Source organism: Rhineura floridana, chromosome 2 (assembly GCF_030035675.1).
Source record: "Rhineura floridana isolate rRhiFlo1 chromosome 2, rRhiFlo1.hap2, whole genome shotgun sequence".
In the NCBI taxonomy this organism is placed as follows: domain Eukaryota; kingdom Metazoa; phylum Chordata; class Lepidosauria; order Squamata; family Rhineuridae; genus Rhineura; species Rhineura floridana.
The window spans coordinates 113,490,449-114,041,884 of NC_084481.1; the positions used below are offsets into that span (position 1 = coordinate 113,490,449).

General features: G+C 41.9%; 5 protein-coding genes, 1 long non-coding RNA gene, 1 other non-coding gene and 1 pseudogene across 13 annotated transcripts; 1 reads left to right on the top strand and 7 right to left on the bottom strand.

Moving 5' to 3' along the window:
• Positions 1–5,591: 5,591 nt before the first annotated feature.
• On the bottom strand, positions 5,592–74,703 carry NAP1L4 (nucleosome assembly protein 1 like 4). 4 transcript variants are annotated; one of them, XM_061610176.1, is made up of 16 exons: positions 74,477–74,703; positions 61,187–61,220; positions 54,423–54,484; positions 51,227–51,326; positions 50,924–51,065; positions 49,404–49,490; positions 41,611–41,742; positions 37,804–37,875; positions 30,740–30,879; positions 27,419–27,564; positions 22,033–22,055; positions 20,700–20,819; positions 19,469–19,498; positions 17,126–17,182; positions 15,898–15,935; positions 5,592–7,158 (listed from the first exon to the last, which is right to left on the bottom strand). In XM_061610176.1, exons 2-15 carry the CDS (start codon positions 61,198–61,200, stop codon positions 15,930–15,932), a joined length of 1,131 nt encoding a protein of 376 aa, XP_061466160.1. In that variant the 5' UTR covers positions 61,201–61,220; positions 74,477–74,703; the 3' UTR covers positions 5,592–7,158; positions 15,898–15,929. The 4 variants fall into 4 exon arrangements, with proteins under 4 accessions (XP_061466160.1, XP_061466157.1, XP_061466158.1 ...); XM_061610173.1 differs by lacking the exon at positions 15,898–15,935; XM_061610174.1 differs by lacking the exons at positions 15,898–15,935; positions 74,477–74,703 and adding an exon at positions 74,106–74,143 and having other exon boundaries at positions 51,227–51,328; positions 54,424–54,484.
• Positions 49,002–49,127, bottom strand: LOC133378653 (small nucleolar RNA SNORA54). The gene has a single exon (XR_009761086.1). It is a non-coding gene; the product is annotated as a small nucleolar RNA SNORA54 (small nucleolar RNA).
• A 20,762-nt stretch (positions 74,704–95,465) lies between the features above and the next one.
• On the bottom strand, positions 95,466–153,076 carry CARS1 (cysteinyl-tRNA synthetase 1). 2 transcript variants are annotated; one of them, XM_061610177.1, is made up of 23 exons: positions 152,971–153,075; positions 140,845–141,090; positions 130,358–130,449; positions 130,059–130,147; positions 128,891–128,987; positions 128,382–128,480; positions 125,680–125,829; positions 124,369–124,509; positions 123,305–123,393; positions 122,502–122,623; positions 122,090–122,202; positions 120,683–120,811; positions 117,601–117,730; positions 117,198–117,301; positions 114,394–114,491; positions 109,182–109,371; positions 106,995–107,063; positions 105,902–105,983; positions 102,676–102,756; positions 101,961–102,028; positions 98,308–98,367; positions 96,543–96,626; positions 95,466–95,650 (listed from the first exon to the last, which is right to left on the bottom strand). In XM_061610177.1, exons 1-23 carry the CDS (start codon positions 152,981–152,983, stop codon positions 95,516–95,518), a joined length of 2,481 nt encoding a protein of 826 aa, XP_061466161.1. In that variant the 5' UTR covers positions 152,984–153,075; the 3' UTR covers positions 95,466–95,515. The 2 variants fall into 2 exon arrangements, with proteins under 2 accessions (XP_061466161.1, XP_061466162.1); XM_061610178.1 differs by lacking the exon at positions 140,845–141,090 and having other exon boundaries at positions 152,971–153,076.
• A 2,054-nt stretch (positions 153,077–155,130) lies between these two features.
• On the bottom strand, positions 155,131–189,657 carry LOC133377018 (tumor necrosis factor receptor superfamily member 10A-like). The gene is made up of 10 exons (XM_061610179.1): positions 189,374–189,657; positions 180,930–181,014; positions 177,533–177,664; positions 176,929–177,037; positions 173,710–173,783; positions 172,768–172,905; positions 169,580–169,602; positions 167,174–167,362; positions 164,806–164,863; positions 155,131–156,180 (listed from the first exon to the last, which is right to left on the bottom strand). Exons 1-10 carry the CDS (start codon positions 189,422–189,424, stop codon positions 155,885–155,887), a joined length of 1,155 nt encoding a protein of 384 aa, XP_061466163.1. The 5' UTR covers positions 189,425–189,657; the 3' UTR covers positions 155,131–155,884.
• Positions 189,658–198,907: 9,250 nt separating this feature from the next.
• On the bottom strand, positions 198,908–216,659 carry PSMG1 (proteasome assembly chaperone 1). Of its 2 annotated transcripts, none has more exons than XM_061610180.1 (7): positions 216,109–216,654; positions 214,549–214,646; positions 212,816–212,967; positions 207,351–207,413; positions 205,770–205,968; positions 202,323–202,459; positions 198,908–199,158 (listed from the first exon to the last, which is right to left on the bottom strand). In XM_061610180.1, exons 1-7 carry the CDS (start codon positions 216,240–216,242, stop codon positions 199,087–199,089), a joined length of 855 nt encoding a protein of 284 aa, XP_061466164.1. In that variant the 5' UTR covers positions 216,243–216,654; the 3' UTR covers positions 198,908–199,086. The 2 variants fall into 2 exon arrangements, with proteins under 2 accessions (XP_061466164.1, XP_061466165.1); XM_061610181.1 differs by lacking the exon at positions 198,908–199,158 and adding an exon at positions 199,170–199,373 and having other exon boundaries at positions 216,109–216,659.
• LOC133377020 (uncharacterized) lies at positions 216,133–219,198 on the top strand. The gene is made up of 4 exons (XR_009760598.1): positions 216,133–217,038; positions 217,425–217,519; positions 218,146–218,295; positions 218,457–219,198. It is a non-coding gene; the product is annotated as an uncharacterized LOC133377020 (long non-coding RNA).
• Positions 219,199–227,629: 8,431 nt separating this feature from the next.
• OSBPL5 (oxysterol binding protein like 5) lies at positions 227,630–476,931 on the bottom strand. 2 transcript variants are annotated; one of them, XM_061610182.1, is made up of 22 exons: positions 476,454–476,931; positions 334,177–334,333; positions 330,201–330,274; positions 321,657–321,737; positions 316,586–316,687; positions 314,613–314,816; positions 307,301–307,385; positions 276,217–276,388; positions 271,618–271,834; positions 260,496–260,680; positions 258,646–258,727; positions 256,822–256,920; positions 256,612–256,708; positions 255,051–255,149; positions 252,850–252,947; positions 252,113–252,202; positions 247,594–247,730; positions 245,067–245,252; positions 243,039–243,177; positions 241,500–241,617; positions 233,649–233,751; positions 227,630–229,255 (listed from the first exon to the last, which is right to left on the bottom strand). In XM_061610182.1, the coding sequence occupies exons 1-22, from the start codon at positions 476,478–476,480 to the stop codon at positions 229,120–229,122; spliced, it is 2,688 nt and encodes an 895-aa protein (XP_061466166.1). In that variant the 5' UTR covers positions 476,481–476,931; the 3' UTR covers positions 227,630–229,119. The 2 variants fall into 2 exon arrangements, with proteins under 2 accessions (XP_061466166.1, XP_061466167.1); XM_061610183.1 differs by having other exon boundaries at positions 476,353–476,931.
• Positions 385,870–385,987, bottom strand: LOC133378580 (5S ribosomal RNA; annotated as a pseudogene).
• Positions 476,932–551,436: the final 74,505 nt, after the last annotated feature.

Below are 551,436 nucleotides of genomic sequence, written 5' to 3' on the forward strand. Positions count from 1 at the left end.
TGCTAGACTTATGAATTGGTAGAAACTGAGGGAAGGGGACTCTTAAGAACTGGATATAAAGAAGAGATTGCAGGCATGCTTAGTTCACATATTGCATAAAGCAGAGGAAGATGAAGATTCTTTTAATGGCATGAAATTAGAATCCAACACTGGTTCAGCCATTCCGCGTATTTCTACTCTCCATGTGCCATTTGTACATGCGTAATCACTGTTCATCTGCTGCTATACACATTTTCTTTCACCTTCACGAGAGACTGAACCAAAAAGGCCCTCAGCAACCATGAAAAACAAGCCTCTCTCTTACTGGAAATCTTTCCAGTTTAAATTAAAATGCCACAGAACTCAAAGATGAAGGATTACCTGCAGGAAGTGCAGCCAACACTGGATTCACACACCCTTCTCAGATGCCTCGGTAGGTGCATGATTTCTTTGAGGTTAAATACACTGTTGGGCTGGAGAGTGACTAGACAAATAGAGAACTGGCTGAATTCTGTTAACCTGGGTGGAATACTGAAAGCAAGGAAGTCTTTGAGCATAACATACTGTCTTCGGCTTGCCCACATCACAGCTTTTTACTGGCTGTTTTGCAAGTTTTTTGTACAGGAAGTATCAGGATCCACCGTGTCCAGATCCCAAGGCAAATGAGATGTTAGAAACTGAGGAGCTTCTTGCAGACTTCACTAGATCAGAGGGCAGGGAACCTTTTTCTGTTGGTCAGTGACGCAGGTTGTGAGACTCACAGACAAGGTTTTTAGCAGGGAGAGAGAAACCTGAAGCAGAAGGGTTAAGCTGTGAGAACAGAGTTCCAGACAATCAAGGTCAGTGTGGCTGGCTGAGAGTGTGATAAAGTTGGAACTGGCAGGAACTCAGAGTGTGGGGGAAGCAATGTCAATGGAGGAAGATGTCTCTAATGTCTTTGCCTAGTAAAGACTCTTACATGAAACTTGCCTGGCCTGTCTTATTCCTGTTCTAAACGGCTTTTGGATTCAAACCACGTCTGACCTACGCACGCATTCGCAACATTTTCAGCCCAAGGGCCAGATTCTTATCTGGCTAACCCTCCAAAGCCAAGTGGGCAGGTCCAAAAGCTAAGGGGGCAGCACTAAAAGAAAATTGAATTTAAAACATTTACTAAACAAGCAGCTCCCAACTTACAATGTAAACACACACACACAACAACAACAACAATGCTGAAGCAACCATCCAATAAAATGTTATCAGTGACTAAGTGAAACAAAGCAAACAGCCCTTTTTACCCGAGTGGAGGACCAGTGACTAGATGCAGGGGCTAGGAGACACTAACACCCCTTGGAGGCGGCTTTGGAACAGCCATGAAAGATGCCCTTCAACCAAATCCAGGGACTCAGATACTCACTCCTTGCTACCTGCCCTAGCCTCTGCAAATATTTAGGTGCAATAAGGGAAACACGTAGCAATGAAAAGTAACACTTTATGCCTCAGAATCCCGGCTCAGCCAGGAAGCTCACTGGGTGACCTTGGGCCAGTCACTGTCTCTCAATCTAACCTGCCTCACAGGGTTTTTGTGAATAAAATCAGGAGGGGGAGAACCTTGTTTGTACGCCACCTTGAGCTCCTTGAAGGAAAGGTAGGATATAAATGTAATAAATTAATTAAATTAAATGTTCAGTGCCAGTCCCACTCAGATAGATCCACTGAAGTTAATACAGTGCGTATTAATTATAATGGGTCTGGTCCGAGTAGAACTTGAGTACAACTCAGTATGTTAATTATCCATGTGGCGAGCAATTATCTCAACATATCACAGGATGCTCACAAAACCAGGCTATGGTCTGAAGGCACATAAGGCCAGCTCCCTGCTTCCTGCTGAAGCTAAGCAAGGTCAGGTCTGGTCAGTGCCTGGATGGGAGACCGTGTGGGAACCATATGTAAGCTGCCTTGGGCTTCTATCATGAAAAGAAAGGTGGGGTATAAATGTAATAAATACAATCAATTCACCACATAAAAATCTTGGGGCAGGGGAGAATGAAGTATATAGGCTAGTGCTAATGACATCACTGGTAAGTGAGCATGACTCCACTACATTTTAAAATGGAGAGGAATTCATCTTTAGAGACTGGGCATTCCTCTCTTATATCACTCATACTGGTGCCGTCAGCTCCCTTTTAAGCAAACAATGGGGAAATTACTTTGAACCCCTTCCTTGCAGCAACACACCAATCATTTCATGGATCTTTTCTTTTTGAATTCTCTGAATTAATTCCTCCTGATAATGAAGCCCAAATCTCCCTTTTAAAAAAAGTGTGTGTGTATATATATATAAGCCTTGTGAATTCCACTCCCTAATTTGTTTTAAGAGCAGGAATTTAAAGTTGGAAAAGCTCCAGAATAAGGGTGCTCCCTAGATCTATAAAGGATTTTCACAGGTGGACAAAAAAAAGATAATGCAGCTAGAATGCACTTCGCCTCTTTGTGCAGATATGCTGCCCTAACATTCACCTACCACTCTGAAACATAGGTTAAATAGTGTTATACTTTGTTAATTTTAGCTTAAGTGAGTCCAATTCCCATGGATCCTATTCAATTACCAAGATGTATCTCTCCAATAAAAGTGTATTGTGCTTTGCTGATTTCCATTTTCCTCAATAAAGTCAAAGTTGAATGCAATGAAAGTACAAATTGTATTTTTGTGACTCAATCCTACTTCAAAACAAAGTTGCATAAAGCTCATATTCATGGCAGCCTGATTCTTTCAGCTACCCACTTTGGTTGGTTTCCAGCATTGTGTGTGCAAATATTTAAGACTTTGAAAACAAGAGAGCTGTAGGTGTAAAAACAGGGAGGGAAGTGGATTACACGCTTTGTCGGAACACTAAGCACAGTGATGAAAATGAATGGTTTTCCAAAAAGCCGTTTTTGTTCATTCTTGCCCATTTTTTTCACTGTGCAAGGAGCTGAGTTTAGAATTAATCTCTCCAGTTGTTTTTATGCTTACATTGTAATTAAATAACTGTTTTAATGATCAACACAATAGACTATTCCAAAAGTACATGTGTGGTACAACTTAACTAGCTTTTGGTAAGAGATGAGAGGTTTATTTTCTGTCACTTGCTACACCAGATCCTAGTAATGCTCTACATGAAACCCAGGGTTATAGTGATTTGTGTCAAGGCTCTCCACCAGTCTCCATCTCCTTTGCTGACTCCCCTTGTTTTCTCTTTCCTCTGTTCCTTACAAGCTCATGGATTATTGGCTATTTCCCTGCTCCTATCTCCATGCATTCTATTATGCCACATCTTATGGCTGGGACATAGCCACTCCTCAAACAGCTCCATCTTTCCTCCCTTGCTGCCCCTTATTCCTGGAACTGCCTCTCAAAACACCTGTGACATCAGGGGCATTATTAGGAGGGCCTCCAAGCTCTTAAGCAGAGGGGCCAGCAACTCTTGACCCTTTCCCAACGTTTTTTAAAAAAACTTTTAACCTTGTTGATGGGGGACAGGATGCAGTGCTTGGGGGACCTCAGCCCCCTACCATCTCAATCTTCCAGAGGCATCTATAAGTATAAATTTGTAACACGGAGCTGTGCTCCAAGTCCTCAGAGTACCTAGAAAAACATCAGCCCTCTTACTTCCTTCAAATTGTTCCTCAAACCCACATTTTCTGTGAGTTTTGCCACAATGCAAGCAGAACTCCATTATGCAGCGTTCGATAGAACCGAGCATCCCCATACCCTTCATTAGTGATTAAGCCTCCAAGTATGTAGCACTAGGTGGTATTTAATGATGAACTTGGAGTCATTAATTTCAATGGGTCTATTCTGAGCAGGACTTAAGTTGAATCCAGCCTACGGAAATAATGACATATTATTCCCGTGTGAATGAATAGCAGATCCAGGATCATGTTCTCATTCATCTCCTGTTGGTTGGGCTGCAGACATCTCTCCCTTTTTGCTTCCACGTGTCCTCCCTTCTCCTCTGCCAAGAAAGCACCAAGACTGAACCTGTACAAAGTCAAACTTTTGATGTTCTCTCTCTCCCCCCCCGCCCACCTGGTTCTGCAGTGTAGGAGTTTAACAATGTAACTGTGACCCAGACTCAGGCTTTCCAAGAATGGCATCACCATTACCTCGTTAACAGAAAATCCAGTTTGGAAGATCCATTTAGCAAGATTAACAATTAAGTTTAGCAACCAATGCCTCGTAGACTTTTTTGTCACTGCAGAGTAGGTTGATACTCTGCGAAGTGGTAGAGACTTCAACGGCTTTAACTAGGATGCTTGCAAAGGGAAGGGAAGGCAAAACAATTAGAAGGCAATCCAATTACATTTCCTTTTCCATAAGACCTGCCCAAAGATAACACAGCCCCTGCTGATGAATTAAAATTTTTGACATGATTTAAGATTCAAGGCAGCTGAGAACAGCATGACATTAGTAAGCCATTTCACAGCTGGAATTGAAAGCAGTTATTTCCTGAAGAACTCAGTGTGATTACAGGAAGAGAAGCGTACCAGTTATACTTGATGTGGATTTGCACATTTCATCCTTAACCCAGTTGTATTAATCTGGAGTCTGTCACTGGAACATGCATGGTAATAGCAAGATGCCCTTGGCTTTTTGTTTTACGTATCATCTGTGTACAGAATGAAGTCCATGAATTAAAATTGAACTGCAAGTTGAGTATCAACAATGTCTACAAAAGCTTAACCTAGTTGCCTAACTTAAACACTCTCTTCAACCTTCCTAATTTCATCTATTGTGCTTTTACTCTACTATGCCCAAGACACTCAGGGCTAAATCACATGTACTACTGTAATTCCCCCCTCCTTTCCCCCCCCAAAATGCCTCTTCTGATGAGTCTATCACTTGGCAGTTGGGACACGCACATATGGATGAGTCTGTGGCTAGTGATGAAAATACTCCAGAATGAAGCAACTATGTGAAGGGCTTTTCTTCTATGTCCTTCTAGGGGGCTAATATTTGCATCCCTAAGTGATGATGTAAGGGACACTGGAAACAAATAAGCTTTGTAGCCTCCTACAGCATCTGAAATCTTCCAGGGCAGAATTGGCTCTTTACTGATTTACAAGCCTCAGCCATTGTTTAAAGGAGTAGAAATACTATTTGCACTAGGTTACTGTCTTTTCCTTTAAATAAAATGTTGACAACTACCTAGAACTGGGATGGGAAGCCCATGGTCCTGTTGCTGGACTACAACTCCCAGTGCTATTGCCTTCCTCACTTTTATAATGTTTACTCTACTGTGGCTCTTGATACCTCCCCCAACATATTATCTATGGGTTGTATCGAATGAAGTCATTGCACTCACAAAATGACTTCCACTCACACAATGACTTTGTTGGATACAACCCTGAGATTTTTGCTTTATCCTGAAATTTTCTCTGTGAATCTGCTCCTTTCAGAAATATCCTCAAGTCTCGCAATACCTGAATCCTGGAATCACAATTAAATTATTTACTGTACTAATGTACATGGAATATCTAAATGGCAAAACAATGAAATCTTAATAGGTTTAATGTGGGCAGTCCCATCCTTGTTCAAAAGGCAAGCTATCATGTATAGCATTAATAAACAAACTGTCAGGACAATATACTTCATGTTTCACAACTTTAATAGAATATTCTAACTATTCTGTACAAATTGAAAACACTGTATTAAGTTACAAATGTATAAGGTAAGGCTGGAGCACTCTCTACATGCCTGGTAACAGCATTCATACAGTTGCTAATGAATTGTTGCCGGAAGCCGGCATTATATGTTGAAGAACAGATCTTCTGCAGGATTTTGGAGCTTTAAAAACCATTGCAGTGTGGAACAGGATGATCCGAGTATTGCAAATTAAATATCAGAACTACACTCACTTTTAATTTATCTTTTCCCAATTAAATGAAACTCTCTTAGGCCCAGTTCAAGTGAGTCCCTAACCCATCAGAAGCCTTCCCTTTTCTTGCATGGAGAATAGCATCACTTTGTTTCCTCTTAAGTTTGCTGTGATGTCCGAACAGGAAAGCTATGATTGACACTTGATCTCAAAAAGAGACTTTAAAACCAACTTCAGAAAAGAGTTTCATATTCTGATTTGAAGTGCAAACCACAGCTTGCCAATTCAGATTTCAGAATAAACAATGACTTGAGCTCAACAGGAAACTAACGAGCGAAGCTGCACACAAGAGGGGAAGAAGCGCATGAACCTGTAGCTCATTTCCAATGTTTCCTCCAAACATTGGATTGAAGGATCATCTGAACCAGGCCTAGTAATGCAGGCTAAGCTAGAACAGTGATACATTTTGCTGCTGCAATCCACTGTGATCAACCATGAGGCCTGTCTCAGGATCTCCCTTTCTCTTCCCCAGTTTTGAAATGTTCGATGAGCAATCATTCTGTGAGCAGAGTGTTTTGCATGAACAAGTACCCATATTTTATAAACAGGAAAATATTTTTCAAGTATATTTAAAACTATTAAAAGCACTAGTTCATCAAAGTACTTACAAACATGAATAAATAAGGCGAACAACTAAGTATCTGTCAACCACCGTCTTCTTCAAGGAAGATAAAGGAAATGTTACTTCAAATTCAGATTGCCTTACTGGAGATGGCAATGTCTTGAGCTGCTCCACCGCACTAGTCTGACTGGCAGGTTGCAGGAATCATGTTATTTTAAAGGGAGTAAGAGCTAGCAGAAATCATATTGCTTTATTTGTTTTCATTGCAAGTATTTTATTAATTTAATATATTCTTATGTGACTATTCCACAATATTTAGATAAAAAATTACACTGAAGTGAGGGAAAGTTTTCCAGAAGGACAAATTAGCTTTTTTCCAATTTAAATTTGAAAGCCTACTGAGACAGTTGAGCTACAATGTACCAAAGGCTGTAGAGTGTGTGCTTTAATTAAACCTCATATTTCTCAAATGCATTAAGTTGCCACTGTACAAGTTAAGCAAAATAAAATAAAATAAAAATAAGAAAAAAGTTAGTGAAAATCATGCATTTGAAAACAATTTAGTTTTAAGCGTTGTTAACAAGATTGTGCTGCAGCAATGGAATATCCTGAACTGCAGGCCAGGTATCCAAATATTTGTTACAGGTTGTTCAAATATCACTCTGAAGTGGTATTTCCTTATTGTTGTTTGCATTCCGCAGGCTGGCTGGCATCTTTCTGTTTGAAAGGGAAAAAAGAGAAAGTTTACACAACAGGTACCCAAACATGATATCAAGTTTAATTCCACATTCAAAAGCAATATGAAAACCATGATTTGCAATCCCCAATTAAATAAAAAGGCTTCAGATGCTATTTCATCTTTTGCAGGAGGGCTAAGACCAATGGCCATTCATTCCTCTTTCCAGATTTTAATCCTGAGAAAGCTGCTTAATGCTAAAAATTTAAGAAGGGTCCTGTAAAATTAGATCCAAGGTCCACCTAACTCGTCTTCCTGTTTCCAACAATGGACAACCAGATGCCTATGGGAAGCCCACAAGCATGACAGAGGGCAAGAGGACTCCTCCTGCTGTTGGTTCCCAGTGAACTAGTATAGCAATCAATGGGACAAAAACAGCTGATATTAAGGACACTTATCAAATTTGCTACCTTAAACTCTGGGCAGAAAGAACTTTGACTGTTTTTGTTTAATTCCTTCAGAGGCAGGATATAAATATCCTAATGAATAAATTTGTTATTGAATGTTTTTACCTTTGTATTTCTATCTACCCTTATTTCAAGAAGTTTGGACTACTACTGGCCCCTTCCCCCTGGTGGAATGCTATCCACTACTGACCAGGCCCAGACCTGCTTAACTTCAAGAGACAATGCTTTTCAGGCATGTTTAGAACATTCTGTAGACTGAAGGCCTTCTTGACATGCCCATAATGCCAATATCTAAGAGGAGAGTGTTACTAGGCAAGATCCAATGTAATGTTAGCGCAAGAAGTGGACAGTTGGCCTTCCTGAACAAGCTATTTTCATTGTGCAAGCAGTACTGCAGGTGAAACTAATTTAAAAGTACACGACATTACGCAATAAGTCACTGCAACACTCCCCCCCCCATCCAAGCCACCCACTGGATTAGGCTGTTGAGCTGCCTTAAGAATGAGATCACAAAACAAGCTGTTAATATGTAGCTTACTTTGTTACATGTGCTTGATCTCAGATCATAGAAATGAAAAAGTAATTGATATATTTCCTGGAGGCACAGAAAGCAACATCTTCCATGTATGAAGGTATGAAACAAGTTCTATTTATTAAGAAAGAAATGCTTCTCCAACATCTCTCTCTCTCTATTTTAACTTTGGAGAGAAAATCCAAAACTGAGTAATTTTGAGAGCTTAAAACTAAGTACAGTAACAAGGAATTTTCTGTGTAATATTCTCTGTTTAATGTTCAATATGAAAAGGGCGCAGTGAAATATAATGTGCACACATACTACTAAACCATGTATATGATCTGCAATGAGACTAAGCAAAACCTCAGGCTTTCACACCCTACCCTTCCTCTGTGTAGTTAGGAAAAGGAACCTATGTTAAGTTGGGATTCTGTGAAACTGAGATGCTAGTGAAGCCCTTCTTCCAGCTGGGCAGGAGGGGAGGAGTGCACGAGTCCAAGGTTCGGCTCAGGCTCATTGCTGCTTGTGCACACAGCACTAAACCACAGTTTAGCATTACATACAGATGCAGTTAACGTGTTTACTGTGAAACAGTGGAAGTACAATACTGAAAAGAGCTGGTCGCTTTTTAAGTTTAAGTAATGTGAGTTAAGTGATGATATGTAACACTGTATTTTATGTGAGTGAAATACTATGCACCTTAAGTCAGAATAAAAACAGCCAAGAATTTATGTTCTTCCTTTTAGAAATATTTTCCTTCTTTTAAAAACAGATGTTCAGCACCCACATTTTCTTCTACATAAGAAATGTCTTCAACATATGCCACTGCTCCAATGTGCTCCTACTAAGCAGCTTTTCAAAAGATTTTTCCTAGTCTTAAAAGTTATGTAGAATATCCCATGACTTGAAAAAGACTGAGGTTACTATCATACATTTAAGCCAACACCTTTAACACAGATTTCTGTCTAAGCACTCCTCATTAAGACTGCTTTGGGAAGAAGAGACAGGCAACTAGTCTGAGAAAGTCTTCAACTCTACTTCTCCAATACAAGTTAACAAACAATCCACAATGGATTCTCCAAAGGGAGAGAACCATGTTTGAATGCCACCTTGAGCTCTTTGGATATAAATGTAATAATAAAATAAAGATATAATACTTTTTTTGAGCTGCCAACAGCTGAAGAAGATGCCCAGTTGCACACATGTATGGTATGGAACCACTCTCACTTTCAAGTGGAAATGATATTGTATAGCCTGTGACCAAATTCACCAAGATTTTATAGGCTAGGGCTCCAGGTTGCAATATGATCATTGCCAGATGACATGGCAAGGTACAGGACATATACCTTAGCCTTCAGCTGCAAAAAAGTTAGTCTAGATTATTTCTTCATAAGTAATGTTCTTGGAAACAGTCATTGTGTTTATGAAGCCTAATGCTTGGTCTACCCAATATTTTTGTACAGGACTGGAACTTCTGCAATTACCTCCCAGTTAAAAGTGTAAAAGCCAGGAAAAAGCAGAAAAGATGAAAATGGGCAACTTGGAAACTTAAGGTAAAATTCTCTTAGGAAACATAACTTTCAGATGAGTGAAACACCTAAGACCATTTAAATACTGGATTATTAAACAAGCAACATTATTTAACACTACAGAATGAATACAAAGTACCTTCAAGTATTTCGTGCAGGAGCGCAAACTTAAAAGTCTGCCAAGCATATTGCTTGTACAATATTGCCTTCATACAAACATTTCATCTGCCCCACATTTCTCCATTCCATTTCTCAAGAAAAGAAATCAATAAATATTTTGAATGCACACATAAAAACAAGCAGCCAGTATCTTGCGAGCTCAGAGTTTTGCTTATATTCATGAAAACCAATTTCCTGACATTCCAGGAAGCTCAAAGTTTAGAATAAGTAGCAACAGAGTTTTTGGACAATTATTCTGATGTTGATTGATTGACTGGGTTTATTTATAAGCCACCTTTCCACAATGACCTGTGCCCAAAGTGGCTCACAACAAACACTCAAAATAAAAGCACTGGGGAAGGGCACTGTTGCTGCTGTCCTCACTGATATACTGTTTATGGGGATGGGGTGGAATATAAATATGGGTTTAGAATTTAATTTTTCCAGATGACTGTTGCAACCAACTCCTGTATATTTTTATTTAAATGTTGGGTAAGGCATTCCTTAATACGGTTTACACTTATGTGAGTGTGCACAGGATTTTAGGGAATGGACAGTGATGAAGAGGTCAGTATTATTAATTTTACACTGCTACTCATTTACAGTAGGGTTGGAGACAAAGTGCACGAGAAGAAAGCAGGTGCTAGGGCTGGTCAAGAAACATTTCCACAGGAGTTCATACGGTTCTGCCACATGTAGCTTCTGTAGCAGTGCCCATTCTCCCACAAGGTATTCCATAAGGAATTGGACAAACAGAACATTTAGAGAGGTTTAACAGCACCTGTAAGCAGAAGACACAGACTTCATGGAGAAGGCGCTTTTGGTCCCTTCTAAATATGCAAGTGTCTTCTGCTTCTATGCAATAATGTCAGAGGTCTACATACTGTCATAAGTTCAAATAGTAAAGCCTTCCTTTTGTTTACTGCATTGTTGATGGTTTCATTTTCAACTTTTATTGTAGTTTGTGCTAGTCTGGAGGGTGGGAGAGAAGGTATCTAGTACTTAATAGAGATGCAGCTGCATTACTCCCATTTGGTAGCTGGCAATATATCATAGTTATAAGCGTCTGTATTGCAAGCTGGAAGGTTTTCAACATGCCAGTACTGGTCTATGTGCCTGATAAAATGCTACATACAAATAAATCCATGATCAAATGCTGGTTTCTGGGACTGATCCCTTTAATACTTAAAAAAAAAAGGTAGTGTCCCCACACTTATAGTGCGAGTCATTTCCGACTCTTATGGTGACGTCTTGTGACGTTTACTAGGCAGACCATATATATATGGGGTGGGATTGCTACCTACTGATAATTTCTGTATTTATTTGCAGCAGTTATGAATAGTAACTCCTTATGCACCAAAAAACCCCAGCACAGAAGTTAGGCATAATTTTCAAAGATAATATGTTCTAGAAGTGCTTTTCTAGAATTTCTCATTTGAACAAGGAGAAAGAGAGTAAGTCACACCATTGGTAAAATATTTAATAGACCTGGCAGTGAAGATTAGAGGAGTAGAGGATTATTCAAAACACTCATGTTTCACTAGCCAGGAAGCATTCTGGAAATAACTAAAATAAATATTCAGAATATCAAAATTTGAGGGGTTTTATTAATTTATATTAGAAATAACATTAATTTTCAAGATAAGAAGTTTATATCCTGGGAATGGGTGAAACTCAAGCATCTGTTGTCTTCTGTGAAAGGATACATGAGAGAATTCAGGAACTACTAACTTGAGTTCAAGTATTCTGAGAACAAAAGGAAGCTAAAGAGTCCATTGCTATGATTGATGACTACTACAGGCTGAGACAGTCAGCCCATGATAACTTCCAGCCACAGCAGCCCTTCACGAGGTAACATTCTGCATGCCACTACGCCATGCTGAACTAAGCCTAGAGTAGCTTTTGGTGCACCCAACTATGTGCTGACCAAGCTGGAAGTCAGCATAGGCCAAATGCAAGTTGCTGTGGAAGTACAGGCTACATATGATGGATATGTCATAGGAGTCAATGCCTTCCCAAAGCACACAATATACCAATATGAACATCTCAGTGAATGTAAGTCAAACAGTCTGCACATTCTGCACATTCATAACATACTTCTGTCCAACATCAATCCAGTATGAGATAAAACCAGGACATACAAGAAAACAGAAGTGTGAGTTACCACCTGCAAAATCTAGGTTAATTCTAATATTTACTGATAGTCAAATAGTGAAAGAAGAGCTAGTTTACAGAGCAATTTAAGGGGATACTAGAAAGAGACAGACAGACAGGCTTTATGCTGAAACTAAGGGAGCCCATTTTGTGTCCATGGTAATTAAAACAGACATATATGAAGAGATCATAACACCAAAACATAGTATATTCCAGTAGTTGGGGAAAAACAAGTTTTTAGTTACTTAACTATCTCACCATAAAAGCATAAAGAATCCCACAGAGCTGGTCATCTCAACCTTATTTAATTACTTAACTATCCCAGGGATACACAGAAATCACTTCGATAGCATTTCTAATTCTATTAAAATTTTATTTCATGTATGTGGGTTAAGAACTATATGTAAATGGACCATTGGTCTCACCTGTCTCTGTTCCCTTTGGACCATGTCCTCATTCGAACGGACAACACGTGTGTAAAATCACATTTGAACAGACAGGGGGGCACCAGGTCCCGTCCTCTGCAGGATCTAGCTTCCCTCATCTTCGTCTGGGCAGAACAACATCTACAATCCCTAAAAGCAGAGTATCTCAGAGGGATTTGGAATGTGACAGCAGACTGGCTCAGCAGACAACAGGTCATTCCGGGAGAATGGAAACTTCATCCGACCATATTCCAGAGTCTCCAGCGTCGGTTCAGCGTCTTGTCGATCGACTTGTTTGCTTCCAGTCGCAATTTCCAGCTTCCCGGGTACTTTGCCAGATACCTGGACACAGCAGCGGAAGCAGTGGCCAGACGGTCTTTTGTACGCCTTCCCTCCCATACCACTGTTAACCAAAACACTGCGGAAGGCGTGGAGCGAGAGGGCACAGTTGGTTCTCATAGCACCATATTGGCCACGCCGACCGTGGTTCTCGGATCTTCTTGCAGTGTCGGTGATGGATCCTTGGACACTGCCAGTGAGGCCAGATCTTCTCTCCCAGGGTCCAGTATGGCATCTGGACCCCACTTGGCTCAATCTAACAGCGTGGCGTTTGAATGGGGACATTTGAAGTCGGGTGGCCTGTCTGACACTGTTATTGATATTATCTTAGCCTCAAGACGACCATCTACCACCCATATTTATCAACATACTTGGGCGGCCTTCTCCAAGTGGTGCCAGTCTCACCACTGCGATCCGTCCCAGGCCACTATGCATCAGGTGCTAAAATATCTCCATAGCAACTTTATGATGGGACTCAGACCCAACACTCTACGTCGACATGCGTCCACTCTGTCGTCCATTCTCTCAGTGTCCTCTACTGGTGCTCCTATTTCCTCACATCCGTTCATTAAACGCTTCCTCAGAGGCATTGCTTTACGTTCACCGGCCGTAGTTCACCGTTTTCCCTCATGGAGTCTGTCCAAGGTCCTCCAAGCTTTACAACGCCCTCCATTTGAACCCATTAGGACTGTGCCTCTACGCCTACTGTCCTTCAAGGTCTTGTTCCTGATCGCCATCACTTCTGCCAGACGGGTTTCGGAACTGGGCGCATTGTCTTCTGCCCGCCATCTCTGTGTCTTTCACAAGGACTCTGTTGTGTTGAAAACTGGTCCTTCCTTCCGTCCCAAGGTCAATTCAGTTTTTCATTGCAATCAGGACATTGTGCTTCCTTCGTTTTGCCCGAACCCCACTCATCCTCTAGAGAAGGCTTGGCATTCGTTGGATGTTTGGAGGGCTCTCAAGACTTACCTGTCTAGGACCCAGGAGATTCGACGAACGGAGTCTCTGTTTGTATCCTTTCATCCGAGGTCTATGGGGCATAAAGTAACCAATTCTACCTTATCCCGTTGGTTAAGGGCATGTATTACCTTAGCATATGAGTCCCTTAAGCTGCCAGTTCCAGCTAGTATAACAGCTCATTCTACTAGGTCAGCTGCCACTTCGGCTGCTTTTGCTACTAATGCTCCTGTTGCTGATATTTGCAGGGCTGCCGTTTGGTCTACCCCACTCTCGTTTATAAGGCATTATAAAATAGATCGCTATGCCTCTGCTGACGCCTCTTTTGGCAGACGAGTGTTGCAACAGGTTCTTACTGAGGATTAGCATGTGGGTGGTCCCTCCCTGTATGGGCTGCTTTGGTACATCCCGCAGTGAGGGCCGGACTCATATGGAAAATGGACCATTGGTCTCACCTGAAGGGTGATTTTCATATGAGTACGGCCCTCACGACCCTCCCAGTTGGAGGATGCCTAGATATTTTCTAATGTGTTATATATTATTGTTATGCTATTATATTTAAATTTTCTAGTGAAGTCAAGACTGCTAGTTCTGTTATCTCGCTATGTTGGAGTCACGTTATTATGAATGTATTCTTGTGTTATTTTACTGCTGGCAGGCCTGTTGGCCTTGTTCTTGTGTTTTTAGATATTTCTTTTTAGACTCGCTGCAAATGAACTGGAGAGTGGGAGGGGCCTGACGCCCCTAGTCTTGACTTCAAAAACATTCTTGCCTTCGCACGATAGGTGGAACCATAACCCGCAGTGAGGGCCGGACTCATATGGAAAATATCTTTGGAATCAACCTCCTTCAGGTTAAAAGTCAACACCACCATGACAGAGAGCTAAAACAAGGATGGAGAACCTCTGGCTCTCCACATGTTATTGACTCCAACTCCTATCAGCCCCACCCAGCATGGCCAATGATCAGGGACAGGAGCTATTGTCCAATATCTGGAGAGTTTCAGGTTCCCCATCTCTGAGGTAAAGGAACAGTGATTTACAAATCAATGAAGAATTGAATGTGATCCTTACAATCTTGCATACTGAATGAGAACTTCTACAATGGAGAAGTTGAGTTTGGCTTAATTAACTCTCTCCATGATTTCCTCAAACTCTTGTTAACTTCCTTAAGTGTTGCATAATAAGATGCTGCATTGCTAAGTAAGTGTGAAAAGTGGAGAAGCATGACATTTCTAAGTACAGAGAACCCACGTAGGGGTAAAAGGAATAGATGAGAGAAAACAGAAGAAAAAACAGACTTTAAGAGAAAAACCTGACGGATAGCTCCAAAAAAGCACAAGTGAGAAAGAACAAAGGCAACCAGAAAAGACAACAAGCACAACTATAGCCGTTATATTTTTCAGATAACTTTAGCCATGATCTCTGTGCAAGTACAAGAGAATAAATGCATTTAGTATGATAGCAAGAGAAAAAGAATGTGTTTTTGCTTCAAGAGAAAGATGTTCAAATTCTATCACAAGACATGACAATGTTTGCAAGAGCCTAAATGTAAAAGTTGCAAGTCACATACTCCAGATTAGAATGACTAGAGAAGAATGCAATTCCTTCTTTCAGGAATTTCACCTACTGCAAAACAAATAACCTCAAAATATATGAGTGCAAACCTTGATAAAGCAGGAAAGATGTATTGGCATATTAGTGACAAAAATATGCAGTTATAAATACAAAGGAAAAAAGGAAGGAAATCAGGGAAATCCAGACTTTAAATTCAAGTAAACTGGATTAAATGGGACATATGGCTGACTGATTTGTAAGATAACCCTCTCCTCCTAGTTGTCCAATCTAGCAGAAAAGGTTGTCTCATAACAATTTACAACACCTTGAAGACACACAGAAATCTAACCACCAGTTTAAACATTAAAGCCTACACAAATTAACGTGAACAGCCAATGCAATTACAACAGAAATACACCTAGCTAAAACAAGATGAGCATAATGTGCATCAGGAAGAAAGAGAAGTTGTTATAAATACTGACATCACTAATGATTTTAACAGTTAAAGTGTTCTTCACATTTTAATAAATTGCAACTAGTTCCCTGGGGGTAACAAGGTTAGATACCAGTTCTTCTATTTACTAAATAAAAGAAACCAAAACGTACTACAATGAACCACATTGCATGGACTACAAAAATTGGAAACCTGGAAGTTATGTATTAATGGAATTCAACCTTACCTATAAATGAATGAATGATAAAGAGACTTAAATTACACCTAAATGGGGAAAAATTGAAAGGAACTGTCAGCATGAAATAAAAGTGAAATGGACCAAAAAGAAAAAAAGAAAAGACATCAATAACTAGTGTTCCAAAAGAGACAAGAAATGGTTTGTCATGTACCATTGTTCTCCAAAATAATTATGTTCATTTTTTCAAATAATTAGCATAATACTTTTCTTCTCTCCCACAAGACCTTAGATACAGCCATTGGTGCATTTCATTTGTCACCACAGTAACTACTACCCTATCACTACAATAATTCCGGGATGGTCAAAAGAAACATTGTTTCCACCAGAAAGCTATGTATAATATTGTGCAGAATGTGCTGGTTAGGATGTCATGCAAGTGTGCATGTCTTTATCAAGATACAACTCCAGTTTTTGCATATTAATATATTTTGTGTATTACTTGCTCTTTTTGCTTTAATATAAGCCCCCAAATAAAAAAATATCTAACAAGTCTAGGTGTCAGTGTAACCAAAATGAGTTTGTGAAATGATCACAAGACCTAGAAGTTTCAAAACAAGCCTATTAGGGGGAAAGAAAGAAAAAGACAAGTTACCGATCCATCTCAGGTCCACTTCACCCATGGCTCTTTTCCTACATGGCAATACTATTCACTGGGGGGGGGGTGGAGAAACGTTAGGCAACAATCACACAAATGTACACTTCATTGCTATTATCCATTTGCAAGCTACAATGCAATTTGCGAATTGAGATTTTTTTCCTATGCACGTGGAAGCAAAGTGTAATGTGTGAAGCAGCCTTTACTATGTTGAAGATTGAAAATCTGAGACTCAGCAATGTAAATTAAATTAAAATACTGAATACCATCAGACGTAAAATAGAGCCAAAGTAAAAAAGAAAGAACACACACACTTATTCTGCAAGAAGGCTTCACAGCTTGTTAAATATGCATTTGTAACACTTCAGCAGATAATATGCAGTTTTATTTTTATATGTGAACAGCCAGGGTGTTAGTAATGTTTGCACCTTAATGAAGGAACATTAACAGGTATTGTTAAAGAGTGAAATGGACTACTGTTAACTTTGTCACCAGAAAGAAACAGTACAGAAATTCTTCAAATTAAAATTAAAAGTTAAGAAAAGTAACATCGAGCTATGATAAAATTAAGATGTTACAATTTAACAGTTATTTGGCTCAGAGTGCTTTAATAAAGCTAACCTTAGGTTCACTTTCTGCATCTTCCTCCTCCTCTCCTTCTTCTTCACCTTCCAATTCCTATGTTTTTAAAAGTAATAACTGGGATAAGAATGCTTTCTTTCAGCAGCAACACTTTCTATTAATGAAGTGTAACAACAACATGTACAATACTAAATGTTTTAGTGCTAAGATTTAAATTACTTGCAATTGGTAATATGTAGCCACAGGATTCTCTTAACTTTCCTACCAGATATTCTCTTGGCCCTTGAGATTAAGCAATCCTCCAATGGATGCCTGCAGAACTTTTTTTTTTAGGGGGGTAACTAAACACTCCAAACACACATGCACACATACACACACAAATATCAGAGAACAGGTCTAACATTTCTGGCAGATCTGGTAACTTAGCAATGACAAAGCCTAGGTAGACTTGGCCACACTGAAGCTTGTATTACAGGTCTAGCCTCAATGGGTAGACTTCTCATCCATCTACAGGTAGACTGGGCATCTTTTCACTCACTGCTAAAAACCCTGATTTCTCCCTGGCTCCCTTCACCCCATCCATAACCAATTGCACTGCTTACACAGTCAACTGCACAGCCCTCATCCTGCTGCATTTCTGTAAAAATTCTCAATGTGCCATGGCAGTACTGGACAATATTTCATGGTTATCACATACTAATTTAACTCTCCACCCATCCCCAATGAACAATAGCCACACTGGATTACTTTGCAGGGCTGGCATGACCCAGGCTCTTAGCCACAGTCCCGCCCCCTGCAAAATGTGTATAATAATGAAGGACTTTATTTGCACTGACATTAAAGGGTTTTCTAATATTATTATTATTTATTTATAAATATATTTGCACATGACTATTTCATTCAAAAAGACATCAAGGCAGTTTACAACAAAAAAGCCATACAAGACACTGTCCAATCATAACTACACTGAAATTCTGAATAATGAATTGTTTCCTATTGGGCAGCAGTCATTTCTCCAACATGGAAGACCAGCCGAAAAGGCTTAATAAAAAGCAAGCCAAGGAAGAAATTCCTTCTCTAGAGACTAAACATTGAGTATTTTAAAAGTCAAATCACTTCATTCATTGCCTAAAAATAACAGAGATGGGAGCAGGCTAGTTTCTCACAAAACAAATGAAAATAGTTCCTGCACATTTTGAGTCCTATCTTGGGTTCTACAAATGCTAGAAACTTTTTTTTAAAAAGCTGGGGTTCTGGGGATTATGGCATGGGGGGGCAGTGGCAGCAACTGATTCCCTTCTTTCCCCTGCCTCCATGGACACAGACAAATCTTTCTTTCACAAAAACTTTAAATTTACATCAAATGAGAATTCTGTAGTTTGACCTTCAAGAATTTTATGCTCGTTTCCCATCTGTTCTCCCTTTGAATTAGTTCGTTTTCCCATGTAAACTAGCATACTTTATTATTATAATTCAATTTCTTCCTTCTTCTCTCCTTGCTAATAACTGCCCTAAAGCATTAGAACAAATTTGGGGAAACTTTGGCCCTCTAGGATGTTGTTCAACTATAACTCCCATCATTCCTGGTCACTGGCCATACTTGCTAGAGCTGATGGGAGCTGTAGTTCAGCAACATCTGGAGGGCCAAGGTCCTCCACTCCCATACTAGAAGGATTGGGAGGCTTTATACCTTCCCCATTTTCTTTGTCTCTCCACTGCTATTAGGTAGAGACCATATTAGGAGCCAGCCAAGAAGTTTCATTGCAAGACCCCTTCGGTCAATTAGCAGGTGTCTGTTTTTTTAAACTACAAAGAAACAAGAGACAGCCAGAACTGTTTATTATTATTTTAGGTATGAAGAACTTTAGCTCCTACCAACATACTTGAAAGGAAAGAGACATCAATCTTACTATAAGGATAGGAATAGTGCTTATTTATAATATTTTATGAAGAAACAGCACTGGAAAAAACCTACCAATTTATATACACGCTGCACTTCAAAATAAATAGCCTGAATGGTGCCAGTCTGTTACTCTATTTCCTGAGGTGGTATTTTTTTAAAACACAATAGAACAAGAACAGATTTTTACTGGCCAATGCTGCCAGGAAACCATTATCTTTCATCAGCCTTACTTGACATATATAACTAGTTAAACATTTCATATCATGGCTGTAGCTCACCAAGCATAGAGACAGGCGAGCTCCCAAACCAGTGCAAAGTAGTTTTTACAATCAGCTCACACTACCATAAATATCTAACAATGATACACACATGGCTCTGAAACATGTGCCTCCTTGGATTATCTCTTGAAAGCTAAATATTCTTTCTTCCCCACCCCCAAGGAAAATAACTGTCAGTAGATAAAATAGTATTTTACTCACCTCTTCTTCTCCTTCCTCTCCTTCTTCAAACTACAAAGGGAGAAAACTTGTTCAGATCCTACCTTAAAACACTGGCAGATGAAACAGTATTTGAAGATATGCATTCTAGATTTTACACCCACTGCTTCGGTATACACGTACTTGATATTATCATCTCAAGTACACACACAAGCATTTCAACATATACCCTTATGAAGAGTTGAATATTGTTTTTTCTTTTTGGCTAAATGCAGAATTGTATGGCAGTGTAAGGTCACATATTAGAACATCTTGTCAATTATCACTCATATAACTGGATTCATCTCCGGTCATCTATTTAGTCTTTAAAACTAGAAATTAGAGGGCAATTATATCAGCAAGGGAAAGGCCCTGCAGGTTACTGTCTTAAATGTTGGAGTGGCACAATGATTAGGAGACTGAGCTGGAGAGTCCCAGACAAATTTAACCTCAGCTACAAGTTCACTAGGTAGCACTAGGCAAGCCACTATTCTTTCAACTTCAACCTCCATTTGCACTATGGGGATAAAATCAACCTACTTTACAGACCTGTTCTAATGATTACTATTACACTGCACAGCAATGCTGTGAATACTATACTATTTAGATGCTATTTAAAACGACTTGCCATAGCAAGTATTTCTGCAGCAAGGATCATGTTTTTTCAGAAGCTGGAGGTAAGAGCTGGGGCCCTATAACAAAATGTTGCAGTATCCTCACCTCCTAGCTAACAGGAATGCTCTTGTTCAGGGTTCCAGCCATGGCCCCATCCAGACACTATGAAGCCGTAAGGAGTTCATTATTCCCTGCCCCAGTTTTGTTTCTCTTTTTCAGCAGACATTCAACAATCCACGTCTACAGAGTATGCTCAATGGCCTTTTTGGAATCCAGAGGGTGGTGTTGTGGGGGAGGACTAGACTTGTTGGTTTCCTTGAGTATGCAGATACCGCCTTCTTGTTACTCAAGAGGCAACATTTTGACTCCTGTTCTGTTGGCATTTACTACCCGAGCTGGCTATTTGGGGGAGTGACAAGGAGAAAACAAGACCCGATCAAGGACTCAATCAGTCATCCAGCTAGAACCCGACAATTTATGAGTAAGGTTACCTTGTCCTTAAAAGAAAGCAGAGCTTTTCTTTATTATAAACCTGAGCATACATACTCTCACATACCCTTCTACACATGGGGGGGGGAATTGAGGTTCACAAATTAAGATAATGTGGAAGTATACATACATTATCATCATCCTCTATAGCTTCCCCAGTGAAATAGAGTACAGCACGGGGAACTATTCTTTCACGGAAGAAATGCCCAACTTCAAAATCTATAGCTAAAGTACACTCGGAATCTTCATCCTGGAAAGTTAAAGAGAAAAAAGTAGGAAACATATACCACCACAATTGAACTTTTTGATCCATTAGGTTATTAGTTTGTATTTCTACTACTTATTTAACATTGCTAGAAGAGAAACAATGAATGATAAAAGCTTCTTCCATATGGGCAGGTGTCGCTTCTGCTGTGTGATCTGTGCTAGCACTGGGTTGTGAAGCATTCGCCCCACCACCTGATGCTGGCGTGGAATCCACAGTGGGAGCCACTCTCCCAGGCAACATCCCTCCCCTGCCAGTGGCATGGGCTGGCGACACTGCTTCCTGCATCGCCGCATCAGCACACTGTGCGCACAAACTTGCCATCACTCAACATGGTGATGAAGGCATCAACAGTCTGCCCTATCTTGGGTGATGGCAGGCATGCATGCACAGCATGCTATCACAGCCAGACTTACTTAAGCCCCCGGTGGCAGCAGCACTGCTGCTACTTGTGAGGGCCCACTGCAGTCTGGTGCCAGCCCTGGTCCTTTAGATGCCAGTTTGAACTATGTTCATCAACTTTCCTATTCAGGAATAATACTAATTCACCACACTTAAGCAATTTGCAATCAAATCCAGAGGACAGGTGATAAGATGAAGTACTGGCTTATGAGACAAACTCAGAGGAGAAACAGAATTATGAAAGCTATCACTGAAGAGATGAAATTTACCCATGTTTATTACTCAAAAACTGTTGCATTGCTAATTACAAAATTGAGTATGCCCAATCCCACATGTTGGATGACACCTGCAGACCCCAAACAGCAGCAGTTCAGAAATAAACTAAAATACATGACTCTGAGAAACATGAGATGGCCCAAGATGCAGATAATAAAACTGTACCTCCCCCGCCTGGGTGGGAAAATATAGGCTTGAATTTAGAGAAGTTATGCATGGGCAGAAAGGCACTTCCTGCTTATGCAAGACAGCTCCACTAAATCGATCCAGTTTTCACACACACCCCCAATGTCTCATCACCATTCCAAATCACCCCCCAACCCTCACGAGAAACTTTTGCAGGAAGCACAGGAGGCTGGATGGGGCAAGAGGAGGAAGATCCTGGAAAGCCCTGTTGCAAACAGAGATTCACAACTCTTATCTCTGGACCAACTCATTATAAATAACTTGATTATTTGCTATTCTCTGAAGTCTAATGGCACAGGTCGACCCAAATATAAAAATATTAAAATGAACTTACCAGCGATTCTCCATCTCCTGAAACTACAAAAAGATAAGAAGTTAGTCCTGTTTATAAACCCAAGCATATTGCATGCTCTAGTGTGAAACCTGTTGATATAGTCAGAGCAAGAAATATTCTTAACCTTCTCTGGGTGTCATTGCTAAGGGAGAACTAGGACTCCATTTTGAAAGTTTTTCCTTTCAACTAGGTCTTCCATTTGCCTCTTGGATTGACAGCTTAAGCCCAAAACAGTGTGTGTGGAAAACTGGACAGGCAAAATTGAAGTTTGCAAACACACCCTGCAACATGTTTCAACACAGAAGATGCAGCTTTAGAAGTAAAGCCCACAAGGGACAAATGTTTACAACATCAGAAAGGAAAGCTATTCACTCTAAACAAACATTTACCTCAACTAATGGGAAATCAAAATACATTCAACAATGTTATAATGTGTGTTGTAAAATGCAAACATCATTCTGATCCAGCTACACAGTCCTACCAAGTACAGGCATACCCCGCTTTAACGTACGCAATGGGAGCGGAGAGTGTACTTTAAGTGAAAATGTATTATCTTCACTTGTACTGCATGCAATCACCACTAGATGGCAGCGGCGTTATGCCAATAAAGTGTCCGTTATTGCGAAGCGCACGTACTTTAAGCGGGGTATGGTGGAGTATGGAGCATGTACTTTATAGCGAGGCTACTCTAAGTGAAGCTACTTTAAGTGGGGTATGCCTGTAATAAGTTGATCCACATGATAAAACTTAAGGCAAACCTAGGCCCAGTTCCTATGATAAGCCCCCATACAGAGCAGCCCTTTGATTGTAACTACATGGAAGAATGAACACATGAACCAACATGGCTGCACTGCTTCCTGGCAGCAATTCACATAAGCTCCCCCACCCCTTTTTAAAATCTGTCACTAGACAGTAGTATGGTCTTTTGGCTCATACGCTGCTTCTTCTGCTTGAGGAAAAGGCCAGGTGGGGATGAACTCCAGTTCCATCAACCCTGGCTACTAGGGCTATGTTGTAGCCTAACAACATCTGGAGGGACCTTTCTTTACACAGCTGCAGGTTTTCCCCCCCCTTTTCAGGAGAGAAAAAGCCACCTTTTGAGTGTTGCCTGCTTTGCTCTTCAAAAAATTCACACACACTTGAACTGCTTTTGAACATGGTGATTCAAAGAGCAGTTTGGAGGCTCAAGGGACATCAGTTGCAGAATAAGCTCTGAAAAAGACAGGGCCCTAATGCAGCCACACCCTTTGTTACCTGCTAAGGCCATGCATGCACGAGTGTTTCAGAATTCAACAGAATATTCTGAAAAGATCAGTCAAACTAAACTCCCTTATTCATTTATCAGATGGCTTTTTCTCAATGCCCACCCACAGAACAGATGTACAAGATTTCTAATCAGAACTCTGTGACACCCAAAGGCAGATACCACTTTAATCTTTTGATTAGGAGCCTACTCATGAAAAACCTGGCATCATGTCTTTTTTTTTAAAAAAAGAACATTGATAGCAAAGGTTGTCAAAACAAGAGCAGTACAAAAGTTATCTTTCCGTTTTGTTTATTAAATGAAAGCAGGGCTCTAGTAGCAAGAAAGCAAGACATGAGATTCCTTAAAGTCACTATGAACACTGCTATGTTGATGCAATTCTAAAATTAATTGCTTTTTCAAGTCCCAAAATGTTCTTTTGTCAACTCTACAGCCTGAAAGCCATTGACTATTAAATCGATTTTTATTTTCCATGCAATTATTTAGACTTGGAACCCTAGAGCCCTCGTGTGGTAAAAACTAGAACTCAACAAGTATGCAATATTTAGAATTTAACCAATTTATACCTCTTAGGCAGCTAAAATAAGGCACCTCATAGCTGTAGCTGAAATTGTGGTGTTTGTCATGTTTCAAGGTAAGAGGTAGTGGAATACTGAATTATTTTAGATGAAATATCACTGATTTTTGGGTGACAGCAGGAAGATTTCAGATCTCCATTAATGATAAATAACCTGTACCACTAGCTACCAACAAAAATCCTCACCAACGAAAGGCTTTTCTCTCCATCAAATTAACTACCTATCAAGAAAGCAAGTTTAATATGCCTGGTTAATTCCTTCTCTGCAAACATGATACACAGTGCAACTGAAGAGGCAGTGGGTAAGCCAAAAAGCGTATTTCCTTGTTAAAAACCCAACCTATGAGAGGTAGGTAAGGAAAGATTTTCAAGAGACTTTTAAAAGTCCTGATCACCAACTGTAAGAGAAAGACGACTTTTCATCATCCATCCCCAGATTATAAATAACGGTTCAAAAAATCTAATGTGTGTTATCTTAATGGCAATAGTCATTTTGATTCAGCTTTCATATAAGGACAGGTTAAGTTCTAAAGTATCATATGCCCTCCTAAGTCAATCAAGCGCAGAACGCCGTTACTGAAATATTTTACTGCTTATCATCATTTACCCACTCTAATAGTGAGCATGTGTATATATTAATTTGGAAGCAAAGTAGGACCAGTAAAAATAAGGCACTGTTTTCAGGATACTCCCTAGGTAGGCAGATAAGTTTGTAAATTGAAGAGTTAACACACATTCGCATGTGTGGACATTACTGCTACGAGTTTCCAGGATTAGAGAGTTGTGAGGGCATAGAGTAACTCATTTCATTGTCTGGAGGGAGAACTTTTGCATTCACATTGTAATATCTAAGGCAGGAACACCTCCTTTTCTCAGGGAATGAGAGAGGAAGATAAGACTGCATTCACATTATACATTTATTCTGCTTTAAACAGTCATGGCTTCTCCCAAAGTACACTGGGAACTGTAGTTTGTTAAGGGTGGTGAGAATTGTTAGGAGACCCCTGTTCCCCTCATAGAGCTACAATTCCCAGAGTTTCCTGGGAAGAGGTATTGGTTGTGAAATCATTCAGAGAATTGTAGCTAACTCTGAGGAGAATAGGAGCATCCTAACAACTCTCAGCCCCCTTCACAAACTACACTTTCCAGGATTCTTTGGAGGAAGCCATGAGTGTTTAGTGGAACAATAGTGGAATAAATGTATGGTGTGAATATGGCCTAAGACGCTGCTGTCCAATGAGAGCTATGCTAAAGTCTTGAAAATCTCCATTGTTTTCTATTGGGCAGTTCTCATTTTCGGTAGGGGAAGGAGTGAGAGCATTAAAAGGGTCTGAAGCAGCCACGAGAAACCAGCAGCCTTCCAGATGCTGGCTGGGGTTAATGGGAGATGTAGTCCCAACAACATCTGAAGGGCCACATGCTTCCCATTCCTGCTCCAAAGAAACTGGAAGTCAGGCAGACAGTAGTCTATCAACTGAATCTACGGTGGAGAATGGACTGTCAGTTGGAAAATGAAGAAGAAAAAGAGAAAGATGACACTGGAACATGAAATTTGTCCTCAATGTCCAGGAAAACTGTGTACAATGTGGGGATTGCTTCTTTGGGCTGGCATCTTTGCCCTCAGCCAGACTGAGTTCATCTGCAGAGGCTTAAACATGGACATGATCAACTGCCATGGGCCTAAAGACTGACATACATACCCCCGCTACCCCCACAAGCCTTATTGTATTGAATTCTATTTGTGCATACATTTTAATTATAAACCCCTTTGAGAGACAAAGCTATATTGAGAGGTGGGAATAAATAAATGAAATGGAGAGAAGAGAGATGAACCTGCTTGAATCCCTAACAGCTCATAGCATCATGGAAGTATGGCCAGGTGAGGAGAAGAAAGACAGGCCATGAGGTTAAAAGCCTCTCCTTATACCCACCCCAATAGATCAATCAATCATGTTCTGAGATGGCAGCCAGCCCAATCATGAGCTCTGTAGCTGTATATAACAAGAGAGTGCAGGCCAATACGGTAAAACTATGCATCTCTGTTGACATCTCTATTCACAGGAAAGCTACTGATGATCCTGAAAACACTTTTAAAATAGTGATAATTTTAATGCCTGGAGTTGTAATTCTGATGTTTTAGTATTTCATTTGAAAATAGCAAACTTTGAAATCATTATTGACATAAAGTACATTTTAAATATAATTAACCCAAAACCTTTCAATATATATTCAGTAACTCTTAATTTTCTAGCAGAAAATTTCAAATATGTAAAAAGTTTTTTGTAACTCCCTTTAGTCCTGGCTTTGTATTGGTAACACAGCCGTATTCTCATTGAAGGTCTGAGACTATTTAAACTAGATTAAGGTTTCATTCATGTTTATGTATATGGATATTGTTTTTGTATTTTGCTTGGTAAATTTAGTTTGATTTTTTTACTGTACCTTGTGTACTCTATTGTAAACCGCTTTGAGATCTTTTACATAGTAAGCGGTCTATAAATGGAAATAATAATAATATAGCAAAGCAGGGAAAGGCTTCAGGAGGGAAAGAGAAATGATGCCCTCTCAAATACTCAAACAGTATTACAAGGCTCCAATTAGAGGAAAATGGAAGTGGACTGCCTTCAAGTTGATCCTGACTTACAGCGACCCTATGAAGAGGGTTTTCATGGTAAGTGGTATTCAGAGGAGGTTTACCATTGCCTCTCTCTGAGGCTGAGAGGCAGTGACTGGCCTAAGGTCACCCAGTGAGCTTCATGGCTGTGTGGGGATTCGAACCCTGGTCTCCCAGGTCGTAGTCCAACACCTTAACCACTACACCACACCAGCTATCTACCAGTTAGAGGAAGACTATTTTATTTAACAAAATGTATACACTGCTTGAGTGTAAGAAAACCTCTAAGCAGTTTACAAAAAACATTACAATTGTCACTAAAAACAGTTAAAAACAAATGAATAAAAACATAAAAATGACAATTGAAACAGCAGTAAACTAAAAAGAGATTAAAACACATCAACATGCTTGGAAGGCTTGCCTAAACAGAAATGGTTTAAGCAGGTGCCAAAAAGAATATAGAAAAGGCACCTGCCTGATATTAATATGCAGACAGTTCCAACATGTAGGTGCAGCCACACTAAAAAAACACATTTTACAAGTGTGGAACGAGTATTATGTGGTACCTACAACACTGCCAGTTCTACAGATCAAAGTGGTTGAGTGGGCACATATGGGATAAAGTGATGCCCCAAGTAAATGCCCTGAATAGGAATATTCCTGCTGGAGGTTGCAGAGACTGTAACATTTTGTTGCAGGACCTCATCTTTTAAGATATATATTTGTGTATGAACTACTTATCTTTTTTATGGTCTTGTTAGAATGTACTGAGGCTCCTTATGCTAAACCTTTTATGAAACCAGTAACAACCGTGACATTATTCAAAACAAGGAATAACAATCAACTTTTTTCTTCATGTTTGTTGTATGGAAATAGCTTGTTAAAATAAACATGAGTATGCCCAAATAGGGACAGATTAAACCAAACTTACCTTTTATTGGACTGAAGAAGTTAAAAAATGAGTCATTGGGTACTTGTTTAGTTATTGTTCTAACTGTGCCTCGGCCCTTGTGTTTCTGTTTCTTCTTTATTGTTTTAACTGTAACATTTTTTCCTTTCTTCCAATCAATAGTACATCTAGAGATAAAGAATTTATATGTCAGTGACATTAAAAAAGGAAAGCATCACAGTGAACATTTGGTAGCTTTTAGAAGTAGAGGTCATCTCCCATATGGATAATAGAAGCTTTCTATAGCATGGTGGCACTGCTAGTGATCTCAAATCTCATGTGAGAAAAAGTGGTGGGGCAACCTTGGTGCATAGAAAGACTCCTTCAGAAAATGATAGAGGTCAACATCCTAGTGCTAAAGAGATCAAACATAACCCACCTCTAATTAAAAAAATTGGGGACAGGGAAGAAGCTATAAGAAAAATATATTTCTTTAGTAAATTGTGAAAAGGGCTTTGATAGGTGTGGGAGGGACTTGGTGATAACACTTAACAGGCACCAATGAATAGCCTGTGACACAAGATCACCTTCTCCACAGCAAAAGTGAAATAGTCACAAAATTGCTGCTTAAGTGCACTATCACAGATAAATAGCGTTTGTTTAGCCAATTTAGTTACAGCTTAGAATTCTTCTCAAGAAAACTACATCATGTGGAAAGGCACTTTGCATGAGATTTGGTTAATCAGTATTTTTAAGCTCACCTTTAGTTAAGGGATTATATTTAGCCATGTTGCTGGAGCTAGTTTATATTGTACAATACAGCATTCTAATATTTAAGGCTATTAAACAGCTCCTAAAGCTCTGCTTGTGGCACAGGAACTTCTCTACACATTGTAAACTACCCATTCTGTTTTCCCCCTTTTATTATACAACCACAAGAGTGGAATAATGGCACTGACTATTCTGAAGATTAGTCTCCAGTGGACATGACGAGTGTCTCAGTTTGCATAAGATAGAACAGTGGGAAGTGAAATAAATTCTAGCAAATTTCTATATGTGCTCTATGTTTTTAATTGACCATGCCCACCCTTCCTTAAATGGAGTGGTTTAAACATAGCAGGCTGAACACATGCATCTTGGGCAGCCTAAGTTTTTTATTTTTTCAACAGCTAGAGTAATTGCTTACATAGCAATAAATTTGAAATACAAAAGGCTGTCTTCACCATCATGTGACACTGACTAATAAAAAGGTCTGAAAAGAATAAAAATACATTTGACACAGATTTCTAGGATGAATCATGAGTGAAATACAATTTTCTAGGTTAGATCCTCTGTTGAAACAGCAATAACACAGGAAAGAAGCAAAGTAGGAAGAACATCATATATACAAAAATGTAATTCTCCGTCTTTGGAGATGCAGTCCTAATTGCAGGTGTTGCCATCATTCACTATTTGCTCAGACGCGCGTTACCATATTCTTCCAAGCTACGCAGGAAGTAGACTGAACTGTGAAAGACCAACCCAAACTGTGTTTGCATTTTTACAAGTTAAGAAGGCAGTACTCCTCAAGAGTACTCCTTAGAGAGGAGGTCAGGTCTGTTGCTCCCCTAAAAGCATTTTCTCTACTTTTTAATCCAGGAAGTAAGAAATGGGATCCTGTGCAAGTTTGAAAATGGATTGATTATTTGCATGCTTACTGAGTTCAGTGGGATTTACTCCCATGGAATCATGCTTAAGAGAGGTGAAACTGACAGGGGGGAAGAGGGAGGGGAGGACAGGAGGAAGGGGGAGGAGGGAGGGCACGGCGGAGGAAAGTAGACTTGATCATTTGCATGCTTACTGAATTCAATGGGATTTACTCTTGTGCAATCATACTTAGGAAAGGTGAAACAGACCATGGCAGAGGGAAGGAGGAATGGAGTGGGGAGGAGGAGGGAGGGATGGGGAAGCGGCAGGAGGGAAGGGATAGGAGGAAGGGGGAGGAGGGCAGATTTGATCATTTGCATGCTTATTGAGTTCAGCTGGATTTACTCTTGGACAATCATGCTTAGGATAGGTGAAAGTGACCTGGAGGAGGGGTAGGAGGAAGTGGAGGGGTAGGGAGGAAGGGGTAGGGAGGAGATTGGGGTGGGCACTGGGCAGAGGGAAAGCCCCTTTTCTTTCCAAAGGGAAAACAGTGTTAACAGAATCATTATATTTCAGGGTTTCCCACACCTTTGTATTCTACAGCAGACATCTGTAGTCTCCCACCCAAAGGGAAACCAAAGCTGACCCTGATTTGTCAAGCCGAACAGCTGTTAGTCTGGTGTTTAGAACACTGACAGTTGGTTCTTACTGAGCATGCCTGCACTACAGGGCTGTGGAGTTGGAGTCATGGAGTCAGAGTCGGAGTCAGAAGCAATTTTGGGTGGAGTCGGAGTCAGTAGAAATGTACCAACTCTGACTTCAAAATAAATTTTGATTGACACATTTTTTAAAATATAAATTCAAAATATCAAAGAAGCTTCCCATGAAGTCAGCTGTAGTTGAGTATTTCACCATAACTCAAGATGGAAAACATTTTGTGTGTCAATGTATGACACAGGACCCAGATGGACAAATGCTGTGATGCCAAGATCAGCACATATTCAGGCAGCGATAAAAATGCTCCTACGAGAGCTTCCAATTTAAAAAGGCATTTACAGCCCTTTCCAGGGCTGTGGAGTTGGAAGCAATTTTGGGTGGAGTCGGACAGTAGAAAAATAGAGGAGTCTGAGTCGGAGTCGAAGGTTTGGCGTACTGACTCCACAGTCCTGCTGCACTATCACAGACTCCAATGTTAATTTCCTTAAATTAATTAAAAATCAGCCATGCATTCTTTTAACTTTTAAACTGCAGAAGATGAAGGTCAGAGTATGGGTCAATGTCAGTAATAGGATTACAGGTACTCCGTAACATGGCTGATTTTTAATTAATTTCAACAAATTATGAGACCACTGACAGAAAAAAGTCCAACAGGGGTCTGGATTTTTTTGCTCCTGTTTCAGACTTTCAAGTTAAGATTCTCTGAGTGTTTTGTGTATCACCATCAAAACTTAAGAGGGTTGTTAAGCAAATATTTCTGACTTCAGGAATATAGGTTTGTAAGATTTGATTTTGAAATGAGCTTATGGGAAGCAGCAGAATGGCATGGGGCTATTTTCAATTTAGCATTGTGGAATGCAAAAAATCAATGCTGTATGCTCGTGGCTGTATTGCTGAGTCTTCAAGGCAGAGAAACCAGAAGCAGTTTGAGTGATTCTATACTCTGATGGCATCATGTATTTATAACAGTACTTTAATATTCAGACTAGAAGCTCAAATTTTTAAAAGATGTTTCCTTACCCCTCACAGTCAACAATTTCAGGACCTTCAAATGAAAAAGGATCCGTCTTATCTGGCTCCGACTTCATCTTGTAGCTTTTTGTCAGAATTGAATTAGTAAAATAGTCATTGGGCTCGAAGTGGAACTCTAATGTGAAAGACTAAAAGAGGTCCATTATTGTTCTAAGGTCCTCACCAATGTTTGAGAATGTAGACAGAAAGTGATCAAATGTTATTTCTAGACAATTATTTGAATTGGCAATGCATCTTTTACAAAAGTAAAAACGTAGATCCTACCTCACAACAACCTCATCTTACACTGTTCTACTGAAGTGTAATAAAGCAGGAAGATAAACGCATTAAAAGAGTATATAATTTGAAACTGTTAGTGAACTATGTTTCCTTAGGTTGTGTTTTACAGCTATTCATAGTACCTAACCTTGTGTGCAAAGCTGTGCTTTCTTTTTTTAAAAACTTTTCAAACTAAGCTCAAATGGTAATCAAAATATATTGCATTCTTAATTCAAAAACAATTTTTTTTTCATTTTAACTTGTTACTTATTAACACTGGATCATCATTAAGGACATGCAACTATGTACACATACCTCAGGCATAATCATCATAAATAAGAGTACCATACCTGCCTAGGATTTATCTAACACTGTTGAGACATTATAGTCACCTTGGCAATTCCTAGAATTGATTGGTAAAATATAAATACTGCTTAGAAAACAAACAGGTGAAGGGCCATAGACGTTTACTGGGTGATCCAGAAGATGACTTTTTTTTCATCTTTCCACCCAAATTTCCATCTGATTAGTGACCTTGCATTTATATAATACTGTATCTAGCTTGGATCAGCCAGTCCATAAACTAGGTAAGGGAGGAAGAAGAGGAAACACTGCTAGAGGAGTTAAGAATCTGTACATGGACCTATGCACTGTGTGCACATGAATATTGTCTGCCTATTCATTTTAGAGCACAATTCTAATCCTGCCAAGAACCTAGATGTTTCCAGAGAGGCTCGTTCAGCTACCCCTTTAGGTATTGATATGGTGGCAGCACGTAAGAAAGCTTTTTCCTGTGTTGATCCCTGCCTCTGGAATTCCCTCTCCTGGGAGATCCATATGGGTCCTTCACTGTGTGCATTCAGGAAAGCAGCTAAACTTTTCAATTGGTAGAATCCAGTGTAGCCCCTCATGCCCCACCACCTGCTCTGGAAGGTCCCTTGATGCTTTGGAGCAGATTTTGGGGGCATGCTGGGGGGTGCAGAGAACAGCAGAGGAGGGAGAAGTCCCATTGCACAGGTGAAGGCCCATTCTGCTAGCGCGTACACACCATGTGATTCCACTCTGTTTAAAATCAGCCCTCCTAGATATTTTAGCTACAGTGAGCTTGGCTGTTTGCTATTAAGAAATGATTAATAAACAAACGTTAAGGTGCAAGGAAATATCTTTGTACCAATTAAAATATTTTGACTGACTAAATTTGCTTTTTTAAAAAACATAAGTATTTGTAAGAACTACACATGGTAAATACCCCAGAGTATTATATTACCCCAGCCCCACTACAAGCAGATGTATGCATACATAGAGAGCACAGAGGCAGCAAAGCCAGAAAGTGACTTAATTTTCCAGATGGAATCATGACAGCTGAATGAAAACCCTTAAGGTTGTATCCCACTGGTGCCCCTCTGCTGATGGAAGCTTCTGCTACACCAAAGAGCTTTCTGTGAATGGAACGGGGATCAAGACCATCTTCAGCAATTCCCTCATGTCATTTCCCATAGTGCCAAAGGGTCCCCCAATCCTCCAAAGCAGATTTGAAGGGAGGAACTAGAATATGGGGAATTGGCAAAGGACACCCTGATCTTTGTTCCACTAGTAGAAGCCTCCATCAGGTTTTAGTTAGTAGAGGAACACCAAGTGGATACAACCCTTAAAATGGTATGGGAGGAGACATAAAAGTCTGAGGTTCATATCCAAGAACACAAGTGTTATTTATTGCTTTAGTTGGCAACAACTGCACAGCAGGTAAGAATGGCAGATGAGTATCAGATTATCCACAAAATAAATGGATTAGAGAATGAATAAAAACTGTGAGATAATCAACACATGAATTATATCTTGGTCAACTGAACAAATAATTTAAAGTATTTTCCCCATTCCTTGTACTGCTTCCTCTCCCACCTTCTTGCCACTGCCACAATGTTCAGCTAACCGTTTCAGGCTAGAAGAAAGAATGGAGAGAAAAAGCTCCCCATTAGGGCCAGGTGTAGTTTGCTATTCATGTGCTCATTTTAAGGAGCAGTAACTGCTAACTTGTTCAAGAAAAGCAGAGATATACTGCAAAACAAAATATAATCCAAAATCAAACCTCTTGTTTCAGGTCTGACAACCAGGGGAGAACTGCAACTTTACTGTACAACTTAAATACCCACAATATGGATCAAAGCTCCAAAGATACGAAGGATAGAAAAGCTTAAAGATGTTCTGAAAGAACTCTCAGATATTACTTAGCTTACAAATGGCAAACTGCTCTGGTGTGCCAAGCGAAGTCAAGAGCTTGGAGTACTTCTAGCAGCAACAGCATGCCATACGAACAGTTATAAACAGAAAACAGTGGCTGGAATATGACTTGAGTCAGTTGCCAGTAGAAAGAAGATAAAAGCCTCCACACCCTTTAAAAAAGGCAAGTCTTATCCTTTAGCATATAATTAAAAGTAAAATGCAAACTCAGCATGTAACATAATAATAATAGATTTAGTAGTGTAGCCAACTTAAAAACTTTCAGAGGAAAGTCAACACCAACAGTCATCTCCAAATGTATCTGAAAGAGGTAGCTAATGATGAAGGATCAACCCTCTGAAGGTGAAGCCATGTAATACTACAGAGTACAACTTCGGGTGTTCACAAGCCCCATATATGTCAATGCAGTATAAAACTCTCTTTACTGTGGTGGAACAACTGCAGACATTACTAGGTGAGAATGATTATGTGGATCCATGCCAGTTTGGGTTCAGGACTGAAACAGCCTTGAGAAGACTTTTATAGAGAGGACAGGGTCGTGCAACCCTGCTCCTTCTGCTAGATCCCTTAAGGGCCTTTTAATATCATGATATCATTGACCATGGTATCCTTCTTGATTGACTCTGTGGGATGGGTATCAGTGGCACTGTGCAGCAGTGGCTCAGTTCCTACCTGCAGGGTTGTGTCCAAAAAGTAACATTAGGAAGATGTTCTTTGCCCTCCTGATATTAACACTATTAGGTGCCACAGGGCACTATTCTTTCCCCAATACTATTCCAACATCTATATGAAGCCTTTGGGAACAGTTATTAGCAGTTTCAGAGTATACTGTTGATACCCAGCTCTATTTCTCCATTACATCTAAGTCAGGAAAGAATGTGCAAGCCTTGGACCAGATGCAGTAGTGGATTGGATGAGGGTCAATAAACTGAGCTTGAATCCTGGAAAGACAGGTTCAGCAAGAAACATTCCTGCCTTCTTTTAGACATCTCTTAAAAACTGTGTTATTCAGACAGATTGTTGCAATGTGAATTTATTTTTACCAACTAATATTGATATTTTTATTTATCTTATTGTAATTTTGTATGCTGTGTACTGCCTTTATGTTTATGAAAGTGTGATCTATAAATATTTCAGTAAATAAAATTACTGGACAGGCCTTTATACAAAGAGCAGTGGACTACTGAATACTTTCTATTATGAAGCAAGTGTTCCACTTAGTAACATGGTTTTTGCCACTTTAGCTTTCATTTGCATACAGCCCCATAGAAACTGCTCTCAGAGAGAACCTGATGATAGTTTAAAAACTGTAATTCACTAATTAAGGCCATTAACATTCCAAACAAGGTAGTATGACTAACTTACATCTTCCCTTCCTCTATGAATGAAAACACATTCAAACATTTTTTAAAGCTAGTTCAAATCTGTTAAGAAAATATTTCTCCAATTGCTGGTGGTGCAATGATACAGAAGGCTCCTTCATGCACAGTATACGGTACTATTTTATTTTTTAGTTCTGGATAGAAGTCATGGTTAGCATCAACTCGGTCCTTGAAACAAAACTAAAATTTACAATGAATTGATAGGATACCTCACTGTTGAATGGAACCTTACCCCAGGAGAGCAAAAATGGACTAGCTGCACCCTATTGGTTAACAAACACCCAACAATCCACCAATAGGCAGAAATCTATCTTCACTCACCATACATGAACTATGTAGCTTAATTACAGAAATTAGATGCTTACCAAGCTATATGGCAGTGGTTCCCAACCTTTATGAGTATGGGACCCCCTTTGTAAGCTCAGAAAATGTCATGACCCCCCCATGCTAATTGTAATTTTAGTCTCTGAAAAAATGGTGCGTGGCAAAATCACTATCTCCAAATATCCCTTTCCATTAAAAGCATGCAGACAGGAAGGTGTTGCTTTCTTTTCTTAATGCAAAGTTCCAATCAAATTAGTATCCCCCTCCCCATACACACACAGTCTGAAGATGTACAGTCCTGTCTCCCAACATCAATGGGTTACAGTGTTGGATTAAGAACCAGGTTTAAATCCCCACCCAGCCATGAAGCCCACTGGGTGACCCTGGACCCTGGTCTCTCAGCCTGACCTATCTCACAGGGTTGGTATAAGGATAAAATGGAAAGGGGGGGGGAACCATGTGCACCACCTTGAGCAACTTGGAGGAAAGGTAAGATATAAATGCAATAATAAATAAATAAATTTCTGCTGCAATACCAGGATACCAGCCTCAGCCAACCTGCTGAGCTTTTTTTCCTCTTTTTAATAATAATCAAGAAGCAGCAATGTGTTGGTGATGGGGATGCTAGATTGTGCACTTTAGAGGTACAGAGCATGCTTATCAAATTTGCAGATGATACAAAATTGGGGGGCACAGCTAATACCGTGGAAGACAGAAACAAAATTCAAAGGGACCTTGATAGGCTGGAGCATTGGGCTGAAAACAACAGAATGAAATTCAACAGGGATAAATGCAAAGTTCTACACTTGGGAAAAATAAACCAAATGCACAATTATAAGATGGGGGATACTTGGCTCAGCCATACGACATGTGAGAAGGATCTTGGAATTGTCATTGATCACAAGCTAAATATGAGCCAACAGTGTGATGTGGCTGCAAAAAAGGCAAATGCTATACTAGGCTACATTAACAGAAGTATAGTTTCCAAATCACACGAAGTATTAGTTCCCCTCTATTCAGCACTGGTTAGGCCTCATCTTGAATACTGCATCCAGTTCTGCTCTCCGCACTTCAACAAGGATGCAGACAAACTGGAACAGGTTCAGAGGAGGGCAACAAGGATGATCAGGGGACTGGAAACCAAGCCCTATGAGGAGAGACTGATAGAACTGGGCATGTTTAGCCTGGAGAAGAGAAGACTGAGGGGAGATATGATAGCACTCTTCAAGTACATGAAAGGTTGTCACGTAGAGGAGGGCCGGGATCTCTTCTCAATCGTCCCAGAGTGCAGGACACGGAATAATGGGCTCAAGTTGCAGGAAAGCAGATTTTGACTGGACATCAGCAAAAACGTCCTAACTGTTAGAGCCATATGACAATGGAACCAATTACCTAGAGAGGTAGTGGGCTCTCTGACTCTGGAGGCATTCAAGAGGCAGCTGGACAGTCATCTGTCGGAAATGCTTTGATTTGGATTCCTGCATTGAGCAGGGGGTTGGACTTGATGGCTTTATAGGCCCCTTCCAACGCTACTATTCTATGATTCTATGACAACAAGGTGCACAGATTGAGAAGGGGGGTTAGTGCTTTTAGGCCTTGGGATGATCAACAGAACTGATGACTTGTTTAGTGTGCACTTGGAAAATGAAAGCGGAGCAGAAGACAGATCAACACACACATACCTTCCCCTCCTGTAAGCATCTGCAGGCATACATGCATTCGGGCACGTGGGAGAGGGAAAGCCCTCAACTGCTGCAGCATCTTAGAGAGAGACTGGGGGGAGGAGTGTAGGTGGAAGGAAGGAGGGATGCTGACACAAACACTTAGCCTCAGAAATGGAGGGTGAGCAAGTCCTGTGCTTCCTCACTGCTTCTTGGCTCTGTCTGGGCTGAAGGCAAGAACTGGGCAGCCTCGCATATAAGAATATTTTTTAAAGGAGGTGGCAGCAAAGCAGGAGCCAAGAAAGGCAGGCAGGCCAGGGGAAATAGCCTTTCCTTGCAGCTTTGCTTCTTTTTGCTTCATGAAAAGCCTCTCATTCTGAGCAAGGGTGTCATCAGAAACGGCAGTGCAAGGAGTTGGGAGTCAGCAACAGTAATCCCCTCTTTCTGGTAGCTCCACCCTCAGCCTCTTTTGGCATCTGCCACATGTTTTATAGGCAGACAACTGTCCTTGACGTACCTGACAGACACTCTGCCGCTTCAGCAAAAGTCCTCCCCTCTTGTTCGGAGAAAGGGGGAGGTGTCATCTGCAGCAGCAGTGGGAAGCAGACAGCATCCAGGTAGAGAAAACTTTTTTAAAAAATAAATAATTCATTCATTTCTTTACTGTTCATAGCCTCCCCCCAGATTACTTCCCGGCTCCCACTTTGGGAACCACTGCTATATGGTAAGCATATACTGAACTCTGTCTGTCCTTAGTTGGATTCAGGTATTTTGCTTATGATACCCCTTTAAATTGAAAGTGAGCAAAATCTATGAATGCCGACTCACATCTCTCCCCATTTCTCCTTCTCCATTTTTGTTTATTTTAGTTTCTTTGTTATAGTAGTGTTTGTTGTATTGATATAAACTAAAAACAAAATTAAATAAAATATTAATAAAAAGCCTTGTTCAAATAAAAGATCTGATTTTTTAAAATGGACTTTGTTTCATTAATTATCAATAGGTAGTACTACTGTAAAGTAGTGCCCCTAGAGATATAAAGCTGAGATGTTTAGATTTACTAAGCTGAAATTTGATACAATAAGATAAAAATGGAAACACTTCATACTCACACCATTAATGGCTACCATACCCCTCAACATAATTATTTCCCTTCTCAACATACTATTAAAAGTTGAGTAGTACTAACCATAGGCTGTCCTGGCTCAGAAAATTTCACTTTGATATCCTGCAGGTGCTTCAAAATTGGCTCATCATATTCCTAAACATAAATGGTAAAACTATTAATATTATGAAAGAAGTGGCTTGCATCTCATAAGAGTCAATCTCTTCCAGTACAAGTTCTCATATTTAGTTATACAACCTTTATTTTCAAGTTAAATGTTTTTGCCTCCATTCTTGAGCCAACACACACATTCTCTCTCTCTCCCCCCTCCCCAGCCAAATATAGTTGGCTCAAGAAATAATAATATATAATATCATTCAGAAGGTTGAGAGTGATATGAAGCATGTGTCAACTAATTCAAGGGAAAGAGAAGCAAGCGTTGCCAATTTCCCCTTTCCATTGTATCCTCCTAACAACCTTCCACGCTGTTCTGGAGCTCCCTCAACCCTCTGGAACAGAGCTGGAGAAAAGGCACATGAAGGTGCACCAGGAAGGGGAAAGTGGTGAAACTGCTTCCCCCGCTTACTTTAGTAGATGCCTCTGCTGGATCAAAAGGCATTTCACAAGCAGAATAGCAGTGCTGGATATTTTTGTACTTGGATGTTTATAACCACGGTCATACTAATTGAATGATTACTTTAAGAATTGCCAGTGAAATGTATAAGATATGTAGCATGTATACTAAAACTCCAAACTGTCATACACAGTCCTTGCCCACAGGCAAAGCCAGAGAAGATATGAAAGGATAGTGAGGAATGGAAATAGCAAAAACAAAAACAAAAAAAATCTTGTAGGCGAAACAACAACCCCAACCGATAAGACATTAGCATAAATAAAGAAGCAATACTGATTTGGCGGCGGGGCAGGACAGACAGAGAAGAGCAAAAATAGAATTTGACTTACCTGTTGAGTTCTCCTATTTGTTCTCTGAGCAGAGGCCCAAAAGACTGAGTGCTCTCCTCTCTGTCCACTAGGAGGCAGGTTCTTTGAAGGCAGAATCTACTGGGGGCTGAACTTCAAAACACTTCCCACTTCCTCTCTAAAGCCAGTACTTGCTGCTGTAGCCATATCTAATCCCCAACTAAATGACTAGTGTTAAGATTGAAATGAAGGCTCTTAAGAGGTAAAGACTAGGAAAAACAAGAACAAACAGGGCACCTCATGCTCTGCTCAGCAAACAAGTACAATTCCACAGAAAAGTGACATTCTCATTTCTCCCTATTTTACGCTTCCCAGTGGTCTAAAGTGTGTAGTGTAAGAAAGCATTGCTTCCACACCCACAAGAGACACGCTGCCTCATCTTAATGTTCCACATGCCTAGTGATGCTGTAAAGCAGGGGTTGCCAACCTTTTTGGACAAGAGGGCATATTTTTAATTTTGAGAGTGTGCTGGGGCACCAGTCACAAAATGGCTATCGGGGGAGTATGGCATAACACAAACGTAGAGAGTAGTCATAGTGTGGCTTTCCCCATAATTGTATAAAAGCCTGACCTGTTGAATTTCTGCTTCCCATAAAGCTGTTAAAAGACACAAAGAACTGTTTTCCCCAATGCCAACCCTAAACCAAAGCCTAGGCTGCCATCCTGTACCCACTTACCTGGAAGCAAGCCCCATTAAATACAAGAGACTGACTTCTGAGAAGACATGCATACCACTATACTGAAAGTTAACTATACAGTGAATTCTTAATGAGACTCTAGTCTTTTTGCCTGCCTCTTTGCAAAGTTTTCACATTTGCTTTTTTTGGAGGGGGGAGGGGGATTCTTTAACATTCATCCACATTTAATTATGTAACAGCATTTGAAGAAAATAATTTCTAAGCACTACCTGATCTCAGGTGAAAGATGCATCCTGATTGTTAGGGAGAAAAAAGAGCAAACTATGGAGATGCCAAGGACTAGAAAAAAGACAGAGCAGCAAAAGTCCATTAAAAGGGAGGGCAAAACAGCAACTCTTTAGGACTCCAGGGATTGATAAGTGAGTGACCAATCACCACTCTGACTTTAGTCATTGGCTAATAACAGTGATAGACAGGAGCAGCTAGGCTGGTTCATTTCACATAAATTAGAAGGGTACCTGCACATTTTGCTCCATAACTTCTTTCTATGAAAGCTAGAGATTTACTTTTTAAAAAATGAAAGCTCAGATTCTTGGTTATACTTGAGACAGCATCCCACTGAAGGCCTTTGCGGGTCCCATGGTATCCATGGGTGACAGGTTAGTGATCGCTGCTGTGAAGGTTAGTGAAAAGTGTAGAGAGGTGATGAGCTGACTGCTCAATGTACTTCCTTACTCATGATTCCACACTGAATAACCCAGGAAGCAGTGTATCCTTCCTAGAGAATGTTGAAAAGTTCCTCTTCAGTGCTCAAGACTTTGTAGGCCTACATGACTTGCAGTTTGAGCCAATGATCTGGAGAAGTTTTAAAATGCTCTCCTCTTAATTTATGAAGAGGAAAAAGGAGAGCCAGAAGGACCGCAGGTCTATGTAAATAAACTTAATAAGCTCTCAGGACATTAAGACAATGCCAAGCCCTTTCCTGAGGATGTTTATGATTGGGGCCAAAGATAGGCAGGATTAACTCTTTGCTATTAAAATGTCTATTATCCTTGGAGGAGGAAACACCGAGATTAAACACATTCCAACCCGCATGAACAATGTAATACGAAAGGATCAGCAGACAGAGTAGTCAACACCAAGATCTTGCTAGCTAAAGTAATTACCGCTGAAACACCAGTCTTAAAAAAGAGAAATAACTTTCAGGGATTTTAAATTATCTTTGGTTATGGCACGGAAGATGGGATTCAATTTCTAGCAGAGGAACCTGTCCACAACCGGGTAAGAAAGTTGTGTGGTGATCTTAATAAACCATTCCCCATGAGGATGATGTTGCAGAAAATTCCATTAATTTAATTACCAAATAGACTGGGTGGAGAGAGGGAGGTTAACCTGTTAAGACACCAGATGCTTAGGATTTGACAGCAAAGCCTGACCCAAAGGCACCACTTACTCCTACTGAAATATCTGGCTTTTCTCCTGCACTGCAGAATGGGACGCAAGAGGAACTTGTGAGGCTGCCTCTGACAACTGTTGACACTTTGGAACTGTGCATGAAAAAAGGCTCAGCCCAGTAAGGTTTGGTACTGTACCTGCCTCCTAGCAGATGGTGGAGAGAACCCAATGTTTGGACCGCTGCGAGACAAGGAGAAGGGAATACCGAGGAAAATGCCAAAACAGGGACAGAAGTAGCTTAGTGAAACCTGCAAGTTGTGAAGTAATTAGAAAAGCCAGGTAAAGTTCATATGGACAGCATGACAGTGGCCTGGTTCACACATCATGTGCCGATGTACGTTGCCCAGAAGTCTCTGCATTGCTCCTCCCCAATTCTGGCCATGCCAGAAGCAACAAACAGTAAGCCTTGTCTTGTCCAAAACTGGGCTCATGGTTTGTTTCCTCCAAACCATGAGCAGTAAGCCAGGAACAAAACTTGGAGAGAAACAACCATGAGCCCAGGTTTGGATGATACAACAAGCCAAGGCTTGCGGTTTGTTGCTCCCGGTGCAGTCAGAAACAGAAAATGAGTGAAGTGGGGACTTTTGAGGAGCATGCATGAGCACGCTCTTGTTTGTATTAAAGCACAGTTAACTATGATTTAACATGGTAAGTGAACCAGGCCAACATATGATCATTAATACCCATTTCCAGGTAAGGTCTGTAGTACACAGATCCCTCTCCTGTACTCATTTCTAGTCATCACTTTAATATTCAAACTGAGATGGCATGGCATTGTACACACACTAATTAACAATAGCCTTTTAATATGCATTACCTGTACTAATTCACTCAGCATATCTACATTTCTAAATATTGTGAACCAAAAATCTGGGATTCCTTTGGGATTTGTCTCTTCAGCAGCTCCTGCTTCTTTTTCTTCTATTACTACTTTATTTTTCAGGTCTCCCTAATAACAGAAAAGAGATGAACTTTCATTACTTTTAAAGATTTAGGCCAGAAACTTTTCACTAAATAGATTCAAAATTGCTTGTAAAATGCAAATACCTTGTTTCCGATGTGTTCTTCTAATGTTCTTAATGATGAAATGTTATCACTCCATTATCAAATGTAATTAATTCAATCTAATAACAAACTTGGGTGTTGTGTACCTATCAGTTTGGGAATGAGTTCAGGTCACCCCAAAATAAGGTAATAGTTTGTACATAATCAAGAGACTTACGCAGAAGCATAAACAAAGGGTAAATTAGTTTCTAATTTAAAAACACAACAAAACATAAACATAGTTTAACAAAACCTGTAGTTAGTCGGCTTTCGGAAACTACAAAAACTTTCACTTCCTGTGCTATACGGGGAGGTTTCCAAAAAGACGAAAGGAAAAGGGGCACATTTTTTACTTTTTTCCTCTCCAGAATGTCCCTCACCCACAATACAATAACAATGCACTGAGATTTCCAAACCTGAAACCTTTCATGCTTTATTGCCAAAAGAAGGAAGTTTCCAGAGGCATGGCATGTACATGCACTAGTCAACAATAGGAAAAGGTTTCAAAAGGGTTAAGAGAAAAATGGAGTCCCTTTTTCCCCTCTTAACCCCACCCTGGCAAGACATAAACAACACCACAGGGGTGCAGTTTCAGGCTGGCTGGAGCCCTGAAAAGAACTTCTGTTATGGACTAGAAATGCATTGCAAGATTTTCTTGTGGTCCCATATGTACTACATCCTGTAATACACCTGTACATAGTGCACCAGACTAAGAACTGCTGGGCCAGTTCACACTTTTTATGTCACTATATACCACCAGCTAGAATTCATGTGAAGCAGAAACTAAAAGGAGGAATAGGTTGGAAGACAGGAGGAAAGATTATTAGCATTTAAAATAGTTTATCCTAATGACAATAGGTACAAAGTCAAATGTGTAATTGCTGCTTGGCTGAGCAAAATAGAAACAACTTTCCAAGAGAGTACCAAAGTTGCTTCTGCCCTTTTCTTTGCCTAGCTACCTTGTCACTTTTCACCACTGCCCATCCTATCCTTTAAAAAGATGGAATAGGTAACCAGAAAAGCCTCACATTTCTGATTTACCACTGCTTTCTACCCAGGGCATACCACCTCCTCTTCAGCTATGCTATCCCAGCAGCACAAATAATTCTGTGCTGTTTTTATGATAGAATAGCACCATCCCACAGCAGCAGGGAAGACTACACAAACAGCAGCTGCAGGAAAAGAAAAATGAAAGGGCATGGAAGGATAGCAGCCACTCTTAGACTACTATAAAGAGCCTTGCAAGTGATCAATAGTACAAACACTTGGAAAAGGGCTAAATTACAGTATTGTGAAAAGATTTTGGCACACCAAATAAAATTTTTCAGTTAGCAGGTTAACCTACTTATTACAGAATGGAACACTGACACTAAACAGTAATGAATTCAGAGCGTGAAAACAGATTTTGAAACAGGATTTACTGATCAGCTGAATCAGAACACAAACTTCAGGTTACCGAGAACATTAATTTAAATTTAATGTTTAGAATATAATTTAGAATGTTACCTATTGCAATCCATCTGCCCCCTTCCCTTTTTAAAAATAGTAAAACACATACACACACAGACCTGGTCAAGCACAAAACTGTCTTGGGCACCTTGGTGGATGACTTTTGTCAGGAGCAGGACAGGGAAGTGAGTCACTGGTCCTTCTCCTTGACCTCTCTGTGGCTTTTTACACCACTGACATCCTTCTTTCTGGAAAGACTCTGAGGTGGGGGTTATGGGCACCATTTTATTGTGGTTCAACTCCATGGTCACTTCCTGAGAATAGCAATGAGGTCTATCACTTAAAGCCAAGAGAATTATTATGTGGTGTTCCTCGGGGATCCATCTTGTTTCCCATGCTATTTAACATCTACTTGAACATCTAAAAGGGCAGCGTCAAGGCCTCAGCTGACAAAGCATCAAGGCGAGTTAAGTAGCAGAGCAAGTTCGGCAGCAGGGCGAGGAGGCCAAGGCCCCCAACTCTGCCCGTCTGTTCCCTGACCTCAACTAAACCACAGTTTCCAACCCATTAACTTAATAAACCTTAAACAAAACTATGCAGGTAAGAAGCCAGCAGAGGTGTGGGGGCTTTCCAGTGTTTTGCACTGCCTGCAGCATGTACAACTATCTGCCTGTTGGACAGAAGTCGTGGGTGTGCTCTCGGTGCAATGAGCTCTTGGCTCTCCGGGAACGACTTCATTTCCTTGAGGCCAGGGTGGCTGACCTGGAAAAGCTGACAGAGGCAGAGAGGTGTGTGGAGGAGGCCTTCAGGGACATTATAGCTGTGTCCCACTCCAACGATGATAGCTCTCCTGCTATCATGGAGAACGATGGTCTTGGGGAAGGAGAGCATCCAGCTGAGGAAGAGGGAAACGATCCCTTAGAAGGGACCCATTCCTTGGGAGATGAGCAGCTATCCTCTTATGCCGAGGATATATCTCCAGGGGGTGGAGGGATCCTTGTAGTGGGCGATTCGATCATTAGAAACATAGACAGTGGGGTGTGTGATGGGCGTGTAGACTGCAAGGTGATTTGCCTGCCTGGTGCGAAGGTTGCGGATATCACCCGTCATTTAGATAGTTTGGTAGACAGTGCTGGGGAGGAGTCAGTGATCGTGGTGCACGTTGGCACCAATGACATGGGGAAATGCAGCCATGAGATCCTGGAAGCAAAATTTAGGTTGCTAGGTAGGATGCTGAAAGCCAGGACCTCCAAGGTGGCTTTCTCTGAAATGCTACCAGTTCCATGCACAGGACCAGCCAGACAGGCACAGCTTTGCAGTCTCAATGCGTGGATGAGACAATGGTGTCAGGAGGAGGGGTTTGGATTTGTTAGGCACTGGGGAACATTTTGTGACAAGCCAGGCCTGTACAAAAGGGATGAGCTCCACTTGAACCAGAATGGAACCAGACTGCTGGCACTTAAAATTAAAAAGGTGGCAGAGCAGCTTTTAAACTGACTGAGGGGAGAAACCCGACAGGAGCTGAGAAAGGTCCGGTTCGGAATAAACCTCCCCCCTGGGATAAAGACCAAAGAAATGATGAAATTTTAAAAGGGGTAGGCCTAGAAGTAGGCATTGTGAGAGCAGGGGCACAGGATATAAATTCAGAAGGGCAAAATTACCACAGGCCAAACCACAAGCGCCAAAGACACTTGAAGAGAGACACTGCTTACAAGTGCCTGTACACTAATGCTAGGAGCCTCCAAACCAAGATGGGAGAACTGGAGTGCTTGGTCTTAGAGGAGAGCATTGATATAGTGAGCATAACGGAGACCTGGTGGGATGGAGAAAACCAGTGGGATACGGTTATCCCTGGATATAAACTATTTCGCAAGGACAGGGAAAGACGGTGGCGGAGTCGCTCTATACATGAAAGAAGGCACTGAATCCAGCAAGCTCGAAACCCCAAAAGAGGCAGACTCCTCCACAGAATCGTTGTGGGTGGTGATACCATGCCCCAGGAGGGATTTACTACTGGGAACGATCTATCATCCCCCTGATCAAAATGCTCAGGGAGACCTTGAGATGAGATATGAAATTGAGGAAGCATCCAAACTAGGAAATGTGGTAGTAATGGGTGACTACCCAGACATAGACTGGCATATGTGTTCCAGTCATGACAAAGAAGCAAAATTTCTAGATATTCTAAACTACTATGCCCTAGACCAGTTGGTCATGGAACTGACCAGAGGGACAGCAACCCTGGACTTAATCCTCAGTGGGGACCGGGACCAGGTGCGAGATGTAAGTGTTGTCAAACAGATTGGGAGCAGTGACCATAGTGCTATTAAATTAAACATACATGTAACTGGCCAATTGCCAAGAAAATCCAACACGGTCACATTTGACTTCAAAAGAGGAAACTTCACAAAAATGAGGGGATTGGTAAAAAGAAAGCTGAAAAACAAAGTCTAGAGGGTCACATCACTTGAAAATGCTTGGAAGTTGTTTAAAAACACTATATTAGAAGCTCAACTGGAGTGCATACCGCAGATCAGAAAAGGTACCACCAGGGCCAAGAAGATGCCAGCATGGTTAACGAGCAAAGTCAAGGAAGCTCTTAGAGGCAAAAAGTCTTCCTTCAGAAAATGGAAGTCTTGTCCGAATGAAGAAAATAAAAAGGAACACAAACTCTGGCAAAAGAAATGCAAGAAGACAATAAGGGATGCCAAAAAAGAATTTGAGGAGCACATTGCTAAGAACATAAAAACCAACAACAAAAAATTCTATAAATACATTCAAAGCAGGAGACCATCTAGGGAGGCGATTGGACCCTTGGATGATAAAGGAGTCAAAGGTGTACTAAAGAATGCTAAGGAGACTGCAGAGAAGCTATATGAATTTTTTGCATCTGTCTTCACAGTGGAAGATATAGCACAGATCCCTGAACCTGAACTAACATTTGCAGGAAGGGATACTGAAGAACTAAGACAAATAGTGGTAACAAGAGAGGAAGTTCTAGGCTTAATAGACAAAATAAAAACTGACAAATCACCGGGCCCAGATGGCATCCACCCGAGAGTTCTCAAAGAACTCAAAGGTGAAATTGCTGATCTGCTAACTAAAATATGTAACTTGTCCCTCTAGTGGCAAATGTAATGCCACTTCAAAAAGGGATCCAGGGGGAATCCCAGAAATTACAGACCAGTTAGCTTAACTTCTGTCCCTGGAAAACTGGTAGAAAGTATAATTAAAGCTAGATTAACTAAGCACATAGAAGAACAAGCCTTGCTGAAGCAGAGTCAGCATGGCTTCTGCAAGGGAAAGTCCTGTCTCAGTAACCTATTAGAATTCTTTGAGAGTGTCAACAAGCATACAGATAGAGGTGATCCAGTGGACATAGTGTACTTAGACTTTCAAAAAGCGTTTGACAAGGTACCTCACCAAAGGCTTCTGAGGAAGCTTAGCAGTCATGGAATAAGAGGAGAGGTCCTCTTGTGGATAAGGAATTGGTTAAGAAGCAGAAAGCAGAGAGTAGGAATAAACGGACAGTTCTCCCAATGGAGGGCTGTAGAAAGTGGAGTCCCTCAAGGATCGGTATTGGGACCTGTACTTTTTAACTTGTTCATTAATGACCTAGAATTAGGAGTGAGCAGTGAAGTGGCCAAGTTTGCTGACGACACTAAATTATTCAAGGTTGTTAAAACAAAAAGGGATTGCGAAGAGCTCCAAAAAGACCTCTCCAAACTGAGTGAATGGGCGGGAAAATGGCAAATGCAATTCGATATAAACAAGTGTAAAATTATGCATATTGGAGCAAAAAATCTGAATTTCACATATACGCTCATGGGGTCTGAACTGGCGGTGACCGACCAGGAGACCTCGGGGTTGTAGTGGACAGAACGATGAAAATGTCAATCCAGTGTGCAGCAGCTGTGAAAGGCAAATTCCATGCTAGGGATAATTAGGAAACATATTGAAAATAAAAGCCGATATCATAATGCCGTTGTATAAATCTATGGTGCAGCCGCATTTGGAATACTGTGTACAGTTCTGGTTGCCTCATCTCAAAAAGGATATTATAGAGTTGGAAAAGGTTCAGAAGAGGGCAACCAGAATGATCAAGGGGATGGAGCGACTCCCTTAGGAGGAAAGGTTGCAGCATTTGGGGCTTTTTAGTTTAGAGAAAAGGTGGGTCAGAGGAGACATGATAGAAGTGTATAAAATTATGCATGGCACTGAGAAAGTGGATAGAGGAAAGTTTTTCTCCCTCTCTCATAATACTAGAACTCGTGGACATTCAAAGAAGCTGAATGTTGGAAGATTCAGGACAGACAAAAGGAAGTACTTCTTTACTCAGCGCATAGTTAAATGATGGAATTTGCTCCCACAAGACGCAGTAATGGCCATCAGCTTGGATGGCTTTAAAAGAAGATTAGACAAATTCATGGAGGACAGGGCTATCAAGGGCTACTAGCCATGATGTCTGTGCTCTGCCACCCTAGTCAGAGGCAGTATGCTTCTGAAAACCAGTTGCCGGAAGCCTGAGGAGGGGAGAGTGTTCTTGCACTCAGGTCCTGCTTGCGGGCTTCCCCCAGGCACCTGGTTGGCCACTGTGAGAACAGGATGCTGGACTAGATGGGCCACTGGCCTGATCCAGCAGGCTCTTCTTATGTTCTTATGTACTGTGAGATCAGGAGATTTGGAGTAAGGTGTCATCAATATGCAGATAACACCCAACTGTCTCTCTGTACCATCTGAATCAAGTGCTAGATCAGTGCCTGGAGACAATGGCAGGCTGGATGTGGGCCAAGAAACTGAAACTGAATCCAGACAAGATGGAGGTATTATGTGTTCCAAGTCCAAAATGTGGGGAGGCAGCCTGCCTTGGACAGTATTGTACTCCCATGGAAGGAGCCGGTGTCTAGCCTGGGGCTACTCCTGAATCCATCATTGTCACTGGAAGTTCAAGTAGCTTCTTCAGCTAGGATTGACTATTTCCAGCTCCAAGCTGGTTTGTCAGCTATGGCCCCTTTTGAACGAAGATGACTTGGCTACCATATACCCTATGCTCTGACAACCTCCAGATTAGACTATTGCAATGCATTCTACATGGACCCGCCTTTAAACAGTTCAGAAGCTGCAACTGGTGCAAAATGCAACAGTCAAACAGTTGGTAAGGACAGCTAAAAGAATGCATATAACACCTGTTTGGAAGCAGCTACACTGGGTGCCTATTAGTTCCAAGCCTAATTCAAGGTCCCCACATTAGTGTTTAAAGCCCTAAATGACTTGACCCCTAAGTATCTGAAAAAACAACTCCCTTCCTATTAGACCAGCCCAGAGATAAGCGCAGTGAAGGAGTCCCTCCTAGAGATTCCACTTCTTTCAAGAGGTCCTAGTGGCAGTAGCTTGTGATAGGGCCTTCTTGGTGATGGCTCCAAGAATGCAGAACTCCCTCCACACACAGGTGCATCTGGTACCATATCTTTATAGCTTCTGTTGGTTGCTATAGATGCCCCTCTTTGCCTTGGCCATTGAAAATTGAAGCAAACTGAAAAATTGGTTCTGGTGTCCTCCCCATTATTTGTTGTAGGGAATTACTGTTTTGGGGTTATGGGTGGAGTTCAGGCATTTTATCGTTTTAATTGTATTGCATTTTATATGCTGTAAGCACCCTGGGACCTTCTGATAAAGAGCAGGTAAGAAACACAAAAAACAAATCAATCAATAATATAGTATCCCCAACAGAGATAACAGACATGCAAAAATTGCCAGCTTTTTCTCATCTTGGGTGTTACTGTAGCACTGGAATGGAACCCATTAACAGAAGAGGCTGTCAACAGGTTACGAACAGTGCAAATGACTTTACTATATTAGACCAAAGCATTTTCCTGCCCAGTTTCATTAGGCACAGCTCTGGAACATGTGCAGTAATTTTCTGAAGCTTTAGAAAGGGAAAACTGCTGAACATCCTGGTAACACAAGCTTACGATGTGCTCTGCCAGGTATTATTTTAATCAGATCACTTCATTAGGTTTTCTGGAGAGTTTACAAGAAATATTAATGATCACATTTTAAAATTATTTTAGTAATTCTGCTCAGAAGCTTTCAAATTACCTAGTTAATTCTACTTACAGCAAGTTTCTCCTCTTCTTCATTTTCACTGTGCCATTCTGCTTCTGCTTCTGTAGGTTCAGCACTACCAGTGATAAAATCCCTTCTCTGTTTAAGTTGTATAAAAATTGTAGACACATTAGAACTTGTTATGGTTATCCAACTGCTACAGAAAATGGATCAACAATAGTGGTTCCCACTGTGTACTCAACTGAGTTATGGGACCGTGTGAACTACTTTCTCAGAAGTATTACTTTTACAAACCTAACAACCCCAAACTAATTTATCTTAAATCAAACAAATAATATTTGAGAGAGAATTGGGCTGTTGGGCATATTGCTGTTGCTTTTTTAACAATGATAATATTTTGTTATTTAAATTTTTGTAAACTGTATTGTTCTTTTCTGATGTGTATTTTGTAGCTGTGTTTATTTTTTGTGAGCCACCTTGAGGGCCTTTTTGGCCAAAAGGCGGCATGGAAATCAACCATATTAAAAATTCTAACCAAGGTACAAGACAAAAACTCTTTGAACACTGTAAATTAAAAGGGCAATTAGAGAAAGCAGTTATTTCAGCTTAAGAAAACCTGAACATGTTTTAATCCTTTTTCCGTTCTCCCTGAAAGAGAATAAAAGAATGCAGACTACAGCTGTGTACTTACTGACAGTTCAAACATTAAACTTAGATCAGCAGAATAATGAATTACTATACCATGGGTAGGGAACCTTTTTTGGTTTGGTGGATCAGATCTTTAACTCCCACCACACGCACGGGCTAACTCTGACAGGTAGGTGGAACTACACACCTGTACATCATCTGAAGTTACAATATGTCAGGTGATTAATGTATGGATGATCCTGCCCATTTGTCAAAGGTGACACATGGGGGGTGGATGAAGCACCACTCCGCTGGATTGAACTCCCCACTCATCTGCTGATGAATGGAGACGTCAATCCTGCTCTCTGCAGGCGTCTGAGCAGGATTTAACCCTCTGCTCATCACCTGATGAGCGGGAGGTTAAATCCTGCTGCTTTGGCTGTGTGTACCAGTTCCCTGTTCCCCCCCATCAGCTGATGTCACTTGCCCATCAGAGTGACACCAGCCAATTGACAGAGAGATGTGTTTTGGGGGAAATGGCCTTGTGGACAAAAATGGGTATGTGGACCACAGTTCCCCATCCCTGTAATATACTTTTAAATGAATACCAGTATTCTAAATGCCAAGATAATCAAATACAGAATTAAGGCCTAATAGGAAAAGCCCAATGTAGTTACCACTGTAACAGCTACCCTATTTTAGAGCAATCATTCTGCCTGTTCTCATCTCCCTTTTGTCAATGCATGTGAAATACACATATTAGTACAATAGTCAGACTTTATGTAAGTTCTCACAATATAGGTGATAAGAGATAGCCATCATACTGTACAGAAGAACAACCCTTTAATTTTAGCCCCCTCACAATGAAGAGTCACTACGACAAGAAAACCAGACATATTTCCACTAATATTAGTTAAGATTACAAAAGAATTTACGTGCCTTACCTTATCAAAGAGAGGCTGGTAAAGGGCTGCGTATTTTCGCTCTAAATCATGAACTTCTTCATAAAATTTTGCTTCTATATGGGCACATTTCACCTGAAGCTGTTTCAAGGCATCGATTCTTCTTTTTACTGCTTTTGGTAAGCTAGAAACAAAATTAAGAATTTATGAAGCAGCAGCTAGTTTCTTCCACCTAGTGAAATTCTCATTACTTTCCAAGTATCTGCAGAGTTCATGTACTTAACCATGGCATGTACTTAACCCTTTAAATTTTTACTTGTGACAAGTGGTGTTTCTCATACTTACGTTTCAATGTAGCTGGAAGGAGTGTGAGGTGCATTATCAAGTCGCTCCTGTAAAGCTGCCAAGACCTGTGGATTTTGCATTACCTGGTCTGCTAACTTTTCTGTAAGACAAGCAATAGAGTTTAAACAATTCTCACAATAACAGAATTGTATACTTCTATTAAGCATTTTTGGGCAGCGTTTCCTGGTAATATTCAAACCAGGGAAGTGTTAGCTATAACTCCTGCTGTATTGTGCTCCCCAAGCAACAACATAAGATCTAACTGGCAAGACAGACATTCAAATGATGAGAACTGTGGATTATGAAAATAGGATGGCATAAAGAAACACTTAAACATTCAGAGGTATGACATCCATGGTCAAAAGCTATCCATTCATCCAAGTTCCCTTATTGTGTGAAGCAACTTAAAATAAACTTAAAATAAAATAAACTTACATTTATTTTGAATTTTAAGTCATTCATTCATTTATTTATTTATTAATTATGTGATTTGTTAGTTGCCCATCTGGCTGGTAGACCAGCCACTCTGGGTGACGTACACGTTAAAACAGTATATAAAACAGTTAAAAGTTTAAACAACAGTAAAACTAGCCCGTTCCAAAAGCCTGCCTAAAAAACAAGGTCTTCAGGGTCCGGCAGAAGCTCATTATAGACGGGGCATGGCGTAGATCAGTTGGGAGAGAGTTCCACAGGGTGGGGGCCACAATTGAGAAGGCCCTCTCTCGAGTCCTCACCAGTCTAGCTGTTTTGACCGGTGGGATCCAGAGAAGGTCTTCTGAGGCTGATCTTGTTGAGCGGCATCCCTGTCGATGCTGGAGGCGCTCCTTCAGGTAAGCTGGGCCACAACTGTATAGGGTTTTAAAGGTTAAAACCAACACCTTGAATTGGGCTCGGTACACAACCGGTAACCAATGCAACTCCTTCAACACAGGAGTGATGTGATCTCTACAGCGGCCGCCTGTAATCAGACGCGCCACTGCATTGTACCAGCTGTAACTTCCAGACCGTTTTCAAGGGTAACCCCACATAGAGCGCATTACAGTAGTCTAGGCGAGTGGTGATCAGGGCATGTACCACCGGTACATGTCATTCTGTCCCTGAGGACCCAGGGTATGGAACACAGTATGTAATCAAAACAGATTTCTTACTCTGAGGCCAGTGTTAAAGAACCATCCCTATTCATAACTAGCACCAAGTATTTGCCCAAATATCAAGGTCTTAACTTAGGAGGTGTTAACTTGACAGCAGTGGTTACCAAATTTTCCCCCGTGGAATACTTGAAAATTTCTGAGGGTCTTGACAGACCACTTAATGATTTGTCTGCCTGTTGTAGCAATGTAATGCACTGTGCTAGATGCTGTATTGTTTTTAATTGTGTTTTATTGCCTTTTATTTCTTATACTATATTTGTGGTTCTGATGGGACATTAACAAATTCTATCCCTGTATATAATAGCGTCAAGCAGGGATGTATTTTGGCCCCTGCACTTTTTAATATTTATTTAAGTGACCTTAGTGTATGCTGTCATTCTCCCACTTTTCATCCCCCAAAGGTGGCTGACCAAAAGTGTCCTCTGCTCCTTTATGCAGATAACACAGCCCTTCTTGCCCTGTCTCCAATAGGCCTTAAAAGATTATTCCGCGCCTTCATGACCTACTGCTCTCTAAATTCATTACTCATAAACTTTGACAAAACTAAAATTTTGGCTTTTTCCCGCTGTCGTGCAACTTCTGAATGGACAATTAATGGGGAAAAAATTGCCCAGGTTAGACAATTCAGGTACTTGGGGGTCTTGTTCCACTCCTCCCTATACTAGGGTGGACAGTACATTCCCGCCGTTTCTCAGGTTTTTAAATCAAAGATTTTTCCTCAACTTTTGTATGGTGCCCCCCCATGGGCCCCAAGTTTTAATCCTAAAATCGAATCAATCCTGTCAACTAATTTTTGGAGTCCCTCGTTGTGTTCCGGCCGCAGCCCTCAGGCTGGAGGCTGGTTTACCTTCCCTTGAATTCCATGCTTGGGTATTAACTTTTAGATATTGGGTCAAACTAGCCTATATGAACCTTCCCCCCCGGCTACTTACATTTTCTTTGGCGTCATTCCTTCTCAAGTTCGTGGTCCAAAGCCCTCCTTGCTAAACTGGCTTTATTAGGCTTCTCAGTGGATTATTTATCCTCATTGGATCCTGAGACAGCCAGATGGACCATAGAGACTCTATTAAAGGACACTTACCTTCAAAGCTCCTTGACAAATGCGACTAAAACTTGTTCTCCCTTATACTCCAATTTAATTTTCCCCTTCCCCAATTCAGCCCCCTATCTGGAATACCCAACTACACCTAAATTCCTCCATGCCTTCTCCAGGGCATGGTTTAACTGTATTTTTTCCTCACTCATAGTGGGTCGATCTCAGGGTACCCCCTTTGATCTCCGTTTTTGTCCCTGTAATACCATAGACATTGAGTCCTTGTCTCATGTCCTTTTTGTTTGCCCTTATTATCGCATGGCATGTTCCAGATACTTAAATCCTATTTTAATAAAGCTTCCTGGCAGGTCCAGGATAGTTTTATTGCAATATCTTCTGGACGGCAAGGACAAATCAATAACCTTATCCGTCGCAAAGCTTATTTTTACTGCCCAACGGATTTGAAGGAAGATCCCCCCTCCCTCCTAGTCAACCAGGCTATTGTAAAAAAAATTTTTTTATTCTTGGTTTTCTATTATGAGTAAAGTCAACTGTATATTGTATTTCGGGTCTTTGACCACAAATAAACTTGATTGATTGACTGTATTTTATTGTATTACAAGTTGCATTCCAAAGAATGAATGAAATAGTGGTCCATGGACCAACAGTTTAGAGCCCATGCTTTAGAGAAAACATGCAAACCTCTAAGGTCATTCTGATATAAGCCCTCAATGTATATGGAATGCACAAGGAAATTCTTGGCATACTTTTAACTTAGCATCTCCAATCCTGCTCCTCCACCAGCCCCTTTCACTAACCCTTTCTCCTCCCCTCCACACTGCTATAGGAAACAGAACTTTTACTTTATCAGAAAGGGGTGCAGGAAGGAGATGAAAAACCAGGATAGGAAGCAAAGCAGCATTCCTCACTACCTCAGAGCCATGGCAACCCTAACTGCACTTTCATTCTGCATTTTTACATACTTTTGAAACACAATATTTTAATCAGTTACCTTTTTTGTCACCTGTACCTTTAGCAGCTTCCACAGAATCTGAGGCAGCATCTTCTGTTTTACTGCAAAAACATATATTTAAGAGACATTTGCACAATACAACTGTGTTCAAGTAAGCTTTTGTAAAAGAGTTGGATGCAGACTTATGCTCACTGGAATTCTACTCACACTGGGGGGTAGAGAGAGAGAAGAGGCACTTTTGATTATTCCTCCTTTCCTCTGCTGACCCCTGTTTCAGAGGGTTGCCTTCTGTTGATGATGGGGCAAGTCTGGATCCAACCCAATATAAATAGCTATTTTAAAAGTTAATGAAGATGTTTGACTACTATTTGAGATATTTCTTGTTAGCAGTCTTGCCACTCAAATGAACCTGTACAGTAAGCATTTAAAATTGTATCAGATTTTCAATCTTAAATTCCTTTTGTCAACACTGTGCACAGGAGAAAGGCTAAAGGTGCCATTAGTTCCATTACACCATATTCATTGAGGGAGGGAAAACATTACCACAATATATTGATTTTCAAACTGCTTGCCAAAAGAATTTCACTGGTCAGTAGGGATGTGCTAGAATTCCACCCAATTTGAAATTGGTACCAAATTTTCCATTAATTTGCTTATTCTCAATTGTTGAGAATTGGATTTTAATGTAACAAATTTCCACAGTAATTTTTGAAAATGGACTTTAAAAAACCCGCCTCTAAAACATCAATTGTAAGAATGATAATTTATTGATATTTCCTTTTAAAATATTAATTTTTCCTTTAAGATATCAGTATGCTTTCCAAGCAGAAGAAAAACACAGATTGGTAAAAGCAGCGGCTAGCAGATATAGAACCAACTCAAATTGATGCCAGCCTGTTAGGTCAACGGAATGCTTTTGAACTGGCACTGGCCAACAGATCCCATCCCTACTGGTCAGGGATCAGTATTTCTAAATTCCCAACTTAAAAAGGTAATAGAAAAATATTAAAAGGTTTCCAATTAAGCACACAAACAGCAAGCACAAGAGCATTCTACAAGTCAATTGGTATTTGGTGTAATCTTCAAGTGGAGGACAAACAGACTAGCCAAATGAAGTGTAAAAATACTGAACTCCCTAGGATTACTTCATATTCACAGTCAATTTCCCAATACAATGATATCTACTTTGAATGATTCAGCGTACAGGTGGATAAGTATGGGTGACATAAGTGACAGACAAATCAGGAGATTACAGCATGCCAGGGCAGGAAAAATGAAGCCTGCCTAAAACACAGTGAGTACTGCCTGCCACTCCAGTGCTGGGCTGCATTCCATTCCATAGCTTGGATAAAGACACCACCCCCTACATTTCTAATTAAGACTAGAGGTAAACACATCTTAAAGCACAAGGAATTACTTATTTAACTGGAGTGGCACTCTCTCATATTTTCAGCTAGATTTGGAATACACTTGCCAAGATAGGCCACTACTGTTGCAGGGCATAGTATCCTCTCTTTTAACTTGTGAGCAGCTTACTCAATCTGTCAGTTTACAAAAGTAATGGACTGCCTTCAAGTCGATCCCGACTTATGGCTACCCTATGAATAGGGTTTTCATGGTAAGTGATATTCAGAGGGGTTTTACTATTGCTTCCCTCTGAGGCTAAGGCCTGCTCAGCTTGCCACAGCTGCACAAGCCAGCCCCTTCCTTGCCCGCAACTGCCAGCTGGGGGGCAACTGGGCTCCTTGGGACTATGCAGCTTGCCCACGGCTGCACAGGTGGCAGGGCACGTAACCCCTGAGCCACTCACTGTGGGGGTGATCTTTAGCGGGCCCTTGACACCCAGGAGACACGAGCAGGGATTTGAACTCCTAGCCTCTGGACTCCCAGCCAGGCTCTCCTCCCCACTGTGCTATACCAGCTGTTTACAAAAGTAAAAGAAAATGTTATGACGGAAGTTGCTTTGCAAAAATTCAGTTTCTCTTCTTTTGGAGGCTTAGAACTCAAACCACTGTTTATTCATTTTAATAACAAGTTTTGAAAAACTTTAGTAGCCTTCTACCCAAGATAATGAAGTTTGTCAAGATCATAGTTTAACCTAACAACTTTAAATACAGATACAGGAAGACCTCAACAGAAATATCTGCACAAACAAGCTCTAAAGACCCTTCCAATATGGGAAAGAAATTGCACCTTCCATAGCACAAACTAGAACAAAATGTGAAGAGACACTGTAATAAATTTGTATTAAAATACAACTTCTTACATTCTTCATTTTCATAGTAACGGTTCATCTAAACTGCATGAATTAGACTGCATGATTAGACAACAGGAATATGAAAAACTGCAACTTACGTTAAAAAATCTTTTTAAAAAAATATTTAAAAGGCTATAAAACTATGCAGAATTCAAAGGATGGCTTCTCAAAAATTTATAGTAAGCTTCCCATGGGAAAGTAAGAACAAAAAAATGATTTAGCAAGAAGAACTCACAAGTTCTAGGTATGAAGCAAAGAACACCGGCTGGAAAGCCAATACTATGTTTTAAGAGCCTTAAGGAATAAGTTAACATTGCTTCTTGACAAAACATCATCCAGTAGCAGGAATGGGGCTACACAGACATACCCATTTTACACAGATTAAAAACAGAATCAGAGTCATATTCAATTACATTTTTTCAAAAGTTTTTAATGTTATTTTTTATTTGTATTGTTTTGTAGTTTGTTGCCCTGCGCTCCTTTGGCAGGAAAAAAATTGAAACAACTACAACTTCCTGACCGAATTGAGGGGGCACTTCTTAAAAGGAAAAAAATCTGTGTAGAACAACAATAGCATTTATTACTCACCCTGAACCCTAAGGTCCCAGGGTGGATATGTTTTATGAATTACAGTGCAAGAGTTTCTTAAGTAAACTAGAGATACATCATGCATATGATAAGAGGAAGAGATATTTTAGATTTAGGTAATTTTGTTTTGTTGTATGTATTTACCCTCTGTTTCCCCCCCACACACACTTACTTTTATTTCCTACTTGCTGTGTACTTTAACACAGTGGGTTTTTTTCCATGGACCACTGCTGAGGGTCTTGGTGGACCACTTAATGATTTTCTGTCTGTTGTAGCAATTGTAATGTGCTGTGCTAGATGCTATGGGATTTTTAATTGTATTTTAATTGTGTCTTTAATTTACATTGTAATAAATAACAATTAAAATCAATATGAATATTTAATGGAATGGGTGCATATGGAACAGAAATGAGAGGAATTTCCTGAGGGATTTCTGTGTAGGTGGGATTGTGTAGGTTGGAAAAGGCAAGTCATCTGTGTAAGGAGTGAGAAACGGTTGAAAAGACTTTTATTCAAAGCACTCCTCAGTAAGGTTGCCAGGTCCATGTGAGACTGATCCTGTATCTTTAGGAGAAGAGAAGGTCAGCCAAGTGCAGGTGTTCTTGCAGCTCTGTAATGGGAAAAACCTCAAGGCGGAATTCTCCCTCCCCTCTCCACAACTTTTAAAGATACAGAAGACCTCTTGGAGGCTGGGCCTGGCAACCAAGAGGTCTTCTGTATCTTTAAAAGTTGTGCAGGGGGAAGGGAGAATTCCACCTTGTGGTTTGTCCCATTACAGAGTTGCAAGAAAACCTGCACTTGCCTGACTTTCTCTTCTCCTAAAGATACAGGATCAGTCTCAGGCCAAGAACCTGGCAACCCTACTCCTCAGATGTGATCTCAGTTATCTACAAAAATCCCTTAAAACCTTTCAGTATTTCCCCCCTCCTTCACCCTTCCCCACAAACATAATTGATGTTTCATCTCTTTCCCCTCCCCAAACCTCATAATGCAGCCAATCCCATGCATATTTACTCAGAAGAAAGCCCCACCAAGATCACTATTAGATATGCATAGGACTGCAGCCTTAGAAGCTTGATCCTATGCACTTTTACTTAAAAGGAAACCTGTGTTCTATGGTGCTTACTCACAAGTAAACATCATGGTTCACAGCTATTAAATCTCTTGGTTTTACCCCTCCTTACCTGTTGTCTCTCAATGCAAACAATACCAGGTGCCATGGCAGATTAAAAAGGGGTATAAAATGAGGGGGGGGACAGGAAGTGTGGTGGGCTTAAGAGGGGAACAACAGTAGTTGCATTAGGAAATGCAGTGCTGTTTGTCAAGCGCTTGCTTGTCTAACTGACTTATAACTGCCAGACCCTTGGCGTGCATGCACAAATACTGGAAGAGAGAAAGGGTGGGCAGGGCCATCAGAAGGGACATCAATTGTAAGGAGGGAGAGACAAGACTACCTGCCTTCTACAGATAATGCAGATAGGACGGGAGGGCTGGGTAAAAGATGTTGCTACCACTCCCCCTCCTCATCCTCATGGAGACTTTTCACATCCTGTAATCCACCCCTCCAAAATGAAGTAGGTTTAGAAGGAAGAGAGTGAAGACAAGGGGAATGTGGATTGCTCTGCTGGCTGCAGGGGAGGGCGGCTGCAGGGGAGGGCGGCTGCAAATGAGTTCCACTTCTCAACAACAGGCAATGCAAACAAAGCATTAGAATGACAGAGCAGCTGCTCCTCCTGCCCTTCTTCACAGACATGCTGCAGACCACCAGCATGAAGCTTTCAGACCACTGATGGTACATGGACCACAGTTTGGGAACCCCTGCTTTAACAAATATAAGCACTGAGAGCTTGTTGTAGGCTTTGCTGTTTAATGTTTGAGTGTAAGTTACCCAATGTAATGCAACAGGGGTGTGCATGGAATGCTGCATTTCTACACAAAGACTGTAGCCCTAATACACTTGAATGTGGATTGGCAAGAGTCATGAAGAAAATGCATCTCCATCTCCATAGGGAAAACTAACCACTATATTTGACACATGTATATGTTTATTTGTTTAACAGTTTGATATACTGCCCTTTGTAACATGGTTTGAAATAACTGATAAGCTTTACAAACATAAAATACACACAAGCAACCAGTAGATAAAAGTGCACTTAAAATATTTAAGATAGCAAAAGTGTTTTGTGATGCCTGGATAAAAGTTTTTGCTTGGAGCCTAAAAGACTGCAAAAGTGGTGCCAGGCATTTCTTCCGGGGGGGGGGGACTCCTTAACTGTGCCACCACTACTGAAAAAAACCTGTCCTGTAACAAACCTCACCCCTGATAGAGCTGGTATTTGGGGAAGGGCTTGCAATTTTAACATGCAAGTAGGTGATGTGGTAGGAGGCATTTCTTCAAATACTTGGGTCTTAAAGCTGTTCAGGGCTCTAAAGGTAAATAGCAGTGACATTATTTTAAGACTGATGAGATAGACCTGAGGAAGTAATGCCAGTAAAAAAACTGGCCACTGCATTCTGTACTAACTAAAGCTTCCAAACTGTTTTCAGAGGTAGCTTTACACACAACACATTGCATTAATCCAGATGGAATGTTAACAGAGCATGGTAACTATGGCTAGACTCTATGGCTAGGATTGCTCACAGCTGGTACACCAGCCAAAGCTAGAGAAAGGCACTTTGTGCTACACAGCCTGAACCTCTAAAGACAAAGCTGGATCCAGAAATACCACCAGACTATAACCCTGTTCCCTTCAGGGAGAGTGTAACTACATCTAACACTGGGTCAACACCAATTCCCTGAACTATCTATCTGCAGGACTTCTGTTTTGTCAGGATTAAGCTTCAGTTTATCGGCCCTCGTCCAGCCCATTTCTGAAGCTAGGCATCAGTTCAGCACTCCCACAGCATCATCTGACTCAAACAACAAAGTACAACTGTTTGTCATCAACATACCAGTGACACTTCACTACAAGTCACTGGATGACCTCTCCAAACAACTTCACATAGATTTTAAAGAGCATAGGGGACAAGGTGAAAACTTGCAGGATCCTACAGCACAAGCAGCAAGGGACTGAATATAAATCCCATAGCACAACCTCTGGAAATGATCCTACAACAGGAAAACCACTGCAGCACTATGCCACCAACTCTCATAGCCAATCCAGAACCATGGTTGAAGAGGTCAAGGAGAATCAACCAGGTTGCATCCCCACCACTCTCTCCTGATAGAGGTCATCATCAGGGCACCCAAGGCTGCTTTTGTGCTGAAGTCAGGCCTCAAGCCAGTTAGGAATGGGTCTACATAATCCATCTCCTCCAAAAGGAATCTGCAGTTAAGGTGCCACCCACTTGAGCGCTTTGCAGAAGAAAGTGGTATCTGCACTTAAGTGATGTTTATTCTAGTCACAAGCCCAAGAAGAACTTTCAGGAGTGGTTGTACCACAACCTCCTTCAAAGCAGCCAGGACCACACCTTCTCTAAACAAAGCATTAAATTACCTCCTGAACCCACCCAGGTAGTCGTCCTCTGCTAGATTTAACTAGCCCTGATGGGTGAAGGTCAAGTCAAAAGAATGTTGGTTGAATCCCTCCAATCATTTTGTCATCATCAGGACACAACTTTTTGGTTATATGTACTATAAGTCAAGCCCAAAGTATGAGAGAATGCCACTCTAGTATGCACTATAATTAAACATGTACATATGTTCCCTTTTAATGAACATATTCTAGAAGGAATGATAAACTTTCATCCAAAGCAAGAACAGAATTGGGGGAGAGGGGAATATAATCAAAATCTTATACTGCTGTAAAAAGAAATACTACAGAAATATTTAATCTGAGATCTAACAACTAAAATATTATATGATGCCTGAATACAATGTAACTAAGATTTAATTGTGAATAAACAGCAACTTCTTTCACACACATAATTTTCAGAAGATGGGCTATTCAGAACATACCTGTTATCTGCCATCTGCAAGATCTTTTATCCACCTGTAAGACAGTACATATACAGAATTTAAAAAGTAAACTGATACAAGATTCTAAAGTATCATTCTTGCATAGTATGTCTCCTACCAATAGCCACCTACACCATAAATCATTTCTGAATTATTTATTTATTTATTTAAAATATTTCTATCATATAAATGTTAAAGAGCATGGGAGACAAAACTGGAACTTTGCAGTACCCCACAGGCCAGCGGCCAGTGGGTCGAGCAGTAGTCTCCCAGCACCACTTTCTGGGTCCTGTCCGTCAGGTAGGACCAGAGCTACCGTAAAACAGTGCCTCCCAATCCCATCCCAGCTAAAGGATACCATGGTCGATCGTATTGAAGGCCGCTGAGAGGTCCAGCAGCACCAACAGGGATGCACTCCCTCTGTCTGATGCATGGCGTAGGTCACCAAGCAGGGCGACCAAGGCAGTCTCTGTCCCATGACCAGGCCTGAAGCCTGATTTAAAAGGGTCTAGATAATCTGATTCATCCAGGAAAACTTGGAGCTGAGCAGCCACTACCCTTTCAATCACCTTGTCCAGAAAGAGGAGATTAGAGACTGGGCGGAAGTTGTTAAGATCCACTTACAAGTGGCTTAACAATCTTCTTTGACAGATGCTGTGTTTTGGAATATTGGAATATCATTGCCTTTTGGAAGCTGAACTATTTTTTATCATCATCCTCAACCTACCCTTCACCCTGAAGTCACAGGGTGAGCTACAACAATTTAAAAAAGTACATTTTTGTCTCTTATTTTTCACTCAAAACCCATTACATGTGCTTATGATCGACAGTTCATACTGTTTCAGAAAAACTAGTTGGCATCACAGTTCTATCTGATAAATTTACAAAAATGTAGCATTATTATATGTATGATTAAATATGCTCACTTTTTAATTGTAATATCACTATACTTATACTATACATACTTCAAACATACTTTTTACAACCCTACTCTACCCTAGCATTTTACACCAGCATCCAAACCTTTAAATAGCATGTTGTGTTTTCAGACTTGAAAGTATTTCAAAGAAAAAGTACTTCAAAAGAAAAGGACATTTTTATTTTTCCTGAGCATTCCTGGGTTAGCAATTCACCCATGTTTTATTAGTCACTGAAATCTTAGTTGTTTTAAAACTATATAATATTTTATGTATTGTTTATATTATGTTTTGTTGTCCGCTGCTTTGAATTTTATGTTGTCTATAAGTATGGTGAAAAAAGAATACACATGTCTAACAAGTGTTGAGCACATGAATTAATGCACTGTGCATGATGGGTAATTATCTGGCTTTCCCTTGAAAGGTGCATATACCAAAAGCATAACAGACCATGTATAGTGATATAACACCAAAAGTAGATCCTAGCATGGATAAGTTATATGGTTCTCCCCCTTAAGTTCAGAAATATCCAAACAACCACAGTGACAACAAAAATCCCTACATTCTAGTTCACACATTTCATTTTGTAGTATTTGAGAGGTAAAACTTATTTTCCCACCCACATTATTTTTGAAAGAACTATTTGATCATAATGTTTTTCCAGAGAATAATTGCAAAAATTTTATATAGGTCTGCATATCTAACTATTTAAGCTCTTGCAGATAAGAGTACAAACATCCTGGCAATGTCTAAAATTAAAAAAATCTGCCTTGAATAAATATCTTCAAATTTGAAACAGGCGATCAAGACTGATTAAGCCCAGAAGTATATAATTTATTTTTACCAGTAGGTGAGACATGACTTTACTAGACTGCCAATTCATACTTACTCAGAAATTAGTCTCTGTGGCTTGTCCACATGATTGCAGTCAAGTGATTTGGAGATATCATAAAACCATATTTTGGCTTTACAAGGATGAGCTAACTTAAACCAAAAAGGAAAGAAACCCAACTTGAACAAACCCAGAAGAATTCAGTTGGGCTAGATGATATATCTATTCAAACATTACATATAATATTATTCTGTTTGAAATAGCTATCAATCATAATTAAAAACTTCCATATATATCACTACAATTCCTTGTACTAGGTATTTGTAACAAATGTAAGTTTAATATGGCTAGCATTCATAAAACCATGTATAAAACAATCATATAACAATAAAAAGTCATTGTGCTGAGCATATCCCAAACGTGTGTCAACCTGTACAGGTCTTCTTCAGTGGGGACTGGAAATTTTTATCAGTTAAATTCTGTTGTGCTCCTTTAGCATTCCTAGATCCTGTAAACAATAAGTGCAATCTACACCTTTTCTATACAGATGTATATCTTGTGCAGTCAATTGAGACTGAACAATAAATATTAAGGGTTAGGGTAAATTATAAAAGAATATCGCTAGAATGTATCACAATCGAATTAAAACTGTCTGTTTGGATGCTTAATCCTGTGTCAGTCACCCACACAACAATCAACAATGCATGTATAATACATTGTTAACTATGATTGTTTTGTACATTTGTTTATGAATGCTAGCCATTTTATGTATATTAAACTTATATTTGTTAGATATACCTAGCACAAGGACTTGTACTGATATATATGGAAGTTTTTAATTATGACTGATACCCATTTCAAACAGAATAATATTATATTTAATATTTGAATGGACAGATCATCAAAAAATTGGGGACTATCACCACTTGCAACAATATTCTCTTTTTACACAAAGATACATAAACAGAGCACCCTTTCCCAAGGGAAGGACCTGTATGCAGAGCAATTGGTTGGGTGCCACTGCTGGATAACCCCACACCTGAGAAACAGAAGGTTCCAGTTCTGCTCTATGCAGACCATATGGCCCTTATTTCATTAACTCAAATGGGTACCAGAAAATTACTTACCAAATTTGGAATTTACTATCAGCAGGACAGACTATCTATTAGTTACAGTAAGACTAAAGTGGTGGCGTTCTAAAGGCACAAACAACATAAATGGGATCTGAATGGACATAGTAATGAATAGTGTCATTCATTTAAATATTTAGGGCTTCATTTCTCTGACAAAACCTTATGGCATTCCTATTTTGAGGCAATTGTATCTTCAGCTGCCCGTTCACTGGCAGAAAAAGCTTTACTATACTGAGGGCCATTGTTTATTAGAACCAACACTAAAAAAGTTTTTGTTACCAAGATAGCGTCTCATCTTTCATATGGTTCTGGATGGGGTTGCACTCCCCTTGAAGGAGCAGGTTCACAGCTTGGGGGTACTCCTGGATTCAACACTGTGACTGGAGGCTCAGGTGGTCTCAGTGCCTTCTTCCACCTCTGGGTGATTCGCCAGCTTTGGCCCCTTTTGTTGGACAGTGATGATTTGGCCATAGTACTCCATGTTCTGGTAACTTCCAGATTGGATTACTGCAATGCACTCCACATGGGGCTGCCCTTGAAGATGACTCAGAAAGCTCAACTGGTCCAAAATGCAGCTACCAGATTAACGGCTGGAGTTTCCTTTAGATCTCATATAACCCATTTTAAAACAACTGCACTGGTGGCCAGTTCGTTCCAGGCTCAATTTAAGGTGCTCAACGTTAGTGTTTAAAGCCCTTAACAACTTAGGTTCCAAAGACTGAAAGCCTGCCTTCTGCAGTCCTATCCCTACACAACTTCTCTGGTGTTGAGATTAGCAGAGGAGGCCCTTCTGGTAGTTCTGCTAGCCATGGAAGATCGGGTCGTGGCGGCCTGAGAGAGGACACTCTATGGTGGCCCCTAAGCTATGGAATTCCCTCCCCACCAAGGTACATCTGGCAACTTCATTATACAATTTCAGGCTAATTCTGAAGGCACACCTCTTTATCCTGGCCTTTGACACCTGAAATGTATATTTTTAGGACGCCAACCCTGTTTTGTGATTTTAGGTTGCTGTAAATATTGTATTTTAAAATGGTTGTAACCTGCCCTGGGGCCTTTGGGTAAAGGGTGGGTAATAAATGTTAATAATAAATATGGTGCAAAAATTTGGGGTAGCCATCGCAGAGATGAACTCAATGTATTTAAAACAAGTTTTTGTGCACTTTTGGCAGTATCACAGAGTACATTACTCAGGGCTAAAGTAGGCCTCTCTTCTCAAAAAGCATATATTCACAAATCCATTATAGTTATTGGAAAAAGCTTTCATTGATGTCAAATCAACTTTTAGCAAAATTATATTTTTTAGATTATCTAATAGTGAAGGCTGGGTACAATTTTGTAGATTTCTGATGTTTAGTTATTCGATTCCCTAAGCAATGACATCACAGGATGTATCTGATTGTAAGATGCGGGATACAATTTTCACCAAAGATGCCAAAAGAGATTTTGAATACATGAAGAACTGCAAATCTGCCATTTGATATACCAAAATTAAATCAAACCACAAAAAGGAACTTATCTGAGGGAACTAATATTTTTTCCTGTCAGGCACGCTTTCACCAAGCTTAGATTTCAAACAACACCTACTGGCTGGCACATTTTCTAACAGGCCAATAAAAGAACTTTATATGTATATGGATCAGGCCCAACTGAAGTAGTTATACATTATATTATATATTTCACCAAGGGCTAGGTTTCTTCTCCCTCTTCAGACCTTCTTAGAAAGTCAATCAGATGATTTTAAGATTAGGTGGTCGCTGGCTAATGTAGATAAAATTTGTCAGTTATAGGGTAGTTTTATTTATTTTCACTACAATTAAGATAAAAACAGTCTTTTGAACCATACTAGTGCCAAATTTTAAGGGGAAATTAACTGAATGGTTTAATTTTTTGTTTATTTGTATTTTCAGGGTCTTAGTATTATTAGATCAATTGTCTGTGTTTATATACCTGTGTGTGTGTGTTTGTTTGTTTGTTTTATAGATCTTGTGTTTATATTGTAATGCTCACTGGCTATAAACAATAAGATTCAAACTGAACACTGCTGGATAGGGCTCTTAACACTTTCGACCAACTGTGGCCCAACAACAACCACAGTGTGAATTGGCTGAAGGCTGCTACTGTTGACGCCTTGGTGGGCTGCAGGGGAAGGGGCAGGGGAAGGGGCAGGGAGCCGGCAGGGAGCCGGCAGGGAGCCTGGAGAGCACCCCCCGAGCCCTCAACTGATCCCCTCCCTGTAGGTCAATGCCCCTTGACAGAAAAATGTTTCCCTACCTCTAATGTATAAAATAAAAAATCTCCAATATATTTTACTTTTGATTACATTTTAGCAAGGTTTTACAATGATATACCATCTTTTGTCATGGCTACACCACAAGATAATATAGTCTATTCATATCTAACAGCCCCTTTAAAAAATAATTTGGAAAAAAATCTAAAAGTACTGAAGATTAATAAGTTTTAAACATAGGAAACTGCCATACAAAATTAAATCACTGGTAATAAGTCCTGAGGTCCAGTTGCCAGTCACTTAGCTGGGCAGACATATACTAAGAATTAAGGAACAGGTCACTTCTGATAACATGCTCAGCCCAGGAATTGTAATTGGTAACAGAACCTAGCTCACAAGTCTTTTCACACTCCTGGTTTTCTCTCAAATGTTATTTTTCAACAACCTAATCTGGATGGGTGGTGGAGCTTTTAGCTACTACTATTGACAACAACTGGGATTCAGAAAACCAGGCAAATCTACTGCAACTCACCCAAAGAACTACTAGCAGATTTTACTCTGTCTTCTGCCCACCTGTTTTAGACAACACCATAACAGCATGACACCTTGAAAAGCAGGTAAGAACAAAAAACTGAGGAAACTACTTGTTTGGAAGAGGATTCTTCATCACAAGTATAGGTCAGCTCACCTTTTCATGAGTTTAAGGTGAAGACTTTCCATATTATGACCAGAAAGATTAAGAAAACAGCTAAACATACAGAAGTGATATAAACAGTAGTTGCAATCAAGCTGAAACTATACTTTATGCCCAACATGAGGCTGCTGCCAAAAGTGCCATCTCTCTCAAACTATCCCTGACCTTCCAATTATAACACTTTGGATAATTTAATCCATGTTGTGACAGTACCCCATTGTGAATTTCCTGGCTCACATTAGTGACTTTAGCTGGAGAGTAGAGGAGGAGACATAGACGATGTAATGATAGCATGAAATGGGTATGGGGGAGTGTGGTGGGAGAGAAGAACTTGATATGGGGCTGCAATTTTTGGCAGCACTCCTGTATCATGTGCAATATGTAGTTCTGACCACTGTACCTGAGCAAATGGTGGTACAATTCTGGACACCTACTTCACAGATTTAAAATATTAAAACTACTACTTAGAAGGCCAGAGGAGACAAACATCAGATTTTACCATAATTTAGAAATAACTTCTATGACGGTACATCCTGCAAATGAAGCTTAATGAAAGCTTACTGGACATTTATTTTATGGGTCATAATGAAAAATAAAGGTACTTTACCTGAAGCTACTGTCAAGTGGCAAGACAAAATTTGATAAATTGAGCCATAGATGGAATGCTCGACTCTATTTTGACTCCCCCCCAATTATCCCTAAAAAAAAAGCAAGCTATATGAAGTACTTTACAAATAAAGATAAACGATCTTGTGTATTAACACCAACTTCTCAGTCTTTTGCGTAGAACATCAAGTTCCATAAAACACATTCTCAAGAGAAGTAACCTTCAACATATGCCAGAATTCCAAAAGCATTTACAGAAGTGTAGTCTTAGTATTTCAGCAAGGTGACTTGCCAGAAATCTGTAACGTTATGGTTATAACATATATTAAATATAAATCAGGTATCAGTCAACACCATTTTTTTCAAACTTTTTATGGATCAGACCCAACAACAAAATAGAGTTGTGTCCTGACTGAAGGGCATTTTCTATTCACAGATGGGACTGAGGTACGGCCTCTCCTGCTGCAAAGAAGGGAGGGAGATGATTTTTGCTAATTTCCTCTTCTTCCTGCAGCCCCTTGCAATACTTCAAGAGGTACAGGGGAAAGGAGGAACTGGCAGAAATTGTCTACACCCCTTCCTCTGGTATGAGCATCCTAAGAGGTGAATTCTGTTCATGGAAATTCTGGATACAACCTAGTATCTATACAGAACCAAGCTGCACTTTGTGTTACTTAAGTGCCATAGTCCAAAATACATTGTCCTGAATGCCATCACCCAAGAGTATGTTGATCCACCACAACATTCCTGTAATCCACTATTAGATCTTGATTCATTTCAGAATGAATTCTATAAATTAGTAGTTCCAAACTTGTAACACAGAGACAACATTTCTGGAAGGCATCTTAGTGGAGTTTGTAGCTCATAGACTTGTTGTAACTAGACCTTTAAAAGGTCATATGCTCACGTTTACAGGAAGATGAAAACTCCTGTCCTTATTGCTATGCAACGAAATCAGCCACTTCATCTCAAAGAGTAACTGAGAGCAAGTATAAGCAAGACAAAATTTAGTTTTCAATCAATAACTGTTTGGTTTTCAACAAAGGAGTGACAGTTCCTTCTCTTCTCCCCCACCCCAAATGCTAATAATAGTACAATACTATGCATCCTTACTCAGAAGTCAGCCAAGTTGTCAAAGAATTGCAGTCTAAGGGTTATATTCATGCCCTACTAAGAAGAGACATACTGAAATTAATGAATTAAAGTTATTAACATCATTGGGTCTGCTCTGAGTAGGACTAGCATTGAGGATATGCTATCCTCAGAAGCATAACCATTTTGAGAGACCATGCATACTGATGCAAGACAAAATGAAGTTATCAAAATAAGCGGTAAGTATTTTGGGAGCTTTGCAACACAATAGACTATTCATTATTATTACTGCAACCATAACTAAACTACAAGAATTGCAGTTTCATCATATGAATCAGGAAAGGACTGTAGCTCAGTGGTGGAGCAACTGCTTTGAATGCAGAAGGTCCCAACTTCAATCCTTGCCATCTCCAGATAAGAGGACAGAATGTCTCCTGTTTGAAACCCTGGAGGGCCACTTACCAGTCAGTGTAGGCAAAATTGTGCTAGACAGACGAATAGTCTGACTCAGTTTAAGGCAGCTTCCTACATTTACTTAGATGTAACACTTACGTTCAATGGGGCTTATGAATACTTAATCTGGGAGCACCCCTCACTGAATAAAGTTGAATTTAATTTCCAAGAATACATTTATAGGAGCAGGGTGTGCACTTAATTTGATTGCTGGTTTTAAAGTTACAACAGAGGTGGGGAACTCAGAGCCCTGCAGATACAGTTGGCCTCCAACCCCCATCAGCCCCCTTAGCAGTACTCAAATGGGGGAGGACAAGAAGAGACATCCAGCAACTGAAATATACCATGGTAAATGGGAGCAAACATTTGAATATTAGCAGGGAAAAGAATCTGTATTCTTAGGAATATAAACAGCAGTCATGCTGAAAATCTGCTGCAGACAGAATTCAGTCTTTGTGATGTCATTATGTACACAACCCATTATTAAATATTATATTCTACAATGAAGGATACTCCAGTGGTTGTGATCTGCAAGGTGTGTGTCATGTTTGTTTTCTTGCCTGAGAATGACATGGCATACATGTGCAACAAGTGCAAGCTCATGGAACTGTTTGAAGAAAAAGTGCGAGGCCTGAAACGGCAGGTGGCCACACTGAAGATGAAGAGGTGGAAGAACAACAGCATGTGGTAGCAGAAAAAGAGACTGCTTTGGAGAGGAACAACGAAGTGGAGGAAACTCCGTGGGAAAGGGTGACAAATCAGAAGAGCTAGAAGACACCCTTCACCAGTGGAACTATGGAACTGCTTTCAACCACTCGAGGATGAGACTGGAGGACAGCCTGTGGTGGAAGAATTACAGGAGACCCCATGTGACAACAAGAAGCTCAATCAAGCAGGGGCAATGAAACCACATCCCACAACAAGAAGAGAAGAATAGTAGTAGTGGGAGACTCCCTACTGCATGGAATCGAAACCCAAGTATGGCAAGAAGATCCGTGGACTCGTCAGGTATGCTGTCTACCAGGAGGATGGATTAGATGTGATGGAAGGGTTGCCATCACTCACAAGCCCACCAACAGGTATCTCTTTCTCCTCATCCATGTGGGAACAAATGATACTGCCAGAGTACTTAGAAGAGGAGTAGAAAGGGAAAGAAAAATACTCCATGTGAATGAATGGCTATGAAGGTGGTGCCGACGTGAGAGATTTGGATTCTGGGACCACGGGCTATGCTTCCTGGAAGATGGATTGCTGGCAAGTGAGGGGTTGCATCTCACAAGGACTGGGAAAAATGTGTTTGGCCACAGCATGGAGAAGACATCAGGAGGGCTTTAAATTGAATCCTAAGGGGAGGGAGATGCAAACTTGGTAGTAACGACTGATGAAGGCTTGTGCACAGCAATGGAAACAGAGAGATCGGCTCTAATAGAGCCAAGTAACAGTCCTCAGAAAAATGTAGTAAGGAAGCCAAGCCATAAATCACATGGTTTTCGATGTCTGTATACTAATGCGTAGAGCATAGGAAACAAGCAGAACGAGCTTGAACTCTTAATACAGGAGGGTAATTACAACTTGATAGGTATAACTGAAACTTGGTGGGATGACTCCCATGACTGGAATACAGCGATTGAAGGATATAACTTGTTCAAAAAGAACAGAAGGAATAAAAAGGGAGGTGGAGTCACGCTATATGTTAAAAATATATATTCCTGCACAGAAATACAGAAAGATGAGCTTGGTAACTCCACCGAGAGTATCTGGATTAAAATTAATGGGGCAAGTAATAAAAGGAATGTGGTGCTTGGAGTCTACTACCGACCACCCAATCAAGGAGAAGACGAGAATGTAACTTTTGAAAAACAAATTGCCAATGTTTCAAGGAGTCATGATGTAGTAGTAATGGGGGACTTCAATTATCCCGATATCTGCTGGGAGACAAATTCTGCCTAACACGGCTCCTCCAAGAAATTTCTGACTTGTGTTGGAGATAACTTTCTCCTACAGAAAGTGGAGGAAGCAACCAGAGGATCAGCTATCCTGGACTTGATTCTAACCAATAGAAATGATTTGGTGGATGAAGTGGCAGTTATGGGAACTCTGGGGGAAAGTGACCACACCATACTTGAATTCTTGATTTTAACATAAGCAAAAGTTGAGAGTAGTCATACGCGCACCCTGGACTTCAGGAAAGCTGATTTTAATGAACTCAGAACCATTGTAAGTACGGTTCCATGGCAAGCGACCCTAATGAGAAAAGGAATCCAAGATGGGTGGGAGTTTCTATGAAAGGAAATTCTAAAAGTGCAATGGCAAGCAATTCCAACAAGGAAAAAAAGGGGGGGGGGAAACAGCAGAAGAAGCCAATGTGGCTTCACAAAAAGCTTAGAGAAGACCTGAAAACAAAAAAGGACACATACAGGAAGTGGAAAGAAAGCCAGGCCGCAAAGGAAGAGTACAGGCAGGTAGCACGGAATTGCCGGGATGGTGTCAGGAAGGCTAAAGCTGAGTATAAGCTGAGGTTAGCGAGAGATGCTAAAAGCAACAAAAAAGCTTTCTTCAGGTACATCCATAGTAAAAGACAGAGAAAAGACATGGTGATACAGCTACTCAATGAGGATGGCAAAATGATGAACAGATGACAAAGAAAAGACAGAAGTGCTCAATTCCTACTTTGGCTCAGTCTTCTCCCAAAAGAGTGTCTATGACCCTCCCGGGAAACATGAAGGGGCAGTATTGGAGCTTAAGATTGATAGACAAACAGTCAAGGAATACCTAATCACTTTGAACGAGTTCAAATCTCCAGGGGCCAATAAACTGCATCCTAGAGTATTGAAGGTGGAAGAACTCTCAGAACCTCTGGCTATTATCTTTGAGAAATCATGGAGGACTGGTGAAGTGCCGGAGGACTGGAGGAGAGCTAATGTTGTCCCTATCTTCAAAAAGGGCAAAAAGGAGGAACCGTGGAACTACAGACCAGTCAGCCTAACATCAATCCCTGGAAAAACTCTGGAGCAGATTACAAAGCAGTCAATCTGTAAGCACCTTGAAAACAATGCAGTGATTACCAGAAGCCAACATGGATTTATGAAGAACAAATCCTGCCAAACTAATCTTATCTCATTTTTGATCAGGTAGCCTCCCTTGCAGACTGTGGGAATGCTGTGGACATAATATATCTCAACTTCAGCAAAGCTTTTGACAAAGTGCCCCATGATATTCTGATTAGCAAGCTAGCTAAATGTGGGCTGGATGGAACAACTATCAGGTGGATCCACAGCTGGCTCCAGAATCGTACTCAAAGAGTGCTTATCAATGGTTCCTTCTCAAACTGGGTGGAAGTAACAAGTGGGGTACCACAGGGCTCGGTCCTGGGCCCAGTGCTCTTCAACATTTTTATTAATGACTTGGATGAGGAGGTACAGAGCATGCTTATCAAATTTGCAGATGATACAAAATTGGAGGACACAGCTAATACCATGGAAGACAGAAACAAAATTCAAAGGGACCTTAATAGGCTGGAGCATTGGGCTAAAAACAACAGAATGAAATTCAACAGGGATAAATGCAAAGTTGTACACTTAGGAAAAAGAAACCAAATGCAAAGTTATAAGATGGGGGATACTTGGCTCAGCCATACAACATGTGAGAAGGATAGTGGAATTGTCATTGATCACAAGCTGAATATGAGCCAACAGTGTAATGTGGCTCCAAAAAAGGCAAATGCTATATTAGGCTGCATTAACAGAAGTATTGTTTCCAAATCACATGAAGTATTAGTTTCCCTTTATTCAGCACTGGTTAGGCCTCATCTTGAGTACTGTGTCCAGTTCTGGTCTCCGCACTTCAAAAAGGATGCTGACAAACTGGAACAGGTTCAGAGGAGGGCAGCAAGGATGATCAGGGGACTGGAAACAAAGCCCTATCAGGAGAGACTGAAAGAACTAGGCATGTTTAGCCTCGAAAAGAGAGGACTGAGGGGAGATATGACAGTCTTCAAGTATATGAAAGGTTGTCACACAGAGGAGGACCAGGATGTCTTCTCAATCATCCCAGAGTGCAGTACACGGAATAATGGGCTCAAGTTGCAGGAAGCCAGATTTTGACTGGACATCAGCAAAAACTTCCTGTTAGAGCCATACAACAATGGAACCAATTACCTAGAGAGATAGTGTACTCTCCGACACTGGAGGCTTTCAAGAGGCAGCTAGACAGCCATCTCTTGGGAATGCTCTGATTTGGATTCCTGCAATGAGCAGGGGGTTGGACTTGATGGCCTTATAGGCCCCTTTTCCAGCTCTACGACTCCCGTTTTAAGAACTTGAAGGAGCCTCACAATAGCGCTTGAAACCTAGTTCAACTGAAGTAAAATTGGTCTTGATCAGTTACTTATAAATTTATAAGTTTATCTGATCTAACTGACCAACCCACATGATTACACTTTAGAAGTTCCGACGTCTTTCGTTTATCAGACTCTTTCAAAACCTGCATTAAGTGCGAGTCAATTATCTTTCTGGAAGATATACTAAACGAACTACAACTGGCGATGCCAAGCCACAGAAGGAAATTATGGCAACCGTTACAGAATTCGTAGTCAGAAACCCTCGGGCGGCCAGCAACAAAACTATTTTCTACACAGCGACAGCGGGGGGAGCAGTGAATAGAGGCCGGTGGGAGGAAAGCAAGTGCATGCCAGGTTAAGTACTACAGAACTAAAAGGGGACTTTAACGGTGCACATCTACGAGAACCCTCTCACAAAGCAGGCACACGCGACACCAATTGATTTCCCGACACCGTATTTTAATTCTTGCCCACGTTTCTCATGGCACACCTCCTAAACAACCATCTTTAAAAGGCGTGGCCTAGCCAGGTGGAAGGGAAGAGAAAGCGCCGAGCACATGGCCGAGAACAAGTACGGAAGAAGGGAACGAGACGCGTGCGTGTGGGTAAGTCCAGGGACCGACCTGAGAAGTGGAAAGGAAGCATCTCTTCCTCACCTCGCCTGTGGCAACCCGTGCGAGGAATCACCGCCACGCGAAAGAAAACGAGGACGCGCCTCATCCGGCCGCTACTCTGAAGCACCACATTTCAGAGTATTATCTCCTCCCCAAGCTTACCGAGCCGAGGCCACTCCTTAAAATGGTGCCCGTGCTAGGACCGGACTGCCCCACCCGCTCCTCCACTTGCTTTCCCTACCAGTCGGGCCTTGGCAGGACACCAGGGTCTGCTTGCCTTTCCCAACACCATTTAGCCTGACTACAACTAAAGCAGAAGAGGCTTGCTACATGCTGTGCCCTGCCTTGCCTCGGCCCTGCCCCCATTATCCCTATCTCACCTGGCCCGGCCCTTGCGTCTCCTCACGCCCGCAACAGCAGCACCCAGACTGATCCTCTCACAGACACACTCGGGGCTGCGTCGCCCTAAACAAGACCGCCTCCCATTGGCTGACGCAGTGGCACCACGCAAAGTAAAAGCTGCCTCGATTGGTCCAAGTTTAGCGGCGGCCGCTACTCCACACGCGGGACATGTTGACTTTCCGGCAGAAAGGGGATTAGCCAATCAGCGCGCCGGGAAGGTGGGGGAGCTGATGCTAACTACGCATGCGGGGGATTCTCTGCAAGCTCAAGACAGTTCGGCGACGCAGGGGAAGAGACAAGAAGAGTGGGTGGGGCTTGTGCGGTGGAGCGAGGGAGGTGGTGGAGCGCGCCACAGTATTTAAAGGAACAGAAGAGACCGACTACCAGCACCCGTGCTAAGCCAACAGTTCCGTTTTATCAAGCCGACATTTGTGATGAACATCTAGCACCTGACGTCAAGCAAGAGCTATCCAACTCTTATCTCAAGACTGAACTCGTTTTAAGTAGAAGGGGAGGAGGAAGGAGAGGATTGTGGTAGCGATCCGACGCATCTACTGCGTTTTGTTGTTATATGCCTTCAAGTCGATTACGACTTATGGCGACCCTTATGAATCAACGATCTGCAACATCATCTGTCGTGAACCACCCTGTTCAGATCTTGTAAATTCATGTCTGTGGCTTCTTTTATGGAATCAATCTATCTCTTGTTTGGCCTTCCTCTTTTTCTACCCCCTTCTGTTTTTCCCAACATTATTGTCTTTTCTAGTGAATCATGTCTTCTCATGATGTGTCCAAAGTATGATAACCTCAGTTTCATCATTTTAGCTTCTAGTGACAGTTCTGGTTTAATTTGTTCTAACACCCAATTATTTGTCTTTTTCGCAGTCCATGGTATCCACAAAGCTCTCCTCCAACACCACATTTCAAATGAGTTTATTTTTCTCCTATCCACTTTTTTCACTGTCCAACTTTCACATCCATTTATAAGTAAATCTACTGGCAAATGGTGTTGGACTCCCAACTCATCAGCCCAGCCAACATGTCACGTAGTTGGAGATTATTGGGAGCTGGAGATCACAGCCACTGCAGAGCCACAGATTCCTCATCCCTGCTTTAAGGGACTATGTTAGCCAGGGTAAAGTGGTGAAGGACATGCTGGGAAAGCATCAATGAAGGAATAAACATATTACCTGTTTGTATATAATCACATGTTCACATTTCACAGTGTCCTATCCTCTGAACAAGCAGGGATTTACAAACATCACAGACCTCTAAACTGAAACACATTAATCCCCATACTGAACTACCTTCAGTAAAAAGGTAAAGAGACCCAATAACATTGATTTACACTTTCAGAACTGGGTTTCACGCTGTGTGCATCGTGGTAAGCATCATGAGCACATATGCAGATGGGCCCAAGGCCAATTATACCGTGAATAAAAACAAAGTCGTCATCTTGGACTGCAGGTTCCAAAGAGAGTGCCATTGTGTCTTGCTTTTAAATCACGATCTGTGTGTAAAAAAAAGAGTGATGGGTGGGAAGCAAGGCAGGATGACACTTTTACTGTTTACTTCCAGCTGCAGTTGTATAGGTACTCACTTAGAATTGAAAATGGAAATGGACTGCCTTCAAGTTGATCCTGACTTATGGCTACCCTATGAATAGGGTTTTCATGGTAAACGGTATTCAGAGGGGGTTTACCATTGCCTCCCTCTGAGGCTAGTCCTCCCCAGCTGCCTAAAGCCTGCTCAGCTTGCCACAGCTGCACAAGCCAGCCCCTTCCTTGTCTGCAACTGCCAGCTGGGGGGCAACTGGGCTCCTTGGGACCATGCAGCTTGCCCACGGCTGCACAGGTGGCAGGGCACGTAAACCCTGAGCCACTCACTGTGGGGGTGGTCTTTAGCTAGCCCTTGACACCCAGGAGACACGAGCAGGGATTTGAACTTACAGACTCTGGACTCCCAGCCAGGCTCTCCTCCCCTCTATTAAAATTGGCATTGTGAGAACAGGCTAGAAAACCTTTGGCAGTAGCATGTTTCTGCTGCTGTATACTGTCAACTACAGGTTCCTTATGGCAAAACGCCCTCAGAGCATCCTCTTTCCTCAGGGCGCACCACATAGGAAGCTGCCATAGGAAGCCAGACCATTAGTTCATCTAGCTCAGTTCTGGAGAATCTCTTTAAGCCTGAGGACCACATTATCTCATGAGCAGCCTTCTGGGGGCCACATACCAATGGTGGGAGGGGCAAGATGCAAAACTGGGAAGAACAATAAATGTGCCTCTTAAGCTTCCATTTTAGCCATGCAAAACTCAGAGGTTTACACACACACACACACACACACACACACACACACACACACACACACACACACCTATGTATCCTCCTTCCAGGTAAGCAAGAGGCATCATCAAAATTCAAGAATGCATTCCAGTCACATAAAAGCACTCAAGGAGGGGGTGGCCTGGGGAGAATCCTAAGGGCTAAATGGAGAGGCTCAAAGGCAGGGCTGGCCTTAGGGGTGGGTGAGCGGGGCGGTCATCCAGGACACCAAGCTGAGAAGAGCACAAAGATGAGCTCAGTGGTTGTGTTTTTTAATGTACTGTCTGCAGTGAGCTAGCTGGACAAAAAGCAAGTGTCTGTACCCTTTTCTCAAGGTTCTACAGGTTGGTAACACTGCAAAGCTGCAGGGCTGCCAGGAGGAGGCAATTTGCCCCAGGCCCCACAAAGCAAGGAACCCCTGCCTCAGTTCCTGTGTGTACCATTGTCCCTGCCACATTGCTCACCAGAGTTCCTGGTATTTTGTTTAAAGTTTTCATTAAAAAAGGAAATGGTGTGTTAGTGTGTAAGATGATACTGAATCTCAACATGTAATTGTGATATAATAGGACTTCTCCCCGGCCATGAGATGAAGCAAATATTTTACATAGTTGTGTATGAAACAGAATAGATGCTAATTTGAGGCTTAAGCTAGCTGTAAAATGTATCCTTGGGAGGCTGGAGGGGAGGGGCCTACTTATTAGCTAGGCCTGCACCCCAACTGTAAGGGAGTCTAAATCAATCACAGTACGATAAAACCTTTCTTAATTTCTGGGGAGCAACAGACATAAGATTGGTTAGGTAGGCTTATGATTGGCCAATGCCAAGTAGCCCCAGTTACAGATTTTGTTGTAAGGAGAGAAGAAAAAATGAAGCACATTCTGTTTGATTCTAGAGCAAGGAGGAGTTGTAGGCAAAAATTCTCACATGTAATCCATGTGTGCAATAATTCTTGCATGTGGCTCCCAGCTTTGCAGACACATGAATAGGTTCTTGTAGGGGGCAGGAGCAGCAGGGCCTTCAACACCACACCTGCACCAGGCCCCGTAAAGCCTCTTGGTGGCCCTGCAAAGCTTACTATGAGGGTGGTGGTGAGGCAAAGGCACTCCTTGCTCAGAGCACCATTTATCCTAGGGCCAGCCCTGCACAGAGTGCTGCATTTGGTCTCTGGGACTGAGGTTCCTTGACTCTGATATAGCTCAGTTTGGTCTAAATTAGACAGTTTTGGATTGTTGGCACCCTGTTCTGTCAACTACTCTAAATCACAGATCATGTCCTTAACAATACCCTGGCAGGTTCAATTAAACCTGTCCCAACTTACAGGAAGTACATTTCAGTAGAGTTGTCATATTCCAAGTTCCACAAATGTAGGCAGGCTAATTTACATATTATGTAAATTATTTTCTAATTATGCAAATAAAGCTTATTAATGGTTGCATTGTCCAGTTGTGTTGTTTTTGTGCCTAGTAATTATTATGAAAAACTGGAGGATGTGAGAAATCTTTTTTAAAAAATGTAATATTCAGCCTTAAATGCCTAGACTCTAATTTCCAACACCATGGAATATTTATTTATTAAGAGGATTTATATCCTTCCACTGTTAAAAACAGAGCTCATGGCAGCTTACAAATATAATAAAAGCAATAAAAATACACAACCAATATAAACATATAATAACACAAAATAGAAACAAACGTAAAACAAGTCAATGCAGCAGTATAAAAATCCAGCATAGAACAAAAAGCCAGCAAAGCATCAATTAAAAGCAATATTGTGACTGAGAGGTCTTCTGTACCAACAATTAGGAAATGTGAAATTAACACACCGCTACAACTTGTAACAGATACAAATAAAGATTTTAATATCAGTTCAGTCAATCATCTAAAGAGAGTAGTGTCTGAGCATGTGAGAAGTGTTTTTAGTACATTTATTTTCACATACCAGATCAGGGTGAGGGGAAACGTAGCCTTCTTTGATAAAGGCTGGAACTTGATGGAGACTTGAGTGCTGGCATCTCTTTTTTTAAAAAATAAAATAAAATAATGCAGTGAATTCTAGAGACCTGACAAGCTGTGCTAGCATTAGACAAGGCAGCTGTTCCATTCCTATTGGTCTTAAGGAGGAAAAAACCATTCCTATTGGTCTTATTGTGGTACAGATCATGAAATGGTAATATCGAAAATCAGAGTAAAGCTAAAGAAGAACATCAAAGCAATCATATTTATTTATTTATTACATTTATACCCCGCCTTTCTTTTCATAATAGAAACCCAAGGTGGCTTAAATATGGTTCCCAGGCAGTCTCCTATCCAGGCACTAACAAGACCTGACCCTGCGTAGCTTCAGCAGTGAGCTGGACTTATGTGCCTTTAGACCATAGCCTGGGAGAATGCCAAAATACAATTTAAATAACATCCCAGAAGAATATAAAGATAAAAGAAGGAACAGATTTGAGGCTTTAAACTTAGTTGATAGAGAACCAGAAGAACTATGGAGTGAAGTCAGAAACATTATCAGGATAGAATGCAAAAAGACAATACCTCTAGTTAAAAAGTGAGAAAGACCTCAATGGATGACTGAAAAAACTCTTAAAATGATTAAAGAAAGAAGGAAAGCAAAAGCAAAAGATAGAAGCACAGTTCGAACCCTAAATGCCACAATAGTGACTAGTATGTAGGGATAAAGAGAACTATTACAATAGTTATTGTAAAGACTTCCGGGAAGGGTGACTTCGCTTGTGCCTGCTTTTGGGACGGGCTCCCGCCTCAAAAGAAGCTTATTCAGATATAAATCAGTCAGAACATTTTTTTTTTTTTGACTGATGAAATTTCTCCCGGGCAGGGAGAAACGTAGAGATCAACCTCAAAAGCCTGTTTTTGTTGGGAGGACTGGATTTCATTAATTTATGAGATAAGGTCCAGCCAACAATGCCGGACGGACTTTCGAACAAGCTCTATCTGTTTAAGCGATACGTTTATCTTTTCTTTAAAGAGAGAACGGACTAACAGGCAAGCACCCTTCTTTCTATTATTTTTTTTACTTGGTTTAAATTGTTGCAGCCAAAGGAGATTTGTCAGATTGATCGGCTTTGGACAACTTCTGGGTGAGCTATAACTCTTCTCTGTTATCCACGAAATTAACAACTTATCTCTGTTTCTGTCGCAAAAAGCTGTCCTGGAAGTGCATTCTAAAGATATAAACAGAAGAGGGATTTCTATTCCTGATTTCTATTCCGAGAAATATTATATTGTCTGGGACTATTCTCTTTTTGGTCTATTTTATTTTGACGAATCTGCTTCTTCACGACGCCACTAGCTGTTTTGATGCTGGGAACTAAATTTGTTTTGCATTCTTGAACATAGAGAGATAAGGCAGGCTGCTCTGTTTATACTGTGATGTCATCAAGCCTGGAATATTAACCCAATTGTTGCTGAAATAAGAAGTGGTTCTTCTTTATTCTTGTTTTGCTTTGTTTTCGTGGTTTTAAAAATGGCAATCAAGAAAGTGGCTGAGAATCTGGAAGTAACTATGTTTCAGAAAATAATAGATGAGATTGAGATAACGAAACAAACCCTGCGACAGGGTAGTAAGGAACTGAAAATTGAACTGAGCAAAATGACGCAGGAGCTTAAAGAAATAGGGGATCCTGTGAGAGAGGAGAATGAGATCAGAGATGAGAAAAGAAAAAATAAAGGGAAGATACAAGCCCTGGAGATTGGAACAAATGTGGAATTGGAAAAAAATCTGGAGTTTATGGATTTTAGAAATAAAATCTACTGTTTGGAATTTAACGTTATCTCTGAAGAAATTAATGAAGATATTAGAGATAAAGTTATCAATGGCTTGGATAATCTTTTGGACTGGAATGACAAGACTGAGACATTGTTGGTGAGCTCTTTACCTGCCCAGATGGTGGATGTTTATCCTGTTCTAGATGGGGTTACACTCCCCTTGAAGGAACAGGTTCGTAGTCTGGGGGTCCTTTTTGACCCTTCCTTGTCGCTTGAGGCTCAAGTGGCCTCGGTGGCTCGGAATGCGTTTTACCATCTTCGTTTAGTAGCCCAACTATGCCCCTATCTGGACAGTGACGATCTCGCCTCAGTTGTTCACGCTCTGGTAACCTCTAGATTGGACTACTGTAATGCGCTCTACGTAGGGCTGCCCTTGAAGACAGTTCGGAAACTTCAGCTAGTGCAAAACGCGGCAGCCAGGTTGTTGACAGGGACCCGCTGGTCCGCGCATATAACACCTGTCCTGGCCCGTTTGCACTGGCTGCCTATTTGTTTCCGAGCCAGATTCAAAGTGCTGGTTTTGACCTATAAAGCCTTACACGGTGTGGGACTGCAGTACCTTATGGAACGCCTCTCCTGCTATGAACCTACCCGCTCACTTTGTTCAGTATCCAAGGCCCTCCTCTGGGTACCAACTCACCAGGATTCCCGGAGGATTGTTATTAGATCTAGGGCCTTTTCTGTGGTGGCCCCCGAACTATGGAACAGCCTACCTGAGGAGACACGCCTGGCGCCTACAGTACTTTCTTTTAGGCGCCAGGTTAAGACCTGGCTATACTCCCAGGCATTTTAATGTTATTATAATGTTCAAATTTAATGTCAATATGTTTTATTTAATGTTTTTGTTTAATTTGCTGTTGTTCGTCACTGATTTTATTGTATATTGTATTTTAATCCTGTTTTGTTCACCGCCCAGAGAGCTACTCGCTATGGGCGGTTTAAAAATGAAACAAAATAAAATAAATAAATAAATAATAAAATAAAAGATGGAAGGAATACACTGAAGAACTCTATAAAAGAGATGCAAGGATGACAGATTCATTCACGGAGGAACCGTATGATGAAGAACCAGAAATTTTAGAATGTGAAATGAAAGCTGCTCTTAAAATTGCTCTTAAAATACTTGCTGCTCTTAAGATACTTGGAAGAAACAAATCAAGGAACAGGAATAGATGGCATACCAATAGAGTTGTTACAAGCTACTGAGACTGAATCTGTCCAAATTTTGACAGAATTTGTCAAGAAATATGGAAAACTAAACAATGGCCCACAGACTGGAAGCATTCCAATATACATCCCAATTCCAAAGAAAGGGGATGCAGTAATTATCAAACTATTGCCTTAATATCCCATGCAAGTAAAGTAATGCTCAAGATTCTACAACAAAGGCTCTTACCATATATGGAAAGAGAAATGCTAGACATCCAAATGAGATTTAGAAAGGGAAGAGGTACCAGAGATCATATTGCAAACATACGTTGGATAATGAAACAGACCAAGGAATTTCAGAAGGAAATCACTAGGGAGAAATATAAATAATTTAACATATGCAGACGATACCATACTACTAGCAGAAACCAGTAATGATTTGAAACAAATGCTAATGAAAGTTAAAGAGGAAAGCACAAAAGCAGGACTACAGCTGAACATCAAGAAGACTAAAGTAATGACAACTGAAGATTTATGTAACTTTAAAGTTGACAATGAAGACATTGAACTTGTCAAGGATTATCAATACCTCGGCACAGTCATTAACCAAAATGGAGACAATAGTCAAGAAATCAGAAGAAGGCTAGGACTGGGGAGGGCAGCTGTGAGAGAACTACAAAAGGTCCTCAAATGCAAAGATGTATCACTGAACACTAAAGTCAGGATCATTCAGGCCATGGTATTCCCAATCTCTATGTATGGATGTGAAAGTTGGACAGTGAAAAAAGTGGATAAGAGAAAAATAAACTCATTTGAAATGTGGTGTTGGAGGAGAGCTTTGGGCACACCATAGACTGCGAAAAAGGCAAATAATTGGGTGTTAGAACAAATTAAACCAGAACTGTCACTAGAAGCTAAAATGATGAAACTGAGGTTATCATACTTTGGACACATCATGAGAAGACATGATTCACTAGAAAAGACAATAATGCTGGGAAAAACAGAAGGGAGTAGAAAAAGAGGAAGGCCAAACAAGATATAGATTGATTCCATAAAGGAAGCCACAGACCTGAACTTACAAGATCTGAACAGGGTGGTTCATGACAGATGCTGCTGGAGGTCACAGATTCATAGGGTCGCCATAAGTCGTAATCGACTTGAAGGCACATAACAACAACATTGGTCTTAAGAGGGGGGAAATATTACACCCCCCTGCATTGAATATAGTCTCTCTGTGTGTATGTATAAATGTACGTGTGTGTATATATGTACACATATGAACACAAACACACACCCATCCCTGGGATGGAAATGAAGTAGGGTGATCTTTGGTGAAGAGATGCCTGTCAGTCATTTTGAAGAAAGATATGTATCAAAAAATACTTTGTAGCCTTTTCTGAATTGCTGAGCAGAGGCTCTGCCGGGCAACAAGGTGAGTGAGGCTACATTCCAATGAACTTTACTTGGGAGTAAGCACCATTCAACAGGGTGGGGACAAGGCCAAAAAATGGAAATACTAATACCTCAGCCTTTTCTACAGAGAGGTTTGCTTTTATATCTTGCATTTGTTCAAGGGAGGGAGTGTTTGGTGGATTTATACCCCTTTATTCCATCTCCATGATGGCAGGCAGCAGACACTCCACTGCAATCAGCACTTAAGACACGTACCCTGAGACACTACTTCTCCTTGCTGACTCAACCAGAAAGTCTGTGGATAAGGGGTGGAGCTGCATGTGTTGATCAAGTGAGCATGTGCAGTTTTCTAAACGACTAGATTCTGCATATGTAGCAGGCAGGCAGGCAGACTAAAATTCTTGATTTTCCCAGGACAGCTGTGGTGTCCCTCATTGGCTAAGAACAATGGAAAACGGGAATCGGCTGTTTTTTCACAAAATGGGCAGAAAACTGCCTCCACATTTTGCCTTGAATCTCTGGATCCACAAGGGCTAGAGACTTGCTTTTTTAACAAACTAAAACCTGGGAATCCAGGCCACCTAATGGGCTAAGCAGGCACTGGGTAGCATGGCTAGAATCCAAGTAAAACCTGGTTAATAGGGCAATAGGGCAACCCTAACGTTAAATACTTGGGAGTCTTTGTCACCAAGGATCTGACGCAGTTTAAGACGTCAAAATTATGAACCCTTGATCAAGCAACTGAAGAGGGACATTGTCACATGGCAAAGCCTGGAACTTTCCTCAGTAGATGCCTGCTGGGGCGAATCTCTGAGCCCAGTGCTGATTTGATCTTCCTGAAAGTAAGGGCTCATCCAGACGACTGTAAAATGTGTGACATGATTGCTTTGTGTTTTCATTATTTTTTGGTCGTCCATATGACGCTGCGCGCTATTGCGCATTTTCGCACGGTTAAATCCGCTTCTGCAATACCGCAAATCATGCGATTTGCTTTTTTAAACCAGGAACCATCCGCTGTACCTTCAGGTGCTTGGATGCAATACCGCGGACTTTACAGCTGTGGGCGTTTGATGGGCGGTTCTTTGGCGGTTCCCCATATCCCTTCCCTCATTCTCAGCCAATCACGTATTTCCACTGTTGCACATGTGCGCGAATGTCCGGGGAAAGCCCAGGAAACAGGAACCTACCAGAGCAATGGTGTGATGTTGGGCCCCCCCCCTGCAACTTCTACTGTGCAGATGCAAAAAAGCGCATTTGCACAGAAGCAGCAACAGCGGTTAATTTTTAGCCAGCCTGCAAACTGGGCAGCCGCTCAGGGTGAGATCTGCAATTGTGATTGTTTGTAAACTTTTTCAAGGGAGAAAATATTTATCTTTGCCTAACCTCCACCTCCCACCCCTCACCCCCCGCATCAAATGCTCTTCTTGAAGTATTGTTCTTTGCTTCCAGGCATCCAGAGTCCAGGAAGAGGGGGGGAGAAGAGAAATAGAGGCTTTCCTCTTGGATTACTGACACTCAAGCATCCTTAGTCAATTTCGCTTTCCTGCCTGCAAGGCTACTCTCTTTGAGTCTTGTCAATTTCAACCACAGCCTGCAGTCCTTGAGGGACTCCACTTTCTACAGCCCTCCATTGGGAGAACTGTCCATTTATTCCTACTCTCTGCTTTCTGCTTCTTAACCAATTCCTTATCCACAAGAGCACCTCTCCTCTTATTCCATGACCGCTAAGCTTCCTCAGAAGTCTTTGGTGAGGTACCTTGTCAAACGCTTTTTGAAAGTCTAAGTACACTATGTCCACTGGATCACCTCTATCTGTATGCTTGTTGACACTCTCAAAGAATTCTAATAGGTTACTGAGACAGGACTTTCCCTTGCAGAAGCCATGCTGGCTCTGCTTCAGCAAGGCTTGTTCTTCTATGTGCTTAGTTAATCTAGCTTTAATAATACTTTTTACCAGTTTTCCAGGGACAGAAGTTAAGCTAACTGGTCTGTAATTTCTGGGATTCCCCCCTGGATCCCTTTTTGAAGATTGGCATTACATTTGCCACTTTCCAGTCCTCAGGCAAGGAGGAGGACCTGAGGGACAAGTTACATATTTTAGTTAGCAGATCAGCAATTTCACATTTGAGTTCTTTGAGAACTCTCGGGTGGATGCCATCCGGGCCCGGTGATTTGTCAGTTTTTATTTTGTCTATTAAGCCTAGAACTTCCTCTCTCGTCACCACTATTTGTCTTAGTTCTTCAGTATCCCTTCCTGCAAATGTTAGTTCAGGTTCAAGGATCTGCGCTATATCTTCCACTGTGAAGACAGATGCAAAAAATTCATATAGCTTCTCTGCAGTCTCCTTAGCATTCTTTAGTACACCTTTGACTCCTTTATCATCCAAGGGTCCAATCGCCTCCCTAGATGGTCTCCTGCTTTGAATGTATTTATAGAATTTTTTGTTGTTGGTTTGTATGTTCTTAGCAATGTGCTCCTCAAATTCTTTTTTGGCATCCCTGATTGTCTTCTTGCATTTCTTTTGCCAGCGTTTGTGTTCCTTTTTATTTTCTTCATTTGGACAAGACTTCCATTTTCTGAAGGAAGACTTTTTGCCTCTAAGAGCTTCCTTGACTTTGCTCGTTAACCATGCTGGCATCTTCTTGGCCCTGGTGGTACCTTTTCTGAACTGCGGTATGCATTCCAGTTGAGCTTCTAATATAGTGTTTTTAAACAACTTCCAAGCATTTTCGAGTGTTGTGACCCTCTGGACTTTGTTTTTCAGCTTTCCTTTTACCAATCCCCTCATTTTTGTGAAGTTTCCTCCTTTGAAGTCAAATGTGACCGTGTTGGATTTTCTTGGCAATTGGCCATTTACATGTATGTTAAATTTAATACCACTATGGTCACTGCTCCTAATCGATTCGACAACACTTACATCTCGCACCAGGTCCCGGTCCCCACTGAGGATTAAGTCCAGGGTTGCCGTCCCTCTGGTCAGTTCCATGACCAACTGGTCTAGGGCATAGTAATTTAGAATATGTAGAAATTTTGCTTCTTTGTCATGACTGGAACACATATGCAGCCAGTCTATGTCCAGGTAGTTGAAGTCACCCATTACTACCACATTTCCTTGTTTGGATGCTTCCTCAATTTCATATCTCATCTCCAGGTATCTTTAAATAAGTAAAGCAATAAAACATCATCTAAGGAGCGCACAAATGCACGCATGGTGAGACCATTACGTCCATATTCTAAAATTACCTAACTTCACCACTGTCCAGCAACCTGATTTTTGTAGTAACCAACCAGAAGCTTCCAGAAAGCCCACAGGTAGCATGTGAGAGTAGCAGGCCTCAGCAAATGTTATATGGTGGAGGTTCTGACCTGTGGAGGTTCCATCTGCCCACCATTACTATTACCTGTTGATGGATCTCCAAGAGTTCATCCACTTCTGCCTTTCAAGGCATCTGCGCTAATGACTATCACTACATCTTGTGGCAGTGAGGGAATGCTAGAAATTAATTATGTGTAGTATGAAGAAGCACTTCCTTCTGTACTAAATCTAAAATCTATGTATCTCATAGTGGTATGAGAGATTATCAGGGATTTAATGGGCTAGTGAGGACACACGGTTGTAGAGAAGGAGGTAGTGGTAAAATTGGAGATATTTTTAAACTATAAGGAGCAAAGCATATAGTTTTCTAGACATGCTTTGCATGCTGCTATTTTTAGGGCTGCTCCCCATTGCCTTTACAGATGCGCTTTCAAAATGATACCGTTTGGCAGCATTTGGAAGCAAAGTATTGGTTCAGAACGGGTCAGCTGAATTTCCTAGGAAAGAACTGTGAGCTCCTGCTTTTAAAAATGGGGCTTTTACAATGTAGATGTTTACTTTTAAGGCCCTATAAAAGAGTGTCTCTCAGGGTATCTGCCAACCGAGCTGCTGCGATCTGCAGAGAGGAGCCTTCTCCTGGTCATACCTTGGGGGAAGGGTGGGGACAGGGTTGTGGCACCCTATCTGTGGGACTCCCTGCCTTTGAAGGTGCATCAGGTGTCATTAGTCAGTTTTATGTTTACTTAAGATGAACATTCATTGGGGCCTTTGGGACTTCCCAACATTTGATAGAGCAGTCTGTATTACTGGTCTGAATATAGGCCTCACTTTTCCTGCAAATTTGGCCTGTATAAAACCTGAGTGTGGCCCATAATCATACTCTTTATGGCAGAGAAGCTGTGATTTAAAATAAAACCTCAGGAACTTTGATACAGTTTGGTAGTTTTTGTAAAAGAGCCATCTGCACTTCTCAACAGGTAGTGCTAGTTGCCCAGTGAGTTATTCATTGCGAGAGGAATCTAGAGGTTGCACATGTCTTTTAGATTGTAAAAGCATGGGATAGTGCCAGAGATTTACAGAAAATATTTTTCTTTTCAAATAAATCAGATTTTAGGGGTGCAGCCTACATTCAGGAATAACTTATATTTGGACCAATATGGTATTTCTATTGCTGTAGGATGATTACAGAAGCATTGTCTTGCCACTGTTTTCAGATTGTGGATTTTAAAAAAAACTCTTAATATACCTGATATTGTTTATTGTTGATGTTGCATGCTATTGTTTTATGCTATGAGCTGCTCTGATTTTTAGTGAAGAGTGGTATATAAATGTATTGATGCTGATGATACCGCTAGTGCTTTTATGCATCGTTGCCAATCCAAATTGGTGTTTTGTAGCACTGCCAGAATAATTGCCTAATGATACGTACTGCTACCCCAGTTCTGTGCAGCCTTCCACAGAAGTGACGCCCATCAAAATGAAGCTGGAGTAAGTGTGCAGCCTTTGCCAAAATATAGTGCCATTCCCAAGGTGTAATTTCTCTTTAAGTACCCTGTTGCTGAATAGACAGTTTTTTTGGGAGCCAGCTCCAAGTGAACAAATAGCACAGCAAACAAACAAGACATATATCAGGGTAAATCTTTTCCATAATCAGTGGTATGAAATCTAGTTCCAAAAGCTCGGCAGGGTGTGCATAGACAGAACATTCTCAGCCAAACCTCTTTCACAGGATCGTTGTGAGGCTAAATGGCTGCTCTGAATTCCTTGAAGAAAGGGTGGGATATACTAATTATCCTTTGGCAGCTGTAACTTCTATGAATGCAAGCTGGCACTTTTACCGTAAGCACACAACAGAAAAGAACTGTTAGCACACGCAGGAAGGCAACTGACACTGGCACTTTTGAATGGGAACGGTATAGCTCCCCATGCACAGTGAGTGATGAGGATGGTGGAGAACTTCAGGGCCTGGCTGGGAAGGCAAGCAATGTCAAGTGAGCCGGTCTGTCCATGGGAGCCAAATTGCTCCCATTCAAAAGCACCATCCCGCATGTATTCCAATGCAACTGAGTGTCCTAGACCAGTGTCATGGCTGGAGCATGGAGGACATCTCTCCCAAGGTCCTGGGCCCTTGACCAGCGCCTGTTGTGGGCGCCGGCTGCCTTCAGCCATGCCAACAGGCCCCACAGATGGATCCTAGACTCGATGTACATGGCACCAGCACAGCAGCAAATGGGTGTGTGTGAAGAAACCTCTGCCCCTGCCCTCAGATTGGACTCTCTTAAGCCTGCAGAGTTTTCATAATCAGGGCTGGCATTTTAGGCACAACAAATTTATCCAACCGAAATCAATATATCTCTTGCTATGGCCTTGCTCTTTATTATCCAAAGCAATTGCTATCAGATCAGCATATTGAGTTAATTCAGTAATTTTCTAGTTTTAAAGAGGAAGCTGTAATTAACAATCCTACCCCTCTGCTGTGAACATTGTGGTCAAGGAATTAGATTAATGATAGACATGACAAAAGATTAATTGATACAGGAATTAATCTGATTTAGAAATGGAAACAAGCTTAATTAGCCTGGATTTGTAAAAATCCAATTACCTACTGCTACAGTAAGTACTTTTTCTTAACTCTGTATTTGTACCATCAATTTCTCTGTCATCGATTTCATTAACTTCTCTTATAGCATAAGTTAGATGTAGTGTTAAGTAGCTATATTTACATCAGGATAGCTGCCTTCAGTTGACAGTGAAAAGGGTGAAGAATGTGGCCAGATAGTTGTTTTAAGCCAAAGTATTTAGAAAATTGCAGCCCACAGAACTCTTGGATTCACAGAAGTTGCTAAACATACATTTTTAATTCCCTTTCTCAAATCCCATTTCAGGTTTATGATTTAAATATTAGTATCTTCACAGATGTCTTAACTTGCTGTTTCCAAAAGCCTTCTAGAAATTTTGAGAATGAACTCCTAGGCTTCCAGGTTTGTGGCTGCCATTAGAAGTGTTTTTATATATTAAGCATTCAGGAAGCCAGGAATACTCTCGCATCCAACTCACTCAGAGTCATGCATATTTATGTGCAAGTAGTTAAGCATTCAGATGTGCATCAGAGGAGGAGAAAGGAAAATAAGGGGGGGGAGTTAAAACATAGAAATATATGTTCAGTGATACATTCAGAGCTTGGAAAAGTTACTTTTTTGAACTACAACTCCCATCAGCCCAATCCAGTGGCCATGCTGTTTGTGGCTGATGGGAGTTGTAGTTCAAAAAAGGAACTTTTCCAAGCTCTGGATACATTCTTATAAATATTAATCATACAGTTCAATAGCCACGGTATGGGAAAATCATAACAACCATATTACTCACATACCGATTACAAGGTGTACCTTTGAAGTTATCTTGTAGTTAAAATGCTTCAGTTAATCTTAATAGCCCCTGACGAAGGCCAACTCGACATGGCCGAAACGTGTTGGGCTCGTTTCCGTTCAATAAACGGATTTAGAATACTTTTTACAAGCTTTATTTCTCAGCATCTTGGGGTTCCCCCCCTTTCTGCTGCTAGTAGATGCTATCCACCCTTGCTTTGCATCAGAGGAGGGCAACAAGGATGATCAGGGGACTGAAAGCAAAACCCTATGAGGAGAGTGAAAGACCTGGGCATGTTTAGCCTTGAGAAGACGTAGGGGAGATACGACAGCACTCTGCAAGTACTTGAAAGGCTGTCACATAGAGGAGGGTCAGGACCTCTTCTCGATCATCCCAGAGTGTAGTACACGGAATAATGGGCTCAAGTTTCAGGAAGCCAGATTTCAACTGGACATCAGGAAAAACTCCCTAACTGTTAGAGCGGTACGACAATGTAACCAATTACCTAGGGAGGCAGTGGGCTGTCAAACACTGGAGCTGTTCAAGAAGCAACTGGACAGCCACCTCTTGAATTCCTGCACTGTGCAAGGGCTAGAACTCGATGGCCTTATAGGTCCCTTCCAACTCTATTATCCTATTATTCCAGTGGATCTCTAATGGTAAATAATGCAGTATACCTCCACTAGCATAAATGGGATGTTCATTAGGATGCACATCTGGGATGCTGCCTATCCACACTGCATTGTTTTAATTAGGTGTGCATTCCAATGCATATGTGCATTTTCTAGGGCAGGGACCTATGGCCCTCCAGAAGTTGCTGGGCATCAACCCCCATCAGCCCCATGCTGTGTGGCCAATGGTCAGGGATAATGGGACTTGTAGTCCAGAAACAGCTGGAGGACCACAGGTTCCCTCTCCCTCTAGGGAAATTAGTCACACATACTATACTTTGGACACATAATGAGAATACATGATTCACCAGAAAAGACAATAATGCTAGGAAAAACAGAAGGGAATAGAAAAAGAGGAAGGCCAAACAAGAAATGGATTCCATAAAGGAAGCCACAGACCTGAACTTACAAGATCTGAACAAGGTGGTTTATAACAGATGCTATTGGAGGTCGCTGATTCATAGGGTTGCTGTAAGTCATAATCGACTTAAAGGCACATAACAACAAACAGCTAGATTAGAGAGTGCTGATGGCCTACTAAGATCATACCAATTCTGGAGCTCCCTTCTGACTAGCTATCCCATATCACAGGGGTGGGGAACTTGGAGTCTATAATCTGGGGGGCCACAACCACCATCAGTCCAAGCCAGCACGGCCAATTGTCAGGATGATGGGGTTAGGAGTCCAGCAACTTCAGGGGGGCCACAGATTCCCCACCCCTGCCATATCAGTAATGGGATACCAAAATTCCAATAGTGAATACCAGGCAGCAGTCAATAGAACTTCATCAACAGAGTAGCACCAATAAAAACTGTCCATCTTAGCAAAGCAATATTAGTGAAATACTATGGGTCTACTCCACCAGGGGTATAGCTCCCACACAGTGATAAACTCCATGGCACTTCATCCTGTACATGGGTGAGTCTCTACACCTGGATACTTGATACACAAGTCATTTCAGGGAATGGAAGTCTATATCTCCCATATCAGTCTTATCTCTTTGCTTGGTCAAGAAGCAAGCTCTGGACAATTTCCTTGAACACACACAAAAGAGGGGAGGGATAGCAAACATGTCCAAACCCCATTCCTCAAAACAGTCTGGCACACAGTTACTGTGTGCATGCGATGGAGAAGAAGATAAGATTCTGTTAAGCTCCATATTGAGATCCCTCTGTGCTCAGATAAGACATCTGTACTGTGTTCAAAATAATGAGATTAATTGTTTTAAAAACCTAAATTGCAAAATCATCCCCTAATTATCTATATTGTTCATTCCCTAGTTTTGCAAGCTATAGGCCAGGATGTAACATTTATGTTTATTTACAGACTAGTGAAATGGCCACTGGAAGTGCATATGTCTTTCAAGCATCTAGTGTTAGTTGTTGCTCACCCGGATTGTCCACATTCATTCTTGCCCCTTGCTGAGCTTGGAAAAGTTACTTTTTTGAACTACAACTCCCATCAGCCCAATCCAGTGGCCATGCTGGCTGGGGCTGATGGGAGTTGCAGTTCAAAAAAGTAACTTTTCCAAGCTCTGTTTGCCAAGCATGGCTGTTGACCCTTTCATCATGAAGAGGCATGTTGGCTGCTACATATGCAAATAGCTCTGTGATGTGGGTAGGAATGGATGTCGGGCTGTTGATGTCACAAAGCTACATGGCTATCTAAAGTCTGAGAAAACTTCTATTCACCTATGGAGATGAAGATTGTGCACTTTGGGGGCTGTCTCCCACACAAATAGGAATCCCAGAAGTGATTAGGCAAGGGGCTCAAGGCAGTCCAATATTAAATTAAAAAATTAATGCAAAAGCAATCCGAACTATAATAAAAAGACACAGTTCATGATTATTACAGAATGGTAGAATAACTAGAAGCTCATTGTTCAAGGGTCAACCTGTTAACCTCAATTCTGGTTTTTTCCCTCCCCACATATTTGCTCTGAATTTTGCTCTTCCCTCTACAGCAAAGTTCTGCTTCTGAGCAGAGACATTATGGGGTGACGCAGGGGCCCATGTTCTGGGTCATCTGAGCCAGGCTCTGGATTGCATGCTTCTCTCCCCACCACCTTTTAACTTTGCTTACAGAGCAGCTTTCTTTCTGAAAGTTGGCCTAAATTTGAATCTGTATATAAATCATAACAGCCATAAATGTTATGCAAGTTTGTGTCATGGGTCAGTGCCCCAACTCTTTTAAGGATATAGCAGTGCCCCTGGTTCCAACGCAAGTAAGCAAGATGGTGCCATCAGTTGCTGGATCCCAGAGGATGGGCTGCGCCTCTCTTTTTTATCAGATTGGCCTTGACTACAATACCTGTCTTATCTCACCATGGGGGGGGGGGGGGAGTGTTTTTTTTAGTAATCACCCCTTAGGAACAATGCCCATTCTTTAAAGCTCCTTGAAGTAACAATAAAACCCAAAGAAAAAGGCCATGGAGTTTATAAACTGTAGTCCCTGTAGAGGAAAGAAGAATTGAGGCAGGTACGTTCCTAGGCTTTTGATTCAGAAAATAATTATAAGTAGAAGCACTGGGTTGCCCAACATTTATGTAAAAACTGCTTCTGTTGAGCAAAACTAAGCACATCTGCCCAACTGATCTACTGTCCATATAACAGAGTTCTCCCCATAGCTGTAGCAGATGAATGCACACATTGTAAGTTTAGTTTGCATGGTTTTTCATAAGACATACAAATCCAGCTAAAGATAAGGGGTTGAATCCAGAGCTGTGTGGAACAAAACTCCAAGTGTTTGCTCTCACTAGGAGAAGGGATGGACAGGACCGGTCTCCAATTCCCCCTTCCCCTTTAGCCCCCTATTTTCTCCAAGAAATCTGCTCTAGAAGGCGGGGAGACCCTCTAGAACAGTATGAAAGAGTGCGAAGAACTGCAAAGGGAACTGGGGAAATAGCCTTCCCCTTCCACCCATGGGAGCATCCATTTAGCAGAGCCTCCACTAGATCAGAGTCCCATCCACAAATAGAAGGACCCATTCCATTCACAATAGGGAAAGCTCTGATCCAACCCAGTGAGTTTAATTTTAATTTTATACGTAATAGGCTGGCCTTTGTGTTTTATTTTAATTAGAGATCAAGCCTATAAATTCAAATGTGCCTAACTCTTATTGTTTCTGTTTTGGCAGTTCCAGATAGTCTGGTCTTCATCCATAGAAAGCACACCCCTGTGAAATATCAAACTCCTTTACAGTATATCACAAAGAGAAAAACTGATGTTAAGAAGTACTGTATTGCTATAAAAGACTACAAGATTTAAGAACTGGCATAGCACTACTTGCTACATTTTGAAAAACTCTTTCAATTACACTTTTGCAACACCACTGGCAATAGCTAATATTTCACAAAATTCACAAGAAAGCTTAACACTGTGCATTTTCATCTGCTGATCCATGGAGCAATGCTAGGCCATAGGCTGCAGTAGTAGTGTGATAACCTATGACACAATTTGTAGTTTATATGAAGATTGCCATCAGTGTAGCGTATTTGAGAGTGTCATATTGCCAGCAGATAATCTTGGTCAGGGGTAGGGAACCAAGGGCCCATATAAGCCCACCAGTCTCCCCTCCTTGCTGCCTGGTCATGTAGGCCAAGCCAAGCCCACCTGCCGTACACCAGACATCATATATGACATCAGGTGTGCACCAGGTAAAGTCACAACTGGGCCAAAAAGGTGCTTTGCAAGGTGCTTTGAAAACCTAGCTATCAGCTGATTGTTGGGGCTGCATTCTGGAGCACCTACAATGAGATGGGATTGGCTGCAGTAGATTCTAGGTGAATTTTTTGGAAGTGGGGGGAGAGGACATGTGATTGGTACATATTGGTTTTGACTTATGAGTGATTTATCACCACTTTCTTTGTGCTGCTTCTGCAGAGCCAGTAGCAAATCACAGTGATGAACACAAATGCTTCATGTAAGAGAGGGACACACGACCAGGACAGACACAGGTTCCAAGGAGATGATGTCAACAGTCTGTCTTGGTGCTAGTGAAGATATCATTCCCTGCTCATTTAATTATTATTACAATGGTTCCAGAACAAACATGCATCTAACTTCAAATGAAGTCAGAAGCTTCCTAATGGATAAAGAGGACAAAAAAGAAATCAGTGACAAGGAGGAACATAAAACCTTTCTAGAAACAAATGAATACTTTATGCAGATACCAGCCTAAGGTCTCTGGAAAAACGGAGTTGTAAGAATTGAAGTGTCTGTTCCATGAAATTTTACAGAATTAGGATATCAACGGGATCTGAGCAGGCTTAACTTTCTGTGCGCTGCACATATAGTAGCCATTAATTTTGTTCTGACCATAGGTCATTAGAAAAAAACCTGTAATTAAAAACTTCCCTAGTTATAGATAAAAAATAGATGTATGCATATGATAGTCCCTATGCATTTAATCAGAGTACAATGTCTGGAGTAACATCTATGAACCTTACTGAAGAAAAGTTCCCTTCTTTAAGACTTATCTCTGCATAGTGTCATGTTTTGTTACTCTATTACACCTGCAAAAGAAAGCTATGTGATATTACAAAATTACTCCAGGTTTGGAAATAGCTATGGCAGCAATCCTAAGTATACTTACTAAAGTGTAAATCCCACTGAACTCAGTGGGACTTATTTCTGTGTAAACATGCTTAGGATTAAGTTGCACATTAAACAACAAAATGACAGTTACTAATTGTTTATTCTGACGTATCACATAAAAATATTACATGAACCTTAACTAAAAACTTTTATTGACATTTTAAACAAGATGATATACTTAACCTTGCAATCCTGTGCATGTCTACTCAGAAGTAAATTTCACTGTGTTCAATGGGACTTAATCCCAGGTAAGTGTGTATAGGATTGTAGTCTTAGCCCGTTTAATTTTTGTTCAGCACACTGTGGAAAGTGAAAGTCCAGTAAAAACTCATTTCCCCCACAAAGGTTATCCAGCTGTTGCTTTTATTTAAGAAACAGATTGTCCAAATTTTGTTCTCAGTTTGCAACTCCATTCTGAACCATTTGAAGATATTCTTTGTACAGTTTTTCTTGTGCTTCAAAAAGTTTCTTTAGCTTCTTCATCTGACCTTTGCTGAGTTCTTTGCCTTCCGTGTCGTGGGTTGGAAGCCCCTGGATAAGATAAATAATATTTTATCTTATGACCACGTTATCGCAATGGGTTTTTTTTCTGCTGTGGTGATGCAACTGTATTATTTTTTTACTAGTAATTAGACATTATAAACAGGAAAAGTAGAAAACGGAGTTCTTTGCTTATTTTTTCAAGACCAATAAACTGCATCTGTAACTGAAAGATTCTGAAAAGAAAAAGAAAAAAGCAATAATACACCAAAGCTAGGAAATAACCTATAAGAGTTTAAGGCTGGACCTCCCCACTTTATTTCCAAGCAGTGGTCCTTCTAAATGTCAACACACCCTCCTCCTCTAGGTGCAGAAGATAAGAGTTGTTAGACTCACCTACCTTATCAGTATTTTTCTTTGCATGCATAGGAAACTGTAAAAAGGAATCCTCATTGCAGAGGCGTGAACAATGTGCTAAAGTACAAATATTATGAAATGGACCTAGAACTTGTGACTGTAATATACTCAAAGGCTTCAATGCTATGCAGTTATTTGGGAGTACGTCCCACTGAATTCAGTGGAGTTTACTTCTGCATGAACACACTGACTGCACAGCTGGTATAGTGCGGTGGCTGAGAGACTGAGCTCTAGCCCAGGAAGTTCTAATCTGCCTCTGCCATTAACTCCCTCTCAACCTGTGTCTCTTCCCCCACCCCCAATCTACAATATGGGGGGTAATAATACTGTCTTACATTACAGCGTTGCTGTAAGGATTACAATTAAATAATGCAAGTAAAGCACCTGGAATGCTTCAAAGTCTTTACAAGTGTTAAATAAAATAATGTTTCTCTTATCTATAATTGTCATAGGATTGTATTAGTAGCTTCTCCCCTTGACCCCCTAAATACAATATTCAAGGAAGAAAAATCCCAGTAATTCTTACGTTTTCATCAAATTTGGAATATTTGTCACATTCTGATTTAAACATTTCTCCTGGTGGGATTTTCATTTTTGCCAATTTTGCTGCCTGAAATATATATATAAAAAAGTGTTACAACTGTGAAAAAAATGATCATCATAGCCAATAAACAAGATTTCCGTAACATTTTCTAACTGCTTGACTAGAATATGTAATATTTAACCTGATTAGTTAAGGACCACACCAAAATGCTTCTTGAAAATAAACTTAAACTGACACTTGGAAATTTCAGGCAAACTCAAAAGACCACCAAAAAGCTGGCAGAAAAGGTCAGAAGTCTTTAGATTTAAAATTGGTTTGGGTCCAGAAGACAGAATTATCTTCAAAATCTGCTGTTACTTTGTTTTTATTGAAATTTCACATTTTCTCATACCATACATCTCATTACATGAAAACATCTTGTAAAACAGATGCTATGTGAAGTTTTAAGAGGCACCTGCCATTCTGGATGTTTGCCTTTGAAAAAGATGCCAAGTCTAAGGCTTCAAAATATGGCAAGGGTGAAGAGATTTGAAAGATTGGGCTACTGAATAAAAAATAAGTTTGGGCTTCAAGGCTGTGACTGAAGCAGATCCAGTTTTGCCATTTCATTCAACTGAAAAGCCATTTCCTTGCATGGGCAGCAAAACCCCAACGTTCTCTTCTGAAAAAATCCAACATAAAAAGTTAGGAATAAATGACTACAAGCAGAGAGTTAGGTGGGCAAAGGTCTCTCCATATCTTATCCTCTGCTAATGTTATACTGTTGGTTCTGGATAGTAATGTAGTGGCAAATTCAGAAGTGCAGGGACCTCTTCATGATAGTCACACTACACCCCCTCACAGTCACACCCTCTTTTCCACATCTCTCTTGCTTTCCCTGTCATCTCACAAGTCCACTACAACAGATGCCCCTAGGAGCCAATCAGCCTGAAAGGGGAGGCTGTGTTTAAGCTACTGAGAAATGTCTTCTCAGTGGTTGACTCACTTCCTTTCACTCTGATTGGATCCAATGAGCACTAAAGGACAAAGACTCTTCTCAATCACTTTTGATGCTGACTGGCTCATACGCAGGGACCTGGCCGGGACTCCGCTCCTAAAAAAGTAACAGGTCTACAACCCCCGTGACCCTGGAAAACTACACCCCTGGTTCTGGTACGAGGGCCTCATTGGCAGCCTCTATTAATTTTGGTAGAGAGCCAGTGTGGTGTAGTGGTTAAGGTGTTAGACTACGACCTGGGAGATCAGGGTTCGAATCACCACACAGCCATGAAGCTCACTGGGTGACCTTGGGCCAGTCACTGCCTCTCAGCCTCAGAGGAAGGCAATGGTAAACCACCTCTCAATACCGCTTACCATGGAAAACCTTATTCATAGGGCCGCCATAAGTCGGAATCGACTTGAAGGCAGTCCATTTCCATTTTCCATTAACCTTGGCTGCTGAAGCAGTAGAGGTCAGCTGAAAGTCCTAGAGTGTCATTCTTGGTGTAGGTCTAGGAACCTGGCCCAAGGGTTTGGGAGCTGGTGTTGAGGCAAAAAGTGGTCCAGAGGCATGTGCATATGTAGTGAGGGGCTGAGTGGGCCAAGAGCACTCTCTGCCTATTTGGCCCTAGCTTGCAGCTCACATAACAAACAACCAAGTAACATTGTGAGCTGAAGATAAACCTTGAACAATGTCCTTTGATGCCTGCATCAGTGTTATTTACATCAGCCATTAAAAAGTGTATTTTAAATCTATTTGGTTATTTACCTCCTGTTCTTGTTTCTTTCTAGCTGCTTCTTCTTTCTTCTTCTTTTTCTCTTCTTCAATCTATGGACAATCAATTTGAAGAGCAACATAATTTTAAACATACAGAATTAAATCCTTATGCATTATACTAGCAAGTCATCCACAGGTATGTTTTATACATCAGGATCCTAATCAAGCAGTTAGCTCGATACAGTTGTTGTTGTTATTACTACTATTTTAACTTATTACCTGCCCTTCATCCTAAGGTCCCAGGATGGGTTGCAACAATTTAAACTACATCCTTAAAAACAATTTAAAAACAACTTGCAATCACAAAAATCACAAAAACAGGGTGAGCCCTAAAAATATACTTCTCAGGTGTTAAAGGCCAGGGTAAAGTTTGTCTTAAGCATTCACCGAAAACCGTATGGTGAAGTTGCCAGATGCACCTCTGTGGGGAGGAAGTCCACAAGCTAGGAGCTGCCACAGAGAATGCCTTCACCTGGGCCACACACACACCACAGATTCTGAGAACCGCAAAACTACCAAGAGGGTCCCCCCTGCTGATTTTAACAGCCGAGAGGGTCTGTAGGGAAGGAGGCGGTCTTTCAGATATTTGGGGCCCAAGTTGTTTAGGACTTTAAACACTAATGTGAGTACCTTGAACTGAGCCTGGAAACAAACTAGCAACCAATACAGCTGTTTTAGAGCGGGGGTTATATGAGAGCTAAATAGAACCCCAGCCAGTAATTTGGCTGCTGAATTTTGGACCAGATGAAGTTTCTGAGTCATCTTCAAGAGCAGCCACATAGAGTGAATTGCAATAATCCAATCTGGAAGTTACCAGAGCATGGAGTACTGTAGCCAAGTCATCTCTGTCTGAAAGGGCCGTAGCTGGTGAACAAGCATGAGCTGAAAAAAAGGCACTCCAAGCCACCAAGACCACCTGAGTCTCCATGGACAGTACTGAATCAAGAAGCACCTCAAAGTTGCAGACCTCCTCCTCCCAGAGGAGTGTAACCCCATCCAGAACATGCCACCTCCCCGACATGAGAATTCAGGACACTTAACACCTCTGTCTTTCTAGGTATCAGCCTCTATTTGTTGACCCACATCCAGCCCATCACCACCTCCAAACACCCAGTCTAACACCTCAACAGCCTGTCCCAATTCAGATGGAACAGAGAGAGAGAGCTGGGTGTCATCTGTCTATCGATGACACTTCACTCCATATCTCCTGATGACAGTCCCCAGTGGCTTTATGTTAAATAGCATGGGGGATAAGACAGAATCCTGAGGGACACCAGAGTATAGCTCCCACAGCATCGAAGAGTAGCCTCCCATAACTTATCCAGAATAATTGGTGTCTGGAATTTGAGAGAATTTTAATCACCAGCCCCCCATGTTCCTTATGCATATGCTTATGCAGGCAGTTAAGAAAATGTCTCTTTGCAGTAGGTGACCCTTTTTTAAATTGTATTTTTAATGGTTTTTATTAGTTGCAAACTGCTTTGAGTTTTTTTAAATGAAATAGCAGTATACAAATATGTGTATAAATAAATAAATATGCATGTGCCAATATTTGCCATAAAAATTCCATATGTGTCCAAGTGCCTGGAATCCGTGAGTGGGTGGATGGGAAGGAACAGGCTGAAGCTCAATCCTGATAAGACCGAGGTGCTACTTGTGGGTGACAGGGGAAAGTTGGGTGTTGTTGACCTGAATCTTAATGGGGTAAGACTACCCCTGAAGGATCAGGTCCGCAGCCTCGGGGTTGTTCTTGATTCCAAGCTGTCCATGGAGGCTCAGATTTCGGCAGTGAGCCGGGCAGCTTGGTATCAACTACACCTCATACGGAGGTTGCAACCCTACCTCCCTATTCATCAGCTCCCACTGGTGGTACATGCCCTGGTCACCTCTCGATTAGACTACTGCAATGCGCTCTACGTGGGGTTACCCTTGAAAACGGTCCGGAAACTACAACTAGTGCAGAATGCGGCGGCGCGTTTGCTTACAAACAGCCGCCGCCGTGATCACATCACGCCGGTGTTATTGCATCTACATTGGCTTCCAGTTGTTTTCCGGGCCCAATTCAAGGTGTTGGTGTTAACCTTTAAATCCTTATACGGTCTCGGCCCAGCTTACCTGAAGGAGCACCTCCAGTACCACCAATTAAGCCGCCCGACTAGATCAGCCACACAGGGCCTTCTCTCCGTCCCACCAACGAAAACAGCTAGGTTGGTGGGGACTAGAGAGAGGGCATTCTCAGTGGCGGCCCCCACTCTCTGGAACTCCCTCCCATTCGATCTTCGCCATGCCCCTTCCCTGGATACATTTCGCCGAGCCTTAAAAACATGGCTCTTTCAGGCCTTTGGGATCCCCGGGGTGGGCTAATTTCTCTATATTGTTTTAAAATTGTCTATTGATGGCCCTAAACTGTTCTGTACTGCTGCTTTTTAAAATGGTTATTGTTGACTGCACTGTATTTTATTATGTATTTACATTGTACTGTTGAATTTTAATGTGTACGTCGCCTAGAGTGGCTTCGGCCAGATAGGCGACACAAAAATTAAATTTATTATTTATTATTATTATTATAATATTGTAGCAACGTCAAGATTTATGTCAGAAAATACTGTTCGGTTAAGAACGTACAGTACTTCTGGGGGTGGGGAGGGCAATATGTTATATTTACAGGAGAGAACAACTGCTTAGGGCTATATCAGAAATCTATAAATGAGAAGTAATTTTTATCTTACTTGCCTGTAAATGCTTCATTTCATTTTTCCCTGAATGTGGCACTTCTCAAGTACAGTGAGTGAACATACCGAGAGCATGCTAGAGTTTTCTTATTAAAAGATTTGCATAGCCTTTAAAAAGGAAAGAAAGGGGATGGGTACAGTGACTCTATTGGAGAAAGCCAATCAGATGGTTTTAAAATTAGATGGTTGGTGGCAGGTGTAGATAAGCTTGTTAGCTACTGGGTACCTTTATATGCACTAGGTAACAACAAAGATAAGAGTGGCCTTTTTAATCATACTAGTGTTAAATACTAGGGAGAGCTTTTAATCTAAATCAATTGTTTTGGATTTTGTTCATCTGTACTTTTAGGGTTTATCCCTGTTTTATTGGATTGACTGTCTACATTTTTTCCTCTATATCTATATCTAGCTAACCTATCTATACACACTGTGTTCTGTATATTGTAATGGCCATTGGCTACAAACAATAAAAACCGACTGATATTAGAGTCCCTTAGTCATGTGCTAATTACAGGAACCAGGAAAGCAGTGGCAGCCGGTAGGGTGGGACGGCGCTGTTTACACGGCATTCCAACGCCACGGTCAGAGAAGGGGAAGGGCGAGGCAGCCGGCGCAGTGGCAGAGACAATCTGGCTCTTCTGCCACTGTGCCTATGCCCCTCCTCCTCCTTCCTAACCAGCGGCAATCCCAGTATTTGGAAGCCAAGTGAGCAGTACAGGTAAGTGACTGCTACTGCAGGAAGTCCTCACATAGTAGATAGGGCCTAGAAATGCTAAGATCCCCAGCAAAGGTTGTGCTCATGGGATGAGACAGATGCAAGGAATGGGCTACATTCTTGCAACCATGCCTGATGACATTAGGCAAAATTAGGCATACAGACAAAAACTCGCTTGAAGGAGGAAAATGTAGAACCTTTTTCTTTTCTTCTCTTTCTTTTAGCAAGGTGTCTCTGTCCACTAGCTTGACCACAGTTGGGAGTCCTAGGAAAAAAACATTGAAAGGACTAAATCATATATGTCACTACTTTTATATATTTAGCCCAATGATATACAGCAGGGATAGGGAACCTCTAGATGCTGCTGAACTCCATTCTCATCAGACCCAGCCAGCATAGCCAATGGTAAGGATGATGAGAGATGTAATCTAGCACTATCTAGAGAGCCACAAGTTCTCCACTCCTGGTATACATAATGAGGGAGAAACAGTAGCACTTATAAATGCCTAACTTTGGCAGGGTTGTGCCCACTGTTAAGCAGTCATTTAAAATATACATCACATTAATTTACCTAAACTTTCCCTGCTGCGCAATCCCAGGAAAAAGAAGTGTCAAGAGTTTGAGAAACCTATGGTTTCTTGCTATTATCATTTGCTGTTGTTACTATTCTACATCCCAATCTTCACCATATTTACTTGGAAGAAAATCCTATTGAAATCTGACTACTATATATATGTGTTTAGCATTGCATCCTTAAGTGTCCAAGGAGCTTGAGAAACCTTCTCATTCATTTCACAACAGCACTTGGAGGCACATCATCAGTGTTCCACTTTATAAATGGGAAACAGAAGCTAGTATGTGCCAACTTGCCAACGCAACACTGGAGACGAACTGAATTTACAACTCAATTACCCTCATGATCTTCAAACCGAACTCCATGCTCAGGAAGAACATCATCTCGAAGAGAATCACAGAGCTGCAGAACTTCAAATACTACAATGACAAAGAACAAAATTGAACAGCTAATACTAACTTCAGTGAAATTTCTCTTTTATTAGTCAGGTGGACATTTTACGAGAATGAAAGACCACCTTTTAAAATGCCAAACAGCTGTAACCGCTATTCTACTACTTCTTCAGTCCTAAACACGGATATTAGGGAGTAAGCCCCTTTGAACACAGTAGGACTTACAGTGATACCTCAGTTAACCAATCCTCCAGAAAAGAAGCTCCTTTCACCAAAGTCTTTTTTTTGGGGGGGTGCATACTCTGACAGTCATAATGTGTCTCCTTATCTACTGGATTGCGGTTGCTTCAGGCAACTCTCTCATGCATGGCTGGAATGGCACTTCTTGCCAGGTGGTGCAGACACCTCCACAGTAAACAGTGCTTCTGGTGCCCTGGGTGCACAGGGTGGTGATGGTGGATGCCCCTTGCCTGCCTGCGTGAGTGTGTGGAGAGGAGAACTGTGCTCAAAGCTTTAGATTGCTATAGCAGGATGCTACATGAGAAAAGAAAAAAGACAAGGCAGGCATCCCTGGATGCATTTGGGAAGAAGCCTTCAAGTGATCTATATGCAAGGTTTACCTGCTCTGGCTGTTTCATTTCAGACATGCATATTAATAGTGCTGAATAAAGCTTGCTGAAATATGTTGAGCTACTCTTCTTTTTTGTGGTGTAGGAACCTATCCCTATTCTTTCCATGTGATTCCTACCTCTGGTACCAAAGTTTGTTAAAGAAGTAATGTCCAGCAATGCATGTACTTTATTAACTGAGGTATTACTGTATTTCTAAGTAAAAACACATAGGATTATAAGCATTGAAGTAAAAGCCATCAATCAATGGAAAAAGGTTCAGGTGAACTGGGCCTTTAACGAGTTCTCTCCCATTCCCCAAATATGGGTGGGTCTCTCTTTTGATAGAACTATCAGCATGGTCTACAGAGATTTAAAGTCTGATTGATTGCCCCCAGCCTGGGTATCTTCATCCTCAGCAGTTGAATAACAGCTAGAGAGTTCAATCAAAATATTAGAATCCTTTAAAAAAACATGCTGAAAAGTACTGACAGGAACAAATGAAGAAAAGCTGGACGTGTTCGGCGATGCAGGTATTCCCTGCAGTTGCTCGGCACTGATGCCTCCCTGAGTCATACATATTCACCAGTCTAAAACTATGAATAATTAAACTTTAGTAGCAAGGAAGAAAAAATCCTTCTGGGAAGAGGAGAATGGGAGATGTGCGTGTTAAAAACATTATTGGGGAGGGGAAAGAGTTTTATCCAAGGTGTGATACTTTCTGAAGAGTTAATATTGTGGCATCATGAAGTACTTCCGGACTGACATAGGCCAACAGTGTGTTTTCAGAGGGACACCAGATACAGAAGCTTTCAGTGATAATGGCAACAATCCAGAGAAGACCATGTGCCAAATCCAGCTGAAACAGAGAGGGTTTTTATATCTCTCAGTACAGCAGCCTCCTTCCTCCTACTGCTCTGCCACACACTTTTAAACCGCAAGGGTTTTTCCACCCTCAAAATTTTCAAGTGGTGCAATGCAGCAGAAATATATCAAAACAGATTTTTTTAAAAAAGCACCACCTTGATGCCATGAACACCATTCTTGCATGTACATAAATGTGCTTGATTTATTGCCAACATATATATGAGGAAGATGAAGTTAGATTTCTGTAGGCACATTACATGGAAGCCACGACTTTTGCTCAAGTGAGCTGACAGTATGTTTGGGAGTTAAACTTGTGATTTGAAATTCCTTCTCAAAGGAAGGAGCTGAAAAGACATTCCCTGGCAAGGTTTCATTTGGAACTCTTTTCAACGTACAGCTATCAATGTTTTTTTGAGAGGGTAATTTTATTTCATTGTGTGCTATCACTAGAACATTCAAAGGGAAAAACGGCCCTCTGCTAAGAAAGGCCAGTGTTGCTCTCAGGGTTTCTGGTGCCTGCTCTTCTTGTACAAGGAATAAAAGGGATTTTGTCTGCATAACATTTTAACATCCCATAATTAAGGACCTCCTGGTCAAAAAGCAAGAGAGCTTGGTCAACAATGTTTGAATTAGTACTTTGTGGTAACTAATTCTCTTGAGGGGGAAAAAGCTTCTCACATATAAACAACGAGGCTCTGCAATGACTACAAACGAGGAGGTTGCACTGCCTCAACTCAGAGTTTTATAGGAAGTTGTAATGCATGCTGTTTAGTGCCCTTTGCCTTTTGAGGAGGTTCACTTGCCCTTCAGCCATATAAATATGCAGTGCTGCAACAGACCACAAACTCCCATGTGCCAAGGTAAGTACTAGCTCCTCAAACACTATCAAATAAAGCCAGTGGTAAGGGAACACATGGCTTCTCTTTTTCTTCTTCACAAATATGCCTCTAGAGGAGTAAAACTGAGGGAAGACAACTCTTGACACACAGCGGTGAGATTATTGCTATGCAGTTAAGAGAAATAAGAAATTCTACATATTTTTCAAAATGAAAGAATAAACATTATGGGAATTTTTCTGACAAAACACACAATTGATTTTAGCAGGTATCACTATAGTCTGACACAGAAAGCTTACAATAAAAATATACGCCAAAATCTAGTTTAATCTGTTTAAGGCAAGGAAAATGCATATGTAAGGAAATTCATTTGATTCACGTACATACACACTCAACTCAGGGCCTGCTTTGCTGTCTGAGGTGGAGCAGCAAATGGCACACCGCCACCACCCCGGCTCCAAGTCAAGGTACAAAGTACCTAAGGCTGTCAAGATTTTGGGCACCTAAAGTGGAAAAACCCACAAGTGCCTCTTTCCTGGTAGTAAAAATACGATAATAAATAAATAACAATTTGCTGCCCTGTCATGACATCCAAAATCAGCTGTTAGGCAAGGTGGCTGCCTCAGTCTGCTTCATGGTAGGGCTGGTCCAGACTCACACACAAGTAAAGCTTGAGGTAAAACAGACTGCACTCCCAGAAACCTCCCTAGCTTTTGGCTGTAAAAGGTCTGAAGAACACATGGGTCTTCTTCAGCAAATGAATCAACAAGTGGTATCAAAAGAACAAATAAAGCACAACATTTTGTAAAAAGACTATATATTTACATAGATTTCTATTTGTAATAAGCACAAAAACTTCACCTTTCTTTTCTCTGGCAATCTGCCTTACACCTTCTCTGAACTCAGACAAAATTTGGAGGTACGGCATTACTGTAGATTCAAGCTGCAGAACAAAATATTTTACCAATTAGTTGAGATTCAACTCACTCCTTTCTACAGTTACATCACTCCCTATATACTGCACATGGGTTTCTGAAGAGTGGTCAGAATATGGTAGCGAAGGAGACCCTGTTCAGACTCAACAAGTCCTATAGTGCAGATGGGATAGGTGAGAAAGGCCCATCAGTCCCAAGTGCTCAAATGCAGAGAGGATGGGACACTGCTTTAACATTTCATCCTTGGTCTTATTCCACTGCTTCCTGGAAAAGACAGCTTTTACAAGACAGTATATCACTATGAAAGCTCCTCTTGATTGCAAATGAGTCTCACTGACAGTTGTCAATGGATGCGAAGCACTGCTTATCATAGGTTGAAGAGACTAGAGAAATCTGGATTTCATGCCTGATGTCACAGTGCCCTCTTGATACCTCCTAGCGTACACAAAGAGTGTATTGGTTTTGTTGCTGCTGTCCCTATTCAGCACCTGCAGTTGTTGTAACCGGGTACTTCCAATGAAGTTTTTTTCTTAAGTTAATAAAAACTGGCCTCCCCATGACCATACCGCAGGGTAATTGTCCTTATCACAAGAGTGGAAACCAAAACTAGTCTCTCTTGCAAAATTCTGTTGGAAAGCAAAGGAACATATGAAGCTGCCTTTTACTGAATCAGACCATTGATCCATCCAGTCAGCTCTACTCTGGCTGGCAGTGGCTTTCAGGTAGGAATCCCAGCTCTATCTGGATTTGCTGAGGATTGAACTTGGGATCTTTTGCATGAAAGCATATGCTCCACCACTGAGCTATGACCATTCCCCGTTATGCTCTCAAATCCAAATTAAAATCCTGTTCTCTCACCCAAATACAACTGGAGTAATTCTGTGAATTCAGTTCATTGTATGTGCTGCAGAACTATACATTCATAAGAGCATAAAATCTGGCTTTGCTTCAACATGTAATCTAATCTTTCTAAAAGTCACGAATTGAGTTAAGATAGTTCAATGTTTCCTTCAACTTACATTTAAGTTTTGACCATTTCCTCCAACTGGGAATCCAATAGCCTCATCATTTTCTATAGCACCAAAGACCTATGCAAGGGAAGCACAAGACAAGTTGAACATGCACACACCAGCAGGGATTTTAACACTGATGGAAATTTCAGCCAAAAGGCTGTGCACAAAACTTAAGTCACCCTGCTCATTTTCAAGCTTAAAGAAGGCAAATTTCAATTCAGTACTAAGTAAATTGAAAATATAACACAGATCAGGAGTGCTGATACTATGGCTCACGTCACCCTTTTCCTCAAAAATATAGGTAATGAATCGGTGTCCTGTTCTTAAAGCATTGATACAACAGCGTCATCAATTCCTCTGATTTTCAAAATGCTGGAAGACTATTCCCATCCATATGTTTCAGGAAACTAAGCTTATAACCTTATGTATATGTGTATGTATGTATATGCGAGTATGATGTGAGTGTATACATTGCACTTACTTCTAAATAAGCTCAGGTAAGACTTAGCTAAGCTTGAAGCTTAGTTATTGAGTCATATGAGTCTATCTGCAGAATCTGAAGTGGCACAATCCAGACAAAGGTTTACAACCTCAGTGGGAGGTAGACCCAGGAGAACGTTTACACTTACTGGACTTTGATATGTGAGTTTACTGGGCTTTCATTCTCTGCAATTAAGACATTACTGGGTAGAGGTAGCATTGTTCACAGTATGACATCCTGGGAAGTGCACGGTACTATAACATTTCTACAATCTTTGCACAGCAGTGCTTGATCATTTTTATCCACACCCAAGGTAGAACAGAACTTTTAAAACAAATTCAAGTACTATAAAGAGTTTCCTACTGCATAAAGCAAAGACTCTCACACATTCTACCCCAGGTCCACTTGAGAGGGCTTAAAGTTACTGAGGCCCAGCAATTGCAAAATGGTGGTGCAGGAGCAGAACCAGCTACAAAATGTCAGTGGATGGAGGCAGAGTTTAGCACAATCAGCTGGCAATTCCTGACAATTTTCTATTGATAGGTAATGCCTCTTTGAAAATTGCTAAATTCTTTGCCACAATTATTTTCTTGTGGCAGGGAGTTCCAAAGTTCAGTTTCCCTCAAGCTAAGTACAGACACATTTATATACCGCCCCATAGCCAAAGCTCTCTGGGCGGTTTACAAAAATTAAAAACAAGTATACAATTTAAAAATACCATTCAAAGTTTAAAAGCATGAAGCAACAGACTCGTTATGAAGCATCATGACTCATCCCTCACATTTTAAGCAGAATATGCTGAGCTAGATGGCTCCCATCACATGCCTCTCAGTGCATTTTTACTGGACCAGGTGCGGGTGAGTGCATGTGTGAAATGGCAACCAGGTATAGCACCAGCAGCACTGGGCCTTTCCACTTTTCCTCTCCCTCAGTCCATCCTTCCTTTTACCTCCCTCCTTCCTGGTTTTTGTCCTCCTTCATATTCAGGCAGCTATTCTCTCTGTCCTTTATTAGTTTTCTTTCTTCAGTCTCTTCCCTTTCCTCCCTCCAACTTTCCATGCTATAAACCTTGCTCTCTAACGATCTCCCACTCCCACACATGCCTGTGCACTGGTGTCAATCCAATCAAAAGTCCCAGGTGATGATCTGAAAGCACATGAGACCATCAGCTTCCTAAAGCTAAGGAGGTCTGGGTCTGCCCAGTTCCTCCATGCATGATTGCCAGGGGACCAAATGTACATTGCCAGGAGTTCCTTGACAGAAAAAGGCGGCATATAAATGTAAGAGAAACCCCCCCAAATAATACTAAATGAAGTACTAAACTACAGCATGGCCAGGGAGCAGGGTAGGTAAGTGAGGTGGCACTGGGCCACCTGGAGCATTGAAGCCCACTTGGAAGCGGACAGAGGCCCCAGCCCACCATTTTAGAAAAGCTGCATTGCAGTTCTATTTCTAAACCACATGAGCTATGCAAGATTTAAAGCAGGGATGAGGAACCTGTGACTCTCTCGACACTGCTGGAATCCAATCCCAAACATCTCCAGAATGGCTGATGGTCAGAGATGACTGGAAGCGGAGTCCACAACAATATCTAGAAGGCCACAGGTTCCCCGTTACTGATCAAAAGTAACAATGAAAAGGCTGAGACATTCACACACATTTAGAAGAAAAAAACATGCAACAGTTTCAAAGCTTTGCTCAGATTCTCATACCTTGAACATCTGTGTTAGATAAACACTTATATTTTCCAGCAGCATTCTATTTGGTATTTTCCTGGCAGTCTTCTTTGCAGCAATGTAGGAATTACACTGACTGACTAGTGATCGCACTTCTTCCAAGACTGTGCGTGTATCAATGTTGTCACATAGTGCTTCATGGACTGCCACCTTCTTGTCATAAAAACTAGACACAAGGAAAAAAACATAGGACAAAAGTAAACCATTTCAGACAAAGACTCCAGTATTCCATGAATAAAAGGAAGCTAGAAGCATTTCTGTACTTTGCTTGCTATGGAAAAGAGAGAAAGGACAGGCATTGGGGGAGAAAAGCCCTACCACACACTTCGAGGCTGCATTCAGATGTCATGATAAAGAATGGTTTACTATGATGAAAACAAGCCAACCCTCCCTCCAGGCCTGTACACTCCCTCCTGTCTTCTCCCCTGCCAGAGCAGTCACTGGAAGTTCGAGTTTTCAATTAGCTACAGTTGGTCATATCCAATCTGACAAATGCCTAGTTTGCCCATCACATGGAACCATAATTAAAATAACCTATGATTTATTGTGAATGAGTGCACACTGCTGAAATCGTGGGGGCTTCGGTCCTCCCCTGCTCCTGCTACACTGCCGGAAACAAGCCATGATTTGGCTTGACGTGGCTTCCATTCACAGTTTGTTTGGAGGGAAAAACCACGAACTCGGGTTCACAAGACACAAGTCTTGTTTCCTGGCAGTGCAAAAGAAGCAAGGAAGAATGAAGCACCCAGGATTTCAGTAGTATGCATCAGCATACTTCTCATTCACATTTTATTTCATAGCTGTAGCTGTAAGCTATAAATAGCTTATTTTAGCTATGATTCAATGCTGGAGTAACCAATTTATCACTTGCAGGGATAATGGTGCCCATGAAGTGGAACCCCTAGAAGGCAGTCCAGAATCTGAGCTTTCATTTTTGTTTAAAAAAGTATGTCTCTAACCTTCCTAGGAGGAAGGTTATGGAGCAACACGTGTAGGTACCCTCCTAAGTGATTTCTGTGAAATGAGCCAGCCTCGCTGCTCCTGCCTATCAGTGTTTTTAGCCAATGAATGAAGTGATTGTGACTGAAGAGCTGTGACTGATAAGTGAGTTGTTTGGACACCAGGAAATGGGAATCCATGGTGTCCTATTTTCCTCTGCCTCTTAGTGCATTTTTTCGGCTTCTGTCTTTTTTCCTCCTAGTCCTTGAATCTCCATAGTTTGTCCCTTTTTCCTAGCAACCAGTATGCATCTTTCCCAGTTTGCAGGAGCTAAAGACCAGGGTCTCATTAAGAATTCACTGCATAGTTATACTCTGGTTTCTCTTCAGAATGTGTAAATCTTTTTGCCTTTTACTAAAGATTTCTGTGAAGAATTCACCGTATAGTTAACTTGCACTACTATGGCATACATGTCTACTCAGAAGTAAGTCTCTTTGTGTTTAATGAGGTTTACTTGCAGGTAAGTGGGTACAGGATGGCAGACTAGGCTTTGGTTTAGGGTTGGCATAGGGGAAAAAAGGGTCCTTGTGCCTTTATCAGCTACATGGCAGGCAGAAACTCAACAAGCCTTTTCTAGCGTGGAAATACAATTAAGGGAAAAACTTCATGATTACTCTCTAATTTTGGGTTATGCCACACCCCCAATGACACCCATTTTGTGATTGGGGCCCCCAGCACTCTCTCAAAATTTGAGATGTGCCCTCTGGTTCAAAAAGGTTGGCAACCCATGACTTAACGTGACATGTGAACCAGGCCAACCTATAGTTTATTAATTTTAACTACAGTTTTGAAATGACTCTTACCATCGGTTATGAACCTGGCTTGTTTCAACAAAACATAATTAAGATTAACCACAGGTTAGGGTTTGATATAATGCTACCCTGTGCTTAATTGAGATCAGAGGCAAAAACGTCTTAACTCTGGTGCATTTGTATCAGAAGGAAGGAACGCCCCCAGGCTCTTTGTTGTCACAATAAACCATAGCTTATTGTGATGATTGAGCACAGCCAATCTGTGCTGAGGAACTTGAGAAAATATGATCCCATCTCATTTTTTAAATTAAATGTTTATAGTTAAATTACAACAAATATAATGATGATGGGTGATATGCAATGCTAGTCCTGCTCACAGTAAACCCACTGAAGTTAATATACATGATTAACTTGTTCATTAATTTAATTGGTTCTACTCTGAGTAAGACTTAGTTGAATACAACCCAATGTACATTCCAGTAACTAAGAAATGTATTCCAGGTGTCTAGCAAAGATACTGATGATACAAGTTCACTTATTTTACATACCAGATCAGTTTCACAATAGATAATTAGATATGTTATACTACCATAATGTCTGAAATTGGTCTAAAGTTTAGCTTTCTCCCCCAAAGACACATACTTCAAAATGTTGAACTTCCATGTGCCACCTATATGTACCATATGAGTTTCTATTTGCTGAGTACAAAGTGGTAGGAAACGTATTATGAGAAACATTTCAAAGTTGTGGGGAAAAATTGCCATGCAAATCTCTTTCTTTCTTTCTTTCTTTCTTTCTTTCTTTCTTTCTTTCACAACAACCACTTGGGTGGCAAGTTATGGTGATGTCAGATGACTGAATGGTGGGCAACCCTGCCCACCCATCAAAAGTGGCCTGCAGAGTTTGGGGGAAGACCTAGATCTGCTCACTGGCCAGATCTAGTTCTCCAGCCTGCTGCAAGGTGAATCCACTGGAAAAAAAGAAAAGACTAACCACCTGTGTGAAATACTATTCACACAACCTATCATACTATTTGCTATTCTTATATTTACTGTTTATTATTTGCTATGCTTATATTTACATGAAAGAATAAGAATTGTTTAGCAGCAGTCTGAAACACAGCAAGGTTAAGTATCTCACTAGAGGTTCTTTAACCCTTCCTTATACAAACAGCATTATTTCTTATTGGACTCCAACATCAATCAGTTCTCTGGTATTTCATGGTATATGCTGAAAAAGTTAGATTCTGAAGCTAGCATTGGGGGAAGAACACAATCAAATAACTTGTCAAGAAAAAGAAGGATAAGAGATATGCAGAGTATTATGGAGTGAAGCATGAAAACTTACAAAAGAGAAAAAAGTTATCACAGAACAAAAACACAAGAAAAGCAAACCTATAATAATAAAGAGAACAGGATATAATGGTGCTGAAAAACTGAAAACAATTAATTGACATTCTAGAAAGTGTTATGAGAAAAGCATTTTACTTTAACTATCCTGTCAATCAAATCTGTGAATGTAGCACTCTTCTGACTCTTCAGAATGCTGTAAGATTTATTGGCTGCATTCCAAAATAATAGTTTATCACGAAAGATAGAAGCCTGGAGCTGGTGCACCTCCCCACTCCTCCTCTGGTGCAGCAATGAGACGTTCAGAAGCTTTTGCTTGTTTTTTATTAACTGCCGCATGTCATGTTGTCCAAACCAGACAAACTGTGTTTGATCTAAACTATGGCTTGTTTCAAACAAACCAATTGTATACCATCAGTTATGGAAGCTACATTGTTTCAGTTGGCCATAGCTCGTTAACCCAAGTTTAGGGTTTGGATATAGCACTAAACTGTGGTTAATCAAAACCAGATGCAAAAGGAGAAGTCCGAGGCTCACTGTGGTTTGTTCCTATCATAATAAATCACAGTTGATCTTGACATCTGAATACCGTCATTAAAAGCATTCGGATTCACAAAACAGTCAGGTCTTTAAATGGAAAACATGTATCACATAATCCAAGTCTACCTGCAATCCACAAGCCACTAAACCAGATTGGGTGCAGAATTCAGCATCCTGAGAATCTTAGATTCCATTCATTCTTTCAAAAACACATTTCTAACCCCTATTTCTAACCCACAAGATTAAAAAATGTGTGATCAATGCATAATGAAATTGCAGAAGCTAAGAAAGGGCGGAGGAGATTCCCAGTTGTCAGGGGCATGGCTTTGATAGTCTTCATAGCTCCATTTATTTCTGCATGGCAGAATGAAATATGTACAGCAAATACACTGATATAAAGTTGTTTCATGTGCATAATTTATGCAGATTGCAGAATTTAGCTTCTTAGGTGCAGTGTGTGACTGCTGGAAGGGCGGGATATAAATCAAATAAATAAATAAAAATATTCAACTAATTTTTTGCACTAGCACTAGAATTAGTGCTAGCATAATGTGGTTTCTCCCCCTGCACACCCCGTGCCCAAATTTGCTTTGGAAGGTTGGGGGAACCCCTGGGGTGCACAGGGGGGAGGAGAGGGGAGATCATTCTTTTGCACAAGGAAAAATTCCTGCACTGACATAATGATTGCTTTAGTGCTATGTTGAATATAATTCTCTATCTATATTATCTATTTCTGTATTATCTATATTATCACCCCCATTTCTGATGTTTAGCTTATCAGTGCTGTTGATTATGCAGCCAAAATAGCACCAATTGAGCATAAGAGGGAGGCATCAGCAGTCCTGGAGAAGCCATATCAAATATCTTTAGGAAAAAATCCAAAGCAGGGAAAAACTGCAAACACAGTTCCAGGAGGAATGAGCATGCTCAATATGTCACAGAAAGCCATCACTCCACACTGCAACATTTTGTTGCAGGTCCTATTTACATAAATGTAAAAAGAATGTGTGTATAGCCCAAGCATGTGGAGTATACAGCAATCAAACTTTATTTTTCTATCTAATGACTTAGTGTGAGGTTTGTTTTATATTTTTGGATCTTTAAAATTCCATAAGTCGGAATCAACTTGAACGCAGTCCATTTCATTTTTCAAAATTAATTTTAATCACTGTTTGCCATTGGGCAAAACCTGGAGAAGCATGTCATAAAGTGTGCAATAAAGAAAATGACTACCTAATGTAGCAGAAAAACTAAGAATGCAAGGTTAAGTAAAAACAGACTAGGGAATATATCTATTTGTAGAAGGATGAATAGGAAAAACAGTAAGAAAGCATGTGAAAGGATCTGCGCCAAAAGTAGTCTGGTTGCTGTGTAAATTAGGTTAACAAGTAACTGAGATCCAAAGGAAAGTATTGTAGAAATGCAACATTATCAGGACTTTATGTGCACCAAAAGGAAATGCCAGTTTGAAAAATGGGATCCATTACCATGAATATACAAACATCTATTCATGAAGAAGGGAGGGGAAAAAACTGGTTTCTCACTCACCTTTTATTCAGCTCTATCTCCTGGTTTTCCCATTTTTCAAACTGGCCTGTCACATCAGCAGGAGTCCGAAGGATGTCCTTCACATTTAAAAAGAACTCCTAAAAGGGGGAGGGAAAGAGCCCACAATCTGAAGTCTTCCTGTTGCAAAGTACACTGTCCAGTTAGCTATTTAAATACTGATATGAGACTCACTTTCAGCCAAGAACAGGCTCTACCCAGTACATTTCTTGGCCAGTATCTGCCAAGAAAAGCAAGTTTTTTATTACCTGTTGTTAAGCTGCTTTTTGTCTAGGCTGTGACTTAGCATCACAAGAAATGAGACATTAACAAAAAACTATTGATGTTCGCAGTTAATCAAATTCAAGACTCTATATGCAAATCTCAGACAAAAATAGGATAAGAATAACCTACAACTGTTATACATCCCACTTTTTTTTGTTTTTGCATTGTCCATTGAAGTCTCATGGACAACCCACAGGCACATCTTTCCAAGCGAAAGATCTTTTATTTAACTTCTTCCTATTAATACGTTTGCTATTGATTGCTATAGTTTAAAATGATACTCTGTGCAAATATAGGATACATAGCACAGACTTAGTTGACCAAATTGTTTTGAGCAGATGCAGATGACAGAGTTGGTGGGTGGTTGGGATGCTTTTAAAAATGGTTTGCAGGGCCTAGATTTGAAGCCCAGGTCTGACAAGAGATTAGCAAAACAAAAGGCCAACCTGTTAAACCTGAGCCCCAAACAGTTATTTTTTCTGACACGCTTAAAAGCTTAAAGACCTTAATATAACTTACTGATGCTACTCATTCTAAAAACCTTAACATTAGTTATCACTGCTGCTCATACGGAAATTTAACAGGTCTGCTGTCTCAGTTCTGTGACAACAGCTCTAGAAAGCTGTGGGTCCAACTATTTTAGATTCCTGGTAGAAACATATTTGGGAAATGACACACTTAAGGAAAAGTTACCTATCAAATAAGCCAAATAAATCAATACACTTTCACTTGAAAGTTATTATTTTTGTAAATTAAGTCCTCTTTCCAACATAAATCTTCTTCGATTGGTGCAACTACTATATAGGATAGCAGTATAAAAGGTTTTTATAAACACTCCCAATGTAAAGCCCTAAACAAAAAGTTTTCCTACATTTGTATTTTTGCATCCTGCAACCTCTTTTACATTGTTGCTTTCTCTCTTTACCTTCTCTCTTGAGAAGTGTTCAGCTGGCAACAAAAACACAATTTCAGGTTGCAATCCTATACCCACTTACTTGGAAGTAAGACTCATTGGAATCAATGAGACCAACTTTTTGAATAGATATGTATAGGATTACAAATGTACAAGTAATTTGCAAGAGGTGTTAGGCAATGAATTGTATTCAGTTTTCTTCCTCCACTTACTAAAACCTTTTCAATCCAGTGGAGGCTTCTGTGGACAATTTTAACTTATTTCCCCTTCCCTCTGCAGCCCCTGAAAACTGTTCCAGACGAGTGGAAACCCTGCTGGAACAGGGAGATGGCACAGGAAAATGAAAATGGCCTCCCTCCCGTTTTCATTAATGGAAGCCTCTGCTGAAGCAAAGAGCCTTCTGTGACTGCAGGGAGACAGTTGGATATAACCCAAGGTGCCTTTCTCAGCAGTCACTGCTATTGCTTTAGCACCTGGATGAGTTCTCTCTTCACTCAGGGATCAGTGGGATAAACAGAAAGTGCCTATGAATGTGTACAGACTAACTGTGTTAGTTCCAGTGTGTCCCTCACACCCTCCAAAGCATGGCGTGACAATGTACAAAAATTGTTTGTATTAAACATCATAACAAGGCCTCAAAGTGAACATATGTATTGCCATTAATGTAAACTCTGCAATGCTGCCTACAAGTCTCTAAAAAGCAATTGCTAATACTAATGCTAATGATACATGAAGGGGAAAAAATAGGAATCTGTTGCAAGCCAGTTTCATTTCTAACTACCACTTTGAGGAAAGTCTTTCCCAACACTGATAAAGGAAGATATTGTCATTTGAAACAACCGTAGCTGTTTAAAGTGATAGGTTTTCAATTCATACCAGGCTCTTTATCAGGCAAAAGCAGTGTGACAAGAGCATTTTCAAAGAGTTTTCTCATTTGTTGGTTTAAAGCAGCTGTTAACTTTATCCTTGGTTGCCTGAAGAATATCCTGTTGTACCATATAAATGATAGGTAGAAACATGTGCTGGTTTTACAATCTTTACCATGGGGCCTACACAATTTGTGACCCATCACTCATGCATGCTGGTTTACCACATGCTTGGCCTTTCCCCAGTTTTTGCAGATGCAGGAAGACAGCAAAACCACTGAGCCCCTGATTGACCATCATACATAGTTAGTTGTTTGGTAGGACAAGTTGTGTAGGCCTGCCTTATTATTTTGTACCCAAACTATTGCAAAGGAGAGTGTAGAGTTTGCCATCTGACATCTTGTACCATGAGAGAATGAAAAGAAGATGTCGGGGGGGGGAAGAGGCAGGTAGGCGGGCGGGCGGGCAGACATAGGGCTGTTTCCAACCAGAAAGTGGGATGAGGGGGCTCAGGAGAAAAGAGCACCTTCAAAAATATTTTTCCAACACTGAGTGTACAGTTAAGATGGGATTCAAATTCATGTAACGCCCAACACTTTATGCGCTAGATTAGAATAAAGTGGCCTGTTAGCACTGCTTCTATTTAGTTCAATGTTTTGCCAGAAGAAAACACCTGGCTCTTTTCAGCATTACTTTGCAAAATCTATACAGCACAAAAATGTGAAGAGGTGAAGTTAACTTACATTCATGAATTTTTCATACTGAATAGCAGACTCCATGGTGTTGTTGGAATAGTCCAGCGTATCCTTCCAAGAATGCATAAGAAAAGCCAGCCGTAACTGCCGAGCTGTTGAGAGAAATAGAAAAGTATAGCATGGTATCTGACTACTATAGAAAGCACCGTGCCAAAGTCAATATATTTATTATTATTAAATTTATATCTCGCCCTTCCTCCAAAGAAACCTAGGGTGGCAAACAGATCAATACTAAAACCATACAATTAAAAATACAATGGAAATTATCATAACTGCCAAGTTCCCATTTTTACATGAAGAAAACAAATCAGTCAGAATAAGAGCCAACTTCCTTCTACCTAGCTGTTTTAAAAAATAATGAAAAGCGTTTCTTCCCTAATAAAGGTCTTACCTGTGTGTTTTTTAAGTGCATCTTTTATTGTAATAAAGTTTTTCAAAGATTTGGACATTTTACAACCAGCAATTGTTAGGTGCCCAGTGTGTAGAAAATAGGAAACCCAGTGATCGTTTTCAAAGTATGCCTACAAAACCCATGGAAACAAAAAAAATAATGCATGTTTTAATATAAATTACAACTGTATGGAGTGGGGGAGAGAAACAATGTTTCAATCCTCCCCCCACCATCACACTTATGCCTTCAGTATGAATAGAGAAACACAATACTACAGAAGTATGAGTTATCTACCATTACACATATTCCTGGGATTAAAGATCCAGAGTTTCACAAATTCTGGATACCTTGGGCACTTTTTTATTACAGAACTGGAGGCATTCTTCACTTGACAGTCGAATACCGATAAACATTCCCTCTCAAGCAGCAGAGGAAGCTGGAAGGAATTCAGAGGCTACAACGTGGAATTTCTCCCTTGACCTTAATGTGACGAACAGTCACTATGCATGTGTTTTGTAGTATCTTTCTTTCCATATTCGTATATTTTGTTTCTCTCAAGCAGCTACCAGAGCTATGAGCAAACAGCCTCCTTCAACTACAAATTGGCCCAGTTGATATGCTGTGTGCATCTCTTCATCCCCCTTGCCCACTGTCTCAAGGCTCAGGGACAGAACTGTGTTGGGAAGAGTAGAGAAGGGAGCCAATGCTGCACTGAACCTCCCTCCTCTAATGGACACAGAACACCAAACAGGCTGGCTTCATTGTTTGAGCGACACCAGCTCACCTCATGGCAGGCGAGTGCTCCCTAGCAGGCAATTTGGGACTTGTTGCTTCAAACTGCAGCAACGCTTTTCTTAACCTTGGTGGTTAAAGAATGACAGCCTATGCCAAGTAACTGCAACTTCATTACACAGACAGAACTTTCAGCAAGCCACAAAATTACACCTTTGGAGTGAGGAAACCAGTTTCAACACAACTGCACCAGCCAAAGATCACCTGCAGGTATGGAAGCTCCAAAGTGCACACAAAGCACTCCCTTCCCCTCTCCCCTTCCCCAAAGGACAATGAAATAAACAAAGGGCCTTCCCCTTCTCTTCAGGAAGATGCCAGCAACTCTTTATGGACAAACAAAGGAGATGCTGTTTGGAAGTGACAATATTCAGACTTTATAAGCAGCTTCACAAAGGGAAAGCCAAATTAACAAAATAGATAGTCGGGGACAGTACCATACTGCCACTGCTCTGAGGGACAGAGCCTCTAGAATGCAGAATCTTCAAAAGAGCAATATCTTCATATCCTGTTTTATGTTCCTGCTATCATGACCAGAGATAAAACCCTGTGGTCTCTTTTCCTAATCATAGTCGCCTTCCAAATGAAGTTACTTGAGTTGTAGTTGCTACTCACTGTTACTGCCTCCCAATGCTGGGACATCATATCACTGATATTTCTGTTTTGTTTCTTTAATCAAAAAGATGAAAGAGTTTTTCAGCTGTTTTTGGCTAAGATTTTTAAGCAACATGGGCAAGGCAATGTTGTTGCAGGGGTAGTCTGAACATTGTATCCCCTTCTTCACACTCAGAAGAAATCTCAGGCTTGCACTCTTCCTCCCCACAGACCCCAACCATACATCAAAGTGAAGGCTGAAACTGGGAAATTCTGCAAGCAGCATCTCTTTTGATCTCAGAGGATATCGAGCAGCTTAAGGTTGTGCAGCAAGTTCAACATATGAGATCAAGGTGATGCCCCATTATAAGATACACAGGGTCCTTAGGTTCAGAAGTACTTTTCTGTGTGCAATGGGAGAAACACCAGAGCCACTCATGACCTCTCTGCAAGAGCAGAAAAGTATCACCCAAGCAGCTTCCTACAGAAATGTCTAAAAATGCATCCTTTTTGCCACTACAACTCGATAAAATGTAGAATCCATTACATTTTCACTTGACAAAACGTAGAATCGATTCAATCCACTTTGATATATGACCATATTATCAATGATATGGAATATAGATAACTACCAGATTATTTTCAGAAGTCAGACATTTTCTAAAGATAACTGGAACTGGAAAATTTCTATACTACTACTACTACTACTAATAATAATTTAATTTGTGGGTCGCCTATCTGGCCAATGGCCACTCTAGGCGACGTACAATTTAACAACAATACATTACATCATAATAAAATACATCATAAAATACTGATTTAAGCCTACGGTCTTATTGCATGAATAGTGATGTACACAAGTACATCAGCGTAGCCAGCATGGTGCCCTCTGGACGTTGTTGGACTAAAACTCCCATCAACATAGCCAATGGTCAGGGATTATGGAAGTTGTAGTCCAGCAACATCTGCAGGGCAGCATGTTAGCTACCCATGTAATATGCCAGAATTTGTGGTTGCCTTCTGGTTTTGATGGCAAGCACAAACCACATTTTGGCAATCTTGATGCAATAGCTAACTATTATTTGCCTGTGTCAGGAAAGGAATCAGAGTGCAAGGAGGGAATGTACAAGCCCAAGACAGTCAAACAAGCTAATGGAAGGATCACAGTTCATGAATAGATCATCTGCCCGGCATTCATAAGGCTGCAAGTTCAATCCCCGGCATGGCCAGTTAGCGTAGACAATATTGAGCTAAATGGACCAATAGCCTGACTCACTATAAAGCAGTTTTGTATGTTCCTAGGGAGAGAAGCAGTGTGTATGAGGGGAGGAGGAAATGCATAAGCCCTAGTTCAGGCCCAGCCCATTCAGACATCACACCAAGCCATAGTAAAGTGAAGGAAGCAAAATAAAATAGTACATATAAAAAGCATTATTGTTAATTATTTAGAGCTTAAAATTATCTGTAAATATTGCTTAAAATGGTATCAATAGCAAAATTGTTTTTATTTCTAGTCTGTAGATCTGTACATCTCTACATTCTCCTTCAATAGTCAACAGAGCCTATTTAATTAAATGACTTCTTCTCTATTCTTTGAAATGTTAGTTGGAGACACTTCTCCAAGTTATAGCAAGTGAACACAAGAGCTCACTGGCAGGTATTAGAATGTGGTAAGGAATTAGAACATGGGACCACCTACCTCAGACTGTGCCAACTCATTGTCATGGTGAGGAAATCGAAGATCAAAGCCTCCTCCATGTACATCCACAGACTCTCCTAGAATGGCCCCAGCCATCGCAGAACATTCAATATGCCATCCTGGACGGCCCTATTTAGAAAGAAAGTCTGTTAATAATGTTCAGGAATGTTCTCCACAATTAACGAACACAATAATTTTTATTAAGAGTATTTGATAGTATATCAAAAATGCTGCACGGAAGAATGTACACTTTATTACTTGAACTTAGTTCTGCATGCTCGCCTGCTGAAATGGTTCGGGCAAGGGAATTCATGGAACCAATCAATAGCCTGGTTTGACAAGATGAGACTGCACAAGAAGTATTCAATTAAAGGCTACCCCCAAAAATGACTGACAGAATATAAATGTGTGGCAAAATTCAAGACAAATCATTGTAAAATCATCACTCCGGGAAATTTATGAAAAATATTTTTCCGTTATTTTAAGGTAATGTATTACATTCTTATGTGTTTATATCACAGGTTTTTTTTAACCAAGAGCAGAGACTCTTAATAAAATCATTAGATTTAGTTTTTGGGGTGGTACGTGCAGGTGTGTATATTTTAGCTCTGACTGTAGTATGCATTCCCATTTGCCACCACACACCATGCTGCTGACATCTGTGTCATCGACAACATATGCAAGACAGAGGTAACAAAAGAAAGGTATGTACTATAAAGACTCCAGTGAAATACATTTGGCTTTTGGCAACTCATTTTAACAAACTAATAGTCAGTAGAAGGAGAGTAAGGCTATGAAAAAGGGTGCATTTGTTTTAGTGTACGTATTTGGTGCATTGAAAAAGGAGAATCATTAGAGCCCTTGGGGCAACAGCAATAAGAAAGCAGTTCAGGTTGTAACTAAGCAGAACAAAGGGTGGGAAAAAATAGTCCTGACTCTAACAAGTACTAGATCACCCCACAAAAATAGCCCTAGATGTTGAAAAATACATTTCTGTGGCAATTTCTACAAGGAAATAATAAAAACCTCTCTTATTTAAAGCTTAGAATCCTATCACAGTCCATGTTTGGATTAGATGCAGGGCAGTCCCAGGGTATAATGCTTTGGCAGGGCACTTGTGTTATCTGTTCTTTTATGATGCTAGCCTGCATCTTAAGATATGACCTGTATTCCCATGATTTAAAAAAGTAATGGCAGGAGCTGTCTTTAGATTCAGAGCTGCTGCTGCGTAACCAAAAGACATAGATCCTCCCTTACTAGTCTGCAGCCCAGTCTTACCTCACAAAAACTGGTTCAGAAGATTGGAGACGCAGAGAACTAAAAGATTAAGTGAAAAATCCTCCAGGTGAGCACAAGTGCGTTCCAATCAATGTACCTAGATTGTTCAATCCAAAACACAGCTCTTACTTTTCCCCAAGGAGAATCCCATGAAGGCTCTCCTGGTTTTGATGATTTCCACAAAGCAAAGTCATTCGGCGAATGCTTCTCACATAAACGATCTGCTGAGATACTCAGGTCACCTGTAAAAAAACAACAGGAAGAATTTTTGTAACATTCAGAAATCTTTTTTAAATTGTGTCACCCAGTGAGGTATGTGCCTATCTTCATCTATTGGTTTTCAGGAGAAATTTGAAATGTTTAACTGTAACTGTGTTTACAGGGTTTTAACTGTTTTCAGAATGCCTTTCTTTTATTGTTGAATGGTCTTGCTGATATATTTGCCGCCCTTGGTTCCTTCAAGAGGGATATAAATTAAATGAATGAACAAATGAATAAAGCAAGCAAGCAAGCATGCATTGGAAAGCCACAGACAGATTACCTTCACCCTCTTGAAGTGCTTTTTGATCTCCCACAGCTTCAGGAACCAATTTTGCGTAGGAGTGTTTCTCAGATGCATCAAATTTCATGGTATCAAAATAGACAGATCCATTGGACACATAACTAGAAGACAGAAAACACAAATTAAAACAGAATTTGTTAATTAGAATTAAAACAGAGCCTAAAAAATGTTACTTCTATAGGGCGGAATCCAAACGGCTCTCCTAGCACCATTGCTCAAGTGGGCGGCTTCCAACAACAGAGGAGGACTAGATGTGTTTTTTGCCAAAGCATCCCTTGCTGCACTTGCAGTCCCCCAACCCTCCACAACAGATTATCAGGAGGTGCTGGGGGCTGCAGGGAAGAGGAGGAAACTGGCAAAAATTAGCTCCCTACTTCCTCCATTATTGAATGCCTCCCACTAGACCAAAAAGACCTTGCGCTATGCAAGGGCACCAGTCCAATACAACCCATTGTAAATACCAATTTCTTTCACTGCTTTCCGTGATGGGTTTCTAGTAGGACTCTAAAGCTGTACTCCTATACATGTCAACTCCAAAGTAAGTCTTATTAAGTTTGGCAGGGCTAACCCACAGGTAGCTGGCTATGAGACTACTAATGATTTTGGAAGCTGGCCTTCCACTAGGGTGCCCATCATATGGCATTGTGGCTTCAGGTTTGAGGACAAAGGTTTAATTAATACAGAATTTGGGCTGCTTGCATGTGAAATACACACAGATGTGCATATGATACACCATATATACTACATACATCAAAAGAAAATTAAGACTGATCTATACTCACCCATATCCATTATCTACAATCCTTTGAACAAAGTCCACAATTTCTGGTACATATTCACTAACACGTGTTAAGACGTCTGGAGGTAACACCTAGAAACAAACAAATGATACCCCTCTTGTATCAGGCTCTCTCAACATCCTTTGCTTCATGTATAATTCTGTTTTTGTGTGTTAACAAGAAAACTAGGCAGAGACAAAATTAACATTACCAAAGAGAACATTACTTAAGGGCAACACTCATATATAGTGTCATATGCTCCTTAGATTTATCTTATGTCCACTAAGATCACAGCTTTAAATGTGGTGGCATCTGCCCTTTGGAATACACTTCTAATGAACATCAGGCAGGCACCTAATATTGCCTACAGTATTGGCATTTAGATGCCTGCTTGAAACTCATCCTTTCACCCAGGCTTTTCCTGATGGGTGATCTAGTTATGCTGATATACTAATCTTATCTATTTATTTGTGGTGTATTTTGTAATTGTTTTATGAATGTAATTTTATTGTTGATTGTATGTTTTCACCATCATACTTTTTCTTAATGTTGGTGGCATGGATTTTTTTTGCAGCTAAAACAAATAAAAAATAAAGTGGGCGACAGAAACTGAACCTAGAAGCCCAGGCATTTGTAGGCATCTCTTCTAATTAACAATTCCAAAAACATATCTGTGGTTTCCAAGAGCTCAAGCTGAAAGATAATCTTTAAGGTTAGAAAGGGAGCAATCATTGCTCTAACTGATGATGAAAGCATAACAGTTCTTGAGTTGTGCCTTGCTATGGCTCTGATTTCCTAGGTATGAAGAACAATCTTATGTACCTTGAAATACAGTGCTAGTGAGGGCCCTATTCAGACTGCCAGCAAAAGGTTTTAATGTGTCATCTTAATAGATCATTACATATTCTATATGTCACTGAACTGGTACTTTGAAGCCCTTCATTACACAAAAGCATCCTATGTTTGTTTTACAGGTCTTCCAAGAGAGGGAATCTGTAATAAATAAGCTCAAACAACACTAGATTTTCATGTGCTTTTACATTTACTGAATTAACATATATACTTACATTGAGAGCTGCCATATCTTTATGATATTCCTCTTCCCAGAATTTGGGAAGCTTTGAAAATATAGAGTTGTCAGTCACCTGACTGCCCAACTTAGAGTCCATCCACTCAGAGAGTATATCTTTTGCTTCTTGCAATAATACCTGGAAGTACGTTATATATAACACATAATTACCACAATGCATGATTCTTCACGATAAAGCCTTGATTGTGCTTTATTATAATTAAATCATATTAATTTATTTGGGCCAGGATCCAAAGAGATCCTTGCACACGTGCAAAGTATGAGTGCACATTGCCAATTTTTCTATCTGGTGGCAGTCCCTCGTGCTTCATAGAAAGCCACTCCAAAGGGCTCCTGACTTTGGGGGATACTTTACAGGGGATCCAGAAAGGTGCAGTAAGAAAAGGGTGGCTGAAAAAAATCCTGTGAAAGTGTGGAAGAATGCATGTGATTTAGGGGTCTAGGCTCTGACACTACTATACACATCAGGGTGGCTAACCCATGGCCTGGATCTGGCCCAACCTGATCAGGACATAAAACACTATACCTGCTCTTTAAGAGTAAAAGGTAGCATTTCCACCCCAACCCCATTTGATCACTGAGGTGGGCATGGGTGGAAATGCTGCCTTTCACTCTAAAAGAAAGAGGCAGAGTGCTTTTTCTCCAATCTTAGGACTGTGGCGCTTAGCATTACTATTGGGAGATTAAGTTCCTCTGTCCAGATAGATCTTTAAAGCTACCCCCACCCCAGAACCGGACTGAGGTGTCTGGAAACGCTGAGAGAGGAGAGAGAATGAACGTGTGTGCCCGTCTGTGCACATGTATCCGATGCCTATCTGTGTGTGTATACCTGTGTGTGCATGAGAGACTGCATGCATATGTGGTGAGCAGAGTACATGTATTGTTAGAGTACATGTGTGCATGTATACATGCCACTGCTGGCATGTGGCTCTTAATGGCATGGCTGACCAAAAAGATGGCCCTCAGGCTGAAAAAGGTTAGTCACCCCAATATGCATAATTATGCTAACCTTATATACAGTGCCTTGCAAAAGTAATCAAACCCCTGTCCAATCTTCTCATATTACTGAATTACAAATGGTACATTGTAATTTCATTCTGTACGATATTTTATTTTGAAACACTGAAACTCAAAATCAATTATTGTCAGGTGACATTGGTTTTATGTTGGGAAATGTTTGTAAGAAACATAAAAAACTGAAACATGTTACCAAAAATGGAAGAAACCCTTTAATTCCATCCTGTGTAAGGGCACAACTGAACACAAGTGAAGATCATTCAGTACAAACCTCAGCATGTTTGCTGACTTCCCCTTCAGAGAGGTTTTTTTTCAGTGCATTTTCTAGAGGTTCCACAGCAACCTTCACTGCATTCTGAATCCTTTCCAGCATCTGTTTTTTATCAGGGTCAGTGGTTTCTTGTAGCTTAGCTGCAAAAGGCTGATTTAAGAAACATGCATGAAATATACATAAAACCATATCAAAGTTTCTAAAATGTAACAAATAAGCATCACTTAATGAAATGATAGCTATCTTATCAAATATTCCTTAAAAGCCTCCTTACATATAATTTTTGACAAAATCTCCAGAGTAAAACTAGTATCAAATATATCTAAGGGGCAGGGCTTTAAAATTAAAACAGAATGTAGACAATTTTGCGACAGGTAAGAGGATCTTTACCAGACATTTTCACCACATTATGAACACAGACATTCCCCTTGCAGACATAGAAGACTACAAATCCTACAGAAGGAAAAACCCAGAGTTCTGATTCCCAAATTTAAAAAAATTAGCATATATTTATTTAAACAAAATATGCTGCTCCCCAAATCCATTTTTCAGGCTGATTTAGAATTTTGTTGACAATTATAGTCACAGAAGGGTCTGAAAGAGTGCCAAGATTTGACTGTTCATTTTCCCCAGATATAGGACAGCACTCTTAATGGCTAGGTTAAATGTTTTGCCATCAGCAATTATGGAATACCAATTTAATGTGATGTCTTGGCACCTGAGAGATTGTCCTTGCAAAAGTAGCTCAGCTGAAACATTAGCCCACATTCACCTACACTGTGTGTGTGTGGCACCAACCCAGCAGCTGTGAAAACCTTCATCACTTCCTCCCGCCCCCCAAGCAGGGGTTCCAGACTCTGAGCTTTCATTAAAAAAAGGTAAATCCCTAGACTTCCCCAGCTGCTCCCATATGTCTGTGTTTTCAGACAATAATGTCAGAATTAAACTGTGATTGAGTTGTTTGATCACCAGGCAATAGGAATCTCTGAGGTCCTAAAGAGCTTCTGTTTTCCCCTCCCCTTTAATGCACTTTTTCTGCATCTGCCTTTTCTCCCCTAATAGTCTTTGGAATCTCCACAGTTTGCCCTTTCTTTGCAACCAGGATGCATCTTTCCTGTGGTAGGTTTGCCTGAGATCAGGTACTCCCTATTACACAATAAGTATAGGTGTATGTTAAAGAATGCCCTCCCCAAATAGCAAATGCAAAATGTGAACACTTTGCGAAGAGGCCTAGGCCTGTCTCCTCCTGTGCAGGAGCTGATGTCCAGACACTCAATCAGAATTCACTGTATAGTTCACTTACAGTACAAAGGTATGCATGTCTACTTCAGAAGGAAGTCTCCTGAGTTTTATTAGGGCTTACTTCCAGGTAAGTGGGTACAGGATGGTAGCTTTGATTTAGGACTGGCATAGCGGAGAACAGGGTTCTTATTCCTTGAACAGTTGTATTTCCACAGTCAGGACCAGGAAGACATAGCTGACTTCCCATTGGTAACTTTCGGTTGTCAGGTGGTGGTGGGGACAAGAATAATGCCTGTACTCACTCTAATTTTGTGTTATGCAAATCCCCATGGCAGCCATTTCATGTTATGCCACACACCCATGACAGCAATTTTGTGACTGGTGCCCATAGCACTCTCTCAAAATTTGAAATGTGCTCATTGGTCCAAAAAGGGATGCAAAAATTACATACTGGGGAGATAAAAATAGCATCTTATTAATGAGGATACAAAACCTGATCTTATACCTGGTATAAGATCCTATTTTATCTCCCACTTATGTTCTTGACACTTGGGGAATTCAGATTAATTTTATGTTTGCCGCCCTGAGCTCCTTCTGGGAGGAAGGGAGGGGTATAAATTTAACAAATAAAACAAAAATAAAAAATTTAATAGCAGATTACAGAAAAATATAGGCAAGTACCTTGCTGCAGCCATAAACATGAGGTCCACTGTTATTAAAGAGATGATGAGTTCCAAGTCAAAATTTCCTGCATTTTAAAATTTGTTTATTTTGTTATACTATTTTGTATACACTGTTATTCTCATTCTCTCTCTCTCTCTTTTTGGCTGTGGTTGTCTTGGTAACCCTACACTCTGTTTGATGTTTATGGCCTGAATATAAAAAAGAATAAACTGAAGTTGTTTGACTGACGCAAGGGAGAAAGATAGCACCATTCTCTGGAAAAGTGATAGGGATAGGGCACTAAAGCCTAGTGTCCTGAACAGCGTCAGCTCTCTTCAGATTGGTTTATGAACTTTTAACAGACTCTACTAGATGTCCAGCTCCATGGGGAGTTTATGATGTGCATGTAGGGAATGCCAAGGAGCTGAAGTTAGTCCCAGTGAGGTGTGGAAGTCAATGTGGAAAAGACAGGAGCAGCTAAGGTATGTAGTTGTGGCTGCCCCCAGCAGAAGCACCACTGCTTCCAAGTTCAAGCAAGATTTTGGAGTCTTGCAGGACTCTGAGGTTTTAGCCCTGCTGGGAGCAGAGAGTGGTGGCTCACTTCAAAAAGCCTGAGCATGTCTAATGGAGGGAGAGAGTCTGAAGGGAGGAAAGAAGAAAAAAAGGAATGAGCTGGGAGAGGCAGCTGGTTGATTTCTTCTCTGACCCTAGAATTTAAAAGGGAGCAGGATGTAGGAAGAAAACTAAGGAACCTCTTGCCTACATGAAGTGTGGAACAGAGCAATCGATGTGCTTACCTCAGAGGCAGTCTGAACGTCTTCAAGTAGCTGTGCTGCTGATGGCTGCTTCTCAGTGTATTGTTCGAAGAGATAGTTTTGCCTTGCTCTTTTTATGATCTACAACACAAAGTTAAAAGATGTCCAGGAAACACATAGACACAGTTTGAAGACAAAAATTAGAACTAGTGTTTATCTTACAAAACATCTCCAATTAAAAAAAAAGTATCTGCAAGAACTGAAACCAAGCCTCAGTCCATTTGTCTGTATACTTCCTGTTATCTTTTCTTTTTCCCCTCTCATCACTGTCTCCCCAACTGTCTTGTTCTGAAAATTAGAACATAAGCTTCTTGGAGTGGGGATCTGTCACTTTGTTTATGCAATTCTGTAAGATACCATGTACACTGGACATGAGTCAAGAATTCCAAGAAAAAGTAGGACAGACATTTTAAAATACAAGTAAACATTAACCAATCTCTTCTGTTAGCCTCATTCCAGGAGCTAATCAAATTACAGCATTGCAGATTTACCTTGTCATCTATATCTGTAACATTCATACAGTAGAAGACATCAAATTTGAAATAGTCTTTCAAAACTCTTCTCAGGATATCAAATGAGATGTACGATCTACAATAATTCAAAAGACAAGCTGATTTCATAATTTTGAAACCTCATGAGCAGTTACATGCATCTACTACATTCATGAAGCATCACTTTACATTTCTATTCTAAAAAAGCCATGGGTTAAGGGTTTCCTTAGAATAAATAAGTTATGCACTGCAAACAAAAATAATACATGGTGGGAAAAGGCAACATGTAGTGGGCCTGGCATCCAGCTCCCTTGACGTCTTATTACCCAGAAATCATTTCAAGATTTGAACAAATCATTTGGTGGTGCTTTTTATATTATTTCAAAGCCATCATTATCTGAAGAGATTTTTGTCTAAAGATAAAAAAGGAGAAGAGGCTGGCCATGCTTCTTAACTGGTGATTAACTTTTGAAAAAATATTGTGCATCATAAAGTGGTAGAAGTGTACGAGGAGGCTCTTATGAGAAATCTCCTACTAATTAGAAAGGGCCAAGCTAGATGCTAGATGTGATGAGATTGTGATTAGGATCTCTGACAGTTAATCATGAGAATTTGATAAGGACTGCTGCACTGGGGGTGCGGTACCTCTTCACTTTCTGTCAAAAGTCAAATAGTAGCTTCAAGGCAATTTCAGTTGGAGAAAATGGCAAAGGAGGAATGGTTTGAACTCTTCCTCCAGAATCACAGCCTTGAAAAGATTCAGGCTACTATCCCCCTGGGACTGCTATTAATCTCAAACAAACCAGGGAGATACTTGTCATGGATCTTCTACATCATGTGGAATTGGGCCCAAAGATCATGTCAATTTCTGCTAGCTAGAAAAATGGCACCATCAGCAATAAGCTTCATGTGCACTAGCTACAGCCTAATGTCCTGCTTGTGCAAGATGTATTCAGTAATGTTAACTTTACCTGTAAAATGACAGCCCTTCAGCTCACAGTACAGCATATTGATGCCAATATCATTCACTATGGAAAAGAATATTTCTTCCTAAACTTTGGATTCTTGAGAGATTTCATAGAAATCAGTATTAATTTGATGTAGTAACTTGATTTTCAGCTTTGTCTTCAACTGCTCAACCCACTTTGCTATTCAGACATGACCATACCTTGCATGTCCCATGTGGGAGGCATCATACACTGTTGGACCACAGCAGTACCACTTCACCCGGTTGCCATTTTGGGGCTGAAACGGATCCTTAGGAGGAAAAGGAGAGACAGTAGTTAGGAGCAGCCAAATAAGTACAGAGTTTCACAAGAAAAGCAGTACAGCAACTGTGTGGTGCTTTTAATTTTAATCAGAGTAATTCTACTAACTCTACTACATAAAATTCAGATAACAGGTCCCTTTCAGTTACTGTTGTCTCAAAAATTAGAGCACGTGGAGAAGCCAAATGAAAAAGTTCACCTTATTGCGAGTGAGACTGTTGTACAGGCAGAGTGTGGGCAGCGTTGTTCCTTGGGGCGGAGACCACGGAGGCTGAGTACGCTTGCTTTTACCTAGAAAAGATTTTAGAATCCAGTATTAATTTTCCATGAAAAACAAACCGGAACACTTTTATAGCAAATAAACTCAAAATACCTTGCTATGTCATTAATTCAGAAGGAATATTGGAATAGCAGCCAATTTCAAAAAAGAAAATCACATGTTTAATACATGACATTGTTGATGCCATTTTACTTTCCTTCCGAGACAGGCAGCAACTCTGAGATCTCTGATTAAGTGCTCTACCACTCTGACCAGAACTTGAGTTTGGGCAAAAACTGAAAACTCTTTGCTACACATTCAGCTCCCACCCCTACTTCCCAAACCACGCAGACACCCTTGTCCATGGAACCTTTAAGGATTTTAAAAGGAGCTAATCAGCTCCTGCATAACTTCACTGAAAACAATTTGAATCGCATTTTGGCAGAGGAAAAAATGTTGATTATAGTAACAAGTCATGAAGTTGCCACAAAACTCTCAGATGTCTAGAAAAACCATGTTAGCGTGAACTATGCAAACCTATCCCACACCACATAAATTAATATCTCTGATCCTATGCATGTTTACTCAGAAGTAAGTCCTACTGTATTATGCCTAGTAAGTGTCCACAGAATTGCACCCTTACCGAAGTTCTTTCCTAAGGTGTGTCCAAATCAGCACTTTTACTATTTGAATGTCCCTTGACATTTCATCTCTGACAAGTGTATGTACTATACCTAAAACAGAAAAACTTCAACGGGACAATTTCTGCAAGAAAGGATTCAGAATTCATGACTGAGATTCAATGCAAGGACAAAGAACAGTATCTTTACTAGGAGCAGCAAAAATTATGGCACATGCATGTATGGCATATAAATACCAAATAATTTCTCCACTTTGTTGGATATTACAACTCCCTCTGCCCAAAGTGAGCAACAGGAGAGTCCCATTTAAAGAACAAAAGGGATGTGCAGGTGAGAAGACCTAAATCCTCCCTCCTGTAGCTTATTTTAGGGTAGATACTTAATTGGGATTTACAGGTAGAACTCTGGATAACTTGCAATAAAAGAGCAAGGGTTTCTGACTACTGGGTTTCCCAGTAAAGTATTTGGCAACAACAAAAAGGCTTCTTTTCTCCTTAAATAAGGCTGAATTATGTTGTTGTTACATGCCTTCAAGCCGATTACAACTTATGGCGACCCTATGAATCAGCAACCTCCAATAGCATCTGTAGTGACATAAGCAATTTTAAATAAACTTTAAGCAAATATTTACTCATTTATTTTAAAACACAATGAATTTAAAATAAAATACATTCATAATTAGCCCCCCAACCAATTTAATTTTGCATTTTTGGTTGCTTCTTTTAAATATAAACATATATATAATAAATTAATGATAGTCACCAAGGAAGTTACTTTTTAAAGATCACACTAACGCACAATTAAAAATCAAAGCTGCTCTAGAAGACTCCAAATAAGAAGGCTGAAAGCACAGCTCATAAACAAGAGATCCTTAACCACAAAAGCAAAATGTACCACAATCTGGTTCATTTCTATCCTAACCATCCATCTAGGCAAATCAAGAAGTGCTGGAGACAATATTTTCAAATACTTCTGCCAGAAAGAGGATGAACAACAACAGTATGAATTTTCCATGAAAAACAAAATTAGTGTAGACACCTCCATTGCGTTTACCATAATGTGACACACATCTTAAAACTGACATCAACAAAAACCAACAAGCTCCTATTTAGTTATACTAAATAAGCAACTACAGGCATACCCCACTTTAACATACACAATGGGACTGGAGCGTGTATGTAAAGTGAAAATGTACTTAAAGTGAAGCAATTACCTATGCATGTACTGCACTGCAATCGTCACTAGATGGCAGCAGCGTCATGCCATTAAGTGTCCGTAATTGCGAAGCACGCGTACATTAAGCGGGGTATGGTGGCGTATGGAGCATATACGTTATAGCAAAGCGACGTTAAGCTGGGTATGCCTGTATTCTATTTAAAGGTTTAAAGGGTTTATTTCATCTTAGTTTGTTACATTTTTATTTTAGTTTAACTGAGTTGCAGTTCTGGCAGCAATAACCTGACAAGCAGGAATCTGAAACACCATGGATAAACGAAAGATCGGTGCTAAATACATTCTCACGCCACCTCCAACATGAATGAAGATTGGTAGGAAACAGGAAGCCAGACAGAAAGGAGACAGCTTTCAAAGTATCCCTACCAAGGACCCTGTCCACATCCCAGAATCCATGATTCTCAAAAGTCAGGTGATCCTCCCTTAGATGGAAATTGTTCTGCAAGAAGCACAACCTCTTCCCTAACCCTCCCAACTACTGAATGTATCCACAGAGAATGAGTAGAACACTCCTCCACTTTGCCTCTTCCCTGCAAATCCTAAAAGACATTCAGATCTGAATGGCTCTGATGAATTGTTTGATTTATAGACAGCGAGTATCAGGAACTTAACTGCCTCTCTTACATTTCAGATTTTTCACTTTGTTTAGGACTCCCTTCTCATGTTCATATCAGCCCCATGTTGGTGCTGCTTAAAAGTGTTTCTAAATGGCAGTTGCACCAAACAGAGTTATAAATGGTTCATGGCTCACATTGGTGAATTGCAGTCTCCAGGTGGCTCACTATGATCAAGTTTTGCTACTTCCAAAAATTAACTCACTGAATTCTGAACTTATTTGGGACTCTACTCCCATTGACCCCTACATGTACCTATAGAAACTACTTATAGTTTCTCTACTGTCAAGTCTTATATATTTATTTAAAAAAAATATTTGTATATCACTATTCCATTTAAACCATCAAAGAGGTTCACAACTTGTTTAAAACAACCACCACCACAGAATTAAAAAAAAACATGAAGAATACAATAAAAACAAAGGTCAATTGTTGTGGGGGAAAAACATGTTCTTAATTGCCTGCATAAGCCTAGCAAAATAGAAAGGTTTTCAGCAGGCACTTAAAAGTTAAAACAGAAGGTGCCTGCTGAATCTCTGTTTGCAGAACATTCCAGAGAACTGGGCCGATGACACGGAAGGCTCGATTTTGTATTGATGTTACATGAGACTCGCCAACTTGGGGGGTGACTAAAGCCGCTCCTGCAGAAGATCTCAGTGATTCAGCTGGGATATAAGGATTCAGGCAGTCCCTAAAATACCTTGGACCTCAGTTGTTTATGGCTTTGTAAATTAATACATGGACCTTGAACCTGGCTTGGTAGCAGATAAGCAGCCAAGGCAGATGTTTTAAAAGTGGTGTCACATGTTGCTGGCCATATGCTCCCATCAGCAATCTGGCCACCACATTTTGCACCAGCTGAAGCTTCCAAACTGGGGCCAAGGGCAGCCCCACATAGAGTGTACTGCAGTAATCCAGCCTTGAGGTTACCAACACATGGACGACAGAGGTCAGGCTATCCCTGTCCAATAACATCTGTAGTGTACGAACCAGACAAAGCTGGTAAAAGGCACTCCTAGTCACAGAGGATACTTGTGCCTCTAGTGACAAACATGAATCCAGGAGTACCCCAAGGCTACAGACCTGGTCCTTCAGAGGGAGCACAACTCCATCCAGAACAGGTAACCTGCCTTTCTTACTTATGAAAGCATTCTGACTGTATTGTATCCAATATCTTGGGTAATTTTTGCACTAATCATGGAAAAGATTACATTAGGATCTGCATTTCACAACATACTCAAATATCAATCCTAAAATCAGCTACAGGCATGAAGGCATCATCTCTCACTTGGAGCCACCCTGCCCATAAGGGCTTTCCTATTCATTTCACCGGAAGAATCACAAATGCATCCCACTGCATCCTCAGAGACTTCCCTCATGAATGAAGTGCACAAAGAAGCATGCACATACAGAACCTCAATTTGTGAACTGGAGAGCATGTGAGGTTCTAAATCACCATCAGGATTTTCTGATTTTAATAGCCCTATTCAGGCATTATGCCTGAACAGAGAATGGCAATGTATGTAGCAGACAGGTGTGCTGGCTGTGCCCCCAATGTTTCTGCTCTGCTACCGACCTTCTTGCATTGATTAGGAAGGTCTGAAGGGGGCTTCTAAACATATTCAACTGAACATGCTTAGGAATGCCCCCTCCCGGATAATGAACCTGCACTTCTAAGCATGTTCGAACTGAACATGTTTAAAAGCCCTCTGGAGAAGGAATGGACAGCATGCATAGCCCGACATCCACTATTCATGGTGACATTCCCTATTCGGACCTAACAGCTGCCTAACACCTAAACAGGGCTAGCATTACATGCAATTCTGCTGGATGAAAAAAGCAACATTGTAATGTGCAAGAGGTATCTATCAAGGTATTTCTGTTTACAACAGAAATGCAAAACAGACATCTCAGATTATTATGTATATCAACTAATCCTTTTTATTTACTCTGGCCCTCCAACATGTCATCTAGCTGGTTTTAATTATTATTTTTTACTGATTATACTGATTTCACTGTTTCTGCTATGCTACAGTTTTTGTTATTGAGTTTTTAACTGCAGCTGTTCATTGTTTTTACAGCTGCTGTAAGCTGCTTTGGCAGCTTTTTAAAGTGAAGGCAGCATACACATTTAATACATAAATAAAAACAAACAGGATGTTTATGTTTTGTTACATATTCTCCCATAGCCACACCATAAACTGTACAGTAGTCCATAGAGTAGACTCAAATCAGGGGTGAAAATAGTTTCAAATCCAAAAACAAGAACAGTCCAGCTACTTTTTCTAGTTTCAACCAATTGCTATATAGCTATTAGCTTTTTTTTGTAGAGTGGGAGGGGCCTCTAAGGCCATTGAGTCCAACCCCCTGCTCAATGCAGGAATCCATTAAAGCATACCAGAGAAGTGGCTGTCCAGCTGCCTCTTGAATGCCTCCAGTGTTAGAAAGCCCACCACCTCTCGCTAGGTAATTGGTTCCACTGTTGTACTGCTTTAACAGTTAAGAAGTTTTTCCTGATGTTCAGTCGAAATCCGGCTTCCTGTAACTTGAACCCATTAGTCAGTGTCCTGCACCCTGGGATGGTTGAGAAAAGAGCCTGGCCCTCCTCTGTGTGACAACCTTTCAAGGACTTGAACAGTGTTATCATATCCCCCCTCAGTCTTCTCTTCTCAAGGTTAAACATGCCCAGTTCTTTAAGTCTCTCCTCATAGGGCTTTGTTTCCAGTCCCCTGATCATCCTCGTTGCCCTCCTATGAACTTGTTCGAGTTTGTCTGCATCCTTCCTAAAGTACTCAAGATGACACCTAACCAGTGCCAAATAGAGGGAAACTAGTACTTCACATGATTTGGAAACTAGACATCTGTAAATGCAGCATAAAATTGCATTTGCTTTTTTTGCAGCCACATCACACTGTTGGCTCATATTCAGCTTGGGATCTACAAAAATTCCGAGATCCATCTCACAGGCAGTATTGCTGAGCCAAGTACCCCCCATCTTATAACTGTGCATTTGGTTTCTTCTTCCTTAGTGTAGAACTTTGCACTTATCCCTGTTAAATTTCATTCTGTTGTTTTCAGCCAAATACTCCAACCTGTCAAGATCCCTTTGAATTTTGTATCTGTCTTCCAGGGTATTAGCTATCCCTCCCAAGTTTTTATCATCTGCAAATCTGAAAAGCATTCCCTGCACCTCCTAATCCAAGTCATTAATAAAAATGCTCAAGAGCACTGGGCCCAGGACGGAGCTTTCAGGTACCCCACTCATTACCTTCCCCCAGTTTGACAGAGTATAATTTTGTAGCAAACTGTGTTTTATGCTTTAAGTGCAATAAATATCTGTACTTCTACAAAACTGGAAATGTTTCAAACACTGATAAAAGCTCCCCCTCCATCCCAAAGAATAGAAAAAGCAGCTTGCTCAGTGAGGTTTTTATCATTCTCCCAGCTCGCCCTCTGGTGTCCTCAGAGAAGAATGCCAGCATTCAGTTAAACCTATTGCCACTGATCTCCTGTATGTATTCTGATAGTAATACAGTAGGGCCCCACTCATACGGCAGGTTAGGTTCCAGACGCCTGCTGAAAAGTGGAGCACTGACAATAAAATGGTGCCCGACGCCCTTCTCGGAGCACATCATGCCAAAAAACACCAAAAAATTGGAACAAGAGCTGTATGTGTGGGGCCCTACTGTAATTGAAAACCACCGTATTAGCAGAAGGCCGAGAAGCAGAACACTGAAAAGCAGGGCCCTACTGTATATTTGAAATACACCTGGATGTGTCTTCCATAGCACAGAGTGCATCTGAATACCTGAGGGAATGAGAGGATGATATAATGGATAGGGCATATGATGGGGCACCTGCAGCTTTCTCGGAGGTATGAAAGCAGGAACTCTAGCAATATTCATTATAGGTACTTGTGACGCCCTTCCCTGGCTCTCCCTGTCAGGTTCCTACCTGCTCGTGGTTACTGCCTGTCTGTAGGCACCACCAGGGACTCCACCAGTCCGGACTGTCCTTTCTTATGGTTTCTCTCCCCGCTCTAGCACAGATCTCAACAGATCCCCCTGCTAGGCAGCACCACCAGTCACGTCGTATAACCAGTAGTCCCAGAGACTCTGCCTAAGTCTCTCTATCTGGTTACCTCTGTGACTGAGTGCTAAAGCTGTCCCAATCCCTTTGATTTACTCAGACTGCTTATAATTCTGGTTTGCTCTGAATACTTGTGGTGTTATTCTACCCTTCCCCGCTGCCACCATTTGTCACTCTTCAGCCTTGGTTATTTACCTCACCCTCCCTTCTGGTCTGTGAAACCCCAGCCAAGGATCAGGCCTTTGGTAAACCAAATAAGTATTTTATTATATAACAGAGATAACAAGATTTCTTTAAAAGGCACTTAAGCCTATGGTTACATCTATTCCTGAGGTACTGGTCTTAGTATTAATCCGAACTCCACCCTCTCCTCTCAAAACCCACCAAAACAACCCTCTCAAGTCCACCAATGTCCACCAACGTCCACACCACATCCACACCACATCCACCAACTCTCCACACAATCTCCTCTCAAAACCCACCAAACAACCCTCTCCTCACATCCACCCAGATTTACCTGACATTCTTCCTTTTATACTCTCAGCCATTTTAAACATTCAGCCAATCATCCAGCATTCTACTGCCCATTCACTCCCCCTCCTCTTTCACTCCACTTACCATGTATCTTCTAAACAAACAGCACTTACCCTATTTACACTAATACAGGATCATCACAGTACTTATGTACATTCTTGCTTGCCAGTCCTGAAAAATCTCTCACATAATGTAGCACAATATTGCTGGTGCTATTAGAGCGCTGGGAGAGGCTGTGATCATCCATTTTATATAATGTTAGCCAGGAAGCATCCATTATTCAGCATTTGGGGCATGGATGGCGAACCTGTGGCCTGCCAGAATGTTGTTGGACTTCAACTCCCATCAGCCCAACCACCAAGGCCAATGATTAGGCATTGTGGAAGCTGCAGCCCTGGGAGCGCAATCTGTAGTCAATTGGGACACACGCTAGCACTTCAAACAAGACCACAGATGTCATCAACATGGGTTTAACCTTGAGTTTAGCCTCTGTCAACAGATGTTCACAGGTCAATTTAATCCATTGCCCCTTTCCCCCTACTTGTGTCAAATAAAGTATATGCACCCTATACATTTGACGTAGACTTTGGAAAAATCTACCTGTTCTGTCATTCACCACCCCCCAAGTGATGAGAATTGTGAGCGAGGGAGAACCTGCTGGCCCTGCCCCCTCTGTTATGCCCTTATCACCTCTCCCCACCATCTCCACATGTTGGTGGCTGAATGTCTGCAGTGGACAGCCTGTAATACCTGTGCAGGTTCCCTGCACAATTTAGAACTCAGAATAATCAGGGAGCCTACATGTGTGGAGAAGGCTCCCTAGGGTGGAGACAACAGGGAAGGCAGGGCCAATGGGCTTGTCCCTGCTCTCCTCCTCACCGCAAAGAAGGATTTTGTTGCTCTGAAACCTGGACTAACATAATGTATACAGGTGTGAAAGGAGATCATTTGGCCGTGGAGAACAATGTTATTCTTCTCCAATATATGTATTTTGAATGAGGTATCAATGAGGGGCCAAAGCAGAGTAGTAGGTAACAACACAAACACAGTTACACATAGCTAGACTGATTAAGCTAATTTATTATGAAGATATATTTGCAAACAATCATTATCAATACAGCTGATGAGTCTTTCAGAGACTTTCAGCCAATGTCAAGGGAGGAGGTTTGGAGTATTCTTAACAGTGTGGTTATAAAAATCAACTGGTCTAATGCTCTGGATTTAAGCCCTTTTCACTGGAGTGCTTTTCACTGGAGTGCTACGCCTTTGAGCTGTTTTGCCTCCCCCTCCTCCAGCAACCATTATATCAACCAATCTTATTTAGAATAAAATGTTCATCACCTTTTTGGATATGTGTACAAATCGGAAGCTCTTCAAAGTTCCCAGAAGTAGCTGGAACTAGTTTCTTTTTGTCAGTATTAGTTAAATTAGGGCAATTCTGATATAACTTGTCTCTCCTAGACAGCATCGCATTATTTCAAGCAATTAAACTGCTATGCCTGGTAAAAATTTCATGAAATTGCAAGCTGCACTGACTCCTGCTTCGTTTCTGGGCAAAATTCAAAGTTATGGTCTTGACCATTAAAGCCCTTCACAGCTCAGGGCCAGAGTACTTAAAAGGCCTTCCGTCTCCAAATGTACCTTCCCATACATTAAGATCTTCAACTGAGGATCTCTTGTGGGTTCCCCTGCCATCTGAGGTGAGGTGGGTAGCTTATCAAAAACAGTGCCTTTGCGGTGGTGGCATCCCAATTGTAGAACTAGGCTACAAAAATATAAAAGCTGCAGCTTTTGGCTGGCACATACATTATTGCCCTCTCAGTGTCAGGCAAAGACCTTTTTATTTTCTTGCACTTTTAAGATGCAGCTAAATCCTCCTGCGGCTTTTATATTTTTGTAGCTCTTATTTTGTTTTTTTGGCATTTGTATTTAATTGTTTTATTTTGTAGATTGTTCTGGGAGCATAATTGAAACAGAGGAATAAAAATACTTATAAAATCATAAATATGTCAGCTGATGTGTGGTTCAGGCTTTCTAGCTGGCAGGCCAATGATGAGTAATAGTAGTACTGATGTCATGCAGCCAGCTAAAACTCAAAATCATTATTTTAAATTTCATTCTGTCCAGTTCCTGCTGAGGGACCTTATTTTGCTAACCAGCACAACAGTAATTTTTTCCTAATAATTTTAATGATTAATTAGGGGGAAATCACAAAGCCTTTGCCCCAGTTGTCCTGCTCCCCACCTTCTTCCTTCTAACACTGAAGTGCCATCAACCTTGTCACCCTCCAGATGTTGTTAGACTCTAACTCCCATCAGCTCCAGCAAGCATCACCAAAAGTCAGGGATAATGGGAGTTGGAGTCCAGCAACATCTAGAGCGCCACAGGCTAGCCATTCCTGCTTTAAACATAAGAGAAAGTTGTGCACTTGTTCCCCTGCCCCTGCCCCCGCTCCTTTTTCCTTTTCCCACCCAGCATTAAGGAGCTAGTCCCCTTTAAAGAAAGGAGGAAGAGACAGTTGGAGACAACAGTACTGTAGTGGCAACTTCAGAAATGCAGGGTCCCATCATGATAGTCACAGCCACGCCACACCCCTCCCCCTTTTGCTGCTGGGTTGAAAATGAGAACCTTGTTAACGCCTTCTCCCACAGGCGTCCCTGGCAGCCAATCAGCATGAAAGGGGAGAGTGTAAGCTACTGAAAAGTCTTCTCAGTGGCTGATTCACCTCCTTTCACTGAGATTTGCTCCAATCAGCAAGAAAGGACAAGGAAGCATGTTAGAAGACTCTCCTCAGTTGCTAACACACTCCCCTTTCATGATGATTGGCTTGTAGGATGTTAGAGACATATGGACCCTGCTCCCCAAAAAAGAAGGGGTCCAAGACCCCCTGAGACCCTGGACTACTACACCCCTGCCACTGACATTTCTTTTTATGCCACAATAGAGACTGGAGCGCCCTGCGTTCAAAGTCCCCCAACTCAGCCATGAAGCTCACCAAGTGATCGTGGGCTGGTCACTCCTCCTCAGTCTAAACTATCTCACAAAGCTGGGGGAGGAGAGAACCTTGTATGCCACTCTGAGCTCCTTGGAGAGCAAACAGGATACAAATGTAACAAATAACATAAACATTTCAACACAGAAAGAAACAGATGCTGATGATTTACTACAATGACTCAGAAGTCTATGGCTATCAAACATAAGAGCACAGAAAAAAGTCAAAGAAGAACCTTCAACCAGATTTTTTTTTTAAAAAAAGTATTTATAATTAACAAGCCAGCCATTAACTCCCTGCCCACTAGCCCCTGCCATTACTCACTTGTTTGGAGTTTACAGGAGTCCCGATTTCCACTGCTGCCATCATAAATTGCTTCTATGTGCCTGTACCAACGAACCACATGGAAATGCTGTTCCACAGGTGGGCCCGAAAGCTGCCTGAAAGTTTCCACATCTGCATGTGAAAATGTGAACCCCTGGATATAACTACGAGTGCTGAGGTACTCGTTCAGAGCCTTCAACCTGGCTTCCTCTTCACTAATGCTCAGAATACAATTGTAGTCAGAAGCTGCAAAGACAGAGGCAGATGACAAGCGGTCAGATCCCATTGTTTAAAAGCATATGGTAACAAAGCATCCATCACAGCCCAGATGGACAGGACAGGTAAGCACATCAGTGGGTTAAGGGCACGGTAGCAGCCAGGTCATATTGCATCAAATAGTCCAGATGAAGAAAATAAGACAAGTAAAAAATGACTTTGTGCAAGCAAAGAAAAAGCAGCAAACATGATAAGAAGGCAGGAAGATTTTAGTCTTGTAAACAGCTGCTAACCATGCACGCTACCTCTAGGCAACCATGTAGAGAAACTCATTAAAATAACAGGTTTGCATGGACAGGTGGGCTCAACACTTTGTAGACTTATTTGGAAATCTGGAATATTTGTGTTAAAAGTTATGGTGGTTCATGAAGCTTTGCTTCAATATACAGTAGGGCCCCACTCATACAGCGGGTTACATTCTGGACCCCTGCTGAAAAGCAAAAACCGCTGAAAAGCGGAACTCATTGAATAGAATGGTGCCCGATGCCCGAAAACTGCCGTAAAAGCGGAACAAGCGCCATATGAGTGGGGGTTTAGTCTAATTGCATCTAACTGAGACCGCCGCATTAGCGAAGTGCCGTAAAGTGGGGCACTACTGTACACTATAAAGCCATGTCTTTCCTATTGCCAGATCATTGCAAATCATAATTTTACTCTCAAATACATACATCACTACTCCAAAGCTGGAACACGAAAACTTAATGTTGTAGGCAAAAAAACACCCACCCACCATCTGAGGCTCACAATAGGCTGCATCACAAACTGGTTGCACACCCTGTCTGATAATTTTTTCCCCCTCTTGTTGAGCAATTTAAGGGTGAAATATACAATTGGAAAGTACATGCACTTGTTGGAAAGTGTAACACACTTGTAACATTTGTCTCTTTAACTACTACCTTGGTCACCACTAGTAACTAGAAATCCAGACCAGTAAATGCATGGAATCCCCTCCAGGCAAATAACTGGGCTAGCTAAGCAGGGACAGATGGTTCTGCTTTGACAGCCCAATTGGCTTCCATACTGGCTGTGGAGAAAGCCACTTCCTCTTCAAGTGGAGTCCCTCAAGGATCGGTATTGGGACCTGTACTTTTCAACTTGTTCATTAATGACCTAGAATTAGGAGTGAGCAGTGAAGTGGCCAAGTTTGCTGACGACACTAAATTGTTCAGGGTTGTTAAAACAAAAAGGGATTGCGAAGAGCTCCAAAAAGACCTCTTCAAACTGAGTGAATGGGCAGAAAAATGGCAAATGCAATTCAATATAAACAAGTGTAAAATTATGCATATTGGAGCAAAAAATCTTAATTTCACATATACGCTCATGGGGTCTGAACTGGCGGTGACCGACCAGGAGAGAGACCTCGGGGTTGTAGTGGACAGCACGATGAAAATGTCGACCCAGTGTGCGGCAGCTGTGAAAAAGGCAAATTCCATGCTAGCAATAATTAGGAAAGGTATTGAAAATAAAAGCCGATATCATAATGCCATTGTATAAATCTATGGTGCGGCCACATTTGGAATACTGTGTACAGTTCTGGTCGCCTCATCTCAAAAAGGATATTATAGAGTTGGAAAAGGTTCAGAAGAGGGCAACCAGAATGATCAAGGGGATGGAGCAACTCCCTTACGAGGAAAGGTTGCAGCATTTGGGGCTTTTTAGTTTAGAGAAAAGGCGGGTCAGAGGAGACATGATAGAAGTGTATAAAATTATGCATGGCATTGAGAAAGTGGATAGAGAAAAGTTCTTCTCCCTCTCTCATAATACTAGAACTCGTGGACATTCAAAGAAGCTGAATGTTGGAAGATTCAGGACAGACAAAAGGAAGTACTTCTTTACTCAGCACATAGTTAAACTATGGAATTTGCTCCCACAAGATGCAGTAATGGCCACCAGCTTGGACGGCTTTAAAAGAAGATTAGACAAATTCATGGAGGACAGGGCTATCAATGGCTACTAGCCATGATGGCTGTGCTCTGCCACCCTAGTCAGAGGCAGCATGCTTCTGAAAACCAGTTGCCGGAAGCCTCAGGAGGGGAGAGTGTTCTTGCACTCGGGTCCTGCTTGCGGGCTTCCCCCAGGCACCTGGTTGGCCACTGTGAGAACAGGATGCTGGACTAGATGGGCCACTGGCCTGATCCAGCAGGCTCTTCTTATGTTCTTATGTTCAATCTGTGAGGAAGTTGACTGGGCTAGCAAACCAGAATGTTCTGTCCCTCTTTGCCCACCCAATCGACTTTGGTACTGGCCATGTAGGAAGTGAAGCCACTTATTCTATTACCTGCTAGTACAGAACCTGATTGGATTGGCAAAGCAAGGACACAGCACCCTGTTTCACCAGTCTAACAGCCAATAGGTCCGACAAAGCAAAATACTCTAGCCTTTCCCTCCTTCCTCAACCCAGTCATTTTCTGTAAAGCGCCTCTTGTGCTGAGACCAGTCACACCTGCCATTTTCATTTGCTGCTCCGGACAAATAAAGATGTTGGGTGTGGCTAAAGCCAGCTCAGGAGATACTTTCGTATGGCACAGTACACCAGTAAATGTTAAAAAGCAGAAGGGAGAAAAAGAACCCTTTCCCAGTGCCCCCCGTCCTGATAAGTGGGGGGGGGAGTGAAACAACCAGGATGGCAGGAGGAGGAGGAGGGGGCAGGGTAAATAATTCTGCTCTGCAAACATATTTAATGGTTGTTTCTTCTGAGTAAAAGCAGGTTTTTCCAATTTTTCAGGGCCTTCAGCCTTCCCATATATATACATATATCCGCCCATCCCACTTAATAAACAATATCAGCAAAAAAGAAAAAAAGCTGGGCTAACCCTTAGGAATTAAATGTAGCTCCTCTTTCTGACTAGGAAGAAAGAAAAGCGAAGTCTTTGTTGCAACAATTTTTATTGTCAGCCTGGTCTGAAGGTGAAACTTTTCAGAAGCACAGTGCTTCTAATACACAGGCTCAGGTCTACAGACTTAAAAATAATGTATTTGGCTAGTGAAAACAACCCTGGTATATCCTAGTAAAACAATGAAGGCTATATTAGACAATCAAATGATTTATCATCGTAACATGTGCCAACAAGCTGGGCTGGTGCTGAAGAAACAAGGAACTTAAAAGGTTAAGAAAAAGTCAATGCCTATGGCATAGTAGCAAAACAGACTATGCAGAATATAATGCAGAAGTGTTTATTGCAACTTTAAGACAATTATGTGAATGAAGTTAAAGATCCAGCAATGAAAAAATCTGTTGTCAAATAAATATACTCTGTTTGTAGTTACACATCTTAACAGTGCACTTCAGTCATTCCTAACTGTCAGCAAGCCTAAGAAGCAATTCCAGGAGCAGGTTCTGGAGGTACCAAAAATTCAGGATACTGAGATAATGCCTGAGCCCCTCAAAATCACGAACAAGAGGATATAAGTTGATGCACCCCTTGTTTGTTCTCTGTTGCTCATCTTCTAGATTAGCTTTCCTCAACCTGGTGCCCTCTGGATGTTTTGGACTACAGCTTGCATCATCCCTGACCAACCATTTGCCCTACTGGCTGAAGGTGATTTGAGTTGCAGTCCTAAATGTCTGGAGGGCATGAGATTGGGAAAGACAGGTCTAGATCCCATTGCCATTAGGGTTCCAGGCTCAACGCCAAGACCATAGGAATTAGAAACTCAATCCCACAGCAAAGGGAAGCTTCTAACATCCCAATAAACATTATACAGATTATAATGTCTCTTCAACAAACCCTCAACCTGTAGCACAGAGTCACTGTTGGATTTTTCCTTTTGAATTGCTATTAGACAGAGTGGTAGGCTGCAGAAAGGGATTTTGTGGATTTCTACGTGACCCACAGGCCATATGTCAACTAATGTTAGCTTCTTAAATCACCAAAACTCTTGTGAACACCTAGTTATCCTTTAATCATACACTCAATGACTAGTTTAAATAACTTAATTTATAGTGCTTAAAGCATATAAACATCACCCACACAGATACATATTTGAGGTTGCCATGTAAGCTAATTTCTACTTGCTAGCTATTGCTTGCCAAATATTTTGCTACTACCATTATTGCTTGCATTCTTCCTCAAATACATATTTGTAAAGACAACTATAATGATAAACAGAGTAAGTGTGTTTTGTTTATGAGTCACATTCAATGACACACCTCTCTAATCATAAGGTGTAAATTCAGCACTGCCTGAGATGGAAGGCTTCAAGTAGCAAGAGTGTGTGGACAGGAAGGGAGCCTGTTCTAGTCTCCAACCTTCAGACACAGGACCGACCAACCTGCAACTGCTATCAGTTATTTTTTACCACAGGGGTTCCCAAACAGTGGTCCACGAGCTTCACCCAGGTGATCCACATTCAATGTCTACATTCAATGTTCATGTTGATTTCTAATTGTATTTTATTGCTTCTTTTATTTCTTATATTGTATTTTCTTGTATTAAAACTTGAATTCCATGGAATGCAAATTGCAATACTATAAAATACTATATGCAAAATAAAAGCAAAAAATACAATTAAAAATCATACAGCATCTAACACAGCACATTACAATGAATACAACAGGCGGAACAATAATTAAGTGGCCCGCCAAGATTCTCAGCAAGTTCAAGTGGTCCACTGGGGGAAAAAAGTTTGAGAATCACTGCTTTACCACATCTACCTGTCTTTTCCATTCTCTTTTTAAGGCAGCTAGATACAAAGAAGGGCTTAGCTACACCTAAATCCGTATTAGGACATCTTTATATTGCCCTAATATAACCAAAATGGACAGAATAACCAAACCTAATAATCAAAATGGAATTTGTTATTTTTCCTTATGGGCCAGCATGACTCCCTTTACTTTTTGTGAGTCTAAGGCTATACCTGTGGTAAGTCACACTAAAGAGGGAACTTCAACACATACAGGTTTTACTCACCCTTTCATCTCCCAAAATCTGGGAGGGGAAGAAAAACTTTTTAAAAAAATACAAACATTACTCTGAAATTAGGAACAGTCATGGTTTTTTTATCCCAGAATCTTAGATGTGTACCCTGTTGTTTACAGCATCCGAGACGGACAAATTTAGCCTGCATTTCCATCTTAAAACTGAGACTACAAGTTGATGTTGGCTACAACATCCAGCCTAATTTTTGTTCTTTTTTTAAAAAAAAAAATCTTGCCCCACCCCTGCTTTGTGTAGCATCTTCCCCAATGAAGAGTTCTGGAGAACTTGAAAGCTTGCTGCAGTTTTGTGACATTTTGGTTGGTCCTAACAAAGGTATTGCCCAATTGTGGAAAAAAGAATGAGCTGCACCCACAAAGTTGTCCTGTTAGCACAAGGAGTTCCACCTGTGCAATGAGACTTCCTCTCTCTTTCCTCGTGCACCGCCTGTGGCTCCCCCAAATCTGTACTGGGGTATCTCACAACCTTCCAATGGAGCTTTGGGAGGATGTGAGGGGTGCATGGCAAGAGGGACAGGAAGTCCTGTTGTGCAGGCAGGAGTCCTTGCTCTAAATGGAAAGCTTTGTTGGAAACAACCTAATATCTCCAGTTGCTTCTTACTAGTCTACACTTACCTCACTTTCCATCAAGCTTCCCAGTAAAACTTGGGTAATCACTGCTGTTTTGCCTAAAACTATTTTGGGAGAAGATTCTTCATTTAGTCTGTCACTAAATTTTAGCATATCAGTGCCCAAACTTCTTATTATCAAGGGGTGGTGGAAAATACAGAAGGACATTCCACCCTAGATGGGCACTACAAGCACAGGTACGACTTTATCATATTTCTGTGACTCAGGAAGATATTGCGATATGAAATCTGAAAACATAGGGAGTGTGCCATGTTTTCCTTGAATGGTGTGTTTCCTTGCCAAGCAAACAGCTGCAGTTTGGACAAAAAACTTCTGAAACAATTTAAATCAGGGATGGGAAAACTGAGGCCACTCCGAATCAGGTGTCATGGCCAATGTTCAGATATGATGGGTGCTGCAGACCAGCAACATATAGATAGCCGCAACTTTCTCGGTCCCGATTTAAATACTTCTTGAACTTTCCTTAGTTAGGGAGAGTGGTAGGAATTCCAGCATATGATCCCTTTAATATTTCCTACCTTTGCCCTAGATTTATTTGTAGATGATTTCACACATAACAATGACAGAGAGGAAAAGGATGTGTGGGGACATCAGCCATTTTCAAGTCTTGTGCGTGGGTGGGTGGGGGATCACACACAGCATTCCATTAAGCATGCTTTTTAAAAGCCTGCTTCACGTCACATCATTTGTTCACAAAAACAGCACCTTCCAAGGCAGATAGCACTTGGGAGTGTATTTGTGGTGGCAAAACAAAGCAGAAAGGGAAAGATTAGCCCCTTCTACGCACTGTGATCCTGATCTAGATCAGGTCTCACAAAGGTAGTGTTTGGTTTTTTTAAAGGGCCAGCAAAAGTGTGCTTAATGCAATATGTAGCTTGAGTGTTAAACTCCTGGCTTACATTTCACTTGTGCTTGCTCAAAGGCCAAACTGTCTCTCTAAAAAACAATATACAAGCATTACTCTTTGGGCTTTTTCCAGACAACTGGATAATCAAGGCATGCCTCAGCTGCATGTTTGCATATGCACAGTGATTTGGCTCCTTTTCACGGTCAGTAACAGGACAGCATTGTCTTAATATTAAGCCAATATGGAGGTGCTCGTTTAAGGAGGGAAGGAGGAATGGCCCCATTCCAATGCTTCAGATTATATGTTCTGGTCAACTCGCTGGTTCTCCTGCTATGAACTACTGCTGGGTGGTGGCTGGGGCTGATGGGAGTTGTAGTCCAAAACATCTGGAGGGCACCAGTTGCAGAGGGTGTTGTAAATATTTAAATACATGCATACAAGGTAGGCATGCCAAAGGCACAAACTCAAACCTATATAGTAGTAGCCACTGTTGTTATGAGGTAGTAAAAAAATAACTACAAATGCTCCTAAATATATGCTGATTTATCTCTTTTAGCAATTTAATCTTGATTATATTATTTATTATTATTACACCTATTCATCACTTACTATATAAAATGTCTCAAAAATGACTTACAATTCTAAAAAAAATATACAAACGTTTAAAACATCCAAAGAATAAAATGACACTCTTTACTACAGTGCTCATCCTGTAATACTATAAAAAGAATGACATTCCCCTACCCTACTAAAAGATGAGCACCACAACAGGCTAGGATAGCATGTCATGTTATCCCTATTAAAAACCAAATGCCTGGGTAAACAGGAATGGCTTTGCCTGGCATCTAAAAGGCAACAGAAAGCTGGCACCATCAGGCATGATAGGGGCAGGTGGTAGCTTTATGGCGCATGGAATGGGTAGGGAACACTCACCTGCTCCTTGATGGTCCTGGCTGCCACATCCTGCCAAAGGTCAAGCCTCCTATATCCCATTACACTAAAATCTGTTCTGCCCATTCACTGAAAGGGAGGTTTTACAAGATGTTCATGCAAACACAGGTAGCAGTCACTCTAGCAATGAATGCGCAACCCTAGAAGAAGTACTCAAATACTGCATTTTGAAGAATTGGGTGATATGGTTTGTAAAAATACACTATTCCCTACAATAGCAGTGCAAACATGAGGGAAGCAGTGCATACATGAGAAACAAAATATGTATCCTGTAAAGAGAAAACTTAATGTGCAGTATACATGGAGTGGGAATAGAGGGTCTCCAATACAAGATCCCTTCAAGCTCTGCAATTCCACAATGATGACTTTTGGCTTTCTTGCCTTCCTATAAATTGAAACGGATAATTTACTTGCAACAGCAGTAGGCTGGGGTCTGTTTAACCATTTCCTCCTGCGCTAGGTTCATGATCAAATTTTCCCCCATCAGGCCTTTGTTTGCCTAATGGGAGAAAATAAGAGTATTTCATCCTTAGAGACACACAGCAAAACAGCTTGGGTAGTTTGGATCTGTTTTTTGTTTCCTTCAAAAGGAACAAAGCACTTTTCCTTTTCAAGGAAACTGTGATTTGACAATAAAGAATACCATTTTGTTTGAAATAAAGATTCAGATTGACAAGATTCAAGTTTAGCTTTTGGCTACGTTTAGCTTTTGCAGAGTTCTCCTGTACTGGAAGAGGGCTGCAAAACCAATTGATACTTTTAGTGAAACATAAGTTTTTATATGTTTAAGCCAGCTATTCATCTTAGAGGGAGGGGGGAAATGTAAAGAATCTCTGGGAACATTTGAAAGGATACAAGAATCCTTTATAAATTTGTGGAATGAATATCAAGAAAAAAGCCACAAATTTTACTCTCTTTAATAATATATTCTGAGTAAAGATGCAGTAAAATACAGGTAGATGGAAGCATGTATAAACACCTTGGATATGACTATAGTTTATATCTTTGAACATGCTGTGCCACACAATACCTCTCTTTTGCCACTGCTGAAAACAGCAGATTTGAGAACTGATCCCATCTTGGCTTTGGTGAAGGAATTCTCACGCTGTGGAATACAAATATCAGACGTGGAATACAGATATGAGATGCTGCCAGACCTGTGCCTGGCAGGGAATTTCTAGCAAATGGGCTATTTCATCCATGAGTGATAGATTACCACCATGGGAGCAATGTCAAAGGTTGGTATCCCTTTCGGGGTTTCAGTTAGCAGATGGAATGAAGGCGAGGGTGTCCTATACTCTTATGCCTTTTCTTATAGGATAAGCCTAATTTGTTGGTAACCCTTTGATGAGAGAAGAGGGTTGGGAGTTTTGTGTCTTTTGTGAAAGCTTAATATGAAATGAATCCAGTTAATGGGGACTCTGGTGTAGTTTCTGAATCCAGTAGTCTCCTTTACTTGCATCTGCTTGGAGATATTTTGAAAACCAAACTGTTTCGCGTATGCTATCTTGCAAGTTTTCACATACAGTAGGGCCCCGCTTTACAGCGCTTCGCTTTATGGCACTTCGCTAATGCTGCAGTCTCAATTAGACGCAATTAGACTAAAGCCCCACTCATACAGCGCTTGTTCTGCTTTTACAGTGGTTTTCAGGCGTTGCGTGCCATTCTATTCAATGAGTTCCGCTTTTCAGTGGGTTTCGCTTTTCGGCGGGGGTCCAGAACGTAACCCGCCGTATCAGTGGGGCCCTACTGTACATGCTCTGGAACACAAGCTGATCATCTTTTTCTTTTTTAATTAATGGTTCTAAACATTTACCTCAAAGACTTAATTATGTGTTTAAATGGACAAGGATAGGTTTAAGAATACTGGGTGGTATTCAAGTGAATCATAAGGGTACACCTACTGAAATAAATAGACTTAAATAACATGTTCATGGATTTTAATGGGTCTACTCTAAGTATGACTAACACTGAATACCATCCATTAACTATATGTGTTTACTTTGATTACCTAATAAAAAAATACAAGGGGAAACCAGTAATGAATATTTTAATAAAGTGTTTATTATAAACAGGGCTTGAAATTTATTTCAAATTTCTAGGTACCAGCACTGAACACTTACAGCCCAATATAAGGCTTTGGTGCTCCTTCCCAAAGAGTGGCCTGTACTGTACAAGAACTACTCTTTGCAGAGGACTGGGCCTGCTACTTTATTTGTGTAAGTACAACCAAGAAACAACATTTTCCAAAACAAAATACAGCAGAAGGACTATGTGAAGTCAAAGCAAACGAAAGAAAGTTGAGGCACTTCACCATCATAATATGCTGTCATTGACATGGTATGGTAACTGGTTGCAGGGACTGGGCAACAGCCAATGTTATAAATTGGCCTGATAACCGTTCTTATTTTAAAAATATGACCAACTGTTCCCCTAAACAAATGTCCAATCAACCCTGGTTTAAATGGAAGCAAGCAGGGGTGATTCCAGCAAGGTAACAAAGCAAAGCAGTGTTCATTAGACAAGCAGGCTGAGTCAGGGTGAACTCTTATACACATTTGCTTGGAAATGAGTTCCATTTGGACTAAATTCTGAATAGACATGCACAGGATTGTGCTGTCAGTTTGGAAATAACAATGACTTTATTTTCCCAAACTGATACATATATTTCAGTCCTCAGGCCTGAGTGCTAATAAACGTTTGTATACCACTACTGGTGGAGTTGCTTGATGTTTCCGTATATCTGGCATCAAGGTATCTGGCTTACCTTCACATGATCTAAACTAAGTACTAGACATCTCAAAATAGAAATAGCACTGAGGACTTTTCCTGGCACCCTATGTGGAAGCAAACATTTGAATTCACTAACAGGCCAGGATATAACAGGACATCTGATGATCTAAGACCACATGATAACACCAAGAATGCTTTGGAACAGTCCTATCAATGGTGTGGGCTCTGTTCAAGTCATAGTCTCAATACAGTCAAACACTAATAGCGGTCCAATACAGATGATTACTTAGGGCTAATTCACAAGATCCTTTTGGCATGCTTGAATTTGGACTGACAGTACCCATGCAACAAATGGCATACATGAAGCAGCGTGTGATGGATTCAGCGTAAGCCCATTTGCTAGCTCAATCCATACTGCCATGTTGCTGTTCAACTTATTTTCAGCAGCACTGTATCAGTGCAGTAAATGCTGACTGAGTTCCCACTTAAGCATGCACTGAAGCAGCTGTACAATCAATTGAGCAAGTCACTGAAGACAAATTCACATGTTGAACTTTTAATGTAAACCGGCGTTAACATCTATTTACACCTTCTCAGGCAGAGAAGAAGATATGATAAATGCTCTCCTTAAGTTCTCACAGCATTTTTTAGTCGATGGATGCAGTGGTTTACAATTACTACACTACTGATCATATGAAATCACATTTATTTATTTATTTAATTATATCCCGCTCTTCCTCTCAGTAGGAGCCTGTTTGGAATACCATGTACAATTGGGCCATCCCATCTCAAAAAGACAGTACAAACACCTTGCCCTATGATGAAAAATCAAATTCTGGGGAGCGAGGGGGGTTATTTTTTTGGGGGGGGGGAAGGTGACCAAGGGAGGCATAGGAGTTCGTAAAATTATGAAGTATCTGAATAGAACAAAACTCAGGGCTGCCCAAGGAAAATAACTGGCAGTAGATTCAGAGCAGACAATAGGAAATGCTATTTCACACAACACACGTCACACTGTGCTTGGAATTCACTGCCACAGATTGTGGTGATGTTCACAAACTTAGGCACACCTATCCTCCACACATTTTGAAACCACAACAGCTACACAGAACCTCCAGGTTCAGATGTAACATACCTCTGAATACCATTCACAGCATATCCTACTTGGGCATTTCCAAAGGCAAATTGGCTGGCCACTGTAGGAAACAGGATGCTGGGCTAGACAGACTTTCAGTTTGAACTAGCAGGACTCCTTATTTTCTTACAATGCCCCTATGACGTAGGTTCTCTATATTACAAACAAAAGGTAAAAATAATGAGAAATACCTTGCTTAAAGCCATCTGCTAGCTAAGTTCATAGCTTTCTAGCATCGAAACCCACAATCCTGGAATCGAAACTCACGGTTCCGTGGTGAGTCACAGCAGGAAGGACTATTCAAGACTTGAAAAAATGTAGGAGGAGAAGGTCTACCTATTATCTATCAGGAGACCCCAGGGCACAGCACCATTATAACAGATCGGCACAGCACCAGGCCGCCACAAGATCTCAGCATATATTAAATCCCCGCAGGTGTACAAGATGACACATCTTGGATTCCCGGCGTCTAACCAAATAACGTACACCTAACGCATCAAACTGCACAGACTACTCTTTAACCATTAAGGCAGTGCAATAACGAGACATAACAATGGAACGCAGCCCCGACCCATGTTTAAGGGCCTCATAGTCCAGCACACAAGAACCGAAGCTCACCGGTTGCTGCCATCCCGGCTCCTCTGTGACTTCTCAGTCTCTCGTCAGGTACCGCTCTACCCCACAAGCTGATGCAACCAACAGCGTGTCCGGAAGCACAGCTCCGCCTCGATTCGTCACATAAAAGCGTCCCTACCCAGAAAGCGTCACGTGACTGCCGCCATGATGGCCCACATCCGATCTCCAATTGTACTTGTTTACTACGGACAGACCTTGGTTTCTAGCCCTGGGCCCTGCTCAGTCGCTGTAAGGACTCTCCCCCCCCCCTTCAGTTTTTCTTTTCCTTTTCCGAACGATGTTAGGGATGCCTTTTCTTAAATATATTGAGTCGTGATTTCCGTTTCTTACTCATTCTCCCACCCGTAATTGCCTATCCAGATAGTAAATGTTGTTCAGTGTATTTGAGGTGCCAGTATTTGTTATAACATAAGTATAACCCGATCCATTGTGAGATTAAAGATGCCGTGTTCAGAAGCCAAGAGACAACATACTATCGCAGAATAAATAAATGCGGCGTACATAGAACCTGCACAGATAAGCCTTCATAATAGCTAGGGACGTGTGTCATTCCAGCAGTAATCCTTGATGCAACAACAAAGGTGTTAAAAGTACCTTATCGCGCAATCCTATGCACGTCTACTCAGAAATAAGGCCCATTCAGTTCAACCGGCTTTAGTCTTAGGTAATGGAGTATGGATTGCAGTCTATATACTTTCATCTGAACAATATGAGTCTAACGCCATACCAACAGGTTGCTGGACTCGGTTCACATCCCTCAAAGCTGAGTAAGGCAGCAGTTCAAAAGTTAAATTCCTTGGAAAAGATCTTTTTTCAAAGGAGATTCCTTCCGTCTGAAAAAAGGATTTGTCCATTCTTAAGGAATTAAGGTTTAGAACTAGCTCTACATTAATATTTATTGTAATAACTAGACAGAGAAGTTAAATTTTGTTTAAAAGAATCAACAAATCTTTTATTTGATGAATTCCCTGTATTAATAAAAATACCTTCCTGTACTCAAGTGTTCTAGCGCAATGTGCTATACTGCACGTTCATAAAAACTCCACCCTCTGTCTAAGCATTCCAAGACATTCCTGTCCTTATGAGGAACCGGCTGGGTTCAGGTACTTTGTCTGGGAACACACTATGTTACAAGAAAACACTCTACCTCTTAAACTACCCCAAGGGGTAAGTGAAGTCATACTGCACAATGTCCTGAAAAAGAGGAGCACAAACCCTGCTCAGGTAAGCTGCTCTGCCGCTGCTGTACATGGATATAAAACTCTGGCAATGTAACTGAAAAATATCCTCCACTTTGGTTTTGACCATCAGCTCTAGTAAAATAGAAGCATGTTGTTTTTAGGAGCTTTAAAACTGAGATCTACAGACTTTGTAAATGTAGTATTATCTAATTCCATCATTTTGTAGATGGCCGCCTTGAAGTGCAATATACAAAAGGGATTATAATTTACTCCCCAAATGGAGGCATTAAAATGTAATTAAACTGAGCAAAGGTGTTGACTAAGGCTGCAGTCCTAACTCTCCCCTGCTACCAGAAGCTGTGGAGCCAGTGCCACATCTGCAGCCCTGCTATGCCTAGGTGCCACAGAGAAAAAAAGGGGAAGATGATCGGGTCATTCCCTGCACCAGCTCCAGGCTGCAGCAGCAGCAGCAAACAATTCAAGATTGGACCGGATGCCGGTGGACAATGGCTGTGAAGCTGGTACGGGATCCAACCAATCCCAGGCTGACTCCAAAATGGAACATCCCATTTTGCACCTTGCCAGTGGGCAGAAAGGGGAGGCCTGGTTAGGCAACAGAGAGACATTTCTGCTCAATCCAAGTATCCCATGGCATGACAAAGGAGGAGTTTGGATTGCTTCAATAGCACGAGTAGGAAAGTCCTCAATTTAAATTGTGCCTCATTGCTAACTTACTGGATAGGCTTAGACAAGCCACTCTCTGAACCTCAGCCTCCACCCCACCTGCAATATCAAGATAAGTGACCCATGATACAATGTTATATTTTATCCTTACTACAAGTGTGAGGTTCTTTGGACACTTAAGTGCTATGTAAATTGGAACTATTATACTTATTTCCCCTTTGACTTTCCTTACAACTTTTCCCACATTGACACGAGCAAGGAATTTTAACAGTGGAAAGTTTTTTAATGACAAGTATTTTATTAGAAAATCCTTACAAAAGGTAGTTAAAGAATTGTTCTTAAAAGAATTAATTGCATGATTCTAAGATTTCATTTGAAAAGCACAAGATTTAACAGCAGCCCATCCATCCATTACTCTCTTGTGCACCATAGTGTTGCCAATGCAGACATAGAACTGCCTTGCTTCCATTATTTCCCCCCCCCCTTTAGTGGAACAACACTTCTACATAAAAGATTCTATAAGCACAGGGGTTCTGGCTCAAAGCAAAAACTGTTATGTCCAGTTTTAGCCTGATCAACGTTAATAAATACATTTTGTAATTAATGTAAAAACCTTACACTGAAGTTTGGTCACAATAATAAACACATTTTAAGTATTTAAAGTTGTGTCATTTTGCACTGTACATTAATTTTTCTATCTTCTCAGTATGGATGACAAACAAATTGTCTTCTGAAGTCTGCACAACTTCCTTTGCAAAAGTGTTCAAGTGCAGCAGTTAACAGAAGTTCAGGTACAATCACTGTCAAGTTTCGATGTTACAAAATACCCATCTGTATATATGCATCATGCCTTATTCTGTCCTCCAGACAAATGGAACCGGTCTCCATATTTAATAGCTGTGTTTTCAGCTTATACATCCTCAGCAAAAAGTAACATGCAGTAAAAAATGGTCATGTGTAAAAGTCAGACCTTTACATTCTGTAGTTTGCAGATTCTGTTCTTGTACAGTTTTATTTAAAAAACCAAGACATTAGTCTGTGGTTTCCAGTGTTATTATATCTTTCCTTATTAATTCATTTGTTAGATTTTCATAAACATGCATAAATTTCATATCCCATAGGCCATTTAATAAATGAAGTAAAGCATCCTTAATTCCAAATCTGGCTTGCAATGCTTTTAACATCTGATGACGTCGTTCGTCAGTATATAAATAATCACACTTTATTTTTTCAATTGCAATGTCTGTTAAGCCACTTTTTCTCATAAGCATGTTCCATTCGTCTACTGGTACCATATTATTTGATTCCAAATAGATTTCACTTAGCTCTGCAATATAAAAAGAAAAAGAAAAAAGTGAATGTTATACATATTTAGTACACTTACATGCTACTCAAGTTCAACTGCTGCTCAAACCAAGCTTTAGGTTTTTCTTTCAAGGTGATGCAATTTCTTTTGTTCTGCAGCATCTAGTTTAAAATACTTAAATACCAACTCTGCAGTGCTCCACATACCTCTGTTTAAACTAGATATGTAGGGTTGTATCCATCACTGGGGTTCTGTTCATGCAACATTCTGTGTGTGCAACAGAATCTTCCTCCAGAACAAATTTTGGGGCACATGGGTGGGGAGGAAAAGCAAGTCCCACAGCTTTCAGTATTGAACTATGGATGTCTGTTCAGTACACAAAGCTAGGAGTGTATGATAGCTTTCTGGAAAAATAATATTTAAGTTAATTTATACCCCACTTTTCCGCCTGATGTAAGACATAGCAATAAAATATAATTCAGTCAATCAAGTTCTTCAGGCAAAAATGTAGCTGACTTGTTTCAAATCAATGTGCAATTCCTTGCCTCTGCTGCTCCTAGCAATGTGTAGCTCTCCTTTGCCCATTCTCTCTACTAGTTTTCCTTCATTCAGACTCCTGCCTCTAGGATTGTCCTCCAACTCTCATTTCTTTGGATTATTCCTTTTCCCAAGTCTGAGCACTCACTTTCTAATGCCTTGTGCAATGCTTGACTCTCTCAGACCCCGACATCCTGATTTCATAGAATCATGCTGCTTTATCCCTCTTTTCCAAGGCCCTTAGTTCTGTCTCCCCTGCCTAACTCTAGGAGGAAGATTGGGAACCTATGGCCCTCCAGATATTGCTGGACTACAAATCCCATTATCAGCAGGATTATTCTGATGTTTTTATGTCTTGTTCTTAATGGGTCAACCCATCAAGTCTCCTACAGCATGCAGTAGGAGTACTGTGCAACAAACACTTTTCCCCCAGCTATTCCCACTATAACCACACAGGACCCTGCTGCACGTTGAAAACAAAAGCATCCTATACAATGGGAAAAAATAAACTACTGCTACACCTCCAAACGCACGATGGCTTGCGCATGCAAAAGCAAGCCAGTGCAGATAATCTGTCTTTGCAACACATGGGTAGGTAGGTGGTCACTGGCATTTTGTTCTGCATGCTTGCCTACTCTTGCCTCCTCATATTGGAATATATTGTATTCAACCCTTTGGGTGTACACTAGACATGTGAATCAGAACCATAAATGTTGAGCAGAATCTGCTTATTGGCTTCAGAATAAATACAACTCTACATAATACCAGCTCTTTAAGAAGAACAAAAGTTTTCAAGTTAGGTTCTGCCTTTAGAAGAGATTATTTTACCTCTCCCCCCCCCCAGTAGCAGCTGGTGCCCTCTAAAACTGGTGGGGCTGCTATGAGACCACAGGGGTGTGGCCAACAAGGTCAAAGGCTGGTTGTAGAGAAAGAATCATGCTTCCTGCTGCTTTAGCCTGCCACTTGCAAAGGAGGGAACAAGCAATGAAAACTCAGAGAGGAGCCAATGCAGATTGTAAATACTTGCATCTGATTGGCTCAGACTGAAATGCATTGCAGAGGCTCTTCATAGTCCTGCCCTAATGCTATGGAACTTCCAATGCATTTCTGAGGGACTCCTCCTGATTGGTTAAAGCTTATTCTATGGGAAATAAAATCAAAATGAAGGCGCTGGAGGTGCTGAGGAGACCCTTGCCCTTCCTAAGCCACTCCTACTAGAACTTTACCCCTGGAAACGGGTGGGACCATAGCAATGAGCATGATTGGCTGTGCTATCCAGAGATGATTGACCAGAACAGAAGATGGACAGAAACAAGTCCAGAGTGTCTCTAAATGTGAGGTACTCTTGAATACGAATGTAAAGAACAGAGAAGAGACTGGACTATAAGTTTGGAGGTTTAGGGTGGGCAGTGAAGGGCCTCTACTGCCCCCCCTTTTTAGAATAAAAAGTATAGAATCATAGAATAGTAGAGTTGGAAGGGGCCTACAAGGCCATCGAGTCCAACCCCCTGCACAATGCAGGAATCCAAATCAAAGCATTCCCAACAGATGGCTGTCCAGCTGCCTCTTCAATGCCTCCAGTGTCGGAGAGCCCACTACCTCTCTAGGTAATTGATTCCATTGTCGTATGGCTGTAACAGTTAGGAAGTTTTTCCTGACATTCAGTCGAAATCTGGCTTCCTGCAACTTGAGCCCATTATTCCGTGTCCTGCACTCTGGGACGACCGAGAAGAGATCCCGGCCCTCCTCTACGTGACAACCTTTCATGTACTTGAAGAGTGCTATCATATCTCCCCTCAGTCTTCTCTTCTCCAAGCTAAACATACCCAGTTCTTTCAGTCTCTCCTCATAGGGCTTTGTTTCAAGTCCCCTAATCATCCTTGTTGCCCTCCTCTGAAACTGTTCCAGTTTGTCTGCATCCTTCTTGAAGTGCGGAGACCAGAACTGGACGCAGTATTCAAGATGAGGTCTAACCAGTGCTGAATAGAGGGGAACTAATACTTCATGCGATTTGGAAACTATACTTCTATTAATGCAGCCTAATATAGCATTTGCCTTTTTTGCAGCCACATCACACTGGTGGCTCATATTTGGTACAGATGAGAAAGGAAGAAAAGTCTAAGAGTGATATTTTCATGCTATTCTATCAAAAGCCAGTGACAACAGGACAAAAAAAAAGATCTCACAATAAAAATAACATGTTTTTAAGGAATAGAGACCCATACAGTCTGGCTCCATTACTCCTGCTTTTAAAGAGAGCCTCAAAGATGTCTGTGTTTTCTCTAGCATTTAACTTAAAGGTTTACAGTATATGCTGTTGTTGTTTTGTGTGTGTGTGTGTTTTCTGTTTCCTAGGCTTGGTTTTGTTTTACGCTGTATTTTACCGTAGCTGGCTTCTTTTTAACTGTTTTTCTATAATTGGTAATTTTGTGGCTTTGAACCTTTTAAAAAAATGAAAATGTATGATTTTATTATTGTAAATTGCCTTGGGAAGACTGCAGTCTTGAAGGGTAGCTAAGAAATATATGAATATTTGCAGCAGGCAATTGATTAAAAAATTGAATCTTTTGTTTAAAACCATTGTAGACCACCTACATGTTATTTTACTCCTGCGTTGTCTTCTTTTAAGTGTGCTAATATTGCCACATTTATTTTTAAGGATAAACAGCCTTGTGGGGGCCCCAATCTGGTAATGTGTAGTTTGTCTCCAAGCGGGCCTATGTTCACACACAGAAAATGTTATTTCCTAAAGTTTAAGAACATAGCCTATACCCAAATTAGGACACACAAATATATTGGTTTACCATAATTTTCATGAAGTCAGAGACATTATCAGGGAACAATGCAAAAAGACAATACCTCTAGTTAAAAAGAGAGAAAGACCTCAATGGATGACTGATGAAACTCTTAAAATGGTTAAACAGAGAAGGAAAACAAAAGGAAATAGAAATGCGGTTAGAACCCTAAATGCATCAATACACCGACTAGTACGTAGGGACAAAGAACTATTACAATAGTTGTATAAAAATAGAAGAGGACAACAAAAAGGGTAGAACAAGAGCCCTATTCCAAAAGATTAGAGAAATTAAAGGGAAATTTAAACCCAAGAGTAAGGATGTTGAATAATCAATGGGGGAATACACTGACTGATGGAGATAAAAGGAAGATGGAAGCAATACACTGAAGAACTCTATAAAAGAGATGCAAAGATGACAGATTCATTTATGAAGGAACCATATGATGAAGAGCCAGAAATTTTAGAATGTGAGGTGGAAATTGCTCTTAAAATACTTGCAAGAAACGAATCACCAGGAACCGATAGCATACCAGTAGAATTGCTACAAGCTACTGAGACTGAATCTGTCCAAATTTTTACAAAAATTTGTCAAATATGGAAAATAAAACAATGGCCCACTGACTGGAAGCGTTCAGTATACATCCCTAATTCCAAAGAAAGGGGATCCCAGGGAATGCAGTAATTATCAAACTATTGCCTTAATATCCCATGCAAGTAAAGTAATGCTCAAGATTCTGCAGCAAAGGCTCATCATATATGGAGCGAGAAATGCCAGATGTCCAAGCTGGATTTAGAAAGGGAAGAGGTATCAGAGATCATATTACAAACATAGACCTCGGGGTTGTTGACGTGTGTGCGTTGTTGCGTGAAACAGCATACATTACGTTGGAGTTAAGTTGAGCAAGAAACTTCTTCAGAGCATTAGAGCATGTTAACAGTCTTTATTAAGACATTACGGCCAAAGGCTTAAGAGTAAATACATGTAGAGTTTCTCCAGTCACCCCCCCCTCTGGTACATCTCTCTTCAAAGGTAAACACAAAAGAGAACCTCTCCGTTCAGAGGCAATACACAGAAGACACAACTTACATACTCTGTTAGAACTTTCCCAGTTGCTATCTCACGTTACCATGACAACCGCTGGCCTTGGATGTCTGCTCACTCTCAGGCCAAGAGATAACAGTTACTTCTCCAAACTTGCAGGCTTTATGGAAAACAACTAGAGACAGTAATGCCTATGGGTCACAGCCCAACATACCCCCCTTTTTTTCCCATCAAGACTGCAAATACTTTCCATTGCATCTATAACTTTTCCATTTCAGCAATACAAAGGTAATACATTTCAATACATTGCATCATACAGATCCATATTACATCTCAGTACATTGCAGTACATTTCAGAACATCTCTGTACATTTAGCTAGAACTTTATTCAATCAAACTTTGGCTCATTCCAAGCCTTGTCACCAGTTTGCCAAATTTCTCCTCACACAAAGGCTTGGTCATTATGTCAGCCACCATGTTTTGTTTCTTGCTGCTCCAGTCAATGCATGACCCGTGCCACATCACAACTATGCCAGAGGTTGACTTACAACTGCTCAGTTCCCCTGCATGATCTGCATCCACAAAACATTCAAGACCTCCTGTCTTTGCTCCTGACAAAACCAGACTCTTTGTCTCTGTGCCTTTCAGATTTATGTCAAGATCTGGTTTAAATGTTTGCGCTTGTGTTTCTGGACACCAAGCTCTGAAATATGCATTCTCTTGTGCTCTAGGTGCACGTTTGCCGCGTCTCTTACCCTGTGGCTTGTAAATTCGGCTGCGATGCACTCTTTCAGGCATCAGCCTGACTGCATTACATGAATACTGTGGCTGTGTGCTTTTAACAGCTGTCTTCTTACAGCTCTGACCGTCATTCTCTTTCTGCCCCATTAAACTCAAGGCATCAGCACACTTCACACCCACGGTCATTCTAAACATCCCTTGTGTCATAAAACCCTGAAAGACAACTTTGCCTCTTCTCTGCAGAAAACATTTCCCTCTATCAAATGTTACACAATACCCAGAATCCACCAGTTTTTGAACTGATAAAATATTATGAGCCAATTCCGGAACAAACAAACATTCTGACATTATCCCAAGTTTATTAAATCTCACCAGTCCCCGGGCTTCCACCCGTTTCTGTGATCCATCCGCAAGTTGCACAAAATCTTGCACTTCTTCTGAAGCATAAAACAAACTTCTGTCTTTAATTAATATATGGCTTGCACCGCTGTCGACAATCCAGTTAACAGGTCCTAAATCTTGAGACTTCTGTTTACAAACAAAGTTCACACTTCCCTGCTTCAAGCCTCCGTCCCTGGAGTTTCGCTTGAGTGCACAGTCTTTTCGGAGATGCCCACGAGCCCCACAGGCATAACAAGACTTCAGCCTTTGATGCTTGTAATCCTGTTTGCTTTCGGCTGCCTCCTCCGGTTTGGCATTTTTCTCCTCCTTGCTTCTGACAGCTTCCATCAGCTCGGCTCTCTGCGCCTTCTGCCTCCGCTGCCATTCCTGGGACAAATCCTGCAACGCGTCCCACATCTGTTTAGCCGACGGCTCATCTCTCACACACATCAGTTGAGAATCCGATAGAGCCAAGATTATAAACGCCTGCGCCCTCTGATCTTTGCGCTTCCAGGCCGCGGTCAATACCGCCGGGGGTGGTCCATCAATAATGTCCCATAAATCCTCTGTTATCAGCAAAGCCCGCATCCTCGGCTTCCAGCTGCCATAATTCTTTTCATTAAGCCGTTCCATAGGCAAGCCTCCCCCAGACAGGTTTACAGCCATGTTGCTCACCTCCGTCTGGTACAATCAATCAAGCTGCCCTCTATGGAACTCCGTCTGCCGTTCAGACCAGCAACTTACTCCCGTGTAATGCGCTGTGGATCTGGGCCCATAACCCCTGTTGACGTGTGTGCGTTGTTGCGTGAAACAGCATACATTACGTTGGAGTTAAGTTGAGCAAGAAACTTCTTCAGAGCATTAGAGCATGTTAAGAGTCTTTTTAAGACATTACGGACAAAGGCTTAAGAGTAAATACATGTAGAGTTTCTCCAGTCACCCCCCCTCTGGTACATCTCTCTTCAAAGGTAAACACAAAAGAGAACCTCTCCGTTCAGAGGCAATACACAGAAGACACAACTTACAGACTCTGTTAGAACTTTCCCAGTTGCTATCTCACGTTACCATGACAACCGCTGGCCTTGGATGTCTGCTCACTCTCAGGCCAAGAGATAACAGTTACTTCTCCAAACTTGCAGGCTTTATGGAAAACAACTAGAGACAGTAATGCCTATGGGTCACAGCCCAACAGGGGTTGTAGTGGACAGCACGATGAAAATGTCGACCCAGTGTGCGGCAGCTGTGAAAAAGGCAAATTCCATGCTAGCAATAATTAGGAAAGGTATTGAAAATAAAACAGCCGATATCATGATGCCGTTGTATAAATCTATGGTGCGGCCGCATTTGGAATACTGTGTACAGTTCTGGTCGCCTCATCTCAAAAAGGATATTATAGAGTTGGGAAAGGTTCAGAAGAGGGCAACCAGAATGATCAAGGGGATGGAGCGACTCCTGTATGAGGAAAGGTTGCAGCATTTGGGGCTTTTTAGTTTAGAGAAAAGACGGGTCAGAGGAGACATGATGGAAGTGTATAAAATTATGCATGGCATTGAGAAAGTGGATAGAGAAAAGTTCTTTTCCCTCTCTCATAATACTAGAACTCGTGGACATTCAAAGAAGCTGAATGTTGGAAGATTCAAGACAGACAAAAGGAAGTACTTCTTTACTCAGCGCATAGTTAAACTATGGAATTTGCTCCCACAAGATGTAGTAATGGCCACCAGCTTGGATGGCTTTAAAAGAAGATTAGACAAATTCATGGAGGACAGGGCTATCAATGGCTACTAGCCATGATGTCTGTGCTCTGCCACCCTAGTCAGAGGCAGCATGCTTCTGAAAACCAGTTGCCGGAAGCCTGAGGAGGGGAGAGTGTTCTTGCACTCGGGTCCTGTTTGCGGGCTTCCCCCAGGCACCTGGTTGGCCACTGTGAGAACAGGATGCTGAACTAGATGGGCCACTGGTCTGATCAAGCAGGCTCTTCTTATGTTCATACGTTGGATAATGGAACAGACCATGGAATTTCAGAAGGAAATCACCCTGTGCTTTATATATTACAGCAAAGCCTTTGATTGTGTAGATCATGAAAAACTATGGAATGCTCTAAAAGAAATGGGGGTGCCACGGCATCTAATTGTCCTGATGCGCAACCTATACTCTGGACAAGAGGCTACTGTAAGGACAGAATATGGAGAGATTGACTGGTTCACCATCGGAAAGGGTGTTAGACAGGGGTGTATCTTATCACCCTATTTGTTTATATGCAGAACATATCGTACTGAAAGCGAGATTGCATACGACACCATACTACCAGCAGAAACCAGTAATGATTTGAAACTAATGCTGATGAAAGTTAAAGAGAAAAGCACAAAAGCAGGACTACAACTGAATGTCAAGAAGACTAAAGTAATGACAACAGAAGATTTATGTAACTTTACAGTTGATAATGAGGACATTGAACATGTCAAGGATTATCAATGCCTTGGCGCAGTCATTAACCAAAATGGAGACAATATTCAAGGAATCAGAAGAAGGCTAGGACTGGGGAGGGCAGCTATGAGAGAACTAGAAAAGATCCTCAAATGCAAAGATATATCACTGAATACTACAGCCAGGATCATTCAGACCATGGTATTCCTGATCTCTATGTATAGATGTGAAAGTTGGACAGTGAAAAAAGAGGGTAAGAGAAAAATCAAATCATTTGAAATGTGGTGTTGGAGGAGAGCTTTGCAGATACTATGGACCGTGAAAAAGACAAAATAATTGGGTGTTAGAACAAATTAAACCAGAACTGTCACTAGAAGCTAAAATGATGAAACTGAGGTTATCATACTTTGGACACATAATGAGAAGACTTGATTCACTAGAAAAGACAATAATGCTGGGAAAAACAGAAGGGAGTAGAAAAAGAGGAAGACCAAAGAAGAGATGGATTGATTCCATAAAGGAAGCCACAGACTTTAACTTACAAGATCTGAACAGGGTGGTTTGTAACAGATGTTATTGGAAGTCACCGATTCATAGGGTCGCCATAAGTCGTAATCGACTAGAAGGCACATAACAACAACACTAATATCTTTGAAACTAGTTTCTCAATATTGTCTTCTGCTGGTTAACAGACTGGGGCAGGATTACTTGAACTACTCACCATTAGGACAAGAAGACTTTTTTACTAACACCACGGGACGTTTCTTTGATTCCTGCAACTGAAAAAAACAACCACCATAAATCCCAATAGCAATACAGAGAGATAAAGAATTCATATCACTTGTTTTTAGGCAGTTGACCCATCAGAATACCACAGATTGATGACTATCACAGAATCTATTTAAACATTTCAAAATATTATAATTCATCACAGTACCATACTTTTAAATGTTTGAAGTATTTTACACCCAAACTCAACAATTGCTTTATTTTGCATTTTTTGGTGTTTAAACCTTTCCTAACATTTTTAAAATCTCTATTTAATTGTATTTGTGAGCCATCGAATCATTATGTAGAGACCCTTTATGTTTTAATAAATGACCACCAAAATATAAATATTACAACTGTACAGAGAATGGTTTGCAATGAATAACACATGTTAGGTGTAAGTAAAGCATCCTCAGGAGCCAATGACCCATCCCAAGATGGAATACCATAGAGCTGAGATGGAAAGAAGGTGAAGTCTAGGGATCATCTCAGATACACTTTTGTTTGTTCAATCTACCTTAAGTATGTTCTTTGCTTATGCTTCAAGTGCTGTTTTTGGATCACTAGAACCCAAGAAATAATTCAGCTAACCTAAATCAGCTTCATACCGTAAGACCTAGACAGCAAGGCCAGTGGTCAGAGATGATGGGAGTTGTAGTCCCAACAACATCTGGAAGGCCACAGGTTACCCACTCCTAGCCTAAAGCCTACAACTCCTTGTTTGAAAATCTGAATTGCCACTGATAACGAGTGTGGTTATGTCCTCAGTTTTGAGTTTCCTTTGTATGCAGGTGCATGGGAACTGTTTCAGTGTGGTGTGATTCCATGATGCAAGGGAGCACATGTGAAAAATGCAACTATATGAGCCTCTCCCATGTAACTGGCATCCTTCCAGAGGAAAATATACTGATAAAAAGGAATCCTTATTCAAGCAGCTTCACTGAAGTGGTGACATTATTCACACATGCTCCCTTTCAGCATGGTATCACATCATGTGGAATTTGTTCTCTCCCTGCTCCTTCTGAAGGAGGCTTAAACGTGAGGCCTAAAAGGCACTGAAACGATGGCAATTCAACAGAAAAGAACAGATTAACAGTGTTTGCTGGGATACTGTCTTCCACGATATTTTTTCTATAGAAGTATGAGACTTTTCCCATCACTCAATCCTGTACCACAACAAAGGGAAAACTCCAAAACTGGACTACACCAAACTCTGATATGGCATCAAGGAAGAAACAGAGAAATAATGCTGATCTCTACAGTAATCTTGAGGTTTTCCTCTCCCCAAAAAGCTAGTTATTTCCAGAGGAAAAGATCTGTAGAAACTGGAGCTTGCTCTATAAAGCCTAGTCCAGAACAAGGGTTTGAGCAGGATGGGAGAAAAAGATACAGGCAAAAAGAGAACACAGCAGAGGCTGATGTAAGGTCACAAGAACCTTTCCCCCCACATTCTTAATTTCATTCTAGAGACAAGATTTCTTATGGCCAGGACCTTGGTGTGCAAAGCTCAAGGTCAAGCTACTGCTATCTAGATTTTCGCATGTTGATAAGATAGTAGCAGGATTCCTTAGCCCGGTTGCAAGGCACAATGCTACACACAGAGAAAGACCATTGTGTGTATATATGTGTCTACTTCAAATTAGGGATGTGGAAAACCCCTTTGAGCAATTTCTCAGGTGTGATTAAAATTTTCCCAAGTTCACTTCAGGCAAACATTTGGTGGCACTCGGTTGACCAGAATATCTCAGGAACAGTGTTGGTCTAGAAAAACCTGCCTGGACATTGGTTCCACTTCAGAAGCTCTCCTTCATGTCCTGCTGCTGTTTAAGAAACCCAGTAGAGGACCATCTTGGTTGTGAAGCCCAGGACATAAAATGGTCTTCCAAGGTAATTATACCTGGTCCCCTCACTGCCCATTTTTAAGCAGATGAGGATGGTTTTATTTAAGAGGGCCCTTTTAAAATCTGGATTTTATTGTGTATTCTGCTGCTGCTGCTTGTAACTTTGTTATCAGGTTGTAATTGAGCTTGTTTTGTGTTATACTGATTTTATACAAGCTGCCTTGTATACTCAACAGCGAGCATGTATATGCATTTTAAGTACAATGAACAATCACTAACTAATTTGTCCTGATCCTCTATATGGGAGGTGAAGTTTCTCAAGCCTTCTGCCCCATCAAGAAGAAAATCACTTCAATTTGGGGGGGGGGGGGCAGTGGGGAAGTAGTGGCTATACTGTCCTACCATTCTCATACACTCATACACAGTGTAAGTTAGATATTGGGAAAACTGCAGTTTAACAGCTTCTACACTGTATCTTACATTTGACTGCAGACTTGCAGTGGCAGAATCATCTGACATTTGCAGTGGTGGAGCAGATGGAACGTTCTCAGAAGCAGGTACTTCATTTGTGTTGCCCAGTGCCAAGTTGCTTTTCTCAGCGTTCCCAGGCAACTCATTTTTTGATACAGTACTTAGCTGTCCCCTCTGACTCTCACTGGTACCAAACAGCTGTAAAGAAACAACACTTTTAATAGATGGCTGTCAATTTCTTAGGCAAGCTATTGTTTTGTTTATTTATTTATTATTTGATTTATACCCTGCCCTTCCTCCCGGCGTTAGGAATGCTCAAGTGTGCATGTGCAATCCTATGCATGCTTACTCAGAAAAACATCCGCAATACCTGGACCACAATACCTGGTGGAACGCCTCTCCCAATATGAACCTACCCGTACACTGCACTCAACATCTAAGGCCCTCCTCCGGGTGCCATCCCATCGAGAAGCCCGGAGGGTTGTGACTAGAACTAGGGCCTTTTCGGTAGTGGCCCCCGAACTGTGGAATAGTCTCCCCGATGAGATACGCCTGGCACCAACGCTGCTATCCTTTCGGCGCCAGGTGAAACCTTTTTATACTCCCAGGCATTTTAAAGTGTATTTTAAATTGTATTTTATAGTGTATTTTATCAGTATTTTCATTATTGTTGTATTTTGACATTGTTGGTTCTTTGTTATTGTTTGTTTTGATCTTTGATTTTGTTATACTTATTGTATTTATATATTGTGCTTGTTTTATCTCTTATGTACACCGCCCAGAGAGCCTTGTTGGCTTAGGGCGGTATATAAATTAAATAAAATAAATAAATTAAATAAATAAATCCCACAGTCCAGGGAAATTTATCCCCACATAAGCTGTATAGTAGGGGTGGCTAATCTGTGGCCCAACAGATGATGTTGGACTCTAACTCTCTTGAGCCCCCGCCATGATGGCCAATAGTCAGGGATGATGGGAGCTGTAGTCCAGCAACATCAGGAAGCTTCAGATTAGCCATGCCTGGGATACAGGATTCCAACCTAAGCACTGGAACATTAGAATGTTTTACCAATTCAGACAAAGGTCCGTTTAGTCTGGCATTCTGTTTCAAACAGCAGTTAGCCAGATGTTTCTGGGAGCTGAGACTCTGTTTAAATGTAAGATTGTGTGCACTTTTAAAAAAAACCCTTACTTATGCAGAATTCCATGCACTCAGTAAAACACAAACAGGGTTACTGATACTTGTATGGGCAATATCAGCTAGCCAGCTTAGCATATTACTGCGTTGCAGATCCATAGATTGTGAATGTACACAAAGACATAAATGATCCACTTTATATGTGGCACACAGAGATATTTTATTTATTTATTATTTGATCTATATCCCACCCTTCCTCCCAGTAGGAGCCCAGGGTGGCAGATATCTTTTTAAAAAACAGTGTTGTATTTACATTGAACCATGACGATGGTCAACTCTTGTCTGTACCACATCAGCAAAGGTACTAAGAACTGGACACAGAGATTTCATTTAGCTTTTCCCCCCCTTGGATTTACATTTTAATTATTTTATTGCTACTATAAATCACCCTGGGTATATAACTGAAGGGAAGTACAATAATATTTAGAGTGAATAAATAAGTTATCATTCGTTATTGCTGTAGTGACAAGCATCCTCTATGAATTTAAGTGTTGCTGGGTTTTAGTTTTAGTTTTAAACTAAGCTAGCAACCATTTGCCACCCTGTACTCCTATAGGGAGGAAGACAAGCCACAAGCCTTGCTTTGGATGACACGCTAAGCCAAACCATGGCTTAGCTCACAATAACTAAGCAGCAACAGGACCAGAGGAGCAAAATGAAAGCCTGCACACTAATGCATTCCCACTAAGCCATGGTTTGGCTTAATGTTATGTGTGAACTGGGTCACAGCATGTTTCAAAGTAGGGTCATATATGAACTGGATCACTGTTGTCTGTGTGTACATTAGCATACTAGAGATGTGTGACTCAGGTATGGCAATACTGCAGGCATGCAAGCATAAACAAACCAGTTTATGATACACCGAGAACATGAAACCCTGCCTAGGAAAGGGTTTCAAAAGTAAGTTCTTTATTTCCATAATACCCTGACCTGGATTTTTTGTTTTGTTTTATTCATGCTTTTTCTTTAATGATAGAGACTGCATATCCCCCTCCTGGGTATTAAAGCTGCAGTTTGATGGATTTTTTTTTAAAATGGGGTTATAACTCACCAATGGGATTACCAGATGCAAGAGAGAACTGAGCACAATGTCCTGCTTGACATGTCTCACAATGACCACAACTTACAGCCGTGCCCAACCAAAATATGAGGGAGAGAGATGGCTAAGCATATCAGTTATGTTTTTATAATAAGGAATGACATATATGGACACTTACCAAACAATCTTTAGAATCTTTTTCTTGACCAGGGATGGGGGGGGGGAGAGAGAGAGAGAGGTTTTTATACATGAGTGCATTAGATTATAATATAGGGAGTTCAAAACATATCTAGAAAGCCATTGTAATTAAAATGGACATGACTCTCAGGTTCTTTTCACTCTTACAGTTTTATGATTAACTCTGTTCTTTTGACAAGTACAGTTCTCTGTTCATGTACTATATACATGATACTGAATCCTCCCTTTGAAAAACCATGCCTATATTCTGAAATAACTTAAACGTTTGTATGTCACATCAGGATCACAACCTTATGGAGTATATCATGGAATTATATTTGACACATTCCAGTTCTTAATCTAAAGCCTCTCACATGAAGAACACATTCCAGTTTCTGATGCTGGTTTGTTGTGTTGTTTTTGTAACCCTTCCATTTATAAGTTGTGTCTGCACATCACGGGAAACCATACTTAATGATTTACTACAAAATGTTGCAGATGGCTCCCGCATCATTCCTCCAACAGTGCAGGAGCAACAAACCACTATATCCCTGGCTTAGTGTTACATCCAACCTAGAGATCATTTGTTTGTTTCTCTCTTTAGTTTAAGCAAAACGTACCACAGTTCCTAGTCTTAATGCAATACAATCGTGGTTAGTTGTTCCCACTCACACCATTGGAAGAGCAAAGTGGGAGCAATATCTACATTCACTGTGGCTTACCATGATGTGCAGCCACAGAATAGATCTGTTTTTAAACACCATTTTCTGAGGCAATTATTTTTTCATAGGTAAGAAGCCACTTGCTCTCTCAACCATTGCCCATCTCAGTTTATAAGATAGAACAGGGAGGGACTGACTGGGTGGGTCCAGGAAGTGGTTAATAACTTGTCACAGGAAGGGGAGATGCTCACCCACATTTAAGGAAGCGGTAGTTCAACCCCTCCTGAAAAGGCCCTCCCTGACCCCTGATATATCAAACAACTACAGTCACAAATATTCCTTTTGGGCAAGGTGAGCAAGAGGATAGCGGCAAACCAGCTGCAATTGTGCCTGGACGAAGCAGATTACCTTGACCCATTTTTATCTAAGTATTTATTTATTTTTAGATTTACATCCCACCCTTCCTCCCAGTAGGAGCCCAGGGTGGCAAGTAGAGTGCCTCAGTAACCTGTGATCTGATAGTTTCCTGGATAGATGGTTGCAACATTCTCTGTGTGGAGCTATTCTTGAAGATGGTCTGAACATTACAGCTAGAGCAGACAGGCCTGCAGCCTGGCTGCTGGCGCGAGCAGCAGGGAGGGATCATATCACTCCGATCCTGAAAGTGCTGAACTGCCTTCTGGTGAGGTACCAAGCCCAATTTCAAGAGCTTGCTGTTTGCAGATAGGACCCTAAATGGGACTCAGGTTCCTGAAGGAGCATCTTCCCAGCTACCAACTGACCTGTACATTACGATCAGCAGAACCGATCATTATTTTTGTCTCACCCATGACAGAGGCTAGGTCAATAAAAAGACAGGGCATTCTTGGTGGTGGCACTCCACCTCTGGAACATGCTTTCAAGTGATATTTGGTCTATCCCAGCTGAGCAATATTTAAGAAAAGGCTAAGGACAGTTTTATTTGGTCAGATGTTTGAGCCATGAACTAACTATTGGGGTGGGTGGGTGTGTTTCCTATAGATACTATCACTACTGCTTATTTTATTCTGTGGCTTTATAGAAGGTTTTATTATTGTTGTTGGCCACCCTGTACTCCAGATAGGAGGGTGAGATATATTGTCCCACAAACATTCTGAAAGAGAAATTAGGGTATTTTTAATAATAATACTCCTAACCTGAACATATTTCTCTGAAGTCAAGCCCTGATTCTGATTTTGATTTATAAACATATCTTCCTTTTCATTTTTGAAAAAACATCAAAGTGGTTTACAGAGATAAAAAACATAATAAAAATGATTAAAAATACAATAAAAAACAAGGTCAACTACTGAAAAGAGACATCTTTCCAATGCCTGCATAAGCCTGGCAGAACAGAAAGGTTTGCAGCAGGTGTCTGAAAGTTAAAACAGAAGATATCTGCTGAATCTCTATTGGCAGAGCATTCCAGAGAACTGGACCGATGACAATGAAGGCTCGATTTTGTGTTGATGTTAAATGAGCCTCACCAACTTGGGGGATGATGAGAGCCCCTCCTGCAGATGATCTCAGTGACTGAACTGGGATAGAAGGGTTCAGGAAGTCCCCGAGGTTCCCTGGACCGATGTTGTCAGGACTTTGTAGATTAATACAAGGACCTTGAACCTGGCTTGGTAGTAGATGGGCAGCCAGTGCAGATGATTTCACAGTGGTGTCACACATTATCAGCCATGTGCCCCCATCAGCAATCTGACCACTGCATTTTGCAGCAGCTGGAACTTCTGACCCAGACCTAAGGGTAGTCCCACACAGAGTGCATCACAGTAATCCAGCCTCAAGGTTACCAACGCATGGACTACAGAGGTCAGGCTATCCCTGTCCAGGAATGGTTGTAGCTGTCGAATCAGACAAAGCTGAGAAAAGGCACTCTTAGCCACAGAGGATACTTGAGCCTCTAATGACAAACATGAATCAAACAGAACCCCTAATCTACAGACCTGCTTCTTCAGAGGGATTGCGACCCCAACAAGAACAGATAACTTGGCTCTTTCCTGGATATGGGAACCACCTACCCAACGAGCCTCCATCTTCCCAGGATTCAAGTGCAGTTTATTGGCCCTCATCCAGATGATGTTAATTCTCAAATAAAATGTGTTTAGGCATGTAGCCTTAATTTCCAGTTTATGATTAAGTTATAATTTGCATATGAAATGTATATTTTCAAGTAACTACATCAGTTTCTCTATTTGTCAGGAGATGGCTACCTCCCCCCCCCACACACACACTTTGGTGTCACCTATGATCAGGCCATGTGTCTATCTAGCCTAGTATTGACTACTTAACTTAAGCAGAGGTCTTTCACCCCACCTACTACCTGATCCTTTTAACTGGAGATGTGAGGGATTGAACCTGGGATCTTCTGCATGTCCTTTGCTACTGAGCTATGGCCCTTCCTGTTTATTGTCTCCTCATTTGTCTTCACCTTAGTTTATTTATCTTTAGAAAGCTAGTTACTGCAAGAGAAAGTCCATTCTGTTCACCAGGAAATTACCTTCTTCCTTTTTAGAGAGACAGTTTCTTCTAGGGCGACAGCAGAAGAAATAAATCAAAACACAAACAAAGCCAACAATGACAATGACAAGCAACGGCAAGCCAATAGTCACAATGGGTGTAGCAGCATCCACAGATTCTGAAAGGCAAGAAAGAATGAAGCACTTTAAAAGCAGCTCACAGTGGCGAGAACCTTTCACTTGTGCTGAAATACTAGTAGAAGGTCCACCCAGCTTGCTTTTGTAACAAAAGCATATCTTGTGCCTCAAATATTAATAGTGGAAAGGGAACCACACAAGAAAAAGATCCTTCCTGGAGAGGCAGGCCATTGTCTTCCATGTGCATAGAGATGTGGGGCTCAACATCTTCCATTGCATAAGTTTATTAATAACAATGAATAGATGCCAATTAAAAAGTAGGTATTAGGCAAGCGCAGGGTTGGCAGTTTTAAAGTTTTTAGCATTGTTTACCAAACACACAAAAAATAAACATGCGAATTAGATCACTCACTAGGGCACCAGAAATTTTCTGATACAAATTACCCTGATTCACACAGGATCATTTTCCAATTCATAATTTTATGGAAAACCCGTATCACTGCAAGTGTATTGAGTGTTCCTGTTCACTATTCTGATCAGCTAACCATACAGTCTTCAACAACACTCAGTTCCATTTCTCTTCTGGTTTTCCACCCTCATCCCCCAGCAATGTAAGCATCGGCACTTGCATCTGAACATCAAAAACAGAGGGAATTATTTTTAAAAGGTTGAAACCTACAAAGTCATGTAAAAAGCAAGCTGTAAGAATGGACAGTGGACACTCACAGCTAGAGCTATTGTATAAAATCACATGGTAGGCTCAGTATTTTCATGGCAATTCTAATTCAGGATTTGAAGTTGCGAGAGAGGCAGCTGTTCTGGAAAACATACTATTCATACTATACCTGTAGGAGGTGAGCCACACTTCGCATCTGTAGTGGCATTGCACTTTTGTACAATTATCTGCCCTTCAGGACACCTAGATGTTAGTTTTAAAAAGAAAAAGATGTTGACAGATTGTCTAATAGTGTAACCAACTGAGTGCCCTCCCAAGTAATGCAACAGAAACTTGTCTCCTCAGGTAGATGTGCAAGCTCCATAGAAACAAACAGGAATTGTACACAAATGAATTTGCCACTAAAAACTCTAATGAGAGGTTCATACATTATGGATGACTGATAACTGACAAATATTAAAATTGGATTGTTTTACATTTAACGTACTTTACAAATTCTTAAATTAACATTCCCTTTTCTTAAAAATATCTTAATTCAAATTAAACCTGAATATAGGCATCTTAAGCATACATGATTGTATCCAGTTCTAGTCCTACTCAGAGTAGATCCACTGAAATTAATTGACATGACTAGCTTGGGTCCATTAATTTCAGTGGGTTTACTTTGAGTAGGACTTGGTACAGCCCATGGTTATACACTTCAAAATTCAATCAGGTTGCAGAATGGAGAAGAGAAGCAGGGCTATTCCATCATTTCTTTGGCCCTCCCTCAACCATCACCCAGCAGCAGCCATTCCATCAGACTATCTGAATTGTTTGCATCCCAGCTGGTCATTATAAGAACTCTATAACTCTTCAGAACAGATATCTCAGCTTGTTTTGCTCCTCTTCATCCCTTTTCCCTCATCATGTTTTTTAGATTATAAATCTGACGGCAGGAACTGTTAATACTCATCTTTTAAGCAACTCTGAGAGCCTATTCAGCTGAGCAGTGTGACAAAAATGCTGTAATAATTAAAGCAATTAATGATTTTCTACCAAACATATTGTCCTTTTTCAGATGCAGCAGGAAACCATAGTTTCCTGCTAAATGAGCCATGGGGAACCTCAGGCTCATTCACTCCTCCACCCCACTTCATTCTCATAGCAGGAAACTATGGTTTCCCATTACTTCTGAATCAGACCATTGATATACCAGGGAAAGAAATCTATAGCCTTCCAGATGTTGTTGGACTCCAGTTCCCATCAGCCCTAGCCAGCATGGCCAATGATCAGGGATTATGGAAGCTGTAATCCAACAACATCTACGGAGGTCCACAGAGGCGGCTTTTCTATGTAAATAAAAGAGCATGTGAAAATGTTTGTGATCAGGCATTATAAATATGGCAGAACAGATCATATAGGAGATTGCTGTTATAGGCTTGATATAAGGAAAGGCAGGCACTGGCAAGTCAGAGGCACCAGGATCCAGCCCCTGGCTGCAGGAGATGTTGTCCCATATTTCAGAGACAATCATCCACGGTGCACACCCAAGTGTTTGTGTATACTTGTATTTTTATGTTTTTTCACTGCTTGAGCTCTGCAGTTCTCAAATTATGATTTTTAAATTTATGGGTAAAGAAATTTAAACAATTGCACATACTTTTTTCAGAACATAAATTAGCTCAAATGGCAACAGTAACAAAAATAAAATAATGAAAGCAAATACATAAGATGTACAAGAAATGGGACACGAAAATCCACATCACATACAATAAAATCAGTGTCAAATATCGACCCATGCGAAAGAAGGTGTGGTCTGGTAAGCACTTTTGATAGTGGAAGAAAACTACAAGTGAAGGTAAACTATAAAGCTAAACAAGGGCTGAAATTAGAAGGCGTAGTATTATATTTTGTGTGTAATCTTCTCAGCAATGAGAAAAAGCACACATTGTCCCAAACCTGTGAAGAACTGAGGGAGGAATTCCACTTTTGAGCTAACCCTACCTTCGTTCCCAACAGTAAATTTGAAACAAGAGTGAATATTTTATCTCTATGAAGCAAAGACGTAAATTTCCTTTTCATTTTATGAATATTAACTCCTCTGTCCAGTTTCCTACCAGTCCTCGTTTGTGGAATGTTGTGGACTCTTAGTTATCACTAAAAGGTACGCATACAAAGCCACTTCTGCTATGACAAATGTTTTGTTAGCTTCCCACATATTTGGTGGGCAGAAGCAGGAACTCTGCACCAGCATCATTCTGCAGGCAGTGGCCAGGGAAAGGCCATCAGATCTGGCCAGGGTGGATACAAATCACTGATTTTTTTTTAAATGGATTCTTGAAATTTAAATCAGATTTTAAGTTTTTTAAAAAATCATTAATAAAATAGTAATTTTTTCTCTTATTCAATTCTATCTTATTACAAACATGGTAAACCTACACTTACAGTCTCATGAAAATGGCTTTATCACACTCACACACATTGAGTTACCTATCAGTCAAACATGGGCATTCACTTCAGTTTTTCATCTGATGAAAATGGCTCTGCCCAGCCTAACTACAAACTCTTGGAAGTGTTCGACTTTTGATTTCTGTTTCTCTGACTAACGTTACATGTGCAAAGACACAGGCTGGATGCGAATGGGGTTGTTGTTGTGAGCTTGTGGTGGTGGAGCGGGACCACACAAAGCAAAGGAATTAGAACATAGACAATACAGAAAAGGAGAATTGGAGGCAGAGTAGAAAAGAGCAGTGGAGAGCACTGGAAAGAAAAAAGGGCAGACATTATAGGTCAGACACAGCTGACACTGTCCTGTTTTACTTCAGCATAACTCAGCTTCCCTATGGAACTCCATTCTATACTCATTACACAAAAAACATGCATCTGCAGCTTGACACAGGCAACATTTTGTACTATTTCCTAAATTAATAAAAATCAAGTTATCTAAACAATTACACAAAGCGTACCCTCCTGTAAAATGCTATATTGAGTTGTAAATTAAAATGTTTCAGTTATCAGATTTGCACCACTGTTTAAGAAATATGTGCAGAACTATAAGGGAAACCTTTATTTAAATCAAGGGTTTCTCTTGGTAACTGTAAATCAACCCACCGTGCATGTGGCGGATTCCTCCACCCAATCCAACCCCTCCTCCCGGCCCAATACAAAGGGGGTGGCGGATCACTCTGCCAATCATTAAATTAACCGATCAGTATGCATCATTGTTTTGGAATTATAAGTAAACCTGATTTTAAAATCCAATGATTTGAAATTGCCTTTTTTCTTGGTGATTTAGATTATGATAGATCACTTTTGATTCAAAGTCAATCCCGAAGTATTCCTGCAGTTTTGCACAACCGAAGGTCTATTGTGTAAGGCAATCACACAAACCCAATCATGTACGTACTTTGTCTTGCACCTGACACATTTCTCACAGCTTGGAGGACAGTAATGGCCATCATTACACTGACATTCAGTGTTACTCTTCACAGTGCAGGGCCTCACCATTCTCTTATCTTAAAAAAAGAGAGAGAGAAAAGTTGCAAGGTTCTCTAAACTTATCATTGGCAGTTCTCTTTGTACAGAAGCATGAAGTGTATGCAAAGCTGCATGTTCAATACATGAATTTTATAAAACTGCAAAAGACACAAAGCAACACAAAGATTCCCAATGGATGAGCAGCTTGCAGCAGTGAGCACTGGGGTAGGAAAGAACTAGCATTTAAGACGGTTCCACTTCTAGGTCAAGAGTTCAAATCAGGAATGGGAACCTGCAGCTCTCCATATATTATTGGACTCTAACTCCCATCAACCCCAACCAGCATGACATCAAGGATGATGAGCGTTGTAGTCTAGCACTACCTGGAGGTTTTCCCATCTCTGTTTTAAACAGGGAGGTGGGTCCCCTTCAGCAGCCTATTAAAGCAAAACAAAACATAATTGATTGGCAGAAGACAGCTGAGCTTTTAGAAAACATATCTTTAAGGAATAGTTTCCAAAATCATATCATACCAGATTTGCATTCATCACAAAGGAAGCATTGTTCAAGTCCATTTGGATGAGCAGTGAAGTCTACTCCTTCGATGCAGGATGCACAAATCCCAGACGTATGTGGAGAGATGCAGCTGTGACCAATGTAAGTACCTATTATATGGGATATCCAAACATTTAAAAGTTAAGAAAGTTTTAATTAAGGTGTTATAAGAATGTGTCCATCTGACTTTAAGTGCCACGCAAATCTTATCGCTTGTCTTAAGGCTACATTTTGAAAGAGGTGTCAATCCTTGAAGAATGCATAAAGCCCAATTCTATGAGTGTTTATTTGGAAGAAAGGCCCACAGCATCCAACAAGATTCACTTCCAGGTCAGTGTACACAGGTTGGCTGCAATCATATATACCTTTAGAAAGTAAGTTCCACAGAACTAGGGGACTAATCCCCAGATCTAATAACTGGAGTGAGTAAGGATGGGACAGAGGTGCCTCCCTGCAGACAAAGAGGTCTGCTGGTGGGGCCACATCCACCAAAGCCCCCCCCCAAAAAAACTCCATAAGTATAGATCTACCACCAGTGGCATCAAGTGCTTAAATGGGGTGTTCAACAGGCACTGCAGAGGTATCCTTGAATACAGAGCCCCTCTGTTCCTCAGGGATAGGCCTGTTGCTGGCTTCTCCCTCCCACTGGGACCTACCAAGGAGAAAGGGAAATGGAATATCCTCCACACACCTCCAAGTCAGGCCAATACAAGGCAGCAGAGTTTTGGAAGTGGTGGGTTATCTTCTACTTCACCCTCACTTAAAATTGCACTCTTCCTTCTGAGCAAACATGCATAGGAACAGGCTATTGATTGACAGACAATCTAGTGTTTAAATCATGCAGGGTCGAGGGGCCACAGTCTATATGAGCAGAACACAGCAGTTACCAAATCATTTCATATTTTATTTAGAAAGCTATTATAGGCTATACAAAGGTAAAAACACAGAGTTCTGCCCACAGACTTCCAGTATAAAAATGCTACATTATCTCAATACAAGTAATTTGAGATGTCATTACAACTGATCACCACAAATTATTCTTTTCCCCCACCTGAAAATAATACTTCTGAGGTTTGGAGACACATTTGGTATCTCTTTCCTGGAATGACCTGGGAGAGGCCATTCTCTATGGCAGCTCCTAGATGATGGAACTGCCTCCCGGGAGAGGTGCATTTGTCACCTTCATTATATAGTTTTTGTTGCATGCTGAAGACTCACCTCTTTACCTTGGCCTTTGACACCTGAGGTATATTTTTTCAGGACCCACCCCATTCCAGTGACTGTAATTTGTTTTAAACAGATTTTAATATTGGACTTTAAAGTGCTATGACCCATCCTGAAACTTGCATTGAAGGATGGGTAAGAAATTGAAACAACAACAACAAATAATGTTGTGTGCAAGACAGTTACAACAGATTATATCACGTGGCCACCCTTTCACTGAAGGAGAGAAAGAGATATATATCCATACTTCATAAATAGCCACAGCCAAAGAGCATGCACTGTTCAAAACACAAGTGCAAACTGTGTGTGTTATTATAGATTAAGGCTGCAATCCAATACAAACTTACCTGGGAGTAAGTCCCATGGAATCCAGTGGAGCTTACTTCTGAGTAGTTATATTGGATTGCAACCTTAGTGAAACACAGTAAAGTGGCAGAGTATATGGTTCTAATAACATATGTACTGGTGGCGGTTGCTATGATCATACCATGGTAGTGTGTGACTGGTAATCACCTAACAGTGCCCAGCATGGGCTACTATGTTTGTTAGTGGCTCACACTAAAAGCTGCTAGCCAGGCAGCCTTGCAGTGCTCTCTGGCAGCAGCTAATACCTTCCAGTACACTGTAATGCCACTGGAATTTAGCAATGTCAATTACAAACACAACAGCAATTGGGCAGTTTCACTACTAATGTAGTTCAGACTTAAGAGCCACTTGTTTGATCACCTAAGATGAACTGCACCCTAGCAAGATACAAAACCGTAAAATCAGGGAAGCTTTTGTAAGTTAGAGCAGCTTCTTTTGCCAAAAGAAAAAACATGTGGGCTGCAGGTTAGTAACATTTCTTCATGGGCTGGTAACGCTGGTGGAATTGTTTTGGCAGGGCTGACTTGGCTGCAAGTACAAGAAGGGAAACAGAAGAGCCTCCTTCTTGGAAGAGGGCTAGGATGCAAATGAAATTAAGTAAGAATCCCAGAAAACATATTCGGGTTAAAATGATTTCTAACTTTCCTGAAGTACCTTCACTTTTGTAACAGGAAAGCATTTCTTGACAAGCTGCCAAGTCATTGTTGTGTTACAGAGAATACATATTTTTCCCCATATGGGATTCAATGTTGTTTTAAAAGAATTTTTAAAGATTTTTTAGTGTCTTATCATTTGTTTGCCACCCTAGGCTCCTTCTGGGAGGATAGGTGAGATATAAATATATAAATTTAATAAATAAATTACCATCAGGGAAAATACCACAAATAAATTTGGTGCTTCTTGTTGTTATGTGCCTTCAAGTCGATTACGACTTATGGCAACCCTATGAATCAGCGACCTCCAAGAGCATCTAAATTTGGTGCAGGGGTTTGCATTTGAAGATGGAGTGTGAAACCTTTTCTAAGAGCATGAGTTACGAACCAAGAAGACAGCACTTCATATCTCAGATCTGCCATTCAGGCAAGCAAACTGACCTCTCAGTCACCTATCTGCAATAGGGAGACCATAAGGACCAAACCAGATGCACACCTGCAGACTGATTTTCCTGTAAAGAGAAAGCTACTTTCTTCTCCCCGCCTTACCTTTCCATGCTCTGTTTGAAGCAGTTTTCCTTCCTTAGCACATCTCTGATACCACAAGTGAACAAGGCTGGAGAAAAACTGCTACAAAATAGCAGAGCACAGGAAGCAAGGCTGCAGTGGCTGCGGCAGCAGGGGGGGGGTGTAAGTTCACTGCCGCTGCCCATGCTCTACTTCATCTTTAAAGTGACCCCCCTCTTGCCATCCCTGCTTTATAAGCAAGCCAACATACATGTGCTTTTATAAACACATAAGTAGCCCTAATAATGACCTATGTGACACATTGCTGTATGGGTTGCTGAGATAGTCTTTGATTATACATTTAGAAAAGAGCACTATATAAATACTAAACCTGATGCAGTGTGTTAATGCTATCTAACAAAGACAGAGTAGGTTATTTTGCAACTTTTACATTTTTTTGATCAGCCAGTCATTATCACTTTGTACCATTTTTATGGTGTTTTATATTTTATTGCATATACTGCTGTATACTGCCATATGATATTGTATGAATTGGAGGTATGTATATACTTTTATATTAAAAAAAGACAAAAATAAATATAGAACCTACTGTGTGACCACTTACCTGCAGGGCACAGTTTGCAGCAATGCCCTCTAGAATCTGCATATTCTCCAGGACTACAGTAAAGGTTCCTCGGTGGAGATTCAACCTAAAATGATTCCCAGAGACAGACTTGTTTGTTTGTTTGTTTATATTTAAAAGCATTTATATGCCACTTAATATTTCAAAAATCTCTAAGCAAAAAAATAATCTCTAGCAGTATCCCATCCCAATACTTCAGTATATTTACAGGGAGAATACCTAAACATTATTTTGCTAAGCTTTCAAGCAGAGCTCATTTCAAAATGTACTTTTAACATTAAAAGAAAATTTGGTTCTCCCCTTGGAAATTGACAGCCTTCAAGTCAATTCCGACTTATGGCGGCCCTATGAATAGTGTTTTCATGGTAAATGGTATTCAGAGGGGGTTTACCATTGCCTTCCTCTGAGGCTGAGAGGCAGTGACTGGCCCAAGGTCCCCCAGTGAGCTTCATGGCTGTGTGGGGATTCAAACCCTGATCTCCCAGGTTGTAGTCCAACATGTTAACCACTACACCACACTGGCTCTTGGTTCTCCCCTTACACCCAGAAAAAGCGACAGGTGCCATGCAAACTTTCCATTTAATAATGCACCAAGTAAAACTCCTATTGACATTACGTCCTCAAGAGTTTCATGCCCCTGAGTGCCCTCTCCAGCATTGTGGAGCCCGGCTTGCACCTTGGTACACCAGTGAGCTACGGGCAATGAAACAGGCTGGACAACGGCTAGAGCACAAGTGGCAAAAGATCTCCTGTGAAGCTGACTGAGCACGAGTAAAGCATCCTAACCGTGCCTACTGTGTGGCGGTGAGGGTGATGAAGAAGGCCCACTTCTCTGCCTCCATCGCATCCTCAAGTAGCCATCCGGTGGAGCTTTTCCGTATTGTCAGGAGTCTGTTGACATCAACTCCAGGAAATTGAGTTTTAGACCCTTCGGAGGTCCACTGTGAATTGTTTGCAAGGCACTTTGAGGGTAAAGTTGCTCACCTCTGTACCAGTCTTGATGCCCCATCCACATTTACTGCAGTCGCCAATGAGGTGTCCAGTGCAAAGTCTGCTGCAACTTCTTGGGAACGGTTTCAGTTGATGTGGCCTGATGACATGGACAAGGTGCTTGCGATGATGATGTCCTCTCGACCCTTGCCATTCTTGGCTTATTAAAGCTTGCTGAGGGGGTTTGACCGAGTGGATCCAGAGTGTGGTCAACACATCATTGCGGGAGGGAGTGGTTCCGGGCGCCTTGAAGGAGGCGGTGATCCAACCACTCCTGAAAAAGCCCACCCTGGACCCATTCGTTTATGACAACTACTGACCGGTTGCAAATACCCCCTTTTTAGGGAAGGTGATTGAGAGGGTTGTGGCGCAGCAATTGCAAGTACTCTTGGATGAAACGGATTATCTTGACCCATCCCAGTCTGGGTTCAGACCTGGTTATGGGATTTAATCGGCCTTGGTTGCCCTGATGGATGACCTTTATTGGAAGAAGGACAGGGGGAGTGCGACCCTGTTATTCTTACGTGATCTCTCAGCAGCTTTTGATACCATTGACTATGGTATCCTTCCAGGCCAACTTGGTGAGATGGGTACTGGAGGAACTGTTTTACAGTGGTTCCGATTCTATCTCCAAGGTCACTCTCACAGAATAGCATTAGGTGACTGTCTTTCGGCCCCCTGGCAGTTGTGCTGTGGGGTGCCGCAGGGTACCATCTTCATGCTGTTTAACATCTATATGAAGCCCTTAGGAGCAGTCATCAGGAGATTTGGGGCGAGGTGTCAGCAGTATGCTGACGATACCCAGCTCTATTTCTCCATAACATCTGAATTGGGAGGGGACGTGCAAGCCCTGGACCGGTGCTTAGACTTGGTGGTGGGCTGGATGAGGGCCAATAAACTGAGTCTGAATCCTAGCAAGACCGAGGCGCTGTAGGTTGGTGGTTCCTAAGTTCGGATAATTGGTCAGTTGCCTGCTTTGGATGGGGTCGTACTCCCTCTGAAAGAGCAGGTCCATAGTCTAGTGGTGCTCCTGGAGCCATCTCTGTCGCTAGAGGCCCAGGTGACCTCCGTGGCTAGGAGTGCCTTTTACCAGCTGCAGCTAATAAGACAGCTGCGGCCATTTCTGGACCGGGATAGCCTGACCACTGTTGTCCACGCACTTGTAACCTCTAGGCTGGATTACTGTAATGCGCTCTATGTGGGGCTGCCCTTGAGGTTGATTCGGAAGCTGCAGCAGGTACAAAACGCAGCGGCGAGACTGCTCACTCAGACAGGGTATCGCCAACATGTCACCTCGCTGCTGAAAGAACTGCACTAGCTGCCCATTTGATACCGGGCCATGTTCAAGGTTCTAGTTTTGGTGTACAAAGCCCTATACAGCTTGGGACCAGGATACCTGAAAGACCGTCTTACCCCTTATATACCCAGCCAATCACTACACTCTGCAGGTGTGGGTCTCCTGCAGATACCATCTTATCAGGAGGTCCATTCTGCACAACATAGGAAATGGACCTTTAGTGTGGCGGCACCTACCCTGTGGAATTCCCTCTCCTTAAATATTAGGCAGGTGCCATCTCTGCTATCTTTTCGGTGCCTTTTAAAGACTTTCCTCTTCCAACAAGCCTTTTAAGTTGAGACCTATCCCAGTCTGAGTCTGTGTTAGAATTGCGTTTAATATGTCTTTTAATATCTTTAACCCTTATTTTAAAGATGTTTTTAAAGGTTTTTTTAAATGTTTTTAATGTTGTTTTGTTTTAATGTATTTTAAGGTCTTTTTATGATGTTTTAAAGTGTTTTTAGTGTTTCTGTTTGCCACCCTGGGCTCCTGCTGGAAGGAAGGGCACGGTATAAATAAATAATAATAATAAATTTCAGCTAAAAAAACCAAAATCAAAACATTTTCAACATGACATATTTTGTAGGGACACTCAAGTTTCACATACTTCTCATTAGAACATAAGAAGAGCCCAAATGGATCAGATCAAAGGCCCATCTATTCCAAGAAGCCAGAGGGCACCAAAAAGTACAAAGCAGAAGCCACCAAGAAAGGAAATCTGCCTCATCCAAAAGTTGAGAGGAAAGTCTGGACCGGGGGTCAGAGAACCTCAGGCCCAAGGGCCAAATGCAAACCTCCCAGCCTCTCCATCTGGCCCTCAGGACTCTCCCACTCCTCAGTCACACCCTCTCTTCGCAGACAACAACCACACTGGTTCAAACCAGGGGTTCACTGCTTCACAGACCACTTGTGTATCTTTGCCTGGTTGGAATGCATCCTTGATCTCCGATGGCCCATGCGAGTGTACATACAAGCCAGCCTCCTGTACCAAGGTAAAATTCACACTTGCCGCTCCACCTGCTTTGGCCTCTGGCCCCGCTCACCACTGGCACGTGCCCCCAGAAGGGAAGGCAGCCCTCATGCAGAAAAATGTTTGCTACCCCTGGGCTAGACTATGTGTGAGAGACGGAAGTGCCGTCTGCGAAAGGAAAGACTGTACCTTGTGGCTGTGGATTTATTAACTGTACAAGTCTGGGAGGATAGCAGCCAACGACCAAAGTGGTGGTTCCATTCAGGGAATAACTCTGGTTGGTATTTACCCCAAGAACCTAGAGCATCTATTTAAAGCTTTAACTTGCCTTTGAGCCCCAAAAATGGTTCCCAGGTTGGCAAAAATAAGTCTACTTAATACAATTTAACACAAACGTAAGATTGAAATAAACATCAAAGTATTAATTAACGTGTGTATGCACACATATGTGCACGTGAGAGAGAAGCTGTCTTGATGCTGAAGCCATGGAGTCTGTATATATTTATTTATTTATTTATTTATTTTATTTATATACCGCCCTAAGCCCGAAGGCTCTCTGGGCGGTGTACAAAAAGATAAAAAAACAAGCAATGTATAAATACAATAAATACAATAAATCAAGAAAACAAAACAAACAAACAATAAAAGAACCAAACAACATCCAAAATACAAATAATGATGAAAATGCTATTAAAACACACTTTATAATGCCTGGGAGTATAAAAAGGTTTTCACCTGGCGCCGAAAAGATAGTAGCGTCGGCGCCAGGCACACCTCATCGGGCAGGCTGTTCCACAGTTCGGGGGCCACCACAGAAAAGGCCCTGGTTCTAGTCACCACCCTCCGAGCTTCTCGATGGGATGGCACTCGGAGGAGGGCCTTAGATGTTGAGTGCAGTGTCCGGGTAGGTTCATATTGGGAGAGGCGGTCCACCAGGTATTGCGGTCCCATGCCGTGTAGGGCTTTATAGGTCAAAACCAGCACTTTGAATCTAGCCTGGAAACAAACAGGAAGCCAGTGCAGACGGGCCAGAACAGGTGTTATATGAGCGGACCTTCTGGTCCGCGTCAGCAATCTGGCCGCTGCATTCTGGACTAGTTGTAGTTTCCGAACAGTCTTCAAGGGCAGCCCAACGTAGAGCGCATTGCAGTAGTCCAGTCTAGAAGTTACCAGAGCATGAACAACTGAGGCGAGGTCGTCACTGTCCAGATAGGGACGTAGCTGGGCTACCAGGCGAAGATGGTAGAAAGCATTCCGTGCCACCGAGGCCACCTGGGCCTCAAGTGACAAGGAAGGATCAAAAAGAACCCCCAAGCTACGCACCTGTTCCTTCAAGGGGAGTGTAACCCCATCAAGAACAGGATGAACATCCTCCATCTGGGCAGAGAAGGCACTCACCAACAGCGTCTCGGTCTTGTCTGGATTGAGCTTCAGTCTGTTAGCTCCCATCCAGTCCATTATCGCGGCCAGACAGCGATTTAGCACGTTAACAGCCTCACCTGAAGAGGATGAAAAGGAGAAATAGAGCTGCGTGTCATCAGCGTACTGATGGCAACGCACCCCAAAACTCCTGATGACCGCACCCAGCGGCTTCATGTAGATGTTGAAAAGCATGGGGGACAGTACCGATCCCTGCGGGACTCCACAATGGAGAGTCCAGGGCATCGAGCAATGTTCCCCAAGCACTACCTTCTGGTGGCGACCCACCAAGTAGGAGCGGAGCCACTGCCAAGCAGTACCCCCAACTCCCAACTCCGTGAGTCTTCCCAGAAGGATACCATGGTCGATGGTATCAAAAGCAGCTGAGAGATCAAGGAGAATCAACAGGGTCACACTCCCCCTGTCCCTCTCCCGACAAAGGTCATCATACAGGGCGACCAAGGCTGTTTTGGTGCCAAAACCAGGCCTGAAACCGGATTGAAATGGATCAAGATAATCAGTGTCATCCAAGAGCCCCTGGAGCTGGCCGGCAACCACCCGTTCTAGCACCTTGCCCAGGAACGGAACATTCGCCACAGGTCTATAGTTGTTCAGGTTATCTGGGTCCAAAGAGGGTTTTTTCAGGAGCGGTCTCACAACCGCCTCTTTCAGGCAGTCAGGGACCACTCCCTCTCTCAGAGAGGCGTTTATTATCTCCTTGGCCCAGCCAGCAGTTCCGGTCCTGCCAGCTTTCACCAGCCAAGAGGGGCAAGGGTCCAGCACAGATGTGGTCGCCCGCACCAGTCCAAGGATCTTGTCAACATCCTCAAGCTGTACAGACTGAAACTCATCCAATAAACAAGGACAAGACCGTGTTCTGGATGCTTCATTAGATCCCACTGCCATAATATTGGAGTCTAAGTCCCGGCGAATGCATGCGATCTTATCCTGGAAGTGCCTCGCGAACTCATCACAGCGGGCTACAGATGAATCTATGATGTCCCGAGGGCCAGAATGTAAAAGCCCTCGAACGATTTTAAAGAGCTCCGCCGGGCGGGAGAGAGATGCCTTAATTGTGGCAGCAAAATATCTCTTTTTTACTGCCCTCACCGCTACTACATACCGCTTAGAAGAGGCACTCACCAAGGCATAATTGCATTCGTCAGGAGTTCGCCTCCATCTGCACTCAAGCCTCCTCCTCTCTTGCTTCATCACTCTCAGCTCCACGGTATACCATGGAGCTGTATGAGCTCTACATAGGAGGGGGCGCTTGAAAGCGATTGTGTCAACCGCCCGGGTCATCTCCGTATTCCACAATCCGACCAGGGCTTCGACAGGAGCGCCAGTCTTCTCAGTCGGGAAATCCCCCAGAGCCCTTTGGAAACCCTCAGGATCCATTAGTCTCCGGGGGCGGACCAATTTAATAGGTCCCCCACCCTTGCAGAGGGAAAGGGTCGCTGTGAGCCTAAACTTCAGCAAGCGGTGATCTGTCCATGACAATGGGGTAGATGAAAAAACCCCAACCACCAGATCACCATCTCCATGTCCAGTAGCGAAGATCAAATCAAGAGTATGTCCCGACACATGCGCTGGGCCAGTAACAACCTGAGACAGCCCCATGGTTGTCATGGAGGCCATGAAGTCCTGAGCCGCCCCAGATAAAGCAGTCTCGGCATGGATGTTGAAGTCCCCCAGTACCAATAGTCTAGGGGACCGCAGCAATACCTCCGAGACTACCTCTGTCAGCTCAGTTAGGGAATTTGTTGGGCAGCAGGGTGAGCGGTACACCAACAAAATTCCCAGTCTGTCTCTCTGGCCCAGCACAAGGTGGAGACACTCCAAACCAGTCGACACCTGGACAGGGTGCTTGGTGAGTGAGAAAGAACTCCTATAGACCACAGCAACCCCACCTCCCCGTCCTTCGGTTCTTAGTCACAATTTCAGGATGGATTGTGGGAGGAGACAGCAGACCTAATTAGATTAGGCTCTACCTCAGCGCTATCAATACAGGCTTTATGTTGCACCTAGGACTGCTTGGACAAAAACAATTATTGTTCCCCCATTTCTGAAAATATGAAATTTAACCTGTGCATATCTATTAAAAACACACACCACAAATAATGCATTTGCCCATGTGCCGTGTGCCTTGCCTTCACCTCTAAGTAGCTACACCCCAACCACACACATGGAACAAGGCTTTAAAGTTGAAGGGTGCCATTCCTAAGCAGGCTTCAACAGCATCTCTCACTCAATGAATTCAGCCTTCCTTATCAGGAAACACAGCACCACATCTAAGGCTGCAGTTCTAAAGTATACACAATGACCTCTTTAAACTCAGTTGGACTTAAGTTGGAATAGGCATAAATAGAACTGCACTGTAAACCAGACCTTGCAGATGAAAGGAGGCAAGGAGAGATGGAAGAGATCTTAATTTTGCCTGAATAAGCTGAGGAATGGGAAGGGCAAAGTCCTTTGGAACCTTGGAAGCTCTTTGCCTGAAGTCACAAGTCATTAACATAGGATTGTCTTTTTAACATATCCATTGTAGCAGCAAAAAATGATTTTAGCTAGGGAAGGAAATCGTTTTGTTTTTCAGAATTGAGGGTGGCTTGAAAAAGCTCCCCTTAACAGTATCTATGTGCATCCCACTTTCACTTCCAGTAAAAGAGCTTCTCTATCTCAGAAACCTACAAAACCTGTTTGAGCGAAGGCAACAGCTGGGCTAGAGAAATATGTGTGCAACAGTCTCTCTTGAAGCACCACCAACTTTCATTAAAAAAGAAAAAGAAATTGTCTGCCTTTGGGGTTTTTTTTCTTTTGCGAAGCGACAAACTTAACCAACTGCTGTCAGATTATCAATTCTATACAGACAGGAGCAACTCTGAACAGCAAAGGAAAGAAAGTAGGCCCGCTCACTAACTTGAACTTCCTCCTTAGCCTCAAAAACAAGAGACTAGGTGTAAGGTTCGCAGAATACACGGAAGAGGCTTTCCCCCCTCGCTTTTCGGCGGATCCATACCAATGTTACATATAATACAGAGAGCTCTTCACATACATGTATTATATAAAGCGGGGGGGGGGACCACAACTCCCGTCAGCCCCAGCCAGCAGGCTAATGGTCAGGGATGATGGGAACTGGCGTCCAGCAATTTACGGAGCGCCACACATAGGAAGCTGCCTTCTACTGAGTCAGACCCTCGGTCCATCTAGCTCAGTATTGTCCACGCTGACTGGCAGTGGCTCTCCGGGGGTTCAGGCAGGAGTCTCTCCCAGCCTTGCCTAGAGATGTCGAGGACTTGAACCTGGGACCTTTTGCATGCAAAGCAGGCGCTCCATTCCTGAGCTATGGCCCTTCCCCGCCTCACAGGGCCCCCACCCCTGAAAGACCGCAAAAGACATCCAAAGATGCCCCACACAGACGTCTCCCAACCCCCGCCGCCACCAGCAGGTAACGGCAGAGGAAGTCGGTGGCAAACGCGGACCAGAAAAGTGCCTCCAAGTTGGGCTCTGTGTTTCGCGGGGAGTTCAAGGAGGCGCAATCGTTAGCAGAAAACAATGGCTTGCGGCGAAAGGAAGACTCGTGGAGAGGCGCACGCTGCTCCAATAGAGTTTGCAATCTCCCTCTCTCGCTGGGCCCAACTCTGGAAAGACACGGCCAAGAAAGCAGAGTTTTCCCCTTTTGGTACCGCCACCGCCCCTCTCGTCACTTACCTTCGACGAGAAGGCCAGCCAGACCAAAAGCAGCGCCAGCTTCACCGCCATCTCGAAAGGAAAGATCACGCGGTTCTTCCGGACTGGAGAGGAGCTTTGGCTCAACCCCGGGGAGTTGTAATTGGCGGCTTTCTTCACACACCCCCCCCCCCCGCAGAACGGAGCCGACGCAGGAGTTACCGGTCAGACCACTGTTTGTTCTGTGCGAAACGGGCGTGCTTCCCTTTCCTGTGTATAAGTACCAAAAAAATTATGCCCAGCCCACAAAACGTTGCTCACTCCCCTGCCGCCGTCCTCAGACCTGCCTTCTAAACTTACACGCCTACGCTTTATTTATTTTTACTACACTTACATCCCTCCTTTCCTCCGAGGAGGTCAAGGCAGCGCACAGCAGCTTGGCAAGGCAGAGAGAGTGACTGGCCCACAGTCACCCAGTGAGTTTCCTAGCTAGAGGGGATGGGGATTTGAACTTAGGTCTCCCCACGTACTGGTTTCCTCATCTCTAACCTGGCACACTCTACGTTTTGGACTTCAACTCTCATCAGCCCCAGCCAGTAGCTGATGGGATTTGTAGTCCAAAACATCTGGGGGCATCAAGTTGGGGAAGGCTGTCCTAGTCTGACGTTTTAACCACTGGCTGTCAATGTTATTCAGAGATTAGGCACACCAAAGGGCAATGAAATCAAACAGATTGATTTAAGTGCTCCTTGGAAGCTCTGATGGACTATGAGGTTGAAAGGAAGGAATTTTTTCAGTGATGTTGCTTGACCTCTTAGCAGCTTTTGATACTGTGGAACACACCATCTTTCCAAAACTGGTTGGGGTGTCTGGCCCTGTGTTTCAGTGGCTTCTCTCTTTTCTGATTGTGGGTGGAAAGTGGGCTTTACTTATTTATTTACTTATTGCATTTGTATACTGTCCCATAGCCGAAGCTCTCTGGGTGGTTTACAACAATTAAAAACATTAAAAGCAAATATACAAATTTAAAAACACATTTTTAAAAAACAATTTAAAAACACATGCTAAAATGCCTGGGAGAAGAAGAAAGTCTTGACCTGGCACCGAAAAGATAAGTGCTCGTGCCAGGTGCACCTCATCAGGAAGATCATTCCATAATTTGGGGGCCACCACTGTGAAGGCCCTCTCCCTTGTTGCCATCCTCCCAGCTTCCCTCCGAGTAGGCATCCGGAGGAGGGCCTTGGATGTTGAGTGTAGTGTACGGGTGGGTTTGTGTCAGGAGAGGCATTCCATCAGGTACAGTAGGGCCCCGCTTTACAGCGATTCGCTAATACAGCGGTCTCAGTTAGATGCAATTAGACTAAAGCCCCCCTCATACGGCGCTTGTTCCGCTTTTACAGCAGTTTTCGGGCATCGCACGCCATTCTGTTCAATGAGTTCCACTTTAAAGCGGGGGTCCGGAACGTAACCCGCTGTATGAGGGGGGCCCTACTGTATTGTGGTCCCAAGCCATGTAAGGCTTTATAGGTTAACACCAGCACTTTGAATCGAGCTCGGAAACATACAGGCAGCCAGTGCAAGCAGGCCAGAATTGGTTTTATATGTTCGAACCATCTGGTCCCTGTTACCAATCTGTCCGCTGCATTTTGCACAAGCTGCAGTTTCCAAACCGTCTTCAAAGGCAGCCCCACGTTGAATGCATTGCAGTAATCTAACTTAGAGGTTACCAGAGAATGGACAACTGAAGCCAGGTTATCCCTGTCCAGATAGGGGCATAGCTGGGCCACCAACCGGAGTTGGTAGAAGGCACTCCTTGCCACTGTGGCTACCTGAGCCTCAAGTGACAGAGATGGTTCTAGGAGAATCCCCAAGCTACGAACCTGCTCCTTCAGGGGGAGTGCAACCCCATCCAGGACAGGTTGGACATCCACCATCCGGTCAGAAGAACCACCCACTAGCAGCATCTCAGTCTTGTCTGGATTGAGCCTCAGTTTATTAGGTCTCATCCAGTCCGTTGTCACAGCCAGACACTGGTTCAGCACATTTACAGCCTCACCTGAAGAAGATGAAAAGGAGAAACAGAGGAGCATGTCATTAGCATACTGATGGCAACACACTCCAAAGCTCTGGATGACCGCACCCAATGGTTTCATGTAAATGTTGAACAGCATGGGGGACAGAGCAGACCCCTGCGGAACCCCATACTGGAGAGTCCAGGGTGCCAAGCAATGTTCCCCAAGTACCACCTTCTGGAGCTGACCTGCCAAGTAGGAGCAGAACCACTGCCATGCAGTACCTCCCACTCCCAACTCAGCCAGTCTTCCCAGAAGGATACCATGGTTGATGGTATCGAAAGCCGCTGAGAGATCAAGGAGAATCAACAGAGTCACACTCCCTCTGTCTCTCACCCAACAGAGGTCACTTGTCATGCATGTGGCATGCCACCAAATGACCATTGTCATCACGGATGCTATTTAACATCCACACAAAGCCACTGGGGAAGAAGGAATCAGTGGTAGCCAATGTGATGCTCTCCAGATGTTGTTGGGACTCCATTAGCTGCCCACTAGTTACCGGGCCAAGTACAATGTTCTAGTGTACAAAGCCCTATGCAGCTTGGGACCAGGATACCTGAAACATCGTCTTACCGCTTATATACCTGTCAGTCACTGCACTCTGGAGGTGAGGGCCTCCTGCAGATACCATCTTATTAGGAGGTCTATTCTGCACAACATAAGAAGTGGATCTTTGGTGTGGTGGCACTGACACTTTGGAATTCCTTCCCCTTAAATATTAGACAGAGAGCCAGAGTGGTGTAGTGGTTAAGGTGCTGGACTACAATCTGGGAGAACAAGGTTCGAATCCCCACACAGCCATGAAGCTCACTGGGTGACCTTGGGCCAGTCACTGCCTCTCAGCCTCAGAGGGAGGCAATGGTAAACCCCCTCTGAATACCGTTTACCATGAAAGCCCTATTCATAGGGTCACCATAAGTTGGGATCGACTTGAAGGCAGTACATTTCCATTTTTCAACCAAGCATCCAAGTGCTAACAGCTCGCTGTTTCAAACCAGTAATTGTCAGATACTACTTGGAGGATGTGAGTGAATCGGTGAGGTTAAACAAGCCAAATCCAGACAAGATGGAGGTGATGACTTTAGAAGTCTTTGGGAGCTGTATGAATTTCTCCTTCTGAACTGATTGAGAGGGAAAGCATTTGCGGCCCCCACCTTGCTCCCTGGATAAGCAGGCAGCAGCAGCGGTCAGGTAGCCTTTTATCAACTGCCTCTGTTGCCCAGGCTTTGATCCTTTCTAGAGTGGAGGGGCTTGCTGTCGGAGAGTCGCGATGCTGGGAACGGAGAGTTCTGAGCGAGTTTATGTGTGTGTGTTTGAATCCTTGCTAAAGATTACACCTTCCCTGCAAATTAGTCAGACAGAGACTTTAAGCTTTAAAATAAGAAATAACTACTTTATTCTGGAACTACATGCTTGATAGGAAAGAGTCCTATATCTAGCTAACTAGCTAAGTTGGAGCAGCAAACACTGAGCCCAGTGTCTGCCCTCATGCTTGGAGGAGAGGGAGAGACAAAAAGTAGTATGTCTGCTCCTCTCTCAAGATAAAGAAGAAGACTGGGAAGGAGGGAAGGAACTGGGATCAACATCCTCTACATACCAGTCTAGCAGGAAGGAAGAGACAGCAGGAGATCAAAGGACAGGTATAGTCTAGCAACCAAGAGGTCTCCTCTCTAGCAACCCTTTTTAACCCCATGCAGCCTCAACTCAAGTTGGAGTTGAACCCCATATATTCCAACACTTGCTACGTTTATCCACTCTTAGTAACTAGGATTGGCCTACAACTGCCATGTCTTTAAAGAAGGCTCAGAAGCTTCAACCTTGAAAACCTGTCAGAGACTATACTCCTTTTTAGGTCTTCAGACAGTGGCCCACCTCTTGATCTTGCTATCCAGGTATTGGGTGGAACCTCTGTAAAGAGGGGTCTGTTGTATTCACATAGGATCTCCTCACTCATGGGAACTCTGAGACACACAGGTTAGAAACACACTCACTGTTGTGTCGGTTCCAGTGTGTCTCCACCTCTCTTCTGAAAGAGGGGACACGTTACACTAGTCAAACCGCACCCCTTTTTACTGCAAAACCTGGTGGGAGCAGCTCCAGTGCACTTTTTAAAAAAAAACAGCTTCAAAGAGATTTTGCAACTGATCGGCAGATCAACCCATTCCCCCTCCAGGTGTGGCTCATGGAAAACTAATGTGTTTAAGAACATAAGAACATAAGAAGAGCCTGCTGGATCAGGCCAGTGGCCCATCTAGTCCAGCATACTGTTCTCACAGTGGCCAACCAGGTGCCTGGGGGAAGCCCGCAAGCAGGACCCGAGTGCAAGAACACTCTCCCCTCCTGAGGCTTCCGGCAACTGGTTTTCAGAAGCATGCTGCCTCTGACTAGGGTGGCAGAGCACAGCCATCATGGCTAGTAGCCATTGATAGCCCTGTCCTCCATGAATTTGTCTAATCTTCTTTTAAAGCCGTCCAAGCTGGTGGCCATTACTGCATCTTGTGGGAGCAAATTCCATAGTTTAACTATGCGCTGAGTAAAGAAGTACTTCCTTTTGTCTGTCCTGAATCTTCCAACATTCAGCTTCTTTGAATGTCCACGAGTTCTAGTATTATGAGAGAGGGAGAAGAACTTTTCTCTATCCACTTTCTCAATGCCATGCATTTACAGCCATAGGCTCTCCCTGTGTGACTGGGAGATGGGAAAAGCCAATGTGTGCACACCAGGCTCCCCTTTAAACACATTCCACCCAATGCCTGGACAAGGGGCCAGGCTGTCAGGCGAGGCAGTTGGGGGAGGGGAGAGAAATGGGCCCATTCGTTACCTTGTCAATGCTGATGCCTGGTAAGTGGGGGAGGGTAATGAGCAATGAAGGCAGCTGGGGCAGGGGAGGAAAGAGAGAAAATGTGGGAGCAGCCAGCAGGGAAGTGATAGTGGGCACCCAGAGGATACCTTGCCCAGGGTTCCCTCAAAGCTAGTGGCACAGCTGATTTGGTGCTGGGTAGAAGATCAGAGGGAAAGCAGCATGCTGCTCTCGGCATTGTTAGTTAATGAGCGGCAGGGTGTTGTCCTGATTGAATAGTTTGACTCAGCATGTCAAAGAGTTCTGTAGCCCAAGGCACATAGGGCTATGACATAATGGAGGGAGGCGGCCAGGCAAAATGGAGATGTGGGGACAAAATGCTACACCGGGTGAAAACAACTGCAGCTTGATGGTATCAGCAGCTCTGTGGCCTCCCTGGAGAGCTTCAGGCCTTCCTTTCTTGTCTTCCAGAAGGGGTAAAGCCAGAATACATTTTCCCAATGTAGTTTTTGTTATTGTGACAGTTGCTTTTGTTTCTTATTTTATTAATCTGAGCTTTTTTAAACGTTTTATATTTATGAGCTCCACCTTGAATCCTGGAAATGTTTTAAATACAAACGCCCATATACAGACACTTTGGGTCACCTTCCTAAGCCCAGCACCAAACATTATATTAACATACAGTGATCCTTCTCACAGATGTGTGCTGTTGCATATTAAAATATAGATTAAATTGAAAGAGAACCTGAACATTGGTATAGTTCAAGGGTAGAGAACCTCAGGCCTACTGTCTCTATCTGGCCCTCAGCCTCTTCCCAGGACCTTACCCCTACCTGGCCGTACCTGTCAGGGAGCAAGGACCCCCCCAACAACTCACCCTAGTATATTTTGCCCAGCTAGAAATATAATTTCTCCCTTCTGTGCCCCCCCCCATTTTTTTTCTGGTGCCATTGCTGCATACCTCTCCCTGGCTCTACTCCACACCCTCCTCCCGTTCTTTTTGTCTGGCTGGAAAGTGGCCTTGAACTGTGACAATGGCGCTTGCTTGCCAGAAGTCTGAAGAGGGGTGCTTGTTGTATGTACAGAACCCTCTTAACTTTCGTGCAGTTGAAATGTAGCCTACTGTAGAAAGGTAAGAGTCTCATTTGTTGCTTGGCCCACTTTTCCCTCTGGCCCTGCCCACCACTGGAATGTGGCCCCCAGATGGTTGTGTACAAGAGTAAGCAGCCCTTGGGTTGAAAACCGTTCCCCACCCTTGGTATAGGTTCACACAGTGCTGAAATAGCTGTTTTCGCTAATTAAATCTTAGCACCTTTACCTCTTTCTAGAACTCCCCAACCCTTGCGCCTTGCTTCTCCTCCAGCCTTAGCACCAGCCCCAAACCTGCCGCAGCTTTCACCCAAGTGTAGCTTGGGTTACAGCAACCTCAATATTAGAGGACCTTCAAAAATTTAAAGTACTGCAGTATTTTTACAAAAGGTTATAGCAGCTGTGTTGGTCCGTAAGAAACTGAACTGAAAAGTGCCTGACAAAGAGAGCAGCAGCAAACATGCTTTGATGTGAGGGCAGTTTGCCATCATTCCTCTAGGCCAGGGTGGGGGAATGTTTTCAACCCAGCAGGCTAGATGATCTCTCCCACCCCTTGTAGGCCATGTTTGACAGGGCAGAGCTGGCCTGTTAGTCACCTGAAGTCACAGGGACAGCAGGGGACCTTTGTTTGCCTGCAAGGACCTTCAGAAACCCCTCTCAAAACATTATTTTGTGGAGCCTTTTGAAAGGGGCTCTGCATAGACTGCTGATCAGTTAACTGGTAGTGCCTCAAACATCCAGCTCAGCCAGGTTTTTACCTGCCCCACACCTGGCATCAGATACACAGGCAGGTGGGCATGGCTTGGCTGAAATAGGCTGGCAGGTCAAATGGGAAGGCTAGAGGGCCTAATTTGGCCAGTAGGCTGGAAGTTCCCCCAGAGACAGTGTATGCTTCTAAGAGGAACTGGCTGCTCTCCAGTACTGTTTGTCTGTCTGCTGAAGCAGAGTCACTCCACTGTGTAAGTTTTAGCACTGAACACTCTTCTACCCTCCCCCCTCAAGTATCTCAAGCAGCAGCGCTGGTGGCTCCATGTCAGTGGGGCAGTGGAATCCGCTTTGGGTTTTAGTCCAAGCATTCAAGGAGCTGAAGCACCTTGGACAGCTCATTGAATGTTCAGACTAAAACCCGGAGCAGATTCTGCTGTCCCACTGACATGGACCCAGCAGCCACCACATATCTCAAGAGAGAGGTGAATCAAGATTTGGTCCATTCCATTCAGCTCATTTTAACATAAACAAGTTCTAAATCAAATCAGAGTTTGGGTTCTGTCTTGTGATCCAACAATAGATGACTGTACACACTGGCCTCCTATAGTTACTAACCCAGAACATGCACCTGCCATCTTGAAAAGGTTCAAGGTGAGTAAGGAGGTTGAAAAACCTCCCCAATCTAAAAAGCTCATGGCTCACCATCTTTCTTGAAAAGGAAAGTCACATTGTCAGGATCCCACCTGATGCAGACCCTGAAGAGACTGGAAGAGTGTGGAATCCCAGAGAGAACGCCAGCACAACTGAAGACCTGGAAGAACCTGCTAGAACCCCAAGGCAGCCTGAATTGCCTTGTCTCATGGATATTCACTGGGATCCCTTGATAACCCGTCTGACCACATCCCAAGCCCTACTTTGATTACTGATTCTCTTCCTTTGCCCCCCGAGCCTCAAGGGCAAAAGCGGCAGCAGACTCCATGGAAGGAACCCATTTGACTGCCAAAATGCTTTATCACTAGGGATCTCCTCAAGAGGAAAAAGATCCAGCTGTAAACAGTGACCCAGCACACGACTAGAAAGAGGAGTGGCATTGAGGATGTTTCTAGATCCACACTATACATTTAAGGCACAATCAAAGCACATTTAGTGTACTACTTCCATAAAAGAATCATGGGAACTGTAGTTTACCCCTCGCGTAGCTAGTTCCCAGCATCCTTAACAAGCTGCAGCTCCCACAATTCTTTGGGGGGCCCCTCTGAAGTGTGCTGAATGTGCTTTGAATATATGATGTGGATCAGTCTGCTGTATCGTTGCTGGTTAACAGCTCCCTAGTTCAGCTCCAGCTCCCACCCTATGTGCTATTCATGGGCACATGTATGCTCTCTGCAACTACCTAAGGCAGGGACAATTTTAAAAGATTAATAAAAATACATCTTAATTATAGATTTCCATATTAACACTAATTACCAATAAGCACATTTTAACTATAAAATTAATTTTATAAAACTATTAAAAAAATGTAAAGAAGCAGAATTCTTAGGTTCTTCATTGTCTCCCATGCTTTTCAGTATCTATTTACATGAGAGTGCTGGGAGAGGTCATCTGGACACTGGCGTCTTTGATATGCAGATAGCACTCAGCTCTCATTTCCATCTTCTAATCCTGCTGAGGTTGTGGAAGCTCCAAACCAGTGTTAGGCAGCAGTTTTGCATTAGCCGAGGACAAACAAATTAAGCTTAATCCAGACAAAATGGAAGTACTCTTGGTCAGGGCTTCTAGGGACCTAGGAGGAAGTGTTCAACTGGTTCTAGATGGAAGGCACACTGCCCCTGAAGCTGCAGGCTCATATTCCAGGAACAGCCCTGGATCAGACCCTACTTCTGGATGGTAGGTAGCAGAAGTAGCCAGGAGTGTTCTACAAGCTTTGCTTTATATGCACCCTTTCTTGTAGTAGCCTTACCAGTTTGTTTCCAGGCTTACTTCAAGATGTTCATTCTGTCCTTTTAAAGCCGCAACGGTCCGAGACAAAAAGTTCTCAAAAAACACCTCCCTCCGCATAATCCTACTCCGTGTTTTCATTCTCATTCTAAGCCCCCTCCACATCAGAAATATAAAGAATGGGTATCCAAGACAGGTCTTTCTCAGCTATGGCACACAAGATCAAGAACAACCTCCCCCAAAAAGGCCTATGTGGCCCAATTGCTGCTTGCTTTTCACAGACATAATTTAGTTTCTCTCTGCCCCTATTGTGAGAATGATTTTCTTCCTATTTAAATGGTAGCAATTTTTTCTGAATTTGTGTCTAGACGTGTAAATTAGCATATGAAAAGTTTATGCAAATTTTGCCCTCTTCTATGGTGATGCATTTCCTGTTTTTTGGTGATGTGTAGATAGCCACCCTACCTAGCTGCCCAATCTCTCACACACAGTTTTACCTATGGGCCACTCTCTAAAGTGCCATCCTCTTCTCCTAAGTCGTCCCAATTGTCTTGGTCTTCTGCCTCATCAAGCATCCTAACGTCCTTGCGTCTTTTGCCCCTTAGGAAAGGCTCTTTTGCCTGCCTTGCCAACTCTCTAGTATTAGTTAGTCGTCTGCTACCCGAAAGTCTCCAAGTGACTTACAACACAGTTAAACAAAAATATACTATAAAAACAAAACAGTAAAACAACCGCCACTATTCTCATACAGCCACAGGAAGCTTGGGCAGCACACTAATAACAAACAATATCATCCCAGTCAAAGATCTAGTACCTAAGCAGCTCAGCCCATGGCATCCAGAGGCTTTTCTGCCTGCTCCACTTCTGTGGCATGGCCATCTCTTTTTGCATTATAATATAGATTTGATTACTGGTGGAAGAATGCTAGGAGTTTCCTTTGCTCATGACAAAAATAAAAAATGGCTTGAGCTTGGGGAAAATAAGAATGTCACATATTAATTTATTTTCATTAGTAAAACCCCTCCTCACAATAGTCAGCATATGGTACAAAAGATAACACATTCCAATTTCCAAGCAAAGCAGCTGCTGTTGACAAAATAAGGAAACTTAATCAGACATGAAAATATCCAAGGTAACTCTCCATTTTAAGTGTAGATATTATTAATTTCATTAGTCGTCACCAAGTTTCTCAGTACTTCTGTACTTCTTAAAATGTCCTAGATAAGAGATAATGGGGGGGGAATCAAAGATAAGAAATTGTAAATAATCATATTTCCTTATTCTTGACCGTGCACCTTTTGAAAACAAATACACACAATCCCACTATACAAGAACAAGCCGTAGGTGAGTCAGGCATATATGAAAGGGTGACATTCCAAGGACATCCATATTCAGTTCTTGCTATTCTTGTCCCTGCTTCCAATGTTCATAACTAGTTAATTTAATAAAGACAAGTAAGAAAAGAACAAAATTATTCAATTGAGCGCACAGCAGAGCATTAAAGACAGTAAGAAGAGCCCTGCTGGATCAGACCAAAGGCCATCAAGTCCATTATTTTGTTCTCACAGTGGCTAACATATATACATATACATACATATATATATTGTATTTTATGTATTTGAATTGTATTTTATGTATTTTTAATTTATTTTAATGTTTTTGTGATTTTACTGCTTACAATTTTATTATGCACATGTCTGTTTTTATTTTTGTAAGCCGCCCTGAGTGCCCTATTATAGGGTAGAAGGGCGGGATGGAAATATTTTAAATAAATAAATAAAATAAATAACCAGATGCCTGTGGGAAGCCTACAAGCAGGACGTGATTTCAACAGCACCTTCTTATATCTACTGTAAGCAACAGGATTTTAAGTATGCTTGATTGTGCATTGGATTGTAGCAATATCCGTCCAACTACAGAGTGTCTGCACAACTGGGTTTTCCATTCATTTTAGTGCTGTGAAAATCCTATGCAGGCAGTAGAGAAGCTCTTATGGAACATCTCCAGTCATTGAGAACAGGGTGGGGGAACCCTTGTTCTTATGTGTCCACATCAGTGCTTCTACAAGCACAGCAAATGGATGGCTTGGTGCCAACAGGGACACAGTTCTCCTCTTTCATTCCTGATTAAATAACTGCTGCCAGCCTTATCCACTTATTGAGTCTAGCTTATGGAGGAACAATTAAGCCAAGATTATCATAGTGGAAATATACTTGGTAGTGATTTCCATTCAATCTTAATAAACTCGCAAAGCATAAGTACCACAGAGGAAGCACAGCACAGGGACAATTAACCTGTTATGTTGGGCTCTGTTTTGCTTTTTAAGTTGCAGCTTCTGCAAAAGCTTAAGAATCACACACCCCTCAGCAATGCTCAAATTAAATTTTACATTTAAGACTGGGTTGTCACAGATCTTCTCTATAGGTCTAGGAAAACTACAGCTGTCATCCTGTTGCTGGAAAGTACAAGGAAAACCACCACATAAAGCACAGCCTGTTGGTTGATAACCCTATGCTCTCAGGGTTTTGCTTCTACAGCTTAGAATTCAGAGTAGCTGTTTCCAAAAGATACATTTCTTGCTTGCACTTTTATGATTCGCACATATTGTTTTATGGTGCTGGAGGTCTTGTGCAAGCCAAGCTAAGTGCAGTTCATTAAAATAGTTGTTAGATCTCAGTTCCAAGGGCATTTCTACTCCAGAGATATCAACTGGCTAGCAGTCATCCCCTCTGCCCAAGGAACACTAAAAACTGTTTTTCTGCAACTGGGCTAGGAACTCGAACAGAGAATTTGCAGCATGCTTACCAAACTATAGTTGGAATTCTTCAGAAAGAGCGACAGTTACCACTGGTATAGAAATGGACACCTTTTAGTAGAGGTAGTTGAATGCTACATAATTCTCAGCTATGTAGCTTATGCAACAAAGTCCAGGAACAAGCTTTTATTCTTTGAATTATGAGGCGCATGGATACAGTTTAGATAACTGTCAAAGATGACAAGAGAAGCTCTTTTTGTTGTTTCATAGGTTGAATCATGAAAGGAAAAAGCCCAAGTCAAGTCAAAGACCTCCATTTTAATCAATATCTGTATTTAAACCAATTTAAATCCCAAATAGCTGTGAATCAAGGCTAGTGCCAGAACCTGCCAAGGAGGTCAGGCAATGGCTGAGCAATCACAGACATTTTAAGGACCTACTAAGGGAAACCACTGATGCACTGTGATCCTTAATTTGCATTCACGGCTGCTTTCCTAATGCCCAGAAGCAGGGATAGTGGATTTAAGGAAGCAATAGCAAGCAGCATGATCTAGCTCCTTGGTGTCCAACCCAATCACCACTCGCCACATGTGGCAAAATGGCTATTGATCAGTGGCAAATTAGTACTTTACTTTTACCACCTATTTTTTAAAATAAAAATTTCAAATTTTTTGAACTGGTATATGTATAAAATAAGTGTCCACCATCCTTAACAATCACAAATTTGTGCTTGGGTCCTATACACTTTTCTGACTTTGAAAAGTACAGAATTGTTTCTGAATGCATGCAAGATCCATTTCACTTTGACATCTACAGTTCTCAGCTATCCCAAGATCTTGTGAGCCTTCTTTCTTTGGAGAGGCACCTTTTCAAGATAGATGTGATTTTACTTCAAAGCACTGAACATCTGAAAGATGATTCAATTGTTATGATGTGGACTCATATTTTAAATCAAAATAAGCTTGCGGTTCCAAATACAGTTATTTTAAAACTGTTTTCAATTTTTGGTTCAATGTGGCTCTTCAACTTTTTCTGTGGTAAAAATGGAATCAAAATATAGGTCACAGACACTGGACAATTATTTGGAGGTGGTTGCAATGTAGTCTAACTGATTTTATGCCTCATTTCCCTGTACTACTTAATAAGATATGCCAGATTTCTCAATAATTCTATCAATAAATCATTCAAAAGATTACTGTGTATTTTTCTGCCCTCAAAACGCAGTTGTTTTTTTATCCTGTGGAGAAAATGTTAACATATTTACCACATTTTTGGAAAAAAACTGTTGGACACCACTAATCTAGGTGGAAGGATTCAGTGCTCAAGCTCACAAATATTAAACTTGGCCCTTCTGGGAATTGAATATTTAATTAATGTAATTGCTAAGAAGTAAGTGTACATTAAGCTAAGTTTCCTTATGCTTCTGAATACCAGTCATTGGGAAGGATAAGCTGAGAGAATACTGTTTCACTCAGGTCCTGCTTGAGGGCTTCCCATAGACACCTGGATGCTGTCCTAGATGGACCTTTGGCTTGATCCAGCAGGTTTCTTCCGCCACAGCTAATGCTATGGTGATCAGTTGGCCAACAGGCAATCTGAAATATAAGACAAATAATCAAGCCCTACCTTCACCAAGCTCATCAGGATTTTGGAAGACAGCACAGGCTTGAATGCTTCAATTGTTACCAAATCCAGTTTGATGGTATCAGTATAACACTGATAAAACACAGCAGAGATTTGCCACACTTGACAGTAACTGAGAACTAGGCAAAATCCGGGAGACAGGGAAGAGCGAGAGAGAGAGAAACAAAAAGATCAGTAACCTACTTTTGCAATGGATAATAAAATAGCAGTGTGTTCAATTGATAAAAATGCATCATACATTTTAAAAATGCTTTATTATTTCTGGGAACATTTGAGGGGAAAAACTCACAAACAGTCTAAGACTGTATTATAGCCCTACTCAACATTCAAGGCACTGTCACAGAACCACAGAGTTGTAAGGGAATGTCAAGTTCACCTAGCCCAGATCCCTGCTCAATACAGGATCTGCAATGTACAATGCAAATAGAAGATCCCTGATAGGAGCTATCTGTACACACACTCCAATCTTAAACTATGTCTGTGTAAACTCACTATCTGAGAAGAAGGCACTCTCTATATGGCCAGAGACACTATTGCCATTACTTCACAGGCTCCAAAGCTGAGTTCTATTAATCAAATCATTCATTCTGACATACCTGCCTGTGGACCTGGGGTAAAGTTGCTGTTATGGCGATAGCTACACCAGCCATATAACTGGCAGGTGTTGTAGCAGTAGTCTTAGGATGTTCATGTGAACAATTCTATTGTTACCCATCATCAGATTTTTTCCAGAAAAGTCTCAGCCAACTTCTAGCCATCATATTGTTAGATGCTTCCCACTTCCCCAAGCAGTGAAAAATTCCAAGGGCAGCACTAGCTGGGATTAGCTCCTTTTGGAGGAGAAAAAAATACAAGACTTCTGGCATTTTTGTAGTATTTGTTCATTTCTTTTAAAAAAACATAAGAGATAGAGCATAAAGTAAAGGCAAATGGTATAGACACTCCTGTCAAAGCAACAGCTCCACTGCTCCACATCAGATCCCCAGAGAGAGGTACTTTGTACCCTACGAAGTGCCTTCAGCCTTCCAGCAAAAGCTCAGCTCTCTGGCCTGTTGCACTCCCCCCTCCCCACCATAATATACTGCTTTTCTGAATTCACAACACAAATCTCTCCTTAACTGGTGTGTGCATGTGTTTGTGCGCGGATATGCAAGTCAGCTTCCAATTCTAGCCTTCCCATTTAAAGCACTCAAGAATTTTCCTGACCTCTTTTCTAACTGTGAGCTCCCACGGAGAGAACATGTTCCAGTCATTTAGGATGATAAAAAAGCAGCCATAACATTACACTTATTTATGGACACAAGCACCAGATAAAGTGATCAATAAAGAGTAGGAGAGTTTAAAAACATATTTTAAGATAATCAAAATGTTTTTTTAAATGCCTGGAAGCATAAAAGCACGTTTTTGCCTGGTGCCGAAAAGACAGCAAAGTTGGTGTCAGGTGTATCCCTTTTGGGGCAGGGCATTTTATAGCTGAGGCACTGCTATTAAAAAAGCAGCCTTCTCTCCTCCAGATGCAAGTCTTACTTCCAATGAACATGATATTGGAGAAGGCTGTTGACCAATGCCCTTAGCAGGCTGGTATTGACTTGTTCTCTTACATTTATATCCCCCCTTTCTTCCACCATAGAACCCAAGGTACATGTAGTTCCCATCCAGGCACTGACCAGACCCAGACCCAGACCTGCTGGAGTTCAATAACGTGGGGGTCTCATGTGCCTTCAGACCATATCCGGGAACTCAAGTGAAAGGAGTAAATTTAAGAAAAAATCATTCTCAAAGATGGGGGAGTTTTTACCCAGTGTTGCAACTAACTGCCTGAAACAACAAAATGCTGTCTAGGAAGGACTAGTGATATCAGAAAATGCCCAAACTTTAACTGATGCAGACCAAGGCCATAGCTCAGTGGTAGAGGACACAGTTTGCATACAAAAGGTCCCCTAGCATTTCTAAATAAGGCTGGGCAGTCTTACCCAACTGAAGAGTTGCTGCCGATCAGTGTAAACGGTACTAAGCTACATGAACCAATGGTGTACCGCAATATAAAAGTTTCCTACAAGCAAAGACAATGAAGGGAAGTGACATCCAAGAATTTTAGGAGCTTCCATTTTGCAAACCTGCTCCAAAAGATGGCAAACCCATTCTCCCGAACAGGATTGGTTGACTACAGTTGCTGGGGAAGAAATAGTGAAATGTCAGGTAGTGTTCTTTCCCAGTGTGTGTATGGGGAATCCTATCAATCTAGGGTGTTAGACCAGTCAGATTTTAATATTTATACCATTCTTGGAAGATATCATGAATCAAAAATTGACCAGAGCTCCTCCCTTGACCTTGACTGGTGCAAAATATTGCTGGAAGGTGCACTAGCTTCAGTGATGATATATTTGTGAACTATTTCAGATACAATACACATATTTGGTGCCACCCAGACATTGGTGGAGTACAACTTCCAATCAGACCAGCCCAGCATGGCCAGCAGTCAAAGATAATGACAGTATAAATGTAAGAAAATAAGTCAGTACCAACCTGCCCATATGGGAGGGCACATCCAACTGTAAGAACTGTGTTCACTTTAGTTAACTACTGCCCTCTTTCACCCACAGCTTACACTGATGCTATTACCCTGGTAAATCAGCTCTGCAAATATAACCTTCATTACTGGGATATTTTTCATCAGGTTTGCAAAAATAATGGTGTACATTTTCAAATCGGCTACTATACTCTTGCTGAGATACTTTTATTTTATTAACCTTGTTTAAAAGACTGACTTCTCTGATTGATGTCATTCACAAACAGGATTTTAAACTGCTTCCATTGGTATTTAACTTAAAGATATGTAACTTTTTGGTGGGGGGGGGGAATCTTAAATATTTAAAAACAACCACCACCAAAAAGTTCCAAAACCAAACACTTTTGACTTTATATGTAACAACGAGGTTGTTTATCAAACTTGAAATTAAACTGGTGTAGTAGTAATAGTAGTTATGTCACAGGAAAACTAAAAAAAGCACAGTGGTCACATAATCCAGCAAAGTTGGTGCCTTTAAGCTCATTCAATGGGCTTAAGTGTATTTAACTCTATGATGGTTTGTGTGAGGACGACAACGCTTGCCATCTTAATCACATTTACATGGAAGTAAGTCACTTTGAAATCAGTGGTACTTCCTTCTGAACAGACAGTTAGGATTGCAGCCTTAATTCTTTAAATGTATAACACACCTATTTACAAGTTGCATTATCTGAAAAATGCTGTAAGTGATGTTAACGCAAACAGCTACACAGCTTGCAGTAATCTTTGTGGACAAGTCTCCACTATAAAGAAAGTGACCACCACCAGTTAACATTATTCCCATCAGTTAAAATGTGTGCCACTGAAAACAAACTGAAGCTATAAAGAGGAAAGGTATATAGAAACAAGCTATTAAATACCTGCTGCAGGGAGATCCCGTACAATATTTGGCTGTTCTAGAAGGGAACAACAGACTTTATCTTTAAACTTGTTTGTCTTTAATGCTTTCAGAAAAGGAGATGGAAGTGTTAGAGTCGATTCAGTTGTTTTATAATCTGTAACAGAACACGTTGAAAGAACAAGTACTTGCAAATCCTTCTTCTGCATGCATCCAAAAACCTAGGATGAAAATGTGAATCCCAACATAAGTGTGACAACTTCCAGAAGAATAGCTGTGTTGGGGCTGATTCACACTTACTAACGGTGCCATGGGAACCTCCAACACTAGTGAAGTTCTTCCCACGAGATATCACCTCTACCAGCAAATGTGCTTATTATCACAGCAAATGTGGGAAGTAGCCATGGCGAAGCAGCACTCAAACCACTGCTGGTGAATCAATCCATAGGCTGCAGTTTTATACTCGCTTTCTTGGGAGTAAGCCTCATTGAAGTCAAAGGGGCTTCTTTTTGAGTAGACATGTATAGCATCACACTATTAGTGTCTGTAGCAGTAGGAGTGCTGTGACACTTTAGAGACACAATGAATCTGCACAAGCTTTCTCTGTGGATTTAATGTACTTCCTCGGTACACCCAGTCCTTGTAATTCACATATCCATAGACCTTCAAGCCCATAACTAAATCCCAGATGGGAGGAACCAGGACACCATGATCTATACTGTCTTGCACAATTTAAAGGGCAATGCCAGTTTAAAGGTGTCCTATGCCACATATGTTCGTTTTTGAGGAATGATGCTAATGTATCAATGTCAGAGTATCAAAAAGCCTCTGTGCATGCGTTCTCAAAAAGCAGTTATCCGCGTTTGTAAGCAATAACCTCCTCCATTTAGAAGATGTAGCAAAGAATTGCTGTTGCAAGAGGCTGGATTTAACATGGTTGCAGTGTAACAAATTAAGCCAGTGTGGTGTAGTGGTTAGTGTTTGACTAGGACCTGGGAGGCCAGGGTTCAAATCCCCACTCAGCCATGAAGTTCACTGGGTGGCCTTGGGCCAGTCACTATCTCTTAGCCTAATCTACAAAGGTTGATGTGAAGCTAAAATGAAGAGAAAGAAAGAACTATGTGCTGCACAGGGCTCCTTTGGGAGGAAAAACCGGATATAAATTCAATAAAAAGTAAGCAAGCCACCTTCACATCCTTTAAGGAATGGTGAAATATCAGTGTAAATAATATTAATAATAATCAAGATTGGGAAAGTTGAATGGCAATTCCAATCCACTTTCCTTTTAGAATGCTTGCTAGTGAGCAATCATTCTGTACTATTTTGCCCTTAAGTACATTAGGTAAACATACTACCCAGTAAAATGGATATCCAATTAACTAAGTGAAACCAGCAATAATTTTATTTACAGTGTAATCCTATGCATGTTTACTGAGAAGCAGATCCTACTGAATTCAGTTGGACTGACTCCCAGTTAAGTGTGCATAAGACTGCAGCCTTAGAGTCATTACTTGTCTCATCCACAGTATGGACTCACAAGACATTTTCAAGGACGCTACTTTGTGCTCTGTATCCCCATTTCCTCCCCCCCCCTTTTTTTTACCTTTTCAAGCCACTGAAATTGTTGGTCTTCAGCCACGTAACAATTGCACTGGCACAATAAAACCTGAAGAGACAGAATGGTCATAAATGCTTCATGAATTTTCAACAGTACCACATTGATATGTAGCACAAAAAGTGATATAATTGTAAAAAAAATTCCTGAGCACTTCACTGGGAATAAGCCCCACAGAACACAGTGTGGAACTTCAGAGTAAACATGCATAGGATTGCGCTGCACATCACATTAGATTTTGGCTAACCCTACAACGGAAACATTCAGAGACATCCATCATTACTGCAAGTTTCTTTCTTCACTGACCAAGGATGCAAACGCAAGAGGCCATAACTCAGTGATCACGCACATGTTTTGCATACAGAAAGTCTCAGAATGAGTCAGTTTAAAGGAGCTGCATATGTTCGCATGTATTTATTTTGCAAACTCTTGTTCCTTACACAGCACTAAGTCAGCAACTAAAGATATACATACAGTGTAGCTGATATGGGAGCATAGGACTGCCCAAAAGCACATGCACAAAAGCAGAGTTTGGCAGAAGAGTTCGGTGGGGGAGGTCAAAGGGGAGGTCCCCCCCCCAATTTTTCCCTTGTGAAGTGCACCACATACCAGTGGGTCTCTCCTATTTACCCTGAAGGAGGACAGGACAAAGCATAGGCCATTCCAATACAAGTAGAAATCAAGAAACAAAAGGCTGTAGAGATTATGGATGGGAAGGACAATCCAGTGGTGGTGACCTACAAGGTGTGTGCAATGTTTGTTTTCTTGCCTGAGAACATGGTGTACACATGCTGTAAACCACCCAGAGAGCTTTGGCTGTGGGGCGGTATATAAATGTAATAAATAAATAAGCTGGTGGGGCTGTTGGAAGAAAAAGTGAGGGGCCCGGAACGGCAGGTGGTCACACTGAAGAGTATAAGAGAAGATGAAGAGTTCTTAGATAGAACACTGGAACAACAACAGCAAAGAGAAGTACAGGAGGTGGAAGAACAGCAGCATATTGAAGCAGCAGAGGAGACTGTTGTGGAGAAACAACGAAGCAGAGGAAACTCCATGGAAAAGGGTGACAGTTAAGAGCAGAAGAGCTAGAAGACACCCTTCACCAATGGAACTACAGAACCACAGGTGCTAGAGGATGAGACTAGAGGACAGTCTGCAACAGAATAATTACAAGAGACCTCACGTGACAGCTAGCAAGAGACTGAAGTCAAGCAGAGGCAAAGAAACCATGCCCCACGACAAGAAGAAGAGAAGAGTAGTAGTGGTGGGAGACTCCCTACTGGGTGGAATTGAATCCCAAGTATAAGAAGATCCATGGACTTGCCAGGTATGCTGCCTCGCTGGAGGATGGATTAGAGATGTGATGGAAGAGTTGCCATTGCTCATAAAGCCCACTGACAGGTATGCCTTTCTCCTCATCCATGTGGGAACAAACGATACTGCCAAACAGAGCTATGAAGAAATCACATCAGACTCTGAAGCTCTGGAAAGGAAACTCCAGGACTGGGCCCAGACAGTTTTCTCATCTATCCTTCTGGTCCTTAAAAGAGGAGTACAAGGGGAAAGAAAAAGGGGAAGAAAATATGGTGCTGATGCGAGAGATTTGGATTCTGGGACCAGGGGGTACACTTCCTGGAAGATGGGACTGCTGGCAAGTGATGGGTTGCACCTCACAAAAACTGGGAAAAATGTGTTTAGCCACAGCATGGAGAAATTCATCAGGAGAGCTTTAAACTGAATCCTAAGGGGGAGGGAGACGTAAACATGGCAATAACAACTAACAAAGGCTTGTGTACAGTAAGAGGAACTGAGGGAATGGCTCTAATGGGGCCTAGTAATAGTCTTCATAAAAATGTAGGAAGGAAGCCAGGCAGTAAATCTCATGGTCTTCAATGTCTATATACTAATGCCCAGAGAATGGGAATCAAACAGAACAAACTTGAACCCTAATACAGGAGAGTAAATATGACTTGATAGCTATAACAAAGTTTGTGGGATGACTCCCATGACTTGAACACAGCAATTGAAGGATATAACTTGTTCAAAAAGACCAAAAGGAATAGAAAGGGAGGTGGAGTTGCACTATATGTTAAAAATATATATCCTTGCACAGAAATACAGGAGGATGAGTTTGGCAGCCCCACTGAAAGTATCAGGATTAATGGGGCAAGGAATAAAAGGAACATGGTGGGTGGAGTCTAATACTGATCACCCAATCACCCAATCAAGGAGAAGATGAGGATGAAACTTTTGAAAAGCAAACTGCCAATTGTCGGAAGGCAGAGCTGGGGTCCCAATCCCGGGGAGCTGGATCCCGGAGAGTTGGGAGAAGAGTATTCGGATGGATGGCAGAGGGAAGGGGGAGGAACTTCCCCCCTTTGGAGCGAAGACGAAACAGAGGAACTGCCAGTGATAAGGTCGCTTAGCAATGGGGAGCCTGAGCCCTCCCTGGACATTCTCACGCCTCCCCCTCTTTCAGGCTCAGAGCAAGAGGGGAAAGAGGGAGGGCTGCTCACAGCCGAAAAGCGGGGAGGCAGTTTACCATCAGCCCCTCCCCTATCCCCCATCCTGGAATCGGAAACTTCAGAAGAGGAGGGGGTGATGCTTCCCCCCTCACCGCGCACACGCAGACAGCTGAAAAGACAGGAGAGAAGGGGGGGAAGGTGGGCAGTACCTGAGGGGCAGTTAAGGAGGAGCGAAAGATTGCGCGCCCGTTTGGCCCCTTCTTAAAGAACAGGCGGGAAGAAGTCCCTTGCTCTGTCAACTTTCTCCCAATGCCGCAGAACCTGTATCCCTGTATTGCTTCATGAGAAAACGCAGTCTTTGTTTGGACATTACCCTAATAAAACACGAATTAACTACAGTCGTTGGTCTGGTTCCTGAGTCACATCCTGGGCCTAACACCAATGTTTTGAGGAGGCATGATGTAGTAGTAATGGGGGACTTCAATTATCCCGATATCTGTTGGGAGACAAATTCTGCCAAACACGGCCCCTCCAAGAAATTCCTGACTTGTGTTGGAGATAACTTTCTCCTCCAGAAAGTGGAGGAAGCAACTAGAGAATCAGCTATCCTTGACTTGATTCTAACCAATAGAGATGACTTGGTGGATGAAGTGGCAGTTACGGGAACTCTGGGGGAAAGTGAGCAAGCTATACTTGAGTTCTTGATTTTAAAGGAAGCAAAAGCTTAGAGTAGCCATATGTGTACCCTGGACTTCAGGAAAGCCGATTTTAATAAACTCAAAGTAAGGTTCCATGGCAAGCGACCCTAATGAAAAAAGGAATCTAAGATGAGTGGGAGTTTCTAAAAGAGAAAATTCTAAAGGCACAATGGCAAACAATTTCATCAAGGAAAAATGGGGAAGACAGCAGAAGAAGCCAATGTGGCTTCACAGAAATCTTAGAGATGACCTGAAAACAAAAAAAGGACACATACAGGAAGGAGAAGCAAGGCCAGACTACAAAGGAAGAATACAGACAAGTAGCATGGAATCGCAGGGATGGCTTCAGGAGGGCTACAGCTGAGAATGAGCTGAGGTTAGCGAGAGATGCCAAAGCAACAAAAAAGCTTTCTTCAAGTACATCAATAGTAAAAGACAGAGAAAAGATATGGTGATGCAGCTACTCAATGTGGATGGCAAAATAACAGATGACAAAGACAGAAGTGCTCAGTTCCCACTTTGGCCCAGTCTTCTCCCAAAAGAGGGTCTATGACCCTCCTGGGAAACATGAAATTGAAGGGGCAGGATTGCAGCTTGGGAATCAAAGACAAATGTTCAAGGAATACCTAATCACTTTGAATGAATTCAAATCTCCAGGGCCCAATGAACTGCATCCTAGAGTATTGAAGGAACTGGCTGAAGAACTCTTGGAACCACCATCTATTATCTTTCTGAAGTCGTGGAGGATGAAGTGAAGTGCCAGATGACTGGAGGAGGGCTAATGCTGTCCTTATCTTCAAAAAGGGCAAAGAGGAACTTGGGAACTATAGACCAGTCAGCCTGACATCAATCCCTGGGAAAATTCTGGAGCAGATTATAAAGCAGTCAATCTGTAAGCACCTTGAAAACAATGCAGTGATTACTAGAAGCCAACATGGATTTATCAAGAACAAATCCTACCAGACTAATCTTATCTCATTTTTTTATTGGGTAACTTCCTTGGTAGATTGTAGGATGCTTTGATCATAGAATATCTCAACTTCAGCAAAGCTTTTGATTTAGTGCCCCATGATATTCTGATTAGCAAACTGGCTAAATGTGGGCTGGACGGAACAACTATCAAGTGGATCCACAGTTGGCTACAGAATCATACTCAAAGAGTCCTGTACCAAACTGGGGGCAGGTAACAAGCGGGGTACCGCAGAGCTCAGTACTGGGCACAGTGCTCTTCAACATTTTTATTAATGACTTGGAAGAGGTGCAGGGAATGCTTATCAAATTTGCAGATGATACAAAATTGGGGAGAGATAGCTAATACCTTGGAAGACAGAAACCAAATTCAAAGGGATCCTGACAGCCATTGGGCTGAAAACAACAGAATGAAATTTAACAGGGATAAGCGCAAAGTGCTACACCTAGGAAAAAGAAACCAAATGCACAGTTATAAGATTGGGGATACTTGTATCAGCAGTACTACATGCGAGAAGGATCTTGGAATTGTTGTTGATCACAAGCTGAATATAAGCCAACAGTGTGATGTGGTTGCAAAAAGGCAAATGCTATTTTAGGCTGCATTAACAGAATAATAGTTTCCAAATCACATGAAGTTCTAGTTCCCCACTATTCAGCATTGGTTAGGCCTAATCTTGAGTACTGCGTCCAGGTCTGGACACCACACTTTAAGACTAGAAACAAAGCCCTATGAGGAGAGACTGAAAGAACTGGGCATGTTTAGCTTGGAGAAGAGAAGACTGAGGGGAGATATAACACTGTTCACGTACTTGAAGGTTGCCATACAGAGGAGGGCCAGGATCTCTTCTCGTCCCAGAGTGCAGGACATGGAATAATGGGTTCAAGTTACAGGAAGCCAGATTTCAACTGAACATCAGAAAAAACTTCCTAACAGAACAGTATGGCAATGGAACCAATTACCTAGGGAGGTGGTGGGTTCTCCAGTACTGGAGGCATTCAAGAGGCAGCTGGACAGCCACCTGTCAGATATGCTTTCATTTGGATTCCTGCATTGAGCAGGGGGTTGGACTCTATGGCCTTATAGGCCCCTTCCAACTCTACTATTCTATGATTCTAATTCTTAAGCATGAGGGTAGGCATGAAGATGCGATACAAATATAAGTACTGGTGCAGCACTTAACTACTTAGCTTTGAAATCTCAGACACCAAACCACACCAGTTAAACACAAAGATAGCAGCAAATAAAGTCTTATCATGTAAGGTCTGTTTAGGAGAAAAAAATCCAGACAATGTGCACATACAATAGCACATTACTCACTGTGGGATCTGAAATCAACCGATAGAACAGGCAGAAGGAATCTGTTGGAAGGACATTGGTTGTGTTTGATGTTCTGCACCACTCATTCCACAATTTGATAGATCCAACAACTTCCCAGCATCCAGAATTCAAAACAAAGGAAGACAAGAATGCTGTGAACAAAACCAAACTTGTTTTATGTAGAATTGTAAAGTTCTGCATACTGTTAGCAATCAACATTGCTATGTGGACATTTAATGATGCAACTCAGTTTATGTAGACAGCATAACTATTTATTTATTTAATACATATACACAGAAATATAAAGAAGATGCAATAAATAAGATATAATATGTGGTTTCTATCAGTGGGGGTGGAGAGGGGAAGTAAATAACATGCCTGCTAAACTCAGTTACAAAACACCTAGCAAATTATAAGCTTGCACACTATCTTGTACTTAACAAAGTGACAATTTTTCAATAAAGCTCTTGCTCCCTTGTCTTATGACATCTATTTCAACATTCATAATGATCCACAAATTATTTATGCCACCCAAGAGACACTGAAGTTGATGGAAGTGAGCCTGTAAGACTCTCATAAGAACATAAAAAGGGCCCTGCTGGATCAGGCCAAAGGCCCACCTAGTCAAGTATCCTAGTCTCACAGTGGTCACAGTTCCATAGCAGGACCTGTATGCAGGAGCATTCTCCCTACTTGCAATTCCCAGCAACTGGTATTCAGAGGGATGCTGTCTCCAACAGTGGCGATAGAACATAGCCATTATAGCAGTTGTTGTTATTATTATACATATATATATTTAATCTGCCCTTCACCGTGAGGTCCCAGGGCAGGTTACAACAAATTAAAAATATAAAATTAAAAACATTTAAAACAGATTACAACCAAAAAAATGAAGTAGTTCCAAATAAAGTGTCAAAGGCTAGGGTAAAGAGGTGAGTCTTCAGCATACTCCCCTGAGTTGTTGAGGCTCATTTGACAACAACAAGAAACTGAGCCATTAGTGTCATTGGCCCAGCGCTGTGGAATGCTCTTCCAATAGAGATTCTTTTAAATGCCTGCTGAAAACTTTTCTATGGAGCCAGGCTTATGCTGGCAATTGAGAAGATATCTTTCTGCAATAGTTAGTCAATGACTTCTAATTTTAAATTTTTACATGGTTTTACTATATGTGTATTTATGTTAACGAATGCTCTAAACCACTGGTTTTTTATGAATAGCAGTATAGATATATTTTTATAAATAAACAAATAAATTTGACAAAAACCATTTCTGTGGGGAGGGAATTCCGCTGTGGGGAGAAATGCACCTCTGTGGGGAGGGAATTTCTCTACTTAGGAGCTGCCACAGAGAATGCCCTCTCCCAGGCTGCCAACCTCCTGAACTTGTAAGGCCAGTGGAATTACCAAGAGCCCTCCCCGTCTTAAACATCTTTCAGATATTTGGGGTTAATAGCCACTGACAGCCTTATCTTTCATGAATTTTCCTAATCCTCTTTTAAAACCACCCAAGTTAGTGGTCATCACTGCCTCTTGTGGGAGTAAACTGCATAGTTTACATATGTGCTGCTTGAAAAGTTCTTTCTTTTGTCTGTCTTGGATCTTCAAACATTTAGCTTCATTGGATGGCCCTGGAGTTCTACTATTATGTGAGCAGAAAAACTTCTCCCTATCCACTTTCTCTACACCTTAAAACACTGAAATGAAGAACACATATAACTGATTTGCATTGCTTACCTACTGCATTATGCCCTATACCCAATAAGAACTTGGAGCAAGGAAACTGTTCATCTGTAGATGCATTAGATGTCATTTTCCAGGTGATGTGAACTTCCCTGAGTATAAAAAAACAGAACAAGATTAAATGAACTCTGGGCAAGAAAATGGATAAGAAGCTGCACCGCAACAGAAAATGTTATTTGCACAGTCAAGAAAGGTTAACTATAAAGAAGTCTCTGGGTGTCCATACTACACTTCTGACCGAGTCATCCTAGTGATTTGCAGTCCTAACCATGTCTGCTCAGAACTACGTCCCACTGAATTCAATGGGTCTTAGCCCCAAGTTCAGTTGGGTTAGGATTGCATCCTTAGGTCTCCACTTATCCCCAGAGAGCAACTTGTAGGCCAACTGCCTATAAACAGATTCTGACACATTTGCATGCATCAAAAGCAGTAAGGGGCCACCAAGGCAACGTCTGGAATAGAAGACAGAGGGAGAGGAGGCCCTTTATAACTCTTTCCCTTCATGCTGTTTTTGTTTGTTTTTACTGAAAATCACCCTGTCCAAAAGTTGCTTTTACTCCTGCTGGGGAAAAGGCACTCTCCATCTTCAGGTGCATGACTATGACTTGCTTGATTCAGCAGACATTTTAAATTAGTGTTTGGTTTTATGATGAGCTTATTGTTTATGTTATGTATAGCTTGTTTTTGTTTACACTGCTTAAAAATGCAAACGATTAAGAGGTATATAAATATTTTAAATAAATAAAAGAGGGAAGGTCTTGAATGGAAGTCTCTTTTGCAAGGAGTGATTAGCACAAGCCTCCCAAACAACCAAACAGAGCTTGCTTCCACAGCTCTGGTAGTTTCTACTGTCTTTGAAGGACAAAGTGACCCAAGCATAGCGAGTGGACTCATGTACAGATTCAGTTACTCCCCTGTACCATCAGTGCAGCTGAGTCCCAAAAGAATCTGCCCTCCCCTTCTCCTCAAAGGGGAAGGATGACAGTAACAACTGTACACTTATTTCATTGCAACCCACAATCCTGTGTTCTGAGGATACATGAAGTAGCCACTTTGCTGAAACTAAACCGGTCTGGTCAATGCCTGGATGGCAGACCATCTGGAAACCTCACCTTGAGTTTCAGTGATGGAAGAAGGGGCATAAATGTAAAAAATAAACAAAGTAACAATCTAATTCTAAAGTCACTGACAACCATTCCAGACTAAGGCTGTAATCCAACAGCACACTTACCCTGGAGTAAATTCCACTGAACCAAATGGAGCTTACTTCTGAGTAGACATGTATAGGATTGCAGCCTAAGTTCCCATGAATCCTTCAGCTGAGGTCTAGTTCCTGCCTGGAAGCACACCCTGGCCCTTCTGCCTACTCCTGTGCCCGTGTAAGCAAAATCAATAATTATTTAGCTGTGACAGAAAGCCTCTCTAAACATGCTCAGAGGTGCCACTGTTATTACTGCACGGGCTCCAAGGGGCTGGATCGTTATTCAAATCACGGCATGGAGCTGAGCCTTGGCTCAGTGAAAGCCGCAGCCTGTGCCCTCCTTCCGCCGCTACCTTTTCTTCTCGAGCTCCTGGCGAATCTCGCGATCTTCCTGCGTTTCCTCGCGTTCCGCCGCTGCCGCTTCTTCTTCATCGTCCACCCCAGCGCGGGAGGGCGGCGTCACCACCTCCCCGAAGAACGTGGCCATCTCCTTTCCAACCGCAACACCCGCCACTCGGTCCGCCGGCTGCTGACAAGCGGATGCCCTTCCGGGTTAAAGCGAGCGGGCCGGTCTGCAAGGATTGCTCGCTTCAACAGGCGACTCGGCGAGCATGCTCAGAGGCAGCAACTGAACGAAGCCTGAGGCGGCGATTGTAATGGAGCCCCTCCCTCCTTGGCCAATAGCTACGGAGAGACAAAGTCCCGCCGCTGCCGAGTTTCCATGCGATCTTGAACCCCTCGTTGAAGATCGCGTGGAAACTTTGTACTCCGACTTCCTTCAGATGTTTCTGTCGACGCTTCCACCGGCGATTTATTTATACGCGAGTAGCTCCGCGCCCGCGTGTATGGCCTCCCGCCTGCGTCTGAAACTTCGCGAGAGAAGAAAGCTGCCTCCGTGTGGGGACGCCGTTTGCTTTGCCTTCGCATGCTAAAGCGTGCCATTGTGCTGGTTTATAGTTTGCCAGGCGATGTGTTGAGATTGGCTCCTTAAGGCTGCAGTCGCTTGCTCGTTTATTTGGGTGTAAGCCCCGTTAGATTCAGTAGCAGGCCTCAGGCTGCAGTCTTAATTCCACTTACCCGGGAGTAAGCCCCATTGGATTTAGAACGATTTACCTCTGAGTAGACATGGGGCTCGTCCAAGGTTACCTGGATAATCCATGTTTTCCATTGTCGCGTTGTCATCTTGCCCCCCCAACTGCAGAAAAGACCACCTTATTTCAAGCAGCTTTACAGCTTGTAGAAGGAAGGGGGGCGTCCTTCGTCGGTGGATTGGCGGCGGGCTGGTAAGCACACTTTATGGAGAAGTTCTGAAACTTTATTGCGTTGATACGGTTTGGTGGGCATGTGGTATCAGCAGGTTCACCAGCATAGCTTTTGTTGACTTTGACAGAACAGGTAATTTAACTGCTTCTGTAACACTCTGCAATAATGCCCCCAGTGCTGCTTTGCATTTTTGCTTACAGGCTAATACGTCGAGAGCTACCATTTATAACAAATTTCTATGTGTGGCCACAAAGTGAATGATTACTTTGCCATATCAAACAGTATTTATCTTGGGGTTTGTTACCTGCTGCTACGCACAGCAGTATGAGATATATCATGCACTACATGGGATGTAATGGCAGGGTTAATTCCTAAGTGTATTAACAATTGGCCTCTCAACCCACAGTGCATCCAGAACCTGAGGAACTGTCAGCGAAGAGGAGGTGCAAGAAGCACAACATGAAGAGCACCCACATGCTCAAGAGGGGGACTCTTCTTCTGGTAGGCCACTTTGCTGACATCCTGATGTCAAAACATTGTAGCACTGGTGGGGCTGACAAAAGTTTAGAATACCAAAAAAGGAGGGGTGACAGCACGGAATCACATAACACACCGAAAAGTGCGATTGGTAACAGCTGCTTTGGGACTGTGGCGCAGAAGCCATGGCTTGAAGGCCACAGTGTGGTGCTTTCAATTCCCGTGGAATTTTCCAGGGTTGCATGGTCCACCCAAACATACCCCTAACACTGTTTTGATGTATGGGGGAATGGCGTGCCACAACTTCGGCCAGGGGAGATGTGCATAGGGCAAAGGAGCAGTGTTGTCCCACAAATAACACTGCTGCACAAGGACCATTGGCATTGTGCAGCTGTTGGAAGCGCTGAAGCCAAAACCAAGTGTCTGTGGGGTTGATGCAGTGGACGGAAATGTGAAACCTAAAACTAACGACTCTTCCCCTGAAATCCTTGGGAATATATGCATACCAAGGACATATTTGGCTTGCCATTCCTTGCTAGTATACTTAAGGATACCGAGCAACAAATCATGCAAAACACAGTGCATAGCATTGAATGAATGGTGGCTGGTTGCGACATTAAATGATGGTCTACGTATTGCTTACATTGCAGGAGAATGCCCACCATACAGCCCAAAGGAACCAGTGTGGTATGTTGACAGCTGTACACAAACGGAGACGGTGACAGAATTGACACAAATGACAGTTCTTGAGGATGTCATGTGCAGAACACAAGTAAATGAGGGCAAATGTTTCACTCGAGGTGAGTTTAGTTTCTATTGCCAAAGGTGTGGGTAGAGCATATTTCCCTGACCCTAACACAGCACACAAACAACCAAAGTCCGTGATGTCCCTATGAAGGGGAACAATATGCATTGCGCATTAGTGGACCATTGACGGCTAATGCTTCCATTGCTTTGACAGCACAACAGTTGGAGACCAGAGTAAAGGCCCTCGAGGATGTCATTACACAAATGCAGAACATGTGGATTAATGGACTCGACCAGAGGTTGAAAGTGATAGAGGACTCATTTTACAGAGCACAAGCTGTGGCAAGGCAGGCTCCTGTGCACCATTAAAAACTGACAGTTCAGAACCGGCCAGAGAGACAGACTTTACCTTTTTTTGCACATGCCCTTCCTGGATGCTGAGCGAGCTGGTCAGTTGCCACACATCATTCCAGAATGATTTCTACACAACCCCTACTCTTCCACTGCACTTGATCTGAGAAGTATTAACCCTGCTCTGCAACGAGCCATGCTTTGAATCCTTCAAGGTTCTTTAATACGTTTTGGTCTGCCACTCCCAGCTCTCTATGTATTGAACCTGAATCTGATTGTGCCAATATTGCACATGTTTACCCTAGGCCAAGATTTGCAGAAGACTACCTTTTGTGCCATGTAATTTAACTTGCTTTAAGTAAAGGGGGGAGACTCTGTGTTAAGTTTAGTTAGTAAGTTTGTGTTGCACTGGTTCTGACTATGCCTGTGTGCATCCAGAACCTGTGTTTTGTTTACATTTCTGGTGTTTCTGTGTGCCCTGCCAGCTCATGTTGTTTACCGTTCTCATCCCAGTTACGGTGTAAATTCAACTTTGGAACCCTCTCACGATGGCCATTCCTTGTTGTTTTGGTTGTGTTAGTATGAATAACAACATGAGAAACTTTTATTACAGCATCTATGTTGTCTTTGTTTATGACACTGTCTCAACTGTTATAATTTGTGGTCCTTTGGTTTTTTTATCAGTGACAGTAAAACTTCATTTCAAAAAAGGAACGCTTTATTTAACATGTGGAGAAAACAAAACACCAACCATCCAATACACCAACCATCTCACCCTGTGCACCAACCATCCAAAATGCCAGGTGCATCATTGTGTGTATTCTGCTGTGGTGGCACATGTAATTCTTCGCCGAGTACAGTGCTGCTTACATTGTGGGTGAATGCTCACCAGCGAAAAATGTGCACACACAGAACCACATCACATGTTATATCACTAACTGTGAGAAAAGTGGGGTTGGCTGCTCCTTGGCCTGAGACAGATCCTGTATCTGAAGGAGAAGAGAAAATCGGGCAAGTGCTGGTGTTGCTTCTGGAGTGCATACAGAAAAACCAGACGGTGGAATTCCAAGTTTCCCCTGCCCAACTGCTAAAGATAGCGAAGACCTCTTGGAGGCCAAAGAGCAGGTCTTCAGTATCTTTTCAAGTTCTGCAGAGGGAAGTGGGAATGACACCGCTTGGAATTCCTATATGCAGTCGTTAAACAACACCTGCACTTTCCTGACTTTCTCTTGTCCTTCAGATACAGGGTCAGTCTCTGGCCATGGACCAGGCTTCCCTTAAAAGAAACAAGGTGACATCAAGGTGAGTACACCATATCCCCATACTGTTGTCAACATCACTGAGTGAACAAAAAGTTCGTCTCGACTCGCTGTCGGAGCTTGTGAAAAAATACAAGACCACTGGGATTGCATCAATCACGCAGGGGCTGACAGGTATTCAAACGCACTAAACATTACTGTTTCTCTCGTTAAGCATTTCCCAAAAAAAGGAAGCCTAGGGGCTGTATGGCTTTGGCTTTCTTACGCGTCTAGCACTGCGTGAAAAGTGCAGGGTTGACGCAAGTGGTGCAATTGATGGGGCAACCAGCTGCAATGCACACACTTCGGTGCAATGTTTGTTGACAGTGCCACCTATCGGACTTGGTGGATGCCTGATTTGCGACACTGAAGACAATATGTCCGCATCAATGACAGTATCGTTGTCAGACTCCCCACTGGACTACATGCGTTTCTCAGGAGAAGGTGGTAAATGACAAGATTGTTGTCTTGTGGTGTTTGCCTTGGAAGACGGTCTTGTAGGACTCAAGGGGCACCCCTTGTTTTCCTTTCCAGCGGCCCTGGTTGGTCTTTTCCTCTTCCCACTAACATTGGTGTTATGGGCAGAGGATGGGTCTGTAAGCTGCAGCAGTGGCACACAACTGGTTTCTGTTGTGTGTCTCCCACCATGCCCACCTACATTGACACCGCTTGCAGCAGCATTGTGTTGTTCCAGGTAACTGTGGGTCAATGTTTGCAGACTGGACGCAAGGACACTTACTGTCGAGACGATGCCATCCATTCTCTCCGAGTACATGTCTCTGTCCAGCATGCTCTGTGCAGCTCTCTCGTCCATCTTGGAAAGTCGTTGATGGGATAGGTCATTGCTTTCCCTCATTAGCATCATGAAGTTGTCATGTTCACTTGCTGCCGCTCTCTCTGAATAGAGTCTTCTTTGGCCTCTTCCAGTATCGACATGAGGAGCATGTCAGTTCTGTTTCCTTTCAGTTTCTTATGTCGTAGTCCTGCAAGACGCACTGCTGATGACAGTGTCGCTGTTTGGTTGTGTATGGCTGGGTCTGTGAACTGATCAACGTTACATGCTAGTGGTGTTCTCTGCAATGATGGCAAGCATTGTTCAATGACAGAAGCAAGAGGGTACATAATTTTTCTCACATAGGAGAACTAACAGTACTTGACAGTTATAACCATCCCCACAAGACAACGTACCAACATTTGCACACGCGTCTTCTGTTTCCTCATGTTCCGGTACATCTGCACCCGCTTCCAAACCTTCTGGAGACATGGAGAGACAATAAGGCAAAAATAGTTAAACGAAAAACGCAGTCTGTGTCAATGCGGTATGGGTGCTCTCCGCTATACATTGCTTTGCCAAGGAATGATTCAGAGGACAGGATGGTTTGGGGAAAATTTTTGTCAGTTGCAGCACTTCAAGAGGGCAAATCTTTGGGCAACACATGTTTGCAACGAGGGAGAAATGGGCATCCCCCTTTTACGAATTTTTTGGTGCAGGGAGAGCATGGGTAATTGTGGTTTGTGAAGTACAACTCAAACAATGCACTGGGCAGATGTGGGTAGCACTTCTAAAAGTTGCTTTTGAAAACAGCAAACATAGTGGTGATTGTGCAAGAGGCATGCGTAGCAGAGAGGACTTCATATTTGTATGCCAATGAGCTCCAAGTCAATTACACTGCAAACAAGAAAGATAACCAAAGTGGACACACATAGAGGAGAGCCACTACCGCAGTCTCCTCCACGCAAGACATTGCATTTGCTTCTTTCTGTGCATTGATGTGAAACACAAGATGAATTGCGGCACAGTGTAAACGTTGAGTGGCCAGCGTTACACAACTACCTTCACATGAAGGTGACTGTGTAATGTTTTGCCAGTCGAGGCCACTCAGCCACAGAGGAGGAAAATGGCCAACCAAAACTATTTCGCAACATGAGATGAAACTAAGATTACCTTGCAGCTGAGCGCACACGTCTTCATGTCTAGGCTCATGTCAAGGGTCTTCATTGGCTGCTGTTTCTGTCCCTGCAAGACAAACATAATATCCACTTCTGTCACCATGCATGTTATTTCCACATTCATTCAAAGACATATCAGTCATAGCGTTGCAAATAAAGCAGTGCCAAATGCACCTGTTGATGCCCTGTTCTGCTTTGCACTTACTGTAAACCGCCCAGACTGGTTTGGCCATGGGGCGGGATATACATTCAATAAATAAAGACATAAACTGAGAAAAGTGGTAAACCATACTCATCAGCCACATTGCTGTACTTATTCACAGCGGGAAAGACGGCCTTTCTATACACTTTCCCCCCAGGCACACAAGCCTGTCTGAATTCACAGTGCTTGTCCTAGAATTGTGCAGAAGAAACACCACTGAACTGCGCTCTCATGGGGGAACATGGGGACAAAGCGCTCGATCACCCCCTAATTGACTGCTGCCCGGCTGGACCCCCCAACACCTACCACTTTTCACCCCACTGCATGTTCATTAACCCTTTTCCCATTAACTGCAAAGTAGGGGTCAATGGAGAAGCACTTACGCCACAGACCACATTCCTCGAGGTCATTTAAATTGACTGTTGTGATTTCGTTTGTCAGTGATGACTGTGGATGGACTGGTGCAAGCGAAGTTGTTGCTGTTGTTACATTCTTGGACGAATATGAGTGCTGCACAGCATCAGTGTGCTTTCTAACAGGAAGACTCCTGGACACTCACAGTGGTGTTACGCTGGCATCCCCTCGCAGAATGCGGTGCAGTTCTTCATAGTAGGGGCAAGTGGTTCTACTGTTACCCAATTTGGAATTGTGGGTGACAACCCTGCGGTACTCCCCTTGTATTACCTTGGTCTTGTTTCTGCACTCTGTGGCTGTCCGGAAGTGCCCTCTGCTCGCTATCTTCTTGGCAATATTTTCAAAGGTGTCAATATTGCGGTGGCTACGTTGCAGTAGTCCTTGCACCTTTGATTCACCCCAAATGTCCAACAAATCCCGGACCTCGCAGGAACGCCAGCTGGCACCTCGGGCTCCACTCACACGTTCCTGGGCCACAACATCAGGAGAGACAAGCCCTTGCTGTGCCATCCTCTTCTTCTGGTATTTGCTTTCCTGTCTCTCTGTCCCCCTCCTTTCCTTTCTCTGTACTCTGCTTTGATGCGGCGTTCCTGCCCGATGTGTTCTGTCTCCCCTACCTAGGAAGTGGCAAGCGAGAAACAAAGGGTTTTAATTACCCACTTGAAGGCATTCTCTCTCTCTCTCTCTCTCTCACACACACACACACACACACGCACGCACACACACACACACACACACACACCCTCTTCCCCAGCCAACTGCAAACACTATTGAAATACGTATACTTGTAAAAACCAGCATTGGCTCAAAAGGAAAGGATAAGTAAGCATGTCAACAGTTCATCTCTAACCATTGCCCGCAGACAAGCACTGTCAACGCTTCTCATCCAGCTGCAAAATGCATGCAAAATGATGAGCCACTCTGGGAGCGGCTTGTCCCCCGGGGTTCGGGGTAGAGGCAACCAGAGCAGGTTCTAAAGGGCGTCCAGGTTGGGCACCAGAACGATGGCTACAGGGGGCCCCTCAGCTGCCCTGCCGCTCCCCTTCTGTGATCCGCGTGCCCCCCATGTTCCCCCACATCTCCCCACTGACCTGTCTGCTGTCTTTTACCGTTGCCCTTCAGAAAGATGGTGGCCCCAGTTTCCCTAATGTAATCAAGCCCCGGCCGCCATCTTAGTTGATGTCAGAGATGCATGCATATAGCACGCATCTCTGACATCAGCAAAGATGGTGGCGGAAGCTTCATCCCCTTAGGGAAAACACGGCCGCCATCTTGGTTGGTGGCAATAGTAAAAGACAGTGAAAAGAAAAAAAGTAAAAGACAGTAAAAAAGATAGTAAAAAGCTTTAGTAGGGATCCAGGGGGCATGCAGGACACAGAGCATTCACACAACCAACACCCCTCTCTCTTGGTGTTACCCAGCCTGCAGCGTTCGCCCCCTTCTCCTTTGAGCAGAGCCAACGCTCCTGCTGCCACCGGGAGGAATCACCTGCCCTGCCTTCGCCCTACCAGTGTTGGGATGGGTTTGCGGCGGTGGGCCCACTCGCCTCCAGGGCCCCTCAGTCGTTGGGCCCCCACCAGGCTTACCATGGAGTACGGTGTTACGTGGGCAATGAACTGCAGCCCCCAAGGGTCGAGGGATGCAGCAGATGCGGCACTTTACTTAGCTAGGAAAGGGTGGTGATGGGTGGGTGGGAGGGGAAGTGAGGGGGTATGCAAGAGCCCAGGAACTCACCTTATAGGGAGGCACACAACACTACCCATCAGGATCTAGCCGCAACTATCACGGCGGCCGCAGGATGATGGTGAAAGGGAAACCTTTCCGAGTCTCGTATTAATGAATATGCGAAAAAGTGGAACGATGCAACTGGCTGGCAATCACAAGCTTTCTCCACTACCTACAATGTGTAAGGTTAAACTGTTGTAGCTTCTTCTGCGCAAATGCACATTTCCGCATCTGCGGGTATATCCCATGGCTGTGATTGGTTCAGTTTTCCCGGGCTTTCCCCACAGACATTTGTGCACATGTGCACAAGTGAAAATACAGGATTGGATCGAAATGGGGAAGGGGCATGGGGAACCGCCCATGCACCACCTACACATCAGTAAAGTCTGTGGTATTGCATCCGAGCGCCTAATGGCAAAGCGGATGATTCCCGGTTTAAAAAGGCAAATTGCATCTTTTGCGATACTGCAGATGCGGATTTAAATGCAATTACATCCACGAAAACGGGTGATGTATGGACCATGGAAACTTAGAGATAACACAAAGCAATCATATCGCAGATTATACAGTCGTTTGGACGAGCCCATGGTTAGGATTGCGCTGTCAGGATAAACTTGTTGGGTGGCGATGCATCTCAGTAAAGGATACCGTTTTGACTAAGGGAAAGTATATGAGGGGGAGGATAAGGGGTTTTGTCAAATGTTGGAAGATAGCTTGAAGAGAGGATTATACTACTTGAATGACTTGTTGGGTTTTCTTTAAAATAATGTCAGTTACTGCACTGATTGGATTTCAGTGATGTATTAAAAGGTTAGGTTTATCTAATTTATAAATCGCTTCCCAGGACAACAAAAATCCCAAAGTGATTTATAGCAAGAATACAGTGATGATAAACATATTAAAAACATAGCCAGTGTAAAAACATCCCATCACTGGTGCTGCCCAAATCCCTGGAAAACAAAAAATGCCTTTGCCTGGCGTTGAAATGATAAAGTTGGTGTCAGGCAGGCCTCCCTGGCAAAAGCGTTCCATAGAGGGGGTAGGGGCACTACTGAAAAGGCCTCTTGTTTTGTCACCATCCAGGTATCAGAAGACCTGATTATCAGAAGACCTGAGAACAATCTTGCAACACATGAACGCCATCCTGACACAAAATTGTAGCTCTGTGATTTTGGGATCAGGATGCCGGTCTGCCATAAGAACATAAGAGCCTGCTGGATCAGGCCAATGGCTCATCCAGTCCATCATCCTGTTCACAGAGTGGCCAACCACATGCCTGTGGGAAGCCTGCTGAGAGGGGAACCTTTCTCAGCTTGAGGACCCCATTACCTAGTGGGCAAACTTCAGGGGACTGCGTGCCTGTGGTAGGTGGAGGGAGAGGTAACAAATGGGTGGAACAATGGATGTGACTCTTTAAGTGGGATATACTCCAGCCACGCATGCACACACCACATCTTTCTATCCAGGCAAGTGAGGCATTACTACAGTTCAACGACAATTTCCAGTCAGGGATAAATGACTCATTCCTACATGAGTGGGTGAGAGGCGTGGCCTGCAGAGACCTTCAAAGGCCAGATAAAAAGGCTGGCCCCACAACTGAGGTTCCCAAACCCTGATTTACAGAAGACAAAATTTTCCGCACTTAAATCCTTTAGCTTAACTTTCACATTTTTATTTTATTCTATCTTAGGGTGACTTTGCATTAGATCCTTTGCAGTTGATGTTTAGCTGGCAACCACTACTGGCAGCATCTGTAAGGGAATGTCACCATACACTATTTTCTTGGTCCTGTTTCAGTGCCAAACAAAAAATACTGGTAAAGTTACACCCCTTTCTCAAAAGTAGAGATAGGGAGCCTGTGCGCCCCCAGATATTGTTGAACTCCAACTCCCATCAGCCTCAGCCAGTAAAGCCAATGGTCAAGAATGGTGGGAGTTGTAGTCCAACAACATGTGGCCACAGGCTCTTCATCCCAGCCCAAAATTGATAGAATAAGGTACTAGAAAATCCAGAGCCAGCACAGGAATGATCTGTCTCCATCCCCATGTATGATGCAACGCAGGTAAGTGACCAGTATGGGCTCAGCTCAAGGCTTGCAGATTTTGCAAGCGTCTTGCTTTTCCCCAGTGATAATCAGGGACATACCTATAAGTGACCACTAGATGTCCTAGCAGCTATTCAAAGTACTATAGCGGAACTAGCTAGAAGAAATAATGTGTTCTGAGATATTTGCCGTGACAAGTGCAATTCTAGGACTGAACCGTTAAGACAATTTTTAAAAGCTAATATTTGCTTTATATTTATTCTTTGCCCTTGCATTTTTATTTTGAGTTGATATACTTTCAAACTTTCTTCTACAAAGTCTGGAAAGATTTTTTTTTTAAAAGAAAAGTTGAGGTCGTTACAAGTAGGCAGAGGAAATGTTTATTTCATTCTGCCCTATCCCAGAGGTTCAGGGCAGCTATGTACAATCCACACTGTTGTTTTAAACACCAATTGTTCAGTGATGCCCTCTAGTTAAAATCTAGTAGATGTGATCTGTAGTTTGGTCAGTATGCTTTTTCCATCTTCCAGGGACTCTACTTTTGGCTATAATAAAAGTCAAATGTTAACATATTGTTTCCCCAGATTTGTGAATTGTTATGGGTTGCTAATAGGATTGCCAGGTTCAGGGCCTGAGACTGATCCTGTATCTTTAGGAGAAGAGAAAGTCAGCCGAATGCAGGTGTTCTTGCAACACTGTAATGAGAAAAACCACAAGGTGCACAATTTTTAAAGGTACAGAAGACCTCTTGGAGGTCCTATTCTCTTGCAGTGTTTTTTTTTAAAAAAAAATGATCTTCAGATGAGACTTGGTTCACATGGTCATCCAGCTACTCTTGCCAATTTCCCATCACTACAAAGACTTACCTGGGAGTAAGCACCACTGAATTCAATTGGACTTACTACTAAGTAGGCATGGTTAGGATTACACTGTTAGTAATAGTTTCACCCCAATGCACTGATGGTGTGTAAGAATAACAATAATAATGCAGTGGGAGGTCAAATAATGAGCAAACCTCCTGATACATTCCTTACCCAAATACAAATCTACAGATAGATATTTGCATAGTCCGACATCTTGTAAGTTAAATAGTCTATCTGCCAGAAACATTAACATGAAGCAACTGTGAGATTGTCACTCAAAGCCAATTGTTTTTCAAATATACACAAAACAGGAACAATGGTCAACAAAACTGCTTGTTACAATCTTTATGTAAACTCCCCCCGCCACTTAAATCTTAGTGCATAGCATAACCCCCACGCCTTAATGGAGATGATAAGCATTACAGGCCACAGTATTTGCCTATTTGCTTTGAAAACGCCCACCTAACACACAAGAGATGTGAATAGTAGAACACATGCAAAAGTTCATTGTACATTAATGATCCAGCCACAAAGAGGTGGTAAGTGAAAGTTGTGTAATTTATTTCAACGTATCAAGCACAAACAAGATTTCCCCTAACAGGGAACATCACAAGGAATGTAGTTAAAAATCTGGAAACATTTACATTGAAAGTTAGCCCAGACTGGCACCACCACTAAATATTTTAAGGCTGTATATATATATATATATATATTATATCTTTTTATATATATAGCAGTACTTATCACTTGGAACTACTTCAGGCCAGAAAAGAAAGGCTTAGTACTGGCTGCAAGTCTACATAAAATATTGCAAATCTTTTAAAAATGGTGTAAAAATAGGAAGACTATCAACAGATTTGGAGGATGCAGTGGCAAACCCTTACTATTCCTGACCTTTAAATGCACCTAAGACCAAACAATATACACAGGGTGCCTTCTCACAATCACAGTTCAGTCCTATACAGGAGAGAAGGGCTCTCTGTGATACTAGAAAACAGTTGTCCTTTGATCCAAAACACAAGGGAGTTGAACCAACTGGTTGCAAGTGATCACTTCAGGAAAATACAGGAGCAATCGATTACAGCTGCTCACATAACTACCCTGTATTCATCAATGGACAAAAGCTCTCCTTTGTCACAAAATAAGCCCAGTGAACCCCAGTACTGTAGTGATTTTGTGACATATGAAATTACCTATATACACAAGTGCTTAAACACCCTCTTGCACCCATCATGGAATAATGGTACATTTTGGAGGCATTCCTTTGTACAATGCTTGTGTGTGTGTGTTTAATCAATGTAAAAACATACATGTATTAAAAAAATAAAACCAATTCATAAACAGGCAGGTCTGACCCTCTAACCCAGTGGACATCACTGGTTGTGTATAGGTCACCTTGTATTTCCTAAAAGGGGCAGGCTTTAAGAAATCATGCATATTTACAATTGTGGTGGAATGGAGTGGGATGTGCTGTTCATAGGGATTTGGTATGTGAGAACACTGACCAGAAGAACCAAGGCAACTGTGCTATCCATAACCCAGTTGGCTTAATTGTCACATGGCTGCCCAATATTCCCTTTTATATGTGAAATTATCAAAAGGTATATTGATTGATGGGAAAATACCGTTCCCCTTCACAGAAGAGCTATAAAACAAGACTCTAGGAATGATTTTATAAAACCGAGTATATGTGTATAAGTGCTCTGGGGGAACCAATACTTGTTGGTAAATCTTAATTGTATCAGAAAATGACAAAACAGAGAAAACAAAATTGCACAGTTAAAGCTACATTTGGCTTTAGCATTAAGGCCCAAACAGGTAAAGAGGTCCTTGTAGATGTACATGTAAAAAGGCAATGACATTAATCTGAAGAACAAAACTCTGCAGGTTCCCCGGTTCACTTTGTTCTCTCTTCCTCTCCCCCCTGGCTGCGTAGGTATTAAAGTGCTTGGTGCCTCAATGGGCTCCTTGCAATTAAGTCTCCCCATTCCTGCAGCTAGTCACTTTTATTGCTGCCAGATGCGGAGCTTTTATTTGAACACATAATTAATGAAGAGCTGACATGTTAGAAAGATGCACAGAAGAAACCAACAGCGAGAATCCAGGAAGAGGTTTTCCGATGAGGCCCTCCTGTAAAGAGACTTTTTGTTCAGAGCAGCGAGGTTCCTGCAAGAAACAACAACAGTCAACCAACTGTTACTAAAAATAAAATATAATTTAAAAAAATTGCATTTGTACTCACAGATCCTAAACTCAGGATCAGTTTAAAATTCAGTGTCAAACACGTCTGGTAAATTAAATATTCTGGCCATGCTGATTTCTTCTTTAAAAATGTAAAGACAATGTAAAAATGTAAAGACAATGCTGCAACCATTCTTTCCCACTGTTAGCTGACTGTCGGGACATACTGACCAGCAGGCCTCCCAATCCTCCAGCAAAAAACCCACAAATAACCCTGGTCACAACAAAACATTCACAAATCCTTCTAAAGGTTTATTTCTTTATTTTGATTTCTTAATATATTTTGGTGATTAAACTGAAGGCAGAAGTAGGGGAGAAGCTTTGCAAAAGCTGAACTCCTAAACATGACTGAGCTTTACAGAGGAGCTCAAATCCTTTGGACGTTAAGAAGATATGCCTACTTTTTAGTGGACAGTTGCAAATTATACCCACGAGGGTGGCTGTATACTATAGTCAGCATGGATTTTTTGCATTCCACCATGTTAAAATGAAAATACCCCCCATGCCTTTCTGATGCTTCCCATAAGCTCATTTCAAAATAAAACCTTACAAAACTTAAAGCCTTGAACTCAGAAATGCTTGCTTAACAACCCTCTAAATTTTCATGGCGATACACAACACAGCCAGAGAATTGAGAGTTCAAAGTGTAAAAACAGGGGAAAAAACAGACCCCTTTTGGGTTTTTTACTGTCAGAGTTCTCATAATCTGCTGAAATTAATTAAAAATCAGCCATGTTCACAGTAAAACCTATTACTGACCTTGCCCCATATTCTGACCTTCATCTTCTGCAGTTTAAAAGTTTAAAAAAATGCCTGGCTGATGTTTAATTAATCTAAGAAATTTTGCATTGAACTCAATGATAATGTCAGACATGCTCAGTAAGAACCAACTGTCAGTGTTCTAAAAGCCAGACTCACAGCTACTGGACTTGCCTAATCAGGGGGCCACAACCACACCAGCCTTTGATTTCACTTGAGACAGTCATGGCTTCCCCCAAAGAATCCTGAGAAATGTAGTTTGTGAAGGGTTCTGAGATGAGACTCCTATTCCCTTGACAGAGCTCCAATGGCCAGAGTGGTTTAAGAGTCTGTAGGGGGAACAGGGTATCTCCTAGCAACTCTCAGCACTTCCCAGGATTCTTTGGGAGTGGCCATGACCGTCTAAAGTGAAATAAAGGTCTAGTGTGGAATGTGGCCAGGGACAGCTTTGATTTAAATTTGGGTGGGAAACCACATGTGCCTGCTGTAGAATAAAAAGGTGGGGAAACCCTGAAAAAGAATGATACTTCACAATGTTTTCATTTTGGAAGGAAAGGGGCTTCCCCTCTGTCCAGTGCCCACCCATCAAATCCCCTCCCCTCCCTCTCCCCTTCCTGCCCTCCCCCCCAGGTTAGCTTCACCTATCCTAAGCCTGATTGCACTGGAGTAAATCTCACTAAAGCCAACAAGCATGCAAATGATCCAACCTGCCCTCCCCTCCTCCTCCCTTCTATCCCCTCCCCAATCCCCATCCAACTCCCTCCTTCCTCCTCCCTCCTCCTCTATGGTCAGTTTTACCTATTTTAGGACTATGACCTGGGAGACCAGGGTTCAAATCCCCTCACAGCCATGAAGCTCAATGGGTGACCTTGGGCCAGTCACTGCCTCTCAGCCTCAGAGGGGTAAACCTCCTCTGAATACCGCTTATCATGAAAACCCTATTCATAGGGTTGCCATAAGTTGGAATCGACTTGAAAGCAGCCCATTTCATTTTAAAGCATGATTGCATGGGAGCAAATCCCATTGAACTCAATAAGCATGCAAATGATCAAGCCTGCCCTCCCCTCCTCCTCCTTCCCATCACCTCCCTTTGCCACTTCCCTCCCCTTTCCTTCACCCCTCCCCCTTCCAGTCCCCTCCTTCCCCTCTCCCTCCTTCTGCTCCCCTCTCCCCCTTTTTCCCCTCTCTCCTCCTCCTCCTCCATGGTCAGTTTTACCTATCCTAGCCATGACTGCACAGGAGTAAATTCCACTGAACTCGATAAGCACGCAAATGATCAGACCTGCCTTTCCCCTCCCCTCTGCCTTCCTCCTCCATTCTTCCTCTCTTCCCCTCTTCCTTCTTCCTCCTCCCCTGCCCACTCCAGGCTTCCCTCCCCACAGTCAATTTTACCCATCCTAAGCATGATTTCATGGAAGTAAATCCCACTGAACTCAACAAACATGCAAATGATAAAACCTGCCCTCCTCCCCCCCTCTTGCCTGCTCCCCTCCCCCTCCTTCCATCCCCTGTGGTCAGTTTCATCCTAAACATGACTGCAGGGGAGTAAATCCCACTGAACTCAATAAGCATGCAAATAATCCATTCTCAGCAAACTTAAGACAGGATCCCATTTCTTACCTCCTGGATTAAAAAGCAGAGAAATTCACTAATAGGCAAAAAACCTTGCCATTTAAGGATGTACCTATAGCCAACAGATATTTCTATCAAACTTTAAAAAGCAGGGGAATTGGGCAGTTATAGTGAATGCACCAGGACAGCAGGAAACCTGACCTCCTCTCTGAGATATTGCACTGCCCTACAAATGTGTCAAAATGCAAACACAATTTGGGTTGGTCTTTCCCAGTTCAATCCACTTCCTGTGTAGCTTGGAAGAATTTGGTAACATGTGCGTCTGAGCATATGGTGAGTGGTGGTAACACCTGCAATTAGCCCAAATAACACAAACAAGACATGTGCTGTACTGATCTTGTTTTAGCAGGGAGGAAGCAACAATATTAAAACAGTTGATATCATTCATAGTCATTTTAAATATGTTTGATTTACTTTGCAATTTTAGTGAAGTTTCCTATAGTAAATCATTCTCTTTTGCTTCTGTTTCTGTGAATATGTGAAGTACAGCAACATTTTGCAACACTAAAAAAAAAGCTCCGAAAACAATTGTGGAATAATGGCACTGACTGTTCTGCAGAATAGTTTCCAATGGACATGAGGAGTGTCTCAGTTTGCACAAGATAAAACAGTGGGAAGTGAAATATATTCTAGCAAAATTCTAGATGTGCTCTATGTTTTTAATTGACCATGCCCACCTTTCCTTAAGTGGAGTAGTTTAAGCACAGCAGGCTGAAAACATGCATCTTGGGCAGGCCAGGTTTGCTTTTTCCAACAGCTAAAGTAATTGCTTAAGTAGCAATACATTGTAATCAGTCTGATTTTACATCAAACTGCAGTTTCAGATTCAACTGTTAATGTGCCCAAAATGGAAACAGAGCATAACCTTCAGTTGGAAATACAAAAGGCTGTCTTCACCATCATACGACACTGACCAATAGAAAGGCTTTGAAATTAATAAAAATAAATTTGGCACAGATTTCTAGGATGAAAAATGAGAGAAACATACTTTTCTAGCTTAGATTCTCTGTGAAAACAGTAGTAACATAGAAAGAAGCAAAGTAAGAAGGGCACCAACAAACATACAAAAATGTAATTCTCCATGTTTAGAGATGGCAGGTGTTGTCACCACTTAACATATGCTCAGAGGCACGTTACCAAATTTTTCCAAGCTACACAGGAAGCTGTGAAAGACCAACCCAAATGGTGTTTGCATTTTGACCAATTTGTAGGGCAGTACAATATCTCAGAGAGGAGTTCTGGTCTCCTGCTCCCCTGGTGCATTCACTATAGCTGCCCAATTTCCCTGCTTTTTAAAGTTTGATAGAAATATTTATGGGCTATAGGTACGTTCTTAAACCTTAGGGATTTTTCCCTATTAGTGAATTAAGATTTGAATCAACAAACTTCTTTTATCCAACACTGGTGGGATTGATCTATCTTTTACATTGCACAAGTATATGCAGCCCATTTTTATTCTTCAGTTTTAAAAGTAGAAGATACTTAAAATCAGTTTTAATCTTCTTCCCATGAACAGAAGATCGATCATGAATGTCTGCCTCACCAAAACATAAACCACCTGTTAAATGTGGAAATATACAGTGTCTTGAGGTTTGTGTTTTTTACATTTACAAAATGGTACGATTTGAAGGAAGATAACCCTTGTCCAATTTATTGGCTTTACTTTCCACACAGGTCAATGACCATTATTGTGCTTGTGCTAATGCTTGGTAGTGGTTGTACATGAACTAGCCCCCTGCTCCTGGGCAACCTGTCCTTGGTTAAGAGGGATCCTATGGCACTTCATTGCAGTCTTTTCCCCTCCCCAAGTGCAATAATGAACCCTTACTCTATCATGTCTATTATGACAATGGGGATTTGCTAGCTCCACTTTCACAAAGAGTAGTGGTTATCTGAAGATCAATGCATTAAAAAGGAAATATTGTACCTGTGTATGTCTTGTTGAGCTCTCTGAAGGGATAACACAGCAGTGTGGATTTCTTTCAAATGGTTGTTTTCTTTCCCACACTGAGTACATGGACTTTCAAAACCTGCGGGGAAAAGATGAGAGCTAGATTTCATGTGTGTTTGTGGGTGTGTTTGTGGAAATGGGAAGAACACTGGCTTTTGTCTCCTGTTTTGATTTTTTCTTTCCCCTGCCCAGGGAGTATCACTCCCAACATACATGCGAAAAGGCAATATGGAAGCAGCAGTTCATAGATTAGACTTGTTTTTGGATCCACAAATTCCTGAAATCCCTGTTGATGTTGCAGATATGTACAAAAGATACTTACTTGCACATTAAAGATTGAATCCAACAACTAACAACCTAACAACATTCATGCAACAGAATTTCCCCTCCCTATGCTCTCCCCTGGCCCGCAACCCCCAAATCTGCTCCGGAGGGTTGGCAAGGGAAAGAGAAGTTCTGTTGCCCAAGTGGAAGTTGTTCTACTGCTGCAGTGACTTTGTCGGGTACAACCCTATGTCTTTCCCATGTATGTAATGCCTGTATCAGCAATAACCTAACAAAGCTAGTGTTAACATTTGAATCAGTTCTGAAAAACAGATACAGGAAGAATGCGTGTTTTGAATCTTGCAGAGTAGAAACTACATACATATGAATTTTTAAAAAATGTTTTTATATGTGGAACTGTTTTTACACACTTAATTGTTAATTGTTGATGTTTTTACTGTGAAATTGATTTGAGATGTTTTATGGGAAGTGATTCGAAAATGGAATAAAAACAAAGCAGGTATGTGTGTGTGAGAGAAAGAGAGATCTGGAAAGAAGGTGAAGGAGGAAAAAGGTCAAAAACACCACCCCTCTAATATATATGCATTTGGGCTTAGCACGTAGTTAAGCCTGTCAAAAAGTCATCAAACTGATGACCATCAGCATAGGTGTGGATGACATGCAGTGGATTGGAGAAGAAGAAAAACATGGCTACCCACAGCTGAGAAACAATCATTTCTGACCATTTCATTTCAATTCTGAAATTCCCACCAACGAATTAACTGTGTAAGGCAGGGGTTCTTAACCTGTGGTCCATGGACCCCTAGTGGGTCCATGGATGATCTTCAGGTGGTTCATGAACTGGGTACAAAAAAAAAAGTCAATTCCCAAAAGCAATAAAATTGTATTTATTTAAGGGGTCCATAGCTTTGAGCAAATTCTCAAATGGGTCAGTGACCCACCCCCCAAAATTAAGAACCACTGGTGTAGGGCATACCACATGCTGCAAGTGGCATGTGTGGTTTCTTTGTATTGCAAATTACTACCAGGGCTATTCATAACAGTTGTGGAGAAGACTGAGCTACCATTCCTCGTGTGTTTTATGTGGGGTTTGGTGATGCTTCTTGCTCTGTGGGCACCCTGCACCAAAAAGATAATGTCTCAATAAAATATATTACTTTGCCTATTTTATGACCCTTAGGCAGCAAAAAGTAGTCATTTGACAACATCATTCATTAAAAGGATTCCTGCATCTGATGGACTCTAGTCCACAAAAGCTTCTGCCATAATAAAATGTGTTAAGTCTTTAAGGTGTCACAAGACGGTTGCTTTTGTTGCAACAGATTAAACACAGCTACCCCTCTGGATTCTTTGATGTAATTTTCCTATACTGTCACCAGTGCTTAACAGCAAACCTTTCCCATCACTGTGCAAACTGATTAAGCTATCATGGAACGACAATAGGATTTAACACTGGATATGAGCATGGGGGGAAGATGGCTGCTGGCAGGCTGGTCCACTAGCGAGCTCTGGAGCTCATACCCACCTCGCCTCTTTTTTTGCTATCTTTAGAGATATTCTTTGGAAATTTTTATTCTGGAACCTAACAGCATCAACAACACCTATTTTTTGAAGGCTATGGAACCATTTTATCAGCAAGAAAACAGACTCTTTATCAGCCGGTGAGTCACAACTCTGCTTCGCATTACTAACTCAAGGAATATAATTTACCATAACAAAATCTAAGGATTCCTAAGATAAAACTACTTAGCCTTGGAGTCGACAATTTATAATTATACCTCCGTTCATCTTAGAGTTTAAAAGGCAAACCTTATAGTTTTTAAAATGGTTCAAACAAGGAAAAGATGTTATGAACATGACCATAAATCAGACCAGGTTTTGGAAGAATCTGGGAATGGGGATCAACAGCTTAAAATTACAAACTTCTTTTTACCAACCAAAGCGGATAAGACAAAGAGAAATGCGTCACGATCTATTGAGAAAACCCCTTCCCAAATCGAAACAGAACAATTCTGTACCTGCTTGAGTGAGGAATTCCAGGCAAGGGATGACCCAGAAATTATACAAAGCCTGGTGTATGGAACATCCACAGATCCCCTTTTTGGGCAGACGCATACACCTAGTCTGATCAACTCTCTGCCGCAGGTACCTGAAAGCAAGGAGACGCCATCTTCCTCTCTGTACAAGGACACTGACTTACATTCCCCCTTAGACATTCTGTCTACTGTGCATGCTACAGACATCGACAGCCAGACTCCCGTTTTTACTCAATCACAGCCTTCTTCTGCCTGCTCTACACCACGGAACTGGCACAAATTGGCCAAAAACTACTTCTAACTGGCCAAAAATGTCTGCAGTTACAATTAGCCATTGTGGCAAAAGAGACTGAAAACATCAAAGCTTTTTTGGAAGAAACAAACAACCTTCTAAAATCATTTATGGAAGAACTATCCAAACTATATTTGAGCCTAAACTACACTCTTCCCCCCCACAAAACAACAACAACACTGAAGTGTGCAAACATAAAGAAACCTCGTATTGCACCTAAGGAGAAAAAATCCAAAAACATAAAAAATTACAAACCGCCAAGGAGTAAGAAGATGAACTTTCAGAAACTTTTTAAAGTACTTAAAGCTCAACAGCAAACAGCTTCGCAAACAAAGAATTTATCTGCTTCATCTACAGCGAGAACACCCCCTAGATCTTATTGCAAAGCCTTACCAGAAAGCAAAAAAAGTCCAAATCTCCCAGAGCTACTTACTCACCCCAACCCGAGGTCCTATAGCGGAATATGCTCTACCAATAACAAGATTTCACGACGAAAGAATACAAATGGGAATTGGCTTCTCAAATATAATTCAAACAAACTTGCACTGCTGAATCTTCCTCTTCTTAACATCAAAGAAAAAGTAAACATCAGGAAGCAAAGAGTGTGTTACGCCCTCCAGTCGTTAGGTGTAATGGATTTACGGCCTGACGATATCTCGTATGTGGAATTCCTTTACAACCCCTCAACAAAAACGTCTGCTTTACTTACCTTTAAATCGGCTGAGACAACAGCACGGATAATTGCAAATAAATCCCTTCTCAGCTACCATGGAATATCCGTTCAGAGACATTTCACAAACCTGGCCAGTCCAATTTCCTTGTTCACAAAGAGAACTCCAACAACAAACCTTATCTCTTCACATGAGAGGAGGAAGTTTTCCTCGAACAGCAGCAAAAATATATCAAACTCTGGAAACTTGGATCCATTCCTGGAACAGCTTCCTCTTAAAAGCACATTAAACATGAACTGCTCTTCTCTATCATTAGGACCAACTATGCTGGAAAAGAATTTATCCCCTTTGACTCCCCCAGCGCAAGAAACATTAAACCTTGAAACACTTAACTCCATAAACTCTGATCTTATTATTTTGGATGAAGTAAGCTCCTCCCCACCACCAGCTCCCATTTTCGTTCCGTTACAGTCACCTCCTTCTCTGGTAAACAGTAAGGAAAATCAAGATCTTGCATTTGACTTTGCTTGTGAGGGAGAGGAGGAACTATTAAATAGTTTCCATACATTCACTGAGAATGAACAAAGTGAGGTCATAAACAAAATGCAGAATCTGTTAAACAATCTAAGGGCAAAAAGGACATGTTCCAGATACTTGGAGGACTATGAACTGAACTCACCATCCAGCATTCAAGTTTCTCCTCTGAAAGTTCCCTTAAAGGTACTGCCACATTGTTACTCAAATGTTTGTAGACCTAGCACAATATGTGATGTGATTGTACATGAGGTTCCTGAACTGACTTGACAACCCTTATTAAATTCTAAAAACCCGATTCTATCCTGTGAATCTCCTGAAAAAATGGTAAACCCTCATTTCAGGACATCACAGCACTCACTATGCAAATCTTATACAGCAAAGGAAATTTCTCATCCTACGAATCCAATTATTAATGCATGCCAGGTTTCTGTTCTCTCACCTAATTTTACATTCCACCTTCTCTCCTGGAACATTGCAGGGTGGAATGCCAAACAAAAAATTCCTGACTTTATTACTTTTCTGAACAAATTTGACTTAATTTTCTTACAGGAGACGTGGTGTACCCTTAAATTAATAGTGGATGGTTTCTCTTGTTCATGTTTACCAGCGACCTATTCCCAACCCAGTTCCAAAGGCAGACCCAAAGGAGGCCTAGCCATACTCATCTCTACTTCTGTAACAGCTCGCTCTATAAGTTTAACCCCTTGTAAAAACATTGCACAGGCTGTTTTATTATCTTTTAGCACATTTTCTCTTCTGTTAGTAAATGTTTATATTCCCCCTCATGCCTCTCGGGCACAAATTGACTGTGACTGGGACGTTCTTACCAATTATCTAACATCACTTGAGGCTAAATTCCCCAAAGCGCCTCTCATTGTTATGGGTGATTTCAACGCCAGGTCTGGCCCCCACAATGATGCGCTATTTGCTTCAAACCTCTGGGGGGGCGAGGACACCGCCCCATACCTCCCAGGCTATGCTAGGACTTCCAAGGACCCCAAGATAAATTATGGTGGAATATGTTTATACCGATTCCTTGCTAGACACAGCCTAATAATGTTGAACGGTCATAAGCAGATAGATTCATGTGCGGAATTTACCTACATCTCTGGCCTCAGGTGCAGTGTCATCGATTACGCCTTGATCTCGCATTCCCTGTTCAGGTTTATTTTGGACTTTTCTGTCGGCTCCAGACAGGATAGTGATCACCTTCCCCTTACCTTTTCCTTTTATCTACCAGAACGCGGTCACTTGCTCCTTACCCATAAACCAATGGCAAATCTAATCCACCCTACCCATAAAAGGACATTTTGGACTCCCACAGTAGCCTCTAATGTGGCCTTATTTCTCACTTCCCCCTCTGCCCTGTCCTTATAGAGGGAGATCATGCATGCTTCTGATTCATATTTAGCGTCAATAGCGTATAACTCCTTAATTACCAAACTTAAAGCCTCTATTATCCCACCATCTTCTTCCTTCAGGGCTCCTCCTACCACTGGTTTTCCCAGATGGTTTGATAAGGACTGTCTTGATGCTAAGAAACAGCTGAGACGGCTATACCTTCAATATCGACACCAAAATTTAACCACCCTCCCCCCTGAGTATTTTATTATCAAAAAATACTACAAGCATATGATAGTCATCAAAAAAAGGCAGGTGATGCACGAAGATTGGGAAGCCTTAATTCAAGCCTCCAGATCAAATAATTCGAAGTGTTTTTGGGAGCTGATTTCTGGTTCTATGAGCCCACTAAATCCGGCCCCTTGCCACATTTCCCCATACCTCTGGGAGAAATATTTTTCTGCAAACAACGAGACTGTAAATGCTGTTTCCTTTATTGATAATTTAACAAATCTTCCCACTTGGCCACCTGTAACCCAAAAAGAAATTATTGATTTGATTGCTAGCTTGAAATCCGGCAAAGCTCCTGGACCTGATAACATACTTTCTGAAATGTTGAAGGCGCACCAAGCTTGGTGGGCCCCTCTTCTAGCAAATTTCTTTACTCTGATCAATAATTCCGGATGCTTCCCTGAGTCTTGGCTTGAATCCATAGTTATCCCTATATTTAAAAAAGGGAACAAAGAGGACCCAGCAAATTACCGCCCAATTAGCCTCCTTTCCATTATTGGCAAACTATATGCCTGCTACTTAAAAGAGAGACTCTCATCTTGGTTGGAGGAGGATAATATCCTTGGGAGGGAGCAGGCAGCTTTCCGGAAAGGTAGGTCTGGGATAGAACACTGTGTGATTTTAAATCACTTAGCTGAAAAATACAAGAACCGCTGGGGTAACGGCCTGTTTGTTGCCTTTGTCGACTTGAAATCGGCTTTTGATTCCATCCCTAGGGAGATACTATGGGCGAAACTCGCAAAATCTACGATCGACAAGAGACTCCTCTTCTTAATTAGCCGTCTGCACCACCACACATCCTTTCGTGTTAGATGTAGTCGTGAAGGTCATCTCACAAACCCCATTACTACAACAAAAGGAGTTAGACAAGGCTGCATACTAGCCCCACTTTTATTTAATTTTTTCATGAATGATCTGTCCCTTTATTGTCAATCCCCGGACTTCCACCCCCCTAAGTTAGCAAACCTGCATTGTCCCTTGTTATTGTATGCAGATGACGCTGTTCTCCTTTCTGTTTCTAAAGTAGGACTCAAACGCCTAACTAAAGCTTTTATGAGTTTCTGTCATGATAACAAACTATCTATAAACTTTTCCAAAACTAAGATCTTAGCTTTTGCCAAGCACTCTCCTGCTCACGCATGGACAATTAATACCCATAAAATAGAACAGGTTTCTCATTTCAAATACCTTGGTATACTTTTTCATTCCTCTCTGTCCTGGAATCCCCATATCCGAGGGGCTATTTCTACTGCTCGCAACTCAGCCAGTGGTATTCGAAGGTTCTTCTTCACTAAAGGAGGACAATACATTCCGGCAGCCCTAAAGGTTTTTAGATCCAAAACTATTTCTCAACTTCTCTACGGGGTACCTTTATGGATTGGCGCCTTCAACTCTTCTGCGGAGGCAGTTCTCTCCTTGTTTCTCAGACAAATTTTTGGCGTTCCCAGGTGTGTTCCTGCGGCGGTCCTTAGGTTAGAATCTGGCCTAGTCTCACTTGAGTCTCAAGCGTGGTTGGCCGCCCTAAATTTCTGGTTTAAAATGTCTTATGAAAAATCTACTGGCTATCTCCCTTTACTCTGGGAAGACTCTTTTACCTCGAAATGGGCCCGTACGTTTACAAATTACCTTGCAAGTATTGGCCTCTCAATTGAACATCTGATGTCCCTCGCTCCAGAGACAGTTAAACATTCTATCCAGACTCGTATCAACGATATGGACTTCCAACGCTCCATAACTGCAGCCACCTCAACCTGCTCTCCTATTCACTTTGGTCTGAGCTTTGTGCCTATGCTCAGTGCCCCTTATCTGGAAACTCTTACGATCCCCAAATATCGTCTAGCCTTTACAAAGGCTAGATTTAACTGTCTTATCTCTGCCTTACTTGAAGGGAGATTTAAACGTATCCCGTATGCAAACCGATTATGCCTTTGTGGTGTCAGCGCCATAGAAACTCTCTCTCATGTCATCTTTGAGTGCACCCTATATGACGATATTCGCTCCAAATTCATAACCCCCATCATAAATAAATACGCCTACAAACCGCTTAACTGTTTACTTTTACATCTTTTGTCAGCAGCTAATAAGGATACTATCCTGTCAGTTGCTAAATTTATTTTTGCGGCTCAATCAATTCGGAAGGCATCTATCCTTTCAGAAGCTTCCGCCACCCAACTGTAACTGTTTTCCTTGTTGTTTTATTGTTTTACTGTTTTAACATGACTGCAACTTTGTAACCTTTTATTATAAACGTATGTAGTTTTATTTATAAATGTCTTTTGGTCTATGACCGTATCAATAAAGATTGATTGAATATCTGATGATCTGATGATGATGGATATGAGCACACAGCCCCAGAACCTTGCAAAATACTTACTGTCATCATCTGAAAGATCCTGCAGAGACTCTGGGGTCGAACAGCTACTTTCAGTGTTCTGACTATTGTTGGATGGTTGATCACTATTTTTACGCAGTCTACAATCATTCACGGACCTCTAAACGAAAAGGGACAAAAATAAAAAACACCAATTTATCTGCCTGGAGTGAAAGGATGTAATTTACAGAATCAATAAATATCTGGCTTCAATGGGGTACTGTGAATACTCATCATCTCAAAAGTTTGATCCTAGGCTGAAATCCTGAACCCCCATATTCCTAAGTAATCTCACTGGTTTCTGTGGAATAACAGAATGACAATCTAAAATAAACATTCTTACATTCAAGACCCTCAAACCTCCCCCCCATAGTAATATAGTGCAGAGGGTGAGGGTATTAAACCCCAAACCTGAGCATTACAAATGGGAACTGCAACAAAATGTTACAGCATATTCTCACTTCTAACTGGAGTATTCCTATTTAAGGTTCCAGCTAGCCAACCATGCCCTCATTCAGGATACTCCATTCCCAATCTCCCTGTTTTCCATTTTTCTTTTCCAACTGACACTCAGCATTTTATGGCTACTGAGTATGGTCAGTCCACAGTAAGCTCTTGATCTGTTTCAACCACTTTTTTAAAAAAAATGTTTTTTGTGTGTGTATTTCTTTCCATCTTGGGTTCCTCTGAGCATGCCGATACTACTGTCTTGTTGATCCATTTTTGTTGGCGTTCATCACCTGAGTTTGCTATTAGAGGAACTGGGAGCGAGAGTGAATGGGTGTAGCTTTCCTCATTATTTCTTTCCCCTCTCCAGATCTCTAAAGTCCAGTCATAGATCCAGTGGCCTGCTGGATGACTAAACAACCTCCATATACATTTAGTTAAACTCCCATCCACCATTGTAATTCAAAACACTCTAGTGCAAGTGCAAAGCCTGGTTTTTAAAATTCGTTCCAAAACTTCCACCAGGACAAGCCACATAAAATGTTTGCAGATGAAAATCCTGCAAATCAGATAGCAGTTGTCATTTTTTTGCCACATAATAGACCCCTGTATTCACAAGTGAGATAACATTTTCCCAAATCTGGCTTGGTATGCACTCATGGTAAATTGGCACTGTGAGCACAGGCTGCAATTTGGTTCATCACCATCAGGGATGTCACTGGGGCAGTGCGGCAGGTGCAGGCCGCACCGGGTGACACCACCAGACGGGGGTGACACCCAGAGCCGCCCCCCCCAGGCACCGCCTAGGCTCCAACGAGAGCCTTCACGTGCCACGCCGGCTGCCTTCCTCGGCTGTTAGAAGGTGGCAGCGGGGGCAGCGAGGCAGCGGCGCGCTCCCGGGCCCTGTTGTTTGGCCGCATGCTATGCTCACACTCTCGGGAGACAAGGCGCTGAGGGCCGCACCGGGTGACACCAACCCTAGTGACACCACTGATCACCATTCAGGAAACAGAGTGCAGAAGGACACCTATCCACACACCAAGGAAAATATGGAGTGCTGGCACAGCAGTGGACTTTCTGGGGAAGGCCAGTTACCTTGTGCCGTGCTACTTGGTTGCTGATGCACATGTTCTTGTGAGTTGACATTCTATTGGATATGTGCCTCTGCATGGTTTGAAGTATGCCGTCCTTCTCATACTGGGCAATGTCATTCAAAGAGTCCCAGGGCTGCAAACTTTTGAAAGGAAAAAGAAGTTTATTGGGGGGGGGGTCATTGAGTTTAATAGTAGTAATATATACCAAACTTTTGCCATTGTGTGGAGCAGATGTAAACATTCACATTCTTATTTTGCATCGCCAAAATACTTCAACCACAACACTGAAAACACCTTAACATTGTAGCAAAACAAGAATTGTTATCATAAACCAGGGATGGGAAATCTGTGGCCCTCTGGCAGTGTACAATCTTTATTTGAATCAACCCTGTGAGGCAAGTCACATTACAGTAGGGCCCCCGCTTCTAGGTGCCCTGCTTTTCAACGTTCCGCTAATATAGCACCAGCGGGGCAATCAGCTAGAGGGGGGCTAGAGCTCCCCGCGCTCTAGCTGATCTCGCTGGAGGGGAAGATCAGCTGCAGCATGCTCCAGCTGATCTTCTCCTCGGGGGCGGTCAGACTCCCACATTCCAGCTGATAGCGCCTGAGGAGGGGAAGATCTCTACAGCTCATCTTCTCCTCTTCTGGCGTGATCAGACTCCCCTGCTCAAGCTGATCGCACAGGAGGAGGGGAAGATCACCCGTAGCACGCTATAGCTGATCTCCTCCTCTGGCATGATCAGCGGGTTAAGTTCCAGACCCCTGCGCTACAGCTGATCCGCTTTTCGGCAGGGGTCTAGAACCTAACCTGCCATATGAGTGGGGCCCTACTATACTTCTTTTTCCAGGTAGTGTACTGGGACTATGAGATGACAGATTTGTCCTAAGTCACAGTGACTGCATGGAAGAAATGGAACTTGATGTTCAGTTTCAGAGCCACACTGGCCCACACTGGGCTCTCCATACAGGGCTCAAAGAGGACTTGAGGGTGCAATCTAATATACACTTGCGTGTAATTCCCATTTAACTCAGCAGGACTTAACACCACAACACAAGTTCAGGCAGTAAATGTTACAAACAGCTGTGAACAGGTTTTGTACAGCTTTGTGTTCAGTTCATGACATGACTAATATGTGTGCAATGTGCAGCATATGCATATTAAACAGATGATTAATCTTTCCTTCCCTCATCACAAATTTATCTTGGCAATCTCCTTGTTCTAGTTTCAACAGGCAGTCAATGTAACACTATCTAACATTTGGGCCTTGATCAGCTTTGAACTAACACCGTAGCAGAAATCCCATGGTATTTCACCTGAACAATAGTTAACAGCAGCACTCAAAAACAAGAAACGACAAGTTTAGCATTAGTGTGCTGTAGAAAAAGACACAGAACCATCAAGATTACTGTGGGTAAAAAGGAGAAATAAACATGAAAGAGGAACAGGCTTACCCTGTGCTATGTGCTTTAGACTCTCTCTCTCTCTCTCTCTCTCTCCCTCTCTCTCTCTCTCCCTCTCTCCCTCTCTCTCTGTGTGCCACCCCCTTTCTCCCACCTCACCCAGCATGCTGTTGGGTGAGGAACACATCACACTTGCCAAAGGTATTTACTCCCCAACTGACATTTCTAATTAGGAGGAACAGAAATTATGTAAGTAGTTAAAAAGTAAATGGCTTGAAAAGGGCTTTGAAACAATACTAAGTGCAGCAGGATGTTCAACCCTTGTTTGGATCCTATAGCACTGGTACAAGACCACCCACCCATGAAGCAATGAACAACTAAGCGCCTATCTACACTACACTCTTATGTCTATATTAAATTAACTGTCCCCTTCTCTCAAAGGATCCTGGAGACTGCCGTTTAGCAAGGGTCTTGAAATTTGGTTAGAGACTCCTAGCCATTCCTCACAGAGCTGCAATTCCCAGCATTCCCTGGTACAAAACTTGCCACACCAGTTTTAAGACTGTGGCATAAAAATGCTCAAAAGTATACCTACACAGTTAATCACCACATTCCACAGATCACTCACTCTTTGTATTTGTAGTGCCATTCGTTTGTGGCAGGATCATGCCAGAACAGCAAAGGCTTCCACTCTGTCGCATTCTCCTTCCGTTCCCGTGCTGCATTCCGCTGCTCCTCTTCCAAAACAAACTTCTCTTGAGTTGCCTTGTTCTGGTCTCCTTTGTTGATTGCACTTGTTACATGCTGCCAGAGTCTTAAAAAAAGAAACAAGTGATAAATGTCTGTAGTGAGGCCAGAATAGTCATGGGGTTCAGGGCCTTCAGCAGTGTTTCTAAACTTGTTCAAAATGGGTGAAGGCTCAAAATGGCCCAATGTTACACTAAAATGGGATCCCCCCCAATCATCCTGGGAACTATTAATGGTGCTGAGAACTGTAGCTTTGTGAAGGGGAGAAAATGGCTAAAGTGAGCTGGACATAAGAGTACCCCCCAGGTCGCACATTCATTGACTTTGCGGATTGGTCTTATTTGCTGCAAGCTTCCGTGGTTTTTCCTGACACTAGAAACAGCAGCAAATAGAATGACATTGTTATGGATGGCACCTTTGATCTAAATAGCTGAAGTACATATTCCTTTTAACTTCTGTGTCATTGAGGTGATGATGGCAGCCATTAACCTATATTGTTTGATTCTTAACCTGCCTCCCCCTTGTATATTTATTTTCACTCCTATCAAAGAAATGGCTCACTGATTAGCTTCTCAATTTTGTTCTTTTACTTACTAGTCTGTTGCTTTAGGCAGGCAAAAACCAATCAGGCTCGCAGCAGAGCACCATAAAAAACTGACCCAAGCAAGATGTGGGAGGGGTCGGGGGAGAAGGAAGAACAATGATTAAAATATGGTCATCACTGCTGTGTTGGTGGTGGATCCAGCATTATTAATGTTTGGTTAGTTAAATGTAAGCTAAATGTAAGGACAAGAGCTCAGCAGACAGCAGCACTGAAGGGTTTAAGATAAATTGGGTTCAGTTTTCAACTTTCAGAAGTACATCACATAGCTGGAAAAAAAATTCAGTTGCACAAGCCTCGTTTAATTGTCCTGGGGCAGAGGTAGGTTAGTTGATTGTCCTTGGACAGATAGTAAGCCTGAAGCAAGAGTCCAACATGATAAGCAATTACCTGCCTCATTTACTTTTGAATTTAAAAAAACCATGCACACTATCAGTAGAAAGGATGCAAACAATAACTTTTTTGGCATTGATAAAGGTCGATATGGTATGAGCAAAAGATAATGGAAAATGAACAAACACGAACTGTAACTAGCTGCCAGTTTGGCGAAATGACAACCGAACCAGCACCAACAAGCAAACTACATCCCTAGTGAGGAGTAAGCTACAGTCCCCAGGATTCTTCGGGATGGGGAGGGAAATGTGCTTTAAATGTACCATAGTTCATGAATGTTATAGAAATAGAGAGTTTTTTAGAAGAAGGACTAGAAGTGCACTATTTAGGGCTTGGCAGCTTCACTCTCAATCTCAACTTTGTGTCTCTCTACACACTACACACATCAATGTTCAGCTCCCCTTGGTATGGTTCAGCTCCCTTTACAGCTAAGCTCTGCTCTAATGCCACACCAGGCAAGAGTGCTGTTGTGCTCAGGTTCTGCTTGCAGGTTTCCCATAGGCATCTGATTGGCCACTGTGAAAACAGGATGCTGGACTAGATGGGCCTTTGCTGTGATCCAGCATGCAGTAAGTTGCTAGGTCTTAAAGCTGCACCTCTCCCTCCCCATTATCACTTAGCCTTGACTACAATAGCAGTTGCTGTTACCATTGTTTTGCTCAGGCATTGTTTTGCTCTAGAGGCTCTGCCCTCAGGTCAGTCTTGGGAAAGGGCTCTAGCGTCTTCTGCCTCCCCACATTTGTGTGTGCATGTGTGTGTGTATCCGTCCATCCCCTGACAGGGCTCTACATTGCACAGTGGCACCTCCTTGAAGACCATACAAAGGCCATACAAAGTTTACCAAATGAGGTACATGAGCTAATCCCCAAGTATGTTGGGCACTGACACTGGGCCTAACACTAACTGGAAGCATATAGCTAGGGTTTTACAGAGGGGTCTTTCCCAACCCCACCTGAAGATACATGGGATTGAACCTTGGATGTTTTGCATACAAAGCATGTGCTCGACTACTGACCTACAGTCCTCCCCCTGATGGTGATGGAAAGTATTTCAGCCTGGTTCAGTGCAATGATCTATACGCAGGCTCAATGAGAGGAGGTCTGAGCCTCCCAGAATCAGGTATTTATCAGCCACCCCAAGACTACTCAAAGTTAATCTCCAGGTACATGTGAGCTACTCCTTTCCTTGCTTTAGGTTCTGAAGAAGGAGAGGAGTTCTTTTCTGCTGAACTGCAGCTTGCCTGCAAGTATAAGCTGTCTTTGCTACTGATATCCTGTGGGCTTTAAAAAAAAAAGGGGGGGGGAGGAATCTTCCAGAGGGGTGTGTGTGTGAGTGAGTGAGAGTGCACGCACAAGCATGCTACAGAAACATTTCTTCTCTAGATTATTTTATTAAAGCAAACTGCCTGCGTTACCTTTCAGATTCAAACTCTGTTTGCTCTTCAAACAGCACAATGTGACGCTTCAGTCTCTGCTTTCGGACCTCACTGGTTGGATTCCAGAAAATCTCTGTGCTGCCATTTTTCAGGTCATTTATATATACTTCTCCATCCTGGAAAGAGGAGGAGAAGGAGAAAGAGGAGAAGAAGAAGGAGTGTATGAATGACAGGATTTAGTACTAGCATAAAACAGTCAATGCAGATGTTTAACTTAGACTTAGCATTCATCCACATCAGGCATTTATTCCACTTTAAACAGTCATGGCTTCCCCAAAAGAATCCTGGGAAGCGTAGTTTGTGAAAGGTGCTGAGAGTTGCTAGAAGACGCCCCATTCCCCTCACAGAGTTCCAGTGGCCAGAGTAGTTTAACAGTCAGCCCCTCTTCCCAGAGAATTCTGGTGACTGTAGCTCTGTCAGGGGAAGAGGGGTCTCCTAACAGCTCTCAGCACCCTTCACAAACCACACTTCCCAGGATTTGAGGGAAGCCATGACTATTTAAAGTGGAATAAATGTCTGGTGTGGATGTGGCCTTAGAAAGAACTAAGTGAAAGGAAAGGAAGCCCTCCATAATCTTCTGATGCCATTCTTTCCTTCATCCTTTCCTGCCCCCCATTTTGCTATCTTCCCCATAGATGGACTTTAGATTGTAAGTTCTTTGGGGACAAGGACATATCTTTTGCGCTATGTACTTCTGCAAAGTCTCAGGAAAAATGCAATGGGTTTTCTTACTTATTAATGATATCTGTATTATTTATATAGCAATATCAATACAGTATGCTTCCCTAAAAGACAAGGACTGGGGAGACGCCAGTTCAAATCTCCACTCAGCCATGAAGATCACTGGGTGATCAAGAGCTAGTTATATCTCAGTCTAACCTACCTCATAGGGCTGTTGTGAGGATAAAATGGAAGAAGGTGGGATATTATTAATAATATTTCTGTAACAGCAACAAAAGCAGAAAACAGCACAAGAATAGCACAATGTTAAATTTGTCAAACAAGGATGGATTTGCTAATTGTAAAACCGACATTTCTTCTCACCCTGGTACTTGTCTAGATTGTTTGTGTGTCTGTCAGCTGCTTCTGCTTCATCTGATCATGCCATGAGGTGTTTAAAACTGAGCTCTCACCTTTTCTCCTGCCCTTGCCATGAGGGGAAATCTCAACAGAACAAACTACAAGACACAGGGAATACATCAATGCAGGAAGTGATTAATCCTTTCCTTTCAGTGTGAATGAAAAGCACTGAGTGTGCAGCTGGCTTTGAGTCCCCTGTGTGGACTGTGCAAACAGAAAACAGAGCAGCAGCCACCCGGGGAGCAGCGGCTGAGCAAGCCCAAGGACGTGGAGATGGAAGCAAGCCTCTCTGGACACTGGGGGAAGACACTGCTACCAAGGAATCTATGACAGCCTTCTCTGAAGGATATGGACTATCATACAATGATGGGACTTTACTGTATAACTGTCTCTCTCTCTCTTTTGCAGACTAGACTGATTTGAGATTTCAGCCTGTTTTGTGATACTTTGTGGTGTTATTTATTGATACTGTTGTAGTTTTTTTTAATTATTATTATGTTCTGACTTGTTTTTATTATATTATTTTGTTCTTGCTATGGAAGCTGCTTTGAGGTCACCTGGTGATGAAGAGCGGCATACAAATACACTAAATAAATAAATAAATAAAAAGGCCAGGTTGCTGCTGTTAGTATTACCTTCCTGACTACCAGTTCCCTAACACTCCAAATGCCACCAGCATTTCACTCTTGCCCTCTGTCAGTTTATTTTGAAAACTAATTACTCATTAAGCTCCACTGCTTTGAGGCTGAATATGTGATGGGTTTGATTTTCATGACTGCCCCCAGAGGATGAACCAGAAGGATAATTTACACAGCTTGTTATAAGGAATATATTATGACATTCATAGCTAGACACAGAGAATATACTATGACATGTTCCAAAGCTAATTATTCTACCAAGGATAGGTCCAGTATCTGAATGTTTTCCTAGTTATACCTAAACCTTGGAGAATTGCTTCAAACGTTACCCTCTGCACTGACATGTGCCATGAGCAGAAGCTGCCATTTATTTTTACATTTATATTGTGCCCTTCTGGGACAATGAGAGTCTAGGTGCACAAAAATAGAATTTATTGAACTCAATACAGTTTTAAAAATTAGTTACTATTTTTAAGCAAGTATTTATAAACTGTCCACTTGTAAAAAATATCAAGATGGTATACAATAAAATGATTGAAAGGTCATAAAATTATAAAATTGCAAAATACAGACAAGTAACTGAGTCAAATTAATTTTCTAAAATTGCTTGGTGAAACAATCAAAATCAGCCTGCCTGACTTCAATAGGAACCAGAGTGCTGGTGCCACCACACTAAAAGTCTTAGTTCACGCAGAAACCAGTCAAATACATATCTGTGGGATAGTCATGATGGCTTCTCCAGATGATCGCAGTGATCAGGCCAGGGTGTACAGGGAAAAAGGCGGTCCTTCAGGTAAGAAGATTTTGAATAATCTTTGTCAGAGTCATTGCTAAAACAAAGCAGTGCTACTTCCTATCAGCTCTGTTACAAAGCAATGACAAAATGGCATTGTAACCGCACATAGGAAATAGTGGTGTTGTTTTACCAGCACCCCTCACAAAGAGTATTTGGAAGGGCTGTATCTCAGCGGTAGAGCATCTGCTTTGCACACAGAAGGTGTCAGATTTAATCCCCAGCATCTCCAGGCAGGAGACTCCCATCTGGAGCCCTGGAGAGTCAGCATCAGTCAGTGTAGACAATACTGAGGTGGATGGGCCCATGGCCTGATTCAACATAAGGCAGCTTCCTATGTTCCTATGAAATGTGCTGGGCTGAATAAATTGAATTTTGGGGCACCTTAAATGCTCTTTCTTCTCTGGTTCCTGCACTGGTGCCTTCCCTCTTTTTTCTCCTTTCTTCTCCCAAGGCACTGAAGGTAGCATACATGGGTTACCTCATGTTATCCTTACTGTTATCCAAAGAGGCAGGCTAGGCTACAAGAGACAATGACTTGCCTAAAGACATTTTGTTTCTATCTCTGAATGTTATTGAAGTCAGATGGCTTCAGCAGAAAATATATATGATCTGCATTTGCAGAGCCGTTATGAAAACAGAAATTTAACAAAACCCAACTGCCACCAAGAGATGCAATCTCCTGTGACTAGAAGCCATGGCTACATGCCATCTCTTAAGTGTCTTGTGCTACGTCATGGTAGAAAGGGCCGTCGGCCAGTACATTTGTGTTTGGACAATCTCATCTGTCCACCAGGAATAGGGAACATGTGGCCCTCCAGATGATGTTGGACTACAACTTGCATCATCTATGCTGGCTGCAACTGATGGGATTTGGAGTCCAACAACATTTGGCGGGCCACAGGTTCCCCATCCCTGCTGTAAACTGTACACGTGTTATTTGCCAATGCCACACAGAATTACTTAATGTGACATGCTGGAGGTTAATCCTAGAATTTAAACTGAAAGCAGAAGGGGTGGTGGGAGAAGATACATAAGACCCTATACAACCAGGAAATATCACATAAGCAGAGATTCCCCCTAATTTCAACATGTGATTTGCTACTGAATAAGCAATCTTTTGTTCCCTAGGGCATATCCAAATGGCCCTGATTTCATGGGAGAGACCTGTATGCTCTTTACTGGACATTTGGGGTGTTTCAACCATGCTGTTCCTCTTTTGTTCTATATGGCTGGTAGGGACCAACATGAAATGTAAAATATCATGCTAGTAACCAAAAAACATCAAGGAATCAGTAATTAGGGGAACATCTGAGTAAACAGGTGCTTCTTCAGTTGTCAGCGGAAACACTCCACGGTCAGTACCCACCTGATCCCAATGGGGGGAGCATTCCACATGGTACGTGCCACAGTGGAGAAGGCCTTCCTTCACACTCCCACCAGACAGAGTTCTGTATGCCACAGTACCACCAGCAAGGGCTCATCCGCAGACCACAGCAACCTGGGTAGCCAACACAGTGTCCTCCAGATGTTTGAATTACAGCTCCCATCATCCCTGACCATGATGGCTGAGGATGATGGAAGCTGCAGTCCAACAACATCTAGAGAGCCACACGTTGCCTTCTCCTAAGGAAGAGGACACATGGGTAGTGGCCATATGAATGCATCCTACCAGACAAGTGACCATCATTGCTCCAAAGGCCTTCCAATCTGGCTCTGACTCATGTCCTAGTTTGTTTGCTACACTGAAATCAAGCTGTGCTATCAGAATGTGAGCCAGCAGAGCCAACCTCTACAGAAAGATTTATGTCTGAGCAAATAAAACTGTCAGTTGCATCCATTTTAACCCAGGGCTTCTTGCTTTAAAATCAGGTTCTGTTTCAAAGTAGTAGAAAAAACAACCCTATTCCCAACTGTCCCTTGCCCTCTCCTGCACTCCATGCATGCATTTTTAAAACTGTCAGCAAAGAAGATTATGATTTCTCACCCAGCGTCCATCGAGACTCGCCAGCACTTCTTCTCCTGATTTAATCTTCCCCAAGATTTGATTAATGCTTGTGCTGCCACCAAAGAATGGCTTTGGGAAGAGAAAAATACATTTCAGCCTACAAAAAACAACAACACTGGAGGCCAGCCATGAACAAAGAGGTCCACCAGGGTGCAGGGCTGAAGCTGAACTTGACTGGGTTTCTAGAACTGCCAGTGAAAAAGCAGTTCATAAAATTCCTGTTACGTGCCAAAACGTGGGTCAAGTGCACATTTTTCAGCTGGCCGCATGGTGGAATTGTTCATCTGACCTCTTCGTCAAACACTCCGATAAAATGAATCAGTGCACAGTCAGGCAAGTTCAGTTTGCACACTGCACTTGGACTATTATGTCTGCACCAATGTGGGGCAGCTCTGGTACTTAGGGATGGGTTCTTAATGACTACATCAACCACTATAGAACTCCATCCCCCTAAGAGCCTTAAAGAAACTTGCAAAAATTTTAAGAGTGCTGTTGACATCATTATTTAGTCCTTTGGGACAGTCTCAGGGTTTCATTTACAACCTCCCCTTCTCCCCTGCATGCACATGATCACTGTACAGACACTGGGATTACTTGTAAGACTAGCCTCACCACTTATAATTCTAGAATAGGGAGGAAACCTGGAAAAACAGGGGTGTGGGGAGAACATGGAACTGGAGTGCTGCAGGCAAGTTCCAAATGTAAGTTAAAGACACCTTTAATTTGAATTCCAGTTCTGCCCGATAATTGCTTTTCTCACAGTCAATGGTAACCTTCCCTCCAAGTTCCATTGTCATGGTACCATACAGAATTCCTAGAAACAGAGAAGAAACCCAACTATCAACAGGATATCATGTTTGCAGAGACTATATATGTTGCAGAAATCAGTCACCTTCAATCACTATGGTTTGCAAAAAAAGATAATGAAAGAATCCTAATTTTTTAAAAATTCTTTGGTTATATAACATTAACCTAAAACGCCCTCACCCCGTTGTGTTACTTGGCACATTCTACCAAAAGAAATCAGAAAAAATTGGTAAAATCTTTTGAGATGTATATAGAGAGAGACATGGAGTACCAGTCTAGTCATCTAAGGCAGGGGCAGGCAGAATGTCATAATCTCAATCAACCATTCCCACTGTAGAGTGACTACAGGTCAATTGAGACCACCTGCCCAACCCTTGCTCTGATTAGGGCTCTCCTGGTTCCTTTGTGCCCAAAGCATTGACTGCTGAGTGCCATTTCAGCCCTTGTTGCCTCCATGATATGTGCATGATTGATAGGAGGAGGAGCAGAGCATGGCACTCATCTGAGCTGGAGAAAGAGATGAGGGCTAGCAATATAGCATTGCTTCAGAAAAATATTTTTTAAAGATTTATTTTGCATCCCAAGCAAGTGGAGGCGAGAACCTGGATCCTGACCCCCTCCCCAAGCATATTTATTTCACAAATCCCTGGGTAGAAGGCAATGACTTCAAGATGGAATCTACCAATACTATTAAGAATATAAGAAGAGACCTACTGGATCAGGCCAAAAGGCCATATAATCTAGTACTCTGTTCTCCCAGTGGCCAACTGGATGCCCATTCAACAGTACTTTCCCCACTTGTGATTCCCAACAACTGGTATTCAGAGGCATATTGCCTCCGGCAATGGAAGTGTAACACAGCCATTGTGGCTACTAGCCATCGGTAGCCTTGTCCTCCATGAGTTTGTCTAAAACTGTTTTTAAATTTAAGATGCTGAACATCACTACTATTCCTCCTCCTATCCTCAGTGGATGCCAGAGTCAGCCTGAGAGTGACAGAGGACCAAATGTAGACCTAGACACAGAGTCCTGGGAGTTATTTCCAAAGTTGTGTAGATGCTATTGCTACTATGCAGGGGTTCTGGAAATGATAGCTCTGCCTGAGTAACTGGGATTTGATGTTGCAAATTCCTCCATTTGATCTTACCCCAGACCAGTTAAAGGAGTTTGTCATTATTTCCACTTTATGACTGGTGTGCAAGTTATCTGCTCCAGCTTTATATCCCTCAGTAGATCCTATGCCGACGTTACTTCCACCACCTAGATCTGGTTCTGGTGACTTGTAGCACAAAGACAAATCAGGCTAAGATTATCAGGCAGTGGCAAAGACAACACGTGACTCAGCAGGAGCAAGGAGGTGGCAAGTAAATCCCCCCCTTCCAAATTTCTGAGTAAACAAACACTGGACTGGGCTCTGCAGCTTAACTTAAGCTTTGCAAGAGTTAGCTCCATCTAAAATGAATTAAATATTAGAATTTGCAAGCAGAGCAGAGAAAATCTGGGGTTCTGATAATACCAGAGAAAAGTAACACTGCTGATTTTACTTCTCTAAAAATGTATTCAAATGGGCCTGTGCAGCTTAAGAAAAACCTTGCCTATCTTTATCTGATCATTCTAGCCAGGTCTTTGCATAGCATATTTCGGATCTGACATTAAATTCTCTCATCTGTATCAACTCAGATCTCCTATGAGATGCAGCAGGTAATTACAAGTAGCTCAGCGTCTGTCTCCAGCTGGTGGGCTCCTCTAAGGCTCTGAGGATTTTTCCCTTCCTCTCCTCTCCCTGCATCCCACCTCCAAATATCCTACCCCAATCATCTGGAGTTCTGGGGTGCTGCAGGGGAAAAGAGGGGGAAGTTCCATTGCACAAGTGAAAGTCTGTTGCACAAGCAGAATGGCAGTGTTGGATACAACCCTTTGTCTTTTCAAGAAGTCGATCCACAAGCCTGAAGCACCCATCCTGATTTCAAGTTGTTACAGACAGAAAATCCTGTGTTTGCCAATATACATCTCTTTCAAAGGGAGGGAAAAAAGATCCATGACTGGCAAGGACAGAAAACCTGCAGTTCCCCCTCACACACACACCCTGGAAATCTCAACAATATCCCACCTTTGCAGTGTGCATATGGCATAGTAATGATGTACTCCTCCCCGCTGCTTAGGAACGTAAGCTTTGCTTGTCCATCCAGTAATGCTGAAAGTGAATTACCTGTGGAGATAAGAGGGCAGATGAAAACATATGTGTCATGACTGCTCCCCTTTAAAATGGACAGGGGGACAAAGAGAAGCCAAACTGATTTACTGAATAATCTCTAAAGAATTTTCTTGAGGCGCAGGTTTTGTTTTCTTGCTTTTCAGACACACATGGCTGGCCCTCCTCCTCCTTTTTCGGTTTTTTTTTTTTTTTAGGAAAGCCACAAGAGACAACTCCCAACAGTCCTTTCCTCTATGTGTCACCTGCAATGTGTATGCCTGCACATGTGGGAACTGCTGTATAGCAGCATGACCCTAGCACTGAAGCTTACCTTGATCAGCTGAATATTGGCAAGTCAAATGCTGAATTCAGCTGTCAGTCTTGCCCTTTTCTTTCTCATACTTCAGAAGGACTGCCAACCTTTTCTTAATTATCTCCCCCTCCAGTAGCATCCATCCATCCTTTATTTAGAACTATGACCATTTTAGAAACTGCTCTGGAGATTAGGAAAGAAGGCATGTGAAAGTGCTGTCAGCCTTCCACAGCTGGTTTTCCCCTGATCCAGACTAAAACAGCCTTTGCCAGCTTGGTGCCCTCCAAATGTTTTGGACTATGCCTAATGGGAGTTTGGCAAAGGTTGAACTAAGCCATCCTGCAATCTTGCAGAACTTGTTTTTGAGTGTTTGCCCAAGGACAGAAAAAGTTACATTTGTACTGAACATGTTGAAGATGATTTCAAAGTGTCCTCACTGCTCTTAAAATGATATGTTGTCTTTCCCCTAATTTGACATTTCATGATATACCACTGAAGTAGCCTATGAGCTATAACACAAATATGTTATATTTTACTTATCTTTCAATGTACAGAAGCAAAGGGTGCTCCAGATTATCATTACTTTGTGCAAGGCATCCATGTGCATATAGGAAATTTAGGTTTGCACAATTAATGTAGATTAAAAGACTCTGTTGCCCTGGCACAAAAAATCCACTTGAAAAAAATCCCAAAGCCAGTCTTTTTGCATTAGGAAAGTGACGGGGAAATGCACTGAAAAGTGTGGAATGAATGAATGTTTAATGGAAAGATGTGTAAACACCACACAAGCTAACCAGGACGAATGCTCATTGTCTTATAACCAACCCATAAACCAGGTGTGGAGAACCTTTGGCCCTCCAGATGTTGCTGAAGTACAACTCCCATCCGCCCCAGTAAGCATGGCTCATGGCCAGGGATGATAAGAGTTGTAGTTCAGCAACATGTGGAGGGTCAAAGGCTCCCCACAATTGCCATAAACAAATCAGAATGAATGCTCAATAAAAACTGGGCACAGTTTAGCCTCTGTGTAAACTCTGTGCAATCAAATCAGAATGAATGCTGAACAAACAGGTTGTCTAGAGGAACACAAAAACAGAATTAGAAAAATCACTGCAGAGTAAATACTTCCCCAACATAAATTGTTGTTTGACCCTGATATCGTACCATAAAATTTAGATTTGGCTAGAATGCTGCCATTTATACAGAAACCATCCTTCCTGTTACTGACATGAAATGCTGACACAGGAGGATGATGGGAAACCTGTAAGGGAAGAGAAGACAAAATTACACATAAATATCTAGTTCAATTTAGATGGTGCTATATAGTTCAAAACTTTCAGTCTTATTCTGGTGCACGTAGGAGCTCAGTTTTACCTGTTCAGCTATGTAAAACGTGTGACTATTTGTCTGTGGATGAAACCAACAACAACGAAAGGTCTCTCCCAAAATGGGATTATATGGCTTTTTTATTCCCTGGAAGAGAGGAATCAAACAGGATTATATTATTACAAGTTACTGTCCCAAACTGTGGGTTTGATCTTGGTTGAGTTTAGGTCCCACTGAAATTAATGGGACCTGACTTACCTATGACAGATGTTTCACATTAATTTCAGTAAAACCAAGGGTCAACTAAGTGAAGTATTTGGATCCAACTCTGTGAAGTATTTGCGGATGGAGGTATGGATCCACATTACAATGTCCACTCAAGGCCCACTTGAACTCGCTGGCTTTTCTTGCGAATCTCTATGCAGGGCCATAATGTCTTATGCATGGCTACCTGCTTATTAAAATGGATTGAAGCCTAATCCAGGTAAGATGCTACCTGGGAATCACTGTGTACATTTGGGCTTTTTATATCTGTGAATTCACAGCACTGCTCCAGAGAGGAAGGATCATAGCCAGGAGGAAAGAAAGCTTCCCAGACTGCATGCTATCCCATTGCCATCCCTTCTAAACTAATCAATGGAATACAAAGAGTCCAGTATCCATTCCTTGTGTTAATTCTGAGAAATATTTGCAATAAATTAAGGGCCGCATTGTCATTATCTGTGCCTCCCCAACCCTGCAAGAACCTCATGTCCTGAGAGTGCTTTGATCAGGGTCAGGATAACATGACATCTGGCAGGTAAACCATATATCATCTTTTATTTTATTCCAATTACAGTAGGAGGGGCTCAAATATATTTCTTTACTGGTGCTAGTGGAGGCTCCCACATGACAAAGTCTGAGAACCACACACAAATTATTTAGCCTTCAGTAGTGCAGAGGAATACTTAACTGAAGTGTGCCTTAAAGGTTAAACACAGCTCTAAATTTGAAGGTTTGAAGATTACGTTATTTGTTTTTTGTTTCCTGTTTTTGCATTTTGGAATTTAAAAAGAAAAGAAAATAACATTTCATAATTTCTAAAGCCCACCTAATTTCAAAACCAGTCACAAGCACAGAACTATCAGTTGGGATAGCAAATGGTTTAGAGAGGGTAATATTCAGCTAGTGAGAAAAAAACCCAGGTATATTTCCCAAAATGCAACACTCTTATCTTCACATGGCAATAGAGGAGCAATATCTGCTGGATTTGAAAGAGATTCTCCAACTTTAAAGCAAACAGGTAACACTATTTACTTCTAAGAGAAATTAATAATGCTTTATTAATAACTGTATTGTTAACAATACAATGCATATTTGAGCAACACAGAAAAAGTAGCTCAAAATGAGATCTATAGATGGAATAGGATGCTCAAATACCTCGTGCTTCCTCTCCCTCTCACCATGCGTCATTATGCTCCAAGCTGCTCGAAGACTGATCCTGGGAATTCTCCTAAGTGGTAGTGGAGGGGGATGGGACTTCCTTGCTTTTTCATTTGAATTTTTAATATGCTACATCTCCAGAAGGCTTGTGAGAGAAGGCAACTATATATTTAGAGGGTTATATTCAATGTTAGTTATACTCAGAGTAACAAGTTCATTTATTTCAGTGGGTCCACCCTGACTATGACTATTGTTGGATATCACCCAATAACAATTTTAACAGACATCATTCAAACATTCTGTTCATCCTTGACCACAAAACATTCTGGAAAATTTGCAGGCTTGTAACACAGCTTTTAGTTAGGAGAATTACTGTATCTTGTTTGTTTATTATGAACCCAAGATAGATAAAGGACTACTATAACATACTTGCATTAAGCATTATCTTACCTTTGGCTTCTTATAAAAGCCTGATAGGTACCATCTCAAGACTTGCTTGATTCGACAATATGGGTCCTCTTCAAGAGCAGCTCTGTGGAAGGAAAGACAATAGCTGTTTGGGTGGTTTCAGTTCAGATCCAACTCTCCACCACAGAATGGAGAAGTTATATTATATGGAATCACATAAAAAGAAAGAAGAACAAACAGCATAATGTTGAAGCTTTCAACTATCCCTTTCAAGTTTTCCTTCTGCCAGACAAGGTAAAAAGTGATCTTACACACTGAAAATGCAATTAAACCAATGTGGGAATTAAACATAACTTGTTTTTTCACCATGAAAGTTCAAACCCTTCTGAATTTTTCATCTAACATTCTTCAGCTCTCAGTCTATGGCACATTACAGTTTAGATTACCATAGACAGGATTTTATATGGGCTACTCCATCAAAAAGGTAGGCCCATAGAGAAATCTATACCTGTAGAACCTCTTAGAGGAACAGGCAACATAGAGCATCACAACCTTAACTGCATCTACTTACAGACAAAATTAACTGTTGTATATCCTCCATTCTTTTGAACAGAACCTGCCTGGGACCAGCTTACCCAAGTGCTACTGAAATTGAATTGGAGAGTCCATAGCAGGAGTTCTGAAATATTTTACCTATCTGATTCTTAAAATTAATACCAAAACTGTCTAGAAATCTGAAGAGAGCATTGAAGTTCACCCCATCCCTGCAAGCCAGCCCATGTAGATAGCACATTAAAATATCCTCATTTTAGATCATGTCTCATTTATAGGAAGAAAAAAGGTTTCCAACTGAGCAACATCCAATGCATGTTTACTCAGAAGTATGGACGGAAGGATGTATCAATTTCAGTTTCTCATTTTTCCAATCTTAAATTCAGTTTTCCACATTTCTGCAGCAATTTGTAATTAAAAAAACCTCATGAAAAATTTTCAGTCTTTTAGTGCTAATTTCTCCAAATAAGCATATTTTGCACGCAGTTTTGACTAACGTATACAATTTTGCAAGCAATTTCTCATAATGCATTTCAACATGTTAGTATTACTCATATACTAATTTTATGCACATTTCCCCCTAATATATGCATTTTTGTAAATATTGCTTGGTTGGAGAACTGTACTCTATTGCAAAATTCAGATTAGTGCAAATTTGGAAGAATTCCTGTATTTCAGTTGTCATATTGCTTCGGAACACATGAATTTGATAGAATCAGTTTCAAATGTGACCTGAATCAAATTTCTCCCCCACCCCAACCCAGAAGTATGACCCACTATATTTTATGGAGCTGATTTTCAGGTAAGTGTGTGCAGAACACAGTCTCAGTCTGCCACTTGCATAATACATGCTCCTAATTATACCTCCAAAGCCAACTAGTTTCAGTCTCAGAGCATTCACCACTTGAAAGAGGTGGGGGGGACTTCAGGTAACACTAATGCTCTGTATTTGTTCTTGCTCTTTAAAATATACTGCAGAATTCACCTGCCCTATATACTTGCTCTCCTTGTTCCAAAATCTTAAAACCTGCACACCAGTAAGTGGGGTATAGAATTATTGCCTAATACAAACTGGCAAGGTTGAGTGCAGGACAAATCGTATCAGTTTCCCTGTTCCTTCCCCCCCCCTTGCCTTCTTCACAGTCCCCGTAAACAAATGGTTACTGGAATAGATTCCTGGCCTGATTTGCAGCAACAACTGATTAACTTTGAGAGACTCATGTACTATCAGGGGGACCTTTCAAGCATATAAACATCTCAGCTACAGCCAGGCTGATACTCCTGCACATCTGTGCACAAGTGTGCACTCCATCATTGAAAAGGTGGCAAGTGCTGCTTACTGGGAAAGTAGGTCGGCGTGGTAGTAATAATCGGAAAGCTTGTTGAGGAAGGAGCGTGGTTCTAAGATGAAAGTGGGCAGAACTACTCGGGACAAGTCCATGCCAGGCCGCAGCTGCTTCAGAAGAATCCACATCAAGCTCTTGTTTTCGTCAGACACCGTTTCTGTCTGAGAGCATTCACCTGTCTAAAGAGGGGTGGGGAAAAATGTCAGGTTACACTGATGCTCTGTTAAGGAAGAGACAGGTATTCAGATGTTCAACCAAATAGGTCCCCAGGCACCAACTGGTCTAGAGTCACTAGTGAGTAGAAGTTCCTTGTCTTAACTGGTAGTCTTAAAAACGCTTCCCACATTTTGCCATCCACACAACTTTAATCATACAGTCACATGAATTCAATGAATGGAAATTCTAGTGTTCAAGATCAGGCATCTTATATACTGCAGGGACAGGTTCCTGCAACAATCCATAAATATGTGCATGCAACATGCAAATCAGGAAGTTCCTGTGGATGTCATATGTGCACTTTCCTATTTAGTTGCACTGTGATCTCATTCACACATAATACTAAGCCAAACCATGGCTTATCATGAATGAGCAAAAATGCTGGCTGCTGGAGAGGAGATGCCTCTTCTCTGGTCATTTTGCTGCTGCACTGAGCTAAGCCATGGTTTGGCTTAGCATACTGTCCAAACCCGGGCTTGTGTTCTAGCTCTCCCAGACAAACCAAGAGCAGTAAACCATAGGACAAACCTTGGTTACAGTTTGTGGTTTGTCTGGAGAGAACTAAACCGCGAGCCTGCATTTGGATGTCATGCAAGTCCAAACCATGACTCCGCTCACGGCAGCAGCAGAATAACCAGAGGAGAAGCAAAGCAGCCACAACCTTCTCTCTGGGAGCCTGCACATTTACTTGCTTGTGCTAACCAATGGTTTGGCTTAGTATTATGTGTAAACCAGGTCATTGTGAGCAGCTCAACAGAAAATTAATGTAGATTCAAAACATTTTTCACAGGCTGATTTATGAGTCTCATGTTCTCTTAACTATAACAACTCAGCAGAAATTTATTTATTTATTATTTGATTTATATCCCACCCTTGCTCCCAACAGGAGCCCAGGGCATCAAACAAAAACACTAAAAACATTTTAAAACATCATAAAAACAGACTTTAAAATACATTAAAACAAAACATCTTTAAAAACATTTTTTAAAAAGCCTTCAAGACATCTTTAAAAAAGGTTAAAAACATATTGTTTTTTTTAAAAAAAAGGTTTAAAAACATATTAAAAAGCAATTCCAACAAAGATGCAGACTGGGATAAGGTCTCAACTGAAAAGGCTTATTGAAAGAGGAAGGTCTTCAATAGGCACCAAAAGGATAACAGAGATGATGCCTGCCTAATATTTAAGGGGAGGGAATTCCACAGGGTAGGTGCCGCCACACTAAAGGGCCATTTCCTATGTTGTACGGAATGGACCTCCTGATAAGATGGTATCTGCAGGAGGCCCTCATCTGCAGAGCGCAGTGATCGACTGGGTATATAAGGGATAAGACAGTCTTTTAGGTATCCTGGTCTCAATCTGTATAGGGCTTTGTACACCAAGACTAGAACCTTGAACTTGGTCCAGTAGCAAATGGACAGCCTGTGCAATTCTTTCAGCAGCGGGATGACATGTTGGCGATACCCTGCCCCAGTGGGCAGTCTCGCTACCGCATTTTGCACCAGCTACAGCTTCCAGACCAATCTCAAGGGCAGCCCCACACAGAAAGCAGTACAGTAATCCAGCCTGGAGGTTACCAGTGCACGGACAGCAGTGGTCAGGCTATCCTGATCCAGAAACGGCCACAGCTGTCTTACCAACTGAAGCTGATAAAAGGCACTCCTAGCCACGGAGGTCACCTGGGCCTCTAGCGACAAAGATGGATCCAGGAGCACCCCTGACTACGGACCTGTTCTTTCAGAGGGAGTACGACCACATCCAAAGCAGGCAACTAACCAATTATCCGAACTTGGGAACCACCAACCCACAATGACTCTGTTGCCCCTCATATAGCCCACTACCGAGTCCAGGCAGCAGTCAAGGGCTTGCACAGCCTCTCCCAATTCAGATGTTACAGAGAAATAGAGCTGGGTATCATCAGCGTACTGCTGACACCTTGCCCCAAATCTCCTGATGACCGCTCCCAAGGGCTTCATATAGATGTTCAACAGCATGGGGGACCCTGTGGCACCCCTCAGCACAACTGGAAGGGGGCTGAAAGACAATCACCCAATGCTATTATCTGAAAATGACCTTGGGAATAGGATCGGAACCACTCTAAAACAGTGCCTCCAATACCCATCTCACCAAGTCAGCCCAGAAGGATATCACAGTCAACAGTATCAAAAGCAGCTGAGAAATCAAGTAAGAGTAACAGGGTTGCACTCCCTCTGTCCTTCTCCCAATAAAGGTCATTCATCAGGGCGACCAAAGCCAATTCAGTCCCATAACCAGGCCTGAACCCAGACTGGGATCGGTCAAGATAATCTGTTTCATCCAAGAGTACTTGCAATTGCTGCGCCACAACCCTCTCAATCACCTTCCCTAAGAAGGGGGTATTTGCAACCAGTCGGTAATTGTCACAAACCAATTGGTCCAGGGTGGGCTTTTTAAGGAGCGGTTGGATCACCACCTCTTTCAGGGCGGCTGAAACTACTCCCTCCCGCAATGATGCATTGACCACACTCTGGATCCACAAGGTCAAACCCCCTCAGCAAGCTTTAATAAGCCAAGAAGGGCAAGGGTCGAGAGGACACATTGCTGGCCACATAATTGCAAGCACCTTGTCTCCATTATCAGGCCGCATCAGCTGAAACCATTCCCAAGAAGTTGCAGCAGACGTTGCACTGGACACCTCATTGGGGACTACAGTAGAAGTGGATGAGGTACGGAAGCGAGCAACTTTACCCTCAAAGTGCCTTGCAAACAATTCACAGTGGGCTTCCCAAGGGTCTAAAACTCAATTTCCTGGAGTTGATATCAACAGACCCCTGACAATACGGAAAAGCTCCACTGGATGGCTATTTGAGGATGCGATGGTGGCAGAGAAGTGGGCCTTCTTCGCCGCCCTCACCACCACGCAGTAGGCACGGTTATGATATTTTACTCATGCCTGATCAGCCTCACAGCACCTCTTTCGCCACTTGTGCTATAGCTGTTGTCTAGCCTGTTTCATTGCCCTTAGCTCACTGGTGTACCAAGGTGCAAACTGGGCTCCACAATGCCAGAGAGGGCACTCAGGGGCAACTGTGTCAAGAGCCCAATGCGCCTTGCTGTTCCACAGGGTGACAAGGGCTTCAGCAGGGTCACCTGCTGTATCTACTGGAAGCTCCCCCAGGGCATTCAGGAATCCAGTCGATTCCATTAGTCTCCGGGGATGGACAATCTTAATCTGTCCACCATAAATAAGTTTATTAAAGTTGGAGTGCAATATTCATAATAAAGACTAGAATTTAAGGACAAGTAGAACTATAAGAAGCTAATTGAGCACTTTGCTGTTGCTTTTAGTGTAGTTAGTAAAAGTTAACTAACATGGTAACGTGATTGTGAGTAAGGCACTTGCTAACTAAGGCCCCTCCCTCAACATTTTCCCTAATACTCCTGCAAAAGAAGTGGAGAGTTTGGGCGTGTGAAAGAGGCAGGCTGTACAAAGGGAGATCACATCCCAGAAGCTTCTGTGGAATCAGATCACACAGAGCTTGATCACGCCATTAACAAGGTGTCATGAGGCAGATCAGGGATGCCCTAAGCTTCCAAGTTGCTATGTGGCCTCAAGCCTTCTAAAAAATTAAACACACAACCTCCCCAGCCCCTGCCTTTTAATTTTCTGAGAAATGAAAGCCAAGCTGACTGGAGAAACACCAGAACTCAAAAAGAGAGAGGGTTGAGAGGAAAGAGTGGAGAGGTGGGGAGGAATCCTTTTGTTTTTATGGACAGGTCTACCTTTTAATCACAGTAAATTGTTTTCTGAGGTCACTCCACACACTGTGATTTCAGGGGGGGGAATGTTGAATAATAATAATAACAACAACAACAACAACAACAACAATAATAATAATTACATTTGTATACCGCCCCATAGCTGAAGCTCTCTGGGAGGTTTACAACAATTAAAAACAAATATACAAATTTAAAAACACTTTTTTAAAAAACAATTTGTGCAACATGCTCTGTGTGGGGCTTTCTTTGAAGACTGTCCAGAAACTACAGCGGGAGCAGAATACTGCTGCTAGGTTGCTATTGGGAGCAGTCTGGAAGCTCATGTAACACCATTTCTTAAGACTCTGCACTGACTACCTGTGAGTTACCAGACCCGATTCAAGATCTTGCTTATAGCATAGATCGCCTAAACAACCTAGGACCAGGTTCCGAAAAGAATGACTCTTCTTATACTGTGCACCATATACTTTGTGGTCAGCCAGAGAAGCCATGCTGATTCTGGAACTCCAGCCCTGGGGAAATACAGTCGGCCCCCACAGTGGATAGTTTGAAGAAACAAATACTTTTTTTTTTTGGTCAGGCATTTGGTTAAGACTTTGTTACTCTTCTGTTTTACTGATCTGCTATTCTGTTCTTTGTTCTATCGCTTACGGAATTTTATTGGCAATTTTATAGTGGCTTTATATTACTTTTTTATTTACACATACGTCTGTTTTTGGTTTCTGGAAGCTGTCTTGGGCTTTTCTTGAAGGAAAGGCAGGGAATAGCCCTAACTAATAAAATAAATAAACAAACACAAAATTGCTCTTCACACAACTCATCCTTCTCCTCTGAGTTTTGGCTGTGGTCGCAGGGTATAAGTGGCAAGGTTGGATTATTGGAGTGGCCTGCTTCTTTCCCGATTGTTCTTTTTTTCTAGCCAAGAGTTAAAAATCACAGAGGGTACTTTGAGGAAGAGGAAAGAAAAAAGTGATTTTTCCAGTTCTGTTATAACAAAGGTACAAGCATGATCATTCCTGGACCTATTTGTCTGAGCTTTGGCATGTTTCTTACACACTCCTTCATGTCCCCCGTTTTTAAACTGATTACCCTCCACAATAAAAAAATTAGGGAGAGAATGAGATTTCTATTTTCCTACACCAAAATGGTAAAGTCTGCTCTTATGGGAGAAGTACTGCCCCTATCTTTCTGAAATTTGGCAAGTTTGATCCCCTCAGAAGAAGCTACCTACAACTTCCAATCCAATTCTCTTTTGGCAGTTCAAGAGCGCAGATGAAAGACGATGATACTGTGGGCATTATACTAAGCTGTGACTTCCTGACCAGCAGCACCTGAACCAGCTCTGGGCACTTCTTTGGGAGGTTTCTTGCCTGTGTTTGTGTCAGGGATAAATAGAGGTGCCACTGTGGTGGCAGGGTCTCCCAAAAGGAGACTGTCCCTTTAGGTCATCCCTTGGGGGAGAGGACACTCTCTTTGCTGCACTAGTATAGATCCTCTCTCTAGGTGAGAGCCAAAGAAGGGAAGGTTGTTGGGTGGCATTTCTCCATATGAAAGGCAGGTTGGTTTCATATACACACATTACATTTTTGTGGTTATCTGATGGCTTTAATGGGAATCTGGGGTGAAAGGCCAGGGTGAAGGAGGTGATTGAAGCCATCTACTGTCAGTGGGAGAGTGACTCCCTGAAAGGATTAATGAGAGGCTTTTGGTTGAGCACTTTTTAGTATATGGTCAAGCTGCTAGTAACTGTGTTTTATTAGCCTTGATGGAAAAAAAATGTATATATTTTATTTGTTAGTTTTATACCATCCGGCATAATACTGTCATGCAGTGGCTGCTGGTTTTATTATTGTTAAAATGGGATTGTACTGGAAATATTTATTATATTTGATTAATATTAATTGATGTATTTTAAGGATTGATAGTTTATAATAATTCAGAAATGTTATGTTTATATTATCAAAATGAATTATTTAGATTGTCATATTATGCTTTGAAACTATCTAGTATTTGAGTGTTACTGTAATGATATATTGATTTGCATTTTTGTTATGTTGTGAGCCGCTTTGGGCATATTTATATAGAAAAGAGGCAAACAAGTTGAAATAATAAATAAATTCTGGCAGAAAAAGAAGTTAAGAGACTTAAACTCTGTGCATAAAATTCCTGGATGGATCTGCCTGAAATTTGACAGGCTTAATCCACTTGACAGAGGCTTGTTTGCCTGCTAATATGACAATGAAAAAAATACATAGCCATTTTTAGATTCCACATTATAGTCGTGGATTAACAGTTTAGGATTTAACAGATAAAATTTGGATCTGAATAACTAATTGTATCAGAATGACACAGAGCAGATCCATAACAGACTGGGCAGCTTCCAAACACTACAGATACAAAGCAAATCTTGTGGTCGCTGCATACTCCTAGTGTGCACATCTTGTGCTCTAATATTGGACTGCAGAGCACTGCTCCCTAGAGCAAGTTCATGGAAGAAACTTAGCACTGTGTCATTTGCAATGGAACAAAGTTTGATAAAAAGGAGCAACAAATGCTTTTTCTTTCTATTGATTTTGATTAGTTACAATCTATCTTGTGCTGAAGACAAACAGCATTCCTAAATTTGATCCACCTTAGATAATGGTCACAGGTAGACAAAAAGCTATTACAGTAGTGCTGTAGTTGTGATGTGCATTGATCTGTTAGTGGTTTCATGAGGTATTTGCCAACTTTACAGGGGCATACATCTTGATCTTACATATATATACTGGAGTGGATTGAAAATCAAGTCTTCCCAACATCATGAATCAAGTGCTTCAAGCACAAAATTACATTTTTAACCATTTCCAAAGAGGTACCCATTGGTAGGGTGTCTCCAGACCATCAGGCTTTTCCAGTGCTGATTCAACCACACAGTGGAACTCTAGCTTTGTGCATTTAAAGTGGGTTAAAACATTTGGATGCCCTAGTGCAACAAATCCATTTTTAAAAAGAATGACCGTTTTTGTCATTTGGAAAGTGACAGGGAAATGTACTGAAAAGTGTGGGATTAACAAATGACTTAACACTTGCAAGCAAATCAGAATGAATGCAGGATGAATGCTCATTGTCATATAACCGCTCCACAAACAAATCAGGATGAATGCTCAGTAAAGACCAGATATAGGCTGTGAACATGTTAGTCACCAGAGCAAAGCATTTCCATGAGCCACACCTGGAGGGGGAACGGGTTGATCTGCCGATCAGTTGCAAAATCTCTTTGAAGCTGAATCTGCAAAAATGCACTGCAGCTGCTCCCACCAGGTTTTACAGTAAAAAGGGGTGGGGTTTGACTAACATCGTGTGCCCCCGTTTTCAGAAGAGAGAGGTGGAGACACACTGGAAGCAGCAGCAGTCCCCAGCATCTCCAGGCAGGGCTGGGAAAGACCCTTGTCTGAAACCCTGGAGAGCTCCCTATGTTGTATATACATAATCATTTAGAAGTAGCTGCTCTTTTCCCCAGCTTATGAAGATTTGTGGCACTACATCTCAATTCCAACCATCTTCCGAGAAAGATAGGATGATCAAACTGAGATCATTTGTACTTCACATAAAAGATGATGCGGTAGGGAAGCGCACTTCAAAATAGTTTTTAAATTATGGAGGACAGCAAATGGCCTCCCAAATTTTAGATCATAATTACTCTTCAGCATATTATAACGAAACTTTACACAGCTTGTGTGTCAACAGCTATGATCTAGGGAAATATTTTAGATTTTCAAGAAAAATAGGAGGTACAAATTAAAAAAGATGGGGGAAATTGTGGTTTTAATCATTATATAGTTATTTATATGCATTAAAAATGATACTGATTAATAGAATGAAAAAAATCTCCAAGTGGTTTACAGAAAAATAATAAAAAATGCAACAATAATATTCAATCAAATTTCCTAAAAACTAGATAAAAATTAAACAAATCTATATATGACAGATAAAAGTGAATAGTGTACAAAGCAAAACATTATAATTAAGAGTCAGATTCCAAAATTGCCTGGGCAAACATATAAGTTTTAAAGAGGTATTTAAAGGTCATTACTGTCTCCAAGGGAGAACATTCCAGAGGGTGGAATCTGTAGCTAGTACAAAATGCAAGTGCTAGGGACACTCATCTTTACACATATTACACCGCTGTCGAAAGATCTGCACTGGCTGCCTATTATCTACCGAGTCAAGTTCAAGGTGTTATTGTTGACATTTAATTACCTAAACAACTTGGGGCCAGGATATGTAGCAGACCACCTGCCCAGTACAGTTCAAGTCAATCTTTAAGATCTTCTGAGGAGACCCTGCTGGTAATTCTATGACCAGTGGGTTGCCGCTTGGTGACAATACGGAAGCAGGTCTTATCACTGAGAAGTTCCACCCCCTGGACTGGTTCTAAGTAGGAAGATAGGCAGGTGGTGGCACACTGAGAGCAGACTATGGTTGGTGAGGCAGTGCCCCAATTTGCCCTAATAAACCAGTCTTGGTTGGGTGCAAGGATAGTCTCATATACAGTGCATTACAATAGTCTAAGCATGTAATTAACAATCTATGGACCACTGTGTCCAGGAATGATCATACCAAGTTGGTAATGGGCTCTGAGTCATTGAGGTTACCTGGTATCTAGTAACAGTGATGACTGTAGGAGCACATTCAAGCTACACAACAGCTCCTTTGGAGGGAGTGCAATCCCACCCAGAGCTGGAATACTGCCACATTCCTGGTCCTGAGAAATGTCCATCCATAGTGTCTCCATCTTGTCAAGTTTCAGCTGCAGCTTATTAACCCTCATCCAGCCCATGCCTGCACTGAGGCATCAGTTTAGGCCATGCATGGCCTCTCCCAATTCAGACGTTTCAAAGAAACAGAGCTGGGTGTCATCTGTATACTGGTGACACCTTGCCCCAAATCTCCTAATCACCGCCCCCAGCAGCTTCATATAAATATTAAATAGTATTGGCAACAAAATCAAGCCCTGTAGCACCTTGCTGATCAACTGTCAGTACCCAATACTCTCAGTGACCAACTCCATAAACTGGAGTAAAAACCCTTCAAAGTGCTTTGTAAAATCACTACAAGCAAGCCACCAAGGGCTCAGAGACTGGGTTAATCAGTAGATGAAAGCAACCCTTGTACTACTTGGAAGAGCTCCACTGGACAGCTACTTGAGGATGCAGTGGAGGCAGCAAAGTAGGCTACCTTAACCTCCACATAGTAGGCACAATTAGGTACTCTCATGTATGTTCAGTCACCCTCACAAGAAGACTGGTGCCACTTAGACTCCTGTCATCTCTGGACCAGTTTCACTGTCCAGAGCACTGCTGAGGATTTTAAATACCATGACCTGAAGATGGAGGTGTTTGATTTTCTATAAAATGGGAGGAACTGTCTCACATGCATTAACTCATAAACATTTTGTAGAGAAACACTCCTATTGGAATTCAGTAGGGATGGGGAACCTGTGGCACTCCACATGATGTTGGATTCCAACTCCCATCATCCCTGATCACTGAACATGCTGGCTGGGACTGATGGGAGTTGGAGTCCAGTACTATAGGGAAGGCCACAGGGCCCCATGTATATAGAAAGAAAAGGAACAGTGCGGAAAAGTAGGAAAACCTGTAATCTTCTAAGATGCTTTATGGTGTATCAGTGAAATCAATTTTCTTTGGGGACCTTCTAGAGGAATGTTGCCATTGTTTGGGGTTCCGGTCTTGGTTTCTCCTTTTTTTGGGGGGGGGGCTGGAAACCTTATCTCTTCTCCCCTTCATCGTCAGCTTTGGAATCTATTTACAAGTCTCTTGCGAACAGTACATTTAGAAAATACTACCCAATTCCATTTATAGTAGGTGTTACGTAGAAATAGCTTATATCTACAGCTCAGTAAATGTTTCATACAGACACGAAACACTATTTCCAGAAGGCATCAAACAGGATCGTGACTCAGGATGCAATCTTAAACACAGTTACAAGAGAGTAAGCTTCACTGAACACAATGGAACTTACTTCCAAGCAAATATCACAATGATAAAATTCAAGTTTCATTTTTTTCATATTCCTTTTAAGCTCCATGATTGGCTCTAGATCAGTGGTTCCCAACCTGGGGGCCGTGACCCCCAGGGGCCCTGCGAAGTAATGCAGAAATTCCGCGAACAGTAAAGAAATTAATTATTTATTAATTTTTTTAAAATGTCTTCACTCCCTCAACACTGTCTGCTTTCCACTGGCGCTGCAGATGACACCTCCCCCTTACTCCAAATGAGAGGGGAGGCCTTTTGCTGAAGCGCCAGAGCGTCTTTCAGGCACACTAAGGGCAGACATCTGACTATGAAATACATGGCAGATGCCAAAGAAGGCTGAGGGTGGAGGTACCAGGAAGAAGAGGGGATTACTATCACAGCCTCCTGTCTCCTTGCACTGCCGTTGCTGATGACGCCCTTACTCAGAATGAGAAGAGAGGGCTTTTTGTGAAGCAAAAAGAAACAAGGTTGCAAGGAAAGGCTACTTTCCCCCTTCCTTCCTAGCAGCCAGCCTGCCTCTCTGGGGGGAGGGGGTCACGAAATTTGTGGAGCTTACAAAGGGAGTCCTATACCCATAAAGGTTGGGAACCACTGCTCTAGTTTTCCCACAACAAAGAAATTAACAATTGTATAAGGTTAACAAAAAGTCGCCTCTGATCAGATATGAACACGAAGTTATTAAATTGGGTGAGAAATAATGTTGTGGTCTTAATAAGCCATAGGTAAGTCCATTAGCCTATTGCAGCTCATTAACAAACTCATTTTGTTCATAACATGAAAGAAAAACCACTCTATTTTACAACTCTCATTGGAATAAGGCATGTTAAATTGGCTGGAAAACAAATTATTGGAGTGGCAATTCCCCTCTTGTTTGTCTCTGGCAAAAAGCTTTGCCAGTGGTACACAGCTCTTTATGACAACTCCTGTGACCCTGGGGACAAGGAAGTGGAATAGTTCATCATATAAAAATGTCTGCATAAGTTGAAGTCAAAAGATTGGGGGGGAAATCATGCGGAGTAAAGAATTTTATATTGTAAGAGGAAAAAGGCAGTGGACAAATCCAAGACAAACTGTATGGGTAGATAGAGGTTACAATGGTTACCTCCCCAAATTCTTCATAGTTCTGCTCTATGTAGGTTGTCCCTTTCTTTTCCTGGGACAACTCCCCGTGGATTTCAGACTGATCGCTCTCACTCTCATTTGTCTTCCGGCTGTTCTCATGCATTTCGTTCTCAGACTCTTCTATATTGTCCCTTTCAGATTTGTCGGAAAAAGCATCGTTCTCCAGGTGATGGTTCTCCAGAGCTGATTCATTAAGGCTGAAACACACAGATGGCTACACCGACTTAGTTTCAAGGCACCGGAAGTCTTATAAGGTTGTTCATCCAGTCCAAGGACCACAGGCCAAGACGTATGGCTTTGCACTACATTCCTTAGAGATTCTCAAGAAAAGTTTCATAGAATTAGGAGGTACTTTGGAGGTCACCTAAACCAACCCCCTGCTCAGCGCAGGAGTACAATGTAGCATGCAACTACAGCAACCCTGGCAGATGCCCATCTATCCTCTGCTTAAACACCTCAAGTAAAGGAGATTTGGCTAAAAGCTACACCTCAGCTTTTTCAGCAGGTAGTTATTATGGTCCTTTTCTATTATGAAAAATATCCTCTAAACTCAATGTGACATGACAGAGGAGGAATATTTATTCAACAAGGCAGGATAAAATATATTTGGTTTTCCAGAACTCACATGCCCGTCATTTAAGAACAGATGTACAGCCATCTCCACATAGCCCTTAGGCTCAGTTCACACAGACAAACAGCTGCAGACTGACCTTTTGAAATTCAAACCACATGGGAAACAGATTCATATGGGAACATTGAAACAGTGCTTGCCACTGAGCTTTGGATGTTTACAGTATTAAATCTATGTGGCACGTGTGTGTTATAAGTCCAAATGGAAACCAACACACACAAATGGACAGCCACACGAAGCAACTGAAACATGTTTGGATTTAGATCAGACACTAGAGTCTTACTTGTTTGTGTGAAGTGGGACTTCCTAAACAGCAGCTTAGATCTGAAGAGCAACTTGAGATGTGCCTAAAGGCATATAACAGATAGGAAGATATATTTTACATATTAATGCACCACCTCCCCAGATTCTCAATACCAATAGATAGTGACTTGCCTAGGGACACTCAGAGACTGTGAAGCCAAGATGAGACTAGAACTACTTCCTGGCTCAAAACTCATGCCCTTTGCCACTAGAACAGGAGTGGCTAACCTGCGGCCCTCTCAAAGTTGCTGAACTCCCAACATGGCCAATGGGCAGGGATGATGGGAACTGTAGTTAAGCAACATCTGGAGGGCTACAGGTTAGCCACCTGCACTGGAAGAGAAGGTGTCTGCCATTTCCCTAAACACTTACTGTGTTAAGTTTCTCTAAAGGTGCCTCCAAACTGACAATATTTTGTGCAAGTGATTCATGTACGTACCGGAACTTTAGATTTACACATTTAAAGCGGATTAAAGCATTCTGTTACCTTTGCACAACAAATCCACTTTTTTAAAAAACCAGCAAATGTTTGCAGTTTGGAAAGTGATAGGAAAATGCATTGAAAAATATGGGATGAATGAATGACTAATGGGAAGACACGTAAACACCCTGCAAGCAATCAGGATGAAGGATTCGCAAAGACTAGATACAGTCCATCACATAAGCACTGTGCAAGCAAATCAGGATGAATGCTCATTAAATAGCTTGTCTGGAGGGGCCTTTATTTGCAACAGATAGGGAGAAATACTAGTTTAATTATTCTCTAGATTCAGATAATTTTTTCTGCATCTCTGAATAAAGAGAAACTACTGTGTTTGGGACAGATTGACTCAAAGTAGGTAAACCTTTATCCGTAATCCCTCCAAAATATTAATACTGCATGACAGGCTACCAGATTTTAAAGGGAGCATCCTGTAGAACATGAGAGCAGCACAGAACAGGAAGCATGCACACTTCCGATTCCAGAACACTCAATTTCCCTGGCATGCAATGAACAGACACCCCGGCATTAGAATGCCCCCCTGGCTTTTGAAATGTTAATGCGACAGCTCTGCTTAATGGCCAGACATCAAAGCTACACAGCCACAGTAGAGATAGATGCTATATCCTAAGTGTGTGTGCATGAGAGAAAGAGATTAGGGAAGCAGAACAGTCTGGCTCTGTTTCAAGTAAGATAACATAGAATTTTAAAATGGAAGCATAAGCCCAACTAGAAGCAGACTTGAATATGCTGAGGAAAAATTCCCATTAATAGCAGCAACAGCGTCTTCTTCATTGACAGAAAAGTTTCAGTGCTAGGGAGCTCCTTAGAGCAGAGGTGTAAGTTTGCAGCAGTTCCTGTGTAGGAATTCTACTAACAGACAGAGAAAGCAGCTATTAATCTCCACTTCCCATTCATATAATCATTATTACTTTTGTTTTCTGTAATCACCCAGCACAGCATCTCCCAGCTCAGGAGGGACTTCTTCTACCAAAGGTGACTGACTTCTTGAAGACACAATGTCTGCTTCTCTTATTTTCAAGCATAGTTTAAATAATCTGAAGAAAGCGTTAAATGTAATTAACCAACTTACTAATGGGAGCATGTCAGCTTAATTGGTCTAATTCCCTGAGGGGAGGATGTTTAATTGGAAGATTTATCCTACCATGGGGCACTGTCAGTGATAAATCTAGGAGCTTCTGTTAGTGCTACCTGGACAAATGGGTGAAAAACACTCTTCCTTGTAAGAGATCTCCACTTAGTTTCCTCCTAATATTTCTGCCATTGAATTTGTAACCCATCCTAATGTCCAGTTGGCAGGTTTTTACTCAACATTTAGAAAGCAATGGATGTTTACCTGTTTGTTAGGAACACAAAGCAGAACAAAGAATAGGATGCCATGTGTGTGCATGTGGGGGATGCATAAGGAGAGCCCTGCTGGATCAGAAGAACAGCCTATCTAATCTAGCACCCAGTTTCCCACAGTGGCCAGAAAAATTGCTTTCAAGAAGCCAACAAGCAGGACATTAAGGCAATAACCCTCTCTCACTGTTGCTTCCCAGCTACTTGCATTCAGAGGCACACACCCTCCGATCATGGAGATGGGATATAGCCACTGCGATTAGTAGCCATTGAGACCTTTAGCTGTCATGAATTTGTATAACCCTGCTTTACTGGCCATCACCAAATTGTGTGGCAGTGAGTTCTACGTGTAAACCATGGGCATTAGGGGAGATGTAGGCATGTGGAAATATTCCACGGCCAAAACTGGGATACTGGATGGGTGTAACATCTACAGCTATAATTCCACAGCAGCAAGAAGCAGAAGAAAAAAGTATTATGGAATTTCAAAATCTAGAAAGACTTTGTATCCAGCATGAAGGTTGCAGAGTCATTGCTCCAGTGACTTTGGAATGATCTGCAGCAGGCTGCAGAAAAGGGAATGAGGGCAATTCTCTTGGCAACACTGAGAGACTATCTGCATTTGGCTGTTCTTCTTGCGCGACTGCCACCTAGTAGCACTCATTCCATCAGGCAAGCTGAACTGCTTCCACCAAAGCTGGTCATTATACTGACTGTAACCTTTACAAGCCTAAGAGCAGACTATCTTGTTTGCATAATTCTGTAGCCATACTGGGAGTTTGGTTAAAGAGTAGGGTAAAATGCTTTACATTAATAAATAATCCGGCAGTGCTGTTATGCACCAATGTGTTTATCTGTGTATAACTGAACTGCTGATTGTGTTTGTGAGTGCTAAACCAATCCACATATTTACACCCACGCAGTCAAACCAACTTTAAGCTTGAAAGGCTCTCCAGTAGCTTAACTCAGCAAGTTACAAGACTTTTGAGGTTGCTGTTACTCAGACAGGAGTAGAGAGAACCTTTCATTTTTAATCTCCACGTTTTTATTCAACGAAGCATTGAAGAATTATGCTCCAAAATCCACAGTTGGGAATGACCTTTATTGGGACCAACCAAAACGTCACAAAAGTGTGGCACATTTTGTGATATTTTGGTTGGTCCCAATAAACAACCTAACAGCCCACTGGATCAGGTCAATGGCCCAACTAGTCCAGCATCCTGTTCTCACTGTAGCCAACCAGATGCTTATGGGAAGCCTGAAAGCAGAACCTGAGTGCAACAGCTTTCTCTCTACCTGTGATTCCCAGCAACTGGTATTCAGAGACATTCTGCCTCCAAGGTACTGCCCAACTGTGGATTTTGGAGTTTTTTCTCATGGACCAACATGGCTACCTTCAATTTTATGTACTTTGATGCTGCTGCAATTTATATCTTACATTGCTTGAATGATGATTTTGGTGGTTAATACATTCATACATTTCACAAGTTTGTTTTAACTCTGAGGCTACACTCTTACGTGCACATTTGAGCGCAGCCTCACTGAATGCATGCGTAAGTCAGTCAAAAGAAACTTTTATCAACCTGTGCATAAGGAGTAACAACACATCCAAGTGCCCTTTGCCATCCTGACTTTCTTAGCTCAAGTGTAATGATACTCTAATTACAAAGCTGTTCTTTATTCACTGCTAAAGTTTGGCCAGCTATAGAAGAGATTAAAGTGGATGAATGAAATGCACTGTCACTGTAGGAACCATAACAAAATTTCAGAATATATGCAATGAGTGATAAGCACATCCTTACTGGAAAAGTTCCTGATCTGAGATAGTCGCCGTGTGCAGTAGGTTATACAACCCAGTGTGTGAAGAATCAGCTGAGCAGTTCAGATCTCCATCCTTTCCCTGCTTGGACACGCTGAGCCTGAAAAGGCTGGAGCAACGCAAGGCCAGTTCCAGAGCATCCAACCAGCATCGGCCTGTAAAAACACAAACATGGAGGTCAAACACGACAATGCAATGCAAAATGCTCCCTTGACTTCACATTTTATTCATCTAGATATTTAATCCATTTTGAGGGACATAGCACATATGGTACAGCAAGGATTTCTTGTGCTCTGAAAACAATGAGATCTGGTGGATGCAGAACAAGAGTTAACATGTTATTTTCGGGTCCACTCTTCAGCATGTTCCATACTTCAGCTTCAGAAATACTTTCTGAAACACACACTCTGCTCTGCTAATGGAACTGCTGCAAGTCGACTGTATGGATGCTGGTCATTGTAAGCAGGTAGCATGGAACAAGCTGAACAGAAAGGTTATCCCTGAAATCTTTGGAGGGGAAAGCAGAGGTCAAAGGACAGTACCCGGCACCAGGTAACTTTGATGAGGCTTTCTCCACTTTCATAAACTGTCACAGATTACAGCTTCTTCCAGACTGTCACTATTTTTGAGGCATGATTCAATTGTATATTGGCAAATTTAGGCTGTACGATTAAAGTGGGTTGGCACTCGTGTGCAACAAAACTGCTTACACACACACACATTTTTGTGGTAAGAAAAGCAATGGGAAAATACACTGGAAAGCAGGGATAATAATGGCACTGGGCAATGTCATATAATCTCCATACAAACAAATCAGAATGAATGCTCAATAAACAGGCCATCTGGAAAAGCCCTTAAGCTGAGAATGGGATCCAATATAGACTGGAGCTTTTGGGTCCTCCCTTTCCCAACCCAAGGAAGAGAGAATGAACCTGGGGTTTTCAGCCTAATGAGGGACTTCCAATAGCTATTAGGTTTGGAAGGAGACAACCAGGAAAGCAAGGGATGCCTCCAATAGTCTATATCCAAGAGAGTTAATGCCTGCAGCAAATATGTTGGTATTGGCGAGTGCATTTAGGGACGAGTGAAAGGAAAATGGACAGATACAGAGACAGTATTTAAAGACTGCAAACACATGTGGCTTTTCATTTGTCTTGATCCAATTTTTAAACTTGCCAGGCTTTATATGTATGCAATATGAAGACAAGTGGTGCAGCTACTGTACTTAAGACCCAGGATTTAGACTGTGGATTTAATTGTTTTATGCCCCCTCTTGCCATTCCATGTTTTACAACTGCTTCTACATTCCTGATATAGTAAAAAACCCAAGAAACCCACAACAAACAGTGCCAAATCTGTGTTAAGGGGAATGTAAGATTAGTAGTAATTGTATAATAACCAGCCAATGTGCACATTCACCAGGCCTCATGGAAAATGTGCACATTAACCTTCCATGAAGAGAGAATTGTGCTCATCTCCTGGTCAAAATATGTAATCTCCAACAGGCCTTGGAAAATGTGCATATATTGCCTGGATTGTGTACATTCTTCAATCATTATGCAAAATCCCCAATTCAAAATCCCAAAACTCTTTGGAGAATGTGCATATCTCGGTTTAATTTTGTACATTCTCTGGCTAATATGCATAATCCTCAACAGGCCTTGGGGAATATATTGACTGTATTTTGTACATTCTCTGGGCATTATAAACAACCTCCAACAAGCCTTGGGGGAATGGATATATCTTGACTGCATTTTGTACATTCCCCAGGCAATATGCACATTCTACAGTCAGTATACAGTCTCCGAGAAACACACCTTTTTTCTATCTCACTTGGAAGTGTGCAATCTACACTCCCCGTGCTACTTGTGGCCCACTGCCTAATCTTACATGGCCCACAACGTGCCCTCCCATTGATCAGCTGAGCAGTGGGAAAGTGGAGTGGGGCTCCAGAAAAAGATTCCCTTTTTTTTCTGCTGTCCACTTCCTTTTCCATCATTCTCACCTGTTTCCCAGTAAGCTGAGCAGCACAAGTGGGGGGTTGCAGGGAAAGTTTTGAACCTTCCTTTCCTCTCTCACAGTTCTGATGGAAGTTGACCCCCATGCTGCTATTAATCTAAGGAAAAAGGGAGGCAGGGGGAGGCAGAGGGGATTTCATCCCTAGCTAATAGGTATTAATGGTACTTGGTTTCCAGCCAGGATTCTTTGATAAGAAAACTTGGAAGGAGATTCTTAAGCTGGGAAAAGCCCTCAGTGCAATTGCTGGATGACCGCAGTCTACATAGTCACTGCCAACTACCCCGTCGTACAACATAGAGGAATGGGGAAAGCAGCAAACAGCCATGCAGAGGATACACGTCCAGTAAGTAAACAGAAGCTGGTAGAGTCAGATGTTGATTTCAGCCTGACAAAGTCTAAGAAGTATGGAAGACTGAATAGGAGGAAGCACCCAAAGCCCAGTACCATAAGACTGGAACTATGTATCTCACCCATTTGCCAGTTGCCCAGGTCTGCAAGCTTCTCTCAGATTTATCTGAAGCCTTCCCAGGCCTCTCGGGTGGTTTTAGAGAAAGATTTGAAGCTGTAAAAGGAAAGCCACTGTCTCTCTGATTGGAAGTGTTCCTCCAACCATCATATTGTGATATGAAATGGAAAATGAACTGCCTTCAAGTTGATCCCAACTTATGGCAACCCTATGAATAGAGTTTTCATGGTAGGTGTCAGGCCCAGGATGTGACTCAGGAACCAGACCAACGGCAGTAGTTAATTCATGTTTTATTAGGGTAATGTCCAAACAAAGACTGCGTTTTCTCATGAAGCAATACAGGGATACAGGTCCTGCGGCATTGGGAGAAAGTTGACAGAGCAAGGGACTTCTTCCCGCCTGTTCTTTAAGAAGGGGCAAAACGGGCGCGCAATCTTTCGCTCCTCCTTAACTGCCCCTCAGGTACTGCCCGCCTTCCCCCCCCTTCTCTCCTGTCTTTTCAGCTGTCTGCGTGTGCGCGGTGAGGGGGGAAGCATCACCCCCTCCTCTTCTGAAGTTTCCGATTCCAGGATGGGGGATAGGGGAGGGGCTGATGGTAAACTGCCTCCCCGCTTTTCGGCTGTGAGCAGCCCTCCCTCTTTCCCCTCTTGCTCTGAGCCTGAAAGAGGGGGAGGCGTGAGAATGTCCAGGGAGGGCTCAGGCTCCCCGTTGCTAAGCGACCTTATCACTGGCAGTTCCTCTGTTTCGTCTTCGCTCCAAAGGGGGGAAGTTCCTCCTCCTTCCCTCTGCCATCCATCCGAATACTCTTCTCCCAACTCTCCGGGATCCAGCTCCCCGGGATTGGGACCCCAGCTCTGCCTTCCGACACCATCCCCCCTCCCAGGCTGTGCCCCCCTCCCCTTGTCTGGCTTGGGACGGTGGGGAAAACATTGATGGAAAAGTTTTACCAATTCTGGAGCATGCACATCAGCTGCATCTTCCCATGATCTGTCAGCCACCCCATAGCCTTTCCAGTGAATCAAGTACTGCAGCTTGTGGTGTCTGATCCTGGAATCTAAGATCTCCTCAACTTCAAACTCAAGCTGCTCATTTACCAGGAGTGGAGCTCCGGGAGGTTCCTCCGGCCGTAACTCACTGGGAGGGGCGGCTTTCGTTAAGAGGGATCGATGGAACACAGGATGTATTTTAAACGTGTCAGGCAGCTTCAGTCGGTACGCCACGGGATTGATTTGAGTTTCTATTTCGAAAGGACCCACCCTCTTGTCTTGTAATTTTCTACATTTGCCCGGCATCTGGAGGAAGCGGGTGGACAGCCATACCTGGTCTCCCGGTTGAAGGGGGGGCCCTCCTTCCTGTGCAGGTCAGCAACTCGCTTGTACTCCGTTTTGGCTTCGTTTAACTGCTGTTTCAGTGTCTGTTGCGCCGCTTGCAATTCCTTAAGGAAGTTCTCAGCTGCCGGTACCAGCATTCCTTCTGAGCTGCTTGGAAAGACTTTAGGATGGAATCCATAATTAGCGAAGAACGGGGTTTGTTGAGTGCTGGAGTGCAGAGAATTGTTGTAGGCGAACTCTGCAAAATGCAAATATGATACCCAGTCAGTCTGTTGATAGGACACATAACTTCGTAAATATCTTTCCAAAACGGCGTTCAAGCGTTCCGTCTGCCCATCTGTCTGGGGGTGATGGGCGGAGGAGAGTTTTAATTCCGTCTGCAACTGTTTCCACATTGCTCTCCAAAATTTGGCTGTGAACTGAGTTCCTCGGTCTGAGACTACGCTGTTTGGCAATCCATGCAGCCGGTAGACTTCTTTTATGAATAACTTGGCCATTTCTTTAGCCTCTAAGGCCCCTGCACAAGGAAGAAAGTGTGCCATTTTGGTAAGTAGATCCACCACTACTAAGATGGCTGTCATGCCTTGGGACTTGGGTAGATCAGTTATAAAATCCATGGAGAGGTCCTTCCAGGGTTCGTGTGGGACAGGCAACGGTTGTAACAGTCCTGCTGGTGTCCCTGTTTGTGTTTTTGTCCGCAGACAGACAGAGCAGGACTTTACATAACTCTCAATATCCCGACGCATTTTAGGCCACCAGAAGTCCTTGGCCACGTTCTGAATGGTCTTGTAAATCCCAAAGTGTCCCGCTGTGATGGAATCATGACACTGGCGTAGGATTCTGAGCCTTAATTCCCCTTCTGGCACATATCTGGCGGTTTTGAACCATAACAGTCCATTTCTCCAGTGAAAGGTTACTTCTGAGTCTTGACCTTGTCCCGTCTCCTGCTGATATTTTAGCATGTCTGCATCTTCTTGTTGTGCCTTTTTGAGTTCCTCTTCCCATGAAGGCTGGCATACTCCCAACGTTAATTTCTCTGGCGGGATTACGTACTGAGGCTGGTCCTCGGATTCACTTTCTTTGTATTGTGGCTGTCTGGATAAGGCATCCACTCTCTGGTTTTTGGCTTGGGCATGGTAAGTAATCTGGAAGTTAAACCTAGTGAAGAACTGGGACCATCTTATCTGTCTCTGGTTCAGCTTTCTGGCGGTTTGGAGGCTTTCAAGATTCTTGTGGTCGGAGCGCACTTCAATTCGATGAGAGGTCCCCTCTAGGTATTGTCTCCAGTTTTCAAAAGAGTCCTTGATGGCCAGCAGCTCCTTCTCCCAAACTGTGTAGTTCTTCTCTGCAGGCTTTAACTTCAGAGAGAAGTACGCACAGGGGTGCAGCTCCTTCCCTTCTTGGTCTAATTGTAGCAGGACCCCCCCGATGGCAAAATCTGAAGCATCTGCTTCCACTACGAAAGGGCGGTTCGGATCAGCAAAGCGCAGAATGGGCTCAGTAGCATACCTTCTCTTCAGCTCCTCAAAGGCCTCGGTGGCGTTCTCTGTCCATTGAAACTTCTTCTTCCCCCTTAAACAGTCAGTCAGAGGAGCTGTTAATTTGGAAAACCCTGGAATGAACTTTCTGTAATAATTGGCAAACCCCAAAAACCATTGTACATCCTTTTTGGTGACAGGTTGGCCCCAGTCCAATATGCAGCTTACTTTCCCTGGGTCCATCTCCACGCCTTCCGCTGAGATTTGATATCCAAGGAAGTCTAGAGACTTGAGGTCAAATCCACATTTCTCTAATTTAGCATACAGGTGATTTTCTCTCAGTCTCTTCAACACCGTCTTCACATGCTGGTCGTGGTCTTCCTGGTTCTTTGAGAACACCAGGATATCATCTAAGTAACAGATTACATACGTGTCCAACAAGTCTCTAAACACGTCATTCATGAATTTTTGAAAAATTCCTGGACTTCCACAAAGCCCGAACGGCATGACCAGGTATTCATACTGTCCGTAAGCGGTCAAGAATCCTGTTTTCCATTCATCTCCCTCCTTCATTCTGATCAGATTGTACGCTCCTCTCAAATCCAACTTCGTGAAGATTTTTGCAGAGCGCAGTCGGTCCAGCAACTCTGAGATCAGGGGCAGCGGGTAGCTGTTGGGGATGGTGATCTGGTTCAATGCGCGATAGTCATTACAGGGTCTGAGTTCCCCCCCCTTCTTTTTCACAAACAATAGTGGCGCTCCAGCAGGGGATTGTGAGGGGCGTATGAATCCTCGCCTCAGGTTTTTATCCAGGAATTCCTTCAGGGCCTCCCTCTCATTCTCTGTGAGAGAGTAGATTCTCCCTGATGGGATGCTGGCTCCTGGCACTAGGTCAATCGCACAGTTGTAAGGGCGGTGGGGGGGTAAAGTCTCTGCCTCTTTTTCATCAAACACATCTTTGAATTCTTCATACTTTGGTGGCAGGGTCACTTGCTCGATCTCTTGCACTGCCCCCGCTAAGGTGTTCTTGATTCCTTCAGGTTGACAGTTCTCCTGGCAATACTGTGAGGTGAACCACACCACCGCCTCCTTCCAACTTATTTTGGGTTCATGCTTTGCTAGCCAGGGCATTCCCAGAATCACCTCAAAGTTCGAGAGATCTGACACGTATAGCAAAATGAACTCTTCGTGACCAGGGATTTGAAGTTTCACTTCCTCCGTGGCTTGTGTCACCCCTCCTGACTTCAGGGGTCTCCCATCGATAGTCTCCACAGCTAGGGGAGCGTCCAGTTTCCACCGGGAAATTCCATGACGCTTGACTAACTTTGCATCAATAAAATTTGTGGAGGCTCCACTGTCAATTAAGGCAGTGGAATTAAACACCACTCCTCTGGAAGTTGTAATCCGAATAGGCAAGACCAACACCCCCTTTGAGGGAGGTTGGATCGTTGGGGGGCCTTTATACAACGCTGCCCCCAGTCCACCGGCCTGCACGTGGACTGGGTGTTCTAGTTTCCCGACGGCTCGGCTTTCCCCCCTTTCAGTCCACAGTCTCTGGCCACATGGCCCGGCTTTGAACAATAAAAGCATAAACGTTCCCGGCGTCATCTTTCCTTTTCTTCTTCCGACAGTCTTGGCCTAGCCCCTCCCTGTCCCTCAGTTGCATTACCTGCCATCCCTGCAGTGGGAAGGGTCTTGTTGCGGGATGCCGAGGCTGAGTATCTCAGGACCTCCTGCTTCCTTTCCAGGCACCTTCCTTCCATCCGGTGATCTATCTGTAGGCATAGCCGGATGAGCCCTGGTAGGTCAGCGGGGGGGGGAGGTCCTGGCCAACTCATCCAGGATTTCAGCATTTAATCCACTCCGGTACATAAACATCAGGGTGGCGTCATTGTAACCAGTTTCCTGGGACAGAATTTTAAAAGTGTTAGTGTACTCGGAAACAGTCCCTTTAGCTTGCTTCAGAGCGCCTAGTTGCCGCGCTACTGTTTCAGCCCTTTGCGGGTCTTGAAACATCTCGGTCATCTCCTGTATAAATCCTCTGTACCTTCCTAAGACAGTATCCTTTCTCACGAGATACGGAGTCACCCATTTTGCAGCTTCTCCCTCCAGGAGGCTAATCACGAAAGCTACTTTAGCCCCATCGTCTGGAAATTCCGTGTGCCTGACATCCAGATATAACTCACATTGAGCCACGAAGGTTGCCAACTGATCACTTTGTCCCGCGTATTTTGGGGGCAATCCAATGGGAACCTTTACTACGGCAGCTGGAGGGGCTGTTCGCATCTGGTCTATCGTGGCCTTCAAGGTTTGATTATCCGTCTTCAGCGCCTTGACTGCTGCTAGCAGGGCTTGAACATCCGTCTGCAAATCAGCTACCTTAGTCCTCAAGAGTTCCACTTCTTCCGTCTCAGAAGTGGGGTTCGTCCCCCCCGCTGCTCCCTTTGACATCTTGTCCCAGTCAAGTGAAGAGAGCGTTGAGGGTGATTTAGGTGGCTCTGTCAAGCTGTCAGGCCCAGGATGTGACTCAGGAACCAGACCAACGACTGTAGTTAATTCGTGTTTTATTAGGGTAATGTCCAAACAAAGACTGCGTTTTCTCATGAAGCAATACAGGGATACAGGTCCTGCGGCATTGGGAGAAAGTTGACAGAGCAAGGGACTTCTTCCTGCCTGTTCTTTAAGAAGGGGCCAAACGGGCGCGCAATCTTTCGCTCCTCCTTAACTGCCCCTCAGGTACTGCCCGCCTTCCCCCCCCTTCTCTCCTGTCTTTTCAGCTGTCTGCGTGTGCGCGGTGAGGGGGGAAGCATCACCCCCTCCTCTTCTGAAGTTTCCGATTCCAGGATGGGGGATAGGGGAGGAGCTGATGGTAAACCGCCTCCCCGCTTTTCGGCTGTGAGCAGCCCTCCCTCTTTCCCCTCTTGCTCTGAGCCTGAAAGAGGGGGAGGCGTGAGAATGTCCAGGGAGGGCTCAGGCTCCCCGTTGCTAAGCGACCTTATCACTGGCAGTTCCTCTGTTTCGTCTTCGCTCCAAAGGGGGGAAGTTCCTCCCCCTTCCCTCTGCCATCCATCCGAATACTCTTCTCCCAACTCTCCGGGATCCAGCTCCCCGGGATTGGGACCCCAGCTCTGCCTTCCGACAGTAAGCGGTATTCAGAGGTGGTTTACCATTGCCTTCCTCTGAGGCTGAGAGGCGGTGAACGGCCCAAGGTCACCCAGTGAGCTTCATGGCTGTGTGGGGATTCAAACCCTGGTCTCCCAGGTCGTAGTCCAACACTCTAACCACTACACCAGAGCTTGGAAGATTACTTTTAAAAAGTAATAAATTACAGTTACAATTACATCATCCCAAAAAGTAGTAATTACCATTACAATTACAATTGCTCTGAAAGTAACTGATTACTTTACTTCTTCTCAAAAGTAATCACTACAATTACATTTCCATTATTTTTTAAAAAAAGCCTACAAGGTGCTGGCCTTGGCTGCTGCACATCTAAGTAGCCTAAAACAACATTAAAAATAAACACACACATACAGAGGTAGTAGAATAATTCTTTTATCCATAAGATAGCGATGGTGGTCTCTCCGCTGGTAAGGGAGGTGGGGAGGTAGGCAGAGGCCACTACTCAGATCTTTGCACGGCAAACCAAGTGCAACCCCCCCACTCAGCCAGCAAGCATAATCTCTCTCACTTAACCACCTCTCAGACCCTGCCCTGCCACCAACTAAGGGATACTCACCCAAGCAAACATTTTCCCCTGAGATGCAAAAAAGTTAAAATACTGCAAATGCAGCATAGTAGCCAGAGAGGGTGGTGGAGACCACTTTGTGTGCCAAGTGCAAACACAGTACACACACACACATGCACACACACAGAGTCATCTTTCACCTCCACAGTTCTTTATATCCAGTCTACTGCTGCCTCCTTCTCCTTCTTGCCCTTCGGCTCCTTTTTCCCTCCACTCCTGCTCTAAAAACGGACTCTAACAGAAAATCAGTGAAAGGCGATACTTCCTTGTGACCTACAGGTGGTGCTGTGCTTCTTGAATCAACTACTTGCTGAAAAGGATTAAACGTAAAAACGGCAGGCCAACAACAGCAGCTTCTCCAAGTAAACCCACTCTGAGCCATGTACTTTGGATTTGCAAGCAAAATAAATTGAAGTGATATTAGAACCAGATGAAAGAAGTCACAGAAGAGAAGAGTGATTTTGTTCCCTATGAGTTGGTTCACGTAGAACATTAACACTAACATAACGAAAGTAAACTCCAGAATTGAGGAGCAGACAACAGCAAGACTTTATTAAATGTATATAGTCCTATTCCCATACCCCACCCCAAGCTATGCTACTGATCTATCAAGATATTTGGACAGACCTGCTTCTGGTTTAGCTCTATCCATACAAACTTTAATTTGGTGTGTAATATTCTCAGCAATTTGAGAGTCCCACACAGTGTTAAAACAAGGTGATGGCCTTACTGTTCGCAATAAAAGTTGTTTATATTGGGCCAGTTTGCACCTAACGCTAAACTACAGGTTAACACTATATGCATGAGCTAGAAGCAAGCTCAAACAAAGCCACACGCTCACACAGTCCTTCTCCCTGCTGTGCCTGGGAAAAGGATCTCTGCAATCTTTACATTCTGGAAACCTTGAAAGTGAATGAGGCAGACACAATCAGACTGACATCAACCACACATCAGCTGGGGAATGTGCCTGATGTGGTGCTCTCCTGGCATGATCCAGCTTGCCCCTTTGTGCATTCAAATAGATCACCTGAAGAGGGCTTATATATCTCAGTGATGTACAAATAAATCCAGTGTGCTCCACTTATCTAGAGTTGCCACATATACCTGCTCATACTCTATGGTTAACACATAACCATTCACCCAAATGGCAATTTCTTAAGATTGCCACTTAAGCAATCCACCAGAAAAATTAGATCATAAAAGCAGCACATGTGACACAAGAATACACTGTAGAATACACTGGTCTTATTCTAATGGAGCCCGGTGGAGGAAAAATCCTGCCTGCCCAGGAATCTGCCTAATTACTATGAGCTCTTATGTGGCTAGTGCCCTGCACTATAACATATATTGCGCAATGGTTAATTCAGCCCATTTGTCTGAGTCACATAGAGAAAACAGTAATAGAAAAACATGGCTGTGGGGTAGCACTCTATCCGTACAAGGCAACTCAATATCCACCAAAACGCCTAAGTAATAACGAACAATAAGTGCTGGTAAATCAATGAACATGTATACAAAGTATGGGCTAAAGACGGGATGAATATGGTTTCAGATTAAAAAAAATTGGCCTCTCATAATTCCTGCTCCCAATGCACCTGGCTAGCATTTTCTCTAAGGCAGAGTGTGGAACAAAGAGAGCTAGTGTGGTATAGTGAATGGCATGTTGGATCCAGACCATGGCAACTGGAGTTCACATCTTTGCTCACCCTTGAAAGCCAACTGAGGTTGCAATCTCATGTTTGCTTTCCTGGGAGTATGACACATCGAACAAATGGACCTATTTCTGAGTAGGCATTCATAGTACTGCACTGTTCTAATGGGCAATAAGTCTCTCTCTCACACAAACAAAAAAACCTCTCCTCTGAAGGTGCTATTTGTACTGAGAGGAAATCCTTCTACTTGCAAATAAGAGCTTCAGAGGAGGAACTGCAGCAGGGGAGGAAAGGCTTAAACTCCCTACCTGTTGAGATCTGATAGTGATCAGCCTTGCCCCACCCCCTGTGGCTGCTATTTGTCACACCTGCACTTCCCTGAACACCTTGGAGGAAGGACAAAGTACAAATGTGCCAAATAAATAAATCAGAGCATCCCATACATTTCCATTTTTTAAATTGAGACTATATAGGATAAACCAATACTGAAGTGCTGTTAATATTTTGCCAGGTTTTTTTTAATCATCTTCAAAATGCAGTTTTCAAGGATGGAAGGGTCTGAGGACACACAAAGGAGCACGTTGCTGCTTGAGTACACAGGGCTGATTGCATGTAACTCATAGCAAGTGAAAATTAGAGAAGCTCAAAGGCTTCTGTAAACAAGACAGGCCAATCTAGTCTACAGAAGCTGAAAGGAAAATGATCTAACATACACCTCCCTTTTCCAGCTTGGTCCCAACAAAAACTTTGTGCTAGCCTCCCCAGCAAGAAAGTGACCCAGCACATTTTGAAATTGAGTTAAATGGAATGTCAAGCTAAATTGATCTTTAAGGAGGTAATAGCTTTTAAGATGTGGATTGATAGGCAATTATTGGAGCTATTAAATTGCGTCAAAAGCCTGAGGGACCCTTTGGTTTTCATCTCTCTTCTGTGAACTGTCTTAATCTGACCAGTACACTACCATCCACACAAAAAACCTAATTACATCTTGTAGCTATCTTGGACAGAGGAACAAAGCAGGATATGGAATATCAATAGAAAGTGTTCTGCAAAGTCTGCAGGTTCCCCCACAAGATTTAGCATGGCAATGACAAAAAGCAAACAAACAGGTAAGGCCTTTTGTTTTTGAATATTTTGCACTCAGTACCACTGTATTAAAGGCAGTTCTCACCACAAAAACAAAAATGTCCATCTGAAGAAAACAGCCTAGCAGAGTTCAGTGTCTGCAAAGCCAGGAATATTTTGGTGAGATCTCAGTGACCTAATCCAAAGGAGACTTGGTGTGTGAGAATATGGAGACTTAATTGACAACAGCATGGCTGCAGAGTCACCACATGTGATCAAAAGAGCATGTGTTGTTTTCAGGCAATCCTCTTACTGTCGTTCAACCTCTTGGGTTCTAGCTTAGAAATCAGTGGACAAGAGATTACAGGGTGGGCTCAAGCCATTTTGCTAACTGAGGCAAAGGGCAAAATGGCAGCCCCCCCACCACATTCCATGGGCTGGGAGTGGAGGCAAGCGTCCAGTTTAAGGATGGGATGCAGGACAGGCCAAGCAGCATACATAGCTCTGACCTCCAACAGTGGGCAATAGATGAGGAGCTTAATGTGAACAATCAAGGGGATGTCACTGCTGTCTCTATTATCTGTTGCCTGAGGTGGTTGCTTCAGTTTTGCCTATTGGTCAAGGCAGCCCCGAGAGAAGTGATCCAAATGGCCTTTAGGAATGATGACTGTGTTTGTATTCCAGCTATCTCATTAAAAAATATATGGGAAAAAATATTCACAGCGGAAATAATGATCAATTTGATAAAAATGAATGTCCGAACACCATTCCTAGTGTTTAAAACACGCAACACTTAGTTAAAATATGGATTGAGCTTCCGGTTCCGCTTTCCGGTAAGGCAATTTTCACTTCGGCTCCCTTTGTTATAATCTAAAAAGCTCCCAAAGCGACTCTGTTTTAGGCTAATAAACTGAAATTGACATCGTCCTTGAAGCCCAGTCTCTGTAGCACATTCCAAGGTCGATTTATCTTCTTTAAAGACATTTAGTCGTTCAGTAAAGGGAAACAACAGCTGTCTCTGTCTCTAACATCCATTTCAAAAAAAAAAAATTGTACAGCTGCCAACAGCACAGGATAAAGTATTCTAACAGAAACAGAGATAATAATAGAAATAAAATTGGATCTATATAAAGCGAAACTTCCCACTTTTGATTTTAGTTGCTAATGCAAGACAGTGAGCACGCTGGGCTGATTCTGCAAACATAACAATTCTAGCCCGGGTCGCAAGCTATCAAGCTCTTGGCAGTCAAAATTGGTGATTGCGTATATTTTAAATCCTGTTTTAAAGACAAATGACATTACAATGGTTCTTACATGGAAGAACTGCTTAGACTTGGGCATATCCCTTGGTGCAGAGGAACTCCCATTTGCATCATCTCAAGCAAAGATTACGCAATTTTTTCAGCCAAAGCTGGATGTTCCCCAACCAACATTATCAGTACCAACAGCATTTAAGGCAAAATCGCAGCTGCTAAGCTCCCACGACTAGTCTTTAGACCACCAGTTACAATCCTACACATTCAACGAAAACATCTATGCTAGAAACCTTGCGGATGAGCTCCAAGATGCGGGTTTAAATTATTCCTCCACCTCGAAGTTAACAGACTACCCCTCAGAAATAATCATTCTTGATTCAGTTGATCAGTCCAAAGAATCTAAGATCCTAACTCCAGGAGCCACTCCGACATTTTCACCCTCAAGTCATCCTAATGCCACAGATCTCAACCCACCGTCCAAGGGCTGGGCTAGGGCAATAACAGAAGAACTGGCACTTATCAAGGTGTTCATTTCGGAAACGAATAGCCTATTAACCACCTTGACTAAGACTTTGGCACATCTCTGTTCAGAAAGATCTAACAGCCCAGATAAAACTGAGGGCACTCACAATCCCCGGGTTCGGCCATCTCAGGTCTCAGGCTCGTCTGAAAGTGGCCCCAAGAAAAAAGGCCAGCCACTAAAAAAGGGAAACAAACCTAAAAAAATCTAAGAACATCAAAAACCCTAAGCCGGCTCCATCAAGGAAAATGAATTTCAAACCCTTATTTAAATTATTGGACGCTTCACCAAAACGGAAAAAATTGGTTGGTGTTAATCTCCCATCTAAAAGCATTTTGGGCCCCCCTTCGGATAGAGAGGAGGTCACGGTTGATCCCGCTTTGGAACTGACTGATAATGCCACCCTCGCTCAAGACTCTATCAAACCACTCTATGACTCCTCTCCTCATATTACTGCACACAATTCACCAAATTGGGAGCTGAAACTAATGAGAAATAAGTTAGCGGCTACATTCTTACTTAAGACATCTGACCTTTGGCCAAATTCTTCAATAAGACAGATTTTCGACACCTGCCTGCTTCCTTTCTTCCCGGACTTACAAAAGAACTATATCAAGCACGTGACCTACCTGTTTTCATATGAGTCTGAAAGATGTGTAATTCTAACCTTTCACTCATTCCAACTGGCAGACCGGATTTACAAACTGAGAGATGACCTAGAAACCCAAGGCATACTGCTGTATCGTCACTTCGTCAATAAGGCTCCACCTAATCCGCTTCTCAAATTCAATTTCCACGGCCACAGTCGGCCCAAAATGAAGACCGTTTACAAGCATACTCCACCAAAAATAGTCATCAGAAATTGTCATCTTCTCCTCCCTCGCGAGTCCACAATCAAAATCTGGAGGCAATAACTATATCTGAGGACAGGATTACAAACAATGTGTCTTTTCTTCCTGAAGAACTTTCCCTCCTAGAAACATATGGTCGATTGCCTAAAACTGAACAGGCAAATATCGTCAGCAGATTATCATATCTTATCCAAAATTTAACTAAGGATCATTCTGATGCATATGGCGTCGACTACACCAATTGCCTTTCCTCCGATTCGGAAGACTTCATTGACCCTTCACTCACCAAGCTTGAAACTGATTTTTCTTTGCAATCCCTAGCATTAAATAACAATAACTGTGTATCAATTCCCGCCGTCAAGTCAGTTCCGCCAGACTCCCTACTCAACAAAATGCCTGCGGGTGATCCATTTTCCGTGCCAAACTTAACCTGGCTCGAAAGACGATTTTTATCTCCGGAAGAATTGGGCTCTCCAGATAAAATCCGAAAGACCAAAACAGAGTCTTTGTGGAATCCCACAGCCAAAGTAACATCGAATGTAAGTGTCCTAACTCCCCTAGTGAACATTATCACCCCATTCCCTTGACAACAGCATAAGATTCTAACTAACCTAAAAGTCCCTGTCCCTACCCCCAAATCCCACAATAATCAGAGTTTTCAGGCCTTGGGTACCCCTCTGGCAATTCTATCGTGGAACATCGCTGGCTGAAAGAACAAGATGGCAGATCCGGCCTTCATACAGTTCCTACAAACTTTTGACATTATCTTTATTCAGGAAACGTGGATTATATCTGACGAGCCTATTGGGATCAGGGGGTATAAATCTTGGCAAAAACTGGCCACTAAATCTGCACCCAAAGGACGAGGCTGTGGCAGCTTGGCAATTTTGGTTGCCAAGCACCTCACTGATCAAGTGAGTGAGCTTAAAATAGAGGCCCCGGCTTGCTCTCTTGCCTTGGGGTTGAAGCTTCCTGGTGTTCCGCCTATAAGAACATAAGAACATAAGAAGAGCCTGCTGGATCAGGCCAGTGGCCCATCTAGTCCAGCATCCTGTTCTCACAGTGGCCAACCAGGTGCCTGGGGGAAGCCCGCAAGCAGGACCCGAGTGCAAGAACACTCTCCCCTCCTGGGGCTTCCGGCAACTGGTTTTCAGAAGCATGCTGCCTCTGACTAGGGTGGCACAGCACAGCCATCATGGCTAGTAGCCATTGATAGCCCTGTCCTCCATGAATTTGTCTAATCTTCTTTTAAAGCCGTCCAAGCTGGTGGCCATTACTGCATCTTGTGGGAGCAAATTCCATAGTTTAACTATGCGCTGAGTAAAGAAGTACTTCCCTTTGTCTGTCCTGAATCTTCCAACATTCAGCTTCTTTGAATGTCCACGAGTTCTAGTATTATGAGAGAGGCAGAAGAACTTTTCTCTATCCACTTTCTCAATGCCATGCATAATTTTATACACTTCTATCATGTCTCCTCTGACCCGTCTTTTCTCTAAACTAAAAAGCCCCAAATGCTGCAACCTTTCCTCGTAAGGGAGTCGCTCCATCCCCTTGATCATTCTGGTTGCCCTCTTCTGAACCTTTTCCAACTCTAGAATATCCTTTTTGAGATGAGGCGACCAGAACTGTACACAGTATTCCAAATGCGGCCGCACCATAGATTTATACAACGGCATTATGATATCGGCTGTTTTATTTTCAATACCTTTCCTAATTATCGCTAGCATGGAATTTGCCTTTTTCACAGCTGCCGCACACTGGGTCGACATTTTCATCGTGCTGTCCACTACAACCCTGAGGTCTCTCTCCTGGTCGGTCACCGCCAGTTCAGACCCCATGAGCGTGTACGTGAAATTAAGATTTTTTGCTCCAATATGCATAATTTTACACTTGTTTATATTGAATTGCATTTGCCATTTTTCTGCCCATTTACTCAGTTTGGAGAGGTCTTTTTGGAGCTCTTCGCAATCCCTTTTTGTTTTAACAACCCTGAACAATTTAGTGTCGTCAGCAAACTTGGCCACTTCACTGCTCACTCCTAATTCTAGGTCATTAATGAACAAGTTGAAAAGTACAGGTCCCAATACCGATCCTTGAGGGACTCCACTTTCTACAGCCCTCCATTGGGAGAACTGTCCGTTTATTCCTACTCTCTGCTTTCTGCTTCTTAACCAATTTCTTATCCACAAGAGGACCTCTCCTCTTATTCCATGACTGCTAAGCTTCCTCAGAAGCCTTTGGTGAGGTACCTTGTCAAATGCTTTTTGAAAGTCTAAGTACACTATGTCCACTGGATCACCTCTATCTATATGCTTGTTGACACTCTCAAAGAATTCTAATAGGTTACTGAGACAGGACTTTCCCTTGCAGAAGCCATGCTGGCTCTGCTTCAGCAAGGCTTGTTCTTCTATGTGCTTAGTTAATCTAGCTTTAATAATACTTTCTACCAGTTTTCCAGGGACAGAAGTTAAGCTAACTGGCCTGTAATTTCCGGGATCCCCTCTGGATCCCTTTTTGAAGATTGGCGTTACATTTGCCACTTTCCAGTCCTCAGGCACGGAGGAGGACCCAAGGGACAAGTTACATATTTTAGTTAGCAGATCAGCAATTTCACCTTTGAGTTCTTTGAGAACTCTCGGGTGGATGCCATCCGGGCCTGGTGATTTGTCAGTTTTTATATTGTCCATTAAGCTTAGAACTTCCTCTCTCGTTACCACTATTTGTCTCAGTTCCTCAGAATCCCTTCCTGCAAATGTTAGTTCAGGTTCAGGGATCTGCCCTATATCTTCCACTGTGAAGACAGATGCAAAGAATTCATTTAGCTTCTCTGCAATCTCCTTATCGTTCTTTAGTACACCTTTGACTCCTTTATCATCCAAGGGTCCAATCGTCTCCCTAGATGGTCTCCTGCTTTGAATGTATTTATATAATTTTTTGTTGTTGGTTTTTATGTTCTTAGCAATGTGCTCCTCAAATTCTTTTTTAGCATCCCTTATTGTCTTCTTGCATTTATTTTGCCAGAGTTTGTGTTCTTTTTTATTTTCTTCATTTGGACAAGACTTCCATTTTTTGAAGGAAGACTTTTTGCCTCTAAGAGCTTCCTTGACTTTGCTCGTTAACCATGCTGGCATCTTCTTGGCCCTGGTGGTACCTTTTCTGATCTGCGGTATGCACTCCAGTTGAGCTTCTAATATAGTGTTTTTAAACAACTTCCAAGCATTTTCAAGTGATGTGACCCTCTGGACTTTGTTTTTCAGCTTTCTTTTTACCAATCCCCTCATTTTTGTGAAGTTTCCTCTTTTGAAGTCAAATGTGACCGTGTTGGATTTTCTTGGCAATTGGCCAGTTACATGTATGTTTAATTTAATAGCACTGTGGTCACTGCTCCCAATCGGTTCAACAACACTTACATCTTGCACCAGGTCCCGGTCCCCACTGAGGATTAAGTCCAGGGTTGCTGTCCCTCTGGTCGGTTCCATGACCAACTGGTCTAGGGAATAGTCATTTAGAATATCTAGAAACCTTGCTTCTTTGTCATGACTGGAACACATATGCAGCCAGTCTATGTCCGGGTAGTTGAAGTCACCCATTACTACCACATTTCCTAGTTTGGATGCTTCCCCAATTTCATATCTCATCTCAAGGTCTCCCTTAGCATTTTGATCAGGGGGACGATAGATCGTTCCCAGTATTAAGTCCCTCCTGGGGCATGGTATCACCACCCACAACGATTCTGTGGAGGAGTCTGCCTCTTTTGGGGTTTTGAGCTTGCTGGATTCAATGCCTTCTTTCACGTATAGAGCGACTCTGCCACCAATACGTCCTTCCCTGTCCTTCCGATATAGTTTATATCCAGGGATAACCGTATCCCACTGGTTTTCTCCATTCCACCAATACCTATATCCCCCCGTCCAACTCTTTTCAGCCAGTCTCTCCTTGGAGGGCGCTGGAATCCTTCCTGGAAACACTCCAACTCAGATATCCAACCTATGAGTTTCTCCTTGGCGGCGATTTTAACGCTAGGCTGGGCTCAAGCTTTCCCAAGGGACATGTAAATCTTAATGAATCACTGGAGGGTTTCCCTCTCCTATTTAGATCAGCAAAGGACCACATAGTCAATAAATATGGAGTAGCCCTTAGCCAACTATTACAAAAATTTCAGCTGTTTTGCCTTAATGGATCTCCATTAGATCTCTCCAAAGGCAATTTCACATATCTTGCAAGGTCGGGGGCCAGCTTAGTGGACTATTTTCTGGGTTCTCATACTTTGATTAACAGGGTTAAGCAACTGGAAGTGTTACCAAGACCAGAAAGCGATCACCTGCCCCTAAAATTATCTCTTAAGGTCCCAAAAACTGGTACATCGCTTCCTATAAAGATTTCCCGTCATGAGCCTTTGGTTGGTCTTAAACGCCGTAAATGGTCACAAGACATAGGGATAAGGGCCCACAGCATCCTCCAATTAAGCCCCCTCCCCTTGTTACGTCAGACAGCAATATCAGATCTCCAGAACAACATTAACATATATGAAGATGTCATAACTGAAAGACCACAGATAATAGCCCTAACGATACTTCCAGCCTCCCTTCACCCCAGAACCTGGTTCGACAAAGAATGCAGGTTTTTCAAGAAACACCTTATCAAGCTAATCAAATTATTCCGCGCCAATAATAATCCTGGTATTTTTTATCAATTAATAACACAGAGAAGGGCTTATAAAACCCTACTCAAAAATAAAAAACAAGCTTTTTACCAGGCAAATTGGTTAGCCCTGGAAAAAGCGGCCCGTGATAAAAATGAGCCGGAATTCTGGAAACTTTTGCAGGGTAATTTTGACCCAACGCCTCTCACATATTCTTCTCCAATTGCCCAAGAGATTTGGGTGGCTCATTTTAGTTCAATCTTCGGTAGTCCACTCCCTCCAAGTCCCGTGGAGATAACAAATGAGCTGACCGGCCTTCCGCCTTGGCCACCAATCACTTCTGACGAAGTTAGAGAGCTTATCTCCTCCCTGAAAGCAGGGAAAGCCCCCAGGGAGGATATGATACCTCCAGATTTCTTAATTCAAGATTCATCTTGGTGGGCTCCTCTACTCGCTGCCCTATTTACTTATATAAACACCACAGGCAGAATTCCACAAGGCTGGCGAACTAGCATTGTAGTTCCTATTTTTAAAAAAGGAGATCCCACCATACCTTCAAACTACCGCCCTATATCCTTACTCAACATTTCATCGAAGCTGTATAGTCGTCTGCTCCTCAATAAGCTTAAAGACTGGGACCAGTCCAACCATATAATACGTGAAGAACAGGCAGGCTTTAGACCAAATAAAAGCACAATCGATCAGGTTTTCACACTATACCACCTCATGAAGAAAACACGATCTAAAGCAAACCCTTCTTTATATCTAGCCTTTGTTGACTTCAGCGCGGCCTTTGACTCAGTGGATAGGGGGCTCCTATGGAAAAAACTGGCCAATTCAAATATAGATAAAAGATTGTACTGGATGATTAGGGCTCTCCACCAAGCCAACGTAGCCCAGGTACGCCAAAATATCACAGGCTCCTTGTCAACAAAAATCCCAGTCCTAAGGGGGGTTAAACAAGGCTGTCTACTGGCTCCTTTTCTTTTCACCTTTTTCATAAACGACCTTGTAGATACACTTACTTCACCTGCCTTTCCCCCCCCCTCTATTGGTGACAAAAAGATCAATGTCCTCTTGTATGCAGACGACGTGGTACTCTGCTCCCAAACAAAAATTGGGCTCAGACGCATGATTTGCAAATTGAAAGAGTATTGTGATGCCCAAAATCTTACTATCAACCAGTCTAAATCAAAAGTTATGATCTGTGGGAAATTTATGAAAGTTAAAAATAGATGGCCTTTAAATGGAGCCACTCTTGAACAAGTTCCCACCTTTAAATATCTGGGTGTACACTTATCCAACAGATTATCATGGATTTTACAAATCAAGGCAGCGGTGCTAGTCGGGTCCCGAGCTCTAGGCTCAGCTAAAAAGTTTTTTTTCACACGGGGAGGCCAACTTATTCCCCCGTTGATTAAAATTTTTAAAGCAAAAATACTCCCCAAAATCCTATATGGAGTTGAACTGTGGGGAAACATGGCCAGAACTAAACTTGAATCAATTCAGAACATTTTTTTGAGACAATTGCTGGGCCTCCCCCAGGGGACCCCGGCAGCCCACCTTAGAGCAGAATTGGGTCTACCTTCAATACAAGCACGCATAGATCTTGCTTTGCTAAGATTCTGGCTCCGTCTTAATGACATGGACGGCGCCTCTCTGGCCAAGCAGTGTTGGCAAGAGCAAATGCAGTCCGTTGGAGCTGCCACAGAGTGGATGTCCATTTTTTCCAAATACGACCTCTCCCCTGTTAAGCTAGTGGAGCTAAGTAACACCGCTCTACGTAACTGGATCTTTAACCATGATGCAGCTCAGGATCGAGCATCCATTGAGTCGGCCACCTTTTCTAGATGGTATCCTATTATTAAACTCAATCATTATATGTCAAATTATTTAGTAGCCATAGATAGACCCCTCATTAGAAGAGCCTTTATGGCTCTCCGTTTTCAAACCATGCCTACGGCCTATCTTGAGGGACGGTTTCGGGGTATTCCAGTAATCCAGCGCCAATGTATATATGGCTGTAAGGACATTGAAGGGATCGTTCACTACTTACTTTACTGTCCACTTTTCGATGACCCTAGACAGAAATTTCTTTCTCCCATTTTAAATCTCTTAAGTCCTAGTTCTGACAGAGAAATGATATATGCGCTTCTATCCGATGATTCCAACTTTGTAACCATTGCGGCAGCAAATTTTGCAGTTGCAGCTTTCAAACTGAGAGAGTCCTTTGCCGGAATGACAAACGCCCAGCCAAGCTCCATATGATTCTTTAAGTCACGCTCTGTAAATTTTATATATGTTTTTACCTTGTATTTTATTCTTGTTTGTATCTTGCACATGGCCTATGGCTAACTCTGCAATAAAGTATCTACCTACCTAGTTAAAATACTAAACTTCAGTTAGAATTATTAGCATCATCTCATCCTATCCCCAATCCTTTTTCATTTCATAAGGGCAATCCTAAAATTAATTTGCCAAAAGATGGAAGCAACAGCATATCCTGGATCCTGCCTAGTCTTTAGTGGAAATATGAAACAGAAAGGGGTAGGGCAAAGATCCCTCACGTATCAGGGCAGCTCATGGTAAGAAAGAATGACAGGTGGAAATGGAGATACAACAGGAAGAAGACAACTTGATACATTTTGTTTCTGATGTTACTCCTACCAGGTTGGACAGTAACAAAATGGCATTAATAGCAAAAAGGCTGGTTTTGTGCTCTGCCCCATTCATCATCATCATCATCATGATTAATTGATTTCATTCATTCATTGGCGATCACTTGTGGCCAAGTAAGATTATCTTCCAAAATAAGGTCTTTAACAGTGGGTCTGTAAGTGACTGTGGAGGCCAATTCTGGATCCACACAGCCTCCCACAGCGAGGACATAGGTTTCCAGATGGATGAGGATTTGTTTGATGTGCCTTCTGTTTGGCTTGTTTGTCCTGTTCGCCCTGTATTTGTGCTTCTTCGAAGTTCACCATCGATAATAGCTGACTTCCATTTGGGACATTCATGGGCCAAGACTTCCCAGTTCTCGATGTTCATGCTACATTTTTTTAGATTTGCTTTAAGAACATCTTTAAACTTCTTTTGCTGTCCACTGATATTCCATTTTCCATCCTTAAGTTGAGAGTAAAGTAGCTGCTTTGGACGACGGTGATCAGACATTTGAACAACGTGGCCGGTCCAGTGAAGTTGATGTTGAAGGATCATTGTTTCAACACTGGTAGTCTTTGCTTCTTCCAAAACGCTAACAATAGTCCGTCTGTCTTCCCAAGAAATTTGCAGAATTTTCCAGAGGCAACGTTGGTGGAATATTTCAAGAAGTTGGGAGTGGCGTTTATAGGTGGTCCATGTTTCACAGGTGTACAGTAAGGTCGGTAGTACAATGGCTTTGTAAATAAGCATTTTGGTCTCCCTGCAAATATCCCGATCCTTGAACACTCTACGCTTCATTCGGAAGAATGTGGCACTCGCAGAGCTCAGACGATGCTGAATTTCAGCATTGATGTCAGCTTTTACAGAGAGATGGCTGCCGAGATAGGGGAAGTGATCAACGTTCTCCAGCATCACACCATTAAGCTGGATTGATGGTGCTACAGAGGGACTAGTTTGCACCTGTTGATGAAGCACTTTAGTTTTTTTAATATTAAGTGAGAGCCCAAGCTTTCCATATGCTTCTGCAAAGACATTTAGGATAGTTTGAAGATCTTTCTCTGAATGTGCGGAGACCACATTATCATCGGCATGTTGAAGTTCTATGACAGAGGTTGACATTACCTTACTTTTTGCTTTCAGCCTACTGAGATTAAAAAGCTTTCCATCTGTTTGATATATGATTTCCACACCAGTAGGAAGTTTCCCCTCAATAAGGTGTAGAATCATAGCACTGAAGATAGCAAATAAGGTAGGAGCAATGATGCATCCCTGTTTTACGCCTGATCCAACTCTGAATGGATTGCTCTGAAAGCCATTGTTATCCAAAACTGTCGCTGTCATGTTGTCATGAAGGAGTCGCAAAATATTCACAAATTTATCAGGGCATCCAGTTTTCAGAAGGATGATCCACAGAGCGGTTTGATTCACAGTATCAAAGGGCTTAGTCAGATCAATAAACACCACATATAAAGGTCGATTCTGCTCCCGGCATTTTTCTTGAAGCTGTCGTGCAGTGAAGATCATGTCCACTGTCCCCCTGGAAGGGCGGAAACCATTTTGAGATTCTGGGAGGACAGAGTCGATTTGTGAGGATCCTTGCAAGGATTTTACCTGCAGTAGCAAGAAGGCTGCAGGGATGAGACTGTGCTGGGACCATCAAGGGGCAAGCATTTCCACCTGCCTTGCCCCACCCCTCTGCCTGGGCCTTATCAGGAGGAGCTGCAGGCTGAGTCGTGCTGCTGCAGGGATGAGACTGTGCTGGGACCATCAAGGGGCAAGCATTTCCACTTGCCTTGCCCCACCCCTCTGCCTGGGCCTTATCAGGAGGAGCTCCAAGCTGAGTCGTGCTGCTGCAGGGATGAGACTGTGCTGGGACCTTCAAGGGGCAAGCATTTCTATCTGTCTTGCCCCACCCCTCTGCCTGGGCCTTATCAGGAGGAGCTGCAGGCTGAGCGGTACTGCTGCTGGGGTGAGACTGTGCTGGGACCATCAAGGGGCAAGCATTTCCACCTGCCTTGCCCCCCACCCCTACTCTTAGTGACATTTGTTTGGGGACTGTCCTTTACCAGGAAGATGAATGTTTTTGGTTTGCTGTTCCTGTTTTTTTAGCTTTTCCGTTATTGTTAGTTTTTATTGTTAGTCTCTTAATGTTTTGATGTTTGCATGTTCTGCTTTGTACGTCGCTTAGAGTGGCTGACAATTCAGCCAGATAAGCGACTAATAAGTCGAATAAATAAATAAATAAATAAGAGAGATACCTCGATAGTTCCCGCAATCTGTTCTATCACCCTTCTTAAAAAGGGTGATAATTATGGCATCCCTAAAGTCTTCCAGGATCTCCTCCCTCATCCAGATTTTTTTGATGAGTTTATGAAGTTGTTGTGTAAATTCAGGCCCACCTTCTTTAAAGACTTCAGCAGGAATCCCATCAGGTCCACTAGCTTTGTTGTTCTTCATTTCATTGATGGTTTTACTGACTTCATCCAAATTAGGGGATACTGCAAGCTCGTCTCTAGTTTGTTGTGGAATTTGTGAGAAGACCTCAACAGCCACAATAGAGTTACGATTAAGGAGGTCATAGTAATGCTCTTTCCAATGCAGTGCAATAGACTCTTTATCCTTAAGAAGTTTCGTACCATCCATTGAACGAAGGGATTTGTACCGTGGTTTGTTAGTCCATAGATGGCCTTTGTGGCATTAAAAAAGCCCCGTGCATTGTGAGCATCTGCAAAGTGCTGGATTTCTTGAGCTTTCTTTATCCACCAGGCGTTCTTAAGTTCTCTAGTTCTTCTTTGGACCTCAGCCTTTGCACTGGCATAGATTTTTTCTTAGCAGCACAGTTAATGTCTTTCTGCCATATCTGGAAGGCTTTCCTTTTCTTGTCGATGATATGTTTAATCTCACTATTATTCTCATCAAACCAATCCTGATGTTTCTTAGTTTGGTATCCAATAGTTTGTTCACATGCTGTAATAATGGATGTCTTCAGTTTAATCCAGTGTTCCTCAACATTTTTAGGGCGTTCCATCAGTAGATGTTTCTTGAGAGTTGTTTGAAAGCAGGCTCGCTTAATAGGATCTTGAAAGGCATGGATGTTCATTTTACACCTTGGTTTTCTTTCTTGGAGCCTACGTTGAGGAACAATATTAATGGCCATAGTGGATCGAATTAATCGGTGATCTGTCCAGCAGTTATCAGCACTCATCATGGCTCTAGTGAGGAGTACATCATGACGATCTCTGGCATGGACAATTACGTAATCCAGGAGATGTCAGTGTTTTGACCAAAGGTGCTTCCATGATATTTTAAATTTATTCTTCTGGCGAAAGATTGTGTTTGTAATAACAAGATTGCGCTCTGCACATTTAGTCAGAAGTAGAATGCCATTTAGGTTGCTATTGTCAACTCCTTCTTTCCCAATGGTTTCTGGTCATAAATCGAAATCACGCCCAACTCTTGCATTGAAATCGCCCAAGAGGATAATTTTATCCTCCTTAGGTATCTCTGATAAGATGATGTCCAGCTGGTTATAAAAATTTTCCTTGATGTCTTCATCAGCATCTAATGGTGCATAAGCACTTTAATAATAATAACAACAACAATAATAATAATAGTTTATTTGTATGCCACCTTTCGATAAAAATTTATGCACAAGGCGGCTCACAACATGAAGAGGAAAAAAAATTACACAACTCACTGTAAGAAATAAATTCAAATGGTCAATAAATTAACAAAAACATCATAAAAACATACAATAAAATGATACATCCTTACAATTCCTGATAAAATCCAAAAGCATAATCCCAGTAACAACAAAACAAAAAACCAACCGTCAGAAATTAAACTTTTCCCAAACAGAAGCCCCTCAACAACACCCCACAGTCAAGGTGGTCTCTGGCATCTTCAGGTAATGATACCTTTTACAGCTGCAGTCAGTCAAGGCCCCACCCTTCCAGGCCAGGTGGAAAGAGGCCAGCAAGCAATAGTTACAATAGTTGCCTGCTGGTTTCTGGCAAGTTTTAACTGGAGAGTTGAGAGTCGTTCATTAATACCAATAGGAACTTCTGACAAGAGCTTCACAAGGTTATTTTTAATAGCAAAGCCTTCTCCATGTATTTGTTGTTCTTGTTCTGGCAGTCCTTTCCAGAATAAGGTATAACCTCCTTTTTCTTCCTTCAGTTGTCCTTCTCCTGCTTTTCGAGTTTATTGGAGTACTGCTATGTCAATATTAAAACGTCTCAACTCCTTCGCGATGATGGCAGTCCTGCGTTCAGGACGTTCACTATCTGTATTGTCCAGCAATATCTGTATATTCCATGTTCCAAAGTTCAATTGCCTTTTGCGACCACTAAGTGGTGACCCCACTGGATGCGGTAATCCAGTCAGGGGGAGAGATGAGGCAGACTATGTTTAGGGCACCTTTTCTAGCCCCCTCCCCATACGGGATAAGCAGAGTGGATCCTGAATAGGACTGCTCAGTCGTGGATATAGCTGCCGGACTACTCAACTGGTTTGGTTTGGTTGGAAGACACCTCTGCATGAATTTGTTTTATGTGGGGATATCGGCACAAGACAATCAACACACAATCTTGACAGAAAAAGGCTTTGATCCAATGGCATGGATACCACAATGATTGGAAGTCTTTTATCTGCTGCAGCCTTCATCCACCTTCACAGCCGTTGTAACGTACACATTGTTATTCTCCACCTGTTCTGCTGTTGAGGACTTTCTTGGATCGTTCTCTGTCTGGTTCCTCTCCCTTGACCTTACCACCATGGGTGACCCTCCTGGGAATACATGACTCCCAACGGCATCGCTCACAGGGTTCATTGGAACACACAAGCCCACTCACCACTACAAGGTGATGATCCAACAAGGGGTTAATTGATTTATATACCCCTTATATGCTAAAATGGCTTATTTATTTTGATTTTACCATTCTTTCTGATTGCCTTTGCCAGAAGTTCCACCAAGATGGCAAATAGCAACAAGCATAGTGGTGATCTCATGTTTATGTATCATTTATGAAATGCTTGTTATTGTTATGTTGTGTTTTGTATAAAAAAATTCTTTTTAAATAATACTACTGAAAACACCTATGGCTCAAGAATCTGGTTACTATGGATGATTTGGGGTAAATTTCTTTCAGTTCTAAAGTTGTTCTCAGTTTTAAAGTTGTTTTCAGTTTGTACAAGAATACTTTTGCCAGCTTAAACTTAACATAGCCATAATTTTATATTAGTATTAGAGTGTGTGTATAAGTGAGTAAGTAAATACACACACTTCCGCTTGTGTAACAAGCCTTTCTTTTTCTCTCCAGCCCCCCCCTCCCCATCCTCAAAACCTGCTTCAGAGAGTTGGGGCACCCTTCAGAGTAGATCTGGTTGGCCATCATGATTCATGCATTCTATGTGGGTGCTCTCCTTGAGACTGATCTGGAAGCTGCAGCTGATACAGAATGCTGTGGGGTGGTCAGATTGTTGAGCAGAGCACCCGGATGTGCACATATTCCACCTTTGCTGAGGGAACTGCCATGGTCTTTTTAGTAACATTAAGCTCGAAACAACATGTGACCAAGTTACCTGAAAGGCCACCTGCCCCAGTATAGATCTGTAAGAACGCTTAGATCACTCAGGAAAATTTACTTGTGGCATGACACCCTAAAGAATATCATTCACTAATAGGCAAAAAACCTTGCGGTTTAAGAATGTACCTATAGCCCACAGATATTTCTATCAAACTTTAAAAAGCAGGGAAATTGGGCAGCTATAGTGAATGCACCAGGGAAGCAGGAGACCTGACCTCCTCTCTGAGATATTAGACTGCCCTACAAATTTTAAATGTTCAATGTGTCATCATGTGACTCTTATTGTTTCTTGTTACAAGCAGTACACCTACTCTTCAGGACAGTGCCACAAATAGATTCCAAAAAGTCTGCTTTAAACTTGCTCCAAACCCCTTGTGGAATGTAATGAACAATAGCTGCAGTCACAACTGCAGTAATAAAATAACTTAATGGCTAGGTAATGCATTGCTCAGAAATGATAGTTATCAATAAATAATAGAAACTTTGGCGCAGAGTGGTAAGCGGCGGTAACGCAGCCAAAGCTCTGCTCATGGCCGGAGTTCGATTCCAACGGAAGGAGGAAGTCGAATCTCCAGTAAAAGGGGTCGAGGTCCACTCAGCCTTCCATCCATCCGTGGTCGGTAAAATGAGTACCCGGCATATGCTGGGGGGTAAAGAAAGGCCGGGGAAGGAACTGGCAATCCCACCCCATATATACGGTCTGCCTAGTAAACATCGCAAGACGTCACCCTACGAGTCAGAAACGACTCGCACTACAAGTGCAGGGACACCTTTACCTTTACCTTTTTATCCCTTGTATCTTAACAATATAATCCCAAGCATGTTTATCAAAAGTAACTTTCACAGTTCAATGAAGCTTACTCTCAAGTAATTGTGCATAGGATTGTAGCCTTAATCTTATTTAATGCCTTATTTCCTTTACGTCTCAACTTTCCTGCAAAGAGCTCAGTGTGGCATACGTAGTCCTGCACCTCCCCAATATATCCTCAGAATAGTCCTATGAGGTAGTTTAGGCTGAGAAGGTGACTAGCCCAAAAGTCACCCAATGAGTTTCATGGCTGAATGAGGGTTTGAAGCCAGGTTTCCCAGGCCCTAGCCCAGTACTCTTATCACTACACCACACTGGCTTTTGCAGAACCTGTACACTACAGTACCTCTATAAATCCAATACAAATTACCCACTATACTTTTCTTCCTTGGTCTGTTAAAACCTATTGAAATCAATTGTAATGTAAATTCTGTTGTGTGCTTTGGATTTCCCCCTAAAGGTCAAGACACAGAAATATAGCCAAGACTCTACCAATAATTTGATGGCATAGGTCAGCAGTGATACATGGGGGGGGCAGAATGGCAGTGGCACAGAGATGGCAAGGTTGGGGGTACTTTGGTGGAATGCAGCACAAGTCTGCAGGTGTGTGCCCACTTGCTGCAGGATGGTGGTACCACCAGCCCTGAACCTGCAGGCACCTTGCCCCATTCCCATTCAGTGAGTGGCAATGCTGCCATTACTGAGAGAGCACTGCTGTTGCAGAATCTGGGATCTACCCTGTGTTTTACTAGAACCCCAAGAGCCACCAACTACAGCCAGCTGCAAAAGACATACGTCTAGTATGAAAGAACTGAGAAGTTGCTGAGCACAGGGTTATCAGAACTGAGATGAGCTCACAGTCTTTTCACACATAGATCTATTCCTTCTTTTCACAAGTATTCTTAATTTCAGTTGTCAAACTTCCAAATGGATGTGTGTCCTTTTGTTGCTATTGTTAAACAACTGGAAGCCAGAAGCGCTTGCCAATTGACTTCTAAACTGCAGAAGATTAAGGTCAGAGTATGGGGCAAGGTCAGTAATAGGAGTATAGGTACTCTGTGAACATGGTTGATTTTTAATGAATTTCAACAGATTATGAGAACTCCGAGAGAAAAAAGTCCAAAAGGGCTCTGGGTTTTTTCCCTCTCTTTTTAGACTTTGAACTCTAGATTCTCTCTGACTGTTTTGTGTATCACCATGAAAATGTACAGGGTTGTTAAGCAAGCGTTTCTGAATTCAGGGCTGTAAGTTTTGTAAGGTTTTGTTTTGAAATGCGCTTATGGGAAGCTTCAGAATGGCATGGGGGGTATTTTCAATTTAACATTGAGGAATGTGAAAAAATCCATGCTGACTATAGTATACAGCCACACTCGTGGCTGTATAATAAGGTCTTGACCCCAAAATGGGCATTTTCTGCCATTGTCCTTGCTCTGTGGAATGTCTGTCTCTTTGCCATATGTGAAGCATCCTCCATCAGTTGCTTCAGATGTCTTAAGACATACATTTTTCCCGGGTTTTTTCAGACCCATGTGACTGGACTCTGATCATTGAATTCCTGTTCTTATAATACTGTTTTACTGGTTTTTATGTTGTATTTTTTTGTATGCTGCTTAGGTATTTTTAAATATTGAGCAGCTTAGAAATGCTATTTTAAACAAATTAAATAAAGAGAGGGGGGCACGAAGGGAACTGCAGGGGGGAGGAGAGGAAGGGGAAGTTCCACTGCATGAGTGGAAGTTTCGCATATGTTTTTAACACGAGCACACACAGATTTGCTTCCTTTTTAGCTGTTGCTCCAATGACTCAGGCAAAATGAATCAGCATTTGTAAAATAGATTTCTGTGCAATAAACCAGTTTTAATCCCCCCCCAAAACTAGAATTTGTAGGCTAGCTGTCAATAAGTAGCAGCCCCATGAAACAACTGAAATAGAAAAGGGAAGGAACAATAACTCCACAAGGGTAAACAATGAGAGTTTACTAACTTGAGATCTACAAAGCGAGACTCAAAGTGCATGTTACAGGGAGGGTGGGCATCTTCCCTAGAAATGTGTAGGTTGGGCGGGCTGTGTGACATGATTGCAACAGCATTTCCCTGCTCCACGGAAGTGGCAGCCAGTGAAGCAGAGTGAGGGTGCAAACACAATGTTGCCTTGTGTCTCCCTGCCCCACCCCCCAGCACCAATAACACCAACTCCAACTCGCATCAGCCCCAGCCAGAATAGAGAATGGGAGTTCTAGACCAGCCACATCTGGAGGATCAGAAAAACACTGGAGAAAAACACTGTTGGACTTCCAAGATCAGGGCAACATCATGAAGCATGTTATCCATGTCCCTGGCCCCTCTCTTTCTGCACATACAAATAGCCATGGCCACAGGACTGTTCCATTTATCCTTGTTTATTAAGGACATGGTGTCCCATCACAACACTCTCCCCAGTGAATACCTTCCAGCAGCTCTTTGTTGGGCCTGGACTGAGGCCTCATACCTTGTCCTGTAGCCTGCAAGCCCCTGCACCTCTCCCCTCTCTATTGGTCTTTGGCTCCACTGAACTCCAGTCAGAGCCTCTCTGCCCCACCCCTTCCCTTCCTCCTCAGTTATATGGAACTCTGAGACCTCACTGTCAACAGTTGGCTCTCTCCCCAGCTGTTCTTTATCTGGCTTACTCCCAGCCCTTCTTTACCAGCAACCCCTGCTGATTTGGGACACGATCCTGCAGCCATGCAGGAGGGAAGCCCGGGGGCAAAGGTGTGGTCCTTCACGGAAAATGCAATTTGGCACCCACATGTGTCTCCCAGCACCATGTAAATTGGGCCCAAGTGATTACAGAGCTGAAAAATGAACATAGGTTCTTCAAATTCTAGTGTAACCTGTTATTTTCCTTCAGAAGCTAAAACCTTGGGGATTCCAGTACCGAGCTCTTGCCCAGAAAGCTCTATGTTGGTTAATGGGAAGATGGCAGAGAAAAGGTAAACAAACTCACCATCCGATTCAGAAGCTGCCCTGAAGATCAAGTAGCTGCTTGGAAGAGGTTGTGTGATCGAACCTACATTTTCTCCCTTTGGACCCTAGAATGATTTGTGAAATAAAAAGAAACATCCTTTATACTTTTCCCATAGTATTTCAATTTATCTTTTCTGCTTTTATTTCATACCCCCAGAGTGAAACAAATGAGAAGTATACAAGCACCCTTCATTCCTGGGATAGAGCAAAGTCTAAAATGTATTTATATAAATAGAAATGCCTCTTAAAACAGAGCATAAACAGGGTTCTAAATCACAGGGTGAGCCTCCATGAGTATAGAAAGCTCTCTGCTTCATAAAAATGCCCTTCAACTAGAGATGGGGGAGAAATTTGATTCAGTTTGTGTTTAAATTTATACTTTCCAAAACAATATAAGAACTTCAAAAATTCTCACTTACTCAAATTTGGCGATGCAATTCTTCAACCAAATAATGTTTACAAAAATGCATATATTTGGGGGAAGTGTGAATAAAAATGAATATATTAGTGAAAATAACATAAAGTGCGCAATATTATTATTGTATTTATTATGAGAAATCAATCAATCAATCAAAAACAAGTCAATATCGGTGTTTTAGAAGGCATCAATGACAAATTACTCTCATGTCATTTAAGCCTGGTCTACTAAGAGAGCCAGAGTTGGAACACAGAAACAAAAGCTTGGATTCAAAAGAGCTCTTGTGTGAGAAGAAGGTGCTTCTGCTCATACAAACTGCCTCCCCAGATTTCTACCAATTCCCCTTCCACTGCAACCCGCCAACACTCAACAGTAAGGGTTCCCATAGGGAGACAAGGGTGGGAAAACCCACTGTACGAACAGAGTCCCACACATGTGTTTTGAAACTAGCCCTAGATTTCAATCTTCACTCCGTCAATAAAAAGTGACTGGGAGAACTTGGGGGTCACCAGAGTGGCCTCCTATATACTGCCCTAAAAAGAGGACAAAACAGGACACAGGTTTGCATAAAATTTGCATATGGTCACTTATACGGACAGAAGCAAATTTAGAAGCAAATACTATTAATTTAAATAAAAATACAATACATCTCAGCATAGTGGGGAAGATTCTGACCAGGTGACCTCTGTGCCTACTCAAACTGCTATTCAGGTGGTAACTGCTGAGGAGCAATTTCAAGGTCCCTGCTCTCCCTTCTTAGGGTTCTTTATCTTTGGACCAAAGCCTCTTCTGAGGATGCCTTCAAACAGAGGAATATCCGTTGTAAAGCAGGACACCTGGCCGCCCTAGGTGTCACTCAGGAGAACTCATCTCACCAGGTTACTTGTCCATTTTTATATATTTGTTTGTTTGTTACTTTTCAGCCAATTTCCCCCTGAAAAATCTTCAAAGGGGGAATGACCTAACGTACACTGCCCTGAGCTTGTTAGAAGAAGAGAATGCAAGTATACATGAGTGTGTGACTGAGAAGGAGGTGGGGAGCCAGGCCTTTCGGCAGCTTTGGGAATTGCCCTTCTGTCATGGGGGACCACCATCTTGCATCCTGATCATATCATACAGGTCAGCTTGCAGACAGAGTTGCCTATGTGAAGGTGACTATTTCATAGCTTTCACATGACTGGGACCATCTCTCACATAAACTCCCGGCTCATCAGAGATCAGCAATCTCAAGAGACATTTAAACACCAACTTTTATGTATCAATTCACTCAGTTTTGAACCATAATCAAATAACTGAGGATGATGATAGCTCTGTCCAAAAACTTTGAAAGGTGGGTGGAGAGTCTGTGGCACAATGAATGGTTACCAATAAATGACTAATCATGACTATACAATGGCTGTTGCACAGTAATACTTCATTTAAGGAAACCTCCAGGAACCAATCTCCTTTTGAAGGCTTTTTAGAAGGTGAAACTGACCAGGTTTGCTTTACTATGGATAAACTGACAGACCTGTGCCTTTGCTTTAAGGTGAAACTGACTATGCTGTGTCTTTGCTTTGTTATGAATAAACTTTCAAGCCTGTGTGTTTGCTTTGCATTAAAGAGATCTCTTGGTTTCTCCCAGGGCTGGGAGTGAAGGATCCAATATGATTCAAAGAAGGGGAAGGGGAAGAAGTGGGAAGGAGGGGGAGGGGGTCAGGTAGACACCTTTTAAAGCCCCTGTTGAAGCTGCCCCCATCATCTATGAGTGGATGTAGGAACCTTTCCCTATTCTTTCCATGTTATTTCTTCCTCTGGTACCATTGTTTCTGTGAAAGAAGTAATATCCAGGAACACATTTACTTTGTTAACTGAGGTATTAGTGTACTAGCTTTTCCTTATAACTCTAAGGTTTCTTCACTTGAGGAATTCTGCAAAATACTTTAGCAGCACTCAGCATCAAAGATGTTATTCTGGAGACAAGGAACAATCATATAGCGATTAACTTTCCAGTATTTGAGAAGGGTCCCAGTAGCTTCTGTTCAAACTTAGCCTTGATCCATCAAAGCTACTGCACTGGCAGTTTCTAGACAAAAGATGGTGTGAAAGGGCATCAGCTGCTGAGCAGCTGTTATGGTGTCCCCCTTTAGGATCCAGCACCTTTTCATCCTTCTACCATCTCAATAGCAGATGGATTGGAAAACAGTTGGCTCTACAGACTGTGGGGTTTTTTTGGCTGGGGTATTCTGCAATATCATGAGCACAAATCATGAGCAAAAGGATGTTTAGAGAGACCCACAGTAATTGGATGGAAGGAGTGGGATTCTATGGCAGGACTTAGTTTGTTGTGGCAACATATGCAGCTTTGGTGCAGGGAAAACTCTCTAAAGATAGAGGTTACATAACGATAGAGATTATTTACATATTATTATAATGTACATATGTTTTGAATGCCATATTCCTTTGTCCTATTTTCAATGCACCCATCTAATGTAGATTTTACATGCTTTTGTTTATGAGTAGTTTCAGGGTAAGCCCTTTACATGAAGGTAGATTATAAATATTATACTGCGTGTTGTCCCAAGTACACTGCAATCCTCCATTAAGGTTTTAGCAGATTTATAAATCTGTATACAGCCAAGTTATCTCAGGCAAAAAGGAATTCCAGGTGACATAGTTCAGCCTGACCATTTAACAGGTATTTAAAAAGGACTACCCAATAAGAATGCACCTGTAGGTCTAAGACTTGGACCAGAGAGAATGGGGCTCTTTTCTCTTTTACTAGATCTTCATTATGTACCTTCTTTTTCCTCTCATTAGTGCACAGGAAGGTTGAGTCATAGTATGAAGGAAAGATGTATTAATTATTCACTCCAAGGTAGGAGACATTGCTAATTTGCACTGCATACAGTTTTCCACATTCCACTTGGACTAAAAAGAATCATTATCACACCGGTTGCATTTACATATGTATCTCCAAGACTAGTTTTGCCCACAGATGTCTGGGAAGAAAAGCTGGACAGGCATCTCTTTCTCTCTGCAGACTTCACTTCAACATCCTTTTAAATGTCTGCATCTTAAAACGACACCTTAGAGCACTGTTCTTCAACCTTAGGTCCCCAGATGTTGTTGGACTACAACTCCCATCATCCCCAGACAGCATGGTCAATAGTCAGGGATGATGGGAGTTGTAGACCCATCAACATCTGGGGATTCAAGGTGGAAGAACACTGTCTTGCAACACATATATCCTTTAGTCCTAAGATTAATTTTCAGTAGTGGGTCCTATTTCTTTTAAATCGTGGTGATAGACACCAATGGACCTTACCCACAATACAAGCTTAAAACCTTTCTCCTTCTTTGTGTTTCTCAGCTTAAGAAACATTGGAACATAAGAAGACCCCTACTGGACCAGACCAAAGATGTATCTAATCCAGGAGTTGTCAACATGGTGCTTTCCAGGTGTTGTTGGACTACAACTCCCATCACCCCTGATCATTGGCCATTATCTAATCCCATTTTAAAGCTATCTAATTTGGTGACCATCACCACATCTTGTGGGAACACATTTAATAGTTCAACTATGCAAAAAACAAAACAAAACAAAAACCCTCTCCCCACATTTTCTGTACCGTGTATAAAAATGCAGCAGTCTCTCAGTTCACTTCCAAATACAGCAATGTTGACTAAACATCAGCCAATTAGGAGAATGCTGTTGTGTCTCTATCACAATATGTCTAGAATTTGAAAATCTTATAGCAAATCACCAGTTTTGACCACTGTGAAACAACACCTGATTTTATTCAATGAATTTTAAACATCCTTCCTTGGCTCGTGACTGTAACCCTTTATAATAATAATATAATGACACTTAACATACCTGTTGCACTTTAGAGTGTTCAAATTGCTTCTCATACATGACCTCAGCAATCCTGAACAACAACCCTTCAACGCAGTTATTATTCTGATATTGCAACTGGAGTGCTCATGCAAGGCAGGGGAGGGTTTGCTTACCTAGCAAGTTCATAGCAGAAATGAGAATTGAGCTAGGGCCACCTTGGTTCACAGCTCACAGCATAATCCTAACCATGTCTGCTAAGTCCTGTTGAAACCAGTGGGGGTTACTCCCAGGTAAGTTGGGTTACAATTGCAGCCTCAGTTTTTTAGGCACTACCCTATAGACACTAGCTTACACTACTCAAATGTCTTGCATTTGACAGATAGATAAAATTGCGCCCATACAGAAGTGATTCAAACCCTTACTTCACCTTTTTTTAAAAAAAATAGCACCATGCATTAGCACCATTCCTCCCCCACATATCCCTAAAAAACCAACATCCATATCAAGAACACATCAAGTGTTTCCCAAAACTCAGTTTTCAGATTAAAACCGGCAAAAGGGAAAAAGCTACAAGGAATGCTGCCAGAACATATTAATGTCAGCTGTACCATTATGAGCTGCTAAGCTGAGTGATGAGATTCCCAGCTTTGCTCATTTTGTCTATTATGTTTCCATAGAGATAGCTTTAGTTTCCTTCACAAGCCCATCTTGCAAAAGACAAAAAAATGTCTTTGCCTGGCCTCTTCCAGGGAGGGCAAGTAAATAATGTACTCATTCCCAGCTGTAGACTCTTAGCCATTAAGAACTAGGTCAGAAACTGTGTTGCTTCAGCAGTTCATATTGTCAGATCGTTTCCATATCAACACGATCTGTGATATCCTCTGATTTTGCTCCACACTTTTCCGGTCCTCAACAGCAAAATCTAGATTTAAGTTCCATTATGCCACGGTGATCATACCAGTGTGACAAAGTAGATGCACATTTGGATTTGAACTGATCAGAGAGGAGTTCAAATCCTCACTCACCCATGACATTTATTAGGCAAATGTAGGTGTAGAAAGTCACTATCTCTCAGCCTAATCTCTCTCACAAGTTTGTTTTGAAAATGGGAGAATCCATTTACATATCCTGTCCCGTGTTCCTTGGAGGAAAGTTAGAATAAAAATATAAAATGATAGATTTGGTGTGGAAAAATATCTATAATAATTACCTGCATGGAATTATCCATTCACAGATAGCCATATACTAATGACTGGCTTGATGTGACTAGCCATGTTTGTTTATGTTGTCTGCAGACTTCATGCATGAGCATGGCGATATCCAGTGTTAGTCAACTAAGTCATACTCAGACTAAACCCATTGGAAGTTATGACTTAAGTCCATCGATCTCAGCGAATCTTCTCGGAGTATGACTTGGTTGGAAGTGTGGTATTTAACTGAATATACGATTGCCAGCAGCCAAAAATAATAAAAAATAATAATCTTGCTACTTCAAATAGTCAGTCAGATGCGAGCCAGAAAGAACAAAGTGGTTTTGAAACAGGAAACTCCACCAATCTTTTTATAACCACTGAAGTGAAATAAGTAGCAAGAGTTTTGCCGATAATCTATTTTATACGTTGCTGAGACCAATTAAAAATGAATGAAGAACCTGCAGCAGTATTTAGGGCCTTTCCACATGCTAATGAAGCCAGAGCTTGGAAGATCACTTTTAAAAAGGAATAAATTACAATTACTGTTACATGGCCCCAAAAGGAATAAATGACCATTACAATTATAATTGTTCTGAAAGGAATTGATTACTTTACTGTTACTCAAAAGTAATGAGTACGATTACACTTAAATTACTTTTTTTAAAAAAACCTAAAATGCCTACAAGGTGCTGGCCTTGGCTGCTGCACACCTAAGTAGCCTAAAACAATGTTAAAAATAAACACACACACACACAGAGGGTAGTAGACCCAGATTCCATTTCTGGCATCTAGAGGTAGGGATGGGAAAGACCCCTATCTGAAATCTCAGAGTGCTGTTGCCAGTCAGCCTAGACTATACTAAGTTAGATGTATAATTTGTCTGGCCCAGTCCAAGGCAGTTTCTTATGTTTCTAATTTGAAAACTGAATACACCTCTTCATGATTTTTGGTTGATCCTCAGTAAAAGTATTGCTTTATTAACCTTGCATGGAAGTTTGGCTTTGCCTTCCAAAACAAAATCTTTTCATTTCAGAGCAATCTGACATTTTAAAATTTAATGTTTTCAGATTAAAACAAACTAAGAGCAAAAAGTTTCATTTCCAGAGAGCTTCAGAAATAATGTGTCTGTTCTGGGTGGCTAGCTATGAGATATTTACCTGGATGTCTGCTCTTCCATTTTTTACTTACCTCTCTAATGTCAGTATGAAAAATGATATCAGTTCTCCTAGCACAAATATGTTCCCCTTTATACAAAGTCTCTTGTGATGGAGGAATCAGCACTGCATTAATTTAAACTGAGAATGCTCCTCACAGTATCTTTGCTGACAGTCTGCAGGCTTGCATTTTTCATTAATCACAGCTGATGGCAAATGCTATTTATTTACATCCCCAAGACAGAGCATCACTTCTTGACCAGGATTACTTATAAACAGAAGTTGCAGGATCTTCAGGCAGTAAAATCTTTATTGTGCCTAAAGGCCCCCAGAAAAGTACAAAGTCCTATTGCAGTAGAGGCACATAAATACAATGCCAAATGCCCCCCCCCTTCCAACCTAATCAGACCAGGGCAGATGCTGAATGGAAGGAAATGTCATTTTACATATGGAGCACTGAATCAGTGAGAAACTAAAAGACATATCCAGGGTGTGAAAAGTATGGATTGTAGCCATATTTCTCCAAATAATAGAAATTGCATCCTTAAGGTGAATCTTTGTTTCTTCCACTATAAATTCCAGTAAAAATTGTTTCAGATTTAGACCCCAGATACCTATCAGAACGGCTCCCAAACCTGCTAGGAGTCTGTTATTTTCTCCTCCAAAAAAGCTTGATATAACCTTTCAAGTTCGAGTGTTGCACTTACCTTCACAGCCCAAATTGATTGATCCAGTGGATGAAAAAGTTTGAAACAGAAGCCATCTTTTTTGGAGGGTCTCTCTATCAGCTCACAGGAATGAAGCAAGATGGTGCCTACCCACTGCCCAACTTTTGGTGTTTTATAGATCAGCAGCACTCCAGGTTTCAGCACACACCACAACTTGGTCCAGCTTTTCAGAGTCCCACGAATCTGAGAATAAAAGAAAACAAAAAACCAAGGAGGATTTTCCCTTGTCTTATACTAAAGACAAGTCCCTATCCAGTGAAACAGTTTTAAGCCACCATTCTTGCCTCCATTCTGAAAGAGATCTTAATTTTCCCCTGTGTCTTGTTGTGCTGTACTATTCCGCATGAAGTAACTTGGGGCTGCAGCCAAACTCCCAGTGGAGCTGCCTGCAAAGAAAAGAACTGCTTCTTGCTAAACAGCTCATTAAAGAGGAGGCACTTTTGCTTTCACCCCAAGACCCCAGGGTTGCACCTTGCCTCTGAGTCAGTGTCACTTTTAAGCAGCTCTCCCCTAGAGATCATATGGCCTTTTACACATCCAAAACGGTAATACATGCTGAAGTCCCTTAATTTGTACATATCCAGGGCTTCAAGAAAAATGTCGGCTCCACCTGCTTTTTCCTCACTGCAGCCTAGATAGTAATGTTTGTGCCTCCGTAGAAAAGTTGCAGAGGACCTCAAATAACTAAAGAAGTTTAACCCATTTTTGTCTTCTGTGCCTTTTGTCTTATGGGTATGTTGATTGGTTCAATCCCCATACTGACCCAGTTTGAATGTCACAGTAAACCACAGTTAATTGTTTACCAACAACATGCTTGTCTGGACTGTTTCTCTCCTTGGACTCCAGAGTGAGATTTGTTGGGAGTGAAACAAACCACGATTCCTAGTTCAGACACAACACTAAGCCAGGGATCATGCTTTATTTCTTCCACATGCTAAGAGGGAGGAGGCAAGCAAATCACAAAGCACATTCATAATAATACATTAACTGTGGTGAATGAGGCCAGTGTCAATAAAAACTTCAGAAACCGGCTGCTGGTAATAAATCTAATAATGAGAACACGACTTTATGACTGTATTATTATACAAGGGCTTGGTTGTGTTAGAATGCTAAGTGATGTTGTAGTTAGTGAGAAGCCACAATTTAAAGGAAAAGTTTAGAAGTTTCAGCAACAAAAGCACATGTTTTATATCAACGGTTACTAATAATTTTGGAGCCGGTGGGCACATTTGCAAATAGGAGAAACTATCATGGGAACCATACCCATAACCTATCCTACTGGCTGCAATGGAATGCTTCTTTGAAGCCTGATTTCAGCAGAGAGAGAAGAACCCTTTGAGCACCAGGAAAGACCTCTGTGTGCATATGTGTGCCTGCCACATTATCAACTCCTGCTTTATATAAATACACAAGGCCACCAACTCAGCCTTTGGCATCTCCAAATAAAGGGACAGTAGGGTCACAAGGCTGTAATGTTGGGATGGATGAACCATTGATCTGACAACATTAAGACGTTGGTTTAGTTTTCCCCTTTAAAAGTATCTAACATACCTACATTTGCAACATAAAGAATGAACTTTCATAAATCGCACAATTAACATTTTAATGGATTTCAGAAAAACAAGTCCTTTTTTTGAACCAGAAAAGGGGTAATTAACTAATGTTGCAAGGCATTCCAACATAAAGAGGGACTTTGGTAAGTCCACAGCAATGCTATCTGTCTTCCTAAGAATTTGCTTCTATTAGTTTAAATTTATCACCCATTTTGACATATATAAGTCTTGGATAAAAAAACAATTACTTCAGTCTTCAGCTTTTATTCTTCAAACAGGACCATTTTAAAGCAGTAAGCAACCTTTGGAATGAAGGGTGCTGATGGTTTATGCAGAGCCCTAAAAGTTGCTGGATCTTCTTACCCATGTATTCTTAAATGATGTTTTATACTAAATTACCTTCAGCCAATCTGCCATAATGACCACACTGGGATCTTTCAGAGCACTGAAGAGTTGCTTGGTGGCTCTTTTCTTCTCCTGCCTGTAATTCTTCTTCTGTACCTATTATACCGCAGAGATAAAACAACACTCATGAGCACATTTTCTCTCTTTTTACTGTGCTGGGAAAAAAAGAGGATGAAAAATTGAGTAGAGAAAATGAGACCGTGCCATTCATTTAGAAAAATAACTCGCATTGTAGGGAACTCACTGGAAGTTTATGCAGCATCAGCTGAAACATCAAGGGTTTTTATCTGGAAAAATTGCTATTGACATCGGCCGCTTACTTACTGGAGTTCCATTGCTGCATGGAATAAATCTTTTTATTCTAAGAGGCAGTGTAACATAGTATAAGAGGCAGTATAACATAGAGGATCAGACCAGGACCAGGGAGACAAAGGTTCAAAACCCACTTGGCCATGAAGCTAACTGGGTAACCTTGTGCCAGTCATTTCTGGCGACAGGAGAGCTATGAATCCTCTCTGGGTACCTACATGGATTTTAATGAAGTAGCACAGGTACTGGCTGTTATCAGCATTATTGAATTCCACAGGAATTAAATTCAGTTTCTCAAACAGGGAGAAATCCAGCTGCAGTATACTGCTGGTATTATTGTATTATTGTTGTTTATTATTGAATGAATGAGTGAGTGAATCACTTTTTACATATATGTCTCAAGGCAATTTACAGACATACCATAAAAACAGCTAAGATAATTTTTAACACAGTAAAAACAACAACTGGAAAAAGGTGTGAAAATAATACAAAATGAATATCTAGAGCAGAGACCTTTTCATCAAGCTGGGAAAACTTGTCGAAACAAAAATTTGTTCGTTCTGTACAATATAGGAAACGGACCTTTAGTGTGGTGGCACCTACCCTATGGAATTCCCTCCCCTTGAATATTAGGCAGGCGCCATCTCTGCTATCTTTTCAGCGCCTTTTGAAGACTTTCCTCTTTCAACAAGCCTTGCATACAACAATCTTTATTTACAGTCGACCGACCACAGATACAAAAACATGGTATTAAATATTAAAATATAAAAATATAAAATGCTTGAAATCAGAAGCTATAGCAAACAAAAAACAGTCCAGTTGAGTTAGTTGCCATTTACAATCTTACAGGGTCTGATTGAGATGGCCAGGTTCAGAAATTTTGCCACCTGTACGTTTATTGCCTTCTCAGAATCCTCAAGGAGAGTGACCAGAAGAGACTCAAGGGGGCAGCCTGGGAAGGACTGCGTAATTGGGTATATTAGATCTTTTCTGGCCCCTGTATAGTATCTACAGTTAAACAAAACATGTAAGATAGACTCGACTTCGACGCTATTTCAGGGACAGCATCTATTATTGCTTGGGATTTTATTATATCTGCCCTCCAATAGTTTAGATGATAGGGCATTAAATCGAGCCAATGAAAATGCCCTCCTATACTTGGGAACAAATAACCAGCTAAGATAGGGCATCCCATCTTTACAAGGAGGCCCTGATAGGCCCAGTGTCAGGGGGGAGCAGGGGCCCTGGGCAGCTGCCGAGAGCTCTTGGGTGTCAATATCCGCCAACCTCTGTTTAACTATCGCCCTGGCGCTTCCAGGCTCCATAGATAACAAATCAGAGGGAGAGAAACATACTGAGATAACTTTTTTGACTACCACCTTTGTCCAGAATGGCTCAAAAGTATCTCTCATTACCAGGGATGTAAAGGGGCTGTGAGTGTCCACACGGCAGCAGCAAAGCCAGTAATGAATAACATAAACCCAAGCTGAGCATTTCAGAGAGTTAAGGCCAGCCTCCAGATTGAGGGTAGCTCCAGAAACACATCTTGGAACACCAAAAATGGACCTAAGAAAAAGAGATTGAATTCCTTCAAGTGAACCCTTGAGGTATGGGAACCAGATTGGTGCCCCATAGAGAATCGAAGGGACTATCTTGGTTCTGTGAACACGGATGGCTGCTGGCAAGAAATTCCCGCCCTTTGTATAAAAGAAGCGGGTCATATTTTTCTCGGCTTTGGCCTTAACATATTTTTCTTGGATGCTCCATCTTGCTGCTTCATGGAACCAGATACCCAAGTATTTATAGGAGTCGACCTGTTCAATTCTGTCACTCCCCATAAACCAGGGGTATCTGACCTTTCTCTTAGAAAATACTACTACTTTGGTTTTTGAATAGTTAATTGTAAGAAAGTTTTCTTTACAGTATTCCACAAAGACACTCAATAATCTCTTAAGACCCAGCCGAGTTTGGGAAATTAAAACCACATCGTCTGCTTAAAGCAAGACAGATACCTTTGCATGCGCAATCTTAGGTGGATGGGATTGTGTTGTCCCCAGTGTGGAGGGGAGATCAGCCAGATAAAGGTTAAATAGGGTAGGGGCAAGGACACACCCTTGTCTAACCCCTCGTGAGGAGGGAATCTCCTTAGAAAAGTGACCATGATTGCTGCAACGTACTTGAACAGAGGTGTTTTAATATAGCGTACGAATCAGGGATAGTAACCTTTTCTCAATAGAGAGTTGTTTCATTTTATACCACAGGCGATCACGGGAGATGGAATCAAAGGCAGATTTTAGATCTATGAAAGCTGTGAAAAGTTTACCTCCTCTCGGTTTAGAGTATTTATACACTAAGTGGGCCAATACCAGGCAGTGGTCAAGGGTAGAGCATCCAGTTTTAAATCCTATCTGCTCTCCCCCAGGATGTTATTATCACTTATCCACATTTTCAGTTTAAGGCCTAGAAACCTGGCATACACCTCCCCTACTATAGATAACAAGCTGATGGGACGGTAGTTACTTGGATCATCTTTAGGTCCTTTCTTATAGATAGGAACGATGAAAGCTTTCAGCCAAGCTGTAGGAATTATGCCAGATTTATTTATTAGAGTAAAAAGGGAGGCCAGCAATGGGGCCCACCAACTGATGCTATTTTTCAGCAGCTCGGTAGGAATGCCATCTGGTCCAGGAGCCTTGCCTGGCTTTAGCTGGAGTAATAATTCCTCAATAGAGTTAATGTCGACAGGGAGCCAGTCGGGGGTGTCAAAGTGCAAATAAGGGGAAGGATTAGAATTAGATATATTCGGATCGGGAAAGACTACATGAAAATAGTCCTCCCAGATATTTGCTGGGATATGACAATCAGGATTTCTGTTGGTGTAACTTAAAGCACCAGAGACAAGCTTCCAAAAAGATTTAGAGCTACGTGTAACAGATGCTGCAATCAGCATTTGCCACAAATCCCTGATTGCCTCACTTTTTTCCCGATTTAAAAGCTTTCAACAAGCCTTTTAAGTTGAGACCTGTCCCAGTTTGCGTCTGTTAGAATTGCTTGTTAATATGTTTTTTAAATAATGTTTTAACCCTTTTTAAAGATGTTTTTAAAGCTTTTAAAAAAATGTTTTTAACATTGTTTTGTTTTAATATATTTTAAAGTCTGTTTTTATGATGTTTTAAAGTGTTTTTAGCGCTTCTGTTTGCCACCCTGGGCTCCTGCTGGGAGGAAGGGCGGGATATAAATCAAATAATAAATAAATAAATAAATAAAATGTCTTCCATTGTTTCTGTAAAGCACAGCTAGTGCGTGCCTCTGTCCTCTCTTGATAGGAATGCTGTTCCACAGAAAAAGGGCAGCTCCACTGAAAGCCCTGCTCCAAGTTGCTGTCAAGTGGGCTTCTGATATTTTAGGAATTTAAGGAGAAATTCTGCTCCAGAATGCAGTGACCTACTAGGAATATCAGGGATAAGGTGGTCTCTCAAGTAACCTGGCCTTGGGTGGCTGTTTTTTCAAGAGGAACATGTATCTCCAGAGTTGTTGCAAGCAACAATGTTAATAAAGTCCAAGTGTGACTTTTGTGATGCAGACTGGAGACTACTATGAGCTAAAAAAAAAAAAGGATTAAAATTATCTTATTGGTGGGAATGATCTTCCAGAAAATACAGCAGCAGAAGAACGATAATTTGTACAGTAGAGTTGTAATTTGAGTTAATATGAAGTAAACCAAGCCACAGGGAAGAAAGAGAAGTGTGAAATCTGGCTCCACAATTATTATTATTATTATTATTATTATTATTATTATTATTATTATTATTATTATTAGTCGTTTCCCCCCCCAAATGGAACTCAAAGCGACTTACAAAAAAAAGAAAAAGAAAGAAATTGTGCTCAAAGTGGCTTACAACAAAAGCAAACAACAATTACAAAAACAATTTCATAATAAAATACAACAGCAGTAGTAAAACAATAACAAATGTCACAGCAAACACAAAAACCTTTTCAATACTATAAGTATAACATTACATTCTTCAGCAGGCCACATTACACCTCTTGGCAATATGGCAAAAATAAAAGGAAATGAAGACCGTTTCAGCTTTGCTCCTAGAAACACCCCACCCATGTTCTTACTCGCAGTCTCTCTCCTGTAGCCGCTTCTTGCAAGCCCTCCAAAGGCTGGAGGTAGTGGGGTAACTGGAAACACCACGTTCATGGTTTTATGCACGGTAGCTCAGACAAGCCCCATCATCTTCCAGAGAACTTGCTGTGTTGATAAAACTGCAACCTCCACCCCCTTTTTAATACCACTGTTAAAGGTGTGGGGGTGGAGAAGAGACACTTGCTTCAATACGGCTTTTGCAGATGTTTGTTTCCATTGGCTCCTTACTTCTCCCAGAGCCGCCACACCTGCTCCACACTGCGGCCGCAGCTCTCCCACACGCCGAAGCAGAGTACTATTAGTCAGTTTACGTGTTCAGAATTGGGAAACTTCTTAGTTCACTTATCATAGATAGTAACTCCCACTTGGCAAGTGGTACAGATTGGGCTATTCCATTTCTGAACTCGCAGGAATACCTCACACAAGGAAGCTCCTCTGACCTCCCCTGAAGCTTTAGTCAGCTCCATCAACAGGGCTTTATCTCTAGATACCCCAGAAATGTGACCCTTGGACCAAAGAGAAATGGGTCCAAGTCTCTCAAGGCAACAGCTTCCCAGACAACTAAGATAAACCTTATTTCTCACACAACCAAACTACACATACCTTCAAAGTCTCTTTCTTGTTGTTTTTGCCAGTAGGAGATACACACTCTTTATCAGACCCATTGCAAAATTTGTATTCAGTCTGGAATGAAAGGAATTGGAAGGAATTAGGCTTCTTAAGATTAAAACAAAGTACATCTCCCCCAATAATCATGTCAGCAATACTCATCTAATCATTAAGCAGAGAAAAGACAATTCTGAATAACTGCTAAGATGCATTAGATTGGGTCCTTGCTCTGAGCCCTGGTCCAGCAGCCAGGGACCAAACGAATCTTAAGTCACCTAAATCTGAAATTCCCAAGTCAGGGCCTGACCCAGATCCCAAAGAGGAACCAGAATCCTTGCCCTCAAAGGCCTCACATACTAAATCTACTCCAAACCCTGCCTGACCTGCTTCCTCCAGATTCCACCATGGGCACATTCATAATCGCTAGGTCCAGACACTACCTTGCCTTCTGCTTAAATTGTAGGTTTTAATGCACAGATCTCCGGCTTGTGGTTTGCTCCTTATCCTCCTGTCTGGAGCAAGTCCCCCTTCCTTGCCTTCAGTGTTAACCAGGGTTTCATGTTACATGTGCACTGACATAAATCATGATGAATGAAAATCATTACCTCTTTTGTAAACCAAGAATTTGGGGGAAGGGTCATGGCTCAGTTGTAGAGTATTTGCTTTGTACGCAGAAGGACCCACGCTCAATCCTCAGCATCTCCAGGTAGGCCTGGGAGAGAGGAATCTTTAACTTGGATTCCTGCATTGAGCAGAGGGTTGGCTTCAATGGCCTTATAGACCTCTTCCAACTCAACTATTCTATGATTCTAAACCCCTCTTTGAAACCTTGAAGATCTGCTGCTAGTCAGTGTAGGCAATACTGAACTACACGGACCAATGGTATAAAGCAGCTTCCTAATGATTGAGTTTATAGGTTTCAAGTACGTTCAGTTCAAGGGAATTAGATTTGCTTTAACCATGGCTTGTCTCAGTGCACATGTAACACATAACCATGGCTAATGATGAGGGAATTAAAGCAGGGGAAGTTGATCCATAGAAGGAGGAGAGAGGTCACAGGCTGGTCTCAATCTCTTACCCAAGGTTAAATAGCACTTCTTCTATGCAGGGCCTTACAAAGGCATCTGTTCCCCAGTTAGGTCACCATCACCTAGTGCTGCTCAGTGTTGACATGAAGTGGCTTCCGATGCAATGGGAAGCCACAGTTTTCCACTAGGTGAATGAGTCATAGTGAGTTTGGGCTTACACATTCCTTTCCTCCCCTGCCCTTGCACAGCTGTGAGGAGACTGGAAGCATCCACTTCCACTTTCAAACAAAGCACAGCTCCTTGTTTGTTTAAACTGGGCTTTCTTAGAAGAAACCAGCATCCAACCATGGTTTCAGATCCTGGTTTGTTCTAACCACAGTTCCATGGTAAGAGGAAGTTGTTGTTTGAGCTTTTGGTTTGCATGCCCACACTCCCCTCGTTCACATAGTGGGAAACCATGGACTTTATACACAAAAGGAGAGGAAAGCAAGATAACAAATATATTTACTTTTGGATAAAAACAGTTGTGATGAAGGAGGGAACCAACCCAAATATCTATGCATGGTATGATAAAATGTCAAACGAAATGATGCTTTGAGAAAAGCAAATGTCCCTACAATGCTTGGATTCTCAACACAGAGAAGATTAAGAACATTTGGTTCCTGAAATCACACCCGCTGGACTCTTTGTGCGTCAGAGCTTCCTGACAACAGTGTCTGGTCTTGGCTTCTTTGACCGCTAGATATAATAGCAAGCAGTTACATGTATTAGGACTAGAGATGTGAAGGCCCAAGAAAAACACTTAAAAATTCAGAAAAACAGGGAGGAAAAGTTTCCCCCCAATTTTCCAGGTTTTCCCCCCACACCTTCTCATCTCTAATTAAAACCGATATATTCCATTGGTGAAGATGGCTATAATCATCTTATAAAGGTTCATGGTTAAAGTGCAAACAATTAAACTACATTGCAGTGATTGCTGTCATTTGTACTGAGCTCCTAGAGATGTTGGAAAAATAGGAAATGGGCGGGGGAATATCCAGCTATATCCAACTAGTTCTTAATATTGTGCCTGCAAGGGGCTTTCTGAGTCCTCCCAGACTGTGGGATTTTTTGTGGGTGTTCTCTGCAACATGTTCTTGACACAATAATAGTGCATTAATGATGGATTTATTCTGGACCATCTGCACATCATTCCACTTGATTCATTATTTTGTGATGCTTCCCCAATGCTACCACATTATTGCTGTCTGGAGGGACTACAGAGCAACAAAAGTGGAACCCCCTAAAAATAAAAACCCAGAACATTTGTGGTATAAAAAGTTACAGGAATTCAGCAGGAAATTACAGGGTATGCATTAATTGGAAAGGAAGTAGTATGACCCCCCAAATAATTTGAAAGTGGGATCACATATGACCATCCCAATAGCATAATGAACACAAATCATCACAAATGCAGAAACCAACGGATATCTGGAGAGACCCTCTGACCAAATGAGACATTCTTTCCCATTAACTACAAAATTTATGGTTTCTGTTTACAACTCTTAAGTATTCCTGCTTCTCAGATGGCAAAAACTAGGGGCTCATCCATACTTCTGTTTAATCTGTAATGCAGAGCCCCTACAGAGAATCTAACCTAGAAAATTATATTTCTCTCATTATTCATCCTAGAAATCTGTGTCAAATTTATTTTTATTAATTTCAAAGCCTTTTTATTGGTTAATATCATATGATGATGAAGATAGCCTTTTGTGTTTCAAACTGGAGATTCTGTTCTATTTCTATTTTGGGTGCATTAACAGTTGAATCTGAAACTGCAGTTTGATGGAAAATCAGATTAGTTACGATATGTTGCTACTTAAGCAATGACTATTGGAAAAAACAAACTTGGCCTGCCCAAGATGCATGTTTTCAAGCTGCTATGCTTAAACCACTCCACTTAAGGAAAGGTGGCATAGTCAATTAAAAACATAGAGCACACCTTGAATTTTACTAAAATATATTTCACCTCCCACTGTTTTATCTTGTGCAAACTGAGATACTTCTCATGTGCATTGGAAACTATCCTGCAGAATAGTCAGAGCCATTATTCCACAATTGTTTTTGGAGTTTTTTTAGTGCTGCAAAGTGTTGCTGTACTTCACATACTCACAGAAACAGAAGCAAAAGAAAACAATTTACTATAGGAAACTTCACCAAAATTGCAAAGTAAATCAAACATATTTAAAGTGACGATCTGAACTCTGTCAACTATCTTAATATTGTTGCTTCCTCCCTGCTAAAACAAGATCAGCACAGCACGTCTTGTTTCTGTAATTTGGGCTGAGAATTGCTAGGAGAGGCCCTGTTCCCCTTACAGAGCTTTAATCAGAGTGACTGGCTGTTAAACCACTCTGGCCACTGGAGCTCTGTCAGGGGAATACGAGTCTCCTCTCAGAACCCTTCACAAACTTCAAGGATTCTTTGGGGGAAGCCATGACTGTCTAAAGTGAAATAAAGATCTGATGTGGGTGTGGCCTGATTAGCCAAGCCAAGCTGCAAGTTTGGCTTTTAGAGCACTGACAGTTCATGCTTACTGAGTATGCCCGGGCTTATCATTGACTCCAATGATAAATTTCTTAAATTAATTAAAAATTGGCCAGGCATTTTTTAAACGAAGATGAAAGTCAGAGTATGGGGCAAGGTCAATAATAGGAATACAGGAACTCTGTAAACATGGCTGATTTTTAATTAATTTCAACGAAGTATGAGAACAGAGTTTTATATGCCATTTCCATTTTTCCTTGGGGACTGGGGGCAGAAACTATGTCTTCAACATTTCCAGATATGTTACATATTTGACTGTTCCCCAGATTTAGGTCACATCCACATCATCCATTTAAAGCACTCTTATACCACTTTAACAGTCATGGCTTCCCCCAAAGAATCCTGGGAAGTATAGTAAGGGCACTGAGTGTTAGGAAACCCTTAAACTACAGTTCCCGGGATTCTTTGGAGGAAGCCATAACTGTTAAAGTGGTATAATAGCATGGATGAATCCTAGTCCCAAAGGAGGGGCAATAGCAAAACTGATTTACTACAGATTTTATACTGCCTCAGTGGCTGCTTCTCATCCTTTCAAATAAATTTACCTTCAGACATTATAATCAAGTCAAAAAGGATATGAAAGGCCAGCATCAGGTGACCAATAGTGAAAAGGACAGAAGACAATTAAATACATACTTAGCACACATTTCTAGGCGGAGGTCAAAGGGATGACTAACACATGCTTGGCCACACCAAAGGACTGCTGGTTGCAGAAGGCATGAAGCATGTTTATGACTTCAGCGCATTCCAAAACGGACAGGTGCCCAATTGATACTTGACATCAGCCATCTGGTTTTTCAAAGGGGAAGGATAAAAAACACCCCTAGAGATAGTATTCCCAAACATTTTACTCTGTCGAACTTGTAACTGTAAACGTTTGCTATTCTGCAGACCAGTTCTTCATTTTTTATTACTGGGGGCTGTTGTGGTAATTCAGAACAGGATCGCACGCTTCTTGTTCTTGCCTTACTGCACATGCTCCCTGGCCTTATTTCTCATGTCCCTGCCCATGCCGCCCTGGACTCCTGCTGGGAGGAAGGGTGGGATATAAATCAAATAACAAATAAATAAAATAATAAATGGCTTTCATTCTTCCATCTTTGCTACTCTCAGCAACCCCAAAAGCCCCTGACCTCTTAAACAATTCCACATGTTGCCGTTGCTGACCCTTACACCTGGGAACTCACTCACGGAATACTTAAATCAGGGATGGGGAACCTGCAGCCCTCTAGCTGTTACTGGACTACAAGTCCCATCATCCTTGATCATTGGCCATGCTGGCTAGGAATTAGAGTCCAAAAACATCTAGAGGACCACAGGTTTCCCACCTCTGCCTTAAATGGTGCCACCCAGCCTTTTCTCCCTTCAGGCCTCTCCACAAAACTCACCTTTACCTTGAAGCATGTGGATTAACCCATTTGTGATCCCTAACTGAAATGAAGCATAAGCACCTACATGCAAAGCCAGGAGAGACCATATCTCAGTGGTAAAGTACATGCTTTGCAATGAGGAAGTCCAAGGTTCAATCCTTGGCAGATCTGGTTTAAAGGATCAGGTAGCAAGTGATGGGAAAGACTTTTGCCTAAGATTCTGGACAGCCACTGCCAGGGTAGACACTGTTGGGGTAGATGGACAAATAGTTTGATTTTGCCAAAGTCAGCTCCGTATGTTCTTATGAACCAGGGGTAGACAATGTGGTGTCCTTCAGATGTTGTGGACTACAACTCCCATCAGCCCCAACCAACATAGCCAATGGTCAGGAGTGATGGGAATTGTAGTCCACAGCAACTGGATACCTCTGCTATCAATCATACTTTGTATGAACCTGCCCATTTGTTAAAACCATCAGAGACCCTCCCGCACCTACCCCACTACCACAAATTAGGTAAGTGGCAAACAGGGAGAGGGCCTTTTCCATGGTGGAGCCCCAACTCTGGAACACTCTTTCCAAGGCTGCCTGCCACTTAGTGCCCAGTTTAACAAGTTTAAGGTTGTGCAATCCTATTGTGCAATCCTATACAATCATACAAGGAAATAAGCCCCATTTAACCCAATGCGATTTACTTCTGAGTAGACATGCATGGGATTGTTTTGTTAGGCTCCAAGCTGAGACTTTGCTCCATCTTGAAATGATTAAAAAATGTCATGCACCTGAAGTTAATGTTTTATTACTCTAACTACTGCTTGTTTTTAAGAGAATGTTTATGTATTTTCAGACTGTCTTATTTATTGAAGCACTGTATGTCACCTTGAAAATATTTTATTACACAGAAAATTATATGTACACACACACACACACGCATGCATGCACACACACATGTGTACATATAATTGCATTTGCTCACTTTCACTGGAGCAGCCACTTACACAGCACAAAAAAGGACACAAGTTTGCATCTGCTGATTTATAGTATATGCAAATTTAGAAACAATTAATTTAGATTTAAATAGAAATACAATACATTTCACCACAGTGGAGAAGACTGTGACCAGGTGATCTGTGCGCCTATTCCATCTGCTGTCCAGACTGTAACTGCTGATGGACAACTTCAAGGCCTTCCATGCTCTCCCCTTGGGCAATGCAATCCAAGCCCCCTTTGTGCTGGGCTGGGGAGGCCCTGCTGGTCTCTGCCTACAGGGTGTCAGTGGTGTCATGTAACCGGCATGAAGCTCATTGGTCCAGCCACCAAATGAGCGAGTGGAAATAATGCTGGTGGGATCCCCACTGGTGGCAGCCTGTTGAAAGCTTTACACTTGGGTGTTCCAGAGGCAGGGAAAGGGAGGGGCTGAGTCAGTCTGCGATTCACTGGCTCTGGAGCTGGCCCCGCTGCTGTCACAGGATGGCATTGGTCCTGACCCAGGGCTAGGCACTGCACCAGCTTTCCCCCCCTGTGTGAGCAGCAGGGCTGTGGGTGCAGCAGTGGCCCCACCCCCCTTTCAGCCCCACTGCTCCCTAGCCAGGGTTTGGATTGCAGCTTTAGAGTTCTTTTATCTTTATCCCTTCATAAAAGAGGGCTGTAACGCAGGACACATGGCCATTCTACCTTCACCCTTTCCCACCCCATCCCTTCATTCTCCTTCCCCCTGAAATTTAGATGTAGGCTCCTTGGGGCATGGATTGTCTTTTTTTTGCATTTATTTATCTGTAAAACACGATATACATTGGCAGTGCTGCATGATCCGTAGTTTGGACGATCAGGAATGAATTACAAGCTCAAGCACTACTTCGATCCCTTATCTCTCACTCTTTTATAGAAGTCTTCCTGTTTTCCTCAAACCAGTTTGCTGTTAAGTCTGAACCAGCAAATTGTGGTTTGCGTCACCCCTCATCCACACTAGGATTGCAGACGAGGATTGATGCTGGTTTTGGAGGGATCACTCAAATGACAGCTGGCTTGTTCAGAGACTGTAGTAAATTGTGAATTAAAGAAACCAGGAGGTCTTGTATGGTGTGTGGGGCAGTGGGATGGAGGGATCTATGGGGCTTGTTCCAGATGATAAATATCAATGCAGCTATAGTTCACATAAAAGAACAGGGGGTTGGACTTGATGGCCTTATAGGCCCCTTCCATCTCTACTATTCTATGAACTTAAAAGCATGTGGATAGAAGCCACTGGATCACAACCAAAATAATTAACTAAGAACAACTGTAATTAGTTGACAATTTTAGGAACAAAGAAACCCAGGCCTTTAATCAAATGCAATTTTGCTACCAATTTTCTGCCTGTCCAAGGCCATTTGTGTACTAGAAAGTATAAGGTTTTCTTCAGGGCTGGCTTCTAGCACACAATACATTTGGCTTTTCAAAACTGCTGCAATTCATGAGAGATACTTATTTTAAAAATAAAAGGCTTTAGGTATATCAAAATCAAGAAAAATAGACCAAGGAAAACGCACTTGCTGGCCTTATACTCAATAATGTCAAACGAGAGGTTGCATGATAACGCTCAAGCCTTTTCAAAACCTTTTTCTCTTTAATCTGTAGTAAACTTTTTCTGAACAAGCTGTTTTCAGCCCACACATACACACCCATACATGTCTTCTGCTTTGTTATTTTCTTCTGTTATTTACACACAATAATGCTCTCCTGAAACATATGAGAATCATAAGGTTGGGTTGTTTTGGTGGTAGGAGGGATTGCGTGTGTGTAGGGGGGGCTTTTTTCCTGTGTTTTACTTGTGGGTTTTTGGGGGGAGGGGTAATATGGGTTTTGCCTGTTTTGAGGGGACAAGATCTGAGCAGCAACAATTTTTGTTCTGTGAAATGGGCATTCTGTGGTACCCATGAAGGATTCTTAGATTTTAAGCTCAAGCTCAAAAATGGTTAGGGACCCAAGACAGAATAAACTCTTTGGGAGAACCCAAGCAGTTCCATCTGTGCACTTCATTTTACATTTGACTTTTATCATTCGCCTCAAACCCTTGTTAAGAAGCAGAACACAACAGTATAGAAATGAAAGCAAATGTGACAGGTTCCCAAGGTAGAGGTCTATAAATGTGCTCCTCACTGGCAAGCATTACACACTGGTGAGTGTAACCAGCAGTAGCCCTCCTCCTGAATTTGGAGCCGGGAAAGGGGATTATCCCTGACGTTCCACTGAGCTCTGGATGCATTCGAAGAGCCTCTGAAGTTCACCATGACATCAGAACCAAGACACTGCCCTACCGAGCTTAGCCAACATTTATTGACCTCTCATAAAAATACAAGAGGAGTTTAGTTACACAGAAACAGGAAATTCATCACTGGCATCTTATGGGTATTCTTCCCAACAAAAATGCACTTAGGTTTGCAATAAAAATATAACTTCGCAACAAAAATGCACTGAATTTGCATGAAGAAGTCTAGTAGCAGATCACAGGACTACATTTTGTCTACTGTTGACCTCGATCCAAGTAAAAATGAACATTCCCATAAGCCTCATTACCTTATTAATAGAGTTCGGTGTCTGTGGAATCTCATCCTTCATCATGGACAAGCTGTTTCCGTCCATGTCTTTCCCTGAAATACAACAGCATAAGTAAAACACTGAGGATTTCTGTGGCAAACAACAACAGCTGAAACAATCGCCTGAAAAAGGACTTGGCTTCTAAAGGAAACAGAAATCCCCCCAAAAGAAGCTGTAGGATAATGACAGGAATATGCAGAGCATTTTAAGATAACCACTCAATAGGGCTGTAATTCTAACCCCACTTACTTGGGTGTACGCCCCATTGAATTCAATACAACTCACCTTGGAGTAGACAATAGTAGAATTGCTACCAATTACTGTTCAAGATAGCTACAATGGTCAACTGGTTTCACAATTTCTAAATGCGATTGGGAACATGTTTTTTTTTTTTACCATTCATCAGTTTTGGCCAAGACCTGGTTCACACATGTCTGTCTGTCAGTTCTCTGCACTTGATGACAAGCAGCTGGATGTGTGAGCAGGCACCACTGAAAAGTGTAACATTTGAGACAACTGGAAGAGATAGGGAAGTTCAGCCTGTGGTGCTATGTCCATGATATCACTCGATCTGCAGTTATCAGGGGATGAACATGCATGTGTGTAAAACTGCCCCAATCCTATGCACGAAATAGGAAACACATTTTTTAAAAAAGCTTTTGTTGCTGCTGCTGGTGGTGCTTCCTTGCAGTTCCTCAAAGCACCTAACGCTCTGCATCTCCCATTGTTCTGCCAAGCTTCACGCCTGGAATAAGAATCTGCTCTGACTCTCAAGTTATCTTTATTGAAAGAGGAAAGCCTAATCTGTTTTGTTTCATGACTTGGGAGGCCTGCTATGACAAAGATTTATATCCTCTGCTTTAGGGCGAATGCGATTAAATTCCACTGAGGTCAATTGGAGCTACTAGAAAGCAAACATTAGGATTAGGGCTATCCTCACCCTGCCACACTCATACATTTCTTAATTCTAGGTATTTGTACAATGGCATTTACATGGGCAGATTATTATTGAATTAATTTCTCATCCTTGCTTTATGAAGAGAGAACATATGGTCTGGACTGCCAATTAATTTTAATGGGAACCACAAGACTGACTCATGACTCACGGATATGCAGATTTACTCCTTTGATTGCTTTTTTTTAAAAAAGAACACACCATCCCCTTATTGTTTATTTGTGCCTTAAGAAGAGAAAGTACTGATATCTCGCAGAATCCCCCTCCTCCCCCCAAGCATTGTGAATCAGTTCTGCCACAACACTTGGCACATCAAAAGTATTACCCTGTGCTTTTCCCTACTAACACCCTAATCCAAAACACACTTCCCAAGTAAAAAGTCCCAATGATTTTAACAGGACTTACAGCCAAGGTATCATGCATTGGATTGCAGACTAAATATTACTTAGTAGCATATTTCATACCTTTGCGGATCAGCAATTAACCTAAAGGTTAGATAATCACCATATGCTCTGTATTAATTACACTGGCTTACTTATGGTTCTAACTCAAATGCTTCTGTAGCTGCCTCAAAACTCATCCCTCACTTTCTCAGAAGAAGAAAAGGAAAAGCTGTTTTAGACAAATGCAGAAGAAAATAGTTTCCACTCCTTAACATTAAGTTAGGTTGCTGCTTAGAAGTCTTCCATACAGGTGAAGTAACACATTGTGCTCAAGACTCCACAACAAAATCATACCTGTACTGATACTCAAATGAGAAACAAGGACGCTCAAATTACTTTGAAATAGGAGCTCTCAATAGCTGTCTCCAGAGCCCAAATTCATCCCTATTAAAATTTAAATAATAAAAATGTTGAAGAGCACTGGGCCCAGGACTGAGCCCTGCGGTATTCTGCTCGTTACCTCCCCTCAGTTTGAGAAGGAACCATTGATAAGCACTCTTTGAGTACGATTCTATAGACAACTGTGGATCCATCTGATAGTTGTTCCATCCAGGAACAAGGAAAAAAACATGCTACAGAACTCCTGGAGAACAGTAACCCCCAAACCACTGGACTTTTTCTGAGAGGGGACATCTGGGTCAAACCTATGATTTTGAAATTTCAGAGTATTGTTCATTAGAGTCACTGATGTCTCCCAGTGTTCTCTTGAGTGATAAGATGTCTCCAGTGGGCATCACTTTTCCAACAGCAGCTGCATCTTTTACTTGATCACTGAATCCTTCTCTTTCTTTTATCCTAACCTTTCTTCCTGATTCAGTTTACTTGTTTGCTGCTTAGCAATAATCTTGGCTGGTTGCTGATAGGGCACTATTTTTTAATTTTAATTTTTTTATTTATATCCCACCCTTCCTCCCAACAGGAGCCTCTATTTGCCTTAGAATGGTGGGGAGGAACATTTCCATTGTTTCCACAAAACTGATCTTAATTTTCTATTAGGCATAATACGCAGAACAAATGAGGGAGGGGATGAAAAAGGGAAGAGATACGGAGCCTGTGATTATCAGTGAATCTAATCATCAGGTCTACAGTGCAATCCTAACAATGTCTAAGAAGTAAGTCCTAGTGAACGCAACATGGCTCATTCCCAGGTAAGTGAGGTTAAGATTGCAGCTTTACTACCTTTCACTCCCTGGATGCTGCAGACTTAAGCCTACTCATCTGGCCTGACAATCTGAGGGACTTACTGCTAAAGGAAACATGAAAAGCACTGGGCTGGAGAACAGCTGCAGGGACAGGAAAATTCATCATCGGACTACTAAACTTCTGCATATTTTATGGCTTTTTTTTTTTTAATGGCTTGTCAAGGAAGGACCTGTGAACTTCTAAAATGTATGGAATGCTGAGGAATCAGTTGACCGGCTGGCTGGCTGGCGGGCGGGCGGGCGGGCGGGCGGGGCAGGGGAGGAAAATGGAGGGGGGGGAAAAGAAAAATTGGTCTGCTCAAGTCTAAAGATTTATAGGTACAAAGGGAGATTAAGCTTGGGTGGATGTGTGCTGAGAGGCCAAAAAACTCTGCACTATAAATAATGTTTTAGGAAGGAGGAAAGGGGGAAAATACAGGTTATTCTTTTTCTGTTCTGCAGACCTCTCCAATATACACTGTATACTAATGCTATATAGCAGGAGTGGGGACCTTTTTAGGCTAGTGGGCCAACTTTGACAGGTGGGTGGGCATTATGATGTCCCACTTGTCTCACCCCCTGTCAAAATCCCTTTACAAGCATCCCTGCACTTCTCTTTTCCACCCCCAGTGTCAGAGGCAGAAGGGAGCAGAGCAGGGTGGCTTCAAAGAGTAGCGCTGGGAGGGAGAAACATTTCCCCCTCCTTGAGCAAGGTGCGCTCTTACTGCCCACCCGCTGTTGGGCAACTGGGAGCACCCATTGCTTCAGCAAGAGAAGAACCGGGAGCCTACTTTAAGCTCCCAGTTGTTCTTTTGAAGCCCCACCCTTATCCAGCCCGCACTTACATCATGCGTGATTGCCACCCTGGGCTCCTATGGGGAGCAAAGGTGGGATATAAATCTAATAAACAAACGAACAAACAAATGGTGTCAGGTGTAGGGTGGGTGGGCATGACTCCCCCCAAACAGCCTCATTAGCCAAATGGGGAGGCTTGGGGGGCCACATTTGGCCCACTGGCTGGAGGTTCCCCATCCTTCCTGGACAGCTATAAAATACTCAGAAGGACATGAAGTCAGTTCCAAAACAGAACTACATAGCACAGTAGAGGAAGGCTTGGTTGTGTGTGTGTGTGTGGATACTATAAAAGATGTCATTTAGCCTTTCCCACTCCCCCTCAAGAGCATGAACAGCACTATAAGGCTTCTGTTCCAGGCTGGCTAGAAGTTCTGGACAGAAGCTCTCAGCTGTTGTGGTGGTCCTGACAGCTGTGGAGCTGGAGCTTGCTGGAACCCTGGCATTTGCCCCACCATGTCAGGTGCTGCCAAGAGTCCTGATGATGTCCAGCATGTTGCAAAACCCATGGGGCAAACACTGACCTGGGCTGATTGGGTAGATCTCATTATCGGTCCCAAAAAAGAGGTTCCGGGTCAGCTTGCGAGGATCAATTTTCTGAGGAGTGGATGCGGCAGGGCAGAGGGAGAACCTTCGCCGAAGAAAATTCTCTTCCTTCATGGCATGAGCAGTAGGGGTTTTCTGAAAGGAAGACAGAAATAACAATAGTGTCAAGTCACAGGAACTCAGTTTTTGTTGTTTGTTTGTTTCTTTGCTATTTTGAATCTGCCTGTTCTTAAACTGAGTTCTGGTTATTTGTTTGGCTACTGCTATGTTTAAAAAACTCAGTCTTAGATATTATTTCTGGAAGTTTGCTAGCTCTGGCAAGTAAAAAAAACCCACACCCAAATTTAAAATGTTTTTTTATAAAACATAAAATGGAAATGTGCTGCCTTCAAGTGGATTCCGACTTATGTCAACCCCCTGAATAGGGTTTTCATGAGGCTGAGAGGCAGTGACTGGCCCAAGGTCACCCAGTGAGCTTCATGGCTGTGTGGGGATTCGAACCTTGGTCTCCCAGGTCATAGTCCAACACCTTAACCACTACCCCATACTGGTATAATATTTATTCTTCAATAATACATTCTGAAATTATTTAAGCTGAGCTAAGTGAAAATATCCCCCATTTGATAAATATCTGATATCTGCATCAGGGGTTACAAGGTATCTGGTCATCTCCCCCTCCACACCTTTCAGTTTCAAAAAATTCTTGCAAAGTTTTAAAGTTTTTATTCATTGGTGCAGCTCAGCCAAAAGCCAGGGGCTCGCAGCCAAAGGCCCCCCAAATGACCATACAGACAGCACCAAATGATAGGAAATAGGCCCAACAACATCACCTGAGCTGGCATGGGAACACAAGAAACTTGCACTGAGTCAGACCATTGGTCCATGTACTGTCTACACTGACTGGCAGTTGCTCTCAGACAGGGAACATTCCCAGCACTAACTGGAGATGCTGGGCCCTGGGCCTGGGCCCTTCTGCCTGCAAAGCAGATACTCTACCACTGATGTGTCTTCCTCAAAGAGGCTGCTGAGGACCACTGGGATTTATTCTGGCTCCTGCAACATCCTTTAATCTTATTTCTAAAAACATTTTATAGTTGGGGGCAGGCAGACAGGTATAGTTATGGGGGACAGGTAAATCTGTCCATTTCTGTTTTTCCCACTTTCTCATTTTTTCAATCTCAAATTCCATCCTCCACATGTTCACATCCGTTTGAGATTTTTTTTAAAGTCCTCATGAAAACACATCAGCATTTTAGTGCAAATTTCTCCTAACATACACTTTTGTATGCAATTTTGCCTATTATACACATTTTTGCCAAACAATATAATGCATTCTTATATGTTATTTCACTCATTCATTTTTATGCACACTCAACCTTAGCATATGTATTTTTGTACGGACAACTTGGCTGGAGAACTGCACAGCAAAATTTGCATAAGTGCCAATTTCAAAAGGCGGCTGTGTTTCGGTTCAGATACCATTTCAGGAAGTTAGTCAGGTTCGCCTTTAAATGTAAATTAATTTGAAATTCTCCCCTATTCCTAATGCAGCCTTTCCCAACCAGTGTGCCTCCAGGTGTTGTTGGACTACAACTCCCATCTTCCTGACCATTGGCAATGCTAGCTGAGGCTGATGGGAGTTGTGGTCCAACAACATCTGGAGGCATACTGGTTGGGAAAGGCTGCTTTAAGGGCTACAGATGCTCATTTTATTATTTTTACTAATGGACTATATATGATCCTTTTCCACAACAAAATTAGGGCAAAGCAAAGAGAAATGTTAATTGTGCGTTTCAAAACTGAAATCATACACATGGTTGTCTAAATCCCCCTCTGCCCCCACAAGACCATTAAGTCCAGGATCTAAAATTACCTAGCTGTGCCACTGGTTCTGCTCCCCCCAAAAAAGTCATTTCCTGGGCCTGTTAATTTTAGAACACAATTTTTGAGCTTCCGTGTTTTGTGTTTGTTTGGGTTTTTTTCCCCTCACCAATTTTTAAAATTGGGATTACATATTTTCCTGAAGATTTCAGACTGGAAAATTATTGATCATCAACTTTTAACGCAGATAGAAATCAAGATTTTAATATTATCAGTTCTGTCAATCATCTTATCTAAAGGGAGCATCTCTGAGCATGTAAGAAGTGTCTTTAGTACACCGATTCTCACATATCCGATCAGAGAGAGGGGAAATGCAGCCTTATATGATAAAGTCTGGTGGAACATGATGGAGACTTGGGTGCTGGCACCTCTTTTTTAAAAAATAAAATAAAAATGCAGTGAATTCTAGAGACCTGGCAAGCTGTGGTAGCATTAGACAGGGTAGCGGTTCCATTCCTATTAGTCTTAAGGGGGGGAAGGTTACACCCCCCCCACTGCATTGAATATATGCATAGAGAGAGAGAGAGCACCTCTGTGCGTGGAAGTATGGTGATCTTTTGTGGGGAGATGCCTGCCAGTCATTTTGAAGAACGGTATGTATCAAAAAATACTTTTTAGCCTTTTCTGAATTGCTGAACAGAGGCTTTGTCAGACAACAGTGTGAGTGAAGCCGCATTCCAATGCAACTTTACTTAGGTGTAAGCACGATTTAACAACGTGGGTGCAGGGCTGAAAAATGCAAATGCTAGTATCACTGCCTTTTCTACAGAGAGGTTTGCTTTTATATCTTGTATCTGTTCAGGGGAGGGAGTGTTTGGTGGAATCAAACCCTTTTATTCCATCCTCCATGATGACAGGCAGACCCTCCCATTGCATTCACCACTTAGGACACATATCCTGAGATGAAAGCTGCTTCTCCTTGCTGACGCAACCAGAAAGTGTACGGGTAAGGGGTGGAGCTGCATGTGTTGATCAAGTGAGCATGTGCAGTTTTCTAAACTGCTAGATTCTTCATATGCAGCAGGCAAGCAGACTAAAATTCTTCATTTTTCTAGGACAACTGTGGTGTCCCTCATTCGCTAAGAACAATGGAAGGCAGGAATTAGGGTTACCAGGTCAGAAGCATCCGAAACCCTGAGATTTCAGGCGCGGGCCCTAGTGATGTCATGGGGTATGCCTCAGTGATGTCACAGGGGCGGGCCCTAGTGCTGTCATTAAGTATGATACATTAAGCATCAATCACAGTTGCTTGGAGCATACAATTAAAAAAAACATTTCTCTGATTGGAAATTAAGATAGAAATCTTAGCTAAAACATGGAGACCGGGTAGGAAACATTTAATCTAAGCCTACTTGCTTTCAGCAAGAAGGGTTTAAGTGTCCCCAGGCCAGGCCAGTCACCAGAAGGTCATTGTAGGAAGAAAGGAGCCTAGTGTTGTGGAGATGTTAGATGGGAACACTCTGGAGTAAAGATGGGTGCCCCCGAAGGCTGCAATTCTAAACACGTTTACTAAGCCCCATAGAACTCAACAAGACTTACTTCTGAGTATATATAGTTTGGATTGCGCTGTTGGTAAAGCTTGACTAGGGATCCTCTGCAAAGACATCCATATCGGAGCAGGGTTGGCAACCCCCTGCCTACAATGCCTTGCCCCTATCTCTTAACATGGCTGCTCCAACATTCTTAACAGATTTGACCTTTCAGAAAGAGGTCTGAGAAATGAGTAAGAGTAAGGAGATTCTCTACCCTTTCTGTCTACCCTATGGGCTGCTATACACTCACTTTGACAACCAACCAAATTCCAGTGAGCAATAATGGACACAGAGAAAACACACACGGTTTGGTCTACTTTCATAGGCAGCAACTTGGGAACAACAATTGTAGCTACACTTCCAAATATGTGAATTCTCTTTTACCACTATTGGGCAAGAAACAAACTGTCATGCAACTGACAAGGTGCATCATCAATGGGTTTAAGGGGGTTGAGCTGAGCGCATGGAACCACTGCTGTTGCTTCTATGGCTGTAACGGAGTGAGGTTAAAGATAAGTGAAATGCAAATAGAAAAAACAACACAAAAGACAGTGATACTTTCCTAAATGTAATACCATACCAACCACAAGAAGATTCCTATGTGTAAGGCAGAAAACTCAGCATCCCACAACCAGTCAGGATTCATAACCAAAACCTCAAACTAAAACACTCCTGGCAGCCAGTCAGCCAAGGTCACAGAAATCCCCATGCAACACAACCTGTCCTGGGGACTGCAGTTAATGCAGAATGCTGCAGCACGATTGCTGACATGAGTGAGATCCTATCAGCACATAATACCTCTGCTCTGAAATCTGCATTGGTTGCTGATTTGCTACCAGGCCAAGTTCAAGCTGTGCTTTCCATGTTATGGGTGCCACATAGTACTTGTTCTGCTCTTGTAAGAAATCAGTCCTTTTGTGTGGCAGCACCTATGCTTTGGAACTCCTTGCCTATTGACATTAGGCAGATGCCTCTTTTCAGCACCTGCTAAAATCATTTTCCTTTAGGCAAGCCTCTCCAGACATGTAGAAGCTATTGTGTTTTTAAATCTGTTTTTAACTCATTGTTGGTTTTATTATTTTGAATGTTTTTAACTATCTGTCCTTAACTGTTTTTGCCAATAATTTTATTGTTTTAATGCTTTCTGTAAACTGCTTTGAGATGTTTTTTTACAATAAAGCGGTATATAAATGTTGTAAATAAAAATACATAAATAAATGTTGGAGTCACTGTGGCCCTTGAGTCTCTTCCCACTTTTAGGAACCAAGGAATCTGCCTTATACTGACTCAGGCCATTTGGTACCATCTAGCTCAGTACTCATGACATGGACTAGCATTGGTTCTCCAGGATTCCAGGCAATAGTCTTTTCCAGGAATTGAATTTTGAACCTTGCACACAAAACATATGCCCTACCAATGAGCTACAACCCTCCCCGTTTAAAAAAGTATCATTTAAAATTGTTCTTTGCAATTCACTCTTGGATGCACATCATACCTAGGGCAGATCCACACCATTCATTTATAGCACATTCAACACCCATTTCAGGAACATGAATCCCACCACAGAATCATGGGAATTGTAGTTTGTTAAGGGTGGTGAGAACTATTACTATGAGGGGGAAACTATACTTCCCAGGATTCTTTAGGGGAAGTTGTGCACTTTAAATGTGAGTTGGATGTGCTTTAAATGTGTTGATCTACTCAATCAACTTTGCCTGCATGTAAATCATTTTAATTAATTTTTCAAAATAAAAATGAGCTATAAAGTGTACTGGGCGATCATGTGCTACTCACCATTTCTCAGCCTATCTTCCCCTCAGGATGACAACAACGGAGAACCATGACCACCCCAAGGAAGAAGGGCACACTTAAAATGTAGAGGAAAAAATCATCTACAACCATAATGTGAAATCAAATACTTATTGGGACACAGTATGACGAAATATTTATATAAGCATGACTATCAAATATGTTTATTAAGTACACAATCTGTAAAGATATCTACAGTGCAATCCTATGTTTGTTTATTCAGAAGCAAGTCCCAATGTATTCAATGGGGCTTACTCAAACAGAAGTGTGCAGAGAACTACAGCCTCAAGTGATAAGGAACTTGTTCTTTCAACAAGCCTTTTAAGTTGAGACCTTATCCCAGTCTGCATCTGTGTTGGAATTGCTTTTTAATATGTTTTTAAACCTTTTCTTTTTTTAAAAAAAAGATTTTTTTAAAAGCTTTTAAAAATGTTTTCAAAGATGTTTTAATATATTTTAAAGTCTGTTTTTTATGATGTTTTAAAGTGTTTTTAGTGCTTTTGTTTGGCACCTACTGGGAGGAAGTGCGGGATATAAATCAAATAATAAATAAATAAACTTCATTCACCAACCCAAAATTCAGAATCATGCCTCTTTATGCTGTTTTCCAACTGTTTATTCTTGCTTTATGGTTATTGGATTTTAAAGGGATTTATTTCTTATTGTGAGCTGCCTTGGTTTCCAATCACCAACCCTACCTCACAGGGTTGTTGGAAAGACTCCATACACACACTGCAGATGTAAAAATACATATAGCCCATATAATAGTTTATTGTCAAACCAGTTGGTCATTGCAGAACATTTTTTAAAAATCAGTATTAGTTTCCTACATAATGAAAACTGTAATACCTAAGTAAGCCCTGCCTAATTGTTTTAAAAAATAGGATTGGAGGGGAAGAGAAAGATTTATAACACCAATACAATTCTTTGCCATGTTTACTCAAAAGTCTCATTAATTTACAGCCCAATCCTAACTATGTCTAATCAAAAGCAAGTCGTATTGAATTCAGTGGGGTTTACTATGGGTATATGGGATTAGCATTGCTTTTACTCCCACCAAAGCAAGTATTGGGAAGGTTTTCAAAACACTGCCCTCTTCAACACCCCAGGATCTGATTCCTGCACACAAGAGAAAAAAACCCTGAAATGTATATACTTACCCAATTTATGAGATTTTCAGATAAACAGGGGGGGAACCACCATTTTCTGGTGTTGCAATAAGGTCTTCTAGGCAGTGCCTCAAGTCAATCAAGCACAACCCTGGCTTCACTTATTGACTGCAATCCTGAAAGGGCGGGGTTAGAGCTACAAAGTGCTATACAGATCTGTTAAAAAGATTTAACAGTTGCGGGGTGTGTGTGACGTTTTGATGTATATCTCAGGGCAATATGCCAACCCTAGGTTAAAGCCACAGCTACATTGGCTGGATATGACGCCCCGCTCGCTGCACAGCTGATGAGTGGGGCATAGTTGCCAATGGGGGCGAAGTGGCCGCCTCCATCTTGGAAATGGGCAAAGTCGTGCGTCGCGCCTATGACGCGAGCGCGACTCGGCTGCAGAGGAGGGGCAAAGCTGGTGGGCCTATTTAAGCCCAGCCGCCCCTCCCACCTTCCTCTTCGGATTGGCGACGCCCACCCTGCCCTCCCTCTTTCATGGTGTGCCTAGGGGTCACTTCGGGGCCGAGTAGGAATTTTTCTCCTGCCCACCCTCGTTGGCGGGCAGGTTTTTTGCCTGCTCCACACTATGGGAGTGGGAGGGAATCGGGTTAGGGGGCGTTGTTATTAGTAGGTTGATTTGGCTGATTTGGCACATTTGTATATTGGAGGCTAATGCCCTATGGGCAGTTTTGTTATAGCACTGGTGCGGGAAGGTGCAGGAAGGGAAATAGTTAAGGACAGCTAGGTGGCCCCGTTAGGCACCTTTGGAGGTGATTGGCGGTTCTGGAGGCCTGTCTGTCACGGCTTTGCGGCTCGAGGACAGGATATGGGCTGCCTCTGGGGCCAACTTATCTCATCTACCCAAGGGTTATTCAACCCCGGGTGGGGATGACGTAGGAAGGCCCCCCTACTCACCCACAAGGTGTGGCCGGGGTAAGGGGTAAGCGGATGGGCTTGCCCTTGCCCCGGCAGAGGCTGGTCGCCCAAGAGCTGTATGGCAAGCTACTTGCTCATAGATAGTCCCGCACCTAGATTTTCCCTCTGCAGGTCACTTTAAAATTGGGTTTGTCTGCTGTAATTTAATAAAGTGGCCCTTGTTCAACCCAAGCTGATGTGTCAGTGTTTTATTTTGCCCCTCAACGGCAAATAAAGCTAGCAATTCTAATCTGAAATAGTCGGGGATTTGCCATCCTACCAGGTTCACCGTCATGGGCTCCTGCTGGGAGGAAGGGTGGGATATAAATCAAATAATAATAAATAAACCTACTGTATTTAGTCTGTAGATGGGTGCCACAATCAAAAGAGTTAGTTGCCCCAGTGATATTCCACCCACACAAAAAATTCATTGCCTAAGCATAGTTATTATCCATATAATACAATGAATAATACATAGCTAATGTGTTTAGGCACACAACTAAGCAGTACTGGGGATGTTTTGGTCACGTGTAAGACCTCAGATGGTGTAGCTAACTGGGGAAACCACAATATAAGGCTGAGAGTAGTATGCAAAGAACACAGCACATATTATGAAAGAAAAGCTGTGCCTTTCATCAGAAAGCCTCCTGTTTTGAAAGGCATATTTAACCGGGGAGAAATTCATTAAAAACAAAAATTACATGACAGAATTTGCTTGAAGGATATTATCACAAATCAAATGAAAGAAATTTGATGCAAAACAAAACAAAGCCAAAGCAGGCAGGGTATTAAGACATCAGTAGGCAGACGTGTACCACTCGCCTCTCCTACTCACGTCAAGCCAAGGGCCAGCTGGGGCATCTGGCATTGCCTTAGCCACAATGTTTGTAACCAGACTCAAATTTTAAAAGCCCCTTTTGGCAGCAGTCATTCACAAACAGCTTCTTGCTCCAACTAGCATGTGCCTGCTTTCGTGACAAGAGGCCTGGCAGAGGTACCCTCTCCTCTCCTCTTCTGCACTGCCAAAAAGTAATACCTATTGAAACAGAGCTATTACAAGAATGTTTAGTATTTCACGGTCTGCAGAGTTAAGGGTACTTCACATATCCATGAGATAAGCACACAAGTATGGAATTGGCTATGCAGCATGAATCTCAGTCAGAGCACTATTATTTCAAAAAAGCAAGTTGCCAGTTCTTATGACTGCACGGAAGAGTTTGGAAATCTGTGGAGAGTGGTGGTATGAATACAATTTCTAGGGGAAATGCCATGGAAGTTCATAGTGATTGGTGAACTGCCCATCTCACTGCTTCTATAGTGCATTAAGTCAAAACCACAGTGTAGAACAATTTGGGAAAACAGAGGCATGCAGGCCTTGCACGGTGAGAGTATTAATTGGCTCCTGCCAGCCACTTCCAAATCCTAGAAAAGGAAAGGAAAACTACACTTTGGAGAAGCCCTTTAAAAACCACGTGCAATCATGACTAATTGTGTCAGACTGCAGTCAAAGAAGAAGGAGAAAGTCTGCCTGTACTCTTGTCTAACAGTCTGTTCAGCACCATTTTAAACTGCATGTCCTGCTTTAATAGATAAAAAAAATCCAAAAATGGCCAGTGCTAACATGAGGTTAGTTTATCACTTTAAATGAGGTCAACAAAGGAGGACATTTCCACTTGGATCATGTGCTCTCAAAATAGTAAACAGACACATACGAGGTACTTCTCTCTAATATACAAGAATCAATCACTAATGATCACAAAGGCAGACGTTGCTACTGTAAGGTTAGCGTGTGACAAATAAGGGCAATGTCTGCGCAAATTACACATTTGAGGGGAGATTCTATTAATACATCGACCTGTCTTCTAAGTACTCTGCCTTAATTCATATAGACAGCTTCAGAGGTCCAACAGCCATCTGTTTCATATGTTCCTTGTTTAGAGATGTCACCCATTGAGGTATGAAGAGAGATTCTGCTCTTTAAGACCATCAGTATCCATAGAGACTCCATATGCATTCTTTCCCTAGCCATAACACTACAAGTCTCATCCCCCTACTGCTGCACTCAGGCAAGGGAGACCACAACTATGGAAAATGTACATGTCCCATCTCAAGCTTATTAGATCACTTAAGGAGGCTCACTTCAGGATGTATCCATTGGTATTGCAAACTCTTAACAGTACTTTATACTAGGAGTTATTGTAGATATTTTGACTAGTTAGTGCAACAGTGAGTACAGTACCAGCACCTTTTTTGAGGAGGCCCTATAACTATGCAGTTCCCTCCCAACAGAGGCTCACCTGATCCTCCCTCTGTAGACCACTGGGAAAGCTTTTGCTAGTTTGTTATAACGCTTTTGGATGTTTAGAAATTGCTGATATTTTATCATTGTTCTGAACTGTGATCCTTGTGAAAGCGAAAAACCAACTTTGTCGCTTACTTTTGGTACCATATGCAGAAAGGCAGGATATCTTTTAAAATAACAGACCAGGATTGGGATGGGGGCAAGACTGGCCACTAGCAGAGTTACATTGAATTGGCTTTCCAAGTTGGAAAGATGAGAATTTGCTCTCAAGGAACTGTAATGTCTAACTGGGTTGAATTATTTTTGACCATTGCCGCATTTATCTTTTCTCTGCTTTTACTGTTTTATGGCTGCTTTATTGTGTTTACTGCTGGTGTCACATTGTCTTTAAAATGTTTTAAGCTATTTATTGCTTTCTAAACATTTGGGCTCACCATGAGAAGGCAGGGTACAAATGGTACAAATGTTTTAAATCAATAAATAAGATCTACTCTACACAGTTGTGAATAAGTATGTGTGTTTGTCTTGGTCCAGGTGTATTATTACGAGACAAGGAAATATTACATTTTTCCCTTCAGACAATTAATGCTTTAAGAGCAGTAAAGCAGATAGTTAGCAATGTACAATTTGTGATACAGATATGCATTTATCTGGGGAAGGGCCGTAGCTCAGGGCTAGAGCATCTGTTTTCCCTGCAGAGGTCACAGGTACAATCCATCTTCAGGTAGGGCTGGGAGAGACTCCTGCCTGAAACCTTGGACAGCCACTGCCAGTTAGTGCAGGTTATACTGAATTAGATGGATTTGGTATCAGGTAGTTTCTTTTGTTCCAGTGTTCCCATTCCCTGGATAGCTTATGACAAAACAGTGGAATATTAGGAGGACTCAAAAGTAAGAAAGCGACAAGGCAGACAGTAATGTTCTTCAAACAAGTGTAACTCTTTTGACAAGAGAAGATGTGTTGCTAAATTATATGTTTCCTAAAATACAGATCCACCTTCAAGATACAGAATTTTATTTATTTATTTATTATTTGATTTATATCCCACCCTTCCTCCCAGCAGGAGACCACGGTGGCAAACAGAAGCGCTAAAAACACTTTAAAACATCATAAAAACAGACTCTAAAATATATTAAAACAAAAACATCCTTAAAAACATATTAAAACATCTTTAAAAACTTTTTTTTTTAAAAAAGGGGGTTAAAAACATCTTAAAAAGCAATTCCAACACAGACGCAGACTGGGATAGGTCTCAACTTAAAAAGGCCTGTTGAAAGAGGAAAGTCTTCACAAAGCGCCTGCCTAATATTCAAGGGGAGGGAATTCCACAGGGTAGGTGTCGCCACACTAAAGGTCCATTTCCTATGTTGTGCAGAACGAACCTCCTGATAAGATGGTATCTGCAGGAGGCCCACACCTGCAGAGCACAGTGATCGACTGGGTATATAAGGGGTAAGATGGTCTTTCAGGTATCCTGGTCCCGAGCTGTATAGGGCTTTGTACACCAAAACTAGAACCTTGAACTTGGCCCGGTAGCAAATGGGCAGCCAGTGCACTTCTTTCAGCAGCGGGGTGACATGTTGGCGATTCCCTGCCCCATTGAGCAATCTCGCCACTGCATTTTGCACCAGCTGCAGCTTCCAGACCAACCTCAAGGGTAGCCCCACATAGAGCACATTACAGTAATCCAGCCTGGAGGTTACAAGTGCGTGGACAACAGTGGTTAGGCTATCCCGGTCCAGAAACGGCCGCAGCTGTCTTACCAGCCAAAGCTGGTAAAAGGCACTTCTAGCCACGGGGGTCACCTCGTCCTCTAGTGACAAAGATGGATCCAGGAGCACCCCCAGATTACGGACCTGCTCTTTCAGAGAGAGTACGACCCCATCCAAAGCAGGCAACTGACCAATTATCCGAACTCGGGAACCACCAACCCACAGTGACTCTGTTGGCCATCATCAGCGTACTGCTGACACCTTGCCCCAAATCTCCTGATGACCACTCCCAAGGGCTTCATATAGATGTTAAACAGCATGGGGGACAAGATGGTACCCTGCAGCACCCCTCAGCACAACTGGAAGGGGGCCGAAAGACAATCACCTAATGCTATTATCTGAAAATGACCTTGGGAATAGGATCAGAACCACTCTAAAACAGTGCCTCCAATACCCATCTCACCAAGTCAGCCCAGAAGGATACCATAGTCAACAGTATCAAAAGCAGCTGAGAAATCAGGTAAGAGTAACAGGGTTGCACTCCCTCTGTCCTCTCAATAAAGGTCATCCATCAGGGCAACCAAAGCCAATTCAGTCCCATAACCAGGCCTGAACCCAGACTGGGATGGGTCAAGATAATCTGTTTCATCCAAGAGTACTTACAATTGCTGCGCCACAACCCTCTCAATCACCTTCCCTAAAAAAGGGGGTATTTGCAACCGGTCGGTAGTTGTCACAAACCAATGAGTCCAGGGTGGGCTTTTTCAGGAGTGGTCGGATCACCTCCTCTTTCAAGGCAGCTGGAACCACTCCCTCCCGCAATGATGCATTGACCACACTCTGGATCCACTAGGTCAGACCCCCTCGGCAAGCTTTAATAAGCCAAGAAGGGCAAGGGTCGAGTGGACACATTGCTGGCCACATCATTGCAAGCACTTTGTCCACATCATCAGGCTGCATCAACTGAAACCGTTCCCAAGAAGTTGCAGCAGACATTGCACTGGACACCTCATTGGGGACTACAGTAGATGTGGATGAGGCATCAAGACTGCTATGGAGGCGAGCAACTTTACCCTCAAAGTGCCTTGCAAACAATTCACAGTGGGCCTCCGAATGGTCTAAAACTCAATTTCCTGGATCTGATGTCAACAGACCCCTGACAATACGGAAAAGCTCCACCAGACGGCTGCTTGAGGATGTGATGGAGGCAGAGAAGTGGGCCTTCTTCGCTGCCCTTACTGCCACAAAGTAGGAGAAGCATTCATTTTAATCACAATTAAGGAACAATTAAAAGTGGGTGTTTAGAAAATTTTCTACATCCAGAAAAATCTTTCTTAATAAATAAATCTTTAATGGTTGTGATATGACAAAGTAAGTGCTCACAATTTTACAGTACTGTAACAGAAATATGAGAGAGAGAGAGAGAGAGAGAGAGAGAGAAATCAATCAACACATAACTTTTGTTGTGTTTCTTTCTATATGCAAATATAGAGTTGAAGACAAGAAACAGCAGATAAATCAGACCATATCTGCTGAACTTTTTTTTTTTTTTAAGAAAACTTACATTAAATTCAAAATGCTCCAGATGCGGCAGATCTGGTGGCGTTTCATCACTGGATTTGCAAACTGACACTGTTGAGCTAAACCAACATTCCATTTTAAAAGGAAACTATTACCCTACCATGATTTAACCATACTGTGGCACCTGTTATAGAACCAATTCATGCATTATGTGAATCACAAAGCTCCCATAATGTAGGATCCTGGCTTTTCCAAATCAGAGTTATGACACAAGGGACATGTGGGGGAGCATGATGGAAAGGGGTACACTGGGTGTAGGTGGGCTGTAGCATATTTAGGGTTGTATCCAGTGCTGTCATTCCGCTTGTGCAACAGAAGTTCTCCCCTGCAGGCCCCCACACACCCTCAAAAAACAAAAGAGAGGAAAGGGAAGTCCCATTGTGTGAGCAGAACTCTGCACATATAGCGCTGGATTCAACCTTGAATCTTTTAGACACAAATCCATCTGAAACAATGACCCTCTTCAGGTGTTCCAATAAAATAAAACGGAAACAGGTGAGCGAGTGGGATGTGGGGATGAGCACACTAGCTCCACCCCCCATCACCGTTCCAGTTCCCTCCAACTTGTAGAGCTGAGGGCCTACTGTACTTGTGGAGGCTCCCCACATGTTTTAGATCTCTAGAAAAGCAGAATGGCCATAGTATGATGGAGACAAGTGTTGATGTACTGCAATGTATGATGGCAGAGGGCTTTTAGATCTCTACAGACATGTTGCTCCCCAAAACTGAAGACACCTATCTTATCATATAATAACCTCCCAGATCCAAAGTATATTTACTTCACAGGGACACTCACTTGCCGGATGGAAACTGGCAGAGGTGGGGAGAAAGAGTGATCTACACCTTTTCCCTGTAGATCCCATGCCAGCTTCTGCACTAAAAGAAATTTTCAGAGGATTTGGGGGAATGCAGGGTGACCGGAGACCCGGGACTGGCCCATTCTGTGAGCAGATCCAGCCGATTAATCTTATAATGCAACTTCCTTATGACTTCACAACCAGAATGACAAGCACAGATATCAGCAAACAGGACCCTGGCTCAGTTTTGCACCTCTCCCTCAATACGTCTGACAAAATGCCTTTTATTTTATTTGCAAACATTTAATAATGATAAAATTTGCTAGGGTGACTTACGCTGAGCCAAATATAATAAAAATACAGTAAAATACCGAACAGATATGAGATTAATGCAATCTAAACGGGGGGGGGGGGAAATAAGCACAGCTGAGAAATCAACAGACTAAAATTAAAAAGTGCTGCAACAACCGTTCATGCATGCATCAGTTCATTCATCACCTTCACAATTCAAAAAAGGATTACAAATGCAAAACTATTTCAGAGATTGGGTTAGGTTTCTTGATGACATAATTGAAGGCATAGCCAGTCATCATTGTACACAGCTTTTAACTTGCAGAACCATTTTTTTTCCAGAGCACAACTCTATAGGGAAAAGTATATTTAACACACTGTGGCTTTCATTGAAAACTATTAATGTTTGACAATGCTCTAGAAGAGTACTGTAAGGATCAATATTGGAAAGGTATGTACATTAGGAATGGAGAACTTGTAGTCCTTCAGACGTTTTTTGCTTCCAACTTCCATCAGCCCTAATAAGTATGGCCAATACTCAGGGATGATGGAACATGGAATCCAACAACATCTGGAAGACTACAGGTTCCCCATTCCTGCTGTACATAGAGCAGGGGTAGGCAACCTGTCATCCTCCAGATGCTGTTGGACTCCACCTCCTATTATTCCCAGTCAGCATGGCCGGTAGTCAGAGATGATTATATGAGTCTCGAAATAACTGGAGGATTATATAGAGTATTAACTGGCAGCACTATCAAAAAAATGAATCCTGAGTTGGATGTCAGGACCTGGGTTTGCGTTTTTCTAGTTTTTTCAGCAGTATTGTTTTGTAGCAATATCCTTTTACTGGTATTTGCTTGACTTTGACATTTTTGCAGTTTCCCGTTAGAAGATTAGTTCATGTCTATCTTGAGAGAAAAACATTGGGAAGATATTCATAGAAATTAAGTAGGTTTTACATGTACTTTTCCTATGTCCTCTGACCTTTTAGCATGTGCATTGATTGCTGTGCAGAATACAGCATTTGTCATTGCACTGGGGAACTCTTGTCTGACAGAGATTTTATTAGCATTTCCCTTGATACCAATAATATTGTGTTTCAGTTTCTTCTTGAATTAGATCAGGGGTAGCCAACGTAGTGCCCTCCAGGTGCTGTGGACTACAAGCTGCGGGGACATACCAGAGTGTTAACGTGCATGTAGGCTGCACAGATCCAATTTTCCCATGTGCTCTTTTGTGCATGTTTGTCCACGCTTGAGCGCTGTCAACCAAACTTTATCTCAGTGTATCCTGTCCACACTAGTGGGTGGTGCTTGGTGGGATGTATCCGCACTCTGTGTTGTTATCCCCTCCCCTCAGTTAGCTCTTTCCCACCCTCCCTGAGTTCTGAAAATCTGAGGTCCATTGTGGGCAAGCATCCAAGTATTTGTTTTCCTGTAGGAGCCATTTTTATTTTTGAGATACTGTATAAGTTTTCTGATATACCAGATTTGTACAAAACAGCAGCTTATGCACATGTTGCACCCAGCTGCACCAGCAGCCCACTGAGGAGTGCCTCACCAACAGAAGTAGGGGGTGTGGTGACAGATGACACCCAGTAAAATGTCTCCACACACACAAAAACCCCGCCCACACAATGTGTTTCAGTATGTCTACAGCTGAGTGGCAGGTGATTTTATGTTGGATTTTTTCCCTTACTGCATTATCCGTGGACAGGGCTATGGGAGAAATTCAATTCAATTCACATTTAAAGCCGAATCTATCAAATCCACATTTTCAGAAACAATACAAGAACTGAAACATGACCATTCTTTAAAATTCACATTTATCTGAATTTTGCATCAGTTTTCTAAGCAGTGATTACAAAAATGCATATATTAGGGGAAAGTGTGCATAAAAATGAACATATTAGTGAAATAACATACAAAACTGCATTATATCAGGAGAAACTGCTTGCAAAAATGTGCACATTATGAAATGTGTTTTGGGGGGAATTTTACACTAAAATTTTTCTTGAGGTTAAAAAAAATCACAAATTGCTGCAGAAATGATGAGAATTGAATTTAAGATTGGAAAAATGAGAAGCTGGGAGAAGTGACGCTGACAGATCCTTCCACCATGGTGGAGTGCAATGGCAGAACACACACAGAAATGTCCCTGATTCAATTGTTTGTGTCTCCATTTGCATCAGTTAGGAACAGTACTTAGAAAATTCATTTTAAAAAGGAATTAGTTCCCTCTCAAGTGCACCCCTTCCAAAAGCGAACTAATTCTGTCCCAGTTCAATTCACAATTCATTCATGTGGTCCTTGGCATTTTTTCCAGCCTTCAGAATTTTACAAGCTGCTCTTCTAAAGTATAAACATACTTAAGAAGACTAAGAAAACATCAACACACACGCAGAGTGTAATGCGAATAATTGTTTGATTTATTTTTCCCAACAATTATGATCTTTAAGCTTAAATGGTAACATCACTTTTCAGCGCAATAACCAATTTGAGAAAAGCCCTGCCACAAACCACTCCCGTCTGTACTCTACACTGGTTCAGATCTATGAGAAACCTGCCTTTCCTGGAATGCCCAACAATCATCAAGATCTTTTTAGGAAAGTCTATCACAATCTAAGAATATAGGGGCTGTGCTTCCATTAAAATAAACGCCTACAACAGGCCACAAAGGGCTTGGGTCCCTTATGCATTTATAGCAACCAAGGACACTGTTGACTACAAGATTAAATAAATTATATAGATGTCAAGAGAACTCAGGAAACAGGCCGGCAAGTACACAAGATTTCATAAACAATTGTAAGTTTCCATTTTGACTCTAGCCAACTTAAAAAAAAAAAGTTAGAAGCGTTTTTGACCTTGGTCATGCCATGAACAGGTCTTGGCAGTCATAGTCAGTTTAAAGCGTCCCTTGCAGCTAGAACACCCAATATTTATCAGCAAGCTCTTGCCTTACTCTTGGGATGGAATTATTTATCACATTTCCAGTACTAACAGTATTCATTAGTCGTGGGGTTGCTAGCAAGCTACATAACCTCTTGCCTTGTTGACCCTCCTAACAATTTTCTGGCACTCAGTGATTACAAGTGGCCTCTTGAACAGTCCCTTGACAGCCAGCATCCTGCTTAACGACTAGCAGCAGTACGCAATAAACAGTATCTGTCATTCTGAAGAAAACATTTCAGAGAGCATTTAACTGAGAAACAAATGTATCTCAAGCAAGGTGCAGCGCAAACAGCCCACAGTGAGCGACAGTCCTTGCTCAGTGTTTAAAATACCCTTATTCTTTAGATTGCTATTATATCTATACTCCCGCACACAATGTTCAGTACTGCAATTGACTTTGATGGGTTTAGGCTTCAAGTATTCATAACTTGAAACATTCACACTGGGCCTCAGTCCCTGAAAGCAAGTTCCAGGACTATACACCCAGTTTCAAATTAAGAGCTGACTTTACTAGGCTTTGGAATGGCTGAGAAGAGACAGAAAATTCACCTGGCATAAGTGTGAAAGTTGTTGAAATCAAGCTTCAGTAGCTCTTAACGATGATCGTGGACCTGAAATCTGATTTAAAAAATGGGGTTGCATTCCAAAGAATACACAGCATGAAAACCAATGTAGCAGAAGGGCCTGGGTTCAACTACCCATTCAGCAATAAAATACTCACTGGGTGAACTTGACCCAGTCATTCTGTCTCCACCTAACCCACCTCACAGGATTGTTGTGAGAGTAGCATATTTCTTAGGCAGGGATGGCTCACTCCTGGCCTGGGATCCTGATGCTGCCCTCAAGCAAATTTTTCTGGCTTCCCAAAGACTCCACTGATTTTGGAGGCAGTGGGGAAAAAAAAAAGTAGACACAGCACCGGAGTGGGTAGAGAGATTTAAACCCCTCTACCCTAACCAGAGCACCAATAGGGATACAAATCACCCTGCCCTGGCTATCAGATCGACAATTTACTGAGCAGGGTTGAGGTAATAAAACAGATCAGCCGTATGCCTTTGTGTGCCGTGCATCCTATGTGTTCATTTGCATCATGTATGTGTGTGTGCGCTCTAAGAGTGTGTGGCTGGCCACATCTATTGGCCTGTGGCTCCTAAAGGGTTGGTTAAGGGTATATGTGTTTAACCAACGCTGTTCCTAGGTTCCGTATGCCCATTGCCCTGAGTTACTTAGAGGAAGGACACGATTGAAATGGAATACATTAGTAAATATTAAGTTTCCACTAATAGCATTGTTGCTTTTTATTTTCAAAATGATTTTTTTCTTTGAGACATTCAGTGTTGTTAATTTTCTCCCAGTGGCCTTATTCGGATCAATGCATTAGCAATACAAGAATGAGGCACAGCAAGATTCAGCTTCATGTGCTACCCCTCCCCCCAAGCAGAGCTGCAAAGAGGACTTTGGAAACTTTTGCTACCATTTTTTATTAGCTTGTCATGATGTCTGAGCCCAGGCAAACTGTGGTTAATCTTAACTATGGTTTGGTGAAACAAATCAACTTGAAGCCATAGTTTATGAAACTGGCTTGTTTAAATAAGCCACAATTTAGGGGTTTAGATGACACATGAAATTGCAGTTAAACTAAAATGGGAGTGGAAGCTTCAGATCCCTTCTCATGGCTCCACCAAGAAGGCAGAGGGGAAGGAGAAGTGTGAAGCCTAAGACTCACTGCAATTCATTCAGATAATGCTATAGCACAGTTTAGTGCAGGGGTGGGCACATCTGCAGTAGATTGGCAAGGATTTCTGGCTCCCAATGTTTTAATGATGGCAACAACAAACGGCTTTCTCTATCTAAATTAGGCTGCGGAAATGAAGAAAGGAGTGGAGTTTTGTGCAAAAGGACTGTCACCTCCGTTCAGTTTTGGTCCTGAAAACAAATTCCTTTTCTCAAATTATAACCATACACTTTGTATACCTGTCTCTGCTTGGTAAATCTTAGATATCTAGTAAAAAAAGAAGAAAAGAACACTAAGTAGATCCTGAAGACTGGCAGCACTTGGTTTAGTGTTACATCTAAGTAAGGATGGGGAAGAAATTTGTTTCAGTTCACATTTAAAGCTGAATGTATCAAATTTGCAGTTTCCGAAACAATATGAGAACCAAAACACATCCATTCTTCAAAATTCACACTTATCCAAATTTTGCAATGCAGTTCTCCAATCAAACAATATTTACAAAAATGCATATATTGGGGAAAGTGTGCATAAAAATGTATGTAAATGAAAATAGCATACAAAATGTATTATATTAGCAGAAATTGCTTGCAAAAAATGTGTAAGTCAAAATTGCCTAGAAAAATGAATTTATTAGAAACACGTACACCACTCTGAACTTCATCGAGGAAAGCCGGAACATAAATGCAATTATAAATAAATAATAATAAATAAACTAAGAGAAATTCGCACTAAAATGATGAATAATTTTCATGAGGATTCTTTTCTAAAAAATATTGTAAATTGCTGCAGAAATGTGGAGAGCCAAATTAAAGATCGGAAAAGTGAGAAACTTGAGAGAACCGAAATTGACAGATCTTTCCATCCCTAAAACAGCCACTAAGTTGTTGCCACATACAAGCCGAATCCAGCAAAATTCCTATCATCTACCTGAAAGTGATAATAACAACATTCTATTACAACCAACATCATCTTAATCCTTCTGAGGTTGGCCCTTATTTGGGATAGAGCTGAAAGGTGTTTTGCAGATAACATCTGATTCAAAGCTAGGAGGCAACATAAACATGTAATTAGGACTGCAATGTGATGGGGGCCTGGACCTGCTGTTCAATCTCTTGCAAATCTAATCACATAAAACCAGAGGTAGATCTCATTGAAGACAATAGCTAATTCTTTGGATAATCTGATATTAAAATAAATAACTGAAGCATGGAAGAGAGTTCTTCCAGTAAAATGAGTGTTATCTTATATTTGAAAACAATGATCTAATGTACTTTTTCAGAGATAATTTCTTGAAGGAAGGGAAATCACTCCTTAACGCTTTGCCTTTTTGCAATTTAAAGAGTCTGGAGTCTCTCCAAAGAAGCAATTTTTATTGGATATAAGCCTTACAAACACATGACACATTCATGTTGGTGATTATCTCTTGGGGTTTTCAGATTATGATTTCCTGTTAGAATCCATCTTCTGTTTCATCATAACAATATTTGGTCTATGATGTTAAGTGATCCAACTCACTGAATTAAAATAGAATAGAGACTGAGCAAAGAGTAACATAAATGAGCACACTTTTCTTTACACGTGAGAATAACTGACTGAGGCATCCCAAGGGCTTGATGTGCATTGTTGGCTATTTCATGTCAGTAAGAAAATGCGTAATGACTAGCACAAAATCACAGTTTCACAGACTTGTCCCTCACTTCATATCGAACTTGGAACAGGACTATAGGGCAGGGGTGGCTAACCTGTGGCCCTTCAGATGTTGCTAGACTCTATCAGCCCCATGTGGCATGGCCAACAGTCAGGGATGCTGGGAGTTGTATTCCAACAACATCTGGAGTGTAAACTACCAAGCAGCAAGTTCAGTTATAAGATAAAGGATCAAGAAGTGTGTTCAATAATCCGTATAGTGAGTCAAAGAGATTGCAATGTCTTTGGTGCGGAAGGCCACTCTTCCCTCCAGCTTTAGTTCACTACTGGGTTTCCACCTTTCTTCCTAACGAAGGCTTTGTGCTTTTAACTGCAACATAGGCAAACATTCCATGAGTGTAGCTCTCTATGCTATGAAAAACTGATCTGCTGAATTTATACCAACTCCATTTGTCATACAGGCAAAGACAGAACTTCTGTAAGAACAAAAGACTGCTAAACATCCTAAACCTGGGGTAGATTAACCTTTGGCCTTCCAGATGTTTTTGGGACTCCATCACATGGGACCATGGCCAACAGTCAGGAATGATGGGACTTGTAGTCCAGCAATGTCTGCAGGGCCACATTCCTCATCCCTGCCCTAAAAATTAGCAGTCAGAGGTTATTTTTTACAAATGATGCATAGATGTGTGTTTACATTTCCAGAATTTGTAATTCCAAAAGAAAGGCCTCAGTTAGAATATATGTTAAAAAAATGTTCTCTTGTACTTTCATTACTGCATTGGCAAAGTTCTCAAGCAAAGAAATCCCAACTAAATGGCATACTTGGTATAATTTCTGAAAAAATGCCAGATATTTATTTCTTCCCTATTTGGAGGGAAAACTTAATTAAATGCTGCTTTACTACTAAAACTGGAATGTTCAGCAGTTCAGCTTAAAATTAACTCCTTAAAATAGAGAGCACAAATGTTCACTTCCAATGTTTTTTAGAACTGCACTGTCTGCACTGCTGGGATTGGAAATGCTAATGGGAAAGTGCAACAGAAATGGAAGTAAGCAAAATAAGGGTAAAGAATGGTTCTTAAAATGTGGGTAATTGAAAGGAAAAAGTGCTGGCTCAGGTCATGGAAAGGAATCTTTTCTAATTGGAGAAAGTGCAATCAAAGGGCTGTAAATTGAAAATGCACCACTTAGCAATGACCTTGCAATGCACGCAGTGCGCTTGATCTTGGGCAATTAGAAAAATGCGGTCGGGCAAGCCCAGAAACACTGATACCAGTGTTAAATAAATACACTAATTAAATTAAAGAGAGGTGTCAGTCATGGGTAGAACCCATTTAGGCTCTGTAAACATTGTTTTTTTGCAAGTCCTTCAATATGCATGTGTTAAAAGCTTACCTAATGATACCAAGAGGGTAACTAATATAAACAAGCAGCGTTTTCAGCTCCATGCAGAGTATGGATAATATAGAATATGACTGCCCTCTCTAGAGGAGGGTTGAGCCACATGATCCCTGTCTCCTCTAGCACCCGTAGATGGGCCCCAAGTTTTTATTAATAACCTGAGGGGTTTGGCTTTCTTTTGTTTAAGTGAGTTTCTAGCTCTCACCATTATATCAACATGTTTAAAAGCAGGAAGACTCTATTTCAAAAACCACACACACACACACACCCAACACAATCAAACAAATCCAGAAGAGGAATATTGGTAGAGGTGGTACCTATTGCATCAGTGAACCAACCAACCAAAGGAGCATTAGATTCATCTTAGAAGACTTACAAACTGTCAGTCAGTGTTCTCTCATCCACATCTTAGCCATGCATTCAGCCAAACAGTTTCAGGATCTGTTGTTGCAACCATTCCAGCTTGCTCGTCCAGTTGTTTTGTACCGAGAGTTTTTTCCAGTCATGCCAGACTTCCATTGAATTATTAGCTATTATGTAATCAGACACAAATATGGCAACTCTTCCCTGTGCTGTGTCAGGAATGTCTCATGACTGCTTAACACTCAATGCGCTTGGCTAAGAGATGGACTGTCCTGGAATCAACTGTTTATTGTCTTCCTGTATTTCATTTCAAGATCCTGGTTCAAGATCCCAGTAAAGCCCTAATTGGTGTTGTTGAAATGACTAAAGATCACCAGATTTCTTATGTCCTGCTAAGATCTCTAAGACTGGCCAAGGATGACCCATGTACAATACCATCTATGCACTATTTCTAGTTCTAGAAGCAAACAGCAATATTATTGGGTGGCTGGCCTGACACCAGCTATGGTACTCTCTCCCCTCAGAGACTCAAGCAGTATTTGGAAATACTGTAAGGTCTTCCTATCAAGGCTGGCGTTTAGAGAATCAAAGGTAAGCCAGGAAAAGCTGCATGTGTGCAGGGGGTGGAGTTAATATTTGCCATGTTTTCATTAGCTGTATCAGACCTTAATCTGAAAGTGTAGTGGAATTATGTATTTGGTATTTGCTTGTTCAACATACTTTTTTATAATCATAGGTAATTTCCTGCTCAAGAGTTGTCTACTCCGACAAGCATACAAGTAATCAAACAGAAATATTTTTCATCCCTGGACTTTTTTCACTGGAGATTTTAGGGCAGACTTTCATAATTTGGAGTCCTCCAGACATTTTGGACTATAACTCCCAACAGCCCAACTATTATTATTATTTATTTATTTGTTTGTTTGTTTGTTTGTTTCATTTTTAAACCGCCCATAGCGAATAGCTCTCTGGGCGGTGTACAAAAAGATTAAAATACAGAATATCACAATAAATAAACAGCAAACAAAAAAGATTTAAAATTATAACATTAAATGCTTAAAATGCCTGGGAGCATAGCCAGGTCTTAACCTGGCGCCGAAAAGATAGAAGCGTCGGAGCCAGGCGTACTTCTTCGGGGAGGCTGTTCCACAGTTCGGGGGCCACTACAGAAAGGCCCTAGATCGAGTAACTGTCCTCCAGGCTTCCTGATGGGTTGGTACCCGGAGGAGGGCCTTAGATGCTGAGCGAAGTGACCAGGTCGGTTCATAGCGGGAGAGGCGTTCCACAAGATACTGCGGTCCCACGCCGTGTAAGGCTTTATAGGTCAAAACCAGCACCTTGAATCTGGCTCGGAAGCAAATGGGTAGCCAGTGCAAACGGGCCAGAACAGGTGTTATATGCGCTGACCGGCTGGTCCCCGTCAGCATTCTGGCTGCTGCGTTTTGCACTAGCTGAAGCTTCCGAACTGTCTTCAAGGGCAGCCCTACGTAGAGCGCATTACAGTAATCCAACCTAGAAGTTACCAGAGCATGAACAACTGAGGTGAGGTCATCCCTGTCCAGATAGGGGCGTAGCTGGACTACCAACCGAAGGTGGTAGAACGCATTCCTTGCCACCGAGGCCACTTGCGCCTCAAGAGACAAGGAAGGATCGAAAAGAACCCCAAGACTACGAACCTGTTCCTTCAAGGGGAGTGTAACCCCATCTAGAACAGGGTAAACATCCACCATCTGGGCAGGGAAGGCATTCACCAACAGTGTCTCAGTCTTGTCTGGACTGAGTCTCAGTTTATTGGCTCTCATCCAGTCCATTATCGCGGTCAGGCAGTGATTCAGCACGTCCACAGACTCACCTGCAGAAGATGAAAAGGAGAAATAGAGCTGCGTGTCATCAGCGTACTGGTGGCAACGCACTCCAAAACTCCTGATGACGGCACCCAGAGGCTGCATGTAGATGTTAAAAAGCATGGGGGACAAAACCGACCCCTGAGGGACTCCACAATGGAGAGTCCAAGGTGTCGAGCAATGTTCCCCAAGTACTACCTTCTGGCGACGATCCGCCAAGTAGGAGCGGAACCACTGCCAAGCAGTGCCTCCAACTCCCAACTCCGCGAGTCTCCCCAGAAGGATACCATGGTCGATGGTATCAAACGCCGCTGAGAGATCAAGGAGAATCGCTAATTATATACTCAATCCCCGCTGCTATGTATTACAATTGCTGCTATTCTGTCACTGATGATTATTTGTATTTTATTGTATTTACTGTATTTTGTATTTTATTGAATTTAATATGTACGCCGCCTAGAGTGGCTTCGGCCAGATAGGCGGCCTAAAAATTAAATTATTATTATTATTATTTAACAGAGTCACACTCCCTCTGTCCCTCTCCCGACAAAGGTCATCATACAGGGCGACCAAGGCTGTTTCAGTGCCAAAACCAGGCCTAAAACCAGATTGAAACGGATCCAGATAATCGGTCTCATCCAAGAGCACCTGGAGTTGACCGGCGACCACCCACTCCAGAACCTTGCCCAAAAAGGGGACATTCGCCACCGGTCTATAATTGTTCAAGTTATCTGGGTCTAAGGAAGGTTTCTTTAAAAGAGGTCTCACTACTGCCTCCTTGAGACTACTAGGGACTACTCCCTCACTCAAGGAGGCATTTATCACTTCCTTGGCCCAGCCAGTGGTAGTAGTCCTGCTAGCCTTCACTAGCCAAGATGGACAAGGATCTAGAGCAGACGTGGTCGCTCACACCAATCCAAGCACCTTGTCCACTTCCTCAAGCTGCACCAACTGAAACTCATCCAATAATGAAAGACAAGACCGTGTTCTGGACACTTCAATGGATTCGTCTGTCATAACATCGGAGTCTAGGTCCCTACGGATGCATGCGATTTTATTTTGGAAGTGCCCTGCGATGTCGTTACAGCAAGCTTCAGATGTTTCAATGGTATCTAGAGGACCAGTATGTAAGAGTCCTCGTACAACCCTAAAAAGCTCTGCAGGGCGGCAGAGAGATGTCCTGATAGAGGCAGCGAAGTGGGACTTCTTCGCCGCCCTTACCGCTTTTATATACGACTTAGTAGAGGCACTTACCAAAGCATAACTGCATCCATCTTTATTAAATTTATATCCCACCCTTCATCTCAGCAGGAGCCCAGGGCAGCAAACAAAAACACTAAAAACACTCTAAAACATCTTAAAACACAGACTTTAAAATACATTAAAACAAAACACCTTTAAAAACATTAAAAACATCTTTAAAAACAAGCTTTTAAAAAAGCATTTAAAACATGTTAAAAAGCAATTCCAACACAGATGCAGACTGGGATAAGATCTCTAATTAAAAGGCTTGGTGAAGGAGGAAGGTCTTCAGTAGGCACCAAAAAGATAACAGAGATGGTGCCTGTCAAATATTTAAGGGGAGGGAATTCCAAAGGGTCTGTGCCACAACACCAAAGGTCTGCTACTACCATAGCCGTAGTAATCCAAAACCTCTGAAGGGCCCCAGGTTGGGGAAGACTGTCCAAGATATCAAAACTGCATACAAAGTATGCACTCTCCCACTGAGCTAGATTGGTCCTCTATTACATTCACCTTTCCTCTTTTGGCTTCAGGAAGAATCAGGCTACACATTCAGACAAATACAGCAGTGGAACCTTTTGTCTTCAAAACACTGCAAATAAGAATAGAAGTGAGTACAGATAGATATTATCATGTACACTTGACAATATCAGTCTGATGAAACCCTAAACACCTGTTGGGACATGATATGCTTTTATTAGAGCAAATGATTTCAACAGTCATAGAGACTCTTGCCTGAAGGATACTCTTGAAATTCATGTAGAAGGATTTAGTCACATGGCAAGCTGCTCTCTCTAGCCACACAGAACATGGAGACTATTCTGGAGATCATACAAGAGAAACTCTATGGAATATGAGAACTTGTTTATGTGATGCAGGGGTATTTAGGTTATTGAACTGGAGATTGAAGCCCAAATTAACATCTTCATTCAAGTATGCTTATATATGCAGCTATTTTACTACCCGTTGCATACATCCCTTCACATTTTAAAATCAAGGCTGAGGTAATAGCCCGTGTTCCACATGTAAATTGCATCTGTTGGCAGATAAAGCTGCAATCCTAATCCCACTTATTTGGGAGTAAGCCCCAAATAATTCATTAGGACTTGCTTCTGAGTAAGACATACATGGCTAAGAGAGGCAAAGTACATTATCAGGATAACACCAGGTCTCTTATTTCACTGAAAAAAATAATAACCAAGTTGCATTGTCTACACATACTTAGAGTGACTATGGACAGATCCATACCATACATTTAAAGCACATCCAACACACAATTAAAGTGCATGATGCTCCCCCCAAAATCCTGGGAACTGTGGTTTTCCCCTCACAGAGCTACAAATTCCCAGCACCTTTAACAAACAATAGTTCCCAGGATTCTTTGGGGGAAGATGTCCCAGGGTATGGTCTGAAGGCACATGAGGCCACTACCTTGCTGAAGCTACGCAGGTCTATGTCTGGTCAATGCCAGATGAGAGACCACCTAGGAACCACATGTTTGTCATCTTGAAGAAAGAAAGGTGGAAGATTTATTACAATAAAATAAAAATGTGCTTTAAATGTGCATTGGATGTGTTTTAAATGTATGATGTGGACCTGTCCATAACATTTACCTTGCTTGGATCTAGAAATGCCAGAGATCATAGGACTCACAGCAGCTGCTGAAATGGGTAGCTCTTTAAAACCCAAGACTTTCTATGAGAAGTGACAATAACATAATTGTAAATGTCTATAGTATTTGACTGCACGCTGGCCTGACTCCAATTCACCTAACAGCCTTATCCTCTAATTTTGGTGATGTTGAATTGGATGCAATGCTACTGGCTATCCGCTTCTTCATGTACTGCAAAGCCGGACTGCTTCTTCAAGTGACTTCATAGTGGAGAGTGGCACTAAATTAATTGGTGGGATTCTACTACCTTTCTATCAAGGAAATCAAAATATATCTTCAGTTAATTTTAAAAAAATGCCCTGTATTCCCCATCAATATAATTTTACTTTTTAAATAAAAACAACAATAATAATGTAATGTTATTACTTATTGTTAATTACCCTGGGATCCACTAAATGAAGGGGGGTTTAAACGTTTAATAAAACAAATAAACAAACTAGCAAGCAGTCACTTTGTACTGGGAAAAATGGTTATGTGACTGGCTGGCAAGTAGTAAAGTGGGGTGGGACCCACTGTTGGAGTGGATAGAATTCTGGGGACATGATGGCATGCCACCAAGTCCAAATGACCTCAGCCAGTTAGTTGGTGTATTGCTGCAGGGCAATGATGGACAGATTTCAGGCTTGCGGGTTCTACTTTTTATTTTTTTACTAGAACCTTGAGATCTACCAACCAGAGCCAGGTGCACAAGAGATACACTTAGAATTAAAGCATTATGAGATCAGGAATCAGGGTGGTGGTGGCTGGGTTTGAGTACCATATAGAAATGGAACTTACAGTTCTTCCACACAAAAACACACTCCTTGTTTTCCCAAGCTTTCTTCATTTCAACGGTATAATTTTGGGCAGGACGGAATCATTTTGCCAGTGCTATTGTTAAACAACAGGGGTTTCAGAAATCCTTGTAGATCTGCTGTAAATCACCCAGAGATCTACCAGGAGAACCTAACCTACCTTCTGCCCACTCCTCCTATAAAGACTATATCTTAACCATAACTGTCCCAGTTATCTAGATAACTTTGCATGGACTAGTTGCCAAATCCCCCCAGCAGTACACTTTTGTTCCCTTAATATGGCAGAAAAACCCTAGTCTTCAGCAAAGGCAGCTAAGAGGATTGGATCTGAATTACAGATCAATGAGTGGCTTCAGATCCATGACTTCAGCTTCACGTATTCTAAACAAGCAGTGGGGAAAGAATATACAGTTGATTACAAGAGAGAAAGGGCCAGAACTTCAGATGTGTCAGGTAGGGTAGATGTGCAGTGAGGAATGCAGTTACGGAAAGCAGCACTGGCCTAATGCAGTCAGTCATACATATGAGCAACAAATATTTATGTTTCTTACTGCCTCATTCACCTTTTTCTTGGAGGACACACAACAGATGAGTGTACATGTTCTGTTCCAAAGCTCTGAAACTCTATGAAAATTCAAGTATTCAGAATTTATCTCTCCCGCTCACTCTCATTCTTTCTCGCAATTCAGATGCAATCCATAATTTTTCTGTTGCTAAAACATCTCAACGGTAACAACTGCAGCGCTGCCAGAACATGAGAGAAAGCAAGAACTCTCTTGGCACTGAAGACACGATTTTCTGGTATGGCAGAAAAATCTAATTACTGTAATATTTCTTCCCACAGTTAGCCTTTTCCCTACAGACACTTTGCCTTTACAGTGTAGGAAGTGATCTACCTATTTTCAAAACCACACAGTAGACACAGTCTTCACTTAATAAAAGGAAGGCCTTTGGTACTTAACATTTGTGAAAGCCAGTCTATCATTTGTAAAGTTTGGGAAAAAATAATGGTGCTTTCTGTCAGAGGCAATGCTGTAAAACTACAGTGTGTGCTTTACTTATGTCATGTGGAAGGATTAACGGGTTTTGTTTTGCTTGGTAAACTTTTAGTGGTGTCACTAGTGTCTCACCACTAAGAGCCATAAATCAAGTTCAGCCCACTCAAACTGTTATTGTAAAGGACACCCACTAGCTGGATGTCCACTTTTCCACACAGCCAAGCTTGGCCGGTGGAATCCTATCACTCCTTCTAATAACAGGCTTGGGTGATGAGTGTTACCAGCATTGAAGTCCAAATGGGACTACCGAGAAACAAGAGGGAAGCATCAATATGTTTTTGGGGAAGGTGAGGTTTGCAAAAGCAGATTTTTTAAAAAATAAAATAAACAACGCTTCAAAGGGCAACACACAGAGAAACAGTCCAATGAGGAGTGAGCATGCTCAGCACTCAGAGAATGTAATATGTCAAGTTTGAAAAGAGAAACAGAACACTTTGGGAGAAGTGGTAGTGAACTGCTCTGCTTGGAGCAAATGGCTGATTTGAATCCTGAAGAGGAATAGTTGTTTTGTTTTTGTTTTTGTTTTGAGAGGGAGGAAAAGCTGCAACATTCCTTGCAGGTCCCACTTGTTTATTCCTAATTTGAAAACCCAGACCATAAAAGATTCTAATTCAAAGCAATGGGATCATGCCCATCATCTCAAAATATAAATACTACAAAGGCAACCTGTTTAGGCATTGAAATCTTATGATAATTAACTCTTGTTGCATTGACTATTATCTATTAGGTGTGTTAATTGTGAATACACACCTAGGAGACAATTGCACCAACAAGATAGGCCACTAACTTTGTTCCTAAAGCTAAAGGGACAAAAGTAGCATTATCTACTTCAGAGACAGTTGTCATTCTAGTTACTGTGTATTTATAAGCACCAATACAGAGCTAACATTCTGTTACAACCTTCTTAGGATTCCTGTCATCTTATGTTTTTTACTAAGCCACGGGAGAGTTTCCACAAATAATTCTCATGTCTAAACAAAACATTTCATGGGAAATATCTCTGAGAACAGCACAAGTCTTGCCCAGAATTCCTGGATCCCTGACATATTATTTTAAATTTTAAAATTGTGTTTTAAATTGTTTTTAAAATATGTGTTTTAAATTGTATATTTGTTTTAATGTTTTTGATTGCTGTAAACCGCCCAGAGAGCTTCGGCTATGGGGCGGTATACAAGTGCAATAAATAAATAAATAAATACATAGTTGTTTCTCAAACATTTTTTTTTTTTAAATACTCCTCTGGAAAAAAATTCAAGGCATTTGGCAGCCTAAACATGTGCTGGCTTATTGGGAATTCAGAATTGCCCATTTCCCTCTATAAAATGATTTAACTGTGTTTTTAAAGCAGCCATTTATTTAAAGTTATTGCCTACCCAAAAGACATAGTGGGTTATGTACGTATAATAGGTCTATAAAAACAGTTATAAACATAAAATGATGGGGGGGGGAATCAAGAAGCTTAACTCTGGCTGCCACAAGTCTGCCTTTCTGACAAGAAAAACTGGACTCTCCCTATACTGCATGGAACTCGCTTTTGAATGCCTGGACTCCCAGATCACACCTCCACCACTTCACTACAGGAATCTATTTACCTTTACATCATATATTACTATATTATCAAATAGAGACTATTCCACTATTGTTTTGCTGAGCTTCAACTTATACCTGCACAACGTCTTCCGTCATCTTTCCCTTACCATTACGCACCCCATATACTCTTCCTCTACTGTATCAGTCCCAGTTTTTGTAAATGATTACCAATTTTTTTTTATAAATAACCGTTGTGTGTTTTTAGTCAGCCTGAATTAAAACATTATGCAATGCTGTGGAAAGATCCACAGCCTAGGTTACTGGGGGATGTTCGTAGGAAAGGAGGGAGTTTCACAGCCACTGAGAACTCTTTCATCTCGGGGTGGCTAACCTGTGGCTCGCTAGATGCTGCTAGTCTACAGTCCCATTATCCCTGCCTATTGCGCTTGCTTGCTGGGGCTGATGGGAATTGGGGTGCAAACAACACCTGCAGAACCACAGGTTAGCCATTCCTGCCATATAGCATGGTATTAACTGTGGGCTTCCTCTTATACTACCTTCATACTGTGGTTGCTGCTACAGTGTGGCCCCTTCCTGCGTAACTCAGATAAACTCAGACTTGAGCCATGTGGGAGAAGGCCTCCTGGAAACATCCTCCCACATGGCACAGTTCTTCTGATGCTACCTAAGTAACATCAGGAGCCATGAAAGTACCTTGAGAAGGGGCTCTTGATCAAATTTAGGCACAGAGGAGGAAGCAGCTTCTTAGCTATCTCACCTACTTCATGTGCCACAGCCACAAAATTTCCTACAGGATTTTGCCAGCTGCGGTTTTAGAGATAAACAATTTTAAAATAGCACTTTCATTTGCAATTATCATGTCACTGTGCCACTCACAGCAAGAGCTGTGCCGCAGGTCTCTGAGAAAGCCTGTTTCAGCCCAATTGCAAGTTCAGCACAGCTCTCTCTGACACACAATACTTCAGTTTGCTGCTAATGTATTATTGTCTATTGTATAACACTGTCATTTCCCCCTCACAATCTATTAATGCACAGACCTCATTTCCATTGCATTACAGCACTAGCACATCAGATGTGTCTTCTCTTTTAGCCTGGATTGCTCCCCACACTACAGCAACAGGCAAGAAGAGTGAGGTGGTTAATAGCAATGAAAGGGGTTCTCTAAAACAATATGGTGAGCTGTGGCAATGAAAGGGTAGGAAGATCAAGCATAATTAAGGAATTGCATCCAACAAGAGACACAGCTTCCTGGAATGAGGAAAAAGGAAGCTTAAAGCTATGGAAGTGTAGGAACTGGGATGAGGGAGAATGTTGGTTCAGTTCCCATATTAATGTGAATCCACCTAATTTGTGCTTCCTGAAACAATATGTGAACTGAAATGCAGCTATCCTTAAAAAGAGCTTCTCTGAATTTTAGGATGCAGTTCTCTGACAAAAAATGTGCCCAAGTATTCATATATTATGGGAAAGAGTGCATAAAATGCCTATATTAGTGAAAATGGCAAACAAAAAACATTTTATTTATTTATTTATTAAAATATGTATACGCCGCCCTTTTCATAAAAGTATATCAAGGTGGCATTACAAAATACAAAAACATGATAGAATTAAAAACCAATAAAAACATCGTTAAGAACAATAATAAAAGCATCTGTAAGTATGGCATTGGTTGGAAAAGAAAATTCATACTGAAAGACCTGTTTTAAAAGTTAATTTTTCATGGGATGCCTGAAAGAGAGAAGGGAGTTCCACAAGGCCTGCCACACTAAAGCCTTGGTCCCTGGTGGAGGCCAACCAAACCTCAGGGGTGCAAGGAGCCACTAAGAGTGCCCCAACAGAAGATCTCAGTGATCAAGATGAACACAGGGAGGTAGATGGAACATAGTGAGTCAGTATTAGGGAAATGGCTTGCAAAAATGTGTATATTTGGAGAACTGTGCACTAAAATGCTGACAAGTTTTTATGAGGACCTCTAAAGTTATATGGAAATGTGGGGAGCTGAATTTAAGATTGGGAAACAGAGAGAAACTGAAACTCACAGATTAATCCATCCCTATGCAGGTATGAGGAATGCTAAAAATTAGCTGCTTTTGCAGTCCTCAGAATGATTGGAGACATTGGAATACTTTACCATGATATTGAAGATTACACAGGCAACCCAATTAAGATGTATTGATAAACCATAGTTTCCTGCTATAAGACCTAGCTACAGCGAACCTTCAACTCACACAATCTTCTTTCACATGGTGGAAGAGGATATTAAAATGTCCACCTTCAATAGTAAACTAACCACAGTTAGTTATGGGCAGAGCAGTCTATTTCTGATCCATGTTAATTATGAATGTGTTCATTCATAAGTCAGCCTGGGAAGTGCAGAACAGGTCAGTTTACATTAGAATTCACAGAAATCAAGCATCCCTAACTAGAGTTCTGCAACAACTTGGGGAACTGTTGTTCCTTTAAACTATGGTTAGTGAGAACAAGGAAGAATCAAGCCATAGTTTCAGATGCAGGTGTGTTCTCAAAACAGCATTTAAACAAGCTACAGTTCCCCAAGTTCAAACATCATGAGGAATTGTGGTTTGTTTAAAACCTGGAAGCAAAAGCTTCTTATCTTCTCCTCTGGCACAGGAAAGAGGAAGCGAAGGATAAGTGCATGAACCCAAAGTTCATTCACGGGAAGCTACATCTGAGTAGGCAATAGAGCAATGAGGACAATAAATTAAATATCGGCAATTAAAAAAAAAACTTGGAAGACCAGCCCAAGATATTTGTGATAGGGGTGGAGGAGCTCAGGTTGGTAGGGGTCTCTAGAAATCACAAGATAGGCTGAAAAGGTTACTATTACTATTGGTAGTGGTATTTATATAACCCTACTGTTCATGACATTTTACAGAGCTAGAAGAAGAACATGGGTCCCTGCCCCAAGGAAGCAGATATTTTGTGCGGTGTCCAGACCTGCCAAAGCCTTTAAATGTACCGGAGAAAACATAATCAGCCAGCATAGCTTTATGCTCCTCTTTCCCCAGCAGGCCAGCACAATGCATCAAATCTCAGACATGCTTCTGGCAGCTTTAAAGTCTTACAGAGAAACAGCTTAAAAGCAACTGCATGGATTCTGCCCTGGGCCCTTCATCTAGGATAGATGTCTTGATGAGGAGCTCCTCATGAGAATAGGATCCCAGGCCTGCCCCATCCCACACACACCAAGGACCTGCCATGCCAAAATGTAGCTGCTGCATGTTTAAGCTGCCTGGGAACCAAGTAGGTTTGGAAGCTCTGCTTATGTTTCCTTTGCTGTGCGCCGGTTCCATTTCCCCCGTCCCTATCCCACCCTTCCCCAGCCAGAGGCCCTCCAGATGTTTTGGCCCACAACTTCCATCAGCCCTAGCCAGCACAGGGAGTGGTTAGGGAAGGCTGCCCTATCCAGTAATCTTCCTCATCAATTAACTCCCAAGAGTTTTTCCCTTATGCATCTCAGCTGGATCACCCCCATCCACAAGCAAAGGCAGATTGTAGTGGGCATTTGGAGGACAGAAAAGTTCTGTCCAAGCTGCTGTTGCTGCTCACACTGCAAATGCGGGGGGTGGATGGGAGGGAATGGTGGATAAAAAGAGCTGAGGAAAGGTCAGTGATAGAGCACATGTGTCACATGCAGAAAGTTTGGCTCTAACACCTCCAGGTAGGGCTGAGAGAGAAGCCTCTGTCTGAAGTCCTGAAGAGCCACTGCAAGTCACTGCAGTAGACAATACTGAGCGAGATGCAGGTTCCCATGTTCCTAAACTCATTGCTTGTGACTCTTTCTAAAGAGATAACCATCGTCACAAAGACTAAATGCCAGCTCTCTGCTACAAAAAGCTCCAGTTTCAAAGCCACAGTGAGTAAATTAAGTCAGCTGCTCCTTTGTTTACTATAAAACAGCACCCACGTATTTCCGTAATGAAACACCCACACAAATACAGAACTGAGGCAACAGCATGCAGAAGAAAGAAGTCCCAGTCCCAAATATATTTATTATCAAAATAATTGACAAAACTATGCATGCATGCTTTCCATCAGGATCACAACACACACACACAAGTCCTAGAAATATCATGTCAAGGCTACTATCATCCTTCACCTTCTTACTGCAATGTTATTTCAAAATCCCTCTGCCCAAAACCTGTTGCTGCACCTGTAAGTTGCTCACAGCTATCACCATCACCACCACTATATGTTCTATTACAAAGTGGAGGGGTGTGGTGGCAAGGGAGGAACAGAAATAATATCAGATGATATTGCAGAATGTCTGCCTACCAACTATGAAATCAATATTCTTAAAAAGGGGTATTAGATGGAAGGAATCCCATCTCAGCTATAAACAACGGTTTCTGTTCTTAAACTAACCTGAAACGTGCTGGGTCAGATTGCTATTGATTTTATTATTTCTAAAAAAAATTTTTTTGCCACTTTCAATTTTTCTTTTGGTTGCCAAAGTTGAAAATATTTCTACTTGCTATTTAAAGGAGAAAAGGCATTATACGTTGCCTTTGTGGTTTACACAGCAGACTGTGGAATGTATGAATCATCTTCAAAAGAATAATCTTCACTTGTGTGTGAATGTGCTTGAAATATAACCAGATTGGTGTGGGTCTGTAAATCTGGGGCTCCATCATGACATCTAAGTTTGCTTGTGGCTGGGCAAACTACATATGCTGTGATTTGAAACAAGTGATCAAAATATCTTGCTAAAGTACAATTTACCTATGATTTGCACAAAAAGAAAGGGGATCGCAGCACTTAAAGAACATCCTCCAAACTAAACTGGCACAGTTCATCACAAGTATCAAAAGTAAACCTAAAGCAAATATAAAATTGTAGCATGATGATGGGTGATAGTCGTGGGGTGTGTAAGTGTACGGAGGAAGGGCTTGCATTAACCTGTGAGCTGCACTCTGTACACAAGGACTTATGATGAGCTATAAAAGGACTGTAACTCAGTATAGAGCATCTAACTTTACACTCAGAGTCCCAGATTTAATCCCTGGCAGCTTTAGGTATGACTGGGAATGTCTCGTCTGAAATTCTGGATAACTGCTGCCATTCTATATAGACAACACTGAGCTAAATGGACTCAGTGTAAGGCGGCTTCTTATGTTCCTGTCCCTGCGAGATCTTAATCAGTAAGGGCCGAGCTATCCACAGTCAGGCTGGGAAGCAAATTTGCCTTCAACTGTGTTGCCAAGAACAAAGCTTTGCTCATCGGAGAGAATAGCAACCATTGATATGAGGGACTGTAAAAAGGTGCACTGGAGGACACTGCTGGGATGGGGGCTTCTTCCTGCCCCAAGGACGCCAGTCATTGATTCACTAATAGGCAAAAATGCTTGCAGTTTAAGAATGTATTTACAGCCAACAAATATTTCTATCAAACTTTAAAAAGCAGGGAAATTGGGCAGCTATAGTGAATACATCAGGGGAGCAGGAGACCTGACCTCCTCTCTGAGATATTGTACTGCCCTACAAATTTGTCAAAATCAAACACAATTTGGGTTGGTCTTTCACAGTCCAATCCACTTCCTGCATAGCTTGGAAGAATTTGGTAACATGTACCTTGGAGCATATGGTGAATGGTGGCAACACCTGCCATCTCCAAAGATGGAGAATTACATTTTTGTATGTTTGTTGGTATTCTTCTTACTTTGCTTCTTTTCTGTGTTACTACTGTTTCTACAGAGAATCTAACCTAAAAATTATATTTCTCTCAATATTCATCCTAGAAATCTGTGTCAAATTTATTTTTATTAATTTCAAAAGCCTTATTCATCAATGTCATATGATGGTGAAGACAGCCTTCTGTGTTTCAAACTGGAGGTTATGCTCTATTTCTATTTTGGGTGCCGTAACAGTTGAATCTGAAACTGCAGTTTGATGGAAAATCAGACTGATTACAATATGTTGCTACTTAAGCAATGACTCTACCTGTTGGAAAAAACAAACTTGGCCTGCCCAAGATGCATGTTTTCAGCCTGCTATGCTTAAAACTATTCCACTTAAGGAAAGGTGGGCATGGTCAATTAAAAACATAGAGCACACCTAGAATTTTGCTAGAATATATTTCACCTCTCACTGTTTTATCTTATGCAAACTGAGACACTCCTCATGTCCAAACTGAGTGAATGGGCGGAAAAATGGCAAATGCAATTCAATATAAGCAAGTGTAAAATTATGCATATTGGAGCAAAAAATCTGAATTGCACATATACGCTCATGGGGTCTGAACTGGCAGTGACCGACTAGGAGAGAGACCTCGGGGTTGTAGTGGACAGCACAATGAAAATGTCGACCCAGTGTGCGGCAGCTGTGAAAAAGGCAAATTCCAAGCTAGGGATAATTAGGAAAGGTATTGAAAATAAAACAGCTGATATCATAATGCCATTGTATAAATCTATGGTGTGGCCGCATTTGGAATACTGTGTACAGTTCTGGTCGCCTCATCTCAAAAAGGATATTCTAGAGTTGGAAAAGGTTCAGAAGAGGGCAACCAGAATGATCAAGGGGATGGAGCGACTCCCTTACGAGGAAAGGTTGCAGCATTTGGGGCTTTTTAGTTTAGAGAAAAGGCGGGTCAGAGGAGACATGATAGAAGTGTATAAAATTATGCATGGCATTGAGAAAGTGGATAGAGAAAAGTTTTTCTCCCTCTCTCATAATACTAGAACTCGTGGACATTCAAAGAAGCTGAATGTTGGAAGATTCAGGACAGACAAAAGGAAGTACTTCTTTACTCAGCGCATAGTTAAACTATGGAATTTGCTCCCACAAGATGCAGTAATGGCCACCAGCTTGGATGGCTTTAAAAGAAGATTAGACAAATTCATGGAGGACAGGGCTATCAATGGCTACTAGCCATGATGGCTATGCTCCGCCACCCTAGTCAGAGGCAGCATGCTTCTGAAAACCAGTTGCCGGAAGCCTCAGGAGGGGAGAGTGTTCTTGCACTCCGGTTCTGCTTGCGGGCTTCCCCCAGGCACCTGGTTGGCCACTGTGAGAACAGGATGCTGGACTAGATGGGCCACTGGCCTGATCCAGCAGGCTCTTCTTATGTTCTTATGTCCATTGGAAACTATTCTGCAGAACAGTCAGTGCCATTATTCCACAACTGTTTTTGGAGCTTTTTTTTAGTGTTGCAAAGTGTTGGTGTACTTCTCATATTCATAGAAACAGAAGCAAAAGAGAACGATTTATTATAGGAAGCTTCACTAAAATTGCAAAGTAAATCAAATATATTTAAAGTGACTATCTGAACTCTATCAACTGTTTTAATATTGTTGCTTCCCTCCCTGCTAAAACAAGATTAGCACATCACATGTCTTATTTGTGTTATTTGGGCTGACTGCAAGTGTTGCCACCACTCACCATATTACCTAGGGTTAGCAGGTTCCTGGCCTGAGACTGATCCTGTATCTTTAGGAGAAGAGAAAGTCAGCCACGTGCAGGTGTACTTGCAACACTGTAATGGGAAAAACTACAAGGTGAAATTCTCCCTTCCCCCTGCACAACTTTTAAAGATATAAAAGAACTCTTGGTTGCCAGGCTCAGACTCCAAGAGGTCTTCTGTATCTTTAAAAGTTGTGCAGGGGGAAGGGAGAATTTCACCTTGTGGTTTTTCCCATTACAGTGTTGCAAGAAAACCTGCACTTGGCTGAATTTTCTCTTCTCTTAAAGATACAGAATCATTCTCAGGCCCTGAGCCTGGCAACCCTACTGTGCAATCATGCTTAGGATAGGGGAAACTGATCTGGGGGAGGGGCAGTGAGGGGATGAGGGGGAGGGAGGAAGGGGGAGGGGAGGAGATTGGATGGATGGGCACTGGGCAGAGGGGAAGCCCCTTTCCTTTCCAAAAGGAAAACACTGTGAACAGTATCATTCTTTTTCAGTTTCTCCCATCTTTTTATTCTACAGCAGGCACATATAGTCTGCCAACTGTATTTAAACCAAAGCTGTCACTGGCCACATCCACACCAGACCTTCATTTCCCTTTAGATAGTCATGGCTTCTCCCAAAGAATCCTGGCAAGTGTAGTTAGTGAAGGGTGCTGAGAGTTGCATGGAGAGGCCCTGTTCCCCTCAAAGAGCTTCAAACAGAGCGGCTGACTGTTAAACCACTCTGGCCACTGGAGCTCTGTCAGGGGAATAGGAGTCTCCTCTCAACACCCTTCACAAGCTACACTTCCCAGGATTCTTTGGGAGAAGCTATGACTATCTAAAGTGAAATAAAGGTCTGGTGTGGGCCAAGCCCAGCAGCTGTGAGTCTGGCTTTTAGAACACTGACTGTTGGTTCTTACTGAGCATGCCTGACATTATCATTGTTATGCAAAATTTCTTAATTAAAAATCAGCCAGGCATTTTTAAAAAACTTTTAAACTGCAGAAGATGAAGGTCAGAGTATGGGGCAAGGTCAGTAAAAGGATTACAGGTACTCTGTGAACATGGCTGATTTTTAATTAATTTCAACAGATCATGAGAACTCTGACAGAAAGAAGTCCAAAAGGGCCTGTTTCCCCCCTCTCTTTTTACACTTTGAACTCTCAATTCTCTCTGACTGTTTTGTGTATCACCATGAAAATTTAGAGGGTTGTTAAGCGAGTGTTTCTGAATTCAGGACTATTAAGTTTTGTAAGGTTTTGATTTGAAATTAGCTTATGGGAAGCATCAGACTGGTATGGGGGTATTTTCGATTTAGCATTGCAGAATGCAAAAAATCCATGCTGACTATAGTATACAGCCACTCTTCTGGCTGTATAATAATCAAGTATGTACATAACCACACAGCAGTCTCCTTCACATGTGAATAGCTACATCCTTCGCTGTATACGAGAGGAGTAGCTAACACGGTATAACTCCTGACAGTGGAGGCTGGTCCATTAGGGCAAGTGGGGCATTGCCCCAACAACCTCAATCTGCCCTGAGCCAGCCTCCACTTGCCTGCCTTCCTACATACATCCAGTCCAGGGGTGGCACTATCTCACATCTTCCTCATCCTTAGTCTCAGTGTTGCCCCTTGTAGAACTCAGGATGATGGGGGGAAAACTAGAATGAGTTGGCTCCACCTCTCACTGGTTATGACTCCACCTGTCATAGACTTTGGCTCTGCCTACTGTGGGTGTCCCTGCCATCCATCCTACCAGTCCCAATGAACACCAGCGACCACTGACTCCAGATGTTCTTGGACTCCAAATTCCATCAGCCCCATCCAGCATAGCTAATGGTTAAGAATGACTGGAGTTGAAGTTCAAAATTGTCTGTAGGACAACACGTTGGCTACCTTTGCACTAGTGAATGCAGCATATTTGGGAAGGGGCCTTTCCCAGTATGGATTCTAGAATGGAGCAAATTTGCGCTGATCTTGTAAAGCCAAGTAAACTTTCCTCTGAGCCTGTGAAAAACAGGAGGAATTCCCACCCATCCTAAGCTTGACAGCTTCAAAAAAACAGGACCATAGAATTATCTGGGAACTGTAGATGGATTCTTTAATTATTGGATCTATTATTAGCATGCACAGGCAATGTATCAGCCATTTGAAGGTGAGGATTATGTAAGTGAATGAAATATGTAAGTGAATGGGCAACTTCTAACTGTACATCATCTTCAAGGGAGTGGTACTTCTAAGTTTTCAGTGATGTAACAAGATATAAGGAACTGCAGTTCTGACAGCATTGAACTGACAGGAAGAAAGAAACAGGGCATTTTCCTGTGAGCTTTTGCAAAATAAGCCCACTCTGGGTAAGTGTGGGTAGATTTTATAGTGCCAGTTGGCTATTTTCTCCTTTGGTTCATCATCTTGGCAAACTGTTAAGGGGAAAGGAAGTGGTTGTTCCTCTCCAAAATGATAGATTGGAGAAACACACATAGTGTGAACCACTGAGGATACCTATTTAACTACAGGGTAAAATTTTGTCATAGCCCACCAAATGCCAACAGTTTCTAGAATTAAATAAAGGTATACTATGATCATCAGACTTTTATTACATCTGTCTGTGCAAGTAACCTTCCATTATTTGCTACAGTTTATAATAGCATTCAAAGCCATATTTTAGCATTTTACTGCGAAATCCTATACATGCCTATTCAGACATAAGTCACACTGAAGTGAATGGGTATAGGATTGCAGCTTTAAAATAGCATGTATGAAAAGGATCTGAGTTATACAGCCTGATTTAATGCATGTTGACTTTGATTTAATGCATGTTGACTTTGATTTAATGTATGTTGACCGATTCTGGCCTGCCTGCACTGGCTGCCTATTTGTTTCCGGGCCCGGTTCAAAGTGCTGGTTTTAACCTACAAAGCCCTACACGGCACAGGACCACAATACCTGTTGGAACGCCTTCCCCGATATGAACCTGCCCGTACACTATGCTCATCATCAAAGACCCTCCTCTGAGTTCCTACGTATAGGGAAGCTCGGAGGGTGGCAACGCGGAAAAGGGCTTTTTCTGTGGTGGCCCCCTAACTGTGGAACAACCTCCCAGAGGAGATACGCCTGGCGCCAACGTTACTATCTTTTCGGCGCCAGGTTAAAACTTTCCTCTTTGCCCAGGCATTTTAATATGTTTAATATGCGCTGACATTGTTTTAATCTTTTTAACATTTTAAATTTTTAATGTGTTTTATATTGTTATATGTTTATTGTATTTTTGATGTTTTCTTGTTCTTGTGAATGGCCCAGAAAGCTTCGGCTATGGGGCGGTCTATAAGTTTAATGAAATAAATAAATAAATAAATAAATAAGTGTCCCACTACATTCTGTGGGATTTATTCCCTAATTAACCGGTTGAGGATCATAACTAAAAGATGCAAACCTAGGCATACTTATTTGAGAGTAAGCTCCATTGTAACGGGCAGGTCTTACTTCTGAGTAAACATGAAGAGGATTGGGCTGTCAAGTATCTTTTCTCATAGAAAAAACTCTACATAATTAAAATTAAACAAGATAAACACACTATGTAAAACATTTTAATCGGTTGAAAACCCATTCTTACTGTAATTATTTTACTGATTAGTTCTTATATATAAGAAATATAAAAAAATAAGCCAGAGTTTTCAAGCTAATATGGATTTATAGATCAGACAGTGAGAAAGGCTGCCGTATTTACTTACTTACTGCATTTCTCAATCACTGAAGTGAATCCTATCAGGACTTCCCAAAGTAGCACATCTGATTCCATAGTGTGTACACTAGTTGGGTACAAAATGTATTCCATAACAGGGTATGAGGTGGGTTCAAGGGATGGGCACTCCCTTTGCAAGGGACAATGACACAGCCCAACTGTCCTAGGTGTCATCCTGTATGAACTAACTAATTTCAAATGCCAACTAAATTCCTATTTAACATACAGAGTTCCCCTGTCACATACAGAAGAGTCTGTTAGGGGACAGATTAATGTGGAAAGATCTCCCAAAGATTAGCACAGGACAGTTACCATATGTATAAATGTCTCCGTTTATATGCCTCAAGAATCAGCTACAATTACAGTTTCTCATTTTTCCTAAATTCACTTCTCCACATTTCCACATCAGTTTGCAATTTTTTAAGTCCTCATGAAAATTCACCAGCATTTTAGTGCAAATTTCTCCTAGAATACATATTCTTGTATGCAATTTTTCCTAATATACACCTTTTTTTGCAAGGAAATGTTCCCTAATGCATTTTCACTAATATATGCATTTATATGCACATTTTACTCTGCTACATGCATTTTGTGCACATTACTTGGTTAGAGAGCTATACTACAAAATTTTGAGAAATGTGAATTTCAAAGGATAGCTCCATGTCAGTTCACGTATTGTTATGAAAAATTTGAATTCAGTAAGTTCATCTTTAAATGTGAACTAAATTGAATTTCTCCACCACTCCTACACAAAATAGACATCAATTCTCTTATCTTGCCTTATTCTTAGAGAATGTTTTAAAAGGTTGGATTATCATTCTTTGCCTTATACAAAATCAGACCATTGGTCTGTCTAGCTTAGTAATGTTGGTATTGCTCTCAGATATGGGTCTTTTCTAGCCCTATCTGGAGATGTCAGGAATTAAACATAAGACTTTCTACATGCACTACATCACTATGGCCCTTCCTTTTTGCAATAGGCCTGATCTTTTGAAGCCAGAATAATCTACCTTTGCTATTAATCTTGGCTGCTCTGCAGATAGGCAAGACACCAGCACATACTGAGCCTAGGACATGGCAAGGTCAACAGTAGAGTGAGTGTATGATCCAAGAGGCAGTACTGGTCCAAGATTTCCCAAACTAAGCTGTATTCTCTTCTCCCCAATTGTACCTGCTTTAGCTTAGTGCGAAATGAGGACCAAAAGAAGCACCTAAGAAGAGAGACGCTGATTTTGCAGAAGTTATCAATGCTAATGAAAACAGAACAGTCCAGGAACTTTTCCTTCTCCTACGTCTCATATTTGTTTCAGAAGTTAAGATCCTTTTGATATACAACATCCAAAAAGAAATTGCCTATTTGGAATCCAAGGGTGGGGCCTTGATTAGATGAAACTGGCTACTTCCTATCAATGATGAACTTTTGAATGGGAGAGGAAGGGCAGACAATGGAGGGTGAACGTTGGGTCTTTGCACAGGGTGCTTATTAGTTCATGCTTTCAGCCTGGCTCAGAAGAGTTTAAGGGCATATAATGTTTGCAGTTGATATAGATCATGTTTCATTTCACAACCTTTCAAAAAATCCAAAGGTCAAGCTCCAGAGCACCTCCCAGCATCAGTAAAATAATAGCTTGGTTAAAAGAGAAGGGTTTTCTTGTTTGTTTTAAAGTACCATCCCCATTTCAAATTCTGACAAGCATGACTCAAAATATGAAAGGACTACCAAAGGAAGCTCCAACGTCAGGCTCAAAGTGGATTAAACACTGATTTGCGCTATTCTGAATTACTGAATTGTTTCCTGCAGGAATTCAGTAGTAAAAGAGAGTGTTGCTATTGTTCTGTCTGGTTTCCAGTTAAGGAAGCATTTTGCTTACAGTCTTTCCTGTTATTATATCATGGATCTGTCTGAGTACAGGAGAAAAGAAAGTACATTTGAGAACAGCCACAGTAAATAATCTTCCTGAAAGGAAGCCTCTCTCACTTTTGGTAAAAATAGCAAATGACACTTGTGGCACCTTAAAGACTAACAAATTTACTGTGGCATAAACTTTCACCGATTAGTAGAGACCACATCATTTCACGCATCTGAAGAAGTTTGGGGTTTTTAAAAACCTGTCCAAAGTCACTGAGTGGTGACTCCAGGGTTTCACAGTAAGGTATAAAATCCAGATTCATAACACACTGTGAGACATCACTAGCCACCTCTTCAGCATGAGAGCTATCTTAATGAAGCTATGTCTCTCACTGAGGTTTGGCAGTATAATTGTTAGTGGAAGAACAAGAACAGATCAGACACTCTGGTCAAACTAAAATGCCTTAGTGTGCATGTGTGCTGTAACATGGTAGGGGTGTTTGCTCAATCTCCCTCCTTCACATATATTCATACGAACAAGCCTCTTATAAACATCCCAGCTAAAAGAACACATCAAGTTGGGCAAAATGGCAAGTAGACAGCCTACAGGAATACCCCGCATTAACGTACGCAATGGGTCCAGAGCGAGTACATAAACCGAAAATGTACTTAAAGTGAAGCACTACCTTTTTTCACGTATCGATGCATATACTGCACTGCAGTCGTCATATACAGGCATAACTGATGTAAATAACGCATTTATAACTAAAATAAACACAGAAGGCCTTATTTTAAGAAAACGTTTGTAGTTGGAAACTGATCGGGCGGTGGCGTCATGCCATTAAGTGTCCGTTCTTGCGAAGCGAGTGTATGTGAACAGGGGAATGGTGCTACTGTAAATATGTCCGTACTCGCGAGTGTCCGTAAAGTGAAGGTCTGTATAGTGGGGTATTCCTGTAATTCATAACCATGGCTGCTTTGCAAAAGTATGTTCCTTTCAGAACAACAACCCATTTGTCCAAACAGCAGAGGTCCTGAATGCAGTATTCCTCAACTCTATCCCCTTGAAAAACTAGGCAAAGCAAGTTTATTACACTTCAAGCATTTTATTTATTTATTTATTTATTTACTTTAACTGCTGATTGGGATCTTGGAAGCCTGGACTACTTTAAAAATTGCTGCATCATATATATGTGTATATTGTTTTGTCTCCTTTGGTGATATGGTATATTGGCAATTAGACTTTACTGGTTTTATGCTGATCCCTGGTTTTAAGCAAATAAGCAACTAACTGAAAAATCAGGCCCAATTCCTACTATTAAGCCTATTATATTGAATCTCTCTGCTGTGCATTCAAAAAATCACCTACATATTCTTTGTGCATGTACACCAATTTATTTCAGTTTCTTTTCAGAGTATGTCCCCATTAGGGATGTGCTAGAATTCCACCCAATTCAGATTTGGTACCTAATTTTCCATTAGTTTGCTTACTCTCTATCATTGCAGATCGGATTTTTATGCAGCAATTTTCTGTGGCTATTTTTGAAATTTGATTTTTTTATTTTAAAACACCTCTAAAATATCACATTAATTTTATTTATATTTCATTTCAAAATATTGATATTAATATCAATATTTTTTGCAAGGGGAAAAAGGATCAGTAAAAGCAGCGACTAGCGGACAGTGAATGAACTTAAATTGATACTGGCCTGTTAGGTCAAGGGAATGCTTTCAAATCATCACTGGCCAATGGATCCTATCCCTAGTCCCCATAGTACCCCCTAAACTCTTCATTAAGCTTACCTGAGTTTAAAAAGCAATATGAGTGGTTTGGAGTACAAACTTTTAAATGGGGGAACCGAGAAGTTATGTTCATGTAAATGGCAGCATTTTCCATTTGAAAAGATTTTGTGCCCAATCCATATGGCCTTTTGGCATTAGGTTCATAAGAATGACATCACAAATTAGAAGAATGGATCCAATTAGCTCTTCACAAATTGGCAAGTATACCTTTTCCCAAGGGTAGCATTTCAGCTTCACAGTTTTAGCTTCTTCCATCATCAGCAGTGTGTGATTCTGAAGCCTAGCTCCCGAGCTGCAAGAGACTCCTATTCTGGGAATTTCAGCTTGTTACCTTGTCCAAGGGGAGGAAAGCTTGCATGGCAGGAAAAGGGGTTTCCTCCTCTTCCCCCTCCCCTATTTCTGTCCTTATATGACATTTGCACAGATCAGCTCCCTACCTTCAAAGACATTTTGGCATTCGCCTGAGTGAGCGCATGGTGGAGTAAGATTTCACAGTAACAGGATGCATTTTTACTTGGACTTGAAAATCAAAATATGCAGCTTGGTTGAACCTTGTGGCAGCTATCTGGATTCTTTTATTAAAAGCAAGCTTTCCCCGTCAGTCATTCTTAAACTCAAAGAAGCCAAGTGTCATGTTCCCTTAGGAGTTGAGCTAAAGCTCTCCATGCTAGAAAACTTTCAGCCTCATTCTGTAATTGTTTACTCAGAAGCAGGGCCGGCACACACACACACACACACCTACCTGTCTGTCTTTTACCATTGCCCTTAACGAAGATGGCGGCCGCGGTTTCCCTAAGGGGATGACACCTCCGCCGCCATTTTTGTTGATGGCACTCGTGCGTGCTATGTGCGCGCATCTCTGCCATCAACTAAGATTGCGGCAGGGGCTTCAGTATCTTAGGGAAACCACGGCTGCCATCTTCGTTAAGGGCAATGGTAAAAGACAGCAGACAGGTAGGTGGGGGGCATGGGGGGCGTGGATCACAGAAGGGGAGCGGAGGGGCAGCTGAGGGGCCCCCTGTAGCTACAGGGGCATTGGGCCAGTGCCCCACCTGGCTGCCCCACCTGGCTGCCCTTTAGAACCGGCCCTGCTCAGAGGTGTAAGTGGATGGATCAGACCGTTTCCAGTCTGTGTCAATTTTGGTTGTGTTCATTCATAAGTCCATTCTGTCCTCTTTCCACATCTATCTGCAATTTTTAATAACACACACATTCTTTTTGAATACAATTTATCCTAAAATAAGGAACCTGGCAACTCTATGTGTAACAGGTCAGTTCACTTAAAAACACGGATGAAACAAAATCCTCGAGCATTCCTACTCAAAAGGAAGTACCACTGATTTTGGTGGTACTTACTTATAGGTAAGTATATAAAGGATTGCATCCTGTGTTCATCATCAAATATAGGGCTGCAAGTATTTTAAAAGACGCTTGTGATTGTCAAGAAAGACTTATATGGCCAATGGCCTTGCATTTTATTTTGTAAGTTTCCCATCAGTGAGATGGGAATGAGCAAAGAACGCAATAATGAATGAGATTTCCATGGAGGGTGGTGTCATGCCTCTCCAAAGGACACTGTTAAGCTTTCTGGGCCCAGGATGATTTTACAAATATATATATATATATATAGATTTTGTTTGTGTCATATACTAGAATGGTAACTTCCAGGCTAGGCTAATGTAAATCGATTTTTTTCTGATTCTATGTTATGATTTATTTCATATTTATTTATGACATATATCCTGCTCTTTCTCTAAGGTTGTCAGCAGTTTATCACATAGTTTCCAGAAAGCCAGGCCGCTAACAGAGCCAGATCTGTTCAACTTCAGCAGTACAACTGAATTCTGTCTCTTCAAACTATTCTCCAGATCCAAGAAGTGTGTGTATGTGTGTGTGTATTTCAACACTGCATAATATTTTTATGCATAATCTCAGACTCAAAAAGTAACATTTTCAGAACTTCAACTGTGATATCCAATTCTGAAGTAAAATGGCCAGTACTGTACTTGTTAACAACTATAGTGAAAGGCCACTGGACTGAATAGATTGATACCATACATTTCTCTAGTTCATTCACTAGTTCATTTGTTTCATGGTAGAATATGGACAATTTTTCAGTAACCCTGAAGAATGTTGTTGCTGTTGTTGTTAATGGTGATGCATATACCACCATCAATGTGGATGGTGCTTTATGATGACCAGAGGGCTGGTCCATGCCAGAGGAGCTTATCAGCTAGAATTTGAGACAGAGGAGTCAACAGAGAAAAGGGAGGATAAATGAGGGAGAGAAAAATTTACCTAAGAAAAGTGACTTCTGCATGAAGCTTGGTTGGTTTCAGCAGAACCCCAATGAAAACAGTGGGACACCTTTGAATGATTTCCCCTCCCTTCCAGTTGTTCACACATCTGAGGGTTTGGAGAAGAAGAGGAGAAAACAGGTGAAGATGTACCGTGTACCACAGATGGCCTTTGCTTCTTCTGACTGCATGCTATGGTGTTTTTCTCAAATGAAGCATAACCTGCAGCCAATTACTCTGCAGACTCAATGCTCACAGCATTAAGTCCCAGCTGATAGGAACATGGCAAGCCTGTATCCACCATTGAGCAATATGTTTTTGCACTCAGGCAGTCCCTTGAAACCATGCAATCAGGGCTCCATTCTGCAGCTGCTGCTATCAGACAAACAGACGCTGAGTAGTAAGCTTCACACATAACAATATTCTTATTTTTTTCTGGGCACAAGTCTATTTTGTTCTCCTCTATAATTGTACCATTCTCCTCATCACAATAATTAATGCCTGTCCCCCTTCCCCCTCACTCATGCTACTATACTTAACTGGCTCTGCCAGCCTATGGTGACTGAAAGAATGGGACATTTTTCTCTTAAAATAATCAGCGTCTTTCAGCTGTAATACAAAACAAATTAGAATTTAAGCAGCACAGACTGTTGCCAGTGACAATGGGCCACACAAAGAAAGGCATACATAATCTTCTCGGTGCCTTTCCTGTAATAGTACTTTAGAATGTACCATCATGAAAAATAAACACCTTTTATCCTTATAAATGAATGCACCCCCAAGTCCAGGAAGGACAGGATGACTCTCTCCATCTCAACTTCTATACATAGAACTCCAATGCATATTTTTGGTTGGAGATTTTGGATCCTGCCTGGTCACTTGACCTGTAATGGCCTTGCAGAACCCCAGTCCTTAATAACAGTAGCCACACCTCTCTTACATCAAAAGCAATAAGGGAAAAAAACTCCACCCATGGTAGAGCTCTGCTTAGAGGTTAGAGCAGCTTGATCTAACCTGCCGCCCTTCAGAAATGTTGAACTACAACTCCTATCCTGCCCTGACTGCTGGTCAGAGGCAGCATGCTTCTGAAAACCAGTTGCCGGAAGCCTCAGGAGGGGAGAGTGTTCTTGCACTTGGGTCCTGCTTGCGGGCTTCCCCCAGGCACCTGGTTGGCCACTGTGAGAACAGGATGCTGGACTAGATGGGCCACGGGCCTGATCCAGCAGGCTCTTCTTATGTTCTTATGTTCTTGCTGGCTGGAGCCGATGGGAGTTGTAAATCCAAAACATTTGGAGGGCCCCAAGTTTGGGGAAGAATGGTTTACCTCCACTCCTTTCAGCAGCAGCTGGGGAAATATTACCCCCTCCTCTTGAGTCTGTAGTAGCTATGGGTTTGGCAGCAGGCACTAATTTGAGGGCCTATCTACATGTTATGCTAACTGCATAGGGTGAGGTAATGCTAGTCATCAAACATTTGTAAGATAATGCCAGTTGATGTGAAAGCTCTCCCATGATATTTGAACCATGATGGCTGTTTCAGACATGCAGGTTATTCCCCAATATCCTTAACCAGGATTGGCCCTAGCATTAGGCAGAGTGAAGTCACCGCACAGCCACCTCAAGTTGCTGATTTTCATTGCCATGAAAGGATAGCAAATTAGCAGTTATTTGTTTTTATTGTATTTTTACTGCCTGGATGATGGAGAGGTCCTTGTGGAATATTTTCTGTCTCAGATTCCAAAATAACTTGGCCACCTTGGGTACTATGCACATTGACTTGAGAGGAGAGGCATCATTTGTTGTTCTTTCTCAGGCATCAAAATATCCTGTGCCAGCCACGTCCTCAACTGTGAGAACTTGCCTTCAATCTCCTCCACAGTTCCTTGAGTTTCCATTGTGATAATTTCTATTCCTCTGTTTGTCATAGATATGTGCAATTCCTTTCCTCCAGGCTCAACACTATTATTCAGAAACAGTACCAAAGGAGCTTGAAGAGACAGACGTGTTTAAATATTAACCAGGTTCTGGGTATATCCATCCCGAGAGCACATTATTTATTTATTTATTTGATTTATATCCCGCCCTTCCTCCCAGCAGGAGCCCAGGGTGGCAAACAGAAATGCTAAAAACACTTTAAAACATCATAAAAACAGACCTTAAAATACATTAAAACAAAACGTTAAAAACTTTAAAAAAGCAACCTTTAAAAACATCTTTTTTAAAAAAGGGTTAAAAACATTATTTAAAAAATACATATTAACAAGCAATTCTAACATAGACGCACACTGCGATAGGTCTCAACTTAAAAGGCTTATTGAAAGAGGAAAGTCTTCAAAAGGAGCCAAAAAGATAGCAGAGATGGCGCCTGCCTAATATTCAAGGGGAGGGAATTCCATAGGGTAGGTGCCGCCACACTACAGGTCCATTTCCTATATTGTGCAGAACGAACCTCCTGATAAGATGGTATCTGCAGGAGGCCCTCACCTGCAGAGCACATTGATCAACTGGGTATATAAGGGGTAAGACAGTCTTTCAGGTATCTGAAGGCAAACTCCAGTCTCACTAAGTTAAGCTGACCTAAGTCTGGCTAGTTCCTGGATGGGAATCCCATGTAAGCCACCTTAAGTTTCTTGATGGAAGAAAGGTGGGATATAAAAATATAACAACTAATAGTTAAATAAAAGATCCGTGCAACAGCTGATCAGGTGGAGGAGAACCTGCGGCCCTCCAGATATAGTTGAACTCCAGCTCTCCTCTGCCCCACCTAGCAGAGATGGGGGGTGTTGTAGCCCAGTAACATCTGGAGGACCACAGGTTCCCCATCTCTGGACTAATCTGATGTCCTGAAGCTATTATTGTCTTGGGCCTCAGCCAACTTTAACCTAACCCTGTAACTGGCTTATAGATAGTCACTCCTCTGCTTCCAAGTGTACAAACAGGGAACCTTTTTTTGTACACTGGGAGTGGACTAGATCTTTTCCCCTGCCTCCCACCCCCATCTTTCAGGTTAGTGATGCACTATCCATTATTTATACTGGTTTGTGTAGGAAGGCAGAACAGTCAAGAAGTTGGTGTACTTTTTATGAGCATATTTAAAGGCGTACTTTCTATATTGTTTTGATCTTTTAAAAAATGCAAAAAAGAGAGAGATTTCAGATGAATAAACCCTTCAGTCTAGAAAGCCAGTAGATGTCCCCACTACTTTGCTTCTGCAGAATATCCAGTATTTCATTTCATTTATTTATTATCTGATTTATGTCCAGCCCTTCCTCCCAGCAGGAGCCTAGGGTGGCAAACAAAAGCACCCAAAACACTTTAAAACATCATAAAAACAGACCTTAAAATACATTAAAACAGAACAACTTAAAAAATATTTTAAAGCTTTAAAGACATCTAAAAAAGGGTTAAAAACATATTGTTTTAAAAAAAGGGTTTAAAAAAATATTAAAAAGCAATTCCGACACAGACGCAGATATATATATAAATGAACAGTTTCTGTATGGTGCTCCAAAGTGGAAAATCACTGAGAATGTCACAACCGCTTTGCACATAAAGGATATCCTGGAAGAGTAACAGGCTCTCTTTTGAAAAAGGCTATACTGTTGTTTTTAAAGATACAAAAGTGGCTCTGACAGATGAACAATGCAATGAAAGGTTAGAGGGGGCAGCTACACCTTTCTCATCCCTATTGTATTAGTGCTAAGCTACTCCACACTCTTAAGGCTGTAGATCACCACCCCAACTGGTGCTGACCCAACAGCTTCTTCTTAATTTGTTACAGGGAAATGGTCAAGTTTTACCTCAATCTAGATTTAAAAACAAAACTTTCATGATCTTAACTGAAATTGATGAAGTACCCATGAAACTGGATGACTGGAGTCCAAAGCCCAGCTAAAAAGTAAACTCATTGGTGAGTCTTAGGTTGCATTCAGACATGGGTTTATTGTATTAGTTTTACTGATTATAATGGTAGTGCTTCTGTCCCAATTTCTAACATTCCTTTCACCCTGCAGTACCTGCTACATTATGGAACTGTGTCTTTTTTACTGACATACCACTACTTCGCGCTAAATTTCATTCACACAAGCGGGCATGGCATCTGGCCTGACACAGCAATGATAATCACTGAACATGTTGCTACTTTCTCACCCTTTCCACCTATGAGCACTTCTGTTCCCCCATGATTCCCCCATGAAAATGTCGGGGAAGAACTGTATGCCAGTTGTTGTTATATGCCTTCAATTTGATTACAACTTATGAATCTTTTGGATGTATTCATAGGGTTTTCATGGTGAGGTATTCAGAGGTGGTTTACCATTGCCTTCCTCTAAATCTATGGCACCCAGTATTCCCAGGTGGTCTCCCATCCAAGTACTAACCAGGCCTGAGCCTGTTTAGCTTCTGAGATCAGATGAGATCGGGTGTGTTTAGGGTAGTATGGGTACACCACACCAAATTTTGTCACTTTATTCCCACAATTTTCTGGGTTAATGGGATTGCAAATGGATTATTTCTATAAACTATTAATCCTCAACTTCTACTATATTCTGCTAGATTTCTAGAAGTGGCTTTTACATCTTGTGAAAAATAAAATAAAATGCAGAAATTATCAGGTAAAGAAACATTGGGAAAACAGAATAAACTGCTGTCTGAACCCAATCCTAGTGTCACGTTCATATCTCAGCCTCAATCACCCATCTGTAAAATGGAAATACCAGTGCTTAACTTCCACAGGGCTGTTGGAGTATCATCAAAACAAAGATAATATAGTTTGCACACTAACAACAATATTATGGTATTGAATAATTTTTACAACTGGCTCTATTCCTATTTATACAACATCTTGAAACCTTTAGAAAATCTTACAAGTGGCTTTGTGTGTGTTAGCAGTTCAAAACTTTTCAATCAGGTAACTGCAGGGGCAAGGGGGTTGTGGTATAGTTGCAGATATGCATTATTGTTTGGTAGAATGTGACCTATCTGGAGATACCAAAAGTATGTAAGATTGGCCACCATGTGTTGCTAAACCATTAATTTGTGATTTATTAAATAAAAAGCTGGAGATGCCTGTTCATCTCAAGCCCTCTGGCAGTATTTGTAATATCTAGACTAAACATGGCCCTGCCACAGTTGTGGAAAAACCAAACTAACCAAACAAAAAAAGCCCTTGTGTAAATCATCTTGCAAATTGAAATTAAATGTTCTGGAAAAGAAACCTAAATATTTCACCAGTGGTTCCCCCCCCCCAGTCTTTTTCAACGTTTACATTCTCCTTGCTTGAACGAGCCAGTTGTATTTCCAGCAACCTGGATTGTGAAACTTCCCTATGTGAACAAAGTTTGTGAACGTTTATTCTTCATGACCAGTTAAAAGGCAACATGCATGCAGACAGTGTTCTTTGATGACCTCATATTTTGAAACAATAACATTCCATTGAATGGTTGCATTTTACAATTAAGTCACAGAGAGGGGGAAGAGGAAGGAAAAGAATGATAGAACTGGGTGAGGGGGATTTACGATTTTGTGTTAGGGTTTTAGTTCAAATTATAATGTAGTACCTCACCACCTCCACCCCATTGTTTTATAAAAAAGTTTCTAGAAAAATAAGCAAAGAACATTCAAAGTGCCTTGCTGGATCAGGCCAGTGGCCCATCTAGTCCAGCACCTTGTTCTCACAGTGGTCAATCAAATGCTGATGAGAAGCCCGCAGGCAGGACTCAAATGCAACTATGCTCTCCCCACTTTGTTCGCTATCAACTGGGATCTAGAGGCATACTGCCCCTGACAATGAAGGTAGAACATAGCCATCATGGCTCATAGCCATTGACAGTTTTATCCTCCATGAATTTATGTAATCGTCTTTTAAAGCCATCCAAGTCGATGGCCAGCACATCACTACATCTTGTGAAAGAGCATTCCACAGTGTAACTATGCATTGTCTGAAGTAGTACGTTATTTTGTCTGTTCTGAATCTTCCATTCAATTTCATTGGATATCCCCAAGTTCTAGTGTTATGAGAAAGAAAAAGTTCTCCCTATCCACTTTCTCCAAACTATGCATAATCTTGCATGTCTATCACACACCCCTCCTTGCTCACCTTTTTTCTAAAACTAAAATTTTGTAACCCTTCCTCATAAGGGTGTTATTCCACCCCCTTGACCATTTTGGTTGTTCTGTATTGAACTTTTTCCAGCACTACAATATCCTTTTTGAAGCAAGGTGACCAGAACTGTACAGCACTCTGTGTGGTCGCACCATAGATTTGTACAATGACATTACCATATTGGCAATTTTATTTTCAACCCCTTTCCTAATGATCCCTAACATGGAATTTGCCTTTTTCACAGCTGCTGGACCCTGGGTTGACATCTTCATCAAGCCAATAAATGCATTTTAAGAGCCAATAAATGCATTGCATCAACCAAGTCTTTTCTACATTCAAAATCAGTATGTTCAAAGCTACATTCATTACCATGCTCATCTTGTCATAAATGAATTTCTCTGCATTCTTTCTTCCCTTACCAGAATTTCTGGAACAGCAAGTTCCCAACTTCTCTTTAGCTGTAATGTGATTATATCAGCAGGTACATTCTGAATTTTTTTTCTTACAGCATCCTAAAGACGTATAATCAATTACAGGTGGATTTTAAAAAACCCTCAGACATTTCCTATCAAGATCACTTTTGCTTTCAAAGATCATTTATAGCCTGTCAAAACCTGAACTGTGTACAAATTTTGCAGCCAAATTTGTGCTCCCCATTGATTTTCCCTAGGGTCCCTTATTGTCAACTGATTAACATGTAACATAATGTAAAAGAGATTAAGGACTGTATTCAACTAAGTCATACTCAAAATAGACCCACTGAAATAAAAGAAGTCAAGTTAGCCATTACTAACTTAAATCCATTTATTTTAATGGGTCTGCTCTGAGTATGATCTAAGCTGCTATCCAGTACATGTCTACTCAGAAGTAAGCTCCACCGGGTTCAATGTATTTATTTATTTAATTTATTAAATTTATACCCCGCATTATGGCCAAAAGGCCCTCAAGGTGGCTTACAAAAAAAAATGAATATAACAATTATTAAAGCCTTACTCCCAGATAAGTGTGTACTGGATTGGATTGCAGCCTTAGTCAGATGCAAACCATAATCTCTTCAATGAGCAATGGTATTTTTCCTAACTGCCTTTATCCAAAGCTGACCTTATATTCTGCTCCTTTTTTCTTCAGGATTCTAGCAGTTAAAACCTGCAGTTCTAATTACAATCTAATTTTGCTTGCAAAAGTTTTCTGCAACAACTGCCTGTGGAAGTTCTAAGCCTCTCCTGATTAAGATAATGTATTTTCTGCTGCAAAAAGTGGTACAATAAGACTTCATTTGATACCTTGCTGCTTGCTTTGTGACAAAGAGCTATTTTAATCTATGATGCTCTGAGTGTCAGAGTGGACAATTCATTTGGCATGGCTGCCCCACACCACAAATCATACACTGCTTAACATTCTTATATTTTCATGGATTTAGGAGGCACTAAGCTATGGACACGTTGCTCTAATGCTACAATATTGTTATTTTGAAATGCTTACCCTTTACTGTGGAAGATTTGACCTGGCATTTCCAAGACCTCAATGTGTACATAACAGTGTGTAAATTTTGAAAACATGATAGCAGTCACTATAACGCAGTTAGTTTTTTCCTACTCTTCTTACTTGCAACTGTTTGTTGTTTTTGCTGGATCTTGGGTTAAACTAAATTAAATTATAATCCAATGAAATTATACTCCGTGCAGACCCACTGAAATTAAAGAACCAAGGGTTACATTCAACGTAGCACTAAGGCAATCGTTTCGTCAGCCCAAGAGTTTCTACATGTACAATGGAACAATCTCTCTCTCATCCCCCCGAAATCTGTTCTGAGGGTTCCCCCAACCCTCTGGAGCATAGTTGGGGATGGTGGAGGGAGGAGAGAGGGAAAAGCCCATACTGCTAGTGTAACCTTAGAGCAAAATGTTAGTTGAATACTGCTCCATATTAGTCATATCTATGAATTCCAATGAGTCTACTCTGAATCGGACTTGCAGTGGATACAACCCTGACAATGGCTGACCCAAGCTAGGTATTAAATGTGTTAAGTTTCTCATTGAGGTCAATACAAGGGCGTAACAGAGTCCATAACATGGGATGATGAGTGCTGCTAGTTCCAAGTGTTTTTGTGGAGGGGGGCTTGGGCAAAATGGCCTTAGCTGAATGCCTCCTTGCTCTTTATGACTGCCACCATTGCCATTCTCTTGCTCCCTCCCTTTGTGCACACAACTACCCAGAGGGGGAGGGAAAGGCAAGGGAAAGAAGCGACTCCATCTCCTCTCTCTTGCCATTGACGGCACGGTCAAGAGGATAGGTGAGTAGATGAGAACAGCAAGGAGGAGGAGCAGCAGCAGGATTAGAAAGCTCCAGAGGTTAGTGGTGTCCCCCTACTCGTGGGAGAGGAGGGCTGGTCTTGGCAGGTGCCCAGTGAGGCCAACCCTGATGCCAGCCCTTGCCGTGAGCCTGTCTCATGCAAATGCATTAATATGTTACTTCACATGTTCCAGTCCTAAGACCTTTCTGGAAATCATTTCAGATTGTTATCTTAATATAGCCAAACATATATTCAACCCTGGGGGCTAAAAAGGTGAGTTTTGAAAGATCTTGAGAACATGCAAACATTCTTCCATGAGCTGCAGTGTGGCTTAAAGGCCATATTACCTTCCTTTATATAGCACAGCAGCAGGGAATCTTTTTAGCCCGAGGGTCACATTCCCTTCTGGGCAACCTTCTGCATGGCAGTGCTGGAGGGGGCAAGAAGAAAAAGTTGGTGGAGCAATGAATCTATTTTAAGAACATAAGAAGAGCCTGCTGGATCAGGCCAGTGGCCCATCTAGTCCAGCATCCTGTTCTCACAGTGGCCAACCAGGTGCCTGGGGGAAGCCCGCAAGCAGGACCCGAGTGCAAGAACACTCTCCCCTCCTGAGGCTTCCGGCAACTGGTTTTCAGAAGCATGCTGCCTCTGACTAGGGTGGCACAGCACAGCCATCACGGCTAGTAGCCATTGATAGCCCTGTCCTCCATGAATTTGTCTAATTTTCTTTTAAAGCCATCCAAGCTGGTGGCCATTACTGCATCTTGTGGGAGCAAATTCCACAGTTTAACTATGCGCTGAGTAAAGAAGTACTTCCTTTTGTCTGTCCTGAATCTTCCAACATTCAGCTTCTTTGAATGTCCACGAGTTCTAGTATTATGAGGGAGAAGAACTTTTCTCTATCCACTTTCTCAATGCCATGCATAATTTTATACACTTCTATCATGTCTCCTCTGACCCGTCTTTTCTCTAAACTAAAAAGCCCCAAATGCTGCAACCTTTCCTCGTAAGGGAGTCGCTCCATCCCCTTGATCATTCTGGTTGCCCTCTTCTGAACCTTTTCCAACTCTATAATATCCTTTTTGAGATGAGGCGACCAGAACTGTACACAGTATTCCAAATGTGGCCGCACCATAGATTTATACAATGGCATTATGATATCAGCTGTTTTATTTTCATTACCTTTCCTAATTATCGCTAGCATGGAATTTGCCTTTTTCACAGCTGCCGCACACTGGGTCGACATTTTCATCGTGCTGTCCACTACAACCCCGAGGTCTCTCTCCTGGTCGGTCACCGCGAGTTCAGACCCCATGAGCATATATGTGAAATTAGGAATTTTTGCTCCAATATGCATAATTTTACACTTATTTATATTGAATTGCATTTGCCATTTTTCCGCCCATTCACTCAGTTTGGAGAGGTCTTTTTGGAGCTCCTCGCAATCCTTCTTTGTTTTAACAACCCTGAACAATTTAGTGTCGTCAGCAAACTTGGCCACTTCACTGCTCACTCCTAATTCTAGGTCATTAATGAACAAGTTGAAAAGTACAGGTCCCAATACCGATCCTTGAGGGACTCCACTTTCTACAGCCCTCCATTGGGAGAACTGTCCGTTTATTCCTACTCTCTGCTTTCTGCTTCTCAACCAATTCCTTATCCACAAGAGGACCTCTCCTCTTATTCCATGACTGCTAAGCTTCCTCAGAAGTCTTTGGTGAGGTACTTTGTCAAAAGCTTTTTGGAAGTCTAAGTACACTATGTCCACTGGATCACCTCTATCTATATGCTTGTTGACACTCTCAAAGAATTCTAATAGGTTACTGAGACAGGACTTTCCCTTGCAGAAGCCATGCTGGCTCTGCTTCAGCAAGGCTTGTTCTTCTATGTGCTTAGTTAATCTAGCTTTAATAATACTTTCTACCAGTTTTCCAGGGACAGAAGTTAAGCTAACTGGCCTGTAATTTCCGGGATCCCCTCTGGATCCCTTTTTGAATATTGGCGTTACATTTGCCACTTTCCAGTCCTCATGCATGGAGTATAGTATAGTAAGCTACTTTCTACACACGTGTCACACACCCTCTCTCTCCTCCATCCAGACAAGCAAGAGGTATTATCAGAGGTCAGTGACGCATTTGAGCTAGGAAAAAACACTTGTGGTGTGAGGGGTATGGTCTGGGGATAGGAGGTGTGGCCTGGAGAGAGTTCTGAGGGCCAAACAGAGAGGCCTGGAGGACCCCTGGGCCAGAGGCTCCCCACCCCAATATAGTACATACATTCCTAGTATATGCAATCTCTAGAGCCCTTTTCAGGCATTAGAGAAGTGGCTCATAAGGTGCCATGGTGACATCAGCCTCCCGACAGCTGCGTCACTGTTTCTTCCTGGGATAGGGCAAGATGGTGAGATTGGGTGGTGCAGGTACACTGGCAAAGCCAATCCAGTACTCCTACCTGTGCTCCCACACTGCCTTGCTCTTGCTGCCACCCCACCCTTCCATCATCCTGGTAAGCAGCAGCAACACCGTTAGTATGAGGCCAGCTCCACAGCAGCGCCCCACCTCACAAGCCGCTCCCACAGGCATTTTAAAGTTGTAAGTGTGCGGGAAGTATGGGGCCACTTGCATCGGCTGCTACCCTCTCCATCCTAGCCTTGGTCACATTGAGGATCAAGGTCTGAAGGGCGCTTGTATGGAAGGTCAACAAAAATGTACTGTGAAGCCACCCTGAGATCAGAAACATCAGTACTGCAAGCTTGGGATTGGCAGGTATGACCCCATGCCTCCTACATGCTTTCTTATACTAGAGGAGGGCATCGTATTGATTTAGAAATACAGGAATACCCCAAATAACAGACACTCATTTAACAGATACTCGCTATAACAGACATTCTCCAACTCCACCATACCCCACTTAACATACGCGCGCTTCGCAATAACGGACACTGACGGAATGCCCGAACTTGTGTTCCACGTGCCACGTGCGTTGCGAAGCATCGTCTCCTGCAGCATTAAGAGCGACTCTGAGCGACTGTCCTTTCTCGTCTGGTCTGCTTCATCCTCGTTTTCAGTACATATTCTTTAAATTGTTTAAATTCTTAACTACAGTATAGTACTGTACTGTACTGCGATCAGAGCTCTGCCTGCCCCGTCCTAGGTCAGCGGCGGCAGTGTATGTGTGTGTGTGTGGGGGGGCACCTTGTGCTCTTTACAGTACTGTAGATCCCCGATTTCATTTTATACCTCTCCATTGTCCCATCTTCCTTTCCTGCTTTAATTGAATACTTTTCTCTCTCTGCCTATCATTAGTTCTGGCTTTTGCCACTGCTGGCTTATGTGTGTGTGCATTGGTGTGTGGGGTGTGCATTTCCCTTGCCTTCAGTACAGTACAGGTACTCTAGTACAGTACTGTACAGTATTACATACAGTACATAATGGCAGATACAAAGAAAAGTCATAAATCTATCACCTTAGATATGAAGCTTATTTTATTTTATGTTTATTTTAGTTATAAATGTGTTATTTACATCCGTTATGCCCGTATATGACGATTGCAGTGCAGTACATGCATCGATAAGTGAAAAAAAGTGGTGCTTCACTTTAAGTACATTTTCACTTTACATACACGCTCCGGTCCCATTGCGTATGTTAATGCAGGGTATTCCTGTAACGTTCAAGGGAGGACATTCTTCACAAACACACACACAGACGGTAAAAGCAAAATGTTTGTTTCAATCATGACTCATTCTTACCACAAGAGATTCCCCCACAATGCCTCAATGCAGAATCATTGATTTCAAGAAGATGTGAAACAAGCCTTGGAAAACAATTTGTTCCTAGCCAAGAAAACCTCTTCAGAATGCAAGTGCAGGAGGGATTTGTGTGTGAGAGCCAGCAGTAACGGGGGGGGGGGAGGAGCAAAATGGGTCGACTTGGCTGATTATGTAAGCTGAAAGTGAAACTTGCAGCAATTCACATGCATACTGCAGTCAGGGTAGGCAGAACCTGAGGAACACTGTGTGTAGAATAAGGAAAGAAGGAATATGAGGGGTACTACCACAGTAAACCATTGAAAAAGATTATCACATCTGCCAAGCAAGGATATTCAGTAAAATAATGCATGCTTGGTCTTCTGGTTTGGATAGGGTACATATTTGCTTTTTCATTGGAGGACAAACAGCAGAAGTAACAGAAATGTAGATAATACAAACACTATCAGCCCAAGTGTTTCTCAAGGGCAGGAAGCACGGGTTATTTGGCCTTGGACACATTGCAGCAATTCTCCTTCAATCCAGTATAATGCCTTTAATTCCACTATTATTTATTTAAACTTATACTGCCTATATGCCAAAATGGCTTCTAAGCAGTTTACAACTATAAAATCAATTATAAAATCCATACATAATTAAAATACACAATAACAATTCCATCAGAGCATTTAAACACCCTTAATTAAAATATAAAATGAAACAAGTCAGTTAAAACACATGACAATTAAAACAGTTTTTAAAAAACAATTGAACAATAAGATCAGAAGTTCAGTTTCAGGAGACTGCTTGTCTAAACAGGTGTGTCTTCAAGAGCCATCAGAATGTCAGTGCTGATGGGGCCTCTTGCATTTCAGCAGGGAGGGCATTCCACAACACTGGTGCCATCCATGAAAAAGCCCACCTCCGTGTTACCACAAGCTGATAATCATCAGGCTGTGGGAAAACTAACCGGATATTCATCTGAGGGCATTATCATATGACAGGCTTCAGCTGACTTTGAACATCTCTTGCTATTTATGCGCATATTTCATCACTGCTAACACAGAGAAGAAAGGATAGAGTATGGGTACAGTATTTGCAGAGAAAAACAAATGTTCTGACTAGGGTAGATTTTATATTTTCATTACCATCTGACTGAAATATGAGTAGCTTTAAGTCTCATGCATGAAAACATCCTATACAGCTGAGTGAGCATGGTGGCCATGGTCCAGTCAAGACTGTCCACTGAGCATATGTGGGTTTTTAAAGGCTGTGCATCCATCGTTCATGTCATTGCTGCATAAAACACTGGTGAATCCACAGCAAGCACCATAACTATGTGTAGTGGACCTCAGACTTGCCATCTCCAAACTGGTGTAATCATCGAACTGAAATACTCTACAGAGAATGTCAGTCATAAAACCACACATTTTGGTAACTTTGGTAACCAGAATAACTTACTTGGGGCTTTCTTTCCATGCACAGCTGCTTCCTTCCTCCTTCTATCAAGGAGGTAGGCCTTGAAAGAAAATAATTTGAAGTTCACTTAGTCCAATGCCCTCATCATCCCAATTCTGGAAAAGAGATATTTAGTTTACTCAATTTTGTAGCTAACTACTCTCTAGCAAAGTGCTTGATACACAGGCACGTAGGGTAGTTGGGGAGTTAGCTTGCTGATAAAATTCTGAGTACCTATGTGCACAGCAGTTGTGTGTTTATCTATTAATATGAGATACTTAGCTTCAAATCTTTACTTAGATACAACTTGGAGTGGACATTAATAAATAAAAGCTTTCCTTGTTCTAAACTAAGCTGTAAAATTCTTTTCTTTTTCTTCTTTTATATTTGGATGGAATTAAGCCTGTAGGACAAGCATTAAGTTCCAAATCCCATATGCAAGCAATTGAGCCATGCCAACAATGCCCAGAAAGAATATGCTTATTCTGGATGAAACAACTGATGGAACTAAATAGCAATGCAGACACAGAAGCAACAAAAATGTACAAATATATTTGCAATAATCTATTGTAACTTCACATTGAAAAATGAGTGTGAGATTAATGTTTGGAAAATTCTCCCTATCATGGTAAGGTGAAAGATGCACACATTTATATTTGCAGTGTGATTCAAAGCATGCTTACTCAGAAGACAGCCTCACTGAGTTCAGCAGAAGTAATTCTCTAGTAAGTGTCCTTAGGACTTTAGTCAGCCTGTGACTGAATTAGTCAATGGGCTTCCCTATAACTAGTAATCTTGTCAGTCTCCAAATGTGAAGTATGCTTTATGCTTCCAGATCAGCACGACCCATTGAATTGCTATACACAGAATATAAGATCAAAAATAGCACGCACCAAACCCCATGCATATTTCCTGGCATTTAGCACTGACAGCAGTTCCCTATTCCACTTCTTTCTATTTTTTCCTAAGCTCTATGTGTGCAGTGAAAGATTTTTGTTCCAGGCAAATTCATGCTAGCTTTTGTTTTTATACACACAGTTTAGCAGCATGAAAACAAAGTGCATTTTTTCTACAGTTTATAAAAATTCAACAGTTCAGACACGGTTAAAATTAACTAATGATATTCTAAACCTATGCAAGGCTATCAAAGGTTTTATTCAAATGTCATTATTTCCCAATATTTGAATAATGGCTTGAAGACTAGGAATGTGGTGCAGGCTCCTGGGCTCTCTCCTTATTCATGGATCTTCCCTTTCCTTTCATGGTTTGCTATAATAACCATAGTTTTCTATTATGTCCAAATCAGACTTGAAGCTAACTTCAAACCATGGTTAAGAGACAATCCCAGTTGGTGCCATCCGTACCTCAGATTTGGACAAGAAGGCAAACTATGATCACAGTAAACCATAAAGCAGGTATAGAATCCATGAGTGATATGGGAGGATTTGTGCTTATGATGCTGTTGGCCGTATGCAATCTCATTTTCAATACTATTTGAACCTTCAAAATTTTGGGGGAAATCATACTGTTTCATTTCCAATCAGTGCATATAATGAAAATTTCTGCTGGAATCCTGTAACTTTTCATACCACAAACTTTCTGGATTTTGTCCCACTTTTGGTGCACTTTAGCCCCCCTTGATAGCAAATAAGAGTAGCATTGGGGAAGCTTTGCAAAGCAACTAATGAAGCAGAATAAAAACACCATTAATGCCGTGTTATTGTGTCAAGAACACCAGCATGAATGGGCACTATATATTTTTGCATCAACACATATGTTGTCACTATTTTTCTGTTCTGCTTAACAAGTTTGTGTTTGTCATATGTCAACATTTGACATAAATTTGTCCAGCAGAAACTATCCCCTTACCTGTTCCGCATTGTTCATGCTCTAAGACAACTATAGCGGCAATTCTATTCCATATACATTCAAAACCGGGAATGTCTCTTCCTTCTGGTTTATTGAAAATTTACAGCAAAATAAGACTCCCAAAGGCTTAATCTAATGGATCATCAACTTGAAAAAAGTGTTAAAAAGTTCTCTTTGATTTTAAGCCATTGAAGGACATATGAAATATATGGATCTGAAAAAACAATTCAAAAATTCATTATTGTAAATTGAATATATTTTAACACACTTTACCCCCTGAACTGAGTAGACCTGAACTTTCAGACTAACGTGTTGGGTATAAAAGGAAACAAAAATTAATAAGAAATGAATTCTGTAAAGTGTGTAACAGAATCCCATAGCCTGGCCTCAGATATCCAGACTCTGGTAACTTCCAGGTTACCACTATTGTAATGCCTTAGACGTGGGGCTGCCTCTGAAGGACTGCAGTTAGGGATGCCCCCACCATCTAAGATCAGGCGGATGGCTAACAGAGAGAGGGCCTTCTTGGCTGTGGCACACTTACTCAAAAAGGTTTGCTTGACATCAACGTTGTCATCCTTTTGGCGATAGTAAAAGGCCATTTTATTTTCCTGAGCTTTTACAATGCAATTTTGATCCCAATAATTGTTTTATGTTGACTTTTAAACTGTGGCTTTTAGCATCTTCTTGTATCCCTTTTGTAAACTAAAAGGAAGTGTTTATTGAAGGGTGGTATAAAAATACTTACAGTAAATAATGGGTTGTATCTGACTACATCCTATTCAGAGTAGATCCACTGAAATCCATTGATTTAACTAACTCAAGTTAGAATGGTATCCAACAAAGTGGTTCCATTAGCACAAGGATTTCTGTTTGTGCAATGAAACTTCTCCTCCCTCTCCTCTCCTTGTACACCTCTGTGCCCTTCCTAAATCTGCTCCAGAGGATTGGGGAAATCCCAGAACAGTTTTAGGGATGCACAGGGGCACATGAGGAGAGGAGAGATCCAAAAGTCCTTGCACTAATGGAACTACTTCATTCAATACCACTCCTAATCTCTTTCTCCCTCTCTCTCTGTAATAAAATTAATCAATCACATCCTCCAGACAATTCTCCAACAATGTTTTCCAGCAAGTTGTCAGACAAAAACTCTGCAACGTCTCTTCTTCAATTGCAAAGGAACATCTACAGATACAAAGTATTAGTACATCAATCTTCCTCTTAGCACTTTTGCACCCAAGAAATGACTACAATTTCCCTTTCCTGTTCCCCAAGAGTCATCGGGCTTCAACTTCTATAAATGCTAGCCAGTATGGCCAACGATCAGGGATGATTGGAGCTGGAGTCCAACAACCTCTGGAGGGCCACCGGTTTCTCAGCCCTGCTCTTAGAAATGGCATGTTACAACTTAGAGATTTCCCATGAACCTTTCACACAAATGAATAAGAAGATAAGGCAACTTTGGCTTCCCCCATCAATTTCACCCCTGATGCTTTTTAGCCACCCCTCTCACCTGCTGTAGTGCAGAGTGTGATGTGCGTCCTTCAGCAGCCAGGTACAATAGGACCAAGGGAAAACAGATAGGAAAAGCTGAGGCTGCGAATACAGCTATAACCTGGCAACCTACATGGTCAAAAATGGCACACAGAATGAAGCACAAGGCCAAATTTCCCCCTTCCCCATCAGAGTAGTGCAATGATTCCTGTGTGTCACAGCCTTGTAGTGCAGGAGAAAAGAAAGCAACAGCCCAGGAGCATTCAAGGAATCCGCTGCCCATGGGCTCCTAAAAGACACTGCTCCAACTCGGAATATACCCACACTATTGGAGGAGGGGGAGGAGAATATCATATGCTCTTTGCACTTCAACGACAGCTCATTACCGAAGGGATGCCACAGTTCTGGTTTCAAATTGTTTATCGGAAAGTCATCATATGAGGTAACAGACCATAAAAGCAACCTGGAAGCACATGATGGTGGCTGTAAAGGGAGAAGCTTTAATGATTAATCCAGTCATTCAATTCACTTTATAACATGGAGAAAGGACTCGAAATACAGAACACCAGCAGCAGAGCAGAATGTCTGTGCTCCACAGAGAGGCAGCTGATGGAACTGTGGTCAGCATGTCTCTTATTTCCTGCTGCATTGTCATGTTTTATTTCTAAGCCAGCAGCTACAACAAGCCACCATCATTAAGAGCTGGAGCTGTTGGTACCATCTGCCCAAGTCAAGGAAAGCCTCACCTTCCCCTTTGGACATGCCCTCTCTTGTGTTAGCCGATCCTGGAACTGGGGGCTATTTCCAGTATGGCCACTGCAAGACCACAGCAGGAACAAGACTTTGTGCAACAGGCTATAGCTCAGTGGTACAACATAACTGTATGTTTTGCATGCAGAAGGTCCCGGGTTCAATCCCCAGCATCTCCAGGTAGGGCTGGGAAGACTCCTTCTCTGAAATCTGGCATAGCTACTGCCAGTCAGTGTAGACAATACTGAGCTACATGGAGCAGTATAAGGCAGCTTCCTATATTCCTATGTTGTTATCCATCAAACGTTCCACTGAGACCATCTGACAAAGCCTTTAAAACTTAAGGAATGTCTGTTTAAGAGCCAGAGCAGAAGACGAACCTGTAGTGAAAAACTTTAAGATGACGATATTTCAGGATGTTCTGACTGTTCTCCAATTTTGCTTTTTAACAAAGCGATCTAACTTGCTGGAGGTCAGCAGGAGCAAAGCCGGGGGAGGCAGAGCTGGCAAAAAGAGGCCATACATCCAACTGCTGCTTAGAGGTCTTTTGAAGGGGAGGACATTGGCTGCACTGGGAGGGCATAGTAGAAGGAAAGAAAATGCATGTTTCCTTCCACCACCCCTTTTTCTAGCATACCTAGTACCATGATGGAGGGCCATGGGAAGGAGTTAAATGGGACCTGGTTAATACGTAAGCTCCCCTTCACCCCCTCCTCCAACATGCCCCTGGAACACCCCTTTTTCAGGCCTTCTGCTGGCTTCCACCAGCTCCCCTTACACTGGGCTGGGCCTCCTTGGCAGACCCCCAGCTGAGTCGGCTGGGTCCTGGCTCCACCATGGCTGAGCCAGGATGAGGGGCTTCTGCAAGCATAGCCTGGTGGAGCCAGGACCCAGTTGGCTCAGCCAAGGGTCTGCCATATCCAACTCTCCTCAGCCCAGTGTAAACACCAGTTGGATTGTGCCCTAAACTGCTTTGAGAACATGTAGTGTAAATAAATAAATAAAAAGTTGGACAGTGACTGAAGGAAGGTGATGGAGGTAATCCATTCCATGGGCAAAGAGTAGGGTTCAATAAAGCAATCATTGTTGCTCCATGTGTTGTTATTCAGACCTACCTTTTGTAACTCCCCCTCGTTACATATCAGACTGGCATTGTCTTTTTGGCACCTGCTAAAGACATTCTTCTCTCAACAAGCCTTCTAAAATCCTTATTCCAGGAAATATCTATAGAATCATAGAATCACAGAGTTGGAAGGGGCCATGTAGGGCATCGAGTCCAACCCCCTGCTCACAGCAGGAAATCCACAGCTAGAGCATCTCCCGCAGATAGCTGTCCAGCCTCAGCTTGAAGACATCCAGTGAAGGGGATCCCACCACCTTCCTAGGCAGTCGGTTCCATTGACGAACTGCCCTTACTGTCAAGAAGTTCCTTCTAATATCCAATCTGAATCTACGCTCCTGCAACTTAAAACCATTAGACCTAGTCCTACCCTCTGGGGCAGCAGAGAACAAATCTGTACCCTCCTCTATGTGACAGCCCTTCAGGTACTTAAAGAGTGCAATCATGTCACCCCTCAGCCTTCTCTTCACCAGACTGAACATGCCAAGTTCCTTCAACCTTTCCTCATAAGACTTGTTCTCCATACGGCTATCATCCTCGTCGCCCTCTTCTGAACCCGCTCCAATTTGTCTATATCTTTCTTAAAATGAGGTGCCCAGAACTGAACGCAGTATTCCAGATGAGGCCTGACTAATGCAGAATATAGTGGGACTGTTACTTCCCTCGACCTGGAAACTATAGCTCTGTTTATGCAGCCCAAAACCGTGTTTGCCGTTTTTGCCGCAGCATTACACTGCTGGGTCATGTTCAACTTGCGATCCACTACAATTCCAAGGTCCTTCTCACACGCACTACTGCTAAGCCGGGTATTTCCCATCCTGTACCCGTGCATTTTGTTTTTGTGGCCTAAATGCAGAATCTTGCATTTGTCTTTATTGAATTTCATTTTATTAATTTCAGCCCAATTTTCTAGTCATCATCATCATCATCCAGGTCCCTTTGGATTTTATTCCTGTCTTCCATTGTGTTAGCTATCCCTCCCAGTTTCGTATCATCCGCAAACTTCATAAAGCTTCCCTCCACCCCGTCATCTAAGTCATTGATAAAAATGTTGAAGAGTATCAGCCCCAGGACAGAACCCTGTGGCACTCCACTCGAAACCTCCCTCTAGTCCGAAGCAGAGCCACCGACGACCACTCTTTGAGTACGGTTTTTCAACCAGTTGTGAATCCACCTGACAGTATTTCCATCTAGTCCGCAATTGACCAGTTTGCTAATCAAAAGGTCGTGGGGGACTTTGTCAAACGCCTTGCTGAAATCTAGATAGATGACATCTACAGTATTTCCACCATCTACTAAGCTAGTGACCCGATCAAAAAAAGAGATGAGATTAGTTTGACAGTATTTTTTCTTGACAAACCCATGCTGGCTCCTACTAATCACAGCATTGTCATCTAGATAGTTGCCAATGGACTCTTTTATTATCCGTTCTAATATCTTTCCTGGTATTGAAGTCAGACTGACTGGCCTGTAATTCCCCGGATCTTCTTTTTTACCCTTTTTAAAGAGCGGGACGACGTTTGCCTGTCTCCAATCCTCCTATGTTGGATATGAATTGATTTTATGTATGTACTCTTGTTATTTTAAGCTGTTTTTATATGTATAATTGTTTTTTTAAAATTGTATTTATATATACAATTGTTTTCACTGTTTTTAATATATGTATCTGTTTTATATATGTTATATTATAAATCGCTTTTGGATGCCTCATGGGAAGTGATTCATAAATAATAACAATAACAACAATAATCATAATCCTCATTTTCTATCAAACTGGGACAAAGTTCAGTGCTGAGATTTATAAATGTCGGTTTGAATTTAGCTCTCCAAGATGGAGGTCTCTTTCATGTCCCTTCATTGTTGGAAGTGTCAACATGAAACACAAGATTTTCTTATTTAAGAGGACTTTCTGTTCCCTTGAAGGTTCCTGTGAAAGAAGGCATGGACAACTAATGTCAGTAGTTCCTCACTGTACTCGACACAAGTGAACAACCTCTGTGGGAAGTGAGTCTTGTTTATGCCTCAGGAAAGGCTTGTCAAATGAAGCATTTACAGGAGTCATAAAAATATGAATAACCAAGATGGGGGGAGCATTTGAGCATATCCTACTAGGGAGGGGAGACAGGGATACCTTCATGAAGCAGTTTGCTACCAGAAAATTGTGTTGATTCCTATAACAAAAGGGCAAGGGTCGAGAGGACATGTTGCTGACCACATCATTGCAAGCACCTTGTCTACGTCATCAGGCCCATCAACTGAAACCGTTCCCAAGAGGTTGCAGCAGACGTTGCACTGGACACCTCATTGGTGACTACAGTAGATGTGGATGGGGCATCAAGACTGCTACGGAGGCAAGCAACTTTACCTTGCAAACAATACACAGTGGGCCTCCAAAGGGTCTAAAACTCCATTTCCTGGAGTTGATGTCAACAGACCCCTGACAATACTGAAAAGCTCCACTGGACAGCTACTTGAGGATGTGATGGAGGCAGAGAAGTGGGCCGCCTTTGCCATCCTCACCACCACACAGTAGGCACGGTTATGATGTTTTACTTGTGCCTGATCAGCCTCACAGAATGTCTTTTGCCACTTGCACTCTAGCCGTCATCCAGCCTGTTTCATTGCCCTTAGCTCACTAGTTTAACAAAGTGCAAACCGGGCTTCACCACAACGCCGGAGAGGGCGCTTGGGGGCAACCATGTCAAGAGCCTGATGCACCTCGCTGTTCCACAGCATGACAAGGGCTTCAACAGGGTCACCTGCTCTATCTACTGGGAACTCCCCCAGGGCATTCAGGAATCCAATGGATTCCATTAGGTTCTGGGGGCGGACCATCTTAATCTGTCCACCACCCCTACAGGAAAGGATCAGAGCCATAAGTCTAAACTTCACCAGGAAGTGATCTGACCATGACAATGGAGTGACATCCACCCACCCCCCATCTCCAGACCACCCCTTCCTCCATCTGGAGCAAAAGCTGAGGGCGTGTCGGGCCAGTGACAACTTGAGACAGCCCCATGGTCATCATGGAGGCCATGAAGTCCCGAGCCGGAACACTAGAGGCAGCCTCCTCATGGACATTGAAATCACCCAGCACTACTGTTCTGGGCTCCTACAACACCACAGCTGAGACAGCCTCCACCAACTCGGTCAGAGAAGCTGCCGGGCAGCAAGGTGGACAGTACACCAGCAGCAACCCTAGTTTACTGTCTCCTCAGCCAGACACCAGGTGCAGGCCCTCACAGCCAGCTCCAAGACAGAATGGTTTCCTGGTGACAGAGATGGAAGTTCTGTAGACCACAGCAACTCCTCCCCCCCTGTCTCTGCAGCCTGTGTGGGTGTTGCACCGAGTATCCAGGTGGGCAAAGTTGGGTCAGATCAACTCCTCCCAGCTCACCCACCCAGGTCTTGGTAATGCACACCAAATCGGCACCTTCATCCACAATTAAATCATGGATGAGAGTGTTCTTATTGTGTACCAATCTGGCATTAAACAACAACACACACAGGCCAGTGGGCACAGCAGATGAGCAACGCGGAACCCATCCATGAGAGGAGTGGCAGCAATGAACAAGGTGCAGATAGCCTTGCCCTTGTCTTCTGTGGTAATTCACCACATCCCCATGGCTATATTTCCCTCTACCAGTGATCACTGAAATTGGGGTGGCATCACCCATGTCTCTCCTCACTAAGACTCCTCCTAAACAGCTGATATGGACCCAACACAAGCCCACCAACAAAACATGCTGTAGCCAATTATCCCAGAAGGCCTCTGCGAGAACCGGGAACAGTCATACCCATTCAAACTTTTTCACACAGGGCCCATCTACTCCCCCTCCTGTCTTACACCCAGGGAGGGCCAGCCTTCTGCCACTTACAGACTCTCACTCTGAAGGCATCTGGCGACTTTCTCCTATCACCCTGTGCAGGAACTACACATGCACCACACGCCCTCCCCACCACCAATCTCCTGTAGATTGGTTTAACAGAAAACAATTTTTTAAAAAAAGGTAATATAAGGGGGGTAATGCCCTCACCCGCAGGACTCCCTAAGGGGGCCGCCCCTTCAGTGGCACCCCTGCTGGTGGCAGACCTGCCGCCCAAGGGCAGCTGGGCTTTTATGTCTCCTGACCCAGCCAGCAGCTGATGCAAGAGGCTGCAAGACCTGAGAGACTTGGGAGGCAGCTGACCGAGACAGGAGGCGGAGCTCTGGTGAGGTAAGCAGCTCATCTGCATACTTTCTTTCCCATCAGGCTCGGCGGTGCGTACCTTATGGTGCGCAAATTTAAATAAAACCCAAAAACCCAAAAACCAAACCAAAATCCATTCAACTAACTCCTGGCACTCACAAGAGAAACATCAAGACTGCCACTGACAACCGAAATAGGAAACAACAAACATAAAATGGAGGGGGATCAAGCAGTTGTTGTCACCTGCAACGTGTGCGCTATGTTCATCTTCTTAACAGAAACCAGATGCGATTACACTTGCAGCAAGTGCAGATTGGTGGCGCTCGTAGAAGAAAAGGTTAGGGGGCTGCAGCAACGCATAGACACCCTGCGACTTATCAGAGAAGATGAGGACTTCCTCAATAGAACACATGAGGAATTAAGGGAGCGACACAAAGTACAGGAAGAAAGTGACAAGGAAGAACAGGACTGCAACAGCTACAAATCCCCGTGGAGGACTGTCACTGTAAGGGCAAGGAAAAACAGGAGGGATTCAAATCTGATGCAACTAACAAATCGCTTTCAGTGTCACTCGGCAGACAGCACCTCTGAAGAGCCTCAACAAACTCACCTGCATCAAGAGACACTGACTGCAAAGGAAGACTCCACACCTCGGAAGAGGAAGCTGATGCAACCACCGCTCGCGGCAAAAAGAGGAGGGTGCTGGTGGTTGGAGACTCGTTGCTCAGGGGGGTAGAGGCACTGGTATGCCAGCCAGACAAAATGAATCGAGAAGTCTGTTGTCTCCCTGGGGCGCGCATCTGGGACGTCGCTGACAACCTGCTGAGGCTCATTGGGAAACAAGATAGGTACCCCTTTCTCCTCATCCATGTGGGCCCGAACGACACAGCCAGAAACACCTTGGAACAGATCACCTCGGACTATGAGGCTCTGGGTAGGAAGGTCAAGCATTTGGGGGCGCAGGTGGTCTTCTCATCAATTCTTCCCGTGAAGGATAGAGGACTACAAAGGGAAAGGAAGATACTGCAGGTCAACGACTGGTTATGCAGATGGTGTCGACAGGAGAGGTTTGGATTCTGGGACCATGGTCTAAGCTTCTTGGAGGGGGGACTGTTGGCAAGAGATGGGCTGCACCTCACGAGGACTGGGAAGAATCTCTTTGGCAGAAGTATGGCAAAACTCATCAAGAGGGCTTTAAACTAAAGCCTCTGGGGGATAGAGATGATAGCTTAAAGACCAATCCAAAGACAGCGGGTTGTAAATGCAGCGATTTGAAGGGTACAGGAGACACTGGGAGAGAGAAAGGGATGCACGGCAAAGCTCACAGTATATTAACGGAGGAATCTAATCGGGACAAAAGAGACTTCTGGTGTCTATATACCAACACGCGGAGCTTGGGAAACAAGCAAGGGGAGCTTGAAGTCTTAGTGCATCAAGGCAAATATGACTTCATAGGGATAACAGAAACTTGGTGGGATGACTCCCATGATTGGAATATAGCCATTCAAGGATATAAACTCTACAGAAAGAATAGAAGCAACAGAAAAGGAGGGGGAGTAGCGTTATACGTCAAAGACAAATACACCTCTATGGAAATCCAAGAGAGCGAACAAAGTGGTCCAATAGAGACCATTTGGGTAAAAATAAATGGAGAAACAAATAAAAGCGACATGGTAGTAGGTGTCTACTACAGACCCCCTGGCCAAGAAGAGGTGGTAGATGAGGTCTTTCTCAAACAAATCTCTGAAATCTCAAGGAGGCAAGAAGTAGTGGTGATGGGGGACTTCAACTACCCGGATATCTGCTGGGAGACAAACTCTGCGAAGCACAAAGCCTCCAACAAATTCCTGATGGGCCTTGCTGATAATTTCCTCTTTCAAAAAGTAGAAGAAGGAACAAGGGGATTGGCAATCCTGGACCTGATCTTAACTAACACGGACGAATTGGTCACGGGAATTAAAGCGGTCGGTACCTTGGGGGAAAGTGACCATGTAATGCTGGAATTTGGGATTCTGGGGAAAGCCAAAGAAGAATATAGTCAAACATGGACCTTGGATTTCAGGAAAGCCGATTTTAGCAAGCTCAGGAAAAATGATGGGTAGGATCCCATGGCTAGATAGACTAAAGAAAAAAGGAGCCCAAGAAGCATGGGAGTTCATGAAGAACGTATTACAAAAAGCGCAATCGCAAACAATTCCAAAGAGGAAGAAAAATGAAAGACATCGGAAAAAGCCAATGTGGCTACACAGAAGACTGGTGGAGGAGGTAAAAGTAAAAAAGAGCATGTATAAAGAATGGAAGGAAGGACGCATCACCAAGGAAGAGTACCAACGAGCGGCTCGGGCTTGCAGGAATAGCGTAAGGAAAGCTAAAACCCAGAATGAGCTGAGGCTGGCGAGGGAAGCGGGGAACAACAAAAAGGGGGTTTTCAGATATGTTCGAAGCAAGAGAAAGACCAAGGAAACGGTGAGACTGCTGCTCAATGAGGATGGCAAAATGTTGACAGATAACAAGGAAAAAGCAGAACTGCTCAACACCTATTTTGCCTCCGTTTTCTCCCAAAAAGGGAACAGTGTGCAACCTTGCATCGGTAGCAATCTCAGTAAGGGGTCGGGACTGCAGTTCGAGATTGATAAGGAGATAGTCAGGAAATACCTAGTTAACCTAAATGAGTTCAAATCTCCAGGGCCTGATGAACTGCATCCCAGAGTATTGAAGGAACTTGCGGATGTACTCTCGGAACCTCTTGCCATCATCTTTGAGAAATCCTGGAGAATGGGAGAGGTGCCGGAGGATTGGAGACGGGCAAACGTCGTCCCACTCTTTAAAAAGGGTAAAAAAGAAGATCCGGGGAATTACTGGCCAGTCAGTCTGACTTCAATACTGGGAAAGCTATTAGAACGGATAATAAAAGAGTCCATTGGCAACTATCTAGATGACAATGCTGTGATTAGTAGGAGCCAGCATGGGTTTGTCAAGAAAAAATCCTGTCAAACTAATCTCATCTCTTTTTTTGATCGGGTCACTAGCTTAGTAGATGGTGGAAATGCTGTAGATGTCATCTATCTAGATTTCAGCAAGGCGTTTGACAAAGTCCCCCACGACCTTTTGATTAGCAAACTAGTCAAATGCGGACTACATGGAAATACTGTCAGGTGGATTCACAACTGGTTGGAAAACCGTACTCAAAGAGTGGTCGTCGGTGGCTCTGCTTCGGACTGGAAGGAGGTCTCGAGTGGAGTGCCACAGGGTTCTGTCCTGGGGCCGATACTCTTCAACATTTTTATCAATGACTTAGATGATGGGGTGGAGTGAAGCCTTATGAAGTTTGCGGATGATACGAAACTGGGAGGGATAGCTAACACAATGGAAGACAGGAATAAAATCCAAAGGGACCTGGATAGACTAGAAAACTGGGCTGAAATTAATAAAATGAAATTCAATAAAGACAAATGCAAGATTCTGCATTTAGGCCACAAAAACAAAATGCACGGGTACAGGATGGGAAATACCCGGCTTAGCAGTAGTGCGTGTGAGAAGGACCTTGGAATTGTAGTGGGTCGCAAGTTGAACATGACCCAGCAGTGTAATGCTGCGGCAAAAATGGCAAATGCGGTTTTGGGCTGCATAAACAGAGCTATAGTTTCCAGGTCGAGGGAAGTAATAGTCCCACTATATTCTGCATTAGTCAGGCCTCATCTGGAATACTGCGTTCAGTTCTGGGCGCCTCATTTTGAGAAAGATATAGACAAGTTAGAGCGGGTTCAGAAGAGGGCGACGAGGATGATAGCCATTATGGAGAACAAGTCTTATGAGGAAAGGTTGAAGGAACTTGGCATGTTCAGTCTGGTGAAGAGAAGGCTGAGGGGTGATATGATTGCACTCTTTAAGTACCTGAAGGGCTGTCACATAGAGGAGGGTACAGATTTGTTCTCTGCTGCCCCAGAGGGTAGGACTAGGTCTAATGGTTTTAAGTTGCAGGAGCGTAGATTCAGATTGGATATTAGAAGGAACTTCTTGACAGTAAGGGCGGTTCGGCAATGGAACCGACTGCCTAGGGAGGTGGTGGGATCCCCTTCACTGGATGTCTTCAAGCAGAGGCTGGACAGCTATCTGCGGGAGATGCTCTAGCTGTGGATTTCCTGCTGTGAGCAGGGGGTTGGACTCGATGGCCTACAAGACCCCTTCCAACTCTAGGATTCTATGATTCTAACTGCAGCCTCTCCCTGGAGCCAGGGTCAAGCTGGGGGTCCCAGTCCTTGCAGCACTTACCAGAGACTTCAGCTGTCTCGAAGGTCAGCAACCCAATGGGGCAAGCAGCAAGCATCCAGATGCACAGATACTCCCAGGGCAGGGCAGGTCTTCTTCAGTCCCCTAGTGCTGCAGCTGTTCTACTAGAGTGGCTTTGTGCTTTAGATGGTAGTCAGGGTTTCTGCAGCTACTTGAGCGTTCCATTGCTATTTACCCAATGGGTTTAGCAGACCCATAAAGCACCAATTCCATCCCTCAATGACCATGTGCACATGTCAAGGAGCTGTAATCCAAGCATTGTGGGGTGTATATGATCCTACATTTGTCATTTGCACTTCATATATTTACTGCAGGAAACATCTCTGTAACACCAGCTTATCTGCAGCAAACATGGTTCCCACCTAAGATATGAACTATTCAAAGTAAAAATCCATGGAATATAACTGAAACACAGGCAAACATTCAAAGTGTGGCGAATAGGTTCAAACGTACATTCTCTGTGCTCACACAAATTCCACTACACTACAGTATCCCTCATCTTCACTCTCAGTAGTTCATACATAACCCTTCCTTAGATGTCTTTAGCATGGCGGCACCTATCCTTTGGAACTCCCGCCCATGATATATTAAACAAGCACCATCTCTATTGTCTGTTCAGTGCCAATTGAAGGCCTTCCTTTTTTACCAAGCCTTTAAAATGGATATTTTTTATCTCAATCTGTATTGGATTTGAAATTGCTTTTATATATGGAATTAATTGTGTGTGTGTTTATTTATATATTTATTGTTAAATCTCTCTGAAATATTTCATAGGGAGTGATTCATAAATGGAAATAAATACATATCCAAGATACTTCTGGAAAAACCTTTTTTCCTAAACAAATTTAATGTCCAAATTCTTGATAATGTATTGCCACTAGTCTCTTTGCAGAAAACTTCCCTCCCTCTTTATATTCTCATTCTTTCCTCAGCTTCCATTCATACCTTCCACACTCTCAGAGGTTGAAAGATATCAGTCCCCTATGATGTTAATGCAGGCCCTGTGCATTTTGTTGCATCTACATTGTCAGAAATTCAGTAAATGACGACGGCTGGTGGTTTGCTGATTGCTAGCATCTAGGACTTCATTTTTTGCTGCAGCTTATAATTATACTCCATAAGCATTCTACGCACACTTTGACAAATATAAGCTCACCTCAGGAGGCTGCTTTCATCCAAGAAGTAATAGAAATCATAACCCAGCAGCTAAACCACATTTCTGACCCCTAGAGTGAAATGAATTAGCATTGTAATAAATTACCTTTAATGAGCTTGGAAAAGTTACTTTTTTGAACTACAACTCCCATCAGCCCCAGCCAGCATGGCCACTGAATTGGGCTGATGGGAGTTGTAGTTCAAAAAAGTAACTTTTCCAAGCTCTGCGAAGCCATCAGGTTTTAGGAAATGTATATGTAATTTGCTAATACATTACTTACTTAAGCTATCAAAGGGAAATTGTTTCAGGGTCACTTCCAAAGCCTTCTGAAATCAACAGGCAATCCTGAGCGATATTCATTGCCGTTAGAGAAGGCATTTGCTGAGACTGATTTCTATAAATTGCACGAAGTCTTTAAGGTCTTGATTGCCTGTCCTGATTGTATGTTTCAGAACTCACTGAATTACCATTTGCTTGTTGACAGCAAACTAGTTTCTGTTTCTATATTATCAACTGCCTGCTCCCATTGGCACACAGCTGCTTATACAACTAGTCTTCCTGAGAGGGAACAAAATGTTCCCCGTTTGGAAGACGAATGCTTCACTGTGTGAGGAGGGAGTGGTGCCTGCCCCCTCAAAGGAGACAGTGGGAGCCACTACTGAAAAACCAATTCTTGAACCAATGGATTGTAACAACTGTCACCCAGTCACAAATACCCCCTTTTTAGGGAAGGTGATTGAGAGGGTCAGGGCAGAACCACTGTAGACATTCTTAGATGAGACTGATTATATGGATCCATACCAGTCTAGGTTCAACCCTGGGTTTGAGACCTTATCAGCCTTGGTTGCCCTAATGGATGAACTTTAAAGACAGAAGGACAGAGGGAATGCAACCTCTCCTGGATTAACATGTGGAATGGAATGAAATTATACTTTGGATTTGACACTTCTCTGAATTTTGCAACACAGTTCTCAACTATTATTTAACAAGTACCCAAATATGTTTGAAATGTGCATTTTAGGATAAAATACATTTAAAAATGTGTATATTGAGGAAAAAACAGTATTTAAAAACATTTAAATACGATTTGTCCTGTGAATTAAAAAAATATGTAGATCAATGCAGAAATAGGATGGAATGGACTTTTGAATGAACATATGCAAAACTGGCATGGACAGGGAATATAGTGATTCATCTACCCCTAATTAATACCAGCAAGAATTGAATTCCCCCCCTTTAAGCCCATGTCACACGACACCCACAGCCAACTTGAGATCAACCAGCCTCTCACATCTTCTTGTATCTATTCCTTGTATACTTTTAATGACACAAGGAATCACAGTAGTAATCTATTTAATTCAAGGGTAGCCAATGTGGTGCCCTCCAGAAGTTGTGCACTACAATTCCACAATGCTAGCATGTTGATGCTTTTGTTTTTTCCAACCCCTTCAGCCACAGGCTGAGGTAACACACATACCAGGAATACACTGCAGTGTTTTGTTGCAGAGGCCCACTTGTCAAATAATAATTGGCATTTCCCAATTTAATATTCTTTATATATATTATTGGAAATGCACCAGAACCTGTCAGGGAGCACAAATGTGCAGTTAATAAAGCTATCATTGTGTTACTATTCATTGTGCTTTTTGAGCTGCTTTCATAGAGGTCTCAGTGAAACAAATTGCATTTCTCTTGCTGAATATAGACAAAGAAGGAGAACACAGTAGCAGGAACATCTGCACTTTTCAGCGCTTAACTTTAACAAGTGCATTCCTGAGTGTAGCAAATGAAACAAAAAAAAGGGAAAATAAGATTACAATGCTAGAAGGAAATTAGTGAGAACCAAAAGATGCCTGCTAAAAATTTGCATAAGCCATAACTCAACAATAGAACAAGCAATGCATTTGCTGTCAAAATGCAAATTATTATATCTAAAAATGATCATACACCAGCCTTCTGGGCCAGTCCAAGACATTTTGCTGTCTGAGGCAAAGGAAATATGGCACCTCCATTTCACATACAGAAGTTGATTGGATTGTCAGTCAGACTGATTTTGACGCCAGTAATGAGACAGGCTAGCTCAGGGGACCGACCACAGGCAGACTTGCCTTCCAATGCCTTGTGCCAATCCTCGCTGTTTTCCAAAAGCTTCCCCTGAGATGTTCATCTCACTCCGCCTAACAATAGTCATGCCACCCTCTCCCAACCTGGTACCTTCCAGCTGTTTTGTACTGCAACTCCCATCATACTTGGCCATTGGCCATGCTGACTGGGGCTGATGGGATTTGTAGTCCAAAACATCTGGAAGTCACCAGGGTGAGGAAGGTTATCATATACAGTTAGCCGTTTACTACCAACAATATCATACTGCCAGTATACATAGTACTTTACAGAGTGGGAGAAAAAACCAGATCACTCCCAACAACAATGGACAATCTAAATCTTGAGGTGGAGGAGATAACAAAGGGAGAGTGAGGCCAATGTAATAACAGGCAAATGTGACCAAGGCAGTAACATGTGCTTAGGCTTCATTCCTACCGATTCAGAATGACCACTACAGAGATTAAATGCAATAAAGAAATCCATTGAGGGAAATCTTCCTACACAATCAGTGTCTTCCACTTTACTGAATGCAACAGGATTCTAACTCACAGTCACAGCCTCAGTGCCTTCTCGTTTTCAAAGTAGGATTGTTCATTTCATTGCTGGCCCTCCTTTAACAGAATGTTGGCTATCTAAGAAGTGTACAGACTTTAAAAAAAATGCTTTGGATTGGTGACAGAATTCTGGATTAATTCAGTAATAAAGCCCACCAGGACCAGCGGCTTACACCCAGCTGTGTGTCCAGCATCCTATATCAGAGGTGAAAAAATGGCGGAGTGGGGCGGGCGAGGCGGTGATCGGAACAGCGGCAGTGGCGGTGGCAGTGTCGTTGTCGTTAGCGGCAGCCTGGATAAGAACATTACCCTCCCGCCGGACAAGATCGTTCGCAACCTGGAGAACGCCAAGTGGTTCGCCATCGATATCATGTTTCTCAATGTTTGGAGGCGGTTTAATTCCCAGGTCTTCTGGGTGGCCCCTCCCTTCATCAGAACCTATCTCGTTTATTCCTGGGGGATCAAAGAATTTGAACGTCTGAAAAGGACGAACCCAGCTGACTGTGAAAATGATGAGTAATTTGACTGATAACGAAGAACACAGTTGCCAGCATTATTCTTTTTCTTGGCTTGTGGACATGTATATACAAGTATTTAAAGTAACACTTGCTCAATAATTTGCTTTTAATAATGTTATTTGTTATTTAATTTTGAGAATTGTTATTTAATTTTGAGAATTGTATTATTTTATTGATGTATTATTTTCTATTGATGTATTGTTATATTCATGGTTTTTTTGTAAGCCGCCTTGAGGGCCTTTTGGCTGTAAGGCGGGGTACAAATTTAATATAATAATAATAATAATAATAATAATAATAATAATAATAATAATAATAATAATAATAAATCTTTAACTATTGTTCAGTGTTATGGATATTCTATTGCTTGCAGTGTTGATACTGCAACCTACCAAGCAATATAACATCCACCAATCTCAGTGGAAATATTAAAAAGTGCAGGAGCAGAATCACTGAAAGGAATGGAGACTGTTGTAGCCCACAGCTCTGCCGGACAATTGAACTATGTTGTTGATGAGCACAGGACTTAGAAGCAGTGCGTTTCCCATACTTTGGTTATAAAACATAATATCCTTTGAGAAATGACAGAATTTGAACATTTGATGATGATGAAAGATAGTTCACAAAAATTATTAAGCATATTAGATGAAATTATAATGAATACAGAAACACTAGTTAACACTTACCAAGCTAAATGGGAGAGACATCTCTGACATAATATTCCAACTAACACTTGAGAATCCTTTTGCCAAAACCATTTCCAACAAACAATTAGAGTTAATCTTGAAGAAATCTTATTTGACACCACCACAATGGGCAGAGCAATCCAATTTGTTGGAGGCTGACGGGAGTGAAGCTGAGGGAAGTAGAGCTGGCAGAAGGAGCCACAACATCCAGCTGCTGCTCAGAGGCCTCTTGGAGCGGAGGACACTGGCTGCGCGAGCACAGCAGAATGGAAGGAAAGAAAATACATGTTTCCTTCTGCCACCCCTTTTCCTGGTGTACCGGCTGCTGCAACAGAGGGCCACGGAAGGGAGCCAAACAGAATCGGGATATTGTGTAAGTCCCTCCTCGGCCCCTCACCCAACATGCCCACGGAACGCCCCTTTTGCAGGCCCCCCACTGGCTCCCCTTATGCCAGGCTAAGCTTCCCCAGCGGACCTCCAGCTGAGCTGGGATGAGGGGCTTGTGCCAGCATAGCCTGGCTGAGTCAGGACCCAGCTGGAGATCCACCATATCCACTTCGCCTCAGACCAGTGCAAATAGTAGCTGGATTGTGCCCTCACATTTATAGCAGTAAATAATTTATGTTGAAGAAGTATTATGAGACACATAAGCAAGCAACACGTTTTCTAGACATGCCCTAAAATAAAAATAAAAATTCTGGGATTATGTAACAAAAGAAATAGAAAAACAACTGGACAGATACTTCCAACAGACTAATTAATTGACATATTTGGGTATATTAAAGATATGGTCTTGATGGAGATAAAGAAAGGTTTTGCATTTATTAACAGCTGCTCATTTGATTATTGGGAAAAAATAAGAGCTTTGACACCCAGGCCACATTCACACTGCACATTTATTCCACTATTATTCCACTTTAAATAGTCATGGTTTCCCCCAAAGAATCCTGGGAAGTATAGTTTGTGAAGAGTGCTGAGAGTTGCTAGGAGATCCCTGTTTTCCTCACAGAGTTACAGTTGCCTGAGTGGTTTAACAGTCTGCCCTTCTTCCAGAGAACTCTGGGAATTGCAGCTCTTTGAGGGGAAGATGGCTTTCCTAACAAATCCAGCACGCTTCACAAACTACACTTCCCAGGATTCTTTGGGGGAAACAATGGCTGCATTCACACTGTACATTTATTCCACTATTATTCCACTTTAAACAGTCATGGCTTTTCCCAAAGTATGCTGGGAACTGTAGTTTGTGACAGGTGAGGAGACCCTGATCCCCTCACAGAGCTACAATTTTCAGAGCTCCCTGGGAAGAGGGATTGAGCGTAAAACCACTCTGGGAATTGTAGCTGTCTGAGGAGAATAGGAGTCTCCCAACAACTCTCAGTCCCCCCTTAACAAACTACACTTACCAGGATTCTGTGGGAGAAGCCGTGATTATTTAAAGTGGAATAATAGCGGAATAAATGTATGGTGTGAATGTGGCCTATTACCGTTTAAAGTGGAATAAATGTACAGTGTGCATGTGGCTCCAGTGACTGGATAATTAAAGTATGGAACACAGTAAATACGATAAAACTGACTAAATATGGTTAGAGTTAAAGAGGGAAGATGCATGCAGTGGTTTTATTGAATTTTTTAATGTATTAGAGCAACAAACACAATAATATGTAAACCCATAAACATTGCTAGGTATATTGTGAAGTATCTATATTGTGAATTATTTATTGTGTATGTAAATTTGTATTCCCTTTAGTTTAGCATAAGCTGGTATGTCTACTTGATGATGATGATGATGATAATGTGGAGGGTGGTTGTTGGTTGTTTTATTCTGTTTTATGTGTGATATATTTATTTTGCCTTTTAATAATGTTGAAAAACACTTGGAGACCTTCGGGTAACAAGTGACTAATAAATCTAATAAATAACAACAACATAAAACATTGCTGTTACCATTGGTTTTCAATCAAGCACACATTCTCCCACTTAATCAAAGCTTCAGAGAATCTACTAATCACAGCTCCAGTACTAGCCCTATGCAGCTTCCATAATCAGGCAGAAGATCACCCTGTAAGAACTACAGCCACATTTTGTGATGGTGCCCGGGTCTGGGCTGTATAGGCCCCTATTGTTACTTTACATGTAGGAAGTGGCTTTCTACCAAGTCAGACCATTGGTTCATCTAGCTCAGTATTATCTGCACCAGGGAGAGCCAACATGGAACCCTCCAGATGTTGTTAGACCACCACACCATTAGCCCCATTAGAATGGGGATGATTGGAGTGGGAATCCAGCAGCATCGGGAAGGCACCAAGTTGGTAATCCCTGGTCAACACTGACTGACAGTGGCTTTCCAGGGTTTCAAAAAGGGGGGGTCTCCATCTCTTGCATCTTGATCCTTTGAACTAGAGATGCCAAGGATCTGGAATCTTCCGCCTGCAAAGCATGTGCACTACCTCAAGGCTAAACCACTTCGCCAAAGCAATCCTGCCACATACACACACACACACACACACACACACACACTTGTCCATGCACAGTCTGCTATTAAGGAACATAAGAAGCTACCTTACACCATCAGATTGTTGGTCCATCTAACTCAGTATTGCCCATAGTATTGTCTCTCAGTATTGACTGGCAGTGAGTCTCCAAGGTTTCAGACAGGGGTCTTTTCTAGTCCTACCTAGAGATGCTGGGAATTGAAGCTGGGCACTTCTGCATGCGGAGCATGAGCTCAGCCACTGAGATACAGCCATTCCTCCCTAGGGAGATAAGAATGACTCCTTCCCTGCAGTCCTTTCGCTGACAGTTAAAAACTTTCTTATTTCAGCAAGCCTTTGATTCCGAAGGCAGCCAAGGATAGGCCCAAAAGGATGTTATATTGTTCTTGCCAGTTTATTTTTTTAATTATTCTGATTTTATGATTATGTTTTTTAATTATTAGAAACAGTTTAATGCTATTTTAAACCAGAGTTCATTTTTTAATTATATCTGTTTATACTTATTCATTTATGTATTATATGCTTTTATTTTTGATAGGTTTTTAATTGTATGTGTCTTTTATCTGGAAGTCGCCGTGAGTTCCAATCTGGAAAAACGGTGGGGTATAAATAAAGTTAATAAATAAAATAAATAAATAAATTACCTTACTCCTTGCTCAGGATTTAATTAAGGGAGTGCAAGGGGAGGAAGCAGCAGCAAAGGAGGCAGCATAGCTACAGAGTAAAGAAAAAATACTACCTCAGCCTTCCAAAACCTGTTACCCTCTAGATGATTTGTACTACAACTCCCATCAGCCCTAATTGTTGGCTATGAGGGCTGGGACTAGTGGGAGTCAGAGCCCAAATTGTCTGGAGGGCAACAGGCTAGGGAAGACTAACCTCTTCGTCTAAATGTTTGATGAATAGAATAAGTTTAAAACGTCACATTAAGATCAAGTGAACTACCAGCAAATAATTCCTTAGAAATAGCTAAGAAAGTGGTTGCTCCAATATTTGAGTCTGCAGCTTCTGGCAATAAGTGGCCCAACCCTTTCAGCCACTTTATTTAGAAGGCCATAATAACAGATGTAAGGAAAACAAAGTGCAGAGGGAGAGCTGTGCTCTCTGATCTTGATAACCAGAATAGTTTCCATGTGCTTTTCTTTTTGTTATTTATAGTACTTTTCTCCATTTATAGACTGCCTTCTTTATGTAATGAAGACAGATTAGGATCAGGCAAGGTAACAAAACAGTAAAAACAACAACAGCAACACAACAAACAACTATCAGTGCAATCCTGCACATGTCCACTCAGAAGTCAGCCCAACTGAGTTCAGTGAGTGGATAGTACAGTTCCCGTTGACTAACAGCATAGTCCTAACCATGCCCATTCAAAAGTAAGTCCTACTGAGTTCAGTAATGCTTACTTCCAGTTAAGTGGGGTTAGGATTGCTGCTTAAATCAGCTATCGTCAACCTGGTGCCCGCCAGATGTTTTGAGCTACAATTCCTATCAGCTCCACCCAACACAGTCAGGTTGACAAAGGCTGGACTAAATTGTGTATCTACAAATACAAAATTGAATCTGTTCTCAAAGATTTCAAATTCCTGTGGTTAATAGTCCAGCTACACCAATGGCCAAAGCAGTAGAAGGAGAGCACAAGACTATTATTTATTTATTACAAACACATAAACATCTAAAAACAACTTAAAAACAAAACATCTTAAGAACATCTTGAAACTAAAACATCTTAAAAGCATCTTTAAAACAAAACAAAACTTTAAAATATCTGTAAAAGCAATTCCAGCACAGATGAAGATTGGGATAAAGTCTGCTGATGTGGGTGGAGAGATCAGTTTGGGCTGGGGGGGGGTCCCCCCAGGAATTCTTCAGTAATCCAATATTTTGTTGTTTCTGCAGACCAAGACAGGAATAAATCCAGTCTAAGGGTGTTTTGTGCAAAACTGTCCAACTGCTCTTGGCAAATAAATGTTTGATTTTTAGAACAATCCTTCTAAGAAACGCCACCTGGGCCTATAAGGCAGACGTGCTCTCCTAAAGCAATTATGAGATGGGTTTTTCCATTTCATGGCAAAAGGAGGAGAGGCTGATTTCTCCAAAGGACTTGAGAAGGTGTAGATAGGGGCTCCTGTATCAGCACTGAAAAAAGGTACCTGCCCCCCATCGTAATTCAGAAACACCCAGATCCTCTTGGAATCCCCACTCAGGGACAGAGGAGACCCTTCAGGGTGGCTGGAGGCCCTGCACTCACCTCCCCAATTCCCCACAGCCCAGATCTCTCCCTCTGGTCTTAAGGCAAAGTTGCCCTAGACACAGTACCGAATACACAAACAACATGGTCCCTGCCCAGTTATATGAAATGGATGGAGTACCCTTAATGTTATACAAAGAATAGATTAGCTCTATCGAAACAGCAATAATTAATTGATCACTGATATCACTCAGCAGAGGTAAGGAGTAGTTTCGTAAAGGATCTGTTTTGATCCAAGGGCGTTTAGCATTTTTAACAACCTTATGTGAGGGAAGGATTGATGAGAATGTTCAGTAGTCAGTTTGACTATGACTGTAGATATGCTTTCTTTTCTGCAGATGGTCTCCTTGATAATGTCTTCCAACACAATTATGATTCCTCAGCCCCATTTATTTAAACTATTTATACTCTGCCCTTCAAAAACCTTTATCAGATGCATATTGCTAGTACAGCAGCTTCAATTTCTGATGTGGCTATTATGGTTCTGCTTATTCAATTGTCTAATTTATTCACACATTTTTGGTTAGACAATTCCCTGTACTAATCAAAAGACATTCCTGGATGAATAGAAACTTAAAGGCCTTTGGAAATGCTTTGATGATATTTAAATCCACCCAAAGGATTACTATAAAAAGTATATGCTTTGTTAAGAGGAAGAAGGAAAAACTCAGAAACAAAGGAATAAACGGAATGAGATAGTATCAGAAGAAGCTTCCGATCTCTTCTTAGGAACATAGGAAGCTGCCTTTTCCTGAGTCAGCCAATAGTCCATCTAGCTCAGTGTTGTCTACACTGACTGGCAGAGGCTCTCCAGTGTTTCAGATGCCATCAGATAATTGGCCCACCACTCAGTATTGTCTATGCTACAGACTCTGAATGGACTGGCAGCAAGTCTCCAGGGTTTCAGACAGGGGTCTTTTCTAGACCTACCAGGAGATGCTGAGGATTATTATTATTTATTATATTTGTTGGTCGCTTTTCTCACCATTGTGACACAAAGTGACTTAAACAAACAAACAAACCTGTTAATGTATGTATGTATGTATGTATTTTATTTGTATCCCACCCTTCCTCCCAGGAGGAACCCAGGGCGGCAAACAAAACGCTAAAAACACTTTAAAACATCATAAAAACAAATCTTAAAATACATTAAAACAAAACAGCATTAAAACATTTTTAAAAAAGCAACTTTAAAAAAGGGTTAAAAACATTATTAAAAAACATATTAAGCAATTCTAACACAGGCGCAGACTGGGATAGGTCTCAACCTAAAAGTCTTGTTAAAAGAGGAAAGTCTTCAAAAAGGCACTGAAAAGATAGCAGAGATGGCGCCTGCCTAATATTCAAAGGGAGGGAATTCCACAGGGTAGGTGCTGCCACACTAAAGGTTCATTTCCTATATTGTGCGGAACGAACCTCCTGATAAGATAGTATCTGCAGGAGGCCCTCACCTGCAGAGCGCTGTGATTGACTGGGTATATAAGGGGTAAGACGGCCTTTCAGGTATCCTGGTCCCAAGCTGTATAGGGCTTTGTACACCAAAACTAGAACCTTGAACTTGGCCCGGTAGCAAATGGGCAGCCAGTTTAAAAACAAAAGTATCAATAAAACTTAAACACACTTCTGAGAATTAAAAACCAGTTAAAATAAACACCATCAATACAAATGAAGGGTAGGTACATAGATCCTGATCCACTAGAATAGGTCATGAATAGCCAAGACCCCATTCATCAAGGGCAAAATGCCTGGATAAAAAGAAAGGTCATTGCATGGTGCCTAGTGATGGATACAGATGGCACCAGGTTTGCCTCCCTAGGGATAGCATTTCAGAGCCAGGGGGCCACCACTGAAAAGGCCCATTCTTGTGCTACCACCCTCCAAACCTCCCATGGAGGAGGCACACAAGGAAAGACTTTAAATAACAATTGCAGGGTCTAGGCGGTCCTTGAGGTATTGGGGCCCTGAGCCACATAAAGCTTTAGAAGTCAAAACGACCATTTTGAATTGAGCCTGGAAACTAACTGGTAGCCAGTGCAGCCATACCAGAATTGGTGTTATATGTTCAGAATAGGGTTGCCAGGTCAGAAGCATCCCAAAACCTGAGATTTTAGGGGCGGGCCCGAGTGATGTCACGGGGCGGGCCTGAGTGATGTCATTAAGCATGATACATTAACCATCGATCACAGTTGCTTGGAGCGTACAATTAAAAAAAATATCTGACTGGAAATTAAGCTAGACATCTTAGCTAAAGGATGGAGCCTGGGTAGGGAACATTTAATCTAGCCTACTTGCTTTCGGCAAGAAGGGTTTAAGTGCCTTCAGGCCAGGCCAGTCACCAGAAGGTCACTGTAGGAAGAAAGGAGCCTAGTGTTGTGGAGATGGGAGCATTCGGGAGTAAGGATGGATGCCCCTGAAGGCTGAAATTCTAAACACACATACTAAGGGACTAAGCCCCCATAGAACTCAACAGGACTTACTTCTGAGTATATATAGTTTGGATTGTGCAGTTGGTAAAGCTTGACTAGGGATCCTCTGCAAAGACATCCATATCCAGCAGGGTTGGCAACCCCCTGCCTGGAATGCCCTGCCCTTATCTTTTAATGTGGCTGCTCCAAACTTCTTTACAGATTTGCCCCTTCACTTCAGAAAGAGGTCTGAGAAATGAGTAAGAGTAAGAAGATTCTCTACCCTTTCTGTCTGCATAGATGCCCTCTCCTTCCCCTGCGCCCAGCAGAAGCTCTGGGGCAGGTGGGACACAGTGGCATCTCGTAGAGGACACCCTCCCCTTTCATGGGGTATATGATTTGTGCTGTCCCAGAGCAGATTTCGGGGTGGGTACCCCCAGTTACTTATTTTTTCCTGTATGTTTTGGTCTGCTTTAATTTTGCATAGATGCCCTCCTCCGTGCCCTGCGCCCAGCAGAAGCTCTGGGCCAGGCGGGACGCAGTGGCATCTCATAGAGGACACCCCCCCTTTCCTGGGGTATATGATTTGTCCTGTCCCAGAGCAGAGTTTGGCGTGGGCACCCCCAGTTACTTATTTTTTATGATTTTATGACATCATTATGTATTTATGATAATATCAGACACCTGATGATTTTGATTGCATAAATGTATTGTTATTCTTGATGGGGAGAGTCCCCCAATCACAGTGATATATCATACAGGGTACCCCAACATATATTTTGGGGTTCAGAGACATGTTAAGTTTGGTTTGAAGTTGCTGTAGTTGTCAACTCTTCTTTTTTAGTGTTTTGAACTTTCAAGCAAGTAAGGAACTGGGAACTAGGAACCAACTTCAGTGTCATATCAGTTAAATAGATTAAATAGTTGTGGGGCGGCGGCTGACGTTTTGGTGTATATCTCAGGAACCAGACCACCTAGAAACTTAATTTTTTTTTTAATTGAAGCTGAGCATCCAGAGATTAAGGGGTGCTAGCCAGAGCCGGAGGGCCCCCCAAAAAACCGGAGACTCTGGCCAAAAACCAGAGACCTGGTAACTCTAGTTCAGACCAACTTACCCCAGTCAACAATCTGACTGTCAAATTCTGTGCTCCAGGTGCAGTTTGCAAACTGTCTTCAAAGGCAGCCCCACATATAACACTTTAACTCCAGATGATCCCACTCAGCAGTTTCATATAGATGTCAAATAGCATGAGGGATAAAATCAAACACTGCAGAACCCCACTCTGAAGGTTCGACTGGGCCAAAAAACATTCCCCAAGCATCACCCTCAAAAGATGGCCATCCAAGTAGGACTGGAACCACTGCAAAGCAGTACCAGGATTAAACCTGGGACAGGTTGTTACATTAAGTGGTTCACATACAAGGCGAGTTTAAGCATTAAGGATTCCCTTTCTCACTGAAGGGATGGATATTAGGGGAGATAACAGGCACAGAAGCTCAAACATTACACAGTTTCTAAAGCTGCTTGCAAGATCAAGAGATGAAAAACATTTGGAACAGGAATAAAAATGAGTCAAGAAAATGCTGTAGTGTTTACAAAGGAGAGTACTCTGTGTTCCCTACTGAACTGAGCAACGTCTCTAGCCTCTGATTCAGAATTCAAAGATGTTTGGCAGCCTCTAGTCCCTATCCTGGAAAAAAAAATTAACCCAATTTTTGTTTTGTTTTTTAAATATGGGTGTGTATATATGTATATGTATGTGTGTATATATACACACACACACACGCACACATTTAAAAAAACAAAACATATATATATATATATATATATATATATATATATATATATATATATATATATATATATACACACCCTGGTTTATATTTTTCTCACACTGTGCCCGGTTGGGACTACTGTAGAGCCAAGGAACTGTGTAAGTACTAGCAGACATGCAGTTGCTCATAAATCTATTGAGGAGAGGAAGTGTAGTATGAACTGCTCCCCTCTCTGGCTCCCAGCAGAAAAGGGTTATTTTAAGTCCAAAGTCTCAAAATGTTTTTACACTTCTCCACCCCTAAGAAATGCCCAGTAGATTATTGGGCACGTTTGATTACTTTCCTTTAAATACAGTTCTCCACTGGAGCACCTTAAGACACATACCTCAGACAAGCCATCAGCAGGAGCGGAGAAATTGCAACATTTAAAGACACACAAAGAGGCACATTAATGTACTCTTAACATATTCCAGTAGCACTATGGCATTCTATTGCCTTCTAACAGAAAGTGGAAACAACAGATCCTTTTTTTAACAAAGGGGTTCTGCAAACTGCTTAAGTAGTTGCTGAGGCTGTTGACCCTTCTTGACCCTTGAGGCAGCTTGTGCTTCCAACAATCTGGGGAGGGAATTACTCCAAGCTCCACCCACCCTGCCAAGCCACTCCCTCCACAGCTCACCATGCCCAGAGCTTCTTCTGTTTGCCCCACTCCACTTCTACCCATGGAAGCCCCTCCAATCAACCATAAGGGCTAAATGGAACCTCCATGTTCAGAGCAGTATGCCCTGGAATACCAAATGATTTGGAGGACAGGCAGGGAGAAAGTCATCTTTCAGAGCATAGTCTTGTGGTCTGAGTGTTGGATGGTTAGTGGAGATGTTTCTGTTCACATTCCCGCTCAGCCATAAAGTTCACTGGACTAACCATGGGCCTGTCACTATCTCTCAGCCTAACTTACCTCAAAGGGCTCTTGTGAGGATAAAATGGAGTGGTTGGGAGCCAGTCTGACATAGACCCGGGGGGTACCTTATTGTAAGATGAGGATTGGAGCCCTGCAGGAAGTTCTGAAGAGCTCATTCAGCTGCCTGACTCACATGGCCTTGCAGAGTCTCCTCATTGCCTTGTGGACCCAGATTCTCTTCCACAAAAGGAAACAAAAGCCCTCGTCAATTAAGCCAGCACTCATTTAGTATTCGGGGTTTGTGTATGGGGCTGAGAATGAGCTCAAGGAACATAAGAACATAAGAAGAGCCTGCTGGATCAGGCCAGTGGCCCATCTAGTCCAGCATCCTGTTCTCACAGTGGCCAACCAGGTGCCTGGGGGAAGCCCGCAAGCAGACCCGAGTGCAAGAACACTCTCCCCTCCTGAGGCTTCCGGCAACTGGTTTTCAGAAGCATGCTGCCTCTGACTAGGGTGGCACAGCACAGTCATCATGGCTAGTAGCCATTGATAGCCCTGTCCTCCATGAATTTGTCTAATCTTCTTTTAAAGCCATCCAAGCTGGTGGCCATTACTGCATCTTGTGGGAGCAAATTCCATAGTTTAACTATGCGCTGAGTAAAGAAGTACTTCCTTTTGTCTGTCCTGAATCTTCCAACATTCAGCTTCTTTGAATGTCCACAAGTTCTAGTATTATGAGAGAGGGAGAAGAACTTTTCTCTATCCACTTTCTCAATGCCATGCATAATTTTATACACTTCTATCATGTCTCCTCTGACCCGCCTTTTCTCTAAACTAAAAAGCCCCAAATGCTGCAACCTTTCCTCGTAAGGGAGTCGCTCCATCCCCTTGATCATTCTGGTTGCCCTCTTCTGAACCTTTTCCAACTCTAGAATATCCTTTTTGAGATGAGGCGACCAGAACTGTACACAGTATTCCAAATGCGGCCGCACCATAGATTTATACAATGGCATTATGATATCGGCTGTTTTATTTTCAATACCTTTCCTAATTATCGCTAGCATGGAATTTGCCTTTTTCACAGCTGCCGCACACTGGGTCGACATTTTCATTGTGCTGTCCACTACAACCCCGAGGTCTCTCTCCTGGTCGGTCACCGCCAGTTCAGACCCCATGAGCGTATATGTGAAATTCAGATTTTTTCCTCCAATATGCATAATTTTACACTTGTTTATATTGAATTGCATTTGCCATTTTTCCGCCCATTCACTCAGTTTGGAGAGGTCTTTTTGGAGCTCTTCGCAATCCCTTTTTGTTTTAACAACCCTGAACAATTTAGTGTCGTCAGCAAACTTGGCCACTTCACTGCTCACTCCTAATTCTAGGTCATTAATGAACAAGTTGAAAAGTACAGGTCCCAATACCGATCCTTGAGGGACTCCACTTTCTACAGCCCTCCATTGGGAGAACTGTCCGTTTATTCCTACTCTCTGCTTCCTGCTTCTTAACCAATTCCTTATCCACAAGAGGACCTCTCCTCTTATTCCATGACTGCTAAGCTTCCTCAGAAGCCTTTGTTGAGGTACCTTGTCAAACGCTTTTTGAAAGTCTAAGTACACTATGTCCACTGGATCAACCATTGAGGAAGAGGAGGAAAGGGGGATCAATGCCCACAGCAAGCCCCAGAAATTGCCACAGATGCTGGGCGAGACACTAGTCCAGGTTTATGTCTCTAGCAAAACTACCCCACTTCTTCTCACATAGGTGGGACTCTAACAAAACAAGATGCATCATTTAGAAAACATGAAATTTTTACCATTAATTTCTATTCCCAGGGGTTCCTAGAGGAGGGCCCATCCCCGCTCCGCAGACCTGACCTGTCTTTCACTGGGAATGGTTGGGTTTAGCGGAGCTCCTTAAGAGCTCAGCCACTTCTAATGTTTGTTAGCTTTATTTCCCCCCCCACCTTTCTCTTTCTTCTCCATGCCCCTTCATCCACACTTCCCTTTTATCTTAGTCTGAGCAGGTTGGGGGAGCACTAGAAGGCCACGTTGCAGTGCAGTGAGGGAGCGAAAAGTAGCGGGCTGCACTCCATGAAATGAACGGAGATGCAGCCACTTTACAGAGTGAGCCAGGAGCGGCTGGGAAGTTGTGGCGGGGCACACCTACTCAGCAGGCAGAGGCATGACAGCAAATTTTGGCAGGCAGCCAACAGAGTGGGCCACAAGTTTCCCGCCAAAACTGCGGGCCCAGGCCTAGAGCACTGAGCAGCTCTTCACCCACCCCCACCTTGGGATCAGTGAGATTTGGCAGCCACCATGGAGAACAGCAGAGAGGCCAGATTCCAGGTGGCTAGACACACCAGATGGGCTCCTCTCATAGCGACCAGGAAGGGTTCTCTTCTAACCGATCTTCCAGGGTCAAATCAGCAGCAGAGTTTCAGGACCCATTGGAAGGGGTGAGTGCACACGGTCTCCCCACAATTGGTCTCCCGGGGGGAGGAGTTCCCAAAATTCATGGCTTGGATTAAGGGGATTGTGGTACAGGACCACAGCTTGGAAAAGTTACTATTTTGAACTACAACTCCCATCAGCCCCAGCCAGCATGGCCACTGGACTGGGGTGATGGGAGTTGTAGTTCAAAAAAAGTAACTTTTCCAAGCGCTGAAGGTACAGGGGGCCAAGACCTTGGCAGGGATGTCTAAGGTCCCTGGTATACAGGATTCACAACAGGAATCACAGAGGGACCTGACTAAGAAAAGGAAGGGAAAAAAGGAAGCACCTTAGCAAGTCGCGCCAGGCCAAACACAGGCACACCAAGTCTCCATCCCCCTCAGGTTCAACCATCTCCTCCCCCACCTCAACTGACTCCTCTGCCACATCTTCTTTGCCCTCCCCTCAGTCATCCACCATTCATAGGAGGGGCAAGAGTAAGGGGCATAAGCACAAGGGCAGAGAACACGGCTCTTAGCAGATGGCTATAAGGGAGCCTGTAGGGAGAAAGCACAAGCACAGCAGGAGGGTGGTGGCAGTTTTGTGTCTGCTGTCAGATTCAGAGAGCTCACTCTCTCTGGAGGAGAGAGAGGAGGGAGAGTTATCCGAGAAAAAGCTGGAGGCTCCACCCCGTAAGGGGAGGCTGTTCCAATCCGAGTTCTTCCCAGCTCTGGTGGCCAAGGCCAAGAGAATATTGGAACTCCCTGAAGAGCATGGAAGGCAAGGCTTCCAACTCTAAAGGAGCTAAGTTGGCCTTCCCAGAGGGCCAGTAAAAGGCAGCTACTATTCCCTTTCCCAATTCATTTAGGGAGTTATAGAAAGTGGAGTGGGCTACCCCCAACAAACATAAACCTTCACACAAACTGGTCATAAGCATTCCCTCAATGGGTGATGGACCAGCTTAGGACATCAGCACTGGATTCCCCAGTGGTGGCTTTGTCATCTTTGGCAACCATCCCATCAGAAGGGGAAGGGGGTCCTAGCGACCCCTGCGACAAACATGTAGAGGCAGCCCTGCATACAGATTTTGAGGCAGAAGCAGCTGTGTTCAGTGCTTCTGCTGCAACTTCTGTCATGGCTCAGGACAACATGCTGTGGGCACAGGAGATGGCTGGCAGAGAGGATGTTCCCAAGGCTCTGAGGGATGGTCTAGCCAAAATGGCCATAGCAGCAGCATTTCAGGCAGATGCCACAAGGGATGCCATGCAACTAAATGCCAGAGCAATGGCAGCCAGCATGGTGGTGTGATGCCATGTAAGGCTACGGAGCTGGGACTCTCACCCTGGGTCTCAAAGCCATCTGGCAAACTACCCCTTTGAGGGAACGAAGCTGTTTGGGGAGCCACTTGAGAAGGTGCTGGTGGAGACACGAGACAAAAAAAAGGCGCTCCCAAGCTCAAAGAAGGATGACTGCCAACAGTGCCAGAGACAGTCCTTTCATGTACCCAGCAATATCAGTGGCAGGCATCCTCTCCCAACTACAGGCCACGTTGGGGCAGAACTGACAGGTCGGGGGGATCAGCTTCTTTGCAAAACCAGTCCTCCACATCCTTTTCTTCCAGCCACAAATTTCAGAAGGGATCTAAGAAGAGCCAGTCGGCCTGACGCCAAGACCCATACTTCTCAGGGAGCGATAGGGAGCAGACTGAAACACTTTGCAGACAGGTGGGCACAGACCACAACAGACAAATGAGTACGCAGAACAGTTTATTTAGGATACGCCTTGGAGTTTTCCAGGCAACCAAGGGAAACATTTACAGCAACACCAAGAAACTGGACAAACACAGAGTGTTTTGCAAAGCTATAAGTCGTATCATGTCCATCCAAGCAGTGGAACCAGTCCCGCCACAGGATCGGGGGAGGGGAGTATACTCCATCTTTTTTCTCATTTCAAAGAAAAATGGAGAGGCCCAGGCCATACTTAATCTCAAATGGCTGAACAGGAGGATGACCTACAAGAAATTCAAGACGGAGACTCTCAAATCAATTGCGCAGGCCATAGCTCAAGGCGACTGGATGGCTTCGATAGACTTGTCAGGGGCTTGTCGCCACATCCTGATACACAAGAAACACAGGAGGTTTCTGCGGTTTTGCTACGGAGGTCAGCATTACCAGTACAGAGCACTCCTGTTTGGACTTACCTCTGCTCCCAGGGTCTTCACAAAGGTTCTAGTGGCCTTGGTGGCTCACCTCAGGACCCTGGGGGTGAGGGTACATCCTTACCTCGACAACATCTTGGGGAGGGCTCCTTCGTGGGAACAATGCTACACCAACATGCAAACCACTTTGTCATGCCTTCAGGACCATGGGTTTGTAGTGAACTTCAAGGAAAGTGCTCTTCAACCTACACAGGACATCACGCATTTGGGGGTATGGATAGATTTGCTGCATTTCTGAATGCGACTTACAGACGAGCGAGTAGACAAGATTCAGACCCTAGTGAGGAAGGTGGTGTCATCAGAAGCTAGGGATCTGATGGAACTGGCAAAATTGCAGGGCATGTTGGTGTCATGCCAGGATTTGGTGGACTGGGCATGTTTCCACACCCATCCTCTCCTCCAAATTGCACAGCTACACACTCAGCATGTCTTGATTCCACAAACTCTTCGAAGAAGGCTGAGATTGTGGCTGACTCTTCAGTGGCTGCAGAGGGAGTAAGCCTAGAGACTCTGGTCAGACAGGTGATCACTATGATGCCAGTTTGTTAGGTTGGGGGGCACACCTGGACTCAAAAGTGACGCAAGGGGTGTGGTCTACCAAGGAAGTACAGCAGAGCATCAACTGGCTGGAACTGAGAGCAGTTCAGTTGGCGATGCTGGCATTCGCTCCCCTCATCAGGGGAAGCCACGTGTTGGTGAGGACCGTCAACGTGTTTGCCAAGGCTTATTTGAATCATCAAGGGTGGCCCCCGAATTGTGGAATAGTCTCCCCGAGGAGGTGCGCTTGGCGCCGACATTGTTATCCTTTCGGCGCCAAGTTAAAACCTTCCTCTTCTCTGAGGCATTTTAATTTAAGTTATTTAGTTTTAAATGCGTTGTAACTGTTCTTAGATTGTTTTTTCTATGCTTTGTTGTATTATATTGTCTGATTTTATTGTATTTCTGTTGTTCACCGCCCAGAGAGCTATTGCTAGTCGGGCGGTATAAAAATTTAATAAATAATAATAAATAATAATAAGAGCCCTGATACAGGAGGCTCACCAGCTGTTCAGTTGGGCAGAGAGGCACCTAGAGTCCCTACAAGCAGAGCATGTGACAAGGACATTGAATGTCACAGCAGATTGGCTCAGCAGAATGGCAGTGTTGGATGCAAAGTGGCAGTTACATCCACAGGTTTTACAGCAAGTGACCTATCACTTTGGGAGTCTGATCCTGGACCTTTTTACGACGCAACACAACACTCAGTTACCCAATTTCTTCTCCCAGCACCAGTCGGAGGGGGCATTGGCAATGGATGCTCTAGTGATGGAGTGGCCTCAGGGACTTCTCTGTGCCTTTTCCCCCTTCAGCCTTATTCCTCTGACAATTTGACGGATACATAACATGCGGGCGGAGATGATACTCATTGCATCATATTGGCCGAGGAGGTAGTGGTTTCCAGAGTTGATTCATCTGTCCAGAGAGAGATTCTGGTGCCTTCCATGTTGGGGGGGGGGGACATCTTGATTCAGGGGCCCATAGCTCATCCTCATCTGGACCTCTTCTGTCTGACAGCGTGGCAGTTGAGAGGCTCTGGTTGAGGGAGTTGGGGTTCTCAAGGGACGTTTTAGATATACTTATGGCTTCCTGCAAAGCCTCCATGAATAAAACATACAGTTCTACTTGGAAAGTATTCCTGAGTTGGTGGTGTGCTAGGGGGAGAGATCCTTCTTCCAGAAAACTGGTCGATGTTCTGGAGTTCCTCCAGTTGGGATTAGAAAAGGGTTTGCGTATGAGTACTATTAGGAGACAAGCAGCCGCTTTAGGCAGCATTCTGGGGTGTAGAGGGGAATTTTCTTTATCTTCTCACCCTGTTTTCCGATGTTTTCTCAAAGGGGTTGGACAGAGGAATCCTCCAGTGGTTCACCGATTTTCCGCATGGAATTTGAACTGGGTATTACCTGTGCTCATGCCCCCCCTTTGACCCTCTAGCTGCCTGTGATCTTAAGTTTCTGACTCTCAAGACCATTTTCTTAGTGGCCATCACTCGGCATGTAGAGTGTCCAAGCTTGGGGCATTGTCTTCGGACAGCCAGCTATGCATCTTTCACCAGGACAAAGTGGTCGTTCTCCCGGACCCATCATTTATACCTAAAATTAACTCCCTGTTCCATAGGTCGCAGGAGGTGGTATTGCCATCTTTCTGTCCGAACCCAGGGTCATCCAAGGAAAGGATGCGGCATACCTTGTATGTCTTAGGTTCTTAGGTTTTATTTGAACAGGACCTCTGTGTTCTGTAAGACAGAGGCTATGTTTGTGGGAAGTCCCTTGGACGTAAGGTCTCATCCTCCTCCATTTCATGCTGGCTTAAAGAGGCAATAGTCTTGGCTTACTAAGCTGTTGGGAAAACTCTTCCTGGAGGCCTCATCATTCATTTCCTGAGAGGGGCTTCTACATCAGCAGCCTTCAAGGGTAGTTTTCGTCTTTTAGATATATGCAGGGCAGCCACGTGGGCTTCGCTACCTACATTCTCTAAACATTATAAGATTGACTCCTGGGCATCTGCAGACGCAGCATTCGGTCAGAAGGTCTTGCAGAGAGTAGTTAATGCATGACCATCCGTCCAGACTCCCACCCTGGGACAAGCAGCTCTGTTATATCCCAAGAGTCGGGACCCCACCTCTTAATTCCGGACAGCGGGTCATGCACAATTAGAGGCTTCTGCCAGTGTCCCATATGTGGCAAGGTAGCTAGGGTTCCCCGGGGATTTCCTGGCATATTTCTTAGCTGTACCACTAACAGATGTTCTCAGTTTCATTAATTAGTTCTTTTGCATGTTCCCTGCTAAAGTGTGTTTTAATAAGTTCCAGTAGGGCCTGTGGAAGCAGCGAGCCAATCAAGCTAGAGCTCGGTTATGACATGGGATCCTGGATGAGGTTGAGGAGTCGTCCTTGCGCTGACATCTGGTCTGGAGAACGGGGATGGCCCCTTCCCCTGGGTGAGGCATTTAGAAGTGGACCCTGCCTATACAGCAGAGGGAGGATCCATCCCAAGAGTCAGGACTGTCGTCCAGGAACCTCCGGGGAACATATAATTTATTTAAATATTTCTATCATGCTGTTTGGTCTTTGCATCCCCAAGATGGGTTACAAATAAAACATAAAAGTAAGACATTAAGTCCAGTCCATAAGACGCTAAATCCAATCAGCAGCTACTGATGTTAGTTACTAACATGTCTCCACTCTCTATCCATGAAGATACTAACGTGACACTCTGGCATCAGTGTGGGGGGTGGGGGGTGGCAAGCAGGGGGAGAACTCCAAGGACTCTGGCACTAGCAAGAGACTTGGAACCTCTTGATTAGGTTCCAGTCATGAACAGCGGAGAATCCAAGGCCCCATCCGCATAATACATTTAAAGTGGTATTATACCACTTTAAGTAGTCATAGCTTCTGCCCAAAAAAAAAAAATCCTGGGAACTGTAGTTTGTTAAGGGTGCTGAGAGTTGTTAGGGGACTCCTATTCCCCACACAGAGCTAAAATTTCCAGAGGTCCACTGGAAGAGGCAGCAATTGTTGAACCACTCAGGAAATTGTAGCTCTGTGAGGGGACCCGTAACAAGCTACAGTTCCCAGGATTCTTTGGGGAAAGCCATGACTGTTTAAAGTAGTATGATATTGCTTTAATTGTATCATGCAGTTGTGGCCCAAACCAATGCACCATTGTGGAGCACCCACAGAAGACAAAATCTAAGCAATGATCACAACTGTCCACAAGAGATATATGTACAAGAACTCCTAATATATATCACAGAAGCCTTCAGAAACAAAAGAGAGTGAGTGCATTCCAGCAGAGACACACAAAGCTAAATAGCCAAAACCAGGTCTCCTGCAATTTACATTCTCTCTTTTGTTTTACAGTATGAAAAACGCCCATTCTGACAATCCACATGGAAGTGACATAAAGGGCAAACTCCAAGCATTCCAAAGGCAGCTGGACAGCCACCTGTCAGTTATGCATTAAGTTGGATTCCTGCATTGAGCAGGCCCCTTCCAACTCTACTATTCTATGATTCTATCACTGTCCTGTTGTCAATGTAAAAAAACCCTCACTAACTTCTGTGGGATCATGGCATTAATATGATGAAAAAACCAAAAAAAATTTTAATTGTTTTAGAAACTGCAACATGTGAAGCCTTATACAGTTCAGTAGTAACTACAGCATCTCAACCAAACATTAAATCAAAAAGACACACACACACACACAAAGAGCGGATCGCTAGATCTATGATTTCAAATCATGTACTTTTGTCTAATGCGGGGTTGGGCAACCTGTAGCCAGACTTAATAGCTCTCTTTGGACTTCTCTTTCCAGCTCTCTTTTCATTAAACTTTTAATTTCTAGCTAAAGAGATAAATTTTGACATAATGGCAGAAAGGTCCAAGGTGACCTTCCATTCCAAACATGTTGCTTACCTATATTCTAAGGAACATAAGAAGATCCCTACTGGATCAGGCCAAAATCCCATCTAGTCCAACATCCTGTTCTCACAGTGGCCACCAAATGCCCAGGGAAGCCCAGAAGCAGGAACTGAGTGCAAGAGCATTCTACCTACATATGATCCCCAGCAAGCAACTGGCATTCAGAAGCATGCTACCTCCAACAGTCAAGGCATAAAGAATAGCCATCATGGCAAAGAAACGTGTTGGGATCCCAGAAGATTTCACACAGAATGTGCACCTACTTGGATTACATACTGATATAAACAGAGCCAGGTGTAGTTTGGTGTCTTAACATGTCTGCCCAGTTCACATACCAACTGCAGTATAGATCACTGGGCACCTGCAACAGGAGTTATGTAACTAATGCTCCAAATAGGATTTCTTTAACAAAAGGCAGCAATTGCTTTCAATCAAGAACCAGAACCAGGAAACATTTTAAATAAGCAAACTGAGAAGAAAAAGAAAATAAAAGCAGTACCCAGACACTTCTAGAAGACTAGTTTACCTACTCAAGGTTCTTAAATGTTGTTAACTGTTACAAGTCATGGATCTGACCCATCTGTAGAAGTTGAATGTGAACAGAAACATTTGTGTGAAGAGAATCTTTATGCAATTAAAAAAAAAATCAGAGAATGAAAAAACTGCAACACTTACAACCAAGGGGATTTTGTTGCCAGATTCCCATGCACATAACGTTATGTATGTGCTGTCTGTGCTGACTCACCATCAACCCCTCTTAAATGATCCAATATACTGTGATAGTGCTTCTATATCTGTGATTGGTAAGATGCTGCTCCCTGATGGGCAACATCCAGAAAATGACCACAGTGCACCTCTTTGTAATAGTGGAAGGGCATTATACACAGATGCCCTCGCCAGTAGGTGGAGTGCAGGGGTCTGCAAATGAAGTCCTACATGTGAGCAGCTGCTCATGGGAGAAGGGGGGGTTCCACATGATCTGGATACCCAGTTGTGCAGCCATCCTCAACACATGAGCAGGGTGGCTCACATGAAGAGCTTCTTTTGCAGACAACCATGCTCAAAGCACAAATGTCAGAAGGCACGGCTACCACAGGGATGTGATGTTGGGGGCAGAATAGCCTCTGTCCTGCTTTAAACTGTGAATGTCCTACAAATGATAACTGTGAATAGGGATGGATTCCTCTGTTTCTTCAGTTGCTCATTTCTCCATGTTTCTGCAGCAATTTGAAATCTTTTTTAAAAAACATCTGAAAATTCACCAGCAATTTAGTGAAAGCTTCTCAAATACCTTTTGTATGCGGTTTTGACTAACACACCCATTTTGCAGGCAAGTTCCCATAATATAATGTATTTCTGTATATTATTTTCACTAATATGCATTTTTATACACATTTTCTCCTAATATATGCACTTTTGTACACATTGTTTGGTTGGAGAACTGCACTGCAAAATTCAGAGAACTGTGAATTTCAAAGGGTAGCTGTGTTTTGGTTCATATTTTGGTTCAAGAAGTATGAATGAGGTAGTTTGGACTACTGCAATGCGCTCTACGTGGGGCTGCCTTTGAAAACAGTCCGGAAACTACAGCTAGTGCAAAACGCAGCAGCCAGACTGTTGACGAGGACCAGACGGTCCGCACACATAACACCTGTTCTGGCGCGTTTGCACTGGCTGCCTATTTGTTTCCGGGCCAAATTCAAAGTGCTAGTTTTGACTTATAAAGCCTTACACGGTGCGGGACCACAATACCTGGCGGAACGCCTCTCCCGATATGAACCTACCCGCTCACTACGTTCAACATCAAAGGCCCTCCTCCGAGTCCCGACTCACAGAGAGGCTCGGAGGGTTGTAACGAGATCTAAGGCCTTTTCAGTGGTGGCCTCCGAACTATGGAATAGTCTTTCCGACGAGGTGCGCCTGGCGCCTACACTTCTATCCTTTCGGCGCCAGGTTAAAACCTTTTTATTTTCCCAGGCATTTTAACATTTTGATCATATTTTATTGTTGTTAATGTATACCAGGCTGTTAACTGTTTAAAATGTATGTTTTTAGTGTCTTATTGCTATTTTATTGTATTTATTGTACTGTATTACTCTTTGCTGTGCACCGCCCAGAGAGCCTCTGGCTTTGGGCGGTATAAAAATCAAATCAAATCAAATCAAATCAATAAAATAAATATACGAATAGGGCTCCAATCCCAGTCAAATTATCTACAGTAGTGTTGATTCTTGTTCAAGGATCGAATAGAGGGGGAGGACTGAATCAAACACTCTGCTCCCTACTCCATTCTTTCATCTCCTAAGCCATTGATTAGCACTACTGAAAACAATTAGACTGTCACTAAACACCCAGGGTTCTGCACGGATTTTTTTTAAGGTTCACATACAAGCACCTGTTTGTATTCAAGTTTCCTCCTGATAGATGAGAGCCATATACTGTAAAGAACTTTGACAAATCTGTTTCTTTATTTATAAGAAATATTTGTGTGTGTCAGAATCTGATCTAAGGCCTCTCTGAAAAATCAAATCAAAGTTTTAGCTAGCAACACTGACACTTAAAGGAACAATTTCTTCTTGCATCAAAAGAAAAGAGGAATAACAAAAACGCATTCTCACAATCCATTTTATATTCATCATCAGAGTGTTCACTGAGACGCAGCCCATATTTAATGAGATTACATTCAAATGGAGTAACACAAATCTTACAATACAGGTGTTCCAAGAAATCCGTTTGTGGGGATTTGTATTTGCAACCATTACATTCTGTAGGGAAAGTTGGATTTCTTTGTTGTGCTTATCCTTAAAAACTGCAGTTCCATGGGACCGTACAACCCCAATTCCATGAGATTCAAGAGGGCTTCAAACTTGAATTTGATTATTGTGAATCCAGGAAAACTTGTTGGGATTTTCAGATTCCTACAAAAATATGCAAACAGGCTTTATGCTCCAGCTAAGGAACTATTACATTTGTGGACAGCTTCCCTATGCAGTGAACTGCTGAGCTGCAGGAGGCACCTTCAGGCACCTCAGACTGCTCATCCAGGCTGGCTACTGGATCCTTCTAGACAGAATGGTGTATAAGAAGGGGATCCTGTTCCATGCAAGACTTGCTTGAGCAACAAAGTCTTCCAGAGCTCTGCTCTCTTTGCATCCTGGTTATTCTTTGGTCCTATCTTGCTCCTTGCTCCTGCCTTCTGGTTTGTTGTCTGGCTCTTTGGTCTTGGCTCATGGCTTGCTTTTTGTCTAAGTCTTGCTTCTAGGACCTAGTGTGCCCTATGGTCCTGACTTAATGTGTTTGATAGAAAACTGTTGTGGCATATGATAGGTAACAGTATGAGCAAGGTCGGAAGTCCCTGCTGCAAATCTTACCTCAGCCATAAATTCACTAGGCAATCTTATGCAAGTCACATGCAAGACCGGAAGGCAGGGAGACCAACAGTACAGGGAGCCAGAGCCAATGACAAGCAGAACCAACCAGTTCTAATTTTGTCAACTTCCCCGTTGAGTTCTACAAGGGCAACACTAAGACTAAGGAGGAGAAACCTGCTGACAGCACCACCCTCCCAAACTAGTTGTAAGTAATGGACACAGGCATGTGGGGGTTGGCTAAGGTTGGTAGACCCTAATGGACAGCCTCTACTGCACATTTCTCCCAGCCTCATGCCCCCATCTGCAACATCGTGACATAGGAAGCTGCCTTACACAGAGTCAAATCATTGGTCCATCTAGCTCAGAGTTGTCTACAGCAGCGTTCTTCAACCTTGGGTCCCCAGATGTTGTTGGACTACAACTCCCATCATTCCTGTCCATTGACCATGCTGTCTGGGGATGATGGGAGTTGTAGTCCAACAACATGTGGGGACCCAAGGTTGAAGAACAGTGGTCTACACTGACTGGCAACAGCTCTCCAAGGTTTCAGACAAGGGACCTTTCCAGACCTACCTGGAGATAGGCCAGGGATTAAGCCTGGGACCTTCTGCATGCAAAGCAGATGCTCTACTGCTTAGCTACAGTCCTTGAAAATAATACTGGACTGTCTTACAGGACACATAAGGTGATTATTGAGATAGTATATTTGAAGTGCTTCAGATACTAAAGAAAAATGCTATAAATTCTAAGTGTTGTTATTAAATATCCAAGGAAGTGGGAAATTACCCAGGGTCCAACAAGAGCAAAGGGAGGACCCTTGGAGTTTGGCAAGTTAAAACCTTCCTCTTTCCCAAAGCATTTTAACTGTGCTTTTTAACTTATTATAACTTAATTGGATTTTTGCACTGTATTGTTTTTCTTATTGTATTTATTGTACTTTTTTGCTGTTCACCGCCCAGAGAGCTATCGCTAGTCGGGCGGGATATAAGCCTAATAAATAAATAAATAAATAAATAAATAAATAAATATTAATTGACACCTTTGTCGTTCCTATATAGACATGATCTAAAACAAACAAACAAAAATCATTTTTAGAACAGTGCTTAGGGCTTGAGGGCAAAGGCTACATTGATTACACTAAAAAAGGGGGAGACTCTTGTCCACAGAAGCAAGAGTAATGCATTTGCTAACCAAAAAGGCTTGACATCTAGAAAATGTTTCTCTGGATCTCCAAAACGCTACAGTCTCAAAGATCTTGAGCGCTCTGTTTCAACAGCAGGGACTGATACTTGGCCTGTCTTCTCCTAAGCCTTGAGTGTTCACAAAATAAATGCTCAGCAGTTGCCTGGAACAATAAAGACTACTCATGGGTGCCAGGTGAATAAGTAAACACCAGTTAGGGAGTCCCACACTGGCCTAGAGTTTGTTCTCAGAGCAGTTCAGAGGACACATTATTAAGCCAAGGCAAAGCTGCAGGGTCTTTGCACACCTCCCATCAGATCATAGTCATACGTCTGTGCCGGGGCTGAGAGTTTCAGAAGAGCTTAAGGGAATTACTCAAATCTCACAGGATTTCTTGTATTTAAGCTCTTTATCCTTGTTCCCTTGCCCCTCCTACACTTCACAAAGCACTCTTCCTTGGCTGGGGTTTACAAGGGACTTTTTTTATTAGAGAAAATATTCTCTCTCTCTCCACCCCCGTCCGCAGGAGAAAGGACATTGCACTGAGTATGGCAACTACTTATTTCAAAAAACTCCAGAATGGAAGGCAACTATGAGCTCCTAACATCATCGTTTATGTAGCTTTCTGTGTAATGTGTTTTAAGATCGCTGTCTCATTCCATTTTCACAGTGTCCTGTTCATTCCCCTATTGTACCCAGGCCAGATGACATTGACACCTGCCTAGAGCCCAAGTAGAGAAGGTGGGAAGTCTCCAGGATCACCAGGGAATACACTTGGGTACATATCTGCCACTGACAACTGCATCCTTTCTAGGAAGTAGGGAGGAAAGGGGCTAGGCTCCAACCCCCTCTCTAAAGTATGGATTCTAAAGAAAGAACTTGGGACCTAACACAGATCACCTCACCCTTTATATCCCTGCTTGGCAACCACAGTCCTCAAATGGGGCACTGTTGAGAGTACTGCATGCCCCAGAGATGTGCTTGAAAAATGGAAATGGACTGCCTTCAAGTAGATTCTGACTTATGGTGACCCTAAGAATAGGGTTTTCATGGTAAGCGGTATTCAGAGGGGGTTTACCATTGCCTTCCTCTGAGGCTGAGAGGCAGTGACTGGCCCAAAGTCATCCAGTGAGCTTCATGGCTATATGGGAATTCAAACCCTGGTCTCCCAGGTCGTAGTCCAACACTCTAACCACTATGCCACAGTTTGTATTAAAAACTGGGCTTTTGGTGCTCTGACTCCAGTCCTCTGGAATCAATTACCAACTGAAATCGAACAGGAATTCAACACCTGATGTTTAGGCACCCATGGAAGACGTTTTTGTTTAAGAAAGCTTTGTCTAAAGTATGAACCAGTTGTTTATGAAATATTAGTTGTACATCTGCAGGAATGGTTTTATTGTTTTTAGGCTTGTAGCAATGGTTGTTTTTGAACTGTAATTTTTGTATTTTATCTTATTTTTATATTGTTGTACATCACTTTGATGGCCTCAAGCTATAAAATGATTTATTAATTTGCAAAATAATAATAACAATTTGTATTAATAATATATAACTATATGTGGTGTAATGGTTAGTGTGCTGGGAGACCAGAGTTCGAATCCCCGCACAGCCATGAAGCTCAATGGGTGACCTTGGGCCAGTCATTGCCTCTCAGCCTCAGAGGAAGGCAATGGTAAACCACCTATGAATACTGCTTACCTTGAAAGCACTATTCATAGGGTCGCCATAAGTCAGGATTGACTTGAAGGCAGTCCATTTCATTTTTTTCATATGTATTCTCCTTTCTCAATAACGATTATACATAAAAATAAAAATGTTTTCAGACAAGTGGTAGCCATTCATAAGTTGTACAAAGTCTCAAATCACTGCTAATTCAGAAGCCAGACAAATAGAACATTGTTTTCATATACTGAGGTTTGCTGTCAAATGGTCTAATTCTGGAGCCCTCCTGAAAATATATGGCCAGCCTATGTAGCAGGTGGGGTGGGTGGGAAGGAAATGATCACTTCAGCTAACTTGGAGATATAAACTTTTTGCAATATTTTTGTAGTTTATTTTAAATGTCCAGCTTGGTTTAGAGTTCAGAAATAACTCCAATTGTATATTCATAAGACCAGTCTACATGTTTATCTCTGGAAAAAAAAATTTTTTTGAGAAGTTGCTTTAAAATTTACAGTGTTGCTATTTAACTATCTTGATTTTTAAAAGGAAGGTTATTCCGGCCTTGAGATGAGCTTGTTGGGAAATACAATTCATTTTGTCCCACTTTTTCTCTTTGACTTAATATTTTCTGGGATGGCCAAATGGCTGACCTCTAGATTTCCATTAAAAAGCTGCCTTGTCCTGAACTACTCCACTGATGCCACTGACAACCTGATGTAAGAGCATGCGGTCTTGTGTCTATTTTGTATGTTTGATATTTTTCCTGAAGACAGTGCACAACATATAGAAAACAATCCGGTATGTTTTGGGTCAAGAGACAACTATCAGACATTAGAATTCTTTACAGACTCCTTTTATGTAGAAAGTTGGATTAATTATTTGGAAAAAAAATAGGGCAGAGGTATGAAAATGTAAGGAGAACACCATAGTTCAATGGTTGAGCACAAGCTTTTTACGCTGACTTGCTATAAGACAGCTTCCTGTGTTCCTAACTCGTTGACTTTGGTAGCCCACTTTAAGACTATCATAGTCAGCAACACTGACTTGAAAGTCAGAAGTGAAGGAAGAGGGTCAAGATTCTATTTATATTTTAAATGAGAGCAGTGTTGTTTTGTGATGGAACTTTCTAGTATGGCGTACCGGCACCTTTTTTTTGCTGCCCATGGCAACCATCTTGCAAATTTTATCAAGGTATAAGTACTGGTACCTCTTTTGTTTTTTTAAGACTGAATTAGGGACATAATCGTGCTGAAAGTCAATGGATCACGGGCATCATTTTATTCCTGTACTTCAGGGTTGAGGAACTGGATTTGGCTGGCAGGTCGAGTTATTATCGTCCCCATCGCTCATGAAGCCACTCTTGTCAACTATCTGAGCTCAGTGCAAGGTAGCACTTTAAAAGGAGCATCTCAAGACCTGACAATCAGCTGGTCTTGCACAGCACTTTGCATTGGGCAATACAGTATCATTCATAAATGGACAATCATAATAGTACCAGTGCATATGGAAAACACTAACAAATAAATATGTGGTTGAGGGAAGAATTGTACAATCTTTCTAGATAAATAATTCTCATATTATCTAGCAGAATTTTATACATAATCTTGAAATCTTTTAAAAGGATGGAGTTGGGAGGGAACATTAATGCTTATGTTTAAGCATGGACATCTTAGAACACATGATACAGTACATTTTTCTTAAGAGTTAGTTCATCACTTTCCTGTTAGTGATGCTGCTTAGTTGTGACCTAAAACTTCCAGCAGAACATGAGAAGGACAATGTCAAGAGTAAAAGCCATTCCAGACATTAACAACAATGCAGTTTAATGTAGCACCTGCTAACTGCCAACACTGAAAGACATGTTTTATTTATACAAATGTGTACTTGTTTTATTAATGTACTGTTATTGTTCATTTTATGCTGTTCACTGCCATAATATTTTTTCTTAATGCTGGCGGCACAGAAATTAAATAAATGAATAAATAAAGATATCCTAACAACATCGCTTTAGTGAGATCCAGCCGCTCACCCTCACTCTTTTGCCTCAGAGGTCCTCAATGGGTGCTTCTGCCTGGTAGGACACCAAGGAAGAACAAGAAAATAATGTCCTAGTCCTATATGGACACCATATAATTTTGGTAGATGTCTTACATTTGACTGTGCTTTTATTTTGAGGCTATAAAGTGCGCCTTGGGGCTATAAAGTGGGATACGAGTATTCTAAATAAACAAATAATACCTATTTTAAAATAAAATAAAAATTATGTGGAAAAAACTTTTCAGATCCCCTCATGTGGCCTCTATGCAAAGGTCTGGATCCCATTCAGAAAAATCATGATAACTTTATCAGCTATACAGAATCTAATTGCTCTGCATCCAAATGTAATTGTGTCTGAAGCTGTTCCATCACGAAAATGAGTTCCAGCAAAACGATTTGATGCGTATTAAGAAACCAGATTAGGGTTTTGTTTTGTTTATTAATCATTTACACAGAACATTCAAACTGCCTTATAAATTTTATCGACATGTTTCTCAAACAGGGGCTGGGGAAAGAAACGGGAACATAACACGAGAGGCAAACACCACTAGGAAGTTTACAAGCAAGGTAAGAGGGCAACAACATTCTCATGTTTCATTTGTTTTTGCCCTAAACAACTGACATTCAAAAGATATACTACTTCTGAACTTGAAGTTTCCATTGAACTATCTTGCCTGGTAGGAGGGGGGTCCGTATGTTGAGTTGGGATGGAACAGGTAGGAGGCACTTTGAGTAGGCATAGCTGAAGGAAGGTGTAGCAGGGATGGCTTAGTAGGGCAGGTGGGACTTCTAACATTCCACTTATTTGGTCAACCAGCTGCTCCTGATTGGTGCTATATCTTTATCTAATCGACAAACAAGGAGAATATCCTTGCTGGAAGGCAGAAGTATTGCTGCCTCCACTTTTTAGTCTAGCTATTATTAATAATTTATTTGCAAGGATAAGCTCCAAATACTCTAAAAGAACAAAAAAAGGCAGAGCATGGTTGATGTCAGTAGTAGTAGTAATAAAACATATTCCAGAGCCAGAAAGTGTATTTTAAAATGCAAAAGTCCCCTTAAAGTAAAGATGCAGGGGAGAGCATGAAAGAAACTACTGATTGCCCATTGACTTGTCAGCTGCATGGAGCTTTCTTGATCTTTTTCGTGACTGCACTGTGTTGAGAACTGTGCTTCTTTTCAAGAATGGCAAGCAAATAGGAGACAGGCAATAGCAGCAACCATGTCTTTTAAAGCTTCCTATCAGAAGACCTCATTGTTGGAAGGCATTTAATGTCACATCATCCTCTGGCTTCATAGGCCATGTGCTTTTCAGAGACTCCAGATTCATATCAATCACTTCCTCATGCATTCCATCTTACAGATAGTTTCATATTTTATGACCATGGAGACTAGGGAGCCATTCGTATGGGAGCCACACTCACTGATGTGCCAGCTGCTAATTACCTTGAGCGCAGCTTGTGCCAAAGTCATGGATCTGAATAGCTTCAAAGATATATAGCCATATCTTTTGCCTTGATAAGCCACATGCCTACATTTCCAAAACAAAGGCTGAAATCTGGAGAGCAGTTCCTGCAAGTGGTGCCTCAGTTAACTTCTCTTTTACTTCTGCTACAGGATAGTTGGCAAGGATTGACCAAGCAACCAGTCATGCTTGTGCCACAAGGCATGGTTGCCCAACTCCTTTACCTTGCCTCAGATATTAATTTATGTACCAAAAACCAAAAAAAAATTAAGTCCTTTTAGTAGCAAATGATATTGGAAAGAGTGATCTGTGCAGAGCACTCAAGAAAACTATTACACCACACACATTTGCCATGACAGATAAAGCCACCAGTAATCAAAGGCAAGAATGATGGAATATAACATCCCCAAAGCTACTGCATGAGAGTCAGCCGTTTTTACATTTGGGATCTCCAAGCCTTATTAGGAGTACAGAGTCTATGGCATAGTATTAAAAAATAGAAAGATGATTACATATACAGCAGGAACTCTCTCGGAAGCAAGCATATTAACAGGCCCGTAAGACTCTCACATCTATCACAGAGTTCCCAGACTTCTGATAGGAGAACTAAGAAAGAAAGCATAATTTACTTTTACACCCCAAGGCTTACTTTTGAATGTGCAAGAATAACAGCAAATTACATGCCCTTAGTGAAGCCAACCCCACTGTGTTTTTGCACTAAGCTGGCCAGGTCTCCTGACTGAAAGGAGACAAGCCCAGAGCAGTGACTCAGAGATGCAATGGGCAGCTTCCTTGAAAATAGGAAGTTCTGCTGATCTCTGCATTAGCAGTAACTGAATGACCCAATCACACCTGATGAATATAACCCATTCCCAGGGAAGACTAACTGGAAGAAGAAAAAACTAGAGCAATGAATCTTAAAGAGTACAGCAGGCAGTCTCTTTCATTGGTTTCATATGGATTCACAGGAATCTTTATCTGGGCACATTACTGTGTCTGGGCACATTACTGTTCTGGAAATTACTGGTACATCAAGATCCTTTAAGGTAGTACCTCTGTGGCCTGATTGCACCAAATCCTTTCTTCTGCATTTATTTATTTATTTTATTTATTTATTTATTGCACTTGTATACCGCCTCATAGCCGAAGTTCTCTGGGCGGTTTACAGCAATCAAAAACATTAAAACAAATATACAATTTAAAACACATATTTTAAAAACAATTTAAAACACAATTTTAAAATTTGAAACAATATAAAAACAATTTCAAACACATGCTAAAATGCCTGTGCATTGAAAGCCTTCTTTGTCCGCATCAGTAGGAAGGCATGCTTGGCCTTAACCAAACCCTTCAATATGAACAATTTCCCTATCCATCTAGTCTGTTCTTTGTGGCACTATTCACAATGAATGTCACAAAGAAAAAAACAAATGTCTGCAGTACGTATGGAAAAGAAGACAAAATGCCTATTTTAAGCATTGCAGGCCTGACATTTCAAAATGATAGATCTGTGGTCCTTTGTACAGGCAATTTTCAGCCCACATCTTACAAAAATATGTGGTTATTCATCCAAATTCTCAAAGTGCAGTATTTTATTTGTGTGTTTGACAGCTATGGAATGTTCCAGATTTTTTGCAGAGCTGACCAAACACATTCTCAACAAGATGGCAATGTATGGAAGATGATAATTTATGATGTATTCCTTATTGGACACGAGGCCATTTCCATCATGCCTTAGGGGACCATAAGTGATTATTTCTGGAAACAGGAAGACAACCAATATTGTATTAACATTTGTTTAGGGCTTTTGAAAGTCTATTCTCTTCATCCAGCCACACCCACTATGTAAGTGAAAAAGCCACTGCCTGGTATTTATAAAGAATTTGACATTTCCACAGTACTTTTGCCTGTGAAAACATAAAGGCCAACTTGTTTGAAGACAGGCTCACTCGATTTGCTTTGCCCTTTCTAAACATGTTGATCAGTTGGCTTCCTCATACCGTACTGTAGATTTTCATGAACTTATACAAGGGAAAGGATTTCATATTATTGCCCAGTCATGCCTTGGAACGTCTTTGCTTCAAGTCCATGTCCTTGGGTTGTCCTCTTCCTGGGTTCATTACCACATAAGCAGAAGTGTCGTCAAACCCCTAATTCCTGATAGTCAGATAGTGTCCCAGTTGACTTCAATGCAACTCTCATCTATTGTAAATAGCTTAATAATTGAAGCATAAAGAATGCATTTAGGCTGGAAAACAGCAAGAGATAAACATTCAATCTAGTTCACAGTGTCATTTTTCACTGGTTGGATTGGCTATAATCATAGATCCTGCATAAAAATGATCATCTTATGGCCAACCATTTTTTAAATTATCTTGTGCTACAAAGGCAGTCATGTATTTGGGCATTATTCTCCATGCATGGAGGGAAAGCGCAGGGCTGCACCCACATCCCTGTCAGCTCTGCCCCTTGCCATCCATATCTTGGGGCAGCACAGCTGTAGAGAAGAGCTCTCCATGTCTAACTTCCAAGAGAGGGACCCCAATTCTAAATAACTGGGGGAGGCTCCCCTTTACACCCATGCTCCCCAGTGGTTTGGGTGGCAGGGACAGAGCCACATGGATGCAACTGCAGAGGAAAGGCCAGCATGGAACCCCACTCTCTCTCCCTCTGTGCAATTGTGATCATGTGGGATATAATGCCCGAGTATGGCTTTTACTGAATTAATTACTAGCAGCTAAAAGCCAGGTAGGCTGCCCCAAGCTGTGACAACAGGTAGGGAAGGATTCAAATGTTATCATATTAAAACATTAAGGAAGCATTTTGCTTCACATACAGAAATTTGGATGTATAGACTAATGATAAAATGTCCTAAAAAGAATATTGTTCCAGATTTGCCATGGCTTATGAAAAAGGGCCATATTACAGGACGAAGGGTCATTTTACACACAGCAGCAGTCTAGTTTATTTGAAAAGGAACAGCAGCTAATCTATGTTCTCCAATGAGTGTGCACGTATAACACATGTATTCCAAAAACATTGTATCTGCATGTTACATTTTTAAAGATAAAAAAGGAGAATCAGTCTCAAGATGTTGAAGAAAGAGCTGTGCAGTTTTTATTCATGCCCAGTGCGTGTTTGCCAGAACGGGCCTTCCCCAGGGGCTATTCTACAAGAAATGGGACAACAAATTAATTTGTTACCATACCTAAAACGCATAAAAATCTTAACATACAATCTCAAAAGTAACATATTTGTAAAACCCTCATTACCATCATTCTCATAGAAATAGATTGTCAATAACACTAAACATTTTTTGCTATTTCCATGTAAAAAGATTGTAATTTACATGCACATTTCTTGTAAACAAAGCCGCTGAGGAAGGCCTAGCCTGGCTGAAATGCATTGGCCATTAATAAAAAGTGCATTGTTCTTTCTTCAGCACCTCGAGATTCTCCTTTTTGGTCTTTTCCATTGGATGCTTCCCAGTTTTTGTGTTTGTGATATTACATTTTTGAGCAAAGACTTTTTTTTTTAAGTAGGCCAGTGTGGTGTAGTGGTTAAGGTGTTGGACTACGACCTGGGAGAACAGGGTTCGAATCCCCACACAGCCATGAAGCTCACTGGGTGACTTTGGGCCAGTCACTGCCTCTCAGCCTCAGAGGAAGGCAATGGTAAACCCCCTCTGAATACCGCTTACCATGAAAACCCTATTTTTAGGGTTGCCATAAGTCGGAATTGATTTGAAGGCAGTACATTTACATTTTTACACACAGGCTGTCCTACACACACTTATATGGGAATAGGTCCTATTGAACTCAGTGAAACTTACAAGCACAGGATTTGACAGAATGTCACTGATGATACAATTTTCTATGTACAGTTTTGAGACTTAACATAAACATTTATCGTTCGTTAAAATTAAAGACAGTGCTGCCCTCCATGCATCTACCAGGTTTTATGGAGTCAATTTCACACAATACTATACATGTAGAAATATTGAAAAGAAAAGAACATGGCATGACAAAAGAGGAGGAAAGATGTGTTCTTGATGTGTGCATATGCATGTATAGTCAACTGGTAGTAGACTGTACAGAAAGGGCAACGTCATGGCCGGCTAGAATAGGTTTTGCAGAAGGAGATTTTGAATTCCAACCATTTCTCAGAAACTCTGGCCCAGATTTAGATTGTATTACGTTTTAGCCAGGATCTTGAGCACTATGCAACTAGCTCATACACCCTTTGTGCCAGGGTGGGGTACAACCTAAAATAAATGATGAAAAAACAGTTTTTTAAAAACCAGCAATCAAAGACTACTACGGCTAAACAGAGAAGGCAAAAGCAGTCACGCATTAAAAACCTAAAATGCCTGAGTAAACAGAAACATCTTCACTTGGCAATGAAATGACAACAATGTCAGCATCTGACATACTCTTAAGGGGAGGGCATTCCACAAATACCTTGGCACAGTCCTTAACTAAAATGGAGACAATAGTCAAGAAATCAGAAGAAAGCTAGGACTGGGGAGGGCAGCTATGAGAGAACTAGGAAAGGTTCTCAAATGCCTCTCTATGTATGGATGTGAAAGTTGGACAATGAAAAAAGCGGATAAGAGAAAAATCAACTCATTTGAAATGTGGTGTTGGAGGAGAGCTTTGCGGATACCATGGACTGCGAAAAAGACAAATAATTGGGTATTAGAACAAATTAAACCAAAAATGATGAAACTGAGGCTATCCTACTTTGGACACATCATGAGAAGACCTGATTCACTAGAAAAGACAAGAATGCTGGGAAAAACAGAAGGAAGTAGAAAAAGAGGAAGACCAAGCAAGGGATGGACTGATTCCATAAAGGAAACCACAGACCTGAACTTACAAGATCTGAACAGGGTGGTTCATGAGAGATGCTATTGGAGGTTACTGATTCATAGGGTCACTAGAAGTTGTAATCAACTTGAAGGCACATAACAACAACAACAACTTCCACAAATAAGAGCCACCACGAAGAAGACCCTTTTTGAAACAGGGAAAGGCAGTGTTTAATATGACTTAGGAGGGAGTGTTGTCTATTAAGGAGGATTAATTTTATGATGTTTTAATTGGAAATTGGTTTTAAATTGTTTAGGACTGTGGTTTGTTTTTGTATATGTATATTATGTATAGCTTTTTGTTATTGTAAGTCGCCTAGAGTGTCCACTAACCTGGACAGATAGGCGACCAATAAATAAAATATTATTATTATTATTATTCAAAGAAGTTTTTTTTTTAAATGCATTGGTCTTGCCCTAATCCTTGCCTTAAGGCAGATCTTTGCATCCCAGACCACGTGTCAGAGTAAGGCTCCTTCTTTCCCTCGTTCACACACAGTTGCCAAATGTGTCCCAAATTGAAGGGGGATAATAGTCATCATTATTTAAGTAAATTTAAACATTTCCTTTGTTCAAACCTTTTTTTAAAAAAAAAAATGGACCACAGATTAGTGTGGCTATTAATATCTGTCCAGAAGATACAATCCTTTATGTACAGTATAGGCCCTACAGAGCAACAGGCAAGTGTTGATCACCACCACTACCAGATGTTTGCTTTCAATTAAATGGAATCAGAACAATTTTTTAAAACATTCCTGTGTATGGAAATAATTCTTAGCTCTTACTGCCACAACGGAAAGTATATGCAGGTTTTATGAAATCAAACCCAAAAGATAGTGCAGTCTCTAATTTACAGAAGGGGAAACTACATATTAAGTGACACACCCAAAACTGTATATAAACTTGTGTGGCTAAGTATGTTAAAGAAGGAGAATTCAGATGAGCCACTGTCCTCCTTAAGCTCACATGGAATATAACCTATGTATGGCTCTGCTGATGGGGTTTCAGTCTTAAGGGGTAAATGACATTTAGAAGGACGATCTTTCTCTCTCTCTCTCTCTCTCTCTCTCTCTCTCTCAAACACACACATGACATTTTTACCATGGAATCTGAAATCAACAGCACCACCAACTCATTGCAACCAACCTCCCCACCTCCTGTCATTCTAGGAGAGTAAAAACAGGAAATTGATTTTCAATATGCCCGACAGCCCAATAACACCAGAAATGAATAACCTAAATATGAAGTGAACTGAGAATGATTTCACAGGAATTGAATTAAATGCCAGGGGGGAAATGATGCCTGGATAGATACAGAGAAGGCAGGGACACAGAGCAAGATGACCTTGGTCTACACAGATTAGAACATGGACATACCAGATTCTCTCAAATTACTGGCTAGCTGGAAAAGAATTATCTCAGGTGCTGAGTCAATGCTATCTGTAATAAGGGAAGACATGAACAAAATTAATATGAGCTGCCTTGTAAAACTGATGGCTCCCTATGTGGAAAATAATCCCGCAGCAGTTTATGGTGGCAATAAGCCAAAACTATCAACTCCAGTGCACAATGTGCTCTTGCGACAGTACCCAGAGACAAGACCAATAATCAACCCTTCTCCCAAAGTTACTTTGTAATAGAAATAAATAAGATCTTTTGACACCTGGGTTCTCTTCAGGAAAACCAAAGGGAGCAGGGATGGAGGCCAGCAACAGGAGAGTCTCCTAATTGCTCAGATCAAAGGTGCTTGCATCCCTACCTAGAAGTATTTGTAGGAGGTCAAAGACTACTACTTGATCCACTTTGAAACATTCAGTGTGAAGAACCTTCCTAGTTACTTATGTTATGACAAGTGTGTATATTCCTAGAACCAAAAAAGCCTGTGGTATGACTCATGGCCAACATGGTGCAATCATAGTCATGCTCCGAAGGTTTATGGAAAATACTTCTATTCTAATGACTTTGGGCCCATCCACACTAATTTGCAATGTTATAGCTTTGTGTCCTCATTAATTCACTGTCGTCCATATGACGTTGCAAGCTACTACAGATTTTCGCATTCACAAATCCGCATTAGAAATACCACTGAAAAAACGATGTGCTTTCCTAAACCAATAATCAATCACATTGACGTCCATGTGCTCGGACGCCAATGCTATGGCCTTTCCTGCAATAGGCAGTCCATTGGTGTTCCTCTATCATATGCCAAGCCCCTTGTCTCCTTCCCACCCACCAACAGCACATCCACAAACCTGTGCATGCATGGGAATTAAAAGATATATGTTTCTGTGCTCTTCCGAAAAAGCATGCTAAAAGCAAACAACCATTATGGACCAATCACTGAAAACGGGTGGACTTAGGGGAGTGGCCAATGCTAAAGCAATTTAAATAACAAAAAAGCCCATACATGTGGATGCTTGATAATTGGGTTTTCACAATAATCTGACCACAAACAGGACATGTATGGATCTTGAGGCCACCAACTGAATATGGAAAATGCAGATTTTGCAGTTCGGTATGGATGGGCCCTTTGCCAGCGATCAGTGAAAACTGCAGTGAATCATTTCTAAAAAACAAAACAAAAACAGAAGTGCCTGAGCTGAAATCTGTAGGCAAGCCACTTCTCTGAACCCAAATCCCTGCTCCCTAAATTCCAGATGTGTGGGACTATGCTGTGGTTGCCCAGTAATAAGAAAAATATACTCTTCACATGGATAGAGGCAAACACTTCTTAATATTCTTAATATTTTTAATACTTCAACTTATTTTAACATATTTCACTTGTAGCTAATAATGTTTTAGGATGTTGAATGTTTGAAATGTATGTTTTGATGTTTTTATTGTGATTTTATTGTACTTTATAGTTGTAATAATTTTATGCTGTGCACCGCCCAGAGAGCCTTCGGGCTTTGGGCGGTATAAAAATTGAACAAAATAATAAATAAATAAAATGTACCCAGGACTCAGCAATTAAAACTGATTCTGGAGCTGAATCCTGGCTCAAATCAAGACAACTGTTGTCAATCTTCTTTAGTGGCCCAGTTTGTCCAGCCTAAATAGTTTATATTTATATTATTTAGGCACATGAAACAGTTGGTGGTTGTTTTAAGTTACGATGGTCCTTTTGTACTAAACATTGGGTAAAGACTGCAGAACAGATTTGGGATTAACAATGAATAAAGAGACCTAAAAGGTAGCTGTGACAGTTGTAAAGTCTACTTATAATTATTGGTAGCAGTATACCACTAAAGCCTCTGTGTTATGTTAGGCACCAGATGATCAGTGTCCCCTGTTATTAAAACTTGGCTAAGGAATTGAAGAAAGGCTGCTTTTTGTGTGTAAATTAGCTAAGTATGTATTAAAGAGTTATTTGAAAGCCCCATGTAAGCCAACAGCTTCTGTACACAATTAACATTTTAATGAAGCTGTGTCACCCATATTTCTGCTGGTACATTTTGTGCTCTTTGAACAACCCTTTAAGGTTGCTCTTAGGACATTTAAAATGTCATATTAATTTTAAATCTACATGCTAATCAGCAGGGCCGGCTCCAGGCATGCAGAGGCCCTTGGGCATCAGCTTGCCCTGGCCCCCCAGTGGGTGGGTGGGTGTGCACATGTGCACATGTGCGCATGTGCAGCCCCCCCATAGCCCCCTACCTGTCTAGTCTTTACCATTGCCCTTAATGAAGATGGCGACCGCGGTTTCCCTAAGGAGAATGAAGCCTCCGCCGCCATCTTTGTTGATGGCACACGTGCATGCTACACGCACACATCTCTACCATCAACTAAGATGGCGGCAGCGGCTTCAGTACTTTAGGGAAGCTGCAGCCGCCATCTTCATTAAGGGCAATGCTAAAAAGCCGGCTGACAGGTAAGTGGGGTGTGGGGGGGGCGGATCGCAGAAGGGGAGCAGAGGGCCCCTCAGGGGCTCCTGTAGCTCCAGGGCCCTCGGGCTAGTGCCCAACCTGGCCGCCCTTTAGAACCGGCCCTGCTAATCAGATTTCCCCATGCCAGAACACAAAAACAAACTGAAATAAATTGTATGTGTGACATAGGGGCTAGAGTGTTGGGTGCGGAGTGGAGAGGTCCGAGTTCACATCTCAACTCAGCCAAGAAGCTTCCCTGGGCCAGTCACTACCTTTCAGCTTAAGCTACCTCACAGGGTTGTTGTGAGGATAAAACTGATGAGGACCAAGAATGCCACCTTGAACTCCAGGAGTGGGGGGAGGCAGGATATAAATGTAGTAAATAAATGTAAAACTCACCCACCCACCCTATGTGTTCCCCCCCTTTTGATGGATCTGCTGAAATAGCTGAGTCATCTGTATCATTCAGCAAACAGAATTATATTTTAATTATGGGTGTTTATTTTTTTCGTAATTGGTTTTATTCTTGTAAACCACTTAGTAGCCACAATTAAGCTGTATATAAATTAAATGATGATTATAATACAAAATATTATACTTGATTATGATTATTTTCCACAATCCGAGGAAAGACAGTGACATGGATAGGCTCTCCTCTCTAACATCAAGCAGGGCTATCCTAAGCATGTTGAATTCAATGGAACTTACTCCCCAGTAAACATGAATCCTTAAATCTGGCTCCACACCTTGAGACACAAATGAACTGCATAACAGAGAAGGCTCAGAGGAAACTTTTGTCCTGCTTTGGGAATGAAAGAAGAGTCCTGGATGTAAATGCCAGTTTGCAAGTAGACTGTTCTGTTACCTTACCCTTTGGGGCAAGATTCTTCTTTTACAATGCATGTGAAACAATGGGATCTGCGCTGAGCTCCTTTGGGCTGATTTATTATTTTTACCCTGAATTAAAAATAGCACAAAGGCCAACCTAAATAAAAGGCAAAAAGGCAAGAGTGTGCCATCTGGCTAATTTTAAAACTAGCCAGGTAGCAGCCATGCAAGGTATTTTCCTCTCTCTCTCTCTCTCTCTCTCTCTCTGTGTGTGTGTGTGATGTGCCTTCAAGTCAATTACGACTTATAGCATATGAATCAACAACTTCCAATAGCATCTGTTGTAAATCATCCTATTCAGGTCTTGTAAGTTCAGGTCTGTGGCTTCCTTTGTGGAATCAATCCCTCGCTTGTTTGGCCTTCCTCTTTTTGTACTCCCTTCTGTTTTTCCCAGCATTATTGTATTTTCTAGTGAATCATATCTTCTCATTATGTGTCCAAAGTATGATAACCTCAGTTTCATCATTTTAGCTTCTAGTGATAGTTCTGGTTTAATTTGCTCTAACACCCAATTACTTGTCTTTTTCGCAGTCCATAATATCCACAAAACACTCCTCCAACTCCACATTTCAAATGAGTTGATTCTTCTCTTACCTGCTTTTCTCACTGTCCAACTTTCACATCTGTACATAGAGATTGGGAATACCATGGTCTGAATGATCCTGACTTTCATGTTCAGTGATACATATTTGCATTTGAGGATCTTTTCTAGTTCTCTCATAGCTGCCCTCCCCAGTCCTAGCCGCCTTCTGATTTCTTTATTGTCTCCATTTTGATTAATGACTGTGCCAAGGTATTGCTAATGTCCTCATTGTCAACTTTAAAGTTACATAAATGTTCTGTTGTCATTATTTTAGTCTTGACGTTCAGCTGTGGTCCTGCTTTTGTGCTTTTCTCTTTAACTTTCATCAGCATTCATTTCAGATCATTACTAGTTTCTTGCTAGTAGTATGGTATTGTCGGCATATCTTAAATTATTGATATTTCTCCCGCCAATTTTCACACCCCCTTTGTGTTGGCCCAATCCCGCTTTCCGTATGATATGTTCTGCATATAGATTAAACAAATTGGGTGATAAAAAACACCCCTGTCTCACACCCTTCCCGATGGGAAACAAACTGGTTTCCCCATTTTCTGTCCTTACAATAGCCTCTTGTCCAGAGTATGGGTTGTGCATCAGGACAATCAGATGCTGTGGCACCCCCTTTTCTTTTAAAGCATTCCATAGTTTTTCAGGATTTACACAATCAAAGTCTTTGCTGTAACCTATAAAATACAGGGTGATTTTCTTCTGAAATTCCTTGTTCTGTTCCATTATCCAACATATGTTTGCGATATGATCTCTGGTACCTCTTCCCTTTCTAAATCCAGCTTGGACATCTGGCATTTCTTGCTCCATATCTGATAAGAGCCTATTTTCCTATTCAAGTCACAAAAGAAACTCAAGATGCATTTTGTGTGCCACTGATTTCAATAGGCTTTAAGCATGCTTCATAAGATGCTAGATTGGATCTGACATCTTTGCCATAAGGGCCTGGTCTCAAACCATCACTTCTGTTGCTATTAACTTCAGGAGGACTGGCAGCAGCGTGCTGTAGAATACAGATGCATTTGTTAGAATTTCAAGACTTTTCCTCTCAAAGTGTGGAAGAGAAGTAACTCAGCTATCTCCAGGCTATATTCCAAAAGATGAACAGCTCCAAACTGGAGATAATACTGATTTTTATGCCTCATTTGGCACTTTCAAGACTAATTGTTTCAATAGGTAGCCTGAACAGAGCTTTGAAAATGTATGTATAATTAGCAAACAGCTGTGTTATTTCACTGAAGCCCACCATTTGCTAGACAGTTAAGATGAATTAGTAGCTTCCTATTCCAGAGAACATTTTAACCAGAGCCAATAAGTGCAATGGAAAGTTCGAAGGAGTCTCGTTACCCTGAATTCTCATTCTCGTCATTGGGATTTCTGTAGGATTACTCCGAATTTCCCCAGGGATAAAAACGAGTTTTGTTGCAATATAAGTCCTACACGCATGTGACTTACAGGTAAAAGAATGGTGTATGGGAGTGGGACCTTGCTTTTGGACTCATCCCTGATGTTTTGTCTGCTCCCTGCAACAACTACAGATTGTCATGTGTAAAGTGGAAGGAAACCCCACCCCATAATTTCCTGACTGCATGCTCTGTGCAATCAGGACACGTGGACAACTGCAAGGAGAAACTCACATATTAGGGTTTCTTTACAGAAAACCACACACAATGCACAGCTGTTGCGTGAAGCAGTTGCAGTCGGAGGAAGGGCTAAATATGCAGCCCAGCTCTCAAGTCAACACTCCACAGCCCTACACATACATAATTCACACATAGGGTGCTCTGATGAGTGAATATGATCATTCTCCTTAACAGATCTTCTAATTTTGGAGGCAACTGTGTCTTAATCTTTGTTTGGATGTCTCCACCATATATGAAATAGCCTGATTGATTTAGTAGCGTCTACAACATTAACCTTAATCTAACAGAGAGGCCCATAAAAGCACTTCTTAGATATTTTTTAATTCTCTCCCCTTCCCCATGAATTTCACTTGGCATCTTTTGTCCCACCACCTGAGGCTTGGGCATAAACACAGACTGCTTTCTTTTTTCAAGGAACAAAAAAATGTTTATTTTCACATGAGAAATTGGGATATTTTACAAAATGGTTCCTACTTAAAACCCCTTATTATCCTGGTCAAAATGCTTGCTTGCTTTGAAACGTTTGCTTTGAAAAGGAGAAGGGATACGTATTTATCAAGCTTCATTCAGGAGAGGCTAATTGTAGTCTTGTCAGCAATTTTAAATAATTCCTTTTTTCTGCGCAACCCCTAGAGAATGTATTTTATGTGGTGTCTTATAAATAAAAATAAATCACAAATAAACGGAGCATGGAAGTCCACCTAGACATCCTGATCTGACCTGTGAATGATGATGATTTAAATTTATGTGGCTGCCCACCAATAAAATTATTCAGGTAACTTACAAAATAAAAATAATAATTATACACTATTTTAAAAAGCAATAATTAAAACATCAAAGATAAAATGCAATATAAACCTTTCCCTAGTAGAGACATAAAGCAATTTACAGCTCAGCTTAATTTATTATTTATTGAATTTATATCCCACCCATCCTCCTGATAAAGATGTTAAGATATATATAGTTTGTTTAAAACCATATTAGTACAATGGCCTACTTAGAGTTTATTCTAAAACACGCGTTTAAAAGGCTTGATTGAATCAAAAAGTCTTCACCTGGTGCTGAAAATATAAAGAAGGCATCAGGTGATTCTGTCTAGGGAGGTTGTTCCATAACTGGGGTGCCACCACTGAGAAGGCTCTCTCCTTTGTAGCCACTCATCTTACCTCAATTGGTAGTGGCATATGATACAAGGCACCCTAAGATGATTCCAAGGTTTGGGTCAGTATGGGTAGGAAAAGGTGGTCTCTACAGCTCTATAGGCTAAATACAGCACTTTAATTTGGGTCCAGAAATGGACTGGGACCAACTGTAGCTGGTAAAGTACTGTCCTAAATATGATCACACTATGATTATAACTAGGCCCAGTCCTAGTTAAGGGTATTGTAGCTCAGTTGTGAACTAGCTGTAGTTTCTGGAGTCATTTTTAAGGGCAGCAACACCTACAACACCTTGCAGGAGCCTAAACAGGAGGTCACAGAGTGTGATCAAATTGATCAAGCTAACTCCACCCAAGTACGGTCAGAACTGGCATATCAACCATAGTTGGTAAAAGGCACTTCAAGCCACAGAGGCCCTTTGAGCATCTAATGACTATCTTGAACCAAAAATAACCCAAGCTGCTCTTTTAGGGGAAGTGTCACCCCTCCCATAAAAGGTAGAACACCATTCACTGGGGTGCATAATCCACCCACCAACAATTTTTCTGTCTTCTCAGGACTGAGCCTCAATTTGTTCTCCTTCATCTAGTCCATTACCATGCTCAGGCCATGAATCAGAATGTCCATAGCTTCACCTGCATTTAATGAAAAAGAGAGATAGAACTGCATGTCATCCACGTACACTTCAGACCAAATCTCCAGATGGTCGCTCTCAGCTGTCTCATGTAGATTTTAAACACCATGGGAGAAAGAGCAGAACCCTACAGGACCACAAAGCGGGGCCACCAGTCACATAGTAATTGCCCAGAACCACCTTCTGGAAACACCCATACACCCCCAATTTTAATCAGTGTACAGCACAATTTTGCGTAGTTTCATTTGTATTCAAAAACTGAGAAAGAAAGATGGATTCCTGCATGGAGCAAGGGGTTGGTCTCAATGGCCTGAGAGTCCCCTTCCTACTCCACTATTCTATGACTCTAAGCCATCTATCAGACAAAACATCCATCTAGTCCAGCATTCTGTTACAACAGCAGTGAGCCAAATGCCTCTGGGAAGCTCATAAGGAAACTGCTGTTTCCCACTGTTGCTCCCCAGCATCTGGTATTCAGTGGCACAAATGGGACCTGCAACAAAATGTTGCACTGTGGACTCCTGTTCAGTGTTAAAGCCAGCAGACATACCCTGCTCCATTCTGTTTCCCCTTCCATATGATTCTGTTTTCCATACCACCATCAGTCAGCAACTGACCACTCAGCATGCTTAGTGCTCATTGGGCTGTTTTGCCCCTTCCCCCTAAGGTTTTTGTCCTAAAGAACTTTTGGATTTCATAAACTGTGGGTTTTCATTGAGACTGCTGATGTCTCCCTCTTTTGGGTGGATGGTGCCGCTGTGGCTATGTAAGCAATAACGCTTGGCTCTGAAAACTGGAAATAGCGGGAATAATCTGTCTGTATCACTGCCATATTTCTCCCTCCCTTTATACTTCATCTTTGATTAATCTACTTCACAATTAGTATTGAAACTGCCTACCTAGCACTGTTCTTACACTCAGAGGATACACAGGTTGCTGGATCCATAATTATATTAGCATCTTCAGCTTTATTAGTTTTGATCTTCTCCAGCCCATCAGGATGGGGGCCAGTTATAAAACTAAGATAAATAAATAAGATATGCTCTCCAAGCTTTAAACATTTATATCAATGCCTGAATCAGTAAAAGAGCCCTATATTCCAATAACAAATGTTTTTAGTGTAGTGCTTGTAAATGCAAGCACATTTCCATATATCTAAGAGTCCAAAAGCTTTCAACTCTTCTGTCTGGGAATAATGAGTTCCAGATATACACAGGTCGTGATGCAGCAGGGACAATAAAAGCTTTTTATTTATGTCACTAGGAAAGGCTGGGAAAAGTGGCCTAGAATTTGACTCCCGATTCCACTGGGATGACAAGGTTTGGGACTGCTCTTGTAAACCTGCTGCAGTTGGCAGACTGCCTCAGAAACAGCCCATTTCACGATTTAATAACTCAGGAATTAATGCCAGAACTGGCAGGTGCAGAATCCCAATACTCCTAATGCTAAACTGCAAGAAAAGGGGGTGGAGGAGGATAATTTAAAATGAAACAAGATGGAAAAACTATATGGATCTGTCTAGGAGCGGTTTAAGAAAAGAAAAAATAAGCATAACTGGAGAAACATACTTACACATTTCAGCAAGCAATCTGTTTTAAATATATCTGGCGTGACTTCAAATCCAATTAATACCAATATGGAATCCTCAGCTGGTTCATACAGAGTGTCTCCCTGTTGAATTTCCCCTTAAGGTACCTTAACAGGCTCAGCAATCTCTAAGGCAACAGAATGATGAATTTTATTTGGGGGATAATTGATTCCCCCTATGCAGTTACACACAACTATCTCTTGAGGGATATCGTCCTCCCGAAAAGGCATATTCCAGTATTATACACCATATCATCTTGAGAGAAATTAAATGGAAGCTAAAATTACCCGACAAAGGTATCCAGACCAGAAGACATCCCAGTGGCCCTTCACAATCTCCACAGCTGAGCCAAAGGTAGGCCATCTGTGGCTCACTTTACCCTTAATGGTGGACCCAAGGACTGGAAATAGTCCATGAGATCACATCCACACTTCTCCCTTCTTTTTCATCATTTCTCTGGGACCCCTGCTGTTGGTTCCTGTATTATACGTGACCATTGCCAACTCAGATTAAAGCAAATGTTTACATTTCTAAGCTCACTGTAATCCTCTTTGGGTGTCCAATGTGCACATGCAAAGGGGCAAGCAGGAATCTGCAGGTCAAGCCAGCTACACTCCCTGGCCAATGCATGCCCAGCATTAGTCTGAAGGGGACTACCTCAGCTAGAGTCCCTGTCCCCATGTTGGAAACACAGTGCATGAGTAATGTCAATCATGTCTTGGCCTGGGAGTGCATTTGGCCAGATGCATGCAACATCATCAAGCATCAGGCACCCTGTTGCCCTGAAGAGGGCTTTTGAGAATCTGGTTTTAATCAAGATCCTCAAAATTACTTTAGGAACATACCCAGTTTAATATGATCCTGGACTGGTGACAGTCAAACATAGCAGTAAAACAGGTTAGAGGTGACCAGGGTGAATTTGTGTAAGAGGAGAGGGAGGCAGGGCAGGATGCAAAATCCTAGGGTCTGGTTTTCAATGTTAAATGTATGCTGATGATACCCAGCTCTATTTCTCTGTAACATCTGAATCAGGAGAGGCCGTGCAAGCCCTGGACCGCTGCCTGGACTCGGTGGTTGGCTGGATGAGGGCCAATAAACTGAGTCTGAATCCTAGCAAGACGGAGGTGCTGTGAGTTGGTGGCTTTGGATGGGGTCGTACTCCCTCTGAAAGAGCAGGTCCGTAGCCTGGGGGTGCTGCTGGATCCATCTTTGTTGCTAGAGACCCAGGTGACCTCTGTGGCTAGAAGTGCCTTTTACCAGCTTCGGCTGGTGAGACCAGGATAGCCTGACCACTGTGGTCCACACACTGGTAACCTCCAGGCTGGATTATTGTAATGCACTCTATGTGGGGCTGCCCTTGAGGCTGGTCCGGAAGCTGCAGCTGGTGCAAAATGCGGCAGCGAGACTGCTCACTGGGGCAGGGTATCACCAACATGTCACCCTGCTGCTGAAAGAATTGCACTGGCTGCCCATTTGCTACCGGACCAAGTTCAAGGTTCTAGTTTTGGTGTACAAAAGCCCTGTACAGCTCGGGAACAGGATACCTGAAAGACCGTCTTATCCTTTATATACCTAGTCGATCACTGCGATCTGCAGGTGAGGGCCTCCTGCAGATACCATCTTATCAGGAGGTTCGTTCTGCACATACAGACTCTGTAATTTACTAACTCACTGCACAATACAGTAGGGCCTCGCTTTACAGTGCTTCGCTAATGCAGCGTTCTCAATTAGACGTAATTAGACTAAAGCCCCACTCATACGGCGCTTGTTCTGCTTTTACAGTGGTTTTCAGGTATCGTGCGCCATTCTATTCAATGAGTTCCGCTTTACAGCGGGGGTCCAAAACATAACCCACTGTATGAGTGGGGCCCTACTGTATAGGAAACAGACATTCAGTGTGGCAGCACCTACCCTGTGGAATTCCCTCCCTTTGAATATTAGGCAGGCACCATCTCTGCTATCTTTTCGGCACCTTTTGAAAAATTTCCTCTTTCAACAAGCCTTTTAGCTTGAGACCTATCCCAGTCTGTGTCTGTGTTACAATTGCTTAACATGTTTTTTTAATAATGTTTTTAACCCTTTTTAAAACTTTTTTAAAAAATGTTTTTAACACTGTTTTGTTTTAATGTATTTTAAGATCTGTTTTTATGATGTTTTAAAGTGCTTTTAGCGCTTTGTTTGCTGCACTGGGCTCCTGTTGGGAAGAAGGGCGGGATACAAATAAAATAATAAATAAATAAATAAATAAATAAATAATGCAAGCCAGGCCTTTGGGTCAAATAGAAACAGCAGCAATGCTGGGCATTGTTCAGAATTCCCATCCAACCGAGAGAGTTCTGTGCTCAGGTCCTGCTTATGGGCTTGTCATTGGTATCTGGTTGGCCACTGTGAGAAAGGATACTGGACAAGATGGGCCTTTGATCTGATCCAGCAGTGCTCTTCTTATGTTCACTGGAGAGCCATCTTTTATGCTTAGGCTTTGGTGCTAGGTATCTTTATATGGCTAGTCTTTTGGGATCTGTGAGATAAGATCAGGGCTCTCTTAAGCATATACTCATAATTATATTATTAGCATATGTTCTACTTTGTGGTTATTAAAATGCTCCAAATCATTGTCTCTCAGTTCAATGTCTCTGGGCCAAACCACCCTTCCATGTTACACCACAGAAGCAAAGGAGAGTGTGGGTAGGAGTAGTATTTCAGCCAATACGACTGGATATAAAAATATTTTGACAGCAGGAGGTTGGGGCCTTGGCCACTTCACTCTCTTCTCATATACCCAGTCGATCACTGCGCTGTGCAGGTGTGGGCCTCCTGCAAATACCATTTTATCAGGAGGTTCGTTCTGCACAATATAGGAAACAGACCTTTAGTGTGGCGGCACCTACTCTGTGGAATTCCCTCCCCTTGAATATTAGGCAGGAGCCGTCTCTGCTATCTTTTCGGCGCCTTTTGAAGACTTTCCTCTTTCAACAAGCCTTTTAAGTTGAGACCTATCCCAGTCTGCATCTGTATCAGAATTGTTTAATATGTTTTTTTAATAATGTTTTTAACCCTTTTTAAAAGTTTGTTTTAAAATGTTTTTAATGCTGTTTTGTTTTAATGTATTTTAAGATCTGTTTTTATGATGTTTTAAAGTGTTTTAGTGCTTTGTTTGCCACCCTGGGCTCCTGCTGGAAGGAAGGGTGGGATACAAATTAAATAAATAAATAAATATCTGGCTCAAGAAGTTGCTAAGATGTTGCAGATTCTATTAACATAATACAGAATCTGATGTAAGACCTCCACAGATCTACATGAGAATACTCCCAAAGTGCATTTCTCCCACACGTTAACTCAGCTGAACATTTTAAGAAAAGGACCATGAATGGTGCAAACAGGCATACAAATCCAGGTTAATCCGGTATCAAATGAGGGTTTTTTTTGGGGGGGGGGGAACCCTTCCCAATCTTTTGTTCACAAATATGTTGCATAAGGAGTCTTTGAGTCATGAATTTTGGTAATCTTCAGCTGACAAAATGAGACATTGCTCGTTCATGCTCTTATCACAAGAGCCTGGATTGAATTTTCAGCTGTTTACTCAATTAAATGTACTTTCCTGACTCCCAGACAGAAATGGGTAGGCTCAGCAATTTCATTTCTGACTACTCCAAACAAGGCTAGAGCTGTAACTGACTGTTATATTATACCCAGTAACAAAATAATAATAATGACTGCACCACATGGCCTAACAAGAAAAACACTATTTTAAGTTTTAGATTTAGGCTCTACCGCCTGCCAACATTTCAGTATTTTTATATAGGGAAGAATGATAGAGTGTCTATCATTTAAGTGAGTATTCTGGGATGCATGGAAATATTTACGCATGGAGGGGGTGAATCAGGAATGACTAATGTGGCACCCACAGGTGTCAGTGTGCCCACTAGTACTACCTATGGCATCTATGAAAGGTCTCAGGAAATATCCCTTCAAACGGGAGAGGACAAGGACCTTGCATAAAAAGTAGGTGCTCATTCATTGAACTATGGGCCCTTTACAGAGGAGAAGGAAGAGAGAATAGTCTATTACCAGTTAATCATGCAAGCAGTATGTCCTCATACCTGGACAGTCCATGTCTGCCGAAATAAATTCCTGACTTGCAGTATTTGGAATGCTCCTTCGTGGTGTTTAATTTGACACAGAGGATCCACAACTGCCATATCACCCCAAAAATAAATAAATAATGTCCTTTGTACTCTTAGTTATACAATCAAGAGGACATATTCAATCACAGGAGAGCGACTGAAGAACTATTCACTACTAGCCATGCAGCTTATTGATAACCTGGGCACCATATTTCAGCTTTGGCGACTTCCAGATTAGATTGCTGTAATGGACTCTACATTGGGGCTACCCTTTAAGATGGCTGACCCACTCAAGTCAGTGTTTTTAAGTATCACCTATCTCCCAATTCCCTTACAGAACCAAATCAAAGTGCTTGTTTTAACTTTTAAAAGCCCTAAATGGCCTGGCCTGATTATCTCAAAGAATGATTCCTCCTTACAAATGTGGCCCTGATCAAAGTTATTGACAAAAAGGAACAAGGTGTTTTCTGGTGCTGCCCCAAAGGGTTTTGATATGCCCTCCTCATGATCTTTCCAGATGCATGTTTATACATTTTTTCAGGGTGCCTTTGGAAATGAATTATTAAAATATTTTATTCTGCTTTCTGTAGATAATTTGTTTTAGTAGCCTGCTGTTTTTCTAAAACAAATGCAAAAGTTCTGAAAACTGCCTTGAAATTTATCAAAAAGTAGTACAGTTCTTTCTTTAAAAAAAACATTTTAAAGGAAGAGAATTAATAATACTCAGTGACAATTTTAGAACTGACAGGGTTTATTTTGGTTTAACTGCTCATCATGAGTCACACAATCCACTAGCTGCAATTCCCAGTGTTACATGCTTGTTTCTTATTCTGGTCCACATTTGCTCTGTGGTTCCATAAGGCATGTGATTAATCAGAGAACAGCTCTATTAATTTTTCTCTGACTCTTTGATTAGAGACCAGTGGTTAATTTTTAAAAGGTGATGAACTAAAACCCATGCTTGTCAGGCCAAACCTCCACTCCTAACTCAGCTAGCTCCTCCTTCACCGTATCTCACCTTCTCTGTGGCTGTGCTACACGCTTCACCCCCTCTTGTCCCCCCCATATACACACTATTTCCCACATACAGCCACTGTAATTCACTAACTCGCTCACAAACCTGACACAAATATATGCAAAGTCTTTGTATTCTTTCAGTCTCCAAGCCAAAGGATGAGTAGAAAAAGGTGCTGTTGTTCATAGAATTCAGGACCACTAAGTTAAAGCCATGACTGTGCTTATTACAGGACAGAACATATTTTGATAGCCACAGGGTTCAGTGTAAGCAGCCTAAATCTGATGATTAATTGAATTGGGTTTTTCCAGCTCCCACAATCCTGATGGGAGTTAGAGCCCAACAACATCTGGAGGGCACAGTCGACCCATTCTCAGTTTATATCCAGGCATTCCATTTGAGATTCTGATGACCAAGGGTATTTTAATAAGGAATCATAAATACAATAAAACCAATAAGGGAGCACTTCAATTACAGTATTATTACAATACTGTACAATACAACTGCAATAATGTTCTGGACCATATATTATCATGAGGCAGAACACATCACAATCCAAAAGGGTTACAATTCTTCACTATATACTTACTTTAAACTGAATTCCTAGAATAACATATCAATATTTGTCTCTTCCTCTGGACTGGAGCTGCTTAACATCCCTTATTTTAACTGAACGATGCACAACATTATTCTTCCAGTACACATTGCAATGATTCCTTACATCAGAACACATTTCCATGCAGGAAATCTGAGCCAGTGTAGTGGCTAGAGTGTTACACTAGAACTGGGCTGACTGAGATTGAAATCCCCACTCAGCCATGAAGCTTAGTGAATGACCTTAGGCCTGTCACTGTATTTTGGGGCAACCTGCTTCACTGGGTTGTTGCGAGGGCAGGAGGCAGCAAAAACAGCCCCAAAGGGCAGAATAAAAATACAAAGAGCAAAGCCCCACCATTTGTCAGCAGCCATTTAAAAATACCATTTCGCAGCCATAGTCTCTAGCCCAAGAGACTAAGAGCAAGCAGTTTGGAATGCTATTTGTGTTCTGGTCTTGCCTTCTCGGGTCACACCCACACAATACATTTAAAGCATTCTTATACTAGTAATGGAGAATCCTGGGAGCTGTAATTTGTTTAGGCTGCTGGAAACTGTAGGACTGGGAGGTCAGCAGCACACTTAAGAAATTACAGTTCCCAGGATTGTCTGGGGGAAGCCATGATTGTTAAAGTGGAATAAGAGTACTTTAAATGTATGGTGTGGATGTGACCTTGGTAATGAGCTAAACAGAATGGCAAACCTGCTGTTTGAGGCACATTTACATAACCTAAGTTCATGCTCTGCTTTTCGCAAGACCCAAATCAAGCCCATGGTCAAAGTGCTGCAAAGAGACTTGGGTAGCTGGCTTCCTCAGCTGCTATCCTACCCTGCTGCCTCCACAGTGCCTTCCCAGCTCTGCAGTCCTACAATTGCTAGGGTGCCACCACATTTGGATTACACAAAGCAGCCACTCTGCAGAGGCATGCCCAATTTTTCAGAAAGTCAACATGGCCAAATAGCATGGCAGTGACAACCAGGGGTGTTCACTCATTGCATTCAGTGAGTGTACAATTTACATACACAATATTTGAGCTTTACAAATCAACATGTGTACACGTACAAGATCTGAACAGGGTGGTTCATGACAGATGCTCTTGGAGGTCACTGATTCATAGGGTCGCCATAAGTCGTAATCGACTTGAAGGCACACAACAAACACTCTTTCACCCAAATAGTTCTACATGCGTAGAGACAGCTGGTAACTGTGTTCAGTATAATGTGCAAATGGGGATGAAGGAGCAAAGAAACGCTAGAGTGGAGAGGAGGAGAGGATGCAGCAGTTGCCACAAGGTTGCACTCAAATGAATGGAAGCAGAGCCTGAAAAATGGAAAAGAAACAAATGGCAACACCCCAAAGATGCAATGGCATCATCCAGTCTTCCCCAAGCCTCATCGTTCTATATTCTCTTCCTCCAACTCACATGAAAAACACACAACCCCCCAAAATAAAAATAGTGCTATCTGACAGCTCCCTTAAAGTTGGACACTGTTCTCTGTCATAGTGTAATTGTGGAGCAGGAATCATACCGTGTGGGTTCCCTTTAAGAGCAACTTGGCAGAGAGCACGAAGGGATTCATCTCATAAAAGGAAAATCTATTCTGTGCATGCTGCTCCAGCAGCTTATCAAAATTAACCTGCTGGTGCAGTATTAATTCAGGCAGCCCTTTCGAATCATACTTCCAGGGAAGTGGTGCAACATCACCGAGTAGCTTTTCACCCGCTCAGTGATTCATGCAACATCTGATAAGATGTTAAAAGACTTATTTTTGAAGGGTCACATCCCACTTCCTCCCTAGTGATTAAAAAAAACAACAACAACAACACAAAGTAACCCAGACAGGAAACAGAGTTCAGGGCAGGGCTGTGGAGTCGGTACACCAAACCTTCGACTCCAACTCCTCTATTTTTCTACTGTCCGACTCCTGGAAAGGGTTGTAAATGTCTTTTTAAATTGGAAGCTCTCATAGGAGCATTTTTATCGCTGCCTGAATATGCGCTGATCTTGGCATCACAGCATTTGTCTTCATCCGGGTCCTGTGTCATACACTGACACACAAAATGTTTTCCATCTTGAGTTATGGTGAAATGCTCAACTACAGCTGACTTCACGGGAAGCTTCTTTGACATTTTGAATGTATATTTTAAAAAATGTGTCAATCAAAATTTATTTTGAAGCCGGAGTCAGAGTCAGTACATTTCTACCGACTCCGACTCCATCCAAAATTGCTTCCGACTCTGACTCCACGACTCCGATTCCACAGCCCTGGTTCAGGGGTAGCCAAGGAGGCAATTTTCAAGATATAGAGAAACTGTTCGCTTTCTCCAGCCACATTGTCCACAGTGATGAATACACTCCTCCCCCCCACAGTTTCTAATCTCTAGTGAATGAAATGTGCAAACTGTTTAGCATGTCTCCTCTCAGCCCAGAAGTCTGTAGCATCATATTTAGAGATAACGGCAAATCAATTGCACAGACATAATATTAAATCCATGAATCATCATTTCTTCCTCGTGACCTCAAAGCAAAGAAGGGAACAAGAGCCCTGGGTGTAAATGAATAAAATATTACAATAGGTTTTGTTAGCGTTGGGAGAGCAGAGATGCCCTGTTCCTCTCAAAGATACAATTCCCAGAGTTCTCTGGGAAGAGGGATTGATTGTTAAATCACTCTGGAACCTGTAGTTCTGTGAGGGGAGTAGGGTGTCCCCTAACAACTCCCAGAAGCCTTACCAAGCTACAGTTACCAGGATTCTTTGGGGGAAGCCAGGGCTGTTGAAAGTGCTATAATGCTTGAAATGTTTAGTGCAGATAGGGCATATGATTCAACTCTCAGTCTAGTCGGTTTCTGTATGTGGAAGCATCCTTTGCCTCAGGCAGCAAAATATCTTGGGCTGATCCTGTCATCTTGTATTCTGTGAATAGGGATTCAGATCCATACAGTTTTGAGAATACAATGCCTTTCTGCCTGCTGCTCATCTGCTCTCTCAAAGCTAACATAGAAACATGTCAAATTAATGTATTAATCTATCCCAACCTTTTTCAACCCTCCACAGAAACAAATATAATAAAACTAACAAAACAAATAAGCCACCAGTAGATAAGGATTCATAAAAATATTCATGCTGCAATAAATAAAAAATAGGGAAGCTGCCAGAAAGTCTCAAAACAGAAGGGCTTAATAACCCTAGTGAGATTAATATTAGCATTTTTTAGTGCAGGTGTAGGGAACCTTTGGCCCTTCACAATTGCTGAACTACAACTCCCTTCAGCCCTAGCAAGCATGAGCAATGACCCGAGATTATGGGAGTTGTATTTCAGCAACATATGGAAGGCTGAAGGCTGCCCACACTTGTTCTAGCACAAACAAGCAGCACGGCCAGATAAGACCAGAGGAGTTTTGTTAAACATGAGTTTTGTGTCAGGAAAAAAAATCACACCCCAGCATCACTGAGGATCCCCTACAGAGCTCCACGGAACAATCTCTCCTACTGGCAATTTGCATCCCCTCTCTCACTACAAGGCAGTTGGACAGCTAATTAGATCCCTAGCACAACAAAAAGCCCATAGATAGTTCATCTGTGCTGACATGCCCTTTGTTAGTTCACACTGGATAAGCACATTAATCTTGATTCTTTGAATGATTCAATACATGTTCACCCTTTTAAAAATGACTGCAATCTGATATATGGAGCATGTGTATATCCAACACAACCTGGCTGAAAGAGTAAACTTATACGAAGAAAATCCCCACTCTACTCTAGCCATCCTCTCCAGTCCAAAAATTCTATTTTCTCCCGCACAATAGGGTCTTCAAGGAAATAAACGGAAAAGAACCACTTCCAAAAGCACAAACTGCAACCTTGGCAGTAGCTCATATAAAGCCCTAAGACATCTACAAAAGTTTCATCAGAGTGGAAGTGATCTACAGGAAGCTCAGGCTTGGTTTACACAAGTACAAAGCAGTTCATAAGCAAAGAAAAGCCACCTAGATAACGTTATTGATTTTGGCCTCCATACAGGTCCTTGATAGAAGAGATTTGGTAATCTTAGATAAGAAAATATGCCACTGAACACCCACCTACTGCACCCCTTCACTTCATTTAACAATTCTGATAAGACAGTAAAACCTAGTCCCAAGATCCATTCATTGTGCAGGTCAACTGCTTTCAGTCAAGAGCAAACTTTTGTTTCCAAGTTACAAATGCCTCACACCATAAAAGCGTGGTGGAAATGTTGACACAAGCTCAAGTCTAGCTACTCAAACACAACACAAGTAATCCAAGGTCTCATAGAATAGTAGCGTTGGAAGGGGCCTATAAGGCCATCAAGTCCAACCTCCTGCTCAATGCAGGAATCCAAATCAAAGCATTCCCAACAGGTGGCTGTCCAGCTGCTTCTTGAAGTCCTCCAGTGTTGGAGAGCCCTCCACCTCCCTAAATCATAGAATCCTAGAGTTGGAAGGGGCCATGTAGGCCATCGAGTCCAACCCCCTGCTCACAGCAGGAAATCCACAGCTAGAGCATCTCCCGCAGATAGCTGTCCAGCCTCTGCTTGAAGACATCCAGTGAAGGGGATCCCACCACCTCCCTAGGCAGTCGGTTCCATTGCCGAACTGCCCTTACTGTCAAGAAGTTCCTTCTAATGTCCAATCTGAATCTACGCTCCTGCAACTTAAAACCATTAGACCTAGTCCTACACTCTGGGGCAGCAGAGAACAAATCTGTACCCTCCTCTATGTGACAGCCCTTCAGGTACTTAAAGAGTACAATCATATCACCCCTCAGCCTTCTCTTCACCAGACTGGACATGCCAAGTTCCTTCAACCTTTCCTCATAAGACTTGTTCTCCATACCGGCTATCATCCTTGTCGCCCTCTTCTGAACCCGCTCTAACTTGTCTATATCTTTCTTAAAATGAGGTGCCCAGAACTGAACGCAGTATTCCAGATGAGGCCTGACTAATGCAGAATATAGTGGGACTATTACTTCCCTCGACTTGGAAACTATAGCTCTGTTTATGCATCCCAAAACCGCATTTGCCTTTTTTGCCGCAGCATCACACTGCTGGGTCATGTTCAACTTGCGATCCACTACAATTCCAAGGTCCTTCTCACACGCACTACTGCTAAGCTGGGTATTTCCCATCCTGTACCCGTGCATTTTGTTTTTGTGGCCTAAATGCAGAATCCTGCATTAGTCTTTATTGAATGTCATTTTATTAATTTCAGCCCAATTTTCTAGTCTATCTAGGTCCCTTTGGATTTTATTCCTGTCTTCCATTGTGTTAGCTATCCCTCCCAGTTTCGTATCATCCGCAAACTTCATAAGGCTTCCCTCCACCCTGTCATCTAAGTCATTGATAAAAATGTTGAAGAGTATCGGCCCCAGGACAGAACCCTGTGGCACTCCACTCGAAACCTCCTTCCAGTCCAAAGCAGAGCCACCAACGACCACTCTTTGAGTACGGTTTTCCAACCAGTTGTGAATCCACCTGACAGTATTTCCATGTAGTCCGCATTTGACTAGTTTGCTAATCAAAAGGTCGTGGGGGACTTTGTCAAACGCTTTGCTGGAAACCCCTTCCTTGCTATCCTTCTATCGGCAGGCAAAGACTTTTTTATTCCGACAGGCTTTTGGACTAGAAGCTGTTTAAGATAGGACCTCATAAGGTCTGTTGTATTGTTTTATGGTCCTATTCTTAATGTTTTAAATTGTCTTAGTATTTTAAGTGTATGTTTCATGGTTTTAATGTTACGACTAGTTTAATTCTATTTTAATTGTATATTTTTGTATGTTTTTTACCTATGTGTGGTTTTTATTTGTAAGCCGCCCTGAGTTCCAGTTTTGGAAAAAGGGCGGGGTAAAAATAAAGAGTCATAATAATAATAATAAAAGATAGATGACATCTACAGCATTTCCACCATCTACTAAGCTAGTGACCCGATCAAAAAAAAGAGATGAGATTAGTTTGACAGTATTTTTTCTTGACAAACCCATGCTGGCTCCTACTAATCACAGCATTGTCATCTAGATCGTTGCCAATGGACTCTTTTATTATCCGTTCTAATATCTTTCCCAGTATTGAAGTCAGACTGACCGGCCTGTAATTCCCCGGATCTTCTTTTTTACCCTTTTTAAAGAGCGGGATGACGTTTGCCCGTCTCCAATCCTCCGGCACCTCTCCCGTTCTCCAGGATCTCTCTTTTTTTTTTACAATAATTTTTATTCAAATTTTCATAAAACATAGAAAACAAAATCATAAAACATTCAAAGACAAAAAACAAAACAAAACAAAAATGATTAAACAAAAAAATAAAATGTTGACTTCCCATTTGTCACAGATCAAATCAGTTATAGGTCTACAATATATAACAATCCTGTCTCTTAAATTATATCATAAAATCACTTTCCTCCAGTAGTTATCTTAATTAATCATCAAATCTCATAAACATTACTTTATTCTTTCCACAAAAAGTCAAAGAGAGGTTTCAATTCTTTAAGAAATATATCTATCAATTTTTCTCCAAATAAACATGTCGATTAATCCATCTCGTTAATAATTATAATAATCTTATTGTCATAACCATAGTCCAAATAAACATATCGATTAATCCATCTCATCAAAATCTGTTAGGTCCAATAATTTCAATAGCCATTATTCCATTATCCATATTAATTCCATCTTCCATCTTCAATAGTCCTGTTAAGTCCAGTAATTTCAGTGTCCAATCTTCCATTATCAGTATTCCATAATAATCTTGCTGTCATAGCCATAGTCATATAATAAGAGTCTGATGGGAATTTCCTCTATCCCAAATATTTTCTTGCCATCAATTCTGAATAAGTTGCTGAAACATTGTTGTAAAGTCATATCTCTGTTCTTCTTTTTTACAAAATGCACTGGCTCATCTCTTGAGAGTTTTTCCATTGTCACATGGCTGCAGTTAATTCCATAGATTTTCTCTATATCAAGCTCCATCACGTCATTCCAGTCCAGAAGATTATCCAAGCCATTGATAACTTTATCTCTAATATCTTCATTAATTTCTTCAGAGATAACGTTAAATTCCAAACAGTAGATTTTATTTCTAATATCCATAAACTCCAGATCTTTTTCCAATTCCACATTTGTTCCAATCTCCAGGGCTTGTATCTTCCCTTTATTTTTTCTTTTCTCATCTCTGATCTCATTCTCCTCTCTCACAGGATCCCCTATTTCTTTAAGCTCCTGCGTCATTTTGCTCAGTTCCATTTTCAGCTCCTTACTGCCCTGTCGCAGGGTTTGTTTCGTTATCTCAATCTCATCCATTATTTTCTGAAACATAATTACTTCCAGATTCTCAGCCACTTTCTTGATTGCCATTTTTAAAACCACGAAAACAAAACAAAACAAAAATAAAGAAGAACCACTTCTTATTTCAGCAACAATTGGGTTAATATTCCAGGCTTGATGACATCACAGTATAAACAGAGCAGCCTGCCTTATCTCTCTATGTTCAAGAATACAAAACAAATTTAGTTCCCAGCATCAAAACAGTTAGTGGCGTCGTGAAGAAGCAGATTCGTCAAAATAAAATAGACCAAAAAGAGAATAGTCCCAGACAATATAATGTTCCTCGGAATAGAAATCCCTCTTCTGTTTATATCTTTAGAATGCACTTCCAGGACAGCTTTTTGCAATAGAAACAGAGATAAGCTGTTAATTTCGTGAATAACAGAGAAGAGTTATAGCTCACCCAGAAGTTCTTTAAAGCTGATTCATTTGACAAATCTCTTTTTGCTGCAACAATTTAAACCAAGTAAAAAAAATAATAGAAAGAAGGGTGCTTGCCTGTTAGTCCGTTTTCTCTTTGAAGAAAAGATAAACGTATCGCATTAATCAGATAGAGCTTGTTCGGAAGTCCGTCCGGCATTGCTGGCTGGACCTTTTCTCATAAATTAATGAAATCCAGTCCTCCCAACAAAAACAGGCTTTTGAGGTTGATCTCTACGTTTCTCCCTGCCCGGGAGAAATTTCATCAGTCAAAAAAAAAAATGTTCTGACTGATTTATATCTGAATAAGCTTCTTTTGAGGCGGGAGCCCGTCTCAAAAGCAGGCACAAGCGAAGTCACCCTTCCCGGAAGTCCCGTTCTCCAGGATCTCTCAAAGATGATGGCAAGAGGTTCCAAGAGTACATCTGCAAGTTCCTTCAATACTCTGGGATGCAGTTCATCAGGCCCTGGAGATTTGAACTCATTTAGGTTAACTAGGTATTTCCTGACTATCTCCTTATCAATCTCAAACTGCAATCCCGACCCCTTACTGAGATTGCTACCGATGCAAGGTTGCACACTGTTCCCTTTTTGGGAGAAAACGGAGGCAAAATAGGTGTTGAGCAGTTCTGCCTTTTCCTTGTTATCTATCAACATTTTGCCATCCTCATTGAGCAGCGGTTCCACTGTTTCCTTGGTCTTTCTCTTGCTTCGAACATATCTGAAAAACCCCTTTTTGTTGTTCCTCGCTTCCCTCACCAGCCTCAGCTCATTCTGGGTTTTAGCTTTCCTTATGCTATTCCTGCAAGCCCGAGCCGCTCGTCAGTACTCTTCCTTGGTGATGCGTCCTTCTTTCCATTCTTTATACATGCTCTTTTTTACTTAATTTAAATAATTAGTTCCATGTTGTACTGCTTTAACAGTTAGGACATTTTTCTGATGTTCAGGCGAAATCTGGCTTCCTGCAACTTGAGCCCATTATTCCATGTCCTGCACTCTGGGATGATCAAGAAAAAATCATGGCCTATCTCTGTGCGGTAACTTTTCCAGTACTTGGGCTATCATATCTCCCCTCAGTCTTTTCTTCTCAACGCTAAACATGCCTATTTCTTTCAGTCTCTCCTAATAGGACTTTGTTTTCAGTCCTGATCATCCTCGTTGCGCTCCTCCAACGCTGTTCTAGTTTGTCTGTATCCCTCTTAAAGTGTGATATCCAGAACTAGACACAGTATAACCGAGACACATTCTCAGAGTACTCCAGAAGAAAACTCTCTTTCTGATCACCAACACAGTTTTAGCACTCACTTTTCCCCAAGCTGCTACTTAAATAAGTAATCTAGTAATTCAGGGGTGGGAAAATCCTCTTATTTCAGTCTTTCATTTGAACGGTTACCTATTAGCAAAATATCAAATGGGTTGGTCAGCTTTTTACAAATACACACAGAACATGAAGAATTTAATCTGCTACAATAGACAATAGATGGTTTAAGTAAAAGGGTCATATGGATGATTAGCTCCTGCTAATGATGCTCTGGAACTGAAATTATTACTGTATCAATTTTGTACGAATAAGTCCTGGAAGAAAGGAAGCAATAGCATTGGAAAGGGAAAATGTGGGATTCAGTGTTGCCAAACATCTGCAATCTTATTTTGAGTCCCATGATTACAGGAGTCTGTTGCCATGTTGGCACTGGAAAAATGAGAGACATGCAGTTAACGTATTTTACTGGGTCAACTTCAAACAAGTTGTGCATTCCTATTAACCAGAGACACTGGACTAGCAAAGGAAAAAGGAAAAAGACTGCCTTGCTTTATCTCTCATTTTTCCTTACTTTTAAACCAATGTAATTTCTTTGGAGGCCTCACATGTGTTGCAAATCACTGCGGAGTCTCTTTTTCAAGCCCGAAAGCAGTACAAAAATGTTTTTATAAATAAACTTCTGAGTGTTTATAGTACTGTGTCTCTAACCCTTTTGAAAATTGCAGATGGTAAAGGCATTGAAACAGTTTTGTAAAGGCATAAGTAAGATAATGAGGTTCTGATTTGCCAATAGCGTTATCTCAGATATGCTGCCTGTACAGATGCCATCCCTTTGCTCATTTCTTTCTTGGTTAATTCCAGATCAAGGCAAAGTTGACTGTTAATTGCAAACTCCACTGACCTCCCAGAGGTGCAGATCACAGTCTGGTTTTGTACCATTTGTTATTCCAAGGTGAAAGAACCTAAAACAAAAGCCCAACTACCCCGTAGCCTTTCCTTGACTCACTTTAACCTCGTAAATAAATCCAAGTCTGGGTAGGAGGTTGTGTTTTAAAAGTTATGGATAACAGATTACCAAATAAAAAATATCAAGGATATCAAAGGCAGACTATTGATTCCAGTTGCATGGGTTCATCTTCCTAGTTCTGTCAACCACCGGTGTAGACAAAGGCAACTTACCTTTCAAATTAATTACACTGAATTAAGGCAGTGATTAATGGTGGGCTACAAACAATATTTGCCCAAGGTTCTAGACACTGACAATATATGCAAGCCTTGATCTAGATGCCCCTGATCCATGTTGATATTACACTCTCATCCCAGATCTGGTCCAAAAGTTTTATTCCCATGCTCAACTCCCTCAACACCTTTGCTCCTATATCATATAACTATAATTGACAGACATGCTATCAGACCAGCTGCTTATTCTTTAGGTATCAAAGTCTAAGCCCCTTCTACACAGAAAACAGCAGAGCATGGAGAGCAGAGGACCTGTAAAACATTGTATTGAATCCTGTTCTCTCTCCTAGGCATTGACTAGCTTTACTGATTTGAGCATGATGTTCTAGGAGAACATCAGCCAGAGGCATTTATTTATTTATTTATTTATTGTATTTATATACCGCCCCATAGCCGAAGCTCTCTGGGCGGTTTACAGCAACTAAAAACATTAAAAAGAAATATACAAATTTAAAGAAATATACAAATTAAAAACCCATCAACTTTGCACAAGCATAAACTTCTTAATTCCAAAGTTCCCAAGTTCTAAAAATACTAACAATACTTCCTTTGGAAAGATTTACTTAATACATCAGCAGAATACCAGTAAAGGCATTTCAGTTTATGAAAGACGGGAGCATGATAACCTCAAAGAGAAATTCACAACACATGAATGAATCTTGGGGAAGGGAGAAATGAGGATCACAATATGCAAATAAGTATTATTCCACAAACAAAAATAGAATAGGGATATGTAAATTTAACTCTACGCAGAAGAACAACGTGCAACTCAGCTCTTATGAACAATTGCCACAATTGCTATATAAGAGGGGTTGGAAACCTTTTTTTCTATCAAAGACCGTATTCCCTTGGGATATCTGTTAGTGGTCACATGCTGGTGTTGGTAGCAGCGGGTGGGGGGAAGAGAGCAAACCTGGGTAGGGCACCCCCTTTTCTCTTTCTTTCTGCTTTCATAACCTTTATTGGGAGGCATCCCAATAGCAAGGGTAAGCAGCCCATAAAGCATACAACTGGATTTCCCCCCTATGCCACAAAGAACCTGGGAACACACTGAAACTAGGCTCACCTGCCAGACTACTTAAATCATGTCCTACAAAAGACAATTGCCAAAAACAATTAGGTCTAAGTCTACTTTTGGCTTAGTTATTAATCTTAATTTCTCAGTTGCTAGGAAAAAATGGACTTATACATTCCATCACTCCCACTGGTAAATCCCAAACTGTAACAAAACGTGCTTAAAAATAGCAACATGCTCTGCCTATGCTGGCACCGAACTGCCTGCTTTGTACAAAGTATTAGTAACATTTGGCCTCTGATCTGAAAGATGTTTTCATTATTTCCCAAAGGCTGCCTTCCAAGATCTCCCAGTTTATTTTCATCTGTATTTTAATGGGTCGAGGAGGTTTATTTTTATTGTACTGGGACACTAAATAATGTGGAAAGAAACTTCTATTTCAAAAATAACCAAAAGGGTTATCACATTCCATGATAAGATATGAAAGAGCCTACCAATACATGTAACAAATTCACTTTTGGTACAAAGTGTTATAACAACAAACAAGCTTCTGTGGCTGCTTTCTCAGTATTAGGTGCCCCCAGACAGTAACTTCAAGAAAATTAAATCTGATGTGGCAGCATAAAAAACAAAAGACAGACTCCATCGTATCAAAGGAATTTAAATCAATTGTTGCTCCATTATTGTAGTTTTTTTTAAGCTAGTGTTTATTTTTAACCCACTGAATAAATGAATAGGCTTCTTTAACTGAATTGCTTTCAGTATTCTGCAAACTGTAATTCTGCAAGACCTTGCACAGAATATATATTTGATGGATTTGCAAGAAAAAAAGAAAAAAGAAAAAGAAAGCAAAGCTGTGACTACCATTGCCTTTAGTTACAGATAGCTGACAACGCCAATTGACGCCGGAGAGGGTGTAGGGGATACAATATTTTAAACATTTGAAAACCGAGCGATTTCCCCCATCCCCAGGCAAGAATGGGACCTTTCTTGTTTAATTCATTGAGGACCGAACACATGGTGGCTGCTTCACAGCGAGTGGGTGGTCACTAGTATTACGGCCATCCTTGTCCTCATCCGGATCTTTATGAATCCAAACATTTCTGTACGCTTTGAGTCCCCCTTCAAATCTCATAAGATGAACTGAACAGTCATGTTCGTTTTCCAATGTGAGAGGATCTTTTGATAAATAACACTAATACCTGCAGTATGTTTCACGGAGGGGGGCAGAATACCTCGTTAGAAAGGGGGTTCCTTTCTTACATTTTTAGACGTTCGATCCATAAAGGGTGTTGGGTATTTTTTATTTTTTTTAGGAATACTCTATTCATAGAAGGAAAACAAAATCTAGATGCGTATAAGATGCATTTGGTAAGAAAACGCACGGTGAGTAATCTATCCCCCCCCAAAAAAAATACGCCGGGTTCCGCCTGCCCTCTCAACACCCAGCCTAGCCATTGTGTGCTACGAGACAGATGGATTACTCAGTGAGGAAAGGTTTAAGACGTGCAGCCTTTCCTTTCTCACACACAGCTAAAACGCACAGGCACGCACGTTGCTCGTCAAGCAGAAAACATGTCTTCTCGTCTTACCTCCTCAGCGCGCAGATAGCCGCAGCCCGAGAGCCCCCTTGCCCCAATTCCTGCCGGCGATCAGAACAGCGCGCGCCCCATTTTGCCAAGTGGCTCCTCACCATAGTCAAAAGTTCCTCTGAAAGCATCTCCCCGACGCGTTGGTCATGGTGTTCTTGGAGCTGGATCGTGGCTGCCAAGCTGAGCTCCCCCGCCCTGAAGCTAGCCACGGTCGATTCCTCTTCTTCCTCCTCCTCCTCCTGCTCCCCGCTGCCAAGTGTCACTTGCCCCAACCCGCTGCCATGCGTCGGGCTGCCCTGGGAGTAAGTCGCCCCCTTGCCACTTGCAGGCAGCGCCCGCCGCTGCAGTTGCCTTCCTCGGCGGCCGAATAGTCTGGCTTTCTTTTGCCCTCTCGGCAAGAGCCCTTGAGGTGCTTTCAAGCAGCAGCCAACCTCGGACGCTGGCCCTACTACGGAGTCCTATTTCTAGGGACAAGAGCAGAGGGCGCCAAAGCCACAGACCCGGAGGAAAAAGCAGCAAGCTTTGCCACGCGAAAGCAGGACAGCTGTTTCACAGAGGCTCTGCAGCAGGAAATGCCCGAAGACTTATATCCAGCCACATCAGGAAGAGAGCGAGCGAGAAACACACACGGAGAGAAAGAAAGAGGGGTGGGTGGTGTATAAAACCCGGAAAGGATTCTTCCATTCTGGATTGGATTTGTTGTGTATTGTGTGCGTGCGTTTCTGATGTCGGCCCGGTTTTCCTGACTATTAGAAAAAGGGAAAAAGAGAGGGCATAACTGGAATGAATATATAAAACAGTATTCAAACAATGCCACAGGGAAGCAACGTTTCGCCGGGAGAGTTGCACAGATTTTCTAGAAATCTCCTTATTGTGAAGGGTTGTTAATCTAACCAGAAATGGCCCCTCCCCCCCAGAATTTGTAACTCTCTCTGTCAGATGCTTTAAAGTCCACAGAGCAGAAATGCGAGAGCAGACTTCGGCAGGCAAAGGGCTTGCCTACCCCGTGCTGGGCAGCCAGTGTCCAATAGTGGCCTTCAATTAAATTCTGAAACAGTTGATGAGAAATGAAGGCGGTTTAAGTAGAAGGATCCAGAGGCGAAAGGAAACAGCATCGATGAGAACAATAAGCAACCTGACGGGGGGGATATTCCTATCTTTGTAAAAATGCATTTTCAGTGGTGGCCCAGAGAATCTGGGGGTACAAGATGAAACAGTGCTGGGATGGTGCTTGGATGGGAGGCTGCTTAGGAACCATATTTTTGCCACTCTGAGCTCCTTGGAAAAAGGGTGGGGTAGCAGTGCCCTAACTAGCCAAAGTGAACAGTATTTTGTCTCCCCCCTGATATTACTATTTGTATAACCTATAAACAATCAAACCAAAATGTAATTTGTAGAACAGTCTTATTTTTATTGGTAATCAAAATATTAATAAACTCTAATACACATTCATTACACTATAAAAATCATAACTTTTAACGTCAACTAAAATTCTAGATGCAGATACAAGTCTCTTCTTATGCCTTAAGTCTTAACTGACTCTGGTTCCAGTTTGTTACATGTTATTAAGTAATAACAGTTTTATTCACATACTTAAAGGTACAGCTATCAGTCATACTGATCCATAACACTCGCAAAGATATATGTTGCACTATCAAATTTGGGAAGTTAGAAATGTCAGATTACTATGTAATTAGGCAATCTTAAAATTTTTAAATGTAGTTTCCCCCCCTCTCAAAAAAATCAATTTCTTTTCATTATCCAAAACACTTTTTTCTCTAAATTAAAAGAACAGAGCGTTCCAATCAACAGATCAAAAGAAAGGAGAAAAAATAGAGTGTTTCATTTGAGCCAGGGCCCAATAGAGCCAAAGCTTGGAAGATTACTTTTAAAAAGTAATAAATTACAGTTACAGTTACAAGACCCCAAAAAAGTAGTAATTACAATTACAATTGCTCTGAAAGTAACTGATTGCTTTACTTTTTCTCAAATGTAATCACTATAATTACATTTCAGTTACTTTTTTTAAAAAAGCCTACAAGGTGCTGGCCTTGGCTGCTGCACATCTAAGTAACCTAAAACAACATTAAAAATAAACACACACATACAGAGATAATAGAATAATTATTTTTATCCATAAGATAGCAATGGTAGTCTCTCCATTGGCAAGGGAGGTGGGGAGGGCACCAGAGGCCACTACTCAGATCTTTGCACGTCAAACCAAGTGCAACCTCCCCCCCAAGCCAGCAAGCATAATCTCTCTCACTTCACCACCTCCCGGGCCCTGCCCTGCCACCAGCTAAGGGACACTCACCCAAGCAAACATTTTCCCGAGAAGCAAAAAAGGTAACATACTGCAAATACAGCACAGTAGCCAGAGAGGGTGGTGGAGGCCACTTTGTGTGCCAAGTGCAAACACAGTATTCACACACACACACGTTGACATCATCTTTCATCTCCACAGTTCTTTATCTCCATTCTGCTGCTGCCTCCTTCTTTATCCATGTTCTTGCCCTCCAGCTCCTTTTTCCTCTACTCCATTCTTCACTGCCACCATTCATTTTTAAAAACAATTGTTTTCTCCACTCCACCCCGTCTCACTCTCCACCTCCTCCCTTGTCGCCTCCTACCCACCCACAGAGCATGAGGAAAGAGCGATGCTACACAGAAGCCCAGTTGGAGGCACATGATTTTCATCCACAAATCGGAGGAGCAGAAGACTTCCCCTGCTTCCCCCCCCCAAGTAATGCCCAAAAGTAATGCTGGAAACATTACAATTACTACACTAAAGTAGTAAAATTACTCCTAGTTCTATTGCAATCAAAATGTAAAGGAATTACCCACTTGTTACTCAAAAACGTAATGAATTACAAGTAAGAACATACTTGCAATGCATGGCTCCATCCTGAAAATGTGAATAATCTCTGGTCATGTGCAGAGTACATCACACCAGACTAATCATAATCAGCCTCTTATGTCTAAAGTTAGGGAGAATTTCTTCCAGGTTTGGGGGAGTATGTCAGTCAGTGTGATATCCAGACAGGCATAGAGCCGAAATCATTTATTTTAGAAATTAACTGACAAGCTGATAAAAAAGCAAGAATGAAATAATAGCAACAACATTTTCCTCTATTATGCAGTCAAAAAGTTCTGAACTTAAACAGTGGGAGGGGCTTGTTGGAAGCACATCCACACATCTTTTCCGGAAATACTCTGGAGTTCATATGATTCAGATTAGGGTTGCCAGGTTCATGGCCTGAGACTGATCCTGTATCTTTAGGAGAAAAGAAAGGCAGGCTAGTGCAGGTGTTCTTGCAACATTGTAATGGGAAAAACCACAAGGTGGAATTCTTCCTTCCGCCTGCACAGCTTTTAAAGATACAAAAGGAAGAATTCCACCTTGTGGTTTTTCTCATTACAATGTTGCAAGAGCACCTGCACTTGCCTGACTTTCTCTTCTCCTAAAGATACAGGATCAGTCTCAGGCCAGGAACCTGGCAACCCCACTCATGGTACAGGGACTGTTCTTCAAGGCTTTCAAGCAGCCCTTCCTAATCTCATTTAATGGCTGCTGGATAGCCCTCATAATAACAGATGGAGTGGGAGCCTGCCCAGCTGAGGCTCAAAAGCCACTAGTCCTCCTAATATTCAAATGTCAATCATATGGTCTTTCCACCCAAAGATACACTGGAGGGCCATCTTTGTCATAGCTATACTTTTGGATTAGGATTGGCTGAGTGGTGCAGAGAGGTGATTGGCCAGAGAAAAGGACATTGACAGAAATGCCTCCACAAGCCTTGTAAATTCATGGAAGTATAAACTGTGTGTGGGACAGGAAAGAGTGTGCAGCTTTAAGATTTGGGGGGCAGGGTAAAACATTGCTTGACATATTAATTGGGAAGGCTGTGCTCCAGTAGCCATAGTGAAAGAGCCTCCACTGGTTACAATATCCAACTATTGTTTTATGAAGGCGAGTTACTTCAATCTAATTAAACTGAGGCTCTAACAAACATCCCAATTTAAAAAAAATCACAGTAATGCAGTTTATTAATCAATAGCAAATTTGAGCTAAAATCATTACAACTGAACAAATTTAGTACATTTAAATATAATTTCCTTATTTATTTTATCAAAAAATCAAAGTTACTCATGTGGGATTAATACAACCATTTAACTATTAATAATGGTTTTATCAATTACATGTGGGTAATTTTGATATTTGGATAACAAAATTAATATGAAATTATATTTGAATGTGTGAAATTCATGCTATTATAATGATTTAAAGCTACGCTCTATTGGCAGCAGCCAATCTCATGCACCCAACCTTGTGCCCAGTGTTTGGACACTGGTCACACCACCCTAGTTATGCTACTGAGGGGTAGAATTGTAACGTATTGCATAAATATGCAAATCCTTTGTCATATTTGGTTATTTGCAACATTTGTGTGTCACCCCATGATCAGAATTCTCTAGATGCCTTGAACAGCAGCTTGGTCTGATTCTGAAGAAATTAGCTAAAAAAAGCTTCACAGCAGGGATTTAAGCATGACACTCCACCAATGCCCAGGCATAATTGCTCTGGGTCAAGTAAAACCTACACAAGGGTTCATCTGTTTTGAGAAACTGTAGGACAAGTTGGTATTCAGGTTTAGTTTCTTTCGGTCCCTTTATTTAAGTTCCTTTAAGCTGCTTGATTTGTACTTATAGCCAGACATGGCAGTGCAGCACACATGTATATTAGTTATACTGGAGTGACAAATGCCGTTTAGACCCTTCTACTTGTCCCAGGGATCTGCTGTTAATTATTCTGTGCACTCTGGAGACCAGAGGCCTAAATGTGCTCACATTTGTTCTGCCACCTGTAAATCATGTCAGCAGTGCTGGCATCCACTAGGGTTGTTCATTGGCTCTGGGTGTACCCCAAATAGTGAGGCAAATCAAGGTAATTTGAGTCATGATATATTCTTGATTCAAACTGTATTGTTAACAAAGCGTCTCAAGGTAGAACAGGGCCCCCCTAAGCTTCCAACTCATACTATGGCTTAGGTTTTTCCAAAAAGTTAAATATATAACCTCCTCCCCCACTTTCTTTCCTGAGAAATAAAATCAAGCTGACTGAGAGCTTGAGAGGTGAGGGGATGTAGAGGTGGGAGAATCTTTCTCTTTGATGGATAGGTCTAGCTTTTAATCACAGTGAATTATTTTTCATGACCACTCCAATCAAACTGATTTGGGGGCAGGATGTTGAAGTAAATAAGCAGAGTTGTGGGTCCATGTGGGTTGCCATTCTCCTCTGAGTTTTGGCTTATAGAGGGAGCATGTTTCTCTCCATATTTCCACATCAGTGTGCTATTTTTTAAAATCCTTATGAACATTCATCAGCATTTTGCATGAATTTCTCCTGCTTTACATGTTTGTGGGCAATACTGACTAATAGACACATTTTTTTGCAAAGTAATTTCCCCCAAAATAATGCATTTCTTGCATGTTATCTTCACTAATGCATGTATTGTTATGGACACAACTCAGTAAATGCATTTTTCTACACATTATTTGGCTGGAGAGCTGCTTGCAAAATTTGGAGAAGTATGAATTTCAAAGGGTGGCTGCGTTTCAATTCTTGTATTGTTTCTGAAAGTGCCAATTAGGTAGGTTCATCTTTAAATGTGAACACAAATCAAATTTCTCCCTCATCCTTAGCAACTAAACAGAACTAAACAGAATACCTGAGACAGGAGTTGCACCCACCCTTCCTTCCACACTAGGGATGGGGGAGAAATTCAATTCAGTTTGCATTTAAAGCTGATCAAATCTGCACTTTCTGAAACAATATGAGACCTGAAACACAGCCATACTTCAAAATTTGCACTTAGTCAAATATTGCAATGCAGTTCTCCAACCAATGTTTACAAAAATGCATCATATTAGGAAAAAATGGTTTGCAAAATCATTATCTGGATCGGCCTTGCAGGCCACCCACCTGTCAATCACATAATGTCCTAATGATGTCATGTGCAAAGTTCAATAAAGTCCCAAATTTGAGACTTATTTATTAAATTTATATCCCGCCCTTCCTCCCAGGAGGAGCCCGGGGCAGCAAACAAAAACACTAAAAACACTCTAAAACGTTATAAAAACAGACTTTAAAATACATTAAAACAAAACATCTTTAAAAACGTATTAAAACAAAACAACTTTAAAAAATCTTTTTTAAAAAGCTTTAAAAACATCCTAAAAAGCAATTCCAACACAGATGCAGACTGGGATAAAGTATTTACCCGAGGAGGTACGCCTGGCGCCTACGCTGTTATGCTTTCGGCGCCAGGCTAAAACCTTCCTATTCTCCCAGGCATTTTAATTCATTTGTATGTATTTTAATGTTTTAGCTATCTTAACATTAATGTAGTGCTATTATGTATTTGTATTTTATATCTTGTGATTTTGTTGTTTATTGTTACTATTGTATGTTGTACACCGCCCAGGGAGCCACTGGCTAAGGGCGGTTTATAAATGAAATTAAATAAATAAATAAATAAATAAATAAATTTACTCAAAAGGCTTGTTGAAAGAGGAAAGTCTTCAGTAGGCACCGGAAGGATAACACAGATGGTGCTTGTCTAATATTTAAGGGGAGGAAATTCCAAAGGGTAGGTGCCACTACAGTAAAGTTCCACTTTAGTGCAGAATAGACCTCCTGATAAGATGGTACCTGAGGAGGCCAACACTTGCAGAGCTCAGTGATCAACTGGGTATATAAGGGGTAAGATGATATTTCAGGTATCCTGGTCCCAAGCTGTATAGGGTTTTGTACACCAAATCTGGAACCTTGAACTTAGCCCAGTATCTAATAGGCAGCCAGTGCAATTATTTCAGCAGCTGGGTGACATGTTGCCGATACCTTGCCCCAGTTAGCAGTCTCACCGCCACATTTTGTACCAGCTGAAGCTTCTGGACCAGCCACAAGGGCAGCCCCACATAGAGAGCATTACTGTAATCCAGCCTGAAGGTTACCAGTGCATGGACCACATTGGTCAGTCTATCATGGTCCCAAAACGGCTGCAGCTATCTTAGAAGCCAAAGCTGGTAAAAGGCACTCCTAGCCACTGAGGTTACCTGGGCCTCTAGCAACAAAGATGGATCCAGGAGTACCCCCAGACTACAAACCTGCTCTTTCAGAGGTAGTTCGATCCCATCCAAATCAGGCAACTGACCAATTATCTGAACTTGGGAACTACCAACCCACAGCACCTCCATCTTGCTAGGATTCAGTTGGTTTATTGGCCCTCATCCAGCCCACTACCGAGTCCAGGCAGCGGTCCAGGGCTTGCATGGCCTCTCCCAATTCAGATGTTACAGAGAAATAGAGCTTGGTATCATCAGGGTACTGCTGACACCTTGCCCCAAATCTCCTGATGATGGCTTCCAAAGGACTTTAAAGCACTTTGCAAGGCCCTGCTAAATGGGAGTTTTCCCCCATTGTTACAGTAGGTTTGCATGGAATGCCCTGTTAAAATGTTGCTTTTAGTAGAAGATTCTGATCCACACCCCTTCCTGAGTCAGGGAAGGATAGGCATCAGAATCCTCTGCTACCAAGGAGTTCCCCTGATAAAATGACAGAAAAAACCCTCTTTTTTAACAGGAGATTCTCATGCACACCCCTTCCAGATTCAGGGAAGAGTTGGAATAGAATCCCCTGCTAAAATTATGGAACCCTCTCCTTCTGTTTTAGCAGGGGATTTGAATGCACACCCCTAACCAGGAAAGGATTTGCATGGAATCCCCTGCTAAAATGAAGGCATAGTTTAGCAGGGGTTTCCACACAGGTTTGCATGGAATCCTCTGCTACAACTATGGAGAAAACCCTCCATATTAGCAGCAGGTTGTGATGCAAACCCCTTCCTGAATCAGAGAAGGGTTTGCATGGAATGCAGCCAAACTGGGCAGGATTTAACCCCCACTAATTATTTTAATATTATTTATTGCATTTATATCCTGCCCCCCCTCTCAAACCCCCCTCCTCTAGAGTGGCAAACACATAAACAAAACAATTTTTAAAAGCATTCTGAAAACAGATACAGTTTAAAACATTATTTAATTCATTGACCTCTGAGTTGCCAGGAACAGTCTCCTTCAGCTGTCAAATGCCTGGGTAAACAGGAATGTTTTCAAATTCCTCCTAAAAGTCAATAATGATGAGATAGACAGACCTCATGAAGTGGGGATTAAATCCTGTTCTGTTTGGCTGTGCTCCCCTGTTCCCTGCTGGAGCAGGGGTGCACAGCCAATGTAAGATCGAACCCCATCCTCAGATGGACCCCTAGCAGATTTCTCTGGAATCTTGATATCCCTGATTATTTTTGGTGCTTGTCCCTCTCTCCTACTGCCTGTCAGATGCTGCACTCTTTAGGTCACATGCCCTGTCTCCCCCCCTTCCCCATCTTGGTTCTAGAAGAAAGCATGGACTAACGAAAGATCTCTATTGCTTGTTCTGTTGTAGCACTGCTTCTGATTAGCTCCACAAAATCTTGTAAAATCTCAAAACCCCAAATAGATTCAGGGAAAAATGTGTACATAAAAATCCTCAGACACAATCTACTATTTATTTATTTGCATTCATACTTATGCCATCCTTCAGAGCAGCTAACAATTAAAATCAACAGTTTAAAACCACAATAATCTCACTTAAGAACAGGACATTATACATCTGTGCATATAGAAAGGTGTTCACCTGGTACTAAAAATAACAGATTTGGTGCTAACCTTCCCACAAACAAATCAGAAAGAATACTAATTACACCGTCAATGTCATCTAACCTCCCTGCAAACAAATCAGTATGAATGTTGAATACACAGGCTGTCCGGAAGTGGCCTAAGTTCAATGGGGCTAACTCCCAACCAGGGTTTGTAGGTGTAAGATTGCAGCCTAAAGTAGCCGCATGTACAATCCAACTCAATTTAAGTTGTTTTGCCTCCTGCAGTTTTTTAACTTTACCTGCAGAGGTCTAAGCTATGTGCAAATTTAGATACATTGGAAGGAAATAATTGTTGTAAATTAGTTTTGACTTTTTTCCCTCTTCTAGAATAAGGAACAATTATATACATCATATTAAAGAAAAACCAGCTAAGACTGCAGAAAATAATGAGAGTGTAAAAATAATCGAATAATAAATCTTGTGAAAAAGGAATCAAAAGAACTTCAGCACCATACTTGTATCAATATAAGCAACATAATGAGATCTCTGCAACCACAACTATATAAACAAAAATCGGTACTTGCTATTTATTCAAATACTTTGAAATAGGTTTCACAACTGTTCACGCACAGAAGACAATAATAGTTTAATTACTCAGTAGGACAGCCTCCCAGCCCTCCCCCCCCCTCGCAATACAGTTCTAAATGGAATGAAACCTTGTATTTCTACCTTTAAATGTTTTCGAATGAACTTTTTGGCTAAAATGCTTAAAGGCATCATTCAACAAAGTGGATGGTCTGTAAAAGGTGCATATAACGTGCCTCTTCTGAGCTCACAAGCAAAATGATGCCTTATCTGCCTTGTTGGTTTATTTTACAGTTCAGAAAACAGATAGCGGCGCTGTTAAATTGGTCTCTTAATTGCAAAGTTGCTGTAGCTCTCAGGTGTCAAGGGAAGGAAGAAAAAGCCACAAACAACTCTCGGGGTCCCAAAAGAGAGCAGCTATCCCTTGAGAACACATAAACCAGTTCTCCTCGACGGCGCTGTAGCAATTTTTGTCTTCTCGAGACAAAGGCAGCGGTAACAAGTATGACTTAGAATAGCTCTTGCATGATAAGTAATACAGAATGTAACAAACAACTAGAAACTAACAACGGGATACATCTCTGGCATTCTACAACGTCAAAGATCAGTCTTAAAAATAAATTGAATACTATGCGATGCAAGGTCAAGCATTAAGTGTAAGTCTTAATTTAACACGTGGGAGTCAGTGGAGATGAGCATGCTAGTTCTGCTCCCTGGTCACCGTTCCCGTCACCTTCCAACTCATACACGGAGACGGTCTCCAGTAGGGAAACTTTTGTATCCACGATGGTTCACTCCATGTTTCAGAACCCAGGGAAATCAGGCTTCTAAAACACACAGGGAGCTGCCATGGATACAAAAGGCTCCCCGCCGCAGAACTTTGCCTTCCAGGAGCTGAAAAGTAATGAGAGGGGTTACAGGGGGCGGAGCTAGGGCACTCATCCCCACTGTCCTCCCCCCACATATTTAATCAACACTTAAATGTAAAACCTAAAGAGGGCCATTATGTGTATGTAGAGGGTTATATAGATTCTGGCTATAGCTATAGATTCTGTCTACAAATAAGATCTTGTTAAGATCTTTCTGTTTCGATGGTAATTCTGAACAGAATCTTGAATGACTCCACATTTTATTTACAGATTTTCCTTCTTGTATCCTAATGAATGGACAATTTATTGCTATACTGTTCACAAAGTAGCCCAAATATTATTCACATGATAGTTGCGGGTTTAGATTAATATTTCATCTGAGGTGTTCCTGATGGAAAACAACCCTCTTCTAGTTTGCCTTTCAATCAGAGAACAGCACACCATCAATTTGTTCATTACCTATAAGCCTGAGCTACTAACAAGATTTAATTTGTAGTTTTAAAAGGGTTCTGAATAAGTTTTATACACAGTCCAAGACAGATGGAAAGTTCAGCTGTAAGAGTTTCCTGCCTTGGCCATCATTTACCAGTACAGGGATGGTGAACCTGTGGTCCTCCAAATCTTGTTGGACATCAACTCACATCAGCCCCAGCCAGCATGGCCAATAGTCCTGCATTATTTAGAGGGCCACAGGTTCTTTCATGCACTTCTATACACACCCGAGAGAACCCATTTCCACTAACTCCACTTTGGGATGCTCCCAAGCAAACACAACTGCAATATTCTAAAGGCATGGAGGCATCTCCCCTATCATACCTCCTCCTTCCTCACTGTGACTTTATGCCTGAGACTAAGTGCTTGTCCACATTTGAGCATTATTCAGCTGTTAATCCACTTCCCCCCATTCAGATTAGACTGGAGTAGTCCACACCCACAAGGATTTGAATTAGTGTATGGGGAGCAATTTTGGTCTTTCCAGTTTATACCAGTAGGCATTCCCTTCTGTGCTTGTCCCACATTCTAATTTGTTGATTTTATTATGCCATTTAAGTACTGACAGGGAATGTGTGTAGATAGCTGCCTGAGCACTTTTTTTTTAATGTGCAAAAGTACACAGTCTGGCGATTGCAAATTCTCAGCATAATTTTTTTAATGTGGTTTGCTTCTGCAGTTTCTGGTATTATGCAAATCTGAGGGATCAAAAGGGGGGGAAAGGTACTGTATATAGGGCAATGCTTTCAGGAGTGCACTGGAAATAGTTACTAGCAAGGCTGGAACAGAAATTAAAGCAATTGCAAATTCTCAGCAAACATTTTCCAGATTAACCTTGCTGCAACAATATCTGGTGTAGAAATTTTTAATTTGGTTTGCTGGTGCAGTTTTCTGGTTTTGTGCATAAAGAGATCCACTCACCCCAAAACAAATTGTCTGCAACCCCAAGTGGAGCAGTTTGGAGCCCAATTTCCCCCAACATATCAGGTTATCCCTGTATCAGGTAAACCCAGATTTACTGGGGAAAAGCATCCAGACTACTGTTGTTTGAGGGTAGTGTGATGCGGACTACACAAACAAAATGAGAATGTAAACAGCAGCAAACATACATTAAACTCTGATGTGGACAAGTCCTAACATACATGTTATATGTGGTAACAATATGGAAGTTGGAGTGGGCGTGGGCAAGTATTTATTTATTTATTTATTTCAAGTGTATAAAGAATCTACTGACAGTCGTGCATCTGGGCATCAATTAATTATTTAAAATTCATTGAATAGGATCATATTTTGAATTAGAGCAAAGCCAGAAGAGACAACAGCATTTGCTTCATCCCTTTACTCACTCTCATCTTATCTGAGGGTTGATAAGCCCTTTGTTTCTGAATCAGTTGGAAAGAAAATAGTCCAGACACAATCTATTAAAGTATGTGTGTGTGGGGATATCCTCGGGACTAGCAGCTTGCTAAGGGTCAAATCAGTAGCTCCTGGGGCAGTAGTGGATGTCATGGTGGGACTATGCCACTCACCTGACCTCTCACCGGCTGAGTTGCTGCTGCATACTAGCATGGGGAGTAGGAGGGATGAGGAGGTGGCAAGGTTGGTGTGATACAAATGTGTCGGATGACCATCCCATTTGCACCAAAACACAGCAGGGACTACCAGAGGGAGGACAGGTGATGTATTTAAATATGTGTTTTCTGACAAAATACATATTAAGTATTTTTTTCCAAACACAGATTAATGCGGAAACAAGGAAGAACCGACATATGCATAAGTACATGCAAAACTGACGGGGAGCAGAATAGACTAATCCAGCCATCCCTACTTGAGGGTAGTCCTGCTCTGAAAGGAACTGAAGTTGTTATGAAGGGTCACATGGTACACTCATCCCCAGTGTTCTGTGTCATATTGCATTGCAACTAAGATCAGTTTACATTTGGCAGTACCTTTATACTGAATTACAAATCACATTATACCTTGTCGTCCATCCCTTTCTAAATCACCTAACTAGAAAACCCTATGCAGGTGGTGGTGGTTGTTATGTGCCTTCAAATTGATTACGACTTATGGCCACCTTATGAATCAGTGACCTCCAATAGCATCTGTTATAAAGCACCCTGTTCAGATCTTGTAAGTTCAGGTCTGTGGCTTCCTTTATGGAACCAATCCATCTCGTTTGATCTTTTTCTACGCCCTTTTGTTGTTTTCCAGCATTATTGTCTTTTCTAGTGAATCATGTCTTCTCATGATGTGTCCAAAGTATGATAACCTCAGTTTAATCATTTTAGCTTCTAGTGATAGTTATGGTTTAATTTGTTCTGACACCCAATTACTTGTATTTTTCACAGTCCATGGTATGCGAAAAGCTCTCCTCCAACACCACATTTCAAATGAGTTTATTTTTCTCTTATCTGCTCTTTTCACTGTCCAACTTTCACATCCATACAGAGAGATCGGGAATACCATGGTCTGAATGATCCTGGCTTTAGTGTTCAGTGATACATATTTGCATTTGAGGACCTTTCCTAGTTCTCTCACCGCTGTCCTCCCCAGTCCTAGCCTTCTTCTGATTTCTTGACTATTGTCTCCGTTTTGGTTAGTGACTGTGCCAAGGTATTGATAATCCTTGACAGGTTCAATGTCATTGTCAGCTTTAAAGTTACATAAATCTTCTGTTGTCATTACTTGAATCTCTTGACATTCAGTTGTAATCCTGCTTTTGTGCTTTCTTCTTTAACTTTCAAAAACATTCATTTCAAATCATTACTGGTTTCTGCTAGTAGTATGGTATTGTCTGCATATCTTAACTTACTGATATTTCTTCCTCCAATTTTCACACCTCCATCTTGGTCCAATCTTGCTTTCCATATGATATGTTCTGCATTCAGATTAAACAAATTGGATGATAAAATACATCCCTGCCTCACACCCTTTCCGATGGGAACCAATTGGTTTCTCCATATTCTGTCCTTGCAGTAGCCTCTTATCCAGAGTATAGGTTATGCATCAGGACAATCAGATGCTGTGGCACTCCCATTTCTTTTAAAGCATTCCATAGTTTTTCATGATCTACACAATCAAAGGCTCTGCTGTAAATTATTAAGCACAGGGTGATTTCCTTCTGAAATTCCTTAGTCCGTTCCATTATCCAACATATGTTTGCGATATGATCTCTGGTACCTCTTCCTTTTCTAAATCTAGCTTGGATATCTGGCATTTCTTGCTCCATATATGGTAAGAGCCTTTGCTGTAAAATCCTGAGAATTACTTTACTTGCATGGGATATTAAGGCAATAGTTTGATAAATACTGCATTCCCTGGGATTCCCTTTCTTTGGAATTGGGATGTATATTGAACGCTTCCAGTCTGTAGGCCATTGTTTTATTTTCCATATTTGTAGACAAATTTTTGTCAAAATTTGGACAGATTCTGTCTCAGTAACTTGTAGCAACACTATTGGTATGCCATCTATTCTTGGTGATTTGTTTCTTCCAAGTATTTTAAGAGCAGCTTTCAGCTCACATTCTAAAATTTCTGGTTCTTCATCACATGGTTCTTCCATGAATGAATCTGTCATTCTTGCATCTCTTTTATAGAGTTCTTCAGTGTATTGTTTCCATCTTCCTTTTATTTCATCTTGGTCAGTCAGTGTGTTCATCTGTTGATTCAACATCCCTACTCTTGGTTTGAATTTCCCTTTAATTTCTCTAATCTTTTGGAATAGGGCTCTTGTTCTACTTTTTTTGTTGTCCTCTTTTATTTCTATACAATAACTATTGTAATAGTTCTCTTTGTCCCTACATACTAGTTGCTGTATTATTGCATTTAGGGTTCTGACCATGTTTCTATCTCCTTTTGCTTTCCTTTTTCTTTAACCATTTAAAGAGTTTCTTCAGTCATCCTTTGAGGTCTTTCTCTCTTTTTTACTAGACGTATGGTCTTTTTGCATTTTTACCTGATAATGTCTCTGACTTCAATCCAAGAGTCCTTGGTTTTCGCCAGACCTCCTCTCCACGAGACCAAGTTTGTTGATTGTATGTACTGGAGGTTGGGACCAAAGGGCAGTTTAGGAATTCTGCTGATGTACCGCCCACCCCGCTGCACGGCAGACTCCCTGGCCGAGGTGCTCGAGGTGGTCGCGGCTGTACGGTTGTTTACCCCGAACTTATTGGTTTTGGGGGATTTCAACGTGCATGCTGAGGCCATTCTCACTGGAGCCCCTCAGGATTTCATTGAAACCATGACTTCATGGGAACTGCACCTAAGTAATATGGGTCCCACCCATGTAGCCGGCCATACCATTGACCTTGTATTTGTCGCGGGAGAGAAGGAAAGTGATCTGAAGATGGGGACTGTTTCTTCTAGCCCTGTGTCATGGTCAGATCACTACCTGGTGAAATTGGATCTCTCTGTGCTGCACACCCTCCGCAGGGGACAAGGACCTATTAGGATGGTCCGCCCCAGACGCATGATGGAGCCTATTGGATTCCTAAATGCGCTGGGTGATCTGGAGCTAACTGAAGGCCACCCGGTCGAAGCCCTGGTGATGGAGTGGAATAGGGAGATCACTAGGGCAATAGACCGGGTGGCACCGAAACGTCCTCTTCTCCTGAATAGAACTCAGACTGCACCCTGGTATACACCATGGTTACGCAGTCTGAGGCAGGAAGTGAGACGACTAGAGCGCCGACGGCGGAAATCGTGCACTGAAGGTGATCGCACCCTGGTTAGAGCGGCAATAGCGGCCTACCAGCGGGCAACAAAGGCAGCAAAGAGGCAATTCTTTGCTGCCTCTATTGCGTCGGCAGAGTGCTGTCCCAGGAGGTTGTTCCAAGTGGTCCGAAGTCTGGTCTGTCCAGTAGCGCAGGAACCTATGGAACAATCAAAAGCCTCCTGTGACACATTTGTTAAACACTTTGCCGATAAAATCGAGCACCTAAAGGACAAGATTCCGTACGTCGTGGTTACAAGTAGGGGTCCAGAGGCGGCCAGTTGCAATCCGGTCTGCTGGGATCGGTTTCAGCCTCTTCTCTCTGATGAAGTGGACAAGGTGCTCTCTACTGTAAAACCAACCACTTGCTTACTTGATCCTTGCCCTTCATGGCTCGTTATGAGCTGTAAAGAGAAACTGGTCAATGGGATCAAGGCAATGGTAAATACATCCTTGGAGGAGGGTGTAATGCCATTGCCCCTCAAGGAGGCAGTGATAAGACCTATTCTGAAAAAGCCCTCCTTGGATCCCCAAGATTTAAACAACTTTCGCCCAGTCTCCAATTTACCATTCTTGGGCAAGGTAATTGAGCGTGTGGTGGCAAAGCAGCTACAGACACACTTGGAGGAAGCAGATTATTTAGATCCTTTCCAGTCGGGCTTCAGGACTGGACACGGAACTGAAACAGCCTTGGTCGCTCTGGTGGATGATATGAGGAGAGCGTTGGATAGGGGAGAACATACCTTCCTCGTCCTCCTGGACCTCTCAGCGGCTTTCGATACCGTCGACCACGGTATCCTGTTGAGTCGCCTGGAGGGACTGGGAATAGGAGGCACTGTTTTACAGGGTTCCGTTCCTATCTCTCCGGTAGATATCAACGGGTAGTGTTGGGGGATGAGGTTTCAGACCCTTGGCCCCTCAACTGTGGTGTGCCACAGGGTTCTATCCTCTCTCCCATGCTATTTAACATTTATATGAAACCGCTGGGGGCCATCATCAGGAGTTTTGGGCTGCAGTGTCACCAATATGCGGATGACATGCAGCTCTATCTCTCATTTAAATCTTCACCAGAGTTGGCTGTGGATACCTTGTCCAAGTGCCTGGAGTCCGTAAGTGGATGGATGGGAGAGAACAGGCTGAAGCTGAACCCCGAAAAGACTAAGGTATTACTAGTGGGGGACAAGGGAAGGTTGGGTGATTTTGACCTGATACTTAATGGGGTGAGTTTGCCCCTGAAGGACCAGGTCCGCAGTCTCGGGGTCATCTTGGACTCCCAGCTGTCTATGGAGGCTCAGGTTTCTGCAGTGAGCCGGGCAGCTTGGTACCAACTTCATCTAGTACAGAGGCTGCGACCCTATCTTCCTATACATCTGCTCCCACGAGTGATACATGCCCTGATCTCCTCTCGATTAGACTACTGTAATGCACTCTACGTGGGGTTACCCTTGAAGACGGTCCGGAAACTCCAGCTGGTACAAAACGCGGCGGCACGCTTAATAAAGCAGACCCGCCGCCGCGATCAGTGTTGATTGAATTACACTGGTTGCCAGTTGTATACCGGGCCCAATTCAAGGTGTTGGTTTTAACCTTTAAAACTCTATACGGTTCCGGCCCAGTTTATCTGAAGGAGCGCCTCCAGTATCACCAAATATGCCGCCAAACAAGATCAGCCTCACAGGACCTTCTCTCGGTCCCACCGACTAAGACAGCTAGGTTGGTGCGGACCAGGGAGAGGGCTTTTTCAATCGTGGCCCCCACCCTCTGGAACTTACTTCCCTTTGACCTTCGGCATGCCCCCTCCCTGTTGACTTTTCGCCGAGCCTTGAAGACCTGGCTCTTCAGGCAGGCCTATGGGATCTCTGGGGTGGGTTAGGTTTTACACTGTATTAATGTAAGATGGTCTTCAGATGAGATGTTATGATATTAATAATGTGATGATTATGTATATGAGCAGATTGTATTTTATATTGTATTTTATATTGTACGTCGCCCAGAGTGTCCGTTCAGTCGGACAGATGGGCGTCTGCTAAATAAAATTTTATTATTTATTATTATTATTATTATGGTTCTCTGTCAACTAAGTTTAAAGCCTCAAACCTGTTCCTTATTTGATCTTTATATCCTCCTGGGATGTTATTTAAATTGTGTTTTGGCATTGTGATTGCTTTGTTCTTCTTCTTTAGCTTTACTCTGATTTTCAATATTACCAGTTCATGATCTGTGCCGTAGTCTGCTCCTGGTCTTGTTTTAGCAGAAAGTATGGAACTTCTCCATCTTCTGCTACCAATTATATAATCAATTTGATTCCTATATTGACCATTTGGTGATGTCCACGTGTACAGTCGTCTTTTCGGTTGCTCAAAAAATGTGTTTGCAAGAAACAAATTACTGGCTTCACAGAATTCAGTAAGTCTCTCTCCTGCTTCATTTCTGTCTCCTAGGCCCCATTTCCCCACAATTTCTAGTTCTCCTCTGTTCCCTTCTTTTGCATTCCAGTCCCCCATGATTATCAGCACTTCTTGTTTTGGTGTGTGACACAGAATTTCTTCCTGTACTTCTGTGTAAAATCTCTCCAATTCCTCTTCTTCTGTGTTTGCTGTTGGAGCATAGACTTGGATGATGGTTATATTAATAGATTTCCCGTTACATCTAATTGATATCACTCGCTCATATCTTGCATTATAGTTCCTAATTGCTTTTGCTACATCACTTCTCCCTATCAAAGCAACCCTGTTTCTTTATTTCTCGTTTCCTCTATAAAATATTTTGTCTTTACCTGATAGAAAATGTCCCATTCCCGTCCATTCCGGTCCATTTTAATTCACTCACACCAAGTATTGTAATATTTGTGTGTTCCATTTCTTGCTTTACGATTTCTAACTTTCCCTCGATCATGCTTCTCACAGTCCATGCTCCTATTGTGTACATTGTACAACTCCGGACTCTCCTTTAGCATCTGTGAACATCAGCCTCTGGGCTTCCTTTCGGCTTTGACCCAGCATCATTAGTCACGGTGCTACTCGTACTTGTCCTTTGTTCTTCCCCAGTAGCTCACTGAGTGCCTTCTGATCTGGGGTTCTCATCTTCCAGCACTATCTCATGTTGCAGTTTAGATACTCTGTTCATAGGGTTTTTGTGGTAAGAGGTATTCAGAGGTGGTTTACCATTGCCTTCCTCTGAGTTTGGATGCATCTTAGTCTGGTGTTTCAGCTTTGACCATTCCACCTTGGGTGCCCCTGCTAGGAGTCTAGCCTCTTGGTCTAGACTCCTGATGGCATTGCTCTCAGCTTCTTCAACACTCTCAAACCCCGTCACCATGTCAAGGTGTGCATCCTAGAGGAAGCCTATGCAGGTAGGCATACTGATATACCATACGCATCATAACTTTTTTATTTATGAACCTGGAACTGTCACACAGGAGACATGACTGATACACACACACACATAGTCAGAAGATGAAATAGTAGATACACCAATAGCATTGTAATAACAATGAATGGCTTGTAGTGCTTCCCAATCATTAGATATATTTGCTCATATATATTATAGCTTCCTTTATTCTCCTTTAGGCATATAGCCATATCATCTGAAGCAGATTATGACACCTTTCACATCTTTTATGATCGACCCATAAATCTTTTGCCTCCTTCTGGGATCAAGTTAAGTACCTGCTTGACGATTATAATTAATCTTCAGGCTGCCATAATATTGCTGTCCCTGCTCATGAGTAGAACAGTTGCCAACAGGAATTGGAAGAGCCAAGAAGACAAAACTGTAAATATTAGCAATTCTTAGGTAGGCTGAAGGGCAACAGTGGTCCATCTGTGCAAGGCAAAAGGGATTTCTGTGTCATTATTCACTTGGATTTTTGCAATAAACAGCTGTGGATATGACTGAGCAAAGCCTCTGCCACAATTTATATGAAGAAACATAAACATAAAAACATTACCCCTTTCTTGTGTATTACCATCAACACAACAGAAATTAATACATTCCACACACACCCTTTAAGTATTTTGGTGAAGGATCCCATTCTCTCCTTTTTTAAAACCTTGTGTAGTAAAGTAGCTATGAGCAGAGAAATCCTCAGTTCAAATCTCACATCTTCCATGGACTCACAGTTTCATCTTCAAACACTCTCTTGTAGTGTGGGAAGTAATGACCAAATTATTAGGCCAAGGATTAACACAAATAATACTGTTGCAAGGATTACTGAGACTACACATATGAAGTGCTATGAACCCTCCCAGATGCTATAAAAATGAAGCATTTATTATTTTGTATTGCATATGCCATGAACCTTCCCATTGTTACTCAAATGTAAGTCTTACTAACTTCAGTACAAGTTGTGCACAGTTTGCACAGGATGGCCATTATGATTATTAATGGACTGCATTTTGTAGGAACATAGGAAGATGACTTGTGGGGTATGGGTTCTTTGGGACCAAAATGCAAAGTATGACATAAAGCAAATAAATAATGGGCAGCATCAAACTAATTCATTCTATTTGTGCAAGGATTTAAGCAATTAAATTTCTCCCCTCTTCCCCTGCCCCCCCTAAATCTGGGGATACTATTAACTCTTGAGAGCAGATTTGGAGAGGGCATGGGGCATGCACTGGGAGAATTTGGGAGACTTCCATTGTGCAAGCTTAAATCCTTGCACTGATGGAATGATCACTTAATGCTACACTGCATACAGCTAGGGATATGGTTTGCAGTTTGGTACCAGTTTGGTTGTAATTTTGATGAACTGGCAGCTTGAACTGGTGGCTGGTCATAGTCTGTTATAGTTTGTGCTTCTGCTTTTCCCATTTTGTCCTTTTCCATTACCGAAAAATAATAAAATTGTTTTCATTTTTCCTAACGATGGCCTGATTTTTTTTAATGCAGAAGTAAATGAGCCAGGTAATTGTCAATCAAATAGGCATCTTGTGTCAGGGTTATTGTCTTTCCAAAGAGAGATGACAAATGTTCCCCTCCATGCAATTAGATGAGGCTTGTGCAGTTAATTTTTTTCCAGCTTAGCTCTGTGTTATAATTTTGAAAGTTGAAAGCTGAATTTATCTTCAAGCTTTGAGTGCTGCTGTCTGCTGAGTTCTTGACATTACAGTTAACCTGTCTGACCAATAATTAACCAGTTTATTTTGCTTCTTCCTCACTACCATGCCTTGGTCAGTTTTTCAGTGTGCTGAATCAAACAATGAATGTTAATGGCTACCAATGACACAGAAGTTAAATATATATTTCATCAGTTCAGATAGGTCATCAATACCAATGTTACTATATTCGCTGCTGGGTTTTTTTAAAATCTGGTATCAGGAAAAGCCGCAGATGCTTGTAGCAAACAAGATCACTCCACAAAGATAGTGAATGTGCAAACTGTGGAGTAGTCTGATGTACAGTTCACCTTTATCAAATTTCTCATCCCTTAATACAATCCAAAATATACAAGCATCTAGCCCAGAATTATCCATTCAATGCTAACTGGCAGTGGCTCTCCAAGGTTATAGACACAGATCTTTCCCAGCTGTGCCTGGAGTGCTAGGAATTAAGCCTGGAACCATCTGCATGCAAAGCATTTGCTCCACCACTAAGCTATGGTACTTCCCCCAATAAAAGCAACAAAAGAAAGCGGCTAGCTTCTAAAACTGGAAATGTGAGGGGGAGAAACCAGGATGCTAGAAAAATACGTTTTATTCATAATCCAAACCCAATGCATTCATCCTTGTATATTTAGGCTTTCATCAGGGGAGTTTGTATTGGTGAAAGCAGTTTTGCTCATTGGAAGATATTGTACATCAGCCTTTACTCCCCTGATGAAAGCCTAAATATACAAGGATGAAACATGTCGGGTTTGGATTACGAATAAAACATATTTTTCTAGCATCCTGGTTTCTCCCCCTCACTCTTCCCCCAATAAAGCCAAATGTGAAAGGCCAAAGCATTTGGAAAGCCTCCTTCACACTCTAATTGAGTTCAGCAGTGAGTACTAACTCCAGGCTCAAGTTTCCAGAGACACCTATGCTGCCAAAGTGATAAATGAAGCCATAATGATTTCGATGGGGAAAAACAGCTATCACAGATTAAAATATCTTTGCAAATGCAGTATGTATCAATAGCGACAATTGATTGCATATAGAGTGACAGGGCCAGCTCTCTAGGTCTGTGGATCACCTTACCTTTGAAAAAGATGCTTGTTTTATTTTCATTAAAACAAACAAACAAACAAAAAAGACATTTGCAAACTGGGATTTTTCACAAGAGTGTATTTTTCAGCACAAGGTTTTTGCCCACAAGGTGAAATTTGTGCCTACTGTGAAAAATTGATTCCCTGAAGTACAAGCCTGTCCTGCAATTTTATTTTTATTGTTTTATTATATTTGTTACTTTCTTTTGTAAGATTGCATGCTTTCTTGAATAGAGCTTGACCACAGAGAAGAGGCATCAGTAATGCTTGAAGAAGAGGGCTGCAGAACACCTATTTTTTTCTGTACGGGTGTCAGCAAAGTTCTGTACCAAACTACAGTCTCCTTTTTGAGGGATTTTAAAAACTGATTTGATGGTTCAGCAAGGAGAACTTGAATAGAGCTCAGAAACATACAGGCGGCCAATGCACTGCAAGCGGGCCAGAATTGGTTTTATATATTTGAATTGTCTGGTCCCCATTACCAATCTGGCTCCTGCATTTTGCACAAGCTGTAGTTTCTGAACCCTCTTCAAAGGCAAACTTCAAACTTAGGTCCATTAATTTAAGTAACTTTACTCTGAGATGTAACCCATGATTCTCTTTAGTGCAGGGGCGGGGTGGCCAACTTTCTTTGATTCAAGGGCCACATTCACCCTTGGCACACCCTTTGGGGGTTACATACCAGTGGTGGATGTGGCCATCCCACACTGTCATGCACACACGCATCCATGCAGATCAGCTGAGGAGCCCCCTTTCTACTCACCCTTATTGCCCCCTTTCTACTCACCAAAGGATTATGGGTCTGGTGATTGGGGAAAGGCAATTTGCACCCACATCAGGGTGCTGGGCTCTACCCACCCCAGGAGTGTATCTGCTTTCTTTTTATTCTTCTCCAAAATTGGTGGGGTCTTGAGAGACAAAAAAAATTGTTTGAGAGGCCAGGTCAGCCCCTCCCCCAAATTGGGAGTTAGCCACCCCTGGTTTAGTGGAACATAAATGTTTTTTTTTTTTTTTACAATAATTTTTATTCAAATTTTCATAAAACATAGAAAACAAAATCATAAAACATTCGAAGACAAAAAACAAAACAAAACAAAATTGATTAAACAAAAAAAATAAAATGTTGACTTCCCATTTGTCACATATCAAATCAGTTATAGGTCTACAATATATAACAATCCTGTCTCTTAAATCATATTATAAAATCACTTTCCTCCAGTAGTTATCTTAATTAATCATCAAATCTCATAAACATTACTTTATTCTTTCCACAAAAAGTCAAAGAGAGGTTTCAATTCTTTAAGAAATATATCTATCAATTTTTCTCCAAATAAACATGTCGATTAATCCATCTCGTTAATAATTATAATAATCTTATTGTCATAACCATAGTCCAAATAAACATTTTGATTAATCCATCTCATCAGAATCTGTTAGGTCCAATAATTTCAATAGCCATTATTCCATTATCCCTATTAGTTCCATCTTCCATCTTCAATAGTCCTGTTAAGTCCAGTAATTTCAGTGTCCAATCTTCCATTATCAGTATTCCATAATAATCTTGCTGTTGTAGCCATAGTCATATAATAAGAGTCTGATGGGAATTTCCTCTATCCCAAATATTTTCTTGCCATCCATTCTGAATAAGTTGCTGAAATACTGTTGTAAAGTCATATCTGTGTTCTTCTTTTTTACAAAATGCACTGGCTCATCTCTTAAGAGTTTTTCCATTGTCACATGGCTGCAGTTAATTCCATAGATTTTCTCTATATCAAGCTCCATCACATCATTCCAGTCCAGAAGATTATCCAAGCCATTGATAACTTTATCTCTAATATCTTCATTAATTTCTTCAGAGATAACGTTAAATTCCAAACAGTAGATTTTATTTCTAAAATCCATAAACTCCAGATCTTTTTCCAATTCCACATTTGTTCCAATCTCCAGGGCTTGTATCTTCCCTTTATTTTTTCTTTTCTCATCTCTGATCTCATTCTCCTCTCTCACAGGATCCCCTATTTCTTTAAACTCCTGCGTCATTTTGCTCAGTTCAATTTTCAGCTCCTTACTACCCTGTCGCAGGGTTTGTTTCGTTATCTCAATCTCATCCATTATTTTCTGAAACATAGTTACTTCCAGATTGGAACATAAATGTTTTAAATAAGTAGATAACTACAAGAATCATCATAGTTAAAGCCACCTCAGTGCAGCTTTGAATTTGTAACATTTAAAAAAATTGTACATTCAGAAAAATATAAATGAATTAATATATGGTGTTGGTTTCTTCTTCTTCTGTGAGGAATGGCAGCCCTGTTTGCTATGGTCATTTGCAACACAATCCTATACATGTCTACTCAGAAGAAAAGCCCCATTGACTCCAGTAGGACATATTCCCAGGGAAGTGGGCATAGGGATGCAGCACATTGTAAAACTCCCTTATAAAACTGAGGCAAAGCAACATCTGTCACAAGAAGACAACTTAATACATACAGGAAGCTTAAAGGTTCCCTGAGGAAGTTTGCATTTCCTTGTCAACTGAAACTACTTCTGCCCTAGGAAGTTCATAACAAAGCTGAAGCTACTAAAGCAAAACAGTTTTCTAGGGTACATTCTGAATTAAACAGCCGCAAAGTTTATATACACCTGAGATAAATTGTACATGAGACGTTTTTAGGGCAGGCACATGTTTGTCTCTCACAGCATGACTTCTGCACAGAGACTGTGCTGCCTCCCACTCTCAAAACAAAGGGGGGAGAAGGAGAGAGAGCAATGGGAGCGAGTGAAATGTTTAAATTAAATATGTTCCTTCTGGGAAGTGTATGCCTGCTTGAAAATTTAATGTAAACATTATATCCTTTACCTCTGGAATAAATATATTTATCTTTGTTGATGGGATCTAAGACTGTGTCTTGAACAATTGTGTGTGTGTGTGTGTGTTCACTGCAGGACATAGTAGCCAAACACTGTTCTGTGGAAGGATCAACTAGCTGCACCCAGGAATGTAACGATTGCCCCATATTTGTTGAAGGGGGGGATGTATTAAAATGAGGCACAATCAATGTTGATTTGGGGGCAATGTTGTGCCTTACATTGCAGCCTGCCAAGACAGTCCAAACATCTAGACGGAGGCCTTGCTGTGGTCTTGGGTCTTGACATCTTGAGCTTGAAACTACCTGGTAGTTTTTTTACCTGGTAGAGCCTTTTTGCCTCTGTTTGATTCACAAACCTCCAAATATTTGCTGGCAGAGGGTGGATATCCATATAAGTTTCTAAGCTCATATAAAAGCTAAATTTCACAGCACTCTACTAAACTAGCAGACCTTAAGGGACCTCTTGATGAGAAAGAAAGAACAAATCAGGATTATGTAAGTGTCCCTTTACTGAGTTTCTAACTTTTAAAACTTTATCATGCTTGTTTGGTAAAAAAAAAAAAGTTTATTCAGAATGCCCTTCAAATGCATCCTGTCTGCTGCCACAGGTATATGCTTTTGTTTTGCTCAGTTCTTATGTAGCATGTCCAGACATGCTAATCTGCCGCAGCAAAAAAAAAATTAATTTAGCATGGCATGGCTTTCATGGATTAGAGTCCACATATCAGTAGATATGAAGGGGGTTCTGTATAAAACAACAGGGGATGAAAAAGGAAAGCAGAACACCAGTGGCAATTAATGTGATGAAGTACTATCAGCTCCAATCCCCAAAAGAGGGACTGACTGTTAAACTGCTCTGGCCACTGGAGCTCTGTCAGGGGAATAGGAGTCTCCTAACAACTCTCAGCACCCTGCACAAACGACACTTCCCAGGTTTCTTTGGGGGAAGCCATGACTGTCTAAAGTGAAATAAAAGTCTGGTGTAGGTATGGCCACCTGATTAGCCAAGCCAAACAGCTATGAGTCTGGCTTCTAGAACATTGATGGTTCTTACTGAGCATGCCTGGACTTATCATTGACTTCAATGTTAAATTGCTTAAATTAATAAAAAAAACCAGCCATGCATTTTTTAACTTAAACTGCAGAAGATGAAGGTCAGAGTATGGGGCAAGGTCAATAAAAGGATTACAGGTACTCTATCAACATGGCTGATTTTTAATTAATTTCAACAAATTATGAGAACTCTGACAGAAAAAAGTCCAACAGGGGATACAAATCCTATCCCATGTGAGCTCTGAATCATTCTGGCTCCAGAAATCAAAGATACTGGAAGTCAATTGTCTGATATAATCAAAATCTACTTAAGTTTAAGGTCACATCAAGTAGACAATAACTTACTGTCTTCTGAAGAGATTATTCTAGCTGTTTTTGCAAAAGCTATTATCCTTCCTAGAGATGTGAAACAACTGACAGAAAAACTGGCTGAAAAAGGGAGCTTCCTTGCACTTCCTGTATTCTTGCTTATGATTATCAAGCAAGGCCACTTTAAAATATATTATCTCTTGTCACCATCTTGTAAACACTGGTTGGCTCACTGCATCGCAAAATTCAGATAAGTGCACATTTTGAAGGTTAGCTATGTTTCAATTCTCATATTGTTTTGGAAAGTGCAAATTTTATAGAATCGGCTTGAAATGCAAATTGAATCAACATTCTTGCCCATTCCTAATTGGCGCATATATATACATACAATTGTCCAATGCAAATATTACCTCCAGCACTTGAAGGTTAAGGAGACAGGACCAGTGGGTATGATCCTGAACTGCCTACCACCACAACTTTAAACTGTATGAAGGATGATAATCGGCACAGGACTACTGTGAAGACTGAACACATTTGAAACCCCTCTTCCTCTGTTTGGGGAATAATTATCCTTTCCCAAATAAAAACTGTAGGAAAGGGGTTAGAACATAAGAAGAGTCCTGCTGAATCATGTCAAAGTCCTAGTGGAAGCCTGCAAGTAGGACCTGAGTGTAACAGCTTGTTTTCCCCACTTACAGGAACTTATCTTATACAGAGTCAGACCATTGGTCAATCTAGCTCAGTATTGTCTCCAAGATTTCAGACAGGAGATCTTTCTCAGCCTTACCTGGAGATGCTAGGGATTGAACCTAGGACCTTCTGCATCCAAAGCAGCTTATCACTGAGCTATATCCATTCCTACTCATGCTGTCCAGCAACTAGGGATGGGGGAGAAATTTGATTCAGTTTACCTTTAAAGGTGAATGTACTTAATTTGCACTTTTCAAAACAATACATGAATACACAGCCACCCTTCAAAATTCAGTCTTCTCCAAATTTTGCAATGCAATTTTCCTGCCAAGTAATGCATACAAAAATGCATACATGATGGTAAATGATGCATTTAAATTCATATATTTGTGAAAAATAACATATAAAAATGCATTATGCCCGGGGAAATCTGCTTTGCAAAAAAAGTGTATTAGGCAAAATTGTATACAAAAATGCATCTATTAAGAGAAATTTGGACTAAAATGCTGATGAATTTTAATTGCAAATTAAAATACATTAATTGCAAAAATAAAATAGCAAACCCATGTAGAAATGTGGAGAACTGAAGACTGGAAACATGAGAAACCAAAAGGGACTCTCCCATCCTTACCAGCAACTGATATTCAGAGTCATACTGCTCTGAGAGTGGAGGTAGAACACAGCCATTGTGGCTAGTACCCTTAATTTGTCTTATCTTTTAAAGCCATCCAAGGGGGTCACTATCACTACATTGTGTGGAAGCATGTTCCATAAAGCATAAAATGACCTGACAAATTCCATAAATTCTTCAAATCCCAGAAGGCAAGTGCCATGAAGAACTGTATATGAATTTTGGACCACCTTAATTCAGTTATTTTTGTTTTCTTGCAGTTATCTTTCACCACTGCCTGCTGTTACAAATAGCCACTGTCTCCAACAAATATTGATAAAGGAATTTTGCTTGGGTAGAGAGTCTGCTGCCCCATTTCACACAAGCACAAAGGAAGTAGCATCAAAAATGCTGCAAGACATAATCACTCAACAAATGCAAATAGGACGTGCTAAGAAAAAACAAGCGCTAAATATATCTTGGATCTTTGACATATTTTACTGATTGATTGATTATTTTAAGTTTATAACTCACGCTCCCTCCCCAAAGGGAGCCCAGGCCAGCTCACAATAAAATTACATAAAACACTTCAAAACGTCATTATAATATATTACAAAGAGCAGTTAAAACCAACAGAGTAAAAACTTCATTGCCCAAAAGCCTGGATAAATTTTTAAAAGCCTTTACAAGTTTGCTGAACATAGGTAAAAAGGAGGACTGCCTGATTCTCCCTGGGTGGGACTTCTATAGTCAGGCGCTGTCACAAACAATGCCCTATCTCAGGTCTCCATTTTTCCCAGTATTCCAACTGATGGGACCAGTAGTCTAGGGCCTCCCCCCGTATCACAAATTTCAGGTTGGAAGGTGCTGGAGAAGGTGCTCTTTCAAGTATTTAGTTATTTAACAAAATCTATATACTGCTTGATTGTAAATAGAACCTCTAAGTGGTTTACAAAAAATAAAACAAACATTAGAATTATCAATAAAAGAAAAAGTTAAAACAGGTATTTTTAAAAATAAAAATGTAATTAAAATCAACAGTCAAGTTTAAAATGCATGCCAACTTCTACACGTCTGGATAAGCTTGCCTGGACAAAAATGTTTTTAGCAAGTGCCAAGACAGTTACAGTGAAGGCGCCTCCCTGATGTCAGTAGGTAGGAAGTTTCAAAGCAGAGGTGCTACCACACTAAAATATTTATTTCTTAAAAGCTTATTTCTTACAAGCGCAGAACAAATATTATGTGGCACTTTTAACAGCAAAAGTTCCACAATCAAAGCGGTCAAGAGGGCACATATGGCATAAGGTGATCCCTCAAGTACTTGGGTCCCAACTCATTTAGGTCTTTGCACAATAATACTAACACCTTGAACTAGGTGCTGTAGCTCACAGGCAGCCAGTGCAGGGCCCTGTCTTGAGCTTCTAGGAAAAAACAAAATGAAACTTTTTAGTCTTAGCTTGTAGTTTGTTATATACTATAGGTGAAATTGCTGATCTGCTAACTAAAATATGTAACTTGTCCCTCGGGTCCTCCTCCGTGCCTGAGGACTGGAAAGTGGCAAATGTAACGCCAATCTTCAAAAAGGGATCCAGAGGGGATTCCGGAAATTACAGGCCAGTTAGCTTAACTTCTGTCCCTGGAAAACTGGTAGAAAGTATTATTAAAGCTAGATTAACTAAGCACATAGAAGAACAAGCCTTGCTGAAGCAGAGCCAGCATGGCTTCTGCAAGGGAAAGTCCTGTCTCAGTAACCTATTAGAATTCTTTGAGAGTGTCAACAAGCATATAGATAGAGGTGATCCAGTGGACATAGTGTACTTAGACTTTCAAAAAGCGTTTGACAAGGTACCTCACCAAAGACTTCTGAGGAAGCTTAGCAGTCATGGAATAAGAGGAGAGGTTCTCTTGTGGATAAGGAATTGGTTAAGAAGCAGAAAGCAGAGAGTAGGAATAAACGGACAGTTCTCCCAATGGAGGGCTGTAGAAAGTGGAGTCCCTCAAGGATCGGTATTGGGACCTGTACTTTTCAACTTGTTCATTAATGACCTAGAATTAGGAGTGAGCAGTGAAGTGGCCAAGTTTGCTGACGACACTAAATTGTTCAGGGTTGTTAAAACAAAAAGGGATTGCGAAGAGCTCCAAAAAGACCTCTCCAAACTGAGTGAATGGGCGGAAAAATGGCAAATGCAATTCAATATAAACAAGTGTAAAATTATGCATATTGGAGCAAAAAATCTTAATTTCACATATGCGCTCATGGGGTCTGAACTGGCGGTGACCGACCAGGAGAGAGACCTCGGGGTTGTAGTGGACAGCACGATGAAAATGTTGACCCAGTGTGCGGCAGCTGTGAAAAAGGCAAATTCCATTCTAGCAATAATTAGGAAAGGTATTGAAAATAAAACAGCCGATATCATAATGCCGTTGTATAAATCTATGGTGTGGCCGCATTTGGAATACTGTGTACAGTTCTGGTCGCCTCATCTCAAAAAGGATATTATAGAGTTGGAAAAGGTTCAGAAGAGGGCAACCAGAATGATCAAGGGGATGGAGCGACTCCCTTACGAGGAAAGGTTGCAGCATTTGGGGCTTTTTAGTTTAGAGAAAAGGCGGGTCAGATGAGACATGATAGAAGTGTATAAAATTATGCATGGCATTGAGAAAGTAGATAGAGAAAAGTTCTTCTCCCTCTCTCATAATACTAGAACTCGTGGACATTCAAAGAAGCTGAATGTTGGAAGATTCAGGACAGACAAAAGGAAGTACTTCTTTACTCAGCGCATAGTTAAACTATGGAATTTGCTCCCACAAGATGCAGTAATGGCCACCAGCTTGGATGGCTTTATTTTTTTTTTTTCCAATAATTTTTATTCAGATTTTCATAAAACATACAAGACAAAATCATAAAACATTCAAAGACAAAAAACAAAATCAAAAATAGTTAAACAAAAAGAAAAAAAAGAAAAAAAAAAAAACAAAAAAACAAAAATAAAAAATAAAGAATAAAATATTGACTTCCCATTTGTCAAAGATCAAATCAGTTATAAGTCTATAATATATAACAATCCTGTCTCTTAAGTCATATTATAAAATCACTTTCCTCCAGTAGTTATCTTACTTAATCATCAAATCTCATAAACATTACTTTATTCTTTCCACAAAAAGTCAAAGAGAGGTTTCAATTCTTTAAGAAATATATCTATCAATTTTTTTTTCCAGATAAGCATATCGATTAATCCATCTCATTACTAATTATGATAATCTTATTGTCATAACCATAGTCAAAATAAACATTTCAATTAATCCATCACATCAGAATCTGTTAGGTTCAATAATTTCAGTAGCCATTGTTCTATTATCTCTATTAGTTCCATTTTCCATCTTCCATCTTCAGTAGTCTTGTTAAGTCCAGTAATTTCAATATCCAATCTTCCATTATCAGTATTCCATAATAATCTTGCTGTCAAAGCCATAGTCATATAGTAAGAGTCTGATGGGGATTACCTCTATCCCAAATATTTTCTTGCCATCCATTCTGAATAGGTTGCTGAAATACTGCTGTAAAATCATATCTCTGTTCTTTTTTTCAAAATACACTGGGTCATCTCTTAAAAGTTTTTCCATTGTCACATGGCTGCAGTTAATTCCATAGATTTTCTCTATATTGGGCTCCATCACATCATTCCAGTCCAGAAGATTATCCATGCCATTGATAACTTTATCTCTAGAATCTTCATTCATTTCTTCAGAGATAACATTGAGTTCCAAACAATAGATTTTATTTCTAAAGTCCATAGACTCCAAATCTTGTTCCTGTTCCACGTTGGTTCCAATCTCCGGGATCTCCTCTCTCACAGGGACCCCTATTCCAGTCTCCAGGGTCACCTCTCTCACAGGGACCCCTGTTCCAATCTCCGGGGTCTCCTCTCTCACAGATGGATGGCTTTAAAAGAAGATTAGACAAATTCATGGAGGACAGGGCTATCAATGGCTACTAGCCATGATGGCTGTGCTGTGCCACCCTAGTCAGAGGCAGCATGCTTCTGAAAACCAGTTGCCGGAAGCCTCAGGAGGGGAGAGTGTTCTTGCACCCGGGTCCTGCTTGCGGGCTTCCCCCAGGCACCTGGTTGGCCACTGTGAGAACAGGATGCTGGACTAGATGGGCCACTGGCCTGATCCAGCAGGCTCTTCTTATGTTCTTATGTTCTTATGTGGCTGTTCCATTTCGGTCAAAGAATTAAAAACTGATTAGATATACAAATATTTGTAAACATTAATGTATTTATTTATGTCATGTATCATTCATTCATCCATGAAGAAGGTAGAAGGAAGGCCTTGGTTTAAACTAAAAAGATTAGCAAGTGCCCCGGTCTCAGGCATTCAGTAGCCGGCTCCCCTGGCTCCCCCATCCCTTCAATTAAAGGTCAGGGGAAGACATCATGAGGGAACTCTTCCGACAGGGCTTTTTCCCCAGAAGCACAGGCAGCCAGGGGGGCTGCAGAGTGCTGGAGAAACGTTTCCTGGAAAGAAAGAAAAAAATAACTATCCATTCTCACCTCTTAACAATAAACGAAGTTCAACCCACACCAACCTTCTGAAGAAATTTTAAAGGATTCAGAAATAACGGAAGCCTCTTTTGCAGGGAAAGCAAGCTTTTCAGTCACTAGAGAACAGGTTTTGGCACAGCACTACTTATTACTGCCCTTGCTTATGACTGAACATTGCCACAACAGGTTTCCCAGGAGTTAATAATGTAGCTCTTTGCATAATTATATCATAAGCCCTTGGAACAGGCTTGACAGTGTATCCATAAACTATCAGAGCTACAAGCATCCAGTGTTCCAGCACCAGGTGACTGACAGATCCAGTAATGGTTGGACCACCCACTTTTTAGCCTCTTAAAGCATCTCCACTTTGTTTCATTACTTGGATCATCCCACATTCACTTGTGGTTCAGCCTAGAATCCAAGTCTCCCCCTCGTTTTGTGAGACCACCAGCTGGTTTCTATATGCCCTCCCAAGCCTCTGCTGTCTTTAGAAGCTGCAGAGCTGACATGATGAGCATTTGAAAATGGGACCGAGATGGGGAGGGAAGCAGTCATAGGTCAGGAAGAAGTTAGATGTGGCCATGCATTTCTGTCTTTGCATGAGGATTGGCAAAGCCTTTACAACAAGCAAATGGAAACTGCTTCCAAAGTGTCTACTTCTCAAAGGGGGTAGGGAATCTTTTTCAGCCCAAGGGCTGCATTCCCTTACGGAGAACCTTCCAGGGCCACATTCACTAGTGGGGAACCAGTGGTGGATGAGACCAGAGGCAAACGTGGCGGAGCAATGGATGTGATTCTTACTGTTGCAGAGCATGAATCAGAGGTTTATACCAGAGCTTGGAAAAGTTACTTTTTTGAACTACAACTCCCATCAGCCCCAGCCAGTGGACATGCTGGCTGGGGCTGATGGGAGTTGTAGTTTTAAAAAAGTAACTTTTTCAAGCTCTGGTTTATACACACCCCTCTCTCCAGCCAGGCGAGCAAGATGCATCATCACAGTTCAAGAGCGCATTCTAGCCTGGCAAAGCACTCGAGGAAGGCGTGGAGCAGGACTGGGGAATGGTGGAGCATGGACAGCAGCATAGCCTCAAGGAGTCCCAAAGGCCACATAAAGTGGCCCAGAGAACCACATCTGGCCCACAGGCCTCGGATTCCCCCCCCATCTAAACAGAGTAGATACATTTATTTCTTTGCCCTAAAAGGGACAGCACAAATGTGGTGAGCAATGCTGTATATCAACATCACAAAGTGCAGGGTCGCTTTTGGATGGAAAGCACAATAGTTTTTAAGCCAAGGAATTGTCAACAAACTCCACAGAAATATATTGCCAGCTTCCATTTGGCCAGAGTCCTGAAGGATGTTGATCTCACAATGCTCAGAAGAAAATGTGCGTTCAATTCGTTCTCCCCACCCCTTCTCCATTTCACACTCCATTTGTAATGATTAATGCTTGCATTCTTGGAGAATGAAAGCTGAAACAGATGTTAGCCAGTTACAATACCATCCAGCTAACCCCAAGCCAAAGGCTGAAGTCTGCAGCAGATTAGTGGCTGAAGTCAAAATGTGGATAAATAAAAAGCAAGTGGACAAGCTCTTAGGGGTATTATTTCCATAGAAATACAGGGGAGCTTGTGCAATCTGGCTAGACAAATATTAAATCAGAGTGTTCCAGTGGTCAAGCCCTGAAAAACTCTCCCGCACGCTCTTTTTTATCACAGGGGTTTCAGCAGCAGATTACTTTACATGCCTGACAACATATCTCAGAAAAAACCGGCTGGTAGAGATAGGAAAGAAATTTGATTCAGTTAGCATTTAAAGCTGCATTTATCACATTTGCACTTTTAGAAAAAACATGAGCACCAAAACACAGCAATTGTTTGAAACTCACACTTACCTGAATTTTACAATACAGTTCTCCAACCAATGTTTTAAAAATGCATATATTAGGGGAAAATGTGTATAACATGAATATTTGTGAAAATAAAATAAAAATGCATTATATTAGGAGACATTGTTTGCAAAAATGTGTACACCAGTAAAAACTGCAGACAAAAATATGCTTATTAGGAGGAATAACACTAAAAATAATACTAAAATGCTGAAGAATTTTCATAAAGATTTTTTTAAAAATCTTGCAAATTGCTGCAGAAACCTGGAGAACTGAATTAATTGGAAAAATGAGAAACTGAGAAAACTGACCTTTCCATCCCTCCTGCCTGGGATCCAAAAAAGTACTTCAGGTATCCCAATGAGATGTTTATCTCTTCCCGCCATGATCAGTAGGACTCAACACAATATCACAAGCCACTGTTAACCACACTTGGTTACCTTGAAAGCCCTAAACAGTTTGGATCCAAGCTATTTGAAGCACCATCTGTACCTGTCAATGAGCCTGCCAGTCCCTAAGATCAGCATCTGAGGGTCTCCTACAGGGTCTCCGCCGCCAAGGAGTATTAGATTGGCGGTCACAAGAAAGAGGGTATTTTCAGTGGTGGCCCAATGCCTATTGAATTCTCATCCTAGACAGGTGTGTATGGCCCCTGCATTGATGATTTTTAAAACAGGCCTTTGAAGGCTTAAAAAAAAAAATTCTGAACAGTTTTTTTCTGATAAACATGTTGGGTACTTTGGTGCTATTGTTTCATTTTTTCCCCTTTCTGTTCAGTATTACCATTACTATTACCTGCCCTCCACCCAAAGGTCCCAGGGCAGGTCACAAAAATATAAAATACATTATTAAAAACAGTTTAAAACAAATTATGCTGCCAACTAGAGAAGGTCCTAAAAATACATACTCACGTGTCAAAAGCCAGGGTGAAGAAGTTCATCTTTGGCATACGACGAAAGTTATTGTGAATTTCTTCTGATAAACATATTTTGTCTGCAGTTTCAACTAATATATACATATTTTGCAAGCAATTTCTCCTAATATAATGGTTTTGTATATTATTTTCACTAAGACATTCATTTTTATGCACACTTCCCCCTAATATATGCATTTTTGTAAACACTGATTGGTGAACTGCATCACAAAATTTGAATAAGTGTGAATTTCAAAGGATGGCTGTGTTTCAGTTCTCATATTTTTCTGGAAAGTGCGAATTTGATAAATTTGGCTTGGAATGTGAATTGAATCAAAATTCTCATCCATCACTGGGTGATAGTTGGTTAACACTTCTGGATCCATGCATCTCTTCTTAAGGAGGGGATGCACCACTGCCTCCTTCAAGGCAGATGTTACTTCTCCCTCTTTCAGTGAAGCATTGATCATTCCTTTGACGAACCTACCCAGTCAACCCCCTATGGCTAGCTCTAAGATGAGTAAAAGTCAAGGGGGCAGGTGGACAGCTGCACTTCTTCAAGCAGCTTGTCCATATCCCAGGCCACAACAATAGAAACGGATCTAGTACAGATGGAACAGTCAGTACTCTGGATGCCTCCATTGGACTTGCTCTAGCCATAGTATCCAACGCTGTCCAAATCTGAGCAACTTTGCCCCTAAAGTGACTCACAAAGTTGATACAGCAGGCCGCCAAATCTACTGATATTGCTTTTATCGGCTGCTCTGACAGTATTTTTGCATGTTACTTACTACAATCAGTTTATGATTTGCAATGTTGATATAGATTGTATTTTCACATGATGCAGGCTACCTTTCAATAAAAATATGGAAATAAAATAAATTAAGAAAAGTCCCCTCAGTTTCAAAAGTAGCCTGCCATGTGGTGTGGATAACAGCCTATAATTAAGATCGCATATTCTAAAACACTAGTTTGATTGTTATTGTCCTGTCCAGAGGTGACGGATTCAGACTGAGGTGAGGTGATATCTTTTTCTCTTTTTATTAAAGTTATAGATACATCCAAAGCGGTGCACTTCATATACCTGTCTACTCTGACTCACTACTTTCCCTAACTATTCTAGCTAAGCAGTCTCTGCAGTGTTTGAGGAGAGTTGACTCACCACTTGTGCCTTGGGGACACTGGCTTAAGTAGGGAAGGTTTTGGCTTGTAGACAGCGGCTCTGCCTGAGTTCCACCCTCTGAAAGTCTTTCTTCTCGCACCTCCTCACGCAGGGCGTGGGGGGGCGGGGCAAGTCTCAGACAATCCATCTGATAGCAGGGCTTTGCTAGGTGACAGTGCGGTCTCTGGAAGCAGGATGCTGATTGGTTGGGAAGCATTTGAAGTGCCTGGCAGAGATTCCTGCCCAGGAGTAGATAGTGCAGATGGAGAGTCATTTCCCAACTGCTCGGGCGTTGGACTCGCAGGCGGGCAGCAGCTTCCTCAGTGGAAGTGTCGGGCAGGGGAGTTTGGGGGCTGCCAGAACCCTCCCTGCTCATCTCCCCAAGAAACCTCATCCTCATGTGACTCCCCTCCCTGATGTAACTCTCCCTTCTCCTGGGACACAACAGTTATTGAATGAGAAAGATTTCGGGGCAGGATCATAGCTCAGTGGTGCTGGATGGGGCTGGATGGGGCTGATGGGAGTTGTAGTTCAAAAAAGTAACTTTTCCAAGCTCTGGTTGTATGTTATAAAGTCCTATTCTGGTGTGTGTGTTTTAAATGGGGGAGATGACAAGCAGTGGGATGACCTCCACATCTGTCCTTTTCTCACACTAATTCCCTGCTATCCTCTGCACATACAAACCCCTCTCTCCTTTGTAATACCAGGACTATATATCACACAATCACACAGACACCAGGAATGTCCCCTCTCTGAAATCCTGGCGAGCTGCTGCCACTCAGTGTAGCCAGGGATGGGATCCGTTGGCCGATGCATTTCATCAAAAGCATTCCGTCGACCTAACAGGCTGGCATCGATTTGAATTCATTCTGTATCCATTAGCTGCTGCTTTTACCAATCTGTGTTTTTTTTTTCACTCCAAAAAAATATTGATATTAAATCGATATTTTAAAAGGAAATATCAATATTTCCTTTTAAAATATTTATATTTTCTTCAGAATAAATTATAATTCTTACAACTGATGCTTTAGAGGCAGATTTTTTTTAAAGTCCGTTTTCAAAAATAGCTGTGGAAATTAACTACAATAAAATCTGATCCTCAGTGACTGAGAATAAGTGGATTAATGGAAAATTTGGTACCAAATCTGAGTTGGGCAAAATTCTAGTACATCCCTAGTGTAGACAATACTGAGCTAGATGGGCCAATGATTGGACTCAATATAAGGCAGCTTCCTATATTCCTCTGGTCCTTATTTGCAGCTTGAACGAGGCTTGTGCAATAGAGAACATGCATCTGGGAACATGCATGCATTTATTCATCCTCTGGGAAAGTCCACACAGAGAGTATTCTGTCCCAATGAAAGAGTTTTTGACCTACAGTGGTATCTGCTGGAAGACAATGGCTGCTGTCACACATGGGGCTGATTGAGTTAGTTTAACGGATTAAAAAGGTAGCGCTTCTGTCCCGATTTCTAAAATCCCTTTCACACTGCAGCACCTGTTGCGTTAAGGAAGAGCAGCTTTTTCAGACAATATACCGGCATTTCACACAACTGTCTTTCACGTGGTTTGCTTTCATCCCTCACCCATGAGCACTGTTCCCCACTGTGTAGGAGGTCTAAGATCTTGTCCCGTCGCCATGAAAGCCCTCTCCCTTTAGGATCTGACTTTTTAAATGGTTTTAGTTGTATCAAGACTGGGGTGTGTGGGGGAAATGCTGCTGCTATCTGCACCAATGCTGGAATATTGGTACAACGTTCATCAGGCAAAAAAAAACACAAAACCACGTGACTAAAGGGCGGGAATGCACTGCATGCTGGGATGTCTGTCACATGAGCAGCTGCAGCTAGCAATAAACTCCTGCAACCTTCCGGTTTCCCAGCCTTGCTAACGGATTATTTCTGGTATCATTTATCACAAAAATTGCTAAACTTCCACTACATTCCACTAGAATTCTGGATCTAGCTTGTGCATTGTGTGAAAGATCAAATAGAAGAGCAAATTACCAGGTAAGAAATCGTCGGAATAACGGAATAAAGTGCAGTGTGAAAGCAACCAATGATGTAAATACTCAGCTGGGCCCTTAGAAATGATGCCGTTCAATTGCCTGCTTTTGGAGAATTTAGCAGAAAGCCTGTCTCCAAGTCTGAATACATGCAAAATGTGACTATATGTATGAATAGTATTCAGTGCTAATGCTACTCAGAGTAGACTCATTGAAGGGAATACACATGACTACATTAGGTTCATTAATTTCAATGAGCCTCCTCTATTTAGTATTTAGTTGATACAAACCATAAGCAGCAGCCATTACACACAGCCATAAGTACACACAGTGGTCTCACTAAAAACATAATAATAAACCCAACATTTGTACTGAAATGTAATAATGGGGATCAAATAGCAATGTCTTGTGAAAAAAGTTGTTTGAGTGACAAAAAGGAAGAAAATGATCCAGAAATCTGCACTCTTACAGTTTTTCTGCTGTATTTTACAGTGTTTCTACTGCTTCTCCACATACGGTGGGAAATGGCAAAAAGCCTTTCCCAAACTGAAATGAAATGAATCTTTATTGCTCAGAGCCATAGGCTACCACAATTAAACACACGCAAAAGGAAAATACAAAATACATATTAAAATACAAGTCATATTTCAACAAAACACAGTAAAAGAACAACAATACATTTCAAATAAAATTTCCTCTAAACTAAAATGAACAGCAGCAACAGAAAACTGTGGTAGAAATGTTATAAACTGTAACACTCACTGTAAAAACACCAGCAGTGGTGCATGAATAATAACAAAACCCAAACACAGGGCCATCCCAAGGCAGCACATTCCCAACCCCAAAAGCCAAGGCACCCAGGGTCAGCAAAGTTAGAACCTGGCACCTGAAGCCCACAAGCCCACAACCACCTCTGTTCACCTGGCAGCAACAAGACAGCAACAATTAATTAAACAAGTAACAATTTGTGGTCCACTTATGATACTCAAGATCAGCAGCCTGAAATGGCTGTCTCACACTGCCTACTGATAGGATTAGACTTCCAGACAAGGCATTCGAGCAAGCAATCACTTGGACGTTTTATAAAAACAAAAGCCAAAACACTGATAAAGCAACAAACCACAAATACTTCTTCCTTCCCCTGGGACGAGAGCCAGTGTGGTGTTAAGGTGTTGGATTACGACCTGGGAGGCCAGAGTTCAAATCCCCACACAGCCATGAAGCTCACTGGGTGACCTTGGGCCAGTCACTGCCTCTCAGCCACAGAGGAAGGCAAGGGTAAAGCCTCTCTGAACACCACTTTCCTTGAAAACCCTACTCATAGGGTCTCCATAAGTTGGAATAGACTTGAAGGTAGTCCATTTCCATTTTTTACCCAGGGGATGTGTGGGGAGGAAAAGGCATGGATGACCTAATCAAGGCGAAGGTTTTCAAATGTGTATCAAGTAACTATACCCAGCCTTGTGGATGGGAGGATCTAGAATATGTTGAAAGCAGCCTGTTGAAGACAAGCATGAATTGTTCTGGATTGAGTAACACTACGTTTTTGTGCTACAAATGGGTTACCATGTACACAGCCTGAGTGGAGAAACACAGAGCAGGACCTTGAATATTATTTGTAGAATTTGGGCAATTTCAAATAGGAAGAGGCTATTTATCTTGATCCCAGACCATTTATCCTCATATTGTGGTATGTAAGGTGCGAGGGGCTGACAGGAAAGTAGGTGTGTTAGCAAATCCATGGCTGAAGTGAGAAGCAGGGCCTAAACTTTGCAAGCTGCACACAGAGCTACCTTCTTGTCCGTCCCTCAATTGAGAAGTGCCGAGAATTGTGCTTGCTTTAACGTTTTGAGAGTGTTTGTTCACAGATGCTCATTCAGCACTCTATGACTGCAATGTCGAGTGGTGACTAGCATGTGTGAATCAGCCACCATAAATAGAACTTTCATCCCCCCCAATATTAACACAGACAGTACTTTTCAATGAGCAATAAGTCATCAAATTATGCCTTACTGAGTGATGTACATGTATGCATAGGTCACCTCTTAAATGACTTCAGACAGGAGAGATGCCTTTCATTTATCTCTTCTTCTTTTTGTCCTTTTCACAAACCTGACTTGCAACTTCTAAAATTAGAGTCCGTGTAGCTAAGTGCAGCCCAGTGTAAGAAACAAAACAAACTCCTGGCAAGATTACCCAGATTATACACCGCAAAAAGGATGCTTTATATTATGCACAGGACATAGAGCCTACTCAGTGCTCAGAAGCAGGGATGGACCTATACGGCTATTTTGATTTCTCTCCATTTCTCATCTTTCCCAATCTTAAATTCAGTTCTCCATATTTCTGCATTATTTGTGGCTTTAAAAAAAAAGTTCTCACAAAAATCCATCAGCATTTTAGTGTGCAATTTCTGTAAGCAATTTATCTTAATATAATGCACCTTTGTAGGTTATTTTCACTAATATATATTGTTTTGCACACTTTCCCTTAATATGCACATTTTTGTAAACATTATTTGGTTAGCGAACTGCATTGCAAAATTTGGAGAAGTGTGAATTTCAAAGGACAGCTTTCAGTTTACATATTGTTTTGGGAACTGTGACTAAGATAGCGTTGTGAGTTTGGGGTTGGAATGGATGATTCCTGTGGGTCCCCTTCCAGCCTCTGATTTGGAATCCTGTGCCTTGGGGGAGGGGCTGGCTCTGCTGGCTAGATGAGTTTCTTTTGTTAAGCTAATAGAGTGGCCAGTTTGCTAATGGGTCTTTCAAGTGCCCAGCAACTGGTGAATGGGCCAGGAAGATCCTTTTGTCATTTTAAACTCTGCAGGAGAGCCTCCCACTCCTCCTGGCGGCTAGCAGAGGTTTTGTGCTTTGAGTGTGTGTAGAATGTGTCTAGAGAAAGGCTGGGAACTGGAGGCAGGCAGAGAGGCTATCTCTCTGCACGATGGCTTTAGGATGCCTCCTGTAACACTGATGGAAAAGCTGGATATTGGACTGCTGATGCCTTGAACCCCTCCATCCTAAACTCAGGTTGGAATGTGTGTAAATAAATAAACCATATTTCATAAAGACACCGCAGTCTCCGCTGGCCTTCTTCCCAAAGGAAACCAAACCCTGGATGAGCGCAGGGACCCCGGAGATCTCACCGCTTGGAGATTCAGGAGGCACGCAACAATAGGTTCACAATAAAATGCAAAACAAACACCCCTCCTCATCCCTACATAAGTTGGCTGCGCAATTCGTGACACATTGGCAGAGCGAGTCACTTATAATGGCTGCTGTTTTTCACACAAAGAAAGCATGCTTAGGCAAGCTACTTTCTCTCTTGGGCTCTCTCTCTCTCAAACAACCCCCCATCTGTAGCACACAGCTGATTGGCATTACAAATTTGACAGGCATCATGTATATTAAGGACTTTTAAAGCTCTAAAGCAGCTGAAGCTGGTAAGAGCAGCTAAAGACTCACTATTAAGAAAGAGTGAAAGACATCATCTTCCTATTATATATGTTACAGGGAAATACAGTAGTGAAATAAACAAATATTTTTTTCTTAAATGCCTTGAGAGCCTACAAGCTGCACAGATCCTGCTTTTATAGCAAACCCCCCCCCACTATTCTGTCACATGAACGTGTAATTTCTCTGCCAGTCCAGCAAACAAATCTATTGCAGCTCAGAGACCTGGATGCACTGTGGTTGCATAAGTGTCCCCATGCCATTACTGGTGACCAGCAACACTCTCCTCATGTTTGTTCTGTCTGGAGAAATATTTTTGTTATCAAATATTTAAATGATTTATTGACTGTTTTAGAGGCTAAGTGCTCTCTTTATTTGAGTTCTACCATTCTGATGGTAGAACTCAAATAGCCACATTAAATTATTAAGAAACCCTGGCAAACTCCAGTAAGGCTACCACCCTATCCCCCTAAGACTGGAACATGAGCAGTACAACCCCCCTCCTTAGTCAACTGATGGCTCAAATATTGTCAAAATAGCAATCAATGCATTCAATGCATTCATTTAATAGAACAGAGAGAACTCTGCAAATTACAACGAACAAACAAACAAACAAACAAACAATATTTGGCAGTCTTGTGACATTACCAGGATTCTTTAGTGCTCATTCATAGAAGCTTTACAGACCATAAGATGGAGACTCCTTGCAGCAAGTGGAATTGTGGACACCATGACAGACCTAACTTCAGACACTTATAGCCTTTTGTCACAGTCATGACAACTTGTGTGTGTTTGTTTCATCCCTTCTCCTGAGTGCCTTTGCTCCTCTTCTGATAAACTTGAAGTTACTGCACATAGCCTATAGACAGGGGTTGCCAATGAGGTACTCACAGGTACCAGTATGCCCACCAGAATGTCCTGTGGCACCCACAAGATTTTTCAGTAAATATCCCCTTAAAAATCCACAGTACATGAGACTGTCCTACATTGAACACAACCCTTTAAACATGCCAATAATTCATTGGACTAAGACTGGACACCCACCCTTATTTTTGTGCTGAAGAGTGGAGAGGTGCAAAGGGCTTCTCTGTGTGAGTAGGCAAGGGGGTGGCTGATAAAGGAGTATTAGACTATGACCTGGGAGACCAGGGTTTGAATCCCCACACAGCCATGAAGCTCACTGGGTGACTTTGGGCCAGTCACTGCCACCTCTGAATACCATTTACCATGAAAACCTATTCATAGGGTCACCATAAGTTGGGATCGACTTGAAAGCAGTCGATTTTTTTCCTGACTGATGTGGCAGCTGATGGGGGATCATGCCCACACTTTTTTGTGGCCTCCATCTCTTTTTCTACTCTTGTAGATGTGGCAGCCATGTTGTGTTATGCCACATCTCCAGGGCAGCCATTTTGTGACTGGCAACCACAGCACTATCTCAAAATTCTAATGAGCCCACTGATCCAAAAAGGTTGGTGACCCCTGCAAGATACTAGGCCTTGTCTTAATTGGGAGGGGATATCTCTTTGTCAATATGGAATGTGCACGTCCTTGATTCCAGCAGGCCTAGGAAACAAATGGCCCTCTTTCCTCCTAACTGATATCAAATGACCCCATGAAGATGCAGCTGGACAGGTAAGCTGTCACTTGTAAAAAAGTATTCTGAACTTCATGAACTATCTAACTTTAAAAACAAAGAATCCCTTTTTAGAGAGGAACAGCAGCCAACTCTATCTTGCCGCTGAGCAAGACTATCCAATCTCAGCAAAGCTACTCTACTCGTGGGAGAGGATATTGCACTGTTGGGGCCAGCTGGAGGTATTTGGGAGTATTACGCATGTGACAAATAAAATGCAGACCCTTTTATCATTTAGAAAGCCACAGCAACACCAGTGTTTATGTATCATGCCTGTAATGCTAATTCTTGTAGAGCAGATTGGGGAAACTATGCTGTCCACTCAAATTACTGTGAAAAGCGTAATTTCCATGCCAAGGAATAACATTACAATAGATCAGCTGAGTTGGGCTTCAACTAACTCTTTACTTATGGTGTGATTCATTTAATCAGGCAACCAAAGTTGGAAATTTCTGTTCATGGATATGTAATACTTAGCCAGCTAATAAAATAGGTTCAATAACGCAAATGCTGAGTGACTATATTACTCTTTATAGCTTCAATCTAGCTATCAATTAATCTGAAGGAATCTCCTTAAACAACCCTGACTGAGAGGAAATATCAGCCCAATGTCTGTGTTATCTGAAGTACTTCAAATGCTTCAGTAGCTATGTTGCTATTCTGTAGATTAATCTGTTGCTACAATAGCTGTACTTGGATGTTGAAATTTGTATTTTATGCTCTGTATGTATCCCTCTAGGATGCACACCTTAAAGTGGTGAGGGGGTTTGAGAGTGTTGAAGAAGCTGAGAGCAATGCCATCAGGAGTCTAGACCAAGAGGCTAGACTCCTTGCAAGGGCACCCTTGGCGGAATGGTCAAAGCTGAGACACCAGATTAAGATGCATCCAGACTCAGAGAAAGGCAATAGTAAACCACCTCTGAATACCTCTTACCACAAAAACGCTATGAACAGAGTGTCCAAAATGCAACACGAGATAGTGCTGGAAGACGAAGCCCCCAGGTCAGAAGGCACTCACCAAGCTACTGGGGAAGAACAAAGGACAAGTAGCGCTGTGACTAATGATGCAGCTGGGTCAAAGCCAGAGGCTAATGCGCACAGATGCAAAAGGAGAGTCTGGAGTTGTATGACGCACACAATAGGAACATGGAATGTGAGAAGCATGAACCAGGGAAAGTTAGAAATTGTCATGCAAGAAATGGAACGCATCAACATTACAATACTTGGCGTGAGTGAATTAAAATGGACAGGAATGGGACATTTTCAATCAGGCAACTACAAAATATTTTTTACAGGAAATGAGAAATTAAGAAGAAATGCTTTAATAGTGAGAAGTGACGTAGCAAAAGCAATTAGGAGCTACAACACAAGGTCTGAGCAAGTGATATCAATGAGTTTAAACGGGAAACCTATTAACATAACCATCATCCAAGTCTATGCTCCAACGGCAAATGCAGAAGGAGAGGAATTGGAGAGATTTTACACAGAAGTACAGGAAGAAATTGACCACACACCAAAACAAGATGTACTGATAATCATGGGGGACTGGAATGCAAAAGTAGGGAACAGAGAAGAACTAGGAATTGTGGGGAAATGGGGCCTAGGAGACAGAAATGAAGCAGGAGAAAGACTTACTGAATTCTGTGAAGCCAATAATTTGTTTCTTGCAAACACATTTTTTGAGCAACCGAAAAGACGACTGTACACGTGGACATCACCAAATGGTCAATACAGGAATCAAATTGATTATATGGTAGCAGAAGATGGAGAAGTTCCATACTTTCTGCAAAAATAAGACTAGGAGCAGACTGCAGTACAGATCATGAACTGGTAATATCGAAAATCAGAGTAAAGCTAAAGAAGAAGAACAAAGCAATCATAATGCCAAATACAATTTAAATAACATCGCAGAAGAATATAAAGATCAAATAAGGAACAGGTTTGAGGCTTTCAACTTAGTTGAAAAAGAACCAGAAGAATTATGGATTGAAGTCAGAGACATTATCAGGGAAGAATGCAAAAAGACAATACCTCCAGTTAAAAAGGAGAAAGACCTCAAAGGATGACTGAAGAAACTCTTAAAATGGTTAAAGACAGAAGGAAAGCAAAAGCAAGAGGAAATAGAAACACAGTCAGAACCCTAAAGGCAATGACTAGTACATAGGGACAAACAGAACTATTACAATAGTTATCGTATAGAAACAGAAGAAGGCAACAAAAAGGGAAGAACAAGAGCCCTATTCCAAAAGATTAGAGAAATTAAAGGGAAATTTAAACCAAGAGTAGGGATGTTGAATAATCAACAGGGGAACACACTGACTGACTGAGATGAAATAAAAGGAAGATGGAAGAAATACACTGAAGAACTCTATAAAAGAGATGCCAGGATGACAGGAGGAACTGTATGATGAAGAACCAGAACCAGAACCAGAAATGTGAGGTGAAAGCTGCTCATAACATACTAGGAAGAAACAAATCACCAGAAATAGTTGGCATACCAACAGAGCTGCTACAAGCTACCGAGAATGAATCTGTCCAAATTTTGACAAAAATTTGTCAAGAAATATAGAAAACTAAACAATGGCCCACAGACTGGAAGCATTCAATATACATCCCAATTCCAAAGAAAGGGGATCCCAGGGAATGCAGTAATTGCCTTAATATCCCAATGCTCAAGATTCTGCAACAAAGGCTCTTACCATATATGGAGGAAGAAATGCCAGATGTCCAACCTGGATTTAGAAAGGGAAGAGGCACCAGAGATCATATCGCAAACATACCTTTGATAATGGAACGGAGCAAGGAATTTCAGAAGAAAATCACCCTGTGCTTTAGAGATTACAGCAAAGCCTTTGACTGTGTAGATCATGAAAAACTATGGAATGCTTTAAAAGAAATGGGGGTGCCACAGCATCTGATTGTCCTGATGTGCAACTTATACTCTGGACAAGAGGTTACTGTAAGGACAGAATATGGAGAAAACGATTGGTTCCCCATCAGAAAGGGTGTGAGACAGGGGTGTATTTTGTCACCCTATTTATTTAATCTATATGCAGAACATATCATACGGAAAGCGTGATTGGACCAAGATGAAGGAGGTGTGAAAATTGCACGGACAAATATCAATAATTTAAGATATGCAGACGATACCATACTACTAGCAGAAACCAGTAATGATTTAAATCTAATGCTGATGAAAGTTAAAAAGGAAAGCACAAAAGCAGGACTACAGCTGAACGTCAAAAAGACTAAAGCAATGTCAACAGAAGATTTATGCAACTTTAAAGTTGACAATGAGAAAATTGAATCTGTCAAGGATTATCAATACCTTGGCACAATCATTAACCAAAATGGGGACAATAGTCAAAAAATCAGAAGAAGGCTAGGACTGGGGAGGGCAGCTATGAGAGAACTAGAAAAGGTCCTCAAATGCAAAGATGCATCACTGAACACTAAAGCCAGGATCATTCAGACCATGGTATTCCCCATCTCTATGTATAGATGTGAACGTTGGACAGTGAAAAAAGCAGATAAGAGAAAAATCAACTCATTTGAAATGTGGTGTTGGAGGAGAGCTTTGCACATACCATGGACTGCGAAAAAGACAAATAATTGGGTCATAGAACAAATTAAACCAGAACTGTCACTAGAAGCCAAAATGATGAAACTGAGGTTATCATACTTTGGACACATCATGAGAACACACGATTCACTAGAAAAGACAATAATGCTGGGAAAAACAGAAGGGAGTAGAAAAAGAGGAAGGCCAAACAAGAGATGGATTGATTCCACAAAGGAAGCCACAGACCTGAACTTTCAAGATCTGAACGGGGTGGTTCCTGACAGATGCTTTTGGAGGTCACTGATTTATAGGGCTGCCGTAAGTCGTAATTGACTTGAAGGGACATAACAACAACAACAACACATACCATTACAAGGCAACATTTGTTACTGAATATCACCAATGCAGTTTCAACTGCTTCATTTATTTTATATGATTTTATTATTTGCTGCATTTATAACCCACTCTTCATTTAATATTTTAATTCCCAGAGCTGGAAACAATAGAATAAAATAATAAAGATAAACAGAGGAAAAAATATACAAAGATTATAAGATAATAAAAACAGGTTCTAGAAACAAATAAATTAACAATTCCATCATAAGGCAAACAAAGCAAAACTATAACGAGGACAAATAAAATTAACCAAATATCTAGGTAAAAACAAACACAAGACATTCCGCCAACTGAACAAGCAAAGGTCTTAGCAACCATTCCCACCCCATCTGTCACCTGGGGCAACTCATTCACTCCCCTTCCATCTCTCACACTCTGTGCCAAGAGTCTCACTCTGTGACTTTTGAGCAACTTAACACCTTTCACCCCACTCTCCAACTCATCCAGGCTCTCACTTTGTGTGATATGAATCTTTGCCCAGAAACATCCACAGCAAATCCTCCCATCCCTTTTCCACAGCAGCAACAGAGGAAAAAACAAATAAATGGTATCCCTTTTATTCAGCAGAATAGGAGTGGGGAACCTTTTTGGCCACATCTTTATCTCCCCCTACCCCACAGGCTAATTTTATCAAGGGGACTAGTACCCACCTATCAATCATCGAATGTTATAACGATGTTAGATGATTGACAGATGAGTAGTCCTCCACCTGTCAAAGTTGGCCTGTCAGGCGGGGTAAATAGTGAGCAGATGATCCAGTAACTTCTTACCTGTCGCACACCTGATGCCACATATGACACCAGGTGGGCATGGTTTGGGGAAAATGGCCTCACAGGCCAAATGGAGAGGCTTGGAGGGCTACATTCGGTCCGTGGGCTGAGGATTCTCCACCACTGCTATAGAATTAGTAAAATCCATATAGATGTACAGTAGTTGGTATAGACACTGGTTTCATTTGGGTTGCATAAATTAGGGGTGGGCAGGCTTCAAATTTGTCAAATCTCTTGCTTTTTTCTAGAATTGGGGGGAGGGAGTGGCCAGGCTGGGGCCCCATGGTGGGCCCTGCCTCTGCAGGAGCCTTGGCCATGCCTCATGGTGCACACAGGAAAGACCCTTGCTGGACAATGTAGACCACCCAGCAGGGCTATGTGGGTTTTGCTACAGGAGCGAGAGCAAAGCCTCTGACCAAGGAGTCAAAGTACCTGCTGCTGCCTCTCTCCAGTCCACTGTACAAGTCCTCTTCTAGAATTGCAGGGTCTACCAACCAGAGTGAGTTGCAAAAGACAATCCATTGGAGTATGAGAACAGTGTGCCTCTGTGCACATTCTGAGTCTCAGGCTGTAAATACCCTAGTCGCCAGAACAAAGCATTTCTGGTAGCCACACCAGGAGGGGGAACGGGTTGATCTACCAATCAGTTGCAAAATCTCTTTGAAGTAATTTTTTTAAAAAGCACTCAAGCTGCTCCCACCAGGTTTCACAGTAAAAGTAGGTGGGATTTGACTAGCATTGTGTGCCCGTTTTCAGAAGAGAGAGGTGGAGATACACTAGAACCCACAGAACAGTGAGTGTGTTTCTACCCTCAGAATTTGTTTTCAGTGCTAGAATTGAATGGAACTCTCAGTCCTTTTCACTACAAAAATCAATTTCTTCACTTCAGCAGCCTAATTTGGGGCGGTGGGAGGAGAGTTGTTCTGTTTCTGCTGCTGTTCAATGGTTGGGAGTCAGAAACCTTTGCTGATCTTATGTAGATTACTATATATGCACATGCACAGGTCACAGAGAGGTGCAGAGCACACTGTTCTGTTGAACCATAGAACTTTGCCACCCAATGCTTTCCTTTGCAGGCAATGCAAAGTGATTACAGGATCAAATATTTGCATTATACAGATACAGTATTCCATTCTGCAGTAGTACACTGAATGCCCCAAACAAGACACTGCAATTGCATAGGGATGCTATTAATGTGCTGTGTGTCTGGTGAACGAAAACTGACAATCCATATCAGCTGCTTTTCCACATCCATGTGTCTGTTTGTCTCTTCAGACATTTGTGAGCAGGACTGATAACAATCCCTTATGATTGTTGACATTCTCCGTAGTTTGGCCATCTGCTGTACAAGCGCAGCTATTTACATAGAGGTCTAACAATATTTGCTGCATGTTTTGATATTCTTTCAAGTTCTTTTCCCTACTGACAATCAGCCCCTCACTGCCTTTCTGTTAATATACCATGTTTTAACTACATAGGACATGCTCTTGATTGTAATTGGAGAAAACTCCACATTTGCTCAACTCGCCCACTGAAAGCAATGCAAGTTTTAAGCCCTTTCACTGCATGATGGGGATCCACAGTATGAAAGGGTCAATGAGGCTGTGCCATTGGCTATGACCTGAACTTCCTCACCCCATCTCAACATCCACCCATTGATGTCTGCAGGGGGAAGGCCCACAGATGTAGACCTCTATATATCAGGGCTGTGGAGTTGGAGTCGGAGTCGTGGAGTCGGAAGCAATTTTGGGTGGAGTCGGAGTCGGAAGAAATGTACCGACTCCAACTTCAAAATAAATTTTGATTGACAAATTTTTAAAAATATAAATTCAAAATGTCAAAGAAGCTTCCCATGAAGTCAGCTGTAGGTGAACATTTCACCATAACTCAAGATGGAAAACATTTTGTGTGTCAGTGTATGACACAGGACCCAGATGAAGACAAATGCTGTGATGCCAAGACCAGCGCATATTCAGGCAGCGATAAAAATGCTCCTATGAGAGTCTCCAATTTAAAAAGACATTTACAGCGCTTTCCAATGCTGTGGAGTTGGAAGCAATTTTGGGTGGAGTCAGAGTCGGACAGTAGAAAAATAGAGGAGTCGGAGTGGAAGGTTTGGCGTACCGACTCCACAGCCCTGCTATACGTGCAGGCTTCCATAAAAGTAGGAATGTTAATCATCAGGTTGTTGAGAGGCCTATGAATTTCTCAATGCAGGGCAACAGCTATACCAAAATAAATCAGGGACAGAGTTTCTAGTAAGACATAACAAACACTTGACCCATATCCATAGCTTGTAGCTAAACTCAGAGCCGAGCCTATTCAGTCACAGAAGATTCAGATGTACAGTGCATCTAGTGCAACCTTCAGAAGCACTGCTGTGTATCTTATCCTCCTCCCTATAGGGGAAAAAAAAGCTGGAAGATTAGCTAGGGAGTTGTTTCACGACTTGTGTTTCTACCAGTGGAAAATATGCTATCTAAATCTTTGCGGAGGAAGCATCAGGCATGCTGACATTCAGATGCATTCCCTGATATTGACTGGTTGGATTCATGAACAGCATAATGCAATTCACAGTGCTAGCACATGCTGGCTTCTGAAAGGCATCTCCAACCACCTCTATCCAAGGCTGATTACCAGACGAGAATATGAAATACTTGCAGTAAGCACCGTGATACAAAGCTGAAGTGTGGCTTCTGCTTGTGCCTTATTGATCCAGCAAGAAGTTTATATTTGACACTATTTCCTCCCCTGCATTTTTTAAAAATGAAACGGAATCTTTACTAATGTGACCCCCACTAAGGATAAGCATACTCAGATCTAAAGAGCACGGCTGTGCTCCAATATGCGAGGGAGAGGGAGATGCCAGTACTATGCCAGTGCACTGCCTATTATATTCTACACTGGCCCAACTCAGAAGAGGACAGGACAAGCACATTGCTCCGAAAAGCACAGAGCAACAACCACCACAGCCCTATCATTCATGGCAACGCCGCTAGTGCCCACCAATCACGCCCAGTGTGGTGATGCCACAGAGATGACACGGCAAAGTTGAAGAGAAGCTGCAGACATGTCGCAGATACGTTCCCATGTTAGCCAGACAGAGGAGCCAATCCACTCAGGTTGACAGACAGGGAAACCCCTCCCACCCCACATACTTCCCACAACCTGCCAAATACAACAATGCCATTGCAGCATCCACTGTGTGAGCCACTGTGGCACAGGCAGGGAGACACCAGCAACCAAGGTCCACAGGCATCCCTGTACACACAGGTTCAGTTCCCCTCATACTGCATGCTGCTCATTTGGAGCCTCAGGTTGGCATCCAGCCTCATTTTATTCCACTATGGTGAGGTAGGGTGGTGTCCCTCAGGCCCAGGGGCCAAATGCAGCCCTCTCTATTTGGCCCCTTGGACTTTCCCAAGGCTGCACCCCCTCTCCCCAAGCCACTCCCCTCACATACCTGCTTCACAGCTTCCTTAAGTGTTTTTTGCCTGGCTTGAACATGTCCTTAAGCTGTGATCATGCCTCTTGCTTGCCTGGATGGAGAGGGGTGCGTGTAGAAATGAGCCTACTGTACAAAAGGTAAAATTTACAGTGATTGCTCCTCCCACTTTTGCCTTTGGCCTTTTGTATCATGGAGATGTGTTCCCTTAGAAGGGGGTTCATAAGGGAGTGAAGCCCTCAGGCTGAAAAAGTCCCTAAGCCCTGTGCTATGGGAGAAATGGCCTGCCACTTTCCTCTGAAAGAATGGTCCACTTCACTCCTTCCCACAGATATTTCAAACAACATCTGCCCAATCTGAACAGTCCTGCAGAAAAATTAACAGTGGCTATGGGAGGAGGGGCCACTGAGGGAGGAGTTTCAAAGCATATTAAAATGTTGAAATCCACACTCGAGTGGGAGTTAGTGACACTGGATTCCTTAAGCTTAGAACTGTAAAGCTGGGATAGGGAGAAAACAGAGACTAAGGATTTATCTGCTCTTAATTTATTTTGACTTCATACAACAGCACAAATGCAAACCTCCAATAAGCAGGACTAGATACTTCAGTTAGCATTGTGCTGCATTGCTGCCCCAGACTGCAGCAGAATGGAAAGGTGCAGCAGAATTGAGGCAGCTACTCATGGGAGTCAATCGCTTCCATGTTCCAAGATCTCAGTGGGCAGGCCTTGATCACTACTGGTTTGGTAACATCAGTGGTGCTGTGTCACCTAAGGAACCGTGTATCAGTGAGATCAAGTCATTTGTAAATATTGAAATTCCTGAGAGCTTTCATCCTTCAGCTGTGAATACACGGACAGATTCTGGTCTACCTACACATGACGCAAATGATGTCATTAGCAACTGCATAATGGCTTTTAACAAATTAAATATTAGTCATGGAATATGTGTTTGTCCTCAGGAATGCAGCATGAGGAGAGGGAAAGTTTAAGCCTTCTCTTCTTAGCTGCAATATCCATTAACACCCCCCCTTTTTTCTGATAACAATTTACATTAGGAAAAAGCTCCCATTGGAACCGGTTGGAGCTTTTTTTCTAATGTAAACTGTTTTGCAGGTTGGGGAGTTTCACCAATATATTATAGCTGGGGAGGAAGGATTAAACTTCTCCTCACTGTTTAAGTGGCCACATACACACACCAGAGCTTGAAAGATTACTTTTAAAAAGTAATAAATTAGAGTTACAATTACATCACCTCAAAAAGTAGTAATTACCATTACAATTACAATTGCTTTGAAAGTAACTGATTGCTTTACTTTTTCTCAAAAGTAATCACTACAATTATATTTCAGTTACTTTTTTTAAAAAAATGCCTAAAAGGTGCTGGCCTTGGCTGCTGCACATCTAAGTAGCCTAAAACAACATTGAAAATAAACATACACATACAGAGGTAGCAGAATAATTCTTTTTATCCATAAGATAGCAATGGTGGTCTCTCTGCTGGTAAGGGAGGTGGGGAGGGAGGCAGAGGCCACTACGCAGATCTTTGCATGTCAAACCAAGTGCAACCCCCCTCCCCCCTCAGCCAGCAAGCACAATCTCTCTCACTTAACTACCTCCCGGGCCCTGCCCTGCCACCAACTAAGGGACACTCACCCAAGCAAACATTTCCCCAAGATGCAAAAAAGTCAAAATACTGCAAATGCAGCACAGTAGCCAGAGAGGGTGGTGGAGGCCACTTTGTGTGCCAAGTGCAAACACAGTATTCACACACACACACACGTCATCTTTCACCTCCACAGTTCTTTATCTCCATTCTACTCCTGCCTCCTTCTCCTCCTTTACCCATATTCTTGCCCTCCAGCTCTTTTTTCCCTCCACTCCATTCTTCTCCACCACCGTCCATTTTTTAAAACAATTATTTTCTCCACTCCACCTCCTCCCTCGTCGCCTCCTACCCACCCACAGAGCATGAGGGAAGAGCGATGCTGCACAGAAGCCCGGTTTTCATCCACAAATCAGAGGAGCAGAAGACTTCCCCTGCTCCCCCCCCAAGTAATGCCCAAAAGTAATGCTGGAAACATTACAGTTACTCCACAAAAGTAATAAAATTACTCCTATTACAATCAAAATGTAAAGAAATTATCCACTTGTTCCTCAACAAGGTAATGAATTACAAGTAATTATTTACTTGTAACGAATTACTTCCAAGCTCTCTCTCTCTCCCCCCCCACACACACACCTGGTCGTTAAAAAGCCACGACATGACTGCATATGCGTAGTTAGGTAAGGTCATAAGAAAGTGTTCTCTGCCTTTGTTGAACTGCTTCAACAGGAAGTTAGCTGGCAAGTCATACTATAATACTGTAGTCCAGATCAGGAGTGGGGAATATTTTCCAGTCTGAGGGCCACTTTATCTCAGTCAAAAGCCTTTGGGAAGGAGATGCATTCTGGGAGTGGGGGGGCAAAGCCAGAAGTAAGCAGGGCCAGTCATGCACACAGTCACACACCCTTAACACACAAACACTCGCACACAGGCATACACGTAACATAGTCACACACACACATTTAATACACACACAATCGCATACCCTTACATTTAATACATGCACAATCACACACCCTTAACACACAAAGGCAGAATTTTGGAGTTTACTTTTTTTTTATGCCAAAGTACTTCAAAGCCAGGCAGTTTCAACAGCCTTAACATTGTTTTATTTATGCCATTTAAGCAGGAGTTAAATTACATGAGAATGCCACATTGTCATTGTTGACCTGGAGTTATTGCTGCATGCTTTGCAGATTTATGGACTAGAGGCTTGGTAAAGAAATAGCTTTGCTTTGTATTATAAAAAAATTGCAAATCACTAAAGCATAATCCTACCCAGTAATATAAGGAAAAGGAGCCAATATAACATCCCAGAACCAACAATTTAGTGTTTTTATTTCATGACAGAACAACACTGTTGCTTTATCTGTTTTTAACACTATCACCATTTTGCTCCAAGCAAAGTAGTAGTTCTGATTCTGACCTTATGAACTGCCAGAGAGCTAGTCAGCACAATCATTATAGTGTAAGCAAAAAATTAATGCCACAGCACAAACAACCACTCCTACAGTACCCCTAGCAACTGCTGCCAATCAGAATGATACTTGTCCCCCATGCAATGCAGGCACAATCAACATTAGGTGACAGTTTGAACAACAAGAAGACATCAGAGAACCCATCCCACATGCAGTGCACAAGTAGGCTCCCAAGATCAACCCACTGTGCATTCCTTTTCATATAGCGAATCAGACAGGTGAGAACAACTGAAACCTGTAGCCACCAGCTTCAGGGTTTTCCTCCTCTCTTTTGATGAGGAAAGGGCCACAGCTGAACAGAAAAGGAAACATTGCCATTCTTCTCAAAACAACCTATCACCTCCATATCCTATTGGCCATTTCCCATAGGCAACAAGCCTTCAGATGGGGAATCCTATAGCAGTACCAAGGATTGCATAGAGCTAATGTATGTCTGAGCATGGAACACACACATCTGTATTGGTGGTTGTGCAGAGAACAGGCTTTTTACAAGGGAGAAGGATGTGGGCCCATGAACAAAGTAGGATGTATGCTATAAGAACAATCAGAAGGTAACCCCAGGGTCCAACGGGTAACTCATCAGGACCTGGCAGGAAAAAGCAACACAATGAGACACAGGAGGTGTGTTTCACCTGAAGTACGGGTGGATGGATCTGTCAATGTTGGTTTCCCTCAATTTCTCACTTTTCCAATATTAAGTTTAGTTTAGCTCATTCCTGCATCAGTTCATCATTAAAACAAAAATTCTGCATGAAAATTTTGTTTTGATTTTATTTCCCCCTTCTTTTATTTTTGCCTTTTTAGTCCCTTTTAATATCACTCACCTATATTTCTCAACTGTATTTTATGCATTTTTATCTATTTTTGTGTGTGTGTTTTATTGTGTATGATTTTATTGTGAGCTGTCTTGAGTGTCCTACTGTAGGGTAGAAGGGCAGGATAGAAATATTTTAAATAAATAGATATGTTTGTAATATACACATTTTTGTATGTAATTTGGCAAGCACTTCCCCCTGATCAAATGCATTTTTGTGTGCACTGTTCCCAATACATGCTTTTTTTTGGTCATATATTTTGCCTAGAGAACTACATTGCAAAATTCAGAGAAATAAGTTTGGAGGACAGCTGCGCTTGGGTTCACATCATGGTTTGGGGGGTAGGAATTGGGTAAGTTCACATCAAAATTAAAATGTGAACTGAACAAACTTTCCCCACCCCCCAAGGAAGATGGAAATGAAGGGCTGCGATGGTGGAGAACCTCTTCACATTCTACGCCCCATCATGAAGATATCTAGAGTGACACAGTTTCTGGGAACAAGGCTCTGTACTTGCAAGCTATCAAAATAGCAGGGACATAGCCGAAACTGTCATAGCTTTAATTGAATAATATCCATTGTGGCGTGAGTTCTGATAGCCTCACGGAGGAATGAAAAGTGCCACATGTGTGTTCTTCTTGTAGGATTCCAGTGAAAGCAGCATGACAGCAGAGAGGTAAGAGGGCCAGCTTTCTCCATATTGCAGCACACCGGGCTGTACTAAGACATGCTAAGGCCCTACCATTCAGAAGCCCCATACCATAAAAAAAAAAAACAAAGAGAAAAAAAGGGGTGGGAAAATGGCGAGGAGGGGATTAGCAGAGATGATGCCTGGTGTGCAATGGGACTTTAGAATGTGTTGATAGGCTAGCTCCATTAGGGTTGCTCGGTTCATGGCCTGAGACTGATCCTGTATGATCCTGTATCTTTAGAAGAAGAGAAAGTCAGCCAAGTGCAGGTGTTCTTGCAACAAAAACCACAAGGTGGAATTCTCCCTCCCCCCTGCACAACTTTTAAAGATACAGAAGAGATCTTGGTTGCCCAATTGTGGATTAGGACGTGGAGGTCAGGGTTCAGAATTTAGGTGGTGGATTTTATATGAAAGGTTATTTAAGCCAAAGCAATTTCAATTATAATAAAACTTCTTAGTTATCTCCAACATATTTAGAGGCCCCTCATAATGTGAAGCCAAGGCTTACTTGGCTTGTTTCTAAATCCGGCACTGGCAGCAGCCCATGCTAGGTGAAACCTGTTAGAAATCTGTCTGTCAAACAGCTTTTTCAAAAGGCACAGGAACCCTGCAAGAACATCCATGTAACAACACAACTGATTTCTCATTCGTCTGTTATTAATGTTGTGGTAAGTGTTATCAGCAGCGCCCTTCATACTTGTACTGTTTTGTGACCTCTTCAAAATATTTTTAATTAAAGAAGATCCTCTTGTAGATGGGAGTTTCTATGTTTTATATGCAGGTTTCCATCACTGATAATTAATAACTGACAATAGCCTACACACTACAGTGATTAGTAACCCTAACCCATGTTATCTAGTGGAACAATTCATTAGAAGGTTAATCTTCGTCTGAGCATCCAGATCATCCGATTAACCATTTATGAAAATTATGGTTAATATATTGCTGCCTACATGAATTTTCATTAATAGAATTTTAATATAAATTGTGACTCAAAATCCACCCTACAAGCACCACTTTTGCCTCTTTCCTTAATTCCCAGTATTCATCATTTATACTGATTCTGCAAAGCAACATTTTCACCCTGCGGGAGTCACACAAGCAGAATATTTAGTGTAGATTTCAGTTAAACTCAATAGCACATTTGCTACTTATTTTCTCTCCCTTTACACAATTTGCTAATGAACAGTGTCATAGTTAGCACAGAATTAGACTTTCTGCAGCCATTGAATAAACTGATAAAAGAAAATGTATGCAGTTGGTCAGATATAAACTCTCTCCTAGTTCCAGTAATCTTCAGTCAATCACATAGTTCACAATGAAGCAGCAGTTCTATTGATTTTGTCACTGGTGTGGACAAAAACCATACTGGGAATTTGAAGAGGTGCATTATTGTGCATGCTTGGAGCTAGTCAATATTATTTATATTACAATTGGCATTAATATAGTAGGCATCATGCTTTCACTGATGATATTTGCAGTGCAATAGAGGCTAGAATGCCAACATTGGTACTAGGGTGCTGTGAAATCAATGCAGAAGCCTTGCAGTTAGCTGCCTCATAACTCTCATAGAGCGAGTACCCAATATATGCCATCTGTTTTCATGATATTTGCTAATGGCCATTGTAAGATGAGTAGATATTGTCTTGCTGGTGGCTGGAAAGGAGAGGACTTGGTTCACTTTCTGTTAGAATGTCAATTTTATCTAGACTTAAGAACTCAGTATCTTGCCCCCCTTTTTGCTGGTATTGGAGATAATACTTTTTAAAACCACTTAAAAATACTTTTAAATACTTTATTGGCAGGAACAGGTTCCTATGTGACATATTGGGCTGCTAAATATGTTAAACTAACCATAGAGATGAGGAAAGCTTTTATCCTCTGTGAGGATAGTATATGTTCCTACAGCTTTTCAGTTATAACTACTTAATTAAATAATGAACTTTTGTAGTATTTTAGTATGTTTTATATAATTGGTTTATCTTATTTTATTTTAAACGATTGGCATTTAATCTGTTCTCTGTTCTTTGGGTGTATATGCAAAAAGCCTGGTTGGCTATTGTGCAATAAACTGAACTGAACTCATTATATATTAGCAAACCTGTAGGCCCCTTGAATGTCAGGCCTGTCTCAAGACTCTTACTTACCCAGGTGGCAATCTGACTCATGATGTGGAAAGGCCTGTTGTTCAATGGTAGAGCAAAGTCCCTGTTCCAAACTAGGGATAGATTAATCTTTTAATTTTGATTTCTCTCAGTCTGAATCTTAAATTCAGTCTGCCCCATTGTACATTAGTCTGTGATTTTTAAAAAATTAAAAATCCCCACAAAAACCCATACTTATTTGTGTGTGCATTTCTCCTGATATACACATTTGTGTATACTATTTTCCCCAATATACACATTTTTGCAAGCAATTGCATCATGAAATGGAGAGAACTGCAAATTTTGAAGGACAACTGTATTTCAATCCAAATATTGGTTTGGAAAGTAAATTGGGTAAGTGGAACAAATTTCTTCCCCTTTCCCAGCTTAGCCCCTGGTATTTCCAGGTAGGACAGGAAAAGACCCCTGTCTGAGACCCATTGCCAGCCAGTGTAGACCATAATAAGCTTGATGGATCAATGGTCTGACTGGGTGTAAGGCAGCTCCCTATGTTTGAAGGAGACAAATGCCCCTACTATGACTGCATACCTAAAAGCAACATGCAAATCAGGTTTTCCATTCCATGGCCAGTTATGCCTGATAGTCCAATGTGCGTACACTCTCTCTTCTCCTTTTTCAAGGGGCAGTATCATGGGACTTTGAGCCAATGCTCCTTCAGAAGGAAGAGTGGGATATAAATTCAATTAATAAATACATAAATAAAAACAATGCACATATTGGGCCTCTGTGTGGGGTTACTTGTGCCATGTGTAACCAAATATACAATGGAGAGGATGGGCATCTTCCTGCTCTCTTGCCATGCCAGCAGATGGCTACTCAGGAAAGTGGGTATGAAAGTTCATATTACCTGCCACAATTGTCTTGGGCCTTGAGAGTAGCAAATGCAGGGAGCTTGTAAATTACTGAGTGATAGACAACCACTGAATGGGAGCTGGGAGCTGAGCCAGGGGTCAAAACCACTCCTGGGGTGCTCCCACAAGAGGAAAGTAGTGTTTGCTAAATTCCTCCCCTCTCCATAGCCCATTGAGTGTCCTTAAAATATGCTCTGGTCAGGTTGGGGAATGCTCCAAAAGAGTATTGGAGGTGGCATTAGGAGCTGCAGGGGAAATTGGCAAAAATCGCATCCCACCTGCACTAGATCTCAGCCAGTTCCATGAAGGGCAAGTCTGGATCCAACCTTGTCATTGCTGGGGCAAAGTTCCAACCTGAATAAGAAGCTATTATATAGCCCTTTCCGATGAGGAGAGCCAAAAGACTGCTTGTGGTTGACAGAATCACTCCAGTAACTAGGATTCCTTCACTTTCAAGCTTCCCGTTCAGAATTCCTGTTTGGGAAATGTTATGATAGATATTTAAGTGTGATCACACACCCCACTGAGAACCATGTGAAAAGTAAGTTGGGAATTCAGTACAGCAGATGAAGTGAACACAATCTAGCCCTAATTCAGTAGCTTTATTGGCATGACAGCTTCAAGACAGAAAAGCAATGTTTTCATTGTTATTCCAAATTGATGGAGTAGTCTTTTTGGTGTGTCACACAGTAAACATAAACGTCCCTTCTTTAGTCTTAACATCACCTAATGTATTCCCATCACAATGTTGGATCAAAGTATTGACCATCCATGCCCTGCATTACAGTCCAATAATATGCTCATACATATTCACAGCACACTGTCTAACAGTGTCCTCCTTGCATGCATATGAATTGGCTAATATTTTTTCTTCAGAACAGATCAATGCAACTAATTGCAGAGTCCAAATTGCTATTAGACAAGGTTAACTCATAATTGCCAGTTATATCGTTACATACTTCCTTATTGCTTTATAGGTCTCTTTTTTTCAAATGATGAAATAATGTAATGCTCAGTATTCTGAACAGTTATATTACAAAAACTAATTTGATTAAAGAGACATAGTGGTTTCACAGTCATCTACATCTGCTACTCTAACCTTTGTGTATAATCTGATCGCAAGAGACCATTGAGTTTTTAAAGCCAGGAAAGTGGAAAGAACACAAAGCCCTCTCTTCACTAAAAAGTTTGTTGTCCCAGTCCAGCAACAGAAATTGGCAAGTGGAAGCAGGCTTCAATGAACACAGCTGATACATGTGTAAATGCAGATACATACCCACTTCCACAGAACCTACCCTCCCAACAACAGCGCCACTGCTGCTTACCTGGATGGCGCGGGAATGGGGCAGGGTGATAACAAGATTCAGGGCTGCCAAGCTAGGTTCAAGGTGCTGTTTTTGCTACATTGAGCCATACACAGCTTGGGACCAGGACATCTGAAAGATCGTCTCACCCCTTATACCCAATTGATCATTGTGTTCTACCATCTCATCAGGAAGTCCATCCCACACAATGTAGGAATTGGGACTTCAGCATTGTGGCACCTACCCTTGGAATTCCCTCCCATTAAGTATTAGACAGGCACCATTATCTGTTGTACCTTTGGCACCTACAAAGACCTTCCTTTTCCAACAAGCCTTTTCAGGAGAGATCTTTCCCTGTCTGCTTCTGTATTTTAATGGTTTTTGTTTTAAGATTTGTAATTGTTTTATTGCTTATTGTTTGTCACCCTGGGCTCCTTTGGGAGAAAGGGCAGGATATAAAGTTAATAAATAAATCATGGGAGCACCCAACTGGCCCTATCAGTGTGCTCAATGCAGTGTGCTCCTACCCCATTGTAATGGCTGGATAAGAGAAGCTAGATAATAAAGCTTGGCAGGGACACATTCAATTGGGTGGTGGACCCATATTTACGAAATATGCTTCTTCATGAAGTGCATATGTTCCCTTCATTAGTGTTTTTTCCCAAAGGACTCTCAAGACATTTTAAAAAATTCAGTTTGCATTTTCTTGATTTTTGTTAACTGCTGCTTCTTATTGACATTTTTACTGCGCATTTTAAAGGGATGTAACTGCAGATTTTAAACTGCTAATTTTTTGTGTTCTATATGGCTGCTTCTGTATGCTGCTATGTGAAGACCTTGGTCCTGAAAGGCAGGCTAGAAATTTACTAAATAAATACATTTGGCTGTGGATGTGCAGTTCTTTTTAGAGCCACTGACTGCACAAGACAGGTTTGTATGCCCCTTACTCCTAATGATGGCATGGTATTTTTTGCTTTAAGGAAGGGGAGAAAATAAGATCATTTGAGTGGAGACAGCTACACTATTGTTTGCCATGTTACACAAAATCTGGCTAGCTGTGTGTACTCCTGCTTTTCAACTTAGGAATGCACAGACACTAGGAGGAAAGAACTACGTCAAAAAGTTAGCACATTGGCACAAGAATGAAGAGATCATGGATTGTATCAATCAGCACTAATTTGATGCAACAGGTCATCTACTTGTGGAGATCTCCCCTCTCTTGTGATAACTTTGCCTCCTGACCTATTGGAAAGCCCCTTAGCCTTGTTGAGCCTCCGATGGCGAGTGAGACACACAAAGTGGGTTATGATGGCCTTGAAAGTCCTGTTTGCTGGACCTACAGCTTCTACCCCAAAGGAGATTGATGTCACAGGGAGGAAGGTTGGGGAAGTCTGGGAGCAAGACGCTCCCAACTCAGTTAGGACATATCTACACACGGTTCAACAACTACTATAGCTGCTCCCAGTACCACATGTAACATGACAGCCTGCTAGAGCCTCTGGTTCTTGTTTGAGGAGCTTCTGGACTTGGATAGGGAGGAGTCTATGTCATTGTGGAGCTCACTGTGGTGGGCATCTTGTGGTCTATTGGTGCTGTCCTGCTGGTACCTGGGTCATTGAGGAAAATGACTACAGAGCAGCCTGAAAAAGTGACAGGGAGTCTCAGAACATTACTCAGATAATGAAGGAAGCAGAGAGAAATCAGTCAAGGATGATCCATTAGTTTATTGGCTTTAATTTTTGAATTTGACATTTTTCTGTATTTAGTCATTTTAATTGTCATTTTTGGTATTTACTAGTGGTATTGCCTTGGACATGATGTGTAGAAAGGTGGAATGGTAATATTTATAACACAATAATTTAATTACATCTTAAAGAACATCTAGCAGGTGCCTGAGAAACTCACAACTATGCTCCTTACGGTAATGAACAATGGAAATGAACACCCTTACAAAGCATGAAATATTGCTGTTGGCATACTAAGCCCCAGCCTGCGTGGCTGTGCTGAATGGGAATAATAGAATTTGGAGTTCAAAACACTGGGTGTATTGGTGAAGACTGCCTTAGATTATGTGATATCCACAAAGAAGATTGGAAGATGTGAGGGGAAAGAGTAGACTATGTGCTCAAAGTCCTACTCCTTTTTTTTTTTTTTTAAGTCTTCTGTAATTAGGGATGGACTGAGCAGCTAATTCCTCTCATTTTGGTCTTGCTGGTGCTCAGTCATAGGGCCATCCCATTGCTTTCTGCTCTCTTCATTTGTATGCCATGCCATTCCATCCCATTGTGCACATTTTATATATATATTGTGCACACATTTTAATACTTTTCATGGAAAACATACACTTTTTACATAAAATACACACACTCTTCAATGTATTTGCCATTTTGCATGCCTCCTTTAGACATATTTTGGGGTATACTTTTTGTGCACGGACAATGCATTGCAAAATCTGGAGAAGGGCATCATTTGACAGGAAGATGCATTCTGATCCACAAGCAAGTTTGGGAATGTTGCATTGGGTTAGTCTGCCACAAAAAGTGGTCCAACCCCCCTGGCCCTATCTATAATTTGATTTGAAATCAAACCTTTCTATTTCACACGTCAGTGTAAAATATAAGTCCCTGTGTTTCTGTATGACGTCAGCCATGTGTTTTCTGTTACATTGATAGGGAAAATACTAATATGTAAAAATGAAGAGAATTTGGACTGGGAAGTCATGGCTTCAATTATTGCCCTTTCATACAGTGTATTACTAACTTAGCTCCCATCTGGTTGTGTAGTTCCTTAAGACTCTTAAGGCATAATAATTTATTACATTTGTAAGTTAGGTTGAGAGACAATCACTGATCCAAGGTTATCCAGTGAGCTTCAAGGTTGACCAGGAATGTGAACTCGGTTTTCCAGGCCTGCCTCCAACATCCTGCACACTACACGACAGTGGTTCATGTGGATGGCCTCCTCCTCCTCCAGCATATTCACACAATCCTCTGCTTGTTAAAATCATAGGTAGCTTGTCACACAAATAGCTTACCATGTGGAGTTCTATCTACACAGTTGCATAGAAGAGGCTGTCCCTCTGGGTAGGTACATGCCTTTATTTATTTATTGAGAATATGTCTATATTGACCTTTGCCAAAATTGGTTCTGGTGTATTTTACACAATGAAAATGTCACATTAATTAAAAAACATAGCAAAACAGCTGACAGACAAAACAGAACTGCTGGCAACACTTTAAAAAGTCTAAAGCTTTAAAAGCCTGAGAGAATAAAGAAAGCAGTGTCGGTGCTAGGCAAGGCTCCCTAGGGAGGGCACGCCATAAATGGACAGCAAAACCAGAAAGGCCCTCTGTGAAGTTGTCACCCACTTCACCTCTGACAAGGAGAGAAGAGAGAGGGGAGCCTTGGCTGATTATCTAAGAGGCTGGGCAGGAGGGTATGGGAGAAGGTGCTCCTTCAGTGTATGAATTGGTACTAAGGTTTGTCACTGGGACAAGTCTTCAGCAGTTCACCAGTACTTCAGAATTGGACCAGTTAATTCCCCACCACCACCACATATGGAGCAGCGAGGATATCTGAATCTCCAAATCTAAGCAGCTGCTGCTGGCTGCACTCATCCACCTGCTTCATCCTAGCTAAAGGCCAATCCATACAGTTTCTCAGCATGGATTGTATATATATACATCGGTTGTGTAGAAGTCTTGGACTTTCACATGCTCCTCCTACACACACCTTAAAACATGACATGTGGCCATGGTGTGTGTACTGTACTGCCTTCAAGTTGATTCCGACTTATGGCGACCCTCTGAATAGGGTTTTCATGAGGCTCAGAGGCAGTGACTGGCCCAAGGTCACCCAGTGAGCTTAATGGCTGTGTGGCGATTCGAACCCTGGTCTCCCAGGTCGTAGTCCAACACCTTAACCACTACACCACACTGGCTCTCCATGGTGTGTACACATATGTATCTGAAGACCCCTTACACACAGCCTATTATCCACCACAGAAATTACATCACCGCCACAGCATCATAGAGCTGGAGAGGGCCCTGTAGACAATCTGGTCCAGCCCCCTGCTTAATGCAGGAAATCCACAGCCAAAGCATCCATAACAGATGGACGCCCTGTTTCTGCTTACTGAGGACCCTCCAGCGAGGGAGACTCCACTAGCCACTGGTTGTTTTCATAGTATATTTCCCTACATGAATATAGGCTTACGTAGCTGAGGTGGGCTGCTTGCATATTGGAGAAAAGCACAGGGTTCCCACAGACTAGTCATAACAAATGTACTGTTCATACAGCCACTTTGAGGAATTTTGGGGATAGGGAAAGCAGTGTATACATTACAGAAATAAAACACCATCATCAAAGAAAGGGTCAACTGAGATGGAGGTAATCTTTTTTAAAGCCTCAAGCTCCACTGGAAGAGTGGCATAAACCACCTGATGACTCTTACCATTGCCTTTAGCATAGCCAATTTTGTCACCACCATTTAAAATACACAGTGCTCATTTTTGCAGTACATTGGGAATAGGCAGATCACGATTAAAGCAGTGGCAGAGGCAGGATAAGAGTTAGGGAGAGGGCCAGAGACAGCAGACAGGACAACTGCAAAAAAAAAAAAATTACAAAAAGGACAGGGCTCCTGCAATGTTAGTTTTCTAGAAGAGGGTAAAGCAGCCCTGTCCTCTTTTGCAGCTGGCCATCCTAGGCCCAGAGGCAGCAAGCCCCTGCTATTGCAAAACATCCAGGAAGAGAGACCTGAAGAAGCCCACCAAACTTCTGCTTGGTAACAGCTAACCAAAATGAACCAACCAGTATTCTCAGGACTATAACACACAAAGAAGCCCCCAGTCATCTCAGATACACAACATAGGGTTGTGGTGCACAACTTAGAAACCCTTTAAGTGCCCCAGTGAGCAATAAACACCTGACTTGATGGCCAGAGGTTCACCACACAGGCTCCCATTGCTCAGGGAAGGGTGCTTCTGCCCCCACCCCCATTTCATTCCCAAAGAGTATAACCACTGGGGAAAGTCTTCCCTGCCTCCACCGTCTTGGGTGATAAAAATTACGTTTGAAAAAGCAACCCGAAAGTCGCAGCATCTCACATGGCCAGTTTCAACAATGGAAGTCACTCATGCTCAAAACTTAAAATATTCAACAGTCCTTAAAGCAGGCAGGTCCTCGGGTTCAGTTGCAGGTTTCAGCTACTGCAGTCTGAGAAAGCTACATTCCTTCAAGCTTTTCCAGAGATCTTTTTTTGTGGGGAAGGGTAAGCCATCAATTCCTTAGGGGGCATACTTTTTTATATCACGTCCATAAGTCTTCATGGGAAGAACCGTTTGCAAGTAATTTAGGTGCAATGCAGCATCCTGCCCCTTTAAGCAATGCATACTTCTCTGGCTGGTAAAAGTGAAAGCTGTGTCCCTCCCCCCCCCACTTTTTACACTGCCCTATTTTTACTCATTCAGAAATCTAATCCTTGCTACATAACTGATAGCAAAAGCAACAACAACAAAAAGCCCCTCCCAACTTCAGGAGAAGTTATCCCCAAATGAAGTAAAATTAATTATCTGGGTTTCTTTCCTTCTATAATGCTGGACTTCTGGGGCAGGGGAGCAAAAGGCTGGAGCCAAAGATAGTATTTTTAAAAAATGACATCTTGCAGATATGGCTTAAGATCAGGAAGCATCTTGCACCAAAGGAGGTGATCAGGGGAAGAACCAAATGCAGTTGTTCAAACTCATTGCATCGCAATAGGAATTGAATCCCGGTGACAACCGGGACCATTTTCACACAGTTAAGCAGCGATTGCTGAAGCTGCATGTTTAATCGAGGGTTTCAGTAAATCATCCCCAGACAGTACTACATGCAGAGGGTTATTCTCTTCATATACTCACTGTGCAGCAAGGCATGAGTGTCGCGTTGATCTCCGAGCAATCTTTTCACAGCCTTAGGCAGAGCAACCTGCTTTTCCTTCCCATCTCAGGCTATCCAGGATTCCTGGAAGGTTGCCAGAGAAGAAACTGATTCATCAGCCAATAAAATGGTCTAAGCTGCCATTCCACAAGAGACTGTTCTTGTCTTCTGCTCTGGCAGCAGACGAAGCAGACATCCACCTATATAGAAAAGCAGCATCAGAAAGAGCAGCACGGAGCACTGCATGCCGGCTGTGTGCAGTACAAAGGTGTAAATTTGCACCCCTACTCCACCCACCTGTATTGCTGAGCACAGCGGACCTGGGTGGGAAAACAATGTGAGGTCAACATGATCTACCAGCATAGAGTAAAGGCTTAGCTTCTGGGGATGTGGAAAGTGAAAAAGGAAAGTGTGGATTCATCACATAACAGTGTGAAGGTCAGAAATAAAGATTTCAGTCCAGTGGATACTGGTGTGGAGTCTGAAAATGCAGGAACCCCTAGGCTGGTAGGCCTCCACATGTTGTTAAGAAGGGCAACAAATGCATACAGGCCACCCCTCCACCCCAGATGTACACCTGCTTAACAGTAAATCTAGCCTTGCATTCCCATGTTCATTCGTAGGGTTTATTTTCACCATTCTAAAAGGGTGTTGTGGTCAGCTTGGGGCGAGTGTAACTATGTGATGTCACAAAAGAGTTTGGATGGTTTATATGATCGACAATACCCAATATCACTTTGGGGACAATTGATCCAAGAACTCTTGCTTGCATGGGCAGGGAATCCAAGTAGGTTTGCTATGCTATAAGTTGCTCAGGATATGAAGTCAGAATCTCGTTGGGGTTGATTCTGAAATCAACCATTTCTTCCTAAGATAATGCAGGTATTGTTTACATGGTCACTTGTCTAGATACAAAGCCATACTGTTTTGAGCATTCAGCAGACATAGAAGATGAAACAGCAAAACACCTTTTTTCAGTCCTATGGGGTCATAGAATCAAGGAAGGTGGGTAGTAGGGGATATCACCCAATAAGCAAACATCATGTTCTGTAATTAGTTCAGAATTAAGTCCCTTAATTGGAAATTATTTCCAGTTATCTCATCATTGAGGGGTTTCAAAGCTATAGCTTGAGGAATTCCATTCTTTGTATGTTGTGGCCAGTCCCACTTCTGGACGCTTTTCAGTGTGCATGGCAATCATGCTTCTTTAAGATTATGGCAAAGCTTTACAAGGTGTGATTGTCACACTTCAGAGAGTGTGGAGTAGTGGAAAGATTGGTGAACTTTGTTCAGAGAAACCTTTCAAACCCCTTCCACAAAGCTCACTGGGTGACCTTTGGCTAGCCATTCTCTCTCAGTCTAATCTACCCCACAGGGTTGCCATGTGGATACGAGGGGGGGGGAGGTAAAAAGAGAAGATGTATACCCACCTTGAGCTCCATGGAAAAAGTCAAAGATAAAAATGTAGTAGTATTCAATATGTAAAAGCTGTTTTAGTCCCTTTCTTCCTACCAGTGTAGTACGGATGCCAACCCCCACCACCACCCAGCCAAATGCACTGCCTAGAATGTGCAATTCTATTGACAAAACGTATGGGCATCTCTCTCTCTCTCTCTCTCTCTCTGTCTTTTGAATTGACAAAAAGAAAATTCACTGAGCATTAAATCTTTATCTGAGTATAAATCAAGTTGGGTTTTTTCCTAGCCTAGATGGGGCAAAAGAACAACTTGTATTGCAAGTCATTTTAAAGTTGGCTTTTAATTGATTTTATCTGTTTGTATTGTCATGGCAGCTCAGCTTCCCTGGGTCTGGTGCCATGTGGAGAAGGGAGTTCTTGGCCAAACAGAGTGTTCCCTTCCATTCACTCACCCTTCCCTTTAGACCAGGTGTGGGGAACCTTTGGCCCTCCAGAACTACAACTACCATCAGCTCCAGCAAGCAGGGCCAATGGCCAGAAATGATGGGAGTTGCATTTCAGCAGCATCTACACCAGCCTTTCCCAACCAGTGTGCCTCCAGATGTTGTTGGACCACAACTCCCATCAGCCTCAGCCAGCATTGCCAATGGTCAGAAAAGATGGGAATTGTGGTCCAACAACATCTGGAGGCACACTGGTTGGGAAAGGCTGATCTAGAGGGCCAAGGGTTCCCCACATCTGCTGTAGACTCTCACTGCCACCAGGTGAAAAAAATTATGTCTCTACAAGGCTGCCTCTCACCAATCGGCCTAAAAATGCCTGTGTGTCTTAGACGTGGGGTGGTTTATTAAAAGAGACCACAAACATTTTATGAAACAAAGTTAAACATTTACTAAAAAGATAGTTCTTGGGGGAAAGTTTTAAATGCAAGAAAAAGTCACATGGACGCAAAAGCATAGCTCCCAACAGAGCAAAAGTTCAGCCAAACAAACGTGAGTTTATCTAGACATAGTCCCTAACGCTAATAATTTTTGTCCAATTTGCTGAATCTTATACCTTGCAGCTTGGCATACTTTCCTTTGTTTACTGGGATCATGCCTTGATCTGCTCATCATCTCTTCTGGTTCTCTAATATACCCTCTGGTTACACGACTCTCAGGCTTCCCAACCCACATAACTTCAAAGAAGAACGAAGGTCTTAATTCCCAACCACAGACAGCACCCTCACGCCATCCATCCCATCTTCAATGAATCTGCCATCTTCCAATTGGATCTCCAGACAGGTCAGGTTTAAAACAGAAGCCTATAATCCCTTAGCAAGTTTACATGTAAGATGATGTATGTAGAATAATTATATTACAGACCAATTCCTAATTCCTTCACATCATTTTATTTTGTTCTTAAGTTACTTTGAGACATTTCTTTTTGTATAAAGTGTCTAACAAATGAAATAAATAATAAATCTTCCCAGTTCAGGCAAACAAAATGCACCCCAGAAACCCCTGTGATGTCACACAGGATTATGGGGCACACTCTCAGATTGCATAAGAAAATGGCTACATTCAAAATTACATGAGAACCCTAATTTGTTCACTGCTTCTTGACAGGTATCCATATGGTTACTTAGATTACCCATAGCTCTAGCTAACTACAAACATCCAGTCCAAGGTATCTGGAACTAGGAACAAAGGCTTGCAAAGCAAGCCAAGTGATTCTCCAAGGCAGGTTCAAGTCACAGAGGTATTAATTACAAAACTGAAACACTGCTATTGCAATCTATGGCATCTTTTCTCATTTCAATGAAACTGTGATATCTTTCTCATATTTATTCTCAATTACAGGCAGCATGTTCCTACTGGGTGAAGAGATTTAGAGCTCTGTTAGCTCATTGCTTGAGTTCTAATTGTTACATTGCTCACTGGAAAATAAAGAAGTAGTGGTAAATGCCAGATTAAATTGACTGCTGGTATCTAGGCTTTGTAATTTGCATGTTGAAATTGCTCTTTAAGACAGATGTCACACATGCCACTTAAAAGTGCCTTTGAACGTCTCTCCTACTGTTGGTGTACAAGTGTGAAAGGCAGAAAGGCTGTTTTAAATGTGCCTGTTTCCATTTTTTAATGCACCAGTGATCTTGTGGGAAGGTGATTTTATAATTACACTTCAACTGTCCTGTGATTTTTGCGTCACCTATGAACAGGTGCATGCCATCAGAGGTGCATATTTAATCTTCCGCCCATTAATTCCACGTATGCATTTAGGAATGGCTTTGCGCGTGCACACTGTTAACCTCTCCTGTGTGTGTATGCATGTGCATGTGTGCACGCACACACACTGGATGCAGGGGAGCCTGGGCAATTGCAGCCTTTTTATCTGCCTTCCTGGGCTCCAGGGAAACTGAAACGGTCAAGAAGGAAGACTCATCAATTTCAGGAAGGTAAGGAATCCTTCCATCTTCCCTACTCTCTGGTGAAATTGATAAGGCTTAAGGAAACTCTCAGTTTCCTCCATGACATGATTACTTCTTGTCAGTTTCTTTTCCTTGCCACCATTTTGCCTGAAGCTGCTCCACCTGGGATAAAGAGACAGCAGGGACAGAGGATAAAGGGCAGTTTTAGTTTTGTTTTGTTTTAAAAAAATGAATCATCCACATGCCGGCTCTCACAAACCCAGTCTGTTTGGAGGCCTTATCTGTTTCAGCAATGACATAGGTCCTGATGAACAACAGTTCAATCACACATATGTCTATTCAGAGGTAAACCCCTTTGAGTTCAATTGAGTTTACTCCCAGATAAGCAGGCACAGGATTGCAGCCTACAGAATATAATTAATCCTGCATGGACTGAGGCTTCTAAACATGAATATTTCATCATTTTCTATGTTCATTGAATGCAACATGGCCAAACTAGTATTTCCAGAGAAAAGGAGGGGCAGCTCCAAAGTAAAAAAGTAGACTTCCTAGGTAGCCAACAAGTCTCCGGGCCAGCAATCCTTGTTATCTGCTGCAGCTGCCAGTCAGTTGCTGTATTGGTTTTTTAAAAAAACATGAGTTTACAGAGTTTACAAAGACTGAATGAAACGACATATAAATGAGCAGCACATAAGCCCCATCTTCGGCCATTGAAACTATCCATCAACTATGGCCAACGTTAACTAATGAAATTTCAGTACAATACCTATATGGTAAGCCCTCGGTCACCAGCAACAAAGGTGGTTATGCTGTCACATAAACAAAAAGTGGCCAGCTTAAGCAAATGACCCTGCTGTAACACAATAGTATATCGGATGGTAAAGAATAACTTCTGTTAAGGCAGTTAATCAATATTAAGCCCCACTAAATATCCCACAGCATAATTGGTTCAAAGACTGCCAATAGTGAAATAATTGGAAAACTATGAGTTATCACTATTTTCTATATATGCTTTTTATTGAACAGATTTATTTATTTATTAAACTTATATACTGCCCCATAGCCGAAGCTCTCTGGGCGGTGCACAAGACTAACATCAAAATACAATAAACACATATTAACAATTTAAACACATTAAAAAGATTTAAAATTTTAAAAGATGAAACAATTTCAACACATACTAAAACATATTAAAATGCCTGGGCGAAGAGGAAAGTTTTAACCTGGCGCCAGAAGAATAGAAGTGTTGGCGCCAGGCATATCTCCTCAGGGAGGTTGTTCCATAAGTCAGGGGCCACCACTGAAAAAGCCCTTTTTCTTGTTGCCACCCTCCGAGCTTCCCTATGAGTAGGCACTCGGAGGAGGGTCTTCAATGTTGAGCGTAGTGTACGGGTAGGTTCATATCGGGGGAGGCGTTCCATCAGGTATTGTGGTCCTGTGCCGTGTAAGGCTTTGTAGGTTAAAACCAGCACTTTGAACCGGGCCCGGAAACATATAGGCAGCCAATGCAAGCGGACCAGAATCGGTGTTATATGTTCGGACCGTCTGGTCCCCGTTAACAGTCTGGCCGCTGCATTCTGCACGAGCTGCAGTTTCCGAACTGTCTTCAAAGGCAGCCCCACGTAGAGCACATTGCAGTAATCTAGTTTAGAGGTTACCAGGGCATGAACTACTGAAGCGAGGTTCTCTCTGTCCAGATAGGGGCGTAGCTGGGCCACCAGTCGAAGTTGGTAAAAAGCATTCCGTGCCACCGAGGCTACCTGAGCCTCAAGTGATAGGGATGGTTCTAAAAGGACTCCCAAGCTACGAACCTGCTCTTTCAGGGGGAGTGCAACCCCATCCAGAACAGGTCGAGCATCCGCCATCCGGTCAGGAGAACCACCCACCAGCAGCATCTCAGTCTTGTCTGGATTAAGCCTCAGTTTGTTAGCTCTCATCCAGTCCAGTGTTGCAGCCAGGCAACGGTTTAGCACGTCGACAGACTCACCTGAAAAAGATGAAAAGGAGAAATAGAGCTGCGTGTCATCAGCATACTGATGGCAACACACTCCAAAGCTCCTGATGACCGCACCCAGCGACTTCATATAGATATTAAAAAGCATGGGGGACAGAACTGACCCCTGCGGGACTCCATACTGGAGGTCCCAGGGTGCCGAGCAATGCTCCCCAAGCACTACCCTCTGGAGACGGCCCGCCAAGTAGGAGCGGAACCACTGCCAAGCAGTACCGCCTACTCCTAGATCAGTGAGTCGTCCCAGAAGGATATCATGGTTGATGGTATCAAAAGCCGCTGAGACGTCAAGGAGGATCAGCAGGGTCACACTCCCCCTGTCTGTCTCCCGACAAAGGTCATCATACAGGGTGACCAAGGCTGTCTCCGTGCCAAAACCGGGTCTAAAGCCCGACTGAAATGGATCCAGATAATCAGTTTCATCCAAGAGTGTCTGGAGCTGGCTGGCAACCACTCGTTCCAGGACCTTGCCCAGGAATGGGACATTAGCTACCGGCCTATAATTGTTAAGATTTTCTGGGTCCAGGGACGGTTTCTTCAGAAGTGGTCTTACTGCCGCCTCTTTCAGGTGGCCAGGGACCACTCCCTCTCGCAATGAGGCATTAATCACTTCCCTGGCCCAGCCAGCCGTTCCAGTCCTGCTAGCTTTTATTAGCCAAGAAGGGCAAGGATCCAACCTAGAAGTGGTTGCACGCACCAGTCCAAGCACCTTGTCAACGTCCTCAAGCTGTACCAACTGAAACTCATCCAGGAAATCGGGACAAGACCGTGCTCTGGACACCTCATTTGATTCAGTTGCTATAACATTGGAGTCCAAGTCCTGGCGGATACAAGAGATTTTATCCTGGAAGTGCCTAGCAAATTCATTACAGCGCGCCTCAGATGACTCCACCATGTCCGTAGGGCCAGAATGCAATAGCCCTCGGACAATTTTAAAAAGCTCCGCTGGGCGGCAAATAGATGATTTAATGGTGGCAGCAAAATGTTGCATTTTTGCTGCCCTCACTGCCCTTAAATACAACTTAGTATAGGCACTTACCAGTGTATGATTGCATCCATCAGGAGTGCGACTCAAGCCGTCTCCTATACTGTTTCATCGCTCTCAGCTCCAAAGTATACCATGGAGCTGCATGAGCTCTACACAGGAGAGGGCGCACAGGGGCGATCATGTCAACTGCCCGGGTCATTTCTGCATTCCACAGTTCCACCAGGGCTTCGACAATGTTCACAATACCAACTAACACAAGCACATTAATTATAACTTTTCAGAAGTTGCTGCTTACCTTAGAATTGGCCTGAAAATCAAGCTCAAGTGTGAAGACCAAGGAAGTTACACACAAATTAAAGAAAAAGAGTCATGTTGATAATGAGGCCTGTGTTTGGGAGGAACAATGGTTATCCAGCAAGTAGGTACTGCATCTCTTGATTAACAGAAGCCAATCTGATCTGAAAGAGGTAGTTTAAAAGGGTTTGAACTGTTTTAAAAACTCTTTTAAAACTGATTCAAACAATATGAGCAAAGTTAGCTGACACCACAGCATCAATGAAAGACATTATTGGCTCTCTATTTTCCAGAGCTGTAAAGAAGACAGCCAGCATGGTGTTGTAGTTAAGTATGTTGGCCTAGGACCTAGCTGACCAGCATTCAAATCCCCACTCAGTCACAAAGCTCACTGGGTGACCTTGGGCCAGTCACAGTCTCTCACCCTAACCTACCTTACATGATTGTTGTGGGGATAAAATGGGGAGAACTATGGATGCCACCTAAGCTCCTTACAGGAAAGGTGGGATTTAAATGTAATAATTAAAAAAGAAAGAGAAAAACAAAGGGCCAGGATCCCTTCTCAGTCATCCCAGAGTGGAATAATGGGCTCAAGTTACAGGAAGCCAGATTTTGGCTGAACATCAGGAAAAACTTCCTAATTCTTAGAGCAGTATGACAATGGAACCAATGACCGAGGGAGGTGGTGGACTCTCCAACACTGGAGTCATTCAAGAGGCAATTGGACAGCCACCTGTCAGGTATGCTTTATCTTGGATTCCTGCATCAAGCAGAGGGTTGGACTTGATGGCCTTATAGGCCCCTTCCAACTCTATTATTCTATGATTCTATGAAAGATTTTTAAAGCACAGCTGCCAGGTTGTTGACTAGGACCAGTTAGTGGGAACAGATCTTGCTGGTACTGAAATAAGTTCACTTGTTTCTGATCCATTTCTGAGCACAGTTAAAAGCATTGATGTTTGTGTTTATAAAGACACAGGTACCTGAAGGAATGCCTGCCCCCCAAAGATGGACAAGTTGGTATAGAAGATATTTTCAAAGGCTCACTTCCGGTGCCCATCATTTGAGAAAAGGCAGGTTGGTGATCAGAGAGTGCACCTGCTCAGTAGTGACATCCCCTTTATGTAATCCCACCCCCTGCCCCCAGGATATCTGCCTGACATTTTTGTGCCAGGCAAATACTTTATTTTCTCCCCGCCCTTTAATTTATTATTTTAACATGCTGTAACTTGTTTTATATTGTATTTTCTTTTGTTCTTGTAAACTGCCCTGGAAAGCTTGTCGTATACAAGTATCCCCTCTTCAAAAATACCTGTTATGTTAATGAAGAGATAAAAATGCCATCCAAGCCTTCTAACAAGTAACTAATATTAATCAATGTTGCCAAACATTACCTGATGCATTTAATTCAGGCCTACAGAGCTTATCTAGGTCTTTTCTGAAGTTGAGGTATCTTCAAAGACAATTAGTTGAAAACTTGTAGGTCCTCGAGTCCCGGTTTCATCTATATGATGTGTTTAAGCATTTAAGTGAAGAGAGAAAGATGTGGCCTAATGGAATAGACAACTGACCAGGCTCTCTTGTGTGTAAAAGTTTGGCTTTTGTTTACTTTGTTGGAGATGTGAATTATTTTTTTTAAGCCAAAGTGCTATTTATTTATTTAATTTATATCCCACCCTTCTTCCCAAAGGGAGCCCAAAGCAGAACATGATGGGTTACCTTATCATTATTTACACACGTGTGTTGTCACCAGAGTGCAGCAGCTCATTATTGCCTATTCCCAAATCCAGGCAGAGTAATTTCCATTTAGGAGGTTTAAATAAGCTCCTGTTGCAAATGGGAGACCTGCCTTGGGCAGGATACAGATTTGACTGTTTTTCCCAGTTTGTTCCCTGCATTAGCAACATTCATGAGTGTTAAGCATTCAAACTGCCATCAGACTTTTCCCTATCTGCAACACAGAACAGAACCCAGTTATATGTGGACTCAGATGGCGTAGTGAAATGCACACCCTTACTCTGTTTCCGTTTCAGTATGGAATAGATGCTTGCCATGTAGTTGGCAGCACTACCAAAAGGCACTACCACAGGGGTCAGAAATGTAACACACAGCCAAAGACAACAGTAGCTCTTAACAGGTGAATTAACCACTACGCACAGGAATGCTAGCGTTATACTGCTTCCGCTTGTCAGGGAACATCAACAACTGGTACCTTTGATTATCATTGGTGGCAAATTTAATATTGTGTCTGGTGACATTCTAACTCCTTTAAATTAGTCA

Coding starts and splice junctions, on each gene's coding strand:
- NAP1L4 (XM_061610173.1), bottom strand. Junction 37,876..41,610: donor TGCTGAGTGAATTAGTACAG/GTAATGCATATT, acceptor ATTTATGTTTAG/GAATATGATGAGCCAATTTT. Junction 20,820..22,032: donor CAGGAGATGGAGAATCGCTG/GTAAGTTCATTT, acceptor TTAACTTTCCAG/GATGAAGATTCCGAGTGTAC.
- CARS1 (XM_061610177.1), bottom strand. Junction 128,481..128,890: donor TTACAGATATAGATGACAAG/GTAAATCTGCAA, acceptor TTTGTGTTGTAG/ATCATAAAAAGAGCAAGGCA. Junction 102,757..105,901: donor GATTGCCAGAGAAAAGAAAG/GTGAAGTTTTTG, acceptor TTGTCATTGTAG/TATTTGAAGTTCTGCAGCTC.
- LOC133377018 (XM_061610179.1), bottom strand. CDS start 189,424: ATGGCGGTGAAGCTGGCGCTGCTTTTGGTCTGGCTGGCCTTCTCGTCG. Junction 177,038..177,532: donor TTGTGATGAATGCAAATCTG/GTATGATATGAT, acceptor TCTTTTTTTAAG/ATAAGAGAATGGTGAGGCCC. Junction 169,603..172,767: donor TCTCTCTAAAAAGGAAGAAG/GTAATTTCCTGG, acceptor TCCCTGGTCAAG/AAAAAGATTCTAAAGATTGT.
- PSMG1 (XM_061610180.1), bottom strand. CDS start 216,242: ATGGCCACGTTCTTCGGGGAGGTGGTGACGCCGCCCTCCCGCGCTGGG. Junction 202,460..205,769: donor ACGGGATCTCCCTGCAGCAG/GTATTTAATAGC, acceptor GATTTTGCCTAG/TTCTCAGTTACTGTCAAGTG. Junction 199,159..202,322: donor TCCTGATGAGCTTGGTGAAG/GTAGGGCTTGAT, acceptor TCTCTTATCTAG/GACATTTTAAGAAGTACAGA.
- OSBPL5 (XM_061610182.1), bottom strand. CDS start 476,480: ATGCTTTCAGAGGAACTTTTGACTATG. Junction 314,817..316,585: donor TTATGGCAGATTGGCTGAAG/GTAATTTAGTAT, acceptor TTTTATTCTCAG/ATTCGTGGGACTCTGAAAAG. Junction 260,681..271,617: donor ACTATGAAGAATTTGGGGAG/GTAACCATTGTA, acceptor ACCCCTCTTTAG/ACAGGTGAATGCTCTCAGAC.